The sequence below is a fragment of the Diprion similis genome, chromosome 6 (genome assembly GCF_021155765.1).
Source record: "Diprion similis isolate iyDipSimi1 chromosome 6, iyDipSimi1.1, whole genome shotgun sequence".
NCBI classification, from domain to species: Eukaryota; Metazoa; Arthropoda; class Insecta; order Hymenoptera; family Diprionidae; genus Diprion; species Diprion similis.
Genome location: NC_060110.1, coordinates 22,172,670 through 22,735,200, shown reverse-complemented (window position 1 = coordinate 22,735,200; position 562,531 = coordinate 22,172,670). Strand labels below are relative to the sequence as shown.

Sequence of the window (562,531 nt, the reverse complement as noted above, 5' to 3'; positions counted from 1 at the left end):
ATTCAGATATACGAGCGCAGAGAGGAAGTTTCAATTTGTGGCTATTAACGAAAGTGACCGTGACAATGACGGGGCGTTTAGAATCGAAAGAGCTGGAAGGATATTGGGTGTCATAATAATAATGCCACGTTTCCTGCGTCAAAAAACGTTTCGATATACGAACCAACGATGAATTCGTGTCGTGAGTTTAATTTTCTCTCATTACTGAACTGATTGCAGAAGAAATCATCATCCTCTGATTGTGATTTAGCCGTTAAGAATAAGTCGATTTACAACTTAACGATGAAACGCGATTAGTGTTGACCAGAGAATTAAATACTCCAAAAAAATGTTTGACTTGCCGATCGTGAATTCAAACTGTATGTGGAAAACGATTCACCCTGAGACTTTGACTTCCAAGAAGATTTTTTATTTTTTTTTCCTCTCTGAAGGTTTCCCGGGGATTCCGAATGCGAATCACGATTCGGGACCGATTCGCCAGCGGCAGGAAGCTTCCTTGATTGGATAACGAGTCGTCGTTACATGGGCCGCTGTCAAGGACGACGTGGCCATTCGAGAGGGAATGAGAGCGAAAACGACAACTGAGGATAAACGGTACGAAACTTTGCACGCGACTTCGACGTCTTCCGGAGTCGCGTTATTTGGTCGACTCTTTCGTGTCAACGGTTTCAATAAAAAATTCGCACAGTTGAACCAAAGAGAAATCACCTTTTGATCCCTTAACCGTTCCCTCGTCCTTCCGATCAAGTGAAAGGCGTCGATTAATCGGTTCAATATTCCAATTACTTGTTTCGAAGACCCACTTTCTAATCAAGTGCGATTAGGACCGATGATCGAAAATCAAAGAATTATCAAAGACGCTAATCGAGGGAGAATGCAGTCGATGTTGAACTGCAACGCAAAAGCCGTGCAGCGTGTCAACAAATCGGCTGAGTATTTGTACTATCGTGCATTAATTGCAAAGCGGCGTCCATATTTTGATGCCGATCAAATTGATATTTCGTCCGTAAACTGTTTTGTAATTTAATTAAATTCGCACCTACTAATTAGAATGTTGGTCACGTGGCCTCGCGTTCTGCCAAATTATGATTATATGTGTGTGTCTGTACCTATATCATTCGTTTGCACATGGATGTATACAATTATTTTACATGTCGACCGAGGTAGGTAATTTACCGAAATTCACGAATGAGATAACTTTAATCGCAAATAGACAATTCAGGAACAATAATTACCGCCTGAAAAATGCGGTAACAATCATATTCAATGAAAACACAAAACCTGTTTCTAAATGGATTATCAGTTAGTAAACTGTTTTGAAAAAATATCTACCCTAACTAACTTCGATCATTTAAATTTCTATGTTTATTATTATTATTATTTTTTTTTTTTTTTCCTATAACATAATAATTGAAGAAAAAGAAAAAAATCTTATGTACCGAATTGAATTTCAGCAGTAAAAAAGAAAAGTACGTCTTTCGCATGAATTTGCATAATATAAGAGGAAAAGCTGAGCATATTTTGTCGGCTGTTTGAACCGGACTTATACGTCTGGAATTGGCTAACATAATAACCTTCGGGGTGGTGGTAATATATCTGAGTCTAGTAGATCCCGGTGGTGGGTGAGGGAAATTTCCGTAGGTAGTATCTAAAGTACGTAGGAACGCGGAACGCGAAGCTGGCTGGTAACGTCGTCGTCGTCGTCGTCGTCGTCGTCGTCGTCGTCGTAATGCGACGGAAGTTGGCTTGAAAGCCCCGGTCGCGAAACCGTACCTATGTCCAGAAGCGTCCGCGGTTTAATACGTTTAATGGCTTCTCAATATAACTTCTCGGTCGGAGCTTCTCCCAATAATATAACCGCAGGAATAGCCGGCGTTGTTAATGACGTTACAGCGGGTGTGCAGGTGTAATATAGGTACATAGATACAAAATACACATGTACATGCAGCTGTTAAAGTGGGTCTAATTAAACCGCGGTCTTACACACGAGACCCCAAAACTCGTAATAATTTAATGGGGACATCGGAGAGCGAAATGCATATTATATGCAAAACTGAATGCTTACTCTATATACGTACGTACGTACGTTATCTTATCGATCTATCTACGACGCTAGATCCTAAATACGCCCACGTTAAGTAGGACTCGTGTCGTCAACTTGTTCTGCAGTAGTTTCGAAATTCACGCGTTTTAAACACACTTGACTAACTATTTTCAAAAACAACAAGATCTGGCTATTGAATTTTTATTTTCAGGGACAAAGTAATTCTGGGATTAGAATTATAACTAATAACCGATGTTGGAATTTGTTCTCAAAACTTCTTCAACCATCGAAAGAAATTCGCCCACTCATCGAATGTTTCTTTCTTTTTCATTCTCATCTCACGTGAAATGGTTATAAGCTGTACATAATAAATAGAAGGCGGGGGGGAGGGGGGGGGGGGGGGGGGGGTTGTATAAAAAGAGAAAGGGAGAGTGCATTTTCAAAGAGCTTTAAAAGCCTTCGTATATATAGATAGAACGAGTGCATATTGTGTCTGAAGATAAACGTTATGCTTCTGCGGAGATATTCGCACAAACGCGAAGTGCTAGACGGACTTGCGAAACTGGCTCAAGTATGCGAATTTACAGAGGGATGGCCGAAGCCGAGAAGGGAAGGAAGGAAGGAAGGAAGGGGGGGAGGGAGGAGCCGAAAGCTTCCCGGCGTATAACAATGGAAGAGCTTTATTCAACGCATGGTCGAAACCGTTCAAACGGGTTGCAAGTATTATACCTGCAGAGTTCAATTTTACCGGCACCAAAGTCTAGTTTAGATCGCGAGTGAATTTCCTCTTGTCCATAAGGCGAATCGACTCGATGCTCCAAGTTTGATTCAAGAGTGCATGAAAAGCGCTTAAGATTTTGTGAAATCTGTAATAGAGTCGAATTGTAACCCTCGGATTAAAGTTTGGAAGGTTTCCTACCTCGGAAAGCGGCAGGATAAATGATCGAGGTTATATGAGATATTCGAGAAAGAAGTTTCTTCCCTTTTTTACCTCCCCGCAAACGAGGGTGTATTTGGTTTTAAAAGTTTCCGGGTAAAACTAATTAATAAGAATTTCCCATTAAGACTTTTGAGTTGGAAAATAGAACGGAGATTAGAATTAATGATCAAGGCCAGATAAGGATCTCCGATTAAACTGCGTTACTCGGCTAATCAGGATTGATAGCGCTATACATACTGGTTAATATCTGCACTCAACGTTTCATTCCATTACCTGCAACTGACGTCGGAGACGTAACGACAGTGACGTTTTCTACTGCAATCGTATAACGCACTGAATTGGATCAAAAGTGATAATGAAAGTCGTAGAAAACAAGATGAGAAAGAGGTTGCGGACGTCAAACGTGTGCAATTCTGAACCGAAGTAATCTGTAACGGTAACTCGAGTTAAGCGCTCAGGGAATTCGCGTAATCACTGATTACGAATCAGCGAGCCGCAATAAGGAGCAAGGAAGAATTATTTTATACGATTGCGAAAAAGTGTGCTCGGAGGAACTATCGGGGCACAATTTAGCCGTTGAAGATACAACGAGTTTTCAATTTATCGTCAGTCGGTCGATGTGAGAGGACAACAGCTGCAGCAGTAGCAGCAGAAGCAGCAACAGCAGCAACAGCAGCGAAAGAAACGTCGCGTAAATCATGGAGTAGAGAATTACCGTCCTTCAGATCGAACGTAACAGTAGCGCAAATGGAAGCATTGGCTTCCAACGATATCCTGCACCTCTCCACAGGATTGGTGATATGAAGAGCGCTGACTACGGTAACTTATGCCAACAGGAAAGCCCGACGTATATGGTTATCACACCGTCAAGTCAGCCCGTTGATTCGGGTATAAATCTTGTGCACCGAATGCACCGAATGCACCGAGGGCTCTACTTGCGCGTAGGACGCCAAGGAGGTGGAGGCAAGGAGGTACTTAAACTCTCTCTCTCTCCCTCTCTCTCTCTCTCACTCTCTCTCTGAAGGAGCATTTGTGCTCGCGAGCACTGGACACTGGTTCACCTTGGACGACCGTTGTGGCAAAGTCGATTCCCGTCGTCGTCGTCGTCGTCGTCGTCGTCGTCGTGCCGATGCTCATGTTGCCCCTGACCGCCGTAGAACTTCACTCGCCTGGTGAACGACGTGTCCAGTATTGTCAGCAGCCTCGAAAACGTCCGAGAGGAGAATCTCCGGCATGAAAAAAGTCAGACGGTGTGACCAATTCTCTTACAGCACGAATCGACGACTTCGTATTACCCTCAGGGTTGCCAAAGAATCAGCGTTCCTAGGTGATTGGAGGATTGATTTAAAGAGACAATGTTTCGAAGTTGCACATAAGCTTGCGCTCAATCTCATCTCACGAGTAATCCTTCGTTTACACGTGTCAAAATGCAAGATGAAGCAGTTTATCTTATCGCGAGTCGACGTCTGCAGGTTGCTCCAACCTCTGGTACCGTTCTTGTTGTCAGTGCTTAGCGCATTCACGCAACTCGAAGAGCCAAGGTGCATTGCTATTCGGAACAATTTGCTTAGCTGATATATATATTTATACATATGATCCAACTTATATGCCTGAGTTATAGGTGTTTTATTATATGGACGGTAAAGCTGCACATCGATTTCATACCATGAAGGCAAACGTTCCTCAAAGGTCAGGTTCACCGTTACACAATTGATCCCTGTATAAAATACGATATTCTCATCTTTCCGCGGCACAACTTTCCGATAAGTTATATAGTACATCTATGAGCATCTTTTGTTCTCTCTTAAATATAATTCATATGTTTGCTACATTTCGAACCCAATGTCGAACCGCGATCTTGAAAACCATTAGGAATTCTGAGTTGGTACCTTTCAAGGGTCCACATGTGCAGTACTGGATTCTGGTCATTGGAACAGATTCGCGCCAAGTGTCTTCAGCACGATTCCATTTCCAGATCTCTGAAATCATTTCATACATACTACATACATCACGTTGGGTCTCATAGGTTGTACAAATATCATCCGATCTAGCCCCGATATGAAAGAGGGATGGCGCAAAGGAACGCGACTCGTTATCCTCGGTGGTTTCGGTTTATGGGAAATGAAGAGGACCCAGCCTCACTTCCAAGATAGAAATTTAATAGCCGGGGCGGCGGACGATAGGAGCTGACCTGGTCCAGAAGGAGAGCCATCGTCACGAGGTTCCGAGGCGATAAGCTGATAGCGTTGGAAATCGGCTCTCCAATACCGATATCGATGGGCCTTGGCTTCTCGTCTCGCGGGCTTCTCTCGGACCTCGAGACGAGGAGACGAGGTCCTTGCACTTGGATCTCGGCTGCTGGTGCTTCTACTCTCGACTTGCGACATCCTCTCGCGGCATGGCAGGCGGCAGCGGTTAGACCAGAGTCAGTTTACTACGACTGCCGAGTCCAAGGTTACTACGACCAGCTCTCAAGGCACACTATCACCATCAGCTCATATTTGTACCGAAGCGATAGACGATGACTGAGTGTGAGTTTGTGTGCGGGCAGGGTGAACGTACCGCGAGCCGATCGGCGAAGAGGCGCCTGATATAATGTAACCGTAACCGAAACCGTAATCAAGTTATTTCGTAACTAAAAACCGAATGTGTATATTTTCACTATTTATAAACTCGGACCGGAATCGCTTGTGTAGAAACGAGTTTTCTCTCCGGCGGTTCTCTCCTCTCCCTTTCCTTCCCTGCAGTCTCTATTTGCTTTCCTTCTTCCTTTTGCCTTTTTCTTCTTCTTCTTCATGTTTTTTTTTTTTTTGTGTTTTTTTTAGTTTTCTTCTTTCTTTTCTCCGTCTTCTTCCACTTGGAATTCATTCCGGAGAACAAGTCTCTTCGCCGTGTAGTCTCTTCGCTATTGCTCTCGCTCTCTCTTCACGGTGGATACTTTACACGATTTATTATGCGAATCTCAAAGACCTTTGCAGGTGCTGATTATCTGATTACATCATAATTACCCGTTTTGTCAACACAGTAAGAAACGGTCAGGTTGTACAGTCTGGTCGAAGAATGATGTCACGATAAGAAATTTTCAAAGAGAAACTCTAAGGCTCGAGCTATGGCTCTGACGTTCGCTAACTGCAATTTTCGAAATTTTGTCGAAAAATGCTTTCTCTAATCAAGCACATCGATTTTTTTTACTTCAAATCAGGTAGAAAATTTTTTTTAAAAACAAATTCGTGGCTCAATCAAGGTAGTTAATTAATATTCAAACACGGTTAAAGAAAAAAAAAAAAAGGGTCCATTTTTTCACAAAACTCTGGTTCGTTAAAAATAAATATTCTTAAGCTTATAGTTAGAACTAACGTCACAAAACACATTCACCATAGGGTCCGTTTTACTAACATAATAAGCACTTTTGACGTTTTTTGAACCGACGGAAGCTGCGACATCACTCAAAAAGTGACACAAAGTGAATAAACGAGATTACAAAAGTAACGAAGCTTTTGTGTAAAGATTTCGAAATCTACGTATGTATGCACTTAATGTGTTTCATGTCTTTTGTAGAAATTAGTCTAACACACAAGTCTGCGTGTCCTGTTTCAACAACGCCTATATAGTACATAAGGAAGTGCGAACGGAGGGTAATCAAAAATGTAGAAACAAGATTCGAAGTGGGGGGGGGGGATTGATCGCAGCGGACGAAGCACAGAAATAAATCCCTATCTTTCATTCGGTGAATGTAACAACGAGATGAAATCAACAAAGTACATTGTGAAATCACACGAGCGAATGAACTGCGTAATAATTCGTGCGCGTCGCCGGTGACGAAACCGCGGACCCGCAACAAGTAAGGTATAGGCAAAGTGGGCCCTGCGATGCCGTAGCCGTAGGGCCTTGAAGTAAGAAGAAGAAGAAAAAAAAGGGGGAAAAAGAAAGAGTAAGAAAAAATCATCCAAGCCGCATAATCTAGACGGCATGGCAGGACGGACGGTGAACGGAGAAAGGAAGAAAAGGTACAAAGGGAAAGGGAGGGAGGGAGCGAAAATAAAATAACAACGAAAGGAAAAATTGTACGGTTAAAGCGGTATTCATAAGGACGTGTTATACATGTAGATAGATATATAGGAAGCGTCAACTCGCTCGAGTGATATATAATATAACTCTCGAGGATTCAATTCACACCTGTAGCCTATCCAAGTGAAAACAAAAGGCAACCTACTCCTAGAGAAGACGGGCCAAAAAGGTTTGACGCTTCCTTCTTTCCCCGTCTCGGATTCTGTCAGGTGGCAACTCTACCAACCCCTCCGTCCTCTTCCTGGGATCAAGAACGCGGCACTTTCGGGCCCCTTTTCTACCCTCTCGAGTTAAAGGGACCCACTTCCCCTCCTCGCGCCTCTCTATCCTCTGTAATAGTACCGCCTTTAGGCCCAACGTATGAAGGGACTGTTAGAACTGAGTCCGAGGCTTCGTGTTTCGATCCTAATCGAGGGTGAGTTGAGGTTGAGAATTCTGTAAGAATGAAATATCCGTCATTTCTGTGGATGAAAGTGTATCACGAATCATCGTGTCACTTTTTTTTGGAATTCATTCCGCCTTGAGAAGAGTGTAAATTTTTTATTTTCGAATGAAATTTTCTGTCGAGCAAAAGAATCATCGGAACGATATCGTATGTAATTGATTAATGTAACAAAGATACGAATACAGAAACACAAGCAAACTCTGATGAAGTTTAATCGCGATGAAACTGCAGATAGAATAAGAAGAAAAAAAAAAAAAAAAAATAACAACTATTAACTCATAGAAGAGCAAAACCACTGTCAAAATACAAATTCAATGCTTTTATTTTTCCAATCAGTGTCGTCGATCAATAAGCGTTTCGGAACGACGAAGACAATGATCGACAAGTTGGACGAGTCGAAGAAGAGACGATGCGAAATGGCCGTGTCGTAACCGCGCCCTAAGGACGCGCGCTCCGAGTCCGGGAAAGTGAACCGACCACGTTCCATCCCTACCAAGATCCTCGTCGATCTTCCCCCTCCCCTCACCCTCGCCGTAACTACAACCTTCGGCGACGAAGAGGCTGAGCGGCGTGGTCCAGCCGCTGCAGCATCACGCGAGAGGACCGCATCTTGTCAGACCGGCACCACGTGCAGAACGGTCAAGATGGGATGAACATCTCGGCAGACCAGATTCGCCGTGAGTATCGAGAATTTCGGGTTAAAAAATCGGCTTTCGGAAGATCGATCGAAGCTCGATTTTTTATTCTCAATTATATTATACCTACGCAGAGGTGATTCCGATGATTTTAAATTCGATGAAATAAAGAAATTTCGATATTACGTTTGTGGTTGGAATTTGTTCTGAAAGAGTGAATTTTTTTCTTTAAAATCTTTTATAATTATACGAAAATCGTTTAGCAACGAATTATCACTATTCAAAAATATTTGTCGAAAAAAAAAAAAAAAATTTACGTTATAAACTCACAGTTTTGAAAAATTTCGAATACACTTCGTACGGAAGAAATTTTATACTTCCTCGCTCGAAATCGGCAATTATTATTATTATTATTATTATTTTTTGCTTTCAAGGTTCAATCCGAGCCCGTGTACGCAATTGTGCAAATTTTGTTTATTCGAAATGAATTTTGCGCAAATATTTTCAACACTGCAGAGACGCCAAGCAGTATGAATGCTATTTTTGAAAAGAATAAATAACGACACCAGGCTTCTGCAGCGGGAATGACGAATATTTGTCAGTGCTGGGAATAATTATATTATTTTTTGGAAAAAAGAAGATGGTTGTGCAAAAAACCTGTCTAATAATAACCGCAGAATTCGCAAGATGTACAAGGCAGAAGAAAATAACTGATTGAAGGCCTGTCTCGGGCAGAAATATTGATTTATTGCAACCAAATTTTTTGCAATATTAGTAACTTTAATGTAACGAAATATCAGCGAAAACTTAATATTATTGTTTAATTTTAGAATGACTTTCAATGAGATCGTTTTTCAAAGTATGAATGTGTTTTGTTTATTGCGCTTTACTTAGTTTCTGACAATCCTGAAGGTGTAAAGTAACGAATTTTAATAAACACGCATCGTTAGAGTAACGTTACAAACTTCATCCTCATATTTTTTACTGCATGCGACGCACGAAGTCAGCTGTATGTGATATCGTTAATTGTAAGGGAATTGTTACAGCGTTATTGAAGTGAATCTTCGTTGTTTTCGATCGCTGCAGTTTTTATACTTTCGCATTTCGCCCCGATGTATCGCGTTCATCGATCCAATTAAAAACTGCCCCAGAAAAGTACATCCCAATACGCCGTGCACGATATGCTTTGTACGTAACTTCGAGTCGAACCTGCATCCAAAGCTTTGCTAAATTGTTTATATAACGAACTCGACAAACTGACGATCAGCGTTTTTTCCGCGTTTAATTTCGGAAAGATACACGCAAAGTAACGAAAATTAGACGCCTTTAATTACTCTGGGTCAGATTTTAAGACTCTTTTTTTTGTTTAATAGCATCGCGATTTTTAGACACCGTTTCAAAGTTTCGTGGAATCAGCTTCGGACTGTTTTGTACTATTTTTGGAGATTATTTCTTTTTCGATCCATTTTTGCCTCGTTCAATATTGCGTCCAGAAATTCGTGGAGATCTCGTACCATTGTCAGTAGAACGAAAATTTCATAATTCTTGAATATTATTAATTGTTCTTTCACAGACTTCCTTTTTTTCAATTTCAGGGTCTCATCCGCGGTTCTTACGTTTCATAAAAGCACTTTAAGGATTTCAAAATTCGTGAGAAGTTTTTTCAAAGGGTTTTGGATCAGTGGCGTCTGAAAAGTGCGAGGATTATTGCAGGACTCGTGCTTTCAAGGGAGTCGTGGACAGGACGAGGTCTTTGTGCTGAAACTGGGAGGGTCGAGCTCCACCAAATCCTGGAAATCACCCTGGGAACCACCCCGCCTTAAAATTCCTGCAGAAGATTCGAGAGTCTTGAGGGGTTGGTTGAAGGCGGCGATAGTCTAGGCTCAATGAAATAATTCCAAGGCGTCATGGCCAGGTATACAAAGACTAGTAACTTTCTCGAGGATGAAATACCGACGTGACGCCCTGCAGTTTCTCCTCGTTTCTCCTCACCTGCAGCCCGGGTGGTTGTTTGATGCTGCGGAAAACTTTTAACTCTACAACTACATAGTAATACCCTGAGCTGTTCGCATGCCTCACTCCTTATATCATACCTGTTGTCCCATCGAGTCGCATTTCTGAGGTAATAATGTATATATATATACATATGTGTATTAGGGTGTCGCAAACAAACCAAATATTTTTTTTTTTTTAGAGTCTCGTGTGACAAAATGTTAGTTTTTCATGTTTTAAGAGCCCACTCCAAAGGACAGTTCAAAAAAATTTTTTCAGAGGTCGCTCCACATTTTCAAAACGTCAGAAGGCGTCAAAAATCGATTTTTTTTTAAATATTTTTTTTCTGGTTAGGGTATAATTTTATAGACAAAAAAAAATAAGTTTCCGAAAGTTTCAGTTCAAAATTTGAATTTTGAAAGGTCGCTCATAGTTTTTTTTAAATTTTTTCGTGCATTTCTTTAGATCTTTTCGAACGACCTTTTAATATTCATATTAAAATTTCATAAATTTCTTTTCTTCAATTTAGTAAGAAAGAATCGATAACAATACACCACGACATGAATTAAAAATCAAACAAAATACTGAAAATATAATTTTTTTAATTTAATTTTTTGACGATTTTTGACATTTTAAAAAATTTTGAGCGACCTGTTAAAATTTTTTTTTTTGAGCTGTCCTTTGGAGTGGGCTCTTTTTTTGGCGAAACTTGAAGTAAAGAAATCAAACTTTGAAGAAACAGTAAAGTTTTAAATGGTCGGAAGTCCGACGATCCAAGGTTCCAAAGTAAAAGATTTTTAAAATTCAAGTTCCGATCGAGTAAATTTCCGAAAATTCAAATACTCTCGCACAATGTAGTTTGCTCAACGAGTGGGTGTAAAAAATCAGATAAACCGAATATCAGAATAACCAGGATTCCAAACGTGAAAATATCGAAAATCCAAAACAAAAAAAGATCAAAGTGGCAAAATTTCACCAAGCCAGAAATTCACAAAACTAAAATTCTTCGATAATTCCGAATTTCGGTGTTTCAAATTTTCCAATTTCATCATTTTTTGGAATTTTAACCCCGCCCCACATGGTACTGTGTTTCGTTTTTTACATAAATAATTTTTTTTTCTTTTCTCCTTTCATTCTCAAATGAATCGCCAGCGATTTTCAATAGCCAATAATAAAAAGCCTGCAACCAGTTGCACCGCTGCGCAAATACCGACAATACACTCGCTTCGATCATTCGATTCGACAGGGTATGTGAACGGGGAACTGATAGCATCAAAGAGGTTCGAAACGAGAGCGGGTTGACAGAAATTTACGTGTGTTTATTGAAAAACAATAAATTATTAAAAAAAATAAAATAAAAACGCATAATTGAAAGAGAGCAAAACAGGGGCTGAATTACGGAAGTAATTGATGATAGTAATTGGCCCAAAACATTGTAGGTACATCTACGTTATACCACAATGAAGAGAACTTGACGAAGCGTAAAAAGTTCGATGAGTGCAGTTATACGCGCGAGTAATTTTCAAATGACTGTACGGGCTTGGCGTATGCATATATTATAGACATCCGGTAAAATGTTAAAAACAAGGCTTTCGTATCAGTCGCATAATAATTATTCACCCGGGATTGATTGATTTGGTGAAAATTTAAAAGACAATTATTACGAATTTCCCCGAGGTGTGATAATAATTGAAAATTAAATACTGAAGAAACTGCACAAAAGTTGTAAAGTCTGCAAGTTTTATGTACTTGCAAGGCTAATGCAGGCAATTTATCACGTGAAGTTAGTAAAGTTATCGCAACGATTTATTCTGAGAAAGAAAAACCGTTATTTTGGAAATGAAATTCTGTAAACTTAGTTCCTTGAAAGTCGTTGTAAAAATAAGAAAATAGTAACGTTACTAACTTCAATTTAGTCGCTATTCGCAGTTCTTCGTTCCTCCCCCCCCCCCCCCCTCTCCCCCATCTATTCTCATTCAGTTTTGATAGCAGTTTTACAACGGAGGTAATTGTCCATTGTAAACCTGAATTACTTGTAAATCTGTTACGTTTATTAGTTTATATGTTCATAGAATTGCAGCCAACTAACAATAAGTGAAAATATACTTCGCACCTTTGCAGGCTGTGTGGAGTAGAGAAGCGATATTGCCGAAAAGAAAATGGCGGGGATCTGCATAATATCATTCGGATAACACACGTCGCCGAAGATATTCTGCGATTCTTTTTCCGCAGCGGGTCGCAGGATCCTGATCTCTGATCCCCGTATCTTTCACACACACACATATATATATATATATATATAGTACATACGTGCATATATCCGAAACCTCAAATCTTCGAATTCTCTCGATTCTTCGGTGAGAAAAGAGTCTGTTCGTATGCTAATCGGGGATTCGACTCGATCGGATGCCGGATCTCACTCGACTGCATCCCAGGATCGACGCGGAGTCAACATCCGTTAAATAACACGCGCCCAACACCCTTCCGGTTCACGATTCTCCAGCACCGCAGCTTTTCTTTCTCGGAGGTTGAAATATTCCGCATCGATGCCGGGCTTCGGGGGATCCTCGAAGAGAGCTTGATATAATTATTCCGAGGTATTTTCCGTGCCGATTCACCCTCGAGGAAACGACTGGAAATCTGGAAATCGATTTTTGGAAAACCAGCGGTTGCTTCTGTCGGCCGATACGCGGCTCCTTTCAACTATCCAATTATTTAATTATTCTTCCGTTAGTCAGCTGTTGTTACTCCATCAGCCTAATGGGAATCCTTTCAGTCGTCTCTTATGCAGGTCGTTAAATATAAGAGATAGCGGCGATTATGAGAGAAAGAATTAAGTGTCGAACAACGCGCGTTGACGAGACGTTAGAAATATTGTATGAGCGTAACTACGGTGTTTTCTACGTCACAAAAGATACGCGGAAGAAAATTATTCATGTGGATTTCATGTCTGTTGCGGTGAATATTATAACGACAGGACTTTTTTGCAGTCAAATCTACATCAATTGTGGTAGATTTATTGTTAGTGAATATGACACAAATTATTGTAATTTTAACATTTAAATTCTCACATCAAAATTTAATCTGTACCTTGTACTTTTTCTTTCACTTAGTAAGACGTTAAAAAACCGTTGAATCAACCCAAAAATTTTTAAATTGGACCTGCTGAGACATTTTTTTTCTAACCGTGTACCTATATTGTATAATTCTTACTATTGCGATTGTGATTCTTATATTATCAGATATATAAGTCTTGCCACAATCAAATTGCTTTAGATTTAACTCCAAAAAAGTGTTATAAACACCAGAGGAGATGTGAACTGTACGATATTTTTCTATCCATTAAAAGTCCGTAGAAGTGAAACTATTGGAGAAAAGAGGAAAACCGAGGAACGGAGAGAAATTTTCACGAATCGAAAAACGTGACAAATCACAGCGTCGATCATTTTCTCATTGCGGTATATAATGGGGTCCAATTTATGAGCCTGTAGATAACGGACAGATTTTTCGCGTATGCTAAAACGGTGGGTGAATAGGTCTTCATATCTCTATCCTCCCCTTTATCCGTGCATCGTATCTTCTCTTCTTTTTTTCGAAGATATTTCGCACGTCGCGATTAGTTTCGATTATTCTTCTCCATGAATTGCCTGAGATTTTTTTGCTTCCTTTTATTACAGAGCATTGAGAATAAGAATAATACTCTTGAAAATATGTCGAAAGGGTGATAGTTTGATTTTAATTTAGATGATTCGTTTGTTTTTTTTTCATTTCTCTTCATGGTTAAATACGAAAAAGTATATTATATAGGTATATATAACACATATGTAGACGCAGTAATGATAGGTATGTAAAAATTGTAACGATTTTGAAAGTTGTGACAACGGTATAAAAAATCGCGGACCAAATGCAATTAAGAGGCTGAAAGGTTAGACACTAGTCGAATTGACGTGGAATGCCGCTTATATTTATATATTCCTATATATTGATTCATACATATGAAGCAGTGTTTTAATATTTCGTTCAGGAAACTGACGTTTGCAATTTGCAAACTCGTTGAATGCGAACATTACATTATACGCACATCGCATTGGACGCAAATTCTGATCGACATTTTCCAGCGTTTAGTCACCGGCTTTGATCAGAATCCCCTATCGGATATATTGTACATATATTTGCGGCAGAATGAAGCTAGGCAAAATTTCATAATCGAGATACGAATTTCACGTAGACATTCTTCTGATAAAGCATGATTGTATTCGCGTATTTAGCTATAATGTGGAACCAATGCGTCCCGAATTTTCGAAAAATAACTGATTTACGAGTCATACACGTACAGGCGAAAAGCCCTCGAACTTTTTAAATCCCGCGATTGAAATCCAAACTCGCACGTATTTCGCAAATTGCGATGTATTCAAGAATATATCTAATAGCAAACTTTCTGAAAGCTCGTTTTCGCTTCTATTCATTTTCTTCCACGTATAAAAGTAACTTAATACGTGAAGCTTTTTGTATATCACTTGACATTTTTCGGTGCAAAGAATCATGTGCGTAAAGAAAAGACGAAGAAAAAAGGAAATTGTTCAGCAGAAAAAAACGTGAACGAATTTTCACGATATTATGTATAGTCAGTGAATAAAGCTACATAATGGAAAATATTAATTAATCACAACAAATTGTCCTATCTTGTATTATAAATAAGATAATTCGGTATGTACATAGATATTCCTAACACTGTTTTCTCGTCGGATTTTTTTGCCTCGTTTGAAACGCAAAAAATCGATCAAGCTCGTACACGGCATTTTTTTTCTCGGCATTGCGGGTCTAATGCCGAAAGTTTTACGCCCGAGTGCCTAACAAGCGAGTTTATACTTTGCACGGTAATCGACTCGCCGCAACTCGTAAAGTTCGGATGGATTTCTTGTTTAAGAAGAAGTCGTCGTCGTCGTCGTCGTCGTCGTCGCCGCGGTCGGTTATACCAGCATCCCCTCGTCGTTGTCGTTACTTACCGCGATTAGAGTTTGCTCGTTGTTGCTCATATTATGTATTATATGCCCGACAGCGATTTACTGATATATAGAAAATATATACATATATATAATATATATATATACGCAATCGATGTAGGTACAGAGGCAAAAGCCGCGACGATTATTCCTCGGGAAAGTCGTTCGGTTCACCGGTTCGTTTCTCCCTCAATTAACCGCTCATTACGATCCTGATAACCTTCTTTTCAACCTTCGTTTCACTCGCCAGATCACGTTTCACCCTTAATTATTTCTCCCGGGAAGAGGGCGAATTAACATCCTTTGACAAGTCGGGGATATACTGTAAATTCGATCGTTCCAACGATTATTTCACCGAGTGAAATTACGCTCTTTGAACAAAATCGAATCCAACTAATTCTTACATATTTTTTATACATCATGACATGTACTGACACCCGTAATCAAATAAAATTTCAAATTTCACCGCATAGTCGCCGGAATCTCAGCACTAAAATGTGATTATAATACGGTGTTCGTGAAATTTTCCAAACTAACAAAAGTATGATTTCCAATTTCACACACCCTCGAAATGCTTAATCATTTTACCTAATACGAGTCCGCGAATATTTATCCAGATCGTACGCAGTTTCGTCCACACATGTACGAGGTATCGTGTAATAAATATTATACGTGGTCAAGTATTGAACGTTAATTATTAATTTGGCAAGCTTGCATCGTTGTTATTACCATCATTAACGACGTTGGTCGTTGTGCAGCTCGTTATTAATGGCCATTCGATTGTCATAATGATAACAACAAATATTCTGCTCTCGTGGCTTGGGAAAATTCGCCGCGCGTTCAATTAACCCCACAAGATTCGCACAATTTTCCGGGACAAAAGAATATCGCAAAATCAACCCCCTCCCCGTAAAAAATTATTTACAAAACTTTCATAATTTTTGAAAAAAAAAAAAAACAAAAAAAAAAAAACACAAAAGACAGAATCAAATCCCTCCTTTGATTTTAAGCAAAAAAAAAAATCCCACAAATTTCTGGTTTTCTAAGAAAAAGTTTCACGAGGTCTCGTCTAACTCCACGTATATAGGTACTCCTGGCTACAGCCTGCAAACGCACATCATCCACCATAAGGTTAACGTCGATAGTCGAGAGGATCGAGGTGTGTGAGAAAGAGAAGAGGAGGGAGAGCGAGAAGGGAATAGACGGCAGTAGGGAGGCGTGGAAAACAACTCAGGTAAAACCTGGCCGACGGAGGGAAGAAGAGCTGCCTGCCCCGCGTACTGGAATTCCAGGGGGTCATTACGTCAAATAACAGACTCCTTCCTCTCCGCGTCCGTTACCAGCTTCCATTTCTTCTTTCCCTCATTTTCTGCTGCAGCTTCTCTCCGCACGTTTCATTTCATTTCATTTCATTTCATTTCATTTCGTTTCGTTTCGTTTCGTTTCAGTTCATTTCATCTTGTCACGTTGCTTCTCATCTCGTGTTACACACAACGCAGAAGATCGGCCTTCGGCGATCGCGTTTGGACCCCGGTAGAAGTTCGAAGTTCCGGTACCTTTTACCGTATCGCATATCCCGTAGAAACACCGTGCAAAAACCACGCTGCAAGTTATACTCTTGCTTTACATGTATACGGAGTTTCTCTATTTTCTTCTGCTCCGGTTTACTCTTCTTTCTTTCTTTCTTTGTCGTTTTTCTTCTGGACGGTGTGTAGAAGACTTTGCCTCCCGGCTTAAAGACTTCTTAATCCTGTGGTGGTGTATGTTTTTTTATACACTGTCTGAAAATCACCTCGACAACCACGGAGATAAGTAATATTTGAATTGTAATTTTAGCAGAAACAACATAAAAATAATTGTTCGAAGAATTTTCTTTTTCCTCGTTTCCCAAGTTTACTGACTGATAATCTCAAGTGTTGAAAAACAAAATCTTGACTAAAATTACGTTACTACCGAAAATCTTACAGATGTTTCAAATTATTCTATATCAAAATATTAACGAAAGGTGGAAAAGGAAGAGAGAAAAAATTGTAAGTATGGAACACATCTTGAGGTATGTTTGTTGGAAATTGTATGCATGTACAGACGTTGCAAGAAACGCCAGGTTACAGGATCGATAAAAGGCGTCCTAGTTTCGCAAAACCTTGACCGTTCGCTATTTATTCACACGTGCTATAAACCTGGTGCGGAAGCATATCATCAATATTTGATACTCCACTTAAGGGACATTCGGGGCCAACGTGACGCATCCGAAACTGTAGAAAAAGTATCGTCCTCACGTTTTTCATTATTTTTTTTTTTTTCTTTTATGCTCGTCAAGTGGCAGTTTAGACACACCAAAGTTTTCAAATAGATCTTACTTTGCGATAAGAAAAAATTTATGAACGTATCGAGAATACATTATTTGATTTCCCTAAATTTTCACGGACCTGAAGGACTCTTTGATCTTTAAAGAAAATAAGGATTCGTGATTAAATCGATAGTAAAATCAATTTTCAATTCAAGTTATATCGGTGAGTTACCAGGGTAGCCGTAAATCCAGTTTTTCCAGGACCTAAAACCTAGTTTTCCCTTACATTTTCCCAGTTTTAGTAAGTTACTAAAACCTAAATCGTTCAGCTTACTAACTCTATATTCGGTTAAACTTCAATTCGAATCGAGGAAAATTATAGCGTAAAAAAAAGTCACTTTGAGCCAATTTGTTTTCTCGATGAAATAAAGTAAACTAATTGCCTCCAAAACATAATTTCTAATTTCCCTGATAGAAAAGTGACATTTTCAGTGTTCTTTCACGACCAAATTAAAAATCCCCTGACATTTCCAGGTTTTCCCAGATTTTCCAGGTGTGTGACCACCCTGGTTATATAGCCTCGAAAGCTTCATTCGCTGGTCAAAATTTGATGAGATAAAAAAAAATCTGTCCATGAGCGAGCTTTCAATAACATAAAACGTAACATATATCTTGTGTAAGTAATATTACTTTGTGCTAGCTTCAATTGCCCAGAGAAATGAGATCATCGTTATTAAAAGATATAATCAAACTCTGCACAACACGTTAATATTTATTTTACGAAACAATTGGTTCAGATCATGCAAGGAAGATGAGCGATTGATAGACACGAAAAAAATGCCGAGGAAACTAAACTCCGATGTCTTTTATAACTGACACGATGAATGGTTGAAAATAAAAAATGATTTTTTCTCAAACGTTAGTCTACACTTGTTTACTCAACGAAACGAGGAATTTCCCGCCAGCGCAACTAAGCGACGTAATTTTTTCCAGGCTCTAAATCACCTTGTGCAAACCGACATTTTGCAGTTTGATTCAAATGAAAGACAGTATCTCAAAAACAAGAGGCCGGCAGTTGATCAAAACAGGAAACTCGCGGAGGCGAGTAGAACGAGCATCGATATTTTCATTGGCGCAGTCTAGTCGTCGCAAATTTATCACCAGGTAGTGAAACGATCGATGCATGTTGTATTATATGACGTACCTATACTTATATATGTATATCCGCGATTTGAACACCGTGGAAACGATTTTCAGCTGACAATGCAGCAGCAGCATCAGCGAGCGATGAAACGATTCTCCGCGTTTCGTTTCGCGGTTACATATATACAATTTTCATTCGTAACTAAAATAACGGTAAGTCATTGTTTATTCTCACGTTGAAGCGGAAACACTTCGGTATAATAAACGAATAGAAAGCTGACGAATGTAACGAAAGTCGCGTCATTTGAGTACCGACTTTAACACGTTGTTTCAATTTTTACACGACGAGATTTTTAGAAAGATCTCGATCATTCTATTCGCTTGTTTAATTTCAATTTTCGCGATTGAATTCCACATTGATTTCAAGTTACTCAGGAGATGCTCCGAGCTTGAGAAAATCAAACACAGCCGATGCCTTCATGTCATGGGACATGCTTTGGTAGGTACCAACAGAGTTTAGCCCACCCAGAATAAGAGTTTTGAAAGTTTTAAGGAATTCCGGTACCTACATCGAATCAAAAATCAAGAAAGCGTGGAGCGGGGATACGTGACTGCAATGCGACTGCAGCAGTCTGGATGCAGCTAGCTATAAACTTGAGAATCACCGACAAACGCATGCAAAGTGGATCTCCCTTCACCGCCAGGACGTTGCCCGAATGTGATCATCCTTCAACGGGAGAAAAAGAGCGTTCAGTTTTTTCTACCTCTCCGAGTGTTTTATTTTTTGTCTCTCTCTCTCTCTTTTTTTTTTAAACCTTTTTCATTGACCATGCGGGGCGAATTACCCTCTGATTAAATTTTCACCCTTGGATTTCGAGAACCTCAAAAGCTCTTTGATCGCTCTTGTTTTCGCATCGGACACACGTGATGCGGGTGATTGCTGCAGGTGAATGTTTGCACCAGTTTTATCTTTCTCTCTTTTCTCTTTTCCTTCTCCCCGCCAACGCGAATTCATCCGCATGATCACTTTACACGGAAGGTGTAATTCGACACGATGCAGCCGGTAAGATACGAGCAAAAATTATCCATCCGCTCCGCATCGCAGCGGGTAAAACGCTGCGGAAGTATTGGAGTAAGGATACAGTGCTGGTTCGTCGAGATTCCATCAATGTCTGCACATATCGTTGGATACTTTCGGTCCTTTCTAGCCGCTCGTACAAATATTTTCTACCTACGCGTCGTCGCAGACATTCGATCCGTACATCAAAGCCATGTTTTGTCTTGCATGCGAAGAAAAATTAGAAAGTTGACGATTGCGTGAGCACAAAATATAGGCACCATGCACATCCGTATATCTCTACACGAGTAGTTACTTATCTCCATTATACAGTCTCCGTTGGGTAGAATCATCTGTAAGCTGAAGAGGGCGTCGAAAACATTAAGAGAATCAATGAAGAGGACGAAAAAAACAGCCTCATTTGTTATTCACACATTTATTAGGGTACGCAACATAATTTATAGGCTCAATCTGTCGAACGTGATAAGACGAAGAGTGAAAAAAAGAAAGAACGATTGCCTGCATATTAAAGGCATTAACGGAGGCGAAAATTTAAATAAGCGTATAAAAAGAAAAGCTGCGAGTTGACGATTACTGCACAACGATTACAGTCTAACGGCTGATTGCCGTGTTCACGTTGTATAAATTTCGCTATGTAAATATAAGTGCGTAGCTAACGGTGTGCAAATACAAAACGGTACATAGATCAAGCCGTGTAAACAGTAGGAAGCCTCTAGACTTAATTTTCCCTCAGCCTTCGGTGAGTGACGAAATGTGGACACACACGCGTCTATCATGACATGTCGCAGGCCAAATAAATAAATAAATGTCTTCTGAATCTTCTGAATCCTTTGGACGCATAATGCCATGATCGCATCACGTAAAACTGTTATTGACTGCGATTTGTACGCGTGAAAACCGCGTTGGGTCCTGACGCTATGCGATGAAAATTCAAAGGAGAGTCTAACCTGACTGCCAGAAATGACCTGGAGGACTCGGGTGACTCAGGTGAGTGAAATCAGATCAATTTTCATGCCACTTGAGATAACGTCTCGTTCGGAGTTGACTCGAATAGCTTGTCTGAGCGTTTCAATCCACGCGCGATAGAATCGTGGTTCACGATGGCATTGCACGCAGAGTTGTCGAGTAATGAAATCACTCCTAAGAAGAGAAGTCGAGCAGTACCCAGAGTGCCTGAACGTGGAGGATCGCCGTGCAGCGAAGCCGGGAGGCTTCTTCTTTCCATCAGCTTATTATCAGGACCGAGAGAGAAGAGAGAGAGAGAGAGAGAGAGTTGAAATGGTGAATGAATCCTCCGCTCGGTTGTTAATTTATGCTAACCCGAGGAAGAACTCTGGGTCTCTCAAGTGTTCCCTTGAAAATGATTCCTGGAAGCGAGAAGGTCCGGACTCTGGTCACGGAACACGTCGCGTTGACGTCGAGCGTCAGGTATGGAGATGAACCAGACACGCCCAGCTAAGCCGCTCCTAAGCACCAATCCTCTCGCCGCTCTAAAATACACCTTCAAGTCTCAACTCCAGGCTCCTTTCCAACCTCTACCTCCATATAACAGGGTTGGAAAACTCCACCGAATCGAGTACGGAACGTGAATTCATGGGCGAAACAGCGGAATTCACAGTCCAAGATGGCAGCTCGAGACCAGAGGTGAAGTCAGAAGTCGGCCAAACCACAAACCCAGTGAATATGCAATATGCATGGGTGTATTCAGTGTTCGCCGAATTAGGTACCGGAACTCCCAAGCTGCATCATCGCCGAAGGGGAAGAGCCGAGACCACCGGGATAACACGCACGGCTTTGGTCCGCGTCTCTGCAGAGCTGACTGCTTCTGCTGCCATTGCCGCACCACCGTATGAATATGTATGGACGAAATGTGGTCCCATAGTTGCCGCCAGCTTTCCGACTGTGTAGTCAATGCGGCTAACAGCAGACGGCCTGTCCGTTATACGCCAAGTGCTTCACCGCTGCTTCCGGACTGCCGAAGCAGTTGTGGAACACGAGTGACTGCCCCTCTTCCTTCCGGTCCTCTTTGATCAAGATTCTCCGTCGATTCGCAAGTCATGAAGACGTCTTCCTGGTCGGCTATGATTATGGCCAGGTTGCTGAATCGTGATTGGTAATTAGCGACGGAAAACGCAAGCGTCCTTAATAATTGACTAGCGGCTTAGCAGCCGCCTCAGTCGGTGAAGCATTAAGCTCGAGTTCGTGCCAAGACTGCACAGTTTCTGTGCAGAGACGTCCTAATTGACGGCGTCTGGACCGTTGGCAGTGCTCGGGATTGTTTCACGTTATGGCTTATTCTTTATTTCTCTTTTTTAGCTTCTCCTCTTCCTTCTCCTCGGGCCTTTTGTCGCCATTCTTAGTCGCCCTTGGCCTGAGGTCATTCCGATCGATGCTACGGTAGAAAGTCACTTTTTGAGGACGGTAGTTCGACCGTGATTGAAACTCGAACCGGAAGAGCGGAATCGATCGGCGACGTTCTTCTTCAACAAGTAACATCCGGTGTCTGATAGCGAAGAAGAGAATTTTTGTAACTACTTTACGCAAGTCCGAGTAATATCGAGAAACCCAGACGTCCTCACCGAGTCGAAACCTCCAAGGATAAAGAAATAATGACCACCATCGGCTGATATAAAAAAACGGATTGAATGCATCCTGCAGCTACGTGAAGAGCCTTTCAAACCGTTTCAAGGGTCTTTAGATCCCTGCAACGTATGGTTTGAATACAAATACATGCAATACACGTTTCAATTTCGCATGATGATCCACTCGCTCTAGGTTAGCGTAACGTAACATCTACTAGCTACATCCATGCTGTCGGTGCATCCGCGTATGCAGAGGATTGTTAACTCCGTTGTAAGGATCGTAGAGATGCGCAAACGGGGCGGGCTGGTTTCAGCAGGGCCGTAGAGAGACTCGAGAGTAATTGAATTTCACTCGACTTCACTACACCAACGTCTGTTTCCACCACGATCGCACTTTGTTGACGTTCCATCAGACATGCAGATCGAGGGAAGCTCGGTCGAAATCCGGGACCGGAGGTTATTCGCTCTTCCGGTTCTCGAAGAGCGTTCAATCCAATAAGCCAAAGTAAAATATGGCTCAGTAATCAGCTGATCAGCCTTTACTATTATTATTGATCGCCAAGCAGACGTTCGGTATGAAAAACGATGCGAAGAAAAAATGAGGAAATTTGCAGATGTAAACGACCGAGTGATTTAAGGTTCATGAGGAATTTCGTGGAGCGGGGTAATTTTCGAGGAAATGATCGCGTGCCTCGATAATTCGCTTCGGCATGTAACTGCGACATAAGCAGCTTGGAAGACAATCTATCGGTTAAGTAGAAAGAGACGGGGATAATAGAGGAAACCGATTCCAGAGCGTGGATACATTCCGAAGAAGACAACGGTCGGTACGAGCCTATCACGAAAAGAGCATTTCTCGCGTATGCACATGACGTGGGAACGTGGGCGCAACCCAACGTAGGATTTTCACCCCGAGGCGATGCACCTATAGGAGAGGAATTTTCTAACGACAACCTTATCAAAGGAGGAGGACTAGCTGACTGTATCTGTTCAAACGACGCTGATCACCAATTTAAGGGTCACTCAAGAAAAGGCAGGAGAGGAAACAAGTTTCTGGTTGTAGAGAGAGAGAGAGAGAGAGAGAGAGAGAGAGAGAGAGAGAGAGAGAGAGAGAAAGTAATAATAGGTCGCCAGTAGATGCAGCAGACGTAGGTATAATGTCATTAGCAGCTACTAATGAATTCCAATTTGTGTATTTCAATTTGTAGTCAGCTTTTTCCTCGGATTTTTAACATCGAGCACATATCTATGTACACCTTGTATATATAAATATATATATTAGGGTGGCGCAAAAAAACCGACTAGTTTTTTTTTTTTTTATTCTCGTGTGATAAAATGTTAGTTTTTGATGTTTTAAGAACCCACTCCAAAGGACAGTTCACAAAAAAATTTTTTAAGACGTCGTTCCACATTTTTTAAAACTTCAGAAATCGTCAAGAATCGATTTTTTTTTTAAATTTTGTTTCTCGTTACGGTATAATTTTATAGACAAAAAAAAAAATAAGTCTCCGAAAGTTTCAGTTCAAAATTTGAATTTTGAAAGGTCGCTCATAATTTTTTTTCAATTTTTTCGTGCATTTCTTTAGATCTTTTCGAGCAACCTTTTAATATTCATGTTAAAATTTCATAAATTTTTTTTCTTTAATTTAGTAAAAAAGAATCGACAACAATACACCACGACATGAATTAAAAATCAAACAATACACTGAAAATATAATTTTTTTAATTTAATTTTTTGACGATTTTTGACATTTTAAAAAATTTGGAACGACCTCTTGAAATTTTTTTTTTTTTTGATCTGTCCTTCGGAGTGGGCTCTTAAAACATCAAAAACTAACATTTCGTCACACGAGACTCAAAAAAAAAAAAAAAAAAATAGTCGGCTTTTTTGCGCCACCCTAATATATATATTTATAACTTGGCCACTTCAATGTCGCTACAAAAAAATGCAAAATAGTAATTTTTTCCACCATCATTTCGTTACTAACTTGAGCCGTATAAATTCTGAAACTCCGTCACCTGTTCTTAATATATACTTGCCAAAGCGTAGAGCGAGAGCTTTTCGGAGACGGTGATGCAAGCTCGCGCTGCTTGCGAATCTTATACGTTTTGCTACGTACACACTCGACTGAACTTCTGTAAATATTTATTCATCAGTTTTGCCGTTGAAAAACCCGGCAACCTAAACATACTTGAACACTCTGGATATTGAAAAGATTCATAGATCGCATGTGGCGTCTGATTCTCGTCTGAGAATTTGATCAAATAGTCAAATCGTGCTGTAATTTTTTTCCAATCAAGAGCTGGATCTCAACTGCAAAGTCAAGTTATATCCACACTGTCGATGGCATCAAGAGGAACGTTCGTTGTGGACTGCATTCCATTAGCTTTATTCCAATGCTGATTGGTTTTTTTTATGGGATTTACTCCCCGTGACTTATGTGTCATCGTCACGACGACGAAAGAGGATCTTCAATCGCCGTTTATAATTCGTTTTCCATTTCCCGCGACAGGATATCGAGATAAAATAATAACGCTCGAGTTTCTGGTTTCGAAATACAAATAATTTTTTCTTATCTACAGAATTGATCTTTCGTATCAAAAATAGATTTTGTTCGACTCGATTGTTTTCAAACGAATAAATTTCATTCCAATAACGAATCTGTCAGAAAGCCTGTACCAAAAAAAAATATCCAATCTAATATCGCTCGATTCTATTTCGTTTTTCTTCTTGATCATTTCGTTCCATCCATTCTTTCGCGATATTTTCAGTAGACCATTTACGTCACGCAGGCTTGTGGCATTTGGCATGTTCATCAGACACGTCAATTACGGGACGAAAAGTTATTCGGTAAAAACATGCAACATCGCGATAACCCGCGCTTTGATTCATGTGGAATTTGGAAAATTGTATAACCCAATTCGTTATATTCCAATCCGCGACATGATAGCTTACTATTTTATTTATGCACGGTGGATGGTTGTTTGTTTCCTGCATGTTGTTGCCGAGACATCGTGCCTCGCGAAAGGAGAATTAGTGCAACCACTTATCATGTAACGAGATCGATCAATCGATCGATCGCCTTCCGTATCTACCTGTTAGCCCTGGAATCATTGGCTGATTACATGTTTCCATTTGCCCTCGTAAAAGTAAAATCAAGTCTCTCCTCTTGCCTCCTTTTTCAAGACAGTCGCGATGCATGAATTAGCGCAAATGGTTTTCAAATTGTCGCGGCAATCGATCAGCGAATGAAAGTTTGTAGCACATCCGTGTGGTTTTAGTAGTAAAAAATTTCCCTCGGGTGCTATCGATTACCGACATTATACCGCTGGTTTTCGAAATTCTTGGCAAAAACCGCCCGAAGTCCAAAAACGTGCAACGCATAGCGTAATTATTTCAATCCAAAAGATATTATCCTTCTGTCAAATTCACATTCATTTTTTTTTCGCTCAAAATTGTATAAGAAACATCGATTACATCGCTGTGGAATTTAAATTAACGCGGGCATGCTCAAATCGCGTTAGCAAAGCGTGTTGCCTTGACTTACGAGAATCAGATAAAGCGGAGTTGTGACTTTGGCGATATTTTCGTACAGCTTTTGCCACGAAACACGGAGAAAACAAAATAAATTAATTAAAAAAAAAATAAATAAAGCCGTCTGGTGATGACTTTGTTTTTTCTTTTTGCCCTTTTTTTTTAGATTTCTTTCACTCGTTCGCAGCTACTCGATATAAGGCGTCTCCAGTCTTTCCTCCACTGACTTTGAGACGCGCCTGTCGACTCGCAGTCCGCACAGCGAGGTTCTGATACATGCGCGGTAAATCTGAATTGAATATTTTGAATTCGGCCTCACCTTTCATTAGTTTCTTGTTACAGAAATCAGTCCATTAAAACAAAACAGAGGAGAGTTCGGAGCTTTCTTACTTTCTTGAAGGATTACGTCAACCATTAATCGTTTTTAAGTGTCTCCTATTTGGAGGAGAATTCTAATCCACTTGGGTGTAATGGACAAATCAATTATCTAAGTGTGGGAGAATTCGAGCGTTCAATTACCTCCAGGATTATGGGGTGTGAAAATTGTATTTCTCAGAAATATGTATACAACGAGAAAAGAGATATATTCGAATACGAGTCAGTCGAAAAATTTGCTTATTCGAAAGTAATTCCTCGATAAATTGATACTCAGATAAAATTATTCTCCTTAACATAATAACTGTTCCATTCATTTATTTATTTTTTTTTTATGCATATAAAAATACGTCAGAAGCCTGAAAGATTACTCTGATATGTCAGAGAATGAATAATTAATAAAAATCAAAGTGATCGACTCACCTAAAAGCAGCCTCGTCGTCCCTCTTAGCGTAGTTAAAAATCCAAAATAAAAAGGCACTAAAACACGAAACACAAAATCACAAACAGCACTGTGTCGCGATGATCCTGGATTATAGGAAGATCGATCTACCGACGATAAAACTTGGCATAATCGAGATGAAAAATTATCATTTATGCGCTTCTCCTTGTATGTGTATTTATGTGTATGTATGTGCAATGTGTACGCCTTCGTTTGTGCGAAGTTGTGTTATAAAGCAGGTGTGCAAATTAGCGGCCAGGGGGGGGCGGGGAGGGCGAACGAACAGCGAGTGACGAACGAACGAACGTACGAACGAACGTACACAGTAGTTGATCAAAGTCGAGACGGAGAAGTCTCTTCTTCGAGGCCCTGCCGGGTACTGGGCTCTCCGGCAGGATATCGAACGTACTTTTGCGCGTCAACCTATGAGCGCGATGCCGCTTTCGAATCGACCAATCGAGAGACGCCGGATGCCACTGGCGCAGAAGCCGGGGAACACTCGCCGACGCCTGAATGCGAATCTCCTGTTTCAGGAGACTTCTCGAGGGACATTTCGTCCGGAGATGAAATCAATGATTCTCATTTTTTTTTTTTTTACACTGATTACCGGTGACTTTTTTCGATTTTTTCATCGTTATGCGATTTTATTGCGATTTCTCACGATTTTAGAGATTTTTGCTGGTTTCTGGATAGCGGGAAGGCATAGAAAATAAGGGAATCATAGGAAATCAGTGGAAATCAACGAAGAGGAGTGATGTGACAGGAGTTGGTGGAATTTCAGTTAAACGACACTGTTTCGTGATCACTGCGATTTCTACGACGCTGTTATGAGATTTTAAGGGATTCAAAGAAGATTTCCACTGATTTCCAACGATTTTCGAACGTCATTGGCAGTTTTTTGTAGTTTTCCCGTAGCTTGGAGACGCAGAAAATCGTGACAGATCACTGAAAGTCATTTTAAAACTCGAGGTAATCATAGGAAATCAATGGAAATCAACAGAATCATACGACAAGACACCGTTTCGCGTTCACTGCGATTTCTTTGACGCTGTTATGAGATTTCAAGGGATTCAAAGTAGTTTTCAATGATTTCTGTGACATTCTTTGATTTCCTATGCTTTTTGGAAATGTCAACAAATCACTGATTTAAAATAAAATGTTATGAAATCATTGGATATCAATTAAAGTCACTTGGTATGAACTCGAAATCAACAAATGCACATGATAAGACAGAATATCAGTGGATAAGTAGTTATAAGTCAGTGGAACTTCAGTGAAATAATAACATTTTTTCACGTTCGCCACAAACTAGCAACGATTTCCATTATCCCAAAGATTTGCCGCGTGATTTCTTCCTGATTGCCGAATGATTTCAGTTGTAACGATCGATTCCTGGTTATTTCAAAAAATACGTCAGTTCTTTAACTTTTTTTTAATTTTCAAGTTAACTTTCAACTATTAACTTATAACCTCCTCGTCATTTCGGATTTTGTCGCTAATTTATGACGCAGGAGATGATGGCGTAAATCCTTTCTGCGGATCGTAAGAATCGGGTAAAGAAGAGAAGATCGAGCTGCTCGTCGCGTCTCGCAAGCTCAAGTGTCGTAGAATTTGTGCTGTTTGGGGTAATACAAAGGAAATGACCACTCAACGTGTTATCTTTCGGTGACGAGGATCCCGTCGTCGGCCGATCAATAACACAAACAAATAACAGGTAACGGGGCAGTAAACAGGGTGACTTTAATTAGAAGCGTAGTTGGGCTACTGCAGGGAAACATAAAATCGGCGTTTAGTGTCACCGGGCTTCCGCACATTAATTTAATGGACGGGAGCTGCTGATGTGCAAATCGGCGTAACATCAACGAAAAGCAACTAACCGAAATGCCAAATTCTGCCATAATTCCGAGTGGTACTAAAAATTCGATTTGACTATCACCATACGTTTTAAAATCCAGCTATTTCATTTTCAAAATGATTTTCTAGTTTCTTTTGCAGAACAAAATCGGACAATTTTCTTTTATTCATTGTTGTCTCATCGTTTGCGTGACCTAATTTTTTGTTTAACGTATAACCAGAGAAAACGTCGGCGATATACAAATAACAACGAATATTGAATTGACATGCGGACAGAACAGCTCGAGTAAAATTTAGACACACGTACGTACGGTACACATAAAAATTTTTAAACCGTTAAATCTCCCTGTAACAGAAGAATTTTCCCTTGTGTGCGATAACGTATTCCTAAAAAATTGTACCAAACATTTGAAACCCGGCTCTGACCTGAATATAAATATCCGAAACGACAAACCACCATCCCGTCAATCGAATCGATACACACATATATATGCATTCTACGAATCGTGCTCGGAATGAAAATTGGCGTCATGAACGACGTCCGCTGATCGGTTCGCAGGTTAAACAGCGGGCAAAACGCTGCAGCAAAATTTTAACGCGTGTGGAATCCGCGTTTTTGATTTTTTTTTTTTTTTTTTTCTTTTTCTTCTTTTTTTCTCTCCGTCTTTGTTTTTTCAAAGGCAAAAATTGACGCGGAGAAAAGAGAGACGTTGACCATGGAGCTGGGCGAAGGAGGGAGCGGGAATATTTAAAAAATTTATCACCGAGTATGGCTATTTCATATAATACTCGGTTAATAATTGAGAGGCGTGCACACGACCCGAACGGCCCGATCCGCACGGCGGTCGGAACTGCCTCGTAAGATTTTATGGGATTTTTCAACGCGTGTATACCGCTCGTAAGAACACGCACGCACACCCTCTTGGCCACTTGCACACTCAGGCGTGGGCGCGTGCCGCGTGCATAACTTAAGAATGCAAACGCGTGGGAGATCCTGGCCCTCGGAAAGAAGAGATCCCGTATCCTTTGCTAGAATTATTGTGGACCCCCTAAGCCTCCGCACACTCCTTCGTCCTGGCTTTCAGGAATTATCCTCCTCGGCTGCATGGCGTGCCAAGAGAATCCGGAAAAATTTTTGAAATACTTTTAATTTATCGGATAATAATTTTTTCTCAGTTATTTGGGAACAAGTGTGAAAGAAAAAAGAAAAGTGATGTGATAGATTGTAGAATATTAAGAATTTATGACACACGAAAACTGTTGGAATCGATTGATGAGATTCAAACGATTCGAAAAATCAGCAAGCCTACGAAGATGGAAAGTCAGGTTTTTAAAAAAACATGCTTACAACGTGTTTTTGAATTGATATCCATATTCCGAATTCACGAATGTTGGACGATAATTGGAAAATTGATACCATTTCTCCGATTACTCGTGACAGCGAAGCTTGTCACCTTCAAATTTAATTCCACTAAAATTTCTATCGCAGTTTGCAAACATGGTCGGACCTCCAAAAGCACTTGGAATGATTACCAAACGAGTTTTTGTCACGTCGGACACAAACTGTAAACAATTTAACACGCCTCAAGGGCTGTGAAGGCACGACACGTGCTTGATGATCGAGGAGGTAAGGGAGGGGATTTTTAAAATAGCTATCTAATGATTACAGATCATGTTTGTACGCGGGGTTCGAGGGGAGGGTGGTTCGCCGCTCCGCACCCTGCACCCGATTCTTTTACCAAACTTAATTTCCCGGATAATTCTCTCATTTATTATCACTTTCTCGGCTCTCCAGGCTTCGCGCTGCAGGTTATACGTATTACCTTCATAATTTTACTCTCGTGCACAGTGGAGCTGAAGCTGAAAATTTAAGATAGCGCGTTGGGGCCTCGAATAGGAGTCGAGTTCGACTCCACCCCCAGCTTTTTTCAGCCTCGATTTGATCTTGAGGAATTGTTTGCTCGGATATATCGATTACAATCACTTTTATACTCCACGAACAATTACGTGTAGCAAAACAGGCGCCCGACTTTCGCGGTTGAAAATTGAGGTACAGAAATTAGATCCGAAAAAACGTTTCTCGACAATAAAAATTGTCCATTATTTCAGTAAATTGAGGCTGTTGAAGAAAGTCTTGAATTTCTTCACCCCTTCGCTGTACGAGAATGAAGAAAAGAAGGGAAAAGGTTTGTGTAAGAGGTGCCAGAAGGAGAAAAATTCAAATCAGAATATCAGGACCAACTGGGGGCAGGTGTTTTTTAATTGTCCTTGAAGGGGTTGATTCGTGAACTCGGTCAAGTTTCCACCTTCCTCACTTTTCTCCCCTTTTACTCGGCATCCTCGTGTTTGAGAAATCTCTGGAAACGAAGGTCGAAAGGTCGTCTCACCGGCAGGAAGGAGCTTCTGTATTTTCTCGGGTTGGTTTTAGGTACCGCACATACATGGGTGGGCGGGTTTACGAGGTGATAATTTAAAGTTTAACTTTTAAGTTAAAACTTCCCGCCCGGAAAGGTCTCGTCGCCGCATCGCGGCGTACAAACCGCCGGCTACTAATCAGACGTCGTAGTCGCTCTGTCCTGGACCGCGGGAAGCGGACCCGAATGCTTTGAGCAAACCATCCCTTCACACAACCGTGATTAGCAGGTGGCGATGTTCCGGCATCCGCTGGAGTTGCCGCCGGGCTGAGCGATGACGACGAACCTGCCTCGTGTTTTGATTATTTGTAGTACATGCAGCTCGCAATAACTCTCGTCCATTGGTTACGACTTGCCTCGATTAAGGGGGGGGGGGGTTGGTTGGTCGAAAATCGATGCTTTTGGAGATCTTATTAACCCTTAAAGGACCGAGGTCTTAAGAATTTTGAAGAATCTTTTTGTTTTGATAAAAAAGTGATCTGAAGTTCAGAACGTTGGGCCAAATTATAAAGTCAAATGTCGGTAGTTCGATGAGAGAAAATTCCTTCGGAAATACTAAAATTTTAAATACGGTACCGGAAATATAAATAAAAGCTTGTGGATGTCGATGATGGTTTATTTCACGTGACTTAGAAATTTTTTGAGAATCTTGCACAAATGCGTTCGATTTTAAGCCACTAAGGTGGTGAAATTTATTCACAAGACTGTTATCATGCTGGCTGTATTGAATATTCAATTTTATAACGTTCCATAAATACTGGTTATGATCAACAAGTTGCAGTAATGAAGAATTGATTTATGAAAAAGAAAATCTGTTTCAGTAACCGATCATGAATTTGTCGGATATTGGTGGACCAATTCACAGTAAAGGACAGTGAAATTTTTCTCGATTTCAAACTGACTCAAATTCACGATCAAAAGCTAATTTCGACGATTAATCAGTAGTCTTGAATCGTCATCGCAAATAAAGAAGACCGCCATGAATTTCTTCTTCATCATCACCGTTTCTACGCTTGGTAAAAATCGTTTCGAAAACAGAACAATATTTTTTAATACAAAAATTTCTCCCGACATTTTATCACAATTCTGAAAAACAAGACGTGTGATTTAGACAAGAGCTAATTATTTCCTTTCACTTCAAAACCTTTATATTTTTACTTCTTTCGTGTGACAAAAGTGTTAATGATTCTTTCAAACTGTCCGTCATAAGTTCGTGCTATAATGGGCAGTAAAATTTAGCCACTCAGTCCTTGGAAGAAGATGGGCGTGGTCAATAACTTCGAGTAATCGATTTCTAATCAAGCAATGTGTTGACTTTTGCTAATATATATAGTCTTGTGCTGCACCATGTCGCAAATTGAATACGAGCTTCGATTATACCATTACGAATGCACGTTGAACTTTGATTTTACAATCGACGTCGTCATGATTGAACCCCAGGCTGATATTTGTGTTGAACAGTTCAAAATCCAGCGCTTAGATATGCAACTGTAATTTCAAACGTGCAGTTGAAGGAGAGTTTCGGCTCCTCGACAATCGTTAATTAACCGGCGAAGTCGTTCGTGAGCAAAGAAAATCAGCGGGCGATTCGCACCGAGGGTAAGTTCACTCGCCCAAAATTCTCCCCCCGGAATACCCATTTCTCGCTCTACGACGTGCTCTATAAGTATGTCCGCATAGTTGACGCGAAGTAATTCAAGCGCGTCTATTAGTCGAGCCAACTATCCATGATTCGTAATCTAGTTTCAGTTTGTCTGAGCTACGCTGCTCCGGAGGTATAAGGTATAGCTAGTAAAGGTACCTACGTGCTGCATGCAGTCGGCGAGTTTTAGTCACGGCGGACGAAGTTCAAGATGCCATCTGTCCCAAACCACCGTCGGAGTCTAGGAAGGTATACGAACCGTGACAAAGTTTCCTCATATCGAACAAACGTGGTAAATTCTCCGGCATGATCCTCGTCAGATGATCGACTCGACGAAACCGATCCTGACTTAAATGTCGGCTCGTATCTCGAAAACGTGAGTCCATTGAGAGCTTGCAGCTTGCAGCTTGCGAACGGTTATCGGGCCGATAGACTTCCTCCGAGTCTGCACTCGCGGTCGAATTAACGAAGAGTGACATCGAGAGGCAGATAATCGACCCGCGGAATGATCGATCGGGTGTATATTCTATAGGCGATGCCATTCATATCCATCGCTATTGAATTTCGCCGGGGATAGATAGGGAAGTGGAGTAATAAAGCTGCAATCTATGCACCCAGAGCTCAATGCACAATGTGGATGCACGCCTGCAGTGCAGAGTTCGGCGAGACCTCAGCGACGATTGAGAAGCAATCAATTAGCCAATGATTTTGCGTCTTAATTCTTTTCCACGTCCTGCACTGCAGGGATGAAGCTCCACGACATCCTTCTTCCGGTTTAAGTAAGAAGCTTCGCTGTCATCCTCCTTCGCAAACTCCTGCATCGACTGGAGACAAACTGTGATAAGCCGTTCACCGATGCCTCGAGACTATCCGGAAGCTACTCCCGTAAATTCTGGAACATCGGTGTGCCTACGTACTATTGTAGATAGGAAACTTACACTTTGCTCGGAGTGTAGATTCACAGGGCATCGCGATTCGGTGATGAAACAATTCAAGTGCGGCTTGGATTTCGTCTCAAGACATGAAGATCATTTTTTTGCAGATGGACGTTTAATTAGGGAAAGCTCTTGTGCTTTTTGACAGGTTTTAGGTACGTACTCATCGAATGATAGTCCATTCGTAGGGTAAGACATTTTTATTTTTTATAACAACGAAAGATCAACAAATGAGTCAGATATCGATTTTCATTTCACTTGTTAGGAATCGAGTAAGCCTAATCCATTCAATTTGGGTTAAGAGTCTATACTTTAGAAGTCCAGTGAGTAAAAGTCTGAACACTAAAATGACCTTTATTTTTCCTGAAATGAAAAACTATGCCTGGCTGTTTGGCTTTTCCTCAATTAATCAACCGCTGAGAAAAGATAGGATCGCTAAATGAAACGTCACACGCACATGCCGGAAGTGAATCGTAAACATGACACGTTGTACATGCCTGAACTTATGCGATGTTGGAAAAAAGATTCGCTGTGCAGTTTTGGTCTCCGTAGTTTCGAGGAAAGCGAAGGACGAACGAAAAAGTGAGAATGTTAGTTGGGTGTAATATGATGAATAGGGAGATGTTAGCATTAACAAGAAGATAAATCATCCCATTCCGCGGAAATATTCCTTCGTAACTCAGTTATGGAATTAACATAATCGATCCGTACCCTGCATTGTTTCTGGCTCCGTCACTCCGTCGACATCGCTCCGAGTTCCTAAACTTTCAGAAGGACAGTCATTCTTCAAGACTTAAGTTGGATTGTTGACGTCGTCGAAAATTGGGAAAAGAATGTTCATCCGAATACTGAGCCTTCACGTTTTAGGTATAGAAAAACGGTTCAAGTTGTAAGTCACGCGATTATGATTTCACTTTTTGCCTACTTCGTTCCGATGTCTATTACAGTCGGTTTTTACGGTCATTAAAAGCTTGCTAAATTAGGTTAGCTACGATTTGATAACCGTAGTCATCTTAGATGAGAGATAACGATAATAAACTTTATCCAAACCCTTTTGGATGTGAACTCCAAGAGTTAAACGAGTCTGTTGATCGGAGGTCATTCAAAGTTTGAATTTACCGTATGTACTTAATACTCTCAACTAAGTAAGGTTGTTGCACAACGATAATGGACTCTCGAGTTCTAATCCTCTTAAATAGTAATATTGCCTTATTATACCCGTGTAGAAATTTCTCCAGAGTTACCAACTACAACAAGGAGAATAACAAATAGTGAGTGCTGGTTCATCGAAAAATATTTAGCAAATCGTTGAACAATATTGAGTACACTCGTATGCAGTAGCCCGAGACGAAGATGGTAAAAAATGTTTAGCAAATAGGTTCGTCAGGTGATGAAGTATATCAGATTCCGATATTCGGGCCACGACCAAAGGCTTCCTTTCAAAATATATTTATCGGTTGTTTATAACGTGGCCAGGATGACTCTGCATCTGCGCCTACACGCTTTGGGCCATGGCCAAGGTGAAGAGCCGTAAGGCCAAGAAGAAGAAGAAGAAGAAGAAGAAGAAGAAGAAGATGAGGAAGAAGAGGCGAGACGAATCAGGCGTAATTGGTGCAAACATGAAACTGGTTTACAGCAAATATGTACAACCACGATGAAATTGGAATAAAGGTGTAGTAGAAACGTTGCGCGTGGAGAGGAGAGAGGGAGAAAGTATAAGAAGGCACACATCAGAGGGTGAGGAGCATTCCAACGTGGAGGGACGATGCCTGTGTCAAGTCGACGGGCGTTTAACCAAACCGTCTCGTGTTTGCATGCTGCGTTTAATATGCACAGCACAAAACACGGCAGACGATTCTTCTTACTCCGTGTTGAAACCCTATTTGGTGCATGTATTTATACTTGACGATTTTCGACGACTTCATACTCCAGGAACTAATCAGCTCAAATGACTTTCGTCAATTCGTTATACCTCAGGAAAAAAACCTTTTGCTTCGTGTTCCTGACATAAACTTTTATTGAATTTGGAATCACTTGGTCATGTACAATCAGAACTGCATCGTTGTGCTTCACTTTCGGAATCAATTGCTTTCTCCAATTCTTCTCGTACTCTCTCTCTCTCTCTGGGTTTTCGATGTTCTTCACGGCTTAAGAAGACCTGTTTGAAGTATCAAACTAATCAAAACCATTAGTTACGGCATGAAATATGAAGAAACAAAGTCTAACTGAGAAACTCACTTTTCACCGTCTTCGCAACGGTTTTCACTTTCATTGTCATTTGTCACGGCAGATGGATTTAGAACGTCCTGATTTGTGGTCAAAACGATCTGATTCGAATCTCAACTGGCTATCGAAACACAAGCATTCTGTAAAGAATACCAAATTGCAATACAAACGAAGTGAAGAAACTGGTCGTCGTATTCAGTTCAACAAACAGCCTGCATGGGCACATCGACAAGTGGAAATGAAGGAAACATCTGGCAACTATTGTTTCTCAAGAGATTCTTCCCGATGGATGGGAATCATCACGACCGCGAGAACGTCCGGCAAAATGGATCTGGTTTTTCTCTCTCGTTACGAGTCCGAGTATGGTCATGCTGCTTATACGTACCTTGGGTCGTGTTGGTGTGTGTGCACTGCGCACCGCGTTTTCTCGGTGACTATAAAGAGAGAAAGAAAAGAGAGAGAAGTAAGAAAAAGAAGAAGAAAAAGGAAGAAAAAAACGCACCGCGAACAACTCGAGGAGGTCGCGGCTCCTCGCGGGCTTCCTAAGGAATTCCCTCCGGTAGTAGGCGACCGTTTACGTTTCAGATGGCGGCGAGAACGCGACAGCCTCGAGGTCAACGATTCACTCCCAAGGCTAAGATGATGCCTGCCTTGGTTCCCCGGACAAGCCTGCGGAGCAGCCGCACCGCGTGCAAGCCTAGGATCGCGATCGTCTCGTTCGGTTCGCCGAAAATCTCATCCAAGACTTTACAATGTATCGAAGACTTCGAAGAAGGGTTCGGCGGCGAAAAGTGAGGGGGAAAAACGGATCCAACTAGTTATTTCACCGGGCTTCGAATGCACCGGCAAACTTTATGAGACGTGAAATTACCCGGCAATCAGTTTACGCCGCAACCTCTGCAGGTGCAGCCTGTAAACGGCTGGCATATTCCCTTCTCCAGGATCATGATGATGATGATGATGATGATGATGGAGTCGTTGAGGCGTTGATGAACGCGGTGGGTTGTTTTTCTTCCGTATTAGCCTCGATTCTAACGCGTTATTTTCGCCAACCCCAGATCAGTTCGCCCTCCAAAGTCGACCAGGTCCTGCATCGAAAGGAAAACTTACGAATTGAGACAAATGGGTCGCGGATTTGTTTGCTGACTGGTGTCTAACGGTCGTGGTCCTGTCTGTCGGTTGCATTCGAAAATCGCAATGGTAGTTTATTTTCTCAAAATCACATTTGCGAAAAAAACGGGGATCGGAATCGTGATCGATAAATCCTTGGTTACTCTCAAATTTAGCAAATTAGATTTTACTCAGAACTGCAGACAATGAAGGGACACATCAGAGTTTTTCGTAAAAAATCCTCACATCAATTATATATATTTTTTTTCACGATAAATGTAGCAGTTTTCACTGATTCTAGAGTAAATTTTGCATTTTACGAAGTATATTTTACAAAATAAAAAAAAAACACAACTTGATGTGCCCCTCTTTTCCTGCAGTTTTGAGTAAAATCTGCATTTGCATTCTCTCCGTAATCAATAAGTCGAACAATTTTTCTCAAGCTGAGGATAAATCAGGCGACGATAAGAGTGAATAGTCGATGAATTGTTGATTAACAATGTAGTCGAGAAGCAGTTTTATAAACGTGCGGTTACCTGCATGTATACGCGAGCGAGAGTATAACTGGAAGTTGGAAATTGGAAAAAGGAGAAAAAGAGAAAAGGTTGTGTTTACCAAGGTAAGAGTGGAGCTTAAGGGATCGACGCTGCAGTCTTCCCACGACTCGAGACTCGACTCGGGCGAAGGATGAATTAATTTTTCATCCAAGGTATGTATAAGGCAATAAGTATTATGCCTGGATGGATACGATGGCTGTGCAGATGCGCTTTTCTGCCTTTCTTCTGTTCCTCTGCTTCACTGTCAGTCGGTCTAACCAACGTCGCTTTTTCCTTCGATTATTCCGAGGCAGCGATCTATCTACGATCGGAATCGCCGCAAGGTCGGCCGATCCTTCGAAACGATATATCGAGTGATCATCAAACGGCTGATAATTCGATCCGTTCACTGGCTCTCGTGATAATTAGCCACGCGGCTTGGAATCGGCGCCGGTTACGCGGCCGTTAGAGCGAAAAACCGGTATTTACAGAATGCACGTTACGAGCGTTCGAAACGATCGTTGGAAATCGGTTGAAATTCAAAACTCGCTCACGTGACGCGTTGAGTTAAGCCTCGTTTCTCTCTCCCTGCGCAACAAAATTCATTCGATGATATTATCCTTATTATTTTATATCCGTATATACATTTTCAAAACAAAAGATGTAACTCGGCCTCGTTTCTACTTCGCCATGCGGCCGCAAGGGATCAATACCGATGCGGAATGACGCTGTATACCTTCACCCAACCGGGATGCAATATCACGTAGAAAACTCAGGGGATGTAAACACGTAAACATGGCCCCTCCGTGTACGGCATAAGCAATCATACGATATTTTCATGCTCGGAATACGTGCATGGATTGACCTAGAGTGCGAATTTGAATTTGAATTTGAAATTTTTTTTTTTTTTTTCTGTTTGCTCGCTTTTATTTAATTTTTTCTATCCCTACGCGAAATTTCGCGCATTTTTTTTCGCACTTCTGACAATTATATACGATTATTTATCGCAGTACTCGTTTCTCATCGATTAACACAAGAAAAAAAAAATGAAGATAAAATACGAAGACTATATTACAGTTCTGGTATTGTTGAAAAAATTGCAACAATATCTTTGACACAGTTCTGAAGTGGTTATTGTTAAAAAATTTCTCTACCGCCTGCATCAAGTAGCAATAGCGAAAAAAAAAATCGTAAAAATTGTCATTTCAAAACTAATTGAATCACGGAATAAGGCTTGAAATCTATTGGATAGATGACGGACGATGTTTGAAGAAAAAAAAAACAAACAACAAGAATTACTACGTTCGACCGGATAAGATCTAAAGAAACCCTGAAAAATGACGGTGAAGGAAAAATTCGTCAGATCTCTGGATCCTCGAAAGTCCTCAGAACCTTTACTGCAGTGGATAAAACGCCCGATACAGAGGCACCTTATCGAATAAGCGAAGTGGGTAAGCATTGGTTGGTTGGTTAGCAAAAGGAAGCATTTCGAGTTATCCTTTTATCGATTGTTCGGTTAGCCATTCGACAAAAGGTCCTCGCTGTGGCGGTTTTAGATGGAACTTTATCTTTGTGTAAAATTTTCCGTTTGCTTCTGTCATTTTTGCCGCGTTCTCGCACCGAGGATACTGTATAAATATAAATACATGGGACGTTTTGCATTTTTTCCTCCATCCTTCCTCATTCCACCTGGTTTTTTTGCGAAACTTGCGCAAAACGCCGCTAAAAATCGCGAGCGTTAATCACGTACCTACCCTACCTTAATTCTAATTCCTCGCATTCTTTCATCCGCGGCAATTCTCATTAGCTTTTACAATACGTCCTTGCATATAGGTATGTATGTATGTATGTACATTAGGATGGCGCAAAAAAACCGACTATTTTTTTTTTTTTTTTTTTCGAGTCTCGTGTGACAAAATGTTAGTTTTTGATGTTTTAAGAGCCCATTCCAAAGGACAGCTCAAAAAAAAATTTTTAAGAGGTCGCTTTAAATTTTTTTAAATGTCGAAAATCGTCAAAAAATTTAAAAAATTATATTTTCAGTATTTTATTTGATTTTTAATTCATGTCGTAGTGTATTGTTATTGATTCTTTCTTACTAAATTAAAGAAAGAAAATTTATGAGATATTAATATGAATATTAAAAGGTCGCTCGAAAAGATCTAAAGAAATGTACCAAAAAATTGAAAAAAAATTATGAGCGACCTTTCAAAATTCAAATTTTGAACTGAAACTTTCGGAAACTTATTTATTTTTTGTCTATAAAATTAAACCGTAACGATAAAAATTAAAAAAAAAAAAAAAAATCGATTTCTGACGATTTCTGATGTTTTAAAAAATGTGGAGCGACCTCTTAAAAAAAAATTTTTTCCAACTGTCCTTTGGAGTGAGCTCTTAAAACATCAAAAACTAACATTTTGTCACACGAGACTCAAAAAAAAAAAAAAAAACTGTCGGTTTTTTTGCGCCACCCTAATGTATATACATGTATGTATACGGATATACGTGTGGCTAGGAATGTATGAATACCTATGACAAATGCCCGGTTATATATTACGCACACACACATACACACACACGCACATACGTTTCACGACGGCAAAACACCTGGGTGGAGATTCCGAGATATAACGTAACGAGCATACACGGACTCGAGGCGTTTGTTAAACTGTCGCGCGGGTTCGAAAAGATCGTCGACCAGATGACCGCGCGAATAACTCGGTGAGGATATGACGTCATATGAAGCAGTCCGAATGTATGTACTTTTCCACTCCTATATACCAGTGGAAAAAGTTGGACGTAGAGAAAGATTGAAATTCCCAAAAACCATCATCAATTTAATTTTCTGATACGCGATGTCGATCGCCCGATCTAAGATGTTCGCGTGGGCGCGATTCGCACCGCGGAAACCGCAGACTTTCCAAAGATACCGGTTACAATTTAGTCGGCAAACAGGGGGTGTAAAATTAACGTCGACTCGACGACTCGAGTCTCGTAACGAAACCCCGTTGATGCGGGGAGGCCTAACTCCGGTGATGCGGAATAATGAAAGCTGTTATAATTATCAACGTTTGATCACAACCAACGCTTGAAACCCAACTTTCCTCCCCCGCTTTCACCCCCTTTCGGCCTAACCTGCACGGAGTCTAAATGCCTGTACAACGCGCTGCGTATATATGTTTAGCATGAAAATTAATTACCGTATATCGCCACAGTTTTGGGGAGAGAAACTCACGGCCCCGTGGAACTGGTTACACAATGGCGATGCGGAAGAATGCTTACCGCTCGCCCCCCTCCGAGAACTTTCACGGGCTGAGGGTCTGAGCTACCCTCGACCCCTGATTCTGCAAATATAACCTTTGAATTCCCCTGATTTATCTACAATGCGGCGACTCCGTTACTTTCCGTTTATACGGACGATTTCTTGCAGTCCGGCGGGAAAATGGACTCGCGAAATTTGCAGACTGAGTTAGACGCTGTCGGAGGACGTCACACTGCTCATTAACCGGATATCCGGTCTGGAGCTTCGACGAATAACGATACGTGGCTAACTTAGGTAAATCAACGTGTCCCTGATAGATCATGAAATTTGATTCGGCTTTTAATCGTGAATTTTTGGAGCTTCGAGTCGAAACTCCTTGAACGAATCCTTGCACCGATAAAACGTTCAAGCTTTCTTGGTAAAACGTTTGGGAATACTGAATAAGGATTTCTGCACACGATTTAATCACTCGGAATGATATGCCTTGTCTTTTAAAGTTGGAAATCTCCTAAAGATTTTCTCAGATGATAGAATTTAACGAAAAATTTATGCACAAAGAAAGGGGCTGTGAAATATTGCCTATGCGTGACCGATCAACCAACAGCGATTTGGACTATTGCAGGCGGAGCTTTCGGGAAGTTAGTCGAACCTCGGAACCACCCTGCACGTGTCTTTTACCCCGAAAATATTGAATATTGCACATCAACGATAAATTCTTTCCTCTTCGGTTTCAGATTCTTTCAACATCTCAAGGAGTCAAGAATTGTCCCTGTAGCAGCGAGCCAATAAAGGATAACACATCCTGGTCCCTTGCGGAAGAGAATATGGAGGATTCACGCTTCTGAGAATCGCGCGAATTTACGGATTGCTCAAAGTGGCATTTGGATTTTGGCTCGGCAGGGATGAAACAGGGTTCGAAACGCAATTGGAGGGCTGACAATGCCGATGGCAATCAATATCCATCTAAATCTGCTCGGCCTGGCTCGGAACCCAATCGACGTCGCGTCGCGTCGCGTCGCGAGATTCACGCTGACGTGCAGCAGGGTTAGAAGCATCGCGGAAGCAAAAAGTGTAACGGAAATAACGTTCCATTAAAGGTTTTTGCCGCTCGACTGTCCACGCGGCGCTTTCCTCAGTTACGTTCACCGATCGGAGCCCCGCGATTCGCCAACTGAATTTTGATCGCCGAAAAGGTCCGAGTCTCTGCTTTTACACAGGCTTGAATTCCCCGCCTCGATTTCATCTCGCGCATTGTGTTTGTCACTCCGATGCTTAAAGAAGAGGGAAAACCGGCCAACCCAGATGGTAGTTGACAATCAGATGACACCAGGATACAAAAAGTAACATAATGTTTTTCAACCAACTTCAACGTCAATTTTATAGACATCTTTTCAACCCCATTTGGACCTTCGTGCTGTCTGGATAAAGTATTTTTGAATATATTAAGAAGTTAAGCTTTTTAAACTGATGTTTTTGTTTTGTACTCCGAATGTGTATGTTTGTAGACGTACAGAAAGGAAAATAAGTATTTGGATGAAAAAAATGTCTTTACCAACATTGAAATGAGTGATAAAATCAAATGCGTCTACCCAATATTCGAATATTGGATTATTTGGGGGGAAAAAATGGAGTAAAGAAAGAAAAAATAAAAATAAAACATCGCTTCATTTGCATTTCGTGTACGCCTGGTAGATGAAAGCGTCGTATACGAAACGTGCTTTTACCTCAATTGCTGTTTTCTCCGATACGCGTGAACGAAAGTTGAAATAAAAAATTTACAGGCATTCGATTTTTGTTCAAGCTGCATCATTTAAATCCGTGGACACTCTAAATACTGTAAAATAAATCAACAATAGAATCTCAACACAAAATTGATTCGATACAAGACAACATGAATTAAAACTCCACTAACTTCATTTCCGGAAGATGAAATTACCGATTCAATTTTAAATTTAAATTAATAAATATTTTCCGTGCCCTTAACACCTGCAACTATGGGGCGCGTGACGTCAGTTCAACGCGTTTTACTTCCCGCCCCCCCGTTGGTGCGGAATTAAGATTAAAAGAGTAGAGCGAGTGGAGCGCAGATAGCGCGGAACTGCGGGTGCACACAGCAGAAGGAAGGGAGAAAGGGAGAAAGGAAGAGAGAGAGAGCGAAGCTCGATAGAAGGTAATTTATGAACATTATATAAAGACAGCGGTGAGAGTTATGGCCGCGCTAAAACTTCCCCGAGACGCCATTTTTGTTCTTGTTCTTCTTCCTCCTTCCTCCTCCCTTCCTCCCTTCCTCCCTTCCTCCCTTCCTCCCTTCCTCCCCGTCTCGTATTCCCTTTCCGCCTTAGCCCTTGCAGACAAATTATGACCGGACTGACTTTACGGTCCACTTATCTCAGTTTCGTCTTGACCACGGCCTCCGGAACTGGCGCAGGCACACAATCGAGTTCTCCGATGCTCTGAGCCATAATATACACGACCTCCGATTCCGCAGGGTATTATTATAACTATCCGTGAAGGAACCCGTCCTAGACGTCCTTTTTTAGCTGCCTGGACAATCGCTTCCTCATATTCTGTCTCCCGATACTCGACCTGGACTTTCGATCGTGTATCGACGAACCCCCCGACGATTTTTGACATTTTTTAAAATTTGGAGTGACCTCTTAAAATTTTTTTATTGAGCTGCACCACCCTAATATACATATAATACATATTCGCATTGCGAATTTATTAAACGTTGCAAAGAAATGTGGATACAGTAACAAGGTGCAGTTTCCACGTAATATCCGTTTTACTTTCGTCGAGGAAAAAAGATACGTCGTACAACGTGTATTCTTTAATGTCTCTACCCCTGACATAATTCTGCAGGACACTTGATTAATTCTTGAAACTCTCCTCATACTTCAAACCGTCGTATGAAAGAAAACTAATTAGACGTTTTTCCGTGGATTATAATGCGAGGGGGAGGCGTGAGGGTAAAATTTTCACCCCCACAACCGACCGTGATACTTTGTCCTGAATCCGTAATCTGTAAGCTCACCACGGATGAAACAATGAACGCGCAGCTCCGTTACGCTGCAGGTATGCCGCTTGGCTATGTATGTACGTACCATACTGGGTATACTATACATATATATATATATATACAACTAAGTTGAAGAGCTTTGTTTTCGCGGCGATGCTTTAGCGGAACAATGTAACGAGCAGAGAATGTTGTCGAGATAAGACATCGAGGTCCTTGGACCCTGCAGCCTCTGCCAAAATCCCGATCCTCAAAGACTCGAACCCTGGATAGGATACACATGCTAATTTACGGGCAACGGATCGTGCGACCAACAAGGACTGATGGAACAATCACACCGAGTCAACTTTGTTTTCTCTGGATTATTATTCCCTTCAATATTGTTTCAGTAGCCACTGTTTTACCGGCGAAGGAATCAAGCAGAATATTGTTTGACAACGAAGAAGTCAGAGTCGGTGTAGATCACAGTTCAGACGATCACTTTTACTCGATGGACGAAAATCCGAATGGTCAAATTCTTTATGGTCAAAACTCCAGCTTCCAACCGGTTTAACTTCCATGGTACATATTTTTTGAAAACTCGGTGACCATTCGATACTTCAAATTTTGATCGATCTGGTTTTTGACCGTTCCGAATTTGGGTCCTCAGGGGTTTCAAATGTTGGGACCATTCTCGTTTCATTTCCATTCTTAGAATGCTGACCATGTTATGCATCCATCGCGGGAACTCACAAGTTTGACGTCGTTAAAAAAATCTTCCGCAATCACAGATGGCTTCCGTCGACGAATTAAGAATCGTCATGGGAACATCCGGAGAAGAGAAGAACGGAACGATCTGAATGAGAATCAACGTAAGGTGCAAAGTGCGTTTCTTTGAGCCGTGGTCAAACGGCTTTGCCGCGTGTTTGACCTGCTCTCAAACCCACGTGCGTGCAGGTGGCTGCTGGTTTTGTTGTACACGACGTAGTGCGGTGTGTGACAAAAGGCATGGATACGATGCTTCCGCGAGTGGGAGAAAAGAGCATTCATGAATACGGTGAGCCGCGTGTAAATCGCGTTGATGCCTGCAAGCTTAGCCGGATGAAGGCGTCGGCCAACTTCCGGTCCAATTTTGCTTTCAACGGACATTCACCCGCGCCTGATTCAGACGAGAATGACTAAGTATTACGTCACGGGCTATTAAATTGAATTCCCTACCCGCGTTGATTGCAAATTAAACTTATCCTCGGAGGTGAAACACCTTCGGCGCATCTTCCGTGTCTCCACCTCGTCGTCCTCATCTTCCGCAAGCTTCCTCTTGACGATATATGTATATCCGCGACACCCGACGTCCTGCATACCGTCTTCAGAGACGGTCACGGATCCTCTCGGATTATCGTCGCCCTTTAATCCTTGCCTGAATCACCATCAGAGCCGATTGGCAGAACGTTCTGTAGAAAAGTCAAGCAAAAAATTGATGAACAAGATCAATTAAAATTTTATGGAGATCGAATTATCCAACTTCAACTTTTTCGTCTGTATAAGTTTCATTTAATTTCACAAAGCTCAGGCCTAATGTAATTTTTTTCTGAATTTTAGTTTCGTTTCGTTTCGGTTTGTTATTTGGGTTTTTTTCTTCTTCCTTTTTTGTTTTGCTTCAAGGGAAATCACAAAATAGAACTCAGAATAGTTGCACAGAAGCCAATATTTGAACCTTCGTTCACGATTCTGTGCTCTGCTACATGTCAAAAACAATTAATCACAAAACTTTTCGGAAAAGATTAAAAAAGAAAAACACAATCGACTATCCATTCATTGGCTGGGCAATTTGCCCGAGTGACTTAAATCCCGTTGGAAATGCTTTGGAATAAGCGAAAACTGGATATTCCAACAAAAAAGATACCCATAATGCATACTTCCTTGCGTAGAAACCCAAATTCGTTTAAAAATCGTTCAAAAACTAAAAATATAACGCGGTGGAAATGGAAACAGTAATTCAAGAAATATGTGTTACAAAATTTGACCTGTACGGACTAAAAAGTGTCTGCCTATAAACATTTTGACCAATCTATTCGTCCGTGATGCCTTTCTTCGTACAGCATTGTGATTGAAAAAATGCGTTTTGCTCCAATACCACAGACTTAAAATTTTTATGTAGAATGGACGAATATTGAAAATTGTAAATTATCATCTTGAATACGTGTATGACGGTATATTAGACGAATGTAGCGAGAAGCGTATAGCAATGAGACTTTGTAATTATGGAAGTTTGGAGTAATCCCATACCGGTTAGCCCTTCAAGGTTTCTTACGGCCCTTGATACACGGAATTAGACTCGAGTCCATTGGTTCCGGGGTGAGTCCAGTTGCGCATCGCGTCGTCCCGGGTCGTGGAAGCTCACTTTTCGGGGTGAAAATCGCGGGACCAACAGAACCAGAATCACTCGGTCCCAGAGACACCCGAAATACCGATGCACTCCCCTTTTGGGAAAGAGTTTTTATCAGGGCGAATATGAAAAGCATGAGAGTCTGCATGCATGGCACGTAGAGTTGTCCGCTGTTTGACGTCGAGCTTACAGACAGAGATGGAGAGAGAAGAGCTTGCAGACTGCAGCGTGCAGCTCCACTCTACGGTGCAAGAGGCGCATTCAACGGTCGCAAAATATGATGATGTAGAAAAGTTTTCTCTATAACAGTTTTCAAGAAGAGAATATTCTGCTCGTATGAGCTTTAAATATAATATTTCAGTAGCTACTTTTGACGTGGTTATATACATACGTATACCATCTTATATATATATATATATATATGCGTATAATATGAGTGCAGCACCGCAGCGAATCGGTATAAGCACGGTGCGCAAGGTGAGGTATGTATACCTATAGGTATACAACTACCGTAGGTATATACGTATTACACTCGCGAAATATCTTGGTCGAGGATCTCGAAAGTTGACTTCTTAAACTCCCACACTAAATAAACTCGGAGACATTTAATTTGCATACACTTACAGGTCCCCCCCCCCCCCCCCTCACGGCGTTGCAGGCTGAACTAGGCTGCGCAGTGATCCACCATGCATTCGTTCTAAATCCTCTACCCCCGAAACTTCCTGACCCAATTTTACGGTGGAACTGACTGCATTGCGTGACGTAGCCATGCACCTGCCGCATTTCAAATCAAGTATTCATCTCACTCGCTCTCAGCACTCGCTATCAGCCTGTCCAAACTTCCCGTTCTTACTTCGCCACGTATGAAATGCACACTTTGCATAAAAGGGATGAAAAGAGTTGAGGGTTTTCAGTCTCTGAGGATAAAAGTATTCGATTTATTTTCGAAATTAGTCCCAAATTGATACTTGCGATTAGGGACCCTCATCCTTCATCGCCTATCAGCTGTGGTATGTATAGACTACCTTTGTAACGAGGAGTTGAGGGCAGCAAAGTGATTGAATGAACCGCGAGGGCTCATCAACTGTCTAATTTAATGGGACGTCGGAATGATTGGCTGAGTTGTAAACGGCTGTAATATATTAGCTTTGCCGAAGGGTGCTGAAGCGAATGACGAGTAAATAATTCTCCGACTCTCCGATTTCCCGGTTATTAACAATGATTCGAGATTCCGGGAGACTGTAACTCATCTATAGTACTTTGCAAAAAGTCTTACAACGTACTTATGCACTGTCGAAGGAGATGAATTTAAGACACTGTCTTGTCGGCTGGGTTTGACAGGCAATTGTCAAGGGAGATCGTTTTAGTACGCACAAACGGTCGCCTTGAAATTACGGCGAATTAATGCCAGCGAGAAATCTAACTCGAGCGTTAATTTGCAACAACGACATATTGAGAGTTATAAATGACGATGAGTCCAATTAGTAGAAGCATGCCGATGAAAAACAGAATTTCTTTTATTCAGTTCGACGATCGCTTAAAAATGTCAAACCACATCAACCTGCACTGTGTCGCAATTCATATGCATACATATAATATAAAAATAAAATATCGGCTGGCAAAAGTTGAGCTTTGAAAAAGATGAAGGAATAAAAGAAGAATCCTTCGCACGTTCGTCGGTTATTGCAACGCGCCTGGCTAAACATTCGACGAAGGCTCAAAGCGTGGAAAGATTGATTTATCTTTGATTCGCCAGCATGCGGATGCCTGCCAGGTGAAAATTCAAAGCGGCTTCAAATTTCCGATGAAAATACGAGGTCGCTATGGCAGAACTTTCGTACACAGGGATGTTTTATCGAATCCAGTTTTTATCCACATGTGCAGAGAAAATCGTCGTCGACGGATGAAAATCCAAGGTAACAAAGTAGCCGCGTGGACCCCGAGTATTAGCCCGGGGAGCATCCGGAGTCCTTTGAAAGAGTCGCGATCCGCGTCTCCACCCTGGCCAAGATCGGCGTCGCGAATCGCGATAATAGCACGTATGAGGGTGAGGGTTCAGGTGGGTGAGCACACACGTCGCCGCACCCGGAGAGAGGCTGCAAAGAAAATTCCTCCTCCCTTGACCTATGCGCTATTATTAGCTCTCCTCGATTCCGAGAGCCTTTGCCTGGAGGCGGCGAGACTCTCCAAGGGTCCCCGATGCGGGGCTCCCGAGGGTACCAACCCTCCATTATCGGGCTTATTAAATACCTTACATCAACCAAACGACACCCCCACACCCCCACCCCCTCCTTACATCCGCCCGACACACAACACCCTCCTGTTATTGTACCTAGAACCTGAGCTGGTGATACTGATGGCACAGACGTCGGTTCGAGAATATACAGCGACTCTATTCTCGGCTGTACGGTGGACGGAAAGATTAGACTGGCTGTGGCCATCGTCACCTAGCAATAGCGTGTAGATCGATATTGGAGAAATCCGGATGGTTCGTGGCTTTCGGGAACTTTGAAATTATCGATGGCATGGAAAGGGAATAAGAAATTTTTACGTGGTTGTTTGTTTTTCTTTCTTTCTTTTTGTCAAAGGGCTTGACGTAGCTCAAAATTTCCAAATTTCGTTTGTTATATAGTAGGTGTATAGGTACATTAAAATATAGAAGAAGAACTTCTGGAAATGACATATCGAGGAGCAGGCGCAATATATACGTTAGGGTGGCGCAAAAAAACTGGCTATTTCTTTTTTTTTTGAGTCTCGTGTGACAAAATGTTAGTTTTTGATGTTTTAAGAGCCCACTCCAAAGGACAGCTGAAAAAAAAAATTTTAAGAGGTCGCTCCAGATTTTTTAAAATGTCAAAAATCGTCAAAAAATTTTAAAAATTATATTTTCAGTATTTTGTTTGATCTTTAATTCATGTCGTGGTGTATTGTTATCGATTCTTTCTTACTAAATTAAAGAAAAAAAAATTATGAAATTTCAATATGAATATTAAAAGGTCGCTCGAAAAGATCTAAAGAAATGCACCAAAAAATTGAAAAAAAATTATGAGCGACCTTGCAAAATTCAAATTTTGAACTGAAACTTTCGGAAACTTATTTCTTTTTGTCTATAAAATTATACCGCAACGAGAAAAAAATTTTAAAAAAAAAATCGATTTTTGTCGATTTCTGACGTTTTGAAAAATGTGGAGTGACCTCTTAAAAAATTTTTTTTTTGAACTGTCCTTTGGAGTGGGCTCTTAAAACATCAAAAACCAACATTTTGTCACATGATCCACAAAAAAAAAAAGTCCGTTTTCTTGGGCCACCCTAATATACATATATATGATTGTAGACGAAGGATCAGGAGTTGAGAATCGAGAGAGAGACTAAAATCAAGTATGGAAAGAGAGAGAGAGAGACTGCCGATGAGAGTTACAATTTAGTTTCCTAGCATAGTAGTATACGCAGTGATAGTTTAATGATCTTCCTAACTCAGATGAGCTTTTCATTATTAGTTCGCCTCGGGGAAATTACTACGGTACAATTCTGTGTGTACCCACCTATAGCTGAGTTAACCGGCCGCAACTATGTAACTAATCACTGACTGTAACCCAATCACCTAGTCGGTCATTGGGTTACCTTACATCTAATTATATATGGTACGATTTTCTGGGTTATCAGCTATTCGAGACACCCTTAAGGCGAGGGATTGGTTGTTGTTTAGCCTTGTGATATCCTGCTAATTGAAATCATCCGGTTGGGAATCTGATTCTCTATTCAGTAATTGGTTAACACATAAAGTCAGATTTTATGGGTTACAAAATGGTAATCCCAAATTTAAACGTCAGAACTGAATTGCAATTGATGTCTGTTTTATACAACCATATTTCTCAGGGTTATTGAGAGAAAAAAGGTTTTTTTTATCGCGTTTAACCCCTAAAATGTTAATATTTGATAGAAAAAAGATGGTTCCAAAAAATGATCTTTTTTTTTTATTTTCCATTCATTTAACGTGGAAAAATTTCACTTTTCGTCAAAAGTTAAAATTTTCTAAGATTATTCAATATTTTTAAAAATCATTCGATGACTCTTAAAGCTGATTATTCAAGCTTTTCAAGCATCTGTAACGACGCGTTACAGTCATCTGAAACTTTTTTTTTTAACCACCCTAATATTCTCGCATAGTTGTTGTCTAATCGAGCGATGTAGGTGCACGAACGTAAAAAGAAGCTCGAATAACTCAACGTGGAAAGAAACGGGCACTGAAATTTCTGCTGAAAAGTTTTGCAGAAATGAATATCAAATCCGTACAACAAGTCAAAATGGACTTGGTAAGACCAAGCTTAGTTTGAGACGCGGTTCGGTGCACGGAGAATAAGAAAGGCTCATTGTTCTTCAATTTATATATAAATATGCATTACTTCAAGTCTTTGCGATCATGAATAAATTGCAATCTGTACTCCACTTTTTGGCCAAGATTTTGTGCACGGTAGAATTCAGACGACTAATAGGAGAATTTTTTCTCACTATATTCAAAGTGACTTAGAATAGAAATACGATGAAAGTAAACAAAGTTGAATTTGGATTTCGTAACGTGAAATTCAAAATGCTTGTCAAAGGAATTGTAAATAGAGTTGTAATTCGACGAGTTCCCCAACTTTCTTAACGGAAGTAACCGACATAGATGTCTAATGAAAAGAAAGACAGTTCATTAGGTGTAAAATATGACGATATTCCCGTTGACGATTGCCGATAATTCAACAGACATAGAAAACGATCGAACGTGAATTACAGTAATGGCGGCGAAAATCTGTCGACGAAGGAAGACTAAGAGGAGCGCATATAAGGTGTGTATAGATAGGGAGAAAAAATGAAAAGTAGAATAGATTACGCTGATTGTAAGCTACAGAGAAAACCTTAGGTACGGCAATTAACTATTGTTTGGCTTCGCGGGCTAGGATGTTAAGAGGGCTGAAGGCAAGCAAAGAGCTTTTGTAATTACAGAAACAACTCGGAACGCCATTGAGCCCCAATAATTCCAATATCGACGCGTAATTTAATAAAACTCTCTCTCTCTCTCTCGCTCTCTCTTTGTAGATATCTGGTATATAAAAGCGGCCGTGTTCTTCTCGACGTACGTAAGCCTGGGAGGTTTTCCTGAACGGTTTGGAATGATGGCACGTCGCTGGACTCGCGGTCTTCCCGAGCGAACATCGCCTTGATTAATCCTTCACTCAATTTTATTTCTCATCCTGCACACAGAGCACAATATATTGCTTTACCTCGCGTTTGCGGGTTATCTGCCACTCTCTTTATCATCCCGAGAAGTTGCGTCGAGGCTTCCCATCGTCTTGTATCAGGCGGAGCTTGACTTAACTTCCCGGGAAAACCAACGACAAATGGATTATAAAAAACGTTAGAACACACGAGTGAGATAATTGCTTTGTAAGCAACGTGTGCAAGTTTTACGAGAACCCGTCCTTGAAACCATATACCAACAATCAGCTTGAGACCATCAGAGGACGATCATGACACTCTGCTGAGAAATGGTCCATCAAGCTTCATTTCATTGTCAATGTAACAGACGTCCGTTGCTGATGATGAATGACTCGAGACGAGTTTTATGAGTCCAGAATTACCCGTCAGGATGAGTATAGGTGCCTAAGAAAAATCGAGTTTTTCATAGAATGCAAGTCATATAATCGAGCAACAGGATCATGGAAAGCGTGTTTTTTCACATTAGTCGAGATTAACGGCGGCGTGCAGTATCGTCGAACGATTTTTGAAAATGGCTATACAGAGAGCGAAGAACGGAGCTGCGATAATTTATGAGTTGTGTGACACGAAAAGAACCGAGCATTGAAGGGCGAGACTGTGTCGGGGATGGGAAGAAGGGATGAAGAAGAAAGGTACAAACGTAGGTACATATATACCGGACACAAAGAGTATACGAAGAAACGGCTGCGTTTGACAGAGGCTTTAGTGCTGTAATTCCGGTTCGCTCGATCGAGACTAAAACGTCCAAACCCAAGTCGAGCCCCCGTCGAAATCCGAGACCTGACTTTCATCGATCAGTCCGCACCCTGCAGACATTGTTGCGTTGCCACCGCGACTCAAGCCTAGCTGTGATACTAATTTCGTGTCGAAGTCATTCGTAAGTCATGAAAAATTCCTCAACTTTATCGCGGTTTTTCAATTATTTTTATTAACTCTTCTCAAAATTTGCTATAATTTAAAAAAATTGACTTGTTTTGCGATATTGTTTCGTGTAATACAAGTCAAGAAAAGATCCTTCTGTTTCCGAATTATTTTATCACGATTCATCGGCTATGAATTACAGGTAAACATAAATTAGACGCAGACTTAAACTTGATTCCCAACGAAATTTCAAAATTATATCTCGTCTTCTTGATGATTGGTGATAAATATGAATGGCTGTGCGATATTGCCCTGCCTGGGAACCTTTCCATGGAAGAGGAATGATCTCTGGGACGAAGTTCGGCATCTAGGGTTTATAGGGAAAAGGGACCGGCCCGAGGTTCAATACATCCGGTTTGATGGCTGTGAAGCTATATACATAATATATACGTATATATCCGCGCAAGGTAAGTGTACATACATCCGATTTGAGGAGCGATCGTTAGGCCGGTGAACCTGGGAGGAGATTCGTCGTTAGGAAAGCAGTAAAAAAGAGGATCGGATTGTCTTTTCTCTTCCTGTTACACCCATGCACTGCAACGAAGCTGCTTCGCGATTCAAGCTGTCTACGCGTTTCCTCATTGATCGCTCCATCCGGGTTCGATTTGTGTCGGTATCCGTTCCCACAATGAAAGATACCTATATATACTTGCAGTACGGTGCGTCCACCGATCAGAAAATGTGTAAAGAGTCATTTAACCCTCGATTGCCCGGCTGCACTGACCACCAGTTCCATTCACTTGGTCGACTGATCAGAAATCGCACAGAGAGCCAGCTATTCACCGATCGATCGCTTCCACACCGCATTCGCGTACGTATGTGACATAAACGCGTGCATGTATAAATGCACATTGCATATATATATATGTGTGCCGATGTGGGAATCGTACGTCATTGCGGCCTGCAGAGCCTGCAACATGGAACGACGAGGAAATGCAGCCCCTGTGCACTGAATCATTCACGCCTCGATTTTTCTTCACCTATGCACACGGGTTGTATACCAGCTGTGTTCATGCACAGGTATTTCTGTGTCCGGCACTGTCTTTCGTTTCGTCCATGTTCATCCAAGGCGTGGAAATCTGAGGCAAAAGACCGTAAGAACGGCCTCTTTCGCCCTCAGATCCTCCCTGAACTAATGCATTATACATTTCTCGGGTGCCTGCTGTACAGTGAACACCTGCAGTATTCGCCGGAAAACGTGGGTGTCTCTGTGATCAAAGAGTCGTTTAAGACCTCGATTACCTTGACACGAGGTTTTCACTATAAACCACAAAGTCTAACTTGGTCGTTAAAATTTCATCGCATGAGAGCTATTATCTTAATTTTTTGAGTTTTATTCTAGCTATACGTGTAAAAAAATTTCACCTAGAATAACGTGCAAATTTTTTCTAATGTGATTGTTTATCAAACTCGGTGATTGATTGATTGATTTTTATATAACTTGTTGCGAAACATTTGAATTCAATTTAAGCTCTAAGAGAGATATTTTAACTCGTGGAAAATTTTAGGGGCGCAGGTGTTAGGTTTTGAATAATCCCCGTGAATCGCGCTTTGTCGTATTAAAGATTATGTATAGTTATAGGTATAACCCGGTAGCCAAGATCTTTGAACATAATTAGCCCGGTGCTTGGCGTAGAGGATACTATTATAGGCTAACCCGATCACTCGGCCCGAGTGGTGTGCCTTCTCGTTGTAAGACTAGGGACATTCAGGTCAGGCGTAAAGTTCAAGGGTTACTACTGAAATTTGCATATTGCTCGATCCAACCCCGGAGGCCCAGCCTCTTGGGACCTCCTAAATGGGATGTTCTTATATGTGTTCGCCGGGTTCAACATCGCCATCGGGTGCTTCAAGAATGCATACTTTGCGGAAATTAATTCCCACAAGTTACAGCAGGAAAATATTTGATGCAACACGAATACGATACGAATGTATACTAATATATACTAGAGAAATGCCGTGGATTTTTTTTTACCCAATATTCGTAGTATAGTTTAGGAAAAAATAATTCGATCATTTGATTTGGGTCATCATGACCCAATTATGCACAAATACTTTGCTTTATGCACAATAGATGAAGAGCAGAAATTTTTTTTCCACGAAACATTCTCGTTGTGGCATTTTCTAAATTCTGTAACTATACGCGGAGAATTTTTTGTGAAAGGTTACAAAACTTAGAAAAATAACGAGCAAAATCAAATTTCATTGAGTGTTATGAAAAAAAGTTTACCAAAATGGACTCAACTCACTTTGAATGGAACAACACCTTTCTGATCTTTGTTCGTTTAAAAATTACGACATCATGAAAACGGATTCAAGTTCTCCTTAATTCTGACTTCCCAATAATTTCTTCAGTGTCTAATTCAAACCTTGGAATCAATAGCAAAAAATTGGGATGAAATTGCAAGTTCTCTTTTATTTGAAATTCAACTGCAATAGGTACTAAAAATCAAGCAATATTGAAGCTATTAAAAATCTAACAAAAATCACCTCGTTTCACCTCGAAGAAAACAAAATTTCAACAACGGTTGACGAATTATCGAGAAACGTTATTATTTTCACGCAGAAACGAGGCTTTAAACTTACATTTTCATGATTTCAAGCTTCGGCTGAAAGCAGTTAAAGATGGTTGTGTTAACGGCTCCGTTGATAAAGAAGCGTCTGGATCGGTAACACGGCTTCTCATCATTTACCCGCAGAGTAATGGTCATGAAAATTCGTTCTGGGGTAACCGTTTTTGAAAGATTTTGACAATAACGATTTCAAAACATCCCGCCAGTATCTCTAATCCCCATTTGAATCAGAATCGAGCTCTCGACGATTCGACCGCAAAGTGACGCACGTTAGAGGCCCGTTTATCGATAGTCTCGAACGTAAGAGAAACGGATGTTGAAGCGCCTCTAACGGCGAATCTTTCCGTTAAGTAGGCTTGCGACAAGCACGTTGTCGAATCGGTGAGTCGAGTAATTTCTGTATATTTCGCATATTGATACCGAAAACCGGGCGGAACCGTCGACTGGGCTCGAAAATCCCAACAATATTGAATCGGCCTGATCTTAGCTCGATAAATTTTCCGCAACGATTCCAGCGAAATGTTGACAAAACAATTGCTCGGAAACAACGTTGCTGTCGACCCCATGCGCATGGGATGAATTCATTCGATACGAAATTTTCCAGTTTTACTTTTAACGCTCGCCCTGATTTCGCCCAATATATCCCTAATTGACGGTTTTGGAGCAATTTAAGTCAAGTCAACGGTTCCACTAGTCCGGATCCAATTCGGCTCTCGGACAAACGTCATAATCCAGATTCTCGCGACGGTATGAGTGCTTCTGGTTTCATACAATTAGGTTTATTCAATGCGTGATTTTAACGACCGTAAATGCTTAGCGATTTTGCATCCGCGTCGTCTGCTCGTAATTCGAAACGCTTACTAGCGAGTTACCCTATTTTCAACCCTTTAATGGGAGTCGCGAGTCAGTTGGATTAGGTTATGCTATCAAGCTTCTACCAGCGTGCACCTCTAAAAAAAATCGATCTACAATATTTATCCCCCCCCCCCCCCCCCCGCCCTTAATCCTCCTTTTCCTCAACTGTATAATTTTTGTATAAAGAACAGTTTTTATAGCAATGTGTATGCTTGTTGCACAGGTGAGCCACGATGCAGATCTTCGTAAAGACCCTCACGGGCAAGACCATCACCCTTGAGGTAGAGGCGTCCGATACCATCGAAAATGTCAAGGCTAAAATCCAGGACAAAGAGGGAATCCCTCCAGACCAGCAGCGACTCATCTTCGCCGGCAAACAACTCGAGGATGGCCGTACTCTTTCAGACTACAACATCCAGAAGGGTGAGAAAATCAATGATTGGATAACTTAAGTCTTAGTTTTCAATTCTAGTTGTTCTTCGATCCAAACGCTGGTTTCAGCACACCCGAAACATCATGTTTTGCCGATATGATTGAATGTATATGTATACATAAAAAACGTAGAATTGAATACAATTGAAAAAGAAGTATAATCATTCATCTTGAGACTGGCAGCGACTAACTAGGACTCATTGAGCAATATTATTATACCAAATTTCTTGAAAATTATATGTGCATACACATTGATGAAAATCACTAATTCTTTCATTGCAATTTTCAGAATCTACGCTTCACCTGGTGCTGAGACTCCGTGGTGGTGTCATTGAACCCACGCTCCGTATTCTTGCCCAGAAATACAACTGCGACAAAATGATCTGCCGCAAATGCTACGCACGACTCCATCCCCGTGCTACCAACTGCCGCAAGAAGAAGTGTGGCCACACAAACAACATCCGCCCCAAGAAGAAGCTGAAGTAGATCTTTTGCCCAATTCATTTCTCCAGGCCATGGGAATTATGGAATCTGTACCAAACTATGTATCGTGCGCCTGTATCTTTCTTATTCTTGATTCCAATAAAATCTAAGTGATCAATTATACATTCTGAATCATTCCATTTTACTTCTTTTTTTTTCCTACTTTATATTTCTAGTAGTCGCGCTTTCAATTACATTGACTAGAACAAATGGTAATATCATTGGTTTCAAATTTTTCACCCATGTAGAAAGGTATTCGGATAAATTATCCAAAATTGTCTTGAGGCTGTTCGTTTATTAGATCATTATTAAATATCTCTAATTTAAATGCATTTTCAATTAGTATAGGTATATATATTAAAAATAATTAACTTAATATCTATGATTGAATTATGAACTTCCGCATAATCCGTTTCGTCTGGTTAGCATTTGCTCTTGAACATAATTTTCGTACAAAATCATGTCATTAGTATTTGGCACAGAACCACCGATCTAAAAACGAGAGCCAAAATTTACATCACGGTCTTATAATTTCCATTTATATTTAACTATTTATGAAAATATTATTTATTCTACATACCTTGGCTCTCCTCACGTATTGTGCATAAATACTGATACTCGCGTCTTTGACAACAGGAAGAGAAACTTTGGCGTTCACACACTCTGGAAAGGACGCCTGCTGAACCAATTTAGATCGTATTTTTGAATGATCTGTTAGGTAGGTTGCATTCCGACCTATTAGCACGTACCTGAAAATATACTTTGTATAAGTAATTACACTTCTTAATTCAACGAATGCCTGTTTACCTTTTGTACAAAAGAATGTCTGCCCTTTTTGGAGACTCCGGTTGGGTTCCGTAGACTTCTCGCATTGTCGGAAAAAAGGATTCAAAGGAAACTAGTTCAGAACTATCCTTCGATGCAGTCAATTGGGAGTCGTTAGCATTTTGGTGGCTCTCGTCATCGTCAGAACTTGAGTCTAAACTCGAACTGTGTGAATAGACAGGGAAAACTCGTTAACAAATTAGGAAATCGTCTCCAATTCGATCTTAGTACAAAGCTTTACTCACCTGGCACTAGATGCTGTACTGCTGGTACTGCTTTGACCAGTCATAGACGGATTTTTCATGTTTGCATTTTTGTTACCCGTTTCCTCTCGTCTTCTGCCTGGCCTTACTCGCACAGCAAAGGGGCTGAAGTTTGTTGTAAAATGAGGCATAAAATCCCTGACCGAGTGGCTTATTTTGTATGCATACACATCGAGTAACACCGATAATTCGTGAGGGCTGAAATGTTAAGATGCAAATTCTGTGTCAACTAACAGTAAAGGTTTGTGAAGGAGTAATTCGCACTAAAAAGCATAATCTTACCGATGATAATCGTAATATACGTCTACCATTTCCTCTTGCGTGTGCTGTAACTGGATCATTTCTGAACACGACTTTGTGACTTCATTAAGAGCGTAAGGAAGACACTTCAAAACGTTTCTATCCCACCATTGAGTCAATACTTTTGTTCTTCGAGTATATTTACATGCTGGCTTGTGATGGAGATAGTAATCAGTTACAAGTTCCCATAACGGAGTTTTTCCTTCTTCCGGAACAAACAATCCTAAGCATTGAGAGGACAGTTGTTACTTCGAAATTCCAAGTCACCCATATGAATTAATAATTTTCAGAAAACCGATGTACTTTCACGGACCTAAGAAGAGATTAATAGTGTGTTGTTTTTCCTGATCGCTGAAAGTATTGCTGAAATATCTGCTCAACGTTTGCATGATATCGTTGCCTTGACTCGTCCACGGTGCAGTTTTCCTGGAAACAGGATCAATTACGGTAATTTTTTACTTCTACATGCGAGATAATTGAATTCATTTTCTTCATTGACAGCCCAGTTTCTTTTACCTGTATGTTTTTATCCTATGTACCAACTGCGATCCTCCGTACTGCAATGCCAAAGTATCACCGTGATCCTCGTACAGCTCTTCAAGTAGCCGTACGCAGTCGGAGTCAAATTCCAACTTTGGAGCTTCTAGCACTCCCAAAGCGCACAATTGAAAGCCCAAAGCACATTTTCCAATTGCAAACTGAGCTGTGTTGGTTCTATCCAAGCAATCCACACAATTCGTCCTAATGATTCCAGTTTGCAGAGTTCCTTTCCGCACAAAGCATTGTCTCACTTTATTTTCAATTGATTCAGTCTCCGACTTTTCCAGACGTCCTGACGCCTTCGAATTACTGTCACGATCCGATGGAAATTGACCGGGGGAACTTATTCGTGGTAAACTTAAGTTGAGCGTTGTTTTCGAATCATTTCTTGTCGTGCCTAAAAGGGTCGGATTGAAGTCATTCCTGTGAGGTTTCCTGTTACTATTAGCTGTTGAGAATAAATTTCTCTGGTTGTAGTACGGATTCTGTGATTGGAAGATTCCTGTTTTCAGTACAGCACTGTGTGCTATATTTGCTAGTCGCCCCATCACGTTTGCTTCCTTGCTGTTGAAAGAATATCATAACTGTAAGATTAGTAGTAAAATGGGCTACGAAGGTTTTGAATGATAAAATAGCATTTTAAGGCTCACCCCTTATTCTTTCTAGCCATATCGAAACTGATATATTGTATAATATGTTCCGGTGGTAGGAATTGATTCAAGTATCTCACAGCCATACTGAGCTCCTCGCTCAAAGTGCTTTCGTGTTTCTTTTTTTCTCTCTTCTTCACCAGATTCAATATTATGATTGGTGATCCGTATCTTTTTAATAGTTGATTGAAATGTGCACCTGCAATAAACTCACGATTGCTAAGTTTATTACTTGCCTAATTTCAGCAATTTTTAATATCCAGACTTCATGTTTTTTATTGTTCGCATTGTGTTATATTTTGAAAGAAACCTTCCATACCTGCAGTTTCGACGTAAGGATCAGTCAGATCGCAAGTAATTGTAGGTTTGGGTACCATTTTACTGACGTCCTGTCTCCAGTGGCCAGGGACAGAGCCGCGCATTTGTACAAAGGAACTGAAGTGCCCGTGACTGAAAGAGCTGATACCAGAGTCATGGACGATCTGTTCAGTTTCTACTTCGTTTGCGACATCTCCCTGAATTGTATTAAAGTTTATACTTGAATTATATATACTTTATACGCTGAATTATTGAAAAGTGCAGCCTGCAAGTGAAGACGAAATTGAGTTGGATCAACTTGTCAACTCACATCAAAATTTGCACCTCTTTTTAGGAATCTGGTCCCTGCATATTTGGTACTTCTTCTAGCGATTATAGTAACGTACATTGACCTGCCAAAAATGCTGATATTTGACTGTCCAATAAATCCGTGTGTTATGTATAAAATCCAGTCGGGATGTAAATATTTTTCTACGGGTAGCAGGAGGTGTGAATTCCAAACAAAACGCCGGTTTGGATTACTGCGCACTCCGTAATTGACGATTTTTTCATCGAATCTGACAAAGTGAGAAAATCAGATGTTTATATCTATGCATTGAAAAAATTACATTGAAACAGTGAACCGGCCAATTGCACTTGGAATAAGCTGCTAACGCATTGTTCTCATACTCGCTGCTCTCTGGATTTTCTCTAAAGGCCCACATGTTGAAAAAATCTTCAGAATCTTCGACATCGTCAGCTTCACTTTTGTTTTCTGGATTTGCTGTTGGAATGTCTGATTTGATGTGCCTGGGTGGCGCCATATTGAACTGTAAGGTCTGCGTCAGATCGTAGGAGTAGCTGAAGTAGAAATTACTGCTTAGGTCGATGTTTTGAAACATTTTCACGTATCTCTGTTCGTCAGGATGGAATAGGCGGACTGTATCATTTGGAATATAAATCATAGCAGTGTCCTCGGTTTTGTATAAAGTGTGGTGACCAATTACAGCGACGCGACACCTTTTTGTAACCAGAATGATATAGTAGCCCTCCAAGAAACGGACGAACCCTAATGGAGAAGAAAGAAGGTTCGTAAGTTGCCAGAATCATGTCGGGACAGTGGTATAAATGTGTTTCAAGATAATTAAGATATTTAATTAGCTCAACGTCAACGATCTTAAACTGCGGAGCTTGCTCTATGCACAATAAGGATTGACAATCGACTCAGCACTACTAAATGGATCGTGCGGAAGATACATCAGTTATATTAAACTAACATTTCACGCTAATTTAAATTATATAAATTTTTGGGATTAAGAATTCATGACTGACGATGATGTACGCACGAATGCTTCTGAATACATGAAAATATGCTTCCTCCAAATAATCGTTACCCAGACCACACTTGACTGTAACTAAGTAATGAACATGCTGATGATTTTTATAGAAGTGAAGCCAGCGTGTTCTAATATACTAAAATACAGGGCAGCTGTGCAAGACGTTTTGATTTTACGTGATCTATTGCTGACGATACTTTCATGCGAATTTTATTCAACACCAACCCATGCCTGCCTACTGAAGCACATTAAAGGTAAAAATGATTACAAACAAAAAATGAACAATACGAAGTATGTGACATGTGTTATGAGTAAGATGTAACTAATTGTCAGTGAGCGTGGTAAGCCTTACCAAGGAGGCCAAAAGCCGGTACTAGCCTTGGAAAAGAATCTCGTTGCCAAATTGTCTTCCAGGTGAATCGTGTTTGGGTTGGTTTATGTTGTGATGCTTGCGGTTCTTGTTTCTGCGGCTCTTCGTTAGTAGCCTCGCAGGTTGTTGTTGGTTCGTGATTAAGATTGCCTTAGTAGCGAGTATAAATGTGAGTGAACTGGGTCTCTTGAGCGCAGTTTAGGTTTTACGAACCTTTCACTTATGACAAATACGTGAATAAAATAAGTGAGAGACTAGGAGCAAAATGAGCCTTGTATCCTTTTTTCAAGCATTGAATCGTAAGTATAAATTTATTACAAATATCTATTAGTCAGAATTCCATTTAATCATTATAAAAATCTCAAAACTTTCAGAAAGAGTTTGAACTAAAGTATTGAATAATTTACATACTGGACAGCTTAGAAGTTATTCTCAAAAGCTTCGCGTCATATTTTATTCTCATTGAATGCATTGACACATTTTTATTTGAGAAACCATATTTATTTACTTATGCGCATTTTCCATCCCAGCCCTCAAATAAAAGTGAACAAAATCAAGACGGCGGACAAGCAATATTTGTTCGTGTTTTAATCAGACAATTTCAAAACAGAAGCAATTAATCAGACTCAAGGTAAGGATGACTAAAAAAATAGTCAATGTTGAAAGCTGCGAGTGTAAGAGACCCAATATTTCCTACGAATAGACTAAAATAGGATATCTATGCAAAAAAGAGGATCAAAAAAAAAAAAAAAAAAAGATAAAAAGAAACAATGAGAATTATACAAGAGAAGAACTCTCGGTGAAACGTGATACAGTCTAAAGCAAATCACATGCAATTGAGTAAGACTTGCATTCAACTAGCAGTAACTAATCTAAAATCATATGAGGATGATGATATCTGGGTAAACTTGATCGTCCATCATCCAACACCCAGTCCAACTTATTGCATTCTCCACAAGTAGCGCGTTAACATGTTGCTGAATGATTTACCAATTATTCCAAACGCCGATACAACGCGGGCAACTCCACCAGTGTTGCTTCGCTGTCCCATCCGACTGCGGTTACCAATATCGATTTTGTTAACTAGATCCTTAATCTCTTCGCTCGTGTACTCCCTTTTGTCATCGTGAACTATGAGCTCCCTTGGGGACATTCTATCGATTTTCAAAACGCGAAATCTCGTCTGCGTATTGTTCGAGCCCATCAAATAGAAGCACTGAAAAACGCATGTCTGTTACTCTATTTCATCTCACATATTATTTTACGTCTATTGTTTATACATACTTTAAATGACAGGAGGAAAGTATCAAAATTGGCAAAGCAAACGTCAAAGATTGAGGTTATGTTTACTTACAAACTTTGTTTCGTACAGAGCGATCTTTTGTATCGATGAAATAATCGGGTGAAACATGATGTTGGGCTTTATTGGTTTCTCCATCCCGATTAGCCAAAGATATTCCTACGTTACTCTATAATAACAAGTATCCTCGCATCGAAATACGCCCACATACGAAATCACGATCGACTTGACATGACGGACAAGCCGTCTGCTCGTTGCTGTCATCGCAATGCTTACATGTGTAGATGCTAGCAAAAAATCATTCAAAATCATACTTATGGCACAATAAGCGCGAAAACAGAAGCTCGGGTCGATTTCAGAATTAAACAAATAAATATATAATCATGATCGAGCAACGTGAATGAGATCCTTGATGTTAACCTAACATAACCTATAACAATGACAAAATACTTACGTAACGGACGAGTTCTCTGACCGAAGTTAGGAGATACAGATTTACTGAAAATTCTGAATTGAAAGTAATTGATTGAGGAATGAAAGTAGATTCTTGTCAGCCTATTTCAACTTGAGATCATTCGGGCTTCGATTTGGAGTGTAAAAGTTAAAATAAAAAAACAAAAACTACAGGGGCAATAAAAATTAAAGGATTTCCCAAGACGTTCGTAATTCGTTTAACGACTATTCTCACACACTTCCGAATGTTTATTTTTACAAAATCAAGTGCCTATGTGTGCTCATCGCATAGGCGACACAGTAATATTGATAATAATACACTATACAGGTCTATAGTTTTGAACATTGAATTATTTCTTTGGGAAGCCAAGTTTGATGAGCAAATCGACACCTTGTGCCAATCCAACGCCAATCAACACCACTGTTGTTCCCAAAAGAACCTTGTCCATGGGTCCTCCCTTCAGATGCACTGGGAGATTGTTCGATATCTGAAAACAAAGCAGACATAAGTCGACGTTCTAGTATCTTGGCAGTATTTCTAATTCACTGGTTAAGATCACTGCAAACTCGAATAGTGAAATTTCTTTTGAATAAATGATATACCTGGAACTTTTGGTACTTCTTAAGTAGCTCAGACGGCACATTAGATTGCGACCTAACAGAGGTTGAAGCGGGCGCTACCTGCACCGGCTTGGTGTGCGGTAAGGCGTACATGATTTTAGGTGGCTCAGCAAGATCCAGACGATGGGGTGCCTGAAAGAATATCATTTCTAAATTGAATCGCTAGCTTAGGTTATCCACAATGATCAAAAGAAAAATTATCATCCGACCCAAGACTCGTAGACATATTTATTGACAGAGTTTCGGATGGTAAGGGTTGAACTTTTGCGACCGTTATCAATCAGTCACCTCGTGACAAATCTGATGGGGTAAATCTTCGACCGATTTACGGTCAAAAAAATGGTTAGATAGAGCTGTTATGTCAGGGCCGAGAAGGAACAGGCTGCAATGCAATCTCTAGATAGAATGTAACTGCATCGTAATTTAAGAACTGATGAATTTCTTTTCTTCCTACGATTACAATTTTCGTCCGATAATCTCAGTCGGAATATTTCGAACGAATTTCTGAATAAGAATTGGATGTCGTAACAGGTTTCGACCATGAATGAAAAATGGAGTCGTCTGCTTTTCGCGAGGTGAAAACCGTATTCGGTTGTTTCAGGATTTACGAAAAACAGCGAGACTTCGACTCATGGTCACCGTGAGTTCACAGGGTGCGATATTTCTCGTAAGTAAATTGTTGATAATTTACAGAATTCACTCACGAGTGGATAAAACGGCTGCGGGTGTCTTGTTTCCGCAATTCGACCTGTGAACGAGTTGAAATCGTAGTATGGCATCTTGGACTGCGACACTTCGAACTACTACGCCAGACAGCTGGCCGCTTCACACCGGACAAGCTTCCTCGCGCGAGAAAAGTAGTTCTTAAGCGCCAAAGTGTTTAAATTCAAACAGCGCGCTGACTGCATTTTTAAATCTTTAAAGGTTGTTCAAGATGTGTTTAGGCCAAAAGTTTTGCTTGGTTTCTAGATTACGCGTTAAATTGAACGAACATTTTATTTATTACATTCTGCTAACTTTGGTTGATTGTTATCGATTGAAATCGATTTAAGACGCAGTATTCAGAGATAACGTTGTAGCTGTTGTTGGATTCCAAGACTAAAGTACTTTTACTAGCTACGATGTAATTTACTCTGTAATTAATTATCCAAGTCTCGATCGCGGCTCATTTTGTATCGAGTCGAGAAAATTAGACGAGCAAAATATTTTTAAATTACATGCCTTGGTCTTGGCATTTGTTTATAAGCAATTGCAAGAGTCTCTGGATCTTGAAACTGACTATGGTACGATTACCGATTTCTTTTTTATCACAACATTTGAGTGAATATGCAAAAATACTACACGTATCTATGCACGCACGTCTGAAATTAATCGGTAGCTTGTTAATTCGTTTCTAAGTATTTATTTGGGCAAAGAGCTCTAACGAAGTGGATTACGATGCTTAGAGTGTGCAAGAGGCACGCGTGGGTTGCGTATGTGTAGCATTGATTTCACTCCTAGCAACGTAACGAAATGTTAAGCTCCGCATCCTTGTCAAAGAAGTTCGTTATTTTCTTGGATCGATGGTTTTCGATTATCTTCAGGGCGAGGGGAGAAATGGCGCCGAGCACCAGGTTCCCTTCAGTGTTGACATTCAATCGTCACGTGAAACAATTTTCATTTCGGCCCGATGAGTTGAACCGCGAGACTTCGGTCGTTCATCCGTTAAAATGCGACGTTCACACTCGTCAGTCAGTAATTTAAACTTCAGTGCAGTGTTGATTAGTAATATTACGCATGTACCGAAAAGTTAATTTAATTCATGCCGTGACCAGTGAGCCTTAAAGTTACCTTGAACAAAAACAATGGCATCCCCTGCAGAGGAAGCAACGGAAACATCACGAGGAAACAGTGACGAGGACCTCAAGATATTCGAAACACTTTGCATTTCTTCGCCGCAAAAGGTTTCAATTCAAATTTTCTAATGATGCTTTTTTAGTTTGCAGCGGTTCAGATCACGACAAGTACACCCATCATGTATTTCAATTTTTGTGATTCGAAAAGGCTCACTATCTGCGTAATCCATTTCAGGAAACTCAATATCTTGTTTTATTTCAAAATTGCCCATCGAGTAAAAAATATTCAAAAATCGCGTATAAATCTTCTCACACGGTGACTAACACTAATTGAATCACTATTGATAGTAACTTTGAATTTGATGACGCAAACATTATTTTCTTGGTCTCTTCCACGATAATTTACTGTGGAATTGATAATTGAATCATTCGACGAATCGAGTTCTTTCAATCAGTGGTCAATTCCAGTTAAGCTCCGACTGCTAATCAATTGGGACTAAAGACCACAAGGCATAGCATACATAACGCTGCGTAAAGAAACAGGTATATCGACCTGCAGGTGGGCAAAGGACAGGTTACCATAGCGCTGAAAATAATCGATTCGATTCGTTGGGCTGTTCCCCTTGTAGCCTCATCGCTGCACTGTTCTATTTGTGTACCCGAAAAACGACAACAATTATACGTACGACGCATATTTTACAACAGGGCGATCGATATATGAAAGGGAAATCATCTTTGGGTGAAATTCATGAGATATAAAAGCTAGCTGTCTTATCTGTCTGTAAATTCTGTAGAGAGTACCCCTTGGAGATAGGAGATAACAGGTGGTAAGAATTATACGGAGAGAATAAATCGCGAAGAGAATCAATTATTGGTTATAGCTTTCAGATAGATCCCCCCCCCCCCCGTTTTATGTAGGGCATTCCTGCGCAAGGTAGGTACCATCTTTTTGACCTCAACTTAGTTAAGCATAATCCACCAAATACCTGGTTTCTGATTTATTTATAGCCGAGCAGCATGCCGGCCTCAAAGTCATCTTCGTGCATAGCACGAGTTTGGTCACGAAATAGTGATCGGAGATATAATATATAATATACGGCATAACCAACCCCGACGATCTTCCCCAGTTCCAGTCCTCGTTCAACTCCGTTTGGTACGGAATCGCGTTTCCCCCACAAAGGTGGTTTAGCCTCGTTATAAAACCGACGATAAATAAAATAAGTGGTTAAAATTAAAGTTTGGATTTAATTTGGTGTGTTGTCTTAGTTATGTGTTGAAACAATTATTATCAAAGAGTTTGATCGTATTTTTCAATCCAGTTTTTAAAATTCGTATCCGCCTGTGCATAGGCAACTAGAATAACGAACTGCCATGTACGAACGTTTGGTTGCTAGTAAACAGGCGCAAAAAATTGCTGTGCTCTCGTTTCAACTGCTTCGAGATAGAGAGGTCATCGTTAAAGTTTTAGGAGAATTCTGTAGGTCTGCATGTTTTTTTCTCATTATGGTGCTTGCCGTGGCAAATTGAGCAGAGCGTAAAATGCAATGGGTACAATTATACTCAATGGGTGAGTTAATCAACGTTTTCTGGTATAGCTTCATAGAGAGGGATAATTTGACTTTTCTTTTTCTATAGAAAGACTTCATTCAATCGCAGAATAAAATTAAATTGACGATATGATTGCACCAACAGATGCAGGAATCGGACGATGCAATGACGCATGACGTGACAACGACTCTCAGAAGCGAACTTGCTGCCCTAGAATACAAGAGGGACCGTCTTATGACTGATGTAAGTATTGTCTTCTGGATAAATGGTAAACGCGTGGAAATCTAGCAGAAATTTTCTGTAAAACTGACGAATTAATTACTAATTGATTACTGTGTACAGCTGCAAGAGATGAAGAGTGCAGTGAGATCCCGTGACCAGAGAGTGGTCGAGCTACAGGTAGAGGCTGACCAGCTGAGGGAGCAGGCAGCGAGACAGAATGCAGTAATTTCAAGTCTGAAAAAGCGTATACAAGTTCGTATAGAGTTGATTGAATTTTTTTGTCGAGCTCCGCAATTTCCCCGAAAATGAAACGAGCGAATTTTCGTACTCCCAAGGCAATTTTATACCATATCCGTTACACGCAGGAACTTGAAGAACGAGAAAGAACTTTGTACGCCAGCCAGGGGAGGAGCGAAATAACCATTCAAAGCTTGCAACGGGACTCCAAGTACCACGAGGACAAGGTTCGCGAATATGAAAAGAAGATACGGCAACTCGAGCATAACATTAACGAGGAAATTCAACTCAAGGAAAGAGCACGTCTCAATTTACAAGTAAGCATGACTACATGAACTGGTCTTCTTTAATCATATAAAATTTAACAGCGCTCTTGACATGATTGGATATGCAATCCTTGCGTGCATGAAATATCCTTCATCGTCCACGATCGATTAGCTACTTTGTTAGAAATATTCCCAGCGGATTAACGTGCGAAGATGAAGTAGAAGGTATATGGTGAATCGATATTCGACTCGTGCTGGAAGAACTTTGATACGAACTATAGCGAAACTTGATATTTTTGCCAAACATTTCTTTCTTTGCTTGTGAAGTTTTTCTTTTCTAGATTCTACTTCATTACATACGAAAAAAAATTATTCTTCTACAGAATTAATCGCTGTAAATGAAAAATCGAAAAATCTGTAAAGAAAACTTGTAGAACTTGTAGGATTCTCTTGAGATCGATCACGAATGAGAAAGTAAGGAATTTCTTAGAGAAAATCGCACGAAAATTAAAATCGTGGATAAAATTTCACAGGACTTTGTTCGGAGGTTGGCGCATTCGCTAGGAGTGGAATATTGTGACAGCAGTCATCACAGTCCAGACGTGGTGATACACAAGGCAGAGGAGCTCGTCCAGGAAGTAAACCGACTTCGATCGAAGAGCACAAACGCAGAGTCTCACCTAAGCAGCATTGAATCGGAATTACGGAGTTGCAGAGATGCTCTGGACCGGGCCAACGTCGACAAGGATCAAGTGCAGAGACAAGCAGCGTCTCAGCTCCTCGACTTGGAGCGTCTCCGGCAGGTCGATTATTATTACACAGATGAATGCCGGGTAATTGCGAGATGCGGAGGAATCGATACGTGAATATATTTCCATGTTTTTCACCCCCAGGAAAAAGAATGCGTCGAAATGCAGTTGAGGGTTGCCGAGAGGGATCTGAACGATCTGAGAGACAAGCTCGTAAATGCAAACAGGAACATAACCAGTGCGACTGGGAATATTTCAAATCAAGAGGCTCTGATTTGCCAACTTCGAGGTGGTCCCTCGTTTCATATTTTTCCGTTAATCCCCCATCGCGCTGAAATCTAGACAGTGGATAATCCCCCGCGTATTTTTCAGAGGACTTGAAATTACGCGAGGAAAAATGTCAAAGGGTGCAAAACGAGCTCAGGCATCTCCTCGAGTCGATGGCGATTCTCGTCAGTAACCCGAACAGATTTGTCGAGACGCATGAGAACGCTATAAAGGATCGAATTCGCGAGATACTTACCGAGAACAAGGATCAGCAACTGGTAAGCTCAAGGATCAATTGGACTCGCTGTATTACGAAGATAGATAAATAAAAGATCGCTGCTCAGAAGTGTGGGTGAGAAGTTTAAAAATGTCTACATAAACCGCTGCTTCAATATTTCAGAAAATTCAAGCTCTGAGGGATAAACTGAGCGTGGCACACGACACGTCCAATCGTCAAACTGAAATGACGGAATCTACGATGATGCAGGTGCGCTCGCTTGAGGAAGAGCGTGCGGTATTGGAAAGCAAAATTCACAAGCTCGAATCAGAGCTGACGAGCTGCGAGCTTTCTCGAGAATCTCTCCGCCGCGACAAGCAAACGGTAAGAGAAATTCCGCTTAGCTGCGTTTTTAACAAGGTGCGCTGAGTCCGCCAAACCAAAAAACGAATCTAATCAACGTCGATACAACGTCTGATCATTTTCAGTTCATGGCTTTTCTCGATCGACTTGGAAAAGCTATGCAGATGGACGAAATCTCGCAGGAAATTGGAATCGATCTTCACACCGAGTCCCTTCTCGTACGCGCTGAACAACTTGCCAAACTGGAGTGCGATAAGATGGTAGACAAGGTGAGGTCCATGATATTTATTTTTTAGATCCTGCATCATGATCAAACACGGAACTTCCCGATGGTTTACACATATAATTTTATCTGGACAATAGCTGTGTAATGAGTCCAGATGTAGGGAGGAAGTTTTCCTTCCAGTCTTATCAATTACATTATAAACTTCTGAAAACCTGAAATCTTGAGATTCAATTAGAGTGAATTAGTGAACTTGGAGGGTAGTGAGACCCGGTAAAAGGAGTCTGGAGTAAATTAAGCTGAAGAAATTCGCCTCAATTATTTGTTTTCGGATTTAAAGTAGTGGAAAATAATTAAAAAATCAAGTATGTGTTGGTCTACACATATGAATATACGTGCGTGTGTGTATGTGTGCTTAGCTGTTGTGCTGCAACTACACAACTTTTCCAAGGATTCGTCGGGAGCGCTCCTTCCACGAACTGCCTTGTATCAAAGAAGTAAGCTCTCAGTAGTGAAGATGTAGAGGCACTGTAAGAAATCGCTTCAACATCCATTTCACTATGCAATTATCATGATATTTTAGTTGCAACATTATCATCAACTTCGTCGCGTGCAGCTAAAACTCTGCCGTTTTTATTTGGTCTTAGCCGACATTACCACCATTTTTTTTCATTTGATCTGTGCTTTAGATGAGCAGAATGAAATCTAGGAGAGTTGATAAAATCTTAAGCAAAAATACAAGCAAATGGAGAGACGATTAACGTCTCAACGACTTTACTGATCTCCCGGATTTCGAGTGCGAAAGATTTTTTATTTTCCAAACAAAACGCGTGTGCTGTTTTACCAACTCGTTCACGATCATTCTAGACGTCGGTAGTTTACCAGCTGCAACGCCGTATAAGAACCCTGAGAGAACAGCTCCAGCGAAGAGATTTGCACTTGGATCTTCTGCGGAGGAAATTGTCTCTCCAGGAAGACAGTGTTCGCATGAAGAACATGCTGCAGTCTGAAAAAGACGAGGCCAATCTTCGGTAAGCATGGATCCCATGCAAAGTAAAGTGGCAAAAAAGATCGGTGGATTGTATTAATTTGCAAGATGTCTTTTTGTGCCGAGTAGCTATTAAATCATAAAGCAATTTCTTCGGCGTTCTGAACCGTTGCTGATCAAGTGCAAAGCAGCACGTGGTATAGCTGTTATTTCTTCAAAATAAGATGACAGGACTTGCAGCCATATTTTCAGCGAAAGATCCGCTGCCCATAGAATGTCTGTAAATTAAAAAAAAAAAAATTTTCTTTGAATTTACACAGAGTGAAGAAGCTGATGAAGCAAATCGATAGACTTCAGATACAGCTGACGGAGGAAAAGTCGAGGAACAGGGAGATCAGCGGACAGCTCACCGAGGCTGCTGATTACAAGGTGAATTTGATCGCGTCGTTAAATAGCTTTGTGGTTTGATGAAATTTGAGTATAATAATTAAACCCACCGACGACGCAGCAAATAATCGCGTGTCGGTGCGTAATTGCGCGGTTTTTCGAAGCCTCGTAATTAATTATCGACCTCGGTAGTGAGGTGATTGAGAAAGACCGATTAAAACTTGATTCCTTTTCCTGCGTATCATCGATGTTCGATTCTCGATCCCTGTTCTTCTTCGCTTGATACAGATAGCGGCTCTGGAGCGAAGCAGGAAAATTGAAGAACTGCAAAAACGACTCGTCGAAAGCGAGATGCTGCGGACCAGGTACAACCGGAAGCTGACCATGCTTAAGGACCAGATGAGGACTGTGACTGAAACCGGTGAACAAGAGAGGTCCATAAACGATCACTCGCTGCAACTTCTTAGGGATGAATTGGCGCAGGTTAAGCAAAACCTGGCGGAGGTCACGCGGAGGGAATCGCAGGTACGAAATAATGAATATGAAATAGAAAAAACTAAACGGAAGAATTGCATAATAAAAAAAAAAAAAAAATGCGAGTGATATCAGAGTCTAACGGTACATGGAAATCGGCTTCGTTATTGAAATTATTACTTATACATACATTCAAGATAGGAAGAAATTTTCAATGGCGAGTTTGCAGAGGTCGATCGTGAACCGAAGCACGTGCGAAATATTGCGGAATATCGAATCGCTTTTGGCAATCTGACACAACCGGCATGCGCCTCGAGTTTTCGTGAGAGAGTTACTAATTATACAGCATCGTTCTGTATTTCGACGGCAGGTCACAGCCGAAAAGTTTATCAGTAATTAATGCGGTTATCGGTTGTGATGATGATTTTAATTGCATTTTTTAAATTCAGCTACAGAGCTTTCGAGTCTCCGTTGCAAAGTTGCTTTCCGAACCGATATGCACACCTGATTACGAGATCATATCAAGACTACAGAAAATGGTTTCTGCCCATCGGGACTTCACGATGCTCTCGAGAAGATACGACGAACCTCTCGAAGCCAGTCCCTCCAGATGCACAAGGTAAGCTTTATCGGAGAATTGAAAATCACGCCAGCTTCAGTTTGGATCTTCGTTTTTTTCCAAGTAGATGAAAATGCATTTAAAAAATCGGGAAAGAAGAATTTCGAAAACTGTTAATTTATGATCTTTTTAATCTTTTACACTATTCTTGAAGAGAATTTTGTGGCGATGTTTATTTATGTTACTCAGCATTCACCCGGTGCATCCTGTTCATCCGCCGATCTCACCGGGATCACGATGCACAAGGTACGACGACAGCGGTTACACGGATCCACCGGATCTCCACGACATCGACGACGACTACAGCAAGAGGCCGATTCGTAGTAGCTTGCTTCCGTGACATCGGTCAAAATTTTAAGTTCTTCTTCGCGAAGTCTCTTTTATCTTTTTTTGGATCGTTAAATTTTTCAAACCACGCGTCTAAGTTAATGGTATAAAATTATGATGTACCTACATCGTAGACGACACTTGGCAATGCTAGTCTGTCTTAATGACTTACACTATCAGCCGATGGATGTCGTTTATAACTTAGAGACGCACAAGGATCTCGAAATATTTCTAATACCTCGAGAAAATAAAAAGCAAGAACACAAGGAACGTAGAAAAAACTTGTTCATGTAAAAGTAAAGGACTAAGAATATGAAATTTTATTTCACTTTTCGGATTTAAAATTGTTTCATTAAACACATATTTCGCTTCCTACGTACGAAGAAAAAAAAAAATGTATCCAATATATGAAATACAATAAAATGGCGAACGAAATGTCCGTCAGTTCACAATTTTTTCATTGGATCAAACAACATTTATGTAAGCCATATCAGATCGCGATAATTGGTAAAAATTCGGCAAATTATATCTCTGTGTGCACGATAATTGTGGTAATGAAACGGATTGTTTCAAGTGTCTAGTTTTCAACCGCGTACAGTATAACACAATGGAAAAGAGGCGTAATTTGATTACCGCAAATTTCAGCCTTGAATGCAACGTGGTTACACGTGTGCACCAGTTGCAGCACTTTCTGCATTAGACAGGTGTTATCGCGAATAGTTGGAGGTACCCTGCAATCGACTTACTATCGACAAACGACATGCAGGTTGCATTAGGTGTGTACAAACCTCTCCCTTTGTTGGCGATAAAGAACAATGCAATCGCAGTCACCGGTCGGTACTTTCTTCTTACGCAACTTGGAACGAAATTCGATGCTTGGGTGTTAAATTCGAGTTCGAATTGTATATGCTTAAGAAGCGTCAACTTTTTATCTGGAACTGATTCAATGTGGTGTCAAATGTTAATCGCATGTTAATCAAAACGGTTTTAAGATTCTGCAGAATTATCTATACATTTACGTGTGTATATATATATAATTCTGTCTCTTATTGTGTATTTTAGGTCATAAGTATAAAAATTAACGTGGAACAAAATGTTTGATAAAAGTGAACTTAGCAAAGAGTAGCGATTTTTTTAGGGCGACAAAGGAAGAGGAAGTTTTTTTTTAAAAGTAAGAAACTCAAGACTCTTCACTGTGTGTGATCTAAAAAAAATTCGTTTTTTATTTTGAAAAGACAATTTCAATAGAGGCATGTATTAGGATTAGGGGTAGGCCTCTGTAAGATTTAAATCCAAACTCATTTTAAAATTGAAATCTGTTGACAATTGATCGATTTCAATGCAAATTAGTTGCAATAGTGTGACTGTTTGAAGATGAAAATAATTGAATAAAAAAGCAGACCTGAATGGAACAGAAATTAGGAGATGGTGTGATTGAGAGTTTACGATCGTTTCTCAAATTCTGGAGAATCCAAGCTTCCACATATTTGCAAAAAAACATGTAACAATAACATAACGCACACACGCAGTAATTGTGTAATATCCATTTGAGATAATTAAGGTGTAGGTTTAATATAAACAATCAGTGTTCTTATTCGTAAATTGCTTATTTACGGAAATGTAAACGAGCATTTTTTACGCGAATTATGCGATATCAAGTGTTCAAAGTTATAATCCAGCTAATATTTGTATATACAGTAAAACACCGATGTGAATTCATAGTTTGATAATAATTATTATACCGATATGTACTCAATATTAATTCCGTATTGATCTGAGAAAAAATTGCCTTTTTTCGACAAATATTGTTATATACTCAGAATATAACTATAACCTGGTGAAAAAATTGATTGTAAACAATTTAATTGAAAAAAGGTAGCAGCCGTCTTTTTGATATTCTATTCGTAATAACAATACATTTTGACTTTCTTCCGTAAGTTCGTAATGAAAATTTCGGATGAATGACCGGGGAATAATAAATTCTATAAAACTATATAGAAAAATTTATTTAAATATTCCCGAATTGAATATCTTCCGTAGCTTCTGGAATTTAATCTACAGAAACTAATGAAATATTTTTCATTAATTTAACAGAGAAACTATTTCACCGGGTTACATTAGCTGACCTAAGAATATTCTAGCATCTTTTCTGTACTTCATTCGTTCTGATATGATCTAGATATTATTTAAATAATCGTGCATCTGTACATCAAAAACTCATCTACATATAAATCAGTCATGAATTTTAAATACTCGGTAGATATGGATGCTAGCATAACATCGACATATAGTGTAATCACCTAGCATTATATTCACCCGCACACGTCGATAGAGCTACGTGATCTGGGACCGGAACCGGAAGAAATGTCTCTTGATTTACGACACGGCGAAATATTTCCCAAGGCAGTATACGGCTCGCTGTATATGATCGTCTTTCATATGTAAAACCGATAGAAATTCCCCCCGTCTTCACAATTTTTCACGTGCAGACGGAATACCGCAATGATGAACGTATATCTATACTACGCGGGAATTGCAGCGTGAATTTCAAAATTAAAAACAGCCTGAAATTGAATTTCAGCTTATTTTTTTTACAAGAGCCACCTTTTTCAACTTTCATTAAACCCAAATCTAATTTGAGTTAACCTCGATGGAATTACAGACGCGTTTTTACCCTCCAGTTTATGATATGAATTTCTAAAATTTATACCCCACGAAAAAAATTAAATAAAAATCATCGCCCAATTCGAATATACATAATGAATAGAGGCTGATGCACTGGATGAATTTGACGTGGCATAACATTGTTTTAAACTTTTAATTGGAATTGTTTTACTAGAAGCTTTTCCGTTCACTCGTCAACTCTTTTTATTCCGATCCAACTTGTTTGCACTAAAGCGAAATCAACACGAGGACATTCCGTAAAACAATAAAGCTTCTGATTATTATTCGAATAAACAGAATTTGGTTCGCATATTCGTACTTTAGTCTCAAAGTATTAAGTCCTTCGAGATATTTTATAACACACGTACAAGAAACAACTGCTGTGACAACAATTGTGACTATAAGTGAAAGAGAAAATTATTTGCTGGTATTTTGAAACAATGCATAATTGTCGGTTTCCTTCCTCTTCGAAGCGAATATTCCTTCTGGTACTGTTTAGCTTTACACACACACACATAAACTTATAGCGTTGTCAACTTAATTACATTCTCGTCATCACGGTCAACGATTGCAATTACACGATTCCAATTATCTCCTAAGATAATTTCTTTAAGAAGCCCAATTATCCGGAATGATTAAGTTTCTCAACAATCGCACTACAAGGAAACCAACCAGTAGTAACATCCGGATTGAATATCAGAGGAAATTGTTTATCCCGCATTTAATACACCGGAAAATAAATATTACAAAACCAGCTGTTTACACATATCGGAAAAATCATTTATATTTTTTTGCATCGTGCCGGTTTTGAATTCGCCCTGCAGCTTTTTGATCCATGTAATTTTAGTGAAATTTCACACTGTTAAGAACAATTTCAATTGTGGTTATAATAATTACTTGTAGGACCGTAACGGTATTTAATGTAATTGGTTTGATTCGTAGATTGTACATGTATAATATACAATATATTATGTGCAATACAATATTATTAAATAGACGTGTAAACTCGTGAGCCACGATATCTGAAATATAATATATATCATGTTTATGTACATTGTTTACCGTATGTTTATGAATTATATACCAGTGCTCAAGTAGAATATCTAGTCAATGTTACCAATCCACCACCCTTCATGACTATATTACTGCTAAAAATTTCTGTAATTTGTTTTTTATGATTTACTGTTTATTCAATTTACAAATACACTCAATTTACTACACAATTTAGTAAATTTAAATTACTTTTTTTTTTATTTTGCCTATAAATTTTAGTGAAATAAAAATTTTTCACTGTCAATTTGAAACAAATACGTAGTTATTTAACACTAAATTTGTAGGCTGATTCCGTAAATTAACAACTCTTATACACTAAATTAACAATCATTTTTAAAAGTGTTAAAAATTTCAACGACGTATATAGTTCAATCCGTTAATACGTAAACAACTATTTATATGGATAACAAATACATTCCTCGGCAGCTACTCATCTATATTCAACATTCGATTATCATTGTTCGGTATCGCATAATTAATCGCTCGATCATCCGTATTTATATCTGATAAAATAACACGCAAGGATCAGCTGAAATATTACCTGTAAACGCAGATAATGAATAAAAATAAACTTACCGAAAGCCTGTATTAAAAAAAAAATCAGTAACACGATTGATAACAGAAGTGAAATGAAATAACAAAAGTAAAAGGCAATTGTGCGAGAAATTACTCTGGCTTTCGCGTTTATTTATATCAGGTCGTTGTACCAGTGATCCTCGGCGTGAACAATCGTAATTCCTTACGTAACGCAGAAAATTGCGAAGACATTGCACCGAGTGTAAAGGCAGGCCGTTTACACGTAGGCGGTGAGCAACGCATCGTAGTACTTTAATCCTTAATGGTCGGCGAGTGGAACAACTGCATTCCAGAGACCCAGGGTCCAGACGCCGCCCAATGGCGTCGGGAAGAAGGGAAGCGAGTCGATAGGCGGTGATTTGAAGAGGGTAATCCAGGAAAATGTGTCAGAGTTCGAGAGAAATCAAGAGGGATATTGGAAAGCGGATTCGCGTCCGTTAGGCGGCTTAATATTAGCCAGAAACGTCAGTCCTTAGCCACGAACTTTATAAATTGGCCAAATTTTATAAAGGGTTGAGGATCCTTTGATTTATAATATATATGCGTATTCCTGGATTTTGTAGAAATTGTTGGATAATTAAATAGTTAGAATTGTACGAACAATTGTCGTAAAATGGTTGAATTAATTCAGGATTCAGGATCAAGTGATCAAAGTGAACTGATTAATTGGAATTCTAAAGCGCAACTATAATCGTTAAGGGAATTAGTTTTTAAAACATGCAATTACAGTCGAGATGCTGAATTGTTTAAGGTCTGATAAATGCGTGATAGCGTGATTAATTAATTATCGTTGAAAACTTAGCGAGTGAAAATTAATTATTAATTTGTGCTCTTTGAATTACGAGTTAAATACAAATTGTTACTTTCAAAGGAAGAGGCGCGGCAAAATTATTCGAGAATCTATAATATCGGTTATTCAAAGCTCGCTGCTGTTGACTTACAATTAGCAGTGCGAACCCACCGCCAATTTGGCCTCACCTTTGTTTTAACCCGGTGTAGGCGAAAAGCGCCGGGAATCGGGAAAATGGGGGATGAAGGAATTACACCACCTGTCTGCCGCCTAATCGCACATCGATCGAAATTTTACAGTCGGCCGAACTCCGAACGCGAAGGGAGGATTATGGAACATCCCAGCTCGCCCCAGGACTCGTTGTTTCGTCAACGTTTTGTCTCTGCCAGAAACGAGATTCATACCAACCGTGAAACTCTTCGCAGTGCGTACCAAAATATACTTTCGTATATATATCGATCGATTTTCTCCCAATTCAATACGATATGATCTCAACAGATCCACGAGTTGAATGAAAAAGAAAAAAAATGAGTTTGGTACTTTATACCAAATTCAGATAAATTTATCCCTCAAATTTATCAACGACTGCTATTTTCTAAGCGAATCTCATTAAATCTCTTTCGCATATCGATAAAAATTAAGAGACTGGTTGACGCTCGGAATTATTTATCAAGTATTATATAGAATGGGGGAATAATCTATTAGCGATTCTCTATCCTCTTCGATCATGTATGGTCACAAGAAAATCGGGTTTCAGGGGTGTTTTTCGAATGTCGCGTATACATATAATGTGCAAAAACTTACTCATAAAAATAAGAATGTATTATACGTATTTCTTTGGAAATCATGTGTGAATCATGCGTGATGCTCGGGTCGAGTGACATCAAGTTTATTACCAAGGTAGAATTTATGATCTGTGATCGGACAGCTATAACAGGTTCACATGTTGAACAATACAGCGAAGCACACACTCGTCGCCATCCGGTAACATTACTCAAATCACGAAACGCGTTTGCATATGTATGTGAAGTGATCTCTCTCTCTCTCTTATGTCTTTATGTCTCTCTTCCTCTATCTCTACTCTACTCAACTTGCCTAATTTATCGTTTGCGTATGCCCACACACTCGTGGAGTAAATTATAGCTCCAAAGTTGTAGCTTCCAGAGCCGTAATCTCCTCGTAGACTGGGTACCAGACTATACTATCTATATCGGTCTCACAATTTTCTAATTTCTTGTTCATTCACGGTGTCACTCGGCGATCGGAACGACCAAGGCGAAGAATTATGGAGACAGCATTCCAAACTCCAACACCTTGTCTAATTGGTAGAACAAGTGTATACGTAAATTAACGTGAAACTAGAATTTTAGTATAAAATCATTCAGGCGAGGTCAATTAGTGAGCTGTTTTGACTTCTTCGACTCCCATCGATCTCAGGCATCGTGAAAAGTGATCACGTATATTCCAATTCGTTGGATCGATGAACTCGATGTACTACTGCCATGGATTTATCGTTTCATGCATGTAACGCGGCGTTTCTCTCGCCAGTCGCAACGAATCGCGTGAGGAGATGTTCCGTGGGTATAACAGGCACGTATGGACGAGTAGAGCCGTTTAAATCTACAGGGATCTAAGGGAGAAGGATGGTGGATGAAGAATAAGTGGAATGGCGGAGGAAGGGGCAGCTTGCGGCGGTAAAGCAGCCGTCGCGCTCTTTCCACGGACGCAAACGCGTATGTATATACATACATATATACATATATAGTATATCCGTGGTGCAGCCAAGTTCAGGGCTAACGAGATTCGACCTCCTTTCCACCCCTCTTTCCTCCTGCCCTGTGCCAGCGCCATGCCATCCAGCCAGACTGCCATAAACCTCGCGAGTCCCTCCTTCCACCTCGTCTTATTTTTACTGCCAACTTCTGCCCGCGACGCTTCTCTCTTTCTCTTTCTCTTCCTCTCTCTGGTTCAACCCCTTCTCCGTTTCCCTTTTCTTACCGTTCTCTCTTCTCTTCTTCCCAGGATTCGAAACACGCGAGAGGAATCAACTAACTCTTTTCTGCCCGGTTGGCTGAGACGTGCAAAGCCCGTTGCTGGTATCGAAGCCAACGAAATGGAGAATTGAACATGCAAACTGGTGGTGCACTGCTTGGGAGCACAGAACTGGGTAAGCTTGTTCAATCGATTTAATTTTCGCTTGACTTTTACCTCTGGAGAAAAGGGCGACATTGATACTCGCCAAAAGTTACCGGCGGGTTCTTTTTTGTTCTGTAGAATTAAGTGGGTCGATTTGTCAGCGTTTTAGGTACGTAGGGCTGAGGGTGAAGTGCATGGCAGTAAGTCGAAGAATGATACAATTGGGCGACTAAGCGTATCTAGATTTCTCGAGCATGTTCTTTACGAAAGAGAAGAGCTAAGTCCCTCTTTCATTCAAAACTACCCGACATCCCCTCGTGCAAAATGCCGAATCGTAATTTTACCCAATTTTCATCTTTCCGCACAGCTTCGGAGATAAAAAGGGGTCACAGATTTTCGACTGACACGAAACCCTGCAATGATTCTGAGAGAGTGACTTAACAAGCGCTTCGGGCACAGACTGAGGATTCTACCGAACCGCGGGATCGCCTCCGGTGATAATAAACACGAAGATTATCTGCCAGACAAGATCTAGAAGATCATGAGTGCGAGTCAGCCAAGGAGTAGATAAATCTTTGTACCATGTCGGTGAATCTTCTGGCGTCATTAGAAGAAAGGATTACTCAGATCCTCTTCTGGGAAACTTCATAATCTGAACTTTTGCTTCATTGACAAAATTTTAGCCTAAGGACGAGACAGGACCTGACTTTTGATCCCCGTTCGAAGAGTTTGGGACGTTACGACCGTAACGGGATTATTTTTTATTCCAAGAGCAGAAATACGAGTAGTTTTGTGTGTACCCATGGATAACATCGTACTAACGCAATGGGGATTCGTGCTTGAACTTGGCTTAAGCTAGACATTTTATCTGTTCAAAAAATAAAATTTTTAATTTTCTTTTGAACTGTCCTTTGGAGTGGGCTCTTAAAACATCAAAAACTAACATTTTGTCACACGAGACTCGAAAAAAAAAAAAATAGTCGGTTTTTTACGCCACAGCGGAGAAAGTATAAATCTTGGTGATTTTCATGCCACCAAAGCGGACACTACTCGTACTACGGTTACTACTTTCTGGCGACAAATCTCTCTGGCTTAACCTGGCGTAGCCTGCGTCTACATTTAAGTAACACGACGTTAATTGGGGTGAAATAAAAGTCTCGGAATTACTAAACCGCGTGTTATAACTACTGTGTTCTAGACTTAACATCCTCGGACACATGGAGTTTAAAGAAGGACACGTGTAGGAACACAAACCTCCGAAACTAACAAGATGAGTCACAGCAGGAGAATGAGAATTAGGATTGGGCAACGGTTAGCTTAAGACACTGAAATCATTGGAGAGAAAAATTTGACTAGAGAGTTATAAAATGAATATCAAGATACGCAAAAGCATCCAAAATTTGAACCAGGATTACAAAATTATTTCTGTGAACTATCATGAGTTGGAACACTTGGTGATCTGGTGATTCCAAGTTACAGCTTCGTGTGGGAAAAATTCATTCGTACCTTTTGTCAGTCGGCACTAACTCCAAGTTTCTTTGTGGTCCGTTAGAATGCTAAGGAACTATAAGCAATATAACCACCAATTCAACAACTGCATTCAGCATTGTTGTCAACGTATGAAGTTACTGCTCTCATAAGACGTTAGGAAACTCTCACGGACTATTTTTCCTGGGATCTGGGTAAAGGATGCAGTCATATGCGCGTGTCTTCAACCACCTAACTTCTCACGGTGCACCAGTGAAGACACTAGTGGAATATTCTTGCGACTTTGTGATCACTGTAGATCAAGATCATTATTTTTCCAAGAGACTGCGTAATTCAAGAGCGACGCCAAAAGGCCTGTAAAGCTTCAAAGTCTTATATTACTCATCCCATAGTCGCTATCTTATTCATACCCATCGACTCGGTGCGTAGATTGAGATAAAATGAAGCAACTCGCAGCCCGATATTCATTCAAGAACGAAAAGTGAATAGGAGGCAAGCGGAGTTCTTGATATTTATGCTTTTTATTAATCTTGTGATTTATTAATATTACACCAACTTTCACAAGCACTTATCACCATTTGGCACACCGTCCAGCACAGCAATCGTCTGATCTAGATACGCAGGACTAATGAGTTGTTTTATTCGTTGTATTTACTTGTAAGTATTCACTTATCCATTTCAACGTATGTCCATAAATCGAGTCATCGATCCTGGAGGAAAATTAGGTTCCTTATACTATCCTGCGAAACTCTTCTCCAACTTTTATTCAATGGAAATGACTTCTTTCTAGTTTGAAAGTTAAGAAGAGAGATAGATATGAAGAGAAAGAGAGAGCAGAAGACAGAAGCAGACAAGACGAGCAAGTAATAAGAAGAACGAATTTTAATACCGCCCAAAGTCAGAACTGTTCGCCGGGAAGGAGGGAGCAGCTTTCTCTGGAGTTCTACTCAGCATTGACGGGGCCAAGTGCTTTCACTTGCAATCGTAAATCGGCCCATGGACCACATGTGTTCGCCACTCGAGGCCAAGAAGGTTCTGCTATCTTGTGCTTATTTAAAAAACCGTGTCTTTTCACCAGAGTTCATATGGTTGATCAGTCTCCCTAGAATTTTTTATCCTCGGACCATAATTCTCATGATCAGTAGCTAGTCCATCATCCTCCAGCAAGTAGCATCGACATGATTTGACGTGGAGCGTTCCAATCCTGTAAAAAAAAAAAAATGAAACATATCTCTTGGACCGTTGGATGTTCCTCGGCAAGTTCGATCTTCCCGTCGATTAATTCCCCGCTAATTATTTTCTTATTGTTATTTCACCTCCCGATAATAAACGCGGTCATTAAAATTCCAGTCCACGAAAAGGGGTCAGGAGCCTCGCGGAGGTGGAGAACCGCTTACAGCACTTGCTTGCTGGATGTTCTTAGCTCCCGCGAGCAGATCGTGCAAAGAAGTGACAGCGGGTTGGGGGCAACGCCCGATCCTCCTTCTGGAGGTCTGGGTCACTTTTACTCACTAGCCATCGGAGCGAGTTTGCTCGCGCGTACAACAACGCCGTTCACCAACCTTTATTTCGTACTCGTGAGCTCGGTGCTGCCTACACGTGACTCTTCTCGCGACACGTGCATGCTGATGAATAAAGAAATCTGAAAACTTGTTCCCCGCATCGAGGAACACACACACAAGTTTTAATCCTGGCCAGAGCACCGGGGAAATTTACATGTCTTCTTGATCCTATACACAAATTGTTTGTACACCTAATTGTTACTTTCTACGAGATTGGGCAAGGTGCTTCGGACGAAACACCGTCACCATTATTCTCGGGCCAAGCCCGTACAATTTGACATCGTGAAAGTCTTACGTCAACGAACGATGAGATGAGCATCTCGAGGAAGCCCCTTGACCCTTGACATTTTGAATTGTTGAGGGCTGAAAGCATCAATTTCTATTCAAGGTGTCTCTCGAGTCAGACTTATCATGGACTGATCAGACTTTTCATAAAAAAATTCACGCGATAACTGTAATATAAACTGCTAGTTCTATCATCTGAACAATACTCTTTATACTTTGAAAAGAGCAAGCCTATGGTTAGTGGGGGGCAGTAATCGTAAGTATGACAGGCGTGGGAGTGAAGAGGCAAGAGAAATAAGGCAAAACGAAACACCTAGAAGCGCTATTTATACCTGGAGCCCTTGCAGGCGTTGGGTAGACGTCCTGGCAACGAGTTCCAGTGTTTCCTCTGAGGAGATCCTCAAAGACCTCGAGTAGCCTCGTGGAAGTGGTCTCATGGCCTGCCGCAGTGTGTTCGTGTATCGGGGCTTGGAGTCTCTTTGTCATTTGTTGATCAATGATCAAGAATGAAACGCATAATTTTCTCGCGTGGCTTCGATATCACGGCGTAAAATAGAATGACAGCATTTTTTTTTTTTTATTATAATTAATATGATATCGGAGAGTGAGAAAAATTGATTGGACGAGTTTTGAAGGATGTAATTACCTACCTAAGATCGGAAATGGAGTGAGTGCAATTTCGTTGACATCTACAACTTTGCTTCCCATGAATTATCGATATAGTGATTAACGGTCTTCGGCCTTCCGGTTCGTTACTTCATTACCCGTAAAATTTACATTTTCATTAGTGATCGAGGAACGGCGTCAAATCCGAGTCACTATCGGAATTGACCCAGGCTCATGTGTCATCAATGCAAATGCCTCGGGGTGTATTCACGGATGATGGATGTGGACAGAATGCGATGAATTATACGAGAGAATACTGAAATGAAAATCCCCGTATCTACCGAGTATAATAAGCTTGTCTGCAATTAATATATGCAATACGTATGTGTATTTAAGCAGAATATTTCTCACGCTTGAACCGAGGGACTTCATGTCGTAAAAGCCGTTCAGAAAGTGATTGAGAGATGAAGTTAAAGGTAGGGATCAGTCATTTCTCTATTTGTCAATGATTCGCGGATAGTATTTTTTTTTTTCTTTTACGTCTTTTACATGTTATTACAGAGTTTTCGCTAATAATTAAAACAAGGAAAATGAAGCTGCAATCGCTTAATAGCTAGCCTAACTATAAACATGTGAAAAACTGTTGGCTACCTACAAGCGATCAATAACAAACCACTACGACGATAACAACTATTAACTTTTACGTGTTCGTCGAAGATCCGTAAAGCATCGGCGAACAACTTTCGATTTTTATTCACACTTCTTCACCGTTTCAAGATATTTCAAGATAAGTTTTAAGGTCTAAGCTCTCTTCAGTTTCCATACGCGTGACAAAATACTTGACTATTCGAAGAAAGAAGGAGGAAAAAAAATATGTAAAAATATCCATCAACTTTTGCTTTCACATAATTTTTATTCTCGTTCACAGATCGTGGAAGAATAAAGATTGTCTTGATTTCATTGGTATGAGAAAATTTCTCTACAACGATCGAGGTTTTACTCCGAACGTAATTTTGCCTTGAATTAATCACTACCTTACAGGAAAAGTTTTTGCTCATTTTTTTCAACCTGAAATTAAGCCGCATAAAATGTGATCATCCCGAATTGTAAAACTCGTCCCATCAAAATCGGCCAGTCATTATCAACAAATGAGTTTCCGGCGTCAACTGAGGCTTGACGAAGGGACGGAAGAGGCCCCAATTGGCAGCGACAGTCGGCGCGTCGTTAAATCCTTGGAGTAACAGGACGCCGTCGAGTATCCAGCCGGAAGTCGGGCATGGAAGCATGGAAAATAGAGAATATATCATCGGTAATTGGTGTTAGACGAAGCCATGCCACGACGTTATTCCTTCCTCCCCGGCTCATCGTTCCTCTTCCTCAATCACCGTTTAAACTCAGTCGTTCGTTGCGTGCTGAAAAAGTTCTGCGGTCGATCCTACAGGAACCGCTTTTCCGCATCGTTGAAGTTCGGGCGTAAAAATCATCCGCGAAGGATGTCTCGTATTATGTTTCCGGGGATAGTTGAGCATGGAAAATACTCTGAATTCACAATTTTTAAGCTCAAGTACACAATAATTTTATCGTAGGTCCTGGGTAAAGTTAACTGTGTTTGTTAATTTATTACAAATTGTAATCAAGATCTGCACTTTTTACAGCCAATCATTATCCACGTAAAGGACTTTGTTATTTGTTTGTTACATTAAACCTCATTATGTTTGCGCAGGGCTATAATAGAACCGTCCATTCGCGAGTGGTAAGAGTTTCCGGTACCATTAACCAATTTTGTTTCATTGAAATCGATCAGTTTGAAGAGGCGTGTTTCCACTTTTCGACCCTCGGCCGCTTTTCACTTCCTCAATTAATTATAGCGATTTTTAGAGAGTAAATTGATTGAATTGGGGGCTTGAAAAGTCGAGGAATAAAGAAGTTTTCTTACCGACGAGAAAGTTTTCTCTTTTATTTCGCCATCCCCTGCACCGTGGAAAAGAAAACAAACGTGATTTACGAGTAAATGTAATGAACATTTGACGCTGTGCACAGGTTAAACGAACCACGGAGAAAATCTTGAGCTTTAATTTATGGTTCATTTACTGTCTAATATAGTGTTTATAAACGTCTACTTCCACTTGCTTTCTGCAGACTTCTTCGGTAGTTCAGTTTCCACCCGAGGGAAACGTGTTTCACTATCTTCCGCCTCTGTAAGGGTTCGATAAATTAACCCCAAACTATTCCTGCGAAGCTTACGTCTCGAGAGAGGAAAGCGCAATCTTGCTTCAGATGCAGCTCACTGTCGGAGATAATTGAACGTGCCGGAAGCTGCGGAGGAGAAGCTGTAAAGGCTGTTAATAACAGTTAACGAATGAGCCTAACTCCAAGTTCCTAGCAACGTTTGACTGATAATTACAGACATTGAATTGTCCCGCAAATAACGAACAGTTGCTGAGATCTTATGATCCTGGGCGTTTATTTTCACGCAGTAAGCTTGAAAAGAATGAAAGTGTGGCTTCACCGAAGACTTTAAATCCTATAATCTTACAGTCTCTCTTAAACTCTTCAAATGTATAAAATTTCTCTTCGGTTTCAAAAGCTGCATGTCGCTGGCCTCTTGCATCTTAGGTGCAGTCACACTGTAAGATGATCGTTTATTCCCAGGAGAACGAGTTCAAAGATCTTGTGCCGGGCTCGTAAAATCGCGAGCATCCCTTCGAGCCTTGAATCTCTTCCTCTTCTCTCTCCTCTCTTCGACGCCTTATGCTTCTGCTGTCGCCTAAAAGATGACGTGGAAAACCGCCTGGCGCGAATTGGCCCACCCGTAATGCAAATTTAACGTCTTATCCAGACTTCGCCGCGGTTATCGCCCAGCTTCCCACACGTAGGTATAAAGTATTTTATAGCGATGTGTGAATTCTCAAGGCGAGCCCTGAATTTGAGGCGTGGATTTTCAACACTCGCTTTAAAATAAGATTATCTCCCAAGCGATCCAAATTTTTGCATCGAATGGAAAATATTCGGAACCTCGAATGATTTTCTTACGTTAAAGATGTATAATAATCATCCAGAAAAATAAACAAATATTGCGACTGAAATTTATCGACACGTTGAACAATTACTTTACAATATTCTTTTAAGTGATCCAGTTTTTCGCAGAGGATATCCTTTGAGCCTTGTACAGGTAATAAAAATGACACATTGTTACGGAATCATGGTTGCAGCGATTTTTTTTCTCCAAATCTAATAACCCGCGTGAGATAATGTGAAGACTGAGAAACCGGCGCTCGGCACAATAATGAGAAATTGAAAGCCAAAGTGAGAAGCTGTAAAGAAAAAGGGGAAAGGCATAAATGTTGATACATTTCCGGTCGCCTTCACTTATGGCATGAAACATACTCGTTAATCGACTTCCAGGTTCTTCCAGTGATTGTTCTTGCTCATTATTGGTTGAAAAAATCAGAGGGAAAAGGTGTTTCATCTACCCAAAATAACAAATTATTTCCAAGCAAGTATATCAACCGAATCTGAGTCTATATTTTCCTCATTCCTCTGCAAAAGTAACGCATGCTACCGATCCTCGGGGTTATATTTTCTCCATTTCACCGACTCCTTCTCAGAAATTGACAGGCTAGTCGTTAGAGAGCGGCTTCATAGAATACTTCGGCACCTGAAGCGACAGGCGAATCACGCCCAAGGCAATTTCGCATTCGACATTTTGGCCCTAAGTATTCGGAGTCTTTGAACTCGAATGTCTCATTAATTATTCTCATCAAGCTCCGCGAAAGTCGATGCAGGCAGGCATCCAACGACTTGTAGGCAGTCGTCGTTCATTGTCAGCATTCGCTAGATGAGGTCGATGAGAAAGCAGAAGAACGAGGAACCTCTCCGGCGTTGAAAATTATTGGTTTCAATTTCAAAATTTTTTCTCTCTCAATCCCACGGTATCATATTTATGTGAAAAATTGTGAATATCAGAATTTACTGTGTTGCAGGGTGAATCCATTTCCACACACCGATTACGAACTTTACGCATTAATCTTGAGCCCATACTTCGTCTTATACATATCTCATTTCCAAACTCCAATAACAATTCCGAGCGAGTTTTGCCGCCAGATTTTCAGATATTCCGGGTTAAGTGCCGAGAATTTTGCGGACACAGGCTTCTGGCACATTCTTTCTCGTTGGCCGTTCAATTTTCCCTCAATTTCAGCCTGACGTTAACGTCGAGCCTCGAGGATGATTCGGAAAACTGTTTCACCCCAGTAAATCTGTTCCACATTATTTTCCCGTTAAACGATGACTTCATCAGGATTTTCAAAGATTAGCGTTATTTCGAGGAACAGATCCATTTTGTATTGGATTAATATAAAAAAAAAAATGTAGTTCCAAGGCTTTGGATTTGAGCAGTTTCAAATGAATTTTCCGCTTTCCATTTCCGTGTTTCGTTTTATAGCCAAGCCCTGAATTCCTGTTTTACATAAAAATTAGGTTACATTACTCGGTGAAATGGATCTGACGTCAAAGTTTTACCAACGGTAACTGGGGAGTCCGAAGAAAAGAATACAAATGTAGGTAGAACGAGAAGCTTTTCACCGTGTCGTGGAAACTGGGTCTCGTAGTTTCCCGCAGTCTAAATTATTACAAGCCACACGACGACGGTCGGGTTCGCGAGAATTTCCCCAGCCGTTTCGGTCGGGAATTAGAGAACGAATTGTTCAATTTCAGGTGCAGAAGTTTTTCAGATGAAGGGCAATCTTACGGTGTCTGAAAAATGCATCCGTTTTAGGGATCTTATTGTCACTTTTTTTACAATCATTTGAAAGAATAGATTGGTAATAAGATTGAAGAGAGTAGATTGTATAAAAAAAAGCACAAAAAGGTACCGTTGGAAACATTACGAGTAAAAAATTAACAAAGACGGGATGAAGGGACGTTTTTTCCTCCTTTTGCATTCAGTCCCGATTGCGGTGAATTCGGATACGTGTGAAATTATTATGGCGTGCCAACCAGGGCTGAGTTTGACAAAAGCGAGACGGAGAACACGTACTTAGTGATCTGCGGGAGTATAGTTTGTAATTAAACACCATGACGTGAGGGAGATGGTATCGGGACGGGGCTTTACGTTCTTGTTAACCTTCCAGATCTAGATTTAGTGATCCGGACTGCGTGGTTCTCAGAGGAAAGAAACGCGAGATCCTCATTGCGCAAGACCGCCCTTCAACCTTCACGTTAAATCGTAACGGAATTGCCAAAATAAATTGAGTCGTAAAAGTCTAAGCTGCAAAATTCAAGGTAGAGATGCTTGTAACGAATGTCTTAACTATTTTTCCGTAGAAACGAACAAGTCTTGACGTTCTGAAGAATTTATTGAACGTTTTTTATATTTATTGGCTACACGTATTCAGTGTCCAATTTCAACATAATCGCTAGCTTATTAAGGCAAAAATAAATTCCATTTTTAATAATCAAGGAAGACACGATTTCCTAAATGAATTTTTGTAAATCAGGAAATAAGTCAGTCACTTTTCAAATTCAGACACCTAATTTCATTTAGCATTTTTTAATTAGGAGAAATTTATCATCAACGCATTAGTTATACTTATTTATTTTCTCACGAAAGTAAACTCTTCAACAAAAAGTGGTAATAAAGTGAAAATTAAATCGTCGGCCAGTTATTTCATACGGTGTCTTGAGTCCCCGAGAAGCTAGAAATTTTCATCAAACTCCTATTCGGCCGCAGCCATGCAGTCGGAAAAAAGAGGAAGTTGAAACACACGCGGGCAGGACTTGCAGGCATGCTGATGCACCCGTGCATAGTAATGTGTTCGGGACCAACGGGCAATATCCATTTACAAATTCTATCCATTGTCCCCCCCCCCCCCCCCCCCCTGAGAAATTCTTGACAGTGAAAGAATTCCAGAATATTTTACGCCTGGTGTAACACATCGGAGATAAATAAACACAAACAAGCAACGAGCTTCTCAGCACCATGGATAAAGAAACTACGTGGAAGCCGCTGATGAACCTAACGTGATAATTTATCAAAACCATTGCAATATCGTACATGGGGTGTCAGGTTTGCCAGAGAGAAGTAAACCGTCGATACGTACGAGGGGAAAATTCTCTCCATAGTCGTCTTAGAGGAATAGACCATGGATGGCGTCCATCGAATAATGGAAGCTGGATTCTTGCACGTGGATTCTCAGCAGAATCGAGGAATGCTGAAACGGTAAATGCTCCCACTACACATAGTCAGATCCTGTAACCCAACTTACTGCATCACCTGTCACAAAGTTCCTTTTCCATGGTCTAACACAGTTCGCTGTCTTCACGAGGAAAAGTCGAAGGAACTTCATCTCATCCTCCACTCGACTGCTCATTACCTGATCCAGCTCAGAATTCAAGTGATCAAAGCCCAGAACGACTCCTTCGGGCACTTCGCACGTCATTATCAGACCATCGCGAGACACCAAAGCTTCATAAAGATTGTCTCCAAGAGCACAAGGAAGTCACATCGTGATCCCACCTGGCGGGAGGGAATCGATGAGATCTAGGACAGCGATAAGTGTTCAATAGACGATTGTTTCGAAGCCGGTTCATAGCGCGTGGTCTAGGTCTAGCCGGTCGTCATTTCGGCATGGATCAAGTCGATGGAATTGACTATTACAGCCCTGGCAGGCAGCTACCAAGGCACATTACAGTCGCTGCGTATTAGCCGCTAAAGGCTTACGACAGGTATCAGAGAGATACGGAAGGCGGAGATGAACTGATTCAGCTAACGGGCGAACCGGAGCTGCGGCATCGCGGCAGGTGGGTACATAGATCTTAGATAAGAAAAATCTATGTCAAAGTCACGCTGTTGCCGTACAGTCCATAATTTATCTGCTAAATACGACGCGGTCCACGCGTCAATGTGGATTGAAAATTATCTCTCCAGAAACACCTGGATGTGAAGAGATTCTTCTCACGGTCTTGTAAGATCATCTCTCACTCCAACACATCGCTTAATTAGACAAGCAAAGTCTACGGTTGTTTTAATTACATTATTTACCTGACCTGACACCAAACTCCTTATCCAAACTCGTTTCCATTCGCAGTTTGCTAATTTGCATTAATCAGTCTTGTAATAATGGGGTAAAATTACACCATTCGATACTGCCTTTTATGGTGTTCGTATCCATCAACTCACTCGAAAACCTGTCAAATGCGACACTGGACTGGATTATTTACTGCAACAGAACCGTATAAGTTGCGTCAAGGATTAGCACCAGATTTTTCACGTTATATTACGGATACTTCTCGATGGTGAAAATTGCGGCGGAGAAGAAACCAGCAGCCAGTAAGTGCCCGGAACGGATATTTAGAACCATTCCGAACTATTTCCTGGCTTATTACGAGCTCATGCAGCCGTGAATTCTCGTTCCTTTATATTCCCATGTTCCTGGTGCAACGTCGTCACTCTATTCATGTATGTGAGGTAGGTCTACGCGAGACTTTCCACCCACGTTCGCGTCCATGGAAATACCTACACACCTGCTGAATACATATATCTATGTGCAGTCTGCCGGTGCGATACAAACACTTGCGACTAGAGTCTACGCTCATTATATTACCTTTCTATATACTTTTCATACATCGTGCTTCGCGCACACTGCAGAAATCCTGAACGGTAATGGTTGCCCGATAATATCTGCTACGTAGTTACGATGTTGCAGGCTTGTGCTAATGTAACCTGATCTCGTTTTCAATGTGCGCCCAACGAGCCGTAGGCATAATGATCATTAGACGCTGTAAATATGTCTTCAAAGTTGCGCCAATTAATGTAGAGACCGACCGTTTTGGCAATACGATATTTGTCTAAGAGCTGGATGTTATTTACAAATTTTAGCAACGATTCATTTTCAGTGATCGTTACTGATTTTACAATCTTTGGAAATGATTAATATTCTACTAGGAGAACGACTTTTAATGAAAGTGAGTTCAGTACCGCTAATGAAATGGTTTTATGAATATTTATTATTATTAAGTTGCTTCGCAATGAGTATGAAGTGTTCTCCTATTTTCACAAAAATGATGAAAACTCGGAGATTTTGCCAAAAACTATACAGCACTGCTGAAATTGATTGATGTGTAAGTTTCGTGGAACCTGTTACACAGTATCGATGTACATTAGGGTGGCGCAAAAAAACCAACTATTTTTTTTTTTTGAGTCTCGTGTGACGAAATGTTAGTTTTTGATGTTTTAATAGCCCACTTCAAAGGACAGCTCAAAATAAAAAATTTGAAGATGGCGCTTCGAATTTTTAAAAATGCCAAAAATCGTCAAAAAATTAAATAAAAAAAAATTATTTTTTCAGTATTTTGTTTGATTTTTAATTCATGTCGTGGTGTATTGTTATCGATTCTTTTTTACTAAATTAAAGAAAAAAAATTGATGAAATTTTAATATGAATATTAAAAGGTCGCTCGAAGAGATCTAAAGAAATGCACGAAAAAATGGAAAAAAAATTATGAGCGACCTTTCAAAATTCAAATTTTGAACTGAAACTTTCGGAAACTTATTTTTTTTCTTGTCTATAAAATTATACCGTAACGAGAAAAAAAATTGAAAAAAAACGATTTTCGACGATTTCTGACGTTTTAAAAAATGTGAAGCGAACTCTTAAAAAATTTTTTTTGAACTGTCCTTTGAAGTGAGCTCTTAAAAAATCAAAAACTAACATTTTGTCACACGAGACTCAAAAAAAAAAAAAAAAAAAAATAGTCGGTTTTTTTGCACCACCGTAATGCACATACATAGTTTTTAAAACGGAGTGTTTTCAGTTTCGTCTACCTGATCATGAAAAAATTTTTACCACATTCGAAAAAATACTTCAACCGAAGAAGTCCCATCTATGTAGAATTGTAAACTAATCCTGAAAAAGGACTTACGGTTCCACGTGAGTCGTTGAGAGTTCCAAGAGGCGGTCATATCAGGGCGCGTAGAAGCAACAGCGTTCGTTCAGAATACCTGAACGCAGGATACATATTCAATTACGGTTTACTCCCGAGAAAGACGAAACGGTTTCCTCAGGGTAAGCACCGGAGCTCATCTATACTCCCCACGTGAGAGAGCTCATCGGAATAACAATGAATCGAACGACCTCTTCAAACCACCATCTAAACCAACCAGGGTGCAGGAAGATGTCAACGACTTTGTACGCCCACGATAGCATTCTGCCCTGCGGTCAAACCTCGCCTGGACTCGACGGACTCTGCTATCTATTCTGGATAACAGTCGATATTTCCATATCAAGCTGCGTCTACGGTCTCAAGCCTTCTGGCGATCGAGGAGCTCAAGGTGTACGAGGTTATATTAGGGCGACGATATCAAAGTCTGTTCTCGGAAGATCATCGTTTAAACGAGTCAAGTCTATTTTTATCTCCCCCCGTTCACCGTCATGTGTTATGTATACGGAGTACTTTTATTTGCTTTGGATGGACCTAAAATACCTTCATTTGAAGGGAGACAAAGAAAAATGAACGCTCGATGTGACTGGAGGGACTCGGAGATTCCAGAAATTTGATGTTATTTTCCGTTGAGTCGATATCACTGATCGTTTTCAAGTGTTCGATTAAATGTTTACACATACTTAACTCTAAATGAAAAAATGAACGATAATCTTGATCAAATTCTTGCTGTTGAAACTGAAAGGAAGTGAATTTTTAAAATATCTCTCTCTTTAACTGATATGTATTTGATTGGGTATCATATCGTTGGTAAAGACCGAAAACTTGGGACGACAAACGACCACTCATGTCAAACGATAATGTCCTGCTCACGAGAAGTTATCAATTTTTATGTAAACAGAATATGAGTAATGTGGCCGATGAAATTATCAGTTTCTTGTAAGATTATGAGAACAAGCCGCCTCAAACTGCGATGTGACTCGACTTAAAAATATTCAAACTCGTATAACGGCGGCTCATTATCGGAAGTATGACATTTTTTTTTTTTGTCAAAACCAAATCTTTCCTCGATTCAATTGATCCGGGTTCACCTGGCTTCTATCAAAATCTTTCAGTGAATTACCTGTGCAAATTAACACGGAAAACGGCTGGGAATAAATAATTTCTGAGGCCTCTGGGCGGAGAAATGCTGCCGTATGTCTAACAGCGTTGAATCGAATTAACGGAAAGCCAGTATCTATACGAAATGAGATTGGCCGAGATGAAAAAATCGGTTCACTTTCGCCACGTGTTTGGCATTTCGGATGCTTGGTTCCGCGTCACTCGGCAAAACTCGATGCTGATTGAGTGCCGAAGGCGTTTCGTCAATGAACATTCAATTCAATGTATCATCATTTCGACGAGCATTTCGCGGCTTTAAAAATTGACTGGGAAGCGAGAGGAAGCAGAAAGCCTCTAACACCGCGTTCCCTCGGGAAATGACGACGCGGTGATCCGGATGAAGCCTCAGGATCGGTTAATATAGTTTAGATAAACCCCGCTAAAAGCCGTCTCTCTCACCTCATGAAACCATAACATCCACAGCATCTCGTCTCTGGAGACGAGCCCCTCACGTTCGCAAATATTTACCAAGTTCCGGCTCCCAGACGCGTTTCTTGATCCCCAAAATTGGCAGATGGTCAAAGAGAAGCATCCAGAACCCGTAAGACCGAAGGTCTGGAATTCGGAATTTCCAATGTTCAGGATCCAGACTGGCCATCATATCTTGAATAATCCCGTGGACAGTCCTGAGGGTTGAAATTACGACTATATGTATATACCTGGTTAGTAGATATTCAGGGCATTTCAACCCGGGCTCGAATTTACGAACTCCGATCCGAGCTCGCGTCAAGTCTCTGCATATGAGCGACACTCGGCTCATTTATATCGGGAAAATCATCACGAACCCAGACTAAAAGTCATCCCTCAAACCGCAGCATCCCTCGCAGATGTTAAGAGGCAGAATCGACCGTCGTCACCCAAATTGAAGCAGCCGTTACCGCAGGGAGGGTTGAATTACGCTCCGAAAAAATATACAAGATTACATTGGAGGGTGAGATGTGTGAGGGCGCCGGTTTTCTGGATGCCTGTGTGAGTATCGGCCGAGGGTGAAATCCTTGGGGATGAAAGCGTGCTGCAAGGAGTCGGAGAGGTTACTTACCACGTGGCGTGGAGAAATTGTCTCCGGAAAGTCGGCGAATTTGCATTTGTAAGAGAAGCCGCGTCGGACAAGCCGAGGAGTAATTGAAACGATGTCGACGGGCTGAAACTGAGACGAATGAATAAGGAAAACCCGCGGGTCCTGCGCTGTGAGGAATGGCTGAATCCTCGCGGGTGGGAATGCAAAGTTTCCAGCTCCTTTGTATGCATTGCATTTTTATAATAAAACACATCGGACATTGCGGAGAAGTAGGTATAGATACAGCTTTTTCACTGTTCGAGAATTCTACCTCACCTGGAAGTTAAGTTGTGGAAAAGTTTTAATTCAGTTTCGCGTAACGTAATTTTACCAACGAATATCAACGTTTTCTATTTTACCAACAAGTTATCATTTAGGCTCGTGTTTTATCGCGATATTTCAATCAATAATGATCGATGTCAAAATTAGGAAGAACGTTAGCGCGCAATTGTGTAACTATTGTCACCTAGAGTGGTGAAAATATTTTCTTTCTTTTACAAATACTTCAATTTCAACTACTATGAGCCATCTGACTCAAGGGAATGTCAAAAGCTCGAGGTAACCTTCCAGCTCGAAGTGAGTTACGAACTTCCAAATGGTTTTAAGATTATCGGAAGAAACGATCAGCACGAAGGACACGTGAGATATTTCTCAGACGTTATATGGGGTAATTAATCGTGGGACTGGATTGATAATAATACACCAGTTGAAACTTGAGAGGTTTTTGCGTCAACGTCGTAATCCTAATGAACTAATCCAACGCGATGTGTCGCTAATAACTCAGTTTAATTCACTCAAAGAAGACTTTACTTCACGGCTCATAAATTCGTGACGAAACGGAAGTCTCCCATGAGTATAAATTTTTTCAAAACACAGTCTGGAAAGATGATATCCAAAACCGCGGACACCTTACCTCCATTCTCGTATAACACGTCCGACGCAAGCCGCTGATTATTACAAACAACAACAGTGTATAGAAACTAGGAAGGATCGAATGATCACGTATGAGTGTAATAATGCCTTCGCTCATCTCCGCGGCTTCCTGCAACTTGATTGAGCAGCAGGCGGCGAACTGAGGTCGGAAAATTACGAAATTACAAAATTGGCGTCGGCATTGTCGGCAGGCATAAGACAATTAAGCTGGGAAGGCCACAGAGCCTGATAACTCCGACTATGGAAGAGGCGTTCCAGGAGATGGAGGGACAATGCCTACCTTTTTCTTGAGCTAGGTGGCTAGGTCCGTGCCAGGATCTTAGAATCGTGACTCGAAGTGGTACTTTCTGAACTCGAATGAGTGAAAGTTCACTGATTCCCATTTATAAGTATACCACTGGAAAAAGTTGGTGCATATAGACTGACGATTCAGTGACTTTTCACTGATATTTCACTAATTTTTTCCAGTGATATGCTGGTAAGTGATTCATTAGGGTGGATCCTTAATAGGCTTGTTTTTGAGCCTAGAGGCTTAAGCGCTTTCAAATTTATATACAAAAATATGTACTTTCCATTATCAATTGTCAGTATATTTGCCAACGATTTATAAGATTTGAAAGAGCAAAAAAGTTTTTTTCACGTTATTTCTGTAAGATACTTCGGTCACGAAATGAACTATTTTAGATTTGATATAGAGAGTTGAAATTGTCACGGAATTTTTTTTGTCAATTTCAAAGCGATTGAGCCTCTAGGAGCATAAAAATTCCTTCTTATCAATTCCGATGTCTTCGAGTCTATATTTTGCATTCTGGTAAGCCAGATGAAAATAACTCATCCCAAGAGATGGATCATCGAGTTTGTTCTGTGTTTTTGAGAACAGGTTTGAAATGAAAATATGAAGAAAAACTTCGCGAAAGACTGGAAGTTAGAAATGGATATGAACAAGTATTTTCAAGGATCCTTTATTCGACAACACGGTTTCAATTGTCTCTCCGATATATAATTTACAGGGTGGACTATTCTGCACAACCGCGATCTTCGTAAACAACACGAACCCGACAAGTGACTCATAAACTCCCATAAATTATCCGGGTAAATTCTCGAATGGAGGCGTACATGGAAAAAGTAGGCAAGTCGTAATTTAAATAGTTACGCGGTTCAAGCACGTTCTGAACTTGACCTCATCGCAAATTGCCGGTATATTATATGGGCAGCCACGACGACTTTTCAATGTCGATATTCGCCTCGAGCCAGTCAAGATTTTAGCGGCGACGCGACGACGAGATTCGAGCCTGGAATTGCGTTTACGTTGTGCGAATATTGAGGGAAAAGGAATCGGCGATCCCTTCGCGAAATTTTACCGTCTCTCTGCGCCGAAAATTCGCAAAATTTTTACTTTTCACATCGTTACATGATTCTGACGATTCTATAGAAATTTTCGCCAACATAGTCATGCTAATTCCTACAGTTTTTGCTAAAACGCAACGCGGCATGAATACCGCATGAAACGTGACTCTCGTGATCACAAATCTGCGTAATTCCGTAGCTCACTGTTGGGTAACTTTCTCCGGGAATTCATCACGCGGGATGTTTCGGAGAAGAAGCAGATTCCGCACGATCCTTTCTCGTAGACGCAGAAATTTCACATAAGATTTTTAATTTATTCATCCTTAGGTCGGATTGCTGGACCCGAGAAGTCTGAAGTGGTTAGATCACTCGATGGGTAACAGATTTCAATCGAGAAAGTTATCGCAAACGGCGATCGGCGAGTTGTTATGATATTTCAACGATCATTCGGTTTCCATTTGCCCTATGCAACGGTTCTGGAATCAAATACTTAGGTGTCTCAGCAGCAAAAGTATAATTGCGCAAAGATCGCGCAGCAAGTAACGCAGAGAAATGAATATCTCAAGGGTAAAGAGGCGTGGGAGTTCATATGTCAAGGCGAATAACGCTCATTTTTGCCATCCGAGATCCCGGAGTCACTTACGTGTGAACTGCCTCGACATTTCAATGAGCCAGAAATTGTCGAGTCGAATGCATACGCGGAATAAAATTGCGCCAAGACGTAATTAATTGTGATACCGAATTGGCGACAAATTTGGCGAACACGATCGTCACGTCTAAAAATACAAGGATCGTATCATTCGATCATTTGTAATTTTGCCTGAATGCACGCGGTTTTAGTATCGACCTTGATGAAAGTATCAACGCGATTTCGAACGTCGTCGTTATTGCCGTATCTGGCGAGCTGGACAAACAAGGGTGCAATACTCAATTTCTTGTTTAGCCGTAATCGCGCCTCACCTAGGCAATGGTATTGATCGAAAACTGATATCGCTATATCGTCCGAAGGTTATCTCTGGGCGTTTGACGATCCGCGATAAGTTTCGCTGCGCCCTTTACTCTCCGAAATGCAGATATTCCATAGACGGGTTTCCAGCCGCACGCAAAAATGTTCGGGAACGGAGTCACTCGCTCGTTATTCTTCATCAGCGTCATTTCAATCGTACACAATGGTGAGTAAATCATAGGTGAAATTTTATAATTATATTAATCGTTCAAAAATTTTTGGGAGTGACTCTCTGCTGGTTTAACGACGAATTCAGAGGCGTTTGGTACTTGGAATGAAATGTTTTTCTCTATGCTTTGTTGGTATTAGCAAGTTTAATGAACGATATTTCAAGACGAGTTTAAACGACTCAGAAGCTATAAGCGGATATTATTTATGAAAATGGAGGTCGGACGGAGTCTTCTGTTTCCTTTAACAATTGTGGAACGAATATCGAAAGAGGCAAAAGAGGTTTGCCTGAAGGTATAAGTTAATTTAGACAAATAGCTGGAGAAATACATGTTCGTTAATATTCCGCAGTTATTTTCTGAAGGAAATTGGTCAATTAACTCTGTCAGATTAACGAGAAAAATAAGTAGTAACGTGAGTAACTGCCTTTTGCGATTTATTTTAGTTCCGTCGTTATCAGTAATTGGCGATTTTCATACATATTCAAAATGAACAATTCATCATTTTTAGCATTACGATTCATCTTTGGTAAGGCTTTAATTTAATTTTCGGACTTATTTCAATATTCGATGCGTTTCTAATCTTTGAAGAAAAGCTATTGGTGTACATGAACATATTATAGATAACTATTTTTTTGAAACAGTCGTTTTGACGAAGAAAGTGCTCTTTCAAAATTTTTAATTTTCATCTAAATTGGTAATTTCTTTATTTCTAAATAAGGACATCAACAATATTCGGTAGACGATGTATTGATATGAATTTTGCAAAGCGTGAACCTTCATTCAAGTGTCGCAGACTTTCTCTCTCTCTCTCTCTCTCTTCAATATTTTCTAAAATTAATACATTTCGCAATATGTGCGAATAGTGGATCTTTAGTGACGATTGAATTTCATTGTGATTACAAAATGGCCGATTACACGAGGCGCAGGTATCCACGCCTATAACGGTATAACAGAAGTGCGGTAGTTCTGATAAACGGGAAAATTTAGTTCACGTTTCACGTAAAGATAAAGTGATCGATAAGGGCGTAATCATTTTGGGTATCGAGTGGAAAAAATTCAACAATACACTCGTACCGGAAATGAATAGTTAATAGCCTCTTAGTAATTTCTCACTCACCGCAATAAGACGGAAACATTAATTTGTCCAGGAAATTCTCTGGAATGTTACGTCTGCACGTCGCTCGAGGACTCGGCGTGCACTTCGTCCTTATCTGGCCTAACACCGACTACCTGTTCCTCATCGGGGGCTTCCGGTTTGACCACGACAATCGTCACCGAAAACTCGAGCACGGCATCGATCACCGCGGAAACAACGACCTCCTCGGATACTGAGACCACAGTGACGACGGATGCTACTTCCGGTTCATCGACGGACACCACCTTGGCAAATTCGACGCTGAAACCAACGACGTTGGTAACGAAAACGGAGGATTCGGTCTCGACGATTTCGGAGACAACAACCCGCTCCTCTATCTCAACAACCGTTTCCACTTCGTTAGATACAAACACAACCGTGGAATCAACGTCAAGTGCATCTAACGGTAGGGTGAAAATACGCTTCAATCAATCGCTTGCTTATCTTACCGATCGATTCGTACCTATGAGTCACGATTACGAGAATACTTGCAAAAAAGAGAAACGAGGGATCAATTGTCTCTTGAAATTGACTTAAAAACTTTCATGACTTCGGATTATTTTCCGATGTTTTTCAGAGAGCACTTTAACGGGAACGACGGCAACTTTGAGCGCGACGTTGTTGACGGTGGATGGAAACGCCAGTGGATTACTGGAGTCGGGAAAAGGCGTGCAAGTTGTACGAGTGCTCAGAGATACTGAGGAAAGTTTTGCTTGCTACACGCTGACGGTGGTTGGTAAGTTGACTGTGATTTCAGGGTCAATTAATTGCACTCTGACAGAATGTGTCAGCTGCGAAACAGACTCGTGGGCAACCCTTAGAGCTTTTACCTTTTTACTAATTCCCTCGAGCTTTCTTCCTGAGAGTGTTTTTTCAACACGGCTTTAAACACCGGAGTGTAATCCTTATTTCCATATCCTACAGTCCTTGCGTCACCCTTTCAACTCGCGTAGAGTCACCACTTTACATTTTCAGCGTGTGAATAGTCGAAGGTGTGCCCTTTTTTCTGTGAATTTTCTACACGTCTGGGTTTCATTTGATCCTTTTTATCTTCATTTCTAGTAAACGAGACAGAAGTGATCGACCGAGGCTGCGTGGCGAAGGATTCGACGGCCTGCGACATCTTGCAGGAAGCTAATTATCCCAGCCTGAGTTTGTCAAGTTGCGAAACTTGCACCGAAGACGGTTGCAATTCTTCCGGGAATAATTTGTCCGGAATTTCATCAGCGTTTGTATTGTTAATCATGTTAGTATTTACGAGATAACCTGCTCATTATCTTTCAGAGCATTTCAATACCTTTCAGTTTAATTTGTTCTGGCCAAATTTCATGTTCTTCATGGACTCCCAGTCAGCGTTTATTCTTTTGGGAATTAAGTTTCTCAATTCAAAGTTACTTTCAGAGGAGTACAAATTATCACATAATATCGTTAGTATAATTAAGTATTCCTAACTCATTCCAGCTTTATACTATAAATTCAAAATATGCTGCTTTGTTCAACTGCATCGGTAGTCGTAAATACTTGTAGGTATATGATCAAGGATCATTTTTATGCGTAAAAAATATCGACTATTCTCTGAAATTAAATTCTATATACATACCAACAAAAATCCTTGGTCTCACGCTCTCTAATCCACCAGTAAGTATCATGACTGATGTTGAAGCGATGCAGGAAAAAATTGTCTGGAATTTGAGATGGGACGAAGAAAGATTGAGGAGTGTAACCGATCCGTAAATTCGAGTAATATAATATTTGTTCGGTAATAATAATCCGAGCAGGAAAGAGATAATTCAAGTAAAACCACGACTCAATCGAATAACCCGGCTATTTTCATCCAGGGTATATTTTTTCGTATGTTTACCTCCTCAGATCCATCGTTTGGATAAAGATTAAAGTGCCTATCGGACGTTAAGTTAAGGCATAACCACACCGTATCGCGCTACAACGCGATGGGCAATCTCCCTGATGGAACAACGGTATATGTAGTGTGTCTAGATGCTTATACATCACTCCCATTACGATATTACCTCTTGTGTAACGGACCGACGCGCTTTACATCCACCTCCATATTGTGTAGTCTATAAGCTAGACGCAGTCGCCGATAACGAGACGCCATTAAAAGAAATATCCATGGCGATGATTGAATATCCCATAAATTCCCCAGCTGCCAGGGTCAATCACTCGATATCTTACTTCTCACAATCAGTCATACTTAACGATGTAATCATTCCGCAGTTGACATTCGGGCTTGTCGAAGAAACGGTGCACAAAAACCATCGCTAAGCCACTGAATCCAGGGAGACTTCGAAGAAAAGTTTTCCCAACAGTCTTTCCTTATTTAAGCTCGTTTCAAGTCAATTTCAACGAGTACAACGAAGACGTAGTTCCTGAAATGATTACCCGACGTCATATCGGTCATTCAGTGTTCGATCCTGCACGTGGGTGCGATATTTTTCCTCGAGCAATCGGTCCATTTTAGTTTTTGCCTTTGGTCACGTCCAACATGGGCGTAGTTCCACGTGTGTGAACGAATATATGGGAGCAACTAAACGAGAGACACGATACTCACCGTGGTTTCGATTCGCGATTCCAGTTTTGTCGCGGCGTCGCGAAATTGGCCCAGATTCTCAAACGCCGTGAAGGATAACGCGCCAGGAGGCCAATCCGGAACCCGGCAGAACCATTCCATTCAAATAAGATCCCCTCAGTGAAACGCGAGTGTCCCGCATTGCAGATTGATTGCGCCTTGCGGCTAACCACCTTCACACTCAGGACTCAACAGGCCTCGTGCGACTTGGTCACTGGTTCAGAACTTCCAAGGCGTCACACTGCTTTACGCACTGGAATAAACGACGGGCCTGCTTTTCCTGCCAGGCAATTCGTTGCCACCTAGTTTTTCTCGACTCCTAATTTCTCTTTGGTACCTACACTGACTTGGTCACCAGGAACTCATTTTTGAACTCTTAGTACTGGGAGTCTCTCCCCAGTTTTCATCTCGCGAATAAAACTCGGAGAGAGAAGAGAAGCAGATTTTTACCAAGTGGATACAACGGCAGCAAAAAGAAAGAGCAAATGAGTATTGGAACGTTAAGAGTACGCTGTAAAATGTGGCTCGAGGATTCTGTTTCTAAGAAACCGAATTCATATAAGAGACCACGACTGCAGTGATTATCCAGGTGAATACTTATTTTCTCACTTCTTACCTGCGGACTCTTGATGGTTAGACGAAGCGTCTTTCGTTTCAGGATGACCTGCACAAGTTCCGATGGAAGTATCTTCGAAGACGGTCGTTGCACCTTGGAGGATACCGCAGGCACGAATAGAGGTAAATACGCGAAGGTTAAATAATCTGCATTACCATCCGAGGCGAGAATCGAACTGCATAAGAGCTGTGTAGCTCTGCGAATCGCATGAAAAAAGATCTAAAAAAGGCTTAATATTATGGAAAATACGTTCTTCCCATGGCGCAGCGCGCCCGTTATAAGTGTAACGGTACGAGGCAACGTGATTTTCGTTGGTTCCCATGTACTTCGTCTGGCACATTTGTTACAGACTGATGCTTATGATACTTTCTGGCCAATTTTTTGGCTCGTCCATCTTCAACCACCATCTCCAGCCACGTGTTGTGTAAACTCTTTGATGATGTTGACGTAGTTTTGCATGACATCGGCCAAACGGCAACCCCAAATAAGGAGGGCATGTCAGGATGAAATGAAACCGGACCTGCATACATTTATCCAAGAACCTTTTCCCCAACTAGCCTTACTGTATAACGCATTGTTGTGTTTTCCTGTGTAATACACACATCGTCCACATAGCAGGATATGCCGGACACATGGAAACGAGTAACTGTATCCTTTCGAGGAGGCAGATTCCCTTGGTTACTCTACCGTGAACGGCAGTACCACCCTGTGACCATCCAGTCTGGCGTGACTCGTAGAATTCGGATACGAGTGTAGTGTAGGATGCTGTTTGGAGAACGATGGAACTATAGGTTGTAACACTTGGATTGCAGCTCTTGTAAGCTTTTGTTGCAACGGGTTAGCTCGTTTTACGTTAGGAAGAAACAGGAACACCGACGATTTCTTTTCACACGTGTGTTTTATCGTCCAGAAAAGCTCTTGCTGCACTTTTCGCGAACACTTGAATCGTCTTGAACTGCAGATAAATTTATGCCTATTTCTGTGTAAAAATTTGTGTACGGATTCTTCAAAGCTAACGGATCACGTGAGTTACTTGATGTTTATTTCAGATTCAATATCATCTTTACGAATCGAAAATACTTTACTACGAGTCATATCCCCGTTTATGAATTATTGAAATCACGTGACAGCTAGTAAAATGTCGGAAGTTGAAAGTTCGGTGCTTAAAGCCGTGAACAAGCGATTTCTTCCGTGTGAAATGTGGGTTACATGTGACGTCGAGGGAAAAATTATGATCGTTGCACAAGTCATGCAGTTTGTATAAAAGCCAGAAAACACATTTACCTCGTAAAAATCAACAGTGATACGCCATTGGGCATGATAATGAGAACTCAAGCGCAACATTTTACATATTTTTTGCGGAAAAAAACAAAAACAAACAAATGTTAGACCCTGCATAAATGTTGTTACCAAACAAATTCTATATCCCCGTCTTACAACAGTTCCTAATAGTTTGGTTTTCGGTAATCCATACGTCAATTTTCGTAGAATTTGTTGTAATTAATGTCGACCGATGAAAGTGAGAATATTTTTCGTCTTGGTGCTAATTAGACCCTATAAATGTTGATACATGATGGTTGAATAATAGTTTTTCAATTAAGATACAGCCTCGACAGAATGGCAGACCTAGTTTGTAAAATTTAAAATGTTGAATTGCTTGCACTCGCTAAACTTACATGATTGAGAAAAGAAAAGAAGAAAGAATTCCGAATATAGAATTGTTTTATAAGCTGCGTCGCAAAAACTTGTCTAACTACATAAACATATATATAGCGTAGTCAGAAAATTAGTGTACAACAAATGGTGGATAATTCTTATCAGCTAAACAGTTGAAAACTCGCTACATCGATAGCGATGATAATTAATCAGTCCTTGGTGTTTTGCAAGTTTCTGAGATAATCTCGTTAATAGCACCATCTCCAACGGATAGAATGCAACGCGGAATGAATTTCTCGGGAGATGATTACACAGTCACGTGAGTGTATGTGTGTGCGTAGAGAGAGAGAGAGAGAGAGATACAGATATAGATTCTACAGTGTGGGTATAGAAACGTCTTTGTGCTTGTTTATTGTTAATTTATTCAGTCTCTGTACATAATTGTAGTGAACGAAAAGCAGCAGCGCGTCCTGTTTTGTCTTCGACACAGATTAGGTACAAGGGTTCTGGGTGTATTTTCACCGTGTGGGCGTAGGTATTAATGCAAAGAGCTGCAGCAGCGCGAGTAATCGCAAACCCTAGAATGGTATCCTCTTCCAAGCTTCCAAGCTGATAATAATCGATAGCTGTCCCCGATTCATGAGGCCTGGATTAATCAGGCGTGTTCCTATTACACTGTGCGAAATCACGTTGCATGTTCAAAGGGAAAATGTGACATCGTTATGTTAATACTGCAGTTTGTACCTTGAGGTGCGAAATTGTTTTCCTCGCTTCCTTACACGCATCATATGAAATAGCATTAGTCGTACTACCTACTTTGCAAATTAGAATAACCACACGTTCCCGCATTCGGAGCAGAATAACGGAGCATCTTCCGAGTCTCAATTATACATGTGCATAGCTCAGAACGTGACGGAGAATTAAGACTTTTTAAAAAATGATAAGAAAGAAAATAAAATAAGATAGAATAAATAAAATAGCAACTCGTAATTGGCAATTATCTCACGCGCCGAGACGCGTGGACGAGTTTGTAATACCCAAGGTAAAAAATGATCTTGGAATTAGAGAGATTTTGTAACAAACCAACCGGCGAGAGTGCGCCAAGTGAAATATATATTTATATCCAGTAATTTACCCACTGCCTTGAATTCTTAATTACCAAAACGTATTCGTAATTAAAAAGCTGCAGGCTTCATTGCACATTCGCTTGGAAGATTAATTGAATTTTACGGGAAGCAATTACTCCGCGTGTGTATAATGCAATTATTGCCGTACCTTCATTTCCAAACTCGGTTCTGTGTCTGTCTGTACATGGTATACACATGATCTCCGCGTGATTTACGAGATCCGTAGCCACACAACAAAATAGCGACGTTCGTTATGACGTTTTGCCGATCGAGCAATCAGTTTTTTTATTAAATCTTGTCGACGGCAATTATCGCGACGCGCTATTAATCCGAAGAAATATTGCACGCATATTGTATCTGGACATCTGGACATGAATGCACCATCATTGAAAATTAACCGCTTCTCTCAACCTTGTTATAATTATTATTTAATTTTTTATTCGTCATTTTTTTTCTTGTTTGTTCTCATTGCTCATTATATCAACGAACAATCACTGACGGTCTAACGGTCGCCACATTCGACTCTCCAATCGGAGTTTAATGAGCTCCGAATCGGGCCTTGATGAACCACTCAACCCCCCCCCCCCCCCCTCCCCCCCGCCCTTAATTATTAACTTGCAACGAAAAAGTATGATGAGTGAGTAAATAAATTAATGAATTGGGGAGTATTTAAGTATGAAAAATTTATTCGCATCGGATTCACTCGCAGCTGGAAATGAATTACTTAATCATATACTTTTATCATATCCTTACTCATATACTTGGAAAAAAAAAAAAAAAAAAAAAAAAAAAATAGCAAAATCTGAAGTGAGGAAAATTTGAGGAAAGAAATTCCTGAAGAATTCGAACCTGGATGCCAGTGTGAAAGCTCTGAGCGAACCCCATCAGGAGAGCAGAAATCTGATTACAGAAATGTCGTGAAATTTCAATATTACGGAAGAGTGATTTTTGTGGGGCTTGCTTCGCGTCTAGGCTGCATCAGGTTTCTCGTTTCCATATTTTATTCCCGTGTGTACGAGAATCCTGCGCGATTTTGGTCAAGGTGTAAATAAGGGCAGAGGTGAATCGAGATTAACCCGCGAAAAAAGTGTTTTTTTTTTTTTTTTTCTATCTGCTAGACGTAAAAGTTTCGAGACGTCGTGTCGAGGTCTCGACCCTTTCGAAATAAAATTAGCTAAGCCCAGGCGAGAACTGCTGGATAAACTTGAAAAGCCTCCGCCACCCCAAAAGAGCTTCCACGAGGCTAATGCCTGTGAGAAACAAACCACGCCGCGAACTAGCCGCGAAAAAAAGTCCAAGGACGAGGTGAAAAAAAAAAGAGTTGAGAATAAATTCGCACACAGTTAAGCTAGAAGGAAATTTTTTCTCCACTCGGATTTTTCGAAAGCTTGAAAAATCTTATCTCAAATGCGATCGTTCCGCCTTAACTCGCTCGTTAAAATCGTGTCACGGTCAAGATTTTCTACCGCAAACTGCTATGCAGGAGAAAAAAATTTGCGGTATAAATAGACACGTGAAAAACGCTACCGATCAGTGCGAAACTTGCTGTTTAACATTACACCTGGTATAAACACATTAAACAAACACAAACGTCTTCGTTATGTCGAGAATTATCCACGCATTTTTTGCAATTATATTCTCCGCTCGCAGGGCGAGGGTGCGAAAAAAGGGTGAGGCTATCCTCGTCAAACGCGTTCGTTATTCAAAAGGATTAAGTCCTCTTCTCCCAGGACTCAATGCTTCGGCGTCGCTCTGACGCCCAGAAATCATCTACGTTCGGTCGGTCAATCCCAGCAGACGTTTTACCCGGCGCCGAGTCATCCTCGTGCCTTCAATAACGGCAATAATCTCAATTGAGAATGACTGGCTATACGAAGTCCGATGTCCTTCTGTCTCCACACGCAAACACTGTGCGATTGTAGAAGAAGAATGTCGACAGCTTATTTTTTTTATTAAAAATTTTGCTATGTCTTTAAAACATTTTTGGATGGTTCGAAAAAACGACTATTTTCCATGCTTTTGTACCCGAGAAGTTAAACCGTTTTTCAACTTTTTTATGACCTGTTTTCGATCCATGATGTGCGATTTGAGAAGCGAAGTGAAGATGCTTGAGTAATTGATCTTGAAGCGACCAGATTCCTTTCCTATTCCTATAACTCGTGAAGAATTGGCAGATAGATTATATCTAATTCACACGTTTCATCGCTACCTTGAATGTTCGATTACACTTGTATTACGCAGCATCGACATGCGTGAGAATATTTTGCCGTAACAGTAAACGTTGGCGGCTGTATTTGCATGCAGAAAAGCTATAATCGTACATTTTATTGGAGACAGAGGTGAAAAAGAGACATGATAAATCATCGAAATAATGACGGTGGTGAAACGCTTCAGTCAACACGTGGGTCGGAGGAATTATAGGCACATAATCCAGGCCAAGCCACGATCGAAAAACACACGCTTGACTGTGGTGGTGGTGGTGGTCTGTCATGACTTTGTCAGCTCACGAGTCAGCAGATTCAAGTTCTTCGTATCGTCGTTTTGTTCGTAATTCTCTCCTCGTGTCTTCGCGCAATCAAGTGTAAATCATAAACGCCTTACTTAATCATTTTAACAACGCGGTGAAAATTATTGCCGGATAATTTTATCAATTATTTATTATTCAGAAGCCGTAGCACGATGATCTAGGTTTATGGACGAGAACGAAGTGTTAGATGCTACCAAGTATTTTCCTTATTATTCATCGGTAGCAGTTTCATTTTGTTAGAGGATGATACAAATCACGATTTTTTTCACCCTTGTAATTAGAAAACAAAATTCCGTAAACTTGAGTGTAGATATGCCGATAGTTTAGATAAAAATGTGATTCTTTTGAGAGAATGAAAGAGCAGTTTTTTTTTAAACTACAAGATAAGAAGCTTTTTGTAAACAATACTCATATCGAATGTAATTCTTACCATAAATGTAGCAGACTTTAATCTGCACACAGTAGTTTTCACTATTTTTAGAGGAAATCTATTTTTTGCTATATATATATATATATATATATATATTTTACAAAAAAATTTGATGTTTCCTATTTTTCCTGCAGTTTTGAGTAAAATCTTCTCTTTTATTCCCTCCTTGTCGTTTTAGTTTTCATCGTAATGAATCGAGTTTCCCTACTTCGTTTTGTTTTATTTCCACCGACATACACGACGATCCCACATATAATCGTTGATTGTTCAACGCGTAATTATCAGCGGAAAACGCGTCTGAGCACGGCGATCTGCAGGTGGGCTAGAAGGCTGGCCTAATTCGAATGAATTCACCGAGCGCACTGAGCCGAGTTTAATTAACAAAGCAGCTCACCGAGCTGCCCACACTCTTGAAACCGCCTACACACCTTTGGGCTACAATACTAGGTCGAACTGATTATCAAACGAAAGTAAAAAGCACCTTTTTGATTGTTTTTGCGCTCGTGACACTTCGTCATGCGGGTGAAAACACCAGACCGGCATTCCCCAAAGTCGATGAACAAACGGAAGATGAACCTCTAAAAGAACAAGCGGCTCTAGGCTGTTCACGAACTTCCCGTTTTCACGCTATAGGTTCCAAGTTAACAGGAAAAAAAATATCAACTTTCAATTAGAATTTTTAACTACAAAGTCAGATTCGTAATTAACGGTTTAAAATCTCTGGGGAACCATATTACATGGAAATGTGACGATTTTTTTGGATTTTGGATCACTATAATGAATTTATTAATACTAATTTTGAAAGTCTAAGTTTGGATTCGTTATCGGTGACCCAAGAAACCTCCACTTATAAATTCTTATTAAAGCCTGAATATTTGTAAAAAAAAATTCCACTATATTGCATTCGACATTTTGGATTTCTAAAATTCTAAGTTAGTCATAGTACCAATTTTCCTTCGAATTCATCCATCCATTCTCAAGATATTATCATTTTCATTATATTTTTTGGAATTCAGGCTGAAAACCCAACTTTTTATTTCCGGGGTAATTGCAATAATTTCTTTTAGTCTCTGAAAAAAGAGAAACAGGAAGTTAAAAAGGGATTTCGAGGTTGTCAGTGCTAAGTGTCGTTGAAATTTGCGAATATTAAAATCAGTTGGGTCGGTAAAGTGCAAGGATTTTCACAAATCGGTTATCGCGTTTGTCGGTCGTTAAGTTGGCTTGCGGCTACATAAGTTGTACAACTCATGCGTCGTACAATTGACTGCAATGACGCATTCGGCTGCGGTTTTAACCTTGAAAAGATTCCCAGCAGCTAGAAATTTCTATAGCAATACAATTTTGTACGTCGGTATGACACATGAGTTGAAGGAAAAATGAAGAGGCAATTTATTACGCAACTCGATACTTATTACTGTAAACTTCAACAGAACTGATTAATCGGAATTACTTGCGGACATTTGACGATTAGCGATAATCGCGTGAGAAATTACCCATGGCTCGCACTGCTCGACGAGATAAATTGAATTCATTAAAAGATTCAGTGAAAAATCTCAGATAAAAAATCGGCTTACTGTTTCACGAATTCCATATTTGAATCTCAATTGTTCGCTATCGATTAAATATATAATCAGGTTGGAATAGATTCAATTTAAGACGCAAAATAGAATAATTTTTACTCTCCTCAATTCTTTAAGTGCCACCTCATTCGACTCGGAATATTAAAAAAACAATTTCACTTTATTTTTTCAATTTGAAAAATCCAGTGATTTACGTGATCCCCGGTCAAAATGTCGGAATCAAAATTTATCTGAGGTTATTTACATTGAGAAATAATACACCGTAAATGCTCGTGTGGTAATCACGATTTGGAAATATTAATGAAAAATAAACTGTCAGCAAAAACCCGACCGTCTATATAACGGTGCAGAAAGAAAGGAATCGATCATCAATTTCCGACTCTAATTTTTTTTTCTACATTTTCTTGATCTTTATTTTGCAATATATATAAATATATTATATCGTCATGAAATTCTTTGTCAAAAGTTATATAATCGAGTATTTCAAATTACATAAGTAAATACATATATACGAGTATATATAAAAGAATAAAACATAAAATATAAATTGTTCAGAGAAGAACAATTCTTTCTACCTCAGAAAACTTTCAAAAGTGAAGCAAAAAAAAAAAAAAAAAAAAATCCAGTCCCTTTCAATATCACCAAAGAAATGAAAAAAAAAAAAAAAAAAAAAAAAAAACTGTCGAAGATAATAAAGACCGTGAGAAAGAACCGTCGGTATTTCTGTCTGCCTCTAAACTCTGCACAGACGCATAAAAAGCCCCGGATTATACAAGATAAAGAACAATCCTTACCTACGTAAGTAACTAGCCACTCGTCCTTGCTGATGCGCCGCAATTAATCCTGACGAAGTATCGAAACGGCAGAAGATGAAGATCAAGATCAAGATCACCTCGTCACGTGATCCAAGGCGACTTGCCTAAAACAACCTTGTGGCTCTCCAGGTCGAACTGCACCCCATCGATGAAGGGTATCGTCGAGGGGTTAACTACTTCGTAATGAATCGGCATTGTTTCGTTACCATTTGGAGTAAGTTTGCGATCCGTTCGCCATCCCCGGCCGCAGCTTCGCGCTTCGGCCCGGCTCGGCCCGGGTTCTGGTCCCGGCTCGACGGCCTGCCGGAGTTCTTAGCGGGACGCAGCAGTTCACCGTCACCCACCGGGAGGTACGGACTACGAACGAGAGTCGCGCGAGGAAAGTAGGCATCCACAGTTGCTTCTTGCGTCCGTCAAACCGAGAGGATCGAGAGTGATCTGAAATTTTGGAATTTTGAAAAAAATTTTGAGGGATCGAAAGTTGGGATCCTCTTTATTCTTCGAGGAGCAAGTGAGGAGATCACTTGTGAGAAGATCGAAGTGCCAGAAGACGATTTTTAACAGTGTTGTGTATGTTCCTGGAGTTGTTTCGCAACTTTTGCACACGTGTGTTTATCATGGTTGACGCTATCGTCGCACCAGGAACGTGCGAAAGACTTTAATCAGGGTCAACCAGCTCGTCTTGCCGAGGCCTGGTCCTTTGCCGATCGCCGAACCTCGTTAGCGGACCCTTAAACTTGTGAGTAATACATCCTAGAGATCGATCTTACGATTAGCGATGGTGAATCTTTGGGGTTCACTTTGTACTGAAAAAAAAAATCGCCGTACCGATCACGATGGTCATAATCACTTGACTGAGTAAATCAGACGCCCATTTTACTATCGCTGAGTTTATTTATACCCGTAAGATGATCCTTGTTGAATTACCTGCACCGTCAGCGTCACGTCTGGTTTCTGTTGGTAAGATAGTGCAGACTTGGTGCTCGATCATTTACCTCGATCATTGAATATTTGGCGGCTGGGCGTTACGAATTATTCGGATGAGTACCATTTCGGAAGCACGGATGAACGATTTACGGAACGACACAGTAGTCGGTATTCGATCGTTAAAGGCGAGACGACTTTTTATTCCGAAACGATTAATACCAATAAGAAGATCGGATTCGAGCAGAGCCAAAGCCTGGAGTCCAAGATTTTATCTTGGAGAGTAACAACCGGTATAAGTGCCCGCAAGAATAGCTTCCGTTCGAACGATACCTGCTACGAATAACCACCAGGAAACGATCGGCGAGTCTTGTTCGAAGCAAGACGGTGATTTTTTAAATATGAATATCAATGCCTCGTGCATTCCCTGTTGAAGAAGATAATTGAAATGAGATACATTGTACGTGACGTTAAGAGAAGCGACCAGCTTTGATGCGCTTTTTATCTGCTCCTGGATATGCAGCATTCGTTTTTTGCCGCGCATATCTTAGAGCTTTATGGGATATAATAACGTGCATATTAAAACACCGTAACGTGGCGGAAAGTAACGCAGCTACGGTCTGAAAAAATTCAAGAGCTGGAGAGTCCTTTTTTGCTCGACAATTTGTCGGTGTATTCTTTTTCCATCTTCTTCAGGGTTTTTTTTTTTTTTTTTTTTTTTTTTTTTTTATACACCCTTTTCATCCCTATTCCCTTTTGCACTTTTGCGCCAGGGGATTTTATATCCTAACGAGTTTCCGATACCCGTTTTCAGCAGATAGTCGATTCCCCTAAGATTTCAATCCGCTAACCACTAGGCTTCTCCGTGCTTTTCAATCTTTGATCTTTCAGCGAGTCACCTCATTTAACAATGTACCTCATGCTATCTGAATGCTGGTCGGTGATTAGATCGAACGAGACTCGAGTAATTGCCGATCCTCGGTCGAAAGCTTAGCGAAAGCTGGTAATGTTTTCTCACCGATACCATCATGTGTACATACATGAAGTCAAATGTGTATTAATCGATCTGTGATGCCTATTTGCCTATTGATCCTCTTTCACTAAATCCCATTTCATTCTTCAATTCTTTGTTATATTCATAATCGTTCGATCGACGTACTTTGCGATTACGATGACTTTTCACACCTCAAAGCTTACCTCGACTAACACGACTTGCAATCATAAAAGACTCCGTGACGTCAAATTCCGTGACTGTGAGTTGAGGTACCTTTGGATGTAAAATTTGATCGATCCAAGCCTCACGAATGACGGAACCACCTTGATCCATTCGTGGGTGCGGTAGATACTGTGCGTCGATTCTTTGAATTGCTTGTAGTTACTAATCAGCTAATCAATAACAGCAGCACGTGCACCTTATAACGATGAATCATGATCCCAAGAGTCAATTCTATTAGGAAAAATGCCTCATCGTATACTAAAAATCTTCCGTCTACGATTACCTCACGATTTAGAGTCGGCCGCTTTAATATGCAAATACATCACAATCCATAACTGGCTGGCTTCGTCACAGTTTCAATACCCGGGGAGAAGATTTACAGTGGAATAATTTCAATACAGGTATAGAAGTCGGTGTTCAAGTCGAAGTTTCGAATCTACGATGAGATGAAGTTCTTCGTTCGGTTTGAACGTTCGATTATCGGGCGAAGATTGGAAAAAGGAATAAACAAGAAGCCTAGCGGATGAACCGACGTACATACGTCTGCCCCTCTGCATTTGCTCACGTTACTTTTTTCCATACTTTTTTTTTTTTTTTTTTATCTTCACTCAACCGAGAGGCAACAGCATTCCCACGTCACTGAGCCACGCTCCATTCAGTGGCTCTGATTTCTCCTGTCAATATGACATCCTAGAACAACTGCTCGTAGCGCCATGTTGCTATTCGTAGTCTGTTAACTTTTAATGAGATGCCTACATCGCCTTTTGACATCAGCCGATATCGCGGTGCTTAGTGTCAGGTTCTTTCGGTTGCAGATGCAGACGCGTCTTTACATCGTTTTATACATCGTTTATCAGCCGATGATCGATACGTCGATTAACGGATCGATCGGAAGGTGAATTCTGTGCATAGATCGTCAATCGCGCAGACTTTGGAGACGGCGAGTAGTTTTTGGGTGAAAGGAAAATAGGTTCAAACTGGACGAGGATTTGATTCGAGGGGTGCTGAGGCTTGGGAAAAGACATTTCTGTAAAAGCACAGTCTTCATTCGATTCACGTGAAGTTCATATCAAGTAGTTTTGCAAGACAGTTCTCAGCCGGTTTTCATATAATTCTCGTCTCACTACGCAGGTTAAATAAAATATAATACGCACGTAAAACGAATTTTAAACGATTTCGTCAGGTCGTTAAAAAGACATTCGGTGTTTCTTGTTTTATTTTTTTTTCTTGTTCGGTTTATTATCTTCTCTTTTTATTTCTTCCAACCTCTTTATCTCGTAACCTTCTTTATCACCGATTTCAAAACCCCAATTGAGGTACGACATTTGTATCGACTATTCGCAATTTCTTAACATATACGACATTCCACTTATATAGCGAGCTCGATTGCACAACTGCGTAATAAATACAAGCTGTAACGTTTTGTCTGTTGAACGATAGTTTTTGTAATTGTATTTTTGTGTTTCAAGTCTCTGGCACGATATATATCGTTACTTTCAAATTATCGTCTTTGCGATGGTACAATACCCCTCATGTAATTAGCTTGACAAAAGTGTCGCCGCAACTTTGTCCCCCAAACGAGTAAAGAAAAGGGATCGTTTAATTCGTAATTTGCTTTTTTTACGAGTCAATTTTACATACATCCCGCGAATATTTGCCTCCGTTATTAATACCTAATTTTACTCTTCCGCATGTCACGCCGTCATTTTGCGTGGATGGATAGAAACTTTTATCTGCCGTAAAATAAATGCGGAAACCATATTCCATATAGGACTAACGTTATGTACACGTAATTATTGCGATGTATTATTACACTGAGTCAACTTTTTTCCGTCCACGTAACGTGACAGTAATCGGATATCAAACCTTCTGCAAACCCCCTCGCGTCTTGTTCTCATCCATCTTGAAGATAGTAGCATCGCTGCCAAGCCCTTGTTTGCTCAGGGTTCGCCAATTTAATTAGCTCGTTGTTATACCTGCACGTTCAAATTATCGAATTGACGATCAAGTTATCTGTTCAAACTCTCTGACCATTTCAAATTTCGCGAAATTACGAATGGCTAATTGCAAATCACTTTATAGTTTTCTCAAGATTTTCTTTTTTGCAAAGAAATTGAAAAAGTATATTTTAAAGTATACAATGTAAGGCATATAGACAAATTTTTTTAAACAAAAATATTTCAAAATGGCGAAGCTACATCTGCTAGAAGTGTAGCGTACAGGTTTCAAATCTTGACAAAAATCAAAGAATAAAATTTTGCAGCGCCATCATTTCGAAATAAATTAGTCTGAAAAAATTTGTCAATTTATCTTAGATCGTAAAGAATAAAAAAAAAATCTTGAAAAAACTTACCTTCACAGGACTTTTCCTTCCCAATCGATTTGAAGAAACGTTGCCATTATCTATTTGATATTACTTTTAAGCAGGATTTTTTTATATAATCTAGAAATGACCGCGGTTATCAGACGAAACTTGCAACGGTATAAACGTGCATCCGTACGATATTCCTGCGCATTTGTGTGCAACAAACCAATTAAGCAACACAGTCGGTAAAATGATTGATGTGGTGAACGGAATTCCGTGCAGGCTTATCGCATGCGGACCGCATGAAAGTGTGTGTAACAATAGCGTCGAACTCAGTCGACATTTTGGCACAAAATCAATGCTCTGCGTATATTTTGTGGGATGGACGGATGATCCGGGAGGAACTAGCAAATCAAGATGGACTTCGACTGTTCACCATTTGGTCTGAGTTGCAGTTGAACACCGATTTCTTAAAGCCCGAAGGAAATTGCGTCCAATAATTTGACAAAGGTTTCTAATGTAGTTCTAGCCATTAGGCTGCACCCACAATTTCGTGTCAACAGAAACCGTTTTTGTCGCGGATATTAGGAATTACAAGAATTCTGCGCAACACGCATGATGAAGAAAAATTGCTTGGATACAAATGGACTTTGGTGTATTTATCGCGTTTCTAGCGAGTTATTTCTCTGAAAAACCAACACTGCGGTCATTCTGCGAGTGAAAATTTGAACCTGCATTATTCATTCGCAAACAGGAAGGGTACGAAGGATATTCGCTGAGTTCGCTGACATTGTTTATGCAAACAAACCAAATATGGTGAAAAATGTAGTCATTTTTATCAAGAAAAAGAATTATTAAATGCTTTATTAAAGGCAATGAGCAGAACTGTGAACAATGGGTTTGAATCACGTAAAGGAAAACAGAGTTCACTGAAATCAATTAGTTTAAGAATACGTTTGAATAATTTTTCTCTGACTAATCGTTTGGTGATTATAATTTCTACGAATTACAAACTCTCATTTCTTTGTCTAGCATTTAAACCATTTCTCTAACAGTCCTTAATCGGACATATTTCCGCTGCTGTTCAACACCGAGGGTTCCAGATATAGTCACGAACATATTTCCAGCTGGTTGATAAATTGTCAAAAATTACACGTGCAAGAACAAAAAAAAAAAAAAAAATGCAGCATTAATAAAAAGAATTGTATAACATATATATCATCAAATAAAATATACGTTAAGCAAAGAGGAGCATATTCAATATTATTATTTTATGGCGTGTGTGATCTACGAATTTAAGATGGACACGTACTTACGTTTATACGAATCGTGGAATGTTAATTCCTCGAAAATCACACCAGCCTCATTTTTAGAATAGGAATGAGAGGATAGCAGCACGCTGACCCTCTAATTTGAATTACGAATCGATCTTGATTGGCCTGCATCGTGTGTATAGTCAGAAATCACGTTACCGGAGGAAACCTTCCGTTCACTTTGATTGAAAAATTTCGTTTCAGTGATCGTGAGTTGCTTCACGTAGGTCCCGACATCCTAACGATCCGAATTCAGCCTCGTCTACATGCTTCGGTTTGTTCATTTCTCGATGTTCATTGATAATTTCAACTCAGACTAAAAATTAGCTGGATCCTTGCTTTCCACCGCTTAACACGATACCCATTATACATGGAGAAAATTCTACACTCCTCATGCTTTGGTTTGCATTGTGTTCAACAAACTTAGAAGCCAAAATGGTTTCATTCCACAGAATTGGAACAGCTAGTTGAAATTCGATAAATTTTTGTTTTGGAATCAATACATCTGCGTTATTAAATACAAAAAAATAGTTGTCAAAGCATGAAATTGATGATTTTTCTCACTTGTCGACTATCCAAGCTCGGTAATATATTCCCACAAGTGATATATCTGCCCAAAGAAACGCGATGAAAATTAATAGTTTATTCTTCCAAATGAAACACTTATACCTGTCATTTCCCCACAAAAACAACGATCTATTCCCAAGTGCAGTGGTTTCCAAATCCACATGTAAAAATTATTCTCTCTCGTACCGAATGACGCAACGTAATGAAATAAGTAACTGCATCGCGTACGAAAGTGGATCACGGTGATCAGTGATTCGGTCTACGTCGTCCTCTATGCACTGTGATTTTGGTACGCGATGCCTTGCGGTAGTTTGGAAACCCTTGGTTAGGCTACTTTAATCACTTGGTAAGAACTTGAACCTCTTGGCAAAGAGCGAGCGGTTCTAGCTGGTGCGTCTAACATCGCGACTCGTCGTCTCGTGGGTCTTGGAGCTGAGAAGTTATACCGGCACACCAAGTGACCTCTCACCTCCACCAGGTACGTCACGTTCCACGATCCACGGCAGAGGCGCATCGTGTTCAGGTCTTGGGCCAAGCCGTGATTCCAGAAACTCGCAGTCGGCCACTGGATTAGCTGGTTCTCTTTTAAACCTGATTAGAAGACGCGTGCACGACGAAACGCGATTCGTTCGTTTTAAGTTACTTTACTCGATTTTTATTACGGAAAATTTTTTCGCCCAGAGTTTTTCCGCGGAGTATAATGTCCAAGGAGAGAGGTAAAAGCCGATCAGAGGAATTATCGAGGGTAACTAACTACCTGATCTTTGAGAAGTTTTTACCTTGCACGGTAAAAGTTTGAAACATTTGCCATCGTCTGGAGTTTAAAATCACTGCCGAAAGTTTTCAATCTACTTTTTATTAGATCGAGGCAGAGTTGATGTATATTCATTTCTCTAATGCATAATTACGTTAACGAGAAATTTTTAAATACATATGAGAATTAGTTTGACCGTGTAACAGAATTTTTTGAGTAGCTACTAGGAATCTGTTGAATGGTTCAACGCTTTTCAATTTTAGCGTACCAGGTCAGTGTCAACGTCATTGCAATACCCGCTGATTGGCTATCGACAAACGTAAAAAACTTTCAAATATATTACAAATTTATAGAAAATTTTACATAAGTTTGTACTACGTAAATAATTTTATAAAACGTAAAAGCACACGTGTAATTGAGCGAAAATTAGTTCTAAAGTTAAAATTTGAAATCTTGAAATTGTTCAAATCAGACGCGATCTACTGTCATATCCGTAAAAAATCCTTCAGGCCACACTCTTTGTCGCAATCTTGTCCTCGCAGTCAGCGTCGTAAAATACAAAGTCGCTTTTAAGTGTCCGCTGCGTAAACGTAAGACTTTAATCGCTGGGAAGAAGTGACGACAAGGAGTCGTAATGTTCCTGTTTCTGTGATGGGAAAATGAGTAAATAAATCGGAAGAGAAATGGAGTAAAAGGAATGATGAAAATCCGGACGTGGCTCTTGAATTCAGATGCAATAGCAGCTCGGTGCAAAACTTTCTCGCCGATGGACCGTGGCTCGATTATCCCAGCTTCTTTTGAGCCTCCGGCGAAGAAGTTCGTTGACCGGTTCTCAAAGTGGGAAAGAATTGGCCATTGGTAACCCAAATTCGTGGAACCAAATGCCGGGCGTGTATATTTTACACCTGCAAAACGTGTCGCCAGCTATAGGGTTGATCCATCGACGAAGAATAATCGCAACGAGATACATTAACAAGATTTAATCCGCACGGAGGGATCGGATCAATTAATCACGGTGATTATTTTCAACCTAGTAATTCAAGGGCCGTGTAAATTAGACTCGGGAAAATTCTACCGAAGAGTTCGAAGTAATTAAACGACCAGAAACAGCTTTAACACCATAAATTGTTGCACGAATTCAAGCGAGTGGAAGGGTCAAGTGTTTTCGTGAAATTGAATGTTTCGCAGGGAGAAAAAGAGCCGAGATTTTTTGGCTTATCTCGCTTCGAGCAGGTGCGTGTGCGCAGACTGTTATATTCTCTCGGTTCGTTGACAATTCCTCGTGTCCATTTCAGGGGCTAAGACTCAGTTAACAAAGGTTACCGTAATCGTGTTCGTTTTATCAGCGTTTACTTTGATAGGAGATGAAATGCAATTCACAGAGGAAATGTATTATCGTTGAGAAAACACGCGAGACTTGGTGGCCATTTTGAATTATGTACTTGGTCAATTACTTCCAGACTCACGCAGACCTTGAATCCAGAGCCTCGAGGAGGATAATAAATATTCCAATGGGGATAGACGGAGAGAGAGCGAAAAGAAAAGGAGGGAGGCAGAGAACTCATGGGGAGAAGAAGAAGGAGAAAGAGGGAGAAAGAGACCCGTTCAGAAACTGGAATATTTTCACACGGGGTTGCAGCTCGTCTCGACTCCCTTTCATAACCGTCGTAAAATAATCCCTACAGAAGACGATGGAGTCCATGATATGAATGATAAATAGATTGAAATGGGGAATCGTCCGAGGAATCGATGGATTCTCTAGCAAGCTGTGAAAGCGGTTACTTAAGATATTTTATTCTCCTTTACTCCACTTCTTCTGCTATTTCGGTGTACCCGTGTATGTAATGAGAAAAATGTTGGATCATCCGCTGTACATGATTTGATTATTCGACGAGCGTTTCTCGCGACGACGTTCATAAGGATACACTGGGCCAAGGTTCTAACTTTTTTTATGACATAAAACGACACTACGTGAGAAGAAACGCAGACGATGAGAATACTCGGGAATTTATGAAAGAATTGGAATCGGACGGGAACGAAAGCGACGAGACTAAGAGGACAAAGGAGCTGCTTAGGTCCGAAATGTATACATAGAACCCAAAACTCTCCCATACAAATAAAAATTCTACCTGCAGTGGGATGTCAGGTTGAAAGGATCACCCTGTGACTCATGGACGGATGATATTTAGTGCCTCAGAAATTCTTAGGGATCAACCGCCGGTCCTTAGTGAATTGGATACAAAAATCGAGGAGAGGGAATGCGGGGGTTCATAGATGAAAGGGGAATGAAAAGAAGAGAATCCGAATTGTAACGTCTTTGAAAAAGAGGCTGCTCAGTCGAGTGAGAATTATTCATTCCAAGGATTCGATAGCCCCTCACATCCACATGTTATCTCATTACCCAAAGCGCCATGTTGCGGTATCCATTTCTGGGATGGGCCATGTCAGGAAATCGATGGACTGAATGAAGGGTGAAGAGAATGTGTGCGCTCTTGAGAGTGCGAGATGAAAATGAAGAGGAAAATTTGGCGGCTGTTTTCAGCTGTCAGACTGGGTCAGCAATTTCGCTCGAAAAGAAGAAGAAGAAGAAGAAGAAGAATAAGGAGAAGTCTTGAATGCAAAGTAATTGGGTCACGATCTACTTACGTCCGCTCTTCAGGATTGTGCCACCTTGCTAAGTGAGCAGGTACCAACAGGTATAAAGTGACACCGTGACTCTCGAATTATATGCATTTTCGGCGTGGAACAAGGAGGCGAAAATTACGGTCAAATATTGTTGGCTGATTTTCGTTGTGATTTCAGACAGATAGAAAACTGCTTCTATATATTGCCGAACGAAGAGGTGCTGAAGAAACAGGATAATGTGGCGACTACTTTTGAGTCAGACTGTACGACCCCTCGGCTACGTTCCTTAATAGAATTTTTTAACAGATCGTTTCAACCTCGTTTTTTCGCTCAAAGTATCTCCTCTCCGTGTTGCCATTTTTAGATCTAAATATACTTTATATACGTCATGGTTTAATTTGCAAGTTTTATCCGGTCTTCATCCACTTTTTTATTCCCCCATGTCGTCGATAACAATTATATTGTAATTATTTCAGCTAGGAAAATTGTCGGCATTCTAGCTAGTTTCTCTATTTTTGTCAATGATTGTTGTACACGAGGGAGGATAAAAAATTCTCATCAGATGTCCGCCGTGTATAACAACTGCGCATGTAAATGTTACCCGTTTTTCCTGATTCGAACAATCCTTGTTGAATGGGGATCAATTTCGCTTCGATTGCGAGCTACGAGTGTACAGTAACTGTTCGTATTAAACTGGCAAACGGCGTTTTATTCTCTTTGTAACCAAAAAGCACTTTATACCAATCGTTGAAACCATATAAAATTTTTATTACCCCTGTCAGAATCAATTGTTTATTTTGCAAAATGGCGAAATGGCAAAATTAAGAGATTTATGGGGCTGTTTTTGTGTATTTTTCAAATTTTCTAGCCTGAAAAATTGCACTTTCTAGCGCGTCATTACAATTCCGAAGGAATTCGCATTTGTTCCCAATTGTCAAAGGTCGTAACTCGCGCCTAATTCTCTCAAACAACGAGAATAATGATCGGTGGGTAATTAACCCGGTTATATTGACCAACTTTACGGTTCGATCTACGCGATCTGTGCCTGCCACGTGAGAATTACAGGCCGTGAAACGAGATTCGTAATTTCATCTGTAATATTGAGAAAGTTATTAACGAGGGATTTAAAGATCCGAATTTACTGCTGTCCTACGATCCGATTGGCGCGTTTTCGAAGTTTCGGTTTCGCCTTAGCTTCGACGTCCTCATCGCGGAGATTTTTATTCCACATGTAGGTAATAACATACGATTTTAGAAAATTAGAAAACCGTATATGATGCGTGAATACGTGACATAAATTACAATTTCTCTCACCTAAATCCACACTCGGCCATTCACAGTACGTGGATAATAATTTTCTTCTACTCTTTTGCAAACGTACCACGAGAATTGCAGCGGAAGTTCTTTTTTCTACTTCTGTCAATTGTCTCGCGTTAGCGCGATAATCCCTGCAGACTGGCTCGCACCTCGTTGAAGAATAAAAAGGGATCAATTTCTGCTGTAATTACTGCAACTAGCAATTAGCTCGACCTCCGACAAAAAAAAGACGAAAAAGGTACAAAGAATTCCCGGGAAATCGAATGAAAGCATGTCATCTGTTCCATCAACATTAGAATCAATCTCCAGACAATGGTCTCGATACCTTGGGACATCCGTCTCTCCTTTTCCTCCCTTTTTTTCTCTCTTTCACCTGTTAATTCGCAAACAAAGAAATCGCCGAATTTTTCTCACAATCTTTCACCTCTGAGGGACATTTTAAGTACTCTCAATTATTTTTTCCAGTCATTTTCAACCCTGCAAGTCAAATTTTGGTCAACTCGAAAATTGAAGCAGTGTGCAGGTCGACTGACGCAGACCGCCGTTGCATTTCTCTCACGAATTAATGAGTCATTAGCGTCCCTATTAATTCATTACTGGCCCTTAACCCTCGGGGTCTGTTCCATATCCGGTGGAGCTTGCGTCATCAAGATAACCGCAGCACCCGGCTCGATGACCCCGGAGAAGCGAAGCGCGTTCCTCTTTCTTCGTCGAGTTTTTCTCCGGGCTTCCCGTTTCTGCTTCATCTTGTCCTTTTTCTTGTTCTCTTCGTCGCCTTGGCTTCCAGACATCGTTATGCACGCGCAATTTTACTGCCATCCACCCGTCTGGCGAGTCTGGTGACGGGATTTTCCGATGGCACTTTGGGGCTTTGCGGTTTTGGAAGATTAAAGTTTCACCGCACAGCGTTTAAATTTTGCAGACACGCGTTGGATCTCACTTTGAAAGCTTTTCATCCCCTCTTCCGAGGGTGAATCTCATTCCATCACGAGAAATTCAGTTTCGCGTCTCAACGAAGTGATCGTACCCTTTCAGTTTCACCATCACCTGATCGGGGACATCTTGAGTCCAATCAAGAGGGTGAAAATTAGGGTCACGAGGACTGAGGACGTTTCATGGTTCACCTTAAAGTCGTATCCTTTAATTGCTCTACAGTGGCAAGCTTATAGCCATCTGTGGTTTTCTCGAAGGCGACGTAAAGCCGTCGAAGTGACGTTAAGAACGCGAATGAAATCATCGTCGGAGACTGAGAGGTATATTCATGAGGAAATCAGGCTTACACAGCGGTGTGGATAAGCATAACAAACGTTAACTAAAAGCGTTTTGTTTACGCGATTTGAGCACGTGTTGTTATACTCAAGTGGTATGAAAATTGCGTCGCATGCAGTTTGCAGGTCTGTTCCATCTGCGACGGTGACATCATCATCATCATCATCGTCGTCGACTTCGTCTTCTTCTCGGAGATCGAGTTGGAGATTACGCAACTCGCCTTGCGACTGGATTGTCTCGATTGTCTTTGCCCGGTTTTTCTCACAGGGAAAAACACGCACACAAGCAACCTGAGAATGAGAAACGCCATTTTCATTGTTTACATTAAGCATGACAATTATTCTCGAGCCATATATATAGAGTGTCTGCCATCCAGCGAGTATGTAACTCGTGTAAACCAAGAATAAGCTCCCCAACAAGAGATACCTTATCGCTCTCACACCTGCATGCAGGCTAAGTAAACGCGCGTCTTGAACGCGGCGACGTAATCTAGTGCTCGGCAACTGACTAACGTTATGTGTAACCGCACTTCGAGATCTTCTTGATATTCTCGCTTATTTTCGCGCCTTGGATCGTCGTCGTTAATTTTAAGAAGAGGGACTGAATTGGGTTACAAAATTTTTTCGAACTCAATCGATGGACGCAAGCTCATATTCTACCAGAGATAGGCAAAATCCAATATTTTTAGGATTTATACTTTGATTTTGAAAAAGTATTTTATACAATCAATTGAAATATGAATTTTTTAACAATTAATTATTTATTAAAACCATTGTTACCAATTATTTCAATATTTGAGAATTAAAATAATAGCACTTTCAATTATCTAAATATTGAATAATTAAAGATAGAAAAGTTACTAGTTATATGAATATTCAGTAGTCAATATGAAATATTTTTAATTGATTCGGTATTTAGTAACTGACAGCCAATATATTATTAATTTGTGAAATACTTGATAATTCATAACAGAATATTACTGATTAGAAATATGTTCAATAATCATCAGCCAATAAATTAGTAATTATAGTACATTATTGTATGTATACATTAGTAATGTATTACAATTAAGTAATATAATTTCAAAAAAATTTAAATTTTAATTGATTATATTATTTTAATACCTTTTCGAAAACGAAAAACATCCGTTTTTGCCAATCTCTGTATTCTACAGTGAAAGTGACACGCTGATGTATCTGATTAAAATAGGCTAAAGAAAACTGACGATATTTCGAACGGAGATAAGCTTTTCCGTTCAGTTTCACTCGCGAGCACTTTGCTCCCCGCACTCGTCAAACGGCCCTTCGTTCAATTAAAGATAATAAAACGTAGGTGCCCATTATTTACTACATATCTACCCAGGTATTACTTAGGCAGGAAAGTTTGGACGGAAGTATTCACTCGGTTACTACCGGGTGTAGAGAATGTTTCAGAAAAATGCGTAGCGGATGGAATTACTTGTACGAAATTCCAGCTTCGGTTTCATTAGTGCGATTCTGAACTGACATGTTTTCAATTGAAGGACTTTTACTTCTGCATCCACCACGTATCGCGGCGATATTGATTGCGCTGAATTTAATGTACGTAGATATCGTAGATTTCCCAAGCATATATAGTACAACTTCAACTTATGGGGCAGCCGGATTTGCTTCCTGCAGTTCTCCGCCGTTTCCAAGTTCAACGATCACTTAATGTCACGAGTTGCTGGTGCAAATTGCAGTGAACGAGTCGTTGGAACGATAGTTGACTCGGTTATTTACAACTCTGGATCGGCATTCCGTAATATCTAATTAGACGGAAAAAACGCGCACGCATTTGTCGCATTGAAACTCTCTCTGCAGTGATAAAACGCGAATTAGGTATTTACACAGCGTATGGAATGAAAATTCCTGGGCGCTGATGCGTGCTTCGTTTGCGGGAAAAGTGATGTAGAATTTTCTACGAAATCATTGATCGGATGAATCATTGATCAGCTGGTTTCATTGACAGTCAGTCCTAAGGCACGGTATTCAAATGAACGTGTTGTTCTCGCCTGACTCACCACAACGAATCCTACAACTACGATATGCCTGATTCAGGGCCTTAATAAGCGTAAGAATTTTACGAGAAACACACGTGCGAGTGATTCTGAATGTAAGAGTTTATCCTCGATCGTTTCGCGGAACCCAGAATCACAATCGCGTCGGATAAATTATCCTGCTCCGGTAATTCATTCGTCAAAGCGATGCGTGAATATTTTACGCACGCGTCGTGACGTGATTTGACAACAGTGACGTCACTTTCCTCTTTAAGTAAGAAGCGACCTTTAACTGCCGGTTGTGATTACAGTATCAATCATATAGTCGTGATCAAAAGCGATGCGTGTAAAGAAAGCAGTTTTTGATCCGCGGTTTATCGATAAGCTAATAAAAATCTAAAATTCCGCAATTCCGTGTCGCTCGTTGCTGCGTGCTAATTGCGCAAGCATTTCTTTCCGAACACCGCTTTAACGATGTTTACTCTGGTTCGCCGAATATCAAAGCCTTGGAATACGTCATGTCGCAGAAACGGAGATTCAATGGAGCGTAATTAAGTCTAATCGACCATCCGTGGCGCACGAAGACAGTGGAGCTAATGGTCTACGAATGATTTTCATCAACGTTTCCACACGCGCATCACGCAATGGGCACCTTGGCAATGGAAGTCACCCTGCAGTCGACCAGCTCGATTTGTTTTCCCATGGACAGCTAGTTCTCGAAAATAGTTCTTCCTGCTCTATACCCGTCGGAATAATTTAGCACAGACCATTGTCCACAGTCCATATCAATCTTCGTTGCCAATTTATCGGTAGTTAAGAATCTTTTACTCACCATACTTGAAGACGCGAGTCGTCCTCGAGATGCTCGATGAAAATGGAGCGCATTGATCGGCCGAGCAAACCTGATTGCAAAAAATTGAGTCTGAGGAGTGGTCCATTCCAATTTTTGGCCGGGTTACGGTTGGTCATTGACTTCACGAGGGAACTTAATCGAGCTTCTTGACGTCCCGGTGATTAAAGACACGCTTCGTGATTTCCGACAGTTCGAATAATGGTTCGGTTGAAGTGGACAAGCCAGTCTGAAGGTTCGCACGCTCGTGATAAAGACGGTATGAATCATAAATGTCACGATGCGTAGAGAAAGTCGAAGAACAGAATTGCCTGAAATCGATAAAATCCAACTGCCTGTACATGGCGTGGCATAAGTGTCTAGACACCAGAGATATTTCTGCTCTGCCTTTGGTGGATCGTGCAAAAAAGTGCGAATCTCGATGTCTGGTTGAAATTTGTTTTTGCCAATTCGGCTGGTTCCTTTCCTTCGTCTCCGCACGAATCTCAAGGACTAATCAAAGGAAATTCTTCGAGTGAGCTCAAAGTCAGAACTCCTGTTAGAGAATTTTCACAATTATTGCAGTCATCGCGTATCACATGTGTAAAGTTATAAAGGTGTCGGCGTTTTATCACGTATGATAAATGGATGATGGACATTTTGACACCGAAAGTGTTTTTCACTCTCCGCTTCTCAAACAAATGCTAATTCTGTTTGACTTCTCGCTCGGTGCTGGTTGACTTCATTTACGATCCCGCAAAGGCAGTTCGGTATGTTTATTGCTTTACGACGATGAGATATGTGAAACAGACTGAAATTCAGACGCTGATTATGTCATCCTGATTAGTCATCTCACCTTCGTTTATATACGCCAGGTAATTCTTAGCTTCTGCATCCTTATACCACAGACAGAGAGACTCTGACTCCTTATACGTCTGAAGACGTATGAGAGGAAATTCGTTCCGACAGGAAACGTGTTGCTCTGCGAAAAGAAAAGAGAAATTCTTATTTCCTGCACTGATTTCCGCACTCCTGAAACAATGAAGTCTTGACTTGCATGGTTCACGATGTATGGGATATCCCACGAAGATCGGAAAGTCCTCGAACATATTCACGAACCTCGTCTAAGTACGCAACTACAAATTCTATAAGTCGAGGTGAAATGGAGAGAGAGAAAAGACATGCCAGTCGACTATTTCTACCTTTTTCTTCCCACGTAGCAACCTTAATACCACGAAACTTTCAATTTTCCATACCAATTGCATGTAGTCTGTTATACATATATATGTATAACGTACGCATGCATATAATATGTATATTAGGTACATAGTTACGTGAATAGTCATTACCACAAAAAGTTTCCATCCACTTCGTCTTCTTCTCAGTGGAAAGTCGTCTGCGCCAGGGAATTGCTTATTTTTTACCTAATTTTTTTTATTGCCTCACGACGAGACTTCGCTTTGAAAAACTGCCCTTAGCCTTCGAAACATAATGCCTTAAAAATCCTTTTCAAAGTAGAAGTAGAAAATTTGGTTATTTTCCTCGACACTTGAGTCAGCTGAGAAGTGCCAAATGGATGAAAAAAAAAAGTTCTAGGTTTTTCTAGGTTTTATGCCAGTGGTTTTGGGATTGGACCAAAAACGATTTCACAAACCTTGACACTTATCGACACCGTAAAATGGAGTATTTCAAGCCTCAAGTCCGTCACAGTTTCCGAGCGCGAAAATCGTTTGACGCAATCGCGGGATCGAGTTTCAGGCACCGATCCATTAATTAATTAATTCGGGCCGAAATTCCTAATCACGTGACAAGCCGCGTGTTTCCAAAATTCCCCAATCGCGTTTGCCATACAGAATTTCCCTGATGTGGTGCGTGACTTCCAAACGTTACGGGGATCCCAACGAAAGTTTCTCCCTCTCCAGAATCCCATGGGACTCGAATGCAGGCTTCGTTTTTCTGCTCTCCCTCATGGTGTCGGCACTCTGTTAATAATTTTCAAAACATTTGACAACAGTTACGAGTAGCAGAGTTAATTGAAACCCTCCATTTTCCAGCTGTGCGTTGACAAATCTTGGAGCCATTATCGTCATGGTTTTGCCCAATGACTTAAGTAAGCGCATAAACAGAAAAAAGAAAAGCTTTCCGAGCAGAGTCTCGTAATAACCGTAAACACAGTTTGTGCATTACTTGTGCGAACCGCAGGCATCATAACGAGCCAGTATCCACAATGCTGATGCAATTTATTTTGTAATAACACTCTCTGTCAAGTTCATTGAGCAAGTTAAACGATACGGCACTTAATTCGTGCCTGCAATGGCCTCCGGTAATGAATTCTCGTCGATTCGCTTCCCTCTTTATTGCCTCCCTGCAGCATGGACTTGGTTTTCTTCATTTTTCGTCGAACTTACTGTTCGCCATGATTACGATGAACAGTAACGATGACGGTAATAGTCTGCGAAAATTTCCGTCAGAGCTCGTTAACGCGTAGACTCACTTGATTTGCAGCCTTCTGAATTTTCGGACTGCGTACCTTAAGTTCGATGTCGTTGTCTCTTGAATCGTTCCAATTGACTCTGGAAACCATTTCCAATTAAATATGATTGAATACGACGCATGTTTTCCTTTCGACTTACGGTTAGGCGGCACACTTCAGGGACACCGAGTATCAAAGGGTAACCAAAGTCTCGTTAAAGCAGCAATTATTGTTCGCGTTGCCAGCATAATACACACCAACAATTCCATTGACGCCGCACCTGAATGAGCACGAGTCATCATCATCATCGAGAGGTGAAGATAGCCGCGTACGTCGCAGACGTGAGACGAAGTCCGATTACGAGGATGACGACAGCTTGCTATTATAGTCGCTTATTGCGCCCACTTTGCAACCGTCTGCAACGTGGTGGACTCACTCTTCTCCTTCACACTCGAAGCGTAATTAGATAGCTCTTGTCAAGTCGGGTTAAACCCGCCCTACTACGTCTCGATTCACGCTTCTGCTCGAACTGTGTAATTGAAGAAGGTGGAACGTATGACTGATGATCGCTGAAATAGCGAGGCGGTGATGATATGCACCATGTTTGTATTATACGAGGCTGAAGTCAGCAACGTTAACGTCACGAAACACCAGGAAAAAGTCACTATTGTCCAATTTTGGAACGACTTTCGAGAAGTTGGCCTTTCAAAATAAGAAAATGTTTTACTTGTCGTGGCGTATTAATTTCAGATAATTTTATAAATTAGCGAACTAATGATTATCCCTAAATATACATCGTTAAAAATATCTGTCACAGTGTCGTTGTCACTTACTACACGACCATACAACACCCAGCATAATCAGACCCACACCTAAGTGCGCCGTAGTTTTCGTTGCGTGCTGAACTTCATCAACTAGTACAAAATTACGCGAGCTTCTCTTCTCTATCTCTGAATGACGACACTTCAAAGCTGGCCGAATGACAGTTAGCTTAATGGAATATACACCCTAGAACAATAGGAACCAGTCCGAATCCCTTGAGTACAAATTACAATGTCACTCCGTTGAAAACCCTCAGCTTCTTCCGCTCGTCCTCTTACAGGACCTGGCCTCTGCCTATGGGGGCCCTTTACCTTGTTTGGGTCCTAATGCCTGGACATCGTCGTTGATACTATGGTAGAAAAATGTGCAACTTTGATGCTGTCGTATTCAGAAATGGATTAGCTGAATTCTTTCGCCAGGAATGAATGTCATTTCCAGAGATTTTCTCGACGACGAGACATATATTGCTCTCATGGAGGAAATTTCACGGTCGTAGAACAATTGGAAGGTCGAAGCAGCTTCGAGTTACCAACTCGCCCAGTCAAGCAAGCGTCGACGTTACACCAGAGTGATTCACGGCATCTAATACCCGTAATCAGATCAGCGACACGGTTGGTGAAAATCGTGCAATTAGTAGGCTAGGAATTACCTCGTAGACGATTTTCCCTGTGAATTTAGTCGATTCTTTGCTTTATAAGCGCACGCTATGAATTGTGAAATTCCATATCCTGGGTTTCAGCGATAACTTCGTCCTTCTTTCCCTTTCTGACTCTCTGTATCGCATGGTTACGCAAACAAGAATCAATCGACATAAAATGTCCCGGTGCGAACAGGACGTTTATTTACGGTTCACCCTCTGCACGCACGTGACTTGCTAACATCGGTAAAAGGGCAACTCGATTCTACGTGAACAAACGAAAGGTTTGCACACCTGCGATAAATACAATTACAATGTAATTGTAGAGGTGCATACATGTAACCGTTTCAGAAGGTCGCTTATGTCGCTTTGTGCAGCATGCATTGCATGCTTCGATCATAATCAGGCTCACATTCTTAGTGCCAAAATGGATGTACCCAAATCCGCGTTCCTCTTCCCGAAAAGCAGGTTTTCGGCGTCAAAAAATCACAAAGATGCTCCGCTGCTGTACCAGCTTAATTATAGTTTCGTCGAAACCGCAGCGACGAAGAATCAATTAGAGAAGAAGTGAAAAATGAAAATTAAAAGAACTTTCAAAGGTTGTATGTACAGTAGAGTCGCTTGCTTAAACCGCCGGCAGGTCGCTTGCTCGCTTCTTGGTTTTTGTTACTTTCATTCTTGCTCCGCGCTGAGGTACTTCACCTTGTGTGTAGCTATTACAAAGGTAATTCAACACGGTCGGCCTTCTTTGTGGTCTACGAGGCAATTGCCTTTCCGACGAATGTGAACTTTTGATGGTTCTTGGGGTCAGGGACTGCCAACTCACGATCATGCCTGGGGATTTGACGCTCTTTTCAGTCTTATGGCAGCACTGTACCTTGGCCAGTGCCAAGCCAAACTGCAATCGTCGAGCATTTACGATCGTTGGGTCGAGAGGGTAATAATAATCGTAATCTCAACCTTTTCTGCTTCGTCCAATATTGTTTCACTGATCGTCTTCACTGGGCATCGTATAACTCAACAGCCAATGAACGAACAGCCGATCACGCAAATATATTTTACGATTCATTTTGTTTGTTTTTTTTTCATCCTTGATCATGAAGTTAACGAAGGATTTGTGAACTCGTTGAACGCACTCCTCAAGATTCCATTCAGGGTTTAATCGAGCTCGAGAAATTCATGATGAGAGCTTAAAAAAGTGACGTCGAGAAAACGTTCCGAAGAAGTCGAAGTTCTCCACTTGCGTTTCAGTAGCGTTCTACTTCTATGCTTCCGAGGACAACGGACGTACCCTGGAGTTGAGGTCACGGCTTACGGTTCCAAAGGTGGGAAGACCTTGGATCGGCTGACCCGAGAGGATCTTTGATCAGGAAAGAGTTTGCCGAACGAATATCAACAAGCCAGCATGTAATATACACAAGTGTTGTCCACGGTTATATGGCGGTAATATATGTTGAACAGCCGGTTTTGCTGCGGAACTTGACTCTGAATGCAAGTGCCAGACACTCATGCACCGCGTATATGACTCGGATGCAAAGTTGAATACGACTTGAAACATTCTTCCTCTTCGTCGTCCTTTTTCTCCTCCATGAATGGTCCTCTTTTGGTCTTCCACGAACTGCAGTCTGTGGTTATAGAAATAAGTTGCCAGGTCACGTTATGGATGAGCAAAATTTAGCCTGTGGAATAAATTAGCTTGTAGTAAAAGCAACTTCTGGCGTTGATTGGCTATGACTAAAATACGACGCAAAAAATTCGAAGCGTGCACGTTCGATCTACGATATGGATTTCTACAGTAGCGAGTGTATTGTATCGAAAAAAATGAACGCAACGCGATCACTGGCCTGTGACTCACTGTACTGATCCTCGTAACTCGAAAAAGATAAAAATTGGAAGTTATCCAATCTGCAGATATATATACGCTTTTTCGATAAGCATCCAGTCATCGTTTTACAAGCCGCATATACTGCACGGTCTAGACATGCAAAAGCTGACGGTACGGGTGCTACGTCATCGAGTATGTGGGACACCTCTATCGCTCGATTAGTTATCGGTCAGGTATATGCATGCCTATGTGTACCTACGTTGGACACGAGCTGCAAAAGCTGGGCATCGATTATGCTACGCGAGCTTTGTGAATTAATACCGGGGACTAGCCACAGTCAGTTTAATCTCGGACATCGATCTGGGAGTGAAAACTTGCGGAAGATAATATCGTGGAAAAAAAGAACGACAGAAAGACAGTTCTTCTTCGAAGATGTTTTTGGTAAATTTTTTTTTCATCGTATGGCGAGAGATCAATATTTGCTCATGGAATAATAAAAAAATTTATACATTTCTTCACGCAGGATTTTTGCAACACCTGTGCAAGTGTTTCCTATACGCTTTGCGCGTAATACGTAAATCCATCTGTGACGTATTGAACAGAAGAAATTATTTTCATCGTTGAAACGTTGTCTAGACCCTCGTAAAGCACCATAAGACTGGCTGGAATTTTGTAGTGGAATGAAAAGAATAAAAGTCCATGGAAAAGATGTCGAATTTGAATTGCGACGATTAAACGGAGGAAATTGTGGCCGAATGTGCCGGGAAGAAAATGTGTCAGAATGACTGGCGTGTCTTGGAATGACCTACTTGCCACTTCCTACATAACACTTCGCTGTCACCACTACCGCCGTCGTCATTTCCGACGACACATCACACAATGCAAACTACAGAGGCAGCCCTGGATGTCGTATCTTGGGCAAAACCGTGTTTGCATACCATAAATAACGCCGTTGACAATAGCTGGAGGTTGGTAGACTGGTCTGACGTAGGCGTGTGCTGAATGGATTTCGGTATTATGTCTACAGTACCTACCCTGCAGGCGAATACCGACTACGGGTTTAGGTGTAATATAGCGGTTTACACACTCGGTGAAAACGAGAATCAAACAGGCTGTATTCCGCTGGAAAGGTAAGGCTACATTCGCTGAGGTGGAAACATCATCCGTCTGCGAAATCCCATCTATCTTACGAATTTCTTTCTTTTTACGATAACCCTGCTCAACACGAACGAGCTGGAAAAGTTGCGGTGATGGAAGGCAGCTGCCTCGTCACTCAACATTTCGATCACGTGTGGGTACCAAGATTATGTCCCATGAAATAAAGAGGAAAATTTCGGTTACTGTATTAGGTTAAAATATGGGGGATGGCGAAAATTGGCGAGTAGAAACGACCAGGCTTACGATTTCATTCGTAATCAGACCTCAAGAAGATTATAGGTCACATATTTAACTGCGATTCGTATTATAAGGTAATAAACAAATTCGTACTAGGCACAGTTTCACCGAAGACAATGCAGGCCACAGAATATGGATTTAAATTTTTTACATATAGAGGAGCAGAAACTACCATGGCACGAATAGCTTCATCGATTTTCCTACTGGATAACATGTAGCACAACTAAAAATAGCTTTAATCGTCCGGATGCCCTTTATCCCTAGAAAATATCTCCGGATAGTCCTTCAAGATTTTGTATGCCTTATGCAGAATTGACTTTAATTTTCATTTCCTCCGAGATTTTGATCAATATACTTGTACCATTGACTTCATACTTTGGACCGGATTTAATTCTGCAATGAATTGAACCCATACGAAGTTGAGATCCCTCGTAATCCGAGTGGAATTTAAGCCCCATTTAAACTCCAGCCACGTTCCCGGATCATGTAACAAATATGTGCGCACAAAAAGGTAAAACGTTTCAGAATGTACCCGCATCCGGGGAAAACCGACCGCCCGGATTGTCGAGGGATTTTCAGAGGCTTGTGAGCACCTACGAGTAGATCCAACGATACAATTCGTAATGTGGCCCACACGTGTCGCACGCACTAGACACGCACAAAACCCTAACCGGAAGTGGGTTGCTTCAAAGTGGGACATCTTCTCGGGGAATTCAGTTCCCTCGGATCCTCATCCCTTACGCGTTAACCTCTATTCAGTCATTCCGACGCTTCAATGACAAAGAAATCGAAAGTTAAGAAAAAAAAAATTGATCAACACGATTTTGACTTTTATATACAGACTTTCCCGAAGATCTCTCGGTTCGTTCTCTAGTTTTTAAGGCCAAGTACCGAGCGAGTGTTAGACGCAACATCCGGTTGTGGAGACGTCCGGGGTTTAAGGATCAGTGTCACGAAGTGAGAAAAAGAATTCTCGCATTCTGAGAGCAGTTGTGTAGTTGTATAGTGGAATGTGATTCGAAATTGCGGTCGGGGACTCGTTATAAGGAAACGCATTGTGTCCAGTACACGTCGGTAATCGGAGCCACCGGATGTGGCGAAGTGCGTTGCGAGATGGGGACTTCCCCTTTTATTCTTGTCCCATCACTCGCGAGGCTTGGGAGCAAGCGATAATTGGCAAAAATTAGCCCGAATTAGAACGGAATAACGATTAGGGAATTCTAAGCGTGTGTGATTAAATGATCCTAACTCTTCTCCCCAACTTGTTGTTTCAGGCGAAAATGAACGGACCTTTTTACGCGTCCTCCTGCCCGACTCTGCAGTCCAACCTTTCGCTCCAAAGCTCGTCTTACTACAGCGAATACAGCGGAAGTACTAGGAGACGATTGTCTTCCACGGGGGAAGCTGACACTTCTGCAACGTCCAGTTACGAGGGTAGCGACAGCTCCGAGCACAGCGATGAAACGCGGCTGGATCCCGTCAGCCAACTGGAACGCGAACAGCTTGAGACTTTCTTTCGGGGTCTGAAGACGCAGGTGAGAACAAGCGAGTTAATCCCGTTCCTGACATCGACGGAGACTAAGCGGATCATTTCCATTTGAAACTTTTTGATAATTTCTCCGTCGAGGTTTATAATCAGTCTTGGAATTCACGCGAGACTCGGAACTGTTTCAGATATTCGTGTGCGAGTCCCTGGCGAATTTGTATCTGGGGAACGCTTCCCAGGTGGGTGCGTGGGAGCTTCGTTTCACGGGAATTCCAGTGGTGGTTCTGGACCTGGGAGAGACTCGGTCTAGATCGAAAAGGCGCATCCAAATTCTCCTCGCTGAGCGTGGAACCTGCTTTACGCTATGGAGAGAGACTATCGACAACCTTTCTTCGTACAAGGTGAAGCAGCTCGATGATTTCGAGTCTCTGTTTACCTTCGGCAGAGCGGAAGTCGAGATAACTATAAAATATTTTTCCGCAGGTTTCCGGTGCAGCTTTTCACACGATGTGTCTCTCCTCGGATCACACACGACTGGCTGGCCTGAGCTTCGACAATTCGAAGGCGGCGAACGAGCTCTGGCAGCACATTGAACGCCTGGTGTCTTGTCCAGAGAATATCAGCCTGTCGATCCCGGGCAAGAAGAAGAAAAAATCACCCCAAAAGAAGGTCGTACTTCCGGCGAAGAGCAACATCAGCCAGCCCTGCCAGTTTCAGCACGTTACCAGCGTCGACGCGGCTGACAGATCGCGTTACTTTTCGCTTCAAACGCTGGTGCCGGTTTTGTCCGAAGTCGAGAATTCCTTGGAGGGCACGTACTAGACTTTAGACGTCTCGAGCCCCGCCAGGTTCCCGGCATCGATCCTGGCGCTCGAAAAGTTGAAACTCTTCGGATTGATATGACCCTCGATGGCGGAGCTCTGCAGTCATTCCTCAGAAGAGTTTCTGAGCTTTTGTTACGGTGTGATCGAGTGTTCGCACCAGAGTCCAAGGATCCGAGAACCCGGAGGTACTTTATTCGATTCATCATCCGCTTTGTGTGTAGGAACGATAACGTTCTAGATGAAGATATGGAAATAAAATTAATCCAGAAACTTGTCCGAAGCAAGAGGAGTTACAAGCGTCAATTTGCAAGCGATTCTTGCAGCTTGTAACGCCAGCCGGAAGTTTCAGCGATAATTACCGGATCTCGATTTTCAGCGTGTGTAACGCGATCGTACAAACAAGCCCGAAAGTTGGGACAATCAGAGACAGCTGGAACAACGTCCGGAGATTGGGTTGCTGGAACTAGACCACTTGAAAGTCGAGTGGAAAAAAGTAGAGAAGAAAGCTGAAGAAAAGGGAACACACGACTGCCAAGTGACGTTCAAACAATCGCGTTAATCACACTAATGGAAAGGTCCCTGACACCAAATTCCTGCCAATGCATGTTGCCTCTAGTGCCACTAGAGACACTCGAGCATACAGTAGTGGAAACGCTGAGACACTGGGAAAGGGGATGAACAGACGTTGCTCGCAGTCTATTGGAGCCACGTGTGGGCCGTGTGTTCATCTGCTTCAGATCCGTGAAGAACTTGTGCTTTTTCCCATTCACTTCAGTGTGAATAAGTCGAGCGTGGGTGCTCAGAACGTTTGAGCTACAGTATTTTTATCGACTTTTTTCATCCTCGCTAAAGAGGTTGGTAAAAACTGTAGAAAGAATGATGGAGGAGATTAAGGCGATTTTTATTTAATTATCCACATCTCGTTCGACGATTTGTAAACGGGTGGCGTATAGATTCTTGCAAATTGAAACGATCGCGCGAAATTCGAAATGACGGTACGGAATTTATACGGGCGATTCGTGCCTAATTAACACGAACTTTCGAGGCGAATTTAAGCGCAGCGATGACATCAGGCCCTGATTCGTGTGGCAGGAATGGTCGTTTTCCGCATTGAAATTACCGCATGCGTATATCTTGCGGAGAAACAAGTGCCGGGCTCTGATGCCGCATTACAAAGGGTCGTTGGCGCGCTTAAGTGGCTTGTTAAAACGAACGTTACTTCGAAGTGGTAAAAATAGTCTAATTCATCAAGGCGTCAAATTTTCAGGCTAGCACACGCTGTGTTATGCTTTCAAATTTGTCTACATTTCGGGCGTTTGCCAGACGTCAAGAAAAATTGTAAATCAATTTAAAGTATATTTATATAATCGAGTTTAAAACCTTATTCGCAAAATTGAGATCGGAGGGAAAACAAGAAAAAAAACCTCATTTCAGACCAGTTTCTGTACCACCGATAAAAAATTTGCGTCAAGAATTGGACCTTATATATCATTTAAATTGCGCCAATTGCCGTATTTTCATCAGTATCAACATTCGTTCCAGTTCCTCGACTGAGCAAACTATGACGGATGATTTAACGCTGCACAATCTATTCGGGTAACGGAGCGGTTAGAGTTGCTTTCAGAAGCGCGAATTGATAGATTGAAACGCCCCAGTAAATTTGAACGAATTGAAACCAGTTCCAAAAGCATTTGATCTAGGTTCGAAATTTATTTCACTTTGTTCTGAACCTTGAAAATTTGGAATGCGATTAATTCATTTTGTTCCCATGACTGAATCTCATTACGGTGAAGCTAGAATCGGAATGGGATCAATTCGAGGATTTCGTACTGGAATTGACGTTTCAGATTCATTTAGATTTGAAATATCTTTTAATCTTGTCCAGCTAAGGGGTGAACTCGTTGATGGAGAGAATACATCTTGATATATACATATATATTATATATATATATATATAAGAGTATATATATGTACATGTACAAGGATACATAAAATGAGCAGAGGAATCAGAGATATTGTTTAAGAAAAATTTGAAGAACGTGCGCTTTATGTATAAATTTTTAAAACCATTCTGTAGACGGTGACAAACACGATCTGAAAATAATGATGTTGAGATTAAATATATCCGAGGCATTCAATGCATAATTGTAATCATAATTTCATTCGGTTCTTACTATTGTTGTTATAGATGCAAGATCGGCGGTTCATTTCTTTTTTCTCAACAAATTTGTTTATCAGATTGATGAATTGTGTGTAGAGAAAGGGAGAGAGAGGGAAAGAGAGGGTGAATGGTTTAATAGAAGGAAAAATTTCTCTCATGTACTGCAGCTGAGAATTATTTTTGTATTATGATAAGTATGAATCAATCGTTCTTTATAGATTTAGTAACTTTTCCCAATTTCGAATTAAAAACGATTCGTAGCGATGTTAACTAATTTTTTTGTCAAAGTTATACTCACTATGCTGGGCTGATCTGTAAGACATTAAATGAACATTTCCGCGTTCTCAAATCAACTGGGATATTCGGAAGAAGAAAATAGTTTCAAGTTAGTTTTCTTTATTTCGAATCCAGAAATGCAGCAGCTTTCTAAAAATATTTGTACAAAGATTGTGTTTAAAAATGAAAATCAAGTCAAATGATTCACGATTTTTCTCTTCCACAATTATTACGATACATGCACATGCAAATTAATAGAATTTACAAGGTAGTGACGTACCTTCAATAGCAAATATTATTATTATACTAATAATATCGATTTTACTGTCAAGACGAAAAAAAATGATGACCACATTGTATTGGATTAGGATTAAAAATGAAAAAAAATTATTTAGCTGTAGCTCGATAATCTATGAGAGTCAAGTTGTGCTTTTTGATGTTTATCAGCAACCATTATAAAGACTGGTTTTACCATCTAGCGTGTAGCCATAGCTTAAAAGTTGATCAAATTATTATTATATATACCGTTAAATATGCATATGTATTCCAACCATATAATCTATATCGTTATAAGCTTGTAAAATAAGATTGACCATTTGTTTCGAAAGATCTTAAAATTCGTCTGTATTCTCATCAGTGGGGCTCGGATTAATACGTAAATACATATTTTTTATTCAAATCATTTTCATTCCTTATTTGGTTTTCTACGTAAAGCATGATGTGTGAAGTCATAAAATGCAGTTTCTATTTTCCATATTTTAGATTTTTAAGGTCTATATTATATGTAGGGGAGGGTGAGGCAAAGTGGGCCCCTTAAGAAAATAATGCCTATCATCACGATAAAATATTTAGAGTAATTATGATTTCCAAGTAATTAATATTTAATGAAAAGTTCTGGTGGTTAATTTTATCCTCTGTTATTTAAAAAATTTCAGGAGGCCCACTTTGCCCCGCCCTCCACTACATGTTAGTAATTTTGAATACATATTTATCCGAGCCCTACTCATCAGTAATTGTTAACAAGATCCGATATTCGCGTTACTGATTATGAGTGGATCCGACGGATCCATACGATAATTAGAATCTTCATTCAATCGGTTCCTCAGGAACTTTGTAAAACCGCCGAACCGATGAAACGATGAAAATCAACGAAGAGCCTCAGTACAATTACATATTTGGTCGCAATTTTCCAACAACAGATATTCAACGTCAATTTAAACATTAGATCGGTACAGTTATTGCACATGACCCATCGAGGCTCTTTGCTGTAGTTTTATATATTATGTTTCTTTATCTATGACTGTGATATAAATATATTTGTAACTGTTATATTCTGTAATCTTATACTTTACAATAATCATTATCAATTTTGGTTAGTACGATAGCTGACATCATTTTGTTATGTATGTAATTGTGCTAATAAAATGTGCGAAGTTGTAGCGCGATTTTCACATTTTACTGTACCGATACCTCCCCGTTTAATTTGTAATCTTGAAATCAATTTTCACGCACTAAAAATACAGTGAAAAAAAATCGATATCTAAATCACTTTCCATTCTCACGGTGATTTTAATTTAAATTAAGCTCAGGGAAAAACTGATGAATGACAATAATTTTATCGCCTTCTGACCTCTGGGGCTGGAATTAGTTTACAGAGTTCCATGCACCGCAAGTCGGTACTGCGGATTGTGAAAGTAACCCGTTGCTGCTCAGCTTGGGTTTGTTGAATCGACTGTCGGTTCTGTATTGACAGTAAGTTTTATCTTTTGCTGATATTTTCCCCCCGTCAAGAATACTTAATTAATAGCATTCAGTAGATTCATCAAGAAATGTATTCACGAAACTGGCGAGAGTGAGCTGCAGGTGTTTGTGCGACTCTGGTAACCAGTGAAAAAAGGCTTCAGCGATTTTTACGAAAGTATTTGCTAAGCTTTTCCGCAGTACATTTCAGCCCAGGATCGATTTTGTCACTCTCTGAATGTTGAAAGCCTGAAGATATGAGAAATTAACATTTGAGAAAATTAAATCAATTGCAATAGAGATGCAAGTTTTCTACTTTAAAAGGGTTAGGTGACAAAAAAAAAAAAAAGACAAAAAACCAGAGATTCAGATTCTGGAGTGCTCTCACATTCTTTATTCCCGCTGTCCATTTCGATCTAGCACAAACATTCGACGCGCTGCATTCGGAATTGAAATACTCTTATCCTAATTTCCAAATTGATATGGAGAGCGGACATAAAATACAGCCTTTTTGTGCTTTCGTGGTATGGATGTCTCGAAATATTCATACAACGTGATTCGAATGGAGTCGTAAAAACGGCGTGTGCGTGTATAAATTTCTCGTGCGGCGTACATGATCGGTACGGTAATAAAAGTAAGATGAGAAAGAAATGAAAGGGACGATCGGAGGACAGACCGCCTCGAAGGAACCCGTAAGGGACTTTACGAGCACCCTGTATAGAATACCTATAACTGGGTGCTCCAGATAGATGCCGCTGATACGAGATCGGCTCGTTGGGCCCGGGTCGAGTAATGAGAGGCCCAAAGCCGCCTGCGTGCATCGCGCCCCCGTCGCTTGTTTATGTGAATCATCCCAATCGGCGATACACGCACCGCGCTGGATCGTGAGATCCAAAGATCCCGGCCGCGGTGGGTGGACGGCCTGAACCTCGCGGTGACCGATTTGCCGCAATACCAAGACCCAGATCGTTATCGAGACGTCGAAGCCACCCGATTTTCATTAACAATAATTGCAAGCCAGCGTCCTCATCGACTACCCACTATGGATCGAGAGACCGTAGCTCTACACTCATTGTCAGCGGGTATGCGGTGAGAGCATGGACCGGAAGCGACAAGGGATCGTCGGCATCTCCAGACGTCACATGTTTCACTCTAAGGAGGGCAGACTCTTCGAACTGTGCAAGAAGAAGAGCCGAAGGTCTCATTGTCTCTTTCACCGACCGGCCGATTTCTTGCGGAAATACCTTGAGAAGGTACCTACTTGAGGTTATTGACGTTCGTTGTGCAACTGATTCAGTGTGAAGAAAAAATTGAAACTGGCTAACCGGAGAATAGAAGAGCTTACAGGAACTACCTGCGATTTGACTTGTCTGAGTCAAAATATAGATTTTATATGAAAAGATTTGGAGTTCAATTTATACGATGTCAAAGTAATGGACCGAATTTTGTTGGGATCGATCAATCCATTCTTGAGGTGTTGCCGGACGACGGAAGGCACAATTTTGTATATAAATCAGGTCTCTGTCAGACAGAATCGTATTAACTGAGACGGAGATCATAAGAAATCCATTTTTAATTATCTAGACCGCGTAAAGTCAAGATAAATCGAAAGCATTTGACTTGACAACTTTTTGAGAGATTCAGGAGCAAAACCATCAAACCTCAAAACGACGAGATTGAACTCAACTTCTAATTTTTACGGGCAATTATACGACGACTTTCCCTGTTTTCAGTAAATGAAAAAGTGGCAAGTTGAAAAATCGTGTCAATTCGGTGGAAAATCGCGACCTACAGGGGTTTCAAACTGTTCGAATATGAGCGCGAGTGCGGTTTTCAATTCAAAACAAATTGTGAGACAGTGATATATTCTTCCTGAAATTTGTATGTAGCGTTACCTATACGTAACAATGCGTTGCGTTCGAGGAGACTCCTGAAGGATGCAGGTCATCATCACACCCGGCCATGAAAGCGACACTTCCGTCGTTGGGGCTTTCCACGTGTTACTTTTCGGCGTCGTCGCTACGCAGCTCTTATTTAAAATAGACCTACATTCGGCCTAATCGTCGAGACTGTAAAACTGCATTGAAATTCTCTCATCAACAACGGAGACACGACCAGTTGCCCATTTGCAGACTTCGTTCAACGCACTTGCACACTGGTCGGTCAGCTATACAGGATGTGCAGGACATGTGAGTGTGTGCTTCGTGCCATCGCCCGGTCGCCTCTGATTTTCGACTCAATTATACCAGTCCTGAAACCCTCGGTTGGACATGATGATTTTCCGACCACGGCACTGCTTTAAAAATCAGCAGTGAACTTCTATGGCCGATAATTTAATGTCTAAGCGACACTATCTCATCTTTGATATCGTAAACGACAACAAATATTGTTCAGCAGTGGTCCGAAAAGGCCTATTTTGGTAAACTTCGAAAGCACCCTCTCTTGCAGCGCAAACTGTGATAGTCGCAAATGAAAATGCATCAGGAGGATCCGGAATTTGGACCAATTATATTCTTCAATAGATTTATTACGTGTGTTACGAGTGGCGTTTAACTCTCTGGGAATCAAGCCTGACTTAGTCAGGCGCCGCATTTGCATCAAACCACTGCCGATACGAATAGGTGACTCTATTTGCATGAACATAAGGAATGGACCCTTTCGCTGCCTACACCAGTGGGCCACACTCAAACGGTAATCATTTCATCGTCAGCCGTATCATCGGTTGATCTCGATGATGAGTTTGCGACGAGACACCCGCGTTCGTCGGTTTCGTATCGAAACGCGGCGATGAATAACCACGGAATGGGTTAGCAATAGATGAAAACTGTAATCGCAGCAAATCGAATCATGTTTGACAATTGATTTCGCATTTTGGCGGCAGGTCACGCGCGTCACCTTCAGGATTTACACGACCGTGCGTCTGTACGAACACATGCACATCACAGGTGCGGACGTGCGTTAAATATGCAGATGCATACTGCACACTTTGCAGAAGCATAGGATCAGGATTCGAGAAACAGTCAAGAGAAAAACCTTCCGTCCAGCGGTGTGAAATGATTTGACTTTTTTCATCTTCTCTCTTGTGGTTTGGTCTTCGCGATCGCAGTTCGACGTTTTTGTGTGCACGATGGCAGGATTTGCATGGATTTCATATTAAGCGATCATTCTTGCTTGGATTAGAAATACATACGTGTATGCGTATTCAAGTACATTACAATACAGGTAATTATGTTGCAGTACAAGTATTGTGTGTAGAACTATTGTTTGATAACGGCGATTCGAAATAATATTCTTGAAAATATTGACCGAAAACGGCAACATCAGTCCGCCTTGGTCGATTCGTTTCGCATTTTTGCCTTCGCATCCTGCAGTTCGTTGTCCGCGCCTCACGCCAGGGCGACTTGGTTAGCCTCTGACTTCGGCTTAACGAAAATCTTTGTCAACACTACCAGTGGAGATTCGAAGCACAAGGTGAAGACAAAAGCTGCAACGACCGAAAGCGCCAAATCAATCAAGTACTCGTGAATCTGCAAAGAGAGGGATTGAATTTCAGATGAGGAGGATGAGAAACAGAAGTTGTAAGAAAAAAACTTACAACCAAAGAATTTGAAAACGCCACGGGAGTCCGTGCGATCGCATTCCTCTGAGATTGGATCAAAAAATGCAGCAAGTAAATGGAATACGATATCCGACTGAGGGGTCGAAAGAACGGCGCGGACAAAAATCTGTTAACGGAGCCTGAAAGAATGTCAATGTTAAATCACATGTTTCATGAATGTATCGTTTTTTCCGACGAGAGTCACATTCACCAGCTTTTGCAACCTTCGAGTTGAGGACTTTGCACTGTCCTATAATGAAGCGTAACTTTTCCATCGAGATATAAAATAGATACTTGCCCCCATATCCGTGAGTACATGCATAAATTGTCCAAGCAATGGCAATCGACCAGCACGGACGTAAAGTGAGTGCAAGTACAACTTCCAAAACACGGTTGTAGGCAAAATCCTTGTTGTAGTTGTAGTGGGTAGCACACATACAGTATAGGAGAAGGACAGAGGTTACAACCCAGTTGATCGATACGTTCACCTCGAGATTAGAAAACATTTCGATATTGGAGGATCAATTGCCAATCGGAATAGGATAGAAATTTTTCATGCGGAAACTTTTACTAAAATACCTTCGTAAGCTGCCTCTCCTTAGTCGCCATGTCATAACCCAAGAAGATTCCGAAAAAGTAGGCGCTGGCTCGATTATAAGTAAGCTTGTAGAAGTTAAGGAAGTCGTCAAAGATCAATTTTCTAAAGTAAAAATAACTATTATGGGCATGTTCTTTCGGGTGAGATATGTATTTTAGTGATATTTGCTTACCCCAAATCTAAGCGCAGAGTAATCACTCTGTTCGAGTAACCATTGATAGCTAGAATAATGGGTGGTGTGACAATCGAGGCGATGAGGAATAAACCAAGTATTCGGATTCCATGTTTTGGCCAACGGTAAAGTGGATACACGATAATTGGAGATATCCAAAAGAGTTGCATATCAACAGCCAAGGACCAGGTGTGGGGTAAACACTGCAATTTTCGCCATCTCGTAAGCATGAAGTAATCAGATCTACCAGGGTGATAAATATGAAATCGACGACTAATACTATTTTTGATTTGTATCAACAAAAAAAAAAACTCCATGGGAATACCCAAAAACATAGAAGTACTCTAAGAAATCCACGATTTCATCAGTATATCATAGACGTTCTATGGATGCGAGTGTTGTGAAGTTTATCACCGTTTTTACATTTCATGAAACCTCTTAACCGAACAAAATCAACGATATGTTTAGATTTAGCAACGGCGTGGACCAATACTCACAATTTTTGGCGAATTTACCAAGTTCTGAAGGTACAATAAATTGATCCACCAATTTTCTTGGCAAGTTTCTATGCCTCCAGAGAACAAAGTATTCCAGAGGGGGCCATTTCCCAAGCGAGGTGCAAGCACCGAAACGTACAACAGAACGATGCATAAGGATGGCGTGAGTCTATAAGGAAAAAACAAATGCTGATACAAGTGAGAAAGAGTTATGTCTCATCTGTCGCTTTTGCCGAGGTTCATCATTTTGACTCAAAGTTCTCACAACACACCTGAGGTAACGTGAAAGGTAGAATAGTGGCCAATTGATCCGTTTTTCCGACTTCATGGTTTTGAGACGCAGGTAAGCCGTGAAAAATCCGCTTATTAGAAGGAAGGTCTCGACAGCAAATGGAGCGGCCTCTATGTACAAGGATGCCCATGAATTCAACCACTGTGAATCGATTGTGACAATATTATTGACTCGCTTGGAGTGACGGTAGACATAAATAATACTATTCGTTGGTGTTAAAAATCATTTCTCCTGCAATGTTAATCATACACTCCGAAAAGTAATCAACGTTGTACCAGTGTCCTGTATTCGGCTGAAAGCACTTTTGTCGTATGACTTCGACGACAAAGCAGCCGTCGAGCGATAAAGCAAATATGATCACTACTGGTTATTAGGTGTACCGTTCAACTTACTTTGTCAGAATCTGATCCATTCACAACTGGCCTGAGGAACAGCAAAATGCAACCATGGGTCAGTATAACCCAGCACATACTCAGAACTCTGATACCTTCGATCGATTGCAGCGTGTCGGAATTTTCTTTCGTGCTTAACACAGCGAGTGCGTTGGTGTAGAGGGAGAATTTCGCAAATGTATCCATTAAAGTCGATGCTTCTGTCGGCTTGTACCTTCTAGCTAAGTCGCAAATGGTGCAACCAATCATGACTACTGCAACGGCCAAGAAGAAAATCCTGGAAGCAATTCATTGGTTTCTTAAATGGGTGAAACGAGATTGTTCTCTAAAACTACATGTAATACCAACTCACAGTGTGTAAAGTTCTTCAGCACTCCAGTCATTAGATTCCACTCGCGTACAGGACGCTTCACTAGCTGCTAATCCTAGGTCGCTGAAACCTGGTGTTTCCGCGATGGTGGCATTGATGATCTGCTCGACGTGGGTCTCATTGCACGACGATGGAACACAAAGTGACGAGAAAATGCGACAAAGGTCTATACTATTGACCACGGATGACTTTGGAGACATCGAACCCAGAGAAGCCATGCAGTGCTTACCCCGGATACTGACGTGCTTGTATTTCTCATTGACTTCGATGCACTCGTCGTACATTCCGACGTCTCTAAAGTTTCCCTTCATAAGTCCTGATGGAAAACTCGACGATGCATCCAACACTATCGAAGATAATGGAATCACTCTTAACTGCATAATTACACAAGGGTTTATACATTCTGTATGAGGTGTAACGCTAAATTCTGTCACCCTCTGACAAGGACTTACCGTTAGCACTTTGGCGCGATTCTCCAATTATTCGATACGATATTTAAAGATAAAAAAAGATACTCGTTGGGCGCCAGACGCTTCAGCGTCGATTTTTAAAGCAAAAGGAAAAGATACGATACGGTAATAATAATTAGAGAACCCGTTGTATGGCTGGCTAGGCTCGGGTACTCACACGAACTGGTAGAGTGGCGGTATCCAAAGCAGTTACAACAATTACGGAAATAAGGAAAGTAAAGAAATCAAGAAGTAAGCTCGAATCAAGTAAATTAACAAGTCAATCAGTCGTGTATCATTAATCAGTTCACAAGCGGTAGATTAATCAATTTTGTTACAGAAAGGTAGCAAAGGTAATTAGTCAACAAGAGTGGCTTACAAGATTTTCGGTAAAAGAAGCTAAGCGATGATCCGCACAAAAATGATAGTTAACAAAAGAAATCAGTCGTAGGTCGAGAGAGGCGATATAATACAAAAAGTCTTCTTAAACCAGACGTCACTGGGCGACGTGATTTTACCCAAATTTCAAAAGGCAACACTACGAGAATTGTTAATTTGTTAAACTACGGCAAGAGTGAAACTTTAGCGAAAATCGGTAGTCGACAGAATTGACGATAGATCAGAACGATAGTGATAAGAAAATAATATTGAAATTACGACAAACGGTAATTAGCAAGAGAGATTGACAGCGATATACTGTTTACAAATATCGGTAGCTTATGAAAGAATTATTCACAGCGAGTGAATCGATAATTTACAACAGTCAAAATTGCGATATTATCAGCAAGGAAATTCGAAATTACAATAACGAGAGAGAATACAAAAATTATGCGAGATTGAGAGATTTAGAGAAGGGATCGCAAGATAAAAATAATACACTGAATGCACCTGTTTACAGTAAGCAACTTAAGATAACAAAGAACTACGATATCGGGAACAAGAAGATATTACAAGGTAACAAAAAATGCAAATCAATAATAAGCGATAGAAACAAAGGTGCGGTAGTATTTATCGGCTTAATCTATGCTCGGCTGTACTCCAAGTAGCTCGATATACGATACGAAATTCATGCACAAAGCAAATAAATATTAGTAACTTCTATTTTTCGCCTATTTCGTATCGAACTTTCTTGGAGTACCCCGCCAGGGACGCGTTTTCGGTAGTTTCCTTTAGATTTTTGGCCTTGTAACGGGCCATTCCAAAATGCCACGTTACAGAGGCGAACTATAGCATATGGAGACGCTCCTTCACTTCTACGATAACAGAACATTCTTCATACCTGATATTTCACAAAGTTTTTTCTTGAAACGCCCCTGAAAACTATTAGTTTGCTTCTTACTTTGAAAAGCCCATTCTTGACCAGACTCCATGGCTTCTATCAATCCTGCGACGTCATCCGCACAGGAAGATTCAGTGGTATGGAGTATCGATTTGAAACCTTCTATCCATGGCCTTCGTGAAAATCTCACAATCCGTTTGAGCCGTATCCTGGTTTCCTCCGAAAAAGGGATGGATGTAGCCGTATCCATAGATGCGAAGCTCAAACTTTGTATCGACGTCACGAACAGTACGGTCACAAGTATGTTAAGATGCGAAAGCATCTCGCCTTCGCAGCTGGTAGATTTCAGGAAGAATGATCGAACCCACGATCCTCTTCAGACTATAAAGTCAATGATCGCAGAAATCAAAGCAACCGGCCGGGAGAAACAACCTTGGGAACATCCTGAATACATTATGGATGAAATATTTAAATAAATACGACATGCAAAAACGCCGAAATGGCGCGCGTGTGTTGCGTCGCCGCAAGATCTTAGCCATGAATATCAACGGTTAACCCGAAGGCTACTACACATAGAGTCATGTGGGGCAAGAGTGCGCATTTTTTTTTTTAATTATCGTAAAATGATAATGTTTGCATGAAATAAATTGGAAAAAATTTATTTATCTAAAGACTTTATCAATTTATCAATTACATAACTTGAAATAAAGTTTACTTAATGGTAATTTCAGAAAACAATTAAAATAAAACTTAGTCATAATGCGTACACTTACCCCAATATCGGGGTATAAGTGCGCAGCACTGCGGGTAAGTGTACGCACTTATAATAACTTAAACGGTAGCTTGTTAAATATAGTTAAACTATATTCAATGATATAAATATCATTTTTCATCAACATTTACCATTATTTATTTTATTTCTAATATTTATACACTAAATAGATACTTTCACAAATACTATCTATCTCAATTTATATCGAGAATAAAGCTTGCAGTAATTAACATTTTTGTAACGAGGTAAATTAACACGAGATTATTTTTATCAAATTATAATAAAATCTTAGGCTATCAGTTGCACATATATCACATATAAAACTACCTGTTTGATAATGAGTGCACTGTTCATGCCACCAGCTATGATATGAGCTACATTGGATCCAATCTTCGATAGGTGGATCAACATATTCTTTGCCACATAACGCGCAATAATAATCATTTTCCTTAGACTCTTTTTCCTGACTAGCCTTACTTTCAACAGTCTTATCTTTGGTAGTATCAATCTTCTTTGTTTTTTTTTAGAAGTTTTAATAGTTTTACCTGTTCTTCTTCTTCCTGACTCTTTTCTTCTAACTCTAATTTAAACGGGCTGTCAGAAGCAATTATTGATTTTTTACCTTTTCTCCGTCTGAAAGATGCGTACTCTTACCCCACAACCTTATGCGCACACTTACCCCAAACTGCCTGTACAGAATTAGGTTAAAATTAAGCATTGTTGCGTAATTTTACCAAGTTTCAATGTGTAATGAATAAAACTAGATACATAACTGAGCATACTTAGATACAATCAATGCTGATTTCCGCAACATGAATATAAAAGTATTTTAATTGAAAATCAAGAAAAATCGTAAGAATTATAACCAAAAATTTCACTTACCAATATCACTGAAACTATGTAACCTTGTCAGACAAAATTCTACTCTTTTGTCCAACGTCGTAGTGATTACTGAAAACAGTCAGTTCCCCTACTCTACTGCCAACGGTTTTATAAAAAAGCAACCTGCGCACACTTACCCGCTGCGTACACTTGCCCCACATGACTCTAGATACAACAAACATCAAATAACATCTAAGAAGTACTTTCTGATTGACATCATGCATCGGTTGTTATACAGGCCGATTTTTCATAATAATCTAGTATTTGTTCTAGTTTTGACGTGTTCTCATCAAGTTTGAATTATTTTGCTGTAAATTGAACTTACTTTGAATTACAGTTACAGCTGTTGGTCCGTGAACAAAAAGGGAAGGTTATATTACGACGTCGCACTTGGTCCCTGGCAAGTTCCACCTTTAGACGGGGGGGGGGGGGGGGGGGGGGGTTCTACATACGTGGGACCCGTCAAACCCGTTGATACTAAAATTCATAAGTCTTGGCTTTGACATTTGGAGACCGCCAGGGCCTTAAAATAGTGCTATTTTGGTGAAACCAATTTTTGAATTTAAGTGACTACCTGAGTAGCTGAAAACTGATTTCATTCGTATTTCGCACACATGTTTTACACAGAGTCGAATACCTTGAAGTAGAGCGAATCATACGTCATAGGCTAGAACGCGTATCCAGACGGCGTCGTATCATCTGAGATTGAACAAATTTCAAGGGAAAGCTGGAGAAAGTGAACTTGATTTTTTTTTCACATCTTACAGTGTAATTTTTCCATCGGCATCCGAAAGGGCAGCAAATTTCGCATCAAAATCGAAGTACTCACATACACATTACCGAAACTCGACTGGTGATGACGGGGGGACTATTCACCCAAGGAATCACCGAAAAATTCTATGAGAATTTGCAAAGAAATCAAAATCGCCGCATAAGAAGTCGTCAGAAATCAGTCTCAACCAAATATAACTAAAATACGGAATACATACGATTTCTGACAATTTCATAAGGGAAATCGTCGTAGATCGCTCGTAATGATTTTTTTCAATTCTGCGTGTATAACCCTTCGGGTGATGAAATACGATCTGTGTTCCAAAATTCATGAATATTCATTATATACGATGAAAAAAAACCAGGCGTCCTTCATCTAACTTGTAGATTCCACGTAGAAACCAATTCCTACAACTTTCGATATTAGAATAGTTACGTCCTCAAGTATTTTTACGGGACCGATATCGCTTCGCCCGACCTTGGTGGCTTACAAAAAATCTGATACCTGGTAAGCATCTCAAATCGGCCGAGCAAGAAGCTTATATTTTTAAAACCAATGGAAACTTTTTTTGCGTGAAAAGTACGCCAACAAGTAAGCCCGTAGTTTTTCGCTATTGCGAAAAATTTTCTTTGTACTAGTTATGAATTAGGTATAACATTTTACTGTGAAACGCGATTTTGTTGGCAAAATGTCGTATTTTAACATTTAAACCCCGCACATGAGTCATTCGTGTCCTCCTGAAATTTTTCACGTGAAATAACTAAAGAACCAACGTAGTTGTAAGGATGGTGAGGTGACACGATAAAAAAAGATTCCATAAAAATTGTCGCTCTTTACACAAAGTAGAATAGTTATACAGTAATTCAAAATTTTTACAGATTTTTTGGAACACGTTAAGCCAATGAAAAACATTACGGACGCGAGTGATCCATGTGCGGGATTTATTGGTCCCAAAACTAGTGCGGGGCTTATGTGCTAATCATTTTTTGTGTTGCATTTGCTTCGAAAACGTCGAAAACACTTCGATCTGTCGAAATGAGCAAGCGCATGAAATGTAAGTGCAAACTGTCGTATGTTAAGCAGACGTTGTATGTTAAGTCGGGAAAATTTTTGCATTTTCTGCTCAGTTTGGGAGTTATTGGCTTGGGGTGGTTAAAATGAAAGACCTAGTGACTTACGGTGCATTTTAGTTTTGTGTTTCATCACACGATTTAAAGAATCAACAATCTTTGAGAACGTCAGTACGACGTGATATCGCTCGCGGTCGGACGGCGTTCAACAGCCGAAATTCAGAGCTCGTTATACGAATAATCTTCCACCAGTGAAGAATCGTTTGGGAGTTGGTTGTTAATGTTACGAGACACCTTGTGCATGTGGACTACGCTTCGTAAATCACACGATGCACGACGTGACAGCTCGATCCAAATTAGTGACTGTTTTCTTACGGAAGTCCGTTTAGCATTTTTATTTGTTGCACTGATTGTATTTTATCACGCTTCTTTGTGGTCGTTGAACGCTATACTTCCACCAATCCCACGATTTGAAGTAGAAAATCTCCAGGGATAAATCAAGAAGAAAAAAAACCGGGATACTCAACCTTCACCCGTAGTTAAAGTGGATCACCTTTGCTATCAATTTAACATTATCTACTGACCGGAAAAGGGTGATTGGGTTTTGGATCTCGTCCTGAAATACAGCTAAGTATAGCTGGCCATATAGCTAGCTGTCGGCTAGGTAGAATAGAGTCCATTCTCATCTCAAATAAATTCACTACGGAGATGGGCATTGAATAGATCGGTGTAATCGTACTGTAATTGATAACAAGTGGTGACGTTACCTGTTTACTTGTCTGACTTACTCTGCTGTCTCAGGTTTGTGTCGGCTGCGCTTTGCGTTAAAGCTTTACGGTGAAGTTTGATGGTAACCTGCAATGAGCAAAATGTGCCATCAGAAGTTTCACTCCGAAAATGTAATCGCTGAATACCGAGGACTACGCACAATATCGCCTCGGATTGCCAACTTGTCCAAAGGAAACAGAAAAGTCTCGCGGAATCCTCGGACAGGAAGCGCTCGGCGTGCCGGAGAAGCGACATCACCGAGTGCAGCGCTTGGTTACGTGGAAACGGGAAGTCGTCAGTATGTTTCTGGGACTCACGTACCATTTGGACATCGACTCATCTTTCTCACCCCCGTTTCTGTCATTTCATTGTCCCGTCACGTTGTCGTCGAGATTTTCCGAGGAAAAACATTAGACCCCTTTCTCTAACAACGCACCGCTTCTTTTCTCTACTTACGTTTGGTTTAAGGGAAACCAGAAAATTTATTTTTTTGATTTCTGGTATTGCAGACACGAAGCTTCAGCTCATATGCTTGGCGTAGAGTTGCAGGGATCAGTTCGAAACTCGGTTAAAGCACGCGGAAACAACGTTAGCAAAACACTCAACAGGTAAATCGAATCATCGGTCCAAAATCTGGATGTCCACGAAGGACAAACTTGGGATCATATTCCTGCTGTTAGATCGCCTTCAGCATTCAGAAGTCACCGGTATTTTAAATGGAATTAAGTAATAGCGAAAATTCTTTAGTTGTGATTTCATCCTCGAGAAGAATACAGAACTTGTGAATTCAGTCTGCTTATCCCATCCAGAACATATGTATTCATTGATTGTCCATATAAAAGCTCACTTTCTAGTCAGTCATTCAATAAAAATCGAAAATTGAAAAGATATCGAGTTCTTGTACATACTCGTAGATCTGTATAATATATGTATGTGACGAGCTTACTGTGAAAGCGTTGAACGGCACACGTACGAATAGATGGGACAAGAAACTATCATTATATCGCGAAGAGATAGGATACATGATAAAGCTGATTCTCCGTGCCGATCTCTGCAGAAAATTGCTATCAGCTTTCGTTCACACTGCAGACTAGAATGACCTTTAGTTCCTTATTACTCGTGAACAAAACTGGACCAAAATAGCAACGACAAAGTTATCAGAAAAATATGAATGTCCTTTATCTGTGTCTGAAGTAAGTATGCAGTAACAAATATATCAGCGTACTCGTGCCTGTACCTTCAGTTGGTTGGTGAATAATTCAGATGAATCTTGCACTTCTACTTCTGCCGGTGAAGAGAAACGGCTCCGTTTCTCGCGCACGCGGCAAAGAAAATTGCAGCGATCACGTGGGCTAGCCGCAGAACGTACGAGCCATCCGGTCAAGAATGGAGTGGGAATAAGAATTGGAATGGGAATAGAGAAGGAAGGATGCATGCGACTAGCCTGGCTTCTAGGTATCGGGCACGATATTGGGTTAGTTTTTATCGGATCTAGTTTCCTCTATGGTTCAATGAGGCCTCCGCTCCCCGTAGATGTCCACCACGTTCCACATTGTAAACCGATGTCGTAGGTGTCATCTTCCGGGACAAAATGGACTTCGATCTACGGCTCGCTTGTCGCTTGGCTTTCTGGCTTTCGTTTCTCCCACAAAGTACAATGTCAGGGGTTTTAATTATCATCGCCTTACCGTCTTCGCCAAAAGAGGGACTCTGAAACCGTGTCACGAGATTCTTCAAGATCAATTTACACACTCTGCATTTCGCTAAACTTAATTCACTCACTCCAGTGTAGCACCGATGAATTATATTACTTCAAGCGCAATCTAACTATTTGTATTCTCTCAGGCTATAATCAGTTTCGCATCAATCACTGTCACGATATCAATATAACTTTTTGCCAGGAAAAGGTGTAATTAAAGGCTTCCGATTGCTCACGTAAATTTTCTAATTTTTATTTCTATCTCTCGCTTCTTTTTTTGGACAATTCTCACTTCTTCGCGGATCAATTACGTCCGCAATGCACGGTAATTTCCGGCCCTGAATCTTGTGTATAAATCGAACCAGCGATTAATTAAATCCTTATCGCCATCCGATACGTTTTGCAGGGTACAGCAAATCGAAATGAATTTGATTCAGCATCGAGGATAAATCTCCGCTCGATAGAATCGATCACTAAATTTGACAAAACCTTGAGCTGCGTTAAAGCAGACAGAATCGAAACAGGATGCAACTTCCATATGTGCGTCAGGGATTTGTCCCGCAAGGCTAGACAACTTTTTCCTTAGATCGGCTAGAAGTAAATGCATTGCGTTCTGAGACCATGGCTTCATACTGTTTCGTTCGATTGGTCTGCTCGGCTTACTTATGATCGCTGGAGAAGTTTACGAGGTTTGCGGATTTCCGGAATCTTCCACAGCGTGCAGTTTTTGGCGGCAAAAATGTGGTGCGTGGCGATTTCCGACCCGCCTAAAAAAACGACGCTCCATATCTACCGGTTTGTTGGTTCGTTAGAGGAAGCTCGTGAACAAAGTTAGTATACATCGTCCCGTTAGAAACGGCAGGCTGCAAGTACAGACCTTTTAGCAGGTTTTGGCCGGTTCCACGACACGATCGATTGTGGGTACCTGGTAATCGACGTTGTTCCGAAAACGTCCATCAGGCCAATCACTCCGCCAGCATAAAAGACCGGGAACGAGATGCTGTCACTGTGAGGCAAACAAATGTTTCGTTGTTCGTTGGTATTTAATTACCAAAAAGACCATCGGAACCGCAAACTTAAGGTTAATTTATGGCGTAATTTAGTTTCAATGTCGGTAGCATAAATCTCCCGGGTAGGACAGGCCCCCGAGTTCGCCGACGCGCGGGAAAAAACTTCTACCTACCCATCGCACGAAACAAAGCTGCGATCTCAAAGACGATCTCATTCCTTTACCGAGAACCACTCTCACAATCGGACGACGCCATTATGGTGAACCACCGTACGGTTAAGTAAAATTATCGACATGTCGCACTGCGGACTTCTCAGCTGTTCTCCTTCACCTACATCCTTACCGTTACACTGCACGTCAGACGGTGCTCTAAATTTCTTCAAATTTCAGTATCACCTTAACCCTTGCAGCCTAGAAATCTCACGCCTAGTTAAAGATATTCAAAATCTAGTCATTATGATTGGTGGATAAAATCGAGGACAGACTTCATAGTTCAACAAATTCGACGAAGATCAATTCGGAAGATGTTTATCAGGTTTAACACCTGATTTGTCGGTAGTACTCTGACTTTCAAATCCACTTTTGCAGTTGGGTTTCAAGTTAGTCGCTAAACCGAAGTGACACGATCCTGAGGAACAATCAGGACTGCATTTATTTCGTCCAACCGTCACTTCCCGTCACTGCAGGACAGAGTATTCCATGTTATAGGTATACCTGAACACACTCTTACAGCAGGTTGAAAAACGATCGATAAATTTGGCGGGTTGACATAAAGTCAGTGCGGGTTGACATACTCGACATATTATACGGAGTGCGTTTTATGCACCGTCGGTATGTCGGCAAGAAAAAAAAATTTCCCGCATACCAACGTTACAGAGTATAACACAAGAGTTACGGCACTTGCAGTAAAAGTTCGGTCGAACCTCGAGAAATTATTAACTTCGTTTAGCGATTTCCTGAGTCGCTTCGAAAACTTATCGCTGACAGAAGCTGAGTCCCAGTTATTGACCTGTTTTGGTTGGAACCGTTGGAACCTTGGTTCTAAGATTACCAAAAAATGGTTTTCCAGTGTCTAACACTCTAGCAATTGGCCTTAGTCATTGAGATTTCACTATTTGTGCCGTCAATTTATAATTTTGGAAAATAAAAGGATCAATAATTGGGTCTAAACGTGTCAATAATCCGAGTATGGCTAACCGTTCACGTGTCGCCAAATCGGCAGTAACTTAAGCGTGTAGCGATTCCCCTAAGCTTTTCACCGATAGTTATTCAAACGTTCTATCGCTGGTCTAAGTGAAAGTTCACCGCCGAAGATAGGTGGATTTAGAAAACGATTACTCATGGAATTCGTCATTTTTTTTCCTTCTTATGCCTCACTGGCAAGACATAGTAACTTATACGGTAATACGGTATTCCAAAGTAATACAGTTCGCGACGCAGCTGATGAAATATTGAGTATATATGGACGTTTTGGGAACGGTTCACGTTTTCGGTAAAGCCAATCCCCCAGGTAGAATCAACCCTTACCCAACCTTTTGGGGATCGGCAATATTTCAAACCCGATATAATATCAATAATTCCGTATGATACGATGCCTGCCAGGAGTTGGTCACAGTTTGGAAATGCTGGGCTGTCGCTTTGCCCTGAGGCCACCACGCCTTGAAGATGACTAACGAGCCTTCGTCATTTTTTTTCTTCCGCCCCCCCGTGAACGAGGCCAAAATATTACCCACAATTATGTAGCATTCTGCAGTCATTGAAATACGGTTATGGAATATGGAAAAATGATGGCTTTGACTTTATCGATTAAAAATTGCTGATCCGTTTTTGGAACTGCCCTGAAACGTTTCGATAGTTTAGCACACCGTAAAAAATATTCAATATCAAACCAGCGTGAAAAACGAGCAAACACAGCGTATTCTAGGTCACAAGTAAGCCGTGAATTGACGTAGAGATTATTGAAAGTACTAATTCATTGATTTTAGTTCTCGTTTTCTCTGGTTTACGATGTCCGGCTAATTAAAAAATCCATAATTGAAGACCGAACGCGTTAAGTATTTCCGGTGCTCAGTCGTTTACCAAACTTATTCCAGACCCATGCCTGCGTGTATGTGAGTGTATACCTAAGACACTATTTGGTGTAAATAATTAATACTGCTTGTAAGTATATGAATTAATCACCGCTAATTCTTACGTCTCATTTATCACGGTCAGCCGAAGAACCGAAGAGGACCGGGTGGTTAAGAATTCCAATTTTTTATACTTACTTACGGATTGATGATATGCCGGTCGCGTTTACCCGTTCGATCACGAGACGCTGGCTCAATTTCGCTTTCCTGTCATCTGATGGTCCACTTTTAGTCCGGCAAAAGACAACGCCAAGTGCACACGAATCAATCGCCGATAAAGACCTGGACGTTTCCATTCCAACCATTAGAGAGTAAAAAAGTAACTTGACTCTTCAGAAAAATGTTCCGATTACGTCGAGGATCCTTTGAACGAATCCCAGTGTTCAGAATTCCAGTTTCTTCGATTTTCATTCTTTTTTTTTTTCATTTTTTCCGAGTGGGTCAAGAGTCGAAGCATTCGATGGCGATGCAGTTTAATGCCGTGATGGATCGAAGATCGGCTTGAACAATGTCGATATATCAATCAAAAGGATCGAAGGCCCGTCCCAAAGACGGTGGGCGTAGGAAGAATACCAATTTCGTTCGCTGGTACACAGGATTAAACCTTAAGTAGACAATTCGTGATACGAGGATCGAAGTTTATTCGATACGTCAAGTTGTAAATCCCACTTTAATTAAATCAAGTAAGGATATTTAATTGGATAGAGCTCGAGCCTGAAAGCAGCCTTATAGATAACAAGATCCTCGAGGCCGCAGGCTCTTCCCCATTTGCCCACAATGCACCACGCCAACCTAATGACCCGAAGTGAGTGTTACTTGGCTCCTGGCTGAGGAGAGAATTTTTCAATTTCTTCCCGGATGATTGTGAGGCTCGTTTCCGCCTTCCAAATGCCAAACATTATTCTCTTAGGAATTGAAAATTGTTATAAATTTAAACAAAGTTATGCTGCGCTATTACGAAGTCCCGGAGTATTCATGTCAACTTTTTATTTTCATTAGCAAATGGGCACGCGTGGCATCAGGGAATGATCAAATTCTGTGTTTCTATTTTTTTACCAGTTCGTAGTTATTAAGGCTAATAGTTCTCGTATGTAAACCTTTCGGTCGGAACCAGTCTGACAATCCATGCAAGGAATTATCGTCCACTACGTTAGCTCGGAGCTTTATCTGCTGCACTGAACTTGATTGTCGTTTTTCATTATGCAAATTAACGTCGTTATATTTTCCAGAAAATTTATCACACGTTGTATCCACTCGATTGAATATTTCAATGTTTTTTTAAGCAGTTTTTATGATGATCATTGTGCATATACAATATTAATATGTACCAAGCTAATGTTATACTAGAGAGAAGAAACGGTGAAAGCAAAAATTGAGCGAACCGAATAACGGCATAAAGCTAGTTCTACACTCAATGATAAAGAATCTTCGTGATAATATATCTTTTATTGTTAATAATAATCAATAAAACATGACCGTCAGGTACAAACATCATACATAAACAATACACGCGGTAATAATGTAATGCTATATTACTTTCGAATTAATCGTACGAAGACAATGAGTGCGTATAAATAATAGCATATGTTTTACGTTTATTTATGTTGATATTTTAATTCTTTATTAAATATGTTATTAAATTAATTTCTTTTTCTTCTTCTTATCTTGTGTAATCGTAACAGATACTGCAATACCGATAATAAAAAATTATCAATATATAACTATATAGGTTTAAGAGTAAATAATAATTATGAAAATAATGATGATGATGATAATAATAATAATAATGATAAAAATAATAATCTTAGCATCTATTAATGTGTATGCAGCGATGTACATCTACTATATCTACGTTTGATTGTGAGTGCGTAATCGATATGTTTGGTAACTGGTATAAATAAGACTAGTGTTAGTAACATACATATATATAATATATATGTATAATAATATACGATTAGGCGCGTAAATATACAGAAATAATTTAAATGCATTAAATAACTAATAATGAAAATAGTATAAAATAACAATACAGATCCACACGAATCACAAATTGTATGATTATAATAACTATGAGTGAATTATGTGTATAGATCGTCTTATAAATAAACTGGGATAAATTAAGGTTTGAAATATGATGTATTTTATACTTGTCTCATATATAATTCAATACTTTCAGCTATAGCACATTCACAATTATAAACTACACATTAACGTTTGTATATAATTATATATATATTTCATAGCCCTAACATACAGTATAAATTAAATAATTTCTCTCTAATATTTGTATAAATTTAAAACAAAAGTTACGACAATTTGTCGACTGACTGATTACGGACTACTTTTGAGTTCTACCTACGTATGATAATATAATATAATTTAATAAGAGCGATAACGATGACGTAAAATCCTATCTTCATTCTCGAACGACGTCGTCACTGCAAATCCGATACTGGCACGTGATAGTGAAAACAAGCGAAACAGTTAAAATAAATAAATAAATAAATAAGCAACGATTAAAACGTAAATCATAATATGTTAAACGCAGGATGAACAGTCCGCGATCAACAACCTAAGTCAACTTCTATCAAACTAATTTTGGAATATCTCTTTAAAAATCTCACTCACCGTGCACCTCAACGGGAAACGCGAAACGCATACATACGACAGCGAAACGATTTACGTTATAAAAGGCGACAACGACTTAACAGCGATAACATACAACACATATATCTAATTGTTAATTTCTATAGTCGTCAGTGAATTAGCCCCTCGGTGTTCCTCAACCTGGAATTCCGGGCGAACGGTGAACCCGCTCAAGTTGTTCTCGACCAGACTAAGCAGGTCCTGTTCCTCGATCCTCTTCCGTCGTGGCTTGTCCTTCTCCTTCTCCTCCTCGACAAAGCTCGGCTTCTCCTGAACGCTCTTATCCCCGATCCGACTCTTCGTGTTCTCGTTTATCAGCTGTTCAAGCTTCGACGGTCGCTCGGTGCTTGCCTCCCGGATCTCGTTGTACTCGACTGGCACGCCGTGCCTGTTCACCGAGGGCTTGTAGGTCTTGACCTTTGAGTGTCCCTGGATGATGAGGTACATTGGGCCCCGGATCGGCTTCGCAGGTTGCTTATAGTGCGAGAATATCGGATCGGTCGTCAGGCTGGAGGCCGTGGTCGTCGGGGCCGCCGGTGTCGAGGTGCGAGTCACCCGGTTAATATCGTTGTTTAGCAGATGGGCCAACGGCGATTGATTCTTTATGTAATCCGTGACCAGGTCGAGACTCGAGGTCGCAGTTTCCGGTTGTGAAACCGAAGATGCCGCCGTCGGTAGGAACGGAACTTGAGGAGGAGCCGCCGCGCCGTTCACCGACTGCATCGAGTTCATTTGCAGGTTCGGAGGACTCTTCACTCGAAACGATTCCGAATCCGTGACGCCCGTCATCCCAACTTCTGGACCAGGAGTCGAATGCATCGTAGGACTGCTGTGCTGCATCCCCGGAACAACCTGATGGTGATGCTGATGCTCGTTGAACATTTTCTGAGGCGGCATCGACGGCAAGCTTCCAGGAGGACGCCTCATACCGTTTCCCATCTGTCCAGGCATCATCGCGTGACCTGAACCTTGACTTAGATGGATCAGGGGCTGGGCATTAGGCCCCGGAAATACCGATCTTACTGGAACCTGGTTGATCTGATTGATCTGGTGGGCGTGAGCCATCTGGTTCATTTGGTTCATTTGCATCATCTGATTCATCTGGTTCATCGGATTCATTTGACTCATCGGGTTCATCTGGTTTACCTGGCTCATATGGACTGGATGGTAGTTCATGTGGTTCATTTGAGGAATGGGAGCCGGTGGATTAGTGATGGCGTTTGGCTGGGAAAGCGGTTTCGAGATTTGGATATTCTGCTCGGCCTGGGTTGCTGGGAGACTGTCGAGTCGTCGATCGTCGTAAGTGACGTTGGTGGATTCAGTGTTGGATTCCAGATGAGTAACGTTCGCTATTTCCACGTAGTTGGTCGGCATGATAACAGAGACAGGTTCCTTCCGCTTTGAACCTTCGAATCCAGGGTCGACCGGACCGGCATTGGCAACGACGATGTGCATCTGCGCATCCGAGTCAGTGGACGATGGTTTGCCGACCACGATGTTACCGGAGTCGTTGTCGTCGGTTGATAACATCGACGACTGAACTAGGTTCCCGGATGAAGCAGGAGTTTGAACAAGAGAGTTTTCCTGCGGCGGCGACCCCTTTTTCCCTACCACCACCTCTTCGTTCTCAGAATTCTCACCGTCCACGATAATGTTCGCGTTCTGACCAATGACCACGTCATGGTTCGACGAACCAGCCGCCTGGTGATCACCACTTGTGTCAAACTGTTCCTGAGCGTTAAACGGCGTCTGCCAAGTGACCTGATTGACCTCTGAAGAGGGACCACCGTTGGCCAACCACCCTCCTGATATCGTCTGCGTAGAATGATAGACAAGATTGGACTTCTCAAATGACACCGAGGGCGTCGTTACCGACTGGAACTTCTCCCTGGTCGTCTGAACAGGCGGGGTGTAGACGCTGTTCAGCCCCTCGATCTGCGACAACTGGTGCTTCGGGGGAGGCCTAGACGAAGACTGCACCGATCTCGGCGGAGGATGTGGCTGCGAGAAGGAGTTCATATGGGGACTGTTGTAGCTGAGTCGTTCATCCTGAATCGGACCCTCTTCCGTCTGCGTACTGAACTGCTGGTTCTGATCAGCGTAAGAAGCCATCTTCTCCTTCTGCGGTGTAAAGGTCGGCTGAGCGGCATCGATGGGCTTGGGAACCACCGGCGGAGGAAGCATCATGGTGTAGGGTTTGGGCTTCTGGTTGTAGAACGGACTGGGATAATAACTGGCCGGAACGTTTTGGATCCGATTGTGATTCCGATAGTCACCCATGCCATTTCTGAAGTTCGTATTCCGCAGTATCTTCGGTGGCTCTGCCCCTGTACTTCCCGTAAAATCGTTGCGGTGTAAAATATGCTCGTTTCTGTACTGCTGATCCGGGCTTTTGGTGAACTTCGGCCCGTCAACGAACTTCAGGAACTGTTCCGGGATCTTGGGGCTCGTCTTCTTCGCCGTTACCCCGAGGACCAGGATATCCCTCTTTGCCGAGGGTTCCGTGGTGTGCGAGTCCAACCAGTACTGGACCCGGTCCAGGACAGGGGGCACGTAGTCGAAGGTGGGGTCGTTCTTCAGAGGATCACCCCGACCCAATGGCGTCCACTCGTCGTAGTCCATCCGCGGTGAAAATACCCGGGAGCGACTCTCGTTTGTGCCTAGAATGAGAATGTGAGGGGAAAATTAAAGTCACGCGGTAGATGCTGCGTCGGTAATCAACGGCGATAACAGTACATAATAACCAATTACTATACAGTCGGTTGATTTAATCCTAACTATATATTATAATACGCCAGTTCTTAATCTTCGACACAAGTGCGGACGGTAGATTATTACCGCGGGTGAAGAATCGAAGGGAATATGAGAAATGACGTTTGACAGATTCGATTCGAAAGTCAGCGCGGGTTTCGTTTAACGGGCAGCCATTCTGTTTCGAACTCCACGGAACCGGCTCAACTTCCCTGCGACGCGTAACTTCAATTTCACTCAAACTACAATCGATCATGCATTCCGCTTCCACTCAACGAAACCCGGTTCGTGCAGGTGTCGGAAATATTACGGAACCTGGAATATGGTTGTCCAAAAAGATGTCTGCAACTTGCAGAATAATGCTGTTCAGCAGCTTTTTCTTAATCTTGCGAAGTACAGAAAGTTACAAATTTGGTTCCATCGTTCCAAAAGTTCTCTTTTCACTCAATGGGAACCCGCGATTCTGTTATTAGCATTTCTTTACTTTTTTCTGCATTGTCGAGACTATCGAAACGTCCAGTCTGACGTCGAGAAACGTTGGACGCTCGTTGTAACCAGTTTCTGGATGCAGTGCAGTGCACTTTGCGCGACATAATGGAAGGGAGGCGCCAGCGCCGGGTATGGTCGACAATCGACACATGATGCAAGTTACGACTTCGAAGCGCACGTATAAAGAGAGACATGGACGGAATGAGCTATGCGCAGCCGTATATCCAATCTCTCACTTTACATAATGTTTGCGCAGTGCACACGCACGTACACACACACTTCAAGATCGGTCGTAAGTGCGTCTCTAGTGGGCTGCTGTGTCCACTGCTCAATCGAGAGGAGCAATCAGGGTTAAGAACACTCGACGAGATTCACAGTGTCCAGTCAGTCGCATGATACAGGCCCTTCGAGGCTCTTCCATTTTCGCGTAGGCAGCTAGGCTGATGGGGTCATAACCCGGTTTTTTTATCTCTCGAAAGGTAATTCCTGAGAGTCGTTATTATACGCGATAGCGATAAAACTGGGGGTTTTATAGGAAGTCACGTGAAATCCGTTCTCTTTGACATTTTCATACGTATCTCAAACTGCCACCCTACCCTTTTATTCTGGCTGATGAATTGACGTTCCTCTCGTAGTTACTCAGACAGAAGATGAACGTAAGTTGATAACCGAGTTGAGGGACTTCGGAGTTTGATTAAACAAAGTGTACAAGTAACTTATACGTTTTACGAATGTGCTGGAATTTATGATTCGAGATTGAATTATACATTACTCAAACAGAAACGAATAAATTTGCTCACGCGTTGAATTCACGTGCCGTTTCCCGGACGGAGATAAATTCTTTACGAGATAAAGTCTGGTGCTAAACTTGGTCACATTGGCAGCAGCTGATTCAATATTTACCGAACCACCTACATGTTTCCTATACCCACCCATGAGTCGTATATTTACCTACCTTATGGAAGGCAAGACCGAACTCAAGCCGACTGCTTTCCTGCGAAACTTTAAATTGAATTCGGGAAAACTGGTGAACCGGAATTAGATTATGCAGGCCGTGAAACAAATTTCATCCGAAGCTATCGGTCGCGAAATTGGTTACTCCGAGAAGTTCATTAAGCAGAGTGCGCAAGTTTGAAGTATCTGCTCACAACGATTCTCATCGGTCAATTGAATATAACCGACTTTCCAAACTTCGTTTTGTATGATCGAAGACCCCAGCGTGGGAAATTTTTCGCCGATTCTTTCGCAGGTATTAATGTTATTAACAATCAATGATACTCGAGTAATTACGCTGCGAATTCGACAGGTTACAAAGCACGGACAATATCTCAAAAAAGAAATTAGATAATGTATCTAATGAGACAATGCTAGGCTTACGTTAATTACACTGGAACATCAAATTGAGAAGAAGACAGACGTAACGTCGAAGAAATCTCTCCGTTTAATGCAATTCAGTTTGTTAAGTGTGCGGCAGAATTAATTAACTGATCTGTGCCTCGATTATATCACGTAAAATATAGCAAAGCAGCGATTCTCCTTGCCTAACCATTATAGCCTACTTTACGATTTAGAATTTAAAAATAATTCCTAATTTCGTTTCGTCGTCGTTCGAATTTTAATTAACGCTTTTACAATCTGGCTGTGTGTAGCACTCCTTCGGCCTGAGTCGATTTCCTGCATCTAATATGGCACTTCATTCGCTCTAAAAAATTTCATTCAAGGAATGGCTCGACTGTTTTCCCATCGCTTCGCGCCGCACACCGGATTGATGACCTGATACGGCATCGAGCTTAGTGAAACTTTTTCCGTTTTCTATTCTCCCGTTTTGTTATACTGCCGATCGTTAAGAGACCGTGTATAGAATCGATTATACGGGAAAGACACATCGGTCAGTTAAACTTGGAAAATGAGGAAAAATAAATCGACGAAAAACGGAACTCAAATGGAAGGTGAATAAACAGTGGCGCAAAAAAATAGAATTCAAGATTTTTTAAACACGTTTTACGGACGCGAAAATGGAGGCGAAACCCGGACGAGAATCGCGGATTAAAAACTAAATTGAGGAATACAAAGGCGGTTCGGGGGAGAAAAATTGGACGAAAACGTGACCGAGGCATCATTTGAATCTTGATTATTTTCGATTGTAATTATATTTCCACTGAACGCGAGCGTATCGATTTTACGCCTGTATAGCTCTTCACCTGCAATGGTGATGGCGATGGTGATGGCAGGTCAGTAGGTCATGTTTCTCGCACGTGCATGTACATGTTTCTATCGAAGTATTGGTGCGAGACGCGAACACCTTACGTACACGCGACTCGCTATATATCCACGTAAAAATGCTCATGCGGCTTCACCTCCAATTTGTCTGTGCTAAGAAGTACAACTTCCGCAAAGTAATAAGTTAAGCCTCGACTTTGACAACTTGGGAAAATACGGCTCGGTCACTTATCGCGATAACTTTCTTTGAGCCATATTTTTTTACTGTTGTTGTTAAGTTGGATTAGAAATGATCCGGCATGTTTGAAACTTTTTTTTGTATAAATATTGTTGGAGCAGAACGATACGAAAATAATCCTCATCCAAAATTATCTGATTTTTACGTGACGAGAGAAGCTTTCTTTTATTATTTTTAAAATAATATTTAGAATTAAAATAACTTTACTAAAAAATTTTGTCTTTAAATCTCTTCCCATTCATACGACAGAAATTTATATTCTGAACGTTTGGAGTTGATTAAAATCGAAAACAGACAAACGATTAGTGAGGAAATTTACAACGATGTTTTCATTTCCTGTGTAAAGAATAATAATTTTAAAATAACTATCATCAATTTCTAATAACAAATAAACTGAAATTACTTTTAGACGTGACTTAAGTCCTTACTTTAATCCCGTAGTTTCGTCCTCAAATAAATAAAAATTTAAACATGAATGAAAATTATGAACAAAAAGAGCGATGAAAAAATGACGAAGAACTGCCTTTTTATCAAATAAGATTATATACTACACAGTGACTTGTAAAGGAGGGATAAAATCTCGTAGCGTGGGGTGAAAAAAAGGATAAAAAATAAATTCTCCCTGCACAACTCGAATAAAAAGTCACCCTGAAAATATGCGACGAGTACCTGTAATATCCTTGCGGACTCTTGAACCTGTTTGACCTCCTGCTCTAGCTCTGCTGCTCGCCGACTTTTTAATTTTAATTATAGGCCTCACTCGCTCGCTCGCTCACTCACTCACGGTGATCCTTTCCATCGTTGTAGGTAGGTAGGTGGGTAGGTATAACGTGAATTGAACAGTGACTACGAAGCGCCTTAATCACAAGCGCACGAAGTAATTTGGGCCCTTTAAAGTTAAGAAGACCCAACGATCGCCGACCGACGCGACGGCCACGTTTCAAGTCGTTTCCTCGTCCGAAATAATCCGCGTTTCTCGTTTTCGCCAATCCTCGAAGCCATCTTTGGTAAGTATAATGAGATGCTCGAATTTTTCACTCTACGCGCATATGGCGCAATTAGCGGTCAGCAGCTGGCTGATTGATTCACACACGTGTCAACATCTAATTAGAAATTATTCATTCGCCTGCAAGCGTTAACATTATGCATAGATTTATACTATTGCCATTTTTTAGCAAAAGTGTAGGCACAGGAATATATATATATATATATAATATACTTTTACACGTGTCTTACACCGGTTGTAATTTTGATTTTATCTCTTCATTATTCTCGCATATATTTATTTGCAAGGATAAAAAATGGCATGATTAAATCAACCTGTGCATTTCTATCTAAAAAAAAAAAAAATAAATAAAGTCAACCTCAGGTGTGAATAATTTATATTGAAAGAAGAATTTTCGAAATGTTTACGTGATAAAAACGCAGTGGTAAAAATATCGTAAAAATTGTGCATCAGGTTTGTAAATGAGATGAAACGGATGTAAAAAAAAGAGCAAGAAAAACTTCAGCCAAAGTTACTTAAAATTTAGTTGAAAATCATTCGATAGGTATAGCGAGTCCAACATGAATGTGTGGTAGACGTCTCATCACGAGTAAAAGCTTGACGAAGTAATTGATCGGCTCAAGAGATATAAGAAGAACAAATTGCGACCGAATGAAATCCCACGTTCCATTTACGTTTTTCTAAGTATATCTAATCTCTTTCTTCGGCCTGTTCAAGATTGGAAAATCATTGAAAAAGAACAAGAACAAAAGATACTGAAATGAAAAAGAAACCACAGATGGAATAAATGTCTCTACAGACGTAAGTTTCTCCTTCATTTTCGCCTCGCCTTTTTTCTCCTATATATCTCGTCATTTTCTTTCTTACAATTTTCTTTTCCACCGTCAGACACCGAAGAGCTCGTCGGCTTTAAGACCCCGCGTAATTGCGCCCTCCGCTTCCGCTTCTGCCTCTACATCTCGTCATGATGAGACCAAGAAAAGGAAAGGAAAAAAAGAAATTGAAAAAAAAAACCTCAGGAGCAAAAGAGACGAAATAAAAATACAAAAAACAAAACTTGGGTGAATGCGCGCGCGTACTTTGAACCACCCAATTCTAACGACTAACACGAATCGCGTGATTGATCTGTCTGAGTTGATTGAAACATCGGCGATACGTCTTGTAAGAGTTATATGTATACATATTATATATATATATACGCACATGTATATACAATATTATAAGCATATAGGTATATAGAAGGCAGGTTACACGCTCTGCATGGAATTGCCCCTGATGACTGCGTGACGACGGCATTAATAAAAATAACAATAATAACAGTAATCACAATCACGATATAATTGCAATAATGATAGGGAAAAAAAAAAAAAAAAAAAATGAAAGAAAACGGTAGTAATAGAAATGATAGCATATACGTACGAGCATCAGCGGGATATTATAACAGTAATCGATACAGAGGAATGAATGATCATGGGAATTCGTTGTAACCATAATTATATTCCACGCATTTCTACTCATGACGAACACAGACAATCGTTTTTTCGTCTTCTTCTTCTTTTTATTTATTTTTTTCATTCAAATCCTCACAATAGAAAGAAAGTTAATCAACGTTTCAATGATTATCAGGTTGTTTCGTACCGCCGTCTTGATGATAATTAATTCTCGGAACGTAGGACGAAAAAATAGATAGCCAATAGTGTGCGAAACAATTTGTTGTTCCACGACAAGTGCGAAACTGATAGAAAGTGAAATTATAGTGTCTGTGTAAAAAAATCTTGCATTCAAAATAGGTACTATTTACCATAGATTGAGATTGAAGAGGGTGGCTGTAATTATATGCTCGTATATAGACATACCTTTATACATATATATGTAGAAGCAGAATATTATAATAATTAGTCAGTTACTTGGACAAATTGAGACGTGGCCTATGATTTGTTCGTCCAGTTACAGCTATTTCAAAAGAGAAAGGATTCGACGGAAAGACTGATATTGTTGATTTCTTTAATTTTTTGCTACCATTTAATCAGAGATATTAATTTTCTGTTTTCACTCGGTGAGTTGAATCTTGTATCTTAAACTTCAAAATAACGTCTCTCATAAAAAATATAAAAAACAAACAAACAAACAATCGAATACAAAAATTAAAGCACTGCTCTAGAGGATAAAATATAAGTTGTTTATCAAATTCCCAGAATTTAATAATATCGAACGAGAATAATGGACCAAAAAGAGTGATTTTTGAAGCAACTTTTACAAATAAGTATTTCTCGCCAGCTTGCACTAATTTTTATCAACGAGAAGAATCACGTGACATTTGAGTTACTATTACAAAACGCGGTGATAAATAAATCTATGCATTGAATACAACGGAAATTTGAATTCAGCTGTATAAGACTTGCTTGTTTGTTCAGGATGAAAATTAAACCGGATAATTTTTTTCGCAATATTGAAAATAATACACGATTGAAATTTTTTTTTCTTCAAAAATTACTTCGATTTTCAAATTTTCAAGTTGAAAATTACTAAACAGTGCCAAGTCTTACACAATTCGGGATATTAACAATATTTTCTCTCAACACGTGGCGCACTATCCAATATCAAAAAATGAGCAGCAATTTCACGCTCCATATTTCTGTTACAGTGGAGTGAAAATCGCACTCTTATCACGGAATTTCATCTGCCCAACTTTTCCTTCCAAAGAAAGTGACATTACCGGTTTTATTTTCGACGGGTCCAGTCATTTCGATCTGGCAGTTAACGCTGCAGCTCAATATCGAAGCCAGGAGAAGCAGCGATCCTGTCAGATTTGCAGTTCGTGGTTTCAGCATCGTCTGTAACAAAAAACGAGAGAAAAAAACAAATTAACACCGATCATTACCGAAACGAATAACACCTCTTATTGCACGTATTTCTCGTCATTATCATCACTCACGTTTTTATTTTATATTAATATGTTGTTTTTTTTTCTTCTTCTTACAAGTGAAACGAAGCAAGGATTACATGAACTAGCAGAGAGGAAGGCAAGCCCCGGCCGATCGTAATTGCAGTATTTTGATACGGCAACATCCGTTGGGTCATTCGCCAATTTCGGATCCTTGATCTTTGATCCATGGAATTATATAGCCACGGAATTTTTTACACGTCGAATCAGCAATGCGATAATTACATTCCCGCGGTTCAAATTCATCGCTTCCGCAGAATCTCTGCGCTCCTGCAATATTATTATACATTTAAGGCCCTGAAAAAATTATGCTGAAAACTTATGTCGCCCTTTGTTATACGGTTTCATCAAATTAGGTTACGTAAGGCTGCGTATTGATCTTGGCCCTAAATAGAACTATGAACTCATGGAATTTTCATAACAGTTGGCTAACTTTCGACTCCCGGACAGAACTATTATTATTCAATTTCATTGTTCGTCTGTCAAATTCCGTCATAGGTATATCATTTAACGATATTGATCTTTTTCTCGAATTGATATCGACCGTCAAAAGCTTCCCACGATGTTTGGAATTTGGTGGAAGAATCTACGTTCGATTAAATTACTCATTGACAAAAAAAAAATCACTATCTTTAATCTAGGAAAAAGTTATGAAATCGAAGCGAACTCTTCTTATCGAAGGATTTCTGATTCGCTTTTATTTTAGTTATATAGAACAAAGTTTAACAGAAGTCGGTTTGTCTCGATCCAAGATCACTTTCTCAGCTAAATTCAAGTCCGCTTTCCTTTTCCCTTGCAAAGTTTCTCGTTTATCTTACTTTATTTTCTCTCTTTCTCCTTGTTGCGGCGGAACTTCAACCCAGAAAATGTTTAACAGAAAACCAAACGATGAGTATGATTCGGAGGATCGATTTATCGCAAAATGTTTGGATAAAAATAAAATTATGTCTGTGGTATAATTTTCAGAGTTAAAGGTCCATCCATACGCTTGATATTTTTTACTATTGAACGTTAACTTTGTAACATTACGTGTGTGATTCTGTCTCAAGTTTTTGCAAGAATGTTGTAAATGTTTTTCTCAAAATTTCAAAGGATTTTCCGGAGTCAATGTGCAACTATGAAAGAAAATTATAACCTCTTATTCAATCGGTTGAAATGAGGATTATCGAATTACAACGATTGAATTTGCAGTTTCTTGAGTTATAACTGGAGTTGAGATAATTTCGTTTACAAATAGAGTCAACTCTGACAAATGGGAGAAATTGGGCAGACGCGAAAACGTTATTTGTACTTAATGGTTTTACAGAAAATTCCGTTAGTTGTAATATTATTCTGATGAATGTCGATAGCCAGCGTAAAAAGAAAGAAAACACGAGATCACGTGCAAAAATATTAAGGTGAACGGGATAAATACAATTATGGAGGAATTCAAAACCAATCGAAAGAAATAAAGTGGCTCGAGCTCGATATTGCGATCAACAAGATGAAGTTCGTAGAGATGAAGAAAAAACCGCGATGCAAAGTGAATAAGTAAAACAATATAACTTGCGGGGTGAAAAAAGGCGAAAGTTGAGAGTTCTCAACACTGTGCAAAAATTTATCTCGGTATATTGACGTTCCGAATAGAATCTGACACGTTCGATCAAGCTTATTAAAATACTCGAGCCCCTACTTTTTACTGTCAGAGACTCTTCGACAGTTTCCAATTTACATTCAACTTGAAGAATAGTATAAAAAAAATTCAACGATATTTCACCGGCAGTGTGGCTCGTAGGTTATGCGCAATATAACGAGACGCCATGTTCTCATTAATTATTTCCCTATGCATTCCGCACCCTGCCACTCCAACAAACACTGTCGATACGTTTCCGCGAATTTCCCGCCCCAAAATATCGCAAAAACGGTCTCTAAAGTATCGAGGTGAAGATGCGAGTCAGCCATTTTGGAACCGCGATGAACACATCAGCCTCGACTAGTCACTTTTCAGCGTGATCAATCCTCTTAGAAATATCAGACCGGAATATGCATATGTGGATAAAACGTATGTTTAGTTTGGTGTAAATCTATAATTTGCACAAGATGATAATATCTTTCACTCGACCAGATGCGAAACTGCCGGCACACACGCCTGAATCTTATACCAACTCGAGTGTGCCTATGTGTGTGTACCTATTCATAATAGTCGAGAAAGTCATTGCCACCGCGTCTCTTCTGTAGAGATCGAAGTCCGCGTGTATCTACAAACAAAATTTATGATTCAGCAACTGGATATTCGAAACGGGCGTTCACCCGTTGATCGGCGCGTGTTAATAGACCTCGACACCGGGTACTCAGTCCCCTTAATCCCGTTTCGCACGGTCAACTTGGCGGTCTAGGAGAGAGATGGGGGGGAAAAATGAACGAAAAAAGTCAGGAATAGCTAAAAAGAGATAGATAGGAGGAGTCCTCGGGACGGTCCAGCAGTAAGAGTGAAGCCCGATGGGAGATGATGCTTCGTGCTGATGCTTCGAGACGAACTCGACTGCAATCTTTCGAATCGGAGGCTGCGTACCTCCTCCCCGTCCCCCGTTGATCCCCCTCGATTACGGTGAAAGTACCATCATACCAGGTATGTGAATTTGCATATTTTACACGTGTCCCGCGATGGAATATTTGCCAACGATATCTTACGTATCTGTAGAATTTCCGGTGCTGTTTCGTGTCGAAAATTTGATACGGATTTTACCAATTGTTGCATTGATTATGGTGTAGCGAAATACTCATGGGAACTGTTGTATATTATAATGTCTCGAAAGACTTGAAGTAATCGGGAAAATCTTTGATGTTGATGACGTCATATTTGATGATGAAATATTTTAACCAGTTATTATCGATCTGATCGAGCAAATCCACACCATCAGTAAAAATCGGGGGCTTAAACATCTCGTTAATTTTTGTATAATGCACCAAATTTCAAGGTTTTAAGATCTACAGAAATTTCAAGCCGAAGAATTTTTAATTTTCACATTTTCCGGAAAGCGGGTTTCCAGAAAGCAATCCAGAAAGCTTTTACTCGGTTATCATAGCTTTACCTTTCGCAGAAGTTTAGAAGGAATGTGAAAACAATTTCAATCAAGTTCAAACATATTTCACATATTCAATCGTGTTACGTTTTTTGAATCATATTCTGCAGTATTCAAGAATCTCATTGCATTACCTCGGATTTCAAATGATTTCAAATTATTTCCATGATTTCTTAATTATGACATATTTTGAAGGTTTTAAAGTGTTTCTGAGAATATATTTTTAGTGTTTCAAAAAAATTTCACCAATTTTGACATTTGTTGTTAGAAAAATCTTTCAAGTATGAACCACGATTGCCAACGAGTCCCTGATTGTTTGACACTCATGCAGCAATCGTTGAACAAGAGTAACGATAGCGATGCATTACGAAACGAACTAAAGTTTTTCATATATGACGCTTAAGCTGCGAAATTGTGATCTTATTTTCAATAAATTGTTGCATTAACTTGAACCTTGCAAAGTAAAAAAAAAAAGAAAATGGTGCAATAAAAAATGGACAGATGCATAGCAAAACAGCAAATCAAAATTATGTAAAATCAAAAATTTCAACTAATTAACGGTGCTTATTTTTCCAACCCTGTTTGCTTTACTTTCAAGCAGTTGCAAAGTCACTTCAAATCCCACCAAAGGGATTGGAGTGATAATTCCGCGATCGGAACGCAAGGATCTTGCGAATCGCTACACGCGTGGGGTCCGTAATTGCGACGAACGTCAAGAAGGCACCGTCGCAATGACGTACAATTAATAATTAATAAGGGATCCAGATTCCGGAGTACCGGTATCAGAATGGAGGTTGACGTATGTGACACGTTGCCTGCATTGACCAATTAGTGCTGAGAAAGCCGATCGAGTGTTAACTTTTAATTGCTTTCAAGCTGTGAATGGCGCGCTGCAGCAGCGCATACTGCATAATATATAAAGTACGCGATACCCCGGGAGAGAATTAAGCTTCTCCGACGAGTTTCCTTCCAGTCTCTTACTCAGAAGGTATATCGTAGATTGAATCGGCTGATGAACGCAGCGGAATCTCGTTCTTCCCGCAGAGAATAGTGTAGCAGTATTAAAAATCCGATAACTCGTCGCACTGCACGAGCATTCTCGACATCCGGTGAAATTGTATTTCTTATCGGCCTGCATCCTATGCGATTCAAACACTGTTTTTTATCACCATAGATACACACCGCTTTCTATTCATTCATTATTCATCTTTTTTTTCTCATCACCCATTTTTTAACGCATATTCGAATAACTGTTGAACAACCGGAACGTTAATCGTTTGCTCAACATTAATATACGCAAGTCTCATTGGAAAATATAATGTTATTTAAAATTCTATAACAGCTAGCGCGATTTGAAAAATTTTATGGACACACTTTTGAAGTCGAGTTTTATTCAGAGTTTTATCGATTTTTAATCCACATGATCAGAATTGCAAAAATCATTAATTGAATTACAGTCTAGGATCGTGTTTCAAATCAATCGTCATAAAATTTATCTATTTTACTTTTTTATTCAGTCCTCAAAGCTGAGTAAAAATCGTATAATTAAAAAGTGAGAAATTTCCTTCTACACACTCGATTCCTGCGAATAAAATTGAAATAAATTAGTATAAAGCTACAGAACAAGTGTTGAATTCACAGAAATATCGGGACTGGGAATAAAAAGTGCATCTCCGATAATTGGCTGATGCATTTCTCCGATTTCCACCCCACTCGATGCATCTTCCTTGTCACCTCGTCCCCTTTACACCCTCTCCCCCCCCCCTCCCCCCTCACCCCCTTTGGTCTCGCATCACGCGCGTAGGCGTGAGAAGGCGTCCCAGAGGATGGTGGCGTGTCGGTTGTAGGAAGACGCAGCAGCGGCATCGACAAAGCCTTTCCTCCCACTTATCGCATGTATAGGTACCTTAACTTACTAGCCCCCGGGTCAGTTGAGCCTCTCGCCAGCTCGTGGCTGGCTGGTCCAGGCTGGCGATTGCGGCTGGGAACTGGAGGAAATCGGTGCCTCAAGCAGCGTCTACCGTTACCACGCACGCGCCTCGTTATGCAGCCTGTATGTGCCTTTATGTGCGTCATTTTGACTGGTGTTGGTGCCTAACCAACTCCGGGAACGTTGGATCCGTAAAACGATCGTCAACAATGGTAAAGCGTGCTTGAACAATCATTTTTGGCTGGTTAAATGACGGTTTTTTATTTTTTTCCGGGACTTGAGTTCCGTCGTTTCTCTTTCCTCGATCCATCTTCTTTCGACAAATTTTCACACGCTTTTTACGATTCATGAATTTAAATTTTGCCAAAAAATTTCATTCAGGCTACGTTCCGCCATCTTTTACCCTCCAAATTCGTATCATTTTTCCAACCTGTCAACTCTAGCATCGGGTTACAACGCATCTTTTCCAGAGTCACTAAAAAATTCGAGTTTTCAGTTTATTTCGACGATTCAACGATGCAAAAAGAATTCTCAAAGTCATCGAGAATACTGTAAAAATTACTGCGGGGGACAGAATTATCGTAAGAAAAGTAGAAAAAGAACAGTGAATATGTAAAAATCAAGAGGGCAAATTTTTAGGCATAGATAAATCGTCATAGAGTCTCTAAGTTGAGACGGTATTGGAATTAAAGGATAAAAAAAGAAAAAATTAAACTTAAGACGAATCGATTTTCAGATAGCCTGCATTTTTCTCTATTCATCTGACTATATGTATCGTAAACGCAGGAGCTTTCGAAGCTTTGACCGCAGCTAGAAGACAGAAAGTCTCGTTACGCGAATCGAATGGAATACAATAAGAGATGATTAGTACCGAATTCCTTCCTTAGCTCTGAACGATTGTCAAAATGAGAATCGCGGTACCTATTTAACGGAGAGAAAATAATGCTCTATCGGCGCGAAAAACGCCGGAGGGTTTTCTGCGGTAACGGTTGATCGTAATGCGCGCTTAAGCGATCATCGGCAGAAGCTCGAAAGCTACCCTCCGGGTCATGACTAGCTGACCTCGCAGGCTGCAATAGCTATTATTAATATCGGAGCTTTGATAAGCGAGATGATCAATTACGTCCCGGCACAGCAGGGACGTCGCGTTTATGCTGGCCTAATATGCAAATATGATCGTTGTACTCGTAAAGTCTCCTACCGATGGCATGGCGTATGGACATGAACAGGCATAGACGCATTCACGGACATAATGCGTCTAGTATATCCCATTCGTCTATATGTCAAGTATTGTACCACGGCATGGAAAGATCTTGGGTACATATCATCGTACAAGGCGTACATCTTCTTTTCGTTCGTTCCTTTACTTCTCGCAGAGCCGGATCTTATCTCGATTTGCACATTTGTTATGTCTGCACTCTGTAGGTATATCTATATGCAGATTATCTGGCCATATATATTTTTCATATTATACTCGGTGACAGGTGTTATTATATATACATATATACTCGACGAGAGAATCCTACACTCTGCATTGTATCGTTTTACATTCGAGAACTTGTCGTTTTTTCTTGTTTTTTTTTTTTTTTTTTTTTCGTTTCTATACAACCGATTTTGTAACATCTTCGTTTCGATGTAATTTTACGCTCGGTGTAACGGAATGATCATAATTTATTCGATGCACTGATTCATCGGAGAATCTAAAAAAGATCTGGGCTTCACTGTAGCATTGATTCTTGGTTAAAATTATACAAGTGTCCAGATAATACAAGCGTGCTGCTTAATTCGCGTGTAAGAAATATGTGAGAAAATTTTCAAGGCTCAGATGTACATCAGACATTGTCGCACCTCTATTGCCAAGAATTAATACGAGGCACTGGGCCGCATTTATCACCATGAGCTTTCTTTTTCGATCGTGTAGGCACGCCCTGATCCATCCGTACACAAAGGCACAACTAGCCTGTGTAATGAAAATACATCGAGGCGTTTCCGTACCGATGGACACAAGCATATCTACCTGTAGCCAGGCTCCTAATTTCACGTTTGCAGAATCAATTACCAAGTGTTTAGTCTCTGCGGGTGTGGCAAATGGATTTTTACGTCCATCTAGGTCGACACACGTTCGTATTCTCAATGTGCGGCTGAAAGACGGTAGACGGGGTACGGAAAATCGTAATCCCGTGTCACAAAGCTTATATTATCGCCATCTTTTTATATAATAATTACACTTAGCTGGTGGAATCGACAGATGTATTATCGAGGATCGTCAGACTTGTAAGAGAACACAAACGAGCTCGAATAACGAGAAGAAGAAGAAGAAGAAGAAGCTGCTGCTGCTGCCGTTCGACGTGAGATTTGCGACATTGAGAATGCGAAAACGGAACGTTTCACGTCAATATAACAAGCACGGGCCTTCGTGAATTAAGGCCAACGTTGTGCAGAAGGAGTCCAAACATTTTACATAATGGGCTTCTCCTCCGGAATTCAGACGCGGGTCACCGACAGTCCAGGGCTCAAGAAAATCTCTTTCTCTCTCTTTCTTCTTTTTCTGCCTTCGGGATTTCACTCGTATGATGAACAGGATTCAGGTAAAAAAAAAAAATTGATGTGCGAATCAACCTTCGAGACGTTTTAATTCTTTCAAAAAAATACGATTCACGAGATAAATTTTGATAAAATTTTTACTTTTCTTCGATCGCATGTTTTACTTCGAATTTTCAGCACCTCTTGTCGAAGGAAAAAAAATATGGACCATTATTTATTTATTTTTTTTTGTGTAAAAAAGTCTGATGTTTCCAAATTTTTGAATCCATTTTCGAGTGGATTGTCAACAACATCCGAAAAAAAGACTTTTTTCACAAGAAAAAAAACATTTTTTCAAGGTTCCGCAAACATAAAAAAAAATATTTTTATTTTTTCCTCAAGGACCCTAGATTTTAAGAATAAGATGACCAGGGAATCGGTTCTGAGCTTAATTTGTATAAAAATCTTACACATCTTGAAAAATCAACTGAACGCGATCTTCCACATAACTTTAGACGCTCACTTTTTCACAGAATCTTCTTTCAGCCTAAACAAACTTTTCAGGGAGTGACACTGCGGAAAATCGTGAATAATCTTTTTCTGAAATAACCGTATATAATCTGCCTCATCTGAAATGAAAAATAAAAATACGGTGGAAGAGTCGCTGCGATCACGCTGACTTGGAGAGGCTCGCTAAGTTATCGAAGGTGCTTTTGATCACTGTATAAGTGCAATGATTTCCGGTATCTCGATCTGCACGTCTGGCAGTCGGACCTGCGCGACTCGGGCGAGACAGCGTGGCTCCAGAAGCGTGATTCGTTGCCGGTTTCACTTTGTCTCCCTCCGCGTCTCATCTCGGCTGATGCTGGAGGCGTTCTCCGGACGTCCATCAGCAGCTGCCTTTGGCTGGACGGCCATCAGATAGATTCACCGGCATGCATACCTGCCGTCGCGTCGTATTATTATACCTATAGATGCCGCCGCTGCTTCCGGCATTGCGATACCAGCTGGCTTTACGCGGAACCCGCTCAGAACTTACCGCAGAAAATTAGTGCGGCTGAAGAGCGGAATTCCACAGACTGCCATGCGGTTCACCGCGTTCCTGCGGAGTTCATAACGTGTATCGGAAACTCGGAAGACCCTTGAAACTTCACTCATACTCATCTCCCGCAGCTGGATTTTCGAGGGTGTAAGCCTGGGACGGAATTCAGTTTCTCCTTTTTTCGGAATTGGGATTCTGATGGTTTTAATGATCCCTAATTTACGGAACTGTAAGCTCTTTAATAGCACGGTTGGTTGAACTGAATTTTTCTTCTCAGACAATAGCCGTTTGTTCTTAGTTTCGCACGCTGCATGCATTAGGCTACTTAATCCAATTGAAATCGCATGATATTTCCCAGAGCAATCTGTATAGTTTCAAGGATTTAAACGAAATTCACAGAATTATGAAAAAGGTTTTTTTTATCTTCTAGCTACTTTAGCTGGAATTTGGTTAAACCAAGTTCTCACGTCTATATATGTAGCTTCAAATTTTCGTTTATCTTATGATAAAAAAAAAACAGATTAAACGTACAAAAATTAGTTTTTCTGTATGGTAAAAAATTTCAAACACAATCAATGAAGGTAATTTTTTGAAGCTTTGATACCGATTTGAATTCGTGTCGCAGTAAAAACTAACGATTTTAACGAGCACCTGTCAAACAATTTACCAAAACTGTTATTGAAATCTTCTATCTAATGCACTTAAGTACCTTCTATCGATCAAGCTTATGATCTAATTGTAAGACTCTCCAATGACTGCACAAATTCACGAAGAATAATGAAACTTGTTATAAACTATCCAAGAGCACAAAATGGCAAACATGAGATCAAATATTCAACTAACGAACATTAACCAATTACTACAGCCCTCAAAACAAGCAAGAACTTGAGTTTTGCGATCAAACCTGATCCGTCATGAAGCTTCACTCACACATAAGGAACGCTCGTGTGAAAATACGTTCACCTGGACTCAGCAGCGACTTGAAACGGCTCTCCACGCCATGCGATTGCCTCATTTGGGTCTCGTCGAGTTGTTATGAGGTTTGAATAATTGACTCAACAGTATCAGTTTTTCGCTCGATTTAGTCTAGTTTCGGGAAGGCGAAGCGATCGGTAGCATCGGTTCACCGGCTTAATGCTGGATCAGAAGTCTGGAGTCATTCTCCGCCCTGGCAGGCCGATCGACGAATCGATCGATCATCGAGGGAACCGAATTACGGAGCAGAGGACCCGGTGACGTTGCAGGAAAAGGCCGAGGAACGATTAGCGAAAAGCGATTTCGGAATCTGGCCACGTTTTGCACAGCCCCAAACCTTACCGGCGTCTAATCTAACCCGAACTAACCGCAACTTGTCGGTACAAATTGGCTCCGGAACGCACAACAACCAAAAGTTCTTACAGCTATGGTCCATTCGCCGCTTAGCCGTGGCGGAATTTTGTGCCGGGTAAATTCGATCAGACCGCAGATGCGCGTGTTAATGACTTTGAAAAGTGAGCTGAACGCTTCACCGCATGCTGCAGATCAGGTTATACAATGCACAAAATTCGCAAGACTGGTTGGAGAAACCGTCGGGTATATATTCAGGATCGATGGAAAGGGTGCAAGGGATCAAATCCAGAATAACTGGATAACTAGAAGGACGAAATATCGGATTTTCTAAAATCCGAAAACTAATTCCTCGATTTTTGAAATATGTAAATGTCAAATAATCATAGAAAGTCAAGATATAAAATTAGAAAAAAAATAAATAAATGCATAAATAATTAACGTGAATATGCAAAACCAAAACATCGATGATAGTTAACGTCCTACATTTGGCATCATTTTTGTTAACGTGAATTACTTCTAGTTCTAGCAGACTTTCGCTAGAACCAGAACGAAGAAGAGAAATGATATCCATGAGCTTACGGGTCTGTTAATTTTCCCTCTCTCATCGCCTTTCATACCGAATTTGGTCCACAATATATGCTGTGAAATAGTAGTTTCATGATCCTGTATAAATTTTACTTTGACAGTTTTAACCGATCCTTCAAAATTCAGAACTAACACTCTATAGCTCCACTTTAATCGATAGTGAAAATCAACAATAAATTTCGACTGGAATGTCATGATTGAATTACTTATAAGTAGCTAAAAATTTTCGGTTTTCAAGGACCGGTTAGAATATCCAGGAATCATTGGAGTTTCAAACTCTTTGATCAAGACATTGAATCAATATCCACCATTTTTTGTTCCATTCTAAATAAAAAACTGCAACTTCGAGAAAATCTTGAACGGCAAAGAATGGAAAAAATGCATGAAGAGATGTCTGGAGATTAGATACGGTACTCGAAGAAGTTGACGATGATAAGAAAGCGCACTTTCAACCCCTGAAGTAGACTGCCAGGATCGTTTGAGAAGCCTTCGATTGTCCCGACGACACCAAGGTTCCCGCATTCTCTGCCCTGAAGAAAAGTTTCCTCGATTGGTCAGCAGTATAATGGTAGTGTTGCCCTGCGGGGACTCCCTCCTCGGCGAATACCATCGTTGAAGAGTCTGCGTGGCGGTGAAGACGGGCAGAGGAGTGTGGGTACGGACGTAATGCCCCTGGGCCTGAATGCGTAATGCTTTTTAGCTAATATAGAACGCGGAGTCGAGGCTGCCGACCACCAAGAAGCGAACGAAGACATGGTTCCCGGGTGGAGAACTCATCGCCGTCGTACGTCTCACGACATGCGCTGTTGTTGGTGTTGGTGTTGGTAGGTATGGAAGGTAATGTAACGTCGAAAGAAAGCCAGCGCGATACAAAACTCGAGGGATCGAATTGTATTATAATTTTATGCACGCCTTATTGTTAGAGCGATTAGATTCGCACGCGAGTATAGCAACCGCTTGCACTGTATATTGTAGTTAGTATAAGCTGACGCGAGAGGCTGAGAGTCCATTTTTGTATACAGTCCAGGCGAATTGATCCAGGTGCTGTTAATTCGTGTCTGTGACCCGTCTCGGTATCGGCTGATCAAATTACGGCCGAATCCATCGCCACGTGCGATAAAACTTTGGGCGTGGCTTTGCCCATCTGTATTTAACCCGTGTACTCATCCCATATCATACTCGAGACTAATCGCTAGCCTCCAGCCCAATTATTTCTCTCCGTCATTAACCAATCGCTCTTCTAGACCAAAATACCGCTCCGCACCTTCCGCTTCTGATCAATGTCTATGTGCGTAGCTCATTCTGAAATATTGACCTATTGGGTCTTCGGACTTTGTTCTGTGATGAAAATTCTTCACTCCACTTTAGAAACAGACGAAAACCGAAAGGTGACTAACTTCTCGTATTGGAGAATCGTCGCAACTGATCAGTAAGTCTGTTGAGAAACTGCTTTTCGTTCATTTAAATCGTCTAAAAAAGTTTGCAGTTATGCATATAATCACTTGATCATTCGGTCACACCGATCACCGATCTTCATTGTCAATTTGAATGTCCTCAAGTCCTTGATTCAAGCTCCATTTAACCAATTCCTGTACATTGCAAGACCATTGGACAGGGTAAAAATTGTTCTCAATTCTTGATTCAGTGTCACGATAAGCCGTTAAAAGTGGCATCACGTGACCATAAAGGTTTGGGTAAGTTAAACCCATCGATCAAGTTTGTAACCCAACACAACTAAACATGATGCACCATATTTTGCTGTCGGTGTACCGAATCCAAAGTTATACGAATATAACTTGTCATTTTGGAAATTCGTAAAGGCAGTCAGGATCGTTCGTTCAGCCCGCAGGACTACTTCGCGGTCATGATTATTGCTCAACATCGGTAATAACGGATGCAAAGTACCTTTGAAGTAACGACGCAGTAACGAGAGGCGATTGTGCGGACGCGTAGAACAACATGAGCACATCCATCCATCCATCCATCTATCCATCCATCCACAAAAGCAGTCGGGTTCCTCTGACTACCGAGGCATTCGACGCATATCGCGCTTATAGTGATGGTTTGTGGTTGGGAATTTTTCTGGGTCCGCCTTGTGGTGCCGGTTCAGTCCTTTTCCATTCATGCGTCAATTTGCCTCGAGGCTGCTAGAAGGTTTAGTCGAGCCAATTGACCGCCGTCTCTGTCTCTCTCTCTCTCTCTCTTTTTCTCTCTTTTTCTCTCTCTTTCTTCTCCTTCCACCTTCATTCCCCCGTCACTCATCAAGGGCCTCGATGTAGTCGCGAGTCGACTTACCGTATAAACGAAAGAAAGATGCGCGCACGCGACGTTGGAGCTACTAGCTTCCGATTTGCCTGTGAAACGCGTTTAAGGATGAATCGACCGGGTCTTCTTAAGCAAATGTTCGGAACGGAGAAAAATGCTGTTCAAAAAGATGAAGGAAATAAAACGATACGAATTAATCTGAGCAAAACTCTGGTGCCTTCCATATTTGTAAGTCCAATGTTTCCAATGCTCGTTGACTTGATCCCGACAAATTATTCGAAAAATGTTCAATTTTACATCGTAAAAATGTAATTTGAGATAAACAGACCTATTTTCATTCCCACTGAAGATATCGGTTTGTAAAATACTTTTCAGTTAATCCTTGGCGATCTTTTTAGTCCCAAAAACATTACGTCTTATAAATAAAAACGAACACCAAATTTTCATTATTTCAAACGTTCGAATTGTAGAACCATTTTGTCGATTTGTCAAATTGCTGATATCAAATGTCTTTCGTTATCCGAGACTTCTGGGATTAATTTTCAATAACATGTGTAATATAAGGGATGCTTTTTATTCGCGTTCACTATCATTACCGCAAATTATAACATTGTTCGAGACGGTCAAAAAAATTTTCTTTTGTTTTTTCAATCTCAACTTTCTCTTCCATACCGTAGTTTAGATTTTCTGCACACGTTTTCCTTTCCCTCATACCGTTTAATTTATTATTTCATAAAAAAATACGTGAATTGTACTCTCGGAGGCAATTTCTGATCGCTTCAACGAAAATATTTCACCAACCAGATCAAATTTAGTGCCAAATATTTCTCGTTATGTCCCCTCTATTAATAACAGCCTTCAATTACGTACGATTTCGATACTTTCACGGAAAGTATAATAGGCTCGTAGATTTTGCTATCCTGGCGAGGTTCTATCGATCGTTTCCTTATTCCACCTAGAGCTTTGTTCTCCACGCCCCTCTCATTTCGCACTAATGTATTATTAATCCACGGACAGTAATATCCCTCCCTAATTCCCTAGTTGCTAGCTTCACTCCGTCGTCCACGAACGGTTCTGACAATAAATCCTTAGTCCACTTTATCAATAGTAAAAGTGTTGTGGTAACATGGAAGTTCAAGAGGAAACAGTACTCTAAAAGTGCTTTTAAAAAGCTATTGACCTCAAAATTTGTTCTCAATTTCATTTACGTTTTATATTTTTTCTTATCTCGTTATAAAAAAAAAAAAGGATAAATTTAAACTGCAACTTTGAACCTACAGTTATTGTTTAAATTTTCGATACTTCATCCTGTTACGGTTGTTTTTTTTCTTTCTTCTTCGTTTTTTCTCTTAGGAAAGAATTTTACACATGCATTATACGATTTCAACTCGTGCCTCGTACAAGAAGTTATATATATGTATATATGTGTGCGTATGTGTACAATAATGTTTACTGTATGTATAATATTAATTTAGCTCGCAGTGTAGAATCAGGTTTTAAATTCTATTTTCGTATTTCGTTTTTTCCAGCTCCGCTTAGTTTTTATTTTTACTCTTTTAAACTTCTTCTTTTTTGCTAATTCCCGTCGTCGTGGTGTTCCCGGTTTATATACACATATATAGATATAAATATAAATATACAGATACAGGCCTATAGGTACGTGAAAAGTGGAATATTCAATCATTTCCGTTCTCGAGCGGGCGATGATAATATTCGGGTGATTTTTATTGCCATACCGCGACCGTTTCAACCATGAACAGCTCAAGATTATACACTCGTGATCGGTGAGATGCTCGTGGCAGATACATACCTATACATATATCTACAGAACTTTATAGTACGTTAGAAAGTTTCGACGACGAGTTTTTATTCCTAGACAGATATATAGTTTGCTTGCCAGGCTAGTAGTTTCCCGAACGATTCGAACACTTTGTTGTACACCGCGATCGAATCTATATCGCGTTCGCGTTCTGGGTTTTCATACAATCGTACCTTATACCGAATTATAAGAGGTACGATTGTAATTGATTTTTAATTATTTCACTCGATGATACGTATTTTTATAGAAAAACTTGTTCAATTCCTTCTCAAGACACAGAACTTATATAAAAGAGAACCAAACTTTGTAGCAAGATTATTTTATTTATTTATTTTTTTATCGTCTAGTTTAAAATTCGTTTATTTCTTCAATGATATCGAATTAAATATTCGTTAACAACGTAGCTCCAACATAAGCATGAAGAAACTATTGCAGCTGCTTCGAATACTTTCCTAGTATAAACTAGTAAATTTTTTGCTATCTATTCGATCGTAATTATAATGATAAGTATAAAACGCGATTTCATTTCTACGTATGAATATCGTAACGTAATTAAGTCACATTAGGGATTGCGGTTCAAAAAGAGGGTCGACGTTTACAATTCGTGAGTGATAATTAAAAGAAGCGAAGAGAAAAAAAAACAACAATAAAAATAAATCAAATAACCGCTAGAAATTAGATTAGCGTAGTAAGTCTGTATCCTACGAACTTGAACATACGTATAGATTAGTATATATATATATATAAGTACGTTTATGTATGCATGTATGTACGTTTCTATACGTACGTGTATATATGTATATATATATGTAGAGAGGTACAGGTACACGAACCTCTCGATCGCGATAGGCAATTTGGTACAGTGGAACCAAAGTGGAGTAAGTTACGTAGGTATTAAATCGAGCCAAGGCACACGTTAATTGCTCATCTCGAAATAAGACAGGAATAAATAAAAAAGAAACAACTAAGAGAAAAAGAAAGATGGACGCCGGGGGAGGAGGGGGGGAGGACGATAGATAGACACACCGCAGTGACTGAAAAGGAGAAAAGAAATAGAAATAGAAAAATAGTCGCGGGTAAAAACTGCCGGCAAGAGTTAAAGGCATCAGAAATGGGGGGACCCACTGCTGCTTTGTGCCAAGAAGTGGCTGGCAAATAGATAATATTTACACTTTCTTCTCACGGTATAGAATCTCGTGACGGCAGATGTAGCAGCTGAGTGCTTCATCCCAACTTCGGCAGTAGCTTTGGTTTCAAAATGCCTGTAAAGTGGGTATATACGTATGAAAAGGATATTTCTTGTTACACGTTGTTTCGTGGTTCGATCTCGGTCTAACAATAAAGTAAACTTTGATTGCCTTTTACTTTTAAGATAATTGTGATTACAATTATTCGTTGATAAGGTTGGTGCTTGTAGGGTAAAAAATTATTTTTTCACAACGCGCGATGTTCAAGGTTCAAACGATCGTTCCGTTTTCACAAATCCTTCCTTACTCGACGTTCGAATAGATGCCGTAATTCTACGGATATTCTACCTTCTCTTTACTCTTGACCTCTCGCCTTTCACACGACTCTACCTACTATACGTAAATACGGGTGTAAGTCATCCTTTATGTCGATTCACAGCCGCTTGGTGCAAATTTTCACACTTCTTCCGAATGTAATAAACCTTCGTGAGCGATACCTAATCGGCGGCTTCTGCTGATGTCAGTTGACCCAGGCTTCAGTAGGCCACGTCGACGTGATGTAGAAATATCGATGAAACTTGAAATTTATCAATTGGTTAGGAGGAACCTGATTCTACGATCAATATTGAGTATAAGTGATTTCTTCTGAATATACCCGTTGTTCAATTTTTAAGCAACTCGTAGTGAGACGTTCATTATTTCACTTATTTTCCCCGTGAAATGTAAAGACTAAACGAGTTGTGTACACCTTTGTATTTAAACATTGAATTTTTGGCAATTTTTGCTAAAGCTCGATACGTTTTATTTTCAGAGGAAGTGTTCCGCACGGAATTCAAAACGTCCAATCAAACGGGAATTTATGCTATTCACAACTGATTTCTCCGACTCGTGACCAGTCGCACTAATAGATTCCATTTTCAGGAACCGTATTGTATGCTCTGCTGTTCTTTGAAACACATATTCAATCAGTGTCGGAAGTCACTACGATATCTTCCGAATTGCATACCAATTTTCGGGATTCACGTCAATTTTAAATGGTAAGATTCTCTGACTTTTTCAGGCTTCAGTTAGATGTCCAGAAAGCTTTTGTGTTTTTTATAACTCGAATAATAAAATAAAAATTGAATCAATGGCTACAAGTTGTATTTCAATTCAATTTACAATTCTTGTACTTCACTTAGATTTGAATTTTTCATTCGAAACTGAGTCAAACATCATATACACTATTACTGAAAATTTCGCTAAAAGTTCGAAGTCCTAATCTGACGTCAGTTTTTTTCAGAAATCCAAGAAAATCTTCCAACGTATCCATAATTTTTTTCAGGTAAAACAAAAATCTCAGACTACTCCAGGCTTTCCAATGCACAGTGGCAAGCGTCAATTTTCTGAAACTCTCGCAGCTCAAGTTTTATTTTCATTATTCAAATCTTTGTCCGCGGACGCTTAGCAGTGAAACGAAATTACCTTAAATATTGCGAGATTATTCAGAAAAAAAATTTCGCGGAACATTAGTGTAAATATTATACGTGAATTCGAAACCAGGGAAGAAATAGTTGAAAGCCAAGACGTCGAATAGTCAGGTTCCAAAAATCGGGCCAAAAAAATATAAAAACGTCCCAAGATGTCGAAGAGATGTGATTTTCATTATGTAGGTAAGTCCCCGAATTTGACTATTCCACGTTTAATTCCGAATACTGTTTGTCACCGGAGCTAAGGGTCCAAAACTTGGGGGCGCACCCACGCCTCGAGACTCGTGCGTACAAGAAGTATCTCGAGTACATAGGGAGGCGCAAAGAAATGGGCGCATAAATTTTTGTACACTCCGCGTGTCCAGAGCTATAAAAGCGTCCGACGGACGGTTTCCTGGTTGTAAAGGGAGAGATATACGGACATTACGAGACACCAGACATAAAACACCCAACGGAACTTTTCACCAAAGTACAAGGGCCTGCACCTCGGCGTCGAACTTGTCCGGCCCACAACGGTTTCGGTGAAACAAATCGAACCCGTGAATTCGGTGACCCAGGGGTCGGCCTATCGATCTCTCATCTCGTCTCTGCTCTTTTGCACCCAGGTTGGGTATGGTTCGACCCAGAAGAAGCTGCGGCTGGGTTTCCAAAAGGAAGAGACCCTCGAGAGAATGGCTATGATCAGTTTTTACCGACTGAGTAAAATGTCACTCATTTCTGCTATTGTCAAGGCCCACGTATCGCTGATGTCAAGGTACCGCAGTCAGCGGAATTCTACACGCAATGCTAGACACGAATATCCGTAATAAAGAATAAAATTCGATTCCCGCAAGAATAATGCCGAGAAGATAATATGCATCCCGATAATCGAATTACCATTTATTACATTCACACGTTTCCTGGAGTTTTTTGTGCCGTATAGAATTGATAATAGTCAAAATAAGTGACGTTCGGCTCAGTCGGTAACGACTGACAACAGCGTCATCTTAATCTATTTCCAAAAAATCGCAGATCACGTAGTTTAGTTCGGAGTGGAAAGAAACGATTCTTATAATACTGTTTGCGCAAGAGCGAAGGAGCGTCCGCATAATTGATCCGGGAATTGCAAGCGGAATAAAAGCCAAGAGAAGGAGAAAGAGGAAGAGAGACAGATAGAGAGAGAGAGAGAGAGAGAGAGAGTGAGATTTGTTCTGGTTCCTTTTCTTCCAAGCTGCTGCCACCGGGGTTAATTCACTCCAGACTGGGTATGTGTTTCCAGAGTCGAGCTAAAAGCCGGGCGTGAAGAAACACTTAGCGCCCTGTCAATTAGCGGCAATCACGACCCGCGGCTAATGATCCATCCCCTGTAACACGTAGGTACAGCATGGATCGGTGTGCTAATCAGCCGAAGACGTACCTGTACACACACAGTAATTGTACACAAAGTGACAGCTACGACAAAGCCTCACTTCCCAAAGTAGTTCAAGAGAATCAATATCGCAGGCGCAGAGATGAGGAGGAGAATAAAGGCTTGGTGACGACGCTTTCTTGTACATGAATTCTTATGCAAATCGAGGAAGCAGCAAGTTTTCACATGATTTTAAGAAAACCGGTGCAATTTAGTGGTTCAAGGTTTCAATCGATTAGAATAACCAAAATGACGTAAGATATTTCATAAAAATTAATGACTTGGGTGATTTTCTTCAACAAAGTTATTTGGTTTTTCTAATCAAGCTTCAATTTTAGTACGTCTAATAATCGGTTGGTTTAAAAACGTTCGAATTCTCTTCACCGTTCGGAAAACAAGTCACAGGATTCGAGATTGGAAAGATTTGGACAAGAACATTTATTTCGCCACAGTTAGTCTCGAAAAGTGTCAATTTCGCGTAACTATCAACCTAATTTCGATGGTTTTCCAGATAAGCAGAAATAAAAAAAATCCGATGGCTTTTTATCAGTCGCTGTATCAGATGAAGGAAAAAAATTTGGTGGTAATTTTTTTTATCTCACCAAAGTTATTCCTGAAAAATGTCAATTCCTGATAATTCCCAGCCCAATTTGAGGTGTTTTTTTTATTTTTTTCTATTTTTAGAGGCAGAAAGAATTAGAGTGGAGTTTTTATGGTATCGAATTTAACGACACGATTCGGCGGAAAAACGGCGTGGCGATCGATCGGTATATTAGCGTGTATAAAACTTTTATCGTCTGAGTAAAAAACAGCTCACTGAATATATTATACGAGAGGAAGTATAAAAAATTACAATATCACATCGTTCATGCGACATTCGGTTGACTTTCGTCGCTGAATATAAGATATCGGAAGAAGAATTTCCGACGGAGAGGCTCGCGGAGTGAATAGAAAGCTGAATTTGAATATAATTCACGTCACGAATTGAATGACAATTGGCCGTGTCTTTCTGCGGGTCGAATGCACGCGTTGCATTCGCAATGCCGAGCTGCAGGAAAGCAGTTTGCACATTGAGAAGCTGGCGAAAAGGCGTCGAACCAGAGATCTGCAGCAGCTTGGCTAGATTTATCACGGAAAAAGAAAGACTGCGGATGTGTTTACCGCGCTGCTGCATTATTCTCCGGATGCATGATCATTCCTACATGCACTTTGGCTGCAAGAATTATTCACCGACCAATTTCTCGCTAGGAATATGAGTTTCCGCGACTTTTTCTGTGCCACGTATTCGTGTCTGTGGGTTTGTGTGATAGGCCCATCTGCACGTATGTACCAGTCATTCTTGTCTACAAGCTTTCTTATTTCGCGATTAACATAAGTTCGATTGTTTGGTGACATCCTTACTTCTGTTACCTCCTTCTTAGGATACGTGTTCACCTCCGGCATTACACGCTCCGGTGGGAAGTTATGGAATGAAATTCCTCTAGATTATAAACCCATTTAAAGTTCTCGATTACGGATGTTTTCATCCTCTTTAATGTCTACTTTAATTCTATAAAGTACACAGATTTGAAATCATAAATATCGCGTTTGAGATTTACGATAATCCTAGGTCCCAAAAACCCAAAACTGGACAAGGTTGTAAAGAAATCTGAAGCTTGGGCATTGATATCGAAATGAGAAAAGTAAATCGCAATCGCAACCTTTACAATCAATTAAAATTATTGTAGAACCTACGTAGACATATTTTTTTTATTTTTATTTTTTTCAAATTCTAAGTATGTTATCGAAAACATGAAACAATCAACTTAAGTATGTGTTAAACTTTTGATATCTTGTTAATTACTGTACTATAAGCAATTAATATTCGTACTTATTCGAGCTTAAATACAGTAGCATCTATAAAGTTACCAATTGTAAAATTTTTCTGGTGAATAAATATTTGTTCATTCATTCGTTCATTTGACCTGTTTCAATTTTATTTCTATGCGAAGAGTTTGCGGGCGAAGTTTTACACGCATTTCGCAAATATACATGTAAGTAAAATGGCGTTATTAATCGATCTGGGACAAGTATATAAAACTCTAAGAATTGTGTGTAATACGTACTTTTACTTCGATATCGAGAATTGAAATCTGCAACCGCGGTCGAGTCATAAAGGTGCAAAAAATTTAATTCAACTCTTGAATTTAATCTGCTTTCGGGTCGCGTGTTCTTTTCCATTACCGATATTATTCGGTGATTGGATATGCGCTGTTTCAATTCCCCTCATACTGCATGAACAACAGAAGGTTTTCGCAATCATGCTGCGTCTGATGCAGTCAAAAGCAATAACCTCAAGTGCAGCGAAAAAGAAAATGAAGTCTGAACTCATGCCTGTAAAAAACGATCAACCAAAAGCAACAATTCACAAAGCGAATGGTACTTACGCCAGACTATCAGAAGCTTGCGTCACGTTGTTTGACGAGAAGTAAAGGATGACGAAAAATTCTTCCGACCCCTAATCAGCTTCCCTGTCGAAGATCAACAAGCGTTCGGTAACTTTTCGTTCACATTCATCTTGCAGTCGTTCGAAGGATCGACGATAATATGTCGAAATTAGAAATAGAAAAACAATCACCGAGTTATTACTCTAATAGAAATTTAGTGCAACGCTGCGAAAACTGACTCTGAAACACGAGAGTTAAACCGCAGTGGTACCAAAAAAAAAAAAAGGTCAAAATTTTATCCGCACAAAAATCGGCCTGTGGCCACGTGGCCCGCTCTTTTCAATTTCAAAATTTCGTCGCCGGTAGATATTTTTTTTTAATCTCTTCTTCTTCTTCTTCTTCTTCTCTGCTAATTCTCTTTTTGTAATCGCCTCGGGGCGGGTCGCAATCCCGGTGTCGAATCGATCCGGTCGCGTAGTTTCGTTTTTAAATACCCGTAGACCAAAAAGAGGATTCGTTACTTGGCAAATGTGCGTGTCGCTCGCAGCGCGGATGGGAACTGACTGACTGACTGACTGACTGAACCGGCAGCCCGGTGGGTGACTGCGCTGCGTCCCGGCATCCGGCGTCCGGCGTCCCGACGCCGCCGGACCTTTACTACTCCGAAGTCGAGACCCGCGCCTTCTCGCGTGCCAAAGACTCGGAGCTTGTGTGATCCAGCTTCCGGAGAGAGATGGATCTCTCTGAGTCTTTTGGGATTAATTGGAGATAATCGCTGGGTGTTAATCACTTCCACGTTGGGCCCAATTAAGCTAAGAATGACTAAAGATTATCAATTTTCTTTTAAATCGACTATTTTTCAAGGGTCGATTAATCGATAGACTCGATTATTCTTCCTCACAATCGGTTCTTGTTTTTGACTCTCACGAACGATGTGATATAATATTTATTCATGTGATTAAAGTAGCAAATATTATGATTGTCTAATTTATTGAGTACAATTTGATATAATAAGTGAAAGGGAAAAATATTTTTAATGAAACTATAAATCATCAAGATACTTTTCCGCTGTTAAGACGACGTACTAAAATTTACGAAATTTTTGTTTCATACGCACGGTGTCAAGAAAATACGAAACAATCAATTAATCGATTGATTTTTACAGATTCAATCGAGTCGTGTTCCATTATTTTTTTGGACGCGATTTGGAATCGATGCATCGATTATTTTTAGCTTACTGGAAAAATAATTAAGTGGAAATTATTCAGGTCTTTTTTTCTTTTTCAAATTTGCATTTTTCAATCACTGGTGAATCTTGTTGCTCGGTTTTGTTGTGAATCCGCAATCGTATTTCAGGCAAGTCGAATCCGAAATGATACTATTTTTGTTCGACCTGATATTTCTGCAGTAAAATCGCGGACCAAAGCTCGGATTTCTGAAATTTGGTCACTTCAGAATTTCGTACACAAGGAATTTCGATACCGTCTCTATTCGTTCTCCTCAAAATGTCTTATTTCTCGAATTTCATCTTCAGAACGAGAAACTTCGTTTCAACGAAAACTCTAAAACAGGGCGTGAAAATTGATCTGTCATGTGACAGTATATGGCTACAATTATAACTGGCGATGCTAGAATCTAGTTATCATTTTAAAATGATTTATTTGTCATACACGTCTCTGAAAGTGGAAAGCGATCTCAATACTCGAATTGACCAACATTGAGAAAATGGTGCGTATACCTACACGAAGATCTAATGAATAACAAACTCAGTTGGCAAATTACCTGTTTAGTCTATTTGCGTATACTTATAATTCTCCACTCGACGAGAAGGTAATGAAAGTTCTCAGCAGAGACTTTGAAATAGGTATAGCATATAAGTAAACTTTCACAGATAAAACGTGCTTTTCAGAAGTAAGTCATAGAAATTGATGAAAAAACCTGAATTTCAATTAGTTTCAACAATACCATCACTTCAGTATTCTAAACACAGTCTCGGATCAATTGTCCAAAGAAATAGCGGAGAACCGTTTGTTACCGCTTTTCGAATTGTGTGTATGCAAAAAAAAAAAAAAAAAAATGCATTTTAAGCCCTTATCGAATTATCGTTTCTACCATTCGACGTAAAACATTGACGAATAAGGTGGCGAAACTGCGCGAAGAGAATACCTTTCGCAATTCGAAAAAACGAAGAACGATCCTCCTGACGGAAGTTTCATCTCGATCTTTGACCGTAGGCAGTCTGTCCATAAGAAGTGAGAAGAAGATAATTCATAATTAATTGAACACGTTTATCTAAGAGTGTGCAGAGGCGAAACAAACGTCTGTAAATGTGAAGCGAGCTGTCAACCGGTCCCATTGAGTCTAAGGTGCAGTAGGCAATACGCGAGATTGGGACCAACACACTGCAAGAGATGCCCACCTGCAGGTGTAACCTGTCAGTATAAACGACGATTTTGGGTAACGGGAATGACGTGTGTCACGCGTGTGGGCTACACGCGAAGACGAGAGTCCTCCCATCTAACGTAGAAGTTGGGTCTACCTGTGACCGTACACAAAGAGTGCCAAGATGAGCGTGGGCTCGGCTGAATGGTGAGAAATATCGTTGCCGACCTTTCGCAGGTCCAGAAGTCAACCCTAGAAGCGGATTGACAGGACCTGGCAAAGCCGCAGGGCATCGTTTGACCCGAAAGTTCGAAAGTTCGTAAGTTCGTTCATCGATGCCTGAAGCGGAAGCCGTTCAACCCCTGCAGGAAGTGAGATTCTGGTTATGGGTCGCGGTGCTTGACCCCTGGCTTGATCCGCGTAGAAATTCGATGAGAGAAGAATGGGGAACAGGATGAGTGAACGGATAAAGTAAACCGCAGAAGAAGAAACGAAACGATTTCCCTTCAAATGACAATTGTTAGCGAGTCTTCATTGGCCTTATTTCGTCGTTATTACGCTACGAGGGAGCCGATCGATGTCCGAGTATCCACTCGACGAGCCTTCGGTAATGACATCCGTCTCTATACCGCACCCAACCTCCACCCCCATTATACCGATGAGGAAACAACGTCCTCCGGGAACCCGGGATCTCCAGGTTATTTTTTCGAGTGTAATTCGACGTGTACTGTCTCATTTTTCACGATTTTGACCCATTTCATTCAATCGTCCGAGAGTAAAGAACTGGAGTTCCTAAGCTCCGTTTCTTCCAGATGTCTTACTTCAATGTTTTCGTTTCTAGTGATCTACCATGATCGTCATCAAGCCGAGTGATTTTTGAGGATCGATCCATTTCAATAAGACATTTGGATAGGCGATTAGACAAGACACAATCAGGCATCTGGGCTGTACAATAAAATTTGTCTAAAGTGTTATAGCAGGCGACAGGCTGCAGTGCAATCAAAAAAATCGACCTTGGGATTAAATCCAAGAAAGGAGATCGTGAATTTTCTCATGTAATATATACTTATACCTACGTACAGGTTCATCGCCGTTTAGAATGATTAAACGAGAGAGTACGAAGCAGTGTTTCCAAGCCGGATGAGTTCCATTCAGTGATTCGATATCGGTTATAAGTATATTATTGAAATCAGTGTCATCTGAGAAAATTAAATTATCATATCTATAGTCTCACTCTGTGCAGACCGAACGGTTAGGGTCTAATAGCCGGCCGTACACACACGCACACACATACATTGACACAGCGGCGAACCGGTTGTTAATTAATTGTCGTTACATCTCTATGCTAATGATCATCGGGTCTTCGTCCAGGCAATTAGTTGTTCGAGAAAAAAAGGTTCAAGAGAGCAATACGAAGTCGAGGAAGAGGTTCCCTCCACGTATATGTGCTCACCCTTGCCGCAGCGTGTATGTATATCGATTGGCTTTCTAGACCACCGAGTCAACAAACGCCACTTTCTCTATTCATTTGTTTTCCAGATCCATTTGGATGTCAATTCGTGCCCTGGTGACGACCCACTTGTGTACTCTCCTAACTAACATTCGTGTGAACGTGTGACCAGCACACTTAAATCGTTGTACCTGCGCGGCTTGTTAGTCCTTATACAAATATCGTAAGTACCTCGCATTCCTCGTGTAGCACTTGACACGCCACGCGTTCAGCCTATCGATGGACTTGGTGCAGGACCGGGCATATAAACGCGCGATTCCGAATCTTATTATTTATGATACCAACCGTCGACTGTATGCTGAGGCAGCCTGCAACTCGATTAGCGACGCCTGTAGGATCTCTGCGTCAGGATTTGCCGAGCGGGATAATTTGGATGAAAAAAAAAAATTATTCATCTTGGAGCACGCCGGCGTTACGTTCATCTCGATTTGTTACACTCCTCAAACTTATGCTACGCCAACTCTTTTCGTTTGACACTTGGACTAGTTTCACGCGGTCTAGTCCGGCGCTACTATATAGACCGGCTACTGGCGTTTGACTTAGATTTTTTTTCTTCCTCTTGCTTAGCTTCGTCGCGGTAACATGAAAGAAGAGATGAGATGTAAATAGTCGGTGACATTTTTTCGATCATCCATTATCCCGGATCCGAAACATATGTTGGGTACCGGAATACCCCGACTACTTTGAATTCCGTGCACCGCATTCTGAAATTGAGCCGACCAGTGTGAACAAAACCGCCTTTGATTATTCATTCGAAATCACATATGCTAAGCCAACAGGAATTAATGGAATTGAATATGCAACATGTGTGTCTGGTATATCTAATTTTAACGCAGACTGTGTACACACGTATATTCAGATACCTGTATAACGACGCGATCGTGTTGATGGTGAATAATTTTCGGAGCAAATCCGTCCGGGAAATAAAGGCCGAGTCTGGAGGTCAAGGATCGATCAGTCAATTTCTAATTCTTTTGATTCGAGAACTGGACATGCACGCGTAATGTATGTAATTAAGACACGAGTGCTGGGTTAGTTGGCATGCGACTCAAGTCGGCGGATCTTACTGTCAGTGAAATTTTCTAGCGATACCAAAAACGGATCCAATTCCACGTGCGTCTTCGACGGGACAATCGCTTCGATCCACCACCACAACGAAGATTCTGGAATGCGAAAAGTAAAACCGTATATTCAAGATGCGAACGCTCGTATAATCAAGGACCAACTTTCGCGCATGGTTCAAGCTCCCATAGGAAATGATTACAATTCACAAGAGCGCGCGGTGCCATTTGGAAGAGGAATAAAAAATTGGGCTAGACTCGTACCTACCCTAGACTCGTGAACTTTGAAAGCTCTTCTTTCTGGTTGCCGGTGCTGGTGAAGCGAATCGTCGTTTGTCACCTTTCGTTAAGAAAGTAACGTGAAGCCGCGCGGATGGAAAGTGAGCCCTCGATCACGTCTTGGAACCTCGCCTTGGCCCAACCTCATAGATTTATCATTTATGGTCGACCTAGCATTTCGCAGACCCTGAACTTGGATCATCCGGGTCTCGCTGCAGGCCTTAAACTTCGTCATCGCTGACATTTCGATCCTCTTCACCTTTCGCTACGAAATTTTGCACGAGGAGAAGCAAATTTCGACTTATGAGTCAGAATGCAAGTTTGGAGAAGCATTTCAGGCAAACTAGTTAGTAAATTATTCCGATGCCGATAAACTCGTTGAAAAATTTCTACGTTCTCTGTCAAAACAGTCTGTGAATAACATATCTGATAATTCTTTACGGTCATTGCATAGAGTCGAATTTTCGATCTTAAGCTCCTAAAATTTCCACGATAAAAGGACTGCATTGTTCTGGGAAAATTCGACCCTTGACACAGAGCTACGCCATTTCTCTGATTCTTCCGATAATCCCTTTGCAAGATTTTACTTCAAAGTCTGTGGATACGTGAGCATCGATCGGTTCGGTATAATGATGTGCAATTGAGTATGGACTAAAGGTTTCTAATTGGGATTCAAGCGTACGAGAGGATCACTGGACTGATTGGCCAACTTCGTCGAAGAGCCGCGTAGGCTTCAGGGCTTCAAACACACGCTTGCACGGTGGGCTGAGCTGTCCTTCTCCGTTTCTTCTGTTAGTTTATAACACGAGAATGACAGGAGATATGCCCAGCTTGAGCAAAACGCGTGGTAATATCATCCGCGAACACAGCTCGTCCATTAGATATGTATGGTATACAGGGAAGATCGAACTGATACAGGCTGGCTCCGTTTCGTCTTTCTCTTCACACTCTGCGGGTTCATATACGCCTCGATTTGTTCGGTTGACAGCTCGCCTGGAGATGGTTTTACTCCATCCTCTGTTCGTAGTTCCTGACGTGAGTTTAACGATAAATCCCCGCTTTTCTTCCCATCCTCAAATTCGATGAGGATCATCGTCGTAGCGAGATGTCATAACTCTGACGAGAAAGATCGAAATTGTCATGTACAATCGTTATCGGTGAACCATTCCGAAGAAGTGATGCCTGAGTGTCGTGTAAAGTCCAATTCCGTTTTGCGTCAGGAGGCATTAGTTCCGTCAACAGATGTCCGTGGGACGAGGAGAACTTGAGGAACTGACAGTATTTTGCAAAGCAGGATCGTTAGGCATCTCGCAAACTTCCTGCCCACTTCTGTGCAAAGTTAGAAGTGGCAAGCAATTAAAGACATCCGTGTTTAGAAGATCTTGGGTCCACAGCCGCGGGATGTGCCGTACTTTGCCGTAGTTTGCCAACTTTTTGTACCATTGTTCTGTTCCATCGTTTGAGAGCAGTGTATGATGATAACAAGGGCTGAAATTGTAACGACGTTGACGACATACGAAACGCGGCAATAAAAATTATGAACAAAAAAAGTTCAATGAATTAGGGAAAAAAGTTAAAGAAACCTGAGAATGGCGCCACTTTGGCCTGATGATTGATTTATCGCTACGCCGGCGGTAGATCGAATTTATTAATAGTAAATTACAAATGAGACACCACGATGAGTAGCAGTCAGGCTGACTATCACCTTAGCAATGAGATATGCTCTCGCCCACTCACGTCCGCTGCTCAATCCAGTCGAACAACTTGCCGGAATATAATCTCGGTTTATCTCGCTAAATACATCGTTGAACCGGCGAGATAACTCCTGATTGAACACGTCTCAAATCTATGCCAAGTTCAGTCACTTCTTCTGCGTTACGAAACTGCAGGATTAGCTATATATATATGTATATATATATATATATGTCTTGTCGTTGAAATTGAAGCGCTGATTTCATGCGATGCGATCTACGGAGGATCAGCAGCTTAGTCATTTTTTTTCACATTTTCTTTCTGTGGAGACCAGGTTAAACAGTTCAGTTGAATATATTCACCCTGAAATCTTACGCAGTGTGATTTTGCGAATATTATAGAAGCTTTCATGAAATTTTATACCATCTGCATGTACGGTGATGCAGGAAGACAGGTGTGAAAATTGCGAAATCGTTGAGGCTAATGCGTGAAAAGGTAACGCTCGGGTGTAGAGTTAACGAATTACAAACGGCAATTAAAAGTATAGCCTCGGCTAATTATGCGTGGCGGATACAATACACATACCGCGGGCAAATCGCTGCAGGCCGCGGTTCTTGCAGCGAGAGTGTATACATGTAATAACAACAACAATTCACTCGTAAGATCGTATCTTGATTATCTATTTGCAAAGCGTATATACATATCTAAATATATATATATATGTATATATGCGTGTGTGTATTATATACGTATATAAGGGGCTCGGATGTAATTATAATACATTATAGCGGATGACGACTCCGTGACCAGATCCGCCTATGCTGACATGCTTTGTCATCGTGGACTTTTATATGCCTTATTAATTATTATTGCATGCAGGCAGACGTGCAAGTGGTTGAAAGTGCTTGTTTGTTGTTACTCGAAATTCGCGGCACACTCTGACCGCGATGATGAAAATTGGCCAAAGTTACTATAATCAAGCGAGAATTACGAGCGATAATATGAACATGCTTGCTGAAAATTTTCACCATCGTGATACGTATAATTTATTATACATTAATTGTGACTCGCGAATAATTTGCCAGTGTGTATTTGTTCGCGTTGTTGTACGTATAGATAGAATATACCGACCGTGTTCAATCAACGATCGCTATAATTGAATCATTCGAATCGTAGACTGCGCACAAGAATTCTATTAACATCGTGTTTCAAGCGGTCGAATCAAAATCGATTCATCATTTTCTAGATGTATTATATACTCCAGGCAGGCTGTACAAAATTTACACAATGTATCGCTATTTGCACGGTCATGATCGCTGCTGGTACAATTTTTTTTTTCTGTTTTTTTTTTTCGATTGAATTTTTTTCACCAACTATTCGAACCGGTACATACAGATGGACATAACCTACCTGATTAATTATGTTCCATTAGCACCAATGAAGAACTTACCTTTATACGTGTACCAACACAGCATGTTATTTATAATCTCTAGTCGCGATCTTCGAATGTAGGTTTTATTATGACGAATTATCCAGCGATCTTCTTCAATAATTAAATTTCACCGCAGAGATAAGACTTGTATATATATATGTGTTTTTTTTTTAATATTTAGAGATTCTGCAATTAAAAAAAAATGTATCCAACAATTATCTAGTAGGACCTTATTCATTGAATATCAATCGAAGACAGCGATCGATTAATAGCTAAATTTTGAACTGCGTTTGTTGAAGTGACATTCGTCAGGTCGAAGACTATGTTGCGAGACAAGAATTGCAATCATTTTATTTATTATCACGGCGCGGCATTTTGTTATCTTAATAACTCAAAAAACTCTGATCTTCAAATCAATGACCATAAAAATTAACTGATGCAATAAGTCTTTATTCAATGATCGTGAGATTTTTTTAAATATGTAAAATAGCGAACTTGCACTAGTCGGAACAGTTTTGCAATATCTATACTTGTATCTTTGCGCGCAGCATCATTGGGATTTATGGCTAGTCAAACACACGGCGGGCTCTCAATTGAGCATCCTTTTTTCTTCTCGAAAATGCTTCGCAGAGGTAAGAAGGTAGTCTTTGGGGCTACAGAGGTACGACCTGAGATTGACAACATCGCGGAGCAACTAAATAGCAACTAACAATAAGTCCGAGATTGTTTTTTATTGATATTCTCTTTTTCAGCTTGGCATCGTTGCTGCTTCTGGTAAAACCGCTTTGAGCAACAAAATCGAGACTTGGGCAACAAAACAGCAACTAAAGAGCGTCTTATACCTACTAAGTTTGATTGATTTTCTACGTGTGGTTATTCTAACTCAACGGATGTCAGGTGCTGGCCGCGGTTTAGCGCGTATTGTTATGGCGCATAACTTTCTAAATTAATTTTCGGAACTAACTAATTACTGCATTGTAGAATATGTTTTGCCAGTTTGTGCGGGTCAACTGAAAACTCGGTCACAGTAGCAAAAAAAACGGCAGCATCATTACAAACGTCGGTATAAAATCAAGATGGCCAACATTGACTCGCTTGGAGTTTCATTTTAGCTATAAAACCATTCTTAGCACTGGTGAGTTATCGAATATTGTTTTGCGACACCCAAAATGGTGGCAAGATTATTTTCGTAACAAATTCACCCTTAACGAAAGCTTTGAAATCGAGGATTTAGTTTGTAAAAGTCACGTGTATACGCGGACGTCTATTGTTTATTCTCAATAATTGAATCTTTACTCTCGAACGAAATATCCGTTAGCCGTTATATATATATTGGTTCTCTCGCGGTGAATCACGATGTAATTACCAGAGGATGATGCTGGTGGGAGAGAACGAAAAAAATTAACAAAATTAAAACTTGGTAATTGTGTACACGCGAGATCTGATTGCAACGTCTGATTATATTACGTATTTCAAATTTGAACGTGAATGGTTGCAAATGTGTATCGTTGACTGAACTAGGTATATTCTACAGTCAACGTGTATATTAACGTACATTGCGTTGAACGTTTATCGGTGTGAATAGAGAGCAATTACGAATTTGCAAACGGGCAAACAGGTATGATTATCAAGTGAAAATCGAGCATGTGAACCCCGAATAAGCGTACTCAAAGAATGTACTTCGTTCTGCGGTGTGATTATTATCATTATTATTATCACTTCGCATGAGCGTTGATGACTGTGTTTGACAGCAGATACTCGTTTAATTAATTGGCAATTTGGGTCAACAGGTCTGGCGGACATTGACGAAATTGTTCCGCACTTCGCCTATAAGAAGAGAGATGATTTCGCACAACAATATTTACCAACGTGAGCGGAACATTCGTCCATTTTTACAATACCAAACGAGTTCAAGGCAGAAAAAATCTTTCTCGTCTAATAAACACAGCTTTATTACCCAATTAAAACTATATTGATTCACATTGAATATGGAAAGTATACGAAGGCTTAAGTTTATTCTGCATTTTTGACGATTTTGATGATTAAGATGTTTGAACTTAGGTATAGAAATGTAATAAGTGAAGACCGTATTCATGTTTATGGTCATTAGCAAGAGATAAAGAAAATGAATTTAATTAAAAAAAGCGGATACATATTTACAAACTCATGAATAAAGGAAATACGCTGAAGCCGTTCAATGTAGCGTTTGCTTCTCAACTTTGTCGGCGAGCTCGTTCGGAGTGGGCGTTTCCTATTTGAAAAAATTAGCAAATATCTATACCGAGCCAAGAATTAAAAGAATAGTGCAAACAAGTTCTTCCGTAATCAATGTATTTTATTTAACCTGCAACGATTTCATATATTTATCCAGCTCGTCCTCACTGGACTCTTCCTCTTCCATTCTGCCCTCTTCAATTGTCTCTGGCGATTCCGAGTCGAAATACTTTTCCTCCTCATCCTGGGTCCTCAGATCTACGTTATCATACGACTCGTTGTCGTCGACGGCGCTGAAACACAGAACACTACATTATCGACTCAACGCTTTTTTCTAGATGGCAGCACCACTCGCGCAGCTTCTTTTCAAATTCAAATTTCGAACGATTGGAATTCGCGGGATTCGTTTCTGCGAATTAAATGCTGAAAATGGGCTTTGAAGACATTTTATTTGCGGGAATTTCTGGTGAATGAAGATTTTATACCTGTAGTCGAAGTCCTTGTCCCTTCCATTCAAAAAACTGTGATACATATTGGTAATGAATTCCTCTCTAAGAACTTGCCGCTCCTTGGTCGAAATTTCACGCCAAAAACACTCAGTTTTCTTTTCCTTGGTCTCATTTTCGTATGCGTTTGACGACTGCCCGGGCATCTCGCCCCACCGGGAGTCTCCCCTAATTTCAGCGTCATCCTCGCGGTCATCGGCACCCTCGAAGTCATCGTCCGAGTCATTCTCTTCCATGACATCGTCCTCGGCTTCCTGCTGCTCCTTCTTCAAGTTCCTGGTCCCATCCCGCTGAATGCTTTCGAGAAGAAGATTGACGAACGTGATATTCTGGGTGTCTATGTTGTCTCTGGCCTTCTTCTGCTCTTCCGTCAAATACTGGCCTATTAGGTGTTCGTAGAGCAGGGGATTCCTTCGCATCATCTCCGTCTCGCTGAAATACTCGCCCTTGTCGATCAGCGACTTTAGGGCTTGATACCTGCGGTTTTTCACGTCGACTCGCCTCTGCGAGCGGTTGTGAAAGCGGCGCAGCCTATTCACGTGGAATATGACTTCGTAGTCCGGCCGATAAAGAGGCTCGCTGAAGTACCGCAGGTGTTCGCTGTGCAGGAACCTGCCGAACCTGGAGAGGAACATGGAGCGATTTTTGCGCAGCAGGTCGCTGGCGATGCTCGCCTTTTCCTCGACTGTCAGGTCCGGGTCATCCTTCTGCTGGCTCTTGAATATCGCTTTGGAATTTGCCACGCAGGCGATAATCTCCTCGAAGAGAATTGCCTGTTCGGCGGTTTCGCTCGTTTCAGAATCTCCGGTCACACTGTCGACCGTCATATTTGCTTCTTGATTGTCGTCTGCTGCTGCTGCTGTTGCGGGTGTTGCCGTCGAGCCTCCGTCTTTACTCATCAATAAATATCACGCAGTATCACCCTATTAAAGTCTCAATTTTCTAAAGTTTATCCAAGTTTATCACTGTATCACGCCGACCGCGCGTCGACCGAGTCAAGTCACGGAACATAACCTCGAAACTGCCTGTCGTCTGCTAGTGAATCACCGCAGGAAGTTTCACTCGGAACTCCTTCGTGGCCTTCGTGACAGGGGAAACAAGCCGTCGGCTCGATATTTGTTGCACAAGACTATTCTCAGGACGAGTTCGCATTCAATTGATACCACAGATTGAGAAAAGTGACAGCGGGGGAAACGGAGAGGTTTACTATGAAGAACAGCTCGTGATACAAGGTAATTCGTTCTCGCGATACACAAAGTATGTATTGAGGTTATATTTACTTGTCAAAACCGTTGGCTTCTTGCCATTTGTAATTTCCATATTTTTTTAAATTGATTTTTTGAGCTATTCAAACGAGTTCAATCCGCTCTACGATCTAAAAAAAAAGTAAGAATATCCTTTGATTCCTTTCGACCTTAGGCCAAATATGGATAGTATTACACGACGAACATGAAAGCGAATACAAGAACTGCAGCACACATGTCAAACGATATGTTTGCTTTTGTGTAGCTAATAATTTTATTCTTTTGGTAATCCGTTATCATTGGTTTTTTATTTCTGTTTTACAATCGACCAGATTAATTTTCGTTATTTCAATGCAATCTAAGTATCGACAAGTAAATTTATCGTCAAGAAATGCTGGAGAATGAGCTCTTGTCTTTAAATTTTCTGATTTTTATAATCGTTGCTACGTTTTTGGCTATAAGAGTTATTTCATCAATTTCTTCGCAGTTTCTCATTTCATCAGAATGGACTATATGGATATGGATGACGATGATAATGGACTATGGCGCTGGAATTGGACTGAGCTGTGCGGGATCAGAGGTAGCATAAGACCGATTAATCCCAATACACACGACCTTGGCACGTGCTTTCAACAATTATGCCTTCAGGTATAAATTTATTCGGCGCATCTCAATTGGAAATATAAATTGTCGAACTACTTAATCACTGATGGTGAATGTAGATGAAAAAGATTCTTGAAGGATTTTACCTCTAATGAATTGTTCTTCTCTGTTCTGCAGATCCCAGTCCTTGCTTTGTTGGCAATGCTATCAGCCTACTATTGCGGAAAACGGACAATGTTGATAGCACGATCAAACCGTGTTTATTATGTAATTGTGCTCAGACTTTTTATAACCGCGTGTCTAGCGTTGCTGCCTATCATCAAAGCGTACATTATATTGAGCAATGCAACAACGCTTCCCTTGCATAGTTCCATTGTGACTATAAATAATAAAAGTGTTGACAGTGACAACACACTGGATATTCCATTCATCATGGTCAGTAAGCCTAGGACGGAAGCGAATGAACCTGCCATTGTTTTAGAAGCTGAAGAAATGATGAGAAAAAATAGTACCGTGGTCAAAGGCATTTTGAATGAAAACAACAGTCTTCCCCATGCTACGACAAGTGCTCCAGCTTTTCGAGGAGCTACCTATAGTTATGTAGTATATAACAACATCGAAAACATAGCCACATCGGCAAAGCCTATTGATTACTTGGTTGCCGGAACTGAAGGTTTAGCTTGGGTTGTTCATTTCTGTTTTGTATTAGGACTTAGCAATGGAAATCAGTTTAACCCACGCGGTCCTGTGTCCATCAGAGCTTTATTTTTTCTATTAATGGGTATTTCTATTTTGCTGTTACGTTCTCACGTCAAACACACTCCGCTTGATGATACACTGCCGAATCTTTCACTTGGATTCAGCATCGCCACTGTGACGCTCTTAATCTTGTACGCTATAACGCTAATCCCAGGCAGTGCAAGCCTCGTCGAACATAGTCAGGCAAGTATTTCTACACCTTCATATCTTATCGTCATCATTTTTGGATCAGAAATTTTCGTACGAGTTTCTTCTCATTTTAAGTTTCGTTTCTCCAGACAACTGATATATGCTAAAACATGTAAAATAAATTTTGTTGCAGATCGGGGAGCACACAGCTCTCTTGAACAGTCCTGGGCATCCTGTTTCGTTCTTTCACTATGGCTTTCTCGAAGAGAGGGACCCGAGTTATCTCGGGACTGCTATGGAAGATACAACTGTCATTTCAAAGCTGCTGTTTCACTGGGTTACGCCGCTTATGCAAAAAGGGGTAAAAGGGCTGCTTAATCACTCTGATGACTTGTACGACCTCCCTGTTGATGTCAGCACCTCTAGTGTCAGTCATGATGTGAATCGCTACATCCATGATAAGGTCTGTTCGAGAAGATTATCTCCATTTGCATAAATATGGCGTATCTATATTTAGTATGACTTTAATCTGTGCAACTCTGTTTGAGAGACGTAAGAAGTAAGATGACTTGCTGTTCCAACTTTGCAAATTTCTGTACTGTTAGACAAATTAAGTTGCTCAACATTTCAACTGCAAAATTTGGTATTCCAGATCCAGAAACGAAGAGATTACGTCAATGTTGACGCAACTTCGGCATCATATATTCCAGAAACATTAATCATGTCAGAAGCACCTCGCGTTTCGTTATTGAAACTCTTGCACAAGTGTTTTGGTATCCAATGTTACGCCGTTGGTATTTTGAAATTTGTTGCCGATTGTTCCGGGTTTATGGGACCCATATTGCTAAATCAACTGGTTGGATTTATTGAAGATAAAAGCGAGCGACTTTCACTCGGTTACATGTACGCAGCCTTACTTTTTTTATCTACACTAGTAGGTGAGTTAGGTGTTTATTTTTCATGCAACGGAATTTAGAAATCTGAAATCTTCTAACACAATTTTCATTTTTTTTCACAGGAGCCTTTTGCAATTCTCACTTTACTTTCTGGAGTTCGGTTATTGGATTGAAAATGAGAGCGGCTATAGTCACATTAGTGTACAGAAAAACTTTGCATTCTTCCAATGTTGAGTTAACAAAAAAATTCACATTCGGAGAAATTGTTAATTTCATGAGTACAGATGCCGACAGAATTGTCAACAGTTGTCCAAGTTTGCACACTTTATGGAGTATTCCTTTGCAGGTGAATACGCATGTTTCTAGAAGAATTCTGTTGATCCTCAACAGTGAGTTACTCGTGAGAATATTACAAAATTGAGAGAATTCGTTATTTGATTGAAATCTAAAGTCATTTTAAATAAGAATACTCGGGATGGGAAAATATTTATTAAGTTTTTCGCATAGACATAGACTGTAATGTATCTTCGATGCTTTTTCCAGTTGATCGTAACTTTGTACCTTCTGCATAATCAAATAGGAATATCATTCCTTGCTGGAGTCGCATTTGCGATTATTTTAATTCCCATAAATAAGCTTATTGCAAACAAAATTGGAGCTTTAAGTACAAAGCTAATGGACTGCAAAGATAAGAGGGTGCGATTAATGGGTGAAACATTACGTGGTGTGACTACAATAAGATTTAATGTTTGGGAGGAGTATTTTCTTGACAGAATTCTGAGTAAGTTGATGAAAAGAAAAATTGACGCTTTTTGTCAACCATTGAAAGGTTCCTTGTTATAATTATGTTCTCATCAATTGTTGCAGAATTGAGAGAAAGCGAAGTGAAATACCTGAAGGGAAGGAAGTACTTGGATGCTCTATGCGTCTACTTCTGGGCCACAACTCCAGTGCTAATTTCCATTCTAACATTTGCCACTTATTCACTGCTCGGCAATAATCTAGATGCTAGAACAGTCTTCACCAGTATGGCATTGTTGAATATGTTGATTGGACCATTGAATGCGTTTCCATGGGTTTTGAACGGCCTAACCGAAGCGTGGGTCTCAATAAAAAGAATCCAAAGGTTTATGGGAGTGAGTAACAGTTATAGCAGCTCCTTATTGAAAAAAGTATTTTCACAACATTCAATAATCATTCTCAAATCTTCTGAAGTTACCAGATTTAGATGCAGACGCATATTATTCGGATCCGCCCGTCGGAATAGATGTTATGCTGAGGAATGCCACTTTCAAAGTTAACACTCAACAAACTTTTTCGCCACCTATTCCTGCTTCAAACAACATGGTCAGTCCTGCATCCAGTTCGGATAGCCGAAAAATCGTCACATTCGAGGATGAGAATTCATTTACTCTGCAGGATATTAACATCACTATTCCGAAGGTCCATATTTACCTATATTATGCGGACTTTTATTAACTAGTTGGACACGTAAATGAGACTGATTGTTTTTATCTTACAGGGTCAATTGATTGGTGTAATGGGAAAAGTAGGAAGTGGCAAATCCACTTTGCTGGATGCTATCTTAGCTGAAATCACTAAAGAGGATGGAATCATTGCTGTTAACGACCTGGACAAGGGATTTGCCTACGTTAAACAGAGCCCGTGGCTCCAGAGAGCCACGGTTCGGGATAATATTCTCTTTGGTAAAGCATACGACCACAGCAAGTATAAGTAAGTGATCCTGTCAAATTCTTGAGCATGCGTTTACCTGATATGCCATGGGCAATTGCAGTTATCTGTAAAAAAAATTTTTCGCTTTTTCCAGAAATGTTTTGAAAGCATGTGCTTTAACCGAAGACTTGAACAATCTACCGAAAGGGGATTTGACTGGAGTTAGTGAATCTGGTGACAGTTTGAGCGGAGGTCAGAAGACTAGGATAACATTAGCGAGAGCCGTTTATGCGGACAAAGACATATACCTTCTCGATGATATATTAGCAACTTTAGACTTGAAAGTAGCGAATTACATTTTCCAAGCGGTGATACTTGGTGTGTTGAAAGACAAAACGAGAATCCTGTGCACCCATCACACGCAGTATTTAATACACGCTAATTCAGTGGTACACATGTCCAGAGGCAGAATCATTAATCAAGGAAAACCGAGTGATGTTTTGCCCGACTTGGAAGAGTACTTGTTGGCCACAGATTCGATCGATTCAGACCTGGAAGTAGCTTCTGTGAAAGAATTACCCGAGGATATTGGTACAGTGGATTCAGCCGATAAGGATTCGCTGCTTGGTGAAGAATATTTTGAAACAGGAACCGTTCAGTTCAACGTCTACACGTTTTACTTAAAGTCGATAGGAAATTATCTGGTCATATCGATATTTTTGTCAATAATATTAATGCAAGGATCGAGAAATTTCACAGACTTATGGTTGTCGTACTGGGTTACGCATGTAAATACGACAATCAACTCCACCGACTCCGGCCAGCAGCAGATGGGAAAGTTGTTTTCGTTTTTGGACGAGTATGAAACAAACGATGTCAAATACTACTTGACGATTTACGGAATTCTCGCCACAGTCAATTCTTTCTGCACTCTTCTCAGGGCATTTTTGTTTGCCTACGGTGGTATTCAAGCCGCGATCACAATTCACAAACAGCTTCTGAAAATAATATTAAAGGTATATTCAATTTATTTGAAAAGTAATTCACTTTCAAATATTGAGTAACTCTAAGAATTTCATCGATATGCAATCTCTCGCAGGCTAGGACTACATTCTTCGACATCCATCCTCTGGGAAGAATATTGAACAGATTCTCATCTGATACATACACAGTGGATGACTCGCTGCCATTCATTGCCAATATTTTACTCGCTCAATTCTTTGGCCTGGTCGGATCCATAATCATCACCATCTACGGCTTGCCATGGATATTTCTAGTCCTCGCACCATTAGTGCCGATGTATCATTGGCTGCAAAACCATTACAGGTATCTTGGCATTTTCATCGGAATCAATGGATTGTTTGATTTCCTCAAAGTCACAACTTTAAATTTCTTTTCGCAGACTGACTTCAAGGGAACTCAAAAGGTTGTCGAGCACAACTCTTTCCCCAGTTTACGGTCACTTCAACGAAACACTGCAGGGTCTGAGTAGCATCAGAGCATTCAGAGCGACGTCCCGATTTAAGAGAGAGAACGAATTGTTTGTAGAAGCGAATCAGAAATCACAATTCGCTTCGATAGCTGCAGCTCAGTGGTTGGCTTTGAGGCTGCAGTTTATAGGAGTCGCTCTTCTGGGCGGCGTTGCTGTGATCGCCGTAATTCAACATCAGTTCGACGTTGCTGACCCAGGATTAGTTGGACTGGCCATTGCCTACGCTCTCTCCATCACCGGGCTTCTATCTGGAGTTGTAAACGCGTTCACAGAGACCGAAAGGGAAATGATTGCTGTCGAGAGAGTGAAACAGTACTTGGAAAATACCCCCTGCGAACCTGGGAATGGCGATCATCCACCGTATGCATGGCCCAGTCAAGGCGTTGTCGAGTTCAAAGAAGTCGTTCTTAAGTACAGGTGGGGGAGGAAATAAGCCAAGCTTTGGCGTAATTTATTTCATTTTTACACTCATGTCTTACCACCTGAAAATCTGCATTTCAGAGAACATTTAGCACCTTCTCTGAACGGAGTTTCATTCATGACAAGACCTGCTGAAAAAATTGGGGTCGTGGGGCGAACAGGGGCTGGAAAAAGTTCGATTTTAGTATCTCTGTTCAGGCTCATTGAGATCGAATCTGGAAAAATATTAATTGACAATGTAGATACAATGGGTCTCAGCTTGAAAGCGTTGAGGTAAAGTATATCTCACAATTGCCATACGGTTTGCAGAATATGTGAAATGCTCATGGAGCTAGTCAAATAGTTGTTACATTCGTTCGGGCTAGAATACTTGGTAACAACTTAGCTCTAATGATTTTCATTAAAAATGCTTACAGGTCACGTTTGTCAATAATTCCTCAGGACCCGTTTCTGTTTCTTGGCACTATTCGAGAAAACATTGATCCGTTGAACCAGTTTCCAGACTCTCAGGTGTACAAGGCATTGGAAAAATGCAAAGTTCATTCACTGGTTCATCGGATGGGCGGACTTGGAGCTGTTCTAGATGAAGGTGGAAAAAATCTAAGCGCTGGCCAGAAACAACTGTTTTGCTTGGTCAGAGCAGTTTTGCATAATGCGAAGGTCAGACTTTTCTCGCTCACTAACGAATTGCTAAACATGACGTTGGAATGAAAACTTTTCATTTTTCCTCGTTTCCTTTGAACTGTGTAAAATGTTTTTATACAATATCCGATACTCGAAAATTCAATTTTTTCTTTTAACACAGATTTTGTGTATCGACGAAGCGACAGCAAACGTTGACCAACAGACAGATAAATACATTCAAACAACGATCAAGTCTTCATTCAGAAGCGCGACTGTAATTACAATTGCTCACAGGATAAGGACGATTCTTCACTGCGACAGGTGAGTGGTTTTTTCGTCAACATTTGAAATCTCTGTCGTAAACGATGCTAAATACCATAAACAGCGTTAATCTCTGCTTCTTTTCCATTATATTTACCAAAAGACTTCCACCACCTGAGGTTTTGCAATTAAAAAACCGGTTTCATTTATACCAATTACAGAGTCTTGGTAATGGGTGATGGGGAAGTACTCGAATTCGACGAACCAGACATCCTGATGCAAGATTCGACTTCGTACTTTTATCAACTTGCGAGCCAAGAGTTTTCTGACAAAGAGTGATTTTGGTATAATGTGACATGTTTGAGTCTCTGCTCTGCCTGCAGAATTCAAATATTACGTTGTACAACATACGACGTAATAGTTTTTCGATTGTGTGACTGTATGAAAATATAGTGATATTTAGTGTTACAAATATGATATATATTTCTATTATCTTTCTCCAAGTCAGTGAAGACACATGCGTATATCAAATACAAGTATACGCACATCCTCACGAAAAAAATCCTCAACTGGGGTGTAAATTTGTATCCCCAACTCATAGATAATGCTAAATTTGGAGTAAAATTAAACAACACTCGAGAACTTATGGCCATTTTGAGGAAACCTGATGATGCGGAAAAATTTTTATCTTCTGGAAAAAATCTATATAGAGGTTTACAGAAACATGTTCAAGAGGGTCAGTACCGCGAAATTTTGAGAGAAAGGTTTGTTTATCCTATCGGCACTTTCCTGTGATCGTGGACTTTTGTCGACATTTTGAAAAGTTATCTTCAGAATAAGTAAAGAGGCTGCAAGATGAGTTGTGAACGAACTGAGTTTGTTACGGAACTATACAGTCATGATTTATCAGAGAATGTTGTGAGATATTCCGAATTACCTTCCTTAACGTTACACGTAGCATTACTACATGTAGATTATCTATAATAAAAAGAGAATGTTTGTTTACGATATGATAGATTATATCTTATATACATATATGAATATTTTTTGACGTTGATAGAAAATAAAATGTGTGAAAAATGAAACACGCCGTGGATCTGAGTCTCATCCGCATCGCATCATTGCCACAAAATCATCCATTCTTATAAATCCTTTTCTGCCGTGGTCTAATTCTTTGAAAGCGCCTTTCAGGATCACTAGTGGTATTTTCAAATTCACTGTCTCTGCGGCAGTCAGAAGATCGTCGAAAATTAGATAACCTTTAGCTGAAACATGTTGCAATTTTGAAAGCTTGAGAGCAATCGAATTTCGGTGCTTCAATAATTCCAAATATAAATTTGCGATTTATTTCATTCGAGTAAGAATCAACACTCACAATTTCTATCGAGGCAGGTGAAGAAGTAGTCAAAATCGAGCGAATTTTTAGTAGAATCCATTTTTCTCCTGACCGAATTTTGGAATTTTTGAAAGGTGATTAAATTTCCAGTATTCGAAGTGTCGGCGAACATCTGCTTGATATCACACTGTAAAAACGAGCGATATAATTGAAATACGCCGGTTTTAATCGACGCAGTTACACTCGAATCTTACTTTATCCGGACAACATCCAAACATCGCGGTCATCGCTATCTTGTATTGATGCTTCGTTAAGAATTTCTTACCTTCAACATCGGCGTAGGCGAAAGCCTGTAAAATTCGTAATTTTTCTTGCATTACTTTACGTGTGTCCCAAAAGCACGAATCCTTCATTATTCTGTATTTTTTTCAAATCCACGACATGTTAAATTTTCAAAGTAAACTTCTTGCTATTCGCATGTAAAAGCAAAAGATGTTTTTTTCTTTCGCCATGTCGGTAATTCTCTGTAGAATTCAACACGGGCAAAAGTTAGGATCAGTCGACTTAGAATTCCGTCTCCATCTTGTTGACAACCCGAATGTCACACCTGCAGAACTTGAAACTTGCGAACAATTTGCATAGGTAAACATTGCGGGAAGTCTTGCAGGAAAGTGCAGAGCAACACCGAGTAGTGAGTGAGTTTGTGGCGTTCTCACCTTGCGTCCACGGTCCATCAAACAAAGGGGCTGACTGATCCTTGACCGTTAACCCCGAAGCCCTGAGTCAAATTGTGCGGAAACTTTGCCGTGTAACTTTCGCTTCCTCGGGCAAACAATTCTACCGTAACGTAGATATCTTCCTAACAAATGACTCCTCGTTAACTGCATTGTTCTTGTTTCTTTGGCAAGCCGTTTACATGTGAGAGACTCGGGAAACCATCCCCTACTTACGAAGTCGCCCAAGTTACGGAGGTTCGTTGAAAGATTGATATTTTTTACTAATTTTACTACGAGGGAGTCGTGAATTGATAATATTAATCAAAATATTACATTGATAAGGTATAACGAAGATTCTTTTGAAAAATACAAATATAGAAAAAAATGGGATTATTGATGTTTTATTTCAAATCGTTTCGAAATCGTTATAAATCTAGTATATTTTACCCAGGAAGCTTCACGCATTTTTCTTTTGATTCTTTGCAGTAGTTTGGAATTTTCTTTTAATTATAATTAATATCAGTGGAATGCTGTAAAAATTAAATATATTAAATATTTAGCGATGTCGACATGATGAAGAGAGAATAAGTCATTGAATTTGTGTGGAAAAAATCTGGACAAATCTAGCCATCGTAGAGTGGAATCGAACGTATCTACCAGGTTTTTAAACATTTCGGGGCAATTTGAAATGAGACATCGATATCTAAGTCATTGTTTATAATTCCAGCATTTTGTAATTTTGTGTTTTTAAAAAGGTCCTCCTAAATGACGAATATAATAATTTTATAAATACTCCAGTCACGATAAGATTAATACGAACGAGTATCGATTCTGGCCAACCAATCTTCTCAATTTTTCACTCCACGTGTGGAATACCAATTTGCCAACAAAAATCCCTGGAAAAAATCAGAAATCGGTTGATTATAGGTAAGAAAATCAGCAGTGAACCGTAAAAGTATTGAAAACTTGAGCATTCCGAGTCAGTGGAAATTTTTCTATGTACGACTGAAGTATGTTGAGAAAGAAAAATTTCTAATCCGTTTTTTTTTTTTTTTTTTTGCCGTATCCTATTCGATAATTAAACCGATGTTCTTTTAAAATTCCACTATTGGCAAAATCGAATTTCATTTTCATTGTTTTCACCTTTCTTTCCAGCAGAATATTCACTTTTCCGTTAATCCGACCATCATATTTTTCACATTTCCTCATCACTTATGCTTCAGCAGGTGTTTATTGTAACAAGTACTATAATGAAACGCGATTCGTCGTTCATGTGGGTGAAGTCGACGCTTTCCGAGACTATTGGCCGGATTAAATACCAGGTTTATCCATTTAGAGTGCATTACAAGAGGGGCCCGAAGTGTTTCCTAGGGTAGCCGTGGCTACGTTGTATACGCGAGACGTTTTCCTCGGGGGTTACACGGTGCAGGTCCTTTATCGAAATGCAAGAGGGGGAAATTAAAAAACGAGGCGTAAATTAGCCAGCCTTGCAGCTCATTAGTTTTCATCGCCTTATAATGAAGACAGAGTCGGCGTGAATGCCTCGTTCAATTCTCCGCGCCATTCTCAATGCGAATGTATATACCATTCGGGGAACGAACCGATATTGTTTGCCGAATGAATACGCGAAGCCGAGGAAATTCACGTACCTACTTAACTCTGTGCAATTTGCGTGTATATTCATTAACCGTGCATTTGCGATTCTCAACTTCGCACTGTGCACGTACGTCTGGATAAGCTGCATTCAGCACCCAGGATACACACGTGTCGCTTTCTTTCTGAAATGTTTTTTTCTAAAGCATGTGATCATCTCAATTGGCATTAACAGTTATGTCACCTTTCGAGTATTAACCCTCTTAAAGTTTCATCTCTTTCGATCAATTTTCTTTTCTCCTCTAATCGGGTGAATTTTAAACTGGTTTTCTAAATTTATCTAAACATAATATGTTTAATATATTATATTACGAATGAATTGAATGTTTCCTACAGAAATCCTCTATAATCTATTTTTTGGTCAGTACATTTCAAATTGTCTAATACATGGCTGTAAAAATTGATGAAAAAAACAAATAAATAAAAACAAATTGAAGATACGTAAACGTGGATGTTCGGCGTAACTTGAGGTGTGGAACATGATGTATGTGTACATGCTTGTATCTACCTACTTGAAAATTATAATCAAGAGTAGCGGAGGAAACTCTGCAGTAATTGCAACGCGTGAACCTGGGATATAAGGTGAAAAATACAGGGGAGAGTGAACGCGACATGCACACCTTTGGTTCGTTCGAAATCAGTGTATACAGAGAGAAGAAGGAAATCGAGGAGGAAGAACGAAAAGGAGGCAGAGAAAAAAAGCGGAAAATTTCCGACGAGTTCAGTCAAACGCGAACTGGCGTTTGTAATTATAAGTTTTGTAATTACATTACGATAATCCAACACCCCCGCGGCAGCAGCACCAGCAACAAAATCCCACCTTGCACGAGGAGCTGAAGCTTATACAGCTTGTGTAGAGGGTAGTCATTAATTACTCGGCAAAAACGTATCAATTATTATTTTAATGACGTCTTATACAGGCGTCTGTATTTATAAATTTATATATATATATATATATATATATATATACATATGTATATACACATTATAGGTATAAATTTCATTAAATTCAACGGTTTTTTCCTTCTCTTTCCCCCTCACACTCTCTGTCTTTCAGCTGTTAATTTTTCTTACAGACAGGTATACTATAGAATACTTCTCGTGCATTATCGGAATATGTTTTCATACGCATAAATCTGCACACGCCAAGTCTGTAATTATGATTATTTATATGTATAGATACAAGCATTCGTTTACTTGTATATATACCTATATACCTACTATAGTCATTAGATCAGCGAGCGCACATCTTGCAAAGCCGAAGGATACACCCACGTTTGAGGAAAGGTGCTAATTGATACGATCTCGTCTGCGAACAAGCGGATGATTGATTGCACACACTTTACTCCTTCGGCGGTTTCGCGAACACGTCCAGATATGTGAGGAATATATGTACGTAAATCATTATTCCTGAGTACCAACTGACTCCGAACGATTATATGTGCTATTTCTAGTATGACGAGAGCATTGCAATTCACTTTCATGATTACTGAATCACTAGACAGTCTGGTCTTCGTGTTATGAAGTATTTAGCATGCATAATTTACGTTGGATAACTATCTAAAAATAAATGCATTATATGGAATGCACCTGCACTTATATTTTTTGCCGTATCAGATCTCGTCAGTATTCATCGTTATTAATCATCTTCAAGGTTTTTGCACTAACTAGAATAATTTCATTTTTCACGAGGTCTTATCGAGTAAATCTTGTTCTTACAATACACTCACATATTCATCAGTAACTGAAAAATAAAGGAAAATTTTTCAGTTTCGAAGAAAATATCTTCAAGATCCGAATGGAATGGCTCAATTCTAAAGCAGCCAAAATCGAAGTCAGTTCACAATTCGGGGTCTTCTCTGAGTATCTTCGTTCAAGATTCGACTAGTTATAGAACAAAACGAGATAATTAAGGGTGAGAAATAAGCATAAATTTGTAATCCGTGTGGGTTTGACAAATCGACGACAAATGAACAGCTGCTACCATTTAGCGGTCACGGGCTGCAGGCGAGGCAGGCATACCTCATTAAAATCGACTTCTCTTACCGCCACGCAGATGCTGGATGCTGGATGCTGGATGCTGGATGCTGGATGCTGGATGGCCGAGCTGCTATTCCGAGGCTCTCGTTGTCGTAATTCGGAAAAAGACCCCTTCGGAAATTACCCTGCAGCTTGAAATAAATCTCCCCCTGTCGGCTGTATGCCCCGAGTACCTACACGCCGATAGATTTCCTCAGCTGACTTTCCGCCCTCGCCTCGGCAGCAACGCGTCTGCTTCTTTCTTGCCCTAGGTCGCCGAGGCGCGGAGCCCCGCTCATAATTCAAATCTTTTTATACACCCATCCGAAGAGTTGCGTACACGCCTTTAAGGATAACCCGGAGTCGGACATTATGTCACATCGTGATACAGAATATGAGTTACGTCGCCGCAGCGATACACACGGGATTACTCGAGTCGTAACTCCTCTTTTTTGTACATCTTCTCCTGAGACCGTTTCTCATTTTTATTCCTTTTATTAGGGTCGTTATTATACACTTGAAAACGGGCGTAGCGGCTGCGCTCTAGAGCTAGACAAATAAGTTATTAGCTCCCTATTAGTCGGACAATTCCTGCCCCTTACCTAAACCAATATTATTCGCCCTCCGAGAGGGTTGAGGCGTCGTTATTTATTTCCAAATTTCGTTAGGGTGGGTTCTCGCTTTTTTCGTGATCCGTTCTCTCCGCGAGAAAATCTACTTATTGTTGGTACCCACGCGTCCGATATCCCTTCGAATTCTCCTTCGGCTTGGGCAAAGAATAGAAAATAAATATGCAGCTATATATACCCGTGTAATTTAGATTTTTAATGTATAAACTTACCTGGTTCGAAGTATATTTCTGCAGCATCGTTATATCGCAGAAGTTTAATTTGTACCATGATCGAAATCCTGGAAGTGGATTACAGAGTTAGTGGAACTTAAATCGCAAAGTGTTCGTATAATGTATAAGTAAAGCAAACGGGAGCTGATGATCGTTTGGCGGAATGAGCAGAAGCAGCAGCAGCAGCGGTATTACCGACGTTGCGAGTTAAGGGTAAGAAACGTGCACATCGGCAGCTTCAAAGGGCGGTAACCTTATACTCGTACTTATTGCTTTTGGTGTATTAATAACATAAATATTTGAGTAAGCCGTGCCCGGCAAGGAGGAGGAGGAGGAGGATGAGGAAGGACGCCAGGCTGGAGAACGCAGACCGTCCTTTATTCGGTCTTTCTTTCCTCCTCCGGCTTCTTCAACTCTTGCTGTGCAGTGTGCTAAGAATATTTTTTACGTTCCACGCTCCGTTACGATACGTGTACTAAACTACCTCGAGGTTCTGGTAACAACCCGGTCACGCGTCTCCGTATTTCACACATACGCCGTCCTGCCGCTGTAAAAAATTTTACGCCTCCATGGGGGGCCCTCGGAAATCGAGAGAGTATAGTACGATACAGATGTAAAATAAATTTTTCACAAAGGAAATATTTTTCCTCGATCTCTCGTCGGAATTTAAAAATTTTGGGTGATCTCGGGAAAAATTTTGCTGCACCCTATTTCATGCTTCAACGAATAATATAGCGTTTAATTGTCGACTGCAAAACGACCTAATTGCAGTAAGTAATTATGTTTCAGAAACAGGTTGCAAGGATCACGCAAGGCTTGACCTGGATTCGTACTCTCGGGCAAAGAGAGATCAAAGCGGTGCGTTTTTGTCCTTTCTGGATTCAAGTGCGAACCTTAACCCATCTCGACAAAAACATAAGTACTCACGCACACACATTTACTGTTGAACTTTCAAAGTGAATTTTTCACAATGCGAAAAGAAGTATGACTTGAATCCAGGACAGCCGCAGATAAGTCGACTCATATCACAAATTCCAAAAGAAAGATCAAGAAAATATAGCCCTTTTGTAAAATGTTGTATAGACTAGCTTAAACGCTGGAACAAAAACAATATGGCGGCCGCTGTCGACACGCTTGCGATTTTCTTTTGGCTTAAGGATCATTTTTAACCGTATCCAAGCATCGAGTTCCACTTGACACCGAAGAGAGCGATGGCAAGAATGATTTGGACATAGTTTCACCTCCGTCGAAAGCTAGAAAACGTAAAATTTATCCTTAACATTATGTCATGACGGCGGGCTTGACGTAGCCTCACATGTTCCGCGAGCGTAGGTTTCTCTTCGTAAAATGTGTGCCAGCCAGTCGACATCCCGTTTTTTCATACATCCTTTATACATACAGTGTACACACGTGATTTAGGTTTCGTACTCTTTTTTTAACTTCAAACTGTATTTATTCTGACGTCGGGGTATTTTTCATTTTCTCAGATATCCGAGGTCCTTCAGTCGCTCGTTTTCTTCAACGAAAGTGGCTAATCTCATGCGCCACCGATTTTGAACTCTTAACCCTTGATCCTCGACCCTTTCACTCCTCAATTGACACATAGATCGTACTCACGTTGTCTACATTTGATATATTTTGTTAACAGGGAATGCTGGCGTTGGTAAAATTTACGAATTCGGATGTCACGGACACCAAGATTTCGGAGAATTACCACTGCAAGGGTAAATACCAAGGTGTCCATACACATACAAGAGAGATGGTGACGTTCAGCTGAGCAAAGATTACGGTCTGCTGTTAAACGTACTAAAATAAAGTCTCATTACCAAGCAACGGACAAAATTTTTCTAATAGCATTTATCTCCTATTTATAATTTTTGTACTTATTCAAGTATCGGCAAACCGTGTTGGGGTTATACATGTAATAAAATATTAGATGTAAAATAGAACATGGCCGAATCGACGACGATTCCTAACGATCAAAGATAAGTCTTCAGTTTCATAAGTCTTCAGTATAATGTGATTATTAGTTCCTAAGTCATCTTCCGCGTACGTGTGGAGTGGATGAACGAATGACGGTAATTTTCAAGTCGATAACGAAATATAAATTTTGTCATCAATTATCACTGAACAAAGTTGTTTCCAAGTAAATAACGATCTGAGATTAACATGAATTATGTTTAATTTTTCATGTGCATTGCTTAAGTAAATGAATAAGTTCATTACGTCAGGTATGTAGTGAGTCAGCAATCGCCTGGAGACACTGACACGTGGACCGAAGGACGCTCTCTCGGATTCACAGTCGGATGAACGGCTGACCTAATAAGAGGGCCGAACCTCTTATTCCTGCTACTCCATATGTTGTACCCGATCAAAGCTAAAACCCGTGTTCACGGTTGACGTACGGTGTTCGTTTCAGCTCGGTAGTTACCTGTATCCCGAGGGAAAGGTGAAAGCCTCGAGACGGCCACCCTCCTTCGGGACTTTAGTCCTCAAATCCACGTCTACCCGAACTGCGAAGTTATAAAGAGAGACGGATCGATGGATAGAACGATCCATATAGATATCAAACACTAGTATTTTTATGGGTGAACGATCATTGGTCTGCAATTAAAACTTTATGTAATATATTCACTTTGCAGGTGTAGTAACTTTCTCCGAGTTTCTTACTAGCGAGTACAATTCAGTATCAGACGTCTATATAAGGTGTACCAGTCTACCTGCAATCTTGCAGCTCAATAGTTTCTTTTTCTTGCAGAGAGGACAGAAGATGGCTCAGAAGAATTTGAACGAATAAATAGAAATAAGTCGTTGGTAAAAAAAGGACTTAAACTCTGATGCCGTTCTTCGAGAGATTAAATATTCCGATGTACCTATCGTGCTGCTGGACATCCATCCGTGTGCCAAGTATCAACGCTGTATAGAATTATCTTCTTTGGATTACATAGGAAGATGCACACGCTTACAGAACGTGAAGATGTTTCAGACGGTCTTCGCAATCCTTGAGTATCGAAATAATTCAGTCGAAAAAAAAGGGATTCACATATATCAGATCCAAAGTTGAAGTCAACCTGCAGATTGAGAAGAAACAATATTCCGTAGTGCTGTTCCAAAATGGAAACAAACCGCACTCGCATTGGCAATGCGATTAGTTGATGATAGTAAGTGAAGGTGACATGTGCCAGGATGAGGACTGTACTCGTAGGACGAAACTGGAGCAATTCCAGATGTAATGGTAGAGTAGATCGCAGTTTACGCGGAGAGAAGGAAAGGCGACTTTGAGCCCGAGTTGTTTATGCCTTCAGGCATTTCCGTCGGCGGCGTAATTTTAACCGCAAAGGAATTAATTTGCGAAACGAATGCGGCACGATGTATACGACATGTTACAGTCCGTATACCGCGTGTCGTGATGTGGTGATGTTGGTGGTCGTGCTGCTGCACCGGAGTAATATTCTAATGCGTTGGAGATGATGCCGTGCGGAATAAAATGTGAACGAGTAATAATAAGGCGGATGATAAGGGGAGGAGGGCGAGGACGAGGATGAGGAGGCGCGGAAGGCGCCGGAGCCGGTGTCGGAGTCATTTCACTAATTCACCGGAACCTCCCGCTGCACGAAGGTTATACAACATGATGCAGGGATGAGAGACGGGATCTCGTTTCTCGAAAGGAAACTCGAGCCAATCGCTGCAGTCGTTGCACCCTCGAACTGCACCGAGCTTTTGGAAGAAACAAAAGAATGACGCGTGTGTGGTACTGGAATTGTGTGTGGCTGCTTCACCAACACCTGGAGCACAGACAACGGAGAACTGCTCTTTTTCTACCCCTGCGACGCACCCTGCACATTCAATTATTCCTCGGTTGGACCTTTTCCGCGGTGAAACTATGTCAACCTTGCTAGGCATCCGGGACTTTATATATATATACGACAGGAATAATCGCATGGTGCAAAGATTCCAGGATTGTCAATGTGCACTGACTTCTCAAGAATTGTCTGGCACACTTCGCTGCGTATCAGACTGCAATTTTACACACATCTCGACATTTCGCAAGGTTCTACTTTCTGTATTCCTGCATTCCGAAATTCCTATTAGGTGCAGGGTGTTATCGATTTTTTTTTTAACCTCAAGGGTTATAAGAAATTCTTTACTGTTGAAATCCTGTTTTTTCAAAATCAACTGCAAAACACGTCACTAAACAACTTCGTATAACTACCGAACAAGTTTACAACACTTAATGCTGCATCGAAATGACTTGAAACGACGAATTGTTGTAAAGGACGAGAAGTGATGAGGTTTTTGATTTGAATGACCGCATGCTGTGTCTTTGAGGATTTAATGAGTCTCGAAGTCCTTTGTCGTACAGTTTAGGATCGATTTGATCAATGCCTCAAATCAATAGTAACAATAAAAGTAGTGACTTGAATATTGCGTGGTGAAATTAATGCGGTAGAAAGATGCCTTTCCCAGTGCCTGATTATTAGGCAGTTAACGTCACTTTACATCTTCGCAGCTGCAACCCGTGAGCACCATGGAAAGGTCTAAGGACCGTTTTCCTCAAACAATGGATATTCCGGATAAGTTCTGGTTCGAATGGATTTGGTGTTCGGATCTAGAAGTGGGGTTTGTTTTCGTGGTTTAGAGAGCTTCAAGAGCCGTGTCTTCTGGTATACCTAAAAGATTTCTTTCGTTCTCAGGGTTTCCGTGCTGTCGGTCCTCCATGTTTATACGGATTACGGAACGAGACGGCGACACATCTGTAAATACAACTCGTAAATACGTCACCCGGCACTAGGAATACACGGCAGTTTCCTAGGCTTTGGAACGCCGATCAATCCTTCGATTGTCTTTAGAAGAACCACAAAGAAATATAAGCAATTCAGTAATATTGAGGTGACAGATCGTGGAACCAAAATTAATTTACGACTGTAGAGGTAACGATAAAAGAAGAGGAGTCTGCTATAACTTTAAGCGTTAATATTAAATAATATTATCGTAGTAGCAAAGTTTTTTTCTTCTATCTACGTTTTTAGTATTTCAGTATATATGTTTTGTTGAATCAAAGTGAAATATTTCTACTTTAGTAGTTCTACAAGGCCGGTTTTGAATACAGATTCCCATACTGACATTTACCGACTCTTAGCAAAGACACGAACCTTTTTCTAGAAGGTTTGTTGGCGGAGGATATCGTGACTCTGATGCTATTGAATTCTCGAAAAAGGTGTGTGTCTTGGCTAAGTGTCGGTAAATGTCGGTAAGGCAATCTGTATCCAGTACCGTTTTGTTAAAATTGGGCATGACGATCATACGTGCTTATTTCTTTCTGTTGAAAATGCAATGTGAGTTAGAAGCAGGTTCCTCGCGATGATCATAGCGCGTTGCATAACCTCGGTGTGCAAAATGTGTGCGGATGTGGGGTGTGTACTTGGGTACTTACGCACACGCGTAATCGCGGGGGAAACTTAGCTAGGTGTGTATATTCCGTGACGGAGTTTCGCATACGCGCCGGGTTGTCGCCAAGTGGATGAGTGCAGCCGACCCAAGTGGCGTCGTCGACCGTCGGAGACCGTCGAGGTCCATCAGCAGTGGAATAAAGCTAGGCAGCTTCACGCGTTGCGCTAGCGTTTCGAAAAATGTATGCGAAAGAAATATATATAAATTCGTATCGCTGCAATGCAGCACTTCAATTAAAATTATCGCTACACACGGCTGTGCGAGCATATCGAGGTTTACGATCGTGTTTCCTCGAATATTACGATCCTGGATATAATAATTCGCAACTCTGTGCAAATTACAATAAACGCGGAATTTTTTCTCGAACCGATTTGGTCGAGATTTGGGTAATTATTGTATGGTAAAAAAATTAATCACCAGCTGCAATTGGAACACTGAATAGTGAGTAAGATTTCATGCTGAAATATTGAAGAATAGTTATTTCCTTCACCGATTTGCGGCGTTTTTTAAATGCACTTCGATCCATGAACGATCGGAAGATCAATTTCATTTTATTGTTTTGTCTCGTCTTCCTCGATTCTATCGGCTTTAACTACTCCTGCAGTGAGCTCGTGTCCCAAGTAGCCCAGGAAACAGAATCCTTCTTTTTTCTTTTCTCAGTTTTTCACCACCTCCCAACAGTTCAATTGAAGGAAAACAGAAAGATAAAATAAAACCGAGTTTTGCAGTATATAAATTGTCAGTTACTGAAATTCAAACCAATTTTCGTTGAGACCATATAAATGAATTCCTGTTATGCTCAAGTCGCATAATTGTGCCAGAACTCTAGTTTCCAGCAAACAATTGAAATTTCAATTCATTTGATTCCGTAAATATTTGTCGAAAAAATTATCCACATTCGAGAGGCAATCAGAAATACTTCAGAAGCTAAACATATTCTCGGTTCTGCAGGAGTGAAAAGACTGTGTCAGCAAATTCAATACAATTCTTAAAAGCGATTTGTAGAAGCCCTATGAAAATTAAATTTTGGTCAAGTTTGTAAAATCAATCATAAGTGTTACATAATTAAAACATAATTATCATAAAGTAATCTCGGAGTTTGCCATTTGGAGACAAATGATGGATTCACGAGTAGCATTCACTGCGGTGTAATAAATGTTGTAATAAAATGGCCGAGTCGAAAAAACTGGTGAAAACTGGTTGGCTATTTATTCGTTTACTCATACATTGGTACTCCTCATTGCAGTTTGACGGCTGAGTGACCGTTCGACCGAACCCCACAATTTGCCTAACCTAATTAGGGAACCCCGACAGGAATCTTTGACCGATCGACTCTGTGCTCGGCCAATTGGAAGTTACACGTGTTTTCGGGAAAGCGCCTCATACCCCGGAGCTTACACGCGTATTCGAACCCCGCGGGTGTAACTGGAGACCATCCAGGGCGTGCTCCACTCGGAGGTCTTACAAGTGTCAAAGATCACTGAACACGTCAAGATCCCAAGGATCCCCGGCGCACAATGAGCCGACGTCCTTGGCCCCCAGTTTCGCCATATTTCTAATTAACCGTCGGACTTGGGCTGCCCGATGAAATTCGACGCAATTTTCAACGAAAATGTAACCCGAAGTCCGCCGTTGCGGTGAGGCTAGTTCGACCAATAGCCGCTTATGTGGCAAAACTCTTTAACGGCACCGTCATAAGGTCTTAATCAAGCCTCCGCTACATCAGAAATGTACGTAAAGTGACACAAATTATTCCGTATCCACACTTTTGACTCCATGTCACTTTGAAGTCACAAAACGTATTTTCCGTTTCAGAAAATTGACGGCCATTTTGAGTGAAGAGAAGAGTTTAATTTTCAAACTGTTAATTAAACGTCAGATTTACATAGCATGTTCATATTGCACGCTCATTTGCCGCGGTTAAATACAGCTTTATGGGGAAGCTGTAGGCATCTACCCATCTCCGAACCATTTGCTGGTATATATGATTATTAACGAAAGAAAGTTGCGATGGTAATAAAGTGTCCGAGATATCTAATCGTTTCACCTTTATAAATAATAGTAATTATAGATATAATCTTGCACGTAGATATAATATGTATATTTAAAATCAAGGGCTGTTTTCGTCTCATCTACGCTATGATGTAAACCAATGATTTCGCCATAACTAGAATTCGTGCCGCAATATCAGGTCTAACTCAAGTCTACCGTTCAAACTATTCAATGAATATTTCAGGGCCTGTTATTACTTCGTCTATATGTACGCGACTGTTGACCGCAGGGGATATATGATTCGATTCAAAAGTTATTTTATCCTGGGAATATACGCGCGCGTAACTGCAGAAGCTGACTTCTCGAACTCCCAGTTTTAGTGAATTATACTTCGAACCGCGAGGAATAGTTTTTAATTTACGGTTTGATCGCTTAATTCTGTTTACTTTTATTTGTCACGTAACTGACCAACAAGAATCGGTTTTATTCCGTGCCAACGACACTGAAATTGTTTTTATTAACGAGAAGTGACATTTTTCCTGCACCAGAACAATTCAAGTGCGGCAAAAATATTAAGGAGCTTTTAGGTGGAGGCGAAGAGTGCGAAAGCCGTGATTTTTATCTTCCCTCGTTATAACCTTGTGTGTATAACTTGACTTGACTTGACTCTTGGCGAAAGCTTCGCTTTCTCTCGTGAAGAGTCGTTTAACGTCATTACTGTGACACATTAAAATATTACTTTGGGTACCTTGCCATAAAGCTTAACGTCTATACGAGCAAAAGCGTTAGACGTTTTCTTGCCCCGAGAGACGGACAACCGCCTCACTTGTCCTCTTAACTTCTGCTCTAAGCTCAGTAATAAAACAGCAAACACGTTTTTTCTCATTTTCTCCCTCCCTCCTGCTGCACGAATGCGGATAACCGCCGAGTCGCAAGGCTTATTAAATTTAGAAACAAGTAAAACGCGAATAAAAAACAAGACGGGTCAATTCGCGATTTTTGTTATACGGAGTTGTGAGGATGAAGGAAAAGAAAATGGCCTGAGAAAATCAGCGAGAAAAGGGAAAAAGCGAGAAACTAAATTCCAAATTACTCGAGTTATCATGTCGGGCAGAGATGACGAGAGGCCAGAGCATGGATCAATCGCAATGTGCTCGTCTGGGTGCACAGACGACAGAATGGAGGAACTGAGGGCAGAAATTTTGCGACTCGAGGAACGGAGCGAGGCTCTGAGGAACGATCGCGCCGAGAACGAAATGAGCTTTCAGCGAGCTTTGCTTCGCGGAGTTAATCCGAAAGCACCAATGGAGCCGATCAAGTCCCTCAAGCATCCCATCGCTGGCAAACGTGACGATCACTTTCTCGCCTCGACTTCGTCTTCGTCTTCCGATACAGACGTCGACGATTATTTCAGCCCCGTTTCTGCCGATCAAAAATCACCGATCAAAAAAGAGCTCGCTACCAAAGCTCAGAAGCTTGCAAGAAGTCGAAAGAAGAAGAAGAAGAAATCCGAGAGATAAGATTCTAACTTCACCGTTTTCGATACACAATTTTTGATACCTTCTCCTGAAATCAATAAAACCTGAATATGCAGCAATTCCAGAACCAGTTTCGTTTGTATAGATCGATACTTTACCGAAAACTTCTGCGCATTTCTTCACCGAAAATGGTTTTCGATTTCATCGATATTCTGCACACTTCAGACTGGCATAAACTCTTCAACTCCTGTCACAGAAATTTGATACAAGCTAATTTTTTCTCGGCCCTGCAAATATTTAGATAAAATTTTTGGAAAAATTACAATTTCTGGTAAAACCTGCGGGCGAATAGCCGTAATTAATTAGTCAGAAAATGAGTTACCTTAATCCTGACGAGATCTGTTGCAGTTCTCCAAAAATCCTTGAAGCAGGACTGCGTGAACAGGCTCCAGCGAAAAATCCCTCATTAAACGGCACTGCGCAATCCAAACGTATCGATAAATTGGAAATTCAGGTTTGTAACTATTGTAACTAACAGTCTTTAAAAACTCGAGTAAATGACTCGTGAAATGCACGAGTTTTGGGAGAAAACTGATGAATTCTTTTCACCCTTTTGCGCAACTTAGCCACTCTTTAAGTAATTTCGTCCGGAAAATTCTGATCACGTACCCATTTGCGACGATTGCTTATTGAGGTCTGCGTAATTTTCGAGGTAGATGGCACGTCTGGCTGAAGACATCGAGAACATAAAGAAGGAGCACAACAATGCTGCGAATGCAATCCAGCGAGCCATACAGCGAGGATTGTGCGGCTTAGGGGGGCGTTACAGACTTCTCAACGACACTCCCTGTGTTTCGGGGCGCAAGATCGAGGGATCCTCCAGGAGTTCCTGTCGCCTCAACTCCTCCGGAAACTCCTCGATGATTTCGGTGTCGAACAGTAACAATAAGGACGATGAACGGGCTCAGGAGAAAAACAAAGACGGGAAAGACGCTGCAAAAGAGGATGAAAACGGTTGCACGCTATTCGTGCTCGGCTGAATTGCGAATATAACTTGTCCTTCCGCATTTCCACCGTCATTAAAAAGCACGGATAATCTGGATCTAAAAAGAGCTTCCCTACTTTCGACGTTTCTCATAATCGATGTTTTCAATCCACCGCAATTGAAACAATTGCGGAGTAAAAATTTTGCGAAAATTGTCAGTCCCTTTCAATTTACACGTTTGAACTCTTCACAGACAGACTTTTTTCGAACTGTTCCTGCAGCGACTCACGTTTATGAAAGCTGCTGACAGGCAGTAATAGGTGATCAGGTATGACCGCTCGGGGCGTAAACGGGCGTATATTATATCGGAAATTGTGGCTGCGCTGGTACATTTTCGATATAGTTTTAATTAATAAATAACACGCAGCTAGGCCAGCGGTTGATGTGTATCGGGGTGAAATTGAATTCCACGCTTGTAGCCAGTACACCTACCTACCAACCAAGTGTGCACCTGACGTGACGTACCCGTAATATCCACTGTAATTTGACTCGTGTCCTACACAAGGCCAAATTCGTTTGATATATGAAGCGTTTTTTGACACCGAGCGAGTCCATTCACGCGATGATTTTAACGGAGGCTCAATTTTCGTAGATATGCAGTTTACTATCCACGCAGGGTGGCGAAAATTTATTTCAATCCTAGCGAGGAACGATTTTTCTATACCATCTTCAAATATGGCGGGATGGGGATAAATCACTATCGTAAATGTTTTTCTTCAACTGTTCAAGAGAATTCGGTCACAGAGTTTCTCGACGTTTGAAGCACACGGCACAAGATGCCAGAATTCAATTCTATGGGAATCGTAAGATTGAAATAAAGAAAAAAATTCAAAAAATGAATCTGATTGCAGGAAGGGTAAGTTTTTCAGGCATTCGATTCCATCCAACCCCGCCAGCAGGGACGGGGTTGGCTTGCCCCGACGAATAATGAGATGCACTCTAATGATCGATTACTATAATTCGATACCGAGACTCATTCTCGATAATAAAGTGTAACGAATAGGAGAAGAGCCGGCGCCCCCCGCTTGGGAAGAGTGACTGGGAGATCTAATCAGGCAGCATCCATATTGCGAGTACCGATCGACCCTCGAGGTAGCTCGTCCTCCGACGTCGGAGCCATGCAGGGTCTGCCCGGGACTAATTCCGGGCACGAGCCGAGTTCATTAGCCAAACTATTCTGGGCAGGTAGGGGCCATTTTATCTCCATGTTTCGGGGCCCAATCAACCCCCTCGTAAAGACCGAGAAGCGACTCGATCGGAGCTCAATTACTCGGGTAAGCAACTGTACGGTAGGGATTATAATAATCACCCCAAAGTCATCGTTGGAGGATCGTGAATTTGCAGGTATTCAGGCGGCTCGTAAATCGCACAAGGAAGACGTTTTTACTCGGCGCTCCTTTTTGAGCTCAGAGAAGCTTCCCTCAATTTTTGAAAGCTGGGAGAGTTTCGTGCCTCGAAAATTTCGCCAAAAGGACCTTAAGGTCGTTCGGATAATCCGCGAACCGCGATGGGCGGTTTTTATTTTATCAGGTTCTTAGCCGGACGGCGAAAGACGGAGCTGGAAGATCCTTATCCGAGGGACTAATGGTAAGGATGATTCGCCGGAACTGACTTGAGGACTGGAAGTCCAGTCAAACGGAATACGGGAAGGTTTGAGTGACTTTCGAGTTATTTTTCAACGGTACAAAAAGCGTCATCCGCGAGTGCTTTTGTGCCGCGAGGGCGGCCGCAGATTCCTGCTTTGTGATATCTCTGGGCAAATATTAGGCGTATCAGAGCCTCGGCTCGCGACTCTGTCTCCAATGTTTTCATTTGATATCCACTGAATGCCAGGCCTCGGCCGCGATCCGCATTCAGAGAAAAGATTGCGAGAGCCATTTCCCGGGTAGACTAGATGACGTCTTTGAGATACGGCTCTCTCGCCAGAGCTTCTTGTGGACACACTCGGTGTAGTCTGCAGTGCCTTGCTCACGAGCAACGGTGCGCTCGTGCGATATGCGACGTTTTTCGAACCCGTGGCGCCTCGGTCTTTGCTGCTTTCTTCGCCGTTTCAAGGGGCGGCTGCACACCCTCCAGGATTAAAACCAGAAACCTCGCCATTTCTTTCCATTCTCCAAAGTATACACGTTGGACTGGAACTCGTTTCGAAAATTTATTCCATACATATGAGCGATGGTTTTTCTTTCAGACAGAGTGAACCGATTCTGTATTAATCTCGAATTGCTTTGATTGAAGACGACAAATCGATAGGAATAATAATTTGTGCGAGTGAATTGAGTCCGATCATCGGTGGCAGGCAACGTCTGACCTTCTTTGCTCCGTAATTAGTCCGTAGTATCTTGATTAATAAGACGGCCCGATACCATCTTCAGTTTTGAATATCGTTGCGTTTATCCTAATTGCCAATTACCGGTGAATATTCAACTGCAAGATGCTGAGCGTCGAACCAAAGGTTTTAATTCTCTCATGACCGTGCGGTCGTTAGTCGAGCATAATCGAGTACAACGCTTAATTTTAAGTCGATCTCGTATTCAATTCCACATCAAACATAGCAGCAAGGGAGTCTTTAAGATCAAGAGTGACTTTTAATCTGATTTCTGGGGGTCGATTACGTAATTCCACTTTTCACGTTTCCCACCATCCAAGCGTTCTGATTGGTTTGCAAAGTTAAGTCAACCAATCCGAATGCTTGGATGGTGGGAAATGTGTGAAGAGTGAAATTAAATAATCCAATCCCTGTGTAAAGTACGATGCAAACGAGTGAGCGAGACCAATTCGAACCACGATTCTTGACTCATGTCAACAAATTCGCAACCAAATATTGATTTCACCACTATACAGGTTTTAACAAGATGAAACTGATTATTTTAATCCTGAATTAACAACAGAGAAGCGCAATAGTCAAACGATCATGACTGTCTGGCGTATTTGCTTGTATTACTTTCTATAAGGAATATCCTTATGGAGCTAGAAAAGTTTCGCAGAAATGGAAAATTCAGGTTGCACAAGACGTCCCCTGAAGAAGATCTGAAATTTCACTGTCGCAAGTCGCTTGGTATTGACAGATCTCGTGTATGCATAAACGGCAGACTCGAAAAGCTTCGGGGTTTGATGCAAGTGTCAGAAGCAGTTGTTTATTGTTACAAAATAGGCGGTTTTCGTAGCTGCACGATTAACCCGTATCTTCCTCACATCGAATTTCTAAAAAAGTAAAAAGAAAGTGCCACAGGTAGAAGCCACGGACTATTAATTGAGAAAATATATCGCGTTTCCACATCGATTCTATCCTTTTATCGCGTAGAAAAATTTATTCGAAATACGATACAAAATTCATTTTTCAACCTATCCCTTGGTTTCAATTGTATCTGGTATAAAACATGAGAAAGTTACAGTATGAAGTACTACCACCGAGGGATGCAGGTGGTGAAATTGAAATATTCACTATCGGTGAAGCTTTTCCAATCCAATGTAACACCTACATCTTGTACTCAGTTTCTCCAAACTAAAAGCTGCACACTGTACCGTGCATATTTCAAACGGAATGAAGTTTTCCGCCCAAGTAGGTGGAAGAACAATCAAGTGCCGATGGTTTTCTGCCTTGCAGCCCGACTAGATAGACGTTATTAAATCCGGTGCTGGAGACGCACTTTGAAACGACAAACAATCAGACGCAGTATAACAATAAGTGTCTGAGAATGAGAATACCTACGATCAACTCTACGCGAAAGTATATATACATATATATATATATATATATCAGGAGATTTGTTTTCTCGGAGGAACGTTTTTGGAATAAACTCGGGATACTTAAACGGTGTAGAATGAGAACACGGAAGAAAAAAATACACACACAAACACACACACGCTTGGCCGCGTGTTGCAGGTTCTCAGAGGCGATGTCTCTGCACGTTTATATTCCCGCGAAGAATGGAGAATTTTAAGATCAACTTTTCACCGGGACAAGCTGCGAGAGCGAGGCAAAGAAACGAGGAAAACAGGCCCGAAAATATGTGTTTCAATCTTCCTTCTCATACTCCGCACACCGCTTCCGGAGAGATAATAATCTTGTAGATAATGCCGGCTGGGATGCTGTGGGAGCACGGGACGTCTGGTCTCCTCTTCTCACCCCCGATCCCCGACTCCCGAGGGTGCTACTGCAGCTCATACGCGACCACATTTCACCTCGAAACTGTGAAACGGTGGAAAATAACGGAAACAATGAGCACCGGATGCGGTATAATACCGCAGCTTTGAAAACGTTACGTACGGATGACGATTGATTTTCAGGTGACGTCAAGAATTGACTCCTGCATAGCCTGCGGGTCTTGCATTAGAGCGGGGGAAACGCATTCAGGGAAAAATTGTCGCAGGTGTCTAGACGGCGTGAAGATCATGAGAGGTGAGATGATGAATGAAAGTCTCACGTTTCAGACTCACTCGAATTACGTCACGGATTTAAGCGTTAAGCTCTCCGCTTTGACGCCGGAAATTCAACCTTGAGCTCGTTAACGGTTGACGAGATGGAAGTACAGTATTATACACATGAAAAAAAAAAAAAAATGGCTCATCTCGTTGGGATATTTTCTCGCCTTTACCGCTCGAATGACTCGCATCGTCGTGAATATCGTGAAATAGACGGGTACTGTGCGGATATATGCAATCTGCATATAATCCAAGGGCTGCAGAAACTGAGCGTGTATCATTTATCCAGGAAGAACAACGCGAAAGCTGCTCAACTGCGGGCAAGTGCAGCGTAAATCGGTTATAGAAACTTCGGGACAATCGAGATCCGCGATCAAAGCGAAATGACGAGACACAGACGCATGGCTCACGGATGGAAGCCGGTAAGGCGAGATGAAAAGTCTGTTCATGGCTGTGGATGAAAGATCCTCACACACAGATGTAAACACGTGTAGAAGTGACGAATGAAAGGTAAAAGCTTGTATAACTCGTGCTGCAGTCCGTTTAATCGGGTGTAAACTCGCTGAACATAAAATTGTATAATAGGTGCTTGGGGGGGGGGGGGGGGGGGGGGAGTGGGGGGGGGGATGCGTTGAAATTGAAGATGGAAAAGTGGGATCCCCACCCAACTGCGATTACTCGAGGTTTTTCACTCTTGCAGGGTACTTGCTGCAAAGGTCAACTTCCTTTGATGCGAATTTGAAACACTAGAAATGCCTAGACGTTAGAACTATTAGATTGTTCAGGACTATAGAGATATTATTTCAGTACAAACTTTTGAAAGCTCTGCGTTGAAAGGAGAAGGAAAGAAGAGAGAATTTTGAACTTGTCTAATCGTAAGCGTAATTTACTGAATTTTGTTAAAATAGATTAGTGGGGTGAATAATTGTTTTGCTAATTTTTGCAAGTAACGAAATATAAATGAGATATTGAGAGACGATTTTAGATGCCAAAAAAACAAAAGAAGAAACGAAAGAAAATACGATTGATACTGAACAATTAAAACGTGATACGTATCGAAATCAATTAATAAATCGAATGGAGGAATGAATGATTTTTTTTTGTCATATAATTTGGGACGGCATGTTCAGGTTCACGACTTACAAAACCAAAATGAATCATCCCTGAAACTTGTTTACTTCGTAAGATAAAAGAAAATTGTTTAATTTAACGGTAATAAAATAACCGTTACAATATAATATAAACGCTTGTACGAATGAGAGAAGATCGTTACAGCAAATGGGTAATTACTTTGAGTTAACCCCTACATAAGTATTTCACCGCTGTCTCATAGCTGTCAATGAATTTCCAATCCCTGTGTTAGAAGTAGACGTATCATTACCGAGAAAATCAAACCCATAAGAAGAAGAAGGGGGTTGGGGAGGGGGGTGGAGGGGGGGTTGCTGGATCGGGTATGTCTGCAATTATTGTGTCGTCCCTGGATGCCGCGGTTTATGACATGCATACATAAAACGAGCGGATAGATGGGAAATAATGAAGGCTCAACGACGAGACCGAAGAGGGAGAGTAATCAGACTTAATAATTGGAGATTTCGAATCCTCGAGAGCTCTGCCATTACGGAGAAAACGGCGTATAACGCAGCTGATGCGAATGAATGAATGAATGGATGAATGAACGCGAATGCATGTCAGCCGCTAAGCAGGTGCACGCTTATGGGGCGAAACCCCTGGGTCTGAAGACCTGCTAATCTGTATTTGGTCTAGGCATATATTCAACGACAATAATAACTTGTTCTCGTTCAGATTCCATCTTCATTCTTCGGGCGCTCATTTTTCTTCCCCTTAAGGCGGTTTCACGGTTAAATGACAATTTTTTTTTTTTTTTTCTTTTCTCATCCCATTACAAGATTTAATGTAAACAAGTTATTTTCTCTTTCTCTCAATACTTAATTTAGTATTGCTTATTGTTTGGCAATAAAAATCAATTTTGGTGCGCTAGATGAAATTTGGTGTTAAGATTACCAGGTGTGGACTTCTTTAGGACAATTTTTGAGCCTAAATCATTGGAGTTCATTGAGTTGAATGACATAACATCCTAGTCGACACCGAAGTCCACATGCAAATATTTTTTGCATTGTAGAATTTTGAAAAATTGAATATTGGACGATGTCAATAGTTTGATCAGAACATATTGCTCGGCTTTATTGCAGAGAGTTATATTCTGGATGAAAGAAAAACTCGTCGCAGAGTGAAATTCAGCGAGTCTATCATATTAATTTTTTGCCTTTTCAATACTTCAATTTTCAACCGTATTTTTCATGATCGATTGATCACCGCCATTACAGCGATGATTGCGCTAATTGAAACAAAGAATTAATAAAGCTTGCAGGTTCCATTTATTGAAAAGAAAACTTTTTTCCTTAAAAAGTATTGAGCTTGGCACATAAATGCTTTTCAAAAATGTAATTGTGTTTCGAAAAAATGCCAATTTCTGTTTCTCTCAGAGAACCTTTCTCGAAATTCATCACTGCCGCCGTACATCGTTACGGTAACACGACAATGCTGGTAATAACCACGGCTGTCAGCCTTCACGTCCTCGCTGCGTAAGTGCCCGCAAGCCCCGAGGATCTCAAGGTCGACGTCAAATCATCTCCGTGGAGTAAAAGCAACGCGTTATTTCCACGGCCAGGTCGACACGCGGTAATAAAGGCGATGCACATTCGTCAACGGTTTATCAAAAAATTCCGTCACGTTGGCTGGTCAAAACGCAGAAAAACCTGCTCGTCGTAAATCATCCGGGATATTAACCTCCGTCAATTGGAAATTTCATCAGGACTTGCATTTTACCGCTAAAATAATGATCCATGCATTCGTCAATTGAGTGAGTTGACATTTGCAAGCTAGCCAAACTTGCGGGAAAGTTGACTCCAACTTTTGGTCAAATTTCATCAGCTTGGCCGCGTAACATTTTACGACAGGATTTATAAATAGATCCTCCCCCTCGGTTCTGAATAATTTTTCAATTCGCGATTTCATTATGCAGAAGTGGCAAGAATGCATTTTGAGAGCTGAGACTTGAAAACGGCGAGGAAAATAATGAAACAAGATTTTGGAACGAAAGTAACTTTCTGCGACAAAAAAAAAAAAAAAAAAAAAAAAAAACCGATCGTATAAGAAGTAACAGCGAAAATTGGAATCACAGAACAGGATTTGGAGATAAATTACTTCAGGATCGCCAAACTCGTTTTAACTTATACCTGACTGAAGTGTCTGGCTTTCCCGAAGTTGATCCTTCTGCGTCTGAAACTCACACAATTATCCATATTTTTACATGATCGAACCCTGCATTTCTTGCAGATAGTTACGACTGGCGGTGCTCACGACGAGACGCCTGCAGCTCGAGGCTCTCGTTACAGCGACTGCAATATCGAGTAAATCTCGAGATTTCTGTTTTTTTTTTCTTCTTTTTTTTTCACACAAGTTAATCCCATAGCTGCGGAGCTCTGTACACTGAAGTAGAATTCCGCAGTTCACACTCCGCTTCTGTGACGTATCGCGTTACTTGGGTACCTACGCGTCCTCGTTTCTTCCCAAGATCGATGAAAAACTCGTCCAATTATCCCCGATCACAACTTGCTGAGGTAACTCACGTGCGCGCACAATGGTAGAACCGTGAAGTATCAAAGACGAGACCGCGGATCACAAAATCAAATCACATTTCACCTGATGCAGCTAATGAGATTGAAGCTTTTTCACTTGCTGGTAGTTTCGAGATAGATTTACGAAATCTATAGAAGTGTTGATAATTCGTTTTAAGAGGTGAAAAGTGAAGAGAATTGACTAGATCTGTCAACTTTAGGCTGATTCTGAGAAGATCTGACATTATAAGCACTTCAAGCTTGAGCTTTCGCGTAAGCTCATTTTAATTTCTAATACCTACAACTCTCTTTGTGAGTATGAAAAAATTCAACCTTCTTTTTTAATTTTATCATAAAGTTGAAGCCTCTTTCTTGGCTCGGTTTCATAACGACAGTTTCGGATAAGAATTTGAATTTTTATGTAATTCAACCTCTTTTCAACGAGGTTTTCTTTTCACGTTCCTCGGACAATTTTCAGCCAGCATATCTTATTTTGTATAAATGTTGTTGTTAGTATAATACGTAGCAATCTGAGACTTGAACAGCATTAAATAAACGCAGTGACGTGGCATCGAACCACTGAATAGACTTTCACGTGGGTGGAACATCTTCGGAAGGGTGTGTTTTCCGTCTCTCCGTCTTGTATAAAATTTTTTTCCTCATAGAAAAAAAAAAGAGAAAAAAAAATGATTGGAGCCCATTTTTTAATTTTCGTTTTCTACCGTCACATCCAGCCCACCAAATTGAATTTGGCGAAAAAAACAGACCCTCCCAAAGGCGCCGCTCGCCGGTTTGAAATTGGCAAATATTGGCCAATGGAGGATGGATTCACCCGTCAGGCAAGTCGGCAAGTTACGCAAAGCTGTAGCGCAGGGGTTGCAGACTGGCTTTGTTTGCTGGAGTGGGTCTAGCGCAGGGTGCGCATGGGTCTTCGTACGTGTACCACCGTAAAATAGCAAAGGGTGAACTCAGTAAGAATGCCTGGAAAAGCTTTCGGACAGCAGACGTCGCGATGCAGTCGCTCCACCCTCAAACGGTTTTATTCATCATCCCTTGATGACTTTCTGACGCAGTTCTCCGCGTCGCCATGTTTCCTCTCTCACAGTTGCTCCTCATCCTAGCAGTGCGAATCCTTTTCTGATTTGGTTAAGAAAAAGCCAAGTTATATATGATGAACTGCCGGGATCGATGAAATTTTTTTACATTTTGGAGATTGATTTTCAAACCAGAGAATAAAGAGTAAAATTAACTGGTAGAAAGAGATTCGGACACGTGAGCTTTATTCGATGCTGAAATTTTTTACGGAAAAAAAATTCAAAGATTTCCTCCTTGATCATGAAGCGACTCGATACTTTTTTCGTCACTGTTAAAAAACCAAGTATTATTGCTTTTCTATATGTAGATGTAGATCAAAATAAGGGGTATCGAGCAATGATCGTTCAGAACTCAACGGCATGAACTCGAACCAGAATGTCTTGTAAGTGTTTTTTTTTTTTTTTTTTTTTTCTACTTTTAGATATTGAGTCTCCGTCATCTAGAGGAAGACTATCAGTTTCATGTTTTCGCGGATTCTAGAAGAGCTTGAGCAGGGTGAAGGCGTTGTGACCACCTTGAGCGCTCAAGTGGACAAGGCAAGTTTAGCTCCAAGGATCTCGACTTACAAGATTCCAGTCGTAGTCTTCAAAGACTCGAGGATCACAGGGAGCTAGATTTTCTGTATTTTCTCCGTTTGTATCCTTAGAAAACGTGACAATAGAGCCAGGTGAACGAATATATGGCTCCGCGAATTTCTCACCACTTACCTTATCTTCCTTACGGTGTTTGTGCCGAGTATGAACGGTGAGCCTGCAGCCTCCTCAAAACCAGTTTACGTACATCAAGCTGTAGGGTAAAAAACATAATAATGGATGAAGAAAAAAAAAGATAGAAAAAATTAGGGTATCACCTTTCAAATATCGTAATTCATAACGTGGCACCGTTTGACCAGCTGTAAATATAATATCTTAGAGAAACTGCCTGCTGACGGATAAAGAATTGTGTTCTGAAGGTGATAATATTACGAACGTTTATTTTTTGTTCAATCGTTTCGTTCAAAAGACAAGAAGTAAAAAAAAATTGTCAACCGTCATAAGACTTTGTCAACGAAACAATTTTCTAAAAATTGTCGAGAAGTAATTGCAGAATTGAAAAAAAAAACACACACAAAGACACGCAAACAAACAGAGAAAAAATCAAGGGATATAATTAATCTGGTAATTTCTGGGCTTGATGTATCCCGTCAATTTTTTCTCCAGAGTGTACATCATACGTCCAGATGATGCGTGATTTCGTAATCGCGAGTCGAAGAAATCCTTCGAGTAAAATCTTAGGAATAGGATTTTTTCCCATGATAAATTTTGAATTTTTATTACAATATGCGCCCAATTTTAAATTTCAAAAATTTCTTAAAATTCTATGAGACAAAAACCCGCAGAACTTGTCGATTCGATATTATTAGCATTTCTAGTCAGTGCTGCCAATTATATAGACTGTCAGAATCCGTTCAGAAGCAAAACGATCAAGAGTTTCCGTAGCGTGAAAGAGAGTCACGCACCTTCGCGCCCTGCGTGCGTGCATCGGTTGAGTGGTTAGACGACGAGTGCATATGTATCTGCATTATGACGCGTGTCTACGATAATATCAGACCCAAGATGCATCTCACGGAACAAGTCTTTGCGCATGAAATGCGCTCGAGAATTCCGTTCTCCGTGAGATTATTTGTATTTATTGGCATTGCGAAGCAGAGCTCAGAATTCAAAATCACTTATCCTGTGAAGAGGATGCAGTCATCAATAAATCACACGCATATTATTAATATCCTACATAATTATTCGTTTGGATAGAAAGCACATACCTGAATAAAAAATAATGTAAAAGAAAGAAAGAAAGAAAAAAAAACGCCACAGAAATTTTGTACTCTGATGAAGATTAGATCGACGGCATGGTACGAAGAGGTCAAGAATATTGCAAAACTTCTGTAAAACAAAGAGAATTTTTCAGAATGGAGATAAACAGCGTGACTTACAACTTTTATTTAACGCTTTTAAGTTTCCATATTTCTTCATTTATCCATTAATTTTTTTGCTCTAAATTCTTTCACTCGTTGCCAAAATTTCGAGATGCAATAATTCGTCTCTGATTCAGCAAAAAATTGCGTAACTACAATCAGAAAATTGGAAACAATAAATGTGACATCGATTCTAGCTAGATTATTATTCACGAAGCAATTATACGACTGATCGTTCCTTCCACTTATCGATCGATCGCTTCTTTCGATACAATTTACACAAATTCGTGTACCTACATAAATTCCCTTCTCCATAGTCTAGTTTTTGCCAAATTTTTTCACAGCATTAGCACGCCGTCTCGAACCCGCTTGAAAGATCGCTTCAGCGAGTCGTGGATAGATCCGTAACCCATATATGTAGGAATATACTATATACTTTATATGTATATAGATCTATGGCCAGGTGGGTATACCTAGTGCATGGGTATAAGGTTGGATGGGTGGGTATCTCGCCTGGCTATCGGTTTCCACTTACGGCTTCGCAATCTGAAATGGAAACTAAAATAATGGGAAACCTCGCGGATTGGGGTCCCGCGTAATCCGATATCCCCGGAAAGAGGACTCATCTAATACGCAGAAAAATTGACGTGACAGAGGGAGGCCGCTTAAGCTTGACATTCGAAAAAAGGTGAAACAAATTCCTTTTTGTACATCATGAGAGAGAAACGAAAAACCCCAGAAAAAGAGGGTGAAACGGAATTAAAAAATGACCGCAATTCGTCACGATTACCGCGTCGTTTGCACGACAAATCAAACAAACTTGACCTGACCGCAGGGATTTCAATAAAGGTATATGAAAACCTGATACATGTTGTGTATAACTATATAATGTATCGCTATAAAAGTAGATAGATGGATATCGTTGTAAAATGAAAGAAAAATAAAAAAAAATATCCATCTCACGTTGAAAATAATAAATATTATTTGCACATCGAAAAAATCACACATGATGCATTTTAAAATGCGGGTGCGATAAAAAAACATATCATCGACAGCAATAATTCATCTCGCGATCACGAACGAGTTCGTATATACGATTCCAGCCCTACGATGTTGCAAATAAGTAAACCTTAACCTTCGGCCACTCTGTAGGTATACCATGTGCTTCGGGAGTGTGGCGCACGAGTTGGGTAAAAAAAAAAAAAAAAGAGAAAATGAAAAAAGGAGAAGAAAAGAAAGCACGCATATAAGCAGAATATAACAACAGACGAGAAATATATATTATTGTTGGAATACGACGCACAACAGAGGCTAACTCACGGGGATTGATACAGGCATGTAGGTATATGCAGGCATGTACAGAATGGTACAGAATGGAGGAGAATATAATAATAAAGGTGCCTGGGGTGATGTGATGTATGAGATCGATTTAAACCCGGCGTTTAAACCACCGGCCATAATTCAATTCTCGAAGAGCGACAGCCCCCGTATGGCAAACCTCGTCATGCCTCGCCCAAGGGCATGCTGGGTACCTTTGCCTCTCCTCTGCCCTCTGTCCTCATACCAGATCTGACTTCTGCCTGTCCCTTATACCCACAATATACAGAAATGCGGACTCTTTAGTCCTTTGCGAATACCACGAGGGGCGTGAAATGAAAATTTTCACGTCACTCCTGAGGATAATGATAATGATAATGATGACTTTGACACGAAATCATCTATCTTCGCGAGATTTTAGTCACGCAATCATTTTTGGTCTCACTTTTAAATTTACTAAAATGTTTAAAATTATTTCCATAAATTCCTTTGAGTTTGGAGTGAGAATTGTTGGTTTCGGTTATAAGTGTTATAATAATATGCTCTCATTTTTGAAACATGTTTTTTTTTCAAAATTGCTATTAGGTGGAAAAAATGTAAGTTATAATAATTATCACATTAATGCTTGTATTGACTTTTTCAGTTAATTTACTGTTCACCTTGTTTCCCTTTCATTCGGATTGTTGATTGCAACCAGTTGATTCTTTATTTCTCTGGATTTGTGTGCATCGTTGAGTCCAAGCCTTGCGTGTAACCCCCGCTGCAGTAGGTATTAGTGAATGAATGGTTGGGTCTGTGCAGGAGACGAAGTGCTGAATGAAGGCCCCCAAATCCACCATTGAGTTAGCGCCTTGACCCACCTCGAGAATTCCGATCACGTGTCAAGTAATTGATCCTATAAATGGTGTCGCAATTTTAGTGGAATAGAACTTTTTAAACATCTACGAACACTTAATGGATTCGGGTCAAATTTATGACTTCAATGATTTTAGATAAAATGTATAATTTTAAAGAGAAATTTTGGAACTCGATTTGTGTCGTGGATTTTTAAGAGCGGAGGTTAAAGTTTCGAATTTGAAAAGTTCCGAAGATGCCTAATTTTGAATTATTTTGTAGCGAAATTTCAAGTAAAGAAATCAAACATTAACGAAACAACAAACTTTCGAATGGTCGGAAACACGATGGCTTTCAAAGTTTCGAAATGCAAGAATTTGAAAAGTAAAATTGCGATAGAGCAAAGTTCTGACAATTAAAATACACTAACACAGTGCAGTTTACTCAAGGAGTTGCTGTAAAAAAACAGAAGAACCGAAAATCAGAATGACCAGGATTTCGAATTTCAAAATATAGAAAATCCAAAACGAAGAAAGGTCAAAGTGGTGAAATTTGATGAAGCCAGAATGTTTAAAATTTTTTAAATTCCTCGTTTGAGCACTTTCGGAATTTTGAGCATCAGGTTTCAAACCCAAAATTTGATTTCTCTACTTCAAGTTCCGCCGCAAAAAAAAATCGGAATACGGCTAGACAAAAGGTGAACCGCGTTACGAGTGAGAGACACAAAATTATGTTGAAAAAAGTGGTTTAGTAAAAAAAAAAAAAAAAAAATAAAAAAAAAAAAAAAAAAAAAAAATGATTTCGGTGCGGAGCTACTTCCCGTGGTTTGGAACACGAGGCGGCTAAGCAGCCTGAGGTTTTTAGAGCGTAATGTTTTTTTCCACACTCTTTTTCCTCCCGATCCGTAGGCGCCCGGCTCGCACACGTGCAGGAACAAGAGGCGTGCAGATGTGTGTCGGGGCGAAACACATGATGCAACCCCATACGAAACGGGGGCCGACCGACCGCAACGTGCGAAACAGTCCAGAAACCCCGCCATGGTTGCTATGCCTTTTGACGAGGAGGAGTGAATGCAGGTACCTGCTAGGATGCCGCCTTGATTTTAATCCCTTCTCTGCTCCTCCAAGAGAATCAGAATTAAAAGCTGAAATCCTGGCGTTCAGATCCCTGCAGAAGTCCAGAAATAACTAAGCGAGTAGTATCGAAATAAGAAGCTTAAAGAAGAAGAAGAAGAAGAAAAGGAAGAAAAAATACCAAATATACATCCATAAAAATAATATTCGAGAGTGAAATTAAAGTGAAATTCTTTCCCGCATATTATTTGAGTCTATTAGACAGGCAGTTTGACGCGTATTTTATGCTCTGGATTATTATAGGAAAGAAACTTTTATTGTTTCACCTTAATTCTTATCCCTCTCGTAAAGTCCATTTTTTGACGGGCTAAAATCTCGTTTCAACTTTTGGGAAACTGAAGTCGGGCACGTTACGTAAATATGTGTCAAGCTAGTGAAAACGATATGTGTGGATATATAGGTACGTGTGCCTGAAATCACTCGCAGATGAGTTGGGAAGACGTTGCAGCCTATAGTTGTTGTCTGGGAACTGGGTAAAATGCTTTTAAAAATGTATATTTGAAAACAGATCGTAAACGAATGCCGGTATTTCAGCTAATGCGTTTATTCTTGAATCGCGTTTTACCATGGAAAATGTAGTATCACTGATATACGTATATATATATATATTTTTTTTTTTTCTCATTTTTCTTTTCAGGAGCAGCACTCGGTCAGACTTTTCAAATCATACGTAGGTACTGTACGTTTTTACAACTTTAGGGTTTATTCAGCTCCCCCCCCCCTCTCCCCCCCTCTCTCCCCAAAATGTGTACAACGTACAAGTTATATTACAAAAAACATGTTTTCGCAATTAAGTTTGTGGTAATTTTCCCTGCTGAAAAAACCGATGTCGAAATTGATAAAAAATCGAAATTCCATTGCGAAAACCAAAGCGCGTCAAAATGTTTTCTGAATAGTAAAAAATGACTTCCATAAACATTATTGAGAATTGTTTTGAATTTTTTTTTTTTTACTTTGACATATGAAAATCATTATTATTTTCTTTGATTACAATAAAAACAAAAACAAAAAAAAATTTATAGCGCATTCGAGTCCCCGAAAACTAAGTATTTCCTTAGGGGTACCCCGTTTTGCCGTCACCCCCCTCCCCCCTTCCCGCGATTAATTTTGCAAGATTTAATTTCGCGAGTAAACCCCGTTTATATTCCTACCCCGAATAATTATTGATAACCAATTAATCACGTCATATTCCTGTGTTTGAATTCTCGAATTCCGCGGTTTCCGGTATTACACCAGCAATCTACTTGCCCACTTATACCCCGATATATGTCTGAAACCGGGAGAAGTTGAACCTGCGAAAGCAAACGAGAGAAAAAACAGAGAAGAAATCGGAAAACGAGGGGGCGAAGGGGTGGAACGGCGGGGGTGGGGGTGGAGGGAGGGGGTGGGGGATCCGCATGTGTCGGGGGAATTTGAGGCGCGCAACGGCAGTTCAGTCCACGCGCAGACGCCGGAACGTGCGCATCTCGACGATCGCGTTGGACCCGCGAACCCCGAATTCACCGGCATTGTGCAACGTGCTTCGGGTCGCGATTGACAGGTTGGCTAATTTACGAATTATCGCCACCGTCACCCGACTCCTCGAATCAACCCCTAAACTAAGACTTCCGAGGGAGCGGATTTTTGCTCAAATTAATGTTCGCTTGGTTCGTTTGGAATTGTATTTGATTTTTTATTATAGCCAAGGGAACGGAATAATAGATCGGGAACTTGAGGCGGGAAATTTTTTTTTCTTTTTGAAAATTGAAGCTGATTTTTGTTGCGAATGTTTTTTTGTTGTTCAGTTTTAGTCGAGCTTCTGTCGTTCAATTGTTTTAACGATATTTCATTGGCCTAAATTTTACTTGAATCTTGGGGATCAAAAACGTATTAACGATGAACAGTTGTTGACGTTGAAACTTTTTTAAGATACCTGTTTTTTTGAATCTTTTACAGTTTTTGAATGTTTAAGATAAATAAAAAAAAATTACCTCCCCTAGTCAGAGAGCCGAATTTTTCACACAAACCCTAAAATTCACATTCGACACGGGTTTATATGCTGAAGTTAATGAATGAATGTAGACATACGTCGTACATTATTTAAACAAAGGTGTAATAATAATACGGTCTATTACACGTTGTAATAATTAGTGATTGTCGAGTGATGGCGATATATTATTTGCGGAATAATTATATACAATTACGCAGATTTAAATAATACAGTAATCGATAATTTAATAACCGTAAATGAATTTCACGTTATTAAATTCAGAAAATTATTGAAAAATTCGTTCCCAGCTGTTTATGAATTATATAATACATTCATATTTCAAAAATTATTCCATAAAACAAAATAAAATAAAATAAAGAAATAAATAATATTAATCTAATATATAACACAATTTTTTAAGTTCCGTTATTTATTGCAGGTATAATATAATACCTATTATAAAGTTTCATTCGGGTAGTGCGGGAAGTTTGTTAGTTCGGGTGTTTGTTACATCGATTTATATAACTTGTATGCTGCATCCATTGCGATTTGCAAACGCTGCAACTATCCGTTCATCCTGCTGCAACATGTGGATGAAGATTTGCAATCGAGGGCTGGCGGAGATGCGGACGCAGTAAAAAATCAGTAAGCATTCATCACTTAATATCTCTCATTTCTTGTAATCGGTAACGTCTTGCTGTGATTTCAATTGTGGATATGCAGACGAATTATATGCGTAACATTGACTGATAAGCAATGGAAAGTAAAAATTGAATACATCGTACTTTAGTTGTGTTAAAAACCGTTTGCCAACCAAATTTCCGATACGTGGATTATTAGAAACGACGACATTCGCTCACTTTTTTTTATTAAATGAAATTTCTACTAAATTCGATTCGATTGAATTGAAATTTTTTTGTATGGCCGGATGCCAAATAATTTCACTAAAAAAAGAAGAATAAATTCGTCGATTCATCGGACATGGAAAAAATATTTACCGATGGTTCTTATAATCAAATACGCTACCGTTCATCGTCAAACGAATCGTTTGATTGAATCGATCAAAAGTTTATTGCATTTGGTATAAATTTATCCAATTGAACAATGCACGTATAGGTAAACACGATATTCGAATATTGAAAAATATGGCGGAACTTTTTCTTTTGTCAGATTTTTTTAACCAGGTTTAACTTTTTTTGTGTATTATTTTAAGTGCTAATACATCTCAAAGAAAGAATTCTTATACCTCTATAAGCTATAAAATTAACCACTAAATCGCTTTATTGCCGTACTTGCCGAAAACTTTTCGTACCCAAAGTTTTTCTCAAGGTATTATTTACCCTGAATCCCTTCCTAGCTCGCGTGTTAAATAATGTGATAAAAATCTATCGCTTCTTTAACTGACGTTCGGCATTTTTCTGTCCTCAAAATCGATAATCATTATGTTAGCTTGTCTACACCGAGAACAAAAAATTGAACAAATAAAACAAATTTTTTGAATCATCGGAGGGTTAATTGGAACGGAAAAAAGAGTTTCAAATTTAAATTTTTCAACGAAAACATTAACAAAGGGGTCATTAAATATATTTATTGGGATTATCCTCTCAGTTTTAAACAATTAAACCTTTCTGATCAATCGAGATTCATCAACATTGTCTAATTTTGCTTCTCAAATTCTGTCGATCCTACTTTTATAACTTTTCCGCCAGTTGTCCTATACATTACAATTTCATCGATCGTATAATATCTAAGTTCGAACCTACCTCACCGAATCGAAGGTTGATTTTTTGGTTGGAAACCCCTCTTGGCTTCCGGCTTTCCAGGGGATGAACATAATGGGAAAAACTGGATTTAAACTAAAGTTTTAAAACTAATCGGCACGCCGTTCGCCCCCTCCTCTTACCTGCCTTCGGCTCTTCTCGCTCACCCAGTTCTTCCACTTTGCGTTGTAAATATATATATATATATATATATATATATATATATATATATATATATATATATATATATATATATATATATATATGTATAAGCATGTATATATGTATAATACCTCGTATTTCGTCTCCGAAATCCACGATTTATTGAACCCCACTAATTGCTAAGCTGAGGGCCGTTATTTATACGTCAAATCTCAAGATTATAGCATCGATTCACGTCAGTTGTTCTGAAAACTATACGATACATGTCACACCATGGAAAATCGGCGTACGATAATTTTGAGCGGAAATAATTGATCCGCTGTAAATGTTTCTGCTTAAATGACGTATATATAATAGGTCTATTGATCGTTGTGAAAAATGTAATCGATCCTTGTCGTCGATATTTTTTTTAACTTAATTCGGCTACTTGATATGAAAATCGGTTTGATCAGTAATTTGAAAATAATACCCAGATGCTGTACAAGTATAAAAATTTTCTCGTATTGAATAAATATAATGAAATTCTAATTCCGTATAACTTTGAAGTAAAACTCATGGAAACAGATTGCAGTTTTCTAGTCCATCATACGTGTGGAAAATTCTGTGATATGCTTTAAAAAAAAAAGAAGAAAAATAGTAAATAATCTTGCAGTCACATTTTGGCTCATATCAGCGTGAAGAAGTATTTCCGGGCGAAGGGCGAAGAGCGAATGTGTGACCGAATGAGCAGATTAATGTCGTTTCGAACGAACGTTGCTCTGCATGCATATTCCTGACGGACAGAGAGGGTAAATACACATTGCGAACGGTACGAAAAAGCGGAGAAAAGAATTGCTTCCCGAATCGAGGGTTTATTGTTTCGCTGCAGGCGGTGGTTGGAGAAAAAATTTTTTTTGTAAATTGAAATAGAATCAAGAGCAAAAAGAATTCAAAACATCCACCAGCCAAGCCAGTAGACGAAACGAGAACCTCTCGTACGTTTTTACGAATGTTGTATACTCCCGATTTTTTTTTTTGATTGTGCACTGTTGAATTCATTGCATATGAAGTGTTGTGGAGTGAATATTCCAGTAAAACTGGACGAGTATAATTTTTCTAAAATATTTAAAAAAAAAAATGTCCAGCAGGTTTTTCCGGAAACCATTAGTTCCCATCAAACATCATATTATTTAAATATAGCTGTGTTTTAGAAATTTACTTTGCCCAACAATTCGTGGGTAAATTTTTATGCATCACCAATAATAAGTAGATTAAAAAAAGGATCAGGTACCTACTTGTAACTGTGGGATATTACATTTAATTTCAGTTCTTCTTCAAAGATTTTTCACTCATAATGGAGAAGATTTTTCTACCCCAATAGCATATGAATGAGATTCTTTGATGGGTTCTCACGTTCTTATAAATCGATACGATTTTCGACGCACCAAATAAAGAATTAAGCATCGCAAAAAAGTTGACTGTAATTCAAAATTACAATGGCGACTATCCTGTTGTTATAATGAAAACTCGGATGTTGACAGTGTTCGGGATGCAACGGTGGCCAGATAATGACGTCTATGTTTCGCCGCAGGATAAAGTTAACGATTCTCGAATCACTTTGATTCACAACGTTACACGACTAATTATTACGGTATGATCCACGAGCCTCATACTCGGTCGGATTTCTCGACACGAGAAGCGTGACTGAATCAGTAGCAGCTGTTTTATCGATCCCTCGATCTTTAGATCAGACAATCGGACGATTTTGCTACGAAACAATTGCTCTTTAACCCGAAATTTGAGTTCGAGTATCTTAATCGGTTTACTGGATTACTTACTGAAAATTATCTCCGAATATAATTGAACCTTTCCCTAAAATCCAGAGTTGAACTTCTTCTCTGTTCTCTAAATTGACTATTTTTCCAATCCTCTTTTCCGCTAATTTGTCGTTTCGATAAAACGATTAATTAGCCTTTTTAATAGATTATTTTTTAATCAGTGTAATAATTATTCTTTGGTTTTTTCTTCTTTCGATCAATCGATCAATCGGTTGTTTCAATCCACGGTTTTTCTTTTACATACAAGTCTCTGAAAACTGGAATTCTAAAAACTGCAGAGCAAGACATGTGACGCAGTTCTTTACGCCTCCAAATTCTTTCTCCGTATGAAGCAGAGTTCTGTAATTTCAGAACCGTGGCCGATGGGCACAAAGTCAAGCTCTAAATCACAGCGACCGCGTTTATCGGAGATTAATGTCCGTCAATTGATACTATGGCTACGGTCTCGATCCTATCTCCTCCTTCTAAATTTGTCCTCGACTCATTAGGACGGATAAAAGCTGGGCTGGGGTGGCCAGATATAATTTATTGGTTGGTCCATGCAGGGCTGGCTGAGCTGCTACTCCGGGTTACTGATTCACCGAATGTTATATATCTTCTCTTCTCTTCCATGCTTTCCAATTTTGACTTTATGAATTTTGCAAATTTTTTCAGCAGTCGATGATCGGTTCTTTTTATTCTTCAATCTCGATGAACGTTTATTTCTTATTCGAATACGTGATACAGCTGGAGATTCGCAGAGGATTTACGTGCTCTCATAATGCATGCTTGTATATATGATATATATATATATATATATATATATATATATATACACATATAACGTCGACGTTCATCGATATTCGAACCCTTCCCAAAATCGGGCACGTATTTAGGCACGTCGGTATGAATATCCGGCAGACTGAATCCGGATGGATTCACAATCACATTCCCTTAGAAATCTGTTGAATCTACTCATGTGTTTGAAATTGAAACAGCCTCTGATTCACCGTTTAAGCTCACCGGCCGAAATTCGTAAGCAGAATAATCATTATAAAGATATTAATTGTTCTGTGTCGAGGCAGATGTTTTAACATCTTGGTTTCCGGTTGGCCAGAAAATCTTGAAGTATCTCTCAGCGTATCTCGTTATAAGGGTTTGAATTTTTTCAAGTTTAACCGTCGTTGAATTTTCCTTTTCCTAAATACATTTGCTTGTTTATTCAGTTTTTGAAATACATTTCCACTGGCTCATCAATTCAGCAGCATAACGAAGTAGTCTGTACCTTAAGGAACGTTGCATTTTATTTCTCGTATAAATTATAATTATTACTGCAGCAAATCTGGTTCGCATTCTCTGCGGTGAAATAACCTTCATCGATGTTGTTTTGCGTTCATGTTTCACTCGCTGCTGTATCTCTCCCACTGTTTATAATATTCAACTTTATTTTCGCCGAGGATAAAATAATATACATGCCTATCGTGTTACAATAATATAAGGAATATTCATTTAATTACAAACTGCGTATCGTGGTGTGCGAAAATTTACCACGTTATTATCTACGTAATTCCCTCACAACCCTCTGCAACCCCCGTAATTCGTATTATGCAGTTTTCCCTCTGCAACTTGATACCTGCAACCCGTATTCGGAACTGAAACTCGGTTGGAAATTTTAGTTACGAGTTGTTAGTCGGAGAGGAAAAAAAAACAAAGTGTCGATAAAAAATACTGAATCCAAAAATTTATAATAATGGAATTTTGGTTCGAGCTAAACATGCGTGGCAACGAATGGCTTTGAGATGTTGACTCGAAGAAATACATTATACTCCCACAAAAATGTGGATACTTACGACCCGAAGAACTTGCAGGCCAGATTGTAAGCTAAGCTCGTAAATAACTCAGGTTTACTCAACTGTAAAACTGGACTTATCTGAAGCCTAGCTCTTATCGTCCAACAGACGAAGAATTCTTTATTTATAGTTTACACCGTGCAACTATCGCCGAGCTTCTCTGACGGTCGATACTAGCGGATAATTTATTCCATTCCATTCTCTTAAGGACCCTCAACCCTTAGCTCACACCATAAATTTCTCGGAAAGGCACGAATATTCGGAATAAAGTGACGAGTTTGGTTGCGAACTGCGATTCTGTCATCATCGCGGCATCTGAAGCTACATTTCTCGCTACTTTTTCGTTTTGTGATTAGGTACCATCTCCCCATAATCACGCCACGCATATGACGCTAAAACTGAACGCGATGAAAAAAAGAAGCGCAATTATTTATGCTGTATGAATTCTGCAGCGTTACACAAGTTTGATGAATCGTAATTAATTTTCCTTCTATAGTGGATCTGTAGAATTATGTGTGTAATTGAAAAGGTGGTTAAGGTACCTAGGCAACAGTTTTCCGTATTACATTCAGCTCTATGAAACATGAACCGCTAACCGTGAGTGCGCCAATTAAATACGACTAGCATAAACAGTCTGCTTGGTGTAGAGTTCCGCGGATGTTGCTGCGAGTCGAGAGGAACAGAAGCGAAGTTAATTCGGTGTGGAATTAGTGGAATTATCGTCAGTGCTTGATATTTGGATTGTTTAATGCTGCAGGCCCGTTGGGACCGCAGGAAGAAAGTCAGCAGGCCGGATTTGGATAATGTCAGAAGTTACACATCCGGTCGCTTTGGGTCAACGGAAGTAATTCGAGGCTCCGAAGAGGATTTATGTGTCTGCTGGATCGTGATTTGCTGCTTCTAATTCGCTACATAAGTTTATTATTGCGAACGTGTATAAAAGGGTCGCCGGTTATTTTCACCTATTATTTATAGCTGAATGTTGAAAAGAAGACACGCGTGATACTTGCGTTTGCAATAAGACTCCAAGAATCTTGTATCAGGTTTTTACTCAAGACTCCACCGATACCGGTGAGTGTAAAAATATGGAAAGATCAAAAAGTTGATGAGACACAATATCGAATTTTTGAAGAAGCGAAAACTTAATTTATACAATTTAAAAATGTTGAAAATCGAAGTGGATGTGGAAGAATAGAAAGGTCAGAAGGAGAATACCGAGCTGTAGAATCGCCAGAATTCTTCTCGATAATATAGAATCATTACAGATTTTCGATTTTATCGTTCTATGTTTTGATCTTTATACGTTTTGTCATTCTACATTTCGACTTTCTGTATTCACAATTTTTTACACTCGGACTTTCCACATTTTTAAAATTCATCAATAAAATTTTCGCATGTATGAATGCGTTTCCAGTTTTTTACCCAACTTTTTATCGTAACCGATAATTATAGTTTGGGATTCAAAATGAATAACAGTTTTGTAGCGGTAAGCAGAGAATATATTTGATCCGTTACTTTCTTCCCTGATTATGATTACCGGTACTGTATTTTGTTGCAATTCTAGCTAAAATATTAAAAGCGTTATTAAAACGGTACCAATTTTACTAAAACAATTTCTGCTAACTGTGACAAATAAAAAATTTCTCACTGTCGAAAAATCCATTTCAATCTTTCGAAGAGTTAGTTTCACGTATCTACAAACACCAGTTTCGCAGCGTGTGTTTGAGCCGCAGGTATTGCAGTGCAGCAGGTGAACCTAGGGCTCTTCAATTAAAATTTTAATTAATAGAGTATGAAATTTTTTTCAAGCCGCAAGTGCAGCAAAAGTCGCGCGCTCTCGGTGCACGTTGCATTGGAAAAAAAAAAAAAAAAAAAACCTTGCAGGTGAAAAAACGAAAGATGGGAATCGTAAAAATTCAAATACATACGCTCAGGAGTAAACGTTTCGTATATTATATAACCTTCTCTGTGATTTACGATGCATATCGGGGTCAAAATGACCCCACAGCATGTTCATCGTAAATTCCACAGAAAAGACATAGAAAATAATCTGATCTTGTTCAAGGATATAGATAATCAAATATCGTAAAAATCGTTGACTCATTCTTTTTCAATAAATTTAATTTGACTCATTCAAAAAAAAAATACTCTTTTTTTCATCGCGCTATAAATCCACACGTTTTTCTCAAATATTTGTATCTTAAGAGTTACTCGGTCAAATTTCGGCTAAAAATTGAGAAAATTCAATGAGTTGTTATATCTTTAGTAGAATGATGCATTTTTTTTCCATATTCAAAATTTCATTCTGCAAAAAATAACTAATTTATCTTGAAATATGATACTTAAAGAGTATCCCAAAATTTTTTCAACCGTTAATTGAATCGATATCTCTGTTTCGTAACACCAGTATTATACACCGGAAGTGTGCAACGTGAAGTTTAAATACGACCGGTAATTGCAGCTGCAACAGTTTTTACCTCATTGTACAGACTTAGCTTAAAGCGACGGAGCTGCGATGTATTTAATATACCTATATATACATATATATACAATATGGGTGTAATAAACATTATATACAAGATTAATATCTGGATTAAGGTGTAAATGGCGATGCTCCGGGTCGCTGATGCCAGTTTGAGGTCTGCGGTATCAACTTGGACGCGAAATGAGTTTCTACCGCGAAAGATTCTTGTGCATATACCGCGTTGGCCGGGGGAGGATTCGCGAAAGAATGAGCGGGTGCGAGGGAGAGGGAGAAGGGGTGACTGAGAAGGAAAATTTATTGCCACTTATCTTCAGCCGCGGAACGCTCTTCTCAATGAAACTCGACGAGATATTCTCTATCCTCTCTTCTCGGCTTGTTATATTTCTCCTTCGGTGCCTGAGGCTACATTAATTTCAGGTCAATTCATACCGATCTCTTCGACTCCCGCGATTCACGGATAAACGCGAATTGTAGCTACCTTGTATATTTTACAGTCGCGGTAGACTCAATAACGCGGTTTATTACATCGACGAAGACTCTTCATTGCATAACTTTTACCTCTTTCTTCGGTCCCATATTTAGCCATCTTTTATTTAAATATTGAGTTCAATTACACTTGTTTTTAGAAAAATGTTGAAGCAGGTAAAACTTGCGAAAAATATAAGGAAGTAAAAATCGCTTGAAATTTGAGAACTGGAATATGGATGTGTTTAGATCGATTTCATCGTCGTTTAACGGGTCGTTTCGAAGGGTCCTCAAATATTCTCTTTCTCTCTCTTTTTTTTTCTCTCACTGAGAGAAATATAATAGCAGTTCTCCGTAGAGAATGAAGGATTCGAGTAGTTCAATGCAGGCTTAGGGGATCCGGGAACAAGCTGGGATCTCGAACGCTGCATGGTCCATTTGTTAAACAATGCGAGAGTTACCCTCCTATACCTTTCGCCGTTCTAACGAACAACGAACAAAAGAATAAGTGTACACCAAAGTGGTTTACTCGCCTGTATACCTATACCCATGTGTATAACGAAAGTGTGAAGGCCGCCAATAGCTGTGCAGTATCACCGAAACCCAACCTCATGACTCGACCACTCAGATAATCCGATCGTTGAATGCCTTCTTCCTTACGTGATATAAGAATTTTGAAATTGATTATTGAAATTTATAGTAACAAATTTCTAACTATTTTATACACCACGTTAATACCCTAATCCAGCACTTTCATTCGTTCCTCTAATCATCCTCTTTCCATTCGGAGAAACAACTCGTCCCAAAGTCGAAGTGAGGTCCAAACGAAGACGCGGAATGTAAAGCAGAAAACATCTCGCATCTTCAATCCACAGAGAGTGCCTCCTCACATGTGACGTGTACGTACGTACATTCACCCACGTCCATGAAACATGGTACAAGCCTGCATGGAGTGTGATTCATGCCGGGTTCCGCGGTGCATGAATTAGGGTCGAAGCTGTTCGAAAATTTGATTACACAGACGTACCTCTGGCCTTAGGTACTCTCATTACGCAGACGATCCCGACAGGCTTGACAAAACATTTTTAACGTTCCTCATGGGCACGGAGTGCGTCGTTATTGAGTCGTAAAATTGGTCACGTGGCCAGAGAGATGTTTTGAATGTGAGAGCGTGCAGCGTGCGGGTCTCCGGAGGCTGCAGGACCCTGCAGGATGGTGTAATTGAGTGTGATTCGTTACGCAACTCGGAAGGTGTCTAGTTCGAATTGGCTCGTATCTTTCCAGCCGCGGTTTTAATCTTAATCGTTTTTGCTACCCGGCTGCGTGTCTCGATGAATAAACAATTCTTGGACAACTGACAGGTTGATCAATCTGTATCAAAACCATGACTTTGAGTTTGTCGTGATATGGGCTTCTCATGCTACCTCAGATTCAAGGAGTGTCCATTCGTGGTTTAGATTTCCGGTATTTCCGCAGTCTGCAAAGTATGGCGTGCGCTTAGGAACCATGAAGAAAGATCGTAAGATCTCTTTTTTTTCTAGGTATGTTTCTCAGCCCCTTGAAGTTGAGAGTCAGGACCTGAGAATTGAGATAATGGATTACCGAGTGACGCAGGCGGCGAGAATGGAAGATAAGAGAATTGTGGCGATGCATGGAGCGCGTCAGATCGGAAATACGAGTCGCCTTTCATCCGTGTAAATCGTGAAATGAGGAGAGAAGTCAGTCGCTTGATTTTCCAGACTGAAGAAGGATCCCGGGAGGCACGCTTTCGTTTACCATAATTTCAGGGTTAGTCGTGCAAAACGAAACGGACAACCGTGCTTCCTGTCTCGTGTGGCGATGTCTAGCTGCTATATTCACGTTGCTTCATGCCCAGAGTTCTATTATACTTTTATGCTTCTGCACTCTTCACGCCGCCCATTTTCATCGGCATCGTTCGGTAATCTCTGATAACGAAATGGGGAAAAGCTGGTGTTGAGCGTTTGATGGAAAAATTAAATTCTTGGTGAAACGATCTGATCGTAAGATTTATCCATTACCGTAATCACGATTTTCCAGTGATTCATTGTGATATGGAATCAATTTTTTCTTCTCTCACATTCTGCATAAATGATTTTTCATATTTCGAAATTATACAGTTTCGATGAAACTACTAAACTTTAATGACTTCACGATGACGTGACGATTATTTTGACTCGTTTTTCTTTCTTCAATTTGATACACTTGTAAGAAACTTGAATGCTAGGTAATATAATTACTGTCGATAATAATTTATTTATAGCTATAGACACTACAAGAGTTATAGTGACTGGATAAGTTACACAGAGGTTTTAACATTTCTTCACGTATGATGCGATTGATGGTGTAACAAATACGCATACCTGTGTTTTAATGCCTGGATATATGATCGCTTTTATATATGCTCAGTACCCAAGCAGCGCTAGTTCTAATCAACTCTGACGTTGGAAATAAACGTAATTAACGATCCTATGAGGCGAGGTTATCGCACCATTGATTAATGGTTATTGATTACGATCAAGAACAGTTTAAAACCTCGTCCAGCTTATGTACCGCATGCCGTATCTCCCCGTTTATGGCGCATAAGATCTTTTCTTTTCAAATGAGCGGCACAAGTGGATGAATAATTGTTGGACGAAATCGATCGCGACGCGGTTCGTCTCGATAAGAAAATAATCTATTTATCTTAGATTCTACTTCTTAGATATGAGTAAAAAAAGAAATTGAATCTAGCCTACATCCCCCCTCCCCGACAAATTTTAATGAGATAAACGGAACGTAGTTGCAGAATTTGACCACCCAATCGATAAACTGTTGTTCAAAATATTACAACAAGTTAAACTCTTTGGTAAAAAGAAACAAAAAAATAAAAACAAAAACAAAAAAATACTGCAGGCTGTTTTTCTAATCGGGCCAAAGTTCGTATCTGCGAGGGGATCGAGATAAGCTTGGAACACCCGTTCGAAATCTCCCTCTCGATGTGGTGGCTGCGAGTTATGAGCTCTAAAATTCCCTCGTGCTCGAGTAGGTTTCGCGATAACGTTTTCCTCTGGTACTGTTTGAAAGCCCTGAACGTATACGTGCGACGAGGTGTAGATACCTATGAGATGGTTATGCGATACAGACGAAATATGCTAGAGTCAAACTGATCTCGTAAAACTCAAAAATGATCGAGTGGATTCGGGTCGAATTAATCTCTATGATTTTTTTTCGAAGAATTAACTTTTCGCGAAGAAAATCGTTTTTGGGATTGTTAAACACATTGCGATTCATGCTTATTGCGTCGTAGAGACAATTTGTATCCCCTTTATGCAGCCGGTGAAAAGCAATTGTTGAAAAATATTTTCAATTGAAAAGCAATTTCGATTTTCGGTTCTTTCAACAAGCGATACGCAATAATTTCAACGACACTGCGTTTCTCTCGGCGTTTTCATGAGTATCGGAGATGAAAACTGTGCGGGAGATTTGATTTTGGCTCAGGCTTCGCGAGCATCGTAATAACTCTTTGAAAAGTATGGAGCTGAAGGATCCAACCAATCGTTTCGTACAACTATAATCCACTCTGTACTATCCCATTTTTTTCACCACATTGTTTGAAAGGAAGAATTATTTACCAGTTATCAACTCCTGGTACAAAAATCGCTAGTTTGACTATCAATTATTCTTACCGAATGTTTTTCTTTTTTTGGCAACTCACAATGACAGCATTGTTAATACATCCAATAAATTACTTTGACTCAGACTTATGGTCGATTTTAGTACCTCTCTAACCGTATCGTATTACCCACTTTATTATGTATTCGTAATGGATTTAGGCAGTGAACTATCAATCAAATATTAAGATACTTATCATGCGATGTACGCATTACGTAATTAGATCGTTGAATTTTTTAGCATCTATATAAATCAGATTCAGTTCGTTGTATAAATACAATATAAATTCCACGTTAAGAAAATGTCAAAAATTGAAATGAATTGCCGAAAATGTTCAGCTCGTTTCAAATTTGCTACGTGCAATTTTTAACGCAGTTTACAGCTTCGTATTCGCATTCGTAGATAACGTGGTTGCGTCGTGAAACGTAAATTGCACGAGACATGAGTTCGAATATTTGCGTAACGGGAGAACAAATTGAAACGGCGAAAATCTATCTCAATTTCGAGTTTTGGTACTGTCAGAACTGCACAGCAGCGCGAAGCCAATGGCCGTGTGATGATCCTCGTGACAAAGCTCGTTTCAACGTAGGTACATTTATACGAAAATCCAGCAAGGCTGAAGCTCGAAGTTCGCCCCTCCGAGTCGCAAAAATTCAGCAAATTTGCGTATAGCCTCGGGCTAAAATTCGACCAGCAAAAGTTTTTTCACCGTTATCACGGCTCGTTACGGTGACAATTTTCTGAAACTGTGAAAAAATTTCTCAATAAAAAAAATTGAGTTGTGTTTAGTTTTATTTTTGGCAATATCATCAATTTCCATGATAGTCGTCGTTCGAATTTCAAAATCCCAACTCGTATATTGAAGAATAATTTAAATCTGAAAAACTAGGATATACCAAAACGGCTAGGAAATTTTTCTCGTCTCGGTGAATACGTCAATTTGTTGAATCTATATACAGTGCGAAGGAGTGATAATCAATTGGCGGAGGTTCAGGCGGCGCGTGGCGATCTAGGAAAGCGTCCTGGACCCCTCGTCCCGGGTATCTAGTTTCCTATTGGATTTTAGCCACGCATCTAAGGCACAAAATCAACGCACGTGCATCGACAATGCGTGTGAATAAATTCAAGCATTCATTCTATCGCGGGAGGGGTTTCCAGTTCCCTCGTGCCCCTCAGTTGCTCCTGCAGGGGGGCACGGCTAGGATATCGACGCCTGCGTCCTTATACATAGACGTCTCTATGGGCTATGCCTCGATGAATTAACTACGGGGGTCCAGAAATTCATCCTCACGGCCGCCGAATTCACATATTTATTTCTCTTTGTTGCGTTTACGGTGTGGAAATTTTTACTTCGAATCGAAAAATCCTTACATGTTAGAATTTGATGTAACGTTGAAATCGCTATAATAAACTTTTCAAATTCAAATTATTTCAATTGAAATAAGAAGTTTTTTTTAATTTTCTCAAAACATTACGTACAGATTTTGTACAATAAATTTACCAAAATTTATGTGTCTTAGTTAGAAAAATATTTTCACACTGTAATAAAGCAAGACATTTTTTTTTATTTTTTCACCAATGGATTGATAATTTGTCGTGATTTGAAGATTGAAAACTTCTTTTGAGGATTTTGTTCACGATACCATTTCGATCTTAGTAACGTACGTATATTAACCATGTACATATGTTATCTATGTATATGTATTGTACATAAATAAATGTGAACCATATACGTTATATATATACCATTGGAAGCAGGATTTATCAGCTGGCCTGTTTCCTGTAGCGTGAATCTCGTTCGCTTATGTTTTATGCATTTCGACAAACGCAGGCAGCTAGCTGGTGGGATAGAATTACGGTAGAAATTTTTAATACACAGTGAAATCTGTCTGTAGCCTCTATTTACACATTTTGATTTTGTAGCGCGGCGCAGATTTGAAATTCGGATTCCCAAATCACGTGAATTGAAAATAAAACCGATCAATTTTTTGCTACAACTGGAATCAAAAATATCGATCACAACGATACTGAAATTATACGTATGTAAAATAGATCTATCGAATTGAATTTTACTTATACTTCTTATTTGAAGAATCTTGAGTCTGTCTAAGATCAAATGATTCTTTGAATTAAAATTAAAAACTGATTGATGTTTTTGACCTACCCATCGAGCTTCAAGCTTGACGAATAATTCGTACCTATTGGAATATTTTTTATTCAACGATTCCAACGAGTATACAGAGAGCGTTTCAATTATTCAGTGGCTGAACAGCAAATACGCTCCCGTTCGCAGCTCACTTTTCTGCACTAATTCATTGCAGTCTACACGCGTTTGCCTTGCGTGCGGCATTCATAAATACAGTGCAAATTATTGCCTCCCTTTTGCACCGCCGCTGGCTTGACATTCTCAAATCTCACTACACTGTTCTGAAAAACGAGAAATAAATAAATAAATAAATAAATAAATAAATAAAGATAATCCTAACAGCATAAAACGTCCTAGAAATAAGTAGTAAAAGTCATAAGTCACGGCAACAAAATTAAAATCGAAAGCTTTCGCAGTTTATTAGACTGATTTTTTAATCTTATTTTTTGCACTGTATAAAACGAGTGAATCCAGTAAAATGAGATGATTTCTCGAGGATCGAGTCTAGCTACAGGCTGAATCAAAGAGAGCAGTGATAAACTGCATCAGTACCCACGTATCAGATGTTATAAATAGATTTAAGCACATCGAAGAAGGCAGAAAGAAAACTCGGTTTCGAGAGCCAAATATTCGCAGTTTGATTTTATTGCGGTCCATAAGGGATATTCGCGTCCTATCCGGTGTGCAAAACGAGAAGAAAAGGCGGTTGTAACCTCAGCGGTTTCTTCGATTCCCATCGCCGTCCGCTACTCTCTTATCGACAATTCGAATCTATCCTAACCTTACCCAACTTTTATTTCGTTCCAGGTTGTTCCCACCGTCTTCGTCGTTGCGTCACGTCGCCATAAATCTCGCTCTTTATGTCCTTTGCTTCCTTACACATACCTTAGATCTCCCTGCACCGACAGGGAGATGAGCTTCGATGCTTATTTCCACCTTCCCGTTCCTCTAAGTGCCCGTTTAGCTCGCAGATTACCTGTTTCGTTGGAAGAAAAATTTTGAAACCGATTATTTATTTTTAATTAATTATCCTTTTATCTCTCAAGTTGGGCAGGAATTAATTGAACCGACTGTTATTTTTGTAATACTGAGAGGATCAGACGACCGAACAACATTTCTTCTTCGTTGTCGGTCTTTGCTCCAGGGCCGAAACCCTGCGTTTTTTACTCCCCGCGAAATATCCTCCAGAGAAAATCCCGCCGTAACGAGATATTTTTTGCTTAAAGCTGAAATAACCCTTCTCGCGTGAAGCCACTCTCGAAGAATTGTCGGATCAGCTGCTCGGTGATTCGAAGTTTTTTTACCGAGGCAAATGGCCCGACTGGTCAGAACTTGATAAAAGGTGAAAGAGAAAATTCTTAGAAAAATGCTGTCCACTCTATAGCCGGTGAAAACTTCTTTCATTAAGGCAACAATGATTTTTTGATAAAAGAATCCGCAAAAAAATCTTCATCGGAACCAATTTTCTGCGTAATCCGACACGAAAGGGGAAGCTTTTGTGTCTGGAACGTCACGCCAGATTCCTCGGAAGAATGATCAAGATCGGTTCTCGAGAGCCGAGGTGACGCCAAACGTATCTCCAAGTCCCGTGCAGCATCCACACACGCACGGCGCCAAACTGAATCAAATTCCAAGCGTCGCGGCGGCGGTCGCTTAGCTGTTTATTATTCCAGATCAAATAAGCCAGAGCCAAGCTATTTCGCCAACCGAGCAAGACGCGTCTGGCACTGAGCTTCACACACGCAGCATCCCCATCGGCACATGTCGTGTCGCGTTAACATCAGAGACGCGCACCCTGTCTCCCCAAACATAGCCACCCCATAGATCGTCGGCCAATGTTGTCGTAGTAGGCACTGCGGTTATGAATCGACGCCAAACGTCAATATCACGTGGTGCTGGCATAATGGTGCATCGCTTATATCCGGACCGCATCGTGTTTGCTCCCAGAGTTTGCGTGGCGTGCAAAAAACAAGAAGAAGAAACATGCCGAGGCCGTGTATGCTGAGTCTGGATTAGACCTAATATCGTGTTCAAATAATAAGGAAACGTGTCAACTCTCCCGAGTCAACAACTCGGGTAACAAATTGGAGGCTCCTTTATTGGGTCTCACGGCATTTTGTCGGAAATCATCAGCTTTAAGCTGTAATCAAGAGCATGATGCTTAGAAGCTTAGCTTTAAAAGCATGCGTGAAGCTTAGGAGTCACTTTAAAAGTTTTTACTATATTGTTGAAAATGATTGTAAATTTATTAGACATTTACTGAACAGAAGAATAGTCAAATTACGAAATCAAGTTGAAAATTTACTAATTTGGTGTAGCGACGTAAATTATTATGTATTTCCTTTAGATTTATGATGAAAAAAATTGGTTTTACTAAAATTTATAAGAAAAACACAAAGGAGTCCTGCATTGTATGGCAAATTTATTGCATTTGTAAATTGAATGAACAGTAAATGTATATTGTATTTACCGAGTTCGTATAATCCGCGAAGTTTCTATATTTTCGAAAAATTATAAACGTCGATGTGGAGTTGGTTGCCAATTCGTTGAAATCGATGACAGAAGTGTTGAGTGACTTTGACTTCGTCGTGCTATATATATATTTTTTTTAACCCATTCGCCTTTTCGTAAACTAGAATGTACAATTTTGAATTTCGTTTTTTAAGATTTTCTCGAGATATACTGCACATTAAATAATTGTCAAGTATATAAATTAGGGGTAAAATTATCTGAAATTTTGTAGAATTATTCTCAGATTGTCTAGAAAAACGTAAATTTTAAAGAAAAACGGTTCAATTTCTGAAAAATGTTCCAAACATCTCAAAATCGTCCAAAAAGCGTTTCTTCACTCACAATCAAACGAAGGTATTTGTGTGAATATTTTCATTTCAAAGTGAATGGATGAATTTCTTCCTACCGAGTGACCGAATATAAAGCAAGAGAGAATATAATTCCGTGTAATCAAAGCGAGACGGAAAAAAAATCAACGAGACGAGAATCGCGGAAGCGCCGCGCCGATTGATATCAATATCGTGAATCCGAGCCTCGGTCCGCCGGCAAATAAGCCGAGTATAGCAATGCGATTGGCTCGCAAGTCGCGGCTGAACTCCCATCAAGCCAAAGACAGGATGTTTGGATTGAGGGCTGGAGCTTTTATTACTTTGCGCTCGCATGGGTTCTCAATCCTTCCATATCGCCTCGTCGACGACGCCCTTCGAGCTCCCGTCGTTCGAGAATAGTCGAAATCTTCTGCAGCAGCTTTTCTACGGTTTGCGATAAGCGACGTCACGCGAAAGCTCCGGATCTCGAGTCGTTGATCGACGGTCCAGAGATTAATTTCGACGCTATTCATCCCGCGTTTAGTCAGCAAGTATAAGCGAGCTGGTGACAGATGCTGAAAAAACGCTGCAGATTTAATAATTTCCCGGTATGAGACTGAATGAATTGGGCATTTTCCATCTCTTCCTCGAATTAATAAACTTTTTATGCCATTCAAATCTCTTCCCCCCCCCCCCCCCTCCCGCGATATCTCATATTTTTTCAAACTCTGCATCGCGAGATCACACGGAATAATCACTCTTGCTTAAATTTTTCGCTACAATTTACACTCAGCCTTGGTACCGTCATTTTTCGGTTCAATTCTGTGAAGTAATAAGCGGCTAAGGGGTGATAAAAACGGCATAAATCATGGCTAATGCGCGCAATGTATGTCTGGCCGATTGGGTACAGTCGCATCAAGAATTGGAACGTTGCTGATACCGCGGGTACAAGACGCGTCAAAAGCTGAAAGATGGAAACTTTTCGATCAGCTAATAAAACTATTCGACGTACGCCTTTAAGGCGTGTTTGTGTGTTTGTTTGCGATGCGCGGCCACTCAGGGCTAGACAAATTTGATGCGAAAACTTGCGAGGAACGGAGAAACTGGACGTAAGGTATTCCGAAGATAAAACTGAACTAGCTTGAGTGCTATGGAGGAATATTAGTCCATCGAGTTAGTACTTAGTTTGAGAAGTCGTAGCAGTTTTGCTCTTGCAAGCATACGTGACGTGCCTCATGTGCAGAAACCGACTAGCGGATGCACTATGTGCAGACGATATTCCTGAGAAAACTGTCGTTCTGTATAGCAGATAATGTAAGTGAAGAGAAATTTTCTTCTAACTTTTTGGGCGAAGAGCCTCGTTCCAATTATTCTTTTTTATGTACTCATCTCTTTGCGGTGGAATGGAAAACTGTATAACAAAACCCCCGTCACTTCAATCTTTCAAACTCTTTGTGCATGTACTTGTAATCCACCAGGTGGCCTTGAGCTCGTTTTGTCTCTAGACTCTCGTTTTTGCTCGCTGATCCATTACACACAATGAAAATAACATTTTACCGAGACTTCGCGGGTAAGAAACTTTCTCTTCGTTTACCATCGTCATGAAAAATTTTTTTCGTCCACTTTCAGCAACAGTCTTTAACAAGTTGTAAGTACAAGTTGAAACCAGTATACAGTAAAAAGTTGGACAAATCTTCTCGCATTCTATCAACTTTTGATCCTGCGAAGTTCTGGTTGCGTTTTTTGAGAAATCGTGTAAATTGTTTCTAAGATGAAAAGTTTCCATCCTTAAGAATTAACAATATGCTACACTTCGCATGTCTTGGTTCTTACGACGCGACGTGACGTTAGTAATATTATGCATCAAGAAAACTGCTTCGAATGGCGACTGAGTGACAACTTCGACATTTTGCGGTCGAATAACTGCGTTCAGGGGATGCTGCGACTTCACATCCGGGGGTTGCGTCACCTTGTGCAGGGAACCGATCAGCGAAGCGTGACCTGGACAACGTCAGTCGCTTCCACGACTTCCGGATGACGTCAGTGGCTTCTGGAGGTCTTCCGCTCTGTTCGCCCCTCTAGGATGCGAGAATGTCCTGGAAAGTTAGAAGGGTCGGAGGTCGCGGTGATCTGCACTCGGCGTTTCGGTCGTCCCGACACAATGCAGCTCTGGATTTTCAGATTAAGCGTCTGATCGACTCGCCCCCGAGTAGCTCAAAAAGCTTATATAATCATTCGCTCACCGAGTCTGCGAAATTCATCCATGACAGGAGTACTTGATCAGTTGGAACTGAATCATCCAGACGATCATCCAATGGGGTAAGAACATATGAGGTTATTGGACTGTTGTACCAAGCAGCGATTTTTCCAAGTATCCTTTCGCATCCTTTCAGCTGCGTTAAAAGCCCAGAAAGCTCAAAACTGGAAGTCATGAAAATGATGTCTTCGAACGTCAGGACACGGGTCACAAGACAATTTTATCTCCTTTGGAAAGACAGGCTCCGAGTAACTTCAGCGACTTGATGATCCCAATTGGGATCAGTCGAATCACCCAAACATACGGCATTACTTGCAGCACGCGTGTTTAGGTATCGGCTTACTCGTGTCTCCCGTTTCTTGCTCCACCCTGAACGTAGAAACAAGGCCTCAAGTCAGTCGTGTATTCATGTGTACACAAGCGTGGACGACGTGCACAGTGTAGACAGTGGAATACATGGTGCACGGTGATCGCTCCTGAGGCACGATTACGATGTGCTGACATAAAGGCTCATTGTATACCGTGCAGGCTGGTAGGAGCAGGAGGAGGAGTGCTGCTGAGTCCAGACTCCGGTCTGGATGAGTAATTCCTGAGTATTATCTGGGTCAGTTTTCCACAATGGAGCCTTGACTGCTCTCGGATTTTACTGCTCTGATTGTGAGGTGAAGAAGAGAGTGTCGCTCGTTGAAAGAGAAACGGACTCTTGTTAAGAAATCACGTTACGTCCGTCACTCGACACTAAACTTGTTCACCCCGTGCACACTGGGCTAGTCTGCGAAGAAGATGAAGTGAGTTCTAACGTTTCTTTGGAACCTGAGAGACCTCGAGTCGTTCTCACCTCGTCGCCGTTTCTGGACGATCGTTGTTGTTCCGTTTTTTTTTTTTTTTGGACTCTGACGTTACTGACGAAATAACTTTTTCTGGATTATTTCTTTACAATGGATGCGAGTTGGTGTGCAAATTTGCATCTTTTTCAGACGGTTCGCAGATTTTTCTTCGGCAATCGTTACCGAGCTTGTAACTGTTATACATGGGTATAACGGTTGTCTGCACTCGTTCGAAGCGAGAAACTTTTCTCAGATAATTTTAGTTCTATGGGATATGTTTCGCGGCGCTCTGGCTGAACGTGCATTAATCACACTCGCAAGGCGGTGCAATTTTCTAATAAACGTCGCTACGTTGCAAGAGATTTTTCATTTTCTTAACCGCGGAGAAGGTTATATTGCGTGCCAAGGTGCGAGTTGCCCGGTCGGTTACTTAAATTGCTCGTAAAATATTACTTACTTTGCGCCCAAGGAAGAAGCTCGAATTGCATGCAATGCACTTTGAATCGGCCGCAATTAGCTTGCCAGAAATTGACAAATTGTACAATTTCCGTTAAGTATCGTGTTTGTTCGTTTCTTCTCCGTCGGCTGGAAGAAGAACAGAGCCGTAAAAGGGAAGAAATGAGCATGTGGATGAAGATGAAAAAAAAAAAGAAAAAAAAAACAGGCGAGACGGAAAGTGTAATTCCTTTCGGAGGGCAGATGGCGGTTTTTTTTTATCCGAAAGAGCGGCAAACGGTTATCCCTGGTTATCCCTGGTTATCCAGAAGTTTAAGGGGATGCGGCCAGTATGTCACGAGGACCCAGACAATGGGATGACACCGATCCGCGCGAGTTGCCTTCGGCGAGGGTGGCTCGCTTCGTCCTTTCCCGAATCCTCCCTCGGGATCAGTTACGTTGCGTTAGGTTAGTCCTCGGTGTATTTCCTTCCCCATCCTCCCTTCTGTCTCTGTAGTTACCCTTTTTCTCCATAACATGCACCCTCGCCAATTTCACTCTGATATTAACGATGAGTTTAAAAATTTTATTAGTCTCTCATTTACCCTGATGACGAACGAATTTCATTTTTATACGCTACCGGGAGATTGTTAAAGACATTTTATCAATTTTTTAGAAAAGTGTAAAAAATATGAATGGTCAAAACTTCGTTTACCTAATTTAAGTCGTGAATGATTCGAGTTCTTAATCACAAATCGCGTATCCAAAGCAATTGGCAATTTTTTTCTAAAAACTTTTTAACATCGGAACCCATTCGAATTTTGACAATTTCGACAAAGTTTTTACTGTTAGATAATTAGAATCATTAGAAGTAACGATTTTATAGAGAGACAAAATTCTGTAAAACAGTCTTATGTAAATTTTTATCATTTGTAACTTTGATCCGAACCTACTTTCTCCGACTGCTTTTCTATTTTGATTCTATCTTTCCTTTTAGAAAATAATAGTAATAATAACAACAACAAGTAATAATAATAATATCAATAATTGCAATACTAATCAATTGATATCAAATACTTTTCAATAACTATAAATATCTAACTAACAGTGTTTCGATATTTGTTCTTGAAAATATTATAATGTTTAGCTGTCGTTATTTTTTCCGCATGGTTGATTTTTCATTCCCATATAAGCCTGACGTTTTGGTTTTGCCATCTTTTTTCGGCAACAAGGTTGAAGTATCAGGTTTATTGTGTCAGTTTTGCGTGCCCCCGTCTTCTTATCTGACGGATGATAAAAAGTGTGCCTTAAAGGGATACAGGAGCGACTAAATCTATCAACGCCCGACGATACCGAAGCTGACGAAGTGATCTTTTGGAAAGGCGGCCGTTAACAGGAGCCTGTGTGGATACGGGATGAATGAATGATGCTCGTGTGTTGGTGATGCAGAGAACGTAATCTTTCGGCTAGAAAACTCGAAATCTTGAGAACTCAAGAACTTGAGAGCCCGCGTTTTATGGCGTGATTATCCGACTCGCATCTCTCTCTCCCCCCCCCCCCCTGATATTTGCTCACTTGCTTCTTTTTCCCCATTCTTCCTCGTCTTTTTTCCCCATTCTTAAACGGCGAGCGAAGAGGGTTTCGCGTTTTTGTTCTTTACGCTTTTAAATATGGATCTATTCAAGTTTCTTCACTTCGCTTGACTGCAGGTCCTTAGCTGTAGGTACAGTCTTCTCACCCCAAATATTTCACAGCAAAAGTCAAGCTGGTTAGCTGTAAGACGTATTTTTTTTCACTCCGTAACCTTTTTCTCCTCCTTTTTCGGTAGGACTCTTCGACGGAGATCTTTAACCGACTTTCGGGGTGGTTTTTACGTTGAAATACACTGGAATTCCCGATGCAGCAGACGACGACGAAGCGCAACTGATCGTCTTTATACGCGACGGAATCCACTCCAAAAGCCAGGATTCGATTCGGGCTGTTTTAATTGCGACTGCTGATTTTAATTGGAGTCTCGTCGAGTCCGTGAAACGACTTGCTATATGCGAAACTATTTGCATAAGGTGACAATTGAAGAAGAAACAAACGCTTTATGTAATCACTACGAAAGTATCGACTGAAATAGACCGAGTACGATTAATTATCCTTTATTATCCTTACTCTTTCCGCGCACTTTGCGTTTTCATTTCTTCCTTCGACTTACTAAGTTCCTCTTCTGTATCAGCTTGATTTTAGCTCAACATTAGCAGAACATTAGCTTCGCGTTCTATTTTATTCGCACACCAATTAGGACAGCTTTCGTAAAAACACTTGAAAGAGACGATCAATCAGTGTCTTTTACGTTGATTCGATGAATAGAAAATATCAGATTTCTCGACTATGTCCGAGCGAATTTTAGAGTTAAGAACTGCTTGTTACATGCAATCTGAAACAGCTGCTGCCGCAGAAAAAAGACGCATGAACGCTGTACAAAAAGGGAAAAAGTCGTGGTTTCACCCCTCGAACGACGTTGGAGCTATAAACTAATCCGTAACCGACCCCAACTTAGTTTTCTCGAGGGGTAAAATTTCGCTTTACTATAAAACCACCCTGCAGCCTTGCACGTTGCACTTTCTGCGTTGTTTCGAAAGTCGGTTAGTTGATATAAGGTATCAAAATTCTCCCCCAAGTATCCACAGCAGATTGAAAGGACATTTGAAATCTAATTGATCGGTTTGGTTATCAGAAGATTCGAGTATATGACTCGAAAAAAATGTCATATTAACCACAGAAAAACTGGTTACAAATTTCTGTCATATTGATAAGCTATGATAGATGGCAACCTTCGAATAATCCTGGAAGTGAGGTAGCTAGAGGTAATAGATAAAATATAAGAAAGAAGGTAAAATGGTCTTGAAACGTTGTATATCAGAAGAGAAATAGAAAAAAAGGCGGGCTAGAAGAATAGGAAGACGAATCGGAGGATAAGGAGAGGAGGAAACTCACGGGTTCGAGGATTGCAGGAGAACTCTAGAATAACAAATTCTACCTGTCGATAATCCTTTGGAATGCTTTTAACCGGATCTTTCTCGACGCCTGGAAGTGACACCTACGTTCGTTTTAACCCGGCGTTTCGAACGGTCGATTCCTCGGAGGATCCTGGAGGATCGGCGAGACGGGGCGTCGGGAAAACCGCAGGAAACAAGGAGGCGAGTCGTTGACGTGGTCGAAGCCCGTCAATAATTGCAAGGAATGCTTTTAGCGGGAGAAACTGAGCCTCGTCGTTCCTGCAGTTCGACTCCTTAACGCCTCGTCGGCGTTACTCTCCACTAATGGCCGATAATCCGGACGTTTCTGCAGGACTCGAGTCACTTCCGTTCAGTGTCAGCAGATATTTCTTGGAACGTGTCGTAAGTAGATAACGCCACTTCTTATCCTCGCATGGCGTGGATGAATTGGCAGGAGCTGAAGGAACTGCAGGACGAAAAAGCCGCTGATCCTGCATCTCGGTTTATACGAGATTAGGACAAGTATAAATCCGACTAATATGTATAGTATTAAAATATAAATTAATCCGAGGCCAAAACGCGTTAGAGACGCTCGTAAGCTTTTCATTTTCTCTGGCTGCATAAATCACTCGCAAACCCAATAATCGAATCGATCTTTCGATGCATGTCCGCCAGGATTAGGTGTCCGCGTATTTTCTCCTCCTGCCACCGAGGGGATGGTTAATCGCGAAACGAATCTTTCGAATCATTTTTTTACGGCTCCACGCTGCCCGCGGACGGAAAACCAAGGGGTGCATTTTAGAGGGTCACTGCAATTTCGACCGCTCGCTGCATGCGTTCACCCTTATTCCGAACCCCCTCCTCCAGTACCTACTTCCAGAATGGGAACGGCTGAAACTCACCACCCTCCGGGTTAAAAGGGTCGATTATTTTTTGAGGGGTCTTTAAAGCACGAGGACTCTTTGATACTACCAGACCTTCGCGATGAGGTTATAAGGTATTCGTGGATATCTGAGGTACGTGCACTGGACTTTAGACGTGGAGACATTCCTTTAGGTACTGTAAACTTAAGTTATTCGTTCCTGTAAAATTATCATCGAATTTCCTTGAGAGTTGAAAATCGTTATATATTTATATTCGAAATATATGTCAATTCAGACGATAATAAATAATCCTTATTAGACTGACGAGTGGTTTTATTAACACCGTCAATAAGGAAGAAATGTATTTGATTTCAAAAACATTTTCAATTATCCAGAAATATTATTCAATTTTGAGATTTTCGAAAATTGAAAAAACTCAACTTCAATTTTGAAAAAACAAGAAAAATGCATCTGGAATAATAAACATTTATTCTGAGCGAACTGAATATTTTCTGGTGAAGTAATGACGAGGTAAAATCGTCTGAATATTTTTTATTGCCAGCTTGTGATGAATTGTTTTATCATATCAACCAAAATTTTCTGAACTTATATCTAAATGAATTTGAGTAAAACAAAGTGCAGTCGAAATTGACTAATTCCATAGAACCAGACGAATTGAATTGAAACAAATCTTTCTCTGAATGCAATGCTTAAAGTTTTGAATTTTTGGAACTGCAATTGGAAAATCGGTGTTGCTTTAATTGATTTCCGATCAACGATGAAAAAATGATTAATCATCAATATAGTTCTGTTATCCTTAACCAATTCTTTTCGATCATCTCGCAGGGAACTTTCGATAAATTTTAAAGCAAAAATTACGGAGAATATAACCACGCGATACATGCGTTTCGCAAAGCCGGTTAGTATAGGTGCATACACAACAGCCTGGCCAGCCTATTAATAAGTCCGCGCAGTTTCAGCCGGTGAGCCTGTTAAACTTTCGTTTAACTTTAGAACCCTCGACCCCGACCGGCTCTCATTAGCAATAAAAATTCCCACAGTTTTAGCCGGTGCACCACTGCTAGTCGGCCGCCACTTCCACCTTTCGACGTGCACCTAGAAACTCGTTTAATATACCTATACACTTATGCATATGCAATTTCGTGTAATTAATTATGATTTAATATCACCAAATATGCCAAAAATGCGCGTTTAATCGTGCCGTGTAGCGCAGAAAAATGAAAATTAATTTGGTTTTGATACTCGACAGATTATTGTTCTCCCCTGTTATTCATCCGGATATTATAACATCGCCGGTAAACGATCCTGCGAAACGGATGATCTACGAGTAACCCAAAGGACCGTAGAAAATGCGCGTCTGAATCGAGCCAGAGCTGCAACCTATACAAAGCTCAGAACGAATCTATGCCGTCTATAACCCATTAATTAATTTTCTAGGAGTTGAGCTTGCGATTGATAATACTCTTCGGTATCGAGATTGCACTTTGTTATACGCCTACCTACGTGAGGAATTAAAGAAGAGAATGTATTAATTCTCTCATTCAGCGAAAGGATTCGCAGCTCAGCAGATTCTGCATACAACGGCTCTCTGAGTTTGAAGTTAAAAAACGCCAACGAAGCCGTAGAATTATTCTCGCTCACGCGGCTTTGCGTAATAAACTCGGAAAACTTCACTACGTACGTGTGTCAGACCTAGTCCTAGGGGTGCAGATTCGCATGCATGATGAACTGTTGAACGCACCGTGCCGCACACACTGCAGGTGTACGAAATTCTATTTGTACTCGCGAGAGAGAGGCGCTTTCGTGAATAAATCAACGGCTAAACCGCTCAATTTGGCAGACTGCAGTTAGTAGACAGAAACGCAAAGTATAAAAAAAAAAGAAGGGATTGAAAGAAGTGAAAAAAAAGAAAAGAAAAAATACCAAGTTAACGTGCAAAATCCTACCGGACAGAAGTCTGATTTAAAAATTTTTTGCGGGAGAATTTTTAGACGAAAAAAATGAAAATAGGAACAGAAAACATGGAACCCCCAACGTTTATCCGCTTTCAGCTTCCGACGATTAAATGTCGTTTGCGAAAAACCGTACCTCGAGAATTTCGCGTACGTGTATCCTAGATGAATATAAATTTGCATAACTGTTTTATCGGTTAAGTTTTGCGAATCAAATATTCACTCCGCATTTATTTATTCAACAGCGTATTGAGTCATGCAATTAAGACGATGCTGAAACCGAGCGAGAAAATCGTAGTGAATTATTGCATCGCTTGTGTATATTACAAAGCCCTGAAAGGAAGTCGATGTCAAACGGTTAAATTGATTCCACCGATGAGCATTGTCGATCCGCGGCGTAGCTTTCTTTTACAAATTAAACATCCGTTATGGAGCCTAATTTCAATTCCTTTCACCATTCTTCCTCAACTCGCCGACTCGTTTATTCGTTTACACATTTATATCCTCTTCGACGATGCAAAGAGGTACCGATCATCGCCGCAAGCGCCTGCGAATCGTCCTTTGTCGATTTGTGTAACGAATAAGCCGCAACGCCTGCAGCGACAAGGCTCCCTTTTCAATGAGACAAAAAGGAGGCAAAACGAAAAGAAATGTGGAAAAGGGTAACGGGAAAGGAAGAGGTAAAACAGAAAACAGAAAAAAGTCACATCCAATTAATCTTTGAGCAGGAAATCCTGAATCAGACTAAACAAACACACAAGATTAGGCGGGGAGGGTGGGTCTGCAGGTTCTGCAGCAGCAGCAGCAGCAGAGCAGTTTTCATCTATCGGTGTCCTTGTCTCTCGAAGCGGGGTCTCTGCTTCCTCGTCATCATCATCATCATCATCATCATCCCGCGGCAGGATGGAAGAGAGGAGATTCTATTTTAGAACCATCTCATACGCGCTTGAAGGCGTGTAAAGAGGAGCCGAACGAATCCATGCACTGACATCTATCCTGTACACGTGTTATGCTCGTCACCAACTCTACGAGCAGCACAGCAGCAGCAGAAGAGAGAAAAGCGCGTCTCGAGCCGTTTAAAAGTCGATTATTTGGACAAGGTGACGGAGTGTGATCTGCCTCGGTGATCGGATCGACAGACAACCGATAAATCGGACGATGTCTAGTCGCTTGATCCCTAATTTTCTTCCAGGATAATGCCTGCGACAGGATTCACCCCCGCAAGAGTCGGGCAGAAGAGGCTCTTCAACTTTCCGGGTCGGGGCTGCCGCTAATGGATCCTGCGGGATGTGTAATGGTCCACGAGCAGCCCGCCATCAAGGTGTTTACACCCAAAACCAATTACCCCTAATTCACCATCTATTTTATGGACCGATTAGCGGAATTTACACGCTGCTCGCAGCTCATGCAAGCCAAGTTATCCTTGCTTTGATCTCTTTATTCGGTCAGCCGAATAAGTTTTGCCCGCAGGCGGGATGAGAAGACCACAGCTGATGACCCCTTGGAATGGGTATCGGGTGAAAAAAGAAGGCGAGAACCAACTCCTCCTTCTTCTCACCCTTCTCCGTTTTTTTTAGTTTTCTTCTTCTTCTTCTTCTTCTTCTCATTATTCTTCTTCTCGCAAAGCACTCTGCAAACCGGTCCAGGAATGAGAAGCAATAATTATATCGCATGCTAATTGATTTGTTGAGGAGCCGGCGTGGTTCGCGTGACCATTCAATGTCGGCTTATGAACATATTCTCTCCCATCCCTCCTCCCTCTTTTTATTTCTCTTCGATGTCTCGTGGGTTGGGATCATCTGCTAAATCATTCGTTAATCACCCCGCGACCTGAGTTACACAGCTAAGTAGAAGACAAATACGACAAGATACTGCGAAACTTGTACGACACTCCGGCGTTTCGACGAGGATCACAAGAAGGAGGAGTTGGAGGAGGAGAGGCGACGATTTATCATGAAAAAACACGCGATGCTCGTTTATGTTGAGTTGTTATTTTAGTCGGCCTCCTCGATCTCCGTAGATATTTCTTTTCTTCTCGCGGTAAAAACTCCGTCTTTTATATGGTCGAAAGACTTTTTACCCGACAATGCAGAATGGTGCAGTAAAGTGGTAAAAAAGTTTTAGCAGATTGAAGGGACTTTAAAATGCAGATTGCGACCTTCACTGCACCGAACTATCGGTCTCAAATAATTTTGCCAGCCTTGCAGATGAAAACCCAGCGATCAGTTCATTAATCCTGGAATATTATTCCCCGAGGAACCGAGTTCCGTCGTTTCGCGAGAGTCTGAGAAAAAACCTGATTCTCATCGCATTTTCTCACCACCCTCGATAGATTTCGTTAAATCATTATGATAAGTACACGTGATACCAAGACACTGGTGCAAAAAACGAGCCGCGATTCATTGTGATAAAAAAATCGGCGAGTAACGTTTTTGGCACGATACTGCTGAACATGTTCTGCAGATTACGATCGCACGAAGCCGTTGGCGAATACACGATTTCGGGGAATCGGTGAACACACATTTGGTGTCCTCCAGGCCTTGTGATTCGGTAACTGCAAACAGGACGCGAGGTCAATTGACCTCGTGTCAATTAACCGCTTCAAGCCAACGGCACTCACCCGAATCCTGATCACATTCCCATCTACATTAGCCTCGAGGTTTGGAAGGAACTTTAAGCGACTTGCCTGCAGCCAACAAGCACCGTGACACAAACCGATGTCGATGGAGCACGCAACGGTGCTGCTGGGTCAAAAAGGAAGTCAGAAAATCAGGAAACGTGGTCTCGAAATCACTTCCGTTCACTGCACGCCCTCGTAAGCCAAGGTGCTTGACTTCTTATTGCCTCGGGTGGTGACAAAAGGGACTTACAAAGTCGGGGTGAAGGTGAAAGTTCTGGAGGGTATGGATCGTTCTCATCTAGGAAACCTTATGAAGCACTTCATTGGAATCCCTTGCAAAATCCATTGATCCTTGGTGTCTGTTCCCTAAACGTTTCACGTGTAGTGTGTGGAAAAAACACATTATTACACATGTTTGAGCGGTAAACGATCAATCGATTTTGGTCTGCATAAATATGTTACGTGATTTGAGGGAGGTTTAAGGGCAGAATAGAGTCGCTTTAAAAGTGGAACTGCCCGAATGACGCGGTTGAAATCCCGGTGAAATTGATCCAGTGTAGTATTTCGACAGTGGATCGATATGATGCTGAAACGGAAGAGCCAATGTACGCTGCGATAGCAAATAGTTGTGGATACCGGGTTGGCGTGGTTTTTTATAGCCAGCGCATTAGTTGAATGGCGGTGTTGCTTTGGCCGGGAGCTTTGAGGCGGATTATTTACCGGATCGTATTGACTATCCATCTCTGCAGAAGCGCGCGTGCATCAGGGATCATTAATCAAATTGCCAACAACCAGGATAGCGTTAACACGTGTTTACTCTTTGGTGCCCGTGACGCTGCTACATCTGTCACTAATACATCAGATGCATTAATTATATGCTTTCGATTGCAATTATGTGCTCGAGGAGGTTCGAGCACTGCAATGATATTATGGACATTCACGAGAAAGGCAATACCGATCACCGGTTGCCGCAATGACGTTGGGTCCCGGAATGAAATCCCAAGTTCGATGAACGCGTATCCGCTCGACGGGATCGCGGCTTCATAGAATAGATGAAAGAAAAGATGGCGGAAGAGAGGCGGGGGCTGTGGCTGCGGCTGCGTCTGTTCAACAACCCGGAATAAATCGGCATTATTGTTTTCGTTAACGTTGGTACAGTCAGAGCCCGTCTTCGTGCAAGGCGGTCTTTGATTTTTGTCTACGGTGTGTAGTTTCGGAGTAAATCTAGAACGGAGGAGGAAATCGGAGGAGACCTTTGGGGAATTTCGACTCTGAATAATACACAGACTTTCTGCAAGCTCGCCTGGCTTCCATAACTATACACACAGATACACACCGCTTCGCTCGATAATCGTACGATCGAGTTATACAAAATTCAAGAACTCGAGCTGATGGAGCTGATCCTGCTTTTCTATGCATTGTATTCTTCAGTTTCACTTCGCGGGACTCAGTTTCATTCTACGTTTCATGAAATATAGAAAACCCTCGTAGTCAGTCAATCCCGCGATATTTCAAAGCTGCTACACGCTTAATTAGTTCTCCGGTAGGCTCGCCTTTCGAGCCGCAATACAGAGGCTAATGAGTATTGCATAATTACAGTGATAGAAAATTCAGCATCACGGGTCGATCTTCATCCCAATCCCCACCCGCGTGGTCCCGTTTCGAGATAAATACGAAACCTTTGATTCTTGATTAATTACTCTTCAGCCTCTGAACCCACACATTCCATGCACTACCAAGCTGTGAACGAAGCCTTTGGAAGCTTCAGGCTTCGATTTTTTTATACGATTTTAAAAATTGTTTGAACACATATGCCTTTCGGTACCCGAGTTCGAGTACCGACTCGTATAATCACTGGCTGCTTCTGGAGTAAACACGAAAAATGAAAAATAAACACGCGTGTATATCGACCAACCCTGTACTTTGTCGCGAGTGATGATAATGATGATCATTCATGCTCTTATGTTTCAGAGACGGACGAAGGATTGCCATGTTGTGTCTTGAGCCTGCGTCGAAGGATCGCTGAGCCTGAAGGAGCAGTAAAACTGAGTGAGTACAAAAGCTGCTTATCAACCGATCATAATTCCCTGGCATCTCATCTTTCTCGTTTTTAACGAGCAATACGCCAGTAGCTCCGTAGCTGTGATGAAATAAAAATGTAAAAATGCTTCATGCCAGACCCTGAATATCGCAGGCGGTGGTCGCTCGCGCCGCCCTCTTCGAGTTGGACAAAAGGTTCGATCGTAGTTAGTCCTGCGAGGTAGTTAGACCTCGGGGGGTTGTTCAAGTCCGGAGATCTCGTGCCCGCCGCCACGCACCACAGACCGGCGTTACCGAGGTGTTTACACTGGACAGATGTCGAGGGCGTCATTGCCCTTTCACGACCACAAAAACTCTAATGTTTACCGGTGCGTTACTTAGCCAAACTGATCGCTACATGGAGACGCGTGCTTGATTATCCCCCGTAACAACTCTCTTTCGATCAAAATGTTCATCCGACTTTCAAGAGTGGGGAATATCGAAGAACCAACATGGCGGAGAACGCGGTTCCGCAACCTAAAATGATGAAGGATGTACCATTGAACCGCCTCTCAGTGCAATTCGGAGCTTGGTTCTATGGTTATATTCCTCACGAGTTACCGTACATATACAGTTAATTCGGGCTTATAATGGCACAGCTAAGGATTAGCTAATTAGCTGCGCTGTGGTACACGTGGACTTTGACAATGTTGGTACGAGGAGGTGGCGTATTTGTGCCGTAACATCCTCACGACAATGGCTATAATCCGTAAATTCACAGCCCCGTGGACTCGCGAGAGTTCTAGTTGCCTCAGTGGCATAGGATAAAGGTCCAAAGCAGCCATATGGCGCTTGTCAGCTCGCTGTGTCTGCTTTGTACCTTCTTACCGTCGTCCCGTGTATGTACAATCCATTCCGTGTGTTACAGATGTGCCCGTATGGGCTGCTTCATGAGGCTTGAAGCGTTTTTAGATTACCTACTGAAACGTGATGTCAGAATGTGTCGACTCTGATCTCTCTAATACCGTAATGAGACTGTATACCCATACACTTTACACAATTCGTGCCTACATGAAGGAAATAGGAAGGTTTTTCATTCAGACAGGAGTTTCTACCACACAAAAAAGCAATTCCACTTTTCGCATCGAGTTTTTTTTTTTTCGAACATTCATGTTCGGTAACAGGAATCAGTTCTGGTGCTTCGGTACCTACAACAAGCATCCTCACCGAATGAATTGGAACTATTATTATCTATCTGAACTCATCAGATTAAATCTCACATTTCACGTCGAATTCAAAATCCATGATGTTGAAAATCATCGCAGGAAACGGAATTACTTGCATGTATTAAAACGTGAACGTGAACAATGAATGGGAATCCTTTCTGCACTGATGGACCCCGAACGTGGTGCTGTTCGGTATGAATCACCCTGTAGGCACTTATGGAACTAATAACAGGCAGCCACTACGGTTCAATGCTGTAATCGCTTTAAGCACATACGAAGTGTTCGCGATTAGCTACATTGACTGGTCCACTCTTGGCGTTGTGTCGCGTTCTTACTGGTTCTGACCAGGATACGGCTCCCTCGATATTTCTGAAGGCTGGATGGAGCTGGAATACATGCACAATTATCCTCTCGTATCGGTACACGATCGTTGTTAGTTGCATGCTTTTCTCCTAGCATTTCGCAATTTTCTTCGACCGGGGGGAGGGGAACACACGCAGGCACCCAAACAACAATGACGAGCAACAGCCAAGGGTGGAGAAAAGGGTTCCTTGAGCACACCCCTTACCGTGCACGTACGTGTCGTTCTGTGGTGTGGAAGTACATCCACATCTGTGCCTGCACTCATTTACGGGCTGCATGGACTGAAGGGAAAAGTGCGGCCCCAGCCTATCCTGCAACCCGTCTGTGCAACGCTCGCGGGTATTTAAAGGCTGCAATTTTGCTCAAGCCAGACTAAATAGTAGGCATAAGGTTGTTACTGAACAGACTACGGCACAGGAATAGGCGTTTAACCGAACCCGAGAGGTGAGGATTACAATTTTGGAAACTTGCGGATATTTTTTTGTCATCATGTTCAAGTCATCCTCTGGTGAACAGTGGATTTCGGTCCTGTTGGTTTCTCTCACAAGTCATCGGCATTATTACAATTCACGGGAATCACGATGAAAGTTCAATTTTGGAAAATGTTTGACTTTGAATTTGCAATCGGTGTTGTGAATGGGTGTACCAAGTTGAAAGGACTCCCGATTTCTTTGGAATACTTGATCTATTTTCATCTTCGGCCGCATATTCGTTTTTACATTGCTTCTTCTTTTTCTGGTTTTTTCCCTGGTTGTGCCTCGAGAAATTACGATGCCTCGTTAGTTACTGCAAGCGTACGCTAGAGAGAAACTATGAGTGGAGCAAGCGAGGTATAACTTTGAAGCGAGGGCTTGAAGGCAACGAGAACGAGGCAACGTCTTTTTGGTGACCCTTGAGGTAAACATATTTGTTTGTGTGCTCGATTCGAGTTATGTGCGGTATATTCTTCAACAGTATTACACGTGGCTCGAGTATTTAAATTTGGAGAAGCTTATCTATCACGACAATATAACCTGCACGATTCGAGCATGTATTCCAGGCTCTGTTCTGTCTCGTGTAAGAAACGATCGATTGAGCCGAGATAAATCCGTCTTAAGCCGAGTTTAGAAGTATATAGTGGGAGTGAAAACAGGTAAGTCGAGTACTAAGCATCCGCTACGAATCTCAACAGCTTTGCCAATTTTAAGAGCAACCCAAGTTCGACTGATTCTACTTTTTTGAACAAAACTCTGCAATATAAGTCAAGAATTGAGAGTTTGAATGACGTTTCTTTCGCCTCTTGTTTTTAATACCAGCTCATTTATTATCAGCACGTAGCTAATTTTGCTGGGAAAGGATTAAGGGATTAAACAAACTCTATAGGGTGGGGGACTTTCGAGGGCGGAGAGTTAAGGCCTGGGTTCTAGTTTCTCTTTCCATTAAGCAAAGAGTCGGCGGTGATACGGCACCCTGTGCCGAATCGCTCGATCTCGGCAAAGCAGCGAATTGAAACGACCTCCTTTCAATTTGGCTTATTTGCCTTCGCACGATATATATCAAGTGGGCAACTGGGATTACACTGACACGTTCGAGGCGATGCAACTGCACCAATTATCCCGCAAATAAAAGAGGGTGACTCGGATGACCATCGTCACGTGTTCCAAAACGGCACACATGCCCGTCTATTCACGTGTTTCGGTCATACATATATAACTATGCATGCATATATTTACGTTGTAGGTATGTCGGCTTAAGCTCTGGAAGCTCGCGAGCATTCGTCAGATCCAAAACGATCTACATTTAAATTGCCTAATACCAATTGAAGGGTTCGGATGGTTTTCAAATGCCTGCGGGGTTGTTGTTTTAGGCTTTTGTTGATCCGCCTTCGACGACTCCGTTTTCAAAGGCTGCTCGTTGCGCTCTACGAACAAACCTCCTACAGCGAAACCGATTCCGCACAGAGTAATCGAAATTTTTTTTTCTTCGTCCACTGTTTTCCGACCTTTGTTGTTCTCTTATTTATAGTTATCGTCATTCTCCGCGTTGAATCGAAACCATCGCGCAATTATCGTACCTTTGAAATCCGAAAGCTAACTTCTGGAATTCGATATATATATATATGTACATACTATCAGATTTGTCAAATTGAAACGTAAATTTTCATAGCTTCTTCATCATTAAGAAATTATTTGACAGCTTGCGCCAAATTGTCAAGGTGACGAACCATTCCTTAATTGGCACTGTCACTTCACAAAAGATAAAAGTTAGCACAGAGTCATAGGCTAAATGGATGCTGATATAATTAGTGAAACTGATAATGAAGAACGGGTTGACTATAAATTGAATCTTTGATCGGCACCCGCATGAAACAGACAGCGATCCTGCACAACGGAGCGCCGTTTTACATTGAAGTCCCGACCTAACCCGAGGATTATCATCGCAGTCAATCCCTGCACGTTGATTGTAGGCTAAAAACGAAGCCAACAGATGAACGTAGAGTAAAATGGGAATATTCGCCGGGGAAATGTCGCCGGTAAAGTTAGAGGGAGAGAGGAGGGACCGTCTGGTGTGTGAAACGGGCGGGTAGCGGAAAGCGAACTTGAGCCATTGGTGGTTGGGAAACAGTTGATGATTACGGAGATCAAAGCGCGTAATCACTAGACAAGCATGAGAGACGAAGGTAGGCTGGTGGTGCGCGTGGCGTGCGGGTGCGGCGAGAGGATGAGGATGAGAATGAGGATGAGGATGAGGATGAGGAGGAGGAAAAGGGAGCGCTGCGAGGTGTCGTCCCAGTTGTTTAATATTCCAGGGTTGCGGCCGCGCGATTGCTGGGTCAGGTTAGCTACCCTCTAGGGAAACCACTTGGCCCGCACCCGAGGACGCACCGAGGACTCCCTGTTGAGACGTGACACTAGTGCCCAGGGGAGAATTTTTGAGTGCCTTCTTCCTTGCTCCGAGGTTCAAAAGCCAACAAGGCGCTGACGAGATGAACTTGCGAAGATCCGGGGCCCACCTGGCTTCCACGATTCAGCGAAATTCACGCCGCGCCGGTCGGTCCTGCTCGTCAAAGAATGGGAAGACAATCTCCTTCCTCTCTCCCTCTTTACAACGCATCCCCGTTCCCTCATCCTAAATATCCGTCTCCGGTCACATTGTAAGAAGCCAACATCGCAGAAACCTGCCAACGTTGGAAACCAAGTGAAGGAACTTTCCGAGATTCGCGTCCTGAGGATTGAGCTGAAGAGACTCGTGCTATCAGCGTCTTCGTGAATTTTATATCGTCGCGCTTCTGCGACTTCTTGAAATATTTTAATCGAATTTCAGAGCATGCGCTGCTGCAGTTTCATTCTTTGATCAGGTCTACGTGTCTTGTACGATATACAAGACGAATGTTTACTACGAACCTGCGCAATATTCCATTAATGCTTGGCGAAGCGAGACGTCTATATTCCTTTGCTTCATCTCGTAGGAATTCAAGACGAAGCGACAGCGTTAAAGGGACTGACGTGTACTTGTAATAAGTCAGAAGAGCCAACGGCAAAGGAAAACTTCCCAAGTATTTCAAGAGAGTCACGGAAGAAAACTTGAAACGTATACCTACTGTGCATATAACAAATACAAACAGCCAAAGATACCTACGTCTTGAGAATCTGGAGGAAAACAGTCGGCTATAGATACGGGAAAAAGTTTTAATATTAACCCGAGATATATTTCATCATCTCAACTGATTTCCCTACAGGCGTCATTCGCCTCGTCTCCGGCCTACCGAGCCCGAACAAAATCTGACAAATTCACCTTTTTCACCCGCTCGCTCGTACCTTATACCCACCCTGGATGTACGACGTGATTTATTTACCTCGCCAACTCTTCGTTCTTCGCACGTTCGCCATTTTTATCCACGCGAAAGAAACGAAAGGCACGGTAATTGACACCGTGAACGCAAAGCACCAGGTGATTCTGTCAAGTATTTCGTCTCGAAACTTCACATTGAGTCGAATGTATCCAACGCCTGTCACGCCACATATAACAAACAAAGAATTGCAAACGAGGAAGGATTAATACCTTTTCGCATGCATATTTATAACCTTGCCGGCGTCATCGTCGAGAAGAAATGAACGCGCGACACCCTTGAACGACAGCCAGTCATCAATATTTCATTTGGAGATGATCGCATTCCCAGGTCGAACTCCAATCGAATTTAATTCTCGTCTCTGATGCTGCGAAGCGTGCCTCTATATACGCGTAAACGTCGTTCGTTACTCCGTCAGCCTTGCGACGATGGGTAGGAAAATTAGAATTTTCACCGAGTCCGTTGAATTCCTGGACGTGTACCTGTGCGTCTGCCGGAATGTTCGCGATTGGAATTTAAAACGGGGAGTAAAAATTAAGATACTTCTTTCGGGTCTTCGGGCGAAAGGCTTCCCAGGACGTCCAGTCATTTCTTAATTTCCTCAAGCGATGCTGAGTCCTTTGAATTCCGAAAAGTCTAGATAGGCAGGTATGTAGACGCGCCTCTGAAGAGGCTACTTTCTCGTTAATGTCCGCCTCTCCTCCTTTCGAACAGCTTGTAACCATCGTGCCTGGTAAGTAAGGTGCACACTTGGCGACGTAAGTCGTTTCAATTCACTTCAAGACGTTTGAAGTACATATTTCGAAGTCACTTGAAAATTACTTGAATTCAACTCGAGTCGTTTGAACCGACGAATTCACTCCAAGTCATTACTTCGACGGGCTTCGACTTGGTTCAATCATTGGAATTTCCTGCAATCCTTGATCAACTCCAGGACGATTTTTTACAACAAACTTGCTATGTTCACACGGATGTGTAAATCGCGCATTAAGTTCAGCTCCGCTTTGTCACAATCCTTCAATCCTTCAATCCTTCAATCCTTCAATCTCGGCTTACATCGGTGATGTAACAGTGCAAGATACTCGCTTACGGCTCGCATGATCACTGAACGCCGGCATGGCAGCTCGGTTCGTTATTTAGTTACACTTACGCAGCTGTCACTGGCTAAACGCGATATCCTGCCCAGCCTCATCTGACTCATAAGATAAGGGTCACGTGGTCCCAGTCTTTCCTTACTTCCAGCCGCACTGCTGCTGCCTTGCCTTCACTCCCCGCGGGTAATCCGCTTATACTTGATAGATAAACTGTTTATTATTATTTTCGCTGCCCCACCTACCCCGCAGTCTGAAGCTGGCACACATCCATATCGTATAGCGTTAGTGACACGCACGTACAGATATAAATTTCTCTTTATCCACCGTCGACTTCGTCCGACTACCAACAATAAAGCTTCTCCTTAAGATATCTCACATAGGTATATACCTATAGCTAGGAGTGTCGTTTTACTCGGAGATCCAGCTTTTGTTTTTGATTCATCGATCCTTCTTGCGTGCGGATATCGATACGATATTTATTCTATCGATGCGACATACAATATATCGTTTTTAATCTCCATCTGTAACCTAATTATTATATCGATCAAATCGCGTACACGTTTCGAAATCTTTGCATCATGCCCTCGGTTACCGTCCGTCAACACATATAGCGTGCAGAGATATTCGCAGGATTAAAAGACCCGCAATTAGCCTCGTTCGTTGGGTTAATCAGAAGCTAGTATTCAGCTAATAGCGCAACTCTTGATTAATTTAATCTTGAAGCGAATCGCCACCTGTTCATGGCAGCGCCGGACGTTGAACTTATTTAAACGCCGTTCACGTTTCTGCCGCCTCTGTTTAAACGATCAACAAGAAAATCCCGCTTTCAACTTGATTCGCCAAGTGAGATAAAACGAGCATCGGACTTACGGAGCTGAACTTGTTTGAATCATGTTGAAATGTGAAACGAGTCAGGCTAAATCTCTTCGCTGATATCTGATGACGAACTTTACGCTACCATTTTCTGGGTCAGGAATTAATCACATTGAGAATACATATTCGTGTAGATTAATCGTAAAAACGCGTTTAATCTGCCCATCGACTATTTTCCAAGACGACTCGCCGACCACATCGAACGAATATCGTGTGTCCATTGGACTGCATTCCAAAGCAGAATATAATCCTCTCTGATACCCGTATCTAAATCATACTTGCGGCTGCATTACGCCACGTGATTGACAACTACTGATCTAGCACTGATCCCTCCTGACGAACATTTGACGCTTTAACAGGACCCCAGAGGGCACAAAAGAATGTCTCAGTGTCTGCCTGATCGGAACCGAAAGATCAGAGATGTAACATGCCAAGTATGATGTGCCATGGATTAGTCACGTTGACACCAGACGGATGGATTCTGACCGTCAACCCTCATCCCGTTGTTTGTATCCCGACCAGGATACGCAGGTGCGGAACTTACCCAACAACCATATTCCGGGATCATTTGCTGATCATTTTCATCAGCCAGCTGAACGGCGCCAACTCTTGACGTCTATTTATCATCGCGTCCAATATCTTCCCAAAAGCCTTACTGCAACTGAGCTTAAGGGTCGCGCATTGTGCCCCGAACATGAATGGAAACGACGGTGAAAGGCTGCCACTGATCACCGATCTCATCTGTACGATTGTGAGAAATAATTTACCAAAGTGACCAAACAACAGACACCCTCGGATAAATGGCCTGTAAATAGATAACAACTGTTCCTACTCTCCTCGAGGTCACTGCTGCACCTATGCCTGCAGCGCCAGGACTCGCCCGAAAGCAAGCCTCGACGTACTTTGCCCCCAAGAACTCGGGACCAGATTCCGGCGCGATAGAAACAGCCCCATGAACAGGGACATAATCCAACCCAACTGCAGGGGAGGAGGCGCGGCTGAAATGGAGGGCTCTGCTCTGTTCCTGGATATCGTCAAGTGTGATTCACTCCCGACGCGCGACGCTCGGTGCAGGAGATATAAAATAACCATCCTTGGAAGGGGGGCACGTCACGCGGTGATAGGAGTCATGGAATGGATTAGCCTGCCACAGATTTCTGCCGGTTAGAGAAAAAAAGCAACGAAGAAGATATTTCCAGAAAATACTTATTCCTGCTCAACTCCAGGATTCTGATTCACTACTCCTGTTTTCTTCTGGTGCTTATTTCGGGACGTTGATACCGTCGCTGTCTGCCCCTCGAATGCTAATACAGGAAAATAGGTACTGTTGATTGTTTCTGCCGAGGATCTAAATTCAGGAATGCCGTCTTAATTGGCCTGAATCGCAATGGCTTGTGGTAAAAGAAGATGGAAAAACCCGCCGTAGTTGCATGGTCTGCACTTCGGGTCTGGAGGTATTTTGGTGGAATAAGAAGTTGACTTTAGCGTCCTGCAGACAGGGCGCTCGGTGCGTTTCGCTAATGAGTCAAATTGGACACCCTGGCTAATTGCTGACTTACTACTTCCCGGAATTAACTAGACCGTGTAGCAGTTTTCGTTAAACCGAGGGTCGGAGGTCCTGCCGGAGGTCTGGACTTTGAGCAGGTTGTTGAGAATTAGGCACACCCTCGTCGGACGCTGCAGCTTCTGTACCTTTTTCACAATTCTTTCCGCTCTGTTTGAACTTCGTATCCATTTTTTCATAACGGGGCAGTCAGAGGCCGAAACAGTGTTTCGACTAGTTTGTCAAAACGCTGCCAAGCGTTACTCACGATCCTTTTCGTCTCACCCTTGTCAGCGTGAAGAACTACATCGATCATGATCGCGAACTCGATGCTTAACGACATCTGCCCTAGCAGGACTATATATGCGAGACACGTGTCTAAGTCGGATTTATATCCTTGATAAAAGATTCCTTTGATGGATTATGAAAGATCGACTGTCAGCAGTTTGGCGACCCTTTCAATTGACCGTAAACCACTCGTCAAATATATCCGCATTGCGTTTACTCCAATCTTTCACGGAATTATAACCAATAAAAGTGTCACGGCTTATCGTCGAGCTTTTCCACCATTCATGAGCTTTTCCGCGAAGCTTTCGTGCTCGTCGCATTTATACTCTGACCATTCATGCTCCGTATAAATCCTCTGTAATACAGGATGATTTTCTTCATCATCCTCATGTACAATCATTCCATTTTCGCTACTTGACGAAACTAGAAATCAACTCCAAAACAAGGTAAATTCGTATTGCCAAAGAAATGCAGAAGCTCGATGCTTTCCACAGATCCATCACCTCTTCTTGTTGTCCCTATGGTGGCTCGCAAGTTCGGCTAATCCATCGCCCGTGCTTAGTGGGGTGAGTCAGAAGTCACACACAGCAGAGCCATGCGATAAGGGGATGCCCGGCGTTCATACGCGCAGAGATCGGGGAGCCGAGAAGAGAGTCTGGGGAGATCCGTTGAGTTATGGCATTTATAACTAGCCTCGCGCATCTTTCATTAACTCCTCTATTGTCGACGGCAGGATCCGACGCGAGGGGTCCATCCGAGATGCTGTGCCTCTGCAGCAAGCTGGGGTGCGTTGGCGTATTTGTTTATCCTCGAGGAATATTTTCCCCGGCATATGTTCACTTCGGTGTATCACTTGGTGTAAACATACCGCTAATTATCTACGAACGTCAATTGTCTGCGGGGTACTTTCCGAGTATTTTATCAATATGTAGGAAAATTTAAAACGCGAAGAACTTTCATCCCCTCGAAATCCTAGCAAAACTTACTCTAGATTTTTGCCCTGCGATGTGGAGACGAGATTTCATTACATTCCGTCAACCGCAGCAGAGCTCGCCATAAAGACTTTAATGCATAATATTAAATTTCACGTGATTAAAGATAAACAGTTGCGTTCACGCGGTAAATGGAGACTGTCCGACTAATTATGACAGTGCTGCCTGCACTTTGGATGAGATGTTCATCACCGCATTCACTGTGGACATTGAAATGTGTAAATATTCAATCGAGTTGATCAAACGGAGAAAAAGATTGAAAAACAACATTTAATTACTTTGGACTAGTGGATGTAAAATTTTTACCCGATTTTAGTACACGTATATCTACTTATAGGTATGTGTGCATGGGAAAATATTTGTTTTTAATTTACTCGGAATACGTGCAGTTATTTTACAATCGGATATAAACCTTGACTACTCCGTTCGCTCCTGTTCGATTTCATTTTCAAACTCAACGGTTCACCGTTTCTCGCTATGTGAAAAGGCAATAAAAACATGAATCTTGGATTAATTTATCTCCTATAACAATGATAATAAAATTGTTACAATCTTGCAGCTTCTCAAACAGAGTCTGTAACCGATTTTGCGGATAAACATAATAATTAATGCTTCTCCAGTACATTACACATGCAGTCTCGCCTTGCAGCTCGGCTCGAGCTGGTTATTCTGTAAATCGTTGGTGATAAATTCGGGACAAATTAGTTTATTTTTGGACGTATTTAAAGGCGGTGCTACGACCAGGCCGGAGCTGAGAGGGTTGTAAGACACGTTGGGCCACCCACAGGCCAACGCTAAAAATATATCCGATTCCTGATATATACCGATGCTCTCTACACACCAGCGCATCACTGCTAAATGCCAAACAAGTCGCACGACTTGTTTCTCCCAAACACTATAAAATCATCGAATTTCTACGTACCAATTATCAACTATGTATCATAATCTGACCCAATGGAATGATCGATGGGAGTGAACTTGTGGCAAAATCCATAACGATAAAGATTGTGTTGACGCAAAAAGAATGACGTAAGCTGTGATTGAATCACACGATTTGGGACACGTGACGAGGGGGTAGTGATTGACTCTTTCAGCGCCTCAAATGTCGCCAACACTTGCGTGAATGTATAAGCCTTAGAATTCGACAATTCTCATATACATGCGTGTTTCTATGTTGCAGACGAACATGATTGAACGATTGCTTTTCCCTCACTTCACTCGCGATGCATCTGTTGCGTTTACAATGATATTGAAAAGATAAACTCCAGGTGGCGGTTCTCTCTGGCGTGTGGATATCTAGCTCGGCATATAAAACATAAGGATCGCATTTAATATCCAAATGGTGTTCAAAGCTTGGGGAAAAAATCAGGCTCTCTATATATGCGGCTGGCTATACAGTGGAGCCAGAGTCACCGAGGCGTACTAATTAAAACGTTGGGTGCAAATGGGAATGTGTCGCCTTTTTTTTTTTTTTTTTTTTTCTTAGTGTTACCTTCTTTTCGAAATAAAATTCGAAAACATGTAGTTTTCATCATTTAATTGGCTGCAGGGTACGGATGATTAAACTAATTGCACATCATTACGGCAGTTAGTTCGTGGAGTTATTAGACCTATGAAAAAAAGAAAACAGTTTGAAAATTGTAAGCTTTTTCTCCCTTCCCACGTAAATTTATTATGTCCTTGAATAAATTTAATTCGTCAATAAACGAAATGGTGAAAAACTCAACGAGCCCAAAAAAAGAGGTGATAATATCGTGCAAACTTCATTCGTGTAAGAATGATGAAATGATGATTTCTTCTCCGAGTCTTTGATTTTCTCGATAAGAAAATAAAAGCGGCTTGTAACCTCCGTCGTGAGTAAATAAATACAGGAATACTTGGCTCGTCAAATAACGCGTGAAATGAAGACGCGGGTCTTTGGTATCAAAGAAATCGAAAGCCGAAAGCCTTTTCTCTGATCCTCACAGATCATCACAGACGGTGCTGAAGACATCCATCCATGAACCGGGTTGCAAGTTTAATAAACGCGGGCATTGCATCGACATTATGAGGAACAGTTGGAGCTACCACGCGACCAGAACATCACTTGACCCTCGATTAACCTCGCGGATGCCGGTTCGAAGAACTCCGTCACCCCCTGCAGGCAAGGATGTAGTTACTTTTTAATGCGATTCAATTAAGCTCGATGACATGTATACGCGGTTACAGCGACTCAATTCATTCCTCAACCGCTTCACGTCAATTTCTGCGCAAATGATCCATGAAACGCACGCAAGTACTTGCATGATCTCACCATCGTATTTCGAAGAAAGAATTAAGGACTCGTTGACGCTGCTCAAAAATCATCAGAATCGTTGCGATGAATTCTTTCCTGCACGTTTCAGGACCGATTGTGAACGATCTTTTGTAGGTACGAGTCCATGTTGAGTGAAAAGCGCGATGGTAAAACGCTTGAAACGTCTGTCGGCGATTCTATTGGGTCGTAAATACTTCAGGAGACGGTTCGCGTCTTCTGGTACGGGCGAGTGTCTCTCTCCTGACGTCATGCTTCTTAGGACGTGATATTCCTTTGTCGACTGTATTCGTCTTACTCACCATGCTGAAATTCGAAATACCCTTCGCCTTATCGCGGACGTCATTCATCACCTGCTCGACAAGGGTGAAATGGTAACTCATGGTAACTCATGGTTAAAAAACGAAAGAGGGGAGGATGGGGCTAAATTAGCGTCGTTGTCAACGCTATCAAGGCTTTACGACGGGTGATGGGAAAATAATTGTCAAAAAACACGGATTTACCGTCTTCCGTAGATCAGCGTTACGTGCAGGCTGCTTCGTAGTTTTTCAGAAAACACAGTAACGGCGGATATACACTTATATTATACAGGGCGAAAAGAAAATCTCTGGCAGGAAGCAAAATGTGAAGGATATAACAGAGCTGGAAGCATTTATACACACGTGTGTCGTCTTGTCTATTCAATAATCGCAGGGGAGTAAACTCATTATTCCCTGACATATACGGGCACGAAGGCTGTACGTAGAAAACAAAGCGGGACGCAAGTTGGGGAAAATGAGTTTAAAAGAAAATACAAACATTCCCCTGGTATGAAAAGAAATGAAAAAAGAAAAAGTAAAAGTAACACAAATTACGGAAGAGGAAGGAGAAACAGCGCTTCCGTCGATCTCTGCTCCACTCGCTTACAATACCTGTATGTATGTATGCATGTATCTTGGCGCCAGGCAGCCCAACTTCTCTTCGAGGGTGGTACACGACTTCCGTCAACAATGGACGGGAGGAATCTGTTTAGCAAATCGTACGGTATATCTGTACAAAAATATAATCACGTTACCACGACGCGAAACTCTCCCGCCGTTGCACCAACGTAAGCCAGGAACAATAAAACTCCTCCGGAACAACAAAAGCCGGTAAACAATATCACGGAATACAATATGTGTGCTGCGCACGATCCTCGGGGTCGTCAACCAGCTCACCCTTACAGCTGTACAACGTTGACGCTTTTTCCTGCACCGCTTTTCTTTCATCCGTTAACAAACGTCACGTCATTCGCGTACTTGTACAAAGCATGACACGCGAAACGCACTTCACCAGCTCTTCATTGATGCGTTTTATCGTCGTATTTTCGCACATTTAAAGAATTTTAATCGTTCAATCTCATGTCGTCGCAATCTTGAATCAATCCTTAAGGTGAAAGAATATCGATGACGGAAGAAAAGTTGGATTCATTTGACCTACGCGAAGTAAAGTTTGATGCAGATCACAAGTTGACTTGTAGTGCGGCAAGGCTTCTGAAATGCTACAGTTTTATATCAACAACAACTAGAATTTCGTCTATTTGACTTGCGGCACTGCATCTAGGTTTGTGTAGCTTCTGGTGTATATTTGTGCTGCTGCATCGAATCGTCGAGAGTTACCTACAACGGAGGGATGAAGGAGTGGCGAAATTCAGCTGCAGCATCAGCAGCAGCACCAGCAGTTCTCCGGCATATTATCTAGTTGCTCGACTATTGCCAATCTCTGTGCTAATTACCAGCTTGTGTATATATCGAGCTAATTACATCCCGGAAATTCACTTAGGCGAATGATCTCGCATTCATCAGAGCCGTAATAAGAGACAGACCACAGGTACGATTTATAATCAGTGAATGGCCCCGCACGCGTCGTAGAGTAAACACAAAACACACTCCAAATAATTCGCCCCCCCGTTCATCCACGCTTCGCGTCTTCCATTTTTCAGGGTCCCGTCGAGTCGCTGATCTGTAATTTAATTCCACTGTTTTTATGGGTCTTAAAATCGTGGCTCGTGTGCTTTTCAATCCTCGTTATAAATCACCGCTGACCAGATAACGAAGTAGAAAATTCACTTTCCAAGCTCATTCTATCACAAAAGAATTTCATACACGTAACTTTCACATAACGTAAGAATTTCTTGACAATTAGTCTCTTCTTCTTCCCCTGAAGAAAAAACGTTAGAGTTCAACGTGGAGAGAGAAAGTAGGTGTCGAACCTAATTGTACCGAAGTCTTAGGAATTATGGGACCGGATTTGAGACCCTTGACGTTAGTCCTTGGAAGAATTTTGACAGGGCTACTTACACACGTTCCAAAGCATGGCTTTCAATCCTCTGTTGCTACGTGGCAAGCGATCGAAGACATTCTCGGACTCACGTATGTAGCCTACGGAATCACGTGCACTGATATTCTCATGTCGTTTGCATACCTCCATCACCGTCACGTGTCCCCACGTGACTCTGCTCTCCCATGACTGTCATTCCCGAGTACCTGTGTCTGGAGCTTGCATCTGTCGTGCGACTGATTTCGACGTAATTCACCAGTTGTCCACCTGCCCTCGTCTGAGCCGTGCGTTTATTCACTTTTTCATCTGTGCGTTTTAGAAATTCGTCGACATTTTCCAGGTGTTGCGTTTTCATAACGTTGATAATTGGTTCGAAAAGTACTTTGAAATAAATGGTAAGTTCAGATTGGACAAATATTTCTAATCGCATTGCTGATGCTGCAACGAAAGAATGCAGCCGAAATTTTAAAGCATTAATTCGAAATTATAAAGCTTCACGAATCTCTGTTCAGTAAAAATTGATGCTAACGTTAAGAGGTAATAAAAAAAATTCGTTTCCGGAAAACAAATTTTACTGGTTGAATCGCATCCCCTTGCAGCTTGCCATGTATAGAGATCAGATGAAACTCTCTCTTTTGAAGACCGTCAAGCTCGCAGGAAGAAAATTCGTACCAACCTGTAGTCCTCAAAAAAAAAAAAAAGAAAAAAAATAATTCTTGACTACGAATCGCGGCTGGGGTCAATCCTTGCGTAAGAAGTGGCGTCGAGTACCTGCCGGATGCTGGAGTGCTTCAGAGCCTCAGAGCGCTCTGCACCGCTCAGGAACGCTCTGGTCCGCACGGGTTCGTCCAGCTCTATTTTTACCCGCATCCTTCGGGAGCCAGTCTTCCGAAACGCGGCGTTTTCCTATCCATAATTGACGGAAGCATAACGTAAACTGGTCCTCCGTTATGTGGTTCCTGCCGCAGCACCGTAACCCGTGATGAGATGAAGAGGATGGAGAAAATGATGAGGATGATGAAGATCAAGAAGATGATGATGGTGAAGAAGAAGAAGAATCAACTCGAACGCGTCCAGACAAATGCAGTTTTTGTTTGGATCATGAATTTTCTGGACGAGATACAGACGACTGACTATTCGGATGACTCGGAGGTCGAGAAGTCGGTTGACTTCTGGCACCTCAAGCTTCGGTCGCACGACTTTATGGGTGACGATTACGGTTGAAATTTACATCCCGAGGCGTCTGGTTTACGCCCGATGCTCAAAGCCTGGAACCGGGCGCGTGGAGGTCTTCAATAAACTGTGAAAGAACGAGAGGCAGAATCGTTGGAGGAAGAAGAACCTGCGCGAATGCTGCACGAGGACGTGGACAGAAAAGAGCGAAAGTCAAGAGCCGTTTTAGTGCCCTCGATTGGAATAAAGCCTGATTTACTTTTCGATAAATCCTACGCTGCGTGGAGTCTTTTCTTGCCACGGTTGTGAACATTTTTACGTTAATTTTATCCCACGGTCTACCTACTTTGGTTAGTACTCGGTGATTTAATACCAATTCAAAAGCAACCGCCATGAGAGTCGTTTATTAATTAACGAAAAATACTCCGTGTCACGGTGCTGCTTATAAATCAGAGAGGGGAAAAATAATTAACCGGTTAAAAAGTCACGCTCACTCTCTCTCTCTCTCTGTCTTTCACTCTCGAAAATTATAATGGCGTTGTTCAAACTTTCGACGAACGTTCAATCACGATAATATTTGGGAAAATTTTTATTCCTCATTTATTGAAAATATTTCAACTCCAGTTATGAAAAAAAATTGGCATTTTTTTTTTCAGTGACATTTCACAATAAAGTTAAGCGTATAACTTTGTTCAACGGTTCGGAGATGTCGTATCTACTTTTCATCGAATAAAGGAAAGTTAAAAATGACAACGGAAAAATAAACTAAAAAATAAAAAAATAAAAATTACACGTAACCAGGCGAAAAATTGTGCATTTGATTTTCATGAAAGGAGGTCGAAAAGTGGTATTTTTTATTCATGAAGGTTCAACGTGAACGCGGTTCACCCTTCCCCCTAAAATGAAATAAACCGATATACCTCACATTACATCTCCGAATGGAATAAATTTCAAATTTATTTCGTTTATACGCGTTTACCTTCGCTGAAAGAAGAGGAAAATTTGCACAGTTGTACTTTGGAATTTATCATTTAGATGTAAAGCTCTCGTTCAATTCTGCGGACTAGACGGGAAGTCGACTCCAGCATCAAGCGCAGCTCTTGTCTTCATCTTTTATCCCGCCGATGGGTTCGTCGGGAGCTTCAAAGGTGAACCTCGACTTCTTCGCGGTGGTTGAGGAAAAGACGCACGCTGCTTCCTCTTGTCCTCCGTAGCTTTCCTTTGTTCACCCTTCATGCCACCCGTAATTTTTCCCTCCCTGCTTTTCCGGCACACACACACACACAGAGTCATAAATGGATAGAGCCAGGTTACCCGGTCTTCTGAATGCGGACGCGCATTTCGGAATCGGTTTGATGTGGTGAAGCCTCAGACTCCTCACCCTTTTCACCCTTTTCCTGTCTGTCACAGCCGCGTTTCGACGCCTTTTACGATTGACTGCAATGAAACAAAAAAAAAAAATAATAATTTTAGCTTATGTGTATTTGATTCATTTCAAGTTTAGTTATTCGCCGAAGAGAGGCAAAGATCGGAGGAAAGAAGGTTTGAGTACGAAGGTAAAAAAAAAAGAGCGTAAGGTTACAAAGAAGATCATTTTATCTAGTTCTGAGAAGGTGCTGCGCGTATTGCTTTTGTGGAAAGATAGACTCAAGTTAATTCAGCTGCACAGTGCGAGAAAAACGGTTGCATGAGAAAATTACGACTCAATCTGATCACGAGAGACAGAAAAAAGAAACAAAAACGTCTTAAACTGAAAGGTTTAATTAAGCGGCAGACATCTGCAGGGGAATCTGATACGAATACAACATAATATTAAAGACTTACCACTGATCCTTTGCAATTCTTGCTCGTAAATTTTCAAGACGCGAACTTTTCTGTCTCAAGTTTTTCTCCACGATATAATGTTTATCTACTCCGTACTCGAAAGTCACAAAATGAAATTAAAGGATTCACGACTCCATAGAACTGTCCTGAAAACTTGTATACCGCAAACTTATTTCTCTCAGCACTTGAGAGTTCGAAGTAGCTTGCTATCAGTGATAAAAAAAAAAAAAAAGTGTCGTAAGTACCTTGAATCTCTTAACAGAAAATATCGAAATAAAACGTGACAAATAGTTTATTCAATTATTCCTACTCCCGGTATGTGTAAAAAAAATCTGATATGAATCTTGAAGCGAACATTTGCTCATCCCTGAAAAAATTTTTCACAAAAGTTTTTCTTTCACTTGACATTTCTGCCTCATAAATGTCGGGTTTTAAGTTTCTCTGCCGGTGGATCGATGCGCTGACCTGCAGGATTCGATTTCTCCTGTTTCAGGTGAAGATGGAAGTGCGCACGGAACGCATGCGAACGGCAGGACGCATCGCGCCGACGGGTCGAGTAACGCCAACGGTGCAGCCACCCCTTGCCGGGGGCGGGAGGCGCAAAGCCATACCGGTGCCACCCCCTCGGGTCCCGACCCCGATGCCTGCTGTCAACAACAACCAGCAGCAGAGGTGAGTGACGCTCTACACGTGTACTACACGACCTTTTCTATACCTACCACCCATTTTTTGTTATCAACAACCTTATTACGTCTCGTATTTCACACATACTTAACTCAAATCACTGAGCGATAAACGGCAACCTTTGTCAAATCGTTTCTCATACTGATAATTTCTCACAGTTAAGAGATGGTCGAAATCGTAACTTCAAAATTATTGTGTCCAAATTTAGACAAATTTCAGTTAAAATTATGAATAAACGATCTTGCATAATTGAGTAAAAATCTTTTTTCTTATAGTTTTTTTTTTTTCTCTCTCTCTTTCGTTGTTGTCGTTTGAAGGCAAGAATTGTACTGAGAATTACAATTTAATTCGTGAAGTTTGAGAGTTGAAGAGATAATGCACACCAGCAAATAAGAATTTGGTTTAGCGAAACGGAGACACATTGGATTGGCCGAAACTGTTTCGTCTTCTTCGTTTCAATTTTAGTGACTGAATGGCTTGAAAGCTTTCACTCCGAAGTTAATTTAGTTTTGCAACGACATTTTTCTTACTTTTTGCAACTGAGTACAGTTCCGTTTCGGTGATATAACGCGATGATACATGATACATGATACGTGAAAGATGATTTTAACAAGAGCGAGGTGCGGTATAGTTGACAGAGTGGTTGAATGAACACAATGGCTCAAGTTTGTATCTGGCTTTGAGCGATAAAAGCATCTCTCAAGTTCCCGTCATCCTTCTGTCGGCCCCCAAATGTGCGCCCGCCTTTGCTGGCTTAAAAGACGTTTTTATCCCTGAAAGCGAGGCGTTAATTCGGGCCAGTAGCCTTTCGAGTACGTTTAGAGCCGGTGCACGCCATTATTTCACACCCTGTTGTACACTGTTGGTAAAAATACGGTGGTTCTTACAGTGTTCAGAAGGTTCTGGAAAGTTCACTCAAGAATTCAACTGTTCAATCTTCGAGGCTGGATTTAATTGCGACGGAAAAATAAGAAAAATTATGAAACTGTGTCGGATCTCTTTTCTATTTGTTAGCCCTGCCTTTTTTATCCGCAGTCACTTCTTTGGTTTTGAAAATTATTTCAACCACCACATCGTTTTGATCTTCTGGTGGAACGTATGTTGAACCGACCATTAAGCCTATGGTGATCGAAAAACGAGAATTGAACCCAAGAATAGTCAGTCGTAGCCGGCGGGTTGTGGTTTTTTGTAAAAGCACGCGGGTTTATTTCGACAGCTGACGATACATTTACCTTCGCGAGTGGCAGTCGAAGCACAGTGGAAATTACGCAAGAACTGCACTTTGTTTCATCTCTCGAACGCATATCGGTAAAAAGTTATGAGGGAAGGAAAAAAGGAAGAGGATTCGAGGGGAAAAAATTATAGTAAATAAAATTGTAGGAAGAAAGAAACGAAGATTAGAATAAAATGACGTCGAGGAAAATATACGCCTCGTAAACAAAGCGTTTGCCTTTTAACAGCCACCAAATGTGGATAGTATATATATAATCTCAGTTTCTCAAACGATTAATTTTATCTTCCACTCACTCACGTGGCTATAAACACTCCTCGTCTCCGCGCAACTCGATGGGCTGTACTTACGTTCACTCGGCAGTCTCGCGTTATTTTAGTAGGTAAAATAGTCGTTTCCATCGCCACTTGATACCGGATTTGATTGGCTAATTAGCTCCGTCATCGATAAAGCTGTCGTGCAGGCTAGAAAGCTTCTGCAGCTCGGTAGAACGCGTGGTATTTCAAAACTGATGAAGAACAGACCTCGACTCGAATCTCTTGGAAATCGTTTTTTTCTCTCCTCAGTTTATTGCGCACTCATACATGACTCATTCCGACCTTCCTAATGATTTACGCAAAGTTATATCGTTTTTAAAGTGTCTCATGTTAAACAGCACCGAAGGCAAAACAATTCTGCTCAATTTCTTTCAAGACTTTGCGCGAAAGAATTAATGATTTCATTTTATTTTGAGATAAGATCTGAATAAAAAGAATAAAAATAAGTTAGAAACCACTGATGTAAGAATGTTTGCTCAATCCGATTAAACACACGGATGAAGTTTCAGATATCAAAGCCTCCCACGTCTAATTAAACTCGAATCATCATTATATAGCCTCTGGGTGATCGCGTCGTCGTTCTCAGTGATTCGCTTCCGGCTGAGTTATTTCCAGCTTCCGGTTTATGGTCGGTACTCAGAGGAAGGAAGGAAGGAAGGATTTATACAGCTCCTTGAGGAGCCGGTGGTGGAATTGTCTCTCCCAGGCCGCGAGGCACGTATATAACCCGAAACCTACATGCGCGTCCCATTCACAGAGCGTATTCGCGAGTTTCAAACTTTCGCCAAAATAGTCGTGATCCGTTTTCATCCGACAATTCCGCGAGTTCCTCCGAAAGTTTATTCCCCGAAACGCGACGGGCTTGTCGTGATTCCGCGGAACAGGATCTGAGGAAAAAGAATTAAAAGGGGGGAAACAAAAAGAATGATTCGTATAGATATAAGAGCCTAGAATACAAAGTTTTGAGGAAGTAGAGGCGGTCGTAAAAGGAAAGAAAATGGACGCGAGCTTAGGATCAAATTCTGCAATATTCACTTTCCGATTTACTCTTCAGCGACGAACGTTTTCTCATGTAATTCCGAACCGATCCGGAAGCAAAGAGTGTGTCGGATACGAGTAATGCGTTGATAGCGGTATCTGCTGCCTGTTGCCCCATTCCCGAGACCCGAGACTCGACTCTCGATCGCAAGCGCAGAATTTTAACAAGCTCCACGTTTCCTCTTCCCTGTACTCGTTTCCCTTTTTCTTTCTCTTTTCCCTCTTTTTTTTTTTTTTTTTTTTTTTCTTCTTTTACTCCCCTCGTTTCGTTCTTCCTCCGGGTTATCATGATGATTATTATTACTTATTGCCATTTCTTTTTCATCATCTTCTTCTCCTTTCTCTTTATTCCTTACTCTTCTTGCGATCCCCGTTAACGTTGCCGTAGGTGAATATTCCCAAATCAATCGCTAGATCACTCGTGTAAGGCTTAAAAACCCCGACGACGCTCTCGTAATATGATCAAATGATATCATCTCACAATTTCTTTTAATCTTCGCCGATTCGAGTACCGCTTTCCAATCAAGGCAACAGCCAGAATATAACGAGTCCGAAAATCACTTTGAGCATCCCGAAACTCCTCGCATTGTTTCCATCTCTCTTCGTTGTGTAATGCGCATGATAGCTGGGGATTTTTTATTCCTTCGACAAAAAAATCGCTCCAACGAACCGCCACGAGGCAAAAGCGCGGATGCCTGGTCCTTGTTTGTTCATATTTTTTCATTTTTAGAAATGAAATGATTACACGATGCATATTATATATGTATGTATACTCTTGTATCTACATCCTCTCAGCCTTTAGGAACTCTGATGAAACATTGTTGTACTTTATACGTCCGCCTTGGTTCCTCGAACGTTACTTTTTGTCTATTTTTTTTTTTTTTTTTTTTTTTATTGCTTTTCCGCCGTCACGTTACATATTATTATTATTATTATTATTATTATATTTCACCTGCATATGGATATTGAAAATTTTGTCAAGAGCCTGGTGAAATTATTCATCGCTTTTATATATTCACCTCGCATGACGTTTAGTACGTCGTTACTCATGCTGCAAATGCTGTGAGGTAATGAAAATCATTCTGAATTATTGCAGTTCAATATTTAAAACTATAATATATTCATGTAAGATAAATCCAGTTGTAATTATATTCAACGTTTATTATTTCTATAAAAATTTTCACACACGTTTTAATGGTGAATTGTAGCCCCATTGATGCATATTTTTACCTGAGCTCTACAAACTTGTCAATGTTCACAGAAAAATATACCTACTCACACGTGTTCTCGGGGGAAGACGATTTTTCTCAACGGATCACGATTCTGAAAAAAAAAATTCAAGTCTCGAAAGGTAGAAAGTTGTGAACATGGTACTTTTATCGTTGAGTGGAACTCGAGCCTGTGAACTATGTCGTCTTTTCAAACCGTTGACCCGCGCATAGCACATCTATAGTTTACTGGAAAAATGTCCATGGAAGGAAGAAGACTAGGCGTTAATTACCTCGTAATTCCAAAATCAATATTAGTCGGTAAACAGCAGCACCTCCGGGTCTCTCTGTCTGGTATCTAGAGGTACCTACTAAGTGCACCCATCCGAGACTTGTACAAGCCGAGAGTGTGTGTCGCGATGTTTGCCGAGTAAAATGTTGTCTAAAGTAAAGCACACAATAACTAGTTATGCAGGAGGAACGGACGAGCCAGCCTGTTTCGCAGGCTTAGTCCTCCTCCTCGAGAATCATGGATCTCAGATTTTTTGCGCCGAGGAAATTCGCACCTGCAGACGTGGAGACCATTCGATTCAAGACATTCGGGAAATCTCGAAATTTGAAATCCTGACCGCAAACCGAGTTTTTCAAAGCAATGCTCGTCCTTCGACACCCGCAGCTTTCAAAGCGATAGGTGAGGTAGCGGATCCGCTCCTGCGGAGGGAGATGCACTCAATCTTGGGTCCCTTAAATTATGTTAACGACTTTCCTTACGTCACCAACAGATGTATTAAAGCGCTGTAATGGGACTTTGAAGCGCAGCAGCAGGAGCACGCGCCGCTTTGACAGCGCTTTACTTATAGGTCAGGCAGTTTACGACCAAAACGGTCGCGCCTTTTTCGCTCCTTTTCCTTTTCTTTTTCCTTTTCCATCGCCTCGTCTTGTTCCTATGCATTCGCATCGAGCCTCGGGAGGTGCATGCGAGCATGATCAAGTGCCTCCTCCTCCTCCTCCTTCTTCTTCTTCTTCTCTCTTTGAAATAAAAGTTAATCGGCGTGCGTGCAATGTCTCGGCTGCGACTACGGGGACTAAATTTATTTGTCATGGTGCCGAGGCCGGGCATGCAGCTTCAAACTGCCGTGCAGAATCTCAAGCATCTCTTTGAACTTGATACGTGCGAGCTTACAAAAGCATATCTTCTCCACTGGCATCGTGTTTGATGAATTCAGGCCGTCGGGCGACGTTTGAACAGTGCGGAAACCGGAAGGCGATGCTTCCGTGATCGATACAAATCGAACACTTTTCGGGGAAATCTCAGTGCTGTTTACAGATCCGATCAACATCTGTGGATTTTTGGTATTTTTTTTTTTTTGTATTTCAAACTGGTCCCGAAAACGTTATAAATAATTATCTCATGCCAGCTAATCCGATGTTGGAAGAGCAAATGAGAAGTCTGGAGTATTATTCAGTGGGCATTTGTTTACGGGAAAAGCTCATTGAGTTACTTGGAGCACAAGAATTTAATGAATCCCTTTGACACGTAACTTAGACCCTGCGCTTCGTTGATTTCTTCCACGTTCCTTGAACCACCTCCTTAGCTGCATTCTATGGGACTAACTATGTCATAGATGAATAGGAGGTTGGCTGTTGAGGTAGTTCCTTCTTAATAAGGAAGATTGAGGAGAATGCTTTGACTAGGTTTTTTCACTCAACTTCTTCTTTTCCTTTTTTTCTGACTCACGAGGTAAGGCGAAGGAGAGGAAACCACTGTTTCACACATTAATTCGGTCCTGCGTCAGGGATTTTTGAAAATTGTTGTAACAGATTTAACGCCCGGTATTATACGAGTTTTCTCGGAATATCAGAGGCACGGAAACAGACCCGCGTCTTTCGCCCAGGGGAAAACCACAAACCTGACCCTTTGCCCGAAGCCACGCGCTTTGCCTAAGGTAAATAAATTCTAAATTCGAACATACTCGTACCCACCTACATACCTTATACCTCGCCTGCAGTTTACTCGTGCTGCTGTCACTGGCAAGACTCACGGTTCACTAAATTCATGGAAAAATAGTATATCTTCAAGATTTATCATTGCGTACATCTCCATCTTGTTGTTTTGAGGAATGCGCAGGGCGGACGTGGCGAGTTTTTCTCGTTTTTCTTGTTTTTCTCCCAGCGAGTCAAATGGTAATCGAATTAGTACTCACAGTCATCAATCGCACGTTAGTAAAATGTTATTCACGACACATTTTACTGGACTCATGAATTTGTTTTCTTTTCACATTTTGTAACGGCTGATTTTCCATTTTTGCAACCGTAGGCTAGACACTTTTTTATACGAATCGGTGTAATCGGCATTGTCGATCTATGCTCAATGATCCTTGTTCACTTGCCTAATCCTAATGATCCTTGATCTAATTTCAATTTGCTTGAAGCAACTGCGTAGAACATTTTAACGTAATAATTGAAAGAACAGTGAAACTCACAATCAGTGTGAGCTTTAATATATTAAAAAAATTTCATTTAAACCGGTACAAAATCACGAAGAAATCTTAAAAAATGTACACTGTACATATTACTCGGCAAAATACACGCCACAGGACAATGAGATCCGAGTAATTATAACAGCACGATGAAATTCCCGTGCATTCATATGCGATTGTTCTCACAATTGGTTTCGTTGTTGCATTGTCAAAAGCTTGTTTCGGGGGCTGAGCCTCGATCGACATTGAAACAGGACAGGGGAACATCTATTCACGCCTTCGTCAAAACTGCGATAAAATAAAAAAAAGGAAAGGAGAGAAAGAAAAAAAAAAAAAACACAACAAAAACTGAATTTTTCTCTGGCGTACAATATCAAGAGTTCCTCAAAGTCTACCTGCCGTACGCGTCTGCTCATCGAAACGAAAAATTTAACCATGGTGTGAAATGATTTAGCTCGTTTGTACGACGTGGGAGAAAGAAAAGGTGCAGTGAATCATTTTCCCCGTCCTCGGTATTATTCGCGAATAATTCAACGGTTTCAGGCACGAGTACTATAAGAGAGGGGGAAATTTAACGAGCCAAACTTCACCGCGGGATCAGCGACTAAAAAATTTTGTGCGAGGTGTAACACAATGAATGACAGAATACCGAAAAATTTTAACACAACTCTGAAACTCGTTAGAATTCATGTTCGTATTGGCTTGAATTAATTTTTTTTTTCTATAAAGTGTGTGGCTAGTAGATTACAGATTATAGTGTAAAATTTTCACCCCTCGTACCTTTTCAAATTTAAATTCAATACCAATTTATACATGGGAGTATTCTTTTTTTTTTACTATAGGACAACATTTTTTCCGTTACACCCTTCTGTTCACGAAAGTAACGTATCAGCGTTTATAGATACTGTCTACTGAATTGACCGATTAAAATTTTTTGACAACGAAAAGCTCGGTCGAAGCTCCGTCTTTCTGAAAGAACTGTACTTACGCGGTTCGTCACTCTGCCACAGCTTGCGCAGGCCGCAAATCCGTAGGAATCTGTCTTATCGACTCTAGTTTTCATCCCTTGCTCGACCGACGGGGGTTTCGACCTCGTGGCGAGAACGTGAACCGAGCTGTCGAGGCTAGTTCGACAATATTTCGAGGGCTGGCGCCACCCTGATGCAGGAATCATTTCATTCCTCATCCACCGAACAAGCTGGGAAAAATGTTACCAACCCTCAATTGCCCTTTCCCACTAGGATACTAACTCTGTTTTTCACCTGACACAGTTGTTTTTTAAACTGATTTTCCAAGCCTTCAGACAAATCTTAAGTTACTTAAGTCAGTCATTTCAACATTTTAAGTCCGTCAATTATTCGACTGAATTTTCAAAATTTTCGAGTCAGGGTGTAAGCACTTCCAATGCAGACGGACTGTTTTACAGCCAAATGTAAAATACATTGAAAACTAGTTGAGCAAATCTAGTTGATTTGACATTCATTAACTATTTTCCGGCTTTTCGAAGGACATTTTCATTTCGCATGCACTTATGTCGAATCATCTTTATCAGGCATCAGCATTCCTGCACATTCATGTTGATATCAAAGACTACGGAAGGGAGCAATTTATGTCACAATAAGATGAGGAACCGTTAGTTTGATGCGTGTTTCCTGTCTACGTGGGTCAGTTTTTCACGACAAGAACCACGCCGATGTACCTACCGCCTGTACAAAACTATGTATCCTTAATTTAAATTCAACTCAAGTACGATCGGCCCTTTCCGAAGTTGGTTGATCGTCGCCCGTTTATTACACGACGGCGGAACAACTTTACTATCCAATAAATTAGTTTAATCGTAAAGCTAGCGCATAAATTTGACGCGGTTCGTCCAGAGTTAAATAAATAGAGCCGTCTGTCTCTCGCTTATTGTCTCATTCACTTGTTTAACCCTCGAGAAGAGGCATGATCGTGCATGAAAAGTGACGAATGAACAAATGGATACATATTGCTCGTTCACTCGATTGATGACAACTAATTTACGGTTATTATTTCAATGGGATTTTAATTTGATTCGTTGTATTCAATCTTCCCACTCTCAAGCAGTTCACGTTAATTTACATCACATCGAAGAGTGGAACAATTCCAAATCCTAAGGTAGAACGTTAGATCCGTTCTATCATTTCACTGAATGGTTTCATTGTCGGAAACTTGTCCTCCACCGTCTTCAGAGTTATCAGAAATAGTAGTGAACTGTACTACACTGACACAAAATGTCGGACAATGCTTGGCATGAATCAGTTAGCAAGATGTGCTTCACTTTGGTAGCCACACCACACCACACCACACCCCACCCTCTCCAATTCTCAAGATTTAATCAACCCAGCCAGTCATCAAACTGATTCTGTCCAGCTACGATACAGCTCGTTGTATTCGGGACTACACTTAGAACTAGTGATCAATCCATTGATCTGGATCGTCCCTTTGTCGGCTAAGGTGGGAGCCGCCGCTCCTAAATACAGGAGCGTCGTAGAAATTTGGAGGGTTCGAGGTAAGGTCGCGTAGAATGAAGCCCCGGGATTCCGTACACTTAGAGAAAATGAAGCCGCGTTCGATCGCCTGGCAATCGACATTTCAATTGGCCATTATAATTGAAATTGAGCTATTAAGAACGTTCACGACCCATTGACTTCTCCTCCCTCCTATTCCACCATGGTTGCCCGCGCGAGCCGTTTCCCTACTACCAGCCTACGTACTTACTTAGATATCTATCCAACTTGAGGTCTAAATTGGTTAGGTCTGACGACTTGTTCCTTCCCAACAAAGTCATCTTGATGAAATTTGATAGAAGGTCCTCGAATAGTCGATATGTACCAAGAAACTCATTGATTGTCAAGTTCCGATTGAATGCACAATATATATATATATATATATATATATATATATATATATATATATATAAATTTTGAATTTTTTCGAAAACTTTCGATCTACCTGTGGTTACTGTGCATAATATTATTATCGTTGCATAAATTAATACTCCACTATACTTTTCAAAGCAGTTGCCGTTGTAGAGTGAAACGTTCTTCTGGTAAATAATTGAGATCTAGTATCTAGATTCCGGAAGAGTGGTTTATTATAGTTGGAAACAACAGTGATTCAAGTTGCCCTGAGATTCTTGAAAAGTTTCAAACAAACAACTTTCAATACACGTGGTTTGAAACTCGGAACTTTTTATTATATACCAATTATTTTTACACCCGTTCCGTTCACCTGCAACCCAATACCTGATCCTCTTCCTCCAACTATTATTTTCTTATACACTTTTCCGACTAAGTGCATCTTAATATTACTCATCTTCCTCTCTTCGTTGCTTCGTAATAATTCGTCCAAGGACTTCAGCGCTCTAAGGCGTTTGTATATCAATAATAATCGATCTATCCTGCGGTGTTGCAGCAGACAATAGATGTCTCATAATCTGTAACTTAACACAGCTAAAGTACAGTTAGAAAGGCTTTTCGAGATTGTCAAACTACCGTAAGCAGGTAGACGACGTTGGATTATCGCTTCGTTGTTACGGCAGGTGGTAAGTGCAGTGATATTGCGACACTCGTGTTGACCGAAATGCTCGAGAAGATGGACCACAGCTTGTGGACATGCGCGACTTGTAACGTATAACGTATCGCAACGTAGGTACCTATAAGCCAGGCTTGTTGTTGCGCAGCGTATCAGTGCCCAGTGGCGTGCACCGTGTCCGTTCCATTAATTACAACGGGGGTGACATTGACTGATGCGACCGTCACATGTCAGCTGGTGACCAGGTATGGGGAAATGTACCCACGGAATACTGAAATACTGGAATCTCGAGCTCTGCGGCTCGCATTATAGGTGCCACTGAAGTAATCATATTAACGAGGGCACCTCACATTCCAACTACCTTTTCCGTCTCAACCTCATCCATGTCCGTCCTTTTTTCACGTCACTTCAGATTATTTTTCACGGATGGTATTTAACAATGTAATCACTAATGGAATTGGAGAAATCTGCAACAGATGCAGAAGATAATTCACCCTTGTAGTATCACCAGTATCTTACCCTTAAACATCGGAACCATCATTACAAAAAGTAAAGTACAACACATTTGAGAGAAATTTCTATGTGTTGAGCATGAGGTTAAGGGATATGATCAATGATACAGAAGCGATTGGAATGGGGCTGTGTGCAAAAACGTGTCGTGGTCTTGACGTTTATGCGAAACGTTGTTGTTTTACGAATAAGTAAAGGGGATGGAAGTGCGCACGATGGCTGTCGGAGAAATGGAAGGGAAAGGCTAGAACGAAACGCATCAAATTAAATATGGACGAAATTAATGGCCCCTTGCCCCCTTCTCTCTTTTCCTCCGGATAATCACTCTTTGTCATCGGATACGAGAGGGCACGCGATGTGAAATAACCGAAATTCATTACAAATTCGGCGGTGTCAACCACGGACGTAACAGCCATAGAGCCGTTTTTTAATTAGGGATCATCGCCGGAATGTGCACCATCGTAATTGGCTGTCACTGATGACACAGAGAATTCCCCATTGCACAAGCTGGTTCGATCCCATTTTTCGAACCAATCAACCATAATCCGGCCGTCATTTTACACCCGCACTTTCAACGCCCAGATACCATGGGACTGTCATATCGATTATGAGCAGTATTGAACGTGATTGATTTCCAATCGGAAATGTAAGCTCTTCCAAATTGGCACCATGTCCGTCAAACTCAGAATTCATGATTGCAGATGGGACTGCGTGCTTCAGCCTTGTTTGTCAGTCGAATTAAAAGAGATTCCCTGATTTTTTCATTCAGGCAAATGTATGCGAGGGTAAAGCACGAGACAAAATCACTCCATTTTTTACAGAAGCACGAAGGTTGCGATTACCACGTGATTATCCAGTTATCTCGACCAACCTGCAGGCAATCAGGATATCCGGCCGGCGGCGTGTGCTTAGGGTTGCTACCAAACGTGGATCGAAAGGGGGTCGAGTTCCTTGGAGTTGGAGTGATGATTATGGCCGGTGGTTGAGCGCAGTATCCAACCAATTAGCTCCTCTAAAATGCTTCCATCTAATCAGGTCGTTATGAGTAATTATCAGAGTCCATACCTTGCGTGGTTTCATTTTTCTCCAGGCAGGAAGATGATTAGTTGCCACTCCAAGTCCGCATATTGAATTCCTCTGTCAAATTCCAATAGATTTTTGGAAACTGAAAAATCTACGAACGTCTCTACAACGATTGCTTATACCTGCACTTGGCAGGCATCGGTTTGTACACGTGGCACATGTACCTCCGCGTTACCCGTTGCCTTTCAATCGATACAATTGCTTCAGGCACTACCGGCCATCTAATAACTCTATGTAACAACACCGTATCTGTCATGTTGGCGGTATGATCCTGCTGGGTTCTAGACTCCAGAGGAAACTGATGCACAAATTGCTCTCTGCAGGTTACGCACTATATTCACTCCGTGACGATAAGGTTATGGAAACTGTTTCAGTACCATAAGATTGACTTCCCATCACCACGACTGATTGGTCTCGTACATAGTATTTTTGCGGTTGACAGCATAATTATTATTGAGTAGTCACAGTCATCTTTTACTTTGCAGAAATCAAGTACATCCAGTGATTAAGGTCCCACTTGGGCTGCTCGTAGGTGCGAGGAAATCTTAATTACTTTTAATTAATCGAGTGGTAGGATGAGATTAGAACAAGCGGTTGTTGTACCTTCGGCCTGATGGCTTTTGGTGCAGTGGCTTGACAAGCAATTAACTAAATATCGTATCGTAAAATATCTACTGAAGGCTATTAAGCCGCTGCTCGTGTATAATCACCGCATGCTGGATACATAATCATCAATTACGTGAAATTTATGACTCTAGCTGACAGACAATTTTCTTTAAACGATACCCCATTGTCCAATAATATCGTTTCTTGACTTGTCGTTGAGAAATGAACGGAAGCAAAAGTCTGCTCTTGATTGGAAAAAAATCTGAAATGTAGTGAAAGTCGCGCTTATCGCGGTGTGGTGAACGTTATGAACAAGAATGCACACACAGCGATAACCCCGACGTCACGTTCCGGATCGAAAGTAATGCAAAGATCTATTAGCCAACAATTTGACATTTGAAATGCATCAGATAAGATGGGTGTGATCCATAGAGTCAGCCACAACCTCCTCGATTCTCATGTTCCTTCAACGTACACTCTGTACCCTTTATTCCTGATGACAGAGGTTCGAGATTTCACAACCTTCGATGACGGGGGATGAGAACGAGCTCACGGAGACGAAAGACTCGCCCGAGTTATCGGCAGGGCCATCATTTTTCATTGTCAATCTGAAACGTCACTCCGCTTTGCCAGTCGCTTAGCTTAGCTCAGCTTCGATCTCACCCAGCAACTCATTCGTAATATTTTGAGAGTTTCTCGTAAGATTTTTTCTCGACAACTTCGTCCTTGTTTCTTAACGCTTTTATCGTACCTCGTCCCTGAACTTCTTCTTCTCGTACCATGGAGGAAACAGATGGTAGTCAGAAAAAAGGTCACGCAAAGTTATGACCTGAAATGTCACACACTCGATATACTCACGTGTCCCAAGACACCGTGGAGCGGTGACCTTTCCTCGACAAGGGAACTGACTTGATTCGATAACCTGGAACGAGCCTCAGGTCGGAGGTCACGGATCGAAGTCCTCGTCATTTCGGCGCTCCGTTATTTACGAGGGTTAATCTTCGAAGGGACTGCCGTTTGGATCTGGTTCGTCCTGGAATTCACGCTCGGAGGATCTGAGGTCGTGTTTAATCACGGAAGATCGCCTCCTAAAAGATCCTTCGGGAGGCTGCGCGGCTACATTCGGTCAGTGGGTCAGAAAGGCGTTTCTTCCAACCACCTACGCCTTCACCTTCATCTTGGATCAATGTCCTTTTATTTTTCCTCCCGGCGACTCTTCCGGCTCGCCGCCAAATTCACGCTCGGGAAAGCAAGCTTTTCGTTAATCGCAGCCCACAGCTGCCTCGCCGAGCCTTGAAAGCGTTTTCGGAAGTAAAAAATAAAACTCTGTTGAGGTCAGAAAGACGCGCGTGTCTAGTCAATGAGATCAGAGAAAAATATCTCATTCAAGGTATACTCACAAGATTGGTCGACGGAAAATCGTTGTTGGAGATTCTTCAGATTTTAAAAGTGGATTTGTTCTTTCAGACAGAATCAGAGTCCTTTCATCAAAAGAAAACGTCCCAGCTGAGTAGGGCCTTCGAAGTTCAAGTTCCTTTGCAAAATAAATGTCCAGTTTCAAGCGGTTCATCCGCGACTTTCTGAAATCATTGGAGTGATGCACAATGTACTTCAAATATTCCTTAAGTTTCTTCTTCGCATTTGATGATCTAATGTCCGGATCTTATCTTCTTACCTTAAAGTAATAGAAAGATGAGTCAACAAAGAGCTTGGGCTCCAAAAGTGTGAATAACTGCAGTAAAACTAAATGGGCATATGTAATTGGAACGCCACCTAAGGCGTTACACACTGAGATCATTAATATCTAAAACGGATCACGAGTAGGTCGTTGCTTCCAGCGCCGACAAGACACCGGAGTTATTAAAGTGGATCTATCAAGCCTCGTTTTGCTTACGAAATGAGTAACGTATATCGATATACGGTCTCGGTATCCTATACCTTCTACCTTATGCAACGTATCTACCACCTAATCATAAGTATTTGAAAACGTTTAACTACTATTTCAAAGGACACAGGACTTCAAATTTACTGAGCGAATAAGTGGAATTTTTAAAGAGGGGAACATAAATTGTTTGATTGTTGATCTTCTGTTACGTAGTGATACTTGTCTAACAATCAGAAGGAGAGCTCATAGGTTGGTCGAAGGTAACGAACCGCGCATTGGATTCGAGAATTACTTTAGTTCCGGTAATAACCTTCAGAGTAAATCTAAAAACAATATAGGTACTGAAGAAGTATCCGTTCCGAATAATAGAAGCCACATTGGAATTCTATCGAATCTACATGACTACAGCTTTTAGCCCAGCTCAAGTTTTTATCATTTTTATATCACGACCTAGTTTCGGTAAGCCTCCTGCACATATACCAACACCACATCGACGGGTACGATTTTCATGCGACGACAAAACCCGCAAATCGTTTCCACGCGCATTTACCAGAACCTCTGGGGCTATATATTCGCATATATCTAATATATTTTACGAACGAGCAAAAAATTCGCGGTTTCGGTATCGTTCACAATAGAACCAACGACCCGGACAGCCGTGTGTCGCCACTGTGGAGAAGAGCGAGAGCGACACGTGAGAAGAGGAAAGGCGAGAATCCACTCTCGTCCGCGGCTTGCCGCGACGACCAGTGTCCAGCAGATATCGGTTCCCATAACCGTAACGGTGGGGCGTATCTTTGTTCGGATGATGCCAAGCATCTAGCGGAATGTATTGTACCCACGATGACAAATCACGCTTCAGCACGCCCCCGGCTCCTTATCCATCAACATCACCGAGGACCAAACGGTCATCCACGCTCCTCTCGCGGCCTCTGGGCATCGATTTTATCCAACGATGATAGAGAGACGGATAGACGAGCTGCAGATCCTTGACCAACCACGCTTAAGAAGCAGGTTGCCACTTGGATTCGAAACGAACTTGATCAAGAAATTTCCGCTACACTTCCCAGGGAACTTAAACAAAGTCAATGATCTTTGAGACTTGGGTGGATCTTCGAGCGAAGGACCATCGGCTACTTTGCAATTAGTAGTCATCCTTGTTTTTACTTAGGCTTTTGATACTCGCTTCAACTCGCCTACACGGATCCCTGCTGCGTCAACACGACACACGTGCATGCGCTTCCTCTCGTACCGTCCATCGCTTTCTCTGATGATCGTTAAGACGTTCGTGCATCCGAATGAACGATCTTTAATATAAAACGAATCCTGTTTTTCTTAACGATTGTATGCATATTTTTTCGCTGGGTTATAGGTCTTCGGAATCGAATATGATGCAGATTTTTATCATGTTTAAATATTTTTCTTCTTTCGTTTGTCCGGTTCAGTCAAAGTCGGAACATGATCAGACTCAGAGATCATATACTTCGATTCATCGATTGCTTATGACTCCTAGAATTTTAATTCGGAAAACCAGCCGGCAATGAAATATCACCGTGAGTATTGACTGGCCATGAGAAACCGGAAGTCCGATTAATTTCTAATCCCAGCTGCAGCCGAGCTGGAGGATCGTATATCACGTGGCTTATTAATACTTCGGATAATCGGTGGCTACAGTATGAAATAAAATACTCAATATTTTATCGAAGCTCAAGACTCGCATCGGTGAGAAGGTACGTCGAGTCCGACATCCGATACTCGGTGCATTCAGAATGTAAGAACGGTTTGAAGTGGCAAAAACTGAACAGAAAAGGAGACGTAATTACGTCTGATCATAACGACGTAGGTGTAATAACACGTTCCGTAGATTTTTAGTGACCACACGGTAAACAAAGAAGGGACTGTCCGTTTAATAGTTCTTGCGAAAGGTGGAAGCAGGAAACAGGATGGGTGAAGCGACTCATCGACGAAGTCTCGTCGAGGGTTCCTGATCAGAGATAAAACGCCCGCGCTTGGCTTTAACGCGGGGTCCATTTCCGCCGAGTTCCCGAGGCTGAAGCTATCATAAAACATAATTAACGCCCCTGTAGCCGTGCATGGATTCACACCTTTATGAATGGGCAATAAAGGCTCCGGGTGGGGGATTAAGTCGAAGGAATTCCTCCCGATCCTACGAGAGGAGGAAAGGAGACGGAGAGCCGATCCTGCGCCAGGTTACCCGACGCTGTATATATCTACGTACGAGTGTTTTATGGGGGACTTTATGAAAATGTTCGCAGCGGGCGGTAAGGCGCAAGGATTCCTGGGTGGCTGGAAAACGCGCCCATAATACGTAGGTGCGGAAGGTGATACCTGCCCTTGAGCAACGGCGACAGTACGCGGGGTCTGAGGAGCCAAAGGATAAAGGATCATGAGTTGGTACGCGGGGTCTGAGGATGCGGGACAATGGAGGAAGTCCTAGCGATATTACAGAATAAATTTATACATTATACGTAATGTATTTCAGGACCTCTGCACGGACACCTTTATTGTGGGTATCTAAAATTTTTCCGAAACCCCGTTTATGTGCTTTGTCGTCTATTGTGTATTCGTCGTACGCCGTTATACCGTTATTATAGCCACCGCGTCCACGTGTGTGTCTTAAGCGACGCGCCTGACCTGCACACCTGATCGTCGATCTTTATTCATGTCGATTAAAAGGCACTTAAATTTTCAAGGTGCGTAGATCCGAGTCGGTCAGGTTGGTCAGAGGTGTTGGTGCTTCGAACATACTACATACTCAAAATTGATGAAATCCTAATGGACGATATGGCGTCTGAAATGTGAGGTATAATCTGCTCAGATTGATAAGTCGATTTTTTTTTATCGTTTTAATATAGTTTTCGCTATAAAAATATTCCAAACGTACAGACACGTGAAAAAAATAAGATTGAAGCAAAGAAGAATGACGAATTCAAGATAGTGATCGGAGCGAGGCTTCTTCGCTACTGCGATATCATATTTTTGAAAGAACGGAAAACGAAGGGTAGCTTAAGTCCCAGGAGGTTCCTTATAGATTTCAGCAGCGATATTCTCCAAGTGTGGTATAAGTGGGGCACGTTTCAGCTGCTGCCTAGTCTGCAGTACGGTATCCTAGCAGCATATATCTGCGGAGATCACATCCAGCAGGTTCGAGGCTCGAACCTCGGGACGAGCCACATCCATATTCATCGATTGTTTACGAGCTAAACCATAAAAAGCGCCGTGTAACGCATGCAGGCACAGGGAATATTTTTCGTGAATTAATTCTGGGGCACGATTTCTATCAATCAATGACGCGATCACTTTGCCCGAAGTCTGAAGTCTCATCCGACGCCACGGATGAAAAGGTCGACGAGAAAAATAATTCGGGGAGATTTAGGAAATTGAAAAATTTAGTCAATGACCAGAGATTCGGTTTCAAAATAAATTGCAACCAATGCTTCCGTACGATTCGACGCAGAAGAGAAGATTCTTTCGAAAAACATATCTTATCTCGAAACAGGATTGACAAAAGTACAGAGAACCGTAATAAGCGGAGCCATTTGTTCCAACATTACTAATCGTGGGGCCCAAATATGGCTGATGAATCCTGGTGGCTCTCATAGCGATCGACGAGCGATCGAGGCTTATGGAAATTTGGACACTCCCGACGCCACTGCAGGACAAGACAACGCACTTATCGGTTCGAGGAGGGAGCCTAAAGGAGGATTTGAGCGCTACGGGGTTCGAAGGGGAAGAGGCTGAAAGGAGGATGTATCCGTAGACGAGTAGGCGCAGACATTTATTGTTTGTCGAGGCGAGGCGACATCCTCTTTAAGAAACGTAGGACCAGCCATGTAGACGACGAGCCTCAGTAACGATTTATCTCCCCTCGGCGACGGTTTCATCCAATTTTTAACAAATTTCAGCTTGTCTTTACCCCCGTTTTTCATCTTCTGACCATTTGGTTTGATCCTGTTGATCGATTTCAAATGCCCAGCTACCAAAGGTTCCCAATTTTGTTTTCCCTTGTGAATCGTTGGTGATTTTCAGTTTCTTTCACATACGAATATTCCTACAAAAGTATGTAAGCAATAACGTAGCTAGTTTTTTTTTTTTTTTTTCCTCAAACCACGAGGGTATTAACGAAGGCAGAGAATAGCTTCAACTTACTGAATTAACACCCATTTAACCAAACAACTCCGCACCTATCGAAATAATGGATTTTGACAGCTCCCCTCTGACAGAATAAGGGACATTCTGTAACATCCAGTGCGTTAAAGTGTCGATAAAATTACATTACACAGGACGTGTGTGTAGCCCCGAGACGCTCGTTGAGACGCCGCGACGCGACCCCAGCCGGTTTCGCGAATGCCTTCAGTAACAACACCCTCATTGCATACGAATATAAGTGTATTATCATAATATTAACCGGAGGGTCCGCTTCTCCATCGCTCGTTCCATACTCATAAGCATGAATTCACCGAGGGGAATATGGAATTCACTGCACATGCGATTTCCTCCTGCCTCGATCAGACTGTCACCAACGAAGATAAAAGCGTTCGGAGGTACGAGATGAATCCAGGAGATCGGAATGAAGAAGGGCACGTTAACACGCTGACTTTTTCATCAGGCTGCACTGATCAAGAACACATTAGTTTTGACTTTCCACTGTTCCGAAAGGTGTAGATTAAATTGGAGCAAATCTGATAATTACAAAAGTGTATCTATACGTTCAGTACAGCTCACTATGCGTAGAGAGCGGTGAAACAGCGGCGGGTTAATCAAGATCATCGCAACTAATTAGACACGATTGCTCGGTTCACATTGAACTCTATCTAATCCAGCAATCGAGAACCTGCAGCACCGTGGCCGTACAGTCGATGCATGTATGGTGGATGCCAGTGATCCAGCAGGTAGTGTACGGGTATCTCTGATGTAGAAGTTGGACAATCAGATAACCATGCGAACGTCGTTATCGATCGCATCGCCCAGGCTTTTGTCGACGAGGTTCAAGACAAAAAGCACCGACAACTTACACAACCCGCTTGTGCAGATCGGCCCTCGACGTACTCGAAGATGAGTTTTAATCCCCGATAACGAGGTCGCGTCGCGCGAATCGTTCCCATTCATCCTGTCCCATTGGATCAAACGATGCTGCGGTTCACGCTGAGGGATTTTTGCAATTAAACGTCTTGGGGTGGTTTCGCTTTGTGCGCGGACTTCGACACCGAAAAAATGCCACTCGACAGTCACTGCGTGGTACGAAAGTATTGCCGGAAATTCGGTACCGGAACCACATCAACGATTTCCTGTTTCATGAGGTTTTCCTAACGTTCAGAGCTGATGACGATCGCTTGGTCAGTGATGACTGGGTAATGCTGATACCATAATTCTTCCTCATCACCTTCATCTTCATCTTCTTCTTCTTTGTCTTCTGCATGCGCCAGGAATTCGGAGTGGATCCGATGACAAGGAGAGCCGAAAGACAAACGCAGGCTGCCTCTCGTCTGTCGATCGACGTGTCTCGTCGTTCCTTCTGTCCTCGGACGGGTCCATTTGTAAGAGAAGAGCTGACGACGGAACTGCGGCAAGTGCTGGAAGGCAGAGAAGAAAAGGAGCGGGACGAAGGAGAGGAGGAGAGAGCTGAGACAACGAAGATCCAGCGTGGAGCCAGGAGCCAGTTCGTTGGGTTCTCAGAAAGGGAAACGCGACGGCGATGCGTCGCTCGATTCAGTGCTGGACCACTGCACCGATGCGTCGCCTCGGCTCGTTGCCATTAAAGATGCAGCGATGCGAGATATAAGATTGTGTCCCGATACTCTGCTAATAGAATATAAACCAGGGTGCAGTTCCTCTTTGTTCCCGTTTGCCAGCTCGATTCGAGCTTCGTTCGCCGACGAGTTTTGCCTACCAGACGCGGAAAGCTTGATCTACAATCTACAAAAGCCGGGATTCGTTGGACGACTGATCGCTGAGTCGGCAAATTGAGCTGGAAAAGTAATAATCTCGTCGATGGGATGGTTCCTGATTTCAGATACCGATCAGGCATTCCGTGGTCCTTCGGCTTTCCTTACACACGTCGTTGTCTCGATAGAAAGGCCGAGAGGTGTCGTTCTGAGCATTCTCAGCGAGATTCCTGATCTCTCAATAGAGATAAGAGACCTTGATACAACACGAACGATAAATCCCTGAAAAACAATTTTCTAGTAGAGAAAAAAAAGGGGGAGAACGTAAGAAAACGGCCGCGGCATGTCGCCGCGTGCTCGGCACTTGTACAGACTCGATCACCGGATCGATATATTATCCCAACGTGATGAACACGTGTGATCCGGCGAGGGAATTTAAATGAGCAAGGATTTATCATAGCAAGTTTATACGCTTTGATTTATCGAAGCTCAGTAGGGTTTGATAATTTCACACTTGATCGCAGGAAGTTTTGCGATTCATCGACGTTTTTCGCGAGTATAAACGCCGCGGAGGCGCAAATCGAAGGCCATTAGGTTAGCCTCGGTTAGACGGTAGCCCAGTTTTTAGTTTAGTTGGCCGTTCGAGGAGAACAATGGGCCCACAAATCACCAAGGAGCCACCTAAATCTCTGCGGTAAACGCCCGGGAACGCCGACTGTGTGTGGAGCGGAACGTCGGGCGAAAGCCTGCGGTGTCCAGACTGACCAAGTCAGGGATACATATTATAACAATGCGTCGAGGAGTTGCAGAGGATTCGTAAGGGAGAGCTCTCCTTCGAAAAAGTCCGGTCTTTCAATTCCGGAATATGCGATTCCCGCAAATTGAATAAAGTGGCGAACGCTGCGAAGTCGCTTGCCAAGTTCACCAGCTGCGAAAGCGCTTCCCGTTTTTTTTATGCCTGAATTTATGGACGAGCTTCGCGAGCACGCTCCGCAGTCTCTGGATGTAACGAGGAGATAACGGATCGGGATCCAATAAAAGGCGATCCTTCTTCCGTCTCTCTATATACCTGCGCCTCGGCTCGATATCGGTAATAAGGTGAGCCTCTGATGGAAATTACAAGCGTCAAGTGCATCGAGGAGACGCGTTACGGGTGCGGGAAAAGGAGGATCAGGAAGGGAAGTCGAGCATAGGGTATAATTTCACACCGCTGCTGCACTTAACCGTTACGACTTCATCTGGCTCGTTATCGTCGTATCAAACGACACCGAGACTCGCGTCACAGCTGCGTGTCATTTTCCTTTTTCCTCCTTCTCCTCTTAAGCTACGTTGTTTTTCTTTTCTTTTTTCTCTCTTCTTCACGTTTTCTTTTCGGGAGGGGATTTCCCCTTTCTCTCTATTCCTTTTTTCACCCGGCTACTATAGCCACTTTTCTCTCAGACCATTAAACGTCTTTCGGCGATGTTCAATTTTTACGAGCCGACCAACCCTGCGCCCTGTCGACGTGCTTTCTTTTGTTGCGAAACTATATTACCCGAGCAATAAACCTCAGCGAGCTGGAGGAGGACCATAAGCCTTTTGATTCAAGATAAATTTCCTACAAACGATACTTCACGCTACCTTCGTAACTAAAAGACATGAAAAGAAAAAAAAAAAAGTATAGAACCTGATTCTGCGATGTTCGAATCCACGTTTATCAATTATAAGTATAGTCGTTTCGAATTTTATAACGCACCTTCACATATTTTCGATTGCATTTTATTTCTTATATCAATATACCAATAAAACGTTCAGCTTTTTTGGTTCTTTATTTATTTTTTTTACTTTAGTTCACTTTAGAAAGAATTCATTCCAATTAGGTACGTCGCTTTTCAGATCCCATTAGAGTTATGGATCATTAAATCACTTCTTTAGGATCCAGTTTTCGTAATCTCATACCACGTAAGGAGCAATCCTATTATTCTTTGCGATTCCTCGATCTCGAGACGATCGGTTCACCCGATCTTGTCACGCTGCGAATGGTTGCCGCGCGCGTCCAGTTCGCGACCGGTAAAACTCGAGGCAGGATCATTAACCGGCGTGAAACGGCGCCTGAATGGCTTATAAACTCAATAAAGAGAAGAACTCGAAGAGCGCGGAGCCTATGAAGCAGCCGTAAGTCCGTCGTAAAGCTACCGTCCGTGTCAAGTTACTTTATGACGAGCTAAGTAAAGTATGACTGCGAATTGTTATTCAGTAGCCTTCGCGGGCCAGTCTCTCAATTCGCAGTTATTAAATTCCCCCCTCAAATTTCACGCCATCGGATAAATTCTCTGCAGAAAAGTTCGTCCGACAATCGTGAAACCCAATTCTCGCCAGCTCCGAGTCATTCGATGAACCAAATGGTAAAGAAAGGCGATTTAGCGAGTTCACACGTCCGCCGGAGAACTTCTCTGACGCCTGTCAGTCAGCTTGGCGGATGCTGTAGGATCCCGAAAAGCAGGGATGGGGAGACGAAGAAACGGAGGTATTTTTGTGTGTATGGACGGCGCGTCGACGGGCTGTGAAAACTGTTTAAACCGCCGAAAGATAAACGAGCAGGTTTCACGGAGGCGAGATATCACGCGAGCTGAACTGAGACAGTGTTTTAACACGCCGAACACGCACGGGAAGATCCGCGAGTCTTTCTTTCTTCCTTTCGTTATTCATTCTCTTATTCTTCTTCTTCTTCTTCTTCCTCGACTATGGCGTACGTCGTAAATAAATACGGCTAGTAATGAGGAGCCGAAAATACCGCGTCGGTAACGAGCTCGGACGATATTTCATGGGCCGCTCCAGAGATGGACGAAAACCCGTGGAGGGATACCCACAATTCATTCACCCTGTCCGGGGATCGAACCCGCTGACCACGTGGACCGGGAGCTCACCTCCGATCGGCCCTTCGGGTTTTATTACCCCGCGGACGATAAACTTCGTAATTTAGCGTCCTCCGCAGCCCTCGCGGGTACCTGACCACGCTTTTGCCCGCTCCCAGGATCCCAGGTAGGATATCTACACGCATCTGCTTCACGGCCTATCCACCTACCTGCCAGGATCTCGCGTCCTTTGACCCCTGGAAGTCATCCTGACTTGCTGGTACTTTCTTCGATTTCGCCAATTTTTTTTTTTTTTTTTTTTTTTGTACTCCATGGTTTCTCTTTTCTCAATCGACTCTTGAACGAAGATGGAGAGTAAAGTTTGAATCTGGAACACGCATCTGGTTATTGGATTCGGAAGTAATGAGTCTTGCTACCTACCTTGGTTCGTTTTGTTTTCTCGTCAAGTGAGGAAAAACGATACGAGTTAAGAAGGAGTTGAGAGGGGTCAAGATTTCCATCGTTGAACCTTGGACGAGAATGGCGTTAAACGTTTAACATTGTGTTCCACTCGGGCGTGGGAGTTAATGACACGTGAGTTTGAACCCCTCCCTCCACAGTGGAAGGAGTGCCGGCCAGATTGCCTTCGCCTTGGCTTCCACTGTGGTTTGTAAAAGAGTCGGATACGTACGCAGGATTTACTTGCACTACCTCCGTGTGGCTGGTTTTGAGGAGTGGGTTTAAGGAGTATTCAAGAAATGGTAAATAGGAATTTCATTTACTCTATGGACGACAATTCATGATCAAGAAAAATCGGAGAAGTAGAAATGCCTGTCCCTTGTCTCTCTGTCTCTCTCTCTCTCTTTCTCTCTCTCTCTGTGGTCCGTCAGGTTGAATTCCACGGATGCTTTTCAAGCCTGGTTTCTGAGTGGCTCCAACCGCTTTGAATAACGAAATAAACGAACGAAGATACGAATGCCCGAATGAATGAATGAATGAATGAATGGGCCAATGAGCCGAGCGAGGCGCCGAGTGCCGAGATTTATTCTTTGCCGAGCGCAGAGGCCAGCAACTGGCTTTGAAACGGTGACCTAGGTGTTTGAATGCGAAACACAAAACAGCTCGGCAATAATTTAAACCGACAAACCTAAGCTAACATTTGCCGAATGGTAGCCAGCCCGAGTTGGACACAAGTCATAACAAACGTCACTCGTAATTAACTCGTGACAAACAGCCTTCATAATCTGACCATATGTAAAACTGGCCGTTAGTCGACGAACCGTTTCGTGGCCGTTTCTGAGCGAGAAACGAATCCTTAGCTGGACCATTTCAATGTCATTATAATATTATTATAACTTGAAAATACAGAGACAAGAAGAATTTCAATTTCATCCATCAAATCACACGGCAAAATGTTATTCATTAGTGAAAGAAAAAATTCATTTCAACGTTGTTAGTTCAATTTGACGTTGGAGATAGAAATCGGTGACCGCTTTCGTAAATGGTCAGATAGGTTAAAAGTTTATACAGTTTGCAAAGTATGATTGTACGAGAAAAAGGAACGCACGAAGAGTTGAAATATGAGCAGTTCGCCCTCCTTTCGCGATGAAAATAATCGTCCGTGAATACGAGGTTCAATTATCCTTGGAATAACCATTGCATCTCGGGGCACGCTCTTCTCCTCTGAAACAGTCCGACTGTTGCTGCTGTGTAATCAAAGTCTGATTATAGGAGAGTAATTTCGAATAATTTAGACGCAATCACGAGCATATACGCTTCGCTTATTCCCATCGCGTAGCCACAAAAGGTAGAGCGATATATCTATTCCGTGTAAAATATGATCCATGGTACGCTGGATCATTACGCAACGGGTGTCTCATACAGCTGTTTCTGAGAATCTGTTTCGACCTTTCGCGGAACATGATTTAGAATTAATTATACCGAAGGAATTTAAACTAATATTTGAAATAAAAAGATTTTTGAGAGGCCAGCTTGACCCAGAAATGCAAAATTGAACTAAAAAATTTTCGTCCAGCAAATTAATTGGAATGAAAAAGCCGCGAAAATAGTATCAGTGCAATTATAAGTAATTGATAAACAATTTTACTTTGAAACGTCTCAGCCCGGTGATATTTCTTTTTTCGCAAATACTCGATCCGTTCGAAACGCATCTCCCATAAAATCGGAAGCGAGAATTTTTACGACTTCCTGGGGTCGGCGTCTCGTTCCTCGTTTGTCCCGAGGCTCCCGAAATCTTATCTCTTTGAGGATTATGACAGACGTATATGGCAAACGAGTAGTTTCCCGGTCCCTCGCGACTCCTTCTCAAGATCTGCGGGATGGGGTCACGAATTTGCCCGCGGCGAACGCAACTGCGTCTCGTTGGTGATACGAAAACGGGGGAACCTTGCGGGGAATATTCCGTACCGCAGTCGGGATCTATTATTGATAAGACCGCCGGCAGCGAGGCGAATCTATCGCGTCGAAATCGCTGCGATTTAGCCGAATAAATCGGCACGGAGCCGCGAAAATGAATCCCGCAAAACGATGGCTAATGATCTGTGAACGAAAATCGCTCTTCTCTTGAGGGTGAGAAAAACAAGGATTACATAGTGTATATGTATATATATATACCGACTATTTTTTTTTTGAGCTCTCGTGTGACAAAATGTTAGTTTTTGATGTTTTAAGAGCCCACTCCAAAGGACAGCTCAAAAAAAAAAAAATTTTAAGAAGTCACTCCAAATTTTTTAAAATGTCAAAAATCGTCAAAGAATTAAATTTAAAAAATTATATTTTCAGTATTTTGATTGATTTTTAATTCATGTCGTGATGTATTGTTATCGATTCTTTCTTACTAAATTGAAGAAAAAAAATTTATAAAATTTTAATATAAATATTAAAAGGTCGCTCGAAAAGGTCTAAAGAAATGCACGAACAAATTGAAAAAAAATTATGAGCGACCTTTCAAAATTCAAATTTTGAACTGAAACTTTCGGAAACTTATTTTTTTTTTGTCTATAAAATTACACCGTAACGTAAAAAAAAATTTAAAAAAAAAAATCTATTGTTGACGATTTCTGACGTTTTAAAAAATGTGGAGCGACCTCTTAAACATTTTTTTTCGAACTGTCCTTTGGAGTGGGCTCTTAAAACATCAAAAACTAACATTTTGTCACACGAGACTCGAAAAAAAAAAAAAATGGTCGGTTTTTTTGCGCCACCCTAATATATATACATATATATATATACCCTACATATTATATGTATAAGTATTATTACAGTAGTGAGACACAAAATGAACAAACCTAATGCAACTTATGTACTTAAACAACTTTTTTCGCTTTTACCTGTTTCAGGAACAACGCAAATGTCGTTCCAATAGCCACGGTTTCAATCCAGAAGAAAGAGCCGCAGGAAACGATCGCCAGAATCGCGAAACGCTATCTGGACGACAACATGCAGCAGGCATGGATAAACCCTCGGCTAATTTCGATGGTGAGTCAGAGCCGACTAATTTGTAACTCTTTTCTTCTTATTCTTAATTTTTTTCGTGCGACTTGTTGCAACTTTTAATCAGCAGTTATGAATCGATTAACCTTTTGAGTCATAGTGATCTAAGTATTCTTACCACCTATTTTATATCCGTTTTAAGTATGTTTATTGTTAGAGAATTTTCAACTTGTTTCTTCGCGATTTTTTGTTAACCCTCTACATATATGTATACATGGTTCACATGAATTGTAAAGTTTTGGGGTCGGTGATTACGAATCTGAAATCGAATTTTCAAAATTCAAGATTGCGGATCCAATCCGGCGGAGAAAATTTCAAATTCGATCAAATGCGGAGAAAAAACTCTGTCCAGGAGTTTTTGGGGTCGCTGATTACGAAATTTTGAAAATTCAGTACGGCAAATCCAATCAGCGATCCAAAAAACCCTTGCATGGAGTTTTTTGAAATTTTGCTTCCGTAATATTAGATCCTCCATCTTTAATTTTTGAAATCTGTTTTCAGATTCGTAACTAGTGAATCGAAAAACCATAAAATACTATCTTGTTATATCTTGTTATGCAAATGTACGGCAGCATTGCTTCTCCGGACACACTTAAGGAAATAGAAATATCATTATTTCGACGTGAAACGGTGCGCCAGGATAATCTGGAGTAGCGGATCCCAGCGACCGCGAGTCCTTGCATCACTTGGAATTGAAGGCTAATCGTAAGCCAACTGCATCAAGAGTAACAACTCCAGTCTTTTCTCTTTAAAATTTCGAAACGCGGTGTATCTATGTATGCATAGAACAAAATTCCATTCCCGAACAAGCTCATCCGTTAAGGTACCCGTCGCTTCAGCTGCACCGGGATTGACGTAGCGACGCGTAGCGCCGCCATCTCATTGAAAAATTCTCACAATACGTGCAGGATCGCGGTGGAGAATTCCGAAAGAACTTCGTGACGGTGCGGTCAATTCACTTCTGGGATTTTCCCCCATCATTCGCTTCATCTTCGCATTTTCTTTCTTTCTATCCCGTCCGAGAAGTTCAGCTCTGAGCAAGGGGTGAAACGTCGGTTAAAATCCAGTAAATTATTGTTAATTAGACGTCTGCGTGGCCCCGTTTCGATCCTTGGTTTGGGGGAACTATTTGGCGATGACGTCTCACGTCTGCAGCACCGTGAAGATTTCAGCCCCGCAGCATCTGGCGTAGCTCGGCTGACGTGACACTGACGTCGAGAGAGAAGAGAAGAGAATTGTAGCTCTCGAGAGCTTCCCGACTATTATCTTCCCGATTATCATTATAATAACGGGTTAAATTAGCCTGAGATTTCGCAGCCGTCTACGGTATTCGTAATACCCATGAAGCATTTGCCAGACGCGGTTCTTCGTTTATTTCTCTTCAGTCGTTCCGTAATTCCTTCTTCGACTTGAGAAAAGCCTCGGAGAATTGTGAAACGGGAGATCTTCCGCAGGAATAACAAAAACGTTCGTCTATGCAAATGGCTTCAGCCAGACAATCAATCGCTGCAAAAGGGTCAGGATCCTCAGGTTTTTCCGGCCGAGTAGCTTCCGATACATGCATACATGCATACATCCTGCGTTGAAAAATGATAAATCAAGGTTGGAAAGAAAATTCAAAGGAATTCCTTTAGAATTTGTTTTTTCCTGTTTCACTCGAAAGAATCGACGATTTGCGGAGAGGAAAACTGCGGAAACTCAAGGATCCTGGGATACGAACGGAGGAAATTCGGCGCGACTCGGTGATATGATAAACACCCTGAATGACAGGGACCTCCTTCCCGACCCTCACACTCACTCAAGTTAATCACGTCAGACAGCCCTCTGATTAAACCGCACCCCTCGCCTCCACCCCCGCCTTCTTCACCCCCGTGGCATTCTCCATACCCACTTCTCATCCATCCCTTATTATTAGAAGCAAATATTCCGGCTGCAGGGTGTCGAGGAGTCAAGAGTGTACTTTGCTAATTGTCGGAAATTTTTCACCCTCAACTTTTGTTTAGTATAGATATTCGATTATATTATATAAAACAGGGAAGACACGACGAAGTGAGACCAAACTTACATTTTACGTTTTGATTTTTGTTGACTCTCAGTAATCATGCTTCAATTCGACTTAAACCATGCAGTTTTGCACCATATTGCGAAACACCCATAATTATCCTGGCATTATACCGGCTCATAGATGTTACAATAGTTGCGTACAGCGGAGTAATGGAAGCTGGACGTTGGATGGATGGACGAAGAGCGGAACGTTAATGCAGGGATTTATGCCTTGGGCATAGCCCGTTGAATGGATCTAGTTTCGCCTATTATCACAGGGTATCGATTAGACCGAACTAGCACTGGCTGCCTGTGCCTGGACCCTCTAATTCCATTGAATCAAGCCAGTTTCGTGTCGTCTCGTAAGGTAGAGGCTGCACCGGCGTGTGCGATGTTCAAGAATCGTACAGGAGGAGCGTAAAGCGCATCCAGAGTTTTCTTTTTGGATGGGGAACGAAGGGGGGGGGGGGGGGTATAAGAAAGGAATGATAAATCAGGTGGAAGTGACGTACCTAAGGTCACGTGGCAAGCAAAACAGCCAACTATGGCAATTATACATCCATCACGATGTGCATGTATAGGTATATAGTTATATACCGATGGGTACGCGAGAATAACGAGTTCACGCACCGTTAGCGCACCTCGCTCGTATAACGCAGGTATAACGCATTGCGTAACGCGTAGGTAACCTGTCTCTGGTGATTACTGCCTCAGCTGCTGCTCCTGCCATGCTCCTGCTTAGACTAACAGCTCTCCTCCTTGGATGTAATGAAATAACGAAGCCGTGTCTGGCTGTCCTTATGGAAGCATGGAGCAAAGATTACTTGACTTCTCGTTGCGCAGCGTTTGTCTGCTCGTAATGACCCGCGATCCCATTTTGGAATAATGGAATTCAATGCCTGATCATTATACGCGTGAAATATTCTACCTGAAACACCGGCTATCAGCTGCACCTGCACGTATCGATGGAATTTTTGATTTTTTCAACGTTGAGATTCGTGGTTTTGAATTTCATGAATCGTTCAACTGAGGAATAAAGATTCGCTTTTGCAGTCGCTGAGCGATGAGAAAAGTTTTATTTACGTGTGAAATTATGCCTGTAAAAATTTGAGCTTCTAATATTATCATCAAGATGTTGCGTATCGCTCTTTTCTATTTTTCCTACAAGTAATATGGAAAAACTGGTTTTTGCTTTTTTTAATTTTTATAACCAGCTATTGATGCGTCGTATAGAAAATTCATAGACATGATTTTATAGAGAATTGACAGGCTTTTTAGATACGTCCTATAATATTTTCTGATAAATTCACTCGATCAAAAGTCATCCAATTAGATAAATGTAACTTTGATCTTGAATAACTTTTGACCGAGTGAATTTATAAAAAAATAATAAAAGACCTTTTTTGTAGAACTTTCAATTTTCTGCAAAAATTTGTTGGTGAATTTTCTGTAAAGTACATCGTTAGCTAGTTATAATAATCAGAAGCAGCAAAATCCATTTTTCCCGTGTTATTCTGATGGAAAATAGAAAAGAGCGATTTGTGACTTCTTAATGTTAATATTAAAAGCTCAAATTTCAACAGGCGTAATTTTATACCCTAATGGAACTTATGAACTTGTTTGGAAGAGAGAGAAAAATTTTTTTTTCCTCACAACACCTTAGTAAGAATACCCATATATAGAGGTCGGTTTTAAACCTGTTTCAAGATTCATCTCCCATGTTTTTGAATTTCCTGCCACGTTGACTTTCGGTCGGTAAGTTACCGATGTTCAATACGTTTTTCCGCTTTGTTTGACGAGCAATAGTCAGCTTCAGGTTCTAATGAGTTCCAACCAGTTTTAGGCACGTCGTTTTTCTAGGTTTTCCATAGAGTGGATGACCATTGGTGCAGTTTTTATGCCACAGAAATAGATTGAGAAGGGCGAGGCGGTTGGGCGTGATCGGAAGTAAAGGAAACGGGACTAATGCAGCGGCGCTTAATCCAAATTCCGTAAGATGTTTGCAGAGTGTCGCTCACCTTCGTCGAGCAATTTGTATGAATTTAGAATTCCTTTAGCAGTTAGAATGGCATCGCCGACTCTTCGCGATTCACCAGCTGAGCCAAGCCCGAAGCATAATTCATTTTTTCCTCCCTTTAAAAGGACTCTGCGTCTTGCATATTGATTATCGCGATTCAAGCAGTCTTGAGTGCTTTTTAACGAGTACAAAGTGCGGGGTATCCATAGCCATAGCGTTTTCAGTTAACGTATAATCTGTACTGTCGGCTATAGTTTTTAATGGGAGGTTCATAGTTTAGTGATTCTCTTTACCGCTAGCGCGTTCATTTTTCATCGCTTAGTGATTAATGTAAACAAGAGAGAAAGAACAGTGGAAGCCCCTGTTCTATGGTCAGACTAAAAAGTAAAGAGAAGATATAATAAGTTTTTCTCGTTGGATTTAAGCGATCTCCCTTAAACCCGCTACGAAAAAAAAAGAAAAAGAAACGGGAAGAGAAAAAAAGAGTGGAGAGAAGATGAAGTACAAGTAAAAAGTAACTCGATCCTGTTTTCGACGAGTTTAGTGCGGGAACGAAATTCGGCTCATCGTAAGATAAGAGATATCACCCAGTGAGACAAAGGGATATACCTACATAGTGAAGAGATGAGGGGGGGGGGGGGGGGGAGGCAGAAGAAGGAGGGTGAAGGAAATAAGATAAAAGGATCATGAACGGGCGGAGGGTGGATTAAAATATGCGCATGTATTTTTCTTTCCACGGACGAGTGAATTTATGAATGCTTTATTTAACTTGGGATTTAGATTTACATAATATTAAAAAGTTCCGCAAAGTACTACGTGTCGCCTGGTTGGTATATGGGAACGATAATTAAAAAAGAGGCTTTTGTCTGTCACGTGGCAGTTTTGCAATGGGATTCCCGAGACGGAATGCTGTCTGGTTTTAAAATTTAAACGGGAAAAAGTATGGGAGAAAATAAAAACAAGACGTTGTATTATATATTTTAATCAAATATAGTAGGTATATATATATATATATATATATATACATATGTATGCTCGTATAATAATAAGAGAAAAATTCAATTAAACTCGCGAGGTTATATTATATATTATACGAAAGATGAAAGGCGCGCGGGGGGGTAAATGAGATGAAAAAAAGACACACGTTGTTCTATCCGTGCGTCAAACATCCACCAGCCTTCTGCTCTTTGAAACCAACGAGTATACCTGAAAGAGAGGTAAAGAGGGAGAGAGATAGTCGTCATCCTTATACTCACTGACTCCTCCACCTGCAGCGACGTTAATCATGTCGCCGCAGGATCGTGAGAGAAAGATGATAAAGAAGCAAAAAAAAAAAAAAAAAAAGGTAAAAAAGGAAGAAAAAATACAAGGACAAGAGAAATTAAACGAAATACGCGAGAGCCAGGGAGTCAAAAACAGTAAGAATTAAATGAAGCAGACTGAAGAGTCGGGGGTCGATGGCTGATATCGAGCCCCGAGAAAACGGACAGAGAGAGAGAGAGAGGGCAAAATATGATAAAATAAAAACAAAGGAACGCCGGGGACAATGAGGGAGAGCATGAAGATAATAACCGAGAATCAGAAATCCAGCGGATTTAACAATAGGATATTAGAATAGCTATTATCCACAGCAGACTTAATTATTTTAAGCCACTTTTGTGCTCCGCTAATGAATCGGACAAAAGTCCTCTGTTATTAATTGTTTTTTTACGGAATGTTATAGGACCGGGAAGATCTCATTGCTTTGAAAAATATTCACCGACGACGCGGACAAAAAGTTGGAAAATACGGAAAAAGCCCGATTTTTTCTTTTTAAACCGCGATATATTTTCCACCGGGAAATCAGATCCTCGCCGAAAACGATAAGAAATTCTACTTCTTCTTGTTCTTGTCATTCTTCGTGTAACGCCGCACGTTTCTTTCAAACTTACTGCGTCGCCTCACGGCGATCAGTTTACTTCTTGGCGCTTTCTTATCGCCTGAGGTTTGTTTGTCTTCAAGAATTTTAAGAGGTTGTTTGGCCAGAAATCAATATTTTTTTAGGAACTCAATAACAAAGTAGTCGTAGGTTTAGTAATTTTTAAATAGTTTTACAATTCGTTAGCTACAAATTACTTTTTTATATACTTGAATACAAAAATTTCTTGTACCTACTGTAATAATTTTATGATTCATTCAAAGCCGCTCTCAAAATGGTTAGAAATTTTGTAAAATCATACGATTACACTCTACGACAGCTAGTTTTGTATATAAAAAAAAAAAAAAACCGTTTCATTTATTTTGTTTTTTCAAAATTAAAAAAGGAAAAAATTGGGTCTGATTTCGAGCAATGCACTTTACTTCTCATTTGTCAAGGCGGCAGATCAAGCGCCGTGTTTTTCCCTGTACATTCAAACTTGACAGAGTAGGTACCATGGGAACCCATAACTTAACCGTTGCAGGCCTACAGGGCGTTTTAAAATACCGCGTGCCAAACGTGATTAATGCGATATAAATACAGAGGGTGTGTAATTCGGTTCAAGTGTCGCGGACGCGGACTCGATCAGTCAGTTTTTGGCTGAGGGGTCGAAGGGTGGCGTTTGAAAGGATCACCGAAGGAGCGCCGCAGGCCAAAGGGCGACCCTGGCATAGCCGAAGAGTGACTCCCATGGTAAGAAGTTTGCGCGGGGCGTTCGAAATCGATTTAAATACGCACTCGCACCCTTAAAACGCCCGCCTCGAAGCACGTACGCTATATATATTCGCGTATTGTTCAACCTCGCGTGGAGCGTAAAATAATAACAGCGTTTCTACAGGGTGGTGGATGATATACACGCGCCCACGCAAATCCGCGTGATCCTTCTTCTATGCATCGGCGCAAGGTCTTAGGGTTATGATCTCGCCTGGTATCGTTCGGTTTAATATTTATGCCGGCGAAGATCGTCGCGTCAGCCTCCTCTTCGTGCTTCGAGAAAAACCACCACGTATGTTCGGAAAAGCGATCATCGGATATTCCCAGTCGACCGTCTGGAGCAGAAGATCATACAGCCAAGGTCCAAGGTCAAGGGAATTTCCAAGCTAAGGGGTGGGGGTCGAAACTTTAAAGGGTCAATATTGCGATCGGCTGATGTAACGAAATTTCAAACATGTGGAAATAAAATTAAAAAAGATGAGTTGGTCGAAATCTTGATTTTCAAAAGTGTCGCTGATTAGGATGATTTCTAAAAAATTCATCTTTCAATATTGGCCCTTCTAAGTCCTTCCAACCCCCACCCAGCTTGAGGACAAATGGCGCAAAGTGTTACTGACGTGAATCGAAAACTAGGAGACGGGAAAAAACTGATAAACTAATCTCTCTGATAATCTAATGCAATCAAATCAAAACAACAGATTTTTCAAAGAAGATTTTTCTCTTTTCTCAGCTTGTTAAAACACCACGATGGCTATGTAGATGAATCGCTAAAATTTTGCACCAAGGTAAAAAATTGACTTCACTCTTCTTGTGCCGCTTTGTTTACTTCGCCTGAACAATAAATTGTTTTTTGTGTATCGGAGAGCCCGGAGCTTTTTGCATTTGCTTCATGATTCAGAGGATGGAGTCACGGGGGATTCTCGACGTCAGGTTGAGTTGGCTTTAGGTCGTTTGGTCGTGTGGCAACTGCATAGGCGAGCAGGCAGGGATCCGAATCGGTCGGGTGGGATTTTCGCACGGTGGGCGCCCTGAAAAGATTCGGATCATTTGGCAAAGTGCTACTTTGTGTCACATAAAAAAACGTCCCGCGTCTTTCAATCTTCTCGCAGGTTATACAGTCAGCAGTTTCGATTTACGTTTACCTAACCGTCTTGCTGCCCCCTCGCCAATATCACAGCCCCGAATTTCGTGGCCGTAACTCCCGTAACTTCCGGTTCCCTTGGCGAGTTTAAAACCGCCTTTTGAGCAATTGACAGTGGTAGGAAATTGAAGAATTATTATTATTCTTCTTTTTTTTTGCGAAAATACAAATCCTCAAGATCACTCGTAAAATAATTACAATATTAAGGTGTCATGAGGAATTTTTTTATTAATATTTAATAGAATTAAGGTATAAAATATGGTTTTTTACTCAATGCTCCAGAGTAAAACGATTGTAAAACCCACAAGAGTTCCTCGACGATCGATATCTGATTTAATTGAAAACATTTAACCAACTAAATTCGATATCGCGAGTCGGTAAATTGTGTGACAAATGCAGTCGACGTCTGTGACGATTAGTTTTCTTCACTTTCTTTGTATTCTTGAGGCGGTACGTGTAGCAAACGGTTAACGGAATCGAGAAAGTTGAGTGATTTATTCCGGTGGTAGAGAGCAGAAATAAGTACATATATAAAACGGGAACAGGGAATGTAATCGTTTTAGGAAATGCAAAGTGCGTTTCTTGGGCGATAACTTATCCCGTCGCGTCGCGTCGTCGAACGACGCAGAGTTCGTTCGCCAAGGGAAAGATTGCCGGGGATCCTGCGGGAGGAAGGAAGGATACGGCTGCGGGACGACGAAGTAGGAGGAGGAGGAGGGTGGTGGTGAAACGGGGAGAGCGAAAAGCCAACGACTTAATTTATGGACTTATTTTTCTTGCCAAGTAATCGCGCATTAATCTGCAAATTAATTACTCCACCCACCAGAGGACTTAATTATTTTTTAATTTGATTAATCGAACGCAACTGTTTCGCTACGCGAATACTTTTCAAAGCTTTGCACAAAGTCTAAATATAAATGGATTTGTTTCTCGTTCCTTTTTTTCCCCCACTTTTAACCGGTTTATTCACCCTTTTCCACACTTCTTGTTCTCTTTTTTGAAACGGAATAAATAACTGAGAATGAACAATTATTTCTTGATTTTCATTTCGCTCATATGATAGGCTTTGCATAATCTTTCGAGATTAAAAGCGGCAATTTACAGTTGATTGATTAATCATTTCTACGATCACGGTGTGTCTGATAAGTATTGTTTAATTAACTTTTGCTGGATGCAAAATCTTCCATACGTATAACATAAGAGACCGAATGATCCTGGCGGCTTAACATGTTTCAAAAGTAATCGAAAAAATGGAATAAAAGATAATGAAAATGTTAAAAGGTCCGGGGTGAGTGTGGAGTGTGGTTGAAAACGCATCCCCATAAAGCCCCATTAAACCCCTGACAAGTCAAACCCTCTTAAAAACAAGCTGTAAATTAATCCATGGGGTCGCGTTGCTCTGTCGGCTGCCATCGGGGCGTCGTTAAAATACCAGTAGAGGATTTTCGAGTTGAGGATTTCACGGCGGAGTCCATGGGTGTCATAAAGACTGATTGATCTCCGGGTTTTATGGTACATATATGCAGGTATGCACCCGGCACTATGGAACCCCGGAGGCTCGAAAACCCCATTGAATATCAACATTATTAATGGTAATGGAGAAGTTATTGTTTTCCTTTTGCCATTAGTTCTTATTTTTCGGCTGTAAAACTGCTGCAACATATGTCATAAAGTTTTTTTTTAAGTTTGGCTTTTAAACGCATCTAATAATTTAAAGAATTGAATTTAATACGTCAATTAAAAATATTCAAAATTCTGGACTGAAAAAAGGAATCCTTGCAGCTTGTGAATATAATAATTGGATAACTATTCGTTATACGATTGTTTTGTGATTGAATTAAGGAGAATGAGTATCGATTTTTGATCACCCAACTTTCTTAAGCAGAAAACAACATCGAAGTATGAATTGCCTCGCAGAATAAATCGAGGTAAAAGTTTTGTGACAACGGAATAGACGGTAGATCGTCTTCGTGTTTTCGTTCTGATGTGTATCTTTGTTATTTGTATATTTTATCGAAAAGACTCAAAGTTGGAAGTCGTTTAGCCTCTGAAGACTTAAATCGGATTATATCTCAATCGTCTGGAAACTGAGGTAGAAACGAGTGCAGAAGGCAGGAGGGCGGCCATCTTAATCACTTGAAAGACGTCTTATCTAAACGCGATATCGTAACAGCAGCAAAAAATCTTTATATACTCATATAACCTATATATACGAACTCTTGCGGAGTTTTTTTCTCGTTGGAGGTCCTCCAGGTTGCAAAATCTCTTTGACTCTCTTCCTTTCTCTCTCCTTCCGGAACCTTCGCGACCTGAAAGTGTTCCTGGGCTTATCTCGATGACGTTTACGGCAAAACGAGTTCTAACTTCTCCCAGCATTTTCCCCCCTTTCCGATCGTCGTCGAGGTTGCACTCTCATCAGCCAGTGCTATGCACTTGAAAGCTCATCGGTCTGCAAATGTATGACTCATACAGTCGAAGTCCGGAGTCAATACGCGTGCAGCTTTTTCCCCATTCCACAATCATTTACCCACATTGCTTTCCAGCAACGTTCAGCTCTGACGAGATATAAAGTGGCCGTAAATTTTCCCCGCGAAACCTGCAGCGAGTATTTAAGGTTACTGCCCACTACTTAGTTCACTTCTTTCCCTTCTCGTTTCTCCAGCAATATTCGGGAATCTGAACTCCCGGGGCAATGTTCCGTGAAAATACGAGAAAACACTCTCTTTGTTCGTACATTCTCTAGGTGGAACTTCCCGATCGACGGGGTGGATTTCCTTCTGCCAACATCTATCAAGGAACCTTATAGTGGGCTCATGAATCTCCATTTGAACAGTGATGCAAGAATTATTTTGAAAGTCAATTGAATTGGTTCAAATTAAAGATAATTAACGGCCTTGATATTGATTTGCAGTTCCTAAACTCCAGGAGTTTGATTGGAAGATTTATAGGACATAGTTTTAGATACAGAAATTATTGTATAATCGATAAAGTTGGACAACTAAATATTCCTATGATCGATAAACTCAGAACGGGAGTATACCTAGAGAAAAAGGTTTGTGTCTTGGCTAAATGTTGGTAAATGTCGGTATGGGAATCTGTATCAAGAACCGACGTTGTACGCTTATTTATTGGTACAAAAATACTTCACATGACACTTTTCGTCATTGTCAAGTCGTATCCGTCCAAGATTGCAATCAATCAATGTGTATATATAAATGACGTCAACGTGGTGAAGATATATCGAAGCATCTTTCCCTCGGTGAATCGTAACCGCAAAATCGTAATACAGCTTTGAACGCAGTGACGGGGAAAAAAAAGTTTGCCGAGTATTTTCCGGAAGAAGGATCGTATTTCTTCTGCCATGCTTGGTGATAATTTACTCTTTGTCCAGCACGCGGGGTTTCTGATCCCCCTGCAGTATTGCACCACGCGGGGAATAAACATCTTCTTCACTCGTCCCGTTTTTCGCGGTTGGCGAACTAGACTATATCACACGTGGAGGGGCGGGGAGGGGAGGAAATTCTTGACGGTGGTCTGGTGTACACTATAGTCAACGACGAATGCACTTTCATCCGCTTCAATAGAGCTGAGTGCTTGGCTCGAGGAAACGCGACACCGAGAGAAAATATTTTCGAGGAGTCGGTAAATATGATGCGTGTAAATTATCACCCCGCGAAAAATGGATTTTGAATAATAAAGGCATTCGGGAAAACCCGGAAGACTATCTACTCTCGATTGCGCTTCTTTACCGCGAGCTCATTTCTCTCCTCTTTCTTATAACTTGGAACTAAACAGCAAAATGGCGAGGGTTGATACTTCGGCAGGAGTTTTCACCCCATCCAGATAAATCATACTTCCGTCCGGTTGGTTAACTGGCACCCCGTCATCGCAACCCCCCGCCATTCTGTTTATGTGCCATTTACCGGGAAAGCCAAACAATAGCCAATCGCCGTTCGCCGTTGTTCGCCATTAGCCGTCGACGGTCCCTTAAACCTCGTCGATTCCGAATCGAGGGTGAAACTCCAGTATCTCTGCAATTATTTCTCAATGGAAGTGATTTGACATTTTTGCGAGGCTTATAAATATCCAAAGCTCACGTGCCAAAGAAAGCGTTTCGTTTTAGATAATTTTACGCTGTGTCGAACCACGCGGTGACAAAAATTTTACCTCATTCGTCTGCCTCAAAAGTGATTTAATTCACACGGGTTACCTTCGCACAATTGAAATTTCAACGGAATTTTTATCAACAATGTACGCGGTGCCAGATATTCTCGATATTTAATTTCAATACGCCGATGAAAAGAGGGGGGGGGGGGGGGGGGGGCGAGCATATCGAATCGGAAGAATAAAAAAGAAGAAAATTGAGTTGAAAAAAAAACGAAAAAAAAAACACGAAATCCATTTAACCGATATTATAACACATGGTGATGGAAGTAATTTTCGAATATCGGCTTAGCCATTCCAACAGGGCTGCAGACGACGTTGCGAACGATAGGTGAAATTGAATACTCGTTAAGAAAATATTTTCCATATAGCTGATCCCGAGACGACGCGTGTCCCTCGCGCTGTGACGGGATTTGGGGTGCGAATTCGATCAGGAGGGTTGATTAAGAACCTCGCGGCCCGTCGAGGTCTGAAAATCAGGTTTTTTACTTTCCTTGGTAAAAAATGTAGAATTTCAACCCGCTCTAAAGCCGCACAATTGTGAAAAATTTTTTAACCCCTGTTACGCAAGAAACGGAAAACGTCGCTTCTGTACTCGAGAGAAGTAAGTGTCAAGCCTTTTCCGTTTCTCGTGAGCTCACGCGTTCTTAAATTTTTTTACTTTTCATTTCGTTTTTTTCTCTTTCTTCATATTTTATTTTCTCTTTTATTATTTTCCTAATTTTTTTTCGTTCTTTTTACAACTCTTATTTCTTCTTCCACTTCATGTTATTATTTTCTTTTTCTTAATACTTACGCGCGCGCTCGCTATAACCGAGATGTAAAAAATATAATATGAATATACCATCATTGCACGTAAGAAAAGAAAGGAGTGAATAAAAATAGAAGTGCAAAAGGCTCGTCTGATTCTCTCGCGGATCCTGGGGAGACTCCCTGGATTTTTCTTTCATTCTCGCAAGCCAACGCTGCGGTGACACTCGAGGCTCCTTCCTACCAACCCTGACTTCCACGTGGCTGAAAATATTACACCCTATTATGTTTGACCTAACACGCGTACTCGCGGCCATAATACCCGACTCCCTCTCACCCCTCGCACCCTCGACGCTCGGCGTCCCGGCGCCCGTTCACGGCAACCCCCGGCGACGCGAACGTAACGAGCCACGGAAAGAAGCCAACGTTATAATGACGTCTCTAACTCGCGGCGAGTATGTAAGACGAGAGTAAACGATATATGCAATACTTCCGGAATTCAATTCAATATCCATGGTCACCATGCTGCTATAATTTAGCATCATTAACGAATTTCGAACGGACCTTAAACCGACTTTTTTACTGTTATATAGGGTGAAATTTTCTGAGCCAATCGATTCCTTAACTTTTTCGTGATCAGCCAAACAGTGATTTTATTCAAATAAATCAACTGGATCAGCGTATTTTATACAGCTGGATTATACCTAAAACTTTTCTTACTGAGTGTAATTAAAACTGTAATTTTCTTTTTTTACAGTTTCTGTTTGCAATTTCTGTTTTTTTTTCGGTTTAATTTTGCTTATGCGCATTTGAAACACCGATAAAATTATTCATTCATGATGGAATGCTCATTGTACTAGCGCAGTAGCTGATGGGTGATTCTGAAAGAGGGGATTCGCAGTTTTGCAATATTAACATCGTATGCCGATAAACGATAAACCGCAAAATGCAACCTGCGGGCTGTTCAAACCGCAGAATTATGAAAATTAAACCAGAGTTTTCTGCAGTCGAGATAATGCACCTCCAATAATCAATTACAATCTTCTGCACCTAGACTGGGTTCATGTAAACTGAAAGGTCCTATATCGGAGGGAGAACCGACTATGTTCATTAATTTCTCTAATCGATGCGGTCTATGATCGTAAATTACAATCCCTTTGGCGGTACGTTCGCTTTTGACGCAGTAATCTGCAGTTCGAATAGTGAATGCACACCGATATGCATAAACAATTCTCGCCAGATTCGCGAGTGTACTGTTAAATGAATTTACATCAGCAAATCGGAATGCAAAATTAATCTTTTATGCATTTAAGGAGTTTAATTTGCACGATTTGACAAGAAATTTTAGTTAAATAATTACTTCATACAGCTGTTCGCATCGCGTAGCGCGATTTTTACTCGTTATTATTCTCTGCAATAATTCGCGAAACGCGCACTCAAGCTGCCACGGTAATTACACGACGTATATTGGTAATCTGATAAGCGTAACTGCGAAGCGCCCACGAAGGTTGCCGGTAATTTTTCACATCACATCGCGAGCCTTTGTCACGTGAAACTGTCGTCAATGCCGTTAGGCCGTGTTACGATTGGCCAGGTAATGTGGTGTAAATTTAAATGGTCGTGCGACACGCACCGCGCGTGTGTTGTGTGGCATTTACGAATGATCGTCAGCCACACACAATTTATTATAAGCAAATACAAGGAGAGGCAGCGAGTATCCGTTACGTTTATTAATTTCAAAACTGCACGCGGAAAACCAGGCAGGCAAAAATTTGTTCCGCACTCTTGCGTGAAAATCATACGTGTGTATAATTATCCGCGTATTTCGCGAATTGCGAAACGATAAACGTGTAATTTGTGCCGAAGCAGGGAAGCCGGAAGGTGGATCAAGAGAATAATGCGAATTTTAAACCGTATGAAAATGGACAAAAAAAAATAAAAAAAACTAAATTCGGACTCGATAAGGCTGGAAAGTCCGGCGAAATTCGACCCTGCTTTTCCTCTCCGGGCCGAGTTAATGCCAGCTAATGGCCCGAGACACAAACGGGACTGCGACCCTCTTCCAGGCCGCGCTGATTTCATTTCAGGACTCATCTTCCGCACGGGGTCCGTGAAAATTTTCAATCAGTCGTCAGCCTCTCCCCAGGGAATGCACTCACAGAAACCGTTTTACCAACCATTACCACTGTTTCACGCGCGAACTTTTGCGTTGAGCAGAATTTGGCAAAAATTGCTAGATACTACGTTTCAAAGTCGTATTAATAGGAGAGTGGAAACCGGAAGTCGAGAAGCGGTTTGCGCGATTATAAACGGTCGAAAAAAATTGGTATTTAATGTGGAAACAGTGAACAACGAGATATCGAACCGATTCACGATCACGCGACGAATCTGCAGAATTCTGAAAGCTTTCAATGCTTAGCTGGAAGACATATTCCGTAACATTTCTTCCCCTGCACCGTATAATGCCTGCAGGGGGAACGACGCTGAGTTCCTGACGAGTACCTACTACGAGGGCGTCGATCGATGAGGACATATTTTCATTTAACTTTGGTTAACTTGACGCGTCGAGCTTAGCGACGCAGGAGCTTCGAGAGTTCCCCGACTGTAGGAACCAATAACGGGGTGCTTAACGCAATTCCGGGTGCAGGAGGGGGGATAACTGACCCTCGCAAGACGGAGGCGAAAGCCCTCCACCCCCGGAATAATAAACGGATCTTTAGCATTGATTAAAGCGGCGGTCGCTCGCTTAGATTCAATTTATCTGGTCATCTGGATCTCTGCTTGTGCAGTGTCTACACATCGCCATGTTGTGTTTATCCTCGCGTTTGGTTACACAGCGTAGCCGCCGCTCGTATATCTTCCATTCCCTGACCCTTCTTCATTCATTCCTCCTTTCGGTGTCGAAGTAATTGAGCAAAGTAGTCTTTGACTGTTTTTCTACGCTCTTATACCGCACGGATAATCACCGGTTACTTTTCTTTTTTTTTTTTGCTTAAGCAATACAATCAATGCTCAGCCATTTGTTAGCCGATTGTAGTCTGCACGAGGGGCCTCATTCGTGGGAAGAGATGCTGACGGATCTATTAGATGCGTTGGTGCTCAGAATTTTATTGCAGTTTTTGACGCCTGCGGGGTGCAGGTACTAATTGGAATTTCAACTGATGGCTTTAATTCGGTATTTTTACAGTCAAATATCGTCGTCAATGAACAATTTTTATTTCAAGACCAAGTTTCATTATTATTTTGTTCCAAATTCTCAATGCGATTGGTTCGAATGACAGACTGAATTTTTTTCAACCAAATGTTAGAAAAAATTCGGCAACATTCAGTGAGTCTGTTTTGATAAGGATGCACAAAAACTGGTCGAAAATTACTGAGAATATTAAAATGGAGCAAAAAACGACTAAACAAGACGGTAAATATCCAGAATGAAAAAAAAATTGTTAAAGAGGGACAGTAAATCCAACCCAGCCAACGATTACAATCGAATATCGATGAAAAGCGAAGCGCTGCGCACGTGTAGAGCCATAAATCGATGTGTCTGAGAAACTTTTGGCCCCTTTCGGTTTTGCGGATCTATAGCAATATATATTAGGGTTAGAAAAGAAATTCGACTTTTTCTGGGCAGAGAAAAGTCACGGAAGAAAACAATCAACGTGTCAAAATGTCGAGGGATCCAGAGAAAGCCACGTTGCGGACTGGTTCGCGAACAAAAAACTGAACCCAGAGTTTTTCTCCGTGTCTCGAGGTTGCGGGAAAATTCAAGAGGTTCAATTCTGAAAATATATATATTGTAAATACAGAAGGTTACCTGCAGCGAGCCGTGGTCTCATATGACGAAAAAATACAGCCGTATTTTCTCACGCAGCATCAACTGTCTGCTTCATTTTCTGAGTAAATTCAACCCTGGGTACTTATTCAGTAGGTATTGGAATAAAAATAATCGTCAATTTTTTTTTCGCGATTCTTAAGGGGTCTACCCAACTGACGAGCAAAAAAAAAGTGGTTTTTCAAAAAATTTTTTAATAAGTTTCAACTGTAAATATTGATATAGGCTTTGTTAGGTTTAACAAAAACACTCTCGAATTACATTAAAAGAGAAAAAGAATTTTTTTGATTCGAATTACTTTGTATTTACGAAAATCGTAGTTGAAAATTAGTCGGAAAAAAAGGTGAGTCTGCAATGTTGATGATTTCTCGGAGACGGTTAATCTGAAATCAGAAAATCGAACGGTGCGTTTTGTGAAATTTTTTTTAACAAAAATTGGCAAAAAAAATAACGGTCTTTGTCAAGTTTTCCGAAAAATGGCCGCCATTTTTTTAATTTTTCAGATATCAAAAATTGTATGATTCATTTCAAGGCCATTAACATGCTGAATTTAAAATGGTTCGATTTTTTGGTTTCGGATGAACCATCTCAAAGAAATTATCAATACCGCAGACCTACCTTTTTTCAACTACGATTTTCGTGTACAAAAAGTGATTATTATCGAAAAAAAAAAAATTTTCACGTAATTCGAGAGTGTATTTATTTAACCCAACAAAGTCTATATCAATATTTACAGTTAAAACTTATTGAAAAAATTCTCAAAAGAACTCTTTTTTTGCTTATCAGTTGGGTAGACCCCTTAAAGGTTCACCTGTGATTAAAAAATTTATATTCCCACTTTCGACAGTACAATTTCGAAAGAAATTTTTAAACGGGTATCAAAATTTCTGCTTCTCAACAACAGCGAAATGAAATGATCCAGGCCAATTTCAAAATCGGTCATCGATTTGCTTGAGTGCATCTTCGATGTGAAAAACCGTTACTCAAGTTCGATTGGTTCGGTCTCGGTTCTGCAGAGGGAGAAAACTTTTCAAGGGAAAAGCGAAAGTCGGTGTTGTAAACGCGAGGAGGGCGTGACGGAAGTTTTTGAGTAGTTTTGAATAAAGTTCTGCCTTTTTGTCCGTGAGGCTGCGGGAGCAGGCGGCGAGTCAAGCGATGCAGCAGCATCGCCGAGGGCAGGACAGACAACTTGATGGATTTTAACCCTAGACCGTATTCGATTACCGTCCCCCGATAATCTATTATAGTTCTTGCTCGACGCTTGTCCTCCTCCCGTCGGTGACTCGTACGTTTTCAGGAATTTATCAAATCGAATCGCCCGACCCTCTCGTTCCTCCGTCGGCGGATACAGGAGACCGGATTCCTGATTTCTCTCGGTGACTTCATCCCTCAGTCCTGAGAACAAATGTTACACCTGCGGGTGAAAATAGGGAAAAACAATTGCCGAAGTGCACTTCAATCGGCGCACGTGTTACACACGTTGGACCGACTCCAGTGCGGCAAAGTGGCATCAAACCGGGAGGAACAAACGATACTTCTTCTCGTCGATTGTGGGAATTGCGACGAGAAGAGAGAGAGAGAGAGAGAGAGAGAGAGAGAGAGAAAGAGAGAAATAAAGAGAGAGGGGTGCAGCTGGGATGGGTTGGTGGTCTCGGCTGGTGGGAAACCCCTTTAATCTTCTCGGATCAAACAAATAGCGAAAAGCACCGCGAAGTGCGTTGAGCCGACAGTCGTCGGAACGTTCGAGGACATGATTGCTTCGCGCCATCGACGCCCGCTCGTTTGCTGACGAACTCTTGCACCTACATACAAATATCTGCATGCCCACTAGTTTGTAATCTCGAGTGCGGCAACAACGATGAGGAAGGAACAAACCTCTAATGGTATTTCAAAGCCGACGAATAAACGACGAGGAAATTACACCGTAATTAAAAAATCACTTCGACACTCTTCGCAACACCCTGCAACGGATACTGAGTCTGCTTATGCGGTTTTACTCTCAAGAATCGGAAAGTCCCGCTGAGTAACTGCGCATATCAAAAGACTACTTCGAGTCTGGATAAAAACCCTCGACTCAACCCTGGCTGGTCGTTTACCAATGTAACAAGTGAACTACTAATTGCACAATTTTTAAATCCGAGTCCAAGTATCGTCTGGCAATCACAGATGATTTCGAGAATATCCTGCTTCCTCATCCTGCTCCATACAGTCGTCATTGACGTTTGCTTTTGAAGCCGTTTTCACCGCTTCCAACGTGTCATTTTGACCCACACCCCGAGCCCAGGGACCATAACACCATCGGATTAGCGCCCGTGGTCGGCACGATTCTATCTTGCTCAGAGGGATCCAACTCTTAGACCAAGCAAACATACCTCTACACGTGTAGACAGAGGGTGGGCCACTGGCCTATCCGTCATTTCGACGCTGCGTCTCGCATGCGTGCGGGTGACTGGAGTAGGTACCCATGTGTTCCTCGCGTCGACGTAATCGAGCACCAGGTGTCCACGTGACATCGCCTAACGAAGGACCATCGCCCCAGTGGAAAAGCCGTGGGGAAGCTGCTGGAGCATCCAAGGTTTGGAGAGAAGTGAGAAAGAGAGATAAAGTGTAGCACAAGAGAGAGAGAGAGAGTGGAGAGACGCGGAATTAAGGTCGACTCACGCGAAATCCCTGCGTAACGATCAGCGTACCCTGTTCTCTGAACTTCTCCCTTCAACCCCCTTAGAATTGTTGTTTGGCTTGTTTAGATCGTTTCGTTCGTTAGCTCGTTGGATGAGTAGAAGCTGGATTTACTCGCGATGGATTGCGGGTGCCAGTGCTCGTTACGCGCCATCTTTACTCCTGTAAAGCGTCCTCTTTCTCTGAGCTTGATGAAGTTTCTTTCTCTTCTGACCAGAACCTTTTACATCAAGTTTTCTTCCACGAGGGTGAAGAAGGAAGCGATCATCCATTCCGGAGTGGAAATGGGAGAAGACAAGAGTTCGTGCTGAGGAAAAAAGAAATCAGTTTCGAGTGTGAAATATCCTTCACGTTGCCGTTTGTGACATGCCGATGCGATCAGGAAATATTGAATTTGCCACTTCCGCAACTGCTCTGCTCAGGAAATTACAACTTTACGAAATGCCAATCGATACCAGGATGCCGAAACCCCCTCTTTCGACACCCTTCACGCTTTCTTCTCCCACAGCTGCCATCACTGTAAAAACCACTGCATGCAACCACGGTAACCACAAATCGGCAAGTGCATGAGCCGGTTTCGTGGTCTTCGGCTGACGATCAACGACAATTATCATCCACCATCAATTCATTTTCACTGAAAATTGAAGCCATTTTCGTATAGTTCTTCATCGGCATAATTCGAGGCAACTACTTTGTTAGGATTCGAATAGAAGAATAATCGATTTAACCTATTCGATGTAAGAGCAGCTCTGCGTGATCTTGTACTTAAAGTACTAAGTATCTGCAACTTAAGTTTGATGTATTGTAGATTCTCGCCCAGCAGTTCCAGAGCATATTATCGTCTGGACCATGCCTCTCAGTTCCGCTGTTTTCCTTCAATCCTCTTTCTCGGTCTCTCCGTTCTTTATGGTTCCGCTTGAAAGAGGGAGAAAAACGGCAGTAGGGAAAAAAAAATTAAGGGCAAAAGAAAACAAAACGATATGAAGAGGAAAAAAAGAAGGAATCTGCCCCACCTACCGTTGCAGAATTATCTGGACACCCAGCGTCCTGCGGGCTTGTTGAAACCCACAAAGCAAACACGTGCCAGTAACAGGAGTACTACCGGCTCTTCCCAAGGGAAGGTAAAAATCCCCAAAGGAAAACAGTCGGGTTTGAAAGCCTTGGCGGTGGTCCGTTTTCCTATCCTAGTACCACTGGTTTTATTCACTCGAGTTCAGCGCTAACGTGCAATTGATTTCAGACTAACGACTGCGTCAGGAATCGAGGATTTTTATTGCTTCGGAATCGTAGTCTTGGCTAAAATTTAATTCTAGTTCAACGTATCCTTCATCCGTTCAAACGATCTGTTCATAATCGTTTTGGCTACAATTACGAATATGAATTTGTCTCCAACCCACTGGAACCGTTTCTTCCGCAGACGCCGTGGATCCCCACGTGATCGTAAAGTCCGAAATATGGCCTGAAATCAATCGAGCAAATGGGTTTGAGGGTCTAAACCTACGTTATACCGTTAGGTTTGTCGACACTTGTTACTGTATCGAATAACCAGCAACCATTTGCTTCTCTCTCAACCAAACTAAGCAAAATTCAATTTCCTCCTCCTTTTCATCAACGACAATCGCGTCTTCGAACCAGACGAGGATCCGTTGTTCAGAGACTATCGGTTATTCCGTTGAACTTTAGTGCATGCACTCGCATGTCACGTATTCTCGGATTTAACACCGGGTTAAGCGTATTCAGTCTTCCGCAAGATCCCCTTGACAGCCAATAGTGCATAGCTAATAAGGAGTACATAAAACGGCGAGGCGTGCACCATGGATTGAGAATATGTGTATCCGTAATCCTCGTGTAACTGACCATAAAACTTGGCATGAGCTAATATTATGCCGAGCAAACTTTTCAACGAGTCAAACAGCTTGAGAGACGCTGAGTAAACGGAACCATGCGTACTCAACTCCTTCGTCAGTTAGTCAATGGTACACACACCTCAGGTCAGGTCAACCATGTCACGGTCAATTTGCACTAGCATGAAAGGTTTCCTCCATTTTTATATGCCCGTTTCTCCGAATCGATTGATCAAAATCCTTCGTTCCTTTCCATTTTGCTTTTTCGGTTCTTTTCTCTCACATCGCCGGAAGTAATTCCTGAATCCGTGGATTAATAATTTCCTTATACAATGTCGCGTTACGAGACTCTCGGTATTAAAGCCATTGTCTCGTCGCTTTTGTTTCGGGGTAAACGAAGCGGTTCTCTTATCCTCTTGTTTCGTTGTTTGTCAACTTGCATCAAGTATTATCTCTTTCCCTTTTTTTCGTCCCCCGCTGCCCCGAAATTCTTTTCTTCTCGTCACAGTTTTTTTTTTTTTTTTTTTTACGTTTTCTTTTCCTTTCCTCTCCCTGACGCGTATTTCCGTTTTGTTTCGAGTCCTGTTTTCCCGCTCGTCATCGACTATACACGTTTCCTTCCGCCTCCTCGGCTATGTTTTGGCTTGAAATAATAACACGAGGAAAAAAATTAGGCCAACGACAGAAAAATGGAAGTCGCATCTCGCAGCCTGAGTTGAAGGCATATCTTCACGGTGTTTGATATTAATATTAGCGTAGAGGAAAAAGAAACGGAATGACTCATCAGACTCGTTCATATTTTTTAACATTCGTATCCAACTACGATTATCCGTTACGGGGAAATATAAGGTACAAGTCCTTTTCAATGGAACAGTGAAAGATATTTCCTAGTGCCAATTGAGATGAAAAGATTACGATGAAGTGAGTTTTCATCCGTCTCATTAGTCCGTGTAACTGTGATATTAGAATATTCTTACAAAACGGCAAAGCTTTGAGAATATCGATTATATGCAGGTAATACGATAGCGAATCGGTGCTTCGTGTCTGTTTTTCTTTCATTCGCAAAAAGCCTTTACGAAAGCTCACCGTTGCGGATATTATATGTGTATACGAAATTGGGAAAAAGAAAAAAATACAACGGTCAATGGAACGAGGGAGAAAAACACTAGAAAATAAATAATTGAAAATATGAAATTTAGGAACTGAAAGCTCGTTCTGTCGTTGAAATTGTTTTTTACACTGTTTTGTTTGATGTGAGGTCACTCGATGGATTGGTCACTGAATGGCCACAGGCAGAGCGGAGAGACTGTCCCTTTCAAACATCCAACAATTCTGATAAAATTAATCCTCCATTTGCAAGAGCCTTTCGTTGTTTATTCTGGACGAAATTTTAATTCGACAGTTACATAACGCACGTCCCTTTCTTTTTATCCTGCGGATGGAAAGTCGATGAAACCGTGCAAGTCAGGGTAAAATAGAATTTTAAAAATGAAACCAGGATCGGCGGGAGGAGAGAATTTAATTTTTTGGGATGAAATCTGCATACGAGTCGCAAAAGAAGGAAATTGCCTGCTAAACTTTCGTTGGAATGGACAGAAAAATGTTATATTTCTTATCAGAGCACATCGTCTTCGTAATTCACGGATGTATCACAGATTTCGAAATAGCTCGGGGCTTTGCTCTCGATCCTCAAGAAGGAGAAAAGGAGAAAGGAGACGGAAGGGCTGCGGTCCATTCAGCTTCCTCCCCAACAGAGAATACGAGTTGTTTATTCTCCTGCGACGTTTCTTTTATCCGTCCGAAGATCCGCGGGTGGTTCCAGGGACGTGAGCGGCGGGTACGTACGATTGCCAGCGAAGCTTTCCAATTCGTAAACTGATTAAATATTCAATTAGTTAATAAATTGCACTGCCGAGCTCGAACAGTGGCCGGGAGTTGTGCTCTGCCTGCGTAGCACTTCCACGGTGTACGGAATATTGCAGAATTTTCTAGTAGCTTTTGCCTGATTGTTTGTTGCGCCTGTGCAGACTTCCGGTACCTGAACTGTATTTGTTTGAATTGAATTGGCAGCAATTGTACAGCGAACGTTGGGTGATAGTGAATTCTTGAATTTTATTTATCACGATGCGTTGCAAATTTGTATTTTTCATTTCATTTGGACAAAAGAATACGATTTTTCCTGTCTTTGTTTTTTTTGAATCTTAATCAGAATCTCAGAGTATTGATAATACTCTTCTGCTCTCTTCGTACGAGATTCCTAATCGACATTTGGTGGGTTGTGAAAATTCCACGAACCGACCAAAAGCTCATCAAAGTCTAGCCGTGCAGCAACGGGAGAAAAATAACGACCAGTCACTCGTGACTCTAGGGGTGAACTTCACCTCACGTTGCGCAGAATCATTCCCTGATCTATTAATTGCGTGATTTTCCACCCCAGCGTAGAAGAAGGATAAGCATGGGATTCGAAAGTCCTGGGGCGAGGATTAGGAACCGGTACACGCCGAGGTGTCAATATGGATTATCGGCTTCACCGTCTGACTGGAATTTATTCTCAGTTCTAGAATCTAACGAGATATTCATCGTCTATAAGATTAAAATTACGAAAAACTTTCCTTGAAAATCATGAGTCAAAAAAACTTGGACCAAAAATTGAATTACGAATCGGATGAGCATAGGGTTGAAAGAACACGTGTAGTTATGTACCAATTTTTTGTTAAACAACTTGAGGATCCGAATACACAGCAGTGAGTTCCTGAAGGCAGACCCATCATTCAGAATTCACCAGTTTCCTGAACTCGTTACAAATCGTTGTCGGTTAATTTAACTATAAGAAAGAAAAACAGATAAAAACAAACACAGTTGTAGTGAGATGGTCTTCAGTCAGGGGTTGATGGGACGCAGGTTGTGGGGGGGAACGTTTGAAATACACACACACACACACACAGACACAGACACACATCTTTTGGTCGGTGTTTTGATTACAGTCCCCTTTTTGCGGGCGTCATTCTTCGCGCCTTTCCACTTCCTGGGGACGCGATGACGCGTGCATGTCGTGTTTTATTATTCAGAGTGATCGGCAGGCGACCAGCTATCTCCTTCTTCGTCTTCGTCATCTCCAGCTTCCTCTTTCCGTGGCCTGAAAACCCGGCAAACTGAACCGTAAGAGATTGCCGGGTGTCTCTCTCTTCCCTCTTTTCCCTCTCTTTCTCCTTCTCTCGCTTGGTTCTTTCGGCTCGTCACCAAAGAGACCCGCGGCTCTGTAATACCCGTTGTATTAAAAGCATGTTTCATTACGTGCCTCCAAGCCACCCGCGACGATGCAAGCTTCTTCCTGTCGGCACTTATAGTCGCAGATCGAATCGATCTTCAGCTTCGATTGTTAGCTTTGTGCCCGGATGTTCTCGCCGATGCTCTTGCAAGTGACTCATTGTCAGTCAACGCTCGGTGACCCGAAGATGAGCGGATCCGTCGCTTTCAGGGTGGATTTCAGGTTTAGGAAAATGAGAACCGAGGGAATGCCGGAGGCGTGAGTCTCAGGGAAAGTGTTTCGGACGATTTCTGGGAAGGGTAATCGATCAGTGACCCGGGTATCGGGTCTTGGCCACGAACCATCCCGTCCCATCCTCTTATTCTTTTTCTTATTTAAAAAGTGACAGAGCATATAGAGAGGAGCGGTCAAGGGATGCCAGGAGGAAGATGATACCGCCTGGAATTTCCTCGGAGAAATTACGTCACTGCTCCTTTTACACGGTGCGGTAACCTCGTCCGTTGAAACAGAGCCAAGCTAAGAGACTCTGTCGAGGCATGTGAAAAGCGGGAAAACCAAGCGAGATCTATTCCGCTTGAACTCTCCACATTTGTTTACGCAGTCTGAATTTATCGGACTGAGTCTGCATGGTTGTGACGTAAGAACATTGTACTCGCTTCGTAGGTGAATTCACTGTTCGGTTATGAATTATTCATGCAATACAGTCCGAAACGCCCGTCCACTTTGGCCACTCGATTACCGCGATACTCCAACGGACTGAAAACAAGCTTTTTGGTGATATTGATCATCCTCCGATGACCCCTGCTTCCGAGGGACGTTAAGAAGACGTTACAGCATCCATGGACCACGACGTTCAAACTACAGCCGGGTCAGCGTATCTCATTCTAATGTTCTCCTGCAGCCAGCTCTCGTCTCACGGAATTTAACGACCCAGGTTACACCTTGATGATGATAAAAAAATAAAAAAAAGTATAAGAATATCTCATGCACACAGTTTCGAACACAGCATATTACTCGCGGGCAGAACCAGAGAGTCGTTCGTAATATACGCGCTGTACACTTGTATAATAATTTGTAAACGAGGCTCCGGACATTCTGAGTAATGCTCGAGAGCACTTCAAGCCTCAGTCTCAACTTTCGTGGTGAAAATTATGTGCGCGTAAATCGTGAAGATCTCCGTTTTCAGGCACAATTTCCTTCTTTTTTTTTTTTTTTGCTTTTCTTTGTTTCTACACAGAGCTACAAGAACCTCTTTCGACATAGACTCATTAAAAACGCTCCACGGGCATCCGGCTTTTATTACCCGTACCGTGAACCTAATCCTTTTCAATAATTTGGGTGGACTGGATTAGAAACGTGCGGAAAAATGTCGAAATAGTGGGTTCTACGTGCTTTTTTTTATCGATGCCTGCCAATTGAAAGTGAAAGAAGTGCCGTTGCATATTGGAGAGAAAGGACTTCTCGAATCTCGTCTAACCGCACGTTTTGCGGGTGTAACTCGAGGTGACAGAGACGTACGACGACAACCGCAATGTAGGCATAAGCAATCGCATTTCCCACGCGTTCATCTCGGCGATACTTGTTGAAAGGTGCGCCCATCCTTTGCGGGAACCGTCTTACGTTTCACATATGTTAAACCGTAGTAAAGAGAAAATTCTTTAGGTTGGTGGCTGTAACCGTAAACTCATTTCTGAACTAAATAAAATAAAACGGAAAATAATTGTGGAAGCCGATTTTTACCAGAATGCATCATAACTACTTCCGCAAAGCTTTTTCTTGTATTGATTCTAGTATCTCTTCTCCAAGATTTGTCACAGTGGAAAACTTGTTCAGTTTGGAATAATGTTTTATCAATTCGCAAGCTAATACCTATAAACTTTTGAAAACTTGAAGCTTGAAGTACACTTTCTTACGAAGACTCATGAAAATTGTATTTTTTCGAATTCTTTTATCTTACTCTACGATAATTTATGTCGTCCAATATTTTTACAAACTTTGCTATCAACCCCGAGTTTCTCAAATTCTGTACGGTGTCTACAAAGTTCCGAAAGCTTCGTTACTTCTGTAAATTCAGTTGTATACCTATGATTTAAATTTTTTTTTCTCTTTCTTTAAATTACTCGATTCAATCATTACTAATTAACTAAAACCAGCGGGGGACGTTGGCAGGTTAATGAATTTTCGTCCGTGCTACAAGTTTCGAAATGTATCATTACGGATATTACAGTCACCGCGATTTTCCATCTGGATTTCTGAAATACCGCAAAATTTCCGGAAGCTATTCAATTAACGAAGATTATCCAATTAACAAGGATTATTTTCGCACTGCATCCCACCTCGTAGATATGCGTACGTAACACGTATAATAATACACACCCTGCAGGGCTGTATTCATTAAATTCAGTAGCTGTAAATCCACGCTTGGATATTATCACCGCAAGGTATAGTATTTCGCAAACTATTTGACCCGAGGATTATATTAACGCAGGCTCGACGTATATAACTTCGTTCGGATGATGGGTCGCGTGTTTACAAGTGAATACGAACACAATTATCTTCGTCCAGCCTCGCGTGCCACTGGATAATTCCATTTTCAAACCGGCAGATATCCCCGGAGGAGCTTTTCGATATCTTACTTGTCATCCTCGGCCTCTTAAATCTGGAGTTTATTTCCACGTAAATGATTTCTTCCTGAGATAGAATCAGCTGCTCACATCATCTGCTAAATCTTATCTATTTCTTCTCTCCTTCTTTTTCTTATTGCTATTATTCTTATTATTATATCAGAAATATAGTTTCACATGTCAAAAGAAATTCTTCTGAAACTTTGTTGGCAGACCGCGCGATGCTGCGTTTTCTCTCAAAAGTAATCTCCAGATCTGGTCTTCGCCTTGGTGATTATATCCGAGCTACTAAACCGACTGAGGCCTTAAGGCCCGTAATGCTGGAGCTATACGGGGTGTCGGGATTCTGAGGGGGAGAGATTTTTTACACCCTTCTAATTCCCCTCGCCACAATTTGAAATAATCACAAAAGCATCATTACGAACTCCTAATTAATCCCTCGCCCAATTGCGATTACGTGCTTGCCTAAATGCGATCTTGATTTCATTGAGTATTATACGAAAGCCATAAAAAAAGGAAGCAGAAATGGAAAAAAAAAATTATTAACACTCTGCCTATTCGCAGATGCTGTGATTATCAATCGAGCAATTTCACAGCCAGATTATCATTTGTATAGGTATATAGAATTCAAAATGGGTGCAGCGTAACGAGTGCTCGTAACTCTTCAATTGCCAAAATCGTTCCTTCTTTTCATCTAACACGCGAATATCAACGCTCAGCTTCTTGATTGTATATATTTGAGACGAGCTGGATATAGACAAGACTCTGTCGGTAGCTCGGCCGTCTGCGGTCTTCATTACTTCACTTTGAAGCCTGTGAATATACCTACGTAGGTACGTATATCGTTCACACATTCATGCAGGGTATAATGCATAACCACAGATGCCCCCGAGCCGATTCTCCTGCAGAACTTGCATCACGTACTCGTTCTACTTGCCTCCCATCTACTCGGTGTCACGAAACTCACGAATCGGACAAGAATGTTGACGGTAGTTTCAATTTGCTTGATTGCGTATTTTTTAGTTGAATCAAAAATCAAATTTACGGAATTGATAACTGTTTCTATAATTCGTTTAACAATAACCGAAACTGAATAAGCGAGATTAATAGTAAAAAGTAAGGTAAAAGGTGATCAAGAAAAAATTGAGAGATCAGGATAGACGTAAGATCAAAGATTCCTCGAGATTTTTCAATTATTCACACTTCCTTATCATCAAACAAGAACACACAATTTTTAAGCTCTTAATTTGCAGTCTAAAACTGCTGGACGGTCAGTGCAGACTGAAACACAGAGTTCTCAAAGAGTTGTGCGCGAGTGAATCCGTAATCACGATGACCCCGTAGCCCGAGGCTCGACGGTGTTCTGGAAATGTGAAATTTTTACCGAGATCCAGTTCAAGGTGCAGCAAAAGCTGCCTAATTAACCCGGCCCCGAATTTGTAATTACGTACATAATATATATATATACACTCTGTGAACTGAGTATTTTTCCGTTGAATCCGAGTTTCTGACTAGCGAAGAAGGTATACATTCCACAACAATTGCGAAAAAACCTCACAATTTTGATCATCAAAGTTCAAAAATCGTCCATTCATATTTACGTCCACGATCGCATTTTCGTACCATAAAAAACCGCGACGATATGCGTGATACGAGAGCAAAAGTATTATAGGTACCCATACGTTTTATGCGTCTGATCGAGTGTTTACAACCACATCGCGGCCGTTAATTTTGGGATGAAACCGTGAAACGCGTTTAAACGGAAGTCCCGCGTGACCAATAAAGGTACCAAAACCACCGGGAGCTGCAGCAGGCAGTCGAATCCAGCGGTTATGGAAACATTCATACAGAACGCGTAGGGCATGATTTTGTTGCACGGTTCTAGACTTCGTTCAAAATAAAAAACAAAAAAAAAAAAAAAAAACGGTGAAAAACCAAAACCAGAATAATAAATGAGAGCAAAGAGAGGGGGGGGGGGGGGGGTGGCTCTTTTCTCCGAGAGAAGAACACATTTGCAGGGGTGAAACTAGGGTGGGATTCGTAAGCTTAGCTCTGCTGGATTTCAAGAACCAGGCGATGGGCGAAAGAAGTTCCACGCCTCTGATCAGAACCGGTTCGCACCTCGTCGACGTGATACGTTATACGTGGACCGCATTTTCGATGCGGTAGATAGGCGGAGGGATTCAGGGCTTTGGGGCATCGCGAAGTTGGCTGTTAATCGCACGATTTTCTCCCACTCCGTCTTACTCTTGCAATGCTGTGGCTTCGGTACCTTCTATATATCTGCAGGGATCTGGATATTATGAGTTTCTTCGAGAAATATTTTTTCTTATTATCATCTTTAATCTTTTTATTCTCATTCCTGTCTCAGTTGTTTTTCAACTACCGTCAAGTTATCGTGAAATTATAACTTCTGGTCAGGGAGCTGCGTTCGAAAAAAACTCAGCGATTCATCGCGCCAAGTTTAACCCGGAATCAGGCGATCAGGATTCCTCTGCTTCTGCAATTGTTGTATTGCACCGTCTTCGCGCTTTTGATAGAAATCGGTATCGAATCCGCGGCAAATAGTCGTTTAGTTATGAGAGTTCTGAATACAGATTCCTACTACCGATACTTACCGACATCTTATCCAGGCTCTGATCTATCTCCGCGATAACGTTACCGCGATCGGTCCCTGCTCTACCGACCCGAAGTTCAAAATAACGGAGGTTCGAGTCTGGGTCAGACGTCGGTAAGTGTCGGTAGTAGGAATCTGTATTCAGAACTCTCATAGCTTTAATACTGCTAATCAACCGCTGAACACTTACCTACCCGAGTCAGCCTGACGGTGGAATTGAATTTTTGGTTCCAGATAAACATGGAGGCGGTGACATCTACGGACTACAACTCGGCTAACCTGAGCCGAAATTTCAACCAGGTCGGCTTCAACACGTACAACTACTCCCAGTTCGAGCAGAAGATGCGGCCAAAGCAGATCCTCAAGTATGGGGGTGATGAGTACAACGGCAGCTTGGAGTACGCGCACCACTCGCAGAGGAATTCCTCGAAGACGGGGGGGCGGCACGACTCCAGGAACGGCTCGAAGCACCCACCGGAGGGTTTGGCACGTTTCGAAGAGCGATACACCCGGAGCCGTTCACAGCCAGAGAGGCAGCACCAAACGCACAACGAAACGCGCTCGAAATCGCAAGATTCGCGAGAGCTGACCCTCTTCGAGATCCGGAGGCCGCAGCTCGGGGGGCAGCGAGATTTCGGGAGAAACGAGCTGAAGTTCTACGAAATCGACGGCCCGCCGCAACCGCCTCCAGAGAAATTGAGCAAAGAGGGGAGGTCGGCTCAGTCGGAAAAGGGCGATAAACACGGGGGTGAGAAGGAGCATAACACCCCTAAAAACAGCTCGAATGGAGTCACCGATCAAGCCAAGCCTGTTCCTCCCAAATACGATCCAGGACGAAACACCTTTGAATCGCATGTCGATGCCCAGATACCGAATTACAAGAAACCGCAGTCCGTCTCTGTCGTCGAACCCCCTAAGTATCGACCCTATGATCGACCCCCCAGGTACCAGGAAGCTCCTCCCAAGGTTGAACCGCCTCCGAAATATCTTCAGGATCCTCCCAAGTATTCTGAGATCGTCAAGAGGCAGCAGGAGGAATCGAAACGTGCGCAGGTGAGAAATCAGGAACTCTTTTAGGATTTTTTTCTAATTGTAATAGTAACAGATGATTATAAAAATGGGAGAACTTGCGTTAGTACTCAAGGTTGTCTGATCATCTGCAGTGTAACTTTATTCTATGTTATTATCATTACTGTTATGTATTCTTACGGTGGCTAATCGTAAGGTGGTTTCGATTTTCGTTTAACTGTATCTATCTTTCTCATCTTATTTGTTCAATTTTTTTACTGTTTTTGGACACGTCATGCTTTCACCGGAAGTCTGTGGTTCACAAAATAATTGTATGGTGCACCCAGTAATTTTCGACATCGGGTTAACGAGTAGAGAAAATAATAATTTTGCATATTTCATTTTCGCTTTATAGTTCTTATGAGCGTCACCCGCACTTAATTTTTTAACTTTGCTTCAACGAATTTTTTCTCGAGCATGTCTTATGTGGTTTGTAGACATTTTTGAGATTGAAGAGGAAATCCTCTTATACAAGAACCAGCTCACATCGATCTATAGGCTAAAAAAAAAATTAAAATCCTGCTCTCTCACAAAGCCTCTTATGTCAATCTTCGAACCGTAAAGATAAGGAAAATGTATATAAACTACGTGGAGAAAACCATAGATTTTAAGTATTTAAAAAAAAGCCACATTTAATACCAGCTGAGACTTGGTTCTTCAAGTATTTTTTTCACCATCACGGTCGTTTTTGTTCAGAGAAAAAAATCAAAACACAGGTTCTCAATCATACAAGGTGAACTAATTTTGTCTGAAAAATCTGCCAGTAAGAATAAAAATATCCAATTCCATAGGTGAGCTTGTTCTCGTAAGCCTAGCCTCTCTGTTTCCCGCTAGTTAATGTTATCAACGTGTCAGTTTGAGACGGGAATAGATCCACCTCAATAAACAGAGACTAGTCCCGAAAGCAAGACGTATACCACAGTTCCTGCAGACATGCACAGCAGTAGAGCGGTAGTGTTAATTAATTAGTTAATAGAGCTTTGTTAGGTGAAACAGACAAGCTAGAGAGCAATTCAGCCGTCTACCCACGTACCAGATATACATATATAAACATTACGTATGTGTATATAATATATGTGTAAAATATCTATCTCTTGTTCTGAATTTTATAATTAATAACTAAAATTGTAAATTGAAATAATGGTTATCGAGGTACGGTTTACACACTATTCTCATAATTGATGGAATTTTGATTGCTATATAAATTTATGGTGGAGAAGAAGAACCTTTTCAAAATAGAGACATTGTTTTTGTACTAGAATTCTTATCTTACATCATACTCAAAATAATTGCAGTAATAATTGCAGTAATTACTGAAATCAATTTCTCATGAATCGATAGTTTATCAACCGATTTAATTTTCAATGAATTAACAATTTATTCACTGTGGAATTAGAAAGAAACACACTCTGAGTAAATTCATAATATTGAAGGGTGAATATTTCTTCAATTTGAGATTCCGAAAAGCAATATCTTCTTTACAAATTTCATTGCAAGACTCTTCCACATCGAATTTTCATTAAATTTGTCCTGTGTATTGGTTAGTCAATCAGACATCTTTTTTCCGTCACACCGACACATTGATTATGATCAATCATCAATACCAACATTGAACTGACGAATTAAAAAAAAAAAGAAAAATTCGTCCGAATGAATTTCTAAAAAAAAAAAAAACAATATAGTAAAATAATCGATAAAACTATTGATGATTACGATTTTCATAGTCAATATTTTACTGCCATGCATTTTTAGGGAAATTATCGATGCTTATAAATACGTAATAAGCTATTTGACAAATGCGAATCACGCGACTATTCCGTATAAGTTGGTTGGTTGATTTCGACGTTGATATCCTGAATTCTACGAATTTACTACTGCGATTTCGTAGATTCCGTGCCATTTAATCGGCTTGGAGTATTTTCGATCAAAGTTGTGTATAGAATGTAAATATTAAGCCCCTTATCACATTTGTGATACGTAGATTTCGATATTTGGAGGTATACACGTCAACGTCGAAGTCGATCATGCCCCCCCCCCCCCCCCCCCCCCCCCCCCTTAAACCGAAAAGTATGAATTTCCGCCTCGCCAAATCTCTCCACAACGTCGTTAGGCTAATAGAAAATCCGCGGCGGTTAATCCCCGTCGCTAGTCAACACAGCCGTTGTATTCTTACGTTGACGATCGTAGGAGGAAAGGCGACGTCGAATCGGGATCCGAGGAGTGCAGCAGGCGCCGGGATCAGAGGCAGGAGGCGTGCCTCTCCTCGCCAGTGTAACGCCGACCGCGCGCGAAGCAGGACGGGTAGCGTCGCGTCAGCGCCCTTCCCAGAAGCCGAGCGACGTGCGTCCGAGGGTTGAATCGTCTTTGGAAACGGTCAAGTGCAGTGATGACCTCGGGGACCACCAGCACCAGCAGCAGCATCAACAGCCGGTCGACGTGGTGCTCGTGACGGTCCAGGACGCCAAGCCGGAGATGTTGAAGGCCCAGGTGGGCCTCAAGGGGGCGGCGGACTTGGGCCCAGTGGTGAAGTGCGGTGAGAAGTCGAACAATCCTCATGACAAGTCGGTGATCAAGGCCAAACAGGGTGAAGGGGGTGTCAAGTTCTACGGGGAGCTCAAGTCCGGCTACGATTTCAAGTCCTACGGCAGCATCGACAAGCCACCCCCTTCGTCGGCCCACGAAAAGAGCCACGCGAAGAGCCTTCAAGGGTACAACGTCGCTCCCGCGAAACCGGGCGTCGAACCATCGGGCAAAAGTGTTTACAGTGACAAGTACAGTGAGAACGGCTACGATGGTAATAAGCACTTTTATAATCACCGGTCCGCGCACCCCAAACCCAACGTATTTCAGGTTTATCAGGAGACCAAGTACTCATACAACGTCAGCGGGGTTCCGGGTACTCCTGCTCAGGCTAGTGCTGCTGCAGCTTTCTTCGCTAGGTAAGTTACTTTCAAATTTCGTACCATTTTATTATGCGAATAACGTTACTTGCCTTGTCTTCGAACAATTTGTTTAGCTACCACAGCGTCGAGGCTATAGGGTTGGTCGTTACTGTTTCACGGTGTAACAAGTGGTTTTTAACACTGTAATGACTTGTTTAGAAATCACGAGGTTGGATTCGGTAACGTTGATGTAACGAAGTATTGGAGAACAAGTTGAAAATACCGATTTGCAACTGTATTATGACTTCAAAGATTTTGGGGTTTTGGAATTCGATACGGTTTTGGGAATTTCAGACTAACTAACAATAGCGAAGTAACGATTTTTTCTAAGAATGCATCGTCACGTCAATGTTATCATCAGCAACCGCATACGAAATCGATATACTCGAACTCGAACATCTTAAAAAACACAAATATTTCCCATGATTTCCATTTCAATTTACTGGCCCTGTTACATGAATGACTTATATCAAGCAGTATCTGAATAAACAATCAGTTTACTGTTCGAGATCACTTTCTAGTGGTGTATATATATGTACTACTAATTTTTCACGAGACAACATCAGGGCAAAGTTCATTATTGTGTGTTATTATTTTATTATTTGTACAGTCTTAGAATGACTTTCAAGAGGTTGGCTCTTCAGAATATCACTTTATTTTCTTTATCACTATTGTGATGTACGAATTTTGAAACAATTCTAAACAATAACGTTGATACTTCGGCCTTGAAATTTTTCGTAGTAGTCCAATATCGAACTGATCTTGGTGGCATCCATTGGATTTCAATAGTCTCTGAGAATGATCTCGTGTGTTTTTATTTTGAATTTAAAAATCAAACGATCGATAATCTCGTGAAGTCATTAGTCCTCTAAAGGAAGGAGAGTATCGCCATCAGTGTGAAATCGATGATGACTTATTCTCCTCAGTCAAGTAACTATTTCCATTATACCTCGCGTTATAACGACTGAATCACGCTCACCTCCGGCCTCAAATCCTACGAACTTCCGGCATCTTTGACACCGTCGATAAGCACACATTATACTGTACTGATAATCTCTAGTTCAAACGTGCGATCTCATCTCAGTAACCCAGAGTTCGTTTGATTCTTGATCTAAATCTCATCCTTGGCCGCTTTTGCTTTCTAATTATCGCTTCACACCCTCGAACTTTGAATATAATTACTACAAGATCGAGCGATGATCAGTAAATTAGCGTGTGTCGTCGTGCCAATTATTATCAATATTCGTACTGTTAGTAGAATCTTTTAAATCGAAATATCTTCCCTGAAATGATCAGTAAATTAATCCTAAATGAGCGTGGAAAACTTCACCTTTAGAACGTTCGATTGATATGGGATAATGACGATCCTCATCAACGGTGTGAAAAACGTTCTCATCCCGCGTTTAAAGCGTCAAAAAAGTTATCCATCATTTGCAAAATAGATATTGAAAAGCCATGTGGATATGCCTACGAATGCGCAGGCATTGCACGTACGTGAAGAAGGGACAAGTTAATGCTATTAGAGCGTCCGTCGTGCGGTAGGACTTGTTACCAGGCACCCTTTGAGATGTAAAGTATAATAAGAGAGAGAAGATAGAGAGAAAGAGAGAGACGAGATGGGTGGTAGCAGCGGGAGGAAGATGAGGAGGAGGATGAGGCGGAGAGAGAAAAGAGAGAGATGGAGCAACCGGCAGCCGGTTCGTTTTATTTCATTTCATTCCGAGTATTGGCTTAATAACGGGCTTCTCTTTTCGTTTGCCCATCCGTCTACCTGCCTCTGCTTCCTCCGCAGCGCCAACGAACTGCGTAAACAATACCTGTAACGCTGCACCTCCGTTTGTTTCCATCACTGTCCTCGTCCAGATGATGCCCACTCTTGTACATTTTCAAACCCACGGCTCACTGGGCTAATTAAAATTACACAGGAAGTTACGGAATTTCCATCGACTCCAAAGCCTCGGTGTTGGTAGGTAGGTACCTACATACCAATTTGCAATTATGTACGCTGCTTTATTACGCGCCTGCGGTTAATGGTACATACTTGAAGCTTTTGCTCGTCTTGACATCGCCTTGAATAAGGATCTGGTTTTTCTCGCTCCTTCTTTTTTTTAGTACTGTGAAAATTAGATTAATGGATTAACGTCTTAAAATAGCTTCGTGGTGCTAATCACTTTGCCTGATCAATTATAATCTTTAAATCGGAGGTCAGACGATGAGTTTCTCCTGGCGATGACACGACTGAAGGGTGGCTTCGTTCCACCCTTGTGGTTCAAAGTTCGGTTCAATTTGTCTTCGCGCAATATTCGCCCTGTTTATCCATAGCGAAGCGCTACAAGGGTTCATAAATCAAAAATACTTCGACCTAATAACGAGTATATGACGTGGAAATTCTTCGAGGATAGAAAACGTCTCGAGTATTTCAAGGTTGAAATTGAAAAGCAAAATTACAGGACCAAAAAAGCCTGGCTTAAAAACCGCTCCAAAAATCCTTCGACTCGTATTCAATATCCTGTGATTATAGAGAACAAATTTGAGATCTATATACAATTATACACATATTAATCATTTAATAATGCGTTGATCCGGTGAATAGTTTGAATTTCAAATCATTGGCGATAAAATCTGGGAATTTCAAGAACGGTCGTCTGACAGTGAGTTGCTGCAGAACCGGGACTACATTCGGCACGGTCTTCGGTTGTAACTTGACGGTTGCACGAACACGCGACGTTGAATTGTATGCGCAGACGTAACTTAATACGCGACATAAGTAAGCTTGCCGAGTTACGTTATGCCTTCGCAGGATGACTGCTATGACTGTGACGCTGTGCAACACAGATTAAAATGCACATCCGAAGAGGAAGAGAACGAGGATGCAGACGCATAACATATCTACTGTATTCAGCTGAACATGTCTCCTTTGCGAAACGAAGTAATGCAACTGGTGTACTGTGGATTCTGTATTCTCTATGGTACCAGACAAGAAAGGACACGGAACTGCAGTTTCGGCCAGAATTCACAGATCTTGGAGTCTATGTGCGACTCTCGACTACGCTTAACTGCCTGTACATATTCCCTTTGCAAGTTAGTTATACCATCAAAGGGATTTGCATGAATTCATGCCCTCTGGTATAGAATTCATAATCCTACCTTTGACGCGGTTTCAGATCCTCCTTTCAGTGGGAACTGTTCTCCTATCGCAATATCGCACAGTATAAACCATTCGAACTAACCGACCTCAGACCAACCTGCTTTCCTCGCCCAACCATGCACGAATCTAAGCCTAACCCTTCCCATTTCCGCGATATTTATGAGTTCTAAGGGAAGAAGGGAAGAAGGTGTGAAAGAATCGAGGGTTCTACGATAATATCGAGCATCAAAGACTGATTTGTTGAACTGATTATCGAGAACATCCGTCCGAGATTTATGTGAGCCGGTTTAATCGATGCACCAATAATTAGGGGGATTCAATGAATGAAACTGAGCATCTGGACATATTATGATTTCTTCAACTTCACGAAGAAACGAATGAAATGAAAGGCGGCGGTGAACCGAAGGAAGTAGTGGACTTCAATTATGTTTGCTTTTCCGGAAGCTGATTAGCTCCGCAGGTCGAGGAGGAGGAAACGAGATCGTATTCCAAGCTGCTCGCCTTTTTGCACATTGAAATGTCGAGAGCGAGAGCGAGAGATAAATCCTGCATGGCTACTTGCTGAATAATTTCTACAAGCCGTATCGGGTACAGCGGGGTGAGTAATTAGTTTCCTACAATCCCTCGCGCAGGATTCAGGATTTTAACTGTGCCTGATTCCGAGCTTGCAGCTTAAATTTGTCCACTGAAGTTTCAAGTTTTCTGTCCTTATTCGGCACGCAAGGCAACTTTGCTATTTATCGGCTTGCAGGCAGAAACTTATGCTCACCGAATGACGATTCAACGGTAACAACGATTCAGACATGGATTAGCCAGTCGAGGTTTAATTACCAGTATCCGACCGCGAAAACTTTTCAGGGTCAAATTGGTAGACGAGAGAATGAAGTGAAGTGAAGTACAACAGACGTAATTGAAATCCATCGTCAATCGATAATTCGTACTTTAGGGGTTGGTTTTTAGCTGGGGACATTTTTTGCACTTTTATAATGGACAGAGAAATTGAACCTGGGAATTAGGATGAGACTACATATATTTTTAAATGACTGTAAAAACATGGAGAATAATCGGAAAATTCTCTGCCATATAAAAAATTTGAAACGACGCGTGCGTTGTGACGTGAGATTAGGACCGTCAAAATAATCTCGTTGATACAAAGTCTCTCAATTTCTTTCACAACACACTCAGCTTTTTCCTTTGCCTTCTCCATGCAGGTGTAGAATAGACAGATAGTTAGATAGGTGGATAGGCAGATAGTTGGATAGTTAGATGTAGAAGGTAGCCGGAGCCAGCTCGTTAGAGAACTGAAAAATTTATCACGGAATAACGTAGGATTTAATGCAGTAACTTCGAATTATACCCTGAGGGTATTAACGAGCGCGCGCGGCATAAATTTAATTGAACATCGTGATGGAATCCTGCCACATCTTCTTTCGCCTCCTCCTTCATATCCAAACGGCGAGAATCGTCGTTGTCTTTGAGGAAAAACCGGAAGAACGAATTCTACTTTCTTGATGAATTGAAACACAAAAATCTGTGATTCAGAGTCGAGATGAAAGATCAGATTCGTCTTAATTATGCAGTATCTGTACCGGAATCTATTAGTCAAACAAATTTTCCTCCGTTGAAAACGACAAAATACGTGGAAATTTCTCGAGTATCTGTCGAGACTAACTTCCGGCCAGGTTTTGTCTGGGCCATTTCGATAAAATAAAATCTCAAAGTCTAAAGGAAACTCGGCTGAGGAGATGATCATGCTCTCGACACGAGAGACGGAAAGAGACGCTTAGCCGCACTTAAAGCGTGACTTCCGCACTAGAATAGATATAATAACAACAGTAATCAATGGAAGGTCCAGCTGGTGGTTAGAAAATTTCTCACACTGGTAGAATTTTTCACAGTTATTATTTATTTATTTATTTGTTTTTGTTTTTTTTCTTCTAATTTTTTTTACAAATCTTTAAGTTTTCAAATTCTTGTCAAAACTTGACGATTTTGGTCCATCGTGTTTGTTCATCTCGGTAAATCTGAACTGTTTCAATCCTGCATAAATGAAGGTGAATATTTCAACGCCCTCAACACGAGTTTACACGCAGAACAAACTAATCTCTCAATTCTATGCACCTGTTTACGCTTCGCGAAATTGGAAATTGGAGACAGCACGGATTTCCATCCTAATCTTTGTCGAAGTTGGCGTCGCTGCTTTGCTCTTACGTCTCTTATCCACCCATCGGGTAGAAGTAACTCTGAAAATTATGCAGCGAATGCACTCGTGGAAATGGGATCGTAGATATTGGTCTGAGAAATGGGAAAATGCATTTTCTTGTGAATTCTGTGCCTATAATCTTGAAACTTTCTCATAGATAGGGATGACAAATTTCTCCCTTTGTAATTTTGTACTCTTGGACGTTTCGTCTTCTCTATTCCACTGCAGCTTGACAGTCGGCAGATGTCTGTTAATGGAGAATAACCGTCACTCAGACGAGCGAATGGAGGGACGACGGGGAAAAGAGGAAGAAATCGTTTAAAAGCATCTTTGACTAATAGACATACCTGAGAGTAGGTTCAGTAGGTACGCTTGAGTCTTCTAAATATTCATAAGCATCCGAGCGAGAAAAATGACAGGTCCGAAATATAGTGAACCACATACGCCTTGATATTCTATGTTTTAGAATATTGAAAACATTCATCCGCACGGTAACCGTCATCATTATAATACATATTTATAGACGTATGTATACGTATTCGTGGCAGCTTTTTATTCCATCGTTTGACGATTTGAATAACGACGCTTTGAATGATAAATCCTGGCCCCTTTTTCCCTGCTCAATATGTATTCGAAAAAGGGTGAAAATCGATCGTTTTTAACATCTGTCAGTCGAGTTTTAACGCGGAATATTGTCGAGATAAAATTTTCATATCGCTAAGAACAATGTTTTTTTTCTTCGAATTGTTGGTTTTTCGGTGCACCGTTTTTGCTCCAAAATATCATAGACATCACAACGTGCTCGCACGAGGGGAGAAAGTTTGAAACGAGTTTCTTGTACGGCGGAGTTCCTTCGGTGGCGTCGCTCAAATTTGTTTAATGGTCTTTGCCCGAGTATGATTTACTGTAATCACCTCACTCCTCAATTACGTCTTCTCATATCTTCGTTGTTTTGTAATTATTATTGCGGCAAAAAGGCAACACAGGTTCATTTTTTTCTTACGAAAATCGATATTGAGAGTCGATCAACCCACGTCACTCTGAAAAATATAGTCTTAAAAAATGAAGAATTGAAACATTCATTTTTGCTGTCTTTTCGGAATTTATGTAGAAATAACTTCACGCATGAGTAAAGTTTCGATCGGAAAATATTTAAGTAATAAATTTGCTATAATAAAGATTCGACTGTTCCATTTGTGGAGTAAGTTTTTGGATAATTGAGATTATTGTAATTGGGAAACTTGGTTGGACAAAGATTGATAATTTCTATTAATTCTATTACAAGATGGTCGTACATTCAATATTAATAAAAACAGTGTATTTATGATCTATAAAGATATCTCGTAACATATAAAAATTCGAAAATTTTGATTGCGTATTGTAATACCATCCAACATCGTGATGAATAAATAAATATTCTATCCGGCTGTGTAATTAATTTCATCATATTTTATTTTCCCATTTTTGAAGAGTTCTTCGTAGCTTGCAGATATGCAAATAATTTATCAGGCTAAAGTTTAATTGGAAAAAGTGGTTATTTCGCGACCTTTGGATTACTTGAAATTCAGTAAACCGTTAATTCAACTTCTTCAGGCATTCTGAATGTGCAAAAAAAAAAAAAAAAAAAAAAAAAAATACTAGTTTTTGTTACTAACTTCAGCCTAGTATCAATTCGACAAACACTAAACTCACGACTTTGAGACCCTCGTGATTCAAGGCGACTGATTTTTATGGCCTGAAAATTAAGGGCGCAGTATTATCGGGGCACAAGGAGGGCCCGAGGAGTCATCCCGACAAATGGGCCAGAGCAGGGCGCCGAGCTCCCACGACCCCCTAATTCCTAGGTCAGTGGATTCGAGGCTCCAGGAGTGCCGGAGTCGCTCAACAGGTAGCGGCGCGCGCTCCGTGTCTCAACCCTCTCCATTATATTCATATCATGTAAATGCGGCAGCCCCGTGCATTCGCCCCCATCGCCTGCCCAGTTCACAGTCAGATTTAATACGCCATGAATGCGCTAGGTGGCTGCAGGCTGCAAGGGTGCGGGATCACCGACTCCTGCGACCAGGACTACTTACTTTACATTTATTCTAATGGGGGACGATAGCGAAAAAAGAAGGTGAAGACGAAAAAGCCCCCTTTTTCTCATCGTACTTATTCGTCACGTGATTCCAACACGCTGAATCAGTTTTTTGGGGTTTTACTCGGTTTTTTATAATTTGCACCGTAGATATAATGATAATAATAAAGTATACAGATCAGTACAATTTAATTGCAAACCCAAATACATCCTACAGGAGATCGAAAACCTCCTGTACAAGTAACTATACCTGTTGGATGGATTCTAGTAATTTTTAAAAATTTTATCCAGATTCAATAACAATAACACTATTTTAACTTTCTATTTTCGATTATCAATTTTTTTATTTTTATCTTACATTAAACATTATCCTTCACATATCATTTATGAAATCTTTGTGCAAAGTAATCGCACTGGCAGTTTGTTGGATCAAATACGTATATTTTTACGGCATGGGCATTGAAAAGTCGACTTTTTGTGGCAGTTTTTGTTCCGTAAAGTGACGCTATATACGGCAGTGAACAAAGTTGCGGAATAAAGACTTTATTCCGCAGTTTTGATGCGCAGTTCGAAGTGCGCATCCCAAACTGCCTTATAAAGTAGCTTCGTTGAACAGATCGCGACATAACCTCACTCTTCGTTTTGCTTTTCAATGCCCATACCGTAAAAAATATTGTATGTGGCATGCCCGTAAACCGTTTTTTGCCTCGGATAATTTCAGTACTCGCTTCCGGCTCGCCTTCAGCTTGTCCTGAAATCTTTATCCTCGCCAAAAAACAGGCATGTCACGAGCATGCCACATGAATAGCTGTTATGTGCTGCTAGTTTTGTGATTGGTTTGAAGAAACAAAAGATGAAGAAAAAAAGCGCGATCGAAATTTTTCAAAAACGAAGAAAACGTGTCGCCGAGCACAGTAATGATAATCGATTATGCCGCCAAATTACATTCTCCGAGTAGGCAATCATGCATCTGCAGCATCCGCGTCGACCGGTGGAGAGTTAATAACTAACTTTCTCCCGGAGGTTGTCGGCGGGTGAATCGAGCTGCAGTTAACGTTTGTTAAAAAAGTGTTAAAAGTGTTAAAGGTAGACCGGATCGAGATACTCGCGATCACTGGTCCAGCAGAGATATCGAAAATTTATCGACTGGCTGACCAACATTGAAGTTTTAATTGAAAAAGCTCGATTTCTCACACTTTTTTACACCGATATTAACCATCGAGACCGGTGGGTATACATATAAATATGCAATGCTGGTCGCGGAGAATATTAACGGGTTTTAAATCGATCATTATGACCAGCAATTATGGCACATTCGCTTAAATTATTATTGGAAGTCTGCGTGATCTCCGACAAAAAATATGTACCTACTGGAGATCGAAATAAATTTATTATGAAAATGATGATAGTCATGATCATGAAGATATGAACAATTATAATAACTGGCTTATTAGATATACCTAGCCGTATATAAACAGCTCGAGTTGAGTAACGCCAAACTCCACGTGCGCGGCTTCAAGTGGTTTTCGAGTACTTGTTTATGTCATTATACACACCTTTGCAGAGCTGCGTCATTCCTGACACATGAATATACGGAGCTAATATCCCAGCGAATGCCTGCCGAAAGCCGCTCTCACGATTAGACGGCTAATTTTTGCATTTCATCATACAACACGCTGTATATAATAATGCCTCTCTTCGTGTTACATGCCTTGCGGCAATTTGGTTGTGTGGAAAAATAATAAAAATACGAATAAGAAAAAGAGATCAGACGCAACGACTGCAGCGAGTTGATTAACAATCATGTAGGTGTATGTATGGGTATACGTATAAGTTCGAGGAACTAAAAGGTGGGAAAAAAAAATAAAAAATTTCTTTATACTTTCGTATTTCTTGTTGTTTTTTTTTTCCTTATTATTCACTTTTTTTTCTTGCTCCTTATTTTTCGTACACAACTCAATCTCGCTCATTATAACGTACGCGCCACTCTGGTCATAATAATTTGTCGGAGAGGAATAATATGGGAGAGCTAAAGTTATCGAGTCGTAAGGTGATATTATTATTATTATTATGTGAAACGATTATAAATTGTTTTTACAGATATTTTTACGCTATCACAGTTATGATTCTATACTTTCTCAGCATATGGCCGAGATATGTGTACAGTATTTTACAGAATTTTGTTACAACTAAATTACAGCGTTGCACAATTTTTTGTTCGACTGCATAAATTAAATTGAGAACCATAATTTTTTTTCATTAGTCCTTTTCTCGTACAAAAATTTTGAAATCAAAGATGGTTATTGTCACTGAATATAAAATGCGTAAAATTTGTTCATTTTTAATTATCAATATCGATGTGAAAAATGACGAGAAGTCGAAAATAAAAATACTAACTCAACGATCAATCGATGAAAAGCAATATATATTCTGATTTTTTGATTGATTGATTTCTCGAATAGACACTTGAAACGTTCTTCTACCCGTGAGTATAAAATGAATAAAAGTCAGAACTTCAGCACTTGAATTGCTACATCGTTACGAGTTTGAAATTGACTTCCGGAATACCGCTTAGATTAAAAATGTAATTTTAGTAAGTAGTAGGAACCGGCTACCCTGCTGACCAACGAGAACGAGGAACAATGACGCGTGCATAACCAAAGCCGGTGTTTCAATTATCTCGACGCATGTATAAGGCAAGAAGCAGTCAGGCATCCGACGTAGGATCGGACCATTAATTACCCGGCATTATTGTATCACAACGATTCGAATCAATTTAGTACACAGCCACGGGGGTCTTTCGGGGTCCATATATCACCGCGAGAGCGGCGGGCAAAGCCGAGAAAGGAGAAATAAGAAGGAACTGCTAAAGGGGCGGAGGAAAATGGGCGACGAAAACGACGACGGGATGCTGCGGAGCGACTTTCGGGTGTCTTAGGCGCGAGCATCTCCAGTCGTTAGTCCCCTGAAAAAGGAAAGTAAGAAAGAACGGAACGATCCTCCTTTTTGCTACTCGATTAACGCTCCTGGAACTGTCCCAAATGCTGCCGAAATTCCTTCACAGCAGTTCTCTTCATAAACGAACTTCGTCCCAGTCTCGAGCTTCATCATCATCTTCTTCTTCTTCTTCTTCTTCTTCTTCTTATTCTTCTTCTTTCACTTTTATTTACACACCCGGACTTCGCTGTCCGCTAATGTTCAAAGAAGAAACAACACTGTTTCTGAAACATAAAAAATAAAAGCTACTTTTCGTCTAAGTAAACAGTACGTGGACAGAAAAAGCTCGATAACTTGTCGTTTTTTTCAGAACTACACCGGAAAGTTATGATATCCATGCAATGATTGCAGTAAATTATTATAGTACAATAAAAATTATACAAATTTTTCTCATTTTTATTCAAAAACAACTGTGTGAAATTTAAAAGCGATTGTATGAACCATACTAGACTTATTTTAATCTCATTTTTCATGATTTTACATAGAGTCTGTCAGTTTCCCATAAGAATCAATGTAAAATCACAATAAAATGAGAAAACGTATCAATCCTTGTCTAATTTTGTCACACCGTCATTAAGTTGTGATTAATTCCCGTGCGAACATCTGCTTATTTTTTTTTTGCTTTTTATTTTGAAAATATTGTACGTGGATTATAAGGGGTTCACTGCGGGAGAACAAAGTGGAACTTATTTAATTTTTTTTTTAAACAGAGTCGCTCGCCTAGGCGTGCATTGAATTTCATTTTCTCAATTGTTTTAATATTCGCGTCAGACACTCGCTCCGCTCAGCGGTTCTCAAAACGGTCCCAGTTGAAGAACTTCAAAGACGATATTTTTCATTTTTTGGTAATTTTTCTAGGCTAATCAAAAATTTGAGCGAGACAATTTCTCTAGCTTTTATTACAATTCATCGTGTGTTTGATTTTCTCATTTTTTTTTTGTTCCCCGTTCATTTTTGTCACCAATACGTCTAATTCTTTCTTTCTTTCTTTCTTTCTTCTCTTTTCTCAACCGAATCCTTAAGTTTCGTGTACAAAGATAGTCGAGCACGTGCCTACGTGACAAGAGTAGCTATAAGGTAGAAATACTGTATGGATATCCCATTGTGTCACGGTTATTATTACATTCTCCGTGAACCCAGATTCAATTATAGATCTTGACAGGTGGTCAAAGCGGAAGATTTTTTCCTGCAGGTCGACGACGCGATTCTCGATTGCAGAGCATTATATGCCATAGGACTGAATGACGGTGAAGATAAGTCAAGAAGCTTTGATGCACACGACAAAGTCAATTGCTTCTACGCGTCGAGGAAATAGAACAGAATTGAATATATAATACGTATCGCTGGTTCTACGGAGATTTACAATCCACGTGTTTCTTTTTCTCTATTGGAAATGTCAGGGAATTTAAAAGAGTTCATGAAAAACCCAGAATTGTCAAGAGATTTTTAATTTGGTCATGGGAAAAACTGAAAATATCAGATTTTTATCATGGGAATTAGAAATGATTGTTTGAGGTACCTAACGAGTTTATTTTTTTTTTTTATCTAGAAAACAAATCGGATAAAAGTAACTTCTTTCAACATTATATTTTTCTTCAATTCGAATCGAATTTGTAGCGAACATAGAGTTGATAAAATGTGATAAAATATTTTCCCAAAAATTTGTGGCCACCCTACTGCAGTTTCAACTCTTTCTCCTGCACTTATCACATGTGAAACCCTGAACGAAGTGCACAGAGACACACAAGTTTCCTCGGCTCGTTCTCGAGAGATTTCATGTGGAAGACCTAATAAGCTGATAAAAACGCTTCTCCTTCATTCAGCACCGGTCGTCGTCGGACTCTGGAACAATCTTACGTGAGGAGCTTGCCGAAGAGTCAGTCGGTGGATCGCGTCGCGACGCCAGCGTCGAAGTCTTGACTATTTATGTTGCGCACAATTCACAGTCCGAAAATCCCAACGACGAATAGAATGGAACGAGAGTTCCTTTTCAATTTTTATCGCAACGAGCGATCGATTTTTCCAAATTATTTTACACCATTTTGATCCGGAAAATAAAAATTGAAGAAAGTAAAAATTTTTGTGATTGTCAAGTTTTTTTCTTTCTTAAAAAATTTAAAAATTAGTTTATCGCTTCTTTTTTTCCTCGTATTTTAGCCATGTCGATTAATTGTGAAAAAATCGTTACTTTTGTAAAAGAAATTAATAACCCTTGAGTTTTTTTTCTTTGTTTGTATTTTTTCTTCCGTTTACTTAAAAGTGACGATTTAATTAGACGCTATGCTTGTAACGGTTGTTCATTCATCCTGTTACGGCGGCAGGTGTAAGACTCGGTAACGATAATCTTAAACACAGTTTCATAATGTAATATTTATTCTTTTCTTTCTCGTTGTTTCTTAATTCTGATCGTTTACGAGAGAACTCAGTCGGGTATATAAAAGCATCCGTTTTCCTCCTCCTCGTAAGTAGTTGAGTGCGATAACATATACCTAAGTGAAGTACAAAGGAGACTTCCTGCATATCCTTGCTACCTGGTCCTTACGAAGCAAGAATATCGTAGATATACATGCATAACTCGTCGTGATGTAAAACCGTGAATGCAGGATGATGTTATTTCAACTTGTAATTATTGTCCGAAGGTTGAATTGAGTCGTTAGCTTCCCCGACAACAATAAACTCCACTTATATATATATTATACGTGGATACCTTGGAGTCGCTCAATGGAGCAACAATATGCATTATCTCTACCCGTTAAAATGCTCACTGCCTCAGCGGAATAGCTAATATTAATGAACGCCCGCCCCGAGCTAATCAACTTCTCGTAAAATGTAAATTAATGCGCCTGCCGCTCGGCTTCCTATCATCTCAGCTCTGCATACCGATTATTTCTGTACACTCGGTAAATACAAGCCAATTTCTGAATACGTAATAAAACGTTAACTCGCTTCATTTCTACGTTTGGTAATCCGATTCTGACGAACTGATAGTTTTTTTTTTTTTTTTTTTTTTTTTTTTCCGAAAGTTATTGTTTGATTGCTTTTCTCGAATCGTTAATTGTTTGCACGTAAAAACTGCTCATTAATTGTGTACAATTATACACGACTACTAGCAATAATTTCTCATGATCTTAGAATTTTTTGAAACCAAATGATGAACGTTGATTTTAAATCACCCATAAAAATTTAACGATCGACTGTGAATTCTCAGCTTCGCTTTTTCATTTTCCCTCCTTCTGTCGCTTCGAATTTATTTCTTGTTCTTCTTCTGCAGGCATAAGACGAAGCCATTAAGACTCTTTACTTCGTTTCGATTCTTCGTTTAAATTCTCTATATAAATCTATTATAATTGTGACGTCAAGAGATATTTTTTATTCCAACTCTCCAGCAGTCTAGTGTATATAAATTAACAATTAATTAACATCGGATTATTGCGAATCGGGTGTGACTTTCTAATTTTTAACTTCAACTTGCGACCGACCATCCGCACCCACGAAGCACCAGAATGGAGATCGAGATCACGTAGCGCCTCATCCAAGAGAGGAAATCCTCTAAACAATTTGCTCCGCTGCCGTCCTGGATAAACTCCTTTCGTGTTCCAGAGCTCGCCTAAGAGAGTCCAGGAGCTCGTTAGCCAGCCAAGGCATCGCGATGGAAGTCAGGTAGACGCGTAGCCTCCTGGAGGACGGAAAGTCCGCATCTGCTAAGAATTCCCGTAACTTCGCTACTCGACAACTTTGACCGCAAAATAGTTTACATCGCAAGTTTATTCTGTCACTTTAGACGCGCGCGTAATTCCGTTTCACCGATGTGCAATTTTTTATTTTTTTTTTGTTTTCATTTTTATCAATTTCTTTTGGATTTGACGATCGAAAAGTCCGTAAAACTGTCAACTTTACGTGTCAAGGTATTAATAACAAGAGAAATATAAAAGTTTATAATCACCGGCCGGCAAAATCTTTTTGGAAATTATTGGACACTTTTTGCAATTCCGAAATTCTATCTGACCGTTTTCTGAATGTTCTAAAAGTGAAGGATTTTGAAATTAATAAAATTGGAGGAAATCGTTGATTGAAATCGACTTACGAAAATGATTAAAAATATTTTAAAGTGTTTCGCGCGAAACGTGTAAAAGTTATTTAAAATACGTGAGATCGGTGAAAATCTCGGTGTTAATACCCTGAGATCCAGAAATCAGATGTGGGTGGAAATTTCCTGTTTGCCCGGGTTAGCAATGCATTAGAAATCAAGGATAGATTAGAAAATGGGGTTTCGGTTATCAGAGACTGTTCCCAAGGGCTCTTGGCGTTCAGGTAGGCCGATAACGACGACCGTTCTCCGAGATTCAACCACTTTATTTAGCAGGGATGACACTTCGCTTGGTGGGGCAAAGCAGCAGTGAGGGAAACTAATTTGTCCCCAACGCTGACGAGGGTCGAATCCGTTAACGACAACCTTCACGGCGCGAGATAAGACCTTAATCGGTTAATTGATACACCTTTGATCGAACTCTCGAGGGCCTGAAGCCGTGAAGGCGAAGCGCCTCGCCGCTAACGAGCAAAGCTATTTATTACAAACATCGTGTCCTTTATAAGTAACAACGCCGCCACTGCCAGACTGATCAATCCCTCCTCGTATCGACAAGGAAAAAAGAAAATGGTCTTAAGACCTTACAACGTAACGAGTATTCGGTGTGATTGACTCCTAAGGTGACTCCGCGTTAATACTTCGTTTAAAAAGCTTTCTTACGGCATGGGTATTGAAAAGTCGACTTTTTGTGGCAGTTTTTGTTCCGTAAAGTGACGCTTTATACGGCAGCGAACAAAGTTGCGGAATAAAGTCTTTATTCCGCAGTTTTGATGCGCAGTTCGAAGTGCGCATCCCAAACTGCCTTATAAAGTAGCTTCGTTGAACAGATCGCGACATAACCTCACTCTTTGTTTTGCTTTTCAATGCCCATACGGTAAAAAATATTGTATGTGGCATGCCCGTAAACCGTTTTTTGCCTCGGATAATTTCAGTACTCGCTTCCGGCTCGCCTTCAGCTCGTCCTGAAATCTTTATCCTTGCCAAAAAAACAGGCGGTTTACGGGCATGCCACATAAATAGCTATTCTGTTTTGCGAGAGGAGGATATTTGAAAGCCTGAATTCAAGCGATGGGTAATTATACAGCAAAAGAAATACATCTTTTCTCCATTTTGGGTTGCAGGCACTTACAGTCCTCTTTAATTCTCTTAAGCGTTAAGAAATCATATTATCTGTGTAATCATTTTCAAAATCCTAAATTTCATGCTATGTATTGACGGCTGATTTCTTTACTCCACTTTACCCCCTAAACTGTACATTCGTTTCAAACAAATTGGAGCAAAATCGACGTTTGGCAATTCACGTAGCGAGATTGATGCGATCAATTTAACCCTCGATTCAAGGCTGCATTTGAGGTGAAAATAAATTTTCAAAAATGATAATAATAACAATTTCGCAACGGAGATTCAAGTTATCGGTGTTTCGTGCGTAAACAGGGATCGTGTAGATGTAGGTATCGTATTGCGAGATGGTATAACGGGTAGGTTCTCGACCGAGAACAATACGCGAAGATGTCGGTTGGATATACGCCGTGGAAGCGATGCAACTCGGGAATACCAATGTGGCGATGTCTCTGATGCCTTACATTCCTACGCTGAACCCGGAAGCGAAGAACCCGCGACGCTTTCGAAGCTCGTTTATCATTTTTCGATCTCAACTTTTCGCCGTTTCCTTCTCGCCGCGGTCGGTCGCAGATCTGCCGACAGACGAGAGAAATAAACAGAAAGAGAGAAGAGGATGCAGAGGATGCAGAGGATTACCGAAGGATCAAGAGAGAAAAGACTCGCTGCGTAATGGAAATTTAAATCCGATATCGATCTGCGATATCGCGTTATGATCCATGATCGTCATCTCTTGACGCACTGCAATTTTATTTCAAAATCATTCCTAGTTAAAAAACGATGTTACAATCCAGTCGTTGATCTTCTATGCAAAATTTATTTCCTCAAACAAAAAATTATTTCAATAGACTTTATTGATACAAATAATTGAGTATCTATCAAATTATAGAGAATATAGAATTAGCGATTTTCCGTGTGCGCCGAAAACCGTGGAGTTTATATTTGGTGTAGGAAAAAATGAAAAAAATAAAAAAATAACTGATCGCGATCCTTGCCTCGGATAACTTCACTCCAAGCTTTAATCTCCTCTATATTGCAAACCTGTTCGAATTCACTAAAAAGAAAAAAATTACGAGCTTGGTACCCGCGACTCGAGCCTCGAAATTCGATGGAATCTTCGCGGTCGGTCTGCCACTGAAAACAATTTTTATTTTTTAATGGATGTAACATGTCGTTGGCCAGCATATATAAAATTCTCGCATGCTCGTTATCAGTTACAGACCGCTTATCGACCGATGCCATCGTACAAACCGTATTAAATAGTCTGTTGGAGTATAACAAACAATACCGCGTTCTGGAAACTCTACTTTAATCATGTATTTATTTATAAAACTATTCGTATTTAGCTACATAACACATCGCTTCAACTCACCCATTAATATCAGTCAGTTTTCAAAGTCTTCTGGTATACAAACTTGACAGTTTAGGCACGTTTCGGGAAACGCATGGCTAAAAAATTTTGCCATCATCTCTAAAGAATTACTTTTATGGTTTTGAATAATCTGATGAAAATGATTTTTCGTTACTATAATTCAGTTAACTGAGAATCTTCACTTTTCTTGTTTTTTTTTCCTCTTTCTAATCCTCAGATTTACCATAAAAAATACATTAAAAATTTCCATTCCAATGAATTGCTTCTTGATTCTGGCCTAACTTTCAACGCTATTATGGAGGTAAAATTTGAGGTTAAAAGCACGCATAAATAACAAAATGGGTTCGAAAAACAATACAGAAATCGGAAAATGGAATAAATAACTTACGGCTAACGCTGTTTCGGTTTTAAGAACAATTCCTAATAAGTCCTGCGAAATATGAACAAATGTATTTTCTGCGCTCGTGGAATTCGAATAAATGCCGATTCCCTGCAGCCTCGATGTCCAAATCGTGTCCCAGGGGTCCCTTCGACCCCAACTCCTGAGATTCGGTTAACCCAGGAATCCTGCAGCCCGGAGTAACGTACGATTAAAGTATATAAATTTTTCTATTTCTCTCTATCGATTTTATTCAACTGAACGAAATTTCACACTGCAAAATATATCAGCAATAGGAAACTGATTTTTCAAAACTTTCATACGTTCGTAGAATTCGCACGAACCGCAAAAAAAGGAAGAAAAAAAAAAATGGCTAAAACATTACGTGAGAAGTTCTACTTGAATAATTGGAAAAGCAATTTTCAAATTAGAAACTGTGGATTTATCGAAATGCGATGATGTGAGTTAAAGTGATTGCTTGAGGAAAAGGTGGGTGTAGCTATAACGCATATATTACAGGTGGTAGCAGCCTTGCCTCTTGAAATTCCATGGCTTCTGTTTTTGCTTTCGTTGTGGATGACCTATGTATGTATGCGTGTGTACATATCTATTTCTACACACTCTGTGCGTGTGTGTACGACCACGAATGGACAAATAAATTTAATGAGTTTACGGGGGCAATTAATTGTAGGAGAACAGAAAGAGAGGCGGGCCTCTTCCTTGTCAGAGGCTACCGCAGAAGGGTGAAAGTGCGGGGGGGGGGGGGGGGGGCACGTTATCGTCGCGCTATGTAATATTGTAATTATATTGCTTTTAGGCATGCGAACTCTCGAAGCCCTTTTTCTCCCCAAACCTCGTTAAATTCAAGACGAGTTATTCCTTGTAAAAACTTCAGAGCTCCAAATCCATTTTTGATAACAGTAGAAAGCGGATAACTCGGTTTAAAAAAATACGGATGTGTAAGAACGTACCTTTCGATTCTCGAATTTTTCTCCTCTTTCATTTTTTAATATAATATACAATGACAGCATTTGTTAGAAAAATAGATGTGATTTATGGTACAGACAAGCTAAATTTTTCTAAGATATTCTGTCCGTGGAATAAATGAATCTTTGGAATTAGAATTGGATCGGTAATGTGATTCGAAATCCGGTTTTAAATTAATTTGACGTGGATTTTCATGTTTGTAATTCAATTTATTTTTAATTTTTATTTTTCAACGGTGTTTTAACGGTTATTTTATTCCACATGTATCGAGAGCGTAAAAAAATGAACATTCAATTTTTTCTGAAACCCTTTTATGCAATTTGTAAAAAAATTGACATATCATAATATTCAGTTCAATAATTATAATAATAAAAGAAATCCGATTCAACTTTCACGCTTAAATATTCTTGAGGTTTTCAAATTCTTATTAATATAATTTATGTTTTCAAACCGAAAACAAAATTTATACAGATAGTACTTTGAACCACCTTCACGCCTAAAAAATCTCTAAAATTTCCGGGTAACATCCAGGTTTGCTAGATTTAATTTTTCCTGAGATCAGATCATACTTTCAAATTTCTCTACAGATTTTTGCTAGAAATTTAATTTCCAATCGTTCCAGTTCATGTCGTAGTCTATAATAATTTTAAGACCCTCGATAATTTTGTGCCAGAATTCAGATCCATGCTTTTTGAGATTTGACACTATGTTCAGAACGATGAAGGTTTCGTATCACTCAATTTCTTATTCCTTATATAATAAATATAATCAGCAAATGATCCAACGCATTTATAATTTGAGAAAAATCAAGAGAAAGGAAAAAATGTAGTGAAAAAGAATTTCCTAACGAGCCAATTAATAATCCTTGACTTCGTTTATCAGAGCCCGCTTGTCAGTTCCATATAACAACGACGATGGCGTGTGCGATTATTCCATTCCCTCGGAATTGTGAATTCCTTCGTTAGAATGCACCCGTTAGTTGTTTAAGATTCTAGGCTGAGCTCCCTTTTTCCGGCTTCGTTAAATCGTCACGCAAATTTTTCACGCACGACATCGTCGCCGAGCTTTCCTTCGGCCAACCTATGTGACGTACCACCTTACACAGCATACATATACCCGAATACCTCATACAAAGGTGTATGGGGTTCACCCTAGCTGTTTCGCGGCACATGGTTCTGCACCCGTACGACTTTCGACACGCAACGAGAAACATTCATAATTCTACTTCTAGTTACGCGAGGACTAATTACCATGGAAATCACACCGATATTAACTTTCTTACAGATGCCACGCGCCTTACGTAAAACCAACGTAATTCCGTCTCTCATATCTCGAGATACGACAATTTTTTTTTCTCTTTTCTTTTCTTCTCACTTTGTTTTATTCGATTTTGCATCGACGCTACGTGTACGTTTTTATTTAGAATTTTAAAAACGATTTGAATTCGTAAATTGTATCAATTCAAATATTCGATATTATCGAACTCGTGCGATACGAAATATTAAATATGTATTGTTGGAAAGTGATTCTTCATGCAAAAAGTTAAGGAAATTATTGTACCTTCAAAATCAATTTGATTGTAAAAAGGATTTGTTTTTTTCATTCTATTGACTAGGATTGTGTTACGGTTTATCAAAGTCATCGTGTCAACAATTAAGTGCCCGTCCATTCTTCGTGCGAAAAAAAAGTAAACCAAAAAATCATACAAACTGTCTTAAGGATATCCCGATTCATTGATATGGAGCAAAAAAAAAATATATATATATTAAGAGTATGCTTTATTTAATCTTTACCGATAGAGTAAAGTTCTACTTATTTTTTAATATTACCTACGCTTAAGTTGTTCACTGCAGGTAAAAAAAATTTGCAGATATTGCCATTAATTCTACATACAATATTAAAAAAAATGTTTTCTTTTGTGCAACAACAAAGCCAAACAATGTATTCCTCTAATTAAATCATCACTCATTGCAGGAATACGTTTCCTGGCGTTACATTCTAAAATAAAAAAAATTAAAAAAAATCAATTAATAATTAAACATATGCCAATCACTTATCTTTTTAGCCTGAAGTTTAATATTTCTAATCAGCGTACAATTTTCAACTATTTCCAAATAATACAAACAAGTAAATTATATGGTTTTTCAATCTCGTGACCTACGATCCGTTGAATTTTCACCACCTCTCACATTTTTCTCGTTCATATAGCGATAAAAAAAAAAAAAAAATAAATAAATAAATAAAGACAAAAAAACGTCACAGTCAGATTTTCATTACTCTTTGGGAATCCATTACGTAATTTTCGAATCAGTGTTAGACGCGTCGGATATCGGGTCGCCCCTCGACTCGCACGCACTTAGGCACGCACTCACGCACTTGGGTGATCCATAACCTTGTCAACCGGGTGCAGGAGAGGCGGGCAATCTCCATCTGAGATAACGGTGACCACTGGCCGAAGTCGCTGCAGACTTCGACTCGACTCGTGACCGATGAAACAAATTTATAACTTGTCTCCGGGGATGATATATCAGGTTAATTGTTACGTTCGTGTAAATAAGACCTTCTGCAGTCCGCGAAACCTTCCCGCCATGCTTGCCGATTAATGGACGATCCTCCCTGCGCCTGGGATTAACGGCCGCTGATTATCTTCCGAATGATATTTAACCCCGGGAAGTTAGGCCGATGACCTGTCATTGTGCTGTGGGCTTTGCTCTTTGTTGTTTTTATTGCTTTTGTACTGCTGCCGGTTTTATTTCTGCAGTCGAGGATCGTTCACTTCGGCTCACCTGATGAGATAGGAGATTATCGGAGCCTTGGAAACTCCTTGATGTCCTAATCCAGGTCCCAGTCAAGATGGGTAAATGGTTCGTTCCGTTTCTATAAATATCTGATGATTTACGTAAGTGTATCGATCTCAAAATCGGTTTCGGACGATTTACCCTCCTTTTTTTTTAATTAAGTACGTGTCGGCTCATAAGACCATAAAAACTCACTTTTTCATATATTTTTAAGGAACTGCGAGTCCCTTCAGGGGACTTTTCATGATGTTTAATTTTCTTTGAGGCGGTTGACTTGAAAGTGATTCTTTGAGGAGGAATCGTTCAACGGTTAGGACCTGGGAACATCGGAGCTTGTAAGACATCGACGAATGTCGGAGTTGCTGCAAGTCGGAATGAAAACGGTTCTTTCAGACGTGTTAGAAGTTAGATCGATCGATTTAGATTTCAAATCCCCAGTCTTGGTATGTATCTACCTCATCGCATATCGGACTGAATATGCCTATCAGATTAGCGCGTTAAATCCACTCTCTTTGATGTGTCAACTTTGAACTATGAAAATTTCCTTTCAAAGAAGTCGAATGAAACAAACAATAAACAGCTCGAAGTGAGTCAACTGTGACTGTTAGGTTAAATTTTTATAAAATTTATACGCAAGTGGAATCAGAATTTGATTGAACGATCGTGACAGCTTGAGTCTCTGTGTTCAAGATAATATTCGTAATTGACTTTACGCAGTCTAAGAGTCTATTTTATTTTTACAGGGGTAATCTAGACAGACAATCTTCTTTTTTGAGGTACCTGCATTGAAATACGTGAAAAAAATAAACTCCCTCGTTGAATGCAGCACAGTCACGCCATCTGTACCTTGCGATTATTTGTGGAGTAAATTTCATCCACTAAACAAATAAACTTGACCCATATCTTTCGGCTATCTTAGATTTTATTGTACCCGTGAAAAAATAGTTCAAAACTCAGGAGATTTCCATTTGATAGGTAAAGGTCGATTACGTAATTGCAGCTCGTGAATTAAATTCTACGATTCTCTTGTTTCATATCTTTTCACTAAACTTTGAGATTAAAGTGCGATATTTTTTATCGCTAACAACGATACATTAGTTTGGTATCCCCCCTCTCATTTCGTTGAGACTAATGTTAGTTGTAGAACATTGAAAACTACGAGACACATATTTTTTTTTTTTTTTCATCTGCGCACAAGCGGTTTAGAGAGACGAAAACGACCCCCAAAGATGTACATCCAACGAGACGATTTCTTGATGCGGTTGACGGATTTGAATGAAACTAACGCTGAAGTTTTCCTTTTCATTCAGGAAACACTTCAGTGTTGATTTCATTCAGATACATGAAACGCGTCAAGAAATCACCGCGTTGGGTGCCCATCTTTAGGGGTCGTTTTCACCCCTTTAAACCGTTTTTCCGCAGATAAAAAAAAGTGTCTTTTAGTTTTTAATATTCTCTAACATACATGACTCTCACCGAAATCACAGGAGGACACCAAACTAATGTTCCTCTTAAGATTGATTAAAACATATGGCTTCCACGGGGGACGTTTTCCGTCGTCCCGGGTGTGACGATTATTGCAGTCAACGTGTCCCCGTGACGTGAAACGAGGGAACGAAAAACCGCGGGTGGTCTTGAGCAAACGGGAATTAATTTTATCTCGAACCTTTTAACTCTGAACGACAATTTTTCAAACCCTTGCGCCTTATGGGGTTTGTCACGGGGCTCGATCGCCTTTCGTGCACGTGTAACGTACGTCGACCGTGTCCAGCGACGGGCCTCGTGGCATGTCCTGGACTCGTTATTCTTTTACGATGTATTAATGCCGTGTTAGCAAGCAATATAACAATGGTCCTCGTCCTCGTCCTCGTCCTCGTCCTCGTCCTAGTCCTCGCGTGGCTCGAACTCCGCGATCTTCGCTCCCGTTTACAACCGGTCAACCGGTTTCAGAGCGCGTGCAAGCTGCGCTGCCTTATTATATGAGCACACGTCCCATCCACAGACGGACATTACATCCATAACGCACAAAACGGAACGTTATCTGAAAAATCAGAGGCCGAATCACTGCAGCTCCGCATATTCAATTAGTTTTAAGCGGGGTTCATCTGCACCTGCGAAATACCTTAGCTCTTATGATTGAACGTCGTTTTGGAAGGTAAATTCAATGATAGGACGCCAGGAGATGTCCACCATCTTCTTTGGTAGGTGAAGAAAATCAGTTTAACTAATTATGGGCTGGTGAAATAAATTGATCACATTGACTTTCTTTAAAATGACTTTTCAAAATTTTAGGCAATATTTGTTTCCTTTACCTTCTTATCCTGTATATTTAATCCTAGAACGACATTTTTTTCACCTCCATACTACAAACTGGGGTAAATATTTACCCCACGCGTTTCTTGTCTGTAAAATCGTTCCCAGAGCAATAATGGGACTCGTGAGTAGATGAATTTTCTCGTTTTTTGATCACCTGGAGAATGGCGCATATATAGCTAAATCAGATTCATCGAAATTTAATTGGTGAAAAATATATTCGAAGACAAACAAAATTATGAAAATCAGCGAAAAACTCATTTTTCAAGGTTCGCCTGGGTGGATATCTCTAGGATTAAACACGGGATTCTTAGTCCTTCGAGATAAAAGCATGTTACGAATAGATGAACTACTTGGTTGCTGCGTCAACCACGATTATTGTAAAAACAGTTTATCTCTAAAGTTAAATTGAGACCACCAATTTTTTTTTTCTAGTCACAATATGTTGTACACCTCTATAGTTAATATACTTTAGAAAAAATTATTTCACGATCGAGTTGCTTGAATTATGACTAAAAGAAATATAATTAAAAAAATTATTCATCGCAATTTCACACGAAGACTTCAGTATGGAACATTCTACGCGTACGCATGCATTCTACGTATAGGAAATATAATTGTATCGTTCCAAACGCAGCCGCAGGCTCCGTAAAAATCCAATATTGCGAATTCTCATCTGGTCTACTGATGCGATTTTTGTTTTTTATTCTCCTCATTTTCATTCCGGAATTCCGAAACAGCACGGGTTGATGTAAAAACGAGAAAAATACTGCGGAAAATAAAGAGTGGAAGGTGAAAAACCAACGTAAAATTCTCCGAAGCGGATAAATTACTTTATTTCACATTTGACACAGGGGAAATTTCATCCGGTAGCTCTTTATAAACTTTAATACCTACATACCTACCCTGATATTACAACGGTACGATGATTTAATGTATTCGGATTGTATTACACTGAAATTTCAAATATTATTCAGTTATTTAACAGACCATGAATATCCGCTCGTTTAGAAACTAATTGTTCGGTCCAGCTGTGATCAATGAGATAAAAAATTACCTCCAACCGTAGATAAAATATATATGTAGGGGAGGGGCGAGCAAAATGAGGTACTCTTAAAATTTTATAAGAAAATTTTATTTTTCAAAATGTTTTTCGAAATAGTCAAAAATGACTTCTATAAACATTATTGAGCATTATTCTAAATTTTCAAAGACTTTCTTTTTTTCTTACATCTGAAAATCATTTATATTTTCTTTGGTTACAATTAAGAAAAGAAAAGACTTAGCGTATTTGAGTCCTCAAAAACTAAGTATTTCCTTAAGTACCTCGTTTTTCCCTCACCTCCCCCCCCGCCCCTCTATATTATATCTACCCTCTATAATATTCTACCACAATTTGTATTTTCTCGTTCATTCTATTCGGTGTATATTTTTTATCATTCTGCCAGATCTTATGTTTCAAATTTGTGTGCGTGGATTTCTCATGCTCAATAAGGTTCAATAGTTGAAACAAAATTTTTCGAAAGAATTAATCGCTCGTGATTATCGCCACGCGTGCCACGTAACGCAAATGCATAAAGCCCAAGCACAGAATCTCGTGCATATAATATAATTCGTTTCTTCACAGCTTTGTTGATATTCCATAAAATTAAAAGACAAAAACTTGGGAGGAGGAATTTGACAACTTTGTCGCAGTGCTGCTGCAGCAGAAATTGGATACGTAATTAATTCAGTGCGCAAATACACTTGCACACTCGAATTATCCTGCGGAACCTGAAGCCAAAGGTAGTCAAGATCCGATGAAAACGGTGTTATTACAATCGGCATCGGATGCTAGGCTCCGTTTCCCTCCAAACATACACGGGAGTTAATTTCGGTGCGAAACTTTCCGATCGGACAATCGGTCGGAATTTAATTACGATCGTTCTCTGTGTTTTGAACCATACGCATTGATCCTGCACGCGTTTAGATTCACCAGGCTGCAATTGCATATTCTACTCATGTGCGTACGTGGAGAGAAATGGATCGAGAGAGAAGAGAGAGAGAGAGAGAGAGAGAGGAAGGGAGGGAAATGTTCACGTTTGTAACGTTTCACTGCAGCTGGTAGATCTGAGCGGCCAATAATTGCTGGATCAGACGCGAAACGGTGTAACTGCAAGCCGAATGTTTCCGATCAGGAAGTGACAAGAGAAGACTCGGTGAATCGGAAGCTGCTGCGGGGGATTTGGAATTCAATTTCGATCAATAGTTTATGTAAGTCGATTTGCCGATTTTAGATTATTTAAAATTTTTCTTAAGTCATCTATTTTCACTTTCAGTTTTGATTGGCATTTTTTTTATATTCTATAAAAAAAATTTTATAACTTTTTTATTGTTAACAATAAGATTACGTCAAAGCTACTGATCTTTTCTGATTTTTCATTTCTTTAAAAGCCTTGTCATTTTTAGTTATTCATTGCAAGATCTAGACTTGTGTTTCAAATCACTGATTTCAAATTTCTGAATCCAGAAATGCCGATTTTTAAATCTAGGTAAAACGTCACACAGTCCAATCTTATTGTTAATCATATATTGAATATCCAGCATAAAATTAACAGAAAGCATTTGCAAAGAGAATAAATAATGACCCACGAAATTTGAGAATAACAGTTGTGATAAGTCTGAATATCATATTTAATGGAGATAATTTGGACATTAAAAATTGATACCAACAAAATTTTTTATTCAATATCACATTGAAATAACAGAGTAGAAAAGATTTGAAGAAAAAAAAAAAAAATAAACAAATAAATAAGTTATACTCAATCAAAGATTCCGCTTGAATAGTTTAAACAATTATTGGTTATTCGATAAATTACTGTCGTGGTTTAACGCGGGTGGTAAGGATGGGCTAAAAATACAGATCTCTGCAACTTATCGACCTGAGCTTCTCCTCCTCTGGCAGTGACCAAAACTACTGGCAGCATCCGAAGAGAAGTGAGCTTTGGTTTTACGTCGTAGATGGCGCCACTGCCTGAAAACCATCGCTAATCGAGAGGATTTCGTCGTTTGATCTTCTATAATTGAAATTTGTATGAATATGATATTCACAAATAATATTCTGTATCATTTATCTTTTTTTTTATTCAGCTTTGCAAATTAAGGGGTGCTGAATAATATTTTCAATTTTCGTGGCTTTTGGATTAACATGAATTCGTTTCTACATGTCGAATAGAAATTAATTGCTTTCAATTTCTCTAAATCAAACACTCTACAGTTTTTTTATTAAATTCAATATTGGTTTTTTATGAAAAATTTCTTATCTATAAATACACTTGTCATTATTCTACAAAACTCTGATTAAATATAATTGTATCAAAACGATATCGCGGTGACAATAAAAATTGGTTAAAAATATAAATCTAAGATTGATAATAATCGCAAGAATAATTTGGATAAATTACAAAAAGGGGTGAGGAAAGAATTGTCGACTCATTGAGCCTGAGAGGGAAGAAAATCGGCGAGAAAATCGGTCTCGTTGAAGTCGATTCACCGTTTCTCGTGTATTACGAGCGAGTCAGATTCAGCCAATACTCAAAATTCCATTATCTTGGGGTAAGTTATTACGGAAGCCGTCGCAGAATTCGATTCTTGGCCCGTATTATTTCGGGATTAGCTCATATCTTGGCTTCTCGATTTCTTACTCCTCGATCCTTCCCTCCGTTCTTACTTCGACGCAAAATTCCGCTCGGTTAGAGAAGACGAGAATCTGCGGTATACGCGCGACGGCTGGCAATTACGGAAACGTCACTGCCTTCCACCCCCGCCCCTATTTTCTCCCTTCGAGTAACCAAGGAAGAAGAAGAAGAAGAAGAAGAAGAAGAAGAAGAAGAAGAAGAAGGAGGAGGAAGAGGAGGAGAACCGTCGTCGTGCTGCCTGCCGGTTATAACTTTCTTTAATGGGAATAGCCGCAACTTTTCCCCAAATATACCTACCGCACGAATTTAATGACAGCCGTCTGTCAACCTCGTCTTCCTACCCAGACGACGACTACGCCTCCTTGATAACACCTCCCGAAAAACTCTTCACCGAGTTTAACCCAAATTATTCGTCTGCCGTTAAACCAGCTCCTCAAACTTTCCTCGTTCGACAATCCATCGCCGTTTCGATGTGAATTATGAATGTCCACGATCTTTACTCGACTGCTTTTCTATTCCAAAGGAGAAACCCGGATAATCAAATTTCGCAATCATATCTATCAAGATTTTTAACGACGATTTTTCTCTTAATTTTCATCAACTTTTTTCAGTTTATACAATTCTTCACACAATCGTTATTGGAATTTAAATTCTCTACTGTTGTGCGACGGAAAACTTTACGGACGTTTTTACCATCACACGTTAAGTATTCCGAGGAAATTTGAATTTCAGACAATTGTGTTGGATGGAAAATAAATTGATTTAGCTAAAATAACGGTTCGAAAAAAGGAGGGACAAGTCCAGCTGGAAACAACGAATACCAATTTCATCTTCTCCGAATCCAATCAGCGAACGGCTGTGGATACGGCGTACAATAATTAGCCCTTCCGCACCACCCACCCTTTAAGGTCCTGATCCCAGGGATTGCTGACGTAATCCTCTAAATATGAATATAATTTGTTGCCTGTGTTTCCCCTCGCTCTTCTGCCCACCGCAGCAGCTTCTCCCGATTCTTTCCACTCTCTCTTACTTTCATCGTCTCTCTCTCATTTTCCGTTCATCTGACAAACCTGGCGAGACATTTTGCGATCCATTTCAGTAGCCTGTTCTAATTATAAATATTTTTTGGACTTATTTTGACTCATTTTGAACTAAAATTTTAAGCAAAAATTAGTGTGATAACGATCACGAGTTGCACGAGTGGCTTGTATAGTAAAAATTCTTGAGCTTAAAGCTGTTCTTCACTTTTGGATAGACGAGAAAAAAGTTGAAAATAAAGGGACAGACGAAGGAATAAGGAAAATATAGAATTCGACGCTTATCTTCGCTGAGAAATCCAGCGGAACGGGGTCTAATTCATATTCAAACAATCCTGGAGCTGCTGCAGGGGGAAACGGTGGGCATCTACCTGCTGCAGGATCTCCTTGTATAATTTCGGCAGGACCCGCCGTAGTATTAATTATTCAAATCGTAGCCGGCGGTGCTCTGCTGGCTTCAGTCAGAAAATCCCGACTCTGTTGACGAACTTTTGAGTTTCCCTCAGCGTCGACTGGCCCAGGATTCGTTCATTGTTTCACGACAAGCCGGGAGGCTTAGCCCAATTTAAGTGAGATAAGGACCCACCATTGTTTTGTTTTTGGAACTTCCGCCCCCCGAGGATCCGCAACTTCATCGTCTTCCTTACCTCGCATCCACTCTGTCACGTGGCAACACGACGTGTGTGTCTAACGTTCGAATTATCCTCGGATGTAGAAGCAGCACCAAGCAGAACTCCAAGTTTTTAGAGAGATATTAGTCGGCGTGTTTCTAGTTAGTTTTCTAATATTTTAAAGAATGCGAAATGAAAAAAATGAAAAGCTCAAATTTTAGGTATCGAAAGACGGTACAATTTTACTTTGGAGTCTTGAGGTCTTTCAGAGTTTCAGTCAAGACAAATCCTTCATTAGCATCGTGCTTATTATTAACATCAGAAGCTTTCAAGGACTTCAATTCATTGCAACATTCTCGAAGTTCTTCAAATGGTACAGGATCATTAACCAGAGAATTTCTTTTCCATTCACTTGGAAAGGAAATAAATGATTTCAGTTCATCAGAATTGTTTCACAGTAATTTCTACAGACATCCACCTCTCAAGTGATCTTCATTGATTACCAACGATTTGAAGTCATTTTCAGAACAAATAGAATCACAAAAAATGACGACAAATCGTTGGAAGATACTTGAAATCACAACAGGTGAATTGAAAATCAATGAAAGCACGCGATAAGATCAATCAGAAAGACAAACAATCAAATCATCCTTCACATCGATGTTCTCAAATTGAAATAATAATTTCCAGTATTTTCCACGCTAATTGCCGAGTAATTTCTTCGGCACCATTACTTACAGGTATTCTGCAATGTCAGGTGATTCGTAATGATCCTATCAGTCGTGCCCATGTCAATCGATTCCTCGCGATTTCAAAAAACGTAATCAAGTAATTTGAGTTCCTCTGATTCGAGTCGCGTCTTCGAAATATTAGATTAACGAGTTCCTCGAGTGAATGTTTGCTCGACGGCTACATTTGCTCGGTAAAGCGACCCTCGAAGAACTCGCAATTCGCCCACGGGATGAATCGTTGGGTCAAAGGGTCCGAAATTCCGGGACGCCGTCTCCTTGACTCGGAGTCTCGGCACCCTGGACCATCCCTGCAGTATTGTCCGGCGTTTTTCGGTGCCAAAAATATCTCAACTATTTCCACCATCAGCAGCTCGAGGGCTCGGCTTCATTCGGCAGGGCAGACAATCAGTGCAACGATGCCGCGAAACTAACATCTCTCGTCGAGGATGGGACGTGTGCAGGGGTGGCTGGGTGGGGACCAGAGACAGAAATCATGCCCCGGAGAATCGCTTTAATCCCTTCGGGAACGCGCATCAAGGGCTTCAACGCCAACCTTGGCTTTGGGACTCGGCCAGTTTTCTGGATTATCAGGCAGCTTTAGCTGTTGCCGGTTATGCGTACCTTCATCGACTCTGGTGGGTTCGATTCGTGGGGCTTAAGTTCGCACGCTAATTGAAAAAGACTGTGAGAGGCGTTATTTCTTATTTTTTTTTTTTTCAAAAAATATTCCACAGTGATTAATAACTATGCAACGAAGGAAAAACAGTTTTTGTTCGTTTTTTTAAATTTTTGGTTACAACCTCTTATCAAAAACCAATGCAGCAAGCGCTCGTCGATCCTGAGCTTTTCTTAAATTTTTCCGAAACGGGAGTATAAGAGTGATTCATATTCCAAGAAAGCTGCATATTGAGTAGAGTGGCCGCATTTTCTGACCCCTCCTTCTCCACATGTTATACGTGATTGTTTTACATATATCGTTTAGGAGAGTCGAAGGGTGGAATCGGCAACCGCAGCTTTCGCAGGGTTGAATCTAGAGCTTCAGACAACAGATGCTCGACGTCATTTTCCTCCGTGTTGAGTCCGATGGCCGAAGAGGCGAGCGAACGGTGCAGCCTTGGAATATAAATTCACTTCCTAAAGATTTTTCCAAACGTATCAGCAGCGCCAAGCCAGGAAGGAAAACTACCCCTAAAACTTGGATCTTGATTCAACGCTCGCGCTCCTGCAGATTGTGTTATAATATTTCGTTTTCACGATCTTTCGAGGCGCGTCACGGAGACTCGAAATATCCCCAATGATGTCCCGATCGTAAATTTGAACCCGAAATACGTCGCGCGTTTTATCACCCTCGTCGACTTAGCGCCATTGCATTATATGATATATATTTATATATATATATATATATATATATATATATATATATATATATATATATATATATATATATGTATATGTATATACACGTGGCGAAGTCTTATTTCCTGAATTTTCTTCCAGGTGGAAAATAAGCCCCGGTTCATCGCGTTTTTATCCCAGTAAAAAGCACGTGACCCTTGCTTTCGTATTATCCCCCCTCCCTCGTTTGATTCCTGAACTGTTTTACTATTTCGGAAGATGAGATTTCACGTTGCCTGAAAAAATTTCAAAGCCTAAGAAAGTTTGGGAAGTATTCATAGTATTTTTCATAGTATTTTTGACAGTTTTTCTTTTTTTTCGCGATTTCTCATTCTTTGAATATTTTACGTATATTTTAGAAATCCCGAAACAACACATTCCTTAATTTTTGTTTCTTCGAATACAGAATAAAGGATAGCAAGTGAAAAACCGTTTGGTGATATGCAGCTGGATGGACCGAGGAAATATTCCCGTCGGTGGCGGGAAAGGGTCGAGGGTGAGTTAAATTCCCTAACGACGCCGATGAAATCGTTTAACCGGATAAAACCGGCAGCCAGGAACATAATCTATTCCGGGCATAGACAATGGGCCGGCATACAAGTCGAATAGAATGGGATGCGTGGGCGCGTCTACATACCTATGTAGACATCCACATGCACGAGTAGACACGTAGGGGTGGTTGTCTAACGCATTGTGCGTGTGCCACCCTAACGACGCGTGATTACTACCTCATAGTTTCGCGGTGCGAAGGGGCCAAAGTGCGGGATTGAGACCGAGGAGCAGTCCTGCAGGAGCAATATCCTCCGATCCTGCAGCGAAAATCAAGGCAAAGCCGAGGATCGCCGGTCTTGACTCTCTCTTTGATTCTTCTCGTGACCCTTTCACCTCGCTTTTCGCCTTATTTCGATTCCGATTTACAGGCTTGACATCGCGGTTTAATTGCGTAGCTCGTTGTCAGTGTGCGGCTCGATTCGATTCGGAGGACTTGATGAAAGGGGTGGTGGAATCATGGTTTAATGCAGTGCAGCGAAGATCGACGCGAGGGTTTGAAAAATAAGGGTAGCAAAAGAAGAAGAAAATAGAAATCGTGTTCATCTGAGTGAATGTTTGTCGAAGGAGTCTATATTCCTGTCTTTCTACAATGGGAAAAAAATATTGAAGATCGTCAATTTAAAATAACGAAAAATTTCTCTGTTACTTATATTTCAATACCAAAATCGTATTTTCTCTATCTACAACACTGAGAAATATCAGGGATGATCTTGGTTTTTGTAATGAAGAATTTCTCGAAGAATTGTGATCGAAACTGAATTTTAGTAACGACGATACGTTTTTTAATACAGCATATATTTTAACTTGTCAGTTCGATGTCTATCGACGAGAAGGGATGTCGTGTTTTAAAACCTTTTTCTCTTCTCTATCTCAACTTTCGATTTACACGGTACGATTCATTCATCTGTAACTGGGGAAAAAGTCGGAAAATATGTATGACCGTAGAATTTCCACCGGGTTGGGAAAGGAAAAAGTAAATTGGAGCGTCGCGTCAAACGATGGGACGGTATTCAAATCTGTTGTGATACAGGGTGCTTTCACGTTGGCCCAGAAACCCAGGAATCCCCATATAACGGGCGATTTGTAACGACCAAAAATAAAATGTGTAAAATTGAAAGTGATTGAGTAAAATGTATTTTTGATCCCAGATTTGTTTGTTTGCAGTTTGATCTTTTTTTTTTTTTATCTTGAATCGTCATAAAATTTAAAAAAATCGGCGTCCGAGAAAAAAAAAAGATAAATAAATAAATAAAAATCTGCCGACACCCCTTAATAGTGAAATAGAGCATTGAAACTTTCAGGATCTTTTATTTTCAAGGTAAAGTCAAGATTTTTCAAGTTGGAGCTTGAACTTTTTTTTAACGATTGTACCTACACGCGGCTATAAGTTATGCGTGCTTGGTATACGAGGCGGATAAAAAACCGACCACGTCATGTAATATGGGGAAAAAATCGAAATCCTTGCGGAATAATCGAGTTACCAAGTTTCGAATCGTGAGTTTTGCGAATTTTCGCATTTGCTTGCGTCTCTGTCTACGCAGGCTTATCCGTCGAATCCGAAACAAGATTGAGGAGTTGGAATTTAATATTTATAGTCGTTTGATTTTTACGGTATCCTCCGAGAATTTATACGCATGAATGTATATATAGTATATATATATATATGTATACAGGATATACGATACGTTTCTTCTCCTCGCATTTTGATGACGCAAAATTCGTCCTCGTATCGACGCAGCAGTTCTGCTTCGCTTTCGTATGTGCAACGCAATTTTCGAGACGGAGTCAGGGGATCGAAGGAAAAATATAAATCTCACGTAGGCAGAGCGCATATCTACACGAAATCCATTATCATAAATGCAAGGGAGAAAAAATTTCGTAATATACAAGGTATTGGAGGAGTCTTCAAAAATAGCAACACCATTACCAGATCCTTTACTTGTATTATTATCTCCTCGAGGAGGAATCGGTCAGGCATATATTCATACTTTTTGTTCATTTTCAATTTTGCACCCCGAGCTACGGTGATTTTCTCAGCAACACAAGGAAATAGAATTCCAGCATGAACGTGGCGATGGATTTTGATTTTTGACTATTAGAATCGTTGCGAAAATCGATGCTTTCTCAATATAGTCTTCACTTCAATATTACTATTCGTTTGTCAAAATCAATCTCATAGAGGAATATTGGAAGAATGAATGTTCAAAAACAGTTCAGTACCGAGATTGTATAACAAAATAATCCTTCTCAACAAAATCAGATACCGCATATTAGTGAAATCAAAGGAATACAGATGACTGATTTAACATTTTAAAACAATTTGAGGTAAAAAAAAATCGATGTTTAAGCTTAATTTTAATTATTTTATCTTTATTTCAGTTTATTAAAAAAAAAAAAAATATGTATATACATCTCATACAAGGATACGGATACTTGAATTCAACGCACAGAAAGAGAAATTCCTACTTTCGTAACGCCTCAAAAAAAAAAAAAAAAAAACAAGATATAAAAATTAATTTTTTCCAACGAAACTAGCCTCTGATACTTATAATCGACTTGGCACCGAACGATTTCGAGGCCGCTTAGCCTCGGCGACGATCCGGGATAGCCGTGGGTACAAAGCCATCGAGCAAAGTTTCCCGGGAGCCGAGGGGGTTTGCGGCAAAGCCACAAATCCCGTCATTTTAAAACTATACCTAACCTCCAAGTGAAACGCTCTTCGGGGACAGGAAGTTGGTCCCTGACCCTCGGAGATAGCGGCGAAGCTCCGGACGGTCTCGTCGCCCCCCGAAGCCCCGGATCAGGTTTGATCCGCGAGGGACTTCGTCGACGCCTCGCCCCCGAACGACTCTGGCTCTATTGTTTGACTCTGGAAGCTCGACCCCTGCAAGCTCGCCCCCCACCCCCACCCCCACCCCCACCCCCTCCTTCTTCCTTCTCCTCTCGATGGCCACGTGCGCTTATGCTAATTCTTCGGAGTCCTGCGGCGGGTTTTGTTATCTTTGTTACTTCTCTTCGCCTCTTTTCCGCTCTTTTGACATCCTTTTTGGGAGCCCGTGAATCATTTACCTGAAAGATTCGTACGTTGGAGATAAAAAAATTTTGTGAAAATAGAAATGAAAGCCCAAAATATTGACACCCCGGAGAGGATAGTGAATCGGAGGATCGCGTGATTGAACAACGTCGAATTTCAGATCTACTTCCAGAGAACTTTGTGGGAACTGCATGCACCTATAAGGTACCGGAATCTCCAAGAGTCAGCGAAAAGTTTTTCTTTTACGCCTGTAGCCGTATTTCCGGATGTTGAGGAATTGAAAAACGACATTTGTGTATGTACATTAGGGTGGTGCAAAAAAACCGACTATTTTTTTTTTTTTTTTTTTCCGAGTCTCGTGCGACAAAATCTTAGTTTTTGATGTTTCAAAAGCCTACTCCAAAGGACAGTACAAAAAAAATTTTTTAAGAGGTCGCTCCACATTTTTTAATACGTCAGAAATCGTCAAAAATCGATTTTTTTTTTTTAATCCTCTTTCTCGTTACGGTATAATTTTATAGACAAAAAAGAATAAGTTTTCGCATGTTTCAGTTCAAAATTTGAATTTTGAAAGGTCACTCATAATTTTTTTTCAATTTTTTGGTTCATTTCTTTAGATCTTTTCGAGCGACCTTTTAATATTCATATTAAAATTTCATAAATTTTTTTTCTTTAATTTAGTGAGAAAGAATCGATAACAATACACCGTGACATGAATTAAAAATCAAACAAAATACTGTCAATATGATTTTTTTAATTTAATTATTTGACGATTTTTGACATTTTTTAAAATTTGGAGCGACCTCTTAAAATATTTTTTTTGAGCTGTCCTTTGTAGTGGGCTCTTAAAACATCAAAAACTAACATTTTGTCACACGAGACTCAAAAAGCAAAAAATTTGTCGGTTTTTTTGCTCCACCCTAATGTACATATTATGTACATGAATTCTTATCCTGATACGGCAGACGGTCAAATCAGTGATTCACAAGGATTTCACTCGCTCTTCGTACGAGCCAAAGAAAAGTTCCGTCTTCGCTGCCGCGGCTTGTTAAACGTAGTTTTTTCTATGCCTGACGAGATGAGGGGGGAGGTCCAGTTCGAACTTGCAAACACGGGGCTCAACAGGAGACTGCAACCTGTTTTCAACTCTCCTAATGCTCAGCGAGGAGGGAAGCTTTGAGAAAACCGCGGAAAAGCGGGTCAAAGCTGCTTTCCTGGACGCTCTTGGTATCCAACCTGCATCGCAACTCCGAGGGTGACTGCGCAGTCTGGTTAATTAACGTTCTTCGTCTAATTTGACTGCACGCTCACGGTTTGCGGTTTTACGACTGACTCGATGGTTTTTACGGTGCCTTAAAGCCAGGACAGCCGCTCCGGCAGTCCCAGTATTTTCCATAACGAATATGAGACGGCTTTACCTCGTAAAAGTACGAAAGGCCGGCACATTCAGTCCGCTTCAAAGCTCGTTCGAATTCGGACATGGACCTGCGGCTCTTCTCGTACCTTTCAAAGAACGCCGAAACACTTTCTCTCTCTCGCTCTCTCTCTCTCTCTCTCTGTCAGGCATTCGCTTCCGGTCGATAAATCGCTACCTCTACAATGTACAAAACGCCAATGTAATGTGAATTTTATTTCAGCTAAACCGGTTTGAAAAATTTTACGCCGACAGGGTAAAATGGGTAAAATGGGTAAAATCACAGGGTGAAATGAGGTTTGAATTCGTCTGTAGATTTTTTTCATCTACCGAAAACGATTTCATCAGAGGATTCATTCTGCCTTAGAATTGCATATATAGTGTATGCCAAAATAAAGCATCTTAACATGATCTTATCGTGCTATACCTGATGGCAGAATTCTCACAATCCAAATATCGAAGTCCACGTATCACAAATGCAACAAGGGCTCACAATCCGATTCTTTACACAATTCTGAACAAAAACACTCCAAAGAATTGGAATATAAAAATGGCTCAGAAATACAAAAGCGGTACGAATCCTACGAATCTACTATTACAATTTCGTAAAATCCGGTGTCAATAAAATTTGAAATCGTCCACCATATCGTATCCGCCATCTTGAATTTTCAACATCTCATTCCAGAACCCCAGAATACTTTCTTGTTACAAAAGTTAATTCAGCCCAACACCGCGTGAATCAAAGAGTTAAACCGTCATTCATGTTCCAGAAAAACTCGTTCAATTCACTCTGAGACCCGAATCCAATGTCTCTTCGTACCCACAGCGAGTAGGCAATTGTATCACCGGTTTACGGGTCGCGTCAGCCTCATAATCGCAAGGGATGTGGGTGTAACAGTGTCTGCGGAAGCTCACCCCTTAATACCACGTGGATATCCCAGGTGAAAAATGTCTTCATATCCCGGTGGTTTCGACTCCGCCACTCGGGGTTCGGGAGACGGGTTATACCGTAAGGTTGAGGCATCTGGATTCCACACTCGTAGGTATATAACCTATGATACTATCCCACCTTAAGTTGAGAGTATTCCTCAACCTTGCGGTCGACGTCTAGCAGACGCTTTACCACCGGGCATCAAGATTTCCCGGGTGTCTTACGCCGCCGGTGGTAGCCAACCTTTAATTTGTCTCCAGACTCCGTATACCTGCCGACTTCACCACGCGAATCCCGCACCCTGACGTAGCACCCCCCCCCCCCCCCCCCCCCCCCCCACAAGAGATGCAGTCCGCGGTCTGGTGAACCGTTCGTTTCGCACCTCCGAGCATGACTCGTCTCTTCTTTTCCGCTCTATTCTCATCTCCATGACTTCATCCCGCAGCTTCTCTAGGGGGGTTTTTTTTTTACGATTTTTTTTTATTTTTATACACAGAGAATTATCACTCGTGTGTGATGAAGTTACTGCGCTGATCGATTGGAAACTTTACTCTGTTGGATGTTTAATTACTAGTAACGATATACTTGATCGTAGTTTTCTTTACGTACTGATTTAATGAAATATTATAAAAGGGAAAAAACGCGGTTGGCAAAAAATATTGTTAAAGAAATATGTTGTTGTATTGATTTCTTGCGAATATTATATACTGAATGGTTTACATGGAAATGATGCAGTGAATTATGTTTTGTTTTATGAAAGTACAAATTGAAGTTCTGCTGGTGAACTACTGGGATACTACATGGAATAAAAATTCAAAATTCAATTAACGTTGTTCAGTCACGTATAAATTAACCGTTTCCGTTCTGTCCAGCTGAATGAATTTATTAATAATAATTACGGCATGATTTTATCCACGCGAAACTTTACTACTTTGTATAACAATAAATACACAGCTGTCGCTATACGCTATAATATGAATTTATTGCTTCCTGTGATATTTTTTCTCTACGTACAGTAGCTGCCAGAAATTTTTTTACTTTTGATACTTTGTTTTATTTATATGCATTGCCAAGCATATATAGATCTTTTTTTTAAGTCGTGAAAAAAGGCTCAATGACTGACATTTGTAATAATACAATGCAACTACACATAAAAAAATTCTAACACTTCACAATTCAATGGTTTATTCAAGACTGCATACTTAATAAATAACGACGAACAAAGAAAATAATTAATGTTTTCAAATGTTATTAAATATTATATATATATATTTAAATCAAATATTTGTAACTTGAATTTCTTTTGTTTCGAACAAAATTAAGTACAAGGAAAAACCGGAAATAATGTCCTATTTTTAAATCGACTGTTCGCGACAGAAGCAAAGTGCGGAAGACCTTTCTTCCGGTCAGTTCCCTGATTGCTTCCTCGGGAAAAATAAGGTCCTATTTACTATATCTATATACCTTTACACTAGCCGATTTTTGACGAACGATTTTCCTCGACACAAAACGCGTTCTGGTATCATCGTCCATGTCTGCAGAGTAATAATAAAAACAAAAAAAAAAAAAAAAAAAAAAAAAATGAGTTTCCTATTTTCTGTTCTCATCGCCGATCCATCGCCACATTTTTAAGACTCTTTACATGCAGAAGATGAAACTTTCGAAAACTGGATCTGCTACATTGAAATAGGCAAATAAAAAAATGAGATGTATGTACAAAGTCAATTGCGATCGTGCGGACGTCAGAATATCTAATAGACAAATTCCAGACTTTACGATCGTGATTCATCGGCGCCAGCCTTTTAATGGGTACTAAATATGTTCGCACTTGCCCGAAATTCCGTCGGGACGTATTGCAGTCGAGGGCTGCCGAGCGAGCGAGCAAGCGCGCGAGAATTTAACGCCAGCAATTTTATCAAATTATTGTCCCTCTACTCTGGTGCAGGATTCTCCTGGCAGAGCCTGGCAGGCAGGCACAGTCTGTTCGAATTTCCAGCACCGTTGCGCCTGCGTCATTCTGCTTCGAAAACGATGCGATATTCCAAACTCTCACGAATCGATGCCACTTTCGATCAATCGGACTTCTTACCTGCAAATTTTCATTCTCTGGACATACTTTCTGGTTTTATGGTTTTATCAATTGTTAGAAATATTTCATTTGTCACTGTTAGCAGAAATTTTTTATGACATGAGTATCGCTCTATGCAATAATCGTTTGAACTTTATTGTTGAAAATTTGGTGCAAGTTACTATTTAGAATGCAATTGAAGGTCTCGATGGAAGACTTTATGCTCATTACGACATCAAATCTGTTCAACTGAATACATTTTTTAACTAAACAAAAGCGTTACATCAATTAAATGCTATGCAAACATTAATCAATCATCCCAAAAGTCATATGAAAATATTTTCTGGTTAGACCTGCAGAACTGATTTCTATTCTGTACCCAGAACTGTATTTTTTGATTACAACAAAAAATGAAAACAAAACAGACCAGAACTAGAAATTTTTCTCAATACGTACGATCGCAAAAATATTTGAAGAGAAGGATTAAAAAATGCTACAAGTGCGATTTTTTCAACAAAAATTAAATTTTCTTTACAAAATACGTAGGTGCCAAGTCCAAAGTTTTCGAATAAATTTTTTTCTTCTTTTTCCTCCTCTTGAAGTGGCTCTTACAGCCATTTTCAATTCTCCCCTTTATTTCATCGCGAGGATAAATCGGAGAAACTTTTTACCGTCAGGACTCACCGGTTGGCGGATTTGTGGCTGATATTTTTGCGAGTTGGCTCTCGGGCTGGTTTACGAAGGCACCTTATAGGTAGTTATTCAGCTTCACGCTTACCCATCTAGTCACAGCACCGCGGATCTTCTAGCAGGCAGCAAGCGTCGCGACGCCGACGCTGTCATAAACAATGGGAAAGGCGAGCCATTATTTCGGGGTAGTAAAACATAGTTTAGGCTGCGCGATGCGTCACTCTGAGTTTCCACAGACGCCTAAGTTGGTCGTTGAAATTTTACTAGCCCTAAAACGTTCTACAGTCTAGGCGATCCGAGTCTAATCGTAAGCGGGACACTCTCTTAGATTTGCTACTCCGATGTAGCCCCTAATTCTTACGCTCAATTTCTCACAAGTAACTTCGTGTCACGTGAGTTTAATTCGATATCAAGCCAAATTTGTTAATTAGTCCTGCAGCTTCACGCCAATGTTTAAAGAAAAAAAATTTTACAAAATGTACAAAAATTCAGCTATTATATTAAAAAATTTCACATTCTTTGGCAGGATTTTTTTTCTTCTTTTCGATATGTTTGTTGAATTTTTACAGATTTACTAAAAGACAGGCCTGAATAGTTTGGAAGAAAATTGCTAAGTTCCTTTTCATTTTTTAAACTGTTTTCTGTATCACTTATTCATATTATATTACGCACTTTGAATTGTTGAAGAAATTTAAATTCTAAGCTCAAAATTATCACAAATTTTTAGTTAAAAATATATAAATGCGAAATCTGAAAGCAAACCGAGAAAATAATATGTGTTCCCATGATGTCAGGCTCAGGTTTTTCTTGTCGTTAAAACGCGGTGAGATATTTGCGTGCGTTCAAGAAGAAAAGAAAAGACGGAGTTCTGCAGATCAGAGAGTCGTCAAGGAATTTACTACGATCCTAAGCCTGCGGGCATCGCGGATATATAGAAGGCGGGTGAGAAAATCTCGAGGCAATTTAGAGGTCGGACGGCCACTATTCCAGAAGTAATGTCCCTAATGCTCGTGAAATGGTATCGCGCTATAGCTCGCTGCATGATATAGGTATCACTTTATGTACCCGCGGTGATAATGAAAAGATTTGCCGGCTTTACGATTCGCCGAAAAAAAGTAGCGTGATGCGGTGCATGGGGGAGAGTTTATTTATACTTCTATTATTGTTTCTAATCTTATTTCCTCCAAGAAATTTTTCTTTTTCAATTTTTTTTTTGCATTTATTGTTATTATTTCCATTTCGGAATGAAAATCTGCTCTATTTTATACGGTGGTTATGGTTTTACGGTGTGAAATGTATCTCAGTTGAGAATCCTTTCTAGAATTATTCAATTCTGATGAAGGAAACCAAAAGAGTATTTTGCTGCAGGAATAAATACGCGATTCAATTCACGAACGAGAAAAAGTATGTTACTGTATATATATATATATATATATAATTGTAGAACTTAATGCACCATGGAAGAGGCTGTTAGCGTTGACTGCTATCTTTTGCCTTTGAGAACAACGCGTAAAGGCCTAAACGAGAGAGGGGTGAAGTAAATTCGTTGAGGAATGGGGTGTAGATAGTCTCTGTTATGTTACAATACGTGCGTTTGGGGGTGGTTGTACCGCAGGGTATATTAACGAGAAAACTGCAGACATTTCATTTTTATTGCTACCAACTAATTGCCGAAATATCCAGACACAAAGAATCGTTTAACCTTCTCCCCGCCCCGCAAATTAATTCTACAGATATATCACATACAGAGCCTGAATGCACCGGTATATTAATTGCGAAAAAAAAATTATTCGAGTTGATAAATTACACTTTTGAAAACACTCATTCGAATTCTATAAATAGCAAACTGGAAGGAATTTTGCAGTAATCGTTTATTTTTTTATTTTATCACTTTCATTATTATCATTTTTTTACTCTTGTGGTGATGATTGAGACAACAATTTTATCAATTTTTTACAAATACCAGGGTCTAAAGTCGTGAAAAAAAGGTTTCAAGAACGAGAATGGCAGAAAATAAAGCCTCAAATTGCACAATTTTTTTCAAGCTGGCAGTTGTTCACATTTTTTTTCCTCTAGCCAGAAAAATGAAAGTTGAAAAAGTGGTGATGATTCAATACATCGAAGAAAATTTTCACTTATTTGCGGTTACTGATACAAATTCATCAACCATTTACCAAATATAGTTCTGGATAGAAAATAAAAATTAGTTTTTTTGCTGAAAACTGAAGGAAAAAAAATTTCAACTCCAATGTCATTGGTTTTACATTTACCTGATTGTAATTTCCCGGGAACCTATAATAAGAAAATAATTGGTGTTCGTTGATAAAGAAAAAAAAAAAAAACAAACAATTGTTAAAAATCGTGGCCAAGTTATACGAGGTGTGAAATTTGTGGATTTCGGTAAATCGTGGCAATTTCGTAAGCCGTGCGAGACGCTTGCGGCTGGGGAAGTTCCGGGACGAAGAGGACGACAAGGTAATGTACGGGACGTGGACGGTTACCACCGGGGCGATATATTACCCGGCTAAGTGGCGCGGAGCATCCGACGAGGAGGAGAACGCCGTCGTTGACGAATGGGAACGCATCAGTGCACGGTGACCTCTGAACCGCCTCACCGTCGTCGTCTGAATCACGCGCCAATCTGGTGTACGAACACCAAAGTAGGTACACACGCATCTGTATCTCCCGAGACACTCGGGGATTCGCAAAATTTTGCAAGGATAGCTGGAGGATCAGATGGGAAAAAAGTATGTCCAGAAGAGAGTGAAATAAAATTCCGCAAATTCTTACTACCGACCTTAGCAATTTAACTTCTAGCTCGGATCTTATTTTGAGACCTTTGTTGCCGTTGCAATCTTTTTTATATACACAGTGAGAAGCGTTTTTGAGGAACTCTTACCGGATATTTAGAGAATTTTTTCATACCAGTCAAACGTGTAGTCATGACTGGTTGTGTTATGTATATGAAATTCTTTTAATATTATTAACGGAATTTTGTATATCAGATGAAATATGCCGTTCAAAATTTTTCGAGCATTATATTGCGGAAGTTTTTTAAAAATGTGATATTCAGTTTTAAATTACGAGGTTGAAGAAATTCATTATTTTACAGTTTCAAGTGATTAAATTTTGGAAAATATGGCTATGTTTTTGGTTCAGTACGTTTTCCCAAATCACAGACAATTCTAACGGTGCGAATTAAAAGTTACTAACTTCAATCGCATGTTAAATTTCTTGCTGGATATTCTTGTTTTATTTAAAAATTCCGGGAAATTTTACTGGGTTAAGGAACGAGCTTAAAACGAAAAAATTAATATCGTGGAAAAACACTGTCATGATTACATGTGCTGCCAAAAATATTGTAAGGCAGTTTGAAACGAAGTGAAAATTGAGATAACAAGCAATTATAACTTCAGCCTGCATATTCTGTAACGTAATATAAGCCTTCGATAATCTGGAGTATGGATCAGGGATGGCGTCGGGACCCAGGAATTCAAAATTATTCGGTGCAATCAGACTGCGACAATCTGGAATTTGTGCAAAGCTGGCGAATTGCGCAGCTTCCGTATGCCTTGGACGGCTCTTCCGCTCTGCCACGATAATGGCAGTATACATATCGCTAAGGGCATAATAAACGTCAACGAGATCTTCCGGTCCGTTTCCACTGTTCCCGTAGTTCCACAGTATTCAAGCCGCATCCTCCAATATCGCGAAATTACATCCACATATGTGGTCGTTGAGTCGTTGCAACACGAACGAAGTCCTTATGGTGTTGAAATAAATAATGTAATTTGTGTTTTCGTGTCCGGAATAATTTCCGCTACGGTTTTCAATCCGTTGGTGAGTTATTGTTCTTGTCGGTTTTATCAATGCACTGGAAATGAAATTGATGTTTTAATTAAACCAGCAGTTTAATCAATCCTCGTCTTTTAATTATCAACGGGAAATTCATCCTGCTTGAGATTTAAAGCTCGTGTTATTCGATTAAATTCAATGACGCTGGTTCAATTATTTATTGCTGCATGTTTTTCGAGTCACGTTCAAAACCGTTTCCACCCATCACCAGTCGTACTATCATTAGGTTTATTTTTCAAACTTGACGGTACTTGTTACAAATTCATGGATCTTTGAACAGGTGCTTTCGATAATTTTAACTCTTTCCGTCTCTCCTCTTGATCTTTTCTTCTCTCTCTCTCCCTCTCTCTCTCTCTGAATTTTCAGAATATTCTCATTATATCGTTCGCAAAGCGATTCAACTAATTCACAGGTTGGGCGAGACATTACGGCTGATATTTTTCATTCGTCAGTTACCCAGCTCTGTGTTTATTATGCGAGTAAAGGTTCATATATCTTTACATACACGGTGAAACGTTCCAGTGAAACGAGGAAGGAAAAAGACCAAAAAAAAAAAACAGCTTTCGTCTAACCCAGCGACTTAAAATGCGGCTGTTTTTCTTCGCCCAATTGAAACGGCCGTTACACGAACGAATTTAAGTTTCGCGTGCGTATACATGTACATATATATGTATATAATATGTATGCCTGTGTATTGGTGTATAAAATGTTAACCGTGTAAAGCGGGTGAGAGGGTCATTCGTTTTATTTTCGCACCCAGTGAATCCAACTGGGAAAGAAATAAATTTGGCGAGTCGTCGCGCGAACTCGCGGTAAGCATGAGGCTGAAACCCTCTCGGAGTATATATAATAAAACGAATGGAACCATAAGCAAATAAATAAATAAATAAATAAATAAATAAGCAAATGAATTTAAGCTGAACATGGGGTGAAATAAGGTTGAAAAACGTTCCGAGGAAAAAATAAATTGAGAAAAAAAAGCGCACATCGCAAATAAACGCAAAGGAGCAAACGCATCGTCTCGACATTCCTGCTGCGGTGATTTCAACCGATGACGTGGAATAAAGTAACAAAGTTTTACAATTAGTCGAAATTCGTGAATAGGCTTTTGAACTTGAAGACTGGTTGGCAAATTTTCAAGAAAACAAACAAAGAAAAAAAAAAAAAAAAAATCCAAGTTATAAAAAAAAAGCACTACCGAAAGTGTGGCAATAAAATAAGAAGAAGAGGAAACCAAAGATCAACGAAGCATCTTAGAGTTTCGGAAATAAGGTTTGGGAAGACGATATTACCTTCGGGGGTTGCTTTCGTGATTTACACCGAGTTTAGAGAAATAAAAGCGAAGAATAACTGCGGTCCTTTCCCGTCTCCTCCGTCATCTTAACGGTCGGTGATACCCGATTCGCTTACTTAGCACTTCCTACGAGAGCAACCACCAAAACTTGTTTCAGTATTTCAGCCGAGATTTGTTACCGCCGTTTCGACGCGCCACGCCAGCCTGAGAAATCAAATACCGGAAACTCTGTCCACGGCTCAGCGCTCGTGACCCCAAGTGTTGAACCTTTTAACCAACCTCCGTTATCCGACTTTGTTTCAGAATTTCTGGGGTTTTGTTTTAATCACTTCATCCTCAGCTGCTCAAATGTCTTTGGCCAACAACGATGATTCATCTGCAAATAAATTAAGAAACACAAAATTCTTCATTAAATCGATTGAAGGGTTCGAAGATTTTCTCTAGACAAATTTAATTGCCAATGAATCCGCAGTTCGGTTTTTGCGAATTATTGTACTCAAACCTGCACTTTGCGGTTGAACAAATAAGCGTTCGATTCTGACGAAAGTAATGAGAGAGAGGCAAGCTGTGCTTGTTTTCACAATTCAACCCCTGACGTACTGAACCCTTTCACTTAGGAAATTGACCTCTATTACCGACTGTCTTAGTCTGAAAAATGCAGGAACCATACACCACAAGGGAGGAGGGAGATAGTTACGTTAGCTTAAGAAAATATCGGCAACGGTGTGACGCTGTTTACACTCCGGGTCGTATTAATAAAGACTTCACCCCGACCTTAAGTCTTTCACACCTCGAATCCCCTCGAAGAGGTTGGCACGAGCATTCGCCCCTCAGTCAGTCAGTCAGTCAGTCAGCCAGCAGTCGTTTGTAGACAGAGAAGTCGTCCGCCTTCTCGGTGCGCATTTGCATCCAACTTTTTCAAAAACCTCGATAAATACATAAACTTGGGAATCGTAAGCACGTCATTTTTGTAAATAAAAGCCCATCCACAAGCTCTTATACCACCCGGTGGTAAAACGCCCGGCAGCTAGGAGCTTGGCTGTCGCGTGATCAAGAGCAAAGCGAGTGAGTCTAGACGCTCTCGTCTTCAGACCTCGGACTTGAAAATACTCGGATAAATAAACGGCTCGCAAATCCCAGCCGGCGCTTCTACCACGCCCTCGACACTCTCACCGCGTCTCCAACCATTTTTAGTACCAAGGGTGAATTTTCGAAGCACAGAAAAGTCCTCCCAAACTCGAGATAGATTCTCGTATGCTAAAGAGGATCGACGAATTCATTGTACCAAATCGTTGCCGGTACTCTCCAGCTACAATCGTTACTTTCCAAAAAACTAATGATGGATCTTCTTGGATTGAAAGATCTAGAGTTAAAAAGACCTCGTGTAAACCTCAAAACGGCACAAAAGTCCCGATACCGATGTTTTAGGTTCTAATGAGAACTACAGTTGGGACTCATTTGACTCTCGACACCGTAGGTTGAAGTATTCCTGGTTTAAACCTGAATTAATCCTTCAAGTTTTCTTTTTACGATTTCCACAAATTTGAGGCTTTATGAAGTCAAACTGAGCTGCGAGGGTGAGATGAGGGTGAAAATGAGACCTACATTCAACTCGGCAGATCTGAACAACGAAAGAATGAAGGATCAAGAGGTTCAAACCATGTGTTCCAAAATTTCGTCTCAGGATGCGATGAATAACTATGTACCTAGTCGAAATTCGAATCAAGCATTGTCGTGGTTGATTTTTGGGTTCGATTAGATCGAAGTTGAGCTAGTCAAGAGTTAAAGGGGAAAATGCAGACCATTATCCTGGTACTATAAGGTTGAGAAAGAATGGAAGAGAAACAGTCATTAGCACGTTAAGCCGCAACACTGCTGACGAACGACGTGAAGGGTGGTATTTTAAGAGGCCGTTTCTAATCTCGTTCGTTCCGCGACTTCAGCGGTTGAACCTTTGTACGCTACACAGTGAGACAATCCGCGCACATGTCGGCGTGATCAATGCTGCCAACGGTGGTGCAGCACTCGCGTGTCATTACGAGAAGGCAAGTAGAATAAAAAGCATAGAAGTCGAAGATAGTCGAGAAAGAGAAGCTGGGCCGAGGGTGAAAAACGCTGGTCGAACAACCGCAGGATCGTCTCGCTTCTTCGCCAATTAGAAGCTAATTGATTTTTACTGTAAATCTATAAGTTATCCAAGGTTTTTGCCGACTCTGAAGAAAGGCGGGGTCGCAACCCTTGGGAAAATCGGCTTCCTCCTCCTCCTCCTTCCATGCAGGGGATGAACATCCATCGAGAATGGGTGAGTTGCGGACCGTTAAGTGGAACAGTTGTTGCCGATAAATTTACGATGAGCCTCGTCTTGTATCCTCGACGCTTACTCTTAATGAGCGTTGATTGGGTTTCCCCATCTGTCTCAACCAGACAACTACTGACTATAGTAAACGCTTCGTTACAGCCGAGTTATTTTATCTCTTTTTCCACACTGCCAAAAGAATTACTTCGCTGCTGCTGCGGTGACTTCTTTGATCGTGCGTCATGTGCAAGAGGCAATTGAAAGGCGTGAACTGCGAGATTCTGCCGAGTGACTTATCGAGCGAATAGTTGAGCGTAATAATGTCAGTTTTTCGGGTCAACGATTCGAGCTTAAACAATTTTTTCTTTTCACTCATCGGGTTGTTACCCTTTGCTCCACAACCTGGTGGTTACGACTCGCGTGGCTAATTTGGCACAATCGTCGAGTGGATGTGGCCATAAATTTTACCTGAGCAATTGACGAGCAGTGTTTAATTGCTCGTCGTAAACTTGACGAGTATAATGCGAGGGACACTTTAATTAGCAGTCGCACGTCGGAACGGTATGGATTTCTTTGGATTGTGAAAGTTGAATTTTATCCAGACGGGTAAATAAAGCGGATCGGGAAACATGAGGGGGAGGAAAATTTTCATTCCTGACATTTTTATCCGCGTCTACTTCGCTAAAACCCCAGTAATAAGAGCTCATTCATATTCATATTCTCATAATAGACGGCACAGCCGTTCCGCAAGGAATGGCCACTTTCAACGTGTAGGTACCTGTAATAATGAACGCCATATTGGCGAGGCTATTAGAACTAATTCATGAAGCATTCCAGCCTGACAGTTCATAACGCGCTCTGGATTCAATATTTCACAAAATCATCCCTCGAGTAAGAGGTAAAATGACAGAAGCTAGAGAGAAATAGAGAAGCACGGACTCTCTGCCAAGTCGCTCACTTTTACGGAGTGACTTTATTTATCGTTCGGTTTCAGTGTCTAATTACTTCGCCTCCATTAACCTCAGGCCACCGTCTTCCTCTCAGTATTTTTCTCCGCGCTTGCTCATTAGCTGAATAATTTAAAATGTGTCCAAAGGAAAACTTGGCTCTTCCTTTTATAAGTATATGTGTACATACACTCGCGGTCTACGCATTAGAGGATTACTTTCTATACCCAATTCCGTGTATATCAAAACTAATTCACCCGGATTTTACGCTACTCAACCCAAAGAAGTTCATCCCGGAAGTCTGAACGGCGACTCGATCTTCATTTCGCATTTATATTCATTTTTGAGTTATTTATTAATGGTCAACGAATTTTGGCAACATTGAGGTTGTAAGAAATATTTAGCTTCAAGAACCTCTTTATTGGAACGGACTCTTCTCCGAGTTACAACAAAAGACAATATAATCATTTCGACAGGTATATATTTTCCTGGTTTCAGGACATCCTCTTGATTATTTCACATTCGAATTACTCCAATATCGAGATTCGTGAAAAGCGTTCTCACGGTTATAGTTCCACGAGAATAAGTCATGCCTTCACGTTGACAGTAGTTCATCACTGTCTTCGAATAAAAATCCAGCAGAGATCGTGATGTTCCCTAAGCTTGTGAGACCCGTCGAAGAAAAGGACCGGACAAGTCCATCTTCACCTTCCATCAACTCAAACCATTTATAATATCAAGTGCAAGTACACGTAACATGACTAACATATAAGTGTCATACCGCAGCACGTCAAGTATCATCGTCGATATTTTCACATGGTTAGTTATCCGTAGTTTGCGGAGTTTAACCCAGGGACGAAGAGCTCGATGAGGACGATGTTTCTCACTGGTGGTGTTTACACGACGAGTTGTTCAAGTTTCCGGTGGGCAAAGTTAGTCGCGTGTTTGTCGAGCGAATATGTGGCGGTCACAAGGCTCGCCTCTAGCTGCAGGAGTTTGGTACCCATTTGGTACCACGTTGAGTGGCGTCGCGACGTCCCGCGTCGTCCGGATGAACGGTATACCTCTGGAAGCGACGTCGGACGATCCTGAGCAGCAGCTCCTCGCCTTTGTTCGGGTGATTAGAACGTCGTGGCTGCTCATTAGCCTCGCAAATAGAGGCCGTCCGTCTCCGAAGTTGCACTGAGCTTTCGCCGAGCTTTTGCCACGGCTTTCATTTACATGGAAGTTCTTCTCCGTCCTTGTCCTCGTTCTCCACATGCTTTTTTCCCATTTCAAAACAGGAACAACCTGCGAATCCACGTGGCTACCGGACCGTTTCACACCTTGGCTCGACTCTTACTCTCGACGTCAGACCGAAGATGATGAATCGAGTCGGCTCAGAGTCGACCGAGTCACCGTCTGTCTTCGTAGGCGACTCAACGTGCTCTGGGAACGACGTCTTGACGAAGTCGTTCGTCATGTTACACCCGCAAGGGTGATACTTCAGGCCCTTGCCGAACTTGCTCTGACAGTTCGCGTTTTCCGACGACGATGCGTGGCTAACTTTAGACGATACTTTCGAATTACTCAAGTCAATTTTTGCCGTGCAATTCGCGGAAGGAAAAGAGGAACGTTCCGTCAAGCGAACCTCAAACATCCTGTTCTGCAGTTTTCATCAATAATCAAAACTGCGTACTTCGATCAATCGAGAAGTCTTTTTTCATCGAGCTTCGATCTTTTTTCACATGTAGATGATCCTGTCAGGAGGGAAGCGCGTGTATTCTGGATGGGATATTTATACCACAGCACGCGCCTGCACGCAGGACGCAGGACTCACGGATCGTCCCGTCAGACAGACACTCGTTTAGGACGGAACGACGGTGCCACGCACTACAGTCCAAAAATAGGCACTTGCACAGCGACTGCTGCTTGATGAATGACCTGGCGAATCGAGACTTTTTTCACATTTATTTTCACCTCTAATGGATGCCGTTTAGCTATCGCTGAACGAGAAGCCGAAGGGTATGAGAAAACGATACATATCCGATTACCCGGTCGCCCCACGTGTCGTTTATAATTTTGAAACCTCGGGACGGGCAGTCAATTGTCTTTCTATATTTACTATTTTTCAATCAGAATTCAAATCTCAACAACGATTTTTGGTAGATATAATAGTAAAGATACAAAAATGTGGTCGCATTCGTTACTAGTCTTACCAGTTTTTACTAAATTCAATAAATTCAAAAAAATCATAGAGGCCTGGTACCCTGCCTTGCAGAATGAGACGTGACGTCGAAAAACTTTGCCGTTCCCACGATGATAATAAAAATGGTCTGTTTATCGACAGTAATTGATTGAAATCTAGTTTGATAGACGATGAGATAGCGGACCGACATTTTTTCATTCGTGACGCGTTTCCTATCTCGGTTTTCTCATCGGTGCTCAGGGGGACATGGTATGGATATAAGGTGTATTTATAAAGCATAAGTTTATTGATAAAACTAATGGGGAAAATTGACGATGCCCCCATGAAGCTTGATAAAGCCCGGAGACAGGAGCTGGATGTCGGTGGATCGGCGAGCACGCGACCTCCAATTCACCTCGCTATCATCCCCGCACCCTTCGCCCTTCGATCGGAAAATAAAAATATACTAGAGGGAGGGGGGGAGGATGTGAGAAAATCTTTTTCGACGAAACGAGACAGTTTCGGAATTAGGGATAAAACATTTACTGGAAAAGTGGAGAAACACACAAGCGCGTGAAGAGGCAAAGTGAAACCGGGAACAAAACATAAATTTCAGACCCATTGGGACGGTTTTGTGAAACGTATCCGCGAAGGATTTCCTCCTTCGTCGACGGGCCATCGACTCTCAAAACAAACTCGATACCTCCGCCACTCATCAGCTGGTCCCTCCAAATATAGACTAATTTCTGGAACGTTGGTTGGTATACCTTAGCCACGACCACGCGGGGAAATCCTTCGGGAGCAATGGATTAGGAGGGTAGAATTCTCGAGGCGCTAGCCATGCTGCTGGACAAGCTGTTGATGCCGTCAAACGGCGCAGCACCCCTGCCTCAGGGTTTACTAGGCGATGGTGCAGGCTGAGATGGGGTTGCCCGCTCAATTCAATCTATTTATTCAGACCACCAAAAGTACCGCAACCATCTAATTCACCCACGAGGAAACATTTCTGCAACTAAACTGCGCCCAATTCACTGTCACCCGGCTAAGCTTAACAGTCTTGAAGCGCAGCTGAGGCGTTTAGATAATCGTAAATTCTCACTACACTTCACATACGCAAAATTATTGGCCAACCATTATCACGTTGGAGGAATAACCGATACTGAGATCAGGATAATGAATGTGATGGAATAATTTTTACTGGTCTTCAAAGAAATTTTTAACAATATTTACTTTTCACTGGAGAACAACTGCCCTTGATAATTAACTGCTTGATAATTTTGCAAAGTTTGGTCAAAATATTTACGCACGTTGGGCTTGCGCTGTAATATATGCGCTGTGAAGTGGAAACACCATGAGACTTGTCCCATAGATCACTGGGACCTTGTGGGAACTCTATACCACCATAAATACACGCCATGGAAGCCTGTGACTCAATCCGTGAGGGTATATCTGGAGATGATGCTTGTTTGTTGAAGGTTTAAAAATTTATGGATTCGACGCGGGGTTTCAATTTCGGGTAAATATTTGTCGTTTATAGACACTTTCTCGGTGATTCTTGTCCTTTCAATCCATCACGAGGTCGAATGTGCATTCCTGTTTTTTCTTGTCCCATTTTTTCATTCACAGGAGGTCTAATCCTACGCGTTTACGATGAAGGAAGAATTATAGCTAGAAGAGTCGAGGCGTTTCTCTTCCACGGTTGTATTTAATTTCAAAGAACGCGTGGACGAATCGTCATAATATTGTGTGAGTTTAAGGTCGAGACTATAGGCTACCAAACCACGCTCGTATTTTTCCTGCTTCTTAGCTTTTTCTCTTTCTCTCCAATTTCTAAGACCGCGTAATCCTCCGTGTCCGTTCTTTATACTTACTTTCTTTTTCCTCACTTCACCCCACACTCGATATACTTTCCCAGCCTATATAGTGTGCTTTTTTCTCCTCATCTCCTCCCCCCTCTCATCCCCTTTCCTTTTCCACCTCGATCCCACGTCAGCGCAGGTCTGAAAATAAATCCCCTAAGCGGAAGGGGATTAATACGTGGCCCAATTAAGAACGATGGTGTGGCTGATTGTGAGGGACGATAATTTATAGGCTACAGGGTTTTGCTGGAAAAATGACCGATTGAGGTCCTCGATACCAGGGCCAGCCTTCTCTTTGCCTCTCTGTCGTCATCATCGAAAAGAAAAATAAGGATTGACCGATCGAGAACGAAAATTATCTGTGAAAAGGTAAACACAGTGACGACTCGTTCGGTTAAGCCAATAAAATCAAGCTCCCGAAAATTTTTAACTGGATCAGGTGCGGCTGGAGACCCAAGTCAATATAGTCTGGCAGAAAAGGAGAAAAAGAGAAAAGGACTCTGATGCTAAGCCACTTATCAAAAGAGGCACTGTTTTGAACGTATATACACCAGCTACGAAGGTCCAACAAAGTGGCTCACTGAGGGAAGAAAACCCTTTAGATGATCTTCAAGCTCAGGGACCATGAGAGATGCGTCTTGCTTCGGGAGTATAAAGCGACCCTGAGAGGCGGTTGAAGAAAGCAATAAGAGAACCGTCGAAAATTTTCATTATGAGTACCGGATAAATTTTAAGTGGGAATGGAAGAAGATTGTGACGAGTTCGTTTCGTGGAAACTTAGTGATCGCAGTCGACGGATCTCTTCGCGTGCCTTTTAAGGCCGGCTGGAATATCGCGGAATACCTACTTACCCCAACGCGGATAATATGTATACCGCCTAAGTAGTTTAAACATGAAACTCCACTCGAAAAATCCTCCCGACTAGATGCAGAGCTCTGCAGGATCGGAAAAAGCACCACACACCAGCACCAGCGGCAGCCTGTTCTAGACAAATACTTAAACTCAGCTGCTGCTTCTGCTGCTGCTACTGCTGCTACTGCTGCTGGGGACCGAAATCCGTTTCCGTTCCGTTCGCGGCAAATGTTTGCACAAAGTCGCGGAGAAAATCCGTTACCATCTAAGTAAGCCCTCGGGAAAAGGAAGGGACGCAATGTCTCGGTCCACTCCTTCCTTTTTCCTTCTCAAACTTTCAACTCGGGATTTTTTTCATCCCCTAACGCTATCCGGATTCGTTCGCATGACGCGCCTCCTTCCGTCGTATCTTGTTTTGAATTCTGGCCTTTGAAGAATACCATTTTTACTCTGGAACGGAAAATTTTCTACAGGAATTTGTGACATGCTTGTATTTTCAGCGGACACATTCAACATTCAGATCATTCGATCAATGGGGTTTGGAAGATACTGTTCAGTAAAATTTCAGACAACACTTTATGGGTGAGTCATGGTTGTTGGGATAATGCGGATCCCCTAAAAATTGGTGGGCTCGAGTATACAGTAAGCAATTATTTTTGCCTCCGTAAGAGTGATTTTCAATTCTTGCGATGATTGGACTATAATCGAATGCTCGCGATTCCACGCGACACATCGCTTTCATTTTTGTTTTTGTGTAGTTTGATTTTTCCAATCCCGAGGCTTGCCTCGGTTCTACAACGCGCAATTTAGTTAGCAATTTTACATCAGACGAGTCGTTAGAGGGAATTAAAATTCGTGAGACCTCAGAGGGACAAAAAATTCGCGCTAATTCTCGGCGCTGCACACACGAGCCGGTAATCGGCCTGACGAATAATGGAATGTTAAATTGAATCTTCGATGCCAACGACGAATATGGGAAGAGCGGTTCGTCGATCCTCGGTAAATCATCGTCATTTTATTCCTCTTGGGATATAAAGAGAATAAAGATTGGTTCGCGTGCTCGAAGCTTTTCGAGGCATTTTATTCACGCGGGGATCTCGAGAATCGCGGATAAGGATGAAATGCTCAGATTTACAACGAACGAGCATGCAGCCCTTGTACGTGTGGGTCTACATATATGTAAAGAATTATCCAGTGCCCCATAAAATTCCAGCGACAATCGGAAAATCGATCGCCGAAAAATCCCTCGATCAATCCGCCGTAAATTTCACCCGCTTAACTCGCGGTTCTTCACTAAATCACGCGATTCAATACCAAAATATTACAAGTGCCGATGCTCAATTCTAACCACTCGACGGAATAAAGCAATTCTTTGACAGTTACGACTCGGGCACACGAAGAGTCTCTTCAAGGCGATGCTCGGAGCGGAGGATTTCAACCTTGAATAAGAACCCTAAGAAAATTTTCAAGAGAAAGACAGCGCGTGAAATCATCGATGCGCACAATTTCAGAGGAACTGCGGATCTTCTCCGGATGAAAATTATACCCCTCGTGACAGGAAAAAGTAACTCAGAAAGATTGAAGACCGACGTGTGCCCGAGTGGGATTCTGCTTTGCGCCGTTATAGGAGTCGGCGTAAACCGTTATGGGGGTGGAAGCTAAGTGTTTGATGCACGGTTGTCTCGTGTAGCAGCATCCCTCCCTTCCCTTGGCTTTTCACGGCTTCGTTTTTCGTTGCTTCGTTCATCCCCCTGTCGACTCCCTCCCTTTCCGAGTCAGAGCTGGCTCTTAATTTCACAACATCCACCCGCAAGTAACTCCCCGTCAACTTTCCCATAGCTGTTGCACTTGCATCATGCGGGGTAGACACGGGCTCACGAAGAGAGGGGCAAAAGCGAGCCGACGCCATATAATTGAATCATAGGAATTACCGCCGAGTTGATTTGTAGGGGCGGCGCTTTACGAGCCGGAGATTAATTTAAGACTTGGAATACTTGCGTCAATAACTATTCAATTCGTAATGTACAAATCATTAATTATTGACCATCGGAAATTTCTGTTTCGATAATAAGATACCTGATTTGTCAGAGTTTTCTTTTTCCGGAACGTAAACTGTAAAGTATAAATCAAAAAATTGCTTTGAAAGGAAAACACCGAGTTCCTGTAAAGCTGCGTGTATAACAGTGGCAGAGTTTCCAGGGAAAAAGAAGATCAGCGGGAGGTTTCCGGGCGGAGAGAAGCCAGTGGAGTAATTCGATTCCAAGTGGAAAAACAAGGTGAAATATCAGCGCTGTCTCGCCCGCTGCTTCGCGACCATCGACCCGCTAATTTCAACGATACATTTGAATTTCCCGCCTCTGCCTATCGCGCCATTCGCCCAACCACCGCGAAGTTCCATTAGCTAATTACTGGGTTGGGATCGAGTGTTGAGTTGTTCGTATTTCGTCGCATTTTATGTGGAGGGAATTCCCCGATTCGAGAGGTGGGGAGACGCCGGAAACGTGTTCAATTTTTAGCCGATCAAGAAAAAGAGGAAGAAAATTATCGGGCAGGTTTTAAAATGCTGAGACGGAAGTTTATCAGATTTAAATTACATCTCTTCGATATTATTAAGGTGAAGAATAATACTTGAAATTCACAAAATTAACTCCTTTCCATGATCCGCGAACAGTCTGTTTCAATAAATTTCTACCCAACAGACGTCAGAGTTTCATTTGAAGAATTTTAAAATCGTCACTATTATCGTTTCCTTTTTTAACACAATTGTTTGAAGTTTGGAATAGATTTGTAATCGAACTTTCAGCCGCGTGATTCCTGATTACTGTACCGTACATAACAAACAACATATGTCAGCCTGCCAAGGGACGTGATTTTTATACCTTATCTATCCAGCGAGCAAAGAGAACTCTTTGTTTTTGTGAACCGTTGCGTGGCTTGAAATAATTCACGGAAAAGCAGAACAACGGTACATTATACGAGTGAAATATACCGACTTTTAACATTTACACCGTAATTAGTGCCCCCCTGGAATTGGTTTTACCTTTGCAAGAGTCACGGGTCCCCGTAGAAAATGGATTTGTGCCACACTCACATAATCCATGTACAGTCGCCCATCTATCACACGGTGTTAATTAATTTTATTCAGCCTTGTACCCGCTGCGTGCGATTTTCTCAACGATAAGAACCGCACGCGTGTCTTGAGAAAAGTATACCTACGTAATAAAATAATCATGATTCGATTATTTGATAATAATATAAATACTATATAAGCTACAAAAATCAGAGTGCAAAGAGTTTTTATTCAAATTGTTTTTCCCTATTTCTGTTTCAGGTGAGTGACGAAATTGGTAAATCGGACGTTCGAATGATTCTAAGGGTTCGTATCCTCGGCTCAATTACAGTCTGCATGCATCGACGGGGTTGATTTTCAATTTTTTTTCCCCCCCCTCCTTTCTGCCAGGCTGAAACTTTGCGTAATTGAAAGGCTGACTTCAGGCTACCTTATAGCGACTTAGGGTAATCGAGCGATAAATAATCCAATACGGACTTAAAAACAATCGAGCGCCTGACTGCCGAGGCAAGGGTTGCGAAAAGCGAATGGGGTTGCAGGGGGTGGCTCTCTTAACCAACCGGTATAAAGGCGGGCAGCTCGAGCAGCTTAGTAGCCACGTATATGTATACTTGCTTACATCTATGCAATCCAAAGAAAGTCACGAACGGAATGCGGACAATTTCCTCCGGATTGTCAGGAATATTTTTGGAGAAGGGGGGGGATTTGAGAGTCGGGACGACATTTGAAACTTACGATTTCGAAGGGGGAAAACCTTATTTGCAATATTTTATACACTGCTGCACGGCAGGTCTCCGGCGTATTTTATTGCGAAATAATATTGCCCCGAATTTATATCAATTGAACGTGAGAATGAAGAAAAAGAAAAGAAAAAAAAAAAAAAAAAAACGAAAAGAAGAGAAAAAATGAAAAATTGTATCAAATTATGCATAAATTCTCTGGCCACATTTTCAGCTCACGGTCCATTGTGTAAATAGCCTCGTATCGTTCTCACGTTCCGTGACGTCACGGCTCCCTGCGTTTAACGGGCTGTTTATTAAATACTCTCGAGTTACACTCTCTCCGCTTGCGTTTATGGCCAGGGTCACATCGAGATAGTGCGGTACGCGTGAGAAATGACTTTTCGATGAACCAGCTTCGTCGTTATCACGCGTACAAAGTACTGCGTGTACCTACCTATACACCGACTTCTCACTTCACTTGCACCCGAAGGATATAAAAATAATCGCCTTGTCTTCGCCTTCGCGTTGGAATAACATTTTATATTTTCTCTTTCCATGCCGGCATGAATCTTTCGATATTAAATACAGCTGCGGTGTTTCGTGGAAGTCAGATTTTTCTCCGGGAGTTCTTAGATTTTTTCCATTATTTTTCAATATCCGTACCTTATCAACATCGAGATCTCGAGACTGTTCTCGGATGATTAAGTGAACACACTTTTCTTTCCTACCTGCTTGTATAATTAACTTGCCTACAGCTAGGTGAAGAAAAAAGAAAACTTTTATCGAAATTCTTATTCTTCTTTTTATTCTCAAAATATATATACCATATATATTATTCACAAGTTAACCAAATAAAAGTCACGTTCGAAAGATACGTATTTTGAGATCTAGCGAATGGATAAGGCGTGATGTAAGGATGTAAAATATAAAAAATGGAACAAGATCGATGAAGGTAAGTTTTGCATGAGTCTGTTGGAGCAAAAGTGGCAGGAGAGGAAGGCGCAGGAGGGATTGGGGGTAGAAGAATAAGAAAAGAAAAAACCTAGCGAGAACACCCCGCTCCTTAACTTCCCTCCTTGCCGCGCCTTTCTTTCGCTTCTACTATTCCACCGGAGTCACTCAGCTCCTCGTCCCCGAGGCCTCCCTCCACCACCCCTCGCTGTCAGGCCGCACCCCAGAGACTCTAACGAGTAATGTACTCCAACCTCGCAGATTTTATTCTTCTTGCTTAAGTGTTCGATCATTATCGTGTGGCGGCAGAAGTTTTAACGATTACTATCGTCGGGCTTTAGAGTGTAGCTGATCAGGGTCCCGAAATCTCAGGGCTATGCCATCTCTTTTGTCTCAGCAGCCTTAAAATTTCGACTCTTGAATAGCCTTCCAGCATCTTGAGATCGAAGAATTTTTGCCACAAATCTTTTACCATTTCGACAGCGAAAAATGCGGGATAAGGGATTAAAGAATTCTGCTCGGAAGCCGGTGATTTTTTTTATCTTCTTTTATTCTCACTCACTCGTTTCCGAAAAAGAGGATAAAAAGTCAGATAAAAAGTGTTATAACGGGGTGAGCGGAGAGGGGGTGGGGGAAGGGGGGGAGGGGGGAGGCAGGCAACACTTGTGCTGCCGGATAAAATAGTTTGGGTAGATTTATATACACGCCTTTGAACTCTCGCCGCTCCCTAAACTCGCGGAGACCCGGTTCTCCCTTCAGGTTGGAAAGGAAAAGGGAGGATCTGAAAGGGCCCGACTGATTCTCAAGAGCCTTTTTGAGCCTCACTGGGCGGGGCGATGCGCCTTCGTAAAATTATCCAGACTTTATTAAAATTGGGTTATGAAAGTGACGATGCGAACTTTTCACCTCAGATCTTACACCTCAAGCGTAGCTGCAGATCCATTGAGAGACGAAACAAAGTCTGCAATATTGTGTTTGGCAATTTTGTTTGGTTGGATTTGATGTTCTCATTACGGAATGAAAATTATTCGATCAGACAAAGTGTGAAAACGTTTATTGAGATTGGAACATGTTCTTTGTAGATTAGGTACTGAAAGGTTTAATCGTTTGAAATTCAATTATGGTTATATAGTCGATGCAAAAATACTAAAATTTTTGATATATATAGCGTTTTCAGACCGATTTTGGATCGCTAATATTTGAGCTTGAGCTGGATCAACCTATAGTACGTATACGTTTTACAAAATCACGTTACTCTCGTCTCACCATTAAAATATCTTGAAACACTCTGCACCAAATATTCGCGAATTGAACTCTCGACATGAATTCACCCTCTCGATCAACAATGAAGTGCCCGGCATAATAATTCGCCAGGTCGGTCGCCCGGAATATCGTCCTGCACTGACTTATGCTTCAAGTTTTCGACTCCTGTGCAATTTTGGGGAAACGGCCAACCCCCGTTTCAACCCGCCACCGCTTAAAGTTTTCGTCATCGACTCGACGAGCGTGTACTGCACCCCCCCCCCCCCCCCTTTCCCACCGTTAACGCCGAGGGGGAACCGGAGTCCCCTTGCTTAATTCATACCATCAACGCTTTAATTATCAGTTATAAATCATACCCAGACTCGTGATGAAATTACACTCCATAACCTCGAACACTTCGGTCTTCCCAAACACGGTCTTCAGACAAAAACTGTCTTAAGACACAGGCGAATTTACGTCGTGCAATATCCTCAAATTGTTTGCGCGGGGTTTAGTTTGAAAAAGACCGTCAAGATTTTGGAAAAGCGAAAAATCGATTTAAGAAAAACTGACACAAAAAAAGTTTTTGTTCCTGTTTGTTATTTAATTTTTATTTGTGTGTTCTCGGTTTTCAAAAATTGGGATATCCGGAAGAAGGTGTTTATTCGTGGGAAAAGACTGTTTCAGTCGGACGATTACCTTTGAGTCTCAGTATTTATAGAAACAAGAAAAAAATCCTATCAGGAACATGTTTGTCGGATTTTTTCCCTGCGATATAATTTTACAAGCTTTCCATTGTGTTTTAATCCTTGAAAATATAAAACTTTGCAATATCCGCGAAGCAAGTGAACTCTTGGCCTAACTGAAAACGCTTAACTTTGCGGTATAATAATCCGACTTTTGCGTATCGCGCGTTGTTTCATACCCATAAAGACCCGGTTACGTGATATGAAAAGTTCGCAGGTGGGCGAATAAAGCGTTAGGTGCCTATATTCTGAACCGTGTTCCGAAACAGCGTCGGCAACGAGAGAGGAGAGAGAGAGAGAGGCTTCGGAGACGTTGTTGAAAGTTCATAAAATACCGGGCGCACTTCGTAGAATCGAGCAAGGATGCTGGCACTCCCTGTAATCTAGGTTAGATCAGACTTTGAATCCCCACTGTCATTTCCTCGGAAATTCTCGGGCAGCCCTGCAACCCCTATTGTCTTTAGGCTTATCTCGGCTGACGGTCGAGAGGCAAAAGTTTCGTCGTTCCTAGTTCCAAGTAGCATCACCGGTCCACGAGGGAGACGGCGATTGAATTTGCGCGGTGAAAACGCAGCGGCACATTGGCTGCGGATGCGAAACGGCGATTGATTTTTCCGTAAAAATTTTCATCTAAGTAAAAACGGGCCTCGGATTTTCGGGTTGGCCGAATTACGACAATAGAAAATCTTTCTCGCAATTTTCGGAGGGCTTAGTTGGGTGCAGATAGGGTGCGAAATCTGGGTGCAACGCAGCGCCGACGCTAAACGATTTTCAAACTTAGATCGCCGACCGGATAACGACTTTCCGAAAGCCTCTTCCACTCCTCTGCCAATGCTTGCACTCTCAACGTTCCTTAACTTGGATTCGGATTTACGGGAAGTTGAGAAGCGACTCGTTCGGGTTTGCCAATGGTCCAGAGATTTCTCGGTAACTCAATGATCGCCAATGCGAGCTGAGGAAATCGATTCGTTGTTCATTTTTTTTTTTTTCTATCAAAAATCACAGACTTGAAATACGTTTTAGAAATAGTTTTAAAACACTTCTGGATCCACGGATATCGATTTATTAATAACTCTGAGTATATATGAGTTCGCGTGACATTTGGTGGCAGAGGTGGGATGGACGGATGAGTTCTTCGATTTTAGACAAGCTCCAGACAATCGATCTAACATTCTATTACCCATATTTCATCCTCGTTCCCAGCTCTTGAAAGCAAAATCCGTTTCCAATAATACACAGTGATTCCCGAGACAATCTCCAAACGCGGAAGCAATCTAGGCATATATTATTCCGAGCTGGAATTAGTATAACGCAGATGAGAAGGCCCCTTCAAATCTGTGCATGAATAATGAACAATATTATAATCGAAGGTGTTCTCGAAGCGATTAGCCTGAATAATCCGTAACAGTAACAAAGGCAATCTGAGATCTATGCAAATACAATTACCCACCGTCTCTGCAGCTTCCTGGCGACTGGGCAGCGGGGTGAGGAGGTCCTTATCGGGTCGTTCCTCAGAGTATCCTGCAAATGAGCCAGGATCATCCCGAGACTATGTTAATGTAATGGTGAGCCTTATCCCGCGAGATTAGCGCGTGGATCGCGTTTTCCTTTTCCCTTCGTTCTATTTTTTTTTATTTCTGCTTGCTCTTCCCTCGTTCGCACTTTTTATCTCATCCCCGAAGGCACTTGTGCTGTTTCACCCTGTGCAATGTGCTCGTTCAGGAAAGATCGCTTTGTGACCTGCGATCGACCGATAAACACTGTGGTTACGCACAGTATTAGAATTCTTTTAAGACTGATTCCGGTAAAGATTCTACCGAATTGGTTTCTCTCGTCAGCTACTTTGAGAAATCGATTCTGATCATCCGTGTCCTGGAAATTTATTAATTCACGCTGCGTAGTGTTGCCGATTTTGTGGGCTCAGTTCGATCCATAAATCACTGCTTGGCATTCCACGTGGAGTAATTCCTTGTTGAATTTTACACTACGAATTTTGGAGCTGGGAACGTATTTCGGTTGTACAGTATAAACCTCAACCCTTTTTTTAGTTCATCTCTGAACCCAATTATTTATTGAAAACTATCGAGAAAAAGAAATGGATTGAAAAAAAAAAATCGAATTATCGGATACAAGGTTTTCCCTGCATTTCTGTCGAAATTCTGTTTAAAAAAAAAAGATGAACGAAGTGTGGTTGCAGAATTGGAGATAGTAGAAATTTCGTATTCACTGTAAAATATTGATTGTGTACAGTTTTTTGGGTGAAAATTCTTTGGAAATTGTTCAGGCCTTTAGATCTTTGGTCGAGCCAAATTTTATTCAATCTAGAATTTGTTCAAAATTTCGATGATATCGGTGCTGAATTTCCTTGCTATTTTATCGTTCTTTGCTCTCTTTATCTTTATAATCTTCTTCAAATTCCAACCGCCAATAAAAACTCGTTCATCGAGAGGTGATGCTAAAAAAGAAAACGAGCATGTTTTAAACGCGAAACGCGTTATGTGGACGGCAAGAATCTCAAACTGGTTAAAATACGGAACGGAATAATTGGTCTCGTCTTTGCAGGCAGCGCAATATAATGCACAGTAGCATTTTATAGCCAATTCAACACAGCGGGATATAATTAGTGCAGAGTGTTCTATATCCACAGCTGTATAACAAGTTTAATTCTCTCGATCCACACGCAGCTTTAACTTCTCCTTCAATCCGTCCAAAATTTGCACGCGGCGCATTTCAAGTCTTTAATACAATATTTCAACGAATTTATCCTACGCTAGAATATTGATAAAATCGTTTGATTGATTCCCTTACAATTTGACCAAATAAAAAAAATTTCTTGAGAAACTAATTCATAATTTAACCGTATGAAAAATAAGAAAATGGAAATAAATGGAAAATTGAAATCGTTCATAAAAATTAATTCGAAATCGAAACGTGAACCTATCGACGTATATCAGCCAACAAATCTGGTCGCGAAATTCCTGTTACTTGAGAGACGAATCACACTCGAGTCTGTTACAAGAAAAGGGAAGATTTCTGAAGCGTGTTTTGCTGCAGTAGACTTTAATCTCAAAAAAAAAAAAAAAAAAAAAAAAAAAAACAGAACAGGAATAGAGGGAAGAAAAAGAAAAAGTCGCGTTTCGACCCTCGGACTTAGTATTATCGCAGGGTCGTTGTACCGCGAACAGGAATACCTAAGCCGGATTGTCATTGGTCATTGGGTTGCGGAACCGCCTTGTACGTATTTATACGACGACTCAATATAGGCGTATAGCCTTTAAATTAAACGGCTATTTTCACCAGCCATTTCCTTATAAATCAGTCCCGTGAAGCCCGCTGATGCACTTGTTACAGATTTATTCTCTTCATTCCGGATCCCGAGTTTTTCGCAAGGGGATTTTTACGCCCCTCTAAGACCCTCGGCTAGACGCATATAATTCCCGAAAGTTCCAGGGGCGCAAATCCGGAAACTTCGTTCTTCCATTGCGAATAAAAAGAGGGAAAATTCGTCGATCACGAGTCTAGGAAAGCGGTGACCATATCGAGATATTAAACGTGGGAGAAAATTGAAGGTCAAATTCATTTTCAACTTATTGCTGTATTTTTCAAAATCTAATTTAGACTCGCTAAAGCTTGGAGAAATGTGAAATTTTAGTACATTATTAGTATAATCTCTCTCTACGTGGAAACAAATAAAATTTCAACCCTGAATCCAATTCTCTCTCAATATATTCACGCTCGCACTCTTAAAATCGGTTTTATACACTCAGCGCTGCACTTCGCGGTGTTGAGCTGTTCAATCTCTCCTGCACGAGTCTTGCTCAAGCTGGTTTTAAAGAATCGGTCACGTAGTGCAAACGTCGTTCGAAGTATACACACAACTCTCGTTCAATAAATTTTCTGCCATTTTCTGCATCGAATTGACGATCTTTTCATCGGGCTTTAACTCGCTGATAATTAAATGCAGGTGCACGCATATTGTATATAAGCATGATTTAGTTCATCGCAAATCGTTCAACTTTTTTCCCAAATCCATTCAACGTGACATTGAATTCAGTTAAACAAAACATTTCTTCCATTTCTTTTTTGCTGGAATTGAACAACGAATTTTAAAAAAATAAGTCTTGATGCATCGGTTCTACGCGTTCAGTTGCCTAGGTGAAGCAGACGTTTAACTTTATTTCACATTATTCAGTATTAACTCTGAACTATGCCACCGCAGTATGAAATATGTTCGGAATCGCGGCGGAGCTTTCCTGGCCACGAGGCGAAGCTCCGACCGTAGAGAGACCACCATATCCTGCAAGCGTCACCTAGAACACCATCGATTGGCCGCCCGCAGGACCTCGGTGCTTCGCTTGAAGTATGCGACGTATTCCTGAATTATGATGTTTGCTCCCGCATACCGTCGCCGTCTCCAGCTCCGTTCTTCCCTTCCGTTATTTTAACGTAATTTTAGGATCTCAGGCACATTGGGCGTCGTTTTTTTTTTTTTATTTTCTATCGGTTTTTATTTTTATTTTTTTTTGTTTTTAGTTTGGGTTGAGTTAGGTTAGATCAGATGAGATTATATCTAGATGGATGCGTTTTGGTCGTCAAAATCTTCGGCTAGAATTTTTTTTAAGTTGCGAATCGTGCATTACCAATAATTTGACAGATCAAAATTGCGATCGAAGAGGCTCTTATCCTCTGTGACGAAGATATGATACGTCACGTAGAAACTGAAACCAAAAATTACTATTGAATTTAGTGGTTTATTGATAGAAAATGCAGTTTCGAAATTTTTTCAATCTCAAAAATCTCGTTTCAAATTGCTATGTTGCAGTGAATAATTATCACCAATCCAAAATTCTGACGAATCAAGCTTGATCGAAAACTACAATGATATGATGATCTCAAAGACGAAATGAAACTTCGTTACAAGCTATCGAAAATTACAAAATCGCGAACTGATTTATAAATTCTTTCGTTATTATTAGACCTTAGAATAAATGAAAACTGCGGTTTATCCTGCGAAGTTTGAATCAACGTATCGTCAAATGTCCCGATTATTATCAATAGAATTTTGAGTTTTCTGCAAAGATTGGTAAACGAATATTTCTAAAGTACATCTGCAGTGACACTCCGTTGAAACTGCGTTCAGTTCGTCGTCCATTGCACCTGGAGAAGCGCGAGCGTCTCGATTCAGAGGATTCGAAATAGCGGCGAGTTCGCAAATGGAGCTGTCAGGTGCACTTGACGATCAGTGGCCGGCGTCTCGCGGCTTTGGAGTTCCTTAAGCTAGAAATACAGCGTATAAGCTACCCCCACAGAGAGGTCCATATAAAGGAGCGGTCCGCACGTGTATTTTGACAGACTTGAACGGAAGGGGGGGAGGGGGGGGGGATAAGACCGACCGGATGTCTCTCTCCTTCGGACGAACCGAGAGTCGCCAGATGTGAGACCGATCCTGAGATAAGGGCGTCGGAATCGGAGGCTGGGAGCCCTGAGAGTAGATCTGAGATGCGACCAGCTGTGCGAGGCATCGCCAGAAAGCCTCGGGCCCAAGTCCACCTTTCACGCGTCACTGGAGCGCCCAGAGACACTGCAATGGGTATGGGACACCTTCCCACCCCCTCGATGTCGAATCTCATCCTTCAGTCTCCGCAATCTCTCACGTTTTATTTTCCACCCCCTATATCAGACGGGATTCGACTTTTCACGTTCAGGTCCAATTACATCTACTGCGTGACACAGCAGCGTGGCAAATCGCTTGGGTTTGATTGGACGTGTTTTGTGGCTGGGAAAACGGTTTAGATACTCTTGGATAAACTTTTATGCTTTTTTTTTTTATCATTTACTCAGCGCGTGTTTGATCGAAATTATTACGATTAATTATTATTGTTTTATTTAAAGTTGTTAACATTTATTGATCTCGAGAGCGATTTCTGTACTACTTTACATCGCGTTACATGTTTTTGTTCACTTACAGCTAGATAGAATGTTGAACTTCATCTCCAACGAATTTACAGCATTTGGGATGATTTACAATGATTCGTGCATCACGTGAAATCGTAGGAAGTTACAGGAATTCACTGAAAATTATTAATAAATCTCAAAGTTCGATGAAAATTATTTCTACGGTGTACAAAGTAGGAAATCAACGAAAATCATATTAAACTATGAAGAAACCATGAAAATTACGGAAATTAGTGCCAATCAATTGTAATCTTTGACATCTTTGCCGGGAGTTTCAGTTATTTTCATGATTTCCAATGCCAACATGTTTATTCAAGTTATTCAGAATGATTTTCCATGATAACGTATCTATCACAATTTATTCCGCACGATAACGAAGAAGGTTTAACAAGAAGTCATCAAATTTACTTCGAACCACAATTCTACTTCCAGCTTTAACGTCGTCGCGATTTTGAGTCATCAACTTTACGAGTGAAATAATCCCTCGACACGAACAGTAACGTTTAACGACCTACATGTTTCTCTTCTTGATTTTCTGTGCACCAACCACCACAAAAAATCCCATGGGCAGAAATAGCGATATTACAGATCTCTGCAACTGAAAAGCGTAATGAAGAAAACAGGTTTTTGAGACTCTCAGTCTACTACTCGTGATCCGGAATCTGTATAATAAAAGAAAAATCCAAAAGTTAACGAAGAAAAATTAAGGGTACAGATAAATCCATGATTCCTTGAGTAATCTTCTTTTTAAACTGTTTTGCACCCTATCAGAGGGTAGTTTTTCTCTCAATATAATCGTCACAGAAATACGATTGTTGCGTAGATAATATCAAAGACGTACTCGCACGCGTAAATGTACTTTTACATGTAAAGTATCGTCATCACTCGACATTTCCTCTCGTTTCATGATATCCGGGCTCCTAATAACCATGAAAATCGATATCATTGAATGTGCGTAAGACAGACGCAAGTTCTATGGCACCAAGTTGATCCCCCCTGACTACACTGAAATAAAATCAGGTACATACAAACCATCATCAACACCCGCGGCACGTAATAACTCATCTCTGAAACGTCTTACATGGGCACGCAGTATGTGGGTGCACTAGATATACGGGATGATATGGGAAGAAGGAGGGCGGAGTTTTCCCTTCGGAAAGGTGGAAAACGGAGCTCTCTTGCAGGCGGTTTCAGGATATGCTCCAGAGCTCGTTAGGCTATCGCGAAAGAGGGAACGAGAATCCGGGACACGCGATCCCACATCCGTACGCCTCCGTGCAACGGAGCTTCGCCATCGCACTGCTGCCCCACTTTGAAAGCAGGGAAAAATTAACAATTCATATGGTAGGTGCGGGTGGCTACGCACACGATGAACATGCTGAATACACCCTCCGATAGAACCCTGGCACCGTTTTTTCCGGCGTATAAACCCGCGCCTCGGAGTTATACCTTGCAGATATTAAAAATCCATAGCCATTGTTTACAGCTCACCTGAAACTCTTGCCCGATGTTACTTTTCTACGGAACTTTGTATATCTATAGAAATATTTTTTCTACGCTCAATGGGTGCTTGGTAGTGTCCAGATTGAAGCCCGCGAAATTTGCAGACCGGAAGTTATACTTTGGTATTACAGAACGACCTACTATCTCTTTTTGGATCACGTTCTACGGGTCACTGGATCGGGGAAATTTTTTTTAGACGAACTTGACTGTTAGCTTGATTTTATTAGACGATGAACTTACGACGTGAATTGTAAGTTTCTCAGATATTCATTCTTGGATTGTTTTCTTTTATCGCACAGCTCGTATATGTGATAATTAAATTATTTAAATATTTCACAGTTTGCGCACGAAGCTTGAAAGAGCCATGAAGTGATCGAAGGTCGAATTTTGCATATCTTCATGTCCTGAAATTCCGTTTTTCTTTTCCTAAAGCCTGGGACGAGTTGAACGGTCCGCAGTTTCGGGGGACAGTCTCAGCGGACGAATATTTAACCCTGCATTACTGTCGTGGGCTATTTTTTTACTTTAAAAATACATACTGTGACATACCGAAGGTCCATACCTGCCCTCCCCTTAGCCTGCATAACCGGGTCAACAAATACCTTCAAGCTCTTACAGTCAAGTGACTCTGCAGGAAAAAGTATTCAGACGATTGCTTCAGCCGTTAAAAAAATGTTTTACTCGCGCTCTGTATTTGGGGGAGGGTGAGGAAAAGTGGGCACCTTAAAAATTTGATATCTCAAAAAATTTTGGGGCAAAGTGGGAACCCTGAAATTTTCGAAATAATAAGGGACAAAATTAACCACCTTAACTTCTTATTAAATATGAGTTATTCGGAAATCATTTACTCGAGACTTGATCAAAGAATTTACACAAAAGCTGCTTTAGGCGATAGACAATCGCCTAAATCGCTTGCCAAAACAAGGCAAGATCGATCTTGAAAAAGAGTATATCATGCCTGAAAATCGCACCTTTCTAGAGGCTCCTTATGTGAATTTGGAGATGAAGGCTTCCCTTTAGGCATTAACCATGGGTTCAAATATCGGAAATTACATTCGTCAAGTTTCACTCCAGGAACGTATACACAGGGGGACACCTGAGACTATTGCTGAATATCGAGTACTACGCAAAATATTGCATCGGACTGCCAACTTTCCCCAAAGAAACAGAAAAGTCTCCAAGAATTCTCGGACAGGAAACATTGCAGCACTTGGTTACATGGAAACCGGAAGTCGTCGGTATGATTCTGGAACTCACATGCCATTCGGGCATCGATTCATTTTTATCACCCCGTATTTTTAAAATTTTTTCAAATTTTTCTAAAGTTCTGGATAAAAAATTGTTTGCAATTGAAATTCAGTGAGAATTTTTTGAATGAGATTGAACTTCTGTTGCTCTGTTTAACTCAATTTCGTTTTGCCACGTTTTTAATTCAATAAATTTTTGACTCAACTACGCATCCTAGTAATCCTCTAAATGCTAGATGAGAAGAATCAGTGAAATCTCTTTGAAATTTCCGGTACTGTAGAGAATCTAGTTTCCTGTTGATCTCGATTTCGACGTTGTCGTATAAATATATCTAAAATGGGCTTCGAAAAAGGGATCAACAACAACCCCATTCTATATACAATTCTCAACAAAAACACTCCAATGCATTCTCATTTGAATCAGAATTAAAGCAATAGCGCGGATTCTACGAAATCACAATTCTAAATCGGCAGAATCCACTTTACCAGACACCAACGGTTGCCCAAAATTTTCCAAAACCTTCCACGAAGCAGGGAGAACCGACGGCGAAGGCACCATAAGTATATGGGTTAAGGTCGGATAGGATCGCAGGATCAGGATGAGGCTCCTACGCCGTCGGACACTTCCAATTCCTCACGTTGTTCGCTTTGAAGACGAGCAACAATACCGGCTAGGAGTCTAGCTTTGGGCGCCGTCGGGAGCGCTTGCGCCGACCGGCGCCCGGCGTCGCGACGTCCGTCGAAAGCTCAGAACCAGACCGAGGCATCGGGCGGCAGTTGCGCGGCGCGCGCCGTCACACACGCAAGCATATCCGTCGCAATGTACCGAAACTCAAGCTGAGAAACGCCGCCGCTCTGCTCCAGACGCGTGTCGTGACGTCGAACGTCAAACGACACGTCAAGCTCAATTTTTCGTAACCGAACTTCTGAGTTTTTCCCTTTCATTTCGTTCCCTTTTCGTTTTGTTGGTCAGCTGATTTTTTGACTTGTTTTTTATTTGGTTATTATTTTCTTCCTATTCACTGCGAATTTTAATCGCATTTTCATCAGTTATACGGTAAAAGAAAACAAGGGTTAAAAACGTTGTGGAATGTTGTTAAAAATTTCTCCTGACCGAAGATAAATCGTTTTTATTGTTATCGTTGTAACAATGAAATTCTTAATGAGATTCTCGAGGAAAAATTTGAACATCTTCTGTAGCCTCTGATCGAAAAACGAAATACGACGCTAATGCGAAGGAGAATTGTGACGTGATAAATCATATTTCATATGCTTCATACAATCCTACCTGCTCTGCAACTCTTATATTTTCCCTTTTTTCTTCTTCTTCTTCGTCTTCTTCTTATTTCGTATAATTTCTCTGATAAAAGTTGGAATTAATACCATTATAATAACGAAATGCCAAAATTTTGCCAACGTAAAAATGACACGCGCTTAAAATGGCCAAAAATTACGCGTGCCAAAAGGACTTACGACGTGCTTAAAAATGTTCTTAGTCTTTAATAAGAAGAGAACTGCCGAGCTGGTTGTGCAGGAATTGATAAAAGACGGGTAAATAATTCAAGAAAACTTTTTTGTAACTGACATCACGATTCTTATCGTTATTTTCATTTTTATTCGATAAAATGAAGGAAAATCAATTCTCTCAGAGACTATGAAATCGGGATACGTGGCACGTTTTTGTTTTCAAACTTCACGTGCAAAGTATCTTCAGTTATTGGCAATAAAACACCCAAAACTAACGGAACGAAGCTAAAAGCGAATGAATTAACTTTGAATAATTTAAACCCAAAGTGAATGAATAAATGAAATGTTTATTGAATAATAAATTGGCTATATTAACGTGAGCCGATAATTATTGTTGTGCATTAAATAATTTATACTGCTGTTAATTAATCATATTGGTTTGTTGCACTTTATTATACATCGGCGTGAACTTACGTGTAACATAATAACTTATTAAAAACAATTTTCGTACAATCACGTGATTAAGCGACACGTCCAAAAATAATTTGTTATTCGTACAAAATATCGGTTACGTTTTTGATCATTACTCCAATGTTGATTTGCACCTGTTTGTTGAACGTCGGATATTCCGCTTTTGGTTATTGTGAAAAATTTTCGAAAACTGTACAGAAGAAAGACTGACTCTTAATTGGAAATCAAATTGAGTTACGCTTCCGGTATCAACAATAATTCTCGTGTAGATTTTGTAAAATAAATAACAAGCATTATACAAATAATATCAAGACCACGTGATTTGGAGTTAAAACCTTGTTTAAAACTTTGTGAGAAGACGTTTTTTGTAAATCGTAAAAGAACCAATCGTCACCGATCGAGCTTAAACTTTGAATACTTAATTTACACGCTCCGGATCACGAGTGATTATAATTATTCGAAACACGAAAAAGAAAAAAAATATAGGAGCAAAAATGGATCAAAGAGACTCTGAAAACATATCATAAAGTGCGTGGAGTAATGATTGTAGTTTTGAAAATTCAGTGATAAAATAATACGAACAAGGAAAGAAACCTCCGTTCAAATTTCATATCCAACTTATCATACTGCAAAAAAGAAGAAATAGCAAAAACACGATGGCTAGTGCAGGACAGGAAGGAAAGGAGTCGCCAAGGTATGAAAAGCAAGATTATAATTATTCATAATTCACCTCAGGGTGTGTATAATCAAAAAACATCTACGCGATTGCGGATCTGTGATGAAAGAAAAACTTTCTCCTCGTCTCAGCATTTTATTATTTTCTTACATTAACGTAAAGTAAAATAATAATTAATTATCTACCGTCCGAACGTGTGTTTGCTGTGTACGGCCGATTTCGAGCTGATTAAATTCTTTCTTTCGCACATCTGTCGATGCAATTTTGTCCGTTGGATCGGCACAAAGCGAAAATAAATAAATAAACAAGTTAAAATAAAAAGAAAAAAAAAAAATTGAAAAAGAAAAAAATCGAACCACGAAGAGTTATAACGGGACAAAAAATTGCTGAACCCGCCCACGTGTCGGTGGTTTCGATGCATACCTGAGAGCGGTGCAGTTTTTATTCTGTCCACACGTAGACGATAGGATCTGCAGTGTGCAGAACTCGATGCAGGCATGTGTTTCCGAAGGGATGTGCACGCAGCGAATAACTGCATGGCACGCATTGCAAAAGCCCCGCGTGACTCGGTGCAGGGTTTCGTTTTATATATCTATCTATGCACGATGTACGTACCCACATATTTACGTGCACACCTACACATATTCAGCCACATGCATATGAGTTGTGCTAATCGATGCACACGCGAAGCGGCGTGACATCGCAGAAACGTGACTGCAATTTCGAAATACGTATGTATTTATATTTATATTTATATTTATAAAGTTTGAATGAATAACTTGCGTTTTACATACCTATGGATGAATGGGTGGGTGTAGCTGCAGGTATTTTCCACACTCCCGCCAATTTTAAATTTCATGCAAATTATGTTATACGCTTTCGTCATTTTTCAACCGCGCACGTTTCCGTTATCCTGATGGAAACATCCGTGCGGTTGGTTTTTTTTTCTTTTTATCAATCTCGTATTTTCCGGATTTGAATTCAAATTTGGAATATTTTATTGCAAATTTTGAAACGACTTACGCTTTGTTTTGAGTACTCAATTTTTGTCGGCAGGTGGGTTTTAAACATTCTAAAATAGCTTGAAAATTAAAATTTAGCTTGTATATATATTTATCCAGTCTGAAAACGTGAATCAAATGAACTTTAAGAAAGTAGAAATCAGATCATGTTTGTACGAATCATAGAATCTGAACGTATAAAGCGTATTGTATAGACACACGCTGCAGTATTTGCACAAATGAAAAAGAGTTTCATTATCGGAAAATTCTCATCAAATATTTACGTATGCGTTGATCAGATTTGGATGAAAGAAAATATAGAAGAGGAGACAAAATGCGGGCTGCTCCGTCTGTACTTATCTCAGATTTCGAGACGGTCTGGTAGTCATAGAGAATCCCGAAGCAGTGTAGACTGTTCGAATAGTAACGCTCAGAGAGAAATAGGAAGAGAAAGAGAGAAGGTGGAGCGACGAAAAACATAAGCGGCAAAACTCTGGAGTAGGAGGAAAAGTCGTAGACGAATAGGAGAAAAAAGGGAAAACGAAAACAAAATAGAAAAACTTTTAAAAAAAAAACAAACAAACAAAAAAATAACGGAACGACCGTGTTCTTTGATTGCGAAAGAGAAGAACGCCTAGATACAGTCTACGAAAATGACAGTCCCGCGGGCAAACTTGTTTGCCCGGAATTTTCGCTTGTCGGTGAATTGAAAACGGAAAAATGTAGAAACGCGTCCTACATTCAGAGAAAAGTAGAGAGAAGTTTGGGTGATTGGAATAAAATTTGTTTCATTGGATAAATTTTGATTGATAACTAAAATTCTGATTTTTTAATTGAAACAATTTTGACTTCGAATGATTTTTTTGTTGAAAATATGAAAATTCATGACACAATTGTTTCGAAATTGCATAAAAATTTAACCGAATATTAATTAACCGATTAAAAATAACCGAAATTATACTTTTATTTATATTTCATTTATACTTACAGATTCAACTAAATTGCTTCGTACAGTTCACTGAATCTATATTCGGTGGATAAGGATTAGAAAAATTAACTAAATCACGAGAGCTACTAATTGATTATTATTATTAAATCATATTTTACACCGTAAATGTATAAAATTTTTTCTTTTTGTCCTAATTGATATGTGTATTATAAATTGCAATTAAACGATAACTTTCTCAGTTACGACAATTAAACAATCATTATCCAATCTCGACAAAATAATTTTACCGTGCAAATCTGATTTCCCAATTACAACAGAATCTAGAGGATTTTGATGACAAACGTTTTTTGAGACGTTACTGAAACATTGTTTTCTGCGTACTGTAAAATGAACCAAACTTTTTGGTCACGTGAAAATATTAACCCTAAAATTTCGTTGTCAGGGCCAAATTTTCGCCATTCAAACCAAATTTCTATTTTTTTTTTAATCCTGTCGAGGATCTCTCAGGATTGAATCCCCTCCTCTGACCGACCAAACTCACGAATCCATCCGTATTCCGTGCCTCTCACGAGGCACAAGGAAACAATAAATCCAATATTGCCCCGCACAGACAATATTCTTCTTATATAAATATATCCTTTACCTACCTTTTGTACGTACCTCGGTCGTTATTATATTCCTCGTTCGATCTTATAACCGAGAATTTTTCTCCAAATTATCAGGTCGCTGCTGCTGGTAACGGAAGATTACACATCCATAATCATCAGCAATGGCCAAGCCAATATCTCAGGCGTTCGTTTATTCTGTTCTTTTCCACTGGCATGATATTATTGCCAGAGAATAAATTAAGGTTTCAAATTTATTGCTTCCTAGTTTCAGCCCTTGAGTGAAAAGTACGCTTTTATTATTAAAAATCTAAGCCATACGAGAATTAGACTAGGTATTGAATATTGGTATTACTTATAGGACGATGTTTGCAACTTTAAAGTGACGCTGCATTTTTGTGAAAACTTGTCTATTCGGAACTTTGGGGTTGTCTGAAATTCAGTAAATCGTGATAAAGCTGAACATTATCATATTTTCAAAATTCAGAGTAACTTTGACATCATTTTAAATTTTGAAAATAGTGAAATTCGTTTCGAAGTTTCGTTTATACGTCATAAAAAATAAAAAAAACAGAATCTACAATTATCGAAGAACAGCCTGGATTTTAGATTTCTTTATACTGGAACCTTAGGATTTAAAATATATTTTAAAAATAGCAATAATTCATGGTGCAAAATACGAGTAAAGCAATGTTTTTTTTTTGTCTCTTTCCCTTCTTGATAATCACATCTCAAATATATTTGATTTCTATGACGAAGTTTATTTGCGACGAAAGAAACCAGCAAAGTTTTTTTTTCCCATTATCGGCTTAATCTAAGTTTTTCTCTCAGTAATACGTGTCGGTATTACAGATGGATTTTTCATTTGACGTAAACATCCGTTGGGGGTTATCCATCAGTGGTAAACAAACGATTCGTTAAGGTGAAAAAGTGGCCCATTAACATCATCAGAATCAGTTTCTGCGGTGATAATGGAAACATTCGCATGCCTCTCGGCTTTCACCTGCAAAGCTGCACGCTGCGAAAAATGCCCGTTCGTGTCTCTGTGTGTTAGAGGTGGAAAAACAGAGGAAAGAGAGATGGGATGAGGGAGATAAAAAAGGATAAAAGGGGAGATGAAAAAATAACGGGATGGGAGAAAAACAGACTAATGCAAATTGCTTTTTCTCTTCTTTATTTATACGAGCGTGTCCGTATGACTGTATCCAAGCTTTTGTCCGGCAGGTTCAGATATCCTTCGATCCTGCGAAGGTTACTTGATGTTTCTCGAAAGGCGAATTACTTTCACCTCGTTATTTGAAACTGTGCGATTCCGTCATTACCATAGAAAATGTGCTGTTTGTCATTCGTTTTTAACGTTTCTCAAATTCTCTTACACAGTTGCATTCAATCAGTTCTTCTATTGATACTTTCTCCGTATAAAAGGAAAGTGTATGAAATTGTAAGGATCTAATCTCGCGATTGAATCATCATTTCGTCAAATTTGTCTTTAAGATTCTCACCTTAACTTACAGGCATTCTCGACAAGCGTGTTAACTTGTAAATTATGTCACAAAGTAATCAAGTCACGAGTTGAGCTCTGTAAGGATAGTGATGGGAAAACCTAACTAGAGAAAGCAGCGGTACGTTTTAATTGAACGCGTTTTCTTTTACAACGTTTTTTACGTTCATTTTTTTGCCCTCGTGGTTTTTCTCAACGAACCAGCTCAGCTCACTAGGCACTTTCATTTTACCGGGTGCTGCTCGTCTGTGTACGCATGTAACTTACATCCTCACAAATTAGTTCTAGCCGTTCTCGGTAAAAGTCGCGGTTAAACTAAATAATTGACAAAAAAAAAAAGGAGAGCAAAAAGACAAATGAAAAATAATAATAATAATAATATTAATAATAGAGGAAAAGTGGTAGAAGAAAGTTTGAAAAAAAATATAAAGCAAAAAACATCCGTGCATTATAATGGTGCCAGATTGAAAAACTTTTAGAAAAAAAGAAAAGTTTCACGCCTATATATATGTATATACATAGACGCAGAGTTGTAGGTAAACAGCGATGCATGCAGGCTCTGGACGGATATTATTTTTCAAATTTCACCAGGTCACTTGGATATGCGGTCATCGATTGAAATCGAAAAGTAATAATTGTAAGATTGTTAGTTTTTGATTTCGGTGATCTGGATTTTAAAGAAATTGGTCACAAGTTCTATAATTGAAGTGGTAGGAAGAAGAAATAGTAAAATCAGCGAATAATATGGTATCGAGTCAAAACTGAGGGGAAAAAAGTTGGTTGGAAAGGTACGTGGAAAAAATGAAAGATGAGAAGCTCTCTGGTGTTGTACAGAATTTGGTATTAGTGAGGGTAACGTCACTACGTTCGCCGGAGGCTGCAAGTTAATGAGAAAAAGAAATGAAGGATGAAAAGAGGATGAGAAAGAGAGGGAAAATGAGGCGAAAAAGTAAAAAGAGAGGGAGGGGGGGGGGGGGTGGCAAAAGAAACAGTCGAAAGGTTCCTGCCGAAGCGAGTGCTGGAGGTAAACGCCGGTAGACCACTGAGCGATAATGCTGCCAGGCATTTCGGTCCAATCCCATTGAAATCACCTTCACCTTCTCCATTGAATGTGCCAAGTCCATTCAGAACCCGCCAGATCATCGATTCAACCAATTTCTGAGACTCCGAGCGCTTATTATTGCCGATTGTCTCGAGTAATTTTCTCTTCTGTAGATCTTCGTCTCTTCTCTTTTTCGCACGATTTTTCGTTACCCCCTCATTTACTCCCTGCTTTTATCCCTCCTTTTTTGAATCGATGTACGCCTCGTCGATTTATTAGCGAAATTGAGCGAATTCGAAAATAATTGCGGTGCACTTTGAATCAATAGTTTTTAGTTTATTCAATTGCAATTTTTGAATAGTTGATAGAAGTTTCTAAAAAAAAAAAAAAAAACAGGTCCCGGGTTATTGGGACAGAATTGATTTTAGAGGGAATGAACGAACTTGCTTTAAGGATTAGGAAAAATTGTTATGGTTGGAGACAAAGTCATGTAATGACGTTTTGAAATAGCATAAAAATTTGGAGAATTTGTTTAGAAATTGAAGAAACCCTGATACAACGGCAATGAATAATATGAGAAGAAAAAAAGCGTTTAAGATATTCTGTGAAATTGAAAATTCAGAGATTTAGCAATAATATTCTTGTAGCGATGCTTCGGATTCCCTGAGGAAGGAAACGAAGAAGAAGAAAAGAAGGAACAGGCAAAAAATACGACTCAATTTAATTCCTAACGGTAAAACAATAGCATCGATTTTATTTTCATACCGAAACTGCGGTCCATGGGGTTTATATGGGGTCGCCGAGAGATGTGGGCTGCGTTCCCGCATCTATATGGGGTGGCGGATGAGGGAAGCGACGACTCCTGCTTAGGATCGTATCGAGCGATGGATGTTCGGGGTGCACGTCACGTAGAGGAGAATTCTCGCGAGGAGAGAGGAGAGGAGAGGAGATGAGACGAGAAAGAGCCGCAGCTCCGGAGAGAAACTTCAGTCCTGCTGCAGCCCGAGAGGATATTGAGAGCCTCGAATTTGCCCCGGTATTCAAACGCAAAGCAGACCCGTAACCCTCGGTGTTAATATCAAAAGTTCGGGTTTCGCTGGATCCTAAATACCGGCAAATCTGAAACACCGAACCAGCCGATGGCCTGGCCGCAATTTCTGTATCAGATGATCCTTAAGGTCTTGCATCATTCGTTAATCCTGACCCACTTCTCGAAATCTGCATCTGCATCTAAAACTTTGCTTCCTTCTCGCGAAGCATAGAATTGTGATGAAATTTAACGTGCGAAAATCCGATTCATCCGATGGTATGTCATTCGGGTTTTTCTTTTTATGGTGCAGGTCTAACAACGAATAGAAGAGAACGGTGTGCAGAATATTTGCAATCCTGTTTTACTCGCTTGGTCATAATATTTGAAATCGTGTTCAGTAACATGCGGTAAAACAAGATGAGAAAATTCGTAGATACAGATGTAATTTCACTACGAAATATGGTTTCCCATAACAGGGTGAATGATCGGCATATGTGGGCGAGTCTCTCCCGGATTCTTTACGGCCTTCATCTCTGAGGGCATTTGCATCGTTGGGATTGATCGTCACTGCATTGACGGAATACAAAAATCTTTTTCCAACCATGGATGGTTCAGGGGTTCGATATCAGTTATGGTGCCGTTCTAGATCTTGAGCGGTTGACGATAGCGAGACTTCGGGATGAAGAACCGACGTGAGAGAGGATCGCGTAACTCTTTTTGAAAAAATATAACTTGAAAAATGAAAATAAAACGCGAAGCCCTCTTTCGCATATTACATCCGTCAAGTCCATCGCATCCATCATGGAAATTCAGACAAAACACGCGCGCTGCTTCCTCGAACTCCTCGAGGAACAGAGGATGGGAATTCGGGAACCGTATTCCTCCCTCTCCCAACTCCTCAGTATATTCCTTAGGGACTTCAGCGACGTCGTGTCTGCTCAGCGTGACCCCACTCTGACAGCTGGGTGTCAAAAATATGCAGAAGAAGAAGAAGAAGAAAGAGAAGAAAGAAAAGAAAAGATTTACGCCGGAGCGAGGCATTTTATTTATTTATTTACCTTATTCGTTCATTTTTTACGCCTTTTATCTATTATTTGTTTGAACTATATTTCAAGGATAATGCAGGTTTTTTGAATTTACAAATTTTTATACCGATCATCTATCGTTGCGATAAAATTAACAAGTTTTTATTGAATTTAATCATTTCTTATACACGAAAATCGTAGTTAAAAATCAGTCTGAAAAAAAGGTTGGTCTGCGGTGCTTATGATTTCTCGGAGATGGTTGACCTGAAATCAAAAAATCAAACGGTTTCAGATTCATCATGTTAATGGAAATGGAATGAATCCTATACGCTTTTAAAAGTATTGCGAGAGTATATTTTGTAATTTTTTTTTTTTTGTAATTCGAAAGTGTATTTATTAAGCCTAATATGACAGACCCCCTCGAAGCCTATATCAATATTTTTTAAGTTAAAAGTTATTTGAAAAAATTCTTGCGAAAACCCTTTTTTTGCTCGTCAGTTAAGTGGACCCCTTAATTCCACAAATTTCACTGATTGAAATAATAATTTCACCGTATGAATATCATTCTCGATAATTATCAAATTATTACAACCATCACGTCTCACAATTACTCAGAATGATTTCAAACTTGAATGAATTACTGAATCAGCCGAGGCAAACATTTTACGAACTATAATTATTAAAGCTAGTTAAAAGGTAGCAGATCACAGGCTCCACTGCAGATGATTTCTCTACAATAATGTTTATTAATGTTGTCTTTTTCCGGCTGACTTGTTTTCATACTCATTGACAGAAAATTCATGCAGAATCGAACTCACATTTTGTTTCGGATCGAAAACAAGTTAGTCGAATAAGGAAGGCATTAATGAACATTAATCTACATGTACATACTATAGGTATGATAAAATGAGATGAAGTGTATAATTGAATCAAAATGACAGTCGAGTATAAGAAAAAGGTTGAAAAAGTCAAAAGTTCCGTCCTCGTTGTAGGATTCGAATGGAATTTCCAACGGAATGTTGAAAAAGGCGTCGAGGCTCGACGTCCCGGAGGAATTGAGGGTGCGAATTCACTCTCTCTTGACACTGTTAATTGCATGGAAAATATTTTACAACGAGTATTCACACCGCGTTTAAAAGCACGTGTCTTGCTTAGTTTGGACTATTCACGTGCCTTGAAAAAAAAAAGTAAAGCACTAGTATCACGGTGAAGGGATATAAATATGTATTTATAATTTTATATATTAGCGGTCTGCGTGTGAGCGGCGTTTGCAAATAATTTGTCGACGCGCCGATGTCAGTTAAAAATTTTAATTTGAGTTGTGTAAATGCCTCGATGAGTGCAGTCTGGCAGTCGAAATAATTTCGGCGGCTTCTTGGACAATGTGCGAAAGCGGTCGAAACGAGTAATGCGAAATGTTGATTGTTTCGAAAAAGCCTCGTTGTAAACGGCGTGAAGCTCGACTCTTCGTCTTCCTCCAGCGACCCTGTCAGTCTGCGTCTCTCTTTGAAGCGCCTCCTGCCAAGCCACCTTCTTATTCTAAACATAGTTACAAAATATGTTTCAAGTCCGGCTTGAGTATACAATTTTTTACGCCGACGTCCAGGCTACACATAAACGCGGATCTCTAAACACGTGGCACGTTTATCTGTCGCCTGACAACAACAAACATTAGCCCTCCACACCGGCTTCACCCTTATTTCAACCCGTATGGACCCACTGAAATAGATCCTGCGGTACATGATTCTCATTTTTCACTTTCACTGATACGGAGGAACCGGTTTCTCTTTTATGATGGTGTGAAATTTTCGCTGGGCAGAATGGCTGCCCAAAAATCGATACTTTTTACTGATATTTTATTTCTATATATAGTCAACGTCAATTGTTTATCAAATTATTATGTTTTGAAGTTACGAAGGAATCTTTGATAATTTGCAAACAGAAGATACTGGAATTCTGAATAAATATGTACAATCAGATGTCGCTGCTTCATTTCAAATTACTGGAAATTTGTTGAGAGTCTTGTAATCCGTTCGATTTCACTTATCGACTGGTTATTTTATGGACATTGCGATTATACTACGATTTCCTGTAGCAGATTTTTTTTTTATTACTCTCAATAGTGGATAGAATATTGAAATTTCTTGATCGGAAACAATATCGATCGATGCAACGCGGTAAAATCAAATATTTCACGATGTTGGCATTGGAATGAGAAGAAAGTGTTTGCGTGAATTAGTAGGCAACAGTTTTTTACGTATAATAAAATTGAAAAATCAATTTGTTTTTTGAGCATCAATATCAATAGTTTTTCTTCACGATTCCAATATTTTTTTATATTTTTTATTTGTAAAGCGAATAAAACGATTCACTAAATATTTAATGTACGACTATCTAGCAATAAAATTGATAGAAATTATGGATTTCTGACCAATCTTGAGCCTCCGTTAATTAAAAAAAATTAAACTTTATCGTCAAATAAATCGGGCAAATAAACTTCATGTATACAGCTTGAGATCTTTGTTTCCTGTTTAACGCAGTGTGTCTGACTGTGCTTATCTAACTTTCAATCTCTTCTTTTCGGCTTCCTCTTTTCATTCTCATTCTCATTCCTATTCTTCTTCTTCTTTTTTTTCCTCCTCTCCTTCTTACCACCGAGCTGTGCAACTAGAGAGGAATAGACGACGAATAGAGACTCGGTTCGCGTGACGTGGATGCGTCCTTATATCCGTGAGTAAGTGAATGAATGAAATATAGGCGCCTCATTTGGGCGATTTATTTTTAATTTTTCTCAACGTTTTTTTTCCTCCCTCTTCACCGGCGACTAGACCTCTTTTAATAGAAGTCACGGTAGCGTTCGCGCGACATGTGTCGCCGAGACTTCTGGCTCTTTTTGCTCTTCTTTTTCTTTTTTTCCTTTTCTCTCCTCCCAGCGTTTTTATTTCACAGTCTCTCGGCACGGTGAAACGAGAAAGTAACTCATTTGTCTAATACAGACCATTAATTCCCGCTAAACCTGTCTCCTTAAGTGTCAACCATCCGGCCAATAGGAAATTAAATGTCGGCTTTTATTTTTTTCCCATTTTCATTTTCCCATTTTTCAACTGCTTTCGTCAGATTTTTGTCTCGCTTAAGAGACTCTTATATTCAGTTTTCCGATGAAAGACGTTAATATTTCGATGTACTAATTACTAGAAATAAAATAAAATTTTTATCCTTGGCTAAAAACAATAAAAAAAATAAACTAACGGTAAAACAGCACAAAAGATAAATTTGAGATGTTCAATGATAGTAACGCATACAGTTATAGTAGCTTTCAAAGCTCTAGGTTAATTTATAATAAAAATTTTCTCCTAAAATCAGTATTCAGTATAAAGAAATTAACGTCATTAATAATACCCCCTTGGAATTAATAATTACTTAAGGTGTATATAATGTATAGTAACTGGTGCGCCTTAAACGGTTTTCCAAATTTCCTTGTGTTTAATTATCACTGCCCCCTAAAAAGTACCGGATGGCTGAAGGTCTACATCATCTGTCGTAGCTTTTGCTTTTAATTTTACACACTTACACAGCTGCGTACCTCGAGGCGTTCCGCAGTTTAGGAAGTCGCAAGGGCCGGTACCGAAGAAGTAAATCGCCGCTCATAAGTTCTTAGCAATGTTTTAAACTAATAAAACACGGAGGTGGAGAGACCGGGGGTAATTCGCCATTAAGGCCCACTCCGCCCCCCTAATTAACCGCACTCGGGCAAAGACGCGACATTTTTACGACTCACACAGTGCCAGTTTTTATTTATTTTTAATTCCTCCTTTCTTTCTTTCTTTCCTTCTTTACGTCTTTCCTTTCCCTTATCCTGGCTTCTAATTTATTTCAGATTTTTATTTTTTTTACCCCCCCCCCCCCCCCCCCCCCCCCTTGTCGACGAGTGCAATTCTGGTGACAGCCTGGCAGCGCTTTTCGCTCAAAATCACCTCAAGTCCGATGAGGATGTGTGGGAGATGAGAACATCGGCCACAACAACGAGACACACTCGACTTAGGCGCCATCTTTTGATTTACGACTCACTTCACAGCGTTTCGAAGAACTACGGAAGTTTTGACTATGCCTATACAGATACAATTTCCACAGCATGGCTTGCATCGGACAGAGCTTTCTTTACAATTTGTCTTCTCCGTTGGCTGTATACAATTCCTCAAAAAAGCAACACATTCCTCATTCTTGACGGACGTGAGTCTCGCTCTTGCTTTTCTTTTTGGCTGTATTTCTGTGTGTTTTTTTGTTTTTTAATTAAAGAAAAATTTTTTTTTTTTAATCACTTTTACAAATTTAATAACTCCGTACATCTTAACTGGATAAAATAAGGAACAGAAAAAAGAACTTTACTTTGAAAATTATTTAAATATGATCGGAAAAATATTATCACTTGTCCTACTGGAAACTTCTCGAAGCTTCTTCTGCGTCGCGGTATAAATCTCTGAGAGCCCAGAGCTTTTGAAGTCGCATAACTTCCACTGCAGGCACGCAGACTTTGCGTGTCCCGAAGGCAGTTCTGCTGCAGTAACTCTTGCGTAAGTGCAGAGGCTCCTCGCCCACACGCAGGTAAAACAGTGCTTGACACGTGTGCGAATTTATTCTGCAATTGTGTATCCAGACGCTCGATATAAGTACCCGGAGGATCAGCTTCGTTGTTTATACAGCTTTGCGCACTCGGGCCATAAAACACACGACGATGCAGGAGTTACTCTTTTTTAGGGGGGGGGGGGGGGGGGGGGGGGAGTGACTTCACCTTCTGGATTCGATCGAACTAATTCCAAAAGCCCGCCGAGTAACGTGGCGTATTTTTTTTATTTGTGCCAGTCGCTAAATGGAAAAATAAACACGGAAAAAAGAACACTAGGAGTATAAACAAGAGTGAAAAAAAAAGAAAGAAAGAAAGCGAAAAAATCCTTTACCGTACCGTTAATGGAAATCATTTCTCACGAAGGCTATTAATTTCCCGTACGCAACCCGGTGTTTACATAAAAATACAATAATCTTGATGGACAACCCACGCACAGTTATTCACGAGATCCGACTCCGCCTTCGTTTTCCTTTCATCAACCCCAAGCTATAATCTACGTAGCCTATGAGATAGGAACCGATCGATCGACACAAATCCTTACTGATAGGCCCTGTCATGCGGCTAAGAGAAATCGCCATTTTCGTGCAGTCGTTTCAACAAACACGAAACTAAATTCTTGTGAAAGTTGATCGACAGATATATTTTGTTTTCTAGATTTTCTTCACATCAGCACATATTATTTTAAAGACAGTCTTTCTACATCTGTTATTTTTACTTGCAACAGTTCCCAGGTTTTTAAACGATCTGAAGAAACTCGAGAGAATTTTCAAAAACTTTAGTGTAGGATGAAATAATGTCGAGGCTTTTTTCTAAGGTTTTTCAATCACTCAACGACGAATGATGTTCTAAAATCTACAATCTTTACTCTAATTTCATACACCTTATACTCGTTGTGATTACACGTTATTCGAAAACAGACCTGAGATTTCCTCGCGGTAAAAAATGACAAATGACAAAGTACAATCACAGCCAGCGACGCGACGGGTGTAGTGCCTGTAATAAGAACTCGCTAGAGAGTTAGTGACGAGTGAGTAGAAGAGCTATTGACTGCACCAGCAGCATTTGGCGAGAACTTGCGAACCTGCGTTACGGGCAAGTATTTGCAAACTTTCTCGAGCTTGTACATTCACCCGCACCGCAGTCTCGAAGGTAGGCGAAAGCCCTCGAGCCTGGCCACAAAGACGCCACGAACATGTGCATATTATTCAGAACCTCCTGTCCTAAACTACGATGCTATAAATCTGTAAACAGAATCGTCGCATTTTCACTTTTTGCTTGCAACTTGCGGAGCCAATTATCGTTTCGCAATTATAACGAATAAAGAAAATTTGGCCGAAAGTGGTTGTTAAGTTGATGTTTATTTCGATGTTTCGAAAAAAAAAAAAAATTGAAGAAAAAATACCTTAGAAGAATCGTGTAACTTTATCTTAACTCGTAATGAACATTATGATTGTTATGTGTTCAAACTGTCACATTCAAAGTTAAAGGTGGCGTAAATTATAGATTATTTGAGAAATCATAATTATAAAAGAAAATAAAGTTACAGTAAAGTGATCTACAAAATTTTTTGGAAAAAGTGTTAGAATTTCGAATTGATTATAATAATATTGCTCAAGAATTTAGCAACAACCTTATGGACTAGATGATATAGGAACGCCATTATGTGAGTAAGTAGCGAGCTCGCAGCTTTCGAATTCGGTACGCGAAGGAGATTTAGGTGAGCTTGGAAATGTGTAGAGAGATTTGTTGTGCGAATCCCAGTGAAAGAAGCAACGCGGCTTAACACCTGTCCGAATCGTACGGTCGTTACTACTCAGTCTTCTCTCGCATTCGTGGCTGACCGTAGCTGTGTCTACACTACTTTGGCCGGACGTCCGTTTCTCTTTGCGACCTCCCAGGAGTCCGGCTGCTGTCTGCTGCACGTCTTCAGGAGTAATTGCTGCGAAAACAAAGTCAGGAAGTAAACGTAAAGTAGCGGCGAAAAGAGCCCGAGAGACTTGCGATGTAACGATATCGTGTAAGATAAGAAAAACGGAGAGAAATTCAAGCCGAATTTGTTGTGTTCATATATAAATATAATTTTATAGGGTGATTTTTTTTCGGACTATTTTTTATTGTTTCAGTTCCTAAAACTCTAAAATTCCCGGAAAGTTATTGCCATTGATATTAATATTAAGTACTTTCTCTGGGCGTGAAAAGATTTTTTATGTAAAATATTTCTTTTTCGAAATTCTATAACTCAGCGGGATTTTATGTTGTCACATTGTTTTTGGTCGCAATTTACGCAGAATTGAACGATCTTTAAAAGTGTCTTGAACGGCGTGAGTGCAACTTACACTGTTGAGATTGTACGGTTACTAAAGTAGATTTGTACCCAAAATTCTCGTTTTTTCGCTGTTATCTCTGAAATGATAAGCTTTACCGGAAAAACATGAAAGAAAATTTTGTTGGAAATCTAATTGTCTACATAAAAAGTCCTTTGGATGTAAAAGCTCAGATCAATATTTCTTGAGATATTGAACTTCGACTTACTTGTCGTATCAAATTTTTATGGTTTATTGAATCAAACGTTTTAAATAATTGATTTCTTTTGTCGGCAGCACCGTTTGTCATGATCGTACGACTATTCCTACACCAAGATACGATTGATAAAAGTTCATTATCGATTATATAATTGGGGGAGAAAAATGAAGCGAGGGTTGCGAAGAAGGGTGAATAGTTTTTGATTAAATGTCTCTCGATGCGGAGTGAAAATTGAAACATTCGCGATTGAATCAATTAAATTATGATTGCTCTACGCGGGTTCACCTGCGCATCAAGTGTTGTACAATATTGCACAGTATAGTATATATGATTCGAACGATCGATTCAGCGCTGCGCGCGTATGATTGAATATTTTTTCTCGTATATGAGTACCTTGTACCGTCGTAATAGAAAATAGGGAACGGAAGAAGGATCGTTTTTTATGTACAGAATAAAATCGAGTGGAATTGAACGTTACGAATCCCCTTTTAACAATCTCTGATCCACTGTTTTTAATCATGACTAATCATCACCGCTCCATGTAGAGAAATCAATGAATTATATTTTAAATTAGAATCCTATATTCCTTGTAGATTTTCCTTTTACCGCGTTGATTTCGAGTCGACGTTTCTTGTGGTAAAAACCTTAACTGAAATATGAAAATCATACTCTTCATACGGCAAAAGTATTATGCGGACTGGCTCACGTAATTCACGTGAAACATTAATCCGACAATTTGGGAAATGCACAGTGCGAAAATGAATGCCAAAAACCGAGGGAAGTGAAGTGCTGTACTCGAGCGTCGCGGTTTACGGCTTTTCGCCGCCGCGCGTACATCAGAGGGACGCTGATATTTCCGCGAGTATAAATGGTTTAAATATAAATTCGCGCACAAAACCGACGCGGGCGGCTGGGCCAGTCTTTATTCGCAGTTTTCATACCTCTCGTTTCCCTTATATTTCGTTTATTCCTCTCGGACGTTAAAGGCAACTTATATGTATATGTATACTGCCAAAGTGAACGTAGGTAGCCGAGGAAATTCCGCCGGCATGGAACCGTTGAACCATTTCATTGTACTTTTACATCTGAGATGTGGAAAAAGGTGGAAAACTCCGCTCGGCTTCTCCACCCGCAACTTAATTCCTGATCATTGAATTCTCTCTGTTACTCGCGATTCCATGTCGCAACTTATTGGAACGAATCTGAGAACCCTTCAATATTCATGTTATACAGTTGAATACTGGATGAGTAACTAGTATCACTCTCTTCAGACTCTCTCTCTCTCTCTCTCGCTCTCTGATCATTCGATCCTTGCAGTCTGCTGCAGAGTATTGTAATAACGTCAAGGAATTCGCTTCCTCTCACAGTCACGCGAATGAAATATAACGGCATTGAGTGACTGACTGAGCGAGTGAGTGAGCGAGCGAATCTTACAAGGCTCGTAATTATCACCGATGCTGCGCCGAATCATTCATTACCCCAGCAGACCTCTCGGCTTTGATCTTTCTTGTAATCCAATTAGCTTGGTTCGCACTATACTCGAATCTCTCCAGCTCCGACTGACGATGAGCTGCTTTCCCGGATCTTCGTCTGCCGTTCTGTTATTCGCATAACAATGTCAACAAAATCACTCTACGATATTATACCGCCATAATTAAGCTTCTTTAACGATATATATGTACTCACACTCAACCATAGTTATATAGATCATATACTGGGTCGGGGTAAAAAAATAGAATTGAATTTTCATAGAAAATGCGCGAAAATTTTATTCATAGAATATGAAAATGTGGAAAGTTCAAGTACAGAAAATTGACATAATCAAAGTATTGAAAGGTCAAAACATGGTACAGCAGAATCAAAAATCTGCATACGACTTTATATCATCGAAAGGAATTCTGACGATTCTACAGTTTGGCATTTTATTCTCCAACTTTTCTAATATTTTTCTTCTCCATACTTCGTCTTTCATTATTTTCAAATTCTGTATATTAAATTATCGTCTCCATTTTCTGATCTCTTTATATTTTTATCCCCACCTCGTAAACTCCCGATGAACGCATGCAGCAGAAAATATCGACGTGTAACAAGTTTCAGAAAGAATTGGGGCGTCCTTGTGTGTCGCCTCAAAGACTTCAGACACATGCAAATACTCATATTCGGATCTTCGATCCCGCTTCTCCCCCGGGACGCGTAACTTTTGACAGTTTAAGGATGCTCCGCGAGGCGGGGGTGGCGATAGTAGATCGAAAGGGGGGGACGTAGGTGTTAACAAGTGACGAGGTGGCGGACGAGCTCATAGATCAAGGCGTTCTTCGAGGCGAGGGTGCGAGCTGAAGTACACAAGTCCTGAGACCGACCGGGTTCGGGTCGTCGAGCTCAGCGGAAATACCGTGCTAGACAGACCAGGGAAAAGTAGCGGGTGAAGACGAAGGTGGGGGGATTTGAAGGCAGGTTAGCATAATGTCAGTCTAAACCCTATGAAGGGGGCGGTGAGCTCGAGGAATTTCTTAAAAATGTCAACAGACTAGGGACAAGTGCCTTCACCATTCAATGGTTGGCCGTTTTTGTTGTGAATTTTAGCGGGTAAGCTTTGCGAACGATTAAGAAGAATGAATTTTCGGTCTTACGAATTGAATTTGATTTACCTACTTTCGCTTGACTTTTCATCTCTGAAAATGTAATCAAATTGTCAGCGAATCGTGGAGGACGGTCAAGATTCAATACACATTTTGGAAAATTTCACTCCTCGCTTAGGTCCCTGTGCAATAAAAGGTTCGGCTGACAAGGACTGGCTTGAGGGTATACTCGAGATCCTTTGGCCCTTAGGAAGTCCTTCTAAAAGTCGCAAATTAAAACCGGATCCGACTATTCGACGGTCAGCTTTATGCTACAAATTCTCGGCTCTGTGAAATCGATATACTGTAAGTCAAATAACCAGTCCTCAAAATTCAATCATGACCTGAACTGAATCGTGTGAAGAGCCTTGTGTGAATTTTGTAGAAAACTGAAATCGGATGAATTGGCGAAGCAGATGAAGAAGTGTGTCGTTCGTTGTTCATTCCCGTTCAGATCGATTTTTTTTTAAATTTTTTATGTCTCTCTTTGTTTGGCATACATAACCAGAATCTGGTTTCATGAATGAGATTAAAGTAGTTTGAAGATTCCTAAAAACGAGACGTCGAATTGTACCAAGGATTCGGGCGATCGATGAGTTTCTTATTTTTATTTTTTTTTTTAGTTGAATCGTGACGGAAACGGGAGGGAAAAGAAATCAGGTAAAAAACTTTGGCGTATTTTGGTTTTTTACCTTCTCCCGCTATTTGTGCGCCTCATTTCAAATCCGGAAAAAATGTCCGGAAGGTAGATGGGCAGAGTTATCATGTCGCTAGAGGATGTGAAGAAGTGAAAACGTGTTTTCGAAGTATTAGAAAATTGGTTTTGCTCTTCAACATCCCATCCCCTCACTCACTCTCTTTCTCTCTGTCTACTGAGTTTCGCGGCGTTCGATCTGCCCGGAGAAAAACGAGACGAAACGATCGGAGGGAGATGAAAGAAAATGACGATAACCGGTGAAAATTTTCACTGCCAGGCGCGAAGTTCCACAGTATTATGGGTGATTCACGGCTGCGTATTATAAACTCTGGACTGGGCCGAAGAATAACGGCGATAAATCAGGCTAATATCCAAATTACAACTGTAACGCGGCATGAAATGAGCCGATCGCCATCTGACGCCTTTCTCTGCGCATTTCGAGGGCGGCGAAACCCTCGAGGTTACGGAGTGCAGAACGACTGAAGAGGGCCGAAGACGGCGCCCTCGTCATCGAGGCGACACGACGAATCGCGTATAACCGTATTTCACGTTTTTGCGATTGCCTTTTCCGACCCCTCCAGCCCTCAGGGGTACCGAAAAGAACCTGCTGCGCGCCAGACCTCCTCCATAATCCATAAATTTTACAACTTTTTTTTTTTTTTTTTTCAAACTTATCGCTCACGACCTGCGACAAATTTCATTTCATAGAGTAGCTGGGAAATTCTAGGATAAGATAGGAGTAGCTTAGGCAAAGATTCAAGTATTGTGGAAATTTCAAGATAATTTGGTGCTAGTCAGATTTTTAATAACAAACAATTACAGTTTTTCATTTTTTTTCCAGAACTACACTTTTCAGTTATGGTTAAAAATGAAGGGCATATCTACAAATTTCTCTCGCAACAGTCAGTTATTCCTTTTCTCTTTTTCAAGCGTGGTATCTTCGGGAAAATTTCATTCTTGTAGCTCCGTTAGCGGGAAATTAAGCAGAGTTTGGTCGTTAAAGTTTGAGGAACCGAAAGTTCTGTTTATCATTACTTGTAGCGATACGTAGTACCGACAACCACCTGTGTCGAAATCGTGAAACAACTGCACGTACGTGTAATAAGATTGCAAAAATGTTCGGCAATAAATCATACGCTGGATAAGAGGGACGAACGGAGAGGGGGGGGGGGGGGGGGGGGAGGAGGGGGAGAAAGAGTGAAAGAGAAAGAACGCCGGGATGCGTGGTCTCAGCTGTTCGCTGCTACCACGTCTGATTGAATTGCCTCGCTTCGTTCCTCGTACGTTACCTAAGTTTCCTCCTCCTCCTCCTCCTTTTCCTCCTGTTTTGTCTTCTTCCTCTTGCGCGTCCGCACAGGTTACACTTTTCGTCGAGAAACCCTTGTTCTCGAGACTGTCGATTTCAGGGAGGCAGAAGAGAAACGGCTTTAGAAATCCGTTAAGCGTTGTTGAAGAGAAGCAGAAGAATGTTCACTTTAACGAGATTTTAAACCAGCTAAAATTAAATTCTTTAAGAGAGATGAGGTTCTGCCCAGAAGAGACTATGATAATCCATTACAAGATACGGAAGAATGAAGGTGCGACAAAAACTGTTGAAATTAAGATACATCGCAGACTAATTTTGAGCGTCGATGAATCATCGGTCCAAAGTCTCAGTTCCATCTTTTTCTCTGTTTTCAAATGATTAACGATTTTGAAAACCGTTTATCACGTTTTCCTTTACATCGGAGGTCGTTCGAAACGGGAGCTTCAACATTCCGGAAGCGATCCAAACGGAATAATTTGTGGCGCGAGGCTTACTAATGACGAGGTAAACTGGTTCTGACGTTTAGCAAGGCTCGTGCCATAATTTCCGTGATTAACCAGATACCTCTATACTTATACACGTCCTTGCAGACTGTCATGTCAGTGCTGCACTACGTACATATCCCCTCTCTTCCTCGTAACCGTGGCTCACTGCCAAGCTCCAAATGTCTCCACGGACGTAAATTATCTTTCAAATTAACCGTGTCACATTTTGTTTGAACGTTAAAACGGTCGACCGTCGTTGAATTTTCATTCTAATTGGACTCTTCCTTATCTTTTGTCGACTGAAAAATCAAATAAAATGATCGGATTTAAAGACGAGAAAATAAACGATCTCAATAACAGTGTATTCTAAATATATGAATCTATTTCAAATAAAATCAGATGAATCAGGGGATGAAAAATTTAATTCTCCGTTACTCGAAGCTTTGTGTCGATTTACTTTGTTCAACCAGTTTTTACTTCGCCAAAATACATAAGAAAATCGATTCTAAGTAAATAAATCAAAGCTTGACAAAAACTTAAACATCGTCCTTCTTAACTTAAAAAAAAAGAAACTTGATTAATTTTCAATACCTGCATATATCGCTTCCCGTTTTAAGAACAGGAGTCAAAGGACACGTGCATCTACCGAACGCAGGATACCTTGGCTAACTTTTCGGGCACATCGTGGACTCGCGGTCTTGATTGATGCTCAGATTGTACGAGGGTGACACGCACCTGCGTCTCTGTTCCTGCAGTCGATAAAAAAACGTTGCGAATTCGGCCCACGCGAAAAGTCCTTTTTCTTTGTCCGGTCGCGTCCGCTGATGAAACAAAGAGGAGGAATTGGAGCTGATTTTTGAAAAACATCGCGTAAGTTACGTCGAAAAATTATGGACACCATGGATTTTTTCCATGATTTGTTTTTTGACAGAAGTTTTTGTACTCATCCTGTGTATACTAGAGTCCTTCACTTCCTGTTTGGTATCTTCCCTTTCCATGCCCTGATATCCTGAGGGACTTCTGCTAGCGCTTCGTATATGTGTATAGTTCAGAGAACAGACAGAAAATCGGTGGCAAGAATATATACAGCGAACTACGAAAGCAAGGCAAAAGCTGTAGACTGCAGTGATGGATCCTTCCCGGTTGCGTCTCACGCTCAATTTGACTTGACACCCTTCGGCGCCTCCGACGTCTTCGTCAATGAACATATCCCTCTTCCTTGCGTGCTTCTCTTCTTCCTTTTTCTTCTTATCTTACTTGCTCTATTAAAACTTCGAGTTTCTCACCTTTAAGAGTTTTCCTAAATCGTCTTCATATGTATAATTTAGGGTGATCCTTATTTAGGGGTCGATGAATTTTTGCCACCCCATTCCCCAAATCAACTTCAAGTAATTTGAAAAAAATCAACTCTGAGATACAGATTTTTTATGGAACTAACATGGGAAATTTTTTTTTTCTCAGTACATATTTTATTGTAAAAGTAATAATGTTAAAAAAAATTTGTAACTGTGAGGTTTTAGTCGACGTTAGTGCTACTGTCTGGGAAAAAATTCACATAATCATACCACGCAATCTCGACGAATTGCACACCCTCGAAATCTGACTTTTTTTTATTTAGAGGAAGTGCAATTCGTCTAGATTTGCTGGTATCGTGATGTGAATTTTTTTACAGATAGTAGCACTAATGGCCACTAAAAATTCGCAGTGACAAATTTTTTTGAATATTATTACTCTTGCAACAAAATATATACTGAGGAAACAACTTTTTTCCATCTCATTTCCATAAGAAACTTAGATCACAAAGCAGACTATCTCAGACTTGAGGTCGAAATCTGAAAAAATTAGGCAATTGTTTTCGAATTATTTGAAATCAATTCGTAGGGTGAGGTGGCAAAAATTCGTCAACACCCTAAATAAGGACTACCCTAATGTATATGTGAGTCAAAGAAATGGGTTCCAATCACTACGTGGGAATATAAGTGAATAAAAAAATGAAAAGTAAAAAATAAACAACATAAATCTACGAAAGGTGTGGTCAATTGGCTATACGGTATACCGTTTATTTTTTCTCGGCTTAATTAAACGTCATGGATTTGTATGTAACATAATGTTTCTATACACAGTTTTCCAGCCTCCGTGAAAGTAGTTCCGCCTCGTAAAATCCATAATGGAACGACAGAAAAGCGAAACAACAGCGGAAGGTGAGAAAAAAGATCGAAAAAAAACATAGAAAGAGAAATAGACCAAGCAAAATAAAAAAAAAAAAATACCGCAACAAACTGTGAAACTGTATCATAAAAATCGTACCCCGCATAGTTTTTTGTATAGTTTGAGCCTGTGGCACAATCTGTGTGACAAAATTTGGCTCCGTTACCTCGTTAAAACCTAAATTAACTAGCCGAAAAGATACGCTAGAATGTAGACACAGTGTATGCATGTTGTATAATGTGAATAAGTATGTGTGCGTAGTTTATATCCTGAATTTTTATTTTGCTCTCATGCTCACTCCTCTAAACGTGATAACCCCTGAAAAAAACGATGAACAAAATTGCGTGCAGAATTTTTTGTACTTGTGTTGTCAAATAGTTTCTGATCGAGAATTACACCGCAAAATCGTGGTAAAAAGAGATCGATGAGAAAAAAAAAAACTGATTAAACTGGAATCCACTAATTTCAAACTCAGGAATGCGGGAGAATGTCGAAAAATCAGCTGTTGTAGTCGGACTTGTATTATATTATGGATAAAAGAAAAACCGATAATTAATTAATTGATTATTACCGAATCTTTTGCGGTGAAAAAAAATTCTCCGTAAATGGAAAAAGACTATTCATTCTAAATGATAGAAATTGAATGGGATTTATGAGCTTACAGTTGACTTGCGATTCCCACTAATGTGATCTGAAGCATATTTTTTCTTCTCTCTAGTCAAAGAGCTAAAAATAACGATTGAAAAAATCTGTGAAATCAGAGAAAAAAAAGACCTGTTTTTCGTACAACTGGCTGAGCTTTAAATAAATAAATACCGTACACTACGTACAGCGACGTGTTGCAAGACAAAAAATAAACGTGTAAAGTAGAACAGACGGAGAAAAGGTGCGGGAAGCAAAAAGAAGGAAAGAAAGATAAGTTGGCGGGTTGATAAGTTGAAATTTTTTATGACACCCCCTACCTCCACCCCCTTGAAGCCGCAGGGTGCACCGGGTCTGCCTCCGGCTACGAGTGGGACCGGTATTTCCAATTTCACAGAGCGTGGGTTAACGAGGCCGCGGAGAGGGTGAGAGGGGGGATGGGGGGAGGAAGAGGGAAGCAGGGAGAGCGAGAGGTAAGCGTCCCGGAACCCCCAGGAACCCCCTGGTTCCGGCACATTACCTTCCCTGATTACCGCGGCCCTTCTCCTGGAGCTGGAGGCAGGAGCTAAGGTATGTCGCCCGCGTTTGTGCCTCCAAAATTCCGGGAAGGCAGGAAGGCAGGAAGGAAGGAAGGACAAGACGAATCGGCTTTTAATCGTCAGATCCCTGAGGCTCGACGAAACCCCGTCCCCTATATTTATTCAATTTTATTATCTCGAGTTTGCGGCATACCGATTCGTCGTTTTCGTTTTCTTTATATGAAATGCAGTAATTTTTCTTGTTTCCGTGTTACAGAGCCGCGCAAAAGCTCAACCTCTCGTCGAGCCCTCATCGGAGACGCCGGTCTGGCGACGAGGGCATCGCTCAGGACGATCAACCGATCTGCCCGAACGGTTATGCTGCTCTTCTTCTCAAATCTCCTCCACCGGCGCCTCCGGCTCTTCTCAGGAGGATCGGCGTCAAGGAACTCACCGGTGTTGGAAAGGTAAGAGGACTTTTTATGCTTTAATTCGATCGATGTTACGGAAAATTTAATGGAAATCAAATTATCAATTCTCGTGACATCAACTTCCGTGTAAGATACCGGGTGACAAGAACTAACTCTGATATCGAAGTTTGGAAGAACAAGGGAAGAAACTTGGTTACGATTTGTAGAAAAGCACGAACTTGAAGCCCAATATTCGCTACTGAGCGCCAAGTTTTATATTAAGCTTGATCGATCGAAAGGTCAGATATATACTAACGTAGGTACGTTACCTTGTAGGTAATCCGATTGATTATTAAAATCAGCTGCAAGGCAGCGACTGAGGTAATAATTATATTCTCCCCCATATATTATACCCAAGGAAAAGTGATACTCATCAATTTTAATTGCGACGGTTAAATCCGGCTTCGAGAATTCCTCAACGGAGGCATCTCTGACAGGTTTTGATAATCCGTTATCCGACTACCATACCTACGTCAATTCGAATAGCGGAGACAGCTTGACGCTGAGACTGCGATACCGTTGTCTAGAGTCTGGCAGACACGTAACGTAACGTAACGTAACGTAACGTAACGCAACGTAACCTATAGTATCGTATCGTAACGTAAGGTATGGTAACGCCTTACACCTACAGTCTCAACGATCCGCAAACACAACTGTCCAAATATTTGCCCCGAGGATATCAGCTACGAGATCGCGCGACGTCGGTATGTATCGCAAACATTCCACCAGCACTGTTCTCCTCAGGATAATCGCGGAGTTGGATATATCCTGAAAAGGGTTCACAGCCGAAGCGACCAGACTCACGTTCCTTCCTAGGCGACGTGACAATCAATTTATCCTCCCATCAGTCATAAGGGAGACTCAAAATCCTCCCTTTACTCAGACTCGGCTGGTCCAATTTTTTTTTTTTTTTCATTTTGGTCCTCTTACTTTTTTCTCTCTTGACGTTTATTCGCGTCGGAAATGCGTGAATCACCGCACAAAAGTTAATTTCATTACTCTTTGGAATTTAGAGAGTATTTTGAAATTTAAAATATCTAAATGAAAGATCAGAAGCGTTAAAAACCCAGTGATTAACCTAAATAGTCGGAAAAAAGTGAAGCATCCTGACGTGATGAACACAGAATCGGCTCGAGCAATTATTTCCTCGAAAATTGGTGGCAGCGGTGGGATATTCTTCACCTGGGTTAATCGGACGTTGAGGATTACGAACGGATCGCGTGTCTAGATTCTCGGTATGATATTCAACGGGTATAATATACATATATGTATAAATAAGCGCATAAATGTACGCGCACATATTTCTGCCAACTCTGGTGCTATTGTTTCCTGGATTCGCATAAGCAAGAATTCTGAGCGCGATATCCCATCCACGTAATCCTCTTAACCGACTTCCATGGCTGTTCTCATGCAGCTAGATGGCTCGACGTCCGCCTCGCTCTTTGCTTCGGATTTTCCTTGCACCAAGAGCCTCCGTCAATCTATTAAATCGTGTATAATCTTTTTTTTTTTTTTTTATCCATTTTTTTTCTGAAATGTACTCTCCGCTTCAGATCTGCAAAGTTTTTGTTTGTTTCAATAACGTGAGTGAGCTACTTTTAAGGTGATCCACGTATCTCACTTTTATGCTTCTGCGATGGAACTTTCAAACGTTTAGTATTTGACAGAAGATGTGTTTACGAATTTTTTTTCATAAATTACAATTTTTTAATTCGATATACACGCAATTTTCGAACATTTATCGTTTCTAATTAACGAAACGACTTGAATTGCTGCCGTAGGAACGTTTCGCTTCGAAGCAAGTTCGCTAAAAAATCATTTCCAGAATCCAAAAATGGAATTTGGTATCCGCTTTTTTTGCGGTTAAGCTGGGCAAAAAATTAATTCTTTCAGAATCAAGAACGTTATTGTTTATTACAGTTGTGCCCAGCCCAGAAAGCCTACTGTTGGCAACAATTGCTAAATCTGAGTTTCTTGAAAAAAAAAACTCAAAAATGCAAAAATTCCACAATAAAAAAACTCTACTCCAAGTTATCCGTTTTCCCGAGGGACGTCCGATCCCCGTTTGGAAGATGCTGCAGGGGATTAATCTTGATCGGGTTTGACGTAGGCCGGTGAATCGAGCCGGAGAGATAGATATCGACGAAGAAGAAAATATATCTGTCTTTGAATTTTAAAGAATGGGCAGCGGGGTGAAGCGAAGGAGCTTGCACTGCGGACTGTTATCGGGATTGGTTGGGCAGCCTTCCTGCAGGATTCTATCCGGGTAAAGCAGTCTAGTCAGTCAGTCAGTCGGTCCCTTCCAGACCGCGGTCTCGTTACAACGAAGACATCTGACAGACCCTCGCATTCCCTTTTGGTCCTCATCCTCTTCCTCCTCCTCCCGACCTCGAGAAACCCTCCTTCATCCTTGCAGAGCGACGTTCTCGAGTTATCCCAAATCTCGATCCAATACGCGACCTGTGCCCCCAATCCGAAACCACCCCCATCCCACCCCTGCTGCAGCGGACACCAAACTCCATATCTTTGTGCCATTTTCATGGGGTTTATATCGACTATTTTTCACCGAACACCGCGCAAAGCGAATAAATATTGGCGAGATTAGCTGCGCAGATAAATTCTGTAAATTTGATGATAGAAAAATGGTGGAAAATTTTTAATCGACTTACTTACGAGGACGTTTTTTCAATTTCGTTATCGCGAAAGGGGAAACGGAAATTGCGGTTGAGAAACGGCAGCACACTCTGATTTTGTGTAAATGACAATCGGTACGGCAGTGGAGAGACGGATGGGGATGAGAATTTTATTTTTCCATCAGCGAGTCGATCTCGCGCTGTGAACGGGAAGAGAAGGAGTGTAAGGGAGCGACGTATCGCGTCGGCAGCTGAAAGGTTTCCGGTCAAATTTGTCCTGTGACCATTGCGCGGCCTTCGTCAATACCTGCGTGGATTTTCGGAAAGAGGGGTTGAATCGGGGGGCGAGAAAGGGGCGGCGTTTCTTCTCGGTTCGAATACAGCGTCGAGGCAATTTTCAAACGAAAAACGAAATTGATTCCTGCCTCTGGGGCAGAATTTTCCTCCTCAACGTTCCGGGTTCAAGTCTTGTAAAAATACGTCGACCGTTTTCGACTCGTCTCTCTGATCGTCTCTCTGATACGCGTGACTTGATTTGATTTTCATTAGCATCGTAATACGCGAATTCCGCGATTCAACGGAATTTCGGGATAATTTAAAGAGACGAGAAGAAGAGAGGAAAAGAAAAAGGACGCGTGACAAAGACGATGATTTGTTTTACCTACCTTCAAGCATTACGACGGATGATCCTTATTTCGACGAATTCCCGTCTGTAGTTCCCAGGCCCATTAGCCCGATCCGTAGAAGAGAGGGTCGTCGGCTCTGCGAAATGTCAGCCAATCAGACGAAGCGTGGAACGAAGGGGAAAATAGATTTATAGGAAAAACCAGGGGCCGGTTACTTTCGTATATAGCAGGAAATCATCGCGCTAATCCGATCGAAATTGATGTAGTGGACGACAAATTAGGACTGCTTCCAGATTTCCGGATCCTCAAACTTTTTGAAAGAGAAATCTGCTCCTTCTATATTTTGTCTTTCCGTCGTATTCAATGCAGTTGAAGTTAAGCTTCTCACAAGCTTTTCTCGAATCGTGATCTCTATCAAAATTAAGTCCAAATCAATTCGTATTCCCATCCTCATGAAAACAAAATCGAGTAATTTGAAATTCTTTGTTTCAACCTCTTTTTTCCTCTTCCGAATAACTCATAGGTATCTTTTTTCGAAAGGTACTTTTCTACGTTATTCCATTCATTTTACCAAACTAACAATAAGTTCATGCGGTTTCACATTAAAAAAAAACAAAAATTATTTTCACCACTGCAGGTTTGGAATTTATTTTCAAAATGACGCGAAGAAGACGTAAAGAAGACTTCTCGAGTCAGCCTTGAAATATTTGGAAATTATGGAAATTGTTTTTATCTTAATTCTTGACACTTGACGTCGGATCGACGAACCAGGGTAAAATTATCGAAAAGTTGAAGAATACTGGGGTGCAGTATAGAATTTTTCAAAACGTGTAGATCTGTTTTACAGATTTTTAAAATGTAAAAATTTGAAGCATAGAAAAGTCAAAATGTAGAATAGCAAAGTATAAAAAAACCAAAATATGATTTCAACGATTCCATACATTCTGGTAAATTAAAAACATCAATTTTGGATCTTTGTACTTTGACTTCTCCAGACTTCGACTTTTGACAGTTACAGATTTTGTGCCATCTATATCCTCGTCGTTAAAAATTCGACATCGTGACCCTCCGCTATTTCATGACCCTTCAAAAACTCTAGTAAAACTTGTACGAAATCTAGTAAAACCGAGTTTCCAAAATCTCCTTTTCGACTCGAATACAGTCAAACCAACTTTCGGCTCGATACTTCCTTCTTTTCCTTACCAATTTTGATAATTCTCAACGTTACCAGCGACGACAATGAGACCGGAAAATAATGAATTGCAATTAACCGTATTGTGTAGTTCCTCCAGAGACGTGAAATTGCATTTAGTCTCGGGTGAAGTTGCGGGTGTAGAACCGAGGCTGCGGGGTCGGCGGTGGCGGTCAGTGGTTCGGGGTCGCGTTTGCCAGGGTTTATTGAAATGTCCGGTCTTACAGCCCCTCCGTATCCCGAAAGGAGTGAGGCGAGCGTCCTGCAGGATCGGAGGCCGGGGTCCCGACCCTCCAGAACCAGAGCTGATCCAGAACCGAACGAGAACTCCGTTCAGACACCCGACGGTGTCTCTAATGAAGATTTGTGATTTTCCCATTTCGTCGCTCCACTTATCCGCTGGAATTCTCGAATTCATATCAGCATTTCTCTCTCTCTCTTTCTCGTTCTCGACTCGATTTGAAAATTCTTTCTCTTCTTTACTAAAACTAAAAACCATCCATCCCTTCAGTGATTTCATCTCAATCGTAAAATTCGACGGTTTCAATAATTCATCCAACTCCCGCTTCCCACGGGAATACCGATTCCTCTTCCGGAGAGAGGGAAAGAGGGGGGAGGGGGGGGGGAGGGAGACGTCGTTCCCGCTGGATAATTGGAGCTGCTCCCTGATTCCCGGGCCCCGTTCTGTCAGCTGAATTACACTCGATTATAACAACCCCCCGTAGGATTAACCAGACTCGAGACAGTATTGTATAATTAAAGATGGGCATGTCCGAAGTGGGCAGCACGTGTTGCCCGGTAATCTCTGGGGATTTCCTTCACCATTTACCTCTTGACGTTTGCAGAGGCTGGATGCGGTGGCCCCGCAATTTTACGCCTGCAGGTCAAATTCTTGGGCCCAGTTGATATGTCACGTGGAATGCGCTCCGAGTGTTTACCTAAGATTGGGTAAGAATTTTTGGCTAGAATTCCTGTGAGAAAATTTGTCGGAAAATTGACTTGGAAAAGGTGCAGCGTGGTTTGCATAATCGGAAATTATTTCCGACCACTGCACGGGGTATCAACTTTATACGTATATATGTATATATATATATATATATTGGTAGTCTCTGTGGTATCAACTCGTCGAATCACCCGCCAATCTCGTGGGAAAATATGTCCAAATGGATTCGTGTTTAATTCAAAGTTAGTCGAGAAAGCGAGGTGAAGCGGGTGAGCCGCTGAGGGAGAACCGCGTTAAATAAACCAGTTAATAATTATCGCATCCCCTGCAGTCGGTATGAAAATGTGAGGAGGGTGAGCCGACTTCTGTTGGCCGCTCGAACATATCGCCGGTCGGTCGTTCGTTCCCAACCACGTGACGAATCACATTTTCGAAAGATAAATTAAACACGAGTTTTCACCAACTCAGCTCGTCATTTATTTTTCGGGTAATTAATTTTCGGCCAGGAATTAGTCACCTCGAACGAAAAGGAGAAAATTAATACAGGAAGGGTGAAATTATAGAAACAAAGTTCTACTGGGAACAAGTTATTTTGCCTCCTTTCAACACGCAATAATTATTTATCGCGATAGTTTTAATTGTTGATTTATACCTCTCCGAAGAGGGCGAACCATGTTGTGGTTTAGCACCGCGTTTTAACGACTCGACGCGAACCCGTCGCTAAATCCTCGTATGCAACGTATTTCAACCCCTCGAGTTGCGACGTCAGTTCTCCGTTTAAAAAATCCTTGAACTCCCGGGTCGTCTATATTTTTCGACAATGTTTTGTAAATTCCTTCGAGAGTGTTGAAATTTTTGTAACTGTTAAACGTACCCAAAAATATTAAAAGTAACGAAACTCGTCGATCAATGGAACAAAGCGAGGTGGCTCATCAAATGCTTTCTACTTACGAGTCTACGCGAGTAATTCCCTGATCACAACGAACTAGGATTCGCGTTTTTCGATGTCCAGGTATATATAATCGTTCTGTTAATGATCCGCAGTACCTAACCAGGAATGCAAATAGTCGAAACGTTTCAGGTACTCGGTGTAATTTCTCCTCCTGTGTTACGTTCGTCAACCAGTGCGAAATTACGACTCCAGTAGCCGCGGGGGTGAAATTCGTCCTGCAGCTCGTTCGCTCACCCCTCCACCTTGTATGTACAACAACCCCTGCAGGGTCGTCACGTATGTTCGACGGACACTGCACGAATACCCGTCGATGCAACGTGCCGACGCGCCTACATTCAGGGGTCAGAACCGACGGAGATATGTTGCCTAACTATTACCTGCTACACAAACTGGGGTTTGAAAATAAACTAAGGGCGCAAGTCTATCGCCATGTCGATGAAAGCTTTTCACTTTGTTTCAGGCTTCAACTTTTCAAGAGCAAAAATTTGAGGAAAAAATTTAAATTAGGAAGTTTGATTTGGAGTAAGGTTGACGTAACTAAATTTTCAATGAAAATTTCTCTACTTTGGATTTTTGTAATACCCTAGAGGGAAAAGACACTCGATCTCAGGTACTTCGTCAAATCAGTTTATTTATATTTCTACTTGCTTTTGTTCTTATAACGTTTAACGTGATGTAGTGAATTGAATGAAAATTAGGTTCCAAAGTGCAGAGTGGCTCATCCGCCCTTCTGTTTTTCGACGTTTGGTTGGGGTTTACAGGTGGTGAGCGATGAGTCGTTATCACGGTCGTTACGCGATCCCTGCCTTCACATAAATACAGGGACAAAGGGATGCCATTGTTGCACGAATATAGACGAGGTGATGCCATGATGTGTACAAGACACGAGAATATCGACGAGTTTCAAAAATAGAGATTAAAAAGCATCTGGAGGATATGTATTGACACAATTTTTACAAAAAATGATAGTAAAGCTGATGTAAATCAAGCCAGTTCACGAGCTGGGATCAAATAATATTCAGGACATTGTCAGGAATGCGAAGAATATTATACACGCATAATACACGCGATGAAAACGTAATTTCGTTGAATAACATCTCCGTATTATGTTGTCTGCACATCAACAACTTCGAGCCAGCTCTTGGAGGATTTAATTAAAACCTGACGTATACGTGGCGGGTGAAAAGAGATGGCTTTTATCTCTCAGAAGATACGCGAGAAGGAAAGAGATGCAGAGAGAAAAAAAACGATACAAAATAAAATAAATATGTGCATATTTTTCCCGTTAATATTACCGTATAAAAAAAAAAAAAAAAAAAAAAAAAAATATGCGAATCCGTTGAATCCCTGTGAATTTTAAGGGCGTTTGGGAACCAAGCAGCGATTCGGTCATGGCGGAATCACTCCCTTAGTCCGTTTTCCCGATTTTTCACCCCTTCGAAATCGCAGCGCCGAGTGGACGCGTCGCGAAGCTTGGCTTGCTGGGTCAGCCCCGCAGCTTTTCGCCAAAGCTTGCGTAACAGATGCCTTTGGCTGGTAGTTAGTAAGGGTACAAATTGACGCGAACCGTTCCCACAACGATTCCTCTAATGGGACGGCAGTGGGACCCTGATCTCCACCAAAACCGATGCAGTTCACAGTGTCCGAGCCGCTAAACTGGGCATTTGTTACCTTTCTTGGCGACCCTCGTCGCCTCCGTTCTATACGTCACACTCCCGACGTACTGTTTACACTGTCGTTGAATTGTATTATTTACTCGGGGTTTTGTTTTGCCGACATATTCATTACACGCGCCCAAATTTTCGTGTAAACAGTAGAGTTTTACTAAAGTCGTTACAGGATTCACGTGAGTTACTATAAGAATTGCATGATACGAATTGTTAGTGACACTATTGAGAGTATCGTACTTTGATTTCGTGATTATTATCCGTAGTTTAATCGGTGAAGAAAGAGTAGCAAAAGAAATCTGATTATACGAAATTAGGTGTGTAAATGAAAAATTCAATTAGTATCGTCAGATAGAATGTTGAAAAATAATTGACACGATTTTTTTCTTTATTTAATTAAACATTCCCTAACAAAGATATAGCAGTTTAGAATTGACTCGTGACGTCACGATGTGCTTATAGATATAGATATACTACAACATAATGTGAAAAATGTGTAACATTGTGAAGTCACGTGAAATTCGACTTGCCATATCTTTGTTAATAAACATTGAATTGAAAAAAGAAAAAATACGTGTCAATTATTTTTCGATATTATATCTGACGATATTTACTAATGAAATTTTTCATTTGCACACTTTCATTCCATGTGACTTTAAATTTTTTCAACGATCTTAAACAAATTAGGTATTCACACCACTCGTTGAATCGTATTTCAAATTTTCGTTCGAGCAGCAAAGTTTGTTGCATCAGGGAGGGTCGAAGATCAGCTAATAACAGTTGAGCGCGTGTAATAATCGCTTTTCTGACCGGAAGAGCCACGGTGAGAACCATAAGGTCGATAAGTATGTATCCCGCAAAATATAGCCGAACCCACCCGATTGTACAGAAGATATATATATATATATATATATATATATATATATATATATGTTTTCTTATTAACTCGGGCGGAAGCTGAGCCATATTAATCCCGTTTATATCGTTGGTTAGTTTACTTGTATATACGTTATACCTATATCTATATAGTATATACATATACATGCACGTACGTATACAGAAATCCGCTTCAGTCCCCGGGAGTGAAACGTAGGTGTAGGAGAAAGAGAGAGAGAGAGAGAGAGAAAGCTCTCGCAAATTGGTAGCTCGCACTAAATACTAAATACAGTTTCCATTTCGACCCTCGTGCATCCCCCTCCCCTTTTGCCCGCGTTATGCCGGTTGTATGTATGCATCCATGTATATAGACACTGGATTCCTGGTGCGCATGCAATGCGCGTGTACGTATGTAGGGGTTGGCGAGGTTTTCGACGGATGGACGGACGCGGCGAGGGTCAGAGGGTACACAGTTATTGCATTAACTCATCATTGTCATTTTTATCACGTTCCCACTTGAATCAACAGCCGAGTCCCGTTGGTTCCTGTAGGTATGTAGGTGTTGTGTAGTACCTTTTATACACCGAATCTACCAGCTCGTCAATTGTTTTACCCAACGCTTGAGACTTAACGGAATAATTCACTCCGATAACGTCACAGATTTGATTTTTTTACACACTGGCTTGAACTTCTTTTTCTTCCGGTAATTAAAATTGTTTATATATATCAAGGACCAAGCGAAACAATTTTTTTTTTTTTTTTCTTCTTACTGTAAAAACCAGTCTCTCAACGCGTAGATCGTATTATTCTGAAAAACTCACGGGCTGCCTTACACCTCGCGAGCGGGAAATTCAAACGGGATTCATATTACTGTTGTTCTTATACATATAGAACATCAATTTTTTCATATCAAAAACAAAAAAAAAAAAAAAAAAAAAAACAAGAATAACAAATAATCAGCTCAGACATGAAATGTTTTCACGATTTTCTAAGTAAAGGCAAACATTTAGTACGTTCGTTTTGTGTTTGCAAAATTTTCTGTACCTTGGCAGGAAAATTTGGAATCAGAATTCCAGCGACGCTAATTTCCATGTACTTTGACCTTTCTGCATTTCGACTCTTATTTTGTATACGTGGACTTTCTGAATTTTGAAATCTCACCCTCACGCCCGGAACTTTCGGCCACTATTACGAAAGCCCCAAAAAATGTTCATAAATTGATATAAAGGATCAAATGGACTTCCTCCAGGTCTACAAGAGCTCTGGCATCTATCAAAGGAGGGATACACAGCGTTATAAAGGGAATGGCTTAATAGCAGAGACAAGTAGATCCGGCGAGTCATTCGGGCACCGGAAACTGGGCAAACAAAACCGGACGCGTGTGCGCAGCCGGTGCTCGACTCGACGGCGGCGACCGAAATGCACCCTGTGGGTCGGTCAGGATCACTCCAGAGGTCAGCCAGCACGGAGTGTAGGGTCGGTGAATTATGCAGGGGACTTTGCCCGCGAGGCCATCCACTGCCCAATTAACTCCAAAAACAACCACAGCATCCAAAACCGAAGTCTGTGTGAAGGGGGACGCGGGATTCTCACACGCCGTCTGTGTGCAGAAACGCGTTGAATAATTTCGCGCCTGATGGGGGTGGAAGAGAGGCTGCCTGGACGGGTCAAACGCTCCACGGATTATTAATATTGACTTGTTGTTCTTCAAGGGTGGCCCAATTGCCTCCAATCAACACCCGACTAAGAATTGATCGGCTTCGTGGCGACCGGAAGTACTCAGTCAGGAGGATGAAGTCGCTAACTTTGACGTAACCAAAAGTTGGGGTGAAAAAATCGTTATTTTGCAACTTTAGGATGCTTTTCGATTATGAGTTACCTTTTTGAAGTCCGAGTATGTTCTGGTTACCATGTTTTATTGAATAATGATTTTTTCTAAACATACTCTGTTACAGCAACGGTACTAATTAACTTCAGCCTTATAAGTAATTAGGGTTAAAATTAATACTGGGATGCAAAAAATATTCTGCAGGAGAAAAATCTGGAGAACGGAGAAGATTTTTCCCGCATTTTTTAATTCGGGCTCGAGAGTAGATCGAGGAGACAATTGACTATGTATTTCAGATATTTCCGAGATTCGGTGTCTCTTTGGGTCTGTAAAACTCAGGCTTCTATCTGATTGGGAAAATGACGTTTTTCCATTACCGCAAAGCCGGTACGCTGAATGCGCCGTTTACTGGCTTAGTGACTCATTGGCCTTCTCAAAGTAAGTAGCGGCGACGAGTCGCAAAGAGAATATTCATAGACGCAGTCTCAGGTGTGGGGATGCGGACTTGGACGAGCAGACGAGTTTACTCGGGCATCGTCGGGGTGGTGGTGAGTCGAAAGAGCTGAAGAAGGAAAACCGACGAGAGGAGGAAGAGCTGAGCTGACGGGAAGACGGGAAAATTGAAAGAAAACCTGAGCCTCTTAGTGGAAGGTGATACCGTACACATTATGCACCCCCTCTTTCACTCCGATAAGTGATGTACATGTTTCTTTCAATCTTCTTTTCTTCGCTAATTAAGTGATTATTAATTAATTAAACGCTATTATAGACAATCCGATCATTTTACCACCCTGCGTTACGTCAGCGAATTTTTTTTTGGGGAATGCTTTCCATGTATCAGTAAACTTCGTTGATATATGAAGTAGTCGTATGAGATTCAAACAATCAGAGACATGCTGTCGAGTCCCCTTAATTCGCTCGATGAGGAAACTTTGCGTTAGTTCCATTCTTGATTTTCCATTAACTCAAGGATGCTGGGAAAGTGGCAAATTACGTCTCTTCCGCGTTATTCAACCCGTCAAAATTCGTATCGATTAATGAAAAATTCTTCAAAAATACTATTACAAGAGAAGAGTGATAGAGTGAAATATATCAACAAGTTGAACAGTTTCATCGTTTTTCACATTCGAGTTAGTGTAACGAGTGAAAAAAAAATAAAGAGAGGGAAAATTCTGACCGAGTGTAGCGTTGATATCGGGTAAATGAAATTTCAGAAACTCTGAAATGTGAGGAGCAAAAAGTTGGAACGAAATTTAGTCCCGTTTCCGTACGTACGTTCAACGGCGTTAGCTCGTTTCTCGAGGGGCGGAACAGCGGAGCCCGCAGGCCAAGCCTGTTTTACATTTAAAACGCATTATATGATCGGCCCGAGTCCCACGGCCCGATAAAATGAAATTAATGGCAAAACGCCGGGCGCCGATAATTCGAGAGGAGACACGCCGTGTCGATATTACCGGAGTATCGAGATTGGAATTCACCTGCGGATTTACGCCGATCAGCCCGGATGCGTAAAGATAAAGGGGTCAAACCCGATGAGGGGTTCGATTATGGAAGGGAATAACACCGATCGAGATCGGCGGAGGAAGGAGGGATCCGAAAATCCGGAGGAGACAGGATTTTGCTGATTCCGCTTGAGCCCGATCCTCCTTCTTCACCCCGCGAAAATCATTTAATTTTAAAAATTGTCACAGATTTTGCAAGCTATCGCATGCACATTTTTATATCTGAAAAATGAAAAGTGTTTGAGTGAAGAATTCGAGTGACGAAATCCCAAATTAACGAACCGTATGTGTTAGGAACAGTATTGTAGTATTTATTTACCAACGATTCAAGAATTGCCAAAAATTTCGGTGTGAATTCGAATAATTCTTCCTCGACGAAATGTTCAGTGATTATTTTCAAAGATCATGAGAACACATAATCATCCCGCCACGATAATAAGGTCTCGAAGCAATTCGTACAAACTGAAATGCTGGTATCGTTTAAAAAATTTATTAAAAAATTAAATAGTCAAAATTTTAAAGAATTAACATAGTCGCATCAATATTTTAGCAAGCATAGACAAGTGGAGTTCCAATATAGCAAACTCGTTAGCTAAAAACTTGCAAACTTCTAGCCGTTGCAAAGAAATTTTCTCGTTGATCAGACTACATCAACACTCTACACTAAAACTGCTGGTCCAGGGAAATCTTTTTTTTTTTTTGCATGTGTATTTTCCGTTGACACAAAAACAAACAGGAAATTCTTTAGCGAGCACAAACCATGAATTATCCTCGCCTATTACATCCGGCCTAGTTTTTACCTCTCTGTATATCTGCGAGTGATGGGCGTGTAATATGGGACACTTTTCACCTTGATATGTTACACCGGAAAATAAGGGAGGGTGAAGAGCGAGGCAGAGAAACAGATAGAGAAAGGTAGACGGGTGGGTGGATGGAGAGTTTAATTTGCCTAATTAATAACACTCGTACCCCTCGGCCTACACCTTCTTCCATATCCATGTACCTCATATTTTCTCTAGTCAGATATAGGTATACGAATATGGACGCTGAACGAGTAACTCGAGAGCGCAAAAACATTCCGCTGATGGGACTAATGCAAGGAAGTGGGTAGCCGGTGCCCGGGAGTCCCGGGGGACCCGGACTCCCGTAACTTCGCGCACCCTCTTCCTTCTCTTATCCTGTATCAAGACCTTCGATAGACCAAACTTCACAGGTGTAATTGAGGTGAAATCTTGGATTGAAGATATTTTCACCCCCCCCCCCCCCCCCCCCCGTAGCCTTAATATTGTTTTTTTTTTACTTCGTAACTTTGGGTCCTGTATCATCCCTTTTACAAATTGCACTTCACGTTATCTGCTTCACGATGTCGCAGTATATCGGTCTTGAATGGAAGATGGAAGTTACAAGTTGGAAACACTTTTCTCCCGTTTTTCCTGGCATCTCTCTTCCTCTCCTTCTTTCTTTTTTATTTTTTTTTATTTTTTTCTTCTTCTTTTTCGTCCCTTCGTATCAAGTGCCCAATTCGTTTTACCCCCTTTGCTCCGAGGCGCGTGCAGAGCACAGGGTCGGTGACATTATTTTCAAGGGTCTTCCGCGGCTCGAAGACCGCGGGCCGCATCGTCGCGACGCTGCTGGCACCGTCGTGTTCCTTATAGCTTCTTCTTGGTCCTGAGGGATTTCCGGGACGCGACTGCCCACCCTCTTCCCCTCCTAATGGACTTTCTAAGAGACACGTCTCCGCGCTACCTGTTCAAAGCGAAGCCAACAGCGTAGCGTCGCTAATAGAAATTGCATTTGATCTTTATACTTGGCGCGCGTGGTAGGAAAAATAAGAGGCCGAAAAAACGAGAGGCGAAGTAGAAAAAAAAAAGAAGAAAACAATTATTATCAACCTGCAGGACACGGGAAACACGCCTGTCGAATTCTCCTCGAGTCACGTGATAGAGGCAACAATTATATGTCCTACACATTTACAGTTTCGTCCTTACGGTATCCACCTTAAGCATACCAAACCTGAGAACCTTCGATTAATATCGCTTCGAGGCAGAGGAAATCGGCTCGTGTTCGGTGTTCGATTATCTCGAATCTAGAGCAGTCAGTCTACCGGACAGCAACGTGTCCGGTTCGTCGGTGTAATTAAATATCCGGCTCATCTGTCAGGATTGAGGATTTCCCAGGTGGACCTAGGGAAAAGGAGACGGAAGGGTGGGAGGGAAGGATGGACCTGCAGGGTATCCTCTGGGGTCAATAATCAATAAAAGGAGGAGACGCGGATGCGGGAGTGAAAGAACGACGTGGGAACGGTGGACGAGGTGGGTGGGAGGGTGGGAGGGAGGGATCCTCCCGCGGGATCAAACTTCCTCCCTCAGCTCTGTCGGCTCCAACCACCTCCTGAGACTTTAATAAAATATCCGAAATACCAATGTTTTCTGTATACCTATACATACACGTATGTATTTATGATACATATATACCTGTATGCTGGATATTAGTGTACATATAGTTTATCCCCTCATATTCCGCTCAGTTTACGAACGGTGCAGTGGCTGCGCAGTTTTATAACTTCTGTCCTTATATCTCTTTTAACCCTGAAATTACATTACTGGTGAAAATTTGATCCAGTCAAAAGTTGGATTTCAATAAGTTTGTCGCGTAGATTTCTCTAGAAAGAACTTTCTTTTTTTTCGGTTCTACTAGAACAGCATTGTTATTTTACGATTTTAATACCGCCGATCGATCGATCAAGATATGTTTCTCAAAGCAAGTTTTTACGCCTGAGTAAATCTTTATCAAAAAATACTTTGAAATCGAGTAATTCAGTGTTAAGGTCTTCGATTTTACAATCAGTTCGAACTTTGTCTGGCACGCTTAGACTCGATACTTCCTGCTACTACCCTGGCATATAGTGTTCGAATCACTAAAGGGATGAAAAAAAAAAAACTCAATATTTTGACACTGAATGATACGAAGCCGTGTAACATATAATCTTGAAAAAAATTCAAGTGCTGCAAAGTTTAGGGAAATTATACTGAATCGAGTCAAATAATATCATATAATTTCTGAAATATCGAAAATATGATCTAATTCATTTGACGCTCTGTCAATGTCAACGCGAAATTTGAACTCTGATGAAAGGCCACCATCTTCAAGGGAGAAAAGAAAGAGGTGAATGCTTAACTGCACGTTACGTTTTATGTGTACGGTACACTTGGCTTTTGTTGGACCACCTGGTTTCTGGAACGTACACTTATTTCGTATATATATATATTCTATATATACCATCATATTTGCCACGTGAATGTTTTCTTTGCAACCCGAGGCCATATTATGAAACTCCCCAAGGACCTAAATTTCGTCTGGCAACCAAAATTGAATTTCTTGGCTGTCCTGGTCAGCTCACGAACACTGATATGAGAACTTCTATATCTTCCTCTCTCTTTCTCTCTCTCTCTCTCTCTCTCTCTGCTAAGATTTGACAAGTGATTATTTTTCGTGGATTCAAACAGACACGCAAAAGTGCGCGATGCCCCTCAACGAGAACCTAACCTGATTTTCGTTCACGGTTCCTCTTATATATTGAAGAAAAACTGGCGGTCTTACCAAAGGGCGCATGTTCGGATGAATTCGCCCGAAGCAATCGTTCCGGCATCCATCTCACTGTGTTTACATACGATTACCGCTCGAGGATGCTGTGGATATCGGGCGATACCATTTCGTGATATATCCCGTCTCCCCGGCGTCTTTTCTTCGTCGCTAACCCAACCCCAGTATTGAAACGTTTGAAAATACCTTATCGGTTTTGAATTCCGGAGTAATATTACGAAGGGCATGGAATTTACCTTAAACAAAATTCCTACATCTCGAATTCAACAATAGCAAGATCAGGATTTTCTCAGGCAGTGTCAACCTGAACGGAACGGCGAGGATCGGGGGAGGAACTAGTCGAGGGTCTTTCCCGAGTTGAGTGGGAAGGAGGAAGGGGAGAGGAGCGGATAGTGAAGAGGAGACCCGGTGAAGGGAGGAAGTATTGTTTAAGCCTCTTTCCCTCGTTACGTCGAACTCTCTCTCAACTTCTTCTTCCTCTTCTTCGAGGGCGAGATGGCAGAACTTTCACCCGCGCTTACCGGGGATACAGACGGATCCGAAGAGCCACGGAAAAAGTTTACTGCGTCGGGCCAAGTTGACGAGCTGTAGAAACTCACTCCGGCCATTCTATTCCAGATCCGGTTTGGACGCTTCGCTTCTCGTCTCATACATTTCCCGTCAAAATTTTTCCCCCCGCGTCACAAGATTTTCAAAGTGCCACATACCGTAGTAGTGAAGGCAAAGGCAAACACCTCGGCGTTGATCTCAACGCGCTTCATTGCAGTTCTAAATCAATGAGCTCGAGAGAGCGGAAAACTTGGAAAGATCTCGATCGTGGTGACACTTGGTGGAATGGGATGAAAGTTTTGATAGGTACGAAGGGTGGCGAGAGGTGGGGCTGTATAATCACAGTAAAGTCGTCGAGGTTCTTTGGTCTGAGGTACAACTCTCCGCCATCTTAATACACGGGATATCCTCGTCTGAGAATTAGCAAGTCAGATCACCGGGTCCCTTTTGAGGTGCAAGAGATCTTGGCTATCATTTTCCGCTGTGGTTCCGTGCAGCACGGCTTCGCTGCTGGTACCACAAGGGTTCATTGCATTTCTTACCAGGGTGAAAGTCGCCGGGGTGTATCGAGGGAGGGTGAGAATAGCCGGGAGAACTTGAAGAGGGCTGGACTGCCGAGAGAATGGATAGATGGATGGATGGATGGATGGATGGCTCGAGGCGACCGATTTTACTCTTCGAGTTTAAAACTTTTTTTTTACAAGGATCTCGCACCGCGGTCGACTGCCATTAAAAATTCAAGTTAAACGAGAATGGGAATTTCAATGAGACAGAGTGGTACACTCCTCTTTTATAAAACGAGGATCGTTTCAACGTCGGTACAGCAAAGATCTAGAAGAACGGTGGAGAAGATGTGATGTGAAGAGAAGAAAAAGAAGAAAAAAATCTTGAAAATCCACTTTACATTGTGCGAAGAGTCCTTTCTTTTCAATTCTAATAATCTCACTTATCTCGAATCATCCCTTGCTAGTACTTCCGTCGAAAAAAGCATGATCTTAAAGAAAAATTCTTCAACCCAGCTAGTTTATTCTGCAGCTAATTCTTCGGTCAAAAAATTAAGAAAGTAGTTATTGTCATTTATTCACCTTCAGACGGAAACGGAAGAGAGTATAAAACAGCAGAAAAAGTGCATCGGGTAAAAGACAGACAGGGTCATTGTTCCATGGTACTCGAAAACCCAGGAGGTCGAACAGCCTCGGACTTTCGTTTTCACCCTCGATCCTTATACGATGCCAGACTTTTCGCCACTGTATGTTTTGTCTCAACCTCGCTTCGGTGTTTCTTGTCGAACATGTTTCACTCGCTTCTCCAGAAACGTGGAGAAAAAACGGGACACCAGTTTGACGCGGGTTCATAAGCATCGTGATGGTCAGATTTGGGTAGTATTGTATAAACCAATTTCTCATTTCTCGGACAAGTTTTGACGGAGAGTCGTTAAGCCGATACATCTTTTAAATCTTACAACGATCCTTAAATTCTTATCAAATCTTGTACAGTCACATAACAAAGTTTCCATCGAGTCTAGCGAATAGTCTGTGTATATTCAAAGTATTACGAAATTTTCAAAGTCTCGACGCTCAGGGCAAACAATATTTCGAAGCAATCAATCCCACGTGGAAATTCGTCTTCCAGTGCAGATTTTACGGACTTTGACGATGATTGAAGTCATTTTTGAGGGCATCACCAGGGCGTCCAATTATCCTGGCAATTGCAGCGCACCAGCAACGGAACCGCGTCTAGGTTTGATGTTCCAGCCGTTCTTAGCAGGAGGGTTGAAAACTTTGACACGGTACCAATTAGCTGGCACGTGTCGTGAACACTTGAGATATTCATGGTTGTTTTTGCCCCCGAAGCTCTGGTCCGGGGGAGCCGAGAAGAAGAGGAAGGAAAAGCGCGGGGAGGGCCGACCTATCCAAACTCGCCTCGACCCTAATCTCTAATGCACTCAAGGTACGGGTCTGACAAGTGACACTGGGAGACAAAAACTGGAGGCAAGAAGTATCGATTAATCGAAGGGCGTCGCAACGGCGGTTTCAACGCGGTCGAGCAGCTCGCCCTGCGGCTCCGGGCCCTTTTCGCCCCCGACCCCCGTATAAATTTATGCCTATACCCCGAGCTATCTTGGAATTACACCGAAGTGCCATTCTACTCGGGGAACAATATTTTCTCACGATAATTCCCTGGGAATGGCAGGGCTTGGGTTTTTTAGAGAGGTTGGTGAGCCAAAAATCGATAATTTTCAACAATTTTTTTTACCAAGAAAACTTATACGTGAAACATTCATTGTGAAAGGCAACGTGATATGAGAAAAAGTGTTTCAGTCAATTTAATTAAATAGTTTTCTGAATAAAATGAGTCATTTGAGAGAAAAATCGAATAAAGTCACCAGATTTTTTAACATTTTGAAACGATTTAAATTGGATATCCGATATCCGGGCTTTTATTTATAGTTATATTTTCCTTTTGCCACTTGTCAAGATATCTTCGTTGCTGACAAATGTAGTAATTTTATGAATAGTCGTAACTCGATGGTCTCGTAATGAAATTAATAAAAAGTTTCGATTTTTCGGAGCCTTAAAAACGCTTCCCTTACAGTCTGATCATAACTTTTCACTTTCCGCCTTCCCGCTTCTGACTGTTTTTTCAAACACACTCAGGCACGTTAAAGATTTACCAAAATCTGAGCACCCCGAGAGTTTAGCTCTTTGAAGTAACGATTCATCCATTATTTATAACTAAGTTTGAACAAGAGTGCGAAAAAACAAGCAAACATGAAAATACAATATAACAGGGAATCGATACAGCATTACTTTTCCTCGCAGACCGAGAGCTAAAAAAATGGAATTTGAAACCTACTTTTTTTACCCTCCAAATATAATTGGCTAAGAATAGCCTTACACGCTGAGGTCTCGGCAGTCATTGACGGCGATAAGCACACAAGGTGGGCGCCACTCGCCCTTGGCAGTTAAATGGGATCGTAAAACGTAATCTTTCTAGTACACGAGTGCAAGAGAAGAAGAGAACAAGTCTAAGGCCCCCGAAGGTGAGGTGGCGACGGTTAAATGGCTACCTGGAAGAACTGGGCCGTAAAAGTAAGACGTAAATTAGGGTAGAAAGTGGTCAAAGTGGCCTGGAACGACCGGCTTGGTCAACCTCGTGTCTTCGTGTCCTGCAGCTCCTGCGGCTGCCGGTGCAGACTGTAGGAACGAGTTAAGGTTGTCTCGCGGATTGTATCGGGGTGAAGTGAGACCTCCCCCAGGATCGTCGCGGAAAAAAGGATAAATAGAGTTTCCCCCATTCCCCCATCCCCCCTCCTCTTCTCCTTGAGGCAATTCTTCCCAAGACACGTTTCATTGCATTTATGGCTCGTCGCACTTTCGGTGAATTTTCTTTTTCACCGACTCTCTTATTCTTTATTTCTTTCCTCCTTATTTCGCTCTCTTGCTGTCTCTTGTTCTCTGCTAGTTGATACGATTATCGTTAAAGGGTATTTGCACCGTTGAAATGGATTCACGTCCCGCGTCTATTCCTTTCAAAATGCTTTTCAGACGTGTTTTTTTTTTTCTCTCTTGTAATATACTGGGCTTCATATTTCGGAACAATCTGTCAGGCTTAATTTGACACTAAATGAAGACGGATGTACCGGGTGTATAGGCTGTCGATATAATAATGCCTCGATTTGAAACCCCGTTTTATCAATATTATTTCGTTCGGGAACGTATCGCGGAAATTATCTTTATCCTGTATATTGAAAGAAGAATTTTTTTACTCTCACGTCATTTCTCAGAATTTCAATCTTATTGAACCCATTAGAAAACATAAAAAATATTACGTGAAATAGAGATCGATTTAACTTGGTGGAAATCTTGTTCTGGCGAGTTTTGAAAAGTGAAAATTTAATTAAAGCTCAATGCATAACACGTGCTGTGAATTATTTAGAATAAAGTTTATCCCAAAATCCCATCAGCCCCAAACTTCTGTCAAACTGTGTCAAATAACTTTCTTCGATTGGCGTAAATTTCTAACGTTTCATGTCTCGTCCATATATGTCAGAAGCGTATTTCAAACGCATGAAGCATCGCGATATCGAATGTATTTTAATCTCACTCTAATAATCATGAGCATCTCTCCCTCTCTCCCTTTCTCTTTCTCTCTTTTTCCCCCCTCGGCGTAACAGAGCCAGAGGAATTCACAAATTGAGCTTGTAATCCGACCGCCCGGATATTTCCATTAATTTTCTATCGGGAGGCACGCGATCGTCGGGAAGTATTTTCCCAGAGAGGTAAAACGCGCACAATATCATTAAATTCGGCCCAAGAAAGAATTTTGCCAAATAACAGTTATATTTTAGACCTCCTGTTATCATGTGCAAAATTTAAAATTTACACGTACGCTCATTTTTATTTCATTTTTCACTTCCTTACAAATCTCCTCCGCCATAATGAAAATTTCCTGAAAACGAATATAAACCTGTATTTATTGTTATTTATTTTTGATTCGAGCTTTTCGAGAGATTTCGAAACGGGGGTGAAACGAAAAATAACGAGAGAACGCCTATTGGAATGTATATGACATCCTCGGCAAGAGGGTGGAAAATGTAGCGATAGTAACATACGTTCAGGTTACGGTTGATACGGTATAAATTTGGCTTAATTAGGCCGCGGGTAACCGAAGAATCATTAGCCTGTTTCGAAAAAGCTTGGAGACATAAAAATTGGAGGTTTAACTGCAGGGTTCGACCGGAGTTATGCGAACGGGGGTTGAACTTTCGTTCTGGCACCTATGTATCTGCATATATAGAGGTTTTGGGGTTTTTTCCTCCCATGCAGCGGATTTTCCAAGCCTGGAAAAGCTCACCCGCGGCGGGTTGGTTCAGGTTGAAAATAATGGCGTTGGGATTTCAGGTGGGACATCTAGAGGGTTCGCTTTAAAAGTTTTAAAAGGTGTTTTGACTGTACAATTTCAAACTCGTGGCGCTAAGGGTTGTTCCCGAGTCGAGGGGGGCTGCTGCGAAAAGAGACTACGAAGGCTGCATCTATCTCGCGTCGCGCCGAATTTCTGCATCCCCCAAGAGAATAAGTTGAGGAGGAGTGGGGGATGAAAAGAAAAATAAAAACTAAATAAAAATTAAACGAATAAGAAAATGAAATGGGGAACAAAATTAAATACTTGATTACTTTGGGATGACGGAAGCGTTTTTCTTTTCCTTGAAGAATTCTCGGAGGAAAGGAAACAAAAGAAGAAAGTAAGAAAAAAAAGAAGAAAATTACTGAAAAACTGCTGCCGCCTCCCTTTTGTGTACACGTATATTCTCGCGAAAAATCTAATTCTTGTTGAAACTTGGGTAAACAAAAAAGAGAAAGTAAAGTTTCGCCCCGTGCGTTGGATGGATGTATATTATATAAATTAACCTTTACGACTAACCGTTTATTACATGCCCACGCGACGATGCGAATGAATAATTACTATGCAAAGTGTGATGAGTAGAGATATTCTCAAACACTGTATTCGTTACGTTTCAGAACCCAACGCGACGGGAGAAAAGTAAACTTTAATCTGATATCTCTGCTTAAAGCTTGCTATGATTCCTTCCAAACCGACGACGGTACGAGTGGGTTATGCTCGGTGTGAAATTACCCCCTCAAAATTCAAATCACTCGTCCACGACGTGTTTCCTGCAATTTCTAAACTTTTACGGTTTACTTTGAATCATGAGAAAAATGTTGATTGTAAAATTGAGGTTGAATTACATACAGAACAAGTCTCAGAACAAGACTAAAACCTGACAGTTACAAATTTTTTTCAACATTATTACTTTTACAATAAATTATGTACCGAGAAAAAATATTTTTCCCATGTTACTTCCATAAGAAACTTTGACCACAAAGCGGATTATCCCAGAGTTGAGGTAGAAATCTGAAAAAATTAGGCAATTTTTCTAAATAAGGACCGAATGATCAGTCACAAAGTTTGTCTTCTAACAAGCGAATAAATTCTGAACCAGATTTGACCATTTTTCAAGTTGTAACATAATTTCTTCGATGTTAGACCGAAGAGTTAATTAACCCGTTGAAAAAAATTTCACCGTTACTTCTTACAGTGCTAAATACGAATTGAGATGCGTAAAAATTTGGCTCTGTTAAAGTTGCACCCTCGTGGTTGAAAATATCGAAAGCCATTTAATTATTCCTTAGTGGTTTCTTTCGCGTCGAGGCGGTGTGTCGTGGTAGGAGTGACAGGACTCTGAGGAAGGGGGAGAGACAAGGGGAATACGTATGTATATATATATATACATTTACATGAAGAGACTCCTGATCTCTTGGCATTTCGCTGCAGGGACTTATAATTAAGACTCATTAATCAAGGAGGCTCGCGCTAGCCATCTGGGAATCGAACTCGCTCGAGGTATTAAAATGTTAAAACAAGAGGGGAGTCGACGCCCGGTAATTGATGAAAAAAATGGAAAAGCCACGGGGCAGAGAAGAGGACGATGGTTACAGGTTAGCCAGCGCGGGGGAAAGGGAAAAGGAAAAGGGAAAACCGCCCCCCGTTCGACCTACACTTTCCTGTGTATATCTATATACTTACCCGACTCTCCCTACGAGCTGAGGGACAGAAAATAAGCACGTCTGTCAAACGTCTTGTTAAAACAGGGTGCGGTTTTTTTTTTTCCAGTACCCACCTTTTTGTCTGTGCTTGTGCGTGTGGGTTTTTTTTTCTTTTCTTCTTTTCAAGCCCCTCCCCGTAATGAAAATGAGCCAAAATAATTTGACGCCTCCTTGGCGTTTATAAATTACTTTCTGAACTTGGCGTAGGTGGGTATTAAGGGTATTGCAAGCACCGCCATTCGCTCTTCACCCTCTCGTCAACGGAAACGTACCCTTTATTCACGGATCTTGAGCCTAGCACGATTCGCGTGCTTGGTTGCATAATTTTTTTTTTTTTTTTTTTCATTTTTTCATTTTTTATTCATCTTCTTCCAAACTCATTGTCGAATCTCTCTGACGCAAGGATACTGAAATACTTATATTAATTTAAAGAATGATTGCATTAAAGTTCTAAAAGTTTTTTTTTTTTTTTTTTTCTTCCAAATTGAACGTTTTGGTCTGATAATCATGATAAATATTGTTATCGAATTAAACGAATTTCCGAAGTTTCGTAAATATAAGTAGCGACAATATTTTTCCTTCAACACATTAATTTGCGTAGTCAGAATTTCAAATTTTCAACTTAAATTATTCGCAATAGTTTTGCATTTTAAGACAGACGATCAGACAAGGAAGAACCTTTGGCAAAATACCTTTCCACACGGGAAAGGGAAAACGCGCAGCGGGTTACAGTTGTGCACCAGATGTCGCAAACCGTAATGGGAAATGCAGAATTGTGGTAATTACAACGGTAGTAATTAACTTGCTAATTACTCTTCTGTGGTACCCATACGTGGAAATATAATATCCATAACTATACCTACATGTGAAGGCATGTACAACGAAGGAGAGAAAAGGACGGTGTAAACGGTCCGTTTGCCACCCTCTGCAATACCTTGATTATTAATTAGCTGAAAGCTCAGTTACTGTACAAACTCTGCATACTGACAGGTGATCCATGATAACTCTGTGCGTCTTATGCGCCAGACTAAATTGGTGGAAGTAGATAGATGGATTGACAGATAGATGGATAGATAAATAGATAGACAGATCTTTATTGGCTTTGGGGTCAAGATCCCTTGTATAAAACGCAGAGAAAGGTACAATACAGAATAATTAACTTAATTTTTCCGGTCAGGATGTTTCAATGTTTATTCGTTCTTGTAATTGTTGAAAGAAATTCGATTACAAGAATGATGAACCTGACCTAGCTATATTGTCATTGTAGTTGACGACCTGGCTTCTGATCTTCTGCACATGATTTGTGTCCGATTGAACGTTGATTTTTTACTAAACTATAAGTGTTGATTATGCTGAACGTAAGTATTTTTGAAAGATTCATATTTTTTCACATCGTTGTACAGTTTATATTTAATATTTGATTGTCAATAAAATATACTTTTACAATTCTGAAGAGAGCCTCTCTCAAAGGGCCGAAACGTGAAACGAGATTTTTCGTGTCTCTATCTCTGACTTACAATACCGAAAGAACGTTATCGTAAAATGTAACTTCAATTACTATATGTTTACATAATAATAATAAGCAGAAACTTTTCCTCTCTTTTTGCTTGATCCTTTCACATTTGAACTTTGATTAATCCACAAGAAAACCTTGTAAAGTATGACGTACAGTTATATCCGTTGTCAAAACGTACTCGTGTCGCTAATTACTTTTCATACTGCACTACAAGTGTCACGTGCTGGGCTGCAAAGCAACTTGCACATCTCGCATTACTCCCGGTTCATTTTACCGCCGATGCAGCAGCGTTGCAGGGGGACTCGAGTTCCTAACCCAGATTCCATTCAGCCGGATCTAGAAATTTTAATTACATTCTCAGTGTATGTGTTACACGTATTTTAACCGAGGAGTAGAAAAGTCGCGTCTCATTATAATGTTCGTTCGTTCGTTGCGCATTTCGTTTCGGTGTGAAAGAAGACTCAATATTAAAGTACTCCGTATGACGACGCATTGCACGAGGATTTCCTTCTCACCAGGAATTAACGCTCTTCGCTGTTAATGTTTTTACCTACAATTCAACAACTCATTTTTCAATTCATCAGTCAGTCAGTCAGTCAGTCATCGTCATCTTTTTTGCCCCGGAAACACGTGCAAATTTATATTAATGAATGGAAAGCCTGGGGTTAATTAATTTCCCCATCATTCCTCTCTCGTTCATCCCCATTATTCTCCTTCTCCTGCCTCTTAATTTTCGACTTCGAAATATCTCCAATTTACTCGAAAATTTCTTTCACTTTACGACCGTCGTACAAGGGTAAATATTGCAGAGCGCTCACCTTCCAAACCCTCCCCCCCCCCCCCCCCCCCCAGCATGCCCCCACGTCTGCTCTGAAAAGCCGGTCGCGAGTGGAACTCAAAGTTCAATTAGGCTGGGCCATTAAAAATTCACTGAGCACGCAGTCTCGCGATATACACGCGGGCATGTGCCGCCTGCAGCTAGACTGCAGGTACCATATTCGCTGCAGAACCCTGCCGTAATGCTCTCTCTCTGTCTCTCTATTTCGCTCTCCTCGTCAAACGTGACAGAGCGGCTAGTTGAGCGTCCAGGAGGTGCGTTTTGCAATGAACACTGCTCTGAAAATTATAAGCCAACCCTTTGACGGGACTTGCCTGTTTTAATTTATTTTTTCCTCTTTTCATCCCGTAATGCGCTTCAAATTTCATTCGGCGCTTCGTCACTGTAAAAACGCGCTACGCGTAGGTACTTTTGCCTTGCGTTCTTCGAAACAAGAAAGCGAATCTTCGCCAAAGTCAGAATTCGACAGACGAACGGTTAATGCTTCAAGTCGTTTCTCATCTCAGATGCGTAAATCACTTTTGGTTCCAATTTCTGACCAACTGCGTGATACACGATTCGTGGGAAGCTGCGTGCCGGATAGAATGAAAGGAAATCTTTGTTTCGCAGCAGCAGAAGTTGGCGAGTTCCGACGCACCAGGGTATCGTGAACGGCGAATTAGGAGGACTGTTAATATGCACCGAACTATTCATTCTAATACTGTAACTGCTGTCTGCTGAGGCGTGCGAGGCAAGAAGGGGCGGCAAACGAAGGAGAACGGGGAGCGGGAGCCGCCTCCAGGGTGCCGTTTCTGATTATTACTCGAAAGGGTTGCTCATCTAAACTGCACCTAAGGGTGTGATGCTCTCGAGTCTCTTGTCCTGCTCGCAGTTTTCGCCGTAGTCTTTATGGCCCGAGCATGTGGAACCCTCTCGGAAACACACAAGTTTCTCTTGCAGTCTCTGCAGTTTCTCGCGTATGACTCGCGACATTTATTTGCCGAATTTATCGTGGGTAGCTTCTTGTGTTTCACGAACTCTCGGAAGCGGGGAAAACGTCGGAAGAAAAGTGAATAAAATCCCTGGAATCTTACACATCCCGTGATGCTGACGGAACGGAGATCTGGACACGCTGAAATTTCACTCCAGGCAAAGACCGTAATCGTTGGACCGTTTTTCGATACGGTAAAAACTGATTCGTCTACCTCTAAGCGAGAATTAGAAAGAGATAACGAGCCCTTGATTGCCGTGTAAAGGTTAATTGTCTTAGATGGTCGCGTCGCCTTACTGCAGCGTCCTTGCGATCGTTAAGAATAAAGCTGCAGCTTAAAGCCAAAAGCTTGCGTCGAAGAAAATGTCGACATAAGTTTCGCTCGAACGGTTTATACGACAAGCTTGAAACATTTCTTGGGAAATAAAGCTCTGCTGCAGCTACATGCAGGGATTAAACGAAGCGACGATAACGCGCGACAAACTCCTCTATCGTACATTTGCTTTCTACACTGGTATGCGAAAAAGCTCGGAGCTTTCACCGCGTGGATGGATGAAGGGCAGCTTTTCAAATTAACAGCACCCCCGCGAAATCTTTATCGAAATCGCATCAGCCCTCGAAACAGTTGGAAACAATGTAGTTCGCCTCGAATAGTCCGCGTGTGTTACGATCAATTTGGCCGCATTGTGCCCCGCTAATTCCGGGCCAGTCGTTACATGCGCTTCAAGCCTGAACGACTCGGGATCTATGCTCCTGCGATTACCCAGGTCTGTAGGATTCACCTCCCTTTCTGGACCAGGCGTGCAAGGATAATCACGCGGACGAGAGAGAGAGAGAGAGAGAGAGGCTCAATTAGGCCCAAGACAATGTGCACACTCTCCCTGCATGCATAAATCACCTGCAGCGTCGTGTTTGGCTTAGTTTCGCGGCACGGAGGCTTCTGCTACATTAACTGGCGGTTGGCTTCTTCTTGGGAATTATCTACCCGTCGCGTTTCTTAGTTCTAGAGATAGTCTTCGAGTCTAGCTAATCGTCGACTTCGTTTTATACATTGATACGGAGCCACTGGCCACTCTTCAAAGTCATTGCCGAGTTTTTTTATACCGCAAAAACGCTCGTAATAAACGCTGAGGATATGGACACAAACTGCCCTAAATCGAATGACAGATTTTCCAAACGATGTAAACCTTGTGAAATATAATTGAGTTATGAGATTATAAATTCTTAGCTGTTCTCAGTATCGGTTCATTCGCAGAAACTATGTTATCTAAGTTTGATTAGCATAAATCAACAATGAATCCATATCAGTGGATGAAGTTTGACTGATGCTTCTTTAACGGGGTGATGAAAAGTTAATGGACACGTTTGACCTGCTAAATGAAGTTGGACAGCCGCAGTGTAATCCTGGGCTAAAACTTAACCGTCGAGAGTTTATCTCGTTCGTTTTCCTCGTTCAAAGATTGTTAATTACGCAGTAAAGCACTGGCCTAGGCGTTGCGCTGCGCTCCAGGAGGGAAACGACTCGAGTCTTGGGGACGGTGTTGAGAGTCCGAAGAGTTGAGTGAGGGTGGAAGGCTGGAGTGCAGGGTGGGAATCGAGGACGGTGTAGAAGGCGTTAGAAGCGCGTGCGGAGGGGGCCGTGAAACTGGAAGGTAGGTAGGCCAGGAGCTGCTGGCTCTTCGAGGATGAACGGAATATAGATTGCTTATTAACCATCGAATAAATAATCAGGCAGTGCCACTGACAGTGGATTTATTCAGCTGTTTCTCGAACACGAGCTCCTCTGCTTTAAAACTGAAAAAATCCGTGCTGGAATTTTCACCCTTTTTCTCCTTCTTCATTTACCTGAGAAGTTTCTGCAATAGAGAGGCAACTTTCGTCCGAAATAACTTCATTTTTTCAATATATCCGAGACTCGCAGGGTTCACCAGAATAGGAAATGTCACAGGAAGCATCAAGTATTGACCGACATCCGGGAACGAATACGGGACTGATGATACCGGAAGTTCTAATCGGGAATTTGGCTCCGGGACAGCGGTTGAACCTCTTGATGGTGGAATCTTGAGACACTCGACCTGTTGGTTCCGTACAAACTGACGACCTAGACACAATGCCGTGCTCCTTTGCCCACCTCCTCCTTTACGTGTTTGCAGAATTTAATTAGACAGGTTTCAGTATAGTTTGGATACACGCAGCTTGAACTAGTCAGACGATAATTGTAACCTACTTAAGACAGTGGGACTGTAATTGCCATCTGCACTATTCTGCCAATCCTGCTCCCAGCGAACAACCATTTTAGGAATCAAAACCCATGCTCAACGTGCCTTGATACACCTTGACTGAATGAAGTGAATCCTCGTCTAGGTCATAATTTATCGTTCTTCTCGGTATTCTCTCTAGACCTGACGTCTACCCGTCACCAAGTCCGTATAAAGCGAAATACTAGCTAGACTACGATGAATGAAAATTTCATGAAGAACCTGGAGTAACTCGTGTGACATGATCGACAGTAGTTCTAAAAATTCCGCGACGGGATTCAATGATTTAATTATTACACACCAGTCGGAATAGGGTTTTACTATCGAGTTGAACAGAAATCTGGACCAAAATACGTCGCAGCAGACGCTGAACCAGACAGTCCATAGCCATCAAGCGTTGTCCATAAATCCAATCCGGGATAATCTGTGTCTCCGAATTTATTTTTACGGGTGTAAAAATGGTTTTACAAACCGAGATCCATACGGTGGTTACATTGATTGTGCGTGTTTACGTGTGTTACCAATTTACAAAGTAACACAGTATTGGAAGATTGAAGTTTCTCGCTTTTCAGCGCCTTGAAATGCGGATGATGGAAATAAAAGGCATGAAACTACACGAATCCAGCATATTTTTGACAAAGTATAATTTCTGTAGGTGGTTGTTGCATCGTGGATATTCTCGTATGAATGTTTATTATACGACATGGAAGTCGGGTTGCATCCCGATGCGTCTCGGCTAGCGTTAGGGACGGGATGCTGGGCGGAGGCGTCTGCCTTTTGTTCAAAATAATTGAGACATGAGATACTCGGTAAGGGGGATGCGTCGGGTATACATATAACATCGGACACAGAAAACGCGGCGTGACGTGTAACGCGTAACGAAACACACGTCGTCTTCCCATTGTTTACTCGTATCCCTTAAACCACGTTTCGCCCGGGAGGTTTAAGCGACGTGTATATCCTAGGGGGTGCAAAAAGCTGGACGAACACGGGGGATCGTGAGGTGCGTCTAAGCCGGACTTTCGGATTAACGTTGTTAGCTCGTTCGGAGCCGCGGTATCTTCCGAAGCAACGAATTTCCCCGCCTTCCTGCACCCCCGTTATCTTTAATTGCGCTAAACGTTACGCGCTTTACGTGAGCGCAACGCTCGGTACGTGCCGCATATTACAGCCTCGCACAACGGGGTTGCGAATCACTGCGGTAGACACAAAAGCCCCAGGCGATCCACATGCGTTATGGTGCTCGAGCGCCCTCCCCTATAGATATCGGCGCATTTGTAAAAATACTCAAACAGTTTTCAAATTACAAACGTCACGCGAGTAAAAATCCATCCCTGTAGAATGATGCTTTTGTACAGCCTACACGTAGGCTGGTTTAGACTGTATAGGTTGTAGTGCCGGACGGAATGCGATGCGGAAAGTTATTGTTAAGGGAAGTTTGCGTTTGTTAGACTCGTTTCTCAGCTCCGTTTCACGAGTGCTTGGAAAATGAACGAAGATAGAGAAAAGTCAAATCTGATTCAACGATTTATGCAATTCTTTGCATACAACTCGCTCCGCGGTTATCCGACCGAGAATTGATTACAATAATTACATTTCAGGTGAATAAAATACCAAATCAACGATTGTCTAAAGTGTCTAAATATCCGGTACAAAATAATAACTTCAATTCTCTCATCCATTTCTAATCATAGAAGATAAAAAAAATTTACTTTCCTTAAATTATATCGGCCTGGAAATCCATTTCAAAGATATTATTCTAGGTTCTTATTGCAGTGAAATGTATTATTTTAAATATATCCGAATGGATGCATTATCTCTGAATCGATCGGCGGCTTCTGGAACGGTCGTAGAAATTCTGTCTCTTTCCATGCCTTTAAAGTTTTCTTCATTTTTCTCTCTCCAATGGCGAAACTGCACACGATATCGTTCTGAAATGGCCTGAGCATGAATACAATTCAGGTGCCTGCAAATTCTGTCGAGAATATAAGCAACGAAAACTAGCCTTCCGATCGATAGACGGTACCCAACTTGCATTGCTTGCATGAAAATAGCATAAAGGTTTGCTGACTTCCCATCTGATCCATTCCCAATATTTCTTGCCGCGTGCGGGGATCCATCACTCGTATGCGGTTGGTTTTTCGATTCATCATCGCTAGATTTTTCGCGTTGAACGTGATTTTTTAAGTCATATTTCAACCCGAGTTCTCATGTCCTGCGTGCCGACATGCAGCGGGACGATTAACGGTGAAAAATCGCGAGCAATTCAGAGTCCATTAGTGGAGAGCCGGGTACACCGCAAGTTTGTATGTACATCGGCTATAGATAGATCCAGCCAGCGCAGCGTTGTAGCCGGGAATTGAAAATAAAAATTAATAACCGTCCTAGACGTTGTGTAAAAAGATATTCCTGAGATAGCAGACAAGTGAGAAAAAAATTAAGGGGAAAGGAGGAAGAAAATGCATCACAGCGGTAGAAGCGCTAGTCGCGGTACCAAAAATAGTGTAAAAATGCCGGAACGCAGGCGAAGGGTATAAGGCTCGAAGACCGTGTTAAACGTACCGAGAGACATTTATTCTGTTTATCCAAAATCTGTTCTATTTTTACCCTCAAAGCAAAGGAGCCTGGAACTTCGGGCGATGAAGCTCTCGTACCTTGTATCTGGACTCTGTATCTCCTCTCTCTCTCTCTTTCTCTCTTTCTCTCTATCTTCCTGGACGAATGTACAATTTAGATTAAAGATAATACTACGCCAGTAGCACAATCGACGAGGAGAGACGGCAGTGCGGAGTAATTAAAATTAACGACCTCGGTCGGAATTTGATTTTTGATGTTTTTGTCATTGGCTCGCAGACGGTGGTGGTCGTTTCGGTCTTAGGCACCGGCTCGCTTGCTTCTTGTCATCGCTGCCCTCCGTTCACCTTTGAACTTTCCACCACTTGGAATACGCCAGATTAGTCAGCTACAAGAAAAAGTTAGAGAGACGATGACGGAGCGAGAACAGCCGCGTCGAGACGGCTTTCTGTGCAGTACCGCAAACTAAAATGACGAGCAAATATCTCGCGATCTCGTTACGCCTTATATACACGGTAAATTTTCCAACGTAGAAACCGGCTGGTGACAAAACTCGATTTCTTCTAATATACCGGCGGCAGCGAATAAGGAGCCTTGCTGCCTGTATAAGCAACGGCAAAAAGAAGGTCCTGTTTCCTCGACGTAACGTCGAACCTCCGTTTCTGCCTTCGCTGTTTGGATTGGACGTTTATCAATGATATACTCGATACGAACGAGCACTAGATCCTAGATGGCCTCGTGGAAAGAGGAAACGTATGGCTTGACGGTCTCCGTTATGTCGGGAAGCACGCGACTACCCCATTCGCGTAAATATGACGCCTAGTCTACCCGCCCTGCGATTTTACTCCTCCAACCCTTCGGTGTTCCCTTCACATACCGCTCAGCCTCGAATCATGTGTAGTGAGCCATTACGGAAAAGCTTTCTTGACGTCGTTTCAAAAATGAGAAAAAAATTTTTGTGTGCTGTATTTTGTTCTTCAAGTTGTAGAGCAAAAGTTGAAGAAGTTGTAGAATGCACTAATAAAAAGAACACTTCAAGAAGGAATGGTATAATCCTAGATTTAAAATTCGATATGTGGACGAAGGCGATCTTGCACGATTCATGACAAACTCAAGCTCCAATTTTCGTATGCAATCAAGTAAAAAATGCACCCATTGTAATAAATAAAAAATAATAAAAAACGAAATTTGTAATAAAAGAAATAAAACCGCAATGGAACGATTTTCATAGCGAACTAATATCGTGGAGTGGGTTACCAAATATCGTGTTTTAGTCTGTACACTGTAACCCAGAAATGAGAGGTATGTACAAGAAAACCCGTGGAAAGAAAGTGGAAAAACAAATATGAACTAGTTTGTCATCTGACCTGAAAAAGAAAAGCACAGAGTATCGAGATAATTGGAAAAAAAAACTGCTGGGTTTAAAGCGTTACTGAAAAAGAAGGCGTGGCGGCGATTAGGCGTGACAAACGATCAACCGAGTGAGGAAGCTGGTGAGAGAGTAAACCAAACTGTGGGATCAAGCTTTTGTGCTTGTAAAGTTGGTGCTAGTTGCTACAAGTTTTGGGTGCACGTATAAACTGGGTGTTTATGTCACGGGGTTAAAGAGTCGGTGGTCGGTATTGCACGCGACAACTGCTGCGGGTCTTTACTACGCCGTTAACACCGACGTAGGTAATTGTTTTCGTGCTGTCCACAACATGCCATCGAAACTTCTTTCCACGTACGTAACGTACGTGATTACGTTGAATAAAACTTATGAGACTTACTTTTTCTACCTGACTGCTTAGTCAATTACCGTTTTTACACAGAAACCTAAAGGTTTTTGGTCTCTTGTTGTGTTTCAGGTACGTATTATGCACTCCACTACGCCGATGTGAACGAAATCTTTGAATGAGAAATCGAGGCATTCAATGGATGTGAAAACGAGTGAGTGAATCAATATAATATTATTACTGCCGTAAAATTGTCTCACTGCATGTCATTCGTAATACTTAATACTTAGAGACCTAAAAATGGGAGACAATTTTTAAATTAGAACAATAAACAAAGTCTCTGGAATTTGGGTACTGTTCGAATGCTTGAGACTAGATTTTGTTCGCAGGTATTTCTGATTCATGAAACATTACACATTTCATTGGGTTTCGTTATGATATTGCGATTCTTTTTACATGATGTGCTTAAATGATTTGAAAACCGAATCTGAAAAGTTCACTTTCATATCTAAGAAACGTGGAGAATTCAAGTTATTTGAAGGACAGAGGTTTCTAATCACTTTAATAATGGATATATATACCACCGAAAATTGTCCCCGACACGAACCTCGAGTCGTCCTTAGACAAGGTGCATGCGCAACGTAGACGTACGAAACGAGTTAAACAGCAGCGAGGAATTTCCTAATGGCTTAATAACACCCCTGGTGGAGTATTAAAGTGGTTTGTAAAAAGAGAAACGTGCGGAGGTGCTTGGAGTGACGGGCCACGTATGGCCAAAGCCTGAGGAAACAAGTAGCAAAACGGTGTGAGAGAAGAACGTGGCACTTATATTTACTTTGGTAACAGACGTCGATGCGTTTTGCTGTTGCTCACGTCCGTCTGACCTGCTCAGAGAAAAAAAATATATATTCGATCGAGAAAGACGAAACGTGAAAAGTATAAACGGGATTTGGTCGAGTGGAGCTAAAACAACAACCAAATATGGCCACGACGCAGACTTCGAGTGTAGGCCAAAGTGCTCCAGAGATCGCTCCAGCTTTCGATCCTCCTCCCTAAACCCTCAGGGCCACTCTCTTCCGGATAGTCCGCAAACGTAACTCCGATGTTCCCAGCTCTAATGCCCCCTGGAGCTACGTCGAACTAGACACTAGATGCGTCCAGTCCTCGCCTGCCTGCCTGCCAACCGTCGACACCACTAATGGGACGTTTTCTGTGACCGGTTCACAATTACGACCATCGAATGTCGTCGCCCCTTCAACATTAATCACTCTTCGTCCAAGATCAGAGCTCATGACTGCACTTGGTGCTGTTTTTGTTCCTGTTTTCCTTTCATTTTCTCTCATTAAACTGATGAAATCTGTCAAGATTTTAGAAAAATTTTGAAGAATCTTATCGTGAAAATGATTATCGATTGAAAGATCGAATCAAATTTGAATACAACTGGTGAAAGCTACGTGAGTTTCGAAGTTTAGAAACACTTTAGTGAATGGGTTGACTGCAAATATCTTGGAACTGTTCAGTTACCTTTTACGAAGTGATCAAGTCACGAGGTATCTACTGCTATGAAGGCTTTTGACTATTAAATACTTATTGATGGATCAACTAACATCTTTCCTTGAATTTGTGATTCACATTTGACTACAGCGATCCAAATTTTAGGACTGAAGCAATTACAAAGTAACGAGATAGTAACAACGATGATGTTTGACGCGAGTGATAAACATCGGTGTATAAAATTTTTTACTGTAGCGCAATAAAATGGAGGAATTAATCCTGAGTTTCAAGCTGAGTTCGAGGAGGTCCGAACCCCGTGACGCACTGCGAGCTTGATAACATTTTAAACTTTTAATTCAGATTCTCTCCCTCGTAAAATATAATTTATTCTACAGCAGCTCTCTCCATATTTCACGGACATTGTTGCATCGCGCATGTATTGTACCTTCGGTTTAAGTGTAGCTCTGCTGATTCGAGTCAAGCAGCAAAAAACGAGTCAACGTTTCTTCAACTTTAAACTTGTATGCGGCAACTCGTAAATTATTTTAACCCTCGAAAGAGGAGACACGCGTTTTGTTATACATCGATGCCCCGTCTCAGCTCACAGAATTGTTCGTAAAAGCTTTTCGAGTGTTTCAATTTTTCGGTGTGCCAACCAATGACCGTTATTCGTAGAAACCAAGAGGCTCTCACGTCGTAAAATCAGCCCTGAACCCAACTTTCCTTTACTTTCTCAGACATTTTATTGTTGACAATACTTTTTGTATAAAAAAAAAGAACTTCTCAAGATGAAAATGACCGTGACAAATCACGTCTGGCCACGAGAAAACGCGACAATTTGAATAAACCTTCGTCTATTCACCTATTTTCTTGCTCTTAAGAGGACAAACCATTCGGCACGTTAAGACCTTGGCGTCGGGCCATGCAGTCAGACCGCAATACCAATATATTGTAAGACGATTAAACGAGAATTGAATTCTCACCATTCTTTCTACCGTTTTAGTAATTTTCTTTGGCGCCTGACCAAACCAGATCTCTGCAGTATACCTCGTCAGAAGAGCTTGGAGTGACGATTTGGTTTTGAGGGAAAAGATGGTGTCTTTATCGAAGAAATGAAAATATTCGTTTCTAAACAAGATCAAAATTTTCTCAAAGATGCAGGGAACGTGTGCCTTCACGCTCACTTGACAAAAAAAATCATACGATTAAACGAAAAGAGAGGAAAATTTGAATGACGACAACCACGATGTCTCAGACCGCCTGCTTCGTGTAAACGGTAACGGCGAAAAGGAAGAAGAGAAGGATTCCAGAATTCATCATGGCTGCACTCTCGTGACAGCATTACCAACTTGATTCGCGCGGCAGGTGGGCAGGGCAGGCATGTCTTGCAGACCAATAAATATCGTCTGTTTTGATGGGAGTGGTGTACAGTCTATATACTGCAGCAGTGTAGCCAATATTCCGGTGGTAGCTCAGCCCGCAACGCCGTTCCACAATCCTCTCTGCAGAGTCGTTTCTCGCTACGAGTTACTTCAACGGATTTTTATTTTCCTCGTGAACACCGTGATACTAGACATCATTTTAGATGCTGCTGCGACCAGAAGTTCTTCTTCTTTTCACTCTGCGTTTCATTTTTACGTCTCGACGTGGCAACCTCCTTCATTGTACAATGTTGTGCCTTGGAAAAGAGGTTGGGAAGGTGGGAATACACAGATTTAAGCAGTCATGATTTTTTGGAAAAATGCATTTTCCGTATCAACAACTTATTTGCTGGTACCTTATATATCCAAGGTTCAGGCTTTCGAAGAGTTAATTTATTCCTTTATCATGAGCAATGAATGACGTTCCAACGGTGATTGGATCCACGCTATCTCTTAGTCCTGTCGATAATTCCACATGAAATCCGTACGGAAATGAAAATGGTGGTCCCAGACCAAGTGGAAATGGGCATTTTAAAATTCGTTGACACCTGACACGGTTGGCCACTCTGTCCCGTTTCCATATGAATATTCATATATACGTTGAAGTCGATGAAAAGCGCAATGTAATATCGAGTGCAGATTGAACCTGCCTAAAGTGAATGCTGACGAGGTAGTCGCGGTTGAATCCCGGGCATAAGTCGTAACCGCCACCTTATCGTGATCATAAGCCAGACGAATAAACCAAGCAATCGAAGATACACCTGCACTGATGTAACTAACTGCTCTCTATAGGTTCAGGTGGGCAGCCAGTGCCGCAGGTAGTTGCATAGGCAACGTACAGGTAACAACCGATGCAACCACTTCGCGGTAATTAGGTTCTCCCTGAGTGCCCTGACGTGTTATTAACACTCACCCCCCAAGGAACCCGACATCCGGGCTGAAATTTCCCCCGCGTACAGAACGCGGACCAAAGAAAAGGGTGTTGGGCTGTTTGTTGTGGCCATGCACGTGCTCGATAAGTCTCGTCGCTGTTAGGACCCTTCTGATTCGCCTAGGTTACCTCTGGATTGACGTTGAATCGTGGAAGATTTTTTACGGCTCGGGTATTTTTCGTCCCATTTAGAGAACAGGCTTGTCATATTTCATCGTGTAATTTAAGTTCGCAGATTATTTGATTAGCCGAGTATCGAGTTACAGCCTGAAATGTAATATTATGTACTCCGGACAGCGTGGTGTGTAATCATTCGCTGACAGGTACCCCGGCGGTAATTAAAATAATTATTACTCTGGAAGAAATCTGCGAAACTAGTCCGTCCACTAGTCCTATAGATTATCCACTAATCATCGTAGTACGTTGGTAGCAATTTCACCACATCTACGTTATCAAATGTCTCCTTATAGTCACTACGATTCCATCCAATTACGTACAGAGTGGCATCAGAATGTCTATAATGCCATATTGCTGGTGAGTACAAATCTTCCGACACAAATATAGTCAAAGTCCATCAGGCCTCATTTTATACTCACTGGCTACAAATTTGCTGCACTTGAATTGCATCCCGTTGAAAAAACAATATCAGCTGTGGTAAAAAACCTGGATTAACTAATTTACAAATTTCATTAGTATCCATGGAGGGAAAAATTTTGATTGAAATTTGGGTGGCATAGAAGGTGATGAGGCGAAGGTGACAAGCTCGGGATACTTGAACACGTGTTAAAAGGTCCTTGGCAAACGGTTGGAAGAGCGAAATAGAAAAGTTGAAACACATTAAGGCGAGTCTAACTTGGTCCCGAGGTGTTTTCACAAAATCGATATCACTCCTTGGGAGAGTCCTGCAAGGATCAGTGTATAATGGAGTCTGTTGGCAGTTGGCTACCGTATACTGGAAATCGGGGGGTAGGAAGACACGGCACAGACAGCTTCCTTGGAAAGAGGGCCCCAGGGAATTGGATAATTACCGTAAAGTACCCTCATGTTTATGCAGCCTTTCGAAGCAGAAGGGATGAGAAGAAGCAAGAGGAGGGGGAGAGAGGCGGCACCCCTCAAAGTGCCAGCCGTCTTCAACACGATTTCAATAAGACATCAATACTTACTTCGCCCTGCCGCGACTCGACTCGACACTGCAGGCTCACCACGTTTACTATTCGACGCGTGATTGGCGCCAGACGGGGTGGATCAAATATCGCCAGCTTTGCGGGAAACTTATCACCCAAATGCTTAATAGCTCGAGCCAGACTGCGTCGTTGGGCTCAGATATCATTTCGACCTCCACCCGAAAACGCCACCCAGTCGTTCAATATGAAATCGGTATAATCGTCGCCGCTCGAGAATTACAATGAAAATAGAACATGTTTCAGTGAACATTATCGTAGTTCAATCTAGTCGAGTATATACTGTGATTTGGAATGCTCCGATAGATTGCGAACGTCATCCAACGCCAGTTTCTTGCCAGTTACGAACTGGCAAAGGGGTGGATCACGAAGCAGTCACAACACCAGACACCCGAAGGAAGGGTCGTTTAGTCCGCGATATTAGTTAATTAGCCATGAATAATCGAGCCTGGCGTGAGGAGAACTTGGTCGCAATCTGCGATAGGGTTTCACTGATTGCCCGCAGATTCCATTTCGTAACTATATATACATACATATACCAGCGTGCACGTATTATTCGTATGATATCCTTTAGCTAGGTAATTAGGCGAAGCTGTGAGTGCAAAGAACTAGGAGTAGTTTGCTGATATTTGGCCTCTTCGATTGGAATTTGTTATTTCCCGTTAATCAACGTCGGCCAAACTCGGGCGTTGAAATTGGCTAAACATTCTCTTCTGATATGCTTGCGTTACTTTGCCGATGTGTATAAGTAGCAACGCAACGGTATAACGCTAATGAATAGCTCTACTCACCTAGCTCCGAAGTTACTTATATACTCTCACCGTATTTATCTAGTGACAGGTTTAACGAGCAAATAAACGCGTTGAAAAGTTGTAAGCGTGTCGAAGTGATTGGCGACCCATTCAACGTCAGGTAAAACCGTCCGAAAGTCAAGCGACCATTAATTTCCGTCTATCCTGATTTACGGAGAATCGGAGTAAAGCCGGATTATAGCATTTAACAGGGTTGATATCAAGTCTGGATCGATATCTAGATCCTATCCTTCGCTAGCTGCATGTTTGAATAGACGTAAGGTACGTTGACAGCTGGTGATCGACTCGTGAAAAATGGTCTATGGAGCATAAATAAAACGCTTCGTTCTTGGACCAGATTGTAAACCACAGACACACACGTATTACGTATGTATGAACGACGGATGTGGTGAACAAGCTAGCAACGATCAGGAGGCAACGGTAAGGGAGTGCGTAACTCAAGCTCTATAATTACCCTGAGTTCGCAGGATTGGCACATCGATTGCTAACGTAATCATCGTGGAATCGACGGTATGCCATTTACAATTATTTCGCAGTTGGCGCTAGCTGGTTATCTCGTTGTTACTGTAAATAAACATCATCTGTTTCTCTTTATAATTGAATAATTTCATTGTTTTTATTGCTGTATGGATATGGTATATATTATAGATACCTACTAATTATGACTCATAATCAGATCATCGATCCATGTGGATTTTTCAAGGATGTTCTTGCAGAGTAATCGAAACCCACACAATGGGCCACTGATGAATATATAACGGTAGCTCAATAGCTGTCACTAAAGTTACAACGACAAACGCCCAGCAATGGTTTATTTTAATAACATTTCACATAGTTCCCGACGACAATGATTTTCTTCGATCATTGAAAATCAGTGACTCTGAATTCGTTCGCGGAACGAATAAATACTTTAATACTGCGCATATTTATGCAAAGGTCCAAGGGTGGCGAAAGGTAATTTTTGCTTCGTCATGATAAAGCGGGTTCTAAAAAAGCTGGATAACAAAGATCTGAATGTAAGAATTAATTTTTCTTCTACCCAGTGTAACGTGAAAACCGAATAATCATCCATCAAACGTCGCAGGTAATCACAGCTGAATAAATTGACACGATCATCGTAGCAGCCTTTGAAGCAGAGCTTAATAATAAGCGTTTTAAACCCTTAACTCCGCGGAGTTTGCCAGCGGGTGCGTGACGGTGGGACCGGAAGTTATACGTCATGAGCGGCTTTTCTTCGCGGTCAGGGAACGACCTAGGGTCGTGGTCAGGGGTGCTTGGTGGTGGTGAGCTATGGGGCTAGTTGCTGGTCATGGAGAGACAGAAGAAGGTGGGTGGAGCGACTGGAGTGGAGGACGGGTTCCCGGTGGATCTCTCTATTTGCATAATGCTTCGCCTAGTAGGTTTGGTCGGGTTAGGGTGTTGCTGAAACTGGAGTCAGGACTCTCCTCAGTCGGGAGAAAGTAAAACAGGGAGAGCGCAACGCCAAAGTCCGGGAAAACGAGGACGGTGGGCAGAGGGCAAAGGGTGAAGGGTGGGAAACCTCATTGCTAGCTAACTCAAACATAACCCTCCCTGAAACGCCGCGAGATGAAAGAATTCATACTGAAATGTGAATACATTCGCTGTTCCGCCGACACACAAGAAGAATATGGTATCCCTTTGTGGCAATTATTATTCACGCGCAAACATCCTCACAGCTATAAGCAAGTATATATTTTTTAACAACTTTTATACCGCTCTTCAAGCTGAGACTTTCGTCATTGTTTTTGTTTCTCTTTAGAGAGGAGATAAAAGTTATACGCCTTTGTACTCTTAACGTGTTACATGGTTACTCGGTCCCTTTAAATTCTTCAATACTCCGCACGGCTCAAGAGAAACCTGAAGCGTCTCTGGTGACATTCTTCAAGGTACCGATGAATCTTTCCTACTTGCCAAAGTAAATCATGAGGAAAACTAGTGGGTGGGAAAATCGCTGTCAGTGAAATTCAGGTAAGTAGAAGCTCTAAAACGACGTAGAGTTTATGTGCAGGACCCACAGCTCGAGGCATTGAAAAAAAGAAGCTATGAGAGGCACTTGAGAAATTTCACAGAAACTGACAACCGTCACAGGCTGATTGAATAAACCTGACGTATATTCGGTTCACAAGAAATTCGCAACTTGCAGAGCATTGGACGTGAATACTTGATGAGAAAGATATCTAAAGAGATGGAACGAGTCTGAAATTTTATAAAATTCAATTCTGTCAGGAAAGTTGATTGAAATTCATGAGGTCAACCAGTGTTTGCATTTTAAATTCTATGCTTCTTTGTTAATTATTTTTTAAAAGAAAGTTCGTTATAATATCAGATGCACGAGAGCTGAGCATCGTAATATTGAACCTTCGGTACGTGATATTATTTCCTCTGTAAACTCTGTAAAGTGGTGAATGGATTATCGAGGTATGAAGTACCCGTCCACAAGAAGTGCATAAAATCTTCTCTATGGATTGTAACGTCCGGGCGAAAGGATGCCAGCGGTTGTGTCCTGTCCATAAAAGGTTCGCTTAAGCACTATCGCTCAGGTTTTTGCTGCGAAGAAAAGAGCTGGAGGAGATAAGCAACATTTTTTGCGCATTACACAGCGAAGTGAAATCTTAAAGGTAAGGGCGGGGGAAGCTTTGAGCTATTTTCACGTAGCAGTGGAAATACGCGTACGTAATTTTGGCTGTGAAGCACAGCAAGATTCCAGAGAGAGAACTGAGTAGTCTCGAGAGCAGCGATGAGGAATGAAGAGTAGAGGGGAGACGGTGAATGACGGGTGTGCCGTTGCAATATGCATAACCGAAGCTGGAACACGAAAATCCTCTTATTCGGGTGGTGGAGCAGCGATCCTCTAAATCATTCATACCCTGAGCTGTCTTAGATTACTAATTTACACGTGCCTGATTGGTTTACGACGCTGGTTTCTCGAAGATAGTTTAAATCGAGCCTTTGAACTGCACTGAAGTTATTCGGTGGTCATTAAAATCGGTGAAGATAACTCGAAACAGGCACTGAAGTTCGAAACCGAAGCGCCTTTAATCACAGAATGTTAAAACATGAAAACGTTAAGGTGACTGAAATTGATGTCCCGAGATGCAGAAAAGTACTAGAATTTGTCGATAGTTGGCTGTTTAGAAAGTTGAAAGGCACTTGTGTCTACAGTAGGTGAAGAGATATGTGATTAGAAAAGATCAAGGAGATCAGGATTCATATCACAACACTGTCTGCTAGATCCAAGATATATTTGTTAAAACCCAATTAACTCTTTGCCGAAGGAGAATGAAACGCAAAAAGTACCGCGATAAAACGTGGTTCAAAAATAACTTCATTCCTGATTCGCCGCCATCAAAAATCCCGCTTATCTTTAAGGCAATAGAAAAGCGTCGCGAACAGGCGGCAACACGATCCAATAGTAATTTCCTGAAAACTCTTGGATCTGGTATCGCGGTAGCAGTTTTCGGAAAGCGGTGTTCGTAACCTTGGGAAATGAAATAACATCGAATCGTGAGGGATATTGACTCCCTTCACCCCATCCGAAAGAAGTCTGAACAACATGTCTTGAAGTGTATCCGAAACTCTTGAAGCGCGACGTCTATCGCCGCCTCAATTGATAGTTTCCAGCTGTTCACCGAGTCATATTGGCTGCTGGCTGTTTCCTCCCTGAGGTTCCCGAAGTCGGTGAGGGCGAGTAAACGATTGGCGTACCCCACCCCTCACCCCCCTCTCAGTTGGCCCCTAGCCTCGTTCTCGTCGCTACTTTAGGCACTCACATTGATTTGTTCCCTGGTTCTGGTTTATGGCCTAGCGAAACAGACACCCGCATGGATAGCAGCCAGGTTGTAGATATCCACAAGTAAGTAGCCCCCCCGCCAATAAAACCTTTTTACCTCATCTCCCCCCCCCCCTACCCAGCTTCCGTTTCGTTCTTACTAATTCAACTCGTTCCATTACTTTAACAGTCCCGCGCAGAGTCTTTCAAGCGTGTAGTCGTAAGATAGCTACTTGGGCGAAGCAGGGGATGGTGTGCACTGACAATTCCAGGACTACCAACTTGAGCTAAGCTAACGAGAATAGAAGAAGTTTAACGCTTCTCGAAGGAATAGAGGAAGCAGAAGAGTTTAATTGAAGCAAGACTTGAGGACTTTCAGGGCAAGCCTTACATGAAATGTGCTTGATGTGACCATGAACAATGTCGGAAACGTTGATCATCCCGAGCATTGTTTCCTCTTCAACTCTTTCCGGTTTGTGCAAACGCAACAATCGAATTCCATTGTTATTCAATGAACATCTGGGGTATAAAATCGCCGACGAATTTTGCTATTGAAAGATTCAGGCAGTCGTGGAATGTGCGAGTTGGCTGCATGGCTGAGAGGAGAGTGCCTGGGGCTAGACCAGGCCTGCAGGGCATGTACACTACGGTTTTTGGTATAGCCAATGGCAAACACTTGGCGCTGGAGCAGAGGGGCCACTTTACGAGTCACTGGGGGTTCGAGGAGTCAGTTTATCGAGTCTCTGAGGCCATTCAATGAACGCCCGTTTAGCCCGGCAGTGTATCGCGTGAAACGAGACGCGGAGACGACCGGTCGAGCGCTTGAAGCGCCCCCTTCTACCATGGAAAACCAGGTATTTGCCGATAATGAAAAGCAGTCCTCTTGACAAATGGATGGCTCAGTGGTCGGAAGGAGAGAAGGAGAAGCGCTTTCCGCCAACCGGGATTTCGGGAATTCTGTTACACCGTGCTCACCGAGTTTCAATATGTGACAGAGTAAAGAGCTCCGAGGAACTTGGATTTTACATTCTAATCTGAAATCTTTACGTCAAGTTTCTAAATCCTCCAGTATTCGCTGACGGTTTGCCTTTTTGGAAAATTGAAAGGATCTCTGAAAGTTCGTTAAGGAATTTTCCCGAAATGACAACAAGCCTCACGTTTTGCAACGGAATTCTTGAAGAATTCTCTTCGCATTATCTTTGCGCCTCCAAAGCTTCCAGTCGTTACCAGCCTCGGTTACCCTTAGATTAAACGAAATTATAATCATTGCCTGATGATGTACGCATCCTTGTTTAGTCTGCGAGCGGAGAATTTACGGGCTCCTTACGGGCGCTCGTCTAATCCATAGAATCTCCGTAAATCGGTGAGGCTCCCCACGTGCGCCAAAGAGACATCATCAAATGGAGGATAAACTCCAGCTGGCAATAGACCAGACGGTCTCTCGCCGCCTGCCGACAATCCACGTCGCTTGGATATCACCTTGTTGTGACGTAATTGAATCCAATTCGAAACACGCTCCGCTATTTAGCTCGAAACATAAACCGCAGACCCGCGAACAGCGTCCTCAAAGGGGATTCGGTGGATCACTTTCTGTCAAGACGAAGAGTCGGAGTGCCAAACTCACTTTCTCCTCCTATTTTTCCTCGGCGAAAATCATCCCGCCAATCCAGCCGCTCGAAATGGCTCGGATTCCTCTTCCAAAGACTTACTGGAATCTTGGGGTGATCTCAACGAGCAACGAAGTAGTTATACGGGAACATGCAGGACCCCTGGACCAGTGATGGCTGAGGGGCTAGGGTAGATCCCCGGGTACCGATAGGGGCGACAAATTTCGAGAAAAATATGCTACCCTCACCTTGACGCAGGTCCCTTTTCACCCTCGCTCTCGCTCGGGCAGGTTAAATGGTGATGAGAAAAATATCTAAACGTAGATCACGGCTGACAGCGCAGCTAAATGAGTTTGAAATGTTCACCCGTACCAACTGCGAGATGGGGGGGAAAGAAATTCTTGGGCTGCATTTTCGAGACGAGTGGTTTACTCCCAGAGTTTTTATCCCGTTGCACGTCGTCTGCAAATGCCGTTGTTGTAGGTACGCATGTGAAACCCGTAAGTCATCCCCTACGACACTTATTGACTCTTGGCCCAGAATTGAAAAGTGGGTTGAAACTCGGGACGAAAGACCCTTTCAGCCCCCGTGTGCCGTCGCATCGAAGTACGGAGGACCATTTATAACGCAGTCAGTTTCGAGGAGGTAATAAGACCGACGACCGCCCAGCTTCTCGGGGGATGAAAAATGGCGCGAAAATTTTGAAACGCATCAGGACTTAATAAACCGAACTATGCCCGTAAACTTGACGCGCGAGTGATGAAAAATGCACCAGTCACCCGCTGTACCAACCCTTGTAGCGACGGGGGCGCTGACTTTATTCGACTATTGCCCCTGCAGAAAGCTCTCTGAATATTTCACCCCGCACTTGCGGTTGAACTCTGTCAACCGTACAAATCTCAAGGTGAACCCTGCGGGATCCTTCCTAAATTTGGATAGCTGTAGGAGAGAAAAAACGAAAGACGGAATGGTGGAAACGGTTTATTAAATCCGTTTCACAAAAGCAAATTCTGAAGGTGATTCTGATCTATGTTCTTCGTTCAGCCTGGGTTGTTCAGGCAATGAACGCTTCTCGAGAAGACGACATTTTCTTTTCCGCGTGAAAACGCACTGTCGCCAACAAATGCGCAGGCTCGGTGATTTATACGACATACGTTACACCGTCGAAGCGTGGAAAGCGCATAAGCACAGCGCCATGTGACGCCAGTGCGAATGGAGTTTAATTTTAGACTCTCGAGCATGGTGTATGGTGAAGAAAAATTCGATGCATTTATTCTTGGGGGATTTCTCTTGATATTACAGTCTTTTGTTCAGATTTACCCGCGATGTTCAAACCACGCACCCCTTGAATCAAAAGCCGCAACAAAATGGCGTCGGACGAAGCGATCAGCTGATCGTTTCCAATTAATCTGCACGATTATCAGAGCACAAGCTGCCATGCTTTCATTATGATACGATAAATGATTAAAGGGTTAAAATTCAGGTGATAAACCATTTTCACGATCGGATATATGAACTTTTTTTTTCTCTCTTCAGGTTGCATACGCTCCAATATTATATGTACGAGGATCTCAAGAGTGAAAGAAAAGTGGCAATGTAGAAAGAACCTTGAGAAAAACGAACGAATGGAACGAAGAGGCGCTTTCTCATTCCCAGTCGCATTGGAACCTGAACCCTCGACGAATCTCGTCACTGTACTTCAGTCTTATCTCATTCTCGGCACCGCGGACCATTAAGTGTTAATATTTAGGGAGTTATTTTCGCGCAGCTTGACTACCTTTTCACCCAACCAGGGTAGCAAACGGCTCATAAACGTCGTGGGTGTCGGGGGTGGCGGGTCGTCGGAGGCGTGAGCCGTGGCATCGGTATTCGACAGCTGTTACGCCCACGCCGAAACTCCGTGCGGTGCCAACGCTCGTCGAAGCCGCGTCCCGGGCTTGACGGAAAGAATAACACGGCTTGGGGCCCCGACGAATGCCACCTGTGCCGTCGCTTTTATGAGGGATCTAGCCGAGCGAGGCACCCACCCACCGTCTCGCATTGCCGCCATTTTATCACCGGTATATACGCTCGTGGCCCTGCGGTGCGGCTTTAAATTCCTCCAGTATTTCCGGTTCGAGCTTTTATTTCCCAACTAGAACCGTTACGTCGCGAAGGGCTGAGCTGAGTCCTTTGTCGAAAGTGGAGGAATATGACGGAATTAATTTTTAGACTTACTTATTATCTTCATCGCGATCAGCTGAACTCGACATATTTTACATAAACAACTCTACAGCAATTATTATTAGTTCGTCGATTAAAATTTTCACGAGACTTTCATGGGCCAGCGATCATTGGTTTACGATATTTGTGCGAATCGATTTTGCCACTTTTTTGCACGCGTTTAAAACGCGAGGCAACAGTTTGTAATGATATTTTTCGTTAATTATCGAGTTTCGTCGAACAACTCGAACGGCTTACTGCTCTCGAAATGTACTGCAATTATGCTTTTACAACCGTTCTAAATACTCGCGCGCACACATATACACACAGTCATGAGGTAGCGGAGTGCGTTGGGTGTATAATTGCAAAACCGTATAACTTTATGTTTCATTTGATTTACAGATCGTGCTTCAGAAGACGGGAATTAGGGTCAAGTTGGCAAATATGTAGCGGAAGTATATGATACGCTAATTGGAAACGTTTTTATTTAGGTACGAATGGTATATAACCGGGTTTTCATTCAAATTGAATATCGTTATTTTTTCTTTTTCACCTTCCCGTCAATAGATCGTTACGCAAACTCGTTGCACTGTACACACATCTGCGCACTTAGACACAAGGGTGCTTTTGCTTCAACTATTTTTGGTTGTCTCGGAGTTTTATTTTCCCGCAAATTTCCCTCAAAGTCTTTTAGCGTCGTCCGAAAACCCTTAGTAACGAAATTAGTTCAAATTATTTTAAATAATGCAGAAACTTGAAATGGACATTCGCATTTTATCGACCATTGGACTACAGAACCCGCGATTTCAATAGTGTCTGATCTATAAAGTCCATTTCTCATATCCCATCTCATCTCTCTCTCTCTCTTTGGGTTCCATTTCACCGCCATATCCCAAGATTCTTGACTCTGCATTTGTGCATGATGATAAACCCGTCTTATGATTTGTTCCTTGTTTTCCCCTTTCATCCTGTTTGCATTAAGTTTTTTAGTTTTTTTTTTTTAAGTAATCTGTTTTTCTCTGTCTTTTTTCTTCTAAATTACCTCTTGAATAATTCATCTCCGGGTTCTCCATGAATTTATATTAAATATTTCATACGAGCGGTTCGTCTAATTTTAATTTCGTTTACGCGTGAATAATTTCACCACGTTACAAGCTCCGTATGAAACCGACTTCATCGGTGACTTCAAGCTCCCGGCATCACGGAAAAGGGTCGGCACTTCCCTCATTCTCAGCTGCCTAACCAGGACTGTTAGACCTTTGGGAACGAACAAAGCAACTAAAATATCAAAATTCTCTTTACGCATGATTTTCATACGCATATAAACGATCGTCCAGCAACTAGATTCACCGGAATTATAAATATAGACCAATGCCGCGAAATCCTTGCCTTAATAAAATTGTACCAACAGCTTCTGTAACGTAAAGTAAATCAACACTGCATGTTCCAAATAATAATTTCCAAATCACATTCACCACATCCGGATGATTTTCATCTCGTGTATTTATTTTCGTTTCACTTAATTGCTATTATTATCGTTTTTTGTTATTATTCTGCTCAAATTACGTTCCATATCAATTGAAAACTAATCTATAATCATATTGAAACGTTATTTCCACTGTATAGGATGTGACCGTAAAATGTTGAGGCCTATTTAGTAAAAAGCTTTCTATCATCGCCCGACAGCGGTACAACATTTTAATTTATATCAGCCAGACAGATGTTTTTACTACTCAAAGTTGACACAGCATGCAACGTAGAGTGGACTTAAATATTGGAGTTATGCACTCTGGAATAGAATTGGTGGACTCGGGTAGCTGACACAGTGTGTGTCGTAGCGTGGAAATGGCTAATCCAAAGTTATGGAACGAATAAATAATCGCATACAGAGAGAAACGACAGCGGTGAGCAACAAGTAAAACTGGCGGTGGTTGCGTCCTGGGAGATTCCGCCTGACGACTCGACGTCGAAACTGCAGCCTCGCAGTCAACGTCTATTTTACTTCACCGTTTCGCGAGGATTACTTCGGAGAGTTAAAAGCAACCTGCTGTCAGAAATCCGGGGAAAATACTCTCCGGACAAAATAAGAGGGACAAAATATATCCTCCGAAAAGCACGACGATTTTCGGGTCGCGAGAGAAGCTCGATAACTTCCCGCTCACGGGGCTGCGCATGACGTGCGAGAGGAAATTCTCAGGAATTGCTAGATTGGTAGTTTAACTTGTTGGACAATCCCTGCAGGATTCGGAGAGCTTGGAAGTTGGCTTTCTACCTACTTCCAAAGCTCCAGATTCGAACTCCTGGTCTCAGCGGAAAGTAATCGAGCTTTCACAGTATCGAGAACTGAAACGAGGTTGTAAGCGAATACGACTGTTCACCGAGGCCGTTTAAGCAGCCTCTGCGTAACAATTTCACGTTGAATGGTTTGAATTTTCAGTGTATAACCCATAAAGTTGAAAGCCGCTTCGCGGCTGAAATTGGCCATGCCAGTTAGCTCTGCAGGTTCCGCTTTGTGGGTGCGGCCGTGTAATATCAAAGAAACCCGGCAATGTACCGCGAGTATAAGCACTTTCGAAGTTTAGAGTGATAAATTGACTGGAACAAAACACCAAAGCGAATATAAAAGTGTGACGATCGATCGATCGATCGATCTATAAAATGTGCTTTTAAATTCACATCGCCAATCGTCTCCTCTTCAATGTGCAACCTCATACCTACTGCCCTCCGTCCGCGTAAGAGTTTAATATATCACATAACTAGGTATCTGGTATATGTAATATACCTGTAATACGTACGTAACCAAAAGCTCAATTCCGACCAGATTTGCGACTCCTCGTAAATATCGTGGAGTATATGCGATGCACAATACCTGTACGTGTATACCTTACAAAGCACACAGCATATGGCTGTTATAAAGTCGAGAGAACCGTAACAATTTCACTTTTATTACTTACCCTGAAAATATTTTACCACCAACGAGCATGTGTGCCTGAAATCTTTACTCTCGTTCAGATCAGTGTCCGGTCAGACTCGGGGTGTGTATTTTATCTTTCTTCTTATTTTTTTTTAACAATTTTGAAACATCGTGAAATCTCAGAGACACCGCGAATCCCGAGCGAAATACTGAAGATGAATCGTTTTCGCGAAACCGTCGCTGCTGCACTCCAGCTAAAAGCACTCGTCGTTCTGTAATTCATCGGGATTTTTACCGCACGGTGATATCACCAGATGAATATCGTTCATCGGTCGATTTTACTTGCACGGTTCTCGGCAACATTCAATCTAATCCGGTTCTTCTCAAACCTGAGCCCCGAAAATTTCTACTCGACATTCGGAGAGGAGAAAAGCTTTCGGGCTCTGCTGATATGACCGTCGACTTGATTCGCATATCATTTCAACTGTAGAGCTTTCCTTTATCTCCTTCGAAATGTAATTATTTATTTATTTTTTCTTCTTTTTTATCATTCCATTATTTCCGTCAGGTTGTTGACCCTCGATTGAGCCTCGAGGCTTACAGTGTCATGAATAAACAAAACCCAGTTTAAAACGGCGGGGACGGTTATACAGGCATTATGTAGGCGGGTTACATATACATATTTTTGTTTGCATTCTAACAATCGAATCAATTTTTGGGAACAACCCAACCAGCCACGATCTACATAATCCAAACAAATGAATTTAAAATTTGAAAAGGGTTTCGGGGGTTGCGTTTCCCGTTTATCCGTCCGTCAGTCTGTCGCTTTGTCTGTCTGTCTGTCTGTCTCTCTGTTTGTCCTTCTATATAGGAATCTGTACCTCCACTTTCAGGCGTACGTGAGTGCGTGCTACGAGTCGTGACGTGGATTCAAACGAAATCTGATTTTTCTCGCGTGACCATTCATTTTGCAAACGGAATACAAAACCCGTGCCAAATCATAAATTCCGACAATTTTCGAATCCCCGTTCTCCGTTCGACTGACAGTGACTTGATTCTCAATTATTTGATAATTTTATCCATCGACAAGAGCGATGATCAATCACGTGTTAACACTGGTCATAAATAAATATACATTTTTCATTATAGGGCATAAATTAATTGCAAAGCATTACAGACACATTTTTTGAGTAGTTAATTTCTGTCGCTAAGAATTTGAGAAGATTGAGCTTTTCGTTGATGCGTGTAAAGTATTAAAGTTTTAACAACGTTATACAGTGAAATTAGCCAAAAACTAATTAAAAAAAAAAAAAAAAACATATCTAACGATAACGAGGATCAGCGTTTACCATATCACGATGAAAAATACAGCGAAATTCATTCAACACATTAAGCCTTGCGTTTCTTGGTACCTTTGATGAAATGGGGGCACCGTGAAACGACAGGATTGAAAATTTAACGAGCAGGATAAAAACAGTGCAAAGGTCTGAAAGCATCAATGACTCGACTCTTAACAGGTAGATGATCCTCTGGTGGAAGGATTTGCAACTTTCGAGTGATTAAGCCGTGGAAAAAGGTACGAACAGAGACGGAAATCGAATACCCAGCTGCCTCATTACGCGCATACCAGCTCTAATCTTCTTCTCTGAAGCTGCAAAGGCGTCCCGGGCACGAAAATGCCGCGAACTTCATGGGCCGGGGTTCTTCTTTCCTTTGCGCGTTTTGCGGATTTCGTTTTTTTTCTCTTCTTTTTTGTGATTGTTTTTTTTCGCCAATTAACCAAGTTGTTACCTACGTTGCTAATTAAGGGCTTACGCGTCACGCGTTCACCCTGTGGGAGGGGAAAAACGAGGTAAAGAAAGAAGAAATTCGTTATCCGTTTACCCACGCGAATGCATACACCTCTTGGAAATTATCGGAAAATTTAATCAAACGGGCGTTCAAGAGCTGTTAGTATCTACGCAATTTCATTAGGTCAATTTCTCTATCACTTTTTCTGCATCATAAATTATCCCAACTGATGCCGAGTTGGAAATTACTTTAAATTTCTTACAAAATTTCCCCATTTGTTTTTTTCTTTTTCTATTTTTTGTTGCGTAAGTTGATAAATCTACGCGAACTCTTTTGCGCAAACTTTTGGACGTGGAATGGAAGTCGTAAAATGTTGTGAAACTATGCGATTAAAAATAAAGACATTATTTTTACACACTTGAACTCCAGTGAATAATATTTTTGATAACAGAATGTTTTTCAATCTCTTTTGAAATGTTGTTTCCGATCGCGAGAAAAAAAATTAACGTTTACACATTACTTAGGTTCTCCTTTTTTAATAATTTTGGGTTAAAATCGTGTATTACGTTAAGGGGAACGTATAAATAAATTTAAAAAAAAAAAAAAATACATATCAAATCATGAGAGACGATGAGCGAAGGGAACTCGAGCCCTAGAGCATGGGTAGCAATTAATATTAATCCTTGGTAGAGCTTTGGCATTAATATCAATGTGAGATACCGCCATACTGGATACAGGTATACGTATATATACTCGGGGAGGTTTTGGGCTTACAAAGCTTAGCGGATTCCCTCCCAAAATCGGACGGTTTAATCAAGAGGGTCCGAATTTCCGGCGCTACTCTCGGAAATCTGCCAACTCTCGACATCTGCCGGCTGTCAACTTCCGGTGTTATGATCTCGAAGTAGATCTCGTTTGGGGGGCGACGTAAAAACGGAGTTACCGCGGATTCCTAAACGCGAGAAATTTCGCTAAACGATGATTTCTCACCTGCACTTTGAAATATTTCTCTCCGCATTCCCAGATTTCGCTACTTGATCAGCACCGAGAAGGACAGGAAGTTACAGAGAGTCTACCGCAAGCCCAATAAGGGTGCACGAAAAAAACCTTCGATCGGTGGAGCCTCGCGTAGTTGATGCAAGTATTGGATACGGGGGATATCTTCGATCAAAATAAATCGCTCCTGCGTGAAAAACGGTTCTGTCGCTGCAGCCCGCCGAAGGGTGTTGAATTTAAAACGGATTCAGATTGAATCGTCAGGTTAAACGTGCCGGGGGATTTCGACTCGCTATCGGTTTGACGCGGTGCTCATGAATAAATTCTTAATTTTTCAGGTCCGCAGACCGAGTTCTGAGACCATTAGCCCTCAGGCGTTCCGAGTTCGCTGCCTCGATTTGGACTTTCAAAATGTATATAAAATGTGTGCAATTTCACTTGCAGTTTCAACGAAATAATTATAACGTCAAAAACGGTGGCTTCGCGAAGATCGACGCGTTTGATCGCAAGTATAACAACGATGCTGAAGATCTTTATCTCGCGAAAATCGTGAAACATGAAGCGTGGAGAGAGAAACGAGGTAAACGACAGCAGAGCCTAATCCTAGACGACCTACTCGTCGTTGACAAAGCGTAGCTCTCAGTGGAAAGGCAAAGACACCGTCATTACTCTTAATATAAACGCGTACACTGCATTATTATACGTTATGCGGAACCCACCGGTCCGGAAAATGCTCAACACAGTTTAACCCTTCTTCCGCGACGAGAAAATATATCGCCTAGATTAATAACGATTACACAATCATGGCGTACCTACGTTATTTAATCAACGAACAGGCTGGACTAATAATTCCTCCGTGGAAATAAACCAGATTTTGTCTTTATTTCTGCTGGTAGCTAAAAAAAAGAAAGAAGAAAAAGAAAAAAAGATACTTAACATTCATCCCGCGTCACGTAATGAATCTTCCTCACAGCCGGCTGGAATTTGAATTCTAACCACGTGAACGTGGGGCTCTTCGATTGAATACTTTTCACGTGCCTTAAGACTGGTAAGGAAAAAGAGTGGAGGTATACATACATATGTGAAGCGAAGCTGGAAAAATACAGGAGAAAAGAGGCTTGAATTTTTAACACTCGCAGTTAGCGACGGGGAAATACAAATGGCTATCGCCTTGTATGCTCAATAATTCAGACGGGGTCACGTTAAATATGTAGACTTGGGGCGGCCGCCATATCCTGCAAGACTTTAACCCCGAGGGTCTGTCCAGCAGGCGGAACCCGGCTCACAGGATAAGAATTAATCAAATCGCACTCCTCCACCACGTGCCCGGTGACCTTGTCTCCCTCGGGACCCCGTGACCCACATGTGAGAATCTCGTGGGGGGCTAAAAGGGTGCGTCGGTGAATGTGAATTTCTCGCGCGAGAGAAACTGATCTTCGGGAATTCTTCGGGCTTCCCGAAGACTGCGAAGAGAGAGATGAATTAGTGCGAAGAAGATTTTTATCCTCTTCGCGAATCGTATAACGATTTTGGCTAGTTTGCACCCTCGTGCGGAAAATTCTTTACGCCGTAGGGGTGACCTGCATACTTCCGGGAGCGGAGGAAGGGTTGTGGTCAGAGAACGGAAATGCCCTGCGAAACGTGGAGACTCACTTCCCTATTTCTGCCGGAAGCACCGATATTTTGCGGGTTCACATGAATATGCTAAACGAAGGCCTGCGTCGAGCCGCAGAGTAAGAGGAAATTGAAATTTCATATCCAGCAGCAGGTATTCCGATGGAGAGGTGAGCGATTTCATTCACAAGGACTGCTTGCGCAGTGGTTAAGTTAAAATCAACTTAGGTCAAAATAAGGAGACTCGCGTTAGACTGAATAAACATTTATTATCGAGCAAAAAAAAATCAAAAAAAATCTTGAAAACTCGTTTTCAACATTTTCCGAAAAGCGTTCTTTTTATTTGTAATTGAACAAACGCGTGGTAAATATTTTGAATAATAATAAATATGATCATTTTCTTATCTGTGGGACTATTTTCTATGAGGGCAGAATAAAAGCACGTTGCGCACGCGTTCTTCGGGAGTCAGGAGCTGCAGGATGAAAGTTTCATGCGAAACAGGAGCGCGTTGCGGCTTCGGCTGCGGGTGGTACGTGTATACAATTTGTTTGTTAAGAACCCCGAGGAAAGAGGAGGAGAAAAGAGAGGGGACGAGGCCTGCTGCAATTAGGAAGTCCTTGCGATGCCAAGCGCGAAAACGAGGTTAACTCTCGCTGACGAGGAGATTTAATATCAGGATATTTCCGCGGAGCCGAAGGACCGCGAAGAGATAAGGAAGCCCCCCCCCCCCCCCCCCCCCCCCCCCCCCCTCTTGATTATGTTGATGAATTGCTGAACCGCCGCCGTTTTCAGGTGTTTTATCAGAATTTTGCCAACGACGCGAAGACAAGCTCTGATATTAGGTCTCATTCTCCGATGTGGGCTGTGTAAACGCTGGTTTCTGGATTATTGTAAACGCGAGGACGAGGCGGAGCGGAGAGAAGCTCGGTTAGAGGGCTGCGAGTTGTTCAAAGTGTAGCTTCGAGGGGGAGGGAAGGACCTTCAAAGGCCGTCATTTGCATTCGGGATTACCTACGGATTACGGGCTTGATTCAACTTATTTTATACCTTTCACAACGGAGGAGCGAAGAAGAGAGGAGAGGAGAGGAGAGGAGAGGAGAGGAGAGGAGAGAAAAGGGGAAATGCGAAGACGAATCTATCGAAGGACGAAGTCGGGGGAGGAGACGTCCTCTGTAAAAAGAAATTGGGTCAACGGATTACAGAAGACTTTTCCCCGAGAAGTGCTCCGAAATTAGTTTACCTTTGAAAACCAATTTCGCTTTGTTTGTTTGGGTATATATAGGTACGCCTTCTTTTTAACCGTGTATCTTTACAACGTCCTGCGGCTAAAACACCCGCATGTTAAAATAATAATTTCAACCACCGTCGCCGACGAGATTACGTTGTTCTTCGATCCACCGTCTGATCTCTGTTCCTGTCTTCACCTCATCCAGACTTGGGAAAGAATTTTCTCGCACGAATTTCAAGATCTTACTGATCCTTAGACTTATCTGACTTTTGCTTTACCATTTTTACCGAACACCGGTGCTTTCATCACTGGATAAAATTCAGCCGTTGAGCTTCAGGTTTTTCCATCGATAAACGAAGGATGCTGGGGTCTTGCCGGATACAGTTTGCAAGTTAAACTCTCCCTCCTGTTATGGTTGCTGAGATGAGAGTCAGAATCTTCTTTCCTTGAGCTCACGATCTTTGGAAGTGTTAACGAGATTGTCGCGCGGTGTAAAACTTGAAGATTATAATTTAGTGGATCAAAAATCTGCCGCTGGTACAGCGGGAGCTTTACGAAACGCGTAAAATCGATGATCCTGATATTTATTCGACTTTTATGAATGTCCATCGCGTCGTGGATGCGCTGCGCTTGTCACTCGAGCTAATCAAGTCTGACCCAACTCAGGTGATGAGAATTTATTTGAAAAATATCGGTGAAAAATGTATCGACGGATGCCTCGGGGTATTTTGATCGAGATAAGACCCGAGCGAGAGGTAAAGTCTTCGCCATTTGTGTGAGAGCAGGGCTGCGGCATCCTATCAATCAGGTTTTAAATCGCGGAAGTTGAAGTGGCGGGAATTCAGCCCCTTGTACGTATAAATCAGCCGGTGTGTTTCAAGTTTTTCCACCCGGCTTTTGGGGGTCGCAAACCTCCAGACGAATGGGGTTCATACTTCACCCTTGCAGCTTCCTGGTGGACCCGACAGTCGGCCGTTTCTGTTACGAATCGTAATCCGCGGGCGACTTAGCGCCTGGTAAAACTACGGGATTTGAACCCGACTCCAGAGACGAAGGACTGAGGTGTCTTGCCAGAGATGTATGAATTGTTCATTTTTGCAAGAAAAATAATAAACTGTAAAGTAAATTATTTTTTCTTGGCGACTTTTTTAGTACTTATGTGCTTACGCATCTGTTATAAATATTCTATTTTCAGAACTCGTAAGAGAGTGAAAAAAAAAAAATTGGTGAGTTCCTTAGTTTCTGGAAAACATCGATTGACGTCGGATATTGCATTTTGACACCAGTATTCAAAAATTGTGCGGACATTTCGAAAGAAGTTATATTCATACGTTCGTATGAATTATATTATCGTTCCTCAGTTGCACTTACTTTGACTGCGCGTTGGTTTATTTTTCTTTCGCTTAGACATTTTTTATTGTATTTTATTTTCAAAGATTGTATTTTTGCTTTCTCGTTTTTCAAATTTCGGCTTTTTGTATTGTTAGCTTAAATTCTGTTTGAGACATATAAATCGACATTGCCCAATATTGTTAAGGACATCAGTAAAGATTAATAATAATATCAATAATGGAGAATTACAGTGATTTGCGGAGGGATGTTTTAAAGTTAAAATACAAAAAAAGCAAAGCAATTTTCTTAACAAGCCCTTCTTCTACCGCATCTCAATCTCAAGCCCCCTGCAGCAATACAGAAAAAAGAACTCCAAGAAATGTATTTCCTTTCAAATATCATCGTGTCCAATCCTTCTCGTATGCTTTTTTTGCATGTCGAAAGTAAGTCGGAATACCGATTTATTTCCTTCAGCGTGGTTGGTCGTGAGCGTATTTTTTTCTTTGTGTTCTTCTTGTTGTTTTTTTTTTCTTTTCTTTTTTTTTTTTTTTCTTCTGCCAAAGCAAGCCAGGAGCTCAACTGTCAGTCATCGTTACGTCAAGACGTGATTCGAATAGGAGAGAGCGCCCTTGTATCGCAGGAATTTGGAATATCTTGTGAATATCTGAGAGTGAGTGAGTCAGAGGGGTTGAACAGCTGTAATATAGAAAAAAAAAAAAAAAAAAAAAAAAAAAAGGATTGCAGAGTGGGTGAGAATCACCAGAATATTCTTACACAGGGTGTAAAACAGCGGGCATGCGGTGTCAAAAACGAACCCGTATTACTGCAAACCAGGCCACCAGGAAGCAGAGAAAAAAAAGGGATAGCTAAAAAGGAGAGAATTCATTCTGTAAAAAGTGATGTAAAAGCAAAAAGAAAAAGAGAAAAAGAAAAACGAAACAACGAGAGGGGCAAATGATGGAGCATTTTCCGCCACTTGAACCGCCTCCGTTACACAACGTCAGTGCAAGCGATGTAATAAAACTTTTCCACCGTCAGATGGATTCGGCGTTAAGGTATAAGCGGAGAAAATATTTCTGCACCCCTGATTTTGCGAGGCCCTCATTCGGTGACCCCTTCAGGCAGGCAGGCAGGCAGGTAACCCTCGTCTGAAGATCTTCGTACAATATAGGCATAAATTCCTACGGCTAAGCCTACGCGCGGCTAAAATGCCGGAGGGGAAATACTTGGATACAAGTCGAGATATCAGCGAGAAAGAGCGCCGCTTCTCTACTGGGGATGAAAACACGCCTCAGGGGTGGAAAGTACATCAGCTACCTGATGCTACAACGCGATCAACCGGCACAGCAGCAGTCAGACCGAGGAAGTTTTGCCCTGTGGAATGGACGCGTTCAACCAGATCTTAAACTGATGCGAAATTTCTCGCCGGGGAAATTTGAACCGAACGGTGTCTAATATGCGTTGCAATTCGATTCCCGGATACGCAAATCACGGTTTTATTCCCGAAGCACGATGCAGTTACTTGGCTAGTTAGGTGCTCTAAAACTGGACAAACTCTGACATTGCATGAGATACAAACAATCTTGATCTATAAAATTAAAGTTTGTTAATAATCAGGTTTCATAAAATTCATAAACGTTAATCTCTGCTCATTGCCAGTATAAACTAATCGAGGGTGCTTGTATCGATATCAATTAATTGCTCGTCTTAATTAAGCTATCATTTGACATGCCGGACGAAATTATGGTTGTTTCTCTTTTCATTATATATAAAAAAGAAAACGAAAAGAAAATGATTACATAAAATTTTGTTACTGAAACTGAAATACATTTTATATATACAATACAAGGTTCATCGCGTGATAAATTCTCTCGAGTATATCGCCTGATATGAATCCGTCAGAATGAGGTGAGGATTATTGTACGCATAATCGCTTGAAAAACGAATTCCGTGCAAGCAAAATCGCGCTCAACGCTCCGGGCACTTAAACTACAGGTCGTAACTTTGCTCATATACAGTAAACGACAAGGACTGCTCGCCTGATATCGCTTTGATTTCTCCCCGTTATTTACCTTATCTGTAATTACCCTGAATCGTGGATTACCGAAAGTTCGATAAATTCAGAGTAGTAAAAAAATTTCACCCCCACATTGAGTCGCGCTTGGAAGTTCTAAAGTTTCTGGAAACAAGTCAGGTTTCGTTTTTCTCATTTTTCTTACGGCCACGCTGTGTTTTACATTTTCAAAGACAGTTGGTTGGTTTACTTTGTCGGGTTAATTTTTCTAACGAAGTTAAAGGCGCCTTGAAAACTCTCCGTGGTTGCGGGTTTTAATCGGGAATAAATTGACTCAGCTGTATCGTAACTTCTGCAGGCAAGGTGCAGCGGATATAACTTTCAGGAATATAAACGATGCGGTATAATATCCAGTCACTAAGGTTATACGTGTGTAATACTTACTGAAACTATATTTTCGATAAATCGAACGTGTCGGTGACGGCACAAGCTTCTCGTGAAGCTGAGTGCTCCAAACACACACGTCTACCTGTACTTATAATGCATCCAAGAAAATATTCAAGATGTATGCTTGTACACTTTACGACGCACGATGAAACGGCGATATGGAGCACAGGTACAAAACGTCAGCGACGTATCGATGTATTCAGGTGCTTCTTGTCGTCTCCGAACGTTTTAAGGGCCCGTTATCGTGCTACTGGTTCTGACATTTTTACGGACTTTATAAAACTTGACATATGTAGGTAGGAAACGCATTTTGAGAATACCTCGTAACGTTACCTCAACGTCTGCTACCGCATAGATATTCACGTTATACACGCTCGGTTACCGTGTTAATGTAGAATGTGTCTTACTCTGGCTAAAGTTAGCTGTTAAAGATTTTTTAGGGCAAGTGTAAATGACGATGAGTTTTATTCCTCAGTTTTGAGTTATCATTGCAGCTTTGCAAATGAATAGTTTATTTTTGTGTAAGTATGGTATTAGTGGGTGAGAAATCACCGCGAATGAATGTTCAAAAATTGGGGTTAAGAGTTTAAAAATCATTTATTGAAAAACAAGGGATTTGGGAAATTGAGGCATGTGTTGAATTTTGAAGGCAAATTGCTTTGGCGCTATTTGAGATCGCAAAGTGGTCGGATTACACTTTGAAATGAGAGCAAAACGCGAGTGAAAATTCTAAGCGTGCAATAAGCGAGGCGAGGTATTGTATGCCCATAATATCATTTCGAAGAAAATTTTTCGAATACTATAACCAACCTTTAGAAAATATGTTGTAAGGAATTTGCTGGAACGATTAAATCCTTTCTCGTCGTTTTATCGCGAATAAAGCTTACATCGAGGCAGCAGCAGCAGCAGCAGCAGTAGAGAAGACGAATCGTATAAAGAAATTTCCAAGAAACGACAAGCACCAGAAAGAAGGTGCGGAATATTTTACGCTCGAATCATTGCCGTTTCTTGCCTTCAGTGCGAGAACACACGACTTTTCAATGCAAGCGTTTCAAACATCAACTCACGTTAGCCATCGCGTTCAAGAAAGTAAAAGAGGTGAAAAGGAAAAGTGGAAGAAAAAAATGAATCAGATGAAATAATAAAAAGCCCCAATAAAACGAAAGCGAATTCGTTCGTGAGCCAGATTACAGTTTTATTGAGCTACGTGCCGTGCAGGGTTAAAAATTTTCCTCGACAAGGTATATAACTCATGGAATCTCATGATATTCGGCATAATTTTACCGGCGCAATAAACCCTCGTTGGATTGACTTCTCAAATGTCTTCAGCGCCCCGCCAATCCAAACGACAATTCAGCGTCCGGAGGTCGGAAAGCAGCAAACCCTCTATAACCATCAAAGTTTGGTCAAGTAGTTTCCGTTGTCGCAAACTGCAGAACTGCCTTCCGCAGTTTATGCGCTTCGTCTCGAGTCTCGCGTTAATTTGCCCCTCGGACAGCTTGCTATTTGAGGAAAATTTCCGCGCCACGTTTTCGGGGATCCGAACGCGTTCTGTCCGCGTTATTTCGGGCTACAGACCTCGCTCTTGGACGTCCGATAGAATTAATCTCATGGATCAACTCCGCAGCGACGACTGACCGATGTTAATCTGAGTGGAAAAGGACGTGTGGCCGTCCCAGCTGCAAGCTCTAGGGGAGAGCTAGACGCTTTTCCGGGGAAAATGAGGACGAGGATTTTTATTTCCGGCTCTTCCAATCGACGTGTGTACCTTCGCTTGTTGATACTAGACACACTCTTCGGTGGAACGAGTGACGACGAGTGGATTCGGACTCAACATCTCGAACAGACAGATAGATAGATAGATAGATAGATAGATAGATATAGATAGATGGATGGATGGATGGACGGACGGATAGATAGACGAACGCAATTTCCTGGACAGTTGAAATGCCTCGAGAAAAATCTCCGGCTTTGTAGACCAGAGATTTACCACCTGTACATGACGGTGTACTCTGCACATGGAATAATTTTCAACTGACGTCTTCGTTCGTTGGTTTATAATCGACCAGGAATCACTTCTTTCAAGTTTGAACCCAAGTGACAGGTGAATCAAAGTACAAAACAGTCCAACGTTAACGGAAGCCATTTTACTAGTCCGTGCTTGGCTTCCATCAAAGTATTTTGGGTCATGCCAGTCACCAAAGGGGTCTAATCGTCTTCTCTAATTACTGTTTCGGCATTTTACTGTTGGCTCGAAAGCGGAAATTCAATTAGAGAAATTAGAAAGCCCCGAGTATTGTCCTTGTTCAAATCATAACTGAACTCGATTGACAATCGTTGTTTACCTTTTTCAATGAAGAGATTTGACGGAAAGCGAATCGGAACTGAAGGACAATTTTTAATTGCCACTACATCCCGAGGCTCGACCCTTCGCTCGAATTGTAGAAACCGATTGCCAGTGGAGAAAATGCCATCGGCTGTTGTCTCGTATTAAATTGTCTTCTATCGATGAACGAATGGCGGACAATGGGCTCATCACGGTTATAGGATTGACAATTCTGGAATTCAATTATACACACATACAGTCCACGCGCGATACGACGAGAGGATCATGAGTGCGATTTTCATTATAGAAATTGCGAACTTTCAAAAATTATTGCTGAACCACAGCCCCTAATAAAAGCTCGTATTTTCTGGTTCCAGGTGAAGGTGATGCTGAGGGTGTCTTCGGGGGAAGGCGGAAGCTTCTTCAACGCTGACAAGAGAAAGAAGCAGGTGACTCTGGTGGACCCGGCTTCAGCGCAGTCGGTTTCAGCGGAGGATCGAAGACCCACAGTAGCAGCCCCGAAGATGTTTGCATTCGACGCAATATTCACGGAGGAAGATTCACAGGTGAGACAAACCAGGAATACATACATGTCATACGTACATCGTAAAGTCGAAACATCGAGCAGCGGTGCAGGGTGAAAGAACGCAGAGAGCTTTAAAGCACAGTCGGTTATTCTTTGCATTCCACCTTTCGAGGGAGAAGGAGGATCCACTTGGGGGTGTATTCAACGTCTGATCGTGCTCATGGCCTCGGCGCATGGAGACGTTCCTGCCTGTCGCGTAACTAAACTAATTTCTCAAACCTCTGAACCTGGTCTAACGTTACGTGCAGTAGACCCACCTTACCTGACCGTGCCATCCGTGAACCCCATTGCAGTATAAGCGTTGCTCTTTACCGCGATTTTACCCTCTTCGTTGTGGCCCCAAACGTTGCCACTTACGGTTTATGGGTTACACCCTACGCTCACTTACTTTTCGGAGTACCGGAACTGCTTTCGCAGTTGCTCCGGCTCGCGAAAAATAACCGCGAGGAATAGGAACTTTGCCAAAGTGCTGCTCATTCGTGGTCCAGATATTATTTTCACTTACTCAAAAAATTATGGCTAAAAGTTTCTCTTCTTTGGTATTCGCATGTGGAATCGTGACTAGAATATAATGAGCTACAGAACTATAACAAGTCTTTGACCAACATTCTGACTTTCAGTTTTGCAGATTCCGCATGAAATCTGCAAAAATTGTCGTTTTATAACTGTCCGGTGTGATATACTATGCATATCCAATATAGACCAATTTTTGTAGTCAATTAGAAAATTCGATATCAAATACTGTTAACTTGACATTAAATTATAATCTATTGAAGTTCTCACCAAATTTTTCTCACGGTATGAGATGTTGAAATTGCTCAACTCTTCTTCAAGAATTTCGCGAATATATATTGCACTTGGTGAATTTTTCCCAAGTCCCAGAAGCCCCTCGCGAATAAGGGGAATAAAAGAGGGTACCAAATTTATCCAATTTTAGTGTTGGAATAAAAAATTCCACATAAATAGGTGCTCAGGTGTATGTACATATAACGCGTGCTGGTATACCTACACACACACACGAACGCCCCGCATGCGAGCATCAGCGAGTGGTTTTTTTTTCTCTCTTTTTTTTTATCCCCCGTTGGATTTCGGTGCTCCTAGGGGACATTATTGAGCGGGCGATTCAAATGAGCCTAGTGGAGGAACGCGTGTGGGTGGCGCGTAGGAGGAGGAGGGAGTAAAACCCGGGATGCTGGATCCCGACCGATTCCCAAGGGACGCGTAGGTACCAGCGGTGGGTAGGTATAATACCCGGAGTCGCTCTGTGTTTAGAAGAACTATAGAAAGCAATCAATTGATTCGATCAAATGTCTGCTACCGATTGTTATCGAAAAATACAATGCCCGTTGCACTTGAATGGAGAGAGTCTCTGGTCGGTCCGGCTCAGCTCGCTTTAAAGAGATTGGTTCAAACCGGCCATGGACGTAGTCTGACGTAATCACGTCAAATGCATATTCGTTATACCTGCAGCGCGTCCATTCTATTCAAAATTTCCTACCATGGAGTAGGAAAAAAAAAAGAAAAAGAGAGTGCTACTTCTGAAGAAGATAGATCAGAAACGTATAGAAAGCTTATCTCCGATACCAGAAGACCGCGATCAACCCGTATGCCATAATCAGTCTTGATCTCGACGTTGGAGGTTATCCTGCGACATGGACAGTCCAGGATCTCATCCAGAATGGCGGAATCACTGTGCATAAAGCACTTGGCTGAAAGCTCAGGGCAGAGAGCCCGCATATTTTTGGCCAAACTATATCGGGACTGGTTTAATTCCTTCATTAAAAAGAAGGGTGCAGAACCGATAGAGAGTCTGCTGCTGCGACCATCATCCCGGCTCTTTTGGAACTTTCTCCACTTCTGAACCCCGTACCTTTGTGCTTCCAATTTGCGCAAAACCACCTTTGAAGTAAACTTCAGCTCCGTGATCGTGCCTTGCTTAGCCACGTCGTCTATTATAGTTTCAAAAGTTTTTCTACCGTTTCAAAGTACACGAAATCAAGCTCGAGCCGTTCATTGTCCTTGGAAAATAGCCCTTGTCATAAGCGTCATTCAAATTGTGGAACGAAACGTTACTTCTAATACTGCTTTACACTCGCTCTTTTTCGACCTATTTCGATTTGGATATCCGTCTCGATTACGGGTCCAGCCGTTTCCTCGCTTCGATGTTCAGGCGACGAGGAACCTGCAGGACAATTCTATTCCAAGAGCTGTGGTTGGACAATGATACGGGTTCGGTGTAATTCGCGGTATAGTCGCCCATTATGGACAGATACCGGGACAAAGGCATTATTATTGACTCACTCCGGTAATAGTCGCATTGTAGACCTTCCTCGCTTCGCCTGGACCTCCTACATGCATCCTCTGGATCTGTTGGTCGTTTGCTCATTTGCCGGCCATATTGACCGAGCCCTAATACCAGATTCTGATGCGGTCTTCTATACGTGCAGAAATCACCGCGTCAACGCTTCTAATTGCTTTCGCCTGGGGAACTGAACTCGTACCAACTTACGGTGGCTGTTCGATTTGGCTAAAAACTCATGAAAACCATTTCGAAGAAAAAATTCGTTATAGATATTCTGCACGTGTGAGATGATCGGGCAGAGGTGGAATCGCGCACGGCGGGGACGATGTATGCAGATCAAACTCACCTACATACACGTACGTGCCCCTCTGGTCATCAGGAGATATGTTCGCCAGCTTGACCCCGGGAGCCCAAAGTGCCAGACCAACAGGGTGCTAATCTCTAAACCAATCATATGGGTCCGTGACAGAGGCCATATCCCCTGATCTATTCGTTGGTGCGTTACTCCGTGGCAATGAACTCTCGCTGACTTGAGTCTGCTTATCGTAAAATCATCTTCGAATCGATTTGCATTTATATAATTTTGGTCTGGAGTTACAGGTACAAACGTCGAGATGTTCAGATCATTAATTATTTCTATCTCATAGATCGTGGAAATGATAAATATGGTCTAGGAATGGTGCTTCAAATCATAACACCATCATATAACCGTAAAATCAGTAATTTGAGTATTTTTTATGAAGGTAGTAGCAAGTCTCGATGTTCCTGAAATCCTGCCTAAGGTTTAAGGATGTCACCAGTCCTAGTACTGTGAAAAAACGTTTGAAACCATTCAGGAATCATGATCTTGAGATCCAATTCGCTGCATGAAATGTAATGAACTGTTCTCCAGTTAAAAAACCACAGATTTCTTCGTCGAGCTATTTTATAGCCTGACCTCTGGATTTATGTGTATCAAAAATTCTCTTATCCGATACAAATCCTCGATAGTTTCCTTCGAAATACCAATCTACCGTGAATCATGGATCATCGGACTGAGGTCAATGAACTTGCCTAGACAATATCGGAGCTGGATTACAACGGATTCTTCTGCGTTGTGTAACACACACACACACACACACACACACGATTCGAGGCTGTGGGTCACCGGCAAAGGTGAATGCGAATGCGAAGTTCGATGCAACGGCGAAGTCTGACGCGACTCAATAATAGAGACATCTGTCTGGGAGTGCTGGTCCGTAACAGAAGGTCCGTAACCCGGGAGCAGAATGGAAGGATAGGAACGGGAATCGATTTCATACATTATAAAACGGACCGCGCCCGCCGCGATTCGTCCCAATATTTTTAGTCCGCAGAGGCTGTCAGTTCGGAACCTGAAGTATATCCTATACTATATATTATACTATACGAATTCGATTATTAGTCGATCTCCAACGCTCAGAAAACGCTCTTTGTCAGGTGCCACGTCTCGTTTCCAATGTTTCATCGTTTTCGCCTTTTCTTTTTCTGCCTTTTACGAAGAGGACCGGATAGCTCACGTCACTCTTTCAATTCTCATTTGCTTCGGAGGAATCTGTTGGTTCGATCGCGTAGCGTGCAGGATAGGTATATACATCCTTATGAGACAGTAAAACGCACCGGTGATAACGAGTCCTGCAACCTCGTCGTCAGCATCTGTCTTCTCTGTAGCCGAAAATGCCTCTCCACATTGTCGATCATTAGGGACATCTTGGTGAACACTTTGAAAGTCTTTATTGCCTGATGAGACCAAAGTTTACGACTTTGCTGAAACCCCTCACCGGAATGGAGGACTCGTTTTGCGCTTCGCCCCTCCGTCTCCCGTAATTCTTCACGAGGTTCTTGCGATCTTTACGATCCCGAGTGTAATCAGAACTGCGTTTTACTCGTTGTTCTCTCTCTCTCTCTCTCTTTGTTTTCTTCTCACCGACCTTCTTTCGAAGAGTCGAACTCTGGGTTTGAGCCAAAAATCGCGCTGATGATCTTCCGTGAGCTGCGTAGGATTGAAGACCTCGGTGATCTCGCTAACCCTTGGTAACAAGTTTAAAACTTTTCATCCTTCGTTCGCCTAGCTGCAGCCGCCAACATGGCACGAATATGGAAATTGGGGTTACTCCGGATTCGCGTTTAAGTTTATATATACGGGGTGCGGCAGGCATTCGAACCACGTGTCATGAAATATGTCGCGATTTACACGGGAGATTGGCGTCATTGGCGTCTGGGGACCTCGTCGCCCCCTCGTTGTCCCCTTCCTCCCCCTCCTCCCCCTCCGCGGGATGCAGCTAGGGGGATCAAAAACGCATTCCCAAAACCGATTCCGGAATGACTGATACTCAGCCTAAATCGAACCGCTGCAGCTTCTGTAGTCCTCGGATTTATATAAACGCGATTCGCGATCCAAGTGAATCACCTCCATCACCTCTATCCGCTTTATGCGCCCTCTTCACCCTCGTTCCTTACCAACTGTTTCCGCTCTTCGAGATTCTACGTCGCGACTACGCAGTCTTCGAAACTTCACCTTGAGTCTCCATTTTTGTACATCGGTCATTTCGGACCTGACCGTTTTCAATTTGGTTAAAACTTCCTCAGGTGACATGCAGTAGTACCTACCACCAACTAATTTGTAGTTTTTTATCTGTGAAAAATTGTCTGGAAATTTTCAAAAATTGCAATTCTTTCTAATTATTTCATTCATTTACAATATTATAGAATAATTTGAAATTTTCAATGTCTTCAAAATAACGTTCGTCAAAAAATCGTTGATGATTCAATCACGGGACTGATCTTAAATGATAGAAATGAAAAATGAAATATTCCAGAATTTCCGACAGAATTTTGGAACAAAATCATCTAAAAAACGTTTCAACATTCGTAAATCAAAAATGTTCGAGTAAAGTGTAGACAAAAAACAAGTAATAAGGGTGTTTTGAAAGTGCCATTACCATGTGAAAACTTGTCAAAAAAATGTCAAAACCGGTTGATTTTGAATGCGAAAACGTTCGAATGACCGCTAAATTTTCGGAAAAGACTTCAACAAGGATTTCAAAAAACGAAGAACCAATGTCACGCAACGTTGTTGAAAAAACACATCAGCTGCATTCGAGTAGATATTTGCAGAACGTTCCAGTTGTGAATTTCTCGAATTCTGAGACAGGGTGAGGAGAAACTGAAACCCGGGTATAAATTCTATTGGCACGTGCAGTAGGTCCGGATGTTCGGATATAGGCTTCAGGGAATTATTAGGCCTGATTCGGGGTGGACCATCATCTCGCGGTTGCCTCGAGCGAGAATCGTGATCTGTCCACAGCATTACGGATGTGAGCGTCAACACAGTGGCAATGTGTCACACTGCAGCCTCCCCCGAGTCTCAAATTTCCATGGGAATTACCCAGCTGCAGATCGATATGATATATATAGATACGAGGAATCGAAGCGTGTCCAGGAATGAACAAGTTGCCTACTCCATGAGCGATCTGCATCGATTTATTCATCCGCTTTATCCCGCTTGAATAATGTCGAAATCCGATGAACGAACGGGAACTTAGTCCGAGGTAAAAATTGATCGGGCGAAATCGGTCAGTACGCGGAAAAACGAACGAATAATCGATTTTCCGGGCATCCGTGGATCTCGCGACAACTCCTCGTCAATATAACCGGTGTTCTCCAAATGGATGCCGGCTAGGAAACGGCGTGGAACCAGCCGAGGTGTGACTTACAAAAGCATGGCTAAGACTCACACGCGGCGCCATGGGATTGAGTTGCGCGGCGTGTTCTGGTAACGCAATATTGGCCTACAGCTTCGGAATACCAAGGAGCTGATGTATCCTGCGGGGGTGGCAAGAGCGACACCTTCTTCCACGAGCATGCAGCTGGAATCATCCCCCTCCCCCTCCTCCATCCCCCAACTGCAACGGACGTGCGAAACGGGCGCTTCTTCGAAGAGGAAATGTAAAACCCGTGTTTTCGAAACTTCTCTATACGATGTGTATAATATACATGTGGATATGTGTGTATGTATGTATGTATATGTATACGGATGTGTATGCAGGAGGCTGGATTGCCCAGAAATTTTTCCCTGGGCGATTCGGATTCGCAACCCCAAGTCTGCACACCCAGGGGTTTTAATGGAGGGAAATAATCGAATTGCCTACGCGACGCTCTTCTAAATCTCTTAATACGACGCTCGACCGACCGTGTACCTCAGCTCTCCAGCCTACGGCGACGGAATTCGGGAACTGGAAAACAGGTGGCTGCACGGGTGAACGACCCCCGTTTATACTCATTTTCGATCTGTCTCACCCCGCTGACGCTTCACATTCCAAACGATCATTTTGCTGATGCGGACCGCTGATGCGAAAGGAAATTAAAAAAAAAAAAGACAATAAAATGTAACGAAAAGAAAAAAGAATCGCATCGATTAATCAGCTGAATTTTTTCACGTTAAAAATAACTCTGTATGTTCTTGAAAATATGCAGGTAAAATTATATATTATAAGAGAATATTAATTTGGACTAATTTAATTTACTTTCAAGTGAAGCTTTCCAGTGCTTTCCAATTTGGAGAAAGTAAATAATCAGCAAAATTGATTTCTTTATTTTTCATACAACGCAGTATTGATTCTGATGAAAAAATTATGTATATGCAGATCTTGGACTTAGAAATGGATTCTAGAGCTTTTTCTACGTCGTGCGTGCGGTTCAAAATATCAGAGGTCTGAAAATAAAATTGACAATGTTCAGTCAAACTGTTTGCTGATAGAAAAAAAAATTTACATACCGTTTTACAGGACTCTTGACCTTGAATAAAAAAAATTCTCTGACAACAATGAATAATCAATTAACAAAGCGAGTTAAGCTACAATTAATGTTGAGCTTTCGATTTGAATTGTCGAGTTTATACTTTCAAGCCACAGAAAGAGAAAGAGCGATAAAGCGAGCGCAGCAAACACTCAAAGCGCTTCTGCGATAAATATTACAACAACACTGGAAAACCCCGGGCGGCAATTATCTCGGGAGTCTCGATCCGTTCGCAAGTGTCCTTAATATATCCTCGAGATATTCAAGGTCCAAGATTCCGTATTTATTTATAATAATAACACCCCTACGTCCTTAAGGGATTCGACGGGCGCAGAGCGCTCCTGGCTCATTACGCCGGCGCTCCTTTAACTCGACGCGAGAGTTTCCTCGCCCTCAGAACCCAAGAGCCCAACGAGGGCTTGCCACACCATGGAATCAAGTGTTTGAGATTATGACAGAGGCTCCGGTCACGTATTTCATTAACCAACGGGGCGGGCTGCTGACGTCCGCGATCACCTTCCTCCCTTTCCTCTCCCTTCCACCTGCGAAATATGTTTGGATTGCTTTATATATTCTTCGACGGTGCGATTCCCGCCCCGTAGCCGTTATTATTAAACACTGTTGATAATAATATCGCGTTCCCTCTTCTTCCCTGAAGGATATCAGTCATCGTTTTACGAGATCCCAGAGGTCGTTGCCTTCTCTCAAAATTTTATGGATTGCTCTTGAATTTTCGGGAGTAGTAAACTAATTTTTTCAATTTTACTGTACTGTGTCATTTTTAAACACTTTCATAAGATACACGTGAATTTTGTCAATCGGACTTTCAATCTATTCGGTTACTCGATTCACCAACATAATCTGACTTTGACCAAGTATCAGAGAAAATACCTTCTGCCTACAATTTATGACATTGAAAAAAAAAATGGTAATTGACAAAGTTCAGATCAAGCATCCTTCTGTATCATTTGAGGCAAAACAATTTAACACAATTGGTACATTAATTTATCTCATTCTATCATGTTCAGATCCTGAGACTTTTTGACGAGCGTTAAAAAATCTGCTTGAAAAAATTCGCGGGCTTCTGTAATAACGTAAGTTGATTCACGATGTGGCTGTTGGATACTGGATAGACACAGGGTGACACCCTATTCAGAGCAACGACGCCGAGCGTGCAAAGTGTTCAAGAAAGCAGTACAAACATCGTTTAATAAACGCGCCTGACACTCGCAGCTCGTTTTATTTATCCTTAATATATTCATAGGCTGGGATGTCGCCTCGCCCTTGCGGGTCGGGTTTGGATTTCAGCTGGTGCATCAAAACGGGGTGTGTAAGGGTGAGCATTTCGAGGGTAGCCGGCAGGGTGTCGTCTTGCTTTCGTGACGGGTTTTTCCCGCGGGTGTCTGCAGGTAAGATTCGACTTCAATTGAAACTGCAAGCTCACACACCGCCTCTGAGTGCAAGTAGATTTTCTCTACGACTTTACGACAGTCCTCGAGATTACCTTCGCGAAGTTTGACTTGGTGATAAGGAAAGTCGATCACTGGCGAATTTCTATGCAAATTATCACACCTGCACGACGGAATAATAATACGGTCTCACTGTGACATGAAATTATCAGGGCGTGTCTAAAGCCGGTTGCATAATCTTTTCCACGTTTTCAAACTTTTTGTTGGACAAATTTTGTAACTCAGAATCCCTTAGACTGGCTGCTTAGAGACACCCTGTACATAATACGACCAATCTGCCTGCGTCTGAATGGCGTACGAATTGCGCACGTCGATTCTTCTTTGGAGCCAGGAGATTGCAATCCGCGTGCAAGTAAGGAGAAGACAAGCTCTGCAAAGCCTGAGATGCAGGGAAGAGGAAGATGAAAGCTTGCCTGCCGGTCACGCCGGTGAACAAGAGAGTGTGCTGAGGGAAATGGAAATAAAAAGTCCGATCCCTTCTTCCGATATGGTAATTTCAATCTGGCCCTGGCGTCTCAAAGAAATTCGCAAATATGTGTACGTCGAATGACGAAGCTTCGAGCTTTTGGAGTATTGATGAAAAGAGCTCTGAAGTAATCGACTGGCCGTTTCTTTGCTTGGAATGAAAATTGTCCGCTTGACAGTGGATGGAAATGATTAGCTGCTGTTCGGTTTCGTTGATCCCTGAATCATTTTTTCTTCTCTTTTCTTTGTTTCAGACTGAGATCTGCTCAAGTGCATTGACGGATGTGATCCATGCGGTGATTAACGGTACCGACGGATGCCTCTTCTGTTTCGGTCACGCTGGTCTCGGTGAGTAAAATTATTTCGAAGGATCGATACGATCTGAGATCAAAGTCTACGAATAAATTCGCCTCGCCTATCCAACGCCGAGAATCCTCAAGGCGGAAGTGGGTGAACCGAAGACGAAGAGGGAGAAAGAAAATAAAAGATAACTACGTATATAACGATGGGTGGGCTGCAAAATCGCGAGCAAATTTCCGAGTTGTTCATTTATGTAATTATCTCCTCTCCGTCTGGGCGAGCTTAGCGAGGTAACAATGGCGTTTTGTCTAGGAGGGCATCGAACCCAGTCCCGCATAGACTGATGAAAGCTTTCCGACTATCATCGGTGCTCGACTTTCGTAGGAAAGGTCGCATTATCTGACACTGAGAAGAAAGATGGAATCGGGGAAGAAGGAGGGAGAAAATCGAGCAAAAGCTTCAGTCGAAGGTCCTGAAGCTCCGTGGAGAATGGATCAATCTGCGTTTTCTTATAGATAATTGTCTCTGTTCGCTGTTTCCAATCAGCAATTGAACAGCGGGCTGGAGCCGAGTTTTTATAGTTGACGGTGAAGAGATGATCGCCATTTCAGCAGCCCGATTGTCCGCTGTTTTGCCGCGCAGACGTTGGCGCATCTAAATGGCGCGAACGACGGTGGCAAAATGCATTGCTAGGTTGTTTTACATTTTAAGTAGTGATATCGAGTTTGCATGTAAATGGATGATTATGCGAGTGCTGTAGGGGAGGTGGAACGGCGGGAATAAGGAAAGCAAAGAAGAAGAAGACGAAGACGAAGAAGAAGTGGCGGGGGTTGAAAACGAGGAACGGGAAGCCGTAAAAAGGGTGTAAGAATCCTGAGCCAAGGGTGCAAAGCGTGGCTTCGACGATATTCCACTGCCGCTGAGAACATATCTGTTCCTTATACAGCGGAAATGAAACAGAGTATGGGGGTGCGGATGTTGATCCTCGAGGAAGAGTTCATCCCCCTTCCGTGCCGAGATTTTCGCCCGTTTCGTAAACTAAGCCGGATGTCAGAGCGCCGCAAATCGAGCTTCACTCGTCATTCCGAGACCCTTGGAACAATTCGATCAGTAGATCTCTCTTCACGGAACTTTTCCGCCAGTTTTACCAATTCAATAATCAGCCGGCATCGCGGCGCGTGCAGCACGAGAAATTATGCAGCGTTCGTTTTCACCCGATTTCCTCTGTTCAGATCAGACCGGCTCTTTATTAGAAAACTTTGATCCTTTACTCACTCCTCCATGACTTGTTATTTCTTGATGAAAAAAGTCCTTCGTTCTGCTCACCCGGAAGTTAGCCCTAGACGAGGAAAATAGTTACGAAAATCCTGAGGACAAGGGGTGGAATATTTCGGTTAATTCTCTCCTCGATTGCACGTCGAGTCGATTTAGGAAAAGAAACAGTTTCGAAAAAGAGGAGCTTTCATGACTCGCTAAAAACGTCTGGTTAATTCTGCAGATTCTATGGAAAAATTCCTTTCCTAACTCTGGGCGAAGGACGAAATCTACCCGCCGCGCAGTCGATGAAGATTTTCACCGAAAACGGCGGCATTTTAACTGCCTGTTTTCATCCCCCCTGAAACGACATTGCTTGGTTCTCCTTGTCGCCTCGCGTGCTGCAGAGCAACCTGTTCCTTACACGATAATTGCAGTCACGTCGAGAGAATGGTTCAATTCCATTAGGGACGTATGTGTTCCGTGTTTACACCGTGTATACAGGACGCGTTTCAACCCTGGTTGTAAAATTCCACCCCTCACGTGTCGGCTGAACGCACTTCGTTTCGTTTCGGATTGATTCTCTTTGTTTGGGACTTTCATTATCCAACTGATCCGTCAGAGGATTGTTATTTTATTTGATATTGACCCAGTTTCACCTGACGCTTCTAACAATTCCTCTCCGAATTTGCGCCGCGTTTGCAATGTAGATGAGAAAATTCGGCTTCACGCAGAATCTCAGTTCGGGAGTCAACTATACGAAACTGTGCTTTCTACTTTCGTATTACGTCGAGTTATTACAAACTATCGATTTATTGTCAAACTTGAATTCGTATCCACATTTGGATTCCATTCGTTCATAGCAAATCAACAAGTTTCTTCAAATTTCCGAGTTCCAAAGTCGTTGGGTGTAATTTTGTGGAGAAAAAATTCAACCAGAGCGTTCTCGAGTTGTAATCTTAACTCGAACTGCAACCGGTGTTTCAGTAGCGCTGGTCCGTTGTACAAAAACAAGGATAATCGCGTTGTTTCAGGATCCCTGTGACGCAAAGATAACAGGATCAAGTCGATACACAGTATCAAGCCAGAGAACGTGTTTGCGAGAAATGTATGCGGCCTTTGCAGGAACCTCGGGTGTTTGCAAACGAGACGAATATGGCAGAATTGGGTCGTCACCCTGGCACTCGTACTCATCATCGAGTAATCGTCATTAATTACCGATACTGCGATAACTCAGTATGGAACATAAATTAATAATTTCACATCGTGTTTATTCCCCGAGTATAGAGAGAGTGACTTTGAAGCTCCTTGCGCGCAGCCCTCCTCAAACGAGTTATTATATTTACTCAAGTAATCAAATATCGGGGAAAACTCGATCCTCGAATTGCTGCTGGCGGAATCGGTCCTCGTGAATTTTGTGTATACCAATAACGGGGGAGGGCAGAGTTACTAATAAATGTGAGTGCACGTGACTACGTTGATTTTCTGTTGCTGGGTTAAATATATGCAGCCACATTCTGATTGACGAATAACTTTGGTGTGTGTACATAAGCTCCGGTATACGATCGGGGAGAAAAATGCGCGGCGATTGATGCTGTGCAGCAGAGATATTTCATTACCGCGGCAAAAGAAAAGCAGCTTTCGGTTATTAAAATCGTAAAACAGTAGATGGTATCGTGGAGGGAGATGGAAAATAAAAAAGAATCATAAAAATAAAGAATAAGAAGAAGAAGGAGCAGCAGAAGAAGGAAGAAAGGACGAATCAAGCTCGAGTCGAGAGAGAAATGGAAGGGGGCTGCTGCCCCGAAGATGAAAAGCGGTAGACGTGAAGAGATAGAGAGAGAGAGAGCGAGAGAGAGAGAGAGTGAGATAACCAACGAGGGAAAATAATGAAAACTCAGCCCGCAGCTGAATCTTAAACGATATTTAATTGTCTTAATGTAATACCGTAAATTACGTTATTATTTAATTAGAAAACGTAGAATTCTACGCCGGTATCATCCGCGAGATAAATATAAAGTTTTAATTTCGCTGAAAGAAAATTATAGTATTCCTCAGACAGGTTTATACAACATCTACCTATATTTACCTTAAACGTTATTTAATACAAAACTTTAATTCACAGCTCCGAGTTTTTTTTTACCGCAATTGAAAGTAAATTCACCTAATATTAGAAAAATTATTCGCTCAATTGATTCCGTCGATACTTTGTAATTTTTTTTCAGTTTCAGTATTAAAAAAAAATAAACAAAGAAAACAAAAAAAAAAAAAATGAAAATATAATTACATATTATCACGAGACACCCCGGATTCTGGCGTAAATCCATCCAGCTACGAATCTGGAACAGAGTCTATTTTCCCTTTCAGATCCCTGAAACAGTGTAATACGTCGGATGGTCTTGGCAGCCCGTATTTGAGGAGTAAATTAGGTATAAATTAATGAACGGCTGTTTATTAACTCGCGCTAATTGCGCCAAGTTCGCTCCCCGCAGGCCGCGTCGTTGAGAGTATCACTTATCAGCTGTTAACCCGGGTCGAAGATTTACGACGAAATCTCGTCTGTCAAGAGCCGAAGCTTGGTCTGGGCGACATTTTGCGCACACCCATGCAGAGGTAAATGGGGAGCCAGCAAGACTCTTGGGACTGTATTAACTCTTGGTAATAACTTAGATCGGTCTTACGGGGCGATGGATGTCTCGCGTATAATTGGATATAGGCGCGATCATTTCACACCCACAGGTGCTTGAATTAATCCCGTTTCACCCGGCAAATCAATCGCGTCGACGTTTGATCCGTCAATTTTCTTGTAGGAATATGAAAACGCGACGTCACTATGCGCTCGCTCACAGCAAATTCCGGACTCCGCGATCTCTTCACAGATATTGTAAAAACGCGCTTTTGATCCAAGCTTCCGCAAGCACCAAACCGCCACGCGTCCTTGCTCCAGTCCCCGCTACCAGCGAAGAGGAAAGACAGGAAAAAACCAGGGATTAGAGGTAATCAAAGCACGCCAATCTGTCAAATGGAGTCTCAAATGAAGCTTGCGGGTAGGCACCATCAGCACCGCGAATCCCGCATTCAAAGCAACGGGATTTGTCACACAGGAAATATAGAACACAGCCCTCGGCCCGGTAAAGCAGTGCAGGGACGACCGGGGAACTGGGGAACGATGGAACGATGGAACGGGGCACACGACAATGATGGCGTTTGTACTTTGTAGTGTGTTGCTAATTACCCCCTACCCTCTTACCCACGCCACGTGTTTACCGACGAAGCTGACTGCCGACTACGAATGGAAATTGAGGTAACCAGCTACCAGAAGGATTTTGGAAGGAAATCCTATTCCTTTGACGACGATGTGACTGATCCCGAATCGAGTTAGCAATTGATGTTAAAATTTGGAAGGAATCACTTGTACCATCAAACTATTGGGGGTACTCAATGGGGTGGATGGTCATCGTAGGACGTTATACCTAAAATCTGGAATCTCCAAAGTCTGGACTGTGTCGCCTGCAATAAAGGGTCACAAAGATTGCCCGAAACATTTAATTTGTCCATCGAGTATGTGATTCGTTACGACAGTCACCGCAGACTGCATGGACGCAAAGAGATTCGACGGACGGGGTCAAGTGACAACCGCATTAATCAAACGAATCGGATCGTCGACTCGATGATTTCGATTAAACCTGACGTTTGAAATGGCGATGATGACGTTTGGTTTGCGACCGCAGTTCACCGCGTTACCCGCAATACACGCGACTCTGTTTAGCGGGGTGCGATTTGTCAGCTAGTGGTTCAACCACTGTTTCAACCGATATTGAGTGACCGAAATAGCGCCTGGGTGTCAATTGATTCAGGATCGCGTTGACGGCGCCGGTTTGCGGAGCGGCTTTTCACCGAGAGTCAAAAGCTCAGCCATCGACGAGTCTAGACGTAGAGAATCAATCTGCAACCGCTTGCGCAAGTCGTTCCCCCTTCGGCGTTTGGAAAGCTGCGATCATTTGTCAGGTCTATCCATCCCTCAAATGTCGTTCGAATCACCCTTGATCAGATTTTTTTCTTTTTTGTTTCTCCCTCTCCGGCCGCAATTTATTACAAGGCGAAAGCTCGGAATCACCTCTGATTCTTCTTTTTACAGGCAAGTCTCACACCATGCTCGGAACCCCGGAGGCTGGACACACCCTCGGAGCTATTCCCTGCGCTATCGCTTGGCTATTTCGTGGAATTTCCGAACAGCGTCAAAGGACTGGAGCCAGATTTAGCGTCCGCGTAAGCTGCGTCGAATTGACAGCTGGACAGCAGCAGATCAGAGATCTTCTAGCCGCACATGCGAATGGTAAGTCGAGACTATATACTCGTAATTTTTTCCTCTTATTGTTTCATCGTAGAGTTCTGAATTTCGCGCTGTCTGGGCAGAAGATCTTCGAGTAATCAATTAATAACTTTTTTTGTGCCTGATTCATGTTTGCGGAAAATTTTTCTTGCTGATACCTACTTGCAGTTTTTACACATCGCTTAGGTATGATAAAGTATCCGATAACCGCACAAGCTGCTCGTGATTTTAATGAGCAATCTGAATTCTAATAAGAGAACTTGACGGTTATCTTTTTTCTTATTTTCTCTCTTCGTGGTTTTTTTCTCTCCTTTGTTCTCTCTTTTCTTTATGCGTTTTTATTATTTTTTTTTTTTTATTTATTTTTTTTTCTTATATTTTTATTCGCAAAGTAAAGTAGCCGTACCTTCTTCATTTGTTTGAAACTTTTGAGCTACACCGACAAGCGGTTCTTATTATTAAATAGATGGAAAATTCTTTCAATCTTAATTCTTTGCGATAAAAATCTCACGAGACTATAAAGTTTCGCGGTAGCTATAAGACGGCAGAAAATTAAAAACTCTCTGTAAGAATTTACCATGAAAAAAGAGAAGTAGAAGAATGAAAAAGAAAATAAAAAAGAAAAAATCTTCGCAATAAACAAAGTTACCCAAACTTATCTAACGCAGTTTAATAGCGGTAAATAGTTGAAGGAAGACGCGGTACGGAACGTGTAAATACGAAACATCGCGGATGCAGAAACTGCAGAAAGGTGAAAGCAAGGCGAACAAGGAACTCGGTGTGCAATTCGCGCATTGTGAAGCATCGCACGGAGAGTTACTCCCTCTTCGCACCATGCAATTCGGTTTAATTAATCTAAGTGATTATACCGAGACGCATTATTTCGAGCCGAGACGGCGAAATCGGAACCCCTTTCGTCAAATGACGAGAAAGTTTGACTGTAATTTTCCACTAATTATTGTTTCCCGTAACGTATAAATGGGTTAAAAGGGGTGGAAGCGATTTTCGTTTAAAAGATCCCCCTGCAATTCATGGACTCTCCCCTGCACTCTCTTAGACGACCCTTTCAACAATCAGTAAGCCCTTGCGGAGGGCCTCAGGAATCGCCTTTGATGGCCGCCGGACTTACACTACACTTTACTTTTACTATTATCACTATTATTATTGTTTCGTTTTTTTTTTTTTTTTCCATTCTCAGCGTTATTGGTTTCATTCCTGCGTTGATCCCTCGAACATCTTCCACCGCCTGACGAATTACACCCACCTTTTGTCACAGTTTGCAATAATTGTTGGAGAAGGCTTTCATTAGTTCACCCAAGTCCCGTAAACTTGGCAATAACACTCTGAAACGTTTCTAGGTGGCAGGCAGGCAGGGTTTGGGGTTAATTTCTCGTGATATAGCGGGACGGAATCTCGTGCAGGAGTTTGAGTCAACTTTTGGTAGAGATCATCTCGTTCTTGTTCCTTACTGCCGCAGGAACCCCTCGTAAAACTCTGCAGATGTGACTAGAGCTGTGGAATTTACGCGATTATTATATTAAAAAATAAGCATGGCTTGTTTCACCGCATCCTTCGTGTTATCAATTAATTAATTCTGTTTGCAAAACCTTTGTTACGCACTCGTTAAAAATCAGTTTGTTCCTTTCAATCGTGGAACTTGTAGCTTGGTGTTTGGCCGATTCGTCTGGAAGGAGGAAGGAAATCTCCTCAGAGAAATTTGCATACTCGGATGCATTTTATTGTGTGCATGCTTTCAGACGACGTCCGGCCAACCGAACCGTGAGCAAAATATATTGCTATGCAGTCGGTGCGCCGACCACTAAGTGCCATTTCGCATACGGGTTCAATTTTACGAAATGGCGGGGAATAAAACGCATATGATATCCTTTAAAGCTTCTTATGGGTCCCTTTTGGGGCTTACGAATGTCTATAAGCTAGCCTGCCACACGGTGTAACGGGTAGGAAAAATAACAGCATATCTGTAGTTTCGAGGACAGGACAGCTGACTTCTTCAAAGTCCAAAACGCCACGCGATTATAAACGTCTCCGAAATCTGTTCATTACGACTTTTGCAAGGGCGACACGAGAGCAACGACGATCTCCTTTTCAATGACATCGATATCCTCCTTTCTGAGAGCAGGAAAGTATCTTTTATGGGCGATTTAACGGAATGCGATGCCGCCGTCTACTCGCGAAGTTTCCCATACGGAGTGCCTAGAGGATCCCATAATATCTGCATGCAAATGTTGCTCCAGAACCAGCACAAATCGAGACATACGGCACTCGAGCTCTCCAGGTATCATCCGGAATCCCTTTCTCCCTTTTCTGATCTGCACTTTCCCACCTCCAGTTTAAGAAGGGGACATCGATAGTGTTATTGTAAGTAATCGCTCCTCCGCAAAAGTCTGCTATAATTTCTGGATTGTAGAGGTCAGCAGCTGCACGAGCCACTTTAAGTGTAAGCATGTATCCAGTGTAATCAGCATTGTCGAGAACATTAAACGGAAAAAGATTCAAGCCCGCATCCTTGGCTCCATTCCGGAGTTGACGGGACTACAAGAGGGCGCAGCGGAATGGGGCAAAAGACATCTTCAAAAGTGCAGAACGAAAGCCCGTCGACGGTGGATGGTGTGAGGGTAGTGGACTAATTAAAGAGCGATGCAATTAATTTTCCAGGTTATTAAATAATTAGTCGGTATAGCGAAGCCGGTCGCCCCTCGGCATATCACCCTCTCTCAACTAGCAAAGGAAGGAGAGAAAAGGAGCGGGGATGAGAGGGTATACAGTGAAGTTGGATTTAAGTCAAATCTCCGAGCTCGTTCTCTCTTTCATTCCGAAAACTTGATAATCCTAGCGGTAATTATTTAAAGTTTTCCCGGGCACTCGTTGCAGAAGGTTTTCGGAAACCGAGGGTCCTTTCCCCTACATCTTGATTTCCTTCGCCCTCGTCCTGCGCCCAGAGTCTCGAGTAGAACGCCTCGGTGAAATCAAGCTTCTCGAGGAGATATACACGCTGAAATAACGCGGCTGAAAAAGTGTGCGAATTTTCGGAAATCATATTTGACGAACAATTATTCCATTTTATTGGGGATTGTTTTATTCAAAAAATTCGTAGATCGAGTTTCATTTACATAGTTTTTTTGGTTTTTTTTTTTTTGGAATCATGTTCAAACTAATTCATTTCAAATTCCAAGACAATGTTGTAGTATATGTTATTCTCTTGACCGTGATCCTACTTTTTCAGAATCAAACATAATTTTTTTTTTTTTTTTTTTGTAACTAAATGATAAAATCGTTATTTTTGGGCGAAAAATCTAATATCTGCGCTGAAGTTGGTTGACAAGCCAGAAGTGAGACGGTCGCCATTTTTCAAACCGTCGCATGGTGAAGCCGTTCTTTTGGACGACTAGAATCGAGCCGGCTATATATACTTCGACCCGTTTCCACGGCAGACACGCGAAAGCATTCGTAATTACCCCCATGAATTTAAACGCGCAAGATACCCTCGTGGTATGCGAACAATGCATATATCTTGCCTCGGAAAAGACGACTGCCAGGTATATGCTTCGCGGCATAAAAAACATTTTATAAATCACCAAGAACCGCGTCGCCCTGCAGCCGAAAACTAGGAGCGGAAGTACATGACTTTTAGGGTGGAATCCGGGAGAGGAAAAGATCTCTAAGAACAGGAATAACTATAAGGAGGAGGGAATACCACCGCGAGTTTTTTCATTTACTTCCGACCTTTATTTATTCGCTCGACTTTCCAGGCTGGAATCACGATATATTATACCTACGTTTTATTTCTAAATTATAGGTGCGCTGCGCGTAATTTTTACCCGGCTACTGCACTCTTCCACAGGCTAGAGCATCGGGCACTGTACGTGTAATGAGACCAAAGCTTACAGGGTGAATTCCTTGGGACAGTTTCCTCACGCTTTTATGGACTCTCTGGTTAGACGCTGCGAGGCTGGCTCGCAATTAAAGAAGCCCTGTTTCCTCCCCTAGGATCTAGAGATCTGGATGGAGTTCACGAGCGCAGCTGCGTGTCGAGCATTCGAGTTGCGCACAAAAATGCGAGTCGAAAGTGTTTGCAAAATTAAATAAACCAACAAACGGTTCACAACAAAATTATACACGGTGACGTACGTCGCAGGCACCGTGAATGCATCGTTTAATCAAACCGCGTAATCACTCAGTCAGTTTCAGCGCTATGCATGAATGTACACGTGATACATCCTGCGAAAACAGCGCTGCAACTGACACTTTGAGAAATTCAGCACACTGTAGCTCGTGTCAAGTGCGAGACGTCGTCGCATTCATTATTCGTCCGTTGTGGACTTTCCTTAGACAGCACGAGAGTTTACCTTTTATTTCTGAATTCTCCCTCCTCTTATGTCTTCTTCGTCTTTGCTTCTTTTCTGGAACACCACACCTTGTTCCGCGTCTCGTCGGTCCCAAACAGCAGAACGCACAGATGCTGATAATATTAGCTCATCTTCCATACAAGTTATGCTCTCATGGATATTGCTCTAGGAGCAGCCGCTTTGCGACCAACTCCTACCCTTCAGTCTCTGCACCCTCGGGACTCTCAAGCCACTAACTGCCGTACTTTGCACGCGCGAAAGAAGAATCTAGACGGAAGAGGAGTAAGATAATAGAAGCTTCTTTCCCCGTCCCGACTATTAATCCCCTCTTATATTCCTGCCCGCTAAATTGTTTAATTAAAAAAAGCTTACACCAACTTTCGTTTAACCTTTGATCAGTCATCCGAGCAATTCAGCCTTCTTTGAGTTAGTGACTTTTTACTTTTTTTTCTCTAGGTTCCGACAGTAGCAAAGGTGGCAGATAGAATCGTTGTGAAATATGATCAGGGTTGTAAAACAAACGGTAAATTCGCACCTGAATACACAATGAGTTGTTATTACTCACGATGCAGCTGTAGGGGTTGTAACAATTTCGAGTGAACGTGCAATTACGACACCGGAGAGATAACCCAGTGTCGTAAAAGTATATTCTCACCTAATCCACTTCGATTCAGAAATTAAGATCTGACGCATTTAATTCACAGAGTCTTAAGGAAGGGATTGGTTGAAAATAACCATATAAATCAATGGTTTTTCTATGATTTTTATAGCCTTGTATATTATATATTCGTCCGATCTGATTAGTGTGACAATGTTTTCGAAACAATGAAATTTCAGAGCTTATGAAACTTGCATGTTATAGGGTACTACTTGACAAATGATCTTGTGTGCGGAAATTTCGCGAACACCGTATATATATTCACATGTAAGGCAAAAGAGCGGTACAGATCCTGGAGGAGGGCAGTAATCGTGAAACGTTATAAGGATCCTTCCTTCCTGCCTTTCTTCCTTCCATTTCGCTGCAACTTTCTGCCTCCCTATTCTGACCAAATGACTGTACTAAAATGTTTATTATCAGAAGCGCGCGCGCGGTTGTAGCAGGTTAGGCCTTATACCATCGCGTGCCTCCAGGCCTCCAAGTTTGTCACTTTTGTTGCTTGGACCCCGACGCCTATCTCTGTATTTACATAACCCCCATTTAAACGTCACTAAAACATTTTATTCTCCCTTTCCACCCGCCATCGGATCCCAAAGATAAAGTTCACCCATACACGAGAATGATGTATGATCCTTGCCCCCGATTTGACTCTCAACTCGGTTTTTCATCCCTTCAATCGGATTTCAGATTCCGAGCAATCGCCAGCCGTCTACCTCAGGGACGATCCTCTCTTCGGCACCCTTCAGCTTCAGCAGCACAGCGAGCTGAGAGCCCCGACTGCGGAAAGGGCTGCTTTTTACCTGGATGCTGCAGCAGCTGGTCGTCAACGTGACGAGGGAGACGCTCACATGCTTTACACTCTTCACGTATACCAGTACAGCGTAGCTGGTAAAGGCGGAGGTGAGCTATGATATCATTCGGTTACATAAGCTTCAACGTGCGGCTCTATTGCAGCGCGAAACTTGAGCGGCTGGAGGAAATAAACCGTTGCAAGTTACGTATATCTGCAGCGACAACAGAGATCCTTGGTAATTTTGTCTGCGAAGTGAACGAACCGCGTTTGCGGAGACTTCCATAACCCAATAAGCCCATTACAGACTCCTTTCACGTCTCCAGGAAACTTGAACGCGAGTTGCAATCATCGTAACTCCTCTCGCGGTTGAACCCAATAAAAGTGTAATCATATCTTAACTCGATTTCCTCCTCGTCCTCACTTTATCTCTGTTTCTTCCGCTGCACCTTCACCGCTCGCATCTGGCACATCCGCAAATCAATTTTATAGAGACCTGAACGCAATCTGGGATTCATCGAACTCCTTGTTCCGCCAATAAAAGTCACGACTTGATTGTTTCAGTGGCCGGTGGTCGGAGCAGATTGCACCTGATGGACCTGGGCAACTCTGACCGGGGAAAATCATCCGGTGGAATACCACTTTCCGGCCTGGGCAACATCCTCCTGGCGATATTCAATGGGCAGAAGCACCTGCCCTACAAGGAGCACAAGCTCACCCAGCTGCTCAAGGAGTGTTTGGGCTCACTGACTTGCCACGCTGCGATGATAGCTCACGTCTCACCGAACGCTCAGCACTACACCGAGACTCTTACGACGGTCCAGTTGGCCTCGAGGATCCACCGGATGCGGAGAAGGAAGATAAAGTTCGTCGGTGGCGCGACGCAGGGTAACGGAAGCGGCGGAAGTTCCGGCGAGGAGGCTGCCCGGCAGAGTAGCGAATGCGATCCCAGCTCGAGCGACCTTTCGGCCGACACCGTCATCTACGTCGGGCCCAGCGTCGACGACGCCACCGACGGCGAACACCCCCCGGTTTACATTCCGAGCCTGAATTCCGGCGACAACCGCTGCGCGATGGGCCGCGTACTCCGCGGATCAGCTGCCGAGAGGCCCAGCCGAATACCGGAGGAGCGAAGTCCCGCACACAAAACGACTAAGGTGGTCAAGGCCCTGACCCAGACGGCCTCCAAGCAGACGTCACCAGCGCACAGTATTACCCCGAAGGCCAGTCCGTCCAGGAGGCCCTCCGTCAAGACGGGGACCGGCAAGGCGACCGACTCTCCGATCAGCAAGATCCCTGTACCAGCGCCCAGCGGTGGATCCGACGAGCAGTGGATCGATGGTCCAAGGATATCGAAGTCGAAGGTCGCCGAGGCCAGGCACATGCTTAAGGAGGCTCACCACAAACGGGAGACCTGGATAGACGGACCCATGCAGTTGACCGGCGCCCCACCCCATGGCCAGCATCCTGCGAGCTATGGATTTATGGACAGCCACAAGAAAAGCATGATCAGAAAGTGGGTGGAGAACCAGACCTCCCAGATACAGAGGACGAAGCACGTCGCCCCGAGGATCGATCCGAAACTTGCCGGTCACGCCTCCTCGCAGTTCAAGGAAATGACCACCTTCAAGACCTGCGACGAGGACGACAAGTCGTCGATAGTCGACAGCGAGAGTATAAAGATGGGCGATATCGAGGATATCACAGACAAGCTCGGAGCGAAGTTGAACTTGCTCAACGTGAAATCCAACACCGATTCTGGCCTCGATCTCACCGCCAGTCCGGTCATGGAGGACTGTCTCGAGAGGGGCAAAATCGACCTTCAGGACGACGACGACGATGACGAGGAAATCATCGTTCCTCCTCCTCTTCCGCTCATCGAACCACTCAGCAACGGGGTCAGCAGGGAAGTGTCGATGGAAAGTTTGAACCTCTCGCACAAGGACGTCGTCCTTCCATCTCGACACTCGCTCTCCTCCGAGGACGAAATACTCGAGATCGTGGAGGTTGACGACTTCGAGCCTGTTCCAATGCAGGACTCTTGTCTTCAGGTCACCGAGGAAGACATCGCCTTCTGCATGGGTGAAAATCCCTTGCCCGAAAGCGATCAGGAAGAACATCCTCTGAGGATACTTAGCCAGGAGAATCTCACCGTCGTCTCCACCTTTACTGGTCAGCATAATCTCAATCTAATATCAAGCTATACATCTATCACTGGTAAAAAATCAAGGAATCTGTTCACTTGAATAACCTCACCATCACTGAATACACATTTAGATTTTCTCGTCCTGTTTTGAATAAAAACGACAGTTGCGTTCAAATGAACACCAACATCACACTATACCAACCCTTACTGGTAATTTCGTTTCCAGACTCGATGTCAGTGATGTCAGACACGGACCGTTACCGCCCCCAGTATCCACCGTCAGCCGGAATGGGGATGCTGCCTCGACCTTACTTCGACCACGAGGACTTCCTGGAGCAGGAGACCAGGCACAAGTTCGATCAATTGGCCCGACTCCACGAACTCTATCAGAGCAAACTCGCCCTCGCGAATGTTTCCAATTCCTTGACTTATCAGAGGGAGAACTCCTCTTCGATGAGCATTCGTGACACCCCATGTAAGTCTCGTTCTTCCGCCGTTACTTTCGGTTCGATTAACTTTTTTATCCCCCTTATTAAGAGCTTGTGATCTTGTTATCGGACTCAATTAACGCGGTTGAGCGCTAAATCGCTTTTCTCTTATCCCAACGCAAAGCTTCTCATGACTCTTAGCGTTCTCGTATAATACCATTCCCAAGTGTACGAAGACGAAGGGATGAAATAGATTATGCGTTGCTCGTTGAACTAGCATCGTTATCATGCATGTCTTCACTTTCTCCTTCCATTTATTGACAAATGGCTAACGTAAGTCTGCTCATTCTAAAACCACAAACCCATAAAGTTTGCCTAAATGGAGACTTGACTCGAAAGTCGTGATTCATAGACTTACAATTAGTTTGGCGTTAGCTTGTAGAGTTTGATTTTAAGCCGTTGGAAAGGTTTTTATTTTGTACAACGAAGTTGTTGCGCTAACACAGGACATATTGCAGCCGCCACGGTCCTTCGACCGCCATCCCGTTGCCAATCATTGTCGCTGTCAGACGTCCTTTTCAACGACACCGCGAGCAACCATGGAAGTATTTACAGCGAGCCGGCTTACATACCAGGAAAGACGGAGCAGGAAAAAATATGCGACAACTGCCGGCAGAGCATGTCCCGTCCAGCAACAGCCTCTTATTGGTACCCAGGCAGCGTCGCCCACCTCGCATCCCCCAGGAGGTACTGCGGAAAATTCGGCGACTGCAGCATATCCAGCTTGAGGCATCCGGACGGTGCCTCGAACCCGAACCTCAAGGAAGAAGTTGAAAGGATACCCGGCAATGGCGCCTCGGGGTCTGATCCTGAAGAGGAATACATCGAGGCTAAAAAACTCTTCACCACCGCCGAAAGGGACGAGAGGACGGTTACAGGAAAATCGGATATTGAAGAGGAGAACGGAACCTCAGGTCAGAACTCGGTTATAAAAATGATCAAGTTTGAGAATGGAGAATCTAATATGGCAGACCATTTTTCACACTGATCCAAAATCTATGTCCAAAATTCGTAGCGCTGGTACCAGTATGATGTAAAAAGATAGAAGACAGATTTTTAATCTTTCATTTCCATTTCAGCTCCCGTTCCACTGCAGCTTTCTATTCCGCCATCATCGATTCCATCCCCAGGAAGAACGCAGCGGAAGATACTCAGTCTGGGTTCTTCGCTGGTCCTGAATAAAGAAGGATACGATTCGGGCGCGGACTCGACACCACGTGCGGCAAAGTTGTCCCCAGCAACCCTGTCGAGACACAGAGCAGAAAGCTCGGGTTACGACAGCATCGTCAGAGACAGCGAGACCAGCAGCATAGCGAGTGACTCTTCGCGACAAACGAGCGCGCTTCAAGAACACCAAGGTTGGTGCTAATATCCGGATACAATTGTACGTTTTAAATATACATGCGCTGTCTGTGAAAATACTAAATCGGCGAGAAATTCTAATCACAATTAATTATGCGAAATGCATATTTGATAAGTACGTCTGTTCGAAGCTTGCTAAATAAATTCTCCAAAGCTCGTCAATCGCCAAATTTCGTCCCGCTTCTCAGCGAAAATATATAATTTTTTATAGCTTCTTGTTGCATCTTTCAATATCGTCTAGTCTCATCAATCAAAGACTCTTTTCCCTCGACTCTCTCAACTTTGCTCTTACTTGCCTCGATTCTTTCTCACATTGAAGTTCATCATTGATTCCCTGGATTTCAGGTTGGACTGTTTTGCACCTTTGCCAAAATACTTTCATTATACGTCGGGGTCGTTTTTTTCCCCGTGAGTCTACCGTGCGGTAACTAATCATTGAAAAATTAAAGATAGAAAAAAATGGAAAAAACCCAGAAACAAACAGAAGAAACGAAAACTCGTCAACGGCTAAAATGGTCCCCCTGTTGCGTGATTCTCCTCAGGTGGTGCACTGGGCGTTCTAACTTCGACGTTGTGCGGGTGTTTCAGCGGTGGGACGGCTGGTGGACGAGTCCGCGGAGCTGCTGCATCGGCGGGTGCTGGTCGACCCGGTGCCGGTCCTCCAAGAGGAGATACTCGCCTACTCCGTCGAGGACGTGGCCCTCCTGGAACGGCGCGCTCGAGTTCGCTCGGAACCGCGTGGCACGTTGTCCAGGATACACAACCTGCGGCTGCACCAGCGCCTTCTTAGGCAAGAACTCAGGGAGGCGAAAAAACGACTCATGATACCCTCAAACCGATGGAGCTTTGAACGTGAGTCTCTCGACCACCTTTACCTTTGTTGTTAAGAAAAAAAGACGATAAATACTATCGGTTGGAAGCTTAATTCTTTGAGTTTTACGCATGTTTACGATTCAAAAAAATTATCAGTCTTCACGACCATGTTCAAAAAAATTTGCTACTTCTTTCATCGCGTTTCGTCTGTTCATAATTACACTTTATTTCATCGAACTTTCAAATACTGCAAATCGTTTTTAACGATCAATTTAATGATTAATCCATTTCGAGATCATCCAACTAAACTGAGTATGGTTTTGGCCAATATTCAATTCTTTTTTCTCTCCGTTCGGTGTAATACGAATTCAGATTAATGAATTTTTTCTTCGTGACTTTTTACGTGTACAGTCCACGTGGAAGACAGCATGGACTGGCAGGACCCTTCGTTCCTAGAGGCCCTGGAAGCGGAAACGTTCATACTGCAGAAGAGGGTTCAGGCCTGCAAGAGCCACGTACTTCTGGTTACTTGTTTCGACTCTCGTCCGATGGAGCGTCGCCGAGGGATCGAACCACCACCGGGTATAAAAATTACTTAACAGAGATTGGTTTCGATGCTAAAGACCGTTTGCTGACCTGCACTAATCGACTCGCCTATAAATATTGGAATTTCATAGAAACACTTCGTCCTCGAGTTATATGTATATTGAATGTGAATGAATAACGACGATAATTGACATGCGAATCAGGCGCGCGTCAAAAGCTGCAACGGGTGGTACGAAAAGACAAGAAAAAAAGGAAAGAATCACAAATGATTAATTATTATTGTGGTAAATAATAAAACCGTCGATATCCTTTCACGAAAAGACATTCTTCTCTCTATAATTTATATACATACAAAAAAAGCGTATAAATATATTATATATATAAATAGTACTTACACCTAATTATTCAACAAAGAAGAATGAAAAAGTAGACGAAAGAAAATGGTTAGAATTATTGTTATATATACATATATATTATTACGATGTAACGCGATTGTAAATATTATTGTTAAATATTTGACTGATGCGAGGTCGTACATATAGAGAAATTGTAAAAGAACACGTAAAAGTACAGTCAAATAACGAATAACGAGGAAGATATGATGCAACTATTTCCGATTTTTGAAGACTGCAAATATGCGGCAGCCTCTGCGGGCAAGAATATTTATAAGGTTTATGAAAGAGTTTTTAATCTTAACCAAATGGTCGTTATGTATCATTACTGCCGTACTGTAGCCTAGGTACTTACACAATATATACAAAAAAGAAGATGACGGAAAATTAAAAATTACACCGAGAAGAAAAAGAAAAAAAAAAAAAAAAAAAAACAGACAAACAGTAATTTTGTACGAAAACATCCTACTATACATAATTTACAATAAATAATATACAACGCGTAGATCTAACCGAATTGTGAACTTTTTTTCAAATGACAAAAAACAAACCGAAGACTATTGTATGAAATAAATTAATAGTAATATTCACACCGTGAAGATACGAGAAATTATCCACTAATCCGAACATCTGCATATAATTACGAAACGAAAAATTGATATGCAACCAGAGACTAAATGGAAAGAAAAAAACAATTGTAAAATATATTATAAATTGATATTAACAAGAAAGATAAACCGGCCTAAAAAATGTATCCAATTATTTCTCATTTCTTTTTGAATTCATTTTTTGATTCGTAGTTTTTATTTTAAATGTTTTTAATGAAATAAGATATTTGGAAAATTAGAATCTCAGGCGATGGAATGTAGTAGGTTATATAATTCTCGGATCGAATTTAAGCTGAAAACAATATTCTCTTCGGAGTTGAAACCTAGTGCGTGATAGATTTAGAATTGTTCGACGAGGCGACCGACGTATGTGCGAGTAGTGTAATAGTGATGTAATATTAAAATCAGGCAATTAGCATACATGCGATTTTATACGTGCTGTGCGGGTATTCAATTACTCAAGTCATAGCCGACCAGTCATCGGGATGATAATGTCGACCGACGCTCGGTACGCAGGTTCGATAGAATGCCGGAAACATGTAATTAACGTAGACTGCAAATGGAATAAAAAGAAGATGTTAAATCAACAATCATATATGATGAAAAGACAGAAACATGATTAAATAATACTGCCAAAAGAAATGTTATACGATTAAATAAATATATAATGGTGAATAAAGAAGGGAAAGCATTTTTTTGAATGTCTTCAATAATAATAGTTGTAATAATAACGATAATGGTAATGGCAATGATACACATGCACGCACGTTAATTCAATATTATCGTAGCTTTAATTGTTACTACCGCAGTTACCGCACTTGTAGAATTCATATGACTCGTTCATGACCGCATATACTTATATGTATATATATGTATTACAATATTAGTACGATACGAACAAAGAGAATGAAATAAGAACAAAGTGAAGAAAACAGGAGAAAGAGATAGAAAACAGTCCTAGAATCAATTGAAGAACAAGTAAATAAGCAGAAAAAAAACTTGATTTCAGAATGATGTAATGGATTCATCGTCCCGCATAGGTATATTATCATTATAAGGAGCCATCGTCATATTGAAACGAAGTTAGAGAAAAAAGAAAAATTTCACTAGGATCCAATTTTTATCGATCTGTTAATCACACAGAACTGCATGTCCAGTATGCATCGTTGGTAAAGTCGTTGATATACGTATAAAATCCCTACTTCATCCCTATTCCTTCATCTTAAGTTTTGTCATTTCTGTTTTTTCTTTCCAGCATGTAATTGGGTGATTTCAGGCATAATTATACGCCTTCTGAAAATTTTAATAATAATAGTAATAATAATAATAATAATAATAATAATAATAATAATATATGTTATTGGCGTCGATACCGAATTCGTTATCGCAGTGCGAATTATGTAAAGGTGTAATTATAATGTTTTCAACGCGCATATAATAATGTGATTCGCGCGGGTGCAGGAGATTTATTTCTAGTCCTTTTTTTACAATTTTATTTTATACACAGGCAATATATAGATATAACAATAACAGTAATTATAATAATGATAAATAATAATAATATTAAATACAATAATAACGAATTCAATGGTATGACGCGTTGCGAGACATTTTCTTATTTCTCGCGCGTTACATCTATATAAATATATATAGATACATTTAAGCAACAAAAAATATGTATTTAATCAATTATCATATATTCATAGTACATATATATATATATATATATCTATATATATATATATAAATATATATATGTAATGTCGAAAAAATCCGTCTATCCTATTCTTCTACATCCCACTTATATATCTCATGTATTATAATACTTGTATTATATTTATATTTTATATGTACAAACTAGATATGTAATTTCTTGTAATAAAGATCGATTTACAACGTATGTATTACGTCAAACTGACAAACGCGATTTGGTCCATTGTTTCGTTCTTCTTTTCGCAGTTACGTAAATGCGGTATTGCGCCCGCGCTGATTTAAGTTAACTTTTAAGCTCAATCTATTAGCACGAATCGTCACCGTGCAAGATAATGTTACCCCGTAAGCAACGTGGTAACGTGTGCGATAGTAGGTGAGTAATTGTTGTTCCAAATCTAGGACGCGGTAACTCAATATTATATCCAATATAAGCCCACCTCCATTCGTTTTCAACCCTCGTCCATCTGTACAAAACGCTAATCGTTCTAGTCGATTTCGTAATGCTGTTTTCTATTGGATTTCCGGAATCTGCTGTACTAAAATCTCTGTAACGCACTGTAAGACACTTGAACGGATCTTTCCTAGCGTGAAAATCTTGACGAAATGCCTGGGTTTTAATATATAATATTTTTTTCATGCCTACCTCTTTTTAGATTAAGCGCCTGATTGCGGGCCACCCACAAATCTCCCGGTTACAGGACTGCTGAAAATCGTCTGAAAATCCCTGCAGCAATTTATAGGAATATTCGTGAACTACAAGCTGTGCATCTACTTGAAGAGATAAAAAATATGCGATACAGTAAAACACTTTAATCAGATAGCTTGAATTTGCAATATTTTGAGTTCCTGTGCCTACGGCTGTAAGTGAGAAGAAGACGCGTCATGAGATTTTTATTTAATGAAACATGATTGGATTCATTTTACACGATACATTATAGATGATTTCTGAGTGAGACCGATCTTTTCACGCGGGTTAACACTCAATGCACAATGACATTTTCAATAACGAGGAGCGACTTGGTGAATAAAAAATTTAACAGATCTGAAATCGAAATTAATTGGAAACTTGGAATAAAAAAAACTCAACCGTATCGAAATTTTTTCAAATCAGAATCAATCACTTTCTTCAGGATTCTGGATCGTCCGATACAGTGTGAGACCTGTTTTAACAGCCACCTAGCAACACCTTCGATTCAGTCCCCATCAATCGTTCTTGCTGCAAATCGGTCCGGCTAGAAATACAATAAGTGCATGAAAATACCAGACGCAGACAATGAGAGAATAAAGTTTGTGTAGAAACTAGAATCGGGCACAAGACGCACGATGTGCGTAATCTCTTCGCGGTGCGGTGACTTCGTGTAAAGTAGTAGAGTCGATTAGGAGAGGAGCATCGAAGTTGTTAAAGGCGCGGAGCAAGTCGTCATATAGTCGGCTTCAGTTGGAGTACGACGCCCGTTTGTAATACACAGTTGTGCCAAGACGCTCCGGGAGGATGGTGACTGGCTGTGCGTGGACATCCGTCCTCTTGGCCCTCGTGGCCTGCCTCGAACCTCTCGCGGCTCACCAAGCATACCAGCGACCATTCTACACCTATGCACTCGGCAAGACCCTCGAACCGACCCCCGATGGTCAGCTCAAAACCGTCCAGGTGAAACTGAAGACGCCGATCAGCTTCTACGACTACATCTACGATATGATATACGTGAGTAAAATGATAAAAGAATGAATGATTTGGTTGTACGTGGACCGTGTAACAACAACTGGTTTCAATTTCAATTTTTATATTATAATAATATTTTATCGGTATGTTGTACACTGATACACAGAATCTTGACGGCTAATTTTCTGTGTACAAATCTCTTAGCGAGAGAGATTACGCGCTACGATTTGAACGAAAATATTTGTCGTATCATCTAAGTTAAATACAATGCTTCACGTACTATACGTGCAGCTGCAACGTGGATTGTATTACAAGTCTAGTTGACCTCAATTATTACGTGATACTGTATTCTAAATTAAAGATCGTCACAATTTTTGTCGTCATTTTCCTTTTTTTGGTTCTTATTTTGGCCCCGCGTCTTTGCTGCAAGTTAGATACGAAGCCTAGATCAAAGGAGGTGTCGCGATTCGAAGAGTGTTCGCAAAGACGCGCGTTGAATGGTGCAATTTAAATTAGATGAGCCATTATCGTCTGGTCTCTGATTTGTGGAATAGACGCAAGAAGTTACGGATAATTGAACGTGATTTCCGCCTGTTGAGAGTCAGGAGTTTAGAGCTTAGAGATAAGTGATCTGGGCAAACGGAGCTAGTTACACTAACCACGTGTAGACATCTGTCGATACGAAGAATTTGCGCACAGTGAAGATAACGTCATGTATGACAATGAAAGGAAAACAATGATGCACCGCTTCGTCTTTTGACCGCAACTATAAATTTTTCTGAACAAAGAGATAAATTGTGCACGTATCTCGAAACGGAAATCCGTGTTTGAAAGCAGGTGCTCTTTGACCGTTAATCAACCATAAACAGTTTCAGATAAATTTCTGATTACGACAAGTCTTATTTGGTTTATTAAGAAACCAATTCATGCCAAATGGCAGTTCGCTACTGCCGATATTTTTTAGTAAATCGTAAACGTATGCATATCATGTCCACTGCGTAAGAAGTTACAACCAAGCTTGTTTACTGTTTTATAAGTCACTGATAAATACTGTGGCGGCAATAATCTGCGCGGAAACTTTAAGAATGTCTTTAACTGGGATTGCCATTTATAGGGCATCGTATCTAGAAATAAGAAAAAAAATTACGCCTACTTTTAATCAATTCGTAACATCTTTATCACTAATTGACAGGCTATAGAAATTTTCTCCATTCTCCTGATGAACTGAAAGTCTTGTTAATTCAAATCAAGCCTAGTTAACGAGTAAGAAATTCAACGTCTTTCTTCGTTTCTCTATAACAGTCATAAATCACCAGTGGTCAATGAACTTGAGTAGATTTAAAATAGCTTGAACCTTAAATCCGTATTCATTCGTATCACTGATTTATTTACCATTGCGCGATAAATCGAGGCATAATATATTAAATATAGTAAACACTGGTGTTGCTAACGGGAACTAAAAGTCCTCAAAGACAGAAACATTTTTACGCGTATATTTTTTCCTTACTGCAAAACTAGATATCTATGTGAGCGCACATATCTTATCAAATTCTAGGATCAAATACGCGGTAGCATGACGACGTATAAGCATGTGAATAACCACAAGTTTACTGGTAAACAACCTGAAAGACAATAGCTCGTAATTAAGGCACGATAAGGATACATTGAGGATCTCGAGGTTAGCAAATCTTGAAAATCATAAGCACCTAGCTAGACAACGAACCTTTTCTCGTTGGGAAACAGAGGATGCAATGAAAAATCGAACAGCCGTCAAACGACAGAGAACGAATCCTTAGTCGTAACTTCAATAACTCATTACTTTGTCAGTTCACAATTAATGAAGTATCTCATTCAAAGATCACAAATCGGACAATTCTTCATTATCTTGACTCGTTGCAAGTCAAGCTTGTGAATATTTTTTCAGTGGACATCTGGACTTGAGACATCGATGAGGATGCGGGAAATGAATTACCGAATCTTTTCAGCGCCTCAGTTAGAGACTAATGACGTGTGAATAGTATCGTGCGGGTAAACAGACCCCATAGACGTTCAGATAGATTAACGAAATGAAAAGTGCGCACAATTATGTGACATAGATAACTTGATTCAACCAAGGCGCTGACAGAGAGCTTAGCTAGTTAGAAGACGGTCTTGAGCATCCCACACGGTAATTATGTCTATTCCTAGTTATCGTGTATGATGATGGTGACGATGACGATGATGATTTGATCCCTCTCAGTGTATAATTAAGAGTGATTGCTGACCATCATCCTAAACCAGAGTCTCGTCAGAATTTTAAGTCGAGACGTGCCTGCCGAGCAATGCCACTCGATGCTTTCATAAGGCTCGATAATAACTGGTAAAAGTATTTCAAGTGAAAAAAAAGAACCCAAAGGTCTCTTTAAAAAGAATTTTGCTAGGCTCAATTTGTTGAAGACCAAGTTTGAACAAAAAGAATAAATCGAGGTCCAGAGGAATCACGTGTACGTATTTAAAAACCTCGTCAACAGTAATATCAGATCGGTCAATGAATTATTGAATAACCTCGCGGGAACTTTTTTACATATTAAATGGAATCAGCGGCACAGCAACATTCGACTAAAATAGCTGTTCTATGAATACAATCCGAACTTATAATACGTGCGGACGTTTGTCACTGTATGAATTATCGATTGCAACTTTATTCTCTCTCTGTATAAGCATACTTATAGTAGATTATTCATACGCGAGCGTCTAGCACGCCGGTTCATTAGTTTTAATTTGGTTCAAAGTGTTTTAGTCGTGAGACCGGGCAACAAAGTTCACAAGAGGCTACCAGACCATGTGACACCAACTCGACAGCTATGATTGCTCAATATTGACCCACATTGTTTTTACCAGAGGTTAATGTAATTGGGCCGAGTCGAACATTAGTTAAAATTCAACAGATTCAGTATCCTGAACATTCAATATATTACAATGTCCCTGCGAATTGTCATGCTCCGCATTGTTCACACAAGCCAGCTGATAATACCTAAAACTATTTTTTCAATCAACAGTAAAATAATCAGCTTTCATAATGTAAGGGATGCATCATGCATCCGACGACTTATAAATATGTGCTGAGTTAAATGAGTAGCGGGAGTCGTATAAATTATTTCATTGGTCATCGTGATGGGTTAACTTTTTGTTTCAATTTCGGTCTGTTAAGAAATCGAGAGGATAAGCACGATGGTTACGGAACTATGAAAGGCAACGGGAGTGATAATTTATTAGACAAATGTTCGGGCAATTTTTTACACTATTCAAGACAAGCGTATAGACGGCCCCGTGCTATCTCCATGAAGCTATCGTCAGGTCAAAGGTCTTCTTGATCCGATGAGAGTCACACGCCTGAAACATCTGACTCGAGTAATGAATGAAAAGAAATGATGAGTCTCTGGCCAGAAATTTGCCAGTCTTACCCACCTTACAGATTTGTCAAAACACTACATTGTGTTTTGGACAGCCGTTGAAATCACTTTCGATCGTGAACCCACAAAAGGACCAGCCACTTGGACGGAGTAGCTGATGTACATTCACAGGCTGTATTCACATCGAATGGCCCATTAGATCAACCGGCAACACTGCATTGCCTTCTTGGTACATCCTTTTACCGAAAAAACGAACAAATAGTCTTCAGGGCAAATGCAGAGCGTGGGGAAGAGGGCTCGTTTCAATTCGTAGAGGAAAGCGTCCAATCAAGCTGCTTGACCAAACAGCTGCACATACGAAAAAATTTCATAACCCGGCACAATGAAGGTCTGTCCGTGTTGCTGTTGACAGAGGAATGAGCATGTGGGCAGCAGCATGAACGCGATGTCTTTTAGTTAGTCTACCGACAAAACCCGCAGATACGTCTCTTCGCTCTTCTCGCGCTAAAGTGCGGAGCGGAGTGAATCCGCGGGTAAGTCCATAAATACAAATAAATTCATGCAAATATGCGTGCGTGTTGACGAAACGACGACTTGATGTAACGAGCTGCAGTTGGGTGAATGACTTCTCTACATCCAAGCTTGCGCTCTCACGACGCGCCACGCACATGTAATATCATCATGCTTAAGCGATACGTCTCGGGGTTACCGAAGTTCTTGTTCTCTTTAATGAGACATAAAGAACAAAAAAAAAAAAACTGCGTCATAAACCCATCGCACAACCATTTCAGACCTTCTCATTGTACTAACTCTAAATGCCTGAAACTGGATTGCTGTTATGTATCAGAATTGAAATACTGAAGAATAATGTTTGGTTCGGGAAATAAACGCAAGATTATTCTCCGAATATAGATTGTGCTTCCGCAGCTGTCAGTAGCCCGTGATCTCACGAAGAACACGCAATAATCTAGGAAACTGTTTGTACCGATAATAGCCATTATCTCTCTATATGCTAAAGCTGTGTGAACAGCGGCGTCTGTTTCGTATGAAATACGTTATCGAAATTTAACTTACGTATCGAGTACCCGGTTTATTGCTAAATGATACGCTACACAAGCTGAAATAATTTTCAATACCAAAAGAACATCACCAATTCCAGGTTTAGTTTTTGAATTGTTACTATAAAAGTGATTCGTCGTCAATCCGAACTACATATCGTTTTATAGGTGAACGGAAATGGAGTCTTGTCTTTCCTGGCACCGATGCAAATATTCTTCAACATTCCATTCCCTCTGGACTACCCGATAATAGCACCTTTGTACACCCACGTGGACACCAGAGGATCTGGGGTGGTTTACTGGGAGGAGACCGAAGACCCGATTAGGCTCTCTCTGGCCGGTGAAATCGTACGAGATTCTTTTAAGGACGCGCTGGACTTCTATCCCACCAGCTTGTTCATAGTGACTTGGGAGAACGTCGGCTACTACAACGCAAAAAGCGACAAAGTAAGTTTCTCAAAATGAGGCTGGTAATATTCTTCTCCAAGTTTAGTTTACCGACTCTAATACCACCTGATCCTCGTTTGCTTTTTCTCATTCTTTCTGGCAACCCAACCCAGAAAAATACCTACCAAGTCGTGATTTCGTCAAACGGAACCCACAGTTACGCTGAATTCCTGTACGCTCCGCAAGGTATTCAATGGATCCAAGCCGACTTTCATCCCGGAGGTCTGCCAGATGCCAGAGCTCAGGCTGGTGTCGTCGCCAGAGATGGCCGCATGTATATCTTGAAGGGCTCCGGCTCCGATCAAGTTGTAAACCTCGACAAGTAAGTTCACGACATGATATTATCAACCTTTGTCAGACATTTCTTGACTGTGAAAACTGTAAACATGACTTAATTCCAGATGGTCTAACATCGGCGAACCTGGAAAATGGGTTCTGGGAATCGGCCCTATCAACGATTCGGCCAATGTTCGACTCCCTGATAATATTCAAGGTGAATAAAAATTGCCATATGATCAGTAGAAATCTTTTTTTATGAACTAAGTCTATGTGAGTACTTAAAAGCCTTCATTTTTTGTTTACTTTTAAACAGTAAAGGGATTTCTCACAAGTATTTTACAACACTAAACCAAAGTCTCTCTAATTACTAATTGCAACTGCTGCTTTTAACTATCTACTAAATACCTAAAACAATTGACCAACTGATAACTGAGGGATTCTTTGTTTCATTAATATTTTATTTTGATTCACTGTCCGAACCAAGACGTTATCTTTGTCGTGAAATAACGTTTCGAGTTTGTGCTGCAATTCGAGCATGTTACTAACAACAATGATCACTAATTAGCATCAGAAATAGAATACATTACAGATGCTCCGGCAAACAATGAAATCCCGAGCTGTCTGACCGGTGGGACGAGTTGTCACAGTAGAGCAGAATGCGTCGACTACAGCCAGGGTTTTTGCTGCGTCTGCAAAACTGGTTTCTTTGGGAACGGAAAGTTTTGTCAACAGAACGGTTAGTTCCAATTCCTATGCAGCGTTCTTTGAGTGTACGAGATACCGCGACCATGAGCAAAAAAGTTTTAGAGACTCCAGGACCCATCTTATAGCCAATGAATGAATGAGAATGTAACAAATTCAATTCGGTCTCGAAATGATATTGAAATTATTGCCTTCTGGAAGTAGCTTGCTTATCTTGGCATCAAAAATCTGCAATATCTATCCTATTGCAAGCTAAGAGAGCAAAGTCTAAAGATCCCAGATCTATTTCGACGAATAACGACTTCCTCACAAGGATCGTAAAACGAGGCGCCTTAAGTTTTCGTGGGAAATGGAGCTTGACAGTGTTTAAACATGCCGCAGGTCATGTTCATGACTCTCCTTTGGTGGGCTTAGATCCCGTCCCAAAATCATAAACAACAACTCAGCGATACTATTAACTCTGCATCTTGCAGATTTACCTCTACGGGCAACTGGCAAGGTAACCGGATTCGTGAACGATGAGGAATTCCCACCGAAGGATTTGCAGTGTTACGTCCAAACTAAGGACGGGAGAACGTACACGGCTGTGTCCAAAATACCCGAATTCATTGGTTCGAAATCTCAGCTTCTCAATAACCTGGGTGACGTCCTCGGCTGGCTCTTCGCAAAGCCCATTGAGAATACCAAGAACGGGTATCAAATAACCGGTAACAGAACATTCGTTAGGGAATGTTCCAATTCGAGGAACCTTGCAATGTCTTACGACTCTCTCCCACGTTTAATTTTAGAAACTCTGCGACTAAAATTCGCTTAATACTTTCCTTTGAAAGGTGGAGTCTTCAACATGACGGCTTCTATCATCTTCACAAACACGAGTGACAACGTGACCATCTTCTCGCGATACCTGGGATTGGACGTCTTCGGGCAGTTAAAGATGGAAGCGAATATCCGAGGTTCGTTGCCGCACCTGGCTCCGGACGCTCGCATTGAATACGAGGACCACGATGAGCTTTACACGAAAACCCAGCCTGGAACGATCATCTCTCAAAGCAACCGTTCCTACAAATTGATCGGCGAATCTGGTATCGAACATCCGTTCACTCAGTCCATCGTAATAACTTATCAGCCCTGTGAGTACGCGCCTAACGAGGGAGAAGGAAACACTGTACGACTTAAGTTCTCGAGAGGTCTGATAAGCTATGAAGCAAGGGAACAAATTATACGCTTCGCAATGAACACCAAGGTCGCGCCTCTCGAGGAAGAGGATCCGTGCATCGAGGGTAGATCCCACTGCGGTGATCACAGCTCATGCATAGTCGAGGGCGACAACTACAAGTGTGTCTGTATTCCAGGGTAGGACACAAACTCTTCATACTTTAATAAAATGGAAATCTGAAAGCCTTATATCAACGCTCGACTTTCACTCCTTAAGGTATCAATATTTGTACGAAGCAGACGGTAGCTTACACTGTGTCGACGTCAACGAATGTACGTCGGGAATTCATACGTGCTCACCGGACGCAATATGCTTCAACAACGAAGGTAGTCACGTCTGTCAGTGCTTGGATGGATATCAAGGAGACGGTCGTACCTGCGAGAGTAAGGATCGCACACAGCTTCTTTATTGGTTTCGCAAATCATGAAACTGATGCAAACTCTCAAAAGTGCCTGGCATGCCTGGTCCTAATGGAAGCAGGCTTGATACGTGTGAGACCACTTTCTATAATGCGAAGAAATGTTGTATTTTCAGGACTGCCAACCTGCGCGGACAAGGATTGTGGTGATTATACCGAGTGTACAATCGTCGAAGGACTTCCGCAATGTTCGTGCATTTGGGGATACGAGCGAACAGACGATGGCTGCTACCCTATCAGAGAACGTAATCAAGTCACCTTCTAATCAGCATTACCGTTCAAACTCTTAAATTCCTAAACTTCGTGAATCCTTCTTTCAGTAAATTGTGGTGACAAAATGTGCTCTCCTTATGCGTATTGCTCTGAGAACGAAGCTACTCAAACCACAGAGTGTATATGTGACAGCGGTACCACAGGTAATTATATCGTCTAAGGTTATTTTTATAAATAAATAGGTATATTCACCAGACTAAAAAATTATACTTTAAGAATATTAATCCAACCTACAATATCATATCTGAATATGATCTGTTCCTCAAAATTAATGGATTGTCATGTAACGCGCTGCAAGTCTATGTCTAATGCTCGTCCTCTTTCGCAGGAGATGGCTATTCATGTGAGCCCGAGGTGGACATAGAGACCACAATGTCGTCGTGGGTGACCGAAGGACCCCCAATTCCCCAATGTATCCTCAATCAGTGCTGGTGCCCAGTTGAAGGATGGGAATACCAAGACGATAATACTTGCGTTCAGACGAACCGTGGGTACAGCAACTCGACAGATGGGCAAGATCAAACTGAGATCAGTCCTACATACGAAGGCAACAATGAAGACTGTGAGTATAAGAAAATACTGTGACTCCTGAATTCTGCCGATTGTAAGTGAGCCGTTATGTTTGTTAAAAACCCTATTAGAAGCTCAACTAGTGGTCTGAAAATGGTCTGCATTGGTCGGAATGTGAATTTTAGGGTACACTTTCAAGGGGTTGATAAAGACATACTGTGACACATAATATACTCTATAGTATCACCTGAAACTACCCTAGTATTCAGGTTTCACGTCATATAATTCCCGTCAAAAGGTCGACGAATGATGCATTCAGTAGCCTCTTATCCCTAAATCCATGGGTTACTTATAACTACGTGCGTACGATAGGGATAGCACCACGAAATAATACGGTTATTGAAAGAATATGGATCGTTATCGCTTTATTAGATTCTCCGTAGATAATGTCCCACCCAAAAATCACCGCCACACATTTTAGTATCGCCACGACCGCAACCCCAGTGTCTACCGGAGATTGGTCGGTGTATTTGCCCCTTGGGATATGCCTACGATCCTGAAAAGGATATTTGCGTTCCCCAACCAGGATACAACCACGAGACAATGGGTTCTTCCGGAAATCAACGTACGGAGTTTCTTCCTCTATATATACACCTGTGCCTTCTTATTTCGATCTGCTGTTTCAATTAATTAATTAAAGAACACAATCATCTCGCAATATAAAGTTGTTGATCATGATGCAATGTATCGAAGGAAACTAGTTCATATCATCCTTCAGGCCAGTGAGTGGCCTTGCAACATGCGAGAAGATCGTAAATTTCTTAATGGACAGTTACAACAACGCTTCTACTTTTTTCTGATCCTGTTTTTTACACTGAATTATCGTTTTTGCTTACATGTGGTACGTTTTTTTTTTTTTTTTTTAATTCCTAACAGAAGGCTAACACGCAAATATTTCTGGCAGTCTTGTCTAACCCCTACAAAAATTAATATTAACAATAGCATGGCTGTAGATCAGTCTTTGGGAAGCAGATCTCTAAAATTGAATCATCAGGTGAGGACTAAGTTTACTGTTGTAAACCTCCGGTCAGGTATGCCGCGGAGTCTGATACCAAATGTACAATAGCAATGCGAAACTGCAATCGTACCAAAAAAGGCTGCTTAATAACTACACCAGAATTATTTTAAAGTAATTGCATAATGCGCTTTCACAGTATCCTGCAACGTTTTGAATGTCTGCGATGCTTACGCACAATGCGTCTACTTGCCGGAAGGCGAAGGAATCTACGAATGCCAGTGCAACGTCGGCTACGAGGGTGATGGATATGAGTGCAGAAAGATTGGTAAGTCAAACCCGCTTAGCGTCTTGAGAGCTGCAGATTACTTTGCAAGAACCATCTTGTTGCGTATACATTTGTCAATAAGTAAGGATTGAACGCTTGCATTAATCGCTGCACACAATTTGAACGGCTTCAAAACCACGGAACATCTGCTTTTGCCAACAGAAGTGAACTGTCTACAGGCAGACATCTGCGACCCCAACGCAACTTGTAGACTAGACGATTCCGCGAACTCCAAGTGCGTCTGCAACCCGGGATTCGAGGGTGACGGATCGATTTGCACGCCAATCGGTGCTCACATCTTCACTTTTTCCAAAGTCTTGATAAGTTTTCTCTTATTCCGTAACAACGGATTCCCCTATTGCAAAATTCAGCGGAGCTTTAAGCTTCTTTCTAAGACTTACTATACCTACCTCTCTGACGTGAATTTGACACTAATCAGGGTGCGATTATTTCTGCAGACGAGTGCAGCGGGAATTCGGACTGCGGTGAAAATCAGGAGTGTCGTTACAACCCGACCACTACGAGATACGCCTGCGACTGTCTCCGAGGTTTTAACCGTGTGGACGATGTCTGCATGATCGCTGACTGCTCGACTAACCCATCTCAGTGTCACCTGAACGCCCACTGCGTAGCAAAAGCTGAGGGTGGCTTCACCTGCGCTTGCATATCCGGGTACAACGGGGATGGCTTCCAAGATTGCCGGCCGGATCACGTCGGCTGTAACATCATCAACAACTGCGGACGCGACGCTGTCTGCGGCTATGATTCGGCCGCCACTCATTACGCCTGCCAATGCAAGCCGGTGAGTTCTCGTTTTGGATATCTAGAAGTGCTTGAAGCCCACATCATATCGTTCCCTCATGATACCTGCTTCACAGGGCTTTTTCGGTGACGGTTTCACCTGTCTGCCAGAGTCATCATGCAGGAGAGATCCGAGCCTCTGTTCCGTCGACGCGACCTGCGTACCGGCCGGTGAGAACCAGTTCGCTTGCGTTTGTAACGCAGGGTTCACCGGAAACGGTGCCGACTGCCAAACCATTCCTCAGTACGACTCGAATATTCTGCTGATAAACCAGGGTATGGCGATGCTCAAGATACCTTTTTTCCCGACACCCAATAACCCGGGAAGTCCAATCGCAATCACCTCATCCCAGATGGCCGTAGGCCTGGACATCGATTGCTCCGCGGGGAGAACTTACTGGAGTGACATATCAGGTGAAAGATGTTTCCAGAAAATGACTCGTTTTCATCGACACACGACATGGCCATCATGTTTTCACGTGATTGGTTTCCACGTTTACCAAGTGATACATTTTTCAGGGAACAAGATATCTTCGATGATGTACAATGGGTCGGATTCGAAAGTGTTTGTAACGGATGTCAGCGCTGCTGAAGGAATCGCCATTGACTGGGTATCACGAAACGCTTTCTGGACCGACTCAAACAAAGGAACTCTGGAGGTTGCAAACTTGGATACTAAGAAGAGAAAAATCCTCATATCGGAAGGACTCGTTAACCCCAGGGGAATCGCGGCTCACCCTTATCGAGGGTAAAACTTGCCACTGCGCTTCTACTCGATCATTTATAACAGTTTCAAACTCTATGACCATTCTCGGACGCAAAAGCAGTATTCCAAAAGCTTTCAGAATTATTTGAGTAAATTTTTTCTCGTGTAAGCTGCGGTGATTGTGAATAATTATTCAAATTCATGATCTTCAGGAAAATTTTCTGGTCCGACTGGAACCGTGCATCTCCAAAACTGGAATGGGCTAATGAGGATGGAACGGGCCGTGTTATATTCATGCAAAACGAGTTTGTGAGGCTTCCAAACTCTTTGGCTATCGATTGGTCAACCGACGAGTTGTGCTGGGTGGATGCCGGCTCCTTCTCCCTCAGTATGTGGTTAACACCTTTATGAATCCACGAACAGGTGACAGAGGGGATGAATTTTGCACTCATATAATACGTATTGTTAATTTCAGACTGCGCAAACATCGATACTCGAACAGTTCGTATCGTAGCTGAAAAACTGTCATACCCATTCGGCTTGGCGATATCGCAAAACCATTATTATTGGACGGACTGGAAGACGTGAGTACCTGTTTGACGCGGCTCCTTGCATTTCGCATGGAATTTTTTTGAACATGAAAAACGAGATTGAATTTTTTATCGTCCAGGCACAAAATAGAAGTCGCATCTAAGAACTCTGGCAAAAGAGACAAGGCTTTTGGAATTCCTCCTGGTGGAAGTGGCAAACTTTATGGAATAGTTGCAGTCCCGGAATACTGTCCGAGAGGTAAGGGTCGACTGCCTGAATTGAGAGAGTTTCACGAAGCCTTTTGTGATGCAATCAATTATCTTTGTTTATTGATTGATCAGTTTTTTAATTTTCTCTTCCATTTGCCACAGTTTCGAACGTCTGTCAGTACGAATTCGGTAGATGCAATTCGGATCAGCTTTGCCTTCCGGATGGCGAAGGCGGAAGGACATGTGCTTGCGCAGACAACGCATCGAGTCCATGCACGGACGAATATCAGTCCAGATAGACGCTGCATGTTGTCTCATCGTCAGATTGGTGACTTTTGATCGCCCAGTTTAGAAGCATGATGAAGAAGAATGAAAATATGGAACGTGATGGACATTCGAATCAGAATTCTCGATCAAGAGTTGGATGTAGTTACGTAAGCTCATATCAAAACTAGCATCACCAAATAGACTATATATATATATAATATTTTTGATGTAATATTAGAAAACATATAATATGTATACGATTATCATTTTATACTCCACCTCCCATTGTGTAAAATATATTCTTAAGCATTACTGTGTATTTGGAGATATTTAATAAAAACACATGTGAACGAATTCTGTACTCTTTCGTTCTGCAACGGGTGCATATTTGATGTACCTATAGACCATACTTATACAGTTCCATACATTTCGTTGATTTTGAGAATATTATATGTCGTTCATTCCATACGTACCTATACTAAACTTTGCACATGTGTCGATAATGCATGTCGTTTTTGCAAATGCATGCCTACGATAAATCTGGAGAGTGCCCCAAAATTCACGCAAGAAGTAACTTTGATAAGAAAAAACAGGTTTATAATTGAAAATTCAACGTCAAAAGTCTTTCGTCTCAGAATCGATTAGAATATCTCTTCCTAGACGAATTGGACCACCAGGAACTCAGAAAACTCATGAAAAAAAGCGTAGGACCAACAGCAGTGGAACGAGGATGAAAATAAGCAGTTTTTCGCCTCTAACTTCGGAAGCGTTGCTCGCAGCTTATTGGGACTGCGCTCAATCGATTTCTCTCGAAAAATCACGTCGGAATAGTGCCTCAAAGAATCGATTGCAGCACTTTCCAAAATCGTCGAAATTTCCGCCAAAAATCCAAAGGGGTTAGCCTTAGTTTTTTCGTCATTTTCAGAGCCGAGAATTTTTCGTCTCAGAATCGATGAGTATGACCCTTTCTAGACTAATTGGACCACCAGGAACTCAAAAAACTCATGAAAAAGAGCGTAGGACCAACAGCAGAGAAACGAGGATGAAAATAAGCAGTTTTTCGCCTGTAACTTCGGAAGCGTTGCTCGCAGCTTATTGGGACTGCGCTCCATCGATTTCTCTCGCAAAATTACGTCGGAATAGTGCCTCAAAGAATCGATTGCAGCACTTTCCAAAATCGTCGAAATTTCCGCCAAAAATCCAAAGGGGTTAGCCTTAGTTTTTTCGTCATTTTCGCAGCCGAGAATTTTTCGTCTCAGAATCGATTAGTATGACCCTTTCTAGACTAATTGGACCACCAGGAACTCAAAAAACTCATGAAAAAGAGCGTAGGACCAACAGCAGAGAAACGAGGATGAAAATAAGCAGTTTTTCGCCTGTAACTTCGGAAGCGTTGCTCGCAGCTTATTCGGACTGCGCTCAATCGATTTCTCTCGCAAAATTACGTCGGCATAGTGCCTCAAAGAATCGATTGCAGCACTTTCCAAAATTGTCGAAATTTTCGCCAAAAATCCAAAGGGGTTAGCCTTAGTTTTTTCGTCATTTTCGGAGCCGAGAATTTTTCGTCTCAGAATCGATTAGTATGACCCTTTCTAGACTAATTGGACCACCAGGAACTCAAAAAACTCATGAAAAAGAGCGTTGGACCAACAGCAGAGAAACGAGGATGAAAATAAGCAGTTTTTCGCCTGTAACTTCTGAAGCGTTGCTCGCAGCTTATTGGGACTGCGCTCAATCGATTTCTCTCGCAAAATTACGTCGGAATAGTGCCTCAAAGAATCGATTGCAGCACTTTCCAAAATTGTCGAAATTTTCGCCAAAAATCCAAAGGGGTTAGCCTTAGTTTTTTCGTCATTTTCGGAGCCGAGAATTTTTCGTCTCAGAATCGATTAGTATGACCCTTTTTAGACTAATTGGACCACCAGGAACTCAAAAAACTCATGAAAAAGAGCGTAGGACCAACAGCAGAGAAACGAGGATGAAAATGAGCAGTTTTTCGCCTGTAACTTCGGAAGCGTTGCTCGCAGCTTATTGGGACTGCGCTCAATCGATTTCTCTCGCAAAATTACGTCGGAATAGTGCCTCAAAGAATCGATTGCAGCACTTTCCAAAATCGTCGAAATTTCCGCCAAAAATCCAAAGGGGTTAGCCTTAGTTTTTCCGTCATTTTCGGAGCCGAGAATTTTTCGTCTCAGAATCGATTAGTATGACCCTTTCTAGACTAATTGGACCACCAGGAACTCAAAAAACTCATGAAAAAGAGCGTAGGACCAACAGCAGAGAAACGAGGATGAAAATAAGCAGTTTTTCGCCTGTAACTTCGGAAGCGTTGCTCGCAGCTTATTGGGACTGCGCTCAATCGATTTCTCTCGCAAAATTACGTCGGAATAGTGCCTCAAAGAATCGATTGCAGCACTTTCCAAAATCGTCGAAATTTCCGCCAAAAATCCAAAGGGGTTAGCCTTAGTTTTTTCGTCATTTTCGGAGCCGAGAATTTTTCGTCTCAGAATCGATTAGTATGACCCTTTCTAGACTAATTGGACCACCAGGAACTCAAAAAACTCATGAAAAAGAGCGTAGGACCAACAGCAGAGAAACGAGGATGAAAATAAGCAGTTTTTCGCCTGTAACTTCGGAAGCGTTGCTCGCAGCTTATTCGGACTGCGCTCAATCGATTTCTCTCGCAAAATTACGTCGGCATAGTGCCTCAAAGAATCGATTGCAGCACTTTCCAAAATCGTCGAAATTTCCGCCAAAAATCCGAAGGGGTTAGCCTCAGTTTTTTCGTCATTTTCGGAGCCGAGAATTTTTCGTCTCAGAATCGATTAGTATGACCCTTTCTAGACTAATTGGACCGCCAGGAACTCAAAAAACTCATGAAAAAGGGCGTAGGACCAACAGCAGAGAAACGAGGATGGAAAAAAGCAGTTTTTCGCCTGTAACTTCGGAAGCGTTGCTCGCAGCTTATTGGGACTGCGCTCCATCGATTTCTCTCGCGAAATGACGTCGGTATAGTGCCTCAAAGAATCGATTGCAGCACTTTTCAAAATCGTCGAAATTTCCGCCAAAAATCCGAAGGGGTTAGCCTCAGTTTTTTCGTCATTTTCGGAGCCGAGAATTTTTCGTCTCAGAATCGATTAGTATGACCCTTTCTAGACTAATTGGACCACCAGGAACTCAAAAAACTCATGAAAAAGAGCGTAGGACCAACAGCAGAGAAACGAGGATGAAAATAAGCAGTTTTTCGCCTGTAACTTCGGAAGCGTTGCTCGCAGCTTATTGGGACTGCGCTCAATCGATTTCTCTCGCAAAATTACGTCGGAATAGTGCCTCAAAGAATCGATTGCAGCACTTTCCAAAATCGTCGAAATTTCCGCCAAAAATCCAAAGGGGTTAGCCTTAGTTTTTTCGTCATTTTCGGAGCCGAGAATTTTTCGTCTCAGAATCGATTAGTATGACCCTTTCTAGACTAATTGGACCACCAGGAACTCAAAAAACTCATGAAAAAGAGCGTAGGACCAACAGCAGAGAAACGAGGATGAAAATAAGCAGTTTTTCGCCTGTAACTTCGGAAGCGTTGCTCGCAGCTTATTCGGACTGCGCTCAATCGATTTCTCTCGCAAAATTACGTCGGCATAGTGCCTCAAAGAATCGATTGCAGCACTTTCCAAAATCGTCGAAATTTCCGCCAAAAATCCGAAGGGGTTAGCCTCAGTTTTTTCGTCATTTTCGGAGCCGAGAATTTTTCGTCTCAGAATCGATTAGTATGACCCTTTCTAGACTAATTGGACCGCCAGGAACTCAAAAAACTCATGAAAAAGGGCGTAGGACCAACAGCAGAGAAACGAGGATGGAAAAAAGCAGTTTTTCGCCTGTAACTTCGGAAGCGTTGCTCGCAGCTTATTGGGACTGCGCTCCATCGATTTCTCTCGCGAAATGACGTCGGAATAGTGCCTCAAAGAATCGATTGCAGCACTTTTCAAAATCGTCGAAATTTCCGCCAAAAATCCGAAGGGGTTAGCCTCAGTTTTTTCGTCATTTTCGGAGCCGAGAATTTTTCGTCTCAGAATCGATTAGTATGACCCTTTCTAGACTAATTGGACCGCCAGGAACTCAAAAAACTCATGAAAAAGAGCGTAGGACCAACAGCAGAGAAACGAGGATGGAAAAAAGCAGTTTTTCGCCTGTAACTTCGGAAGCGTTGCTCGCAGCTTATTGGGACTGCGCTCCATCGATTTCTCTCGCAAAATTACGTCGGAATAGTGCCTCAAAGAATCGATTGCAGCACTTTCCAAAATCGTCGAAATTTCCGCCAAAAATCCAAAGGGGTTAGCCTTAGTTTTTTCGTCATTTTCAGAGCCGAGAATTTTTCGTCTCAGAATCGATTAGTATGACCCTTTCTAGACTAATTGGACCACCAGGAACTCAAAAAACTCATCAAAAAGAGCGTAGGACCAACAGCAGAGAAACGAGGATGAAAATAAGCAGTTTTTCGCCTGTAACTTCGGAAGCGTTGCTCGCAGCTTATTGGGACTGCGCTCAATCGATTTCTCTCGCAAAATTACGTCGGAATAGTGCCTCAAAGAATCGATCGCAGCACTTTCCAAAATCGTCGAAATTTTCGCCAAAAATCCAAAGGGGTTAGCCTTAGTTTTTTCGTCATTTTCGGAGCCGAGAATTTTTCGTCTCAGAATCGATTAGTATGACCCTTTCTAGACTAATTGGACCACCAGGAACTCAAAAAACTCATGAAAAAGAGCGTAGGACCAACAGCAGAGAAACGAGGATGAAAATAAGCAGTTTTTCGCCTGTAACTTCGGAAGCGTTGCTCGCAGCTTATTCGGACTGCGCTCAATCGATTTCTCTCGCAAAATTACGTCGGCATAGTGCCTCAAAGAATCGATTGCAGCACTTTCCAAAATTGTCGAAATTTTCGCCAAAAATCCAAAGGGGTCAGCCTTAGTTTTTTCGTCATTTTCGGAGCCGAGAATTTTTCGTCTCAGAATCGATTAGTATGACCCTTTCTAGACTAATTGGACCACCAGGAACTCAAAAAACTCATGAAAAAGAGCGTTGGACCAACAGCAGAGAAACGAGGATGAAAATAAGCAGTTTTTCGCCTGTAACTTCGGAAGCGTTGCTCGCAGCTTATTGGGACTGCGCTCAATCGATTTCTCTCGCAAAATTACGTCGGAATAGTGCCTCAAAGAATCGATTGCAGCACTTTCCAAAATCGTCGAAATTTCCGCCAAAAATCCAAAGGGGTTAGCCTTAGTTTTTTCGTCATTTTCGGAGCCGAGAATTTTTCGTCTCAGAATCGATTAGTATGACCCTTTCTAGACTAATTGGACCACCAGGAACTCAAAAAACTCATGAAAAAGAGCGTAGGACCAACAGCAGAGAAACGAGGATGAAAATAAGCAGTTTTTCGCCTGTAACTTCGGAAGCGTTGCTCGCAGCTTATTGGGACTGCGCTCCATCGATTTCTCTCGCAAAATTACGTCGGAATAGTGCCTCAAAGAATCGATTGCAGCACTTTCCAAAATCGTCGAAATTTCCGCCAAAAATCCAAAGGGGTTAGCCTTAGTTTTTTCGTCATTTTCAGAGCCGAGAATTTTTCGTCTCAGAATCGATTAGTATGACCCTTTCTAGACTAATTGGACCACCAGGAACTCAAAAAACTCATGAAAAAGAGCGTAGGACCAACAGCAGAGAAACGAGGATGAAAATAAGCAGTTTTTCGCCTGTAACTTCGGAAGCGTTGCTCGCAGCTTATTCGGACTGCGCTCAATCGATTTCTCTCGCAAAATTACGTCGGCATAGTGCCTCAAAGAATCGATTGCAGCACTTTCCAAAATTGTCGAAATTTTCGCCAAAAATCCAAAGGGGTCAGCCTTAGTTTTTTCGTCATTTTCGGAGCCGAGAATTTTTCGTCTCAGAATCGATTAGTATGACCCTTTCTAGACTAATTGGACCACCAGGAACTCAAAAAACTCATGAAAAAGAGCGTTGGACCAACAGCAGAGAAACGAGGATGAAAATAAGCAGTTTTTCGCCTGTAACTTCGGAAGCGTTGCTCGCAGCTTATTGGGACTGCGCTCAATCGATTTCTCTCGCAAAATTACGTCGGAATAGTGCCTCAAAGAATCGATTGCAGCACTTTCCAAAATCGTCGAAATTTCCGCCAAAAATCCAAAGGGGTTAGCCTTAGTTTTTTCGTCATTTTCAGAGCCGAGAATTTTTCGTCTCAGAATCGATTAGTATGACCCTTTCTAGACTAATTGGACCACCAGGAACTCAAAAAACTCATGAAAAAGAGCGTAGGACCAACAGCAGAGAAACGAGGATGAAAATAAGCAGTTTTTCGCCTGTAACTTCGGAAGCGTTGCTCGCAGCTTATTCGGACTGCGCTCAATCGATTTCTCTCGCAAAATTACGTCGGCATAGTGCCTCAAAGAATCGATTGCAGCACTTTCCAAAATTGTCGAAATTTTCGCCAAAAATCCAAAGGGGTCAGCCTTAGTTTTTTCGTCATTTTCGGAGCCGAGAATTTTTCGTCTCAGAATCGATTAGTATGACCCTTTCTAGACTAATTGGACCACCAGGAACTCAAAAAACTCATGAAAAAGAGCGTTGGACCAACAGCAGAGAAACGAGGATGAAAATAAGCAGTTTTTCGCCTGTAACTTCGGAAGCGTTGCTCGCAGCTTATTGGGACTGCGCTCAATCGATTTCTCTCGCAAAATTACGTCGGAATAGTGCCTCAAAGAATCGATTGCAGCACTTTCCAAAATCGTCGAAATTTCCGCCAAAAATCCAAAGGGGTTAGCCTTAGTTTTTTCGTCATTTTCAGAGCCGAGAATTTTTCGTCTCAGAATCGATTAGTATGACCCTTTCTAGACTAATTGGACCACCAGGAACTCAAAAAACTCATGAAAAAGAGCGTAGGACCAACAGCAGAGAAACGAGGATGAAAATAAGCAGTTTTTCGCCTGTAACTTCGGAAGCGTTGCTCGCAGCTTATTTGGACTGCGCTCAATCGATTTCTCTCGCAAAATTACGTCGGCATAGTGCCTCAAAGAATCGATTGCAGCACTTTCCAAAATTGTCGAAATTTTCGCCAAAAATCCAAAGGGGTCAGCCTTAGTTTTTTCGTCATTTTCGGAGCCGAGAATTTTTCGTCTCAGAATCGATTAGTATGACCCTTTCTAGACTAATTGGACCACCAGGAACTCAAAAAACTCATGAAAAAGAGCGTTGGACCAACAGCAGAGAAACGAGGATGAAAATAAGCAGTTTTTCGCCTGTAACTTCGGAAGCGTTGCTCGCAGCTTATTGGGACTGCGCTCAATCGATTTCTCTCGCAAAATTACGTCGGAATAGTGCCTCAAAGAATCGATTGCAGCACTTTCCAAAATCGTCGAAATTTCCGCCAAAAATCCAAAGGGGTTAGCCTTAGTTTTTTCGTCATTTTCAGAGCCGAGAATTTTTCGTCTCAGAATCGATTAGTATGACCCTTTCTAGACTAATTGGACCACCAGGAACTCAAAAAACTCATGAAAAAGAGCGTAGGACCAACAGCAGAGAAACGAGGATGAAAATAAGCAGTTTTTCGCCTGTAACTTCGGAAGCGTTGCTCGCAGCTTATTTGGACTGCGCTCAATCGATTTCTCTCGCAAAATTACGTCGGCATAGTGCCTCAAAGAATCGATTGCAGCACTTTCCAAAATTGTCGAAATTTTCGCCAAAAATCCAAAGGGGTCAGCCTTAGTTTTTTCGTCATTTTCGGAGCCGAGAATTTTTCGTCTCAGAATCGATTAGTATGACCCTTTCTAGACTAATTGGACCACCAGGAACTCAAAAAACTCATGAAAAAGAGCGTTGGACCAACAGCAGAGAAACGAGGATGAAAATAAGCAGTTTTTTGCCTGTAACTTCGGAAGCGTTGCTCGCAGCTTATTGGGACTGCGCTCAATCGATTTCTCTCGCAAAATTACGTCGGAATAGTGCCTCAAAGAATCGATTGCAGCACTTTCCAAAATCGTCGAAATTTCCGCCAAAAATCCAAAGGGGTTAGCCTTAGTTTTTTCGTCATTTTCGGAGCCGAGAATTTTTCGTCTCAGAATCGATTAGTATGACCCTTTCTAGACTAATTGGACCACCAGGAACTCAAAAAACTCATGAAAAAGAGCGTAGGACCAACAGCAGAGAAACGAGGATGAAAATAAGCAGTTTTTCGCCTGTAACTTCGGAAGCGTTGCTCGCAGCTTATTGGGACTGCGCTCAATCGATTTCTCTCGCAAAATTACGTCGGAATAGTGCCTCAAAGAATCGATCGCAGCACTTTCCAAAATCGTCGAAATTTTCGCCAAAAATCCAAAGGGGTTAGCCTTAGTTTTTTCGTCATTTTCGGAGCCGAGAATTTTTCGTCTCAGAATCGATTAGTATGACCCTTTTTAGACTAATTGGACCACCAGGAACTCAAAAAACTCATGAAAAAGAGCGTTGGACCAACAGCAGAGAAACGAGGATGAAAATAAGCAGTTTTTCGCCTGTAACTTCGGAAGCGTTGCTCGCAGCTTATTGGGACTGCGCTCAATCGATTTCTTTCGCAAAATTACGTCGGAATAGTGCCTCAAAGAATCGATCGCAGCACTTTCCAAAATCGTCGAAATTTTCGCCAAAAATCCAAAGGGGTTAGCCTTAGTTTTTTCGTCATTTTCGGAGCCGAGAATTTTTCGTCTCAGAATCGATTAGTATGACCCTTTCTAGACTAATTGGACCACCAGGAACTCAAAAAACTCATGAAAAAGAGCGTAGGACCAACAGCAGAGAAACGAGGATGAAAATAAGCAGTTTTTCGCCTGTAACTTCGGAAGCGTTGCTCGCAGCTTATTGGGACTGCGCTCAATCGATTTCTCTCGCAAAATTACGTCGGAATAGTGCCTCAAAGAATCGATTGCAGCACTTTCCAAAATCGTCGAAATTTCCGCCAAAAATCCAAAGGGGTTAGCCTTAGTTTTTTCGTCATTTTCAGAGCCGAGAATTTTTCGTCTCAGAATCGATTAGTATGACCCTTTCTAGACTAATTGGACCACCAGGAACTCAAAAAACTCATGAAAAAGAGCGTAGGACCAACAGCAGAGAAACGAGGATGAAAATAAGCAGTTTTTCGCCTGTAACTTCGGAAGCGTTGCTCGCAGCTTATTTGGACTGCGCTCAATCGATTTCTCTCGCAAAATTACGTCGGCATAGTGCCTCAAAGAATCGATTGCAGCACTTTCCAAAATTGTCGAAATTTTCGCCAAAAATCCAAAGGGGTCAGCCTTAGTTTTTTCGTCATTTTCGGAGCCGAGAATTTTTCGTCTCAGAATCGATTAGTATGACCCTTTCTAGACTAATTGGACCACCAGGAACTCAAAAAACTCATGAAAAAGAGCGTTGGACCAACAGCAGAGAAACGAGGATGAAAATAAGCAGTTTTTTGCCTGTAACTTCGGAAGCGTTGCTCGCAGCTTATTGGGACTGCGCTCAATCGATTTCTCTCGCAAAATTACGTCGGAATAGTGCCTCAAAGAATCGATTGCAGCACTTTCCAAAATCGTCGAAATTTCCGCCAAAAATCCAAAGGGGTTAGCCTTAGTTTTTTCGTCATTTTCGGAGCCGAGAATTTTTCGTCTCAGAATCGATTAGTATGACCCTTTCTAGACTAATTGGACCACCAGGAACTCAAAAAACTCATGAAAAAGAGCGTAGGACCAACAGCAGAGAAACGAGGATGAAAATAAGCAGTTTTTCGCCTGTAACTTCGGAAGCGTTGCTCGCAGCTTATTGGGACTGCGCTCAATCGATTTCTCTCGCAAAATTACGTCGGAATAGTGCCTCAAAGAATCGATCGCAGCACTTTCCAAAATCGTCGAAATTTTCGCCAAAAATCCAAAGGGGTTAGCCTTAGTTTTTTCGTCATTTTCGGAGCCGAGAATTTTTCGTCTCAGAATCGATTAGTATGACCCTTTTTAGACTAATTGGACCACCAGGAACTCAAAAAACTCATGAAAAAGAGCGTTGGACCAACAGCAGAGAAACGAGGATGAAAATAAGCAGTTTTTCGCCTGTAACTTCGGAAGCGTTGCTCGCAGCTTATTGGGACTGCGCTCAATCGATTTCTTTCGCAAAATTACGTCGGAATAGTGCCTCAAAGAATCGATCGCAGCACTTTCCAAAATCGTCGAAATTTTCGCCAAAAATCCAAAGGGGTTAGCCTTAGTTTTTTCGTCATTTTCGGAGCCGAGAATTTTTCGTCTCAGAATCGATTAGTATGACCCTTTCTAGACTAATTGGACCACCAGGAACTCAAAAAACTCATGAAAAAGAGCGTAGGACCAACAGCAGAGAAACGAGGATGAAAATAAGCAGTTTTTCGCCTGTAACTTCGGAAGCGTTGCTCGCAGCTTATTCGGACTGCGCTCAATCGATTTCTCTCGCAAAATTACGTCGGCATAGTGCCTCAAAGAATCGATTGCAGCACTTTCCAAAATCGTCGAAATTTCCGCCAAAAATCCGAAGGGGTTAGCCTCAGTTTTTTCGTCATTTTCGGAGCCGAGAATTTTTCGTCTCAGAATCGATTAGTATGACCCTTTCTAGACTAATTGGACCGCCAGGAACTCAAAAAACTCATGAAAAAGGGCGTAGGACCAACAGCAGAGAAACGAGGATGGAAAAAAGCAGTTTTTCGCCTGTAACTTCGGAAGCGTTGCTCGCAGCTTATTGGGACTGCGCTCCATCGATTTCTCTCGCGAAATGACGTCGGAATAGTGCCTCAAAGAATCGATTGCAGCACTTCTCAAAATCGTCGAAATTTCCGCCAAAAATCCGAAGGGGTTAGCCTCAGTTTTTTCGTCATTTTCGGAGCCGAGAATTTTTCGTCTCAGAATCGATTAGTATGACCCTTTCTAGACTAATTGGACCGCCAGGAACTCAAAAAACTCATGAAAAAGAGCGTAGGACCAACAGCAGAGAAACGAGGATGGAAAAAAGCAGTTTTTCGCCTGTAACTTCGGAAGCGTTGCTCGCAGCTTATTGGGACTGCGCTCCATCGATTTCTCTCGCAAAATTACGTCGGAATAGTGCCTCAAAGAATCGATCGCAGCACTTTCCAAAATCGTCGAAATTTTCGCCAAAAATCCAAAGGGGTTAGCCTTAGTTTTTTCGTCATTTTCGGAGCCGAGAATTTTTCGTCTCAGAATCGATTAGTATGACCCTTTCTAGACTAATTGGACCACCAGGAACTCAAAAAACTCATGAAAAAAAGCGTAGGACCAACAGCAGAGAAACGAGGATGAAAGTATGCAGTTTTTCGCCTGTAACTTTGGAAGCGTTGCTCGCAGCTTATTGGGACTGCGCTTAATCGATTTCTCTCGCAAAATTACGTCGGAATAGTGCCTCAAAGAATCGATTGCAGCACTCTCCAAAATCGTCGAAATTTCCGCCAAAAATCCAAAGGGGTTAGCCTTAGTTTTTTCGTCATTTTCGGAGCCGAGAATTTTTCGTCTCAGAATCGATTAGTATGACCCTTTCTAGACTAATTGGACCACCAGGAACTCAAAAAACTCATGAAAAAGAGCGTAGGACCAACAGCAGAGAAACGAGGATGGAAATAAGCAGTTTTTCGCCTGTAACTTCGGAAGCGTTGCTCGCAGCTTATTGGGACTGCGCTTAATCGATTTCTCTCGCAAAATTACGTCGGAATAGTGCCTCAAAGAATCGATCGCAGCACTTTCCAAAATCGTCGAAATTTCCGCCAAAAATCCAAAGGGGTTAGCCTTAGTTTTTTCGTCATTTTCGGAGCCGAGAATTTTTCGTCTCAGAATCGATTAGTATGACCCTTTCTAGACTAATTGGACCACCAGGAACTCAAAAAACTCATGAAAAAGAGCGTAGGACCAACAGCAGAGAAACGAGGATGAAAATAAGCAGTTTTTCGCCTGTAACTTCGGAAGCGTTGCTCGCAGCTTATTGGGACTGCGCTCAATCGATTTCTCTCGCAAAATTACGTCGGAATAGTGCCTCAAAGAATCGATTGCAGCACTTTCCAAAATCGTCGAAATTTCCGCCAAAAATCCAAAGGGGTTAGCCCTAGTTTTTTCGTCATTTTCGGAGCCGAGAATTTTTCGTCTTAGAATTGATTAGTATGACCCTTTCTAGACTAATTGGACCACCAGGAACTCGAAAAACTCATGAAAAAGAGCGTAGGACCAACAGCAGAGAAACGAGGATGAAAGTATGCAGTTTTTCGCCTGTAACTTCGGAAGCGTTGCTCGCAGCTTATTGGGACTGCGCTTAATCGATTTCTCTCGCGAAATTACGTCGGAATAGTGCCTCAAAGAATCGATCGCAGCACTTTCCAAAATCGTCGAAATTTTCGCCAAAAATCCAAAGGGGTTAGCCTTAGTTTTTTCGTCATTTTCGGAGCCGAGAATTTTTCGTCTCAGAATCGATTAGTATGACCCTTTTTAGACTAATTGGACCACCAGGAACTCAAAAAACTCATGAAAAAGAGCGTTGGACCAACAGCAGAGAAACGAGGATGAAAATAAGCAGTTTTTCGCCTGTAACTTCGGAAGCGTTGCTCGCAGCTTATTGGGACTGCGCTCAATCGATTTCTTTCGCAAAATTACGTCGGAATAGTGCCTCAAAGAATCGATCGCAGCACTTTCCAAAATCGTCGAAATTTTCGCCAAAAATCCAAAGGGGTTAGCCTTAGTTTTTTCGTCATTTTCGGAGCCGAGAATTTTTCGTCTCAGAATCGATTAGTATGACCCTTTCTAGACTAATTGGACCACCAGGAACTCAAAAAACTCATGAAAAAAAGCGTAGGACCAACAGCAGAGAAACGAGGATGAAAGTATGCAGTTTTTCGCCTGTAACTTTGGAAGCGTTGCTCGCAGCTTATTGGGACTGCGCTTAATTGATTTCTCTCGCAAAATTACGTCGGAATAGTGCCTCAAAGAATCGATTGCAGCACTCTCCAAAATCGTCGAAATTTCCGCCAAAAATCCAAAGGGGTTAGCCTTAGTTTTTTCGTCATTTTCGGAGCCGAGAATTTTTCGTCTCAGAATCGATTAGTATGACCCTTTCTAGACTAATTGGACCACCAGGAACTCAAAAAACTCATGAAAAAGAGCGTAGGACCAACAGCAGAGAAACGAGGATAAAAATAAGCAGTTTTTCGCCTGTAACTTCGGAAGCGTTGCTCGCAGCTTATTGGGACTGCGCTCAATCGATTTCTTTCGCAAAATTACGTCGGAATAGTGCCTCAAAGAATCGATCGCAGCACTTTCCAAAATCGTCGAAATTTTCGCTAAAAATCCGAAGGGGTTAGCCTTAGTTTTTTCGTCATTTTCGGAGCCGAGAATTTTTCGTCTCAGAATCGATTAGTATGACCCTTTC

The 562,531-nt window shown here is 41.2% G+C and overlaps 11 protein-coding genes and 1 long non-coding RNA gene across 22 annotated transcripts; 8 read left to right on the top strand and 4 right to left on the bottom strand.

The window, feature by feature from the left end:
* The first annotated feature begins 54,931 nt into the window (after window positions 1-54,931).
* LOC124406633 (ubiquitin-60S ribosomal protein L40) lies at window positions 54,932-56,576 on the top strand. The gene is made up of 3 exons (XM_046882113.1): window positions 54,932-55,066; window positions 55,764-55,963; window positions 56,262-56,576. Exons 2-3 carry the CDS (start codon window positions 55,774-55,776, stop codon window positions 56,456-56,458), a joined length of 387 nt encoding a protein of 128 aa, XP_046738069.1. The 5' UTR covers window positions 54,932-55,066; window positions 55,764-55,773; the 3' UTR covers window positions 56,459-56,576.
* A 157-nt stretch (window positions 56,577-56,733) lies between these two features.
* LOC124406629 (polyphosphoinositide phosphatase) lies at window positions 56,734-62,604 on the bottom strand. 4 transcript variants are annotated; one of them, XM_046882108.1, is made up of 14 exons: window positions 62,392-62,604; window positions 62,028-62,253; window positions 61,020-61,187; window positions 60,006-60,399; window positions 59,662-59,908; window positions 59,353-59,548; window positions 59,034-59,232; window positions 58,360-58,947; window positions 58,157-58,269; window positions 57,826-58,066; window positions 57,526-57,741; window positions 57,263-57,445; window positions 57,036-57,204; window positions 56,734-56,947 (listed from the first exon to the last, which is right to left on the bottom strand). In XM_046882108.1, exons 1-14 carry the CDS (start codon window positions 62,473-62,475, stop codon window positions 56,846-56,848), a joined length of 3,126 nt encoding a protein of 1,041 aa, XP_046738064.1. In that variant the 5' UTR covers window positions 62,476-62,604; the 3' UTR covers window positions 56,734-56,845. The 4 variants fall into 4 exon arrangements, with proteins under 4 accessions (XP_046738064.1, XP_046738065.1, XP_046738066.1 ...); XM_046882109.1 differs by having other exon boundaries at window positions 60,021-60,399; XM_046882110.1 differs by lacking the exon at window positions 61,020-61,187 and having other exon boundaries at window positions 62,392-62,603.
* A 2,534-nt stretch (window positions 62,605-65,138) lies between these two features.
* On the top strand, window positions 65,139-72,263 carry LOC124406632 (coiled-coil domain-containing protein 170). The gene is made up of 15 exons (XM_046882112.1): window positions 65,139-65,354; window positions 66,939-67,037; window positions 67,137-67,268; window positions 67,382-67,570; window positions 68,053-68,322; window positions 68,413-68,557; window positions 68,641-68,813; window positions 68,936-69,136; window positions 69,241-69,384; window positions 69,758-69,835; window positions 70,206-70,369; window positions 70,647-70,755; window positions 71,002-71,238; window positions 71,637-71,806; window positions 71,996-72,263. Exons 1-15 carry the CDS (start codon window positions 65,256-65,258, stop codon window positions 72,144-72,146), a joined length of 2,361 nt encoding a protein of 786 aa, XP_046738068.1. The 5' UTR covers window positions 65,139-65,255; the 3' UTR covers window positions 72,147-72,263.
* A 25,330-nt stretch (window positions 72,264-97,593) lies between these two features.
* Window positions 97,594-100,627, top strand: LOC124406707 (serine-rich adhesin for platelets). Its single transcript, XM_046882233.1, has 5 exons — window positions 97,594-97,903; window positions 99,056-99,448; window positions 99,620-99,778; window positions 100,105-100,366; window positions 100,405-100,627. Exons 1-4 carry the CDS (start codon window positions 97,840-97,842, stop codon window positions 100,305-100,307), a joined length of 819 nt encoding a protein of 272 aa, XP_046738189.1. The 5' UTR covers window positions 97,594-97,839; the 3' UTR covers window positions 100,308-100,366; window positions 100,405-100,627.
* A 10,209-nt stretch (window positions 100,628-110,836) lies between these two features.
* On the top strand, window positions 110,837-135,259 carry LOC124406901. 3 transcript variants are annotated; one of them, XM_046882571.1, is made up of 5 exons: window positions 110,837-111,113; window positions 115,388-115,393; window positions 133,943-134,203; window positions 134,343-134,555; window positions 134,638-135,259. In XM_046882571.1, the coding sequence occupies exons 3-5, from the start codon at window positions 133,949-133,951 to the stop codon at window positions 134,974-134,976; spliced, it is 807 nt and encodes a 268-aa protein (XP_046738527.1). In that variant the 5' UTR covers window positions 110,837-111,113; window positions 115,388-115,393; window positions 133,943-133,948; the 3' UTR covers window positions 134,977-135,259. The 3 variants fall into 3 exon arrangements, with proteins under 3 accessions (XP_046738527.1, XP_046738528.1, XP_046738529.1); XM_046882572.1 differs by lacking the exon at window positions 115,388-115,393 and having other exon boundaries at window positions 110,837-111,119; XM_046882573.1 differs by lacking the exons at window positions 110,837-111,113; window positions 115,388-115,393 and adding an exon at window positions 120,062-120,081.
* Window positions 135,260-137,539: 2,280 nt separating this feature from the next.
* Window positions 137,540-138,860, top strand: LOC124406636. The gene is made up of 2 exons (XR_006929250.1): window positions 137,540-138,039; window positions 138,413-138,860. It is a non-coding gene; the product is annotated as an uncharacterized LOC124406636 (long non-coding RNA).
* Window positions 138,861-142,223: 3,363 nt separating this feature from the next.
* LOC124407020 lies at window positions 142,224-189,553 on the bottom strand. 3 transcript variants are annotated; one of them, XR_006929277.1, is made up of 6 exons: window positions 189,222-189,553; window positions 176,717-176,719; window positions 167,970-168,087; window positions 158,546-161,209; window positions 143,048-143,053; window positions 142,224-142,234 (listed from the first exon to the last, which is right to left on the bottom strand). XR_006929277.1 is itself a non-coding variant. In XM_046882797.1 (4 exons), the coding sequence occupies exons 3-4, from the start codon at window positions 168,082-168,084 to the stop codon at window positions 158,637-158,639; spliced, it is 2,688 nt and encodes an 895-aa protein (XP_046738753.1). In that variant the 5' UTR covers window positions 168,085-168,087; window positions 176,717-176,719; window positions 189,222-189,553; the 3' UTR covers window positions 158,136-158,636. The 3 variants fall into 3 exon arrangements, 2 of the variants coding, with proteins under 2 accessions (XP_046738753.1, XP_046738754.1); XM_046882797.1 differs by lacking the exons at window positions 142,224-142,234; window positions 143,048-143,053 and having other exon boundaries at window positions 158,136-161,209; XM_046882798.1 differs by lacking the exons at window positions 142,224-142,234; window positions 143,048-143,053; window positions 176,717-176,719; window positions 189,222-189,553 and adding an exon at window positions 173,166-173,223 and having other exon boundaries at window positions 158,136-161,209; window positions 167,970-168,090.
* LOC124407021 (nose resistant to fluoxetine protein 6-like) lies at window positions 142,542-147,163 on the bottom strand. The gene is made up of 10 exons (XM_046882800.1): window positions 146,863-147,163; window positions 145,057-145,420; window positions 144,705-144,981; window positions 144,293-144,453; window positions 144,021-144,189; window positions 143,524-143,726; window positions 143,333-143,453; window positions 143,052-143,241; window positions 142,751-142,893; window positions 142,542-142,682 (listed from the first exon to the last, which is right to left on the bottom strand). Exons 1-10 carry the CDS (start codon window positions 147,122-147,124, stop codon window positions 142,542-142,544), a joined length of 2,031 nt encoding a protein of 676 aa, XP_046738756.1. The 5' UTR covers window positions 147,125-147,163.
* Window positions 189,554-199,688: 10,135 nt separating the features above from the next.
* On the bottom strand, window positions 199,689-201,317 carry LOC124406788 (coiled-coil domain-containing protein 97). The gene is made up of 3 exons (XM_046882380.1): window positions 200,277-201,317; window positions 199,922-200,084; window positions 199,689-199,828 (listed from the first exon to the last, which is right to left on the bottom strand). The coding sequence occupies exons 1-3, from the start codon at window positions 201,194-201,196 to the stop codon at window positions 199,772-199,774; spliced, it is 1,140 nt and encodes a 379-aa protein (XP_046738336.1). The 5' UTR covers window positions 201,197-201,317; the 3' UTR covers window positions 199,689-199,771.
* A 77-nt stretch (window positions 201,318-201,394) lies between these two features.
* LOC124406787 (ATP-binding cassette sub-family C member 10) lies at window positions 201,395-208,868 on the top strand. Its single transcript, XM_046882379.1, has 17 exons — window positions 201,395-201,529; window positions 202,029-202,189; window positions 202,322-203,086; window positions 203,226-203,495; window positions 203,685-203,970; window positions 204,051-204,274; window positions 204,472-204,709; window positions 204,796-205,064; window positions 205,144-205,371; window positions 205,451-205,662; window positions 205,757-206,618; window positions 206,702-206,928; window positions 207,005-207,511; window positions 207,596-207,787; window positions 207,931-208,174; window positions 208,320-208,459; window positions 208,621-208,868. The coding sequence occupies exons 2-17, from the start codon at window positions 202,046-202,048 to the stop codon at window positions 208,736-208,738; spliced, it is 4,926 nt and encodes a 1,641-aa protein (XP_046738335.1). The 5' UTR covers window positions 201,395-201,529; window positions 202,029-202,045; the 3' UTR covers window positions 208,739-208,868.
* Window positions 208,869-241,749: 32,881 nt separating this feature from the next.
* On the top strand, window positions 241,750-532,753 carry LOC124407147. Its single transcript, XM_046883000.1, has 17 exons — window positions 241,750-241,934; window positions 272,380-272,455; window positions 290,715-290,893; window positions 316,918-317,056; window positions 346,953-347,771; window positions 349,974-350,725; window positions 444,720-444,909; window positions 506,241-506,429; window positions 515,755-515,848; window positions 521,193-521,390; window positions 527,100-527,312; window positions 527,767-529,374; window positions 529,575-529,823; window positions 530,295-530,750; window positions 530,916-531,194; window positions 531,787-532,050; window positions 532,423-532,753. Exons 3-17 carry the CDS (start codon window positions 290,721-290,723, stop codon window positions 532,608-532,610), a joined length of 5,811 nt encoding a protein of 1,936 aa, XP_046738956.1. The 5' UTR covers window positions 241,750-241,934; window positions 272,380-272,455; window positions 290,715-290,720; the 3' UTR covers window positions 532,611-532,753.
* Window positions 532,754-536,698: 3,945 nt separating this feature from the next.
* LOC124407015 (nidogen) lies at window positions 536,699-549,386 on the top strand. 4 transcript variants are annotated; one of them, XM_046882787.1, is made up of 21 exons: window positions 536,699-536,972; window positions 541,549-541,827; window positions 541,941-542,149; window positions 542,229-542,320; window positions 542,696-542,842; window positions 543,282-543,515; window positions 543,639-544,161; window positions 544,241-544,407; window positions 544,559-544,687; window positions 544,763-544,858; window positions 545,044-545,277; window positions 545,707-545,850; window positions 546,440-546,568; window positions 546,731-546,856; window positions 547,027-547,370; window positions 547,447-547,783; window positions 547,889-548,117; window positions 548,288-548,463; window positions 548,551-548,659; window positions 548,746-548,864; window positions 548,978-549,386. In XM_046882787.1, the coding sequence occupies exons 1-21, from the start codon at window positions 536,763-536,765 to the stop codon at window positions 549,112-549,114; spliced, it is 4,170 nt and encodes a 1,389-aa protein (XP_046738743.1). In that variant the 5' UTR covers window positions 536,699-536,762; the 3' UTR covers window positions 549,115-549,386. The 4 variants fall into 4 exon arrangements, with proteins under 4 accessions (XP_046738743.1, XP_046738744.1, XP_046738745.1 ...); XM_046882788.1 differs by lacking the exon at window positions 545,707-545,850 and having other exon boundaries at window positions 536,700-536,972; XM_046882790.1 differs by lacking the exon at window positions 536,699-536,972 and having other exon boundaries at window positions 541,719-541,831.
* Window positions 549,387-562,531: the final 13,145 nt, after the last annotated feature.

What these genes read in the sequence shown, in the direction of transcription:
- LOC124407021 (XM_046882800.1), bottom strand. Translation starts at nt 147,124, where the DNA reads ATGCTTTCGCATCTTAACATACTTGTGACCGTACTGTTCGTGACGTCG. An exon ending in GCTGAAGAACTTTACACACT is followed by an intron (nt 144,982 to 145,056) that starts GTGAGTTGGTAT and finishes AATTGCTTCCAG; the next exon opens with GATTTTCTTCTTGGCCGTTG. An exon ending in TGGTAAATTCGCCAAAAATT is followed by an intron (nt 143,727 to 144,020) that starts GTGAGTATTGGT and finishes CGAAAATTGCAG; the next exon opens with TGTTTACCCCACACCTGGTC.
- LOC124407020 (XM_046882797.1), bottom strand. Translation starts at nt 168,084, where the DNA reads ATGCTGAAACCACGAACTGCAAATCTGACAGGATCGCTGCTTCTCCTG. An exon ending in ACCCGTCGAAAATAAAACCG is followed by an intron (nt 161,210 to 167,969) that starts GTAATGTCACTT and finishes TTCTCATTCTAG; the next exon opens with GCACAAACGAGAGTCGCTCC.
- LOC124406788 (XM_046882380.1), bottom strand. Translation starts at nt 201,196, where the DNA reads ATGAGTAAAGACGGAGGCTCGACGGCAACACCCGCAACAGCAGCAGCA. An exon ending in GACAAGGACTTCGACTACAG is followed by an intron (nt 200,085 to 200,276) that starts GTATAAAATCTT and finishes TCTGTGTTTCAG; the next exon opens with CGCCGTCGACGACAACGAGT. An exon ending in AATATATGAAATCGTTGCAG is followed by an intron (nt 199,829 to 199,921) that starts GTTAAATAAAAT and finishes TTTTTCAAATAG; the next exon opens with GAAACGCCCACTCCGAACGA.
- LOC124406633 (XM_046882113.1), top strand. Translation starts at nt 55,774, where the DNA reads ATGCAGATCTTCGTAAAGACCCTCACGGGCAAGACCATCACCCTTGAG. An exon ending in AGACTACAACATCCAGAAGG is followed by an intron (nt 55,964 to 56,261) that starts GTGAGAAAATCA and finishes TGCAATTTTCAG; the next exon opens with AATCTACGCTTCACCTGGTG.
- LOC124406629 (XM_046882108.1), bottom strand. Translation starts at nt 62,475, where the DNA reads ATGGAGAAACCAATAAAGCCCAACATCATGTTTCACCCGATTATTTCA. An exon ending in AGCGAGTATGAGAACAATGC is followed by an intron (nt 59,909 to 60,005) that starts GTTAGCAGCTTA and finishes TCACTTTGTCAG; the next exon opens with ATTCGATGAAAAAATCGTCA. An exon ending in GTATATTACGATTATCATCG is followed by an intron (nt 57,742 to 57,825) that starts GTAAGATTATGC and finishes TTAACATTTCAG; the next exon opens with CCCTCACGAATTATCGGTGT.
- LOC124406632 (XM_046882112.1), top strand. Translation starts at nt 65,256, where the DNA reads ATGGCATCCCCTGCAGAGGAAGCAACGGAAACATCACGAGGAAACAGT. An exon ending in AGAACAAGGATCAGCAACTG is followed by an intron (nt 68,814 to 68,935) that starts GTAAGCTCAAGG and finishes TCAATATTTCAG; the next exon opens with AAAATTCAAGCTCTGAGGGA. An exon ending in CCGAGGCTGCTGATTACAAG is followed by an intron (nt 70,756 to 71,001) that starts GTGAATTTGATC and finishes CGCTTGATACAG; the next exon opens with ATAGCGGCTCTGGAGCGAAG.
- LOC124407147 (XM_046883000.1), top strand. Translation starts at nt 290,721, where the DNA reads ATGGAAGTGCGCACGGAACGCATGCGAACGGCAGGACGCATCGCGCCG. An exon ending in GCTGCAGCTTTCTTCGCTAG is followed by an intron (nt 350,726 to 444,719) that starts GTAAGTTACTTT and finishes TCCGTGTTACAG; the next exon opens with AGCCGCGCAAAAGCTCAACC. An exon ending in TTTCGGTCACGCTGGTCTCG is followed by an intron (nt 515,849 to 521,192) that starts GTGAGTAAAATT and finishes TTCTTTTTACAG; the next exon opens with GCAAGTCTCACACCATGCTC.
- LOC124406901 (XM_046882571.1), top strand. Translation starts at nt 133,949, where the DNA reads ATGAACGGACCTTTTTACGCGTCCTCCTGCCCGACTCTGCAGTCCAAC. An exon ending in TTCGGGGTCTGAAGACGCAG is followed by an intron (nt 134,204 to 134,342) that starts GTGAGAACAAGC and finishes GAACTGTTTCAG; the next exon opens with ATATTCGTGTGCGAGTCCCT. An exon ending in ACAACCTTTCTTCGTACAAG is followed by an intron (nt 134,556 to 134,637) that starts GTGAAGCAGCTC and finishes ATTTTTCCGCAG; the next exon opens with GTTTCCGGTGCAGCTTTTCA.
- LOC124406707 (XM_046882233.1), top strand. Translation starts at nt 97,840, where the DNA reads ATGTTCGGGAACGGAGTCACTCGCTCGTTATTCTTCATCAGCGTCATT. An exon ending in CATTTCAATCGTACACAATG is followed by an intron (nt 97,904 to 99,055) that starts GTGAGTAAATCA and finishes TAATTTGTCCAG; the next exon opens with GAAATTCTCTGGAATGTTAC. An exon ending in AACGTCAAGTGCATCTAACG is followed by an intron (nt 99,449 to 99,619) that starts GTAGGGTGAAAA and finishes GATGTTTTTCAG; the next exon opens with AGAGCACTTTAACGGGAACG.
- LOC124406787 (XM_046882379.1), top strand. Translation starts at nt 202,046, where the DNA reads ATGGACTATATGGATATGGATGACGATGATAATGGACTATGGCGCTGG. An exon ending in TTCAACAATTATGCCTTCAG is followed by an intron (nt 202,190 to 202,321) that starts GTATAAATTTAT and finishes TCTGTTCTGCAG; the next exon opens with ATCCCAGTCCTTGCTTTGTT. An exon ending in TGGCTGCAAAACCATTACAG is followed by an intron (nt 206,929 to 207,004) that starts GTATCTTGGCAT and finishes TTCTTTTCGCAG; the next exon opens with ACTGACTTCAAGGGAACTCA.
- LOC124407015 (XM_046882787.1), top strand. Translation starts at nt 536,763, where the DNA reads ATGGTGACTGGCTGTGCGTGGACATCCGTCCTCTTGGCCCTCGTGGCC. An exon ending in AGACGGTCGTACCTGCGAGA is followed by an intron (nt 544,408 to 544,558) that starts GTAAGGATCGCA and finishes TTGTATTTTCAG; the next exon opens with GACTGCCAACCTGCGCGGAC. An exon ending in TGCCGGCTCCTTCTCCCTCA is followed by an intron (nt 548,464 to 548,550) that starts GTATGTGGTTAA and finishes TGTTAATTTCAG; the next exon opens with ACTGCGCAAACATCGATACT.